Source organism: Marmota flaviventris, chromosome 16 (genome assembly GCF_047511675.1).
Source record: "Marmota flaviventris isolate mMarFla1 chromosome 16, mMarFla1.hap1, whole genome shotgun sequence".
NCBI classification, from domain to species: Eukaryota; Metazoa; Chordata; class Mammalia; order Rodentia; family Sciuridae; genus Marmota; species Marmota flaviventris.
Window position 1 is genome coordinate 53,104,110 of NC_092513.1, and position 576,716 is coordinate 53,680,825.

Here is a 576,716-nt window from a genome sequence, read left to right on the forward strand (position 1 = left end):
ATTATATTTCCAACTCTTCCTCTCAGGTTCTATTTGTTGCTGCTTCCTTCTGCATGTGGCTTTATTCTCTTCTGATACAAATATGCTCATTATATGTGGCGGGAACAGTGGCTTCTGCTAGCCCCAACCTTATGTATATAACCTTATAATTCATGGTACAAAAGTGGGACACTCCCTCCCTTTCCTAATATTTCACATATCAAATCTCTCGGAAGAAATGCGATTGGAATTGGGTCAATGCCCATTGTGTAAACATGGCTGGGGTGGCATGATTGGATGGGGTAGGTTTTATATCCAGTCCGTAGCTGGTCCCATGGGAATCACATGGGATCTGTGAAGACCAATTCTCCAGTGTAAAGATGGGTGTTTTGTTGAGAAGACAAAAGCAACAGATGTCTACCACACCTCATGCTCTTTGAGATGGAAATGTGCCCTAGCTGAATTCCCTCTCCCTCCCTTGGCTCACCCTACTCTCTAGTCAAGGGTTACTTACCAGATCTTTCCGAACCATGTCAGTATTTGTATCGGGTTAAAGATTTGGGGAACTTGCCCATCTTGGATTTTCATGTCTTTGTGATTCTTTTTTTGGTCTTAGATTTTAGGAGAGAAGCCAAAATGGGAAGTTACTTCTGTGAAAGGTCTTTATTTTTGTTTTTGCTCTCCTGTGAACTATGGTGGAAGTTGAAAAGAAGATGAAAATACATAAGAAAAAGGGAAAAGACTATAGGAAAAGTGACCTCATCCATTCTAATCTTTTCCAAGTAAAATTATAGCTGCAGCAGATTTCACATGAAGAGGCTCAGGGAGTTACAACAGGGCAACTCCATCAATAAAAGTGCTCACTCCATGAGCTGTGCACGGTGGCGTGGTGCATGCCTTAATTCCAGCAGTTTGGGAGGCTGAGGCAAGAGGATCATAAGTTCAAAGCCAGACTTAGTAACTTAGTGAGGCCCTAAGCAACTCAGTGAGACCCTGTCTCTAATGAAATATAAAAAAAGGCTGAGGATTTAGCTCAGTGGGTTCAATTCCCAGTACCAAAGGGGGAAAAAAAAAATAAACGCTCTGCTCATGTGATTCGGTACCTGAGTACTACCAGTCAAAGTCTTGCTTTGAGGTTACTCATTGAAAGTGACACGAAGTTATTGAGCATTTCAGATTTGCCAGGCACTCTGGTAAGCACTGACTATGAACACAGGTGATTAAAACAGACTGCATCTTAACTTAAGATCTAGCTTTGGTGTTACATCATTCCTTTACTTCCTCTGTCCACTCCATTCTTTATCAAAAGTGATGAGTTTTGGAAATTCTACAGTATTTCCATTAAACACACACACACACACACATACACACACACATACACACTCACACACACACTTTTACGTATGGTAGCCACCATTTGTTGATTACATTGTTCCTTATATTCACTTTTTTTTTTGAGGGGGGGGTGGTACCGGGGATTGAACTCAGGAGCACTTGACCACTGAGCCACATCCCCAGTCCTATTTTGTATTTTATTTAGAGACAGGGTCTCACTGAGCTGCTTAGCATCTTACCATTGCTGAGGCTGGCTTTGAACTCTTGATCTTCCTGCCTCAGCCTCCTGAGCTGCTGGGATTACAGGCATGCATCACTGAGCCTGGCATACATTCACTTTATATGCCATCTTAACCCTCTCCCAAACTCTGTGAAGTGTGATTATCTCCAATTTACCATGAGAGCAGTGAGGTTTAAGGGAGTTGCATTAATTTCTCAAGATCAAGGAGCAGAATCCAAAGGAAATGAAAGCACTTGTCTTAAAGAGATGTCTGTATTCTCCTGTAGCATTCATCACAACAGCCAAGATATGAAAACAACCTATGTGTACGCCTACAGGTGGATGGATGAAGCAAGTGTTGTGTGTAAGTGCGATGCAGTGTTCTTCAGCCTTGAGAAGGAGAGAAATGCTGTCGCTGGCTATGTGGCTGAACCTGGAGGGCGTCATGCTTCACGGAGGAAGCCAGGCACAGATGCACTCTGAGATCTCAGTCGTGGAAGTCTTAGAAGGGATGAGTTGAATGGTGATTGCCAGGGGCTGGGGATTTGGGGGAAAGAGGGAGATGATGGTCAAGAAATAAGGAGTTTCAGTTACAAAAGGAATAAGCTCTGGAGATATCATGTACAGTATGGTGACTGTGGTGGGTAATATGGTATCTTATACTTGAAGTTTGCTAAGAGAGTAAATCTTAAATGTTCTCAACACACACAATGGGCAGCTATGTGAAATGATGGGTGTGTAAATTAGCTTGATTATGGTAATGATTTCACAACTTATATACATATCACCACATCACACTGACTGCATCCACTGATAGACCTTGGACAATTTGCTGCTGTTCTTTTGGTTTACACTAAGATTCTTTTCTGTCTTTAGGGCAGTCCAGATTCAACTGGGGAATATGTCTGTAGGAAGAAAAAAAAAAGAAAGAAAAGAAGTAAAACATCTCATTGAGCTAGGCACAGTGGTACATGCTTATAATCCCAGTTACCTGGAAAGCTGAAACAAGAGGATCACAAGTTCAAGGTCAGCTTAAGCAATTTAGTGAGACCCTGACTCAAAAATAAAGAAAAGGGAGGGGGAGCAAAGGATGTAGTTTGGTGGTAGAAGATCCTTGGTTCCAATCCCTAGTACATTTAAAAAAAAAATCACACTGTACCGTTAGATGTATACAATTTTTATATGTTAATTATATCTCAGTAAAACTATGGAGGGTGAAAGTGACAGAGCCAGATTTAGAATTCCAGTCTTCATTTTCTCTCTCCTAAGGTGTCTTCTCTTTCAGGGCTTTCTTTGTGTGTTATCTTTGCCTCCCTCAGGTAACTGCCCCCTCGTCTCACAGGTTGACCAAGGTCATCTTTGTCCCCTGGCCTACATTAGTGCCTCCTGCCTGCCTTTGTATCAAGTGTCCACTCTGGTCCAACCAGCTGTGACTGCAGTAGGAGGAAAAGTTCCCTTAGGACAGGATGCAAGCATTCATCAACATGCCTGGCCTTGAATGCAGACTCACCTGAATGCATAGTTGTTTTTTTTTTTTTAAGATTTATTTTTTTTGGTTAGACACAATACCTTTATTTTATTTATTTTTATGTGGTGCAGAGGATCGAACTCAGGGCCTCGTGCATGCTAGGTGAGCGCTCTACCGCTGAGCCACAACCCCAGCCCCTGAATGCATGTTTTTATTAACTAATGTGTTTATTAAATTTGTATCATACCTGGTAGGGACCAAATACATATTTTTAAGTGATTAGGAGGTGATATGAAGTTAAAACTAGAAAAACAGAAAGGGGGGAAAGTGTCGATCGGTCGGATTTTAAAAACAGGAAAGGAAAACAAGAACACAGGCTGTTCTGTATTCATGTTAGGAAAGAGAGTTTCCAAACCAGGAGGCAGAGAGATGCCAGAGCAGACTGATACATTATGGGTTCTTACATTCCAGTAAAAATATCTGGCAGCAGAGTTTAGCACCCTTCATTGGCTTCTACAGAACCTGTTTATGACTCATTTTTATTTTTATTTATGTCTTGCTGTGCTGAGGTCAAACCCAGAGTCTTACACACGCTAAGCAAGCACTCTACCACTAACATACACCTGCTGCCCCATTTTGTGGTTCTTAAGTTTATCAGGTAAACCTGGCACAGGGGAGGGGATGCTCTGGTGTCTGGTGTTTTTTTTGTTTTTTTTTTTTTGAGAACATTCCCTTGTCTGCTACAATCCTGGGCTCGCCATCTGGTTTTACAAAGAAGACCCCTGTTTAGGTGAAGCGAGACAGTTACCTCAGTTACCTTGTTCACCTGCAAGTTCACCATGAAAGCTCTGAAAACCTCAGAGCAGAGAAAGCAAACCCTAAACAGATCACCTCACTGCAGCAAAATGAAACCAAACAGGTTCAACCTGAAACTGCCTGCTGGCCTTTCCCATTTCCTCACCTGGGTGAGTTTTGAGATCATTCACCAAAGGGACCAGCTTTTTGTGTTTGAGTCTAAAGTAAATGCTCATGTCCCGGGATTTCCTACAGCTCATAAATTAGCTCCAAGACACAATGCCTCTACTGTTTGTCCCTGACAGTCACTCCCACATACATTTTGAGGTTATAGAGGTAGATTTGTGTGTGTGTGTGTGTGTGTGTGTGTGTGTGGATAAGGAAGGAATAAATTTCATAAACACAAGCTGGGAAACCACTGGAACCAAGATGAAGCCAAGGAAAGAAATCTGGGAAGGAAAGCAGACCACAAGCTGTATAGGAGTCAGCAAAGCCCGGGGGCATACTTGTACACATGTGTGCACACACATGCATGTATAGTATTTGCAAATGTTCAATGTCTGTAAGACAATTCTACCTTTTTCTCTGTCCATCTCCAATGAAGACACAGAGCACTGTCACAAAGAGAGCCGCAATGGTGGCACAAAATCTGGAAAACTAGACATATGAGGAAAGTGTGAATAAAATCTAAGATGTTTTATAGGAATGCAATCATAATCAATCAATGTGAGTCCTTATATGTAAAGAAATAGCAAGGTGGAGAGGGGTTTATTATGGGGTTAGTTCACACCACTTGCTGCCAGAAGCACAAGGTACAGTCGTCAAAATGCTTTATGGTAAACATTCAAAGATGATAAGCTCTATCATTAGACTATTCAGGTACAATAGTGGCAAATGGTTGTTGCATTCTGCCCTTTGCCATTAAATTCTGGTGGAAACACCACGAAATAGGTGCTATTGCATCTTCATTTTACAAATGATAAAATGGAGGCACAGAAAGGTTAAGTATCTTGGTCAAGGTCTTGCTGCTAGAGTCAGGGAAGGTTTTAGACCAAGGAAGCCTGGCTGTGTCTTAGTTTTCTACTGCAACCCAAATATCCGACAAGAACAACTTGGAGGAAGAAGAGTTTATTTTGGCTCACTGTTTCAGTGGTCTTAGTCCACAGTTGGCTGACTGTATGGCTGGGGGACAGAAGGGCATGGTGAAGGAAAGCTGCTCAATCATGGTAGTTGGGAAGTAGAGGAAAGTGAGAAAGAGGAGAGAGAGACAGAAAGGGGCCAGGAGTAGATGGAGTCCCCAAGACCACATACCTAGTGACCAACCCCCACCTACCTATTGTTTTCACAGTAAGTCAATTTCAATTAATAATCCATCAAATGAATTAATCCACGGATGGGGTCAGAGACTTTATGATCTAATCTTTTTACTTCTGAACCTTGCGACATTGCCTGATGTAGGAGTTTTAGGGGGACATTCCAGATCGGAAGCATAACAGGCTGCATAAGGGGAATTCTAGTTCATATAACACCCTCATCTATGGAGCTCAGTCCTTGTGTCTTGCCTTTTTGAGTTTGTGATTGTGATGGTTATTTTCATGGGTCAAATTTAACTGTGCCACGGGGTGCCCAGATTAAACATTGTTTCTGGTAATATCTGTGAGTATGTTTCTGGGTAAGATTAACATTTGAATTGGAGTTGGTAAAATAGATGTCTCTCTCTGGTATGGTTGGGAATCATCCAATCCTTTGAGGGCCTGAATAGGGCAAAAAGGCAGAGGAAGGAAGAATTTGCCAATTTTGGCTTGTAAGACTAGAAGACACCGCACCACACGACACAGATCACCAAAGAGGTTCCACTTTATTACAAAAGGCTGTGGGTTTATATAGACCTGAGGAGAGGTAGCAGGGCTGAGGTAGATAACGGGTCACCCATTTATTGGCAAGCTCTTCCATGTGTCAGTTCCGGAGCCCAAGAAGTTAATTCTAATTGGGGCTAAGTCTTCCCACCAGCAGGATTTGAACATTGGCGCTGGCGGGAACGTTTCGCGCCAGTGAAAGAAACAAAGAGGAGAAAGAGGGTCGTTAGACGCCATGTTGGGGTTTTTCTCTGGGGTACTGCTGCCATTATATGTTTACCCAACATGGCTTCCTGACTCCATGTTTAGGCTAGGACTGGGTCTTCTCCTGCCTCTGTACTGGACTTTACATTTGGCTGCTCTGGTTCTCAGACTTTTAAACTAAGACTGAAATTACACTACCTACTATCCTAGGTCTCCAACTTGCAGCTGGCAAATTGTAGAACTTCTCAGCCTCCTAATCTGTCTCTCTCACACACAGAGTCAGAGTCAGCCCTCAGTATTTACATATTGTGCATCTATGGATTCATCCAACAACCATGGATTGAAAATATCCCCCCTCAAAATGTTGCATGGTTTCTGACATATCTTTGTATAGTGAGGCCTAAGATGGGTGCCTCTGTACTGAACATGCACAGAATTTTTTCTTGTCTCTACTCCTGAAACAACAGAGTATCACAACAATTTACAAAGCATGTATATTATACTAGGTATTAAAAGTCATCTAGAGATCACGTAAAGTATACAGGAGAGTTAGGTAGGTTATATACAAAATACTATGCTATTACATTATCGGGACTTGAGCATCTGTGGATTTTGGCCTCCTGGCTGGGGAGAGAGGTTGGAATCAATTCCCCATGTGTGGATAGGGATAACTGTATGTCCTATTTGTTTTGTTTCTCAGGGGAACCTTGACTAATACAATTACAGTACTATGGTCTATGCTCATTTGAAACCACAGAAGCACAGGCATTCTGAGGTGGAAACGTGAAAGAGACCTTCATTTTATTCTAGGAGGGTCCTTTCTGGGGCCTCTTCAGTCCCCTTTGCTTAAGGAAGCTAGCAGGTGAGAGATTGAAATGCATGTGTTTCAACCTGAAATGGTAAGTGCTGTTTAATAATGTCATGCTGTCATTAATGTGCCTTTCAATCATACGAAGGGTGGGGGAATGTCTTCATTTTGAGTAGAGATATTCTCTTTCTTTTTTTATTGCAATGGGATTTCTCTTCTTGGACCTGAGGTGGTAGATGCAGTTGAAGAGGAGGAACTAGGCCCCAACAATACACTGGTAGGCTGGGAGTACAAAACAGAGAGTCCAAGGAGACCCAATGAAGGAGTGTGGCCAGTGAACGCATTTTCCTTTTCTGCAGAACAGTTCCCTTGTGGTTGCTTCAAATCCCAAAACATGGCCGCCTTGCCTTTCCGCTTTGAGCAATAAGGCAAAGAACTCTTCCCTTGGTAGAAGATGGAAAGAGGGGCAGCAGGCAAAGAAATAGTTAGGAAACATCCAGAGGAGAAAAACAGAGAGATCTCTAGGTGTGGGGGTTGCAGAAGGTGAGTCAAGACAAGATGTGGAAAGGAGAAGCAATGTTCACTCACCCGGAAGGGGAGGAAATTGGACCTTCTGCCAACAAGCAGGGTGGGAGTTTCAATTTGTGTGGCCTTTAAATAGCAGTGTTTGCTTGGCCGCCACACACACACACACACACACACACACACACACACACGCCCACTGGAAAGCTGGAGGGCCTGGGGAGGATTCAGGTGGCTGTCATTAAATGCATGAATTCTCATATGTCTTGAATCTTAGAAAAGTCCTGTGGATAACCAGAAAGTGACATTACCTGCCACTCTCATTGTCCCTGTGGAAGATGGGGGTCATGATTGATAGTAAATTAAAGGAAATGAAACCACAGAAGTAACAGAACTGCAACTAGGAGAAAAATTATTTATGCCACATGTAAATGCATGCCTTATTGCAAATAGCAACTTATCCCTTCTGATGATTTTAGACAGCTGTAAGAGAACCTGTGCTATATAGCCCAGAAAATTCCAGCCAGGAACATTTAGATTCTGTTGACATTCATTTTTATAAAGAATGTAAGGTAGTCAATATCTGAATCACCAAAACAGCCTATAATTATTTGTATGTGTGAAATAGTCCTTTTATACAATATGCCGTCTATTAAAAAAAATCAAACATTAGTACAGAGTAGGTACAGCTAGTCATGTTGGGCAGTTAGATGTTTCTGGAAGAACCAATAGGATTGACATAATAATAGTGTAAATATTTAAGTCACATAGGTTTGTTGAGATGAACTCCATACTTATTTTAGTTATTGTTTTACTTCAGTTCTACAAAAAGGATTCTGCACTGAATGAATATTTACATTTTAAAATGATCTAGTTTTCATTAGGATGCATCATTTAATACCCTGAAGTCACTTTCTATGAGACCACATTTTTGAGGAATGGATATAATTCTATTACTTCTAATGTGATAATTATAATTTATGGGTCTATTTTAAAATGCTTAAAAATTTTAACTCAAAATCACCCATTGAGGTGAAATACTTCAATAACATGATTTTAAAACAGATTTAAGATTTTAAAAATCAGGTTTCTGAGACTGTGGGTATAGCTCAGTAGTATATTATGAGCTTAACCTATATGTTAAGGTTCTATCTCCACCACAAAAGAAAGAAGGAGGAAGAGAAGGAAAAGTAGGAGGAGAAGAGGTGGGGAGAAGATGATTAAGTTTCCTTCATAAAGAATTGTACCTTTTTTTTTTTTAAGGAAATTGTGGAAGTATATATATATGTAAGCTAATTTTGAGAAATTTTTGTTAACAATACCTATACTCATCCAGAAGTTGAAATAGAGCCTGTGTAGAGAAGGAAATCCAAGTAAGATGGAGTGGGCTGATTGGGTCCTCAGAAAAGACACGGGACAGTCCTGACCCCTAGGGCCTTGGAAGGTGAACTTATGTGGAAATAGGACCATTGAAGGTGGAATTAGCTAAGATGAGCTCATAGTGGAGTGGGGACTTCCTAATACTCTGTAACTGATCTCCTCATTAGAAGGCTACCAGGTGAACACAGACACACGCAGGAGAATGCCACGTGCCTACAGGGATGGAGACTGGGGCTGTGCAGTCACAAACCAAGAATTGCTCATGACACTAGGAGCTAAGGAAAAGGCATGGAGGAGATTCTCTCCAGAGCCTTTGAGTGAGCGCTGTCCTACCAACGCTTTGATTTCTGAATTCTAGCCTCCAAACCTAGGAGGTAAAAAACATCTGTTGTCCTAAGCTGCCCAGCCAGGAGCCCTAGAAAATGGATGCATCTACCTGTATTTTGGGCAAATAAAATGGTAAGTGGCACAGATTTTAGGGTTCAGAAGAACTGAGTATTAACTGCAACCTAGACAATTTTTCTTGGATGACTTTACAGAGGATAATTAATTTGCTCTGTTTCATCAGCAATGAGATAGAAAAAAGGTCTTCTCAATATTGTTAAGGATATCAATTAGTAAATGGATGAAAAGATTGAGGCACATAGTAGGTTCTGAAAAAGTACTAATTCGCATCCTTTATGTATCAGTTTATGTAAGTGGTCAATTAATATTATTTCACCTGTTCAAGGAAACTAAAAACTTTTCTTTCTTTTCAACAACACAAATTTAAAAAAACTTATTCTAGAAATCTAAACTCCTAGTGATCCACATATCCAGTCACACTTTTGGCATCATGATTTTTTAAAAAGAATTATTCCTACTTAATAGAAAATCATTCATTTATGTGCTCTGTAGTCTTGTTCCGCCATAGAAACGCTAGTTCTTTAAACGACAATTAGGAAACTAGACTTTCTATGACTGTACAAAACTAGAGAACCTCACAAGCCAGGGACAGTGGCACACACCTATAATCTCAGCAGTTTGGAAGCCTGCAGTAGGAGGATTTCAAGTTTGAGGTCAGCCTAGGCAATTTTAGTGAGAACTTATCTTAAAATTGGAGGGATGTGGAGTGCACTGAGGTTGTAGCTCAGGGTTAAAGCACCCTTGGTTTTAATCCCGAGTACTGGAAAAAAAAAAGTAAAGAAATTAAAACAGCATAATCAAGAGAAGAGAAGAGGAAGGAGATACCAGTGACCTAACCCTTTTAATAAATTTCTGGAAGACACAGAAGGAAGTGGTAACTACAGAAACACAGTGAAGGTGAAGAAGTTAAAAATATGCCACTCTAGCACATGGACTTTGAGTTAAAGGTACTTGAAAAACATCTGGGGCAAGACCATCACTCTGACCTTTCTTCTGTTTCTTCAAAGCAGGAGATAAAATGCCCAAGTGGAAGACGCCCATCCTAGACCACAAGCAAAGCAGGACAAGAAGTGGAGGCCGAGGGAGATCTATACTAATAAACCTCATTACATTAATCCTTACCCTCCTAGCTACATCATCTCCACCCAGCTAACCACCTTAGAGGAAGTCCCTTAGCCTTGCCACATTTTCATGATTTACTACTTTGTCTAAGTCAGTATTTAGAAGTGTTCATCTCTGTGTTTCTAGGTCATCATTTCCCTATGAAGTCTCCCATGACACTCAGAACTGGTATTGAATCAATTTGCATGCTTTTCTTCGGTGGATCTGTCTTATGTCAATTTAATTCTCAGGCTCAGCGGAAAAAAATTCCAAAAGAGTAGACATGAAATTTTGCTTCCCCTACCAAAAAAAAAAAATTCCACCCAGAAGGAGGCATGGAGAGATCAGACCCGAGAAGGAAGCCAGTCTGCCTACAGGGTCCCACATGCAAGGCTCAGAAAATTCAGCTCCCACATTATCTTCTCTTAGGAAGCTACTTGGCAGTATGCCTCAGCAAAACAACAGAGCAAACCAAGGAAAAGACAAGAGGATCCAGGAAACAGTGGTTTCAAATGAGGTAAGTAATTAAGGGAAGTCCTGGGGTGACAGCTGTGTGACAGACCCAGACAGCAAGCAACTGAGGCTTAAGGAGGAAGTTATCTTGAGAGGAAACAAGAGTATGTGTTTTTAAAATCTTATTCTAAATTTCAGATTTTAGAATAATAGAAAGAGTCCAACTGTGCAAAAATACATAGAAAGACAGGAAGACAATTGGAGAGCCACCTTGTTAATTAAGACGGTTTCATTGCACGCAACAGGAAAATCAATGTGGCTCAAAGACTCAAAACTTTACTATCTGACATAACAAGGGCTCTGTGGGCAGGGAAGCTTTGGATGATTGGTTAATTCACGGGTTCTGATTCTTCCTCAAGCATATAGGTTCTTTCTCTGTCTTTCTGCCATGATCACTCATCCAAAAGCTGTCCGATCCCCCTCACAGTCGCCAAGTGTACCTGGCTAGCTCTTTCAGGGTTCACATCCAACACAGCAGAATTCCAAAGAAGATACTATGCCTCTCTGAGAGATAGGACACCTTTTCAGATACCCTCGGAAGACATTCTGTCCTTTCTCATATGCTGAAATTGTGTCCTGTGCACATCTAAACCACTGCTAGAAAGGAGAAGGGAATCACTGCAGCAGAAATTGATTGCCACCCATTATCCCTTCTGTGATAGAACTCCATGAACTACATCTGGACACATAACCAGCAGGTGAGAAGCCACCTTTCCCAGGCTCCCTGGCACTTCAGTTTAGTCATGGGACTAAGTTCTGGCCAACAGGATGTATGTGGAAAGGACGTGGGCCATTTGTGTATTGTTCCTTTAAAAGAAGTCGTGTCTCCTCAGGGCATGGTGGCGCATGCCTGTAATCCCAGTGGCTCAGAAGGCTGAGGCAGGAGGATCGTGAGTTCAAAGCCAGCCTCAGCAAAAATCGAGGTGCTAAGCAACTCAGTGAGACCCTGTCTCTAAATAAAATACAAAAATAGGTCTAGGGATGTGGCTCAGTGTGGTTGGGTGGTCCTGAGTTCAATCCCTGGTAACCATCCCCCCAACCCCTGCCCCCCAAAAAAGTTGTGTCTTCTCCACTTCCTCACTTCCTCCTCTGGCCAGCATGACAATTGGCAGTCATGCGTCAACTTCGATCATGAAGATGAGTACAATGCTCAAGGGGGTGACAGAACCCCAGGGAGAGAAGTCTGGCACCTAGGACTTCCTCATGGAGCTGAGACCACGTAAGAGGGGAGAGGGATTACCTACTGTCCATTTCCTTGGAGGATGATTAAAGCAACTGAAGCAGTGTCCTGATTACTGCAATGTCTGTGCTTCACTTAGACCAGAGGTCCTCAAGTGTGGTTCCTACACTGGCAGCATCAACACCACCCAGGAGCTTGCTGGAAATGCAAATTCTTGGGTCTTACCCCAGACCTACTAAGTCAGAATATCTGTGAGTGCAGCCCAGCCATTTGTGCTTTCAGCAAGACTTCCAGGTCATTCTGAGTTTGAACAACACTAATCAGTCCATTTTACTGGATCTACTCTTTCTGGCTGAGGATGGATCTGACCTTCCCTCTGAAATCTATGAGCATGAGGGAGAGGGAAGACACCTGGAAAAAGTGGGGTTCTGTTAAGTTCTGTTGGTGAGGTTGGGTGGTCGCTGGGTAGACTACCAATAGCATCTGCTACTGTTACCATAAACATGGTTCATTGATGTTAACGTCTAGAATCAATATGAAGATAAAAAATTTACCTATAGCTTTAGTATTTAAAGGCCTCTGATGATACAAAAGTGCTGACGGCAGACTGAGTCATGGAAATCAGAGGAGAGGTGAGGAGAAATGTAGGAGCAAGAGAACCACCTCTTTCCTCTCTGGTGATTCCATAATTGAATCTGCTGAAATAAAGTGACCATAGACAGACTAACAGGAGAGAAGTCGTATGAGTTTATTATCTGAACAGGGTCAACAAAGGAAAGTTAGTACCCAGTAACCCACTGGGATGGAGAAGCTTAAATACCCGCTTCATGGGGCAGAGGGGAGTGAGAGGTATAGGTTATTTTGGAAAAAGAGTAAATGAATTGGAGGGGGGATAGTAGAGGATAGGAAAGGCAGCAGAATACAACAGACACTAGTATGGCAATATGTAAATCAGTGGATGTGTCACCGATGTGATTCTGCAATCTGTATACGGGGTAAAAATGGGAGTTCATAACCCACTTGAATCAAAATGTGAAATATGATATATCAAGAACTATGTAATGTTTTGAACAACCAACAATAAAAATTATAAAAAATAAATAAAGAAAAAAAAAGAGAATAAAATTATGACTTTTGCAGGTTAGAAAAAAAAAGAGTAAACGAATTTTAGGGGAGACGAAAAGGCCTGAAGAATAGACGATGTAGCCTGAGACAAAGTCATCCGAGCTCCAGGTGTGTGTCAACCCTGGTCTTCCTTCCTATGCTCTGTGTGGCTCTCACTCAAATGATGAGATATCTGGGGAGCCCAGCTTGTGGCTGAGGCCGCAGGATCACGCGTTCAAGGCCAACTTGGGCAAGTGAGTGGGACCTTCTCTCAAAATAAAAAAGGGCTGGGGATGTAGCTCAGCTGTACAGCACCCTGCGTTCCATCCCCAGTACTGCCATAAATAAATAAATATCTGGGGAAGGGATTCACAACAATTTACAGAGATACCTACTGGAGGATCCAGCCTTTTTGGTATATAAGGGAACTTCAAAGAAAACCCTTCTGTGCATCTGCTGCCCCAATGTGCTCTCAGTTTGAAGCCTGATGAGACATATTTTGGGGGTGTCATTTTCCAAGCCCGGCAGCACGAGCTTCAGTTAATTAGAAGGAATGCATTTTTATATCTATTTCTTGGCATGGTGAATATAGTTAATCATGTGTTGTATATTTCAAAATCATGGAGTAAAATTTTGAAAATCCTCACCACAAAAACTGATGTGCGGTAATGGATATGCTCATTAGCTTGGTTTCATCGTTCCACATTATATACCTCTATCAAAACATCACATTGCACCCCATAAATGTATACAATTATCATCAATTAAAAATAAATAAATTTGAAAAAAAGAAGAGAGATGAAAAAAAATAAGGCCTAAAGAGAGTGTCCCTGGGCGCCATGATGCCTGCCTATAACCCCAGAGGTTCAGGAGGCTGAAGCAGGAGGATTACAAGTTCAAAGCCAGCCTCAGTAACTTAGCAAGGCCCTAAGCAACTTAGTGAGACCCTGTCTCAAAATAAAAAGATAAAAAGAGCTGGGGATGTGGCTCACTGATAAAGCACCTGTGGGGTTCAATCTCCAGTAACAATAACAAAAAAAAAAAGAGAGAGAGAGAGAGATAATGTCAACAGTTGGCATAATATGATATGAAAGTGTTAATTTAAAATTATGAATTCAACCAAAATAGGAACTTAAACTAAATCTACATCTTGCATATTAGAAATCAGTAGTTAATTTTGGAAAATACAGCATCAAAGAATAGCAGTTTTGACATATTATTTAAAGACATCTGGCAATTACCAATACAATAAAAATAGAGATGATGAAAATAGTTTAAAATTTTTGGTTGATTTTTTTCATTATTGACCCTTTCCTACTATTTGATTTTTTAAAACACAGGGCATGTATTCCTTGGATGAAACAATTCTGCTATCAAAAAATTTTAATTAAACTTCCAGGAGAGGGAAACACAAGGTGAACAGAGACCTCCTACTCCAAGAGTTTCTTTGCAAAGCTCTGCTTTGTCCAGGAGAAGCCACCAGAATGTTTGAAGAGCTTCAGCAGAGACCTGTCTCATGAAGCAGCTTTAAAAGTGGTTGAATGGGACAGGGTTTGTGACAAAGGACTCTCTCCTCATTGGCATAATCCTCTGGAAAGCTGTCTGGAAGCCCCTGTGGCTGGGGAATGGGAACCAGCTCAGGGCAGTCTATTGGCAGCATTGCTACCTTTTATAGAAGGCTCTCTGGACGGCCCTGTTTTCTCATTTAGATGTAGAGCACATATTCCTGATAGATAATGGATGTTTTCATCCAGAGAATCCTCCTCACAAGCTTCTCAGCTCTGACCAGGCAGCTGAATGTACACATTATGGAAAGTCATAATATTTCAACCATCATCGACCCCAAAGCATTTGTCCAGACAGTAATAGTAGCTGGTACGCTGTAAGAGGATCAATTAAACCATGTATGTCTTTCAGTTTAGCTGGTGTGTTTCCTCTTCCCACCCTGATTTTTTTTTTTAACTTTGTGCTCAAAAGTTAAGGTCGGGCTCTCCGCTTTCAACACCAAATGGGGGAGGTTGAAGTGGTTGGGAGACAGCTTGGCACAGGGCAGTGGTTCTCACATTGTTTCCAGTGGACCCTTAGGGTACTGGAGAGACATTTTTTTGGAGGTGTCCTAGGGAGTAGTTCATTGCATAGTCTCTTAAATAGTAAGTTCTGTTATACAATTTGTTTTGGGGGGGAAGATTTCAGTAATAACTCCTTGAAAACCTCTAGTATTGTGAAATAAACACTGGGCTAAGGCTAGAGCCCTAGGTTGATCATCATTTTTTTTTAATCTACTTGATAGCTCTGCATCAGGAACGAGTGATATAACCTCACTTGTAAAATAGAGATAGTAGGACTTTCTTTACCTACACCACAAGACTAATTTTATGGATCAGATAAAAAAGACAAATTCTAAATTATTATTACCTAGGATAGAGAAGAACACAGTCTCAGAAGAGTGATAAACATTTTGAATTTAAATTTCAATTTTAAGTGCTGTATAATTTTTAGAGACCACTGGTTGGGACTGAGCTCCTATACAAGGCTCACACTATCATCTGGATAAGTATCTGTGGAAGGTTTGTGTGTTGAAGGTTTGGTCCCCAGACCGGGCACTCTTGGGAGGTGATGGAATTTTAAGAGTGGGTCTAGGAGGACTTCATGGGGGGTGTGTCCTTGAATAAGACTTTGGAATCCCAGTCCTACCCCACCCCACAACAAGGCCAGTAGTTTTTCTCTCCCACACACAGTGGATACACAGTGGTATCCGACAGCTCTACCAGAAGGCTAAAACTGGGGGTCGGCCCCAACAGGGACTAGAACCTCTGAAACTGTAAGACAAAATTAAAAATTTCTCTTTATAAGTTGATTACCTCAGATCTGATTACAGTGGTGGGAAGCTGATTAATGGGCGAAACCTAAGTGGAGTTGTTCCACATCATGAAACTGAGGGTTTGTTTTTTTTTTTTTTTTTTTTTTGATTTTCCAAGAAATCAGAAGAGGCAGAGATAAGAGTCAGAAGGGGGATTAATAATTAACAATTAATAGAAGGGATTGGTGATGCTCTCTCAGAGTGATTTAGTTCTCTCACGAGAGCGGATTGTTATAAAGCAAGGTCAGCCCATGAATTTGGCTCCTTCTGCAGATAGCCATTTTTCTTCTTACTTCTCTACCTATTGTGATGCAGCCAATGTGACTCTCACCAGAAATAAAACAGATAGGATCACATGATCTTTGACTTTTAGCCTTCAAATCTGTGAGCTAAACAGACATATTTTCTTTATAAAATAACCAGCTTTAGGTATTTTGTTATAGCAACAGAAAGCAGACTAATAGAGCTGACATGATAAAGAATCCTTTCTGTTTGAACCTTTACAAGAAAAAGTAGCTTTGAAATGACTAAAATGCTCTTAGTTTTCTGTTTCTGCTTTCTTCAGCCCTTTTCTGTTCATAAAACCAATCTCCTCTGTTCGTCTTATTGAAATAATCTATTTTATGGGATGAAATGTTCCCTGGTTTCAGAATTGAAAAGAAAAACCAGTTAAGATCTTTCAGCTAAATTTGTTGTGATTTTGTGTTTTTACCCCTTGTGGTACTGGGATTGAACCCAGGGCACTCTATACTGAATAATAATAGCTCCAGCCCTTTTAATTTTTTTTATTTTGATATTGAGTCTCACTAAGTAGTTGTTATGGCTTGGATATGTGGAGTCTCCCAAAAGCTCATGTATGAGACAATGCAGAATGTTCAGAGATGAGATGATTAGATTATGAGAGCTGAAACTTTATCATTGGATTAATCCACTTGATGGACTAATCATTTGTATTAATTAATAGGTGGTAACTGGAGGAAAGTAGGGTGAAGGCAGGTGGGATGTCCCTGGGGATGTGCCCTTTGAGATGATACTTTCCTGGACTCCTTACACTCAAGTTCTCTCTGCTTCTTGGCTATCATGAGTTGATCATGAACTGGGCAGCTTCCCTCCACCATGCGCTTCCACCGTGATATCCCTCACCTCAGCCCCAGAGCTATGGGGCGGCCAGTCAGGGGACTGAACCTCTGAAACTGTGAGCCAAAATAAACTCTTCCTTCTCGAAGTTGCCTTTGTCAGGTCTTTTGGACACAGTGACGAAAACCTGACCAATACAGAAACTGGTACCAAAAAGCGGGGTCATTGCTATGATTAACCTGACGTGGTTCAGAAGCATTTAGAAGTGGTTTGCAGGAGTTTGAAAAAGTTTGGAGACGCAGACTGGAGATGACTTAGAGTGTTGTGAGCAGAACTTAATGGATGATTCTGGTGGGAACTCAAAGGACCAGAAGGCTGATGGGACAGTGGAGAGTAAATCCATCCAGGGTTCGTGAGGTTTCCGAGAAGAAGGAGGACTCTATTGGAAATCAGACTAGAAACTATTCATCTTACATTCTGGCAGAGAAGGTGTGTACGTTTTGTCCATGACCTCAAACTTTCTGGGAGGGAATTTTGAGGTGATGAGCTAATTAATGTGATGAACTAATTAATCTGGTGAAGGAAATTTCAAAACAACACAACATTCAGGCAATGACATGGATATTGCTGGTAGCTTTTAGCCAACTTGACTATAATAACCAGGAGTAGAAAGCAGAGCAGAAAGGTCTGAAAAACTTGTGACTTGGCCCGAAAAATGTGTGTAAAATGGGGGCCAAGGGAGGAGTTATCATTGAAGAGATTATAGACACCGCACAGAAGCTAAATACAGAGATGACAGGAAAAAATGCCTTGAGGGTGTCTCAGGACTTGACAAGACCACGGCCATCACAATTTCAAGGGTGTAAAAATAAAAATTCCTTTGAGACCATGGAGGATCCTGCTTACACAGGGAGGCCAGGATGTTATTTCACTGTGCTCAGCTGCCCAGGCACTGAAAGGCCTCTGTTACTATAGTCCCAGGAGGTCTAGCTACTGCTCAGGATGACAGCAGCAGCCAAGCATAGTGGCATATGCCTGTAATCCCAGTGACTCAGGAGGCTGAGGCAGGAGAATTGCAAATTAGAGGCCCAATCTCAGTAACTTAGTGAGGCCCTAAGCAACGTAGCAAGACCCTGCCTCAAATAAAAACTAAAAAGGGTTGGCGATATGGCTCAGTAGTTAAACACCCCTGGGTTCAATCCCTGGTATCAAAAAAGAAAAAGAAAAAGAAAAAAAAAAAAAGATGGCAGCCAATAGCAGCGGACCTTGGTTTCAACCACATGGTGCTGCTTCTGCAGGAATGCAGGATGCTGGACTTAGAGGGTCATGGAGATGTTCACCAAAATTTCAAAGGAAGGCCTGGGAGGTCAGGTAAAGTGTAGCAGGGTCAGAATCCCTGTGGGCAGTTAGCAAGAGGGTGATACCTGGTGATGTGAGAAGGAAGCGGACCCTGCAATAGAGACCCCCAAGATGAAAAGAGGCCAGCAAAGTGGAACATCTGCTGAGGACAGCTGCAGAAATGATCCGAGAGAGAGGCCACGTGGGCTACAACCAGCACTACCCTAGGGGTGGAGCCACACAGGCTCTGTAGAAAGAACATGATGTCATGTGCCCCAGATGCTGGATGGGGACTTGTTTTCCAGCTGGATTTCAGTCTTACTTTGGCATCATCCTTTCATTCCTTGCCCCTATTTCTCCCTGTTGGAATGGAAGTATTTACTCTGTGCCATTATGTACTTGATATATGTAACTTGATTCAGGTCTTTACTGGGGCTCATGGGAGTTTGCCTTGAGTCTCAGGGAAGATTTTGGAGTGGGAATTTGGGGCAGTGCTGGAACCGTTGAGACGATGGGGACTCCTGGAAACAGACTCAATGTATTTTGCATTTTGAAATAGGCTTGAGCTTCTGGGGACCGAGGGCAGTTGGCACCAGGCTGTCCTTGAATTTGTGATCATCCTGCCTCTGTCTCCTCAAATCACTAGGATTACAGCCATATGCTGTCCTAACTGGCATTGTAACTTTGTCTTTTCACAAGACTTAATTTTTCAAAATACTGATGGAGGACTTATAAGCATATTTTTATAGATTGACCGGAAAAGTTATGAACAGTTGGCACCATGTGGGAATAGTTTTTGTTTTTTTCTTTTTGAATACTGTTTGTCTCCCCAGTGGGTATTAAATTGCATATATAAATGAAAATTGTAATGCTACCTATGGTGGCTGCTATCTCTTTCTCTCTCTCTCTCTCTCTCTCTCTCTCTGGAATTGGGAATTGAACGCAGGGTGCTTTACCATTGGGCCACATCCCAAGCCTTTTTTATTTTGACACAGGGTCTTGCTAAGTTGCTGAGGCTGGCCTTATATTTGCAAATGTCCTGCCTCAGTCTCCCGATTTCCTGAAATTATAGGCATGCACCCCTGTGCTGGGCTCTGCTATTCTTTTTGCTGCAATTAGTTTCTGTAAAGATAGTTATAAGCATCTTGAAATCTTTGAGTTATATGTGTCTCCCTACCCCAAACTCCCCAAACCCTGCTTAATCTTTAAAAAGGTCTTTCAGTTCATACTACCCACGAGACCTAGGATGTAGCACAGTCATAAAATTACTTATACCATAATTCAGAATTTGCAGTTCTTTCTCCCTAATTTCTCATTTATAAGAACATCTGCTCCACTTCATCTCCCAGGTAGCAGGAGAAAGGCTAGATTTTGTCCTTTTATAATATTTTCATTCCTTTCCAAAGATACAGGTTTGTTTCAAGGTAAACATTTGGTCCATTCAAAGTTCAACCTCCTACTAAATCTTTATCTGGTTCAGTAAACATCCAGGATAAACTTTCTTTTTTTTATTATTCTTATTGTTATGTATGCATTTCAATTCATATTGCACATATAGAGCACAATTTTTCATGACTCTGGTTGTATACAAAGTAGAGTCATACCATTCGTGTCTTCATACATGCACTAAAGGTAATGATGTCCATCTCATTCCATCATCTTTTCTACCCCCATGCCCTCTCCCTTCCCTATCTAAAGTTCCTTTTCCCTATTTAAAGTTTCTTCATTCCTCACATGCTCCCTGCCATTCCCATTATAGATCAGCATCCTCATATCAGAGACAACATTTGGCATTTGCTTTTTTGGGATTGGCTTACTTCACTTAACATATTATTTTCCACCTCCATCCATTTACCTGCAAATGCCATGATTTTATTCTCTTTTATTGCTGAGTAATATTCCATTGTGTATATTTTTTGGTATTTAACTTGACTTGGTTTCTCCTTTGATTGGTTTTTCCTTTAGTGTAATCCCTCCCTCTGCTGATTTTCATTGTTGTTTTTCACTTCCTCCTCATGATAAATTTTGTGAAGGATGTTCTGTATTGCAGGCTTTCTAATTGTAAATTCTGCTAACTTTTGTTTATTACAGAAGTTTTTTATTTCACCATCAAATCTAAAGCTTAATTTTGCTGGATATAAGATTCTTGGTTGGCATCCATTTTCTTTCAGAGCTTGGTATACGTTGTTCTAGGATCTTCTAGCTTTCAGGGTCTGGATTGAAAAATCTGCAGATATCCTAATTGGTTTCCCCCTATATGTGATCTGATTCCTTTCTCTTGTGGCTTTAAAAATTCTCTCCTTATTCTGCATGCTAGGCATTTTAATCATAATGTGCCTTGGTGTGGATCTGTTGTGATTTTGTACATTTGACATCCTATAAGCCTCTTGTATTTGATTTTTCAATTCATTCTTCATGTTTGGAAAATTTTTCTGATATTATTTCATTAAATAGATTGTTCATTCCTTTGGTTTGGAACTCTATGCCTTCCTCTATCCCAATAATTCTTAAATTTGGACTTTTTATGTTATCCCCTAATTCTTGAATGTTCTGCTCAGAGTTTATTACCATTTTCACTGTCTGGTCAACATTCTTTTCAAAATTATATATTTTGTCTTCATTGTCTGAGGTCCTGTCTTCCAAGCGATCTCATCTGTTGGTGATGCTTTCTAATGAGCTTTTAATTTGGTTTATTGTTTCTTTCATTTCAAAGATTTCTGTTTTTGTTTTTTGATCATAACCTCTTTCTCCTTATTGAAGTAATTTTTTGCTTCCTCTATTTGCTTATGTAGCTCTTTATTGAAATTATCTCTTGTTGCCTGTATTTGCTCTCTTATATCATCCTTTAATTCACAGAACATCTTAATTCTGTACATCCTGAAGTCCTTCTCTGACATTGTTTCTCAGAGTAAATGTTTTATATAAGGTAAAATATATATTCTACCTGTCAAATTTAGTTTCCTCCTCCTTGAGCTGGGAGAAAGGGAGGGACTTACTCTATCCTTGGGATATCTGAGACATGAAAGGGTGTTTGGACAGAGAAGTGTCTGAGCCTCCTCCAGCCTCAGAGGCAATGCCCAGTTTGGTTGCTGCTTGCCCTGCTGGTGTTGAGAGTGAAGCTGGCCACTGGGGTAGTTTGTGGCTTGGTGGGTACCCAAGGTGCTCTTTCTGGTACAGTCTCTGCCTCTGAAACTATGCCACAACCCACTCTTAGGCCCACCTAAGTCCATTCTGTCAAGTCCTCTCATTTTGCTCTCTTGGGACCTGCAAGTTCTCTGATTCTCAATCCAACCCCCTCTGTGTCTTCCCCCAAACCATGGGACCTGCAGGAGCCTCTGAGTCTGGAGATACTTTCTAGGAACAAAAGAAGATTAGGAAATTATACTCCATTCTTCTTCACCCCAACCATGCTGTATGATCTCATCTCAGCTCCAAAAGAAGAATTCAGAATATCTAACATCCGAGCCCTTGCCCCTCCTTCCTTTCTTTCTACCTGTAATGACCCTAGGTAGAAGGAGCAATCTTTGCCCCTTCTCTCTCTGTCTGAAAGAACATTCCCCTTCATCATATCCTGCTGCTTCTGGAGATGACTCCTGCCCTCATTGCAGGGTGGAGAGGGTTCAGGAAGTAGAAACCAGCTTATCATAAGGAAACACATTTAGGAATCTTTCAAAAACATTAATTCTGTTACAAGGGGGAAAGAAGTCTCCAGCACAACAATGATTTGCCTCAATTGGGCAAAGGCCGGAGTCTGGAGGAGGAGACCAGCCCTTGCCAAAGACAGTGGGGAGTCTGGGACACTCTGGGAGCTGGACACTTGGGTAGTTCCACAGTTCAGAGGAGCTGGTGCATGCTCCACGCTGCAAGTAGCTCTCCTTGTCGTTGTCCTAGCCCTTGCCTGCAGAAGTTTGAGGAGCCCCATGTCATAAAGAGACCCAGGTAGGAGAAGGATGTGGCCTTCAACACTCATCTTTGTATCTCCAGTATCTGGCATGGGGTCTGGTTCATTAAAGAGTTTCTGGGAATGTTATATGGAAGGGAATGAACTCTTCCTGGCCTGTGCCATTGACTCACTCTTTGACCTTGTCAAGGCTTCTTGTCTAGGTCTGTTTCCCTCAATACAGTAGAGCATCATAAATAAAACCGATCTCACAAGGTTTTCCCAAGTATGAACTGGGACAATGTTTTGTGTATCCCTAGGTAAAGTCAGAAATGTTGGGAATAAGGGGTATGTAATTCTAAAATATACCCAGATATTAATCATGCAGTATCTAAAAAAGAATACTGATTTTCTCATTGGCCTTTCTTTACTTAATAGAGTAGAAATGGAAGAAGTTTTTTTTTTCCATGAAATTAGTAAAACTATTTTCATGTTAAAGGAAAAAATTGTGGCATATGAACATTTTTATGGTCTTCTTGGCCTGACCCTTAGGCAGTAATATTTGCAAACCCCTGCCCAAAGCTTATCTCTTTTGATTCTCATTATTTTCAAGAGATGAGTTTACAGTCACTATATAAAGTTACTCCCTCAAAAATGAAGTTGATGGGCTGGGGTTTTAGCTCAGTGGTAGAGTGCTCGCCTTGTATGTGTGAGGCACTGGGTTCGATGCTCAGCACCAATAAAAATAAAAAAATTAATAAAGGTATCGTGTCCATCTACAACGAAAAAATATTTTAAAAAATAATAAAGTTGCGGGGGCAGTGTGTGTGGCGCACACCTATAATCTCAGCAGCTCGAGAGGATGAAGGAGGGGATTGCGAGTTCAAAGCCAGCCTCAGCAAAAGCAAGGCACTAACTCAGTGAGGCCCTATCTCTAAATAAAATACAAAAAAATAGGGCTGGGGATGTGGCTCAGTAGCCCAGTGCCCCTGAGTTCAATCCCTGATACCCCCTCACAAAAAAAATGTTGAGATTTGATTAGACTTTTGTTATACCTGACATCTTTTTTGTTGTTGTTGTTGTTCTTTTTTTTTTAATATTTATTTTTTTTTTAGTTTTCGGCGGACACTACATCTTTGTTTGTATGTGGTGCTGAGGATCGAACCCGGGCCGTAAGCATGCCAGGCGAGCGCGCTACCACTTGAGCCACATCCCCAGCCCCTACCTGACATCTTTTTAATACTAAAACTTTCCTGTCAGGGAAGCAGCAGTTTCATTTGTTTATTCAAAGTATTTTTTTTCTCTGAGGAGATTTTGGAGTTTTCTTGATAGAATCTAGTGTATTTTTTTCATTCAAATTATTCTTAAGAATTTTATGAGTTTTTTTCCTTCTACAAATGAGACATTTTCTCTTCATCATTATTTAGCCATTTATAGAAGATATACAACAAAGATGGTGATTTTTAAAATTTGTTCTGTAGTTACCATAATGAAGGTAACAATAGTGATGAATTATAGCCATACCTTATGAGATAGAGCTGTTGTTAGGTGGCAAACTATGCTGTTTCTCCCCAACACCCCGCCCCAGATGCTGGCAATTGAGCCCAGGGGTGCTCTACCACTGAGCTACATTCTCAGTCCTTTTTAATTTTTATTTTGAGACAGGTCTTGCTAAATTGCCCAGTTGGACTTGAACTTACTATCCTCTTGCCTCAGCCTCCTGAATCACTGGGATTACAGGCATGGGTTGCTGCTCCTGGCTGCTGTATGCTTGACATGTATTTTCCCATCAGGTCTTCAGAATAATATTATTTGTGAGTTACTGTTATTATCCTCATGTATTGATTGAAAAACTGAAGCCCAGTAATTTTTCCGTCACACACTTTATTACTGAGCATTAATTAATCATCTTACATTTTCTAGATACACCATCATCATTTATACAAAAATGACAATTTTGTCTCCTTCCAAGGGTTATATCTCCTGATTTTGTTTCACAGTCATTATCTATTAAATATATATATATATATATATATATATATATATATATATATATATATGAGTATATATTGCTCTACTCAACTGCAATAATGATAGTAATAATACCTAACAACTCTTGTGCACCCTGGGTCTAGAAGTGATACTCTCAATCACATGACTAATTCAGGCGCGCAGGGAGCCTATACTAGCATGTTCCTTGAGATGCTAGCATAAAAACAAGCTTCAAAACTCCTCCATCATCTTCCTTCAATTTCCTGGCTTTGTAGACAGACCTCATCTCTGAATCTAGCCGCGGTTGGATTGGTGATGCTGTGTACCCTTAATCTTATCTGGTACTTTTTTTCTAACTCCACTTCCAATAAAGCCCACATGGCTTTAACCATGAAAGAGTTGGCCCATTTCCATGTCCTTTCTAGACCTCAGGACCCCATCTTATTTAATTCCACACTTTTCTTTTACCAACATACTTGTTTTAGTCAGTTTTGCATTGCTAGGACCAAAAGACCCAATAAAAACAACTTAAAGGAGGAAAAGTTTATTTTGGCTCACAGTTTCTGAGGTTCAGTTCATGGTTGGCTGACTCCATAGCTCTGGGCTCAGGTGAGGCAGAACATTATGGCAGAAGGGTGTGGTAGAGGAAAGCAGCTTAAGACGTAGAAACCTGGAAGCAGAGAGAGAGCTCATCTGCTCACCAGGGAAAAAAAACAAGCCCCCAATGACCTACTTGCTCTGGTTACTCTACCTGCCCACCATTAGCATCCAGTTAATCCATATGGCTGGATTAATCCACTGATTAAATTACAACTCACATAATCTAATCCTTTTGCAACTGAACAATCTTGTGTTGTCTCACACATGAGCTTTTGGAGGAAACATCATGTCTCAAACATAACAATACTCCAATAAAGTCTCTCCCAAATTTCTTTAAAGTTCCTTTGAACACATAGAAAATTAGGAATTAGCAAGATTTATTTATATATTAAAATCTCACAATGTCCAATGTCAGAAAGGTTGAGAAAAAGTGATTCTCTTCTCTACTGTACTTCTATATTCTTTCTAAGAGGCAATTTGACAATGTAGGTTTAAAAAAAAACAACCCAGAATTTTCTAAATTCTTTGATCAAGAATATGGATCTTAGATGTGTTGAAATTTCTCCTAATAATCACAGACAAGCACAAATATATATTTTTTCTATTTCAACATTATTTATAGTCATTAAAAACGTAATCTAAATGTCTAAAAATGTGTCATTTGTTAAATAAGTTATATCCAGGGCTGGGCTGGAGATGTGGCTCAAGCCATAAGGCGCTTGCCTGGCATGTGCACAGCGCTGGGTTCGATCCTCAGCACCACATACAAATAAAGATGTTGTGTCCGCCAAACACTAAACAATAAATATTTTTTTTAAAAAATTCTCTCTCTCTCTCTCTCTCTCTCTCTCTCTCTCTCTCTCTCTAAAAAAAAAAAAAAAAAAAAAAAAAGTTATATCCAAAGGATTATTTCATAATGTGAAAAAGTTCATGACTGCAGTTAGGTGAAAAAAGTACATCACAATTCGACAGGTATGTGCTGGCAAAATGCTCAAGATAAACAACTTATAAGGAGGTTTATTATCGGTAAGGTTTATTTTGGCTCATGGTTTCAGCTGTGGCCAGTTAGTTGTGTTGCCTTTGGGCTTGTGGTGGCTCAATCCATCAGGGCGGGGAGAGCACAATAGATGTTGGCCTATCCAGTGGCCTCCTGGTTGCTGGGAAGCAAAGAGAGATAGGAAGAGTCAGGGTTCCAATACCCTCATCAAGGACTTACCCCCATTGACCTAACTTCTGTTAGCCCACCTCCTATAGTTTCAACCACCTCCCAATAGAACCATGATTTGGGAACAAGTCCTGGGCCTCTGGGGTACAGTTAAGATCTAAAACAGAGCAGAGTATAATCCCATTTTTGTTATATATAGCTAGATCTATTTCTCTTCATATAACTATGTCACTATAAATCCATCTATCTTACTATAGAAATCACCAAAACAGAAATATATGCCTCTAAATTGCTCTTGATAGTGTACATATTATACATTTGTTTTCTTTTCTTTCTTCTTCTTCTTCTTCTTTTTTTTTTTTTTTTTGTGTTGATGATTGAACCCAAGGACATTTTCCCACTGAGCTACATCCCCACCCATTTTTATGTTTTATTTTGAGACAGGGTCTCACTAAGTTGCTGAGGGCCTCACTAAATACTCCTGCCTCAGCCTCCCGAATTGTTGGGATTACAGATGTGCGCCACCAGGCCTGACTCGTTTTTTTTTTTTTTTAAATTTTGACATAGTGTTGCTAAGTTGTTTGGGGGGCCTCACTAAATTGCTACGAGGCTGGCCTGGGACTTGTAATCCTCCTGCCTCAAGCCTCCATTGCTGCTGGAATAAAGGGCTTTTTTTCTTTTAGTTCACTGTTTTCTGAATGTTCTACCATTCACATATGTTACATTTGGAATAAGGAAAAAATGTTATTTTAACAGCTTTTTGCTAGGTAGGATATAAACAAAGAGACACCAAGCATAGTGTTCAAATAAAATAGAAGGGTTTTGTATCGTTTCTTTCCTCAACCTGTCCAGAGATGAATGGTCAGTATTACAATGAAGCTATACTCCACAAAGTCATTCAGAGATCCAGATGTTTCCCATCTTGTGCTATTACTATCTAGGGTGGTGTCCTTTCCTCCCAATAGAAGCTAGCTGACCTCTACCTCCACATTCCGGTCCATGGGAGATTCCAGCCTATGAAGAGTTGTCTTTGAAGAGATGACTTAGAAGTTACACACTTCATTTCACTCACTGTTGACTTGAACCTGGTCATGACTTCTGCAAGGGAGGCTAGTACCTATAAATTTAGGGGAAGAGAATTAACATTAAAGAGTAGAGGAGGAATGAATGGTGGACAATTCCATTCAAAGTTACAATACTTTTAATACTGAGATATTGATACAAGAATAAAAACACAAACAAAGAAACAGACTGGGAAAATCAGAAATAGACTATTCATGATGGATTTAAACATATACGATTGCTTTTCTTTTTCTTTCTTTTTTTTTTAAAGAGAGAGTGGGGGAGAGAGAGAGAGAGAGAGAGAGAGAATTTTTTAATATTTATTTTTTAGTTCTTGGTGGACAAGACATCTTTGTTTGTATGTGGTGCTGAGGATCAAACCCGGGCTGCACACATGCCAGGCGAGCACGCTACCGCTTGAGCCACATCCCCAGCCTTGCTTTTCAATTAGTATGGGGGAGACAATGAATTATTCAATCAATAATGTTGGGAGAACTGGATGACCACTGAAAAAAATAAAATTAGATTAAATGGCAGAATGCATTCTAGATGTATTAAAGACAATGGCTACCAGACTATGATCTCTGTTATAGTTGTTTCCCATTCTACCGATCTCTGGAACTTATATAGCTTATTATTCCTTCCACCAAAACCATACAGCAGATGTAGAAGACCTTGATCATATTAGATGATCATAAAGTGCTTTCCATTTTTTCATTTGTTGATTGATTAGTTAGTTGGGGCTTTGCTTTGTTTTTTGGTATACTTTGCCATGAATTGAATTTTTTTAATGTTGATTTTTGTTGCTAGATATAATGTGCAAAAATATCAAGCTACATAATGGCTTCAGGCTGGGGATATAGCTCAGTTGGTAGAGTGCTTACCTTGCATGCACAAGGCCTATGGTTCAATCCCCAGCACCACAAAGAAAAAGAAAAAAAAAAAAAAAAAAACGGAAACATAATGGCTTCAAATTCCCATTATCAGACTATCCTAAGTGCGTATCTGACTATCTGCTACATATAAAAATAAGTCACTAACTCGACAAGACAAAAACCTGATGTTAAAATAGGCAAAGGACCTAAATAGATATTTTTTTCCAAAGATGATATGAAAATGGCAAAAAAACATGAAAAGATGGTCAACTCCAAGAATCATTAGAGAAGGGTGTTGAGGGCCACAGCTGAGTCAGGATAACCCATGGCATATTGCCAGAAGGGAGTGGTTGAGAGGTGGCCAGCGAGCCATTGAGATGATGATGGTTATGTTAAGCTGTGTATTCAATTGTATATTTGACCTTTACTGTCCGGCAATAGGGCAGCTTTTGCTGCCTTGGGCGCCCACTACTTTGGAGTTCCCGTGGAGTTCTCGTGGGGTTCCGAGGGAGAGTGCATGCGGATCCGGTGGAGGGTGAGAGTGTTCCCGGGGAGCGTGTGTGGAGTGCTGGTGGAGTTCGGCAATAAAGAGTTGCTGTTTTGAACCTACAAGTGCTTCATGGCGGCTCGGTTATTTGTGCCCAGCCAGACTGCGGCAGAAGGGCAAATCAAAACCACAAAGAGATATCACTTCTACCTGTTAGGATAGTTACTATCAAAAATGAAAAACAAGCCCTGGTAAGGTAACAACAACTATAATCCCAGCAATTTGGAAGGTGAGAGTTGCAAATTCAAGGCCAGCCTGGGCAACTTAGCAAGACTCTGTCTCAAAATAAAAAATAAAAAGGGTAGTGGATCAGTGATACAGGATCCTTGGGTTCCATCCCCAGTACTACAAAGTAAATAAATAAATATGAATAAAATGCCAAGCGATCTCATGCAAAAAGTAGACAAGATGCAAAACCAGATGGGTAATATAAGCAGAGAAATGGAAAGTATCAAAAGAAAATGTTAGAAATCAAAATCCCTATAACAGTGTAAGGGTAAAAGAAATTGAAGTTAAAGCGTAAAAGTTAAAGGGTAAAAGACCGGGTGTTGTAAAGTTTCTAAGCTGCAAGGTCTGAGTTAAAATGTAAAGGATTAGGTATTGTTAGGTTTCTATGCTACCTGCAAAACCTGAAATTTTTGTAGCTGTTAAGACAATGCTTAGAACCGCCCAGTAAACATTTCCCCTGACTGTTTGGTTGTTTAATAACTGAAGGGCTCTGTGTGGTTGCACGTAGGCCTTGCAGGGCCTGAACCAATCAGTTTGAATGTGTACCCCGTTTAGAAATGACCTATCACTCAGCCTGACCTGTTCCCGCCAATGAATGAACTAATCATGTTTAGGAGTTGTTGTTCAATTTTCCCGCGCCTCATGATGATTTGTTCTGATGTATACAAAGCCCTCCGCCCTCCCCAAAAAGTGTACTTAAGCAGTGCTCAGCCCCTGCTCGGGGCTCTGGGCTGCTTTCCCTTCTTGAGTGGGCATGAAGCCCCAGCATGCTGGTTCAATAAATCCCCTTCTGCCAATTGCATGAGTGGTCACTTGGTGGTCTCTTTCTCCGACGCTTCGCCTGACCCTTACAACAGAAATGAAGAATGCCTTCAACAGCCTTCTAGCAGAAATATGTTAACAAAGAACCTCTGAGCTTAACGATATGTCCATAGAAACTTTCCCAACTTTTAGTTGGGATTAGAGATTTTTTTTAAAAAAATGGAACAAATATCCAAGAACTGTGAGATAATTACTAAAGGTATAACACACACATTAACTGGGAAACCTGGAGAAAAAGAAAGATAAAATGAAACAGAAGAAGAATTTTCTAAAATTAATGAGAAATGCCACATCACAGATCCATTCTCTGAAGTTGGGTGTAAAACAAAAAAAATGTACATCAAGGTAGATGGTGAACTGCATAAAATCACAGACAAGAAGAAAATCTTGAAAGAAAGTGCTGGGGGGGGACCATCTTATCAACAGAGGTATCAAATTAAGAATCACATTGCCCTTTGCTTTAGAAACCATGCAAACAAGAAGAGAGTGGAGTAAAAATATTTAAAGAATTGAAAGAAAAAAGCAGTAACCTACGATTTTGAATCTAGAAAAATTACCATTCAAAAGTAAAGAGAACTAAAAGCTTTCTCAGATATATAAAAATCGATGGAATTTATCTTCAGTAGACCTGCCTTGCAAGAAAAAAAAAAGAAATAAAATGTCGAATCTTTCCAGAGAACAGGAAAATAATATAGGTCAGAAACTTGCATCTATATAAAGAAAAAAATATTGAGAAATGAAACACCGTGAGATAAGCCACAATAAAATCTTTTAATTTTTGTATTCTTAACTAATCAAACAGGAATACTATTTAAAATAATAAGAGGAATAATATATTAGATAGGCCGGCCCAGTGGCACAAGCCTGTAATCCCAGTGGCTCTGAGTGGATAAGGCAGAATTGCGAGTTCAAAGCCAGACCCTAAGCAACTCAGTGAGACCCTGTCTCTAAATAAAATACAAAATAGGGCCCGGGATGTGGCTCAAGGTTAAGTGCCTCTGAGTTCAATCCCTGGTACCAAAAAAAAAAACACAAAAGTATATTATATATACACACACATACATATATATGATAATTATAGCTTTTGGATAGTGAAATGTATAATAGCAATGTTATAAGAGATGGGAGGAAATAATTGGAAATATTATAAGGAACCTGTAGTATCCATGAAATGGTATGGTGTTATTTAAAAGTGAACTTGTGTTAGTCGTAAATACATACTTTTGCAAACTCTAGGGCAATAACTAACAACAACAACAACAAAAAAGTTAAATAAGGATAATTGATATACAAAGAGGTAAAATGGAATCATGTAAATGCTCAAGTAAAACCAAAGAGGAAAAGTGAAAAAAGAAAAAGAAACAAGAATTAAGAGTAATGAAATGAAAAACAACTGTTAGGTAGGAGTTCAGGGACATCAAGATAGCAGAGACAGAGTATGAGAAAGAAGTCTGTAGGGGGGCAAAACAAGGAGAGGAGTCTGTCCCTGACAGTTTACCCCTGATAACAGTCCATTATCATGACAACTCCACCACTGAGGACTTATCACCATAACAATTGCCGATACTGAGGACATCAGCATGACCACTCCCTCCACGGGTTCAAATTCTACAATGACAGTGGAAGTAAAGGGGGCAGTATTCTAATTAGGTTTTCTAATGTAACCAATGGGGAGAAAATATTCTAATCAAGTATCATAAGGTAACCAACGGGAGAAAATGAGGTAAGGTCTTCAAATAGGTCCGAATAGGGAAGAGACAATCCCACAGTTCAGGATATGAGAACCCAATTTCCAGACATTGTGGTCTTGAGCCTGGCTCTTGCTAGATAGCCTCACTCCATTCTAATGCAGTGCTAACTTCACCTTCAATAAATCTGTACTCTGTTACTTCCATGTGTCTTGCTCAATTCTTTGTTTGGGACACCAAGGACCTAGACTTTCACAGAACGTTCCAAGGGTGACACAACTGCAAATATGATAGGTATTAATCCAGTTATGCCAATAATCATTTTAAATGTGAATGGCATAAATACCATAGACAGAGAGTATCACAGTGAATAAAATAATAAGAACTAAGTATGTGTTGTCTCCAGGAAACCCATTTTAAATTAGAAAATACAAATTGAAAGAAAAGAGATGGTGTGTGTGCAATGGCGCACCCCTATCATCCCAAAGACTCCAGAGTCTAAGGCAGGAGGATCACAAGTCCAGCCTTAGAAATTTAACAAAACTGTGTCTCAAAAAAAAAAAAAAAGTCTGGGGATATCAGCGGTAAAGCATCCTACATTCAATCTCCAGTACCTAAATAAATAAATAGGGATGGAAAACATACATTCATGCTAAAAATAATCAATAAAAAGCTACAGCCTTTCCGACAAATGATCCTCCGGCAATATCTTGGAAGATAGTTCACATGCCAGTCAGGCCTTTAGCTCTAGAAGGAATGTTTGAGAAAAGTCAATGTTTATGTGCTTTGACTGCTTTTTGCTCTTAGCCAAGTCCTATGAGACACAAAAATCCAGGTGATAATCAGCTAGTTTGAAAGCAAATGGGAAGGGAAGACAGTTCTTCCAAGGTAAAGCCTTTCTCAAGTATTCTTTACCAGATGCAGTGGGAGCCAGCCAGAATAACAAAGCTGTCTTCCCACCCAAGGCTGTTGCTCCTAGGGATCTCAGGGAATCTACCAAGGTATCACAAATGTAGGGTGTGTGCTGTGAAGAGAGGAAGGTCTTCAGCCTTAAGAACTTTAGAGGCAAAAACCACGACTGTGGTTACTTGACCTGCCCAGAGGACTGAAGAGAAGGCCATGCACTAGAAACTGCTAGATTCTTCAACTCTTAAAGCAACAACCCCCAGCTCCCCCTACCCAGGAGTGTACCCTTCAACACTACTCCAGATGTGGCTGTGGGGGATAACTAATAGAAGACTCCACTGGGGGCAAAGCTAAAAGCCACTGAGAAGTATGAGCAAGGAGACTGCTGACAGAGTCAAATTGAACATACTTGGCAATAACCAGGGCCGGGAGCCTGCAATTCTGGCTCAGTGGAAGTTTCCCCATTGCAGTGACTGCTGTTGTCCTCCCCTTCTTTCCTTTTCTGAAAAGAGTTTTTATCAACTGGTTCCTGAATCACTGCTATCTTGTTGGAGGGTGAAAGTGAGGAGGACAGATACCTTATGCTTTAGAGGATGCTCACATGGAAGATGTTGGGCCAACAGCTTTCCCTCCTTCTCCCTCCCCTTCCATGATGGCCGTGGGCGGGGACTTTCCACCTGGCTCAGGAGACCCGAAATGGCCAATCAGAAACTGATGTGGCAAAGGACCCCAACCATCACGGTTGCCTCCAGCTGAAGCAATCGCCCTGGCAACTCGCATCAGCCCTGACCAGACATGGTGCCCCTAACCTTGGCTGGGTCAACCTGCTGTCGGTGGCAGCAATTTAAATGGCTTAGGCCCTCCTACCCCCACTTCCCTTATTAGCATTGTTCTTGCCTTTCCTGCCCCCCCCCACCTCCCTGGCCCTCACCCTTTAACAGATTGATGAACCTCGCCCCGGGAGCGACCCCCAATAAACCTTCTTAGGGTACCTTATTCTTGTTCCATGGTTCCTGATCTCCTGGGCCCTTTCTACTTTACAGAAGAGTCATAGACATGCCTGATCTGGAGGATAGCATATCTGGATTTTGAACTGAATGCTGTAGCTGGTGAGGACTTCACATATTTCATTTGTTGGACAGGGGAAAGTGGCTTATATGTATGAAGAAGGGGATGCATGGGTGTCTTCATAATCAGGAGTGGACTACGGCAGAGACTGCTATTTGTCTTTCTGCTGCATTCTCCTCTCTTCTTCAAACACATGACTATTGTCAAAAGACAAAATTACAACCAACATAATCCAAAGATCTTAACTGACTCTATTTGCCATTCTGGAATTGGGCAGCACATCATTCCATAAAGTAGAACAAGTATTCTGCTTGGCTGGGTAGAGGAAGTGAAAAACCAGCCTCTACCTCAGAGCAAAGCCTGTCCAAGGAAGGGGGCGTGACCCTTGTCCTTGGAAAGACCCACAGAGCACTCCTAGGCACATACCCACCCTGCTGAGTTGTTTATCTACAAATAACAGGAGAGATCTGCTGATCTGCTGCACCAGGTGTCCCTGACTCAATCAGGCTAGGTGGGGACCCATAGCAAGCCCGAGCAGCCACTAATCAGCATGAGACCCGGAAAATACCTGGGATGCCAGATGACCCCCCAGTAGTTTATGGTGGTTGATAACGTGTTGGGAAACCATGTAGTTCAGCAGTATACCGCTCATGGCTTAAACCAATCAGTTCAAACGAATCCCCCTCTTGTACTAACCAATCACCCCTTCCCAACTTGTTCCCACCAGTGAATGTGCTAATCATGTTTTAGAGTTGTTATATGATTTTCCCGCTGTGTGTGATGATTTGCTAAGAGATGCTATGATGTATGTGAAGTCCCTGCCTTCCCCAAAGAATGTATAAAACTGCTGCAAACCCTGGGCTCGGGGCCTCTCAGCGTCACCAGTTGCTGTGCGCGTGCGGAGGAACCAGCTAGCTCGCAATAAACACCTCTTTGCTGCTTACATCGATCTTGGTCTCTGGTGGTCTTTTGGGGGTCCTGAATTCGAGTATAACAGAAGTTGGTTTTATAGACTGAGAAGAGATGAAGAAAGCAGAAATGAAGAACAAGAAATCAAGGCTGGGTGCAGTGGTGCATACCTGTAATTCCAACAACTCTGGAGGCTGAGGCAGGAGGATTACAAGTTCAAGGCAAGCCAGGGCAATTTAACAAGACCCTGTCTCAAAATAAAAACATTTTTAAAAAGATTAGTTGTACAACTCCCCCTGAGGTCAATCCCATTTAAAAATAAATAAATAAATAAAACAAATAACCAAAAAGCAGATTGGTCATTTCAAAATTACTTCCCTGTAAAGTAGGAACTGGAAGATAGAAAAATAATTGATGGTTAATATCAGGTTATTTTTAAAAAAATTTTTGGAAGATTAAAGCAAAAGGCACTTTATTATGCCAACTAAAACTGACATATTGGCATATTAGGCTATTATCTCTCTCCTGATTTCCTAGTTTTGGTTTTGTGATATGGAATATGAGCATGAGAGACTCCATTTTTTTAATTTTTAGTCTGGTCTATTGGGGGTCTAGAATAGTAGCCTAGTACAAAGCAGTGACTTCCTTTAATTTTTATTTCACATTATTTACCAAAAGGCTATACTTCTCAGACTCCTTAACTGCTAGGTTTGACCAGGGGACTTGAGTGTAGTTAATGGAGTGTGATATGAAATCATATACAGTCATATTGTTGGGTAAGCTCTTAGGGTGTCAAGATGGCAGAGGCAGGGTACAATAAAATGGCTGGGATACAAGATGGGAGCTGTGTATCATAAGTCCTATTACCATGACAACTCCATCTTTGGGGGCTTATCACCTATGGCAACTCCCCTACAAGTTTGGTATTCTAATTAGGTATCATAAAGTAAAAAATGGGGACAAAGTGGGCAGTGTTCTAATTAGGTAGCATAAAGTGACCAATGGAAAAATTCAGGCAGGATCTTCAATCATGTGTATGGCGGTAGGAGAACACCTCACAACTCAATTAGAAAACAAGACCCCGCTGACATCAGGACCTAGAACCTCTCTCTTCCTTGGACCCAATCCACTTTAGGGAGTGAGCTCATTCTACTTTACTATTATTTTCGCCTTCAATAAATCTATGCATTGTCTGTCACTTCTGCCCAATTTTTTGTTCAGGACACCAAGCAAGAATCTAGACTCCAACTAGACATCTCACCAGTAACAATGTGGATAATGGGTAATTTCTGAGAAACGTATCATTAGGCAATCTCATTGTTATATAAACATCTTAAAGTGCATTTACATAAACCAAGATGACTGTGAGGTCACTAGGCAATATGATCTTAGGAGACCATGGTCATATATGTGTCAGGTTCTTGACTGAAACACTTTTATGTGGCACATGACTGTATATCATATAGTCTTGGTCTATTAAAAGAAACAAGCATATTTCCCTTTTTTCCTTTCTCGCCTCCTGGTAGACAAGGGATTGAGAGGCAATGAAAGCTAAGACATCTCAGAAGACATGAAAAGAGCCGTTATAAAGTAATGGTCTTGAAGAAGTCTGAGTCCCCCCCACATCAGTCCTGAAGTGCTTATGTTCAGATAGTGACATGGAGAAAGATAAAATTGTTTTGTGTTTATTTGGGTCTTTGTTAGTACAACTCAAGCTGCAAACTAATTAATGCAGTTTGTGTTCAAGAGCATAATCTTATTGTATTGTAATTATCTGTCTTAATTAGGACACTTTTATTATAAGTAGCCAGCGATAATAATAACATTAGCCTTAATAACTGCAGTAAATCTTTACTGTAATCCGAGGGCTGGACGTTCCACCAAGCCTTGCCAATCTGGGACAGGAAACAGGGAAGCCATTAGTAACTGAAGTTATTCTCATCTTTGCTTCAGCAAGCCAGATTTCTCTAAAGTGATATTGTGAAAAGCATATTTGGTTCCCATTTCCTGGCATACAACTCCTAAAATCCTTGGACTCTCTAAAGTGAAAAATGTCCTTTTTTAATGCTAATGATTGACAGATGGCTCGGGGCTCTTGGGATAGCCAGAAGATGAATGGATGGAGGCCAGGGTGACCCACCTTGTGATTAGAGGGCTAGGACTTCCAGGCCCACCCTCCAACCTCTGGAAGGAGGATCTGAGGCTAAGTTGATCACCCATAGCCTATGATGTCTCAGTCATGCCCACGTGTCTACAGAAATTATGGGAGGCCATTATTGTGAACTGAGTTTCTGCACTAGATTGCAACTGGTAGGACCAAATCAAATAGGGTCACTCATCCTAAATGCAATGTAACCAAACTAAAGCTTTAAGGAAAGAGATCCCCAAACAGAGAACTTTTCCTTGAAAGAGGAGATTCCAGACTATTTGAGTCAGCCTAATAATGAAAATCCTCTATGCATTTAGCCTTTTCAGAAAAGTAACCTGGGCCAGGAGTGGTGGGCATGCCAGTAATCCCAGTGTCTCCGGAGACTGAGGCATGAGAATTGAGAGTTCAGCCTCAGCAATTTGGTGAGGCCCTAAGCAACTCAGTGAGACCCTGTCTCTAAACAAAGTATTAAAAAAAAGGGCTGAGGAGGGGCTGGGGTTGTGGCTCAGTGGTAGAGCGCTAGCCTAGCACGGGTGAGGCACTGGGTTGGATCCTCAGCATGCATAAAAATAAAAAGGTATTTTGTCCAACTACAACTGAAAAATGTTTTTAAAAAAAAGGGGGGGGGGGGGGCTGAAGATGTGGCTCAGTGGTCAAGTGCCCCTGGGTTCAATTTCTGGTACAAAAAAAAACAAGCAACAAACAAAAAACCCTAAAGTTAACCAGTTTTTTTTTTTTTTTTAAGTTGTTCTGTTTCCTTCTTTCCACCTTGCAAAATCAATCATTCTACCATTGCCCAGTAAAAACTTTGTTTTGTAGAATAGAGTCTACTCAGATTCATGACTCTTAAATTAAAGCTTGCTGGGGCTGGGTGCTGTGGCACACATCTTTAATTCCAGAGGATCTAGAGGCTGAGGCAAAAGGATGGTGAGTTCAAAGCCAACCTCAGCAGAAGGGAGGCTCTAAGCAACTCAGTGAGACCCTGTCTTTAAATAAAATGCAAAATAGGGCTGGGGATGTGGCTCAGTGGTTGAGTGCCCCTGAGTTCAATCCCTAGTATAAAAAAAAAAATTAAATTAAATTAAAGCTCATTAGACCTATAATTAAAATCATTATTATTTTGTTTTTTGACACTACATAATAAAGTCTTCATAAAACCCAAAAGGACAGAATTCTGAAGGCTTCCAGATAGCAGAAGTGTGGCATGTGCAAAGTCCTGGATTTGATCCCCCTCAAAAAACAAAAACAAAAAACTATTTACATACACTGACTGTTTACCACACGAATCTAGATTTCTTTCTAAAATGTAAATTTCTTATAGAAAAGGCAGGGTTTCACAGTTAATTCCATTTGCATTTTCTCAGACTAGCTATCTTGAAATATACTAAAGAATTATATTTTGGGGTGACATATTTAGGGTCCCCCAATAAAATCCTACTGTCACTGGAGAAGGTTTAAGGAGTCCTGGAGAGATGGACCTCAGTTCAGGACCTGTGAAGTTCTTCACAGACATTGCAGAAATGAATTTAAGGATGTGTTAATAAGAGGCATAGAGACTTACTCAGGAAAGAGAGGAATATACACCCAAGGGAGAATGTGGGCCATCTCCCGAGTAAGCAATGCTTTTGGGGGTTCTCAGGCTCTTCTTTTGAAGGAAAGTTGGTGAGAAGCTAGTATAGAAGGTACCTGGGAATGACTGGTGATCACATGACCAAGTCTGGTGATCACATGACCATTTCTGGTGACCTTGTGGTTATCAGGATCCTTGGGCCGACATGATCTCCATGTTCTGACCAATAGAATGACCTTGGAAAGTACCCTACATTATAGGTTTCTCAAAAAATATCTTATATTTCTTTGCTTAATCTCTTATTTCATAGGCCAATTAATGATGCAAAAGGTATTTTCTTAAGTGAAAATTTTATGGTAATGCTAAGATTTATAGACTTAGCAATTTGGTAGCAAACGCAGCCTTTCAGAATGAATCCTGTCTGCAATTTCTCAGAATAGTCATCTTGAAATAAATTTTGGGTGGGGCATATTTCTGTCTCCCAAGTTACAGCCCCCTGTGGTTATCTCTGTCTGGGCCAGGTGCCACACCCCCAACTTCCTCCTGTGAAAATATCTTAGGGGGAGAGAGCTGGCCTGGAGAGTGACAGGCTCATCTGGAGGAAAGGTATGCAGATTTTAGCTAAAGGCTTTCAGATCCAAGTTATAGTTTTTTTGTTCTTCCTTTTGTCTCCTTTTAACCTGTAAATATATAATTTTTCTCCCCACTTCCCCCAAGTACTGAGGATTGAAGCCAGGGCCTCCTGCCTGCACTAAGCTACACCCTCAACCCCTATAAGTTAAAAAAAGCAAAGGGTAAAAAGCATCCTTGGCAGAAGTTCTCAAAATGGAGTCCTTATAACTCTGAGTGTCCCCAACACTTTCAGATGATCTATGAGGTTAAGACTATTTTCTGACTAATATTAAGACATGGCCTTTTTCATGGTGCTGAAGTTTGCATTGACTATCCAAAAGTAATGGAGAATCAAACTTCAAGTATTTTTCACTGCTGCACACCTCTGGTGGGGGGCAGGGAGAGAGGGTAGTTTCACTTAAGAATGTTCTTATAGGCTGGGCGGGCATGATGGTGCACGCCTGTAATCCCAGAGGCTTGGGAGGTTGAGGCAGGAAATTGCCAAATTCAAAGCCAGCCTCAGCAACTTAGTGAGGCCCTAAACAACTTAGTGAGACCCTGTCTCAAAATAAAAAATAAAAAAAAAGATTGAGGATATGGCTCAGTGGTTAAGCATCCCTGGGTTCAATTCCTGGTACAAAAAAAAAAAAAAAGCTTCACACAAAGGGCCACAGGATGAATTTTATCAAAACATGACATTGAGTACATGTCTTTTTACTATTCTGTTTTGCTAAAAGGAAAATACACATGAAGCATTTCTGATTTGCAGAGCATGATTGTTATTTTGAGGAAAAGTATGTCTGCTGTTGTTTGAGTTCCAAACTGAATAATTATTTTTTTCATGGAACAAAACCAGTTTAACTTGAAAGTGAGAATGTATTGTTTTTCAACAGATATTTTCTTAAATATGAGTAGAGTGAACCTAACACCTCAGCAAAACAAATGATAGTAGGTGCTGATAATGGACAGATTCAAACTTTAAAATAAATCTAAATTAAATTGAGATTAAATTTGAATTTAAGTTGAGAAAACTCCCCATTCACTCCGATGGGCTTTGCAGTTTCTGATACCAATGGGGTCAGAGATGTTAAAGTAATTTTTTTAAAAAAAGACTTTTTTTTTTCAAGTTGTAGATGAGCACAATACCTTTATTATATTTATTTATATGGTGCTGAGGATTGAATCCAGAGCATGCTAAAAAAGTGCCCTACCTCTGAGCCACAACTCCAGCCATGATAAAGTAATTTTTTTTTTTGGTTTGATAAAGTAATTTTTGATATTGTACAATGCAATGTGTCAACATTTGGAAGATCTGCATACTTCAACTAACCATTATTTTCCAACTGAGAGAACCATAATGTTACAAAATTGTGCACTGTTAAAAGACACAATCAGATATTGTGTCCACCTAAAACTAAAAAAAATAAATATTTAAAAAAAACAACAAACACAATCTTTTGGGCCCAGTGATGCACTCCTGTAATCTCAGCTGCTTGGGAGACTGAGGCAGCAGGATTGCAAATCTGAGGTCAGCCTGGCCAATTTAGCAAGACCCTGCCTCAAAATAAAAATTAAAAGGTTGAAAATGTAGCTCAGCAGTAAAGTGCCCTTGGTTTGGATGTCCAGTACCACCACCACCCCCAGCAAAAAAAAAAAAGACACAAAGTAAAAAATAGATCAATAACAAGACAAAAAAAATTATTTATGTGGTTTCAGAATCACATTGCAACTAACTTTTAAGAAACCTATCACTATTAAGCTTTAGAGTGATATCAAAGATGAACATACACATTTATCAGAAAAGACTGTTAAAATACTCTTCCCTTTTTCAACTACCTATCTCTTTAATGCTACATATTCTTTTACCAAAGCAACATTTGGGGAGTGGTGCTGGGGATCAAACCCAGGGGTTCTCTCCCGGCAGGCCACTCTACCACTGAGTGACATCCCCAGACAATATTTCAGTAGATTACTTGAAGAAGTGGATATAAGAACCCAACTGTCTTCAAATGAATCAGACACTTAAAAGTTTACAAAAATACAAAACAATGCCATTTTTCTTCCTCCTATATTTTTGTCTAATAAAGTTTTTGTTCATAAAAATATAAAGTGTACTATTTATGCTTACATTGTGAATTTATCAGCTTTTACTTGGATGAACCCAGGGGGCTCTAACCATGAACTATATCCCCAACCCTTTTTTATTTAGAGACAGGTTCTCCCAAAATTACCCAGGCTGGCCTTCAACTTACCATCCTCCTGTCTCAGCCTCCCGAGTAGCTGGAATTACAGGTGTGTACCCCCATGCCTGGCATAGTTTCAATTCTCATGCAGTGATTGTGACAGAACTCACAGAAGCAAAACCTCTTTGACTCTTTAATAACTTTCTATAATGTGAAGAGTCACTAAGAATAACAAATTTGAGGTTTACTGATCTATAGTATTTACTGATCTATATACTACAGAATATAGAAATATACATGTATATAATTTTTTTCCTCAAAAGACACACAAGAGGGAAACACTAGAAACCAACGCTATCTATGCCGGAGAGGAGTTACCTACATGGTGGAGGAATGTGTGGGCCTGACTCTTGTCTAGGACAACCTTTCACTTAGTGTAGCATTTTGAACTGTGCAGATGTCTCACATACCAAAAACAAAAGATAAAATCAAAAGAATGTAGGGGAACCATAAAATAGACTACAAATAAAATAAATCAAATGTATTTCCAAAGAAAAACTGTCACATGGAAAAGAACTCACTCAAGCCGCTTTCAAACATGGTATTTTGTCCTTGTACCCTAAGACAAAAGAAGAGAAAACAATGTGGGTAGGAAAAATGGTGGAATGAGATGGACATTATTACCCTAGATACACATATGCACGTAAAGTGCAATGCTACATCTTGTACAACCATAGAAATGTGAAGTTGTGCTGCAATTGTGTACAATGAATCAAAATGCATTCTACTGTCATATATACTTAATTAAAATAAATTTTAAAAAAAGAAAAGAAGAACATTTAATTATCTTTTGTAGGGTTGTTCTTTGCAGAGGCACGGCTGGTGAGTTCTAGGATTGAACAAGTAGTAACTATCTTGTGGGAAACGGGAAGCAGGTTTCCTTCTCAGTGTTGGAGAAGAAGTCACAGATATGAAAAAAGGGAAACTGAGTCTTGTGGCATTGGATGCAAACCAGAGGTATCAGCATGAATTTGTGTTTTCAATGTATGAAGAAGTGTGTGTGTGTGTGTGTGTGTGTGTGTGTGTGTTTCTCAATACCATACTCCACTAAAAATAACCAAAATTTCTTGGAGAAATGACTGATTCCATGACTGTAACAGGGAAAATACACCATGAACCTGGAATATTTTGTTGTGCTAGGAAAAAAAAAATGTCTTCAAAGAAGGATGCAAGATCTGTCAAAAAGATAAAGAAGGTTGAAGAACTCACAGGGCAAATCTGAGACTTTTTTTTTTTCTTTGATGTACTGGGAATTGAACCCAGAGGTGCTCTACCACCGAGCTACATCCCCAGCCCTTTATATTTTTAGATAAGATTTCCCTAAATTGCAGAGGCTGGCCTCACACTTAGAATTCTCCTCTCTCAGCCCCCCAAAGTAGCTGAGATTACAGGAGTACATCACCCCACCTGGCAAATCTGAGACATTTTAAGCATCAAAATTATTCATTGAATAAAACAGGAATGCACGAATCCAGGCCAAAATAAATAAACAAGCCACAAACAAAGGGAGAAGGAAAGCTTTCCCTATGGTAGAATATCAATAAATAAATGTAAAAGCAATGATATATTATAAAACTTGAGGGTGAATGTTTGAAAGACAGCCATCTACCTTGTTTCAAAATATTTATCAATTACAAAGAGAAAAATAGTAATTTTACAATGGGGAACCCACCTTAACCACATGATCAAAGTTGAAATTGCTAGTAAGAAGAGAAGCCAACCCTGAAATCACATGCCAACTCTTATGATACATTGAGAGGGGCGTAATATGGCCTTTGTGATAGAGCTGTCAAAAATGCACAGCTCCTGTCTAAGCACAAAGAGACATTAGGCAATGCAAATTAAAAGATTTACTATAAAATGCCAGGCCTTTACATTAAAAAACGCCAAGGTCACGAATGACAAAGTCAAACTATTCCAGATTAAAAGAGACCAAATAGATTTGCCAACTAAACACAATGTGTGATCCTGGATTGGATCTTTGTCTGACAATTCTTGTTTTCTTATGAAAGTCATTATAAGACAACTAGAAAAATAAAAATCCGGCCATTGTATTAGGTGATGGCATTATATGAATGTTAATTAATTTTGATAATATTTATGTAAGAGGATATCTTTGTTCTTAGGAAACACACAGTAGAATATTTAGGGATCAGGGCAAACGTGTTTGCAACTTACTCTCATATGGCTCAGAAAAAAGACTTATCTATGGAAAATGACTGTGTGTGTGTGTGTGTGTGTGTGTGTGTTTGTGTGTCCACCAATGGACATATGGAAAATAATGAATCTGGGTGAAGAACATACGGGGCATCTTTGTAGTATCCTTTGACTTTATGTAGGGCTGAAATTGTGTTAAAATTTAAAATTACAAAGCAAAAGTAATTGAGAAAGTAATAAAATTCTGACATATGTTATAACAGGAGCTGGACATGGTGGGTCAAACCTGTAATCCTAAGTGCCTGGGGACACTGAGGCAGGAAGATGACAAGTTCAAAGCCAGCATCAGCAACTTAGCACGGCACTAGGCAACTCTCATTTTGTCTCAAAATAAAAAAATAAAAAGGGCTGGAATGTGGTTAAGTGCTCCAGGTTCTATCCCTGGTGCCAAAACAAAAGACACTTAAAGACATTATGTTAATGAAATAAGCTAAACACAAATGGGCAAATATTCCACAGGGACTAGGATAGTCAAATTCTTAGAGGTAAAACAGAAAACCTTGCTGAGTGCAGCGGGGCAGGCCTGTCAATCCCAGTTCCTTGAGAGGCTTAGGCAGGAGGGTCTCAAGTTTGAGGCCAGCCTCAACAACTTGGAGTTCATCTCAAAACAGGAAATAAGAAAGGCTAGGGGTATAGTTCAGTGGCAGAGCAACACAAGGCCCTGAAGTCATTCCCCCATACCACAAAAAGAAAAATAAAGAAGGGAGGAAGGAAGAGAAGAAGGAAGGGAGAAAGAAGGAGAAAAAAGAAAATCTTCATTTGGAACAGTCTAGAATATACAATTGTTTCTAGGGATTGTGGGGAGCAGGGAGAATAAGGAGTTAGTGTTTAATGGGTTCAGAATTTCAGTTTTCTAAGTTGAAAATAATTCTGGAGATATCTGGTGGTGATGTCTGCACAAAAATGTGAGTCTACTTAGTGCTAAACAACTACATACTTGGGGCTGGGGATGTAGCTCAGTTGGTAGAGTGCTTGCCTCACATGCACAAGGCCCTGGGTTCAATCCCCAGCACCACAAAAAAAAAAAAAAAAAAAAAAATTCTGCCAGGCACCTGGCCTTAGATGGGTTCACTTTCTTTCTTATTTGTTTGTTTGTTTATTTATTTATCTTTCTTTTTTGTGCTTGGGATTGAATCCAGGGCTTTGTGCATGTGAGGCGAACACTTTACCTACTGAGCTATATCCCCAGCCCTCACTTTTTTATTGGGGTTACATACAATTTTTCTTATAGCACAAGCCAAGGTAAGGTGATTGCTTTGCTTTGTCTGTAGTAATTGCACAGTATCAAATACCAAGGCACAGGGGGCTGGGGTTGTGGCTCAGGATTAGAGCGCTTGCCTAGCATGTGCGAGGCCCTGGGTTCTATCCTCAGCACAACATAAAAATAAATAAATAAAATAAAGGTATTGTGTCTAACTACAACTAAAAAATAAATATTGAAAGAAATTACCAAGGCACAATCAATCTTGTCCTACTTTTAGAAACTTAAAGAACCTGGGCTGGACTTGTGGCTCATAGGTACAGTACCCATTTAGCATGCACCAGTCCCTGGGTTCAATCTCCAGTATGGGGAGGAAAGTTTAAAGAAACAAGTGAAGAAATTATGGTCACAAGCAAAATGAAATTTCTTTTTATTCAATGAAAAGATTCATTTTAGTCTTTTAAAAGCCTATTAACCAGCCAGGCATGATGGTACACGCCTGTAATCTCAGCGGCACTGGAGGCTGAGATAGGAGGATTGCAATCTTCAAAGCCAGCCTCAGCAATGATGAGGCACTAAGCAACTCAGTGAGACTCTGTCTCTAAATAAAATACAAAATAGGGCTGGGGATGTGGCTCAGTGGTTCAGTGCCCCTGAGTTCAATTTCTGGTACCAAAAACACAAAAACAAAAACAGAAAAAAACATTCTTAACTAGACTCTGCCTCTGATTCTGGAAAAAACTGCAAAATTCATTTTCCTCTGCTGTTGCCAGTCGACACTCCCTTCAAAATGAGGCCCTGATCCCACCTCAAGCTACTAATTTGGCCTCAATACACATTTTGAGGTTTGCTTTCCACTATTTCCTGATCTGCCAAATTAGACAACTAAACCTTAGTATAAATTCCCAGGATGTCATTGCTGAGTCACAGAGTGTGATCGTTTTCAATACTTTAGATATGAACAGCTGAGTTGCTCTTTCAAAGCAAATACTCACCAACTCTGCTTCTTTCCATTTATTTTCTTCCTCTGAAGCCCTGAATACATTCATCTGTGTTCTGTTTACTTATTTATTTTCATACTAACTGGCATAATACTTTACCCATAGTGAACACTTAAGATTATTTATCAATATATGTCCATTGAATAATACTACTATCTCAGCAGCTTTTTGAAACTTAAAAATAGCACGTTGATTTTTTTTATTTTAATTTAATTTAATTTTTTTTTAGTTGTTGATGAGCTTTTATTTTTTTATTTATTTTATCTGTGGTACATGAGAATTGAACCCAGTGCCTCACACATGCTAGGCAAGTGCTCTAGCACTGAGCCAGGACCCCACCCCGACACTGATTTTTATGATGTTAAAAGTAGAAGAGCTCACTCCACAAAGTGTGCAAAAGATTGAAAAGACTGAGGAGGTGCTCTGACTCTTGTTATAATTTTCTGTTACTATAATAAAGTTGACTATGTATAAAGCAAAGAGGTTTATTTGGCTGATAGTTTTGTCCAAACAACATGGCTCTGGCTCTGGTGAGGGGCCCCTAGTTGCATTACCCCTACTGGATGGCATTACATTTGCACATGTGAGAGGATAAGATCATGAGATCATGAGAAAAACAGAATGAGGGGACAGAGCAGCTTGCTGTTTTTCCTAACAACCCTTTCAAGAAAACTCAGGAGTCTCATGAGAACTGTATTAATCCATTCAGAAGGCAGCACCCCCAATGGCCTAAGGATCTCACACATCTTAAAAATACCACCACCTTTGGGTTTCAAAGCCTCACAGAAGGGCTCCCAGCACACGAATCCTTGGGGGACATTTCCAAACCATATCCAAACCCCATGAGGCATCCTACTACAACCAGACATCAGCATTATGTACATTTATGTTCACAAAAAGCCCAAAAATTCAATAGACGAAGCTAAGAGAAGCACAAGATTTTATTTTTGATTTTTTGTTTGTTTCAGTGGACATTCAATTAATCTAGAAGCCCCCCTCAACTTCATTGACTTGGAAGAAAGAGTACAAACTCCCTCAAATCTTCTCAACCACATTCCTCAAGGACAATCAGTAGCCAAGTGTTGGGGTGTGTGCTGTGCATGCATTCTTATCCTACAGAAAGTCAATAATGAGGGCTGGGATTGTGGCTGCCTAGCGTGTGTGAGGCTCTGGGTTCGATCCTCAGCACCACATAAAAATAAAATAAAGATATTGTGTCCAACTACAACTAAAACCAACTACATATATATATATATATATATATATATATATATATATATATATATATATATATATATATATATAAAATCAATGATGAATGAGTGGAAACTTCTCATCCCAGTACATTAAATCTGTTAGCTTACCTAATGCCAAGTAAGGATTCCCTAACAGTAAATTAGTTAAATCTTTACATAGCGTGAAGTCCAGCAGTACAAATTTATGTTATTCCCTAAAGTTTATTTTGCCTTTTTCATTCCGAAATGGTTTAATTGCCACTTGCTAAATAATGAGACTTTTTTGGTGGTAGAGTAAGTGGGCAGTGGGAAGGGGAAGCATGTGTTCAAATCATGTTAGAAAATTTTTTTCCTAAACATTATTACAAAAAAAAAAAAAAAAGAAAGAAAGAAAAGAAAAGAAAGAGAGAAAAAGAAAAACAGAAGCCTGGCGTGATGATGCACACCTGTAATCTCAGTGACTCCAGAGACTGAGGCAAGAGAATTGCAAGTTCAAGGCCAACCTAAGCAATTTAGCAAGACCCTATCTCAAAATAAAGATAAAAAAGAGCCAGGGATGTAGCTCAGTGGTAAAAAGCCTCTGGGTTCAAGCCCTATTATCAAAAATTTTTTTAAGTAGAGATGTTCTTTTGTGAATTAGGTTTCAAAGCCTCACAGACGGGCTTGTATTTCAGGCTGCCTGGAAGAAATACTATGAGAAAGCTCAACTAAATGATGGCAGGAAGCAACATATTGTGGTCATAGAATCATCAATCTGTTTGGAAAATGTACTTTGTGATCAGACAAATAAGTGACCAGTGACTAATCAAATAGAAGTTTGTATAGGTTTTTGCTGTGTTCCTTCCCATAAAGAAGCAGGTAGGATGAATATGCCATTTTATTAGTAGAAAGCAAAGCGACTCTCACTCAACGAATCTTCTGGGTGGGATGTAACCCAGTGGCAAAGCTTGCACTTAAGCTTGTGCAAGGCTTTAGGTTCAACCTAAAAATAGTTTTGTCTTTTTTTTTTTAAACAGTGGCTTGGCATTTTTTTTTACACCAAATAGGATTTTGTTTTTGTTTTTGGTATCAGGGATTGAACCCAGGGGCACTTGATGACTGAGCCACATCCTCAGTACTTTTTTAAAAAAAAATTTTGTTTAGAGATAGGGTCTTGTTGAATTACTTAGGGCCTCACTAAATTGCTGAGGTTGGTCTTGAACTCAAGATCCTCTTGCCTTAGCCTCCTGAGCCACTGGGATTACAGGCATGCACCATGTTACAAGCCATGTCCAGCTCCCAAAAGGATTCTCATGAAGTACAAAATATTTAGGATGAATCACAGATTTGCAACTTCTAATGATAGGAAGTGTGCACAAGAATTATGAGAGAGAAAGAGAGGAAAGAAAGTCGAGCATCCAGATAAATTACTCAAAATTCTATGTTTTTTTTCCAAAACTAATGGTCAGAATGTCATGTTTCAAATTTTTGGAAAAAGTTTGTGAGTTTTTAATGACATCATCTAGCTGTTGTGGCCAATAACAGCTTCAGACTAGATGTACCCAATCCTTCTAACCCTTTCTTTCTCATCTCTCTATCCCTGGCCTACACAAAACACACACACACACACACACACACACACACACAGAGAGAGAGAAAATAATTAGCTTTAAAGTCATTTTTCCCTTCATATTGTTTATTGGTACATTATAGTTGTACATCATGGTGAGATTTATTTCATATTCATACATATACAATGTAACAATATAATTTGGCCAATATCATTACTTTTTTAGAAGTTTTCAGTGACTTTAAAGTCATCTACATTAGGCTGGGCATGCAGCTTTGTGGTAGAACACTTAGCTAGCATGTGTCAGGCCCTGGGTTTAACCCCCAGCCCTAAAAAGAAAAGAGGGGGAAAAAAAAGTTAAATTCATACTGATTTAGTGAACATGTTTTGTGAACACAAAAAACCCCAGGCATGTAGCCTGACAAGTGCAAACAGGAAAGATGGAGATAAATATTTGAGAGTAGGACAGTCCAAAGGAGGAATTTTATCTCTTTATTGGTCTAAAATAGGCTAGTAGAACCAAAAGCATGAAAGCACCTTCTAAAGATAAAATGGAATTGTTCTCTCTGGCGGGAAGAAAATGTTTAACCATTGAAACAGAAATGGATGGAAAGAAAAGACAATAGAGTATACAACTGGGACTACTTAGCTCCAACAGGAAACAAATCATTTAGTCTAGAGAGTGAGGAGTTTACTGATGAGGCAAGCCAGAACTTTCAGGGGAAGAGCTCATCCAGAAATGATATGATGTCTGGGGATTGCTTCCAGAGAATCTAAGCAAGAAGCAAGCATGTGAGGGTACAGATGGAACAAGAGTGGTCAGAGTTGACAGTTGTTGAAGCTGGCTGATAGCTATTTGGGGATTCATTGTACAAGTATTTCCTCATTTTGGGATATGTTTAAATTTTTTTTCCATAAATAAAAAGTTAAACAAAACCATTCTGGGAATGACAAAATCCTTGAATTTGAGTCACTTGGCTATTTTTAAGTTTTTGTTATTGTTGTTGTTTAATAAGAGTTATTCAGGACTAGCAGATGTGTGCATCGCTGTCAATCACATGTGGAGGGATTCAAATTCAGGCTGATTTAGATATTTCTCTCACCCTGGAGGAGGGATCCCACTGACCTAGTCTGCAAATGTGAGGAGAGCTTCCAAAATGGGTTGGAAAAGTAAAATAAAATAACATGGATCAAAGTTTTAGAAATAAAGTTTAACCGAGCTGGGGGCATGGCTTCAAGGCAGAGTGCTCTCCTAGCGTGGGTGAGGCCCCGAGTTCTATCCCCAGCACTACACAAAAAATAAATATAGATTTAAAAATAAAGTTTATCCAGTGAATAAGCTTCTTCCTTCATTTTAAGGTAATATGGAAGAATAGTTTTGGCTTCTTTATGACATCTTGGGGTAGCCTGAAATTGACAAACACTTTGGGAAATAACAGATTATTCTCATTTACAATATATCACTTGTCTAAAAAGCCTTTACTTAAATGTTCCAGGATTTTCAGGAGTTATGCTGATATCACCTATTCATTGACAGCATTTAATTCATTTTAAGGAAAAACATCTTGCCCTATTTTTACATGTTGTAATGGGTGGCCAAATCTATAGAAAATTACCTATATTAGGATAAACGTTTCTAAATTTTACTATTTACAAACCATTTGATAAATAGTTTGACAGCATTTGTTCTTATTTCTTGTAAAAAAAAAAAAAAAAAAGGTGATGAATAACTGGGCACGGTGGTGTACATCTATAATCCTAGAAGCTTGGGAGGCTGAGGCAGGAGGATCATGAGTTCTAAGCTAGCCTCAGCAATTTAGTGAGGCCCAAAGCAATTTAGCAAGACCCTGTCTCAAAATAAAACATAAGGGGCAAAGGGGTAGGAAAGATGGTGGAAAGAGGTGGAAATCATTACCCTAGGTACATGTATAATTGCGTACATAGTGTGACTCTACTTCATGTACAACCAGAAAAGTGAAAATTTTTGCTCCATTTGTGTACAAAGAATAGAAGGGCTTTCTACTGTCATGTGTAACTGATTAGAACCAATAAAAATAAAATAAAATAAGCTCCATTGATATGAACAATATTGAAAACTATGTATTGGTTCATCTAGTGTACTATTGTAATAAATATTTGTGACATTTTATAAAAACATTGAATTTCACTTAAGTATATAAATTGTGGGGGACTGCCCTGCCCATGGGCTGAGCATCCTCTCTCAGCTTTGAGGAAGGGGTGTGTTTGGTCTGGCATAGCATGTTACATGCTGTGCAGAGCAAGTGGCCTCCACCTTCACCCGGCAAAGAAGTTTGCTCTAACCCTGGACTGGGTGTTACCCAATGGGATGGACAACCCCTCTTTGAAACCTATCCCCTGCCTTATTTGGTGAAGAACATTCCATCAAAGCTTCTTTCTGTGTCCCCACTATAAAATTAAGAGATTCCGGGTGGGTACATGCTCTCTTGCCTTCCAGAGTGGAAGAGGACACACAGCAGTCCCACCCTCGACCTGAGAAACTCCTGTCCATGTGTTGTGTAATTTCTTTGCCGTTTTCTTAGTTTAATTGTGCAGCCAGCTCCTTTGAACCCAGCTCATCTGGTCAACGCGAGCATCTGGTGAGAATAAATTGAAAAAATATATATATAGAGAGAGATATATAGATATAGATATAGATATAGATATATAATATAAACATAAATATAAAACATATATAAAATATAAAAATAAAACATAAAAAGGGCGCGGGATGTGGCTCAGTGGTTAAGTGACCCTGGGTTCAATCCCTGGTACCAAAAAAAAAAAAAGAATAATTAGCACCCAAAGTGTCAATAAGGGTTATCCACAGTTGTTAATGATTAACCACCAAAGGCTCTTGGACTACAGCAGTCACACTAAGAGGCCTCAAACACAACTGTGTCCCATTATAGGTCCTGGTTCAGATTTTTATACGTGATTCGTGAAGGTGCTAAGCAACTCAGTGAGACGTGATCTCTACATAAAATACAAAATAAGGCTGGGGATGTGGCTCAGTGGTCAAGTGCCCCTGAGTTCATTCCCCGGTAATTCCCCTTCTCCCACAAAAATATTGGTGGGGCTGGGGATATAGCTCAGTTGGTAGAGTGCTTGTCTCTCATGCAAAAGCTGGGTTCTATTCCCACTCAGCACCATACACACAAAAAAATATTGGCGTACAAAAATTTTACACAAAAAGGATACTATAATGTTCTGTACCTTGCTTTTACAATGACTCATGGGTTGCATAATGACATTTCAGATAAGGGTGGACTACATATTACCAAGGTAATCCCATAAGATTATATGGCCTAATGACATTCTAATTGTCTTAGTTTGTAATGACATACTCTGTGATGTTTGCACAAATCATCTAACAATGCTTTTGGCAGAATTTTCTCCCTTGTTAAGTGACAAACCAGTATGCTACTAATCTAGTAACCAAGTCAGCTTAATGAGCTTTACTTAATTGTTTTAGTAGTAACACCAAAATTATGTTTTTGTGGGTTTTTTTTTTTTCCTTTTTCTTTTTTCTTCCTTTCTTTTCTTTTTGTTATTTGGATTACCATTTTTTAGTACACTTTGTCCTTTAGACTTTTTCCACCACTTTAAAAATGGGAAAGAAGAGATGGTACTGGGGCTCTTGGCCACTGAGCCACAGCCCTAGCCCTATTTTTTGTATTTTATTTGAAGACAAGGTCTCACTGAGTTGCTTAGCGCCTCACTTTTGCTGAGGATTTGAATTCATGATCCTCCTGCCTCAGCCTCCCCAGCCAGGTGTGGTGCTATGCATCCGGCTGCTGTTGAGAATTTTATAGAATTTTTTCTCTGGGGAAAAAAAAAGTTCTTAAAAAAAAAAATGCATATGACTCTTTAGACCTCTTATTCTTTTTTGACCTCATGTTCTGATTTGAAAGGCCTTCCCCACTCCAAGATCAGATGCTTTCTTTTAGAAGAAAGATTCACATCCTTGACACTACTGATGTTTGGCATAGGAGAATTTTTATTGTAGGTAGCAGACTGTCCTGTCCTGTGCATGGTGGAATAAGGCAGCATTTCCTGGCCTCTGTTCCCAGTAATAGCTTCCTTTCCTCTCCTATTGTGACCAATAAAAATGTCTCCAGACATTGTCAAATGTCACCTGGGAGGCAAAACTGGTATACGCAGGCTGCTTTGAGAATCAGTGTTTTAGAATAGACATAGTTGTATTTTAAATTACCTTTACATTTCATCTTTTAAAATTCAGATGAATTTTATTGTTGCTAAAGGAGACAGAGATACAGCTTCATATTTATTTGATTTTTTAGACAGAGTCTCATATGTTGCTCAGGCTGGGCTCAAACCATCCTGCTGCCTTAGTGCCCCCTAAGTAACTGAGACTACAGGTTTGTGTCACAACTGATGCAGCTATATTTTTAACTAAAGTTAGTCAATTGTCCCAATTTAATACATTTCCTAATAGGAAACGCCTTTTGTGTAAAATTCAAGTCTTCATATATGTTATAATCTGTTTCATTATTTATTTTTCTTCTTCGTATGTTTTTCAGTACAAAATTAAATACTTTAAATATAAACTCCAAAATGAACTTAAATATCTGAAAAGACTTTCTCTGTCCTTCCCCACTCCAAGCTCTTTTCTTTTAGACTTTCCCTGGCTATGGTGAGATGTTCCATTTCCATGAACTGTAGCCTGCCTTTGTCAATTAAAAAACAAAACAAAGCTGGGTGCATTGGCATGTGCCTGTAGTCCCAGCTATTTGGGAGGCTGAGGCAGGAGGATTGCTTGATCCCAGGAGTTGGAGATCAGCCGAGGCAACATAGGGAGACTCCTATCTCAAAAATAAAACAAAACAAACAACAACCACCAAAAAACCCTGTCATTATTTCAGTGGAAATTGCTTTTCAGTTTGAAGATTGACATTGGAAGACTCTATCTTTCCATAGATTTCACTGTTGAAACTTGCTAGAAAGAATAAGTTGCCTTTTATTTTACTTAAGTCTTCCTTTATGTCCCTCAGTAGGGTTTTAAAGTTTTCTTCATAAAACTTGCACATATTTCTTGTTAATTTTATTCCTGGATATTTTATTGCTATTATAAAGGATTCTTCAACAGTTTGGGGCAGAAGTAATAGCAATAAATGGAAACATGTGAATGGATTAACCCCTTGATGGAAAGAAAGGAAATACATTTAAAACTTATTCTGAAGGTCTGACTTTAATTGCAAAAATATGGCACTTATTCCTTTTTTTTTTTTTTTAACAGGAGATTTAACCCAGGGAGCTTACCACTGAGCTACTTTTTATATTTTATTTTGAGACAGGGTCTCACTAAATTGCTTAGGGCCTCACTAATTTGCTGAGGCTGGCTTCTAACTTGCCATCCTCCTGTCTCAGCCTCCAGAGTTGCTGGGATTACAGGTATAGGCCACCACACCTGGCTGCAAATACACACACACACACACACACACACACATACATATTTATATTTAAAACCAAAACATATTGTCTCTCTGCAATTATGATACAATTAGTTCATTGCTTTTTTATTTTTTTTAAGCTAATACAAAAACACCCTTGACTTTTGTTTTACAAAAAAAAAAAAAAAAGAACAGAAAAAAAAAAAACAATATTAATATAAACTTTGGGAAAAGTTATGAATAAGCAAGAAGAATGTATTAGTCAGAATTTGTTGCTGTGATAAAATCCTAAAAGAGGAAAGGTTTATTTTGGCTCACTGTTTCAGAGGTTTCTGACCCTGGTTGGCTGACTTCAATGCCTTTTGGACTGAGGTAAGGCAGAACTTCATGGTAGAAAAGCATGGTGGAGGACAACTGCTCATCTCATGACAGCCAGAAAGGTGGGTAGGTTGAGAAAGAGACAGAGAAAGGAAGGGATCAGTGATAAGAAATACCCTTCTAAGGCATTCCTCCAGTGACCTCCTTCTTCCAACTAGGCCCTAACTCCTAGAATTTCTACCACCTCCCAATAGTCCATTCCATTATGAACACACCTATGGATTAATCCATGGATGAGATCACAGCTCACGAGATCCAATCACTTCTCAAAAGCCCCACCAGGGAACATTACTGCATTGGGACCAGGCCTTCAACATACAAGCCTTTGGGGGAACTTTCAGATCCAAACCATAACAAAAAAGAAATTTTAGAAATGATCAAAACATATAACAAAAATAGGTTTACCCTCTTAAACAAAGAAATATGAACTTTAAAAAAATTAGGTTCCATTTATTTACGTAGTAAACAAACAAATTGGAAATTGATAATATGCAGTGTTAGCAAGAGTATAGAAAAAAAAAGATCTCAAATACCTTCAGTGGGATTTGAAATAAGTGAGATCATTTGGAGGGCAATTTGGCAAGATCTGCCAAAATTTTAAATGCACACACCTTTTGACTCAGCTATTCCACCTCCTGGAGACTGCTAAAAATATTTGCTCCCACAAGTCTCAAGAGATTTGCATACAAGTTGACAATATGCTGAGATGTTGATTCATATCAGTGTGTTTTGGTACACAATCAGAAGCTCCTTCCAATTGGTTGCTGCCTATAGCCTGTTAATTGTTGTATATTTTACATATAATTGCCTACAAGTTGAAAACTGTTAAGGGCTCACTGCTGAGAAAATTGTTAAATAAATGAAAAAGTAAATCTTAGAATGTCATTATTTTTTAGCTCATTGACCCAAGGGGTCATGCTGGCAGGACAAATTAACTCTTCTAGACTTCAACTTCTTTATCTGTAAGATGGAGATAATAAGGAGTAGGGCTGGGGTATAGGACAAGTGGTAGAATGCTTGCCTAGCATGCACCAGGCCCTGGTGAGTCACAAAACAAAATAAGAAAAAGAAGAAGTACTTTTGAGGAATGTTTTCAGGAATAAATATGGTAAAACAAGGAAAGTATTTTCACATTGCTTGGCATGTTCTAAACAATAAATAATTACGTTCTTCTTGATGTTTATAGTCTCATTGTCACGCATTATTTGTTAAATAAATATTTATTGGGTACCTATCATATTTTAGGCACTATGCTAAGTGCATAAAGTTTTAATAATGATCATGTACTTTAGTGAGGGTTCAGAGGGAAAAACTTAATACATAAATGAAATGATTAAAAACTGTAGTTTAATTGAAGAACTAAGGAAAGAGTTGAGCTAGCTTTATGGTCTCCAACAAAGGATGACCACTCTTGTCCCATTTCTAACCCCTCAGGGGATACCTGGCAATGTCTGGAGATGGGTGTTTGTCCTAATTTGGGGGGAAGATGCACTAGTACATACTGGCTAGAGGCCAGTGATCTTGTTCACAGGACAGCACCCGCAGCAAAGAATTATCCAGCCCCCAAATGATGTCAATAGGATCATGGCTAAAAAACCCTGAGCTATATGGGGGCGGGATGGAGGGGCAGGAGACACATGACACCTGATTTAGGTTAGGTAGTCAGAGAAGACTCCTCTAAAAAAGTGAAATATAAGCCAAGTCTTGACTGATAACTGTCAGACACGAAACAAGGGATGAAGGATAGGCCTAGGCAGAAGGACTTAAAAACACGAAATTAAGATGAAAAATCTTGTTTTTTAGCTCATTGACCCAAGGGGTCATGCTAGGTTTATGGGTGTATAAATACCCACATGGAAGGTAAGAGGGTGCAGTCAGGAGGTCTTTCATATCTCAGTTTGCATAGTTCTTTTTTCTTCCCTGATTTGTTGAGAAGTCTTTTGTTGTTGTTGTTTTTAATTAAAAAATGAGTCTAGGCTGGGGGTGTAGCTCAGTGGCATACTGCTTGCCTATATGTGTGAGGCTCTGGGTTTCACCCTCAGTGGCACCAAAAAAAAAAAAGGAGATTAAAAAAAAAAGTCACAAAAGATAGGTGCATTGAAAGATATAGCCTCTTAGAAAACCAGAGATAGATTTCAGAGAGCAACCCCCAGTGTCCAGGAGATTATGATGTCTCTGGTATCCTTTGATGTTGTAATCTGAGGTCAGTCTCTGCCTTCCTCACAGGATTTCCTAGAGATCACTTGATTTAGAGCCAGATAATGTATGTCCAATAGTTAGTGTTATGCATTTTAGCTGTGTTGCATTTGAATGTGTTATTTATCTTGACTTCAAGAAAAAAAAAACTTACATGAAATAAGATCATTTAAATTAAATATTTCATAAATTTATGAAGCACATGCAGATAGGAGATATTTAGAATAAAGGAGGTAAATGCTGGGCTTAATAAATTAGTTTGCTGTCTGTCTCCTGGATTCCAAAATCCACTTAAGGTAAAGAGAAGTAACAACAGAGGAGAAAGGAGGACTGGAAAGAGATGTGAAGAGTAGGAGAAAAGTAGTAGCACCGGTTACATTATTCATGCAGCAAAAAGGAGGAGAATTATCCTGCTGGGGTTGATAAAATCACCACAAGAGCCATAGCCCAGCCCCAGGCCCTTGAAAAGACAATGGTCAGCTTCTTCATAAACAGCCAAGACCCTCTGACCTGAGATGTGACAAGATGATTATAGGCCCCTTGTGCAGTGTTTGGAGCCCAAGAGTCTGCATATTTTATAAAAAATATCTGCCTTCTAGACACAAGAAGCAAAAGGGATCCAAAGACTGTGAGTCATCATCCCCCCACCTAGGACACAGCACCTGATGGAAATCATGTCTAATCAATGAATTAAAGTCAATGAATTAAAAAAAAAAAAAGAAAAGAAATACAACAAATATATCTTCCAATCATTTGATGGACCTGATATCAAAAATAATAACTGCATTCATTGATATACTTTTCTGGCTTCTTTGCCTTTCCAAGTTTCCATCTGAGTTTTTGCAAGCTGTGAAAAGTAACTTAATGACAACTCTTGTTTCTTTGCTTGGCCTTGAGGCAGCTTCTAAAGATAAGACACCAAATGGAACTGTGTGTGTGCCTGAAAAGAAAAAAAAAAATGGTAAAAATTTTTTTATCAGCAGCCTTCCCCAAAACCTGCAACGTCTCAATTTCAGGCAGGCAATTTCCCAATCCAATGAAAATTCAGATGGATTCAGCAAATAATATGTAGCAAATGTGAGTCCACATAATTTGTTTTAAGCATTGGAATCTTAAAAGTCACTGAATCGATTCTACAGAGAGGCCCTGACACTTTAAAGACTGACAGAGCCAGAACGGAAACTTGTTTTTCCACCTTGACAAAAGCAAGCAAGCAAAAAATATCCTAAAGCAATTGCTGGAGTTCAGAGATCATTTTTTTTGGGTTGGTTTCCTCATAAGTTTGGCACTAGCGTTGGGGGTGGAGTGGGGTGACATGCACCAGGGAGGCTATCAAGCTACAGCTGCATCATAGAATTGTGCCTATGTTTCTTTTGGGAGCATCCTGCCAGCTTTAATAAACACTGCTTCGAGCAAAAGGTGTGCGTTGGCCGGATCAAGCTGGCTTTCTAGCCAAGGTTAGTTTAAGTCTCCACGTTTTCCTCCTCCTCATAATTTGAAAGAGGCTTTTAATTTTTCTCCACCCCTCCCCCTTGCCCTGTAAAGTTTGTTTTCAAGCTGTAAACTCCCTTGACTCTAGGTTTCCATCTCGGTTGCTGGAGAATCGCATTAATTAGCTAAATTCACTTAGACCAAAGTAAAGCTACCTTTGTGTACATAATGAGAGCCACCCCGTGGCCAAGGATAACCACCGGGAAGAAGGAAACATTTTTGTCTCTGGCTGCCGAAAGCAGGCAAGGGGAGGGTTAAACGGACCGAAGGTTTGTTTTGTAGAGTGGCTTCGAAAGAGTGGAGGCAACCGAAGGCGCTTTCGAAGTTAGCAAACAAAGCGTCTCCGCAGTAACCGTCCGGTCCCAGGCTTGGATCCTGCCACTCAGACCGCGGAGTCGCTGCGGCATTGGCCCCGGGCTCCTCCTCCCTGCGTCTCTCCTCCCTCCTCTCCTGGTTCCCGAGCGGATATGAGCCACCAATCCCAGCAACAAACAACCCTTCAAATGAAATAACTAGGCGGCCCTCTAACGGGCGCCGGACAAGCCGGCCCCCTCCCCGCGCCACATCTGTCCCGCACTCGGGCGCAGCAGCTGATTCATCTGCAGGCAGGCCCTGCGAAGGAACTCGGCTCCAGGCAGTTGCAAGCTAGCTCCAGGCTGGTGGTTTCTCCCCAGGACCCTGTCCTCCCTCCTCTGGCTGCCTCCCGTGCTTTTAGATGTGTGTTCTCTTCTGGGCCGAGCAGTCGGCAAACCACAGAAGGAAAAAAAAAAAAAAAAATCGTAAGGTTGCTGCCTTCTTATAGTGACGCTTTTTTCCTTGTTGATTCATTTTAAGTCCTGTAATTGGAAAAACCACCCAAGCTTTTTAAACCCTGGCCATAACGCACTCTTGGGGCGGGGGTGTCTTTCGGAAGGGGGCGCAAAGGAGGCTGGCTTTAATTTTCAGCGTAATCCTAAAAACAGTTTCCAAAGTCTAGTTTAGTCATTCTTTGGCTGCTTTAGTCCTTCTCGGGTTTAACCTTATTTCCACGGAGCTTTCTCCTACCGGGATCTCCAACGAGGTTACAAAACAAAAACAGCCACAGAGCCGAAACTGGAGACAGACCCAGGCGCTGACGTCTTTTACTAGGCTTATTTGCGTTTAGGGTGTTTTTTTTTTTTTTTTCTTTTTCAGTGATGGAGAAAGTCTAACCGTGGTGTATGACAGTTCATTTGCTTTGCTTCAGAACAACGGGACATACCCACGCGGAAAAAAAACTAGACCCAGAGGAGAGGTCATGCGTGTCTAGAAATCAGCCAAACAGCATCTGGTCTTTTAAAAGGGGAATTTCATCAAGGAACTCCTGTTGGAGTCCTCGTAACTCAACCAAAATAAACCCACAGGAACATGTGTTTACTTAATGGCTAGTTTCTGTTTGAAATACAGAAGGGGAGGAGGGGTCCCCTAGCGGGATTTAAGTCCTAAAAGTAGACACTGTTTACCAAAACGGATGAGCAGTCACGGCGTGGTCGCCTCTTTGCTATAAAGGCGGCAGCTGCCGGGGTCCGGGGGTGGAGGGGTCGGGCCGAGTAGCAGCAGGGCGGGCGCGCGCCCGGGCAGTCCCCAGACAGAGACGTTTAAAGAGCATGTGAGCATGACAAGTGTCTATTCGCAACGTGTTAGATTTCGAAACTGCCTTGCAATCCAATCCGGAACTCACAGCTTTAGCCCGGGGAAACAGACGTTCGCCTAGGGTTTCTGTCTCATCCCCACCCCCCCACCTCCCACTGTCGTTGTTGGAGGAAGAGCCCCGGGAGGAGAAGGGTGCGCCGCGCCGCGCCCGCGTGTCAATGGCAGCCGCACATTCTGGAAGAAGTTGGTTCTTGTCCCGAATACTTTTCCTCTTGTGCCCCGCCCCTTGAATCAGAAGCGGCTGTCTTGTGCGGCTCAAGCAGGGACTGAGGAGTGTGGGGCAGCTGTCAAAAACAAGAGGGCGAGTCTTTTCTTCCCTGGGGTGGAGGAGGGGAAGAAGGGGGCGTCCTTTTTCCCATCTGTTGCAATTTCCTAACCAAACGCACTCTCGCCAGCCTCAGGAAGAAAGGCCCAAAGGAAAAACCCGGAACGCTCAGCTGGTGTCTCCGCCGCCGGGCGAGGGATGCGGGCGGTGCACGCGCAGCAGGCAGGCGTGATAGTGTTTCTAGGGTCCGCCACCCCTGTGAGGGACGGGTGACAGTGGCCAGGTCAGAGCGGCCGCGCTGCTCGGTCCAGTCCACCCCCGCTGAAAGGTGCGGGGGAGGGGCGGAGGCGCGGTGGGACGGGCGGGGGACGGGGCGGGCGGCTGGGGGCGGAGGCAGGACCTCCTGTACCTTCCCTCCTCGCCTCTCACTCTGACAGCGCCGAGGTGCGCCGTGCAGGAGCCGGGAACAAAGGAGCGGAGTGGGGAGGGGAGCGAGTTGGGTGAGGGAGAGCCCCCGGCCGGCTGCCAGAAGATCCCGGCAGGAGGAAGCCCAAGTGTCACTTGAATTCCACCCAAGGAGCAGGCGCCTGGGATCCAAGCGCCTTGTTTAGCAATAACGGCTGGAGCACGTCCTATAAGTTGCTGGAGAGTCTGCAGTGAAGGAGGACGACGGCTTGCCCGCTGTGTCCCGGCTCCTGGCCCCTCGAGACCCCAGCATTGCCTTCCGCTGGGAGGGGAGTTACAGAATGAAGAGCAAGAAAGGTAAGGCGGCCGCGGGCTGTGCGCACCGGGGCTGCGAGTCCCAGAGAAACACGCGGGCCGGGCCGCGCTGCGCTAGACTGGGGGCGAAAGTGACTTGGTGGACTTTTCCGCCCAGGGGCTCTAGGGCTGGAGCGGCGGCCGTTCTCTTTGTTGAGGCTGTGTCTGGAACGGCAGTTGCTGTTTTCCTTCTAGACACAACACGAAGGGCTGTTGTGGAGAGCCGAGCCTCTCCACGCTGCTGGCACGTTGTCAAGAATCAACGCTCAGCGCCTTGTTTGTGCGCCTCCAAGTTTCATTGTCTCCACCAACACCCCACGCTTGGCCCAGCCGCCGCGTGGCTGCTAGCTCTGTCTGGCGGACGGCGGGTGTGGGGTCGGTGTCGGGGGACCCCACCTAGCTTTTCCTGGCCCGGATCTGGAGCTACCAAGGCCGCGGTGCCTTTGTGTGAAAGTTCGGTTCCGGGGCCCCTACGACCCAGTGGGCCCTGGTACCGTTTTATAGGGATGAGATGTTTTTCACAATCAAAGGAATGTGATCCCGGACCCTCACATCGCCCTTGGGCGTACATGGCTTTGGAAAGCTAGACTTCTAAAAAATTCCCAGCTTTTAAGTTTTCCCACGATGGATTTGGGGCAAGATGAGGAGTTAGGACATCGGGCAAGCTGCTTAAAGCTGCATGCAGTCAAAATGTGTCCAAGTGTGACAAGCAGGCTAGGTTGTAAGTGCAAAGAGCGAGGCTGTCATTGTTTCCACGAAGCGTTCTGGACGGTTTACAACTAAAACTTGCCGTCTGTCTGGTTTAAAAAACAAAATACACAGGGGGGGAAAAACACCTGAAAGGTCAAAGACTGTAAAGTCTCTTTTGAAGTTAACTTTTGAGTCCCTCGCTGGGAGGTCCCCTGAGTGTTCCGTCGTGGACTAGAGTTGGCTTTTCTGTTGTGATTTATGTGGAGTGGTTCAAAACAGAAGTTAATCGCTCGGGGAAGCCAAGGACCGGGGGCGGGGGGCGCTGTTGCGCATGCTCGGGAGCTTCCTCGAGTTGGTAACTCCACATTCTTTCAGAAAGGGACTGCAACTGCAATTCCAACGGAACGAGGTTCGGAAGGGGCAGCCGCACTCCCTGTAGGGTTCCTTCGGCTGTGTTTTTACCTTAGAGTTCTGTTGATGTGCTTCTGTGGGAGACTCAGGCACGCGGAACTTCCCTGTCCCCACCCCCTCCAGGCTTCCCCAGTGAGAGTAACATTAAACGTGCCACTTGGTAGTAGAACTCCCTGCGGACCCCTCCCCGCAGGACAGAGTGAGAACGTGGGCGTTTACAGTTGGGGACGTTTAACTTGGTGCTGAGAAAACGCGCGGGGAACGTCCGGGTGTCTCTGCAAAGCCGTGTCATCCTTGATACTAGGCTGACAGATCTACACTCTTAATAGGAGGCGCTCTGGGTTCTGATAGGACTTGCCTGCATAAGGTGTGGGGAGAAGGGGTTCTGGGTTTGAGTGGTTCGAGTGCTCCGAATGCAAAACTGGGCTTCCGCCGGCCCCCTCCCCATTGTTTGAGCTCTGGCGGGGGCCGCTGTGATTACCCTCCCGGCTCAGGCACCCCCGAACCCCTCCCTCCTCCCCGCTCCCCCCGACGCCCCCCATCCCCCAGCCCTCTTGGGTATTCCGGGGGACCCTGGCAGGGTGGGTGGGGGAATCCGTGGTCCCCAGCCCTGGGCGCACCGAGGATCTGCTACTCTGCGCCGACTCATGGAAACAATGAAAGGTGACGTGTTGGAGAGGAAACTTTGCAATTGCTTCTCGGCTCCCTGAAGGGTAGCAGAGACTGCTGAGGTTGCCGGGGTTTTCTTTCCCATTTTAGGTTTCCCTGACAAATCGTCCGGGATCGGGGACCGGCACCTTGAGGATGTGGGATCCACGACCCCATTTTTAGTTCTCTAGTGACCCGAAGCCCCAGAGGTCCTCTGCTCGTGCTAACTCAAAACAGTTTGCAGGCGGTTTTCAGTTGGAGCCGAACAAAAGCGGCTTGCTCTTCTCCGGGCTCCTCCCTCTCCCCGCGAGCCTCCGGGTCCTGCCTCCTCCTGTCCAAGATTACCTGGGGCTGAAAGGGAGTCTTGCCTGTCCGCTCCGGTAGGGCTCCAGAAGTCAGTCTCGGCCTATTGTCTGTCTACAGAAAAGTCTGAGCATGTTTTCTAGTTTCCTTAAGACAAAGGCACTTTCAGTTCAGTTTCAGGGTACGGGTTTTAGTAAACCGGCGTGTGATGATAATGTGTCCTCTTAGAAAACTGAAGACGGCCCCCAAAGATCACCTAAAGTGGGTTAAAAACAGGCAGAAGGAAGGTTTGACAAGGAAAATGCTCCCGGTCTTTTTGGTCCGAGTTCCTGATCATGTTGCTTTAGGATCGCTCTTTGGGGGCGGCCAAGCGCACAGTGGATTTAGTAACTTGGGTGTTAAATTGGATTCCTGTTTGCTTCTCCAGAGGGGAGGTATTCTGATCAGGAGACTCGTTAGTTAGGTTAGATTTGCCTTTACCTAATTATTAAACTTTCCTTTAGTCTTATTACTAGATTCTTAACATTTTTTAAAAAATCCAACTTCACCACCACCTTCTCAGTCCCCCTCCCCCTTGATGTTTCAGAGCTATTCAGAAAAAGAAAGTTCAGAGAAGCAAGATTGCTTCTCAGAGCCGTGGGATCCACGAGCCATCTTGTGGCTTTCTAAACAGCATTTCCTTGTATGTGGATAGAGTAAAAGGCTTTTGATTCCTCTCTCCCCACCCACCACTGCCCCCCTCCAACACCACAATTTTTAAAGTGTAAGCAAAGCAGGACGTTTGGAAACAAATCGTAACCGGGAAACTTTTCAAAAGCTCTGTTACAGTAGGAAATGAGTAACGAGGAAAAGTCTTTGTTTTTCCAAGTTGAGCCACAATCAGGAGGGAGAGTTTTAATGAAAACAGTCCTGACAGCAATAAACGTGGTTTAGCTGCAGTGAAATATCAGCTGGCCCAATCCAAGGCACTGAAGGCTTTAACTTCCTGTTACTTCAGCTTTTGTGCACATATTGAAAATATTTGTTAAGAAATCCAGAGGCCTGGCATTCATTTTTCTCCCCCCCAAAATGAACTGAGAACAGAGTGAAGTCTTGCCTTAGTTTGGTGTTGCTTAACGGAAACCTGCTTTTGTATGTCACTAACCTATTGGAAAAGATCAAGCTTCTTGTCAAATGAAGCAAGCAGATCAAAGGACACTCTTGAGCTTTTTATTCTTTTCCGTTGTTGTTGTTTACTTGCTTGTTTCAAATTCTTTGTTATTACCAATTTACAGTTGGGAATTCACTGTTCAATGAGCGATTTTCCACACTTTTTTCCAGATTAAAAAAAAGGAAGAGGGAAATAAAAGCCTTGAAGCTTTCAGACGTTGGAGAGTTTAAACAAATTGCCTTATTCAAATTTGCTTTAGTTATTCAATTAACTTGACACGTGTTTAGAAGTGATTTCCTTAGTTATCAGGGCAAACGTGAAACAGGAAATCATTTATAATCTCAAGGTATTTTATTAATAGTTCACACAAATTTCAGTATGGGTTTTGAAAGTTTCTCAACTTCTCAGCAGTGAAAGCAGTTTCAGTTTTCAATATGCCCTTTCTTTAAACTTTAAAAAAAGAAACAGCTTAATTAAATCTTTAGGGGAGGGGAAATTCAAACACATAGCAGTTAAAACTTAGGATTCTTGGGTACTGATGACTGTTAATCCTTGAGCTACAGTGAATTTGCAAAATCATTCATCTCTTTTGTTAGAACTTGCTTTACTTTGTCTTTAGAGCTTTTTGCTTTTCCTGTAGGAACGCCCTCCAGCACCTTCTGCCCCCTGCAGTCCAAAACTAAATGTGTCACCAAGTAAAGCCAATCAGTTGGTGTATTTTTGAAAAGTTCCTTAAAAATACATTATATGGTATATCACTGTGAAGAACATTTTGTTTTTATTTTCTATTATTCAGTTAAAATTGGGTCTTTTTTTCAACCAAAGTTACAGAAGAAAAAAATATATATGAAGCTAAAAATGTAATACCTTTAAAAATTAATCTCTAATACAGAAACACTGATATTTTCAAGCATGCTTATAGTTTGTAATTTATGTATACTTTTAAAATTGTCTTCCCCCAACAAAGAATATTTCTCTAGTCATTCACAGTTACCAGTTATAGTTTTGAAAGGTGAGATTAATAGCATTTGTTATTTAAATTCTTTTAATTAAAAATGATGTTTAACAGTTGGGCCGGTCTGAATTTTTATTGAATTCTGTGTAGCTGATTTAAATATTCTGTCTGGTTTGTGAATTCTTAAAATTTCTGATAGGATTAAAGTACTTACAACAGAAAGAGCTTCCTTTGGGGGTTGCATACTTAGTTTTCTTTGTCATGTAAGAATTTTAAGTATTGAACCCTGCTAATCGATATGTGATATTGCAGGTTCATATTAAACTAGCAGTCGAAATTTATGCAGTGTTTTAAGTTAATTCAGTTTCAGGCATCTTTTGAAGTCTTCCTAGAGTACTAATAGTAAAGAAATACTTTTATGTAATAAAACTTGAAAACTAGTGGTTGTAGTTAATGAAGTGACCATTGAAAGTAGGTGTTCTAATCCTGCATAAATATAGGTAGTGATGAATAAGAAATGATCATGGAATTAGCAGAAATTTTTAACAAGTATTTTATAGTACTAGCTAGGTAATTTGTCCTCCTTATATCAGTGGGGGGAAAAAATAGCAATTCTTTTACTTCAAACCTTTAATGGAAAGAGGAAGATTAACACTTAAGATGTAAATTAGCATATTCATTAGCCTTTTATTTCTAGTTAGGAATGACCTTTAACAGAAGCTTGTTAAACACACACCCCACTGCCCAGCACCCTTCTTGTTTCAAAAGGGGCAAATTATTCAGTTTGTCTCTCCCAATGGATTGAACAAAAGACTTCTGAACATCATTCAAAAAAGAATGTGAGAAGTTAAGTCCTAGAGGACAGTGCCTAAGAAAAGGTATCTGGTCATTGAAAATCTACCATGTGCAGCTAGTCAAATTACTCTTGAGGACTTTTACAGGTACCCTGGTAATTCAGGGCAGAAAACACGGGTCTTTTGCTTCGTTTTCAGTGGTTGAAAAAATACAATTACACTGACTGGTCAGAATCAATGAGCTCTGCGATAGTTGCCCTGCTGATAAAAAGCAAGTGACAGCTGGCCTTTGTGCTTTTCTAGGTGTTGTTGCAGCATCTGGCAGTGAGACGGAGGATGAGGACAGCATGGACATACCCCTGGACCTTTCCTCTTCAGCTGGCTCAGGCAAGAGACGGAGAAGGGGTAACCTACCCAAGGAGTCTGTTCAGATTCTGCGGGATTGGCTGTATGAGCACCGGTACAATGCCTATCCCTCAGAGCAAGAAAAAGCATTACTGTCCCAGCAAACTCACCTGTCCACACTACAGGTAAGGAAAGAGAGCACAAGGTTATTGCACTCATTTTTTTTTTCCCAATGCTGAGGGGTTGAACCCAGGGTCTTGTGCATGCTACTCTGCCTCTGAGGCCCTCACACATGAATTTTCATTTTCAAAGTCATTTCAAAGCATTCCTGCGTGTAGAGTCATTCAGCTCCTCCCCACTTGAAAAAAAAAAAAAAAAGAAATATCTTTTTATTGGAAACGTTATAGCGCTAAAAGCTAATAGTTGGCTATTTAGAGAACACAGAAACACTTGACAGTCATCTGTCAGATAGCATTTCCTTTAATGCCTAAAAGAGCCTTCAAACATAAAAAGGAGGTTAAACCTTACTCTATTGCCCAGGAAACTGGTTTGATATTTAAACAAGGACAGACTTCAGTGAGGTAATTCATGTTATGTCTGTTGACATAGTCATTTGAACTGGGAAAAATCAGTTACTGGGGAGGTGTGGCACTTCTCATACAGGAAAGGTTTTCCTGTAGTTGATTAACTCAAGTGTTGGGGCAGTAGGTAATAGGTTAAAAAGGGGAGAGTTAAAGGTAAAGCTTCCTCCCTAAAATCATTTTCAGGTATTTGGGAATTTATATCTTTTCTCTCTCCTGAAGAGATTGAAAGATAACGAGTCCCCAAAGCAAATTTGTATTCAAAGCAGAAGGAGATTTATGACAGGAGGTAGCACTTTTTCTTGGCTGGGTTCAAATACCTTGGAATAACTGGTGAGTCCAAATAAGCCTTTCTGCGCCTTCTTTCATTCAAAGAGAGGCACCCCTAGAACCTGTTTGCTGATTGAATGAGGAAAATGTTCAAAGTGTACCAATATGATTTCAGGTCTGTAACTGGTTCATCAACGCCCGACGCAGGCTCCTCCCTGACATGCTGAGAAAGGATGGCAAAGATCCAAATCAGTTCACAATTTCCCGCCGTGGGGCCAAGGTTTCTGAAGCTAGCTCTATGGAGGCTGCAATAGGTATCAAAAACTTCATGCCAGCTGTAGAGGAGAGCCCGTTTCATTCCTGCACAGCTGGACCAAACCCAACCCTAGGGAGGCCCCTGTCTCCCAAGCCATCGTCCCCGGGATCAATTTTGCCTCGTCCATCAGTGATCTGCCATACCACTGTGACTGCATTGAAAGATGTGCCTTTCCCTCTCTGCCAGTCGGTTGGTATGGGACAAACCACAGATATACAGCAAATGGCAGCCAGCAACTTTACAGACACCTCTCTCATGTATCCGGAGGACACATGTAAGTCTGGACCGAGTACAAATACTCAGAGCGGTCTTTTCAACACTCCTCCCCCTACTCCACCGGACCTCAACCAGGATTTTAGTGGATTTCAGCTTCTAGTGGATGTTGCACTCAAACGGGCTGCAGAGATGGAGCTTCAGGCAAAACTTACAGCTTAACACCCCCCTTTCAAGCAAAACAGTTCTCAAAAATGTCATGATTGCCAAGGGGGGTGGTGATGGCAAGAGATGAATTGCGTTATTTTATATATTTTTTTATTAATATTTGCACATGGGATTGCTAAAATGAAGCTTCCTGTTACTGAGATGTCTTCAATGGAATACAGTCATTCCAAGAACTATAAACTCAAAGCTACTGTAGAAACAAAGGGTTTTCTTTTTTAAATGTTTCTTGGTAGATTATTCATAATGTGAGATGGCTCCCAATATCATGTGATTTTTTTTTTCCCACCCCTTCCCCTTTTTTTTTGTTGGTGTTTTTTTCAGACTGTGCAATACTTTGAGAACCTATTGCATCTTTTCATTCCCATGTGGAACAGGATGCCCACATACTGTCTAATTAATAAAATTTTCATTTTTTTTTTCAAACAAGTATGAATCTAGTTGATCGATGCCTTTTTTCATGACGTAATAAAGTATTTTCTTTAAAAGTTGTCGTAATACAGAGTATTTTGTTGCAGGAGGCACCTCTTAAGTAGTAGTAGGAATGCAGTACCCCAATGAACAGGAAGTTGGGGGTGGGGCTGAGTGTGAGTTAGGGGGGTGTCACTGACTCTTTGAAGAGCTGTGGACAACAAGCCAATATGTATAAACAGGATGTGTGATATTTACTCTTGATAGGAGGCATAGCAGGCCCTTAAATCTTTTCTTAGAGCTGAATGGCAAATTGAAATGAATCATTTAATCAGCACTGAGCTAATCGCCAAATCCGTACTGTGATCTGTCCTGTATTTTTTTTAAAACCTGGCCAAGCTGGGGGAAGAAAAATGTCTTGAAGCAACTAGTTATGGCTTCAGTTTTCAGAAGTAAATAGCACAAGCCATTTCTTAGTATTGTCCCTCTTCCACATTATCCTTTAAAATAAGCTTTGCTCAGTGGTACAGTTGGGTAAGGTCTTTGCATTCATATATATCATTAATTTATAGAGAAATTACCTTTTAAAATGTTTAAAGCAGTCTCTAAAATGATGAACTAATGGATGAGGTTCTCTCTATGGTGGTTTGGTTATTTTAATAGGTAAGCATTTTACAAGGTCACAAGTTTTTGAAAAAATGGTGCTGTGCACAAGTAGAGTTTATTGGACTAGACAATTACTTACAAAGCCCAGATAGCCAGAAGGGAATTTGTAGTGTTCCTTTCACTTGTCGCATGCCACAAAACCATTCTTCTTATCGTCATGCTTAGCATGAAGTTTCTTTGTTGGTCTAGTCATGTTCTTTCCAGCACTGCCCTAGCGATGAATTGTCTTAAGTTAGGGGGAGCATTATGGCGTCAGGATTGTGGAGTATAGAAACATTCTTCCACATTGAAGTTGGTCTAGTTTTGAAACTCTGTTATAGAAAATTCCTCCTGTAGAAAGAGATAGACTTTTTCCCCCCACAAGGGAAAGAGAGAAACTGATAATGATAACCAAGAGATATAAGAAAATGAAGTGAGAAAAAGGTGTGGTAGTCTAGCCGGGTGTTGTTTGAAGGTACTTAGGAGGGGGCTGGCCCTGCCTCAGAGAGTCACAGAAATAGATGAACCAAAATATAATGCTGATACATAGAAGAAACAAAACACATTAATATAATACAAATGAAATAAACAAAAGTGATTAAAAATTATTGCTTGCTCCAATAGCTGGATCAAAAGCCACACATTTTGCTGTAGCACAGGTAAGGGAGAACAGCAAATTCTGAAAGCTTTATGTTAAGGTGTTCTGATTAATCACACACACTAAAAGGGAGAAGAGTCTTTGAAAAGAACTAGGGAAGGAGCTTGGTAGTAAAGTGCTTGCCCAGCCTGCCTTGGGTTTGATCCCCCAAGGTCATTGAAACCCAAAGGTTTGAAAAAAAAAAAAAAGGTCTCTAAATTGCCTGTGTTTTTAGAACAGGTAAATACAATTGAAAAGGTAAACATGAAAGCTATTCATATCAAAGCCAAATAGAAAATGGTTTTTATGCTTATTATTTACTTAGTACATATTTACTCATTCTTTAACTTTTAACTTATTTGTGTTTAAAAACTATCTCAGAGAACATAGAGTTGGGTCTGACTTTTATCTAGTCTAATGATCTCTGCCTTTTACTATGTGTTTAGGCACTTTGATTTTTTTTTTTTTTGGTACTGGGGATTGAACTCAGGGGCACTCCGTCACTGAGCCATATCCCCAGCCCAATTTTTTGTATTTTATTTAGAGACAGGGTCTCACTGAGTGGCTTAGCTCCTTGGTGTTGCTGAGGCCAGCTTTGAACTTGAGATCCTCCTGTCTCAACCTCCGGAGCCACTGAGATTACAAGAGTGGGTCACTGTGCCAGGCTTCACTATTTGGGGTTTTTGTTTTTTTCATTACTACTTTTGTGCTTTGATTTCTCATTTGCTTATGAATTATGAGTCCATTACCATATAAGCTATTTATAATAGCTTCCTCAAAGCACTTGTCTGCTAATTGTAACATCATTATCAGTCAGTTTCTGTTAACTGACTTTCACTTTAGCAGGGAGGCTGTTATTTTTGTTCCTGTGGTTTTATTTTTATTTTATACTGGACCTGATGAATGGTACATGAATAAGGAATTGATTCTGCTACCTTCTTTGAAGAGTTGGTTTTTGTCTTCAGGTGGTTCTTTTGGCTGGATTGGAAATTCACCCTGTCTCCTCTGTCATGGATGGTAGCTGAAATCTGATCAGTCCTTCAGTTTTCAGTTGCTGACATTCGGGGCCACCAGGGTCCCCCCTGCACGAGTCAACCAAGGCTTTGAACAAAGATTCAGAATTTGAGATTTGCTCTTGTAGCTCTCCTTTCCAGAACACCTCTCCTAACTACCTGCTGAATTTTCTACTCTGCCCATCCCAATTCTGTCCATGATGTCTCAGGACACTAGGTCTGCAGCCGTCACCCACCCCTGTGCACCTGAAGAATAAGCATTCAGGCATAAAACCAGAAACTTCTACATCTTAAAAGTTCCTTTCTCTTAAGGGGAGACAACCCTATATAGTATGCCTACTTTTGATCACTCTCAGGGCTTCACATAGCTTTTTATAGCTTTTTATTTGTTATTTTTTATAGCTCCAGTAGCTTTTTATTTGTTAAATATTTTGTTCATAGTTTATGATTGTCACCTATATGGGGACTGGTCTGAAAAAAAAAAAAAAGAGAGAGACCACTGTTTCTATCAACCAGAATTTTACTATTATTTTTAAACTTTAAATCAGTGGTTCTCAAACTTTTCTACACATTGGAATCATCTGGAAAGCAAATGTACTATGCCCTGGGGATGAGAATTTTTTAAAGATTTCTTGGTGACTCTAATGCATGGACAAGCTTGGGAATTTTTGTTTTTTTTTACTTACTCATTGTTCTTTAGCAGAATATTACGAGTTGATCATTTTCTTTCCAGACTTAAAAAAAAAAAAAAATTGTACTCTTTTTTGGACACTAGACATGTTCATAAAAGAGCAATGAATTGCTGTAGAGTTATTTTGTCACCCAGACCAACTCTTTGAGAAGTTTCACATCCATTTGGTATTTGGCACCAGTATGCATATGGTTCTTACTATATGTAAATCATAGGCCTGGAAACAGCAGGAAGGCAAACACTCATTTGTATCTAACCAAAAATTAAAGTTATCTCCAGAAAGTGGCCAGAGAGCAGAAAGTACTGTTAGAGATTGAGTGTTCGATCTCATTAAGTTCATTAACAGGAGAATGTGTCAACATGACCTCTGAAAATCATGACCTTTAATTAAAAACAGACTGCCTTCTGGCCTGAGTTTCACGATTCAGAGGGTAAAGAGGAAAAAACACTCAACAAATGCTTTGTGGCTGATGGATCACAATAGCACAGTTGACAAACAAGGGAAGCATGATAAATAGATGAATAAGAATAAGTCGTGCAGGGATTTAGTCAAATGTCAAGGAAACAGTTTTTGAATGAAATGTTTTATGGATACCAATAGAACCTGCAACCTTGACGTATTGCATGGGTGACTTACAAATGATTTAACTCCCATGATGGAAATTTACTCAGATTTAGGAAGTACATGGTTATAGACAGATATTTAACTAACAGGGCACAGGTAGGGAAATGAAATCTTAGAGGGATTCCAGAATATAAATTGTTACCCTAGAAAGAAGTGTCAGCTGGTTCTTTTGTTTTAGAAAAATATTCCAAACCATTGTCTTTATAAATAAAGTTACTGGAAATTGAATATATTCATATTTGATAAGATTATTCAAATTTGTGGGGCTGAGGATATAGCTCAATCGGTAGAGTGCTTGCCTCACATGCACAAGGCCCTGGGTTCCATTCCCAGCACCACACACAAAAAAAATTCATTCAAATTGGTGATCTTCAAACAAATTTAGCTTTTCTCCCAACTCAAATTATTGCATATGTATATGCACATATAATATTTTATGTATATATAATGCAATTATGTATCATTGTATTATATTGCATATAAATTAGTAATACATGTATATATATGTACACATGCATGTATATACAAGTACATATATCATTTTAAATGTTTTATTTGTTCTTTTTAGTTATACATGACAATAGAATGTATCTTAACATATTACACATATATGGGGTATAACTTCCATTCTTGTGGTTGTACATAATGTGGAATTATACTGATTGCATATTTATATATGAACACAGGAAAGTAATGTCTGATTCATTCTACTGTCTTTCCTATTCCCATCCTCCCTTCCTTCCCTTCATCCCCCTTTGTCTAATCCAAAGTATTCTTCCCTACCTCCCACTTATTGTGTGTTAGCATCCCATCCCCATATTAGAGAACATGCGGCCTTTGATAGTCTCCAGTTCCATCCATTTTCCTGAAAATGCCATAATTTCGTTCTTCCTTATGGCTAAGTAATATTCCATTGTGTATATATACCACATTTTCTTTATTCATTTATCTGTTGAAGGGCATCTAGGTTGGTTCCATAGTTTAGCTGTTGTGAATTGAGCTGCTATAAACATTGATGTGGCTTCATCACTATAGTATGTTGGTTTTAAGTCCTTTGGGTATAAACTGAGGAATAACTGGGTTAAATGGTGGTTCCATTCCACGTTTTCTGAAGAATCCCCATACTACTTTCCAGAGTGGTTGCACCAATTTGCAGTCCCACCAGCAATGTATGAGTTACCAATATTTATTGTTACTTGTATTCTTGATAATTATATACATATATTTTTATATTTTAAAGGTATGAATTGTCTCCATACAAATTTTTAAAAAATATTTTTAGTTGAGGATGGATGCAATGCCTTTATTTTATTTATTTTTATTTTTATGTGATGCTGAGAATTGAACCCAAGGCCTCACACATGTGCAAGGCAATTGCTCTACCACTGAGCTACAACCCTAGCCCCATCTCCATACATATTTTAATGTGAGACTATAAATAGATTAAAATACAGCAAAAAAAAAGAAAAAGAAAAAGGTAATTCAAGGGCTTGGGTTATGGCTTGGTGGTAGAGTGCTTGCCTATCATGTGTGAGGCCCTGGGTTCAATTCTGAGCATGGCATATAAATAAATGAAATAAAGGTCTATTGACAACTAAAAAAATATTAAAAGAAAACTTTTAAAAAAATAATAATAATTTAAGTTTTTACATATGATTCTTTAAAAAATTATCCTGTTGTCTGTTTTTTCCTGTTTTCTTCCTTTCTTTTCTCTTCTAGTGCTGGGAATTGAAGCCAGGACATCACACATGTTAAGCACAGTCTCTACCAACTACACCTTTAGCCCTCCTTTTACCTTTGACTTGTTACCAAACCTGATCATTAATACTTTGTTGCTTTAAAGTTCTTTTCAATGGTTTTTGTTTTGAAATTTGATTTACTCAAATTATTCTGTGACAAGCAGCAGTTTTCCCTTATCTGTAGTTATGCTTCCCACAGTTTCAGTTACCCATGGTCAACCAAGTTCTGAAGCTATTAAATGGAAAACTTCCAGAAATAAACAGCTCAAAGGTTTTAAGTTTTATGCTGTTTTAAATAGCATGAAGAAGTCTCATGTTGTCTAATCCTGTAAAACTTTCCTCTGATGTACTCACATGGTATATGCTACCCACCCGTTAGTCACTTAGTAGCAGTCTATCAGATCAACCGGATGTATGTATCAGTGCCTGTGTTCAGGTAACCTTTTCACTTATCAATGATCCCCAAATGCAAGTGTAGTGATAGTGGTAAATAGGATATGCCAAAGAGTGACCATAAATTTCTTCCTTTAAGTAAAAAGGTGAACATTCTCAATAAGGTAAGAAAAAAATCCTATGCTGAGGTTGATAAGATCTGAGGTAAGTATAAATCTATCTGTGAAATTGAAGAAGGAAAAAGAAGTTTATGAAAGTTTTGCTGTTGTACCTCGAATTGCAAATCTTATGCCTATAGTGCATGATAAGAAGTTGGGTTAAGATAGAGAAAGCATTAATTTGTTCATGCATGTATTGGAAAAAAAAACTAAAAAAACGTTATATGTAGGATTCAGTACTATCTGTGGTTTTAGACATCCCCTGGGTGTCTTGGAATGTATCCCCTTACCAGGATAAAGGGAGGCTACCATGCAGACCATTCTGAATGACAGTAGTTCAATTTTTCATTTTTAGCTGATTTGAGGGCTGGGGATATATGGTAGAGGTAGGCCTCAATGGTAGAGTCCTTGCGTAGTCTGTTCAAGGCCCTTGGTTGGATCCTAGTACAGCACAAAAAGAAAGATGATTTGAGAGCAATATGAATTTAGTAGAAACCAAAAGTCGAATTTTGACCTTATTCTAGACCAGCGATATGTTCTGTTGTGATGTGGAACAGCTACTAACAAGCCACAGCTCCCTTAGTCATGGATCCACGAGGGTAAACTACTGAGACTCCACAGTATAGGTGCTGTGTTGACAGCTTTTTTTGGGTACAGGTGTTCAATAAGTTGCATGAGTTATTCAACATGTTATTATAAAATAGACTTTGTGTTACACTGCCCAACAGCAAACTAGTAAGAATTCTGAACATGTTTAACGTAGGCTGGACTAAGAGCTATGATGTTGGGTAGGTTAGGTGTATTGAACGTGTTTTGGACTTTCAGTATTTTCCATTTAGGATAGATTTATCTGAGTATAACCCCATCATAAGTTAAGGAACGATTGTATTACAGTATTCACCATTTTTCTTCTTAGGTATAGTAAATCTACACAATATAGAATATCATTGATTTTAACTTCTCTAACAGTCCGTCTGCTATGTTACTAGTTCAACTCAATCCTTTCACAAATTTACATGTATATCCAGACATCATATTCTATACCACAAATATATATATGATTTTTATTTATTCATTGAAAAAGATAAGGCTGGGAATAGAGCTCCATAGTAGAGCACTTGCCTAGCATGCAAGAGGCCCTGGGTTCAACCCCCACCACTGCAAAAATAAATAAGAAAAGAAAAGAAAAATTAAAAAACAACAAACAAACCAGAACTTCTAATTGAAGGACTTCTATCAGTAACATTTTTTTATATCATCTGTAAGTCCAGCATTGCAATGAAAATGTCAGATTTAGAAGAAAAAGACATAATATGTATCAAATGTTATATTATTGTTTACTATATTATTATTATATTTATTGAACACTACTGGACATATCTCTTTTAGTTTTCACAACCCTGGGCTGGTGTTATTTTCATTGTATAGTTGAGGAAACGGAGACTCATCCAAGTTCAACTTGTCTGCAATAATAGACACCCCCTGCCCCCCACTGGGTGATTCTGCAAACCCACCTGCTTCTAGACACACCCCATTTTTTTTAATCAAACTGCTCAGTAAAGATGTGGGGGTTGCTTTGGTAAATAACCATCTACAAGTTTTATTTTCCAAGTACCTCCACGGACTTTTCTGCAGTCTACCAAATTACTCCTCCCCCTCCCCCACTCCATTTCCCTTTGACCGCATCTGCTTCTTGGGGAGACTTGCAGGAGGATCTGACACATCTTCCTGGCTTCCTAAGTCTTATGACTAGCCAGTGCCTGACATAATGTACTCTTCCATGCCAAGAAATCTGCGCTGTAGCTCTTTTGCAAAAGTATTAACTTGACACTTACTCTTTCTTGGTGCCTTTCATTTCCTTTTGAAGGTGTCAGATTTCTGAGCCTGCAAAGTTGGGCTTGGGCCACTCTTTTTTTTTTTTTTGTAAGTTTCTGTTTTTTATTTTTCCTTGGATCAAATCTCTATACTGAACCAGTGGCTGTAGTATAATCTCAATTTTTTTTTCTCTATAGAAATTATGGCTTTTAAGTGACCTTTCCCCTATTAGAAGTGAAGGGACAACGCTGGCAGTTTTAAACCCCACCTGCATTAAAAGGAAAGGGAAGGTTTATGCCAAAGGTTTCCCATTCTTTTCTCTTTCAACCCCCAAACATCTACCTTTTTTGAAACATGGTGCTATATGTTGATTGTAACCAGAGAGCTTCAGTGGTATACACGGCAGGGTAAAGTTCAGCTTTCAAATAAATAAATCAGTATTTCTATGCAAAGACAATAGACATGACTTTCCCTTCAGAGACCCAAGATGCAGCAGGAATCCACCGCCCATGCATGTCTTTTTGAAGCATCACCACCTCCCGCTTGACGAAAAGATTAACTTTATTTGGTGAAATGTGTTGCTGTTGGCGGGCAGGTGTGGCCCTGATTCGCCAACTCCTTGTTAATTTGAGCCCTCAGAGGTACCTTTGATCAGCTTTCTCACAGCCTCCCTGGCTTCCCGAGTTGGCTCGGGCAACATCAAAAGAGCTGTAAAGCAGCCTCTAATCTCAGCCTTCCTGTTTCTAGGCCTCCCCCTAGGTTCACACGTAACAGCCTGGTTTTCTTCAAGGGCATTTTCCACTGCGTTCATAGATGATTATGCCCAGTGTCACCACGTTCCACCCTGGGTCCTCTTTCAAGGGGTTGTCCCCCTTTGTAACTCAAATTTCTGCAAAAGGAGAATCTGGATTCAGGCTCATTGGTAATGACACATACGTGGGTATGTGACTTAATGCCAGCTGGCCTGAGGCTGCAAGTAACCATAAGAAAACAGTTCAGTTTGGGGGAAACTTTATCTTCAGACATGCAGTTACTAAGCAGGATCTATTTCTGACCATGAAGCCAGATCTGATAACAGATTTGGCTGATATACTGAGACTCTAACAGTGGGTTGGGAATTCTTTTTTTTTTTTTTTAATATTTATTTTTTAGCTTTAGGTGGACACAATATCTTTATTATTATTTTTTTTAATGTAGTGCTGAGGATCGAACCCAGTGCCTCACACATGCCAGGCGAGCGCACTACTACTTGAGCCACATTCCTAGCCCGTGGGTTGGGAATTCTGATCTAGAAACACAAGGCAGAGCTCCTTACCGAAGACCTTTTTATTGAGGGTGATAGGTCAGATTGGATCTAGTCTTCCTTTTATTTAAAAAAAAAAGAAAGTTTTTACTTGGCCTCTCATTCTTTCTACTCTCAGTGACAAGCCCATACCTGCTCCTGAGTTTTATTTCTCGTTCAAAGCCATATAGTTTTGGCTTATTAGAATCCTCTTTAGAATATTTAGAATTTTTGAAAAAAGATTTTGCATTGGGGGTTTCTTTTAGTACTTCCAGGGGCATGGAGAAAAAGAGAATTAACTTGTGTCACCTTGAGCAAGTGAGGGGGTGTGTCTAGGGACAGAGGTGGTGGAATCCAGGGCCTCACACATATCAGACTAGTTCTTAACAGCTGAGTAACACCCCCAGCATCCAAGCAAATTATCTGGCATCTCTAAGCCTGGATTTCTTCATTTCTAATTTGGCAAAACAACAACAATAGTGTAAACCTCAAACAATTACCTAAATCTCAAAGCAGTTGAAAGGGTCAAGTGAGGTAACAAAGTGGAAATTCTTTCCATTTTAGAGCAAAGATGATTATGCTACAAATGTAAGCTGTTGTTAGGTCTTTGAATGAATCTACCTGGGATGGATTCAGAGTCCTGCTTCCACTTGTCACCAGGTGGGTGAATGTCCCTAACCCAGCTTCTGCCTTTGAGCTCCTTCTGCCTGGCCCGGGTGTCACCCATTCCTGCCACCTGCAGGCCACTTTTCTTGGCTTCCTAAAACAGCAGCGGCCAAGTTCCCTTTGCCCTGACCCTTCATGCCATCCTACTTCCTTCTTGCCTGTGACTTCTATGAGGAAGTGATAGGAGGGAGCCTGGAGCGTGGGGACTGTTGACTGTTACCCTGAGGACAAGGGAACCATCATCTCTCAAACCCAGCAGTTAGATGATTTTTTTTAAACCACTGGCATTGTTCCAACAATGCTCAAAATATCATTAGTTTTTGTTTTGCAGCGCTGGGATTTGAACCTGGGGCCTCACACGGGCTTAGCCAGTGCTCCACAGTGAGCCACACCCCTAGCCCAACACTGGCTCTTATTACTAAACTGCTGACCACAGCAGTTTCTGATTGCTGCTTCTCCCTCTGGGCTCCCCAAATGGAATACTCTGAAGAGCCCTCAGTTTGCCTCTTGTGATTTTGATACTAATAGTTCCATCCCTCAATATCTGTGGGAAATTGGTTCCAAGGCCCCCTACCCCCATGGACTCCAAACTCGGGATGCTAAACTCCCTGATACAAAATGGTGTGGTATTTGCATATAACTTGTGCACATTCGCCCATATACTTTAAATCCTATGTAGGATGCTTAACATACCTAAAACAAGGTAAATTCAGTGTAAGTAGTTGTTACATTGTATTATTTAGGGGGAAAAAAAAAGGTTTGTACATGTTCAGTATCAACACAATTAAAAAAAATTTTCCATCCATGCTTAGTAACAGTGCAGTTGGTTAGGGAACACAGGGATATGCAGGAGTGGCTGTATGACTGAATCTGTCGCTTAATGCAGAAGGAAAGTACTAGCCAGGTGTAGTGGCGCAGGCCTGTAATTCCAGTGGCTCAGGAGGCTGAGGCAGGAGGCTTGCAGTGTTCAAAGCCAGCCTCAGCAGCTTAGCAAGGTTCTGAGAATTCAGTGAGACCCTGATTCTAAAATACAAAAAAGGGCTGGGGATGTGGCTCAGTGGTTAAGTGCCCCTGGGTTCCATCCCCAATGCAAAAAAAAAAAAAGAAGAAGGAAAAGTACTGACTTTAGCTTATTGGAATAGACTATGTGGCTAAAAGTGAACTGACTACTTTTTTTCACTAGGAAAGCAAAGGGTTGGATTAGAGGATGACTTAGGATTCAGAAAGCTCTAATTTTCTAAGCACACAAATAATACAAACAGACCTAGTAACAGAATAGGTTATTTGAAATAAACCAAAGTTGTATAAAATATTGATCACTGTAAGTATAGGTGAAAATTTTGCTGTGTGGGCAGGCTCTTGTTTTTGTGGTGCTGGGGATCAAACCCAGCTACTTATGAATGCTAAGCAACTACTTTACTGCTGAGTTAACACCCTCAACCCCAGAATGCAAATGTAAAGGTTCAGAGAGGGGTCACAAAATGTGGAAATGACTCATTTCTTTGGGCAAAACCATTAAAAGAGTGGTTGTAAATTTTAGGAGTGACACTTCAGTCAAAAGAAAAGAATAATCTATGTTAAAACATTAAATTTGAGAGCATTTTGTTTCAGGTTGAAGTAGAGGGAATTAGAGCTGGGCATGGTGATGTATGCCTGTAATCCCAGCAGCTCAAGAGACTGAGGCAGGAGGATCAAAAGTTCAAAGCTAGCCTCAACCATGGAGGCCCTATGCAACTTAGCGAGACTCTGTCTCAAAGCACTGGGGGGAAAAAAAAGAGGTCTGGGCATGTGCCTTGGTGGTGAAGCCCTTCTGGGTTCATTCCTGGTACCAAAAAAAATTAAAGGGAACTGGTGTGAAGAGGAGACGTGTCCTATTGCAGGTGGCAGAGAGCAGAGTACCAGAGGGTGCAGGGTGAAGGAAGTGGGGGTCGGGGGACAGTATAGGGGTAGGAAGAGTGGTTGTGCTGTAGCCTGGTGGCTGGACAGTGCCAGATGAGCCCTGATAAGCCCAGGTTAAAAAAAAGTGGTCTTCACTGGACTCAGAAGGGAAAAGATCTAAAAGACCTAAGGATTTTTCTTTTCTTTTTAATTTCTTTCTTTCTTTCTTTTTTTTTTTTTTTTTTTTTGTGTGTGTGTGTGCTGGGGAAGGAAGCCAGAGCTTCGTACATGCTAAGCGTGCACTCTACCACTGACACCCCAGCCAACCTCAGGGATTTCTTGAGAACAGACAGAGATCCAGGAAAACCTGCAGTTGATTAAGAAAAGACTGTAGTGGATCAGCATAAACTCAGTGCGAAGTCAGAAGAGCATTTGAAACCCCGAGAGGGAAGAACTTTCATGACCACATGGATTAAAAATGTGTGGCCTCCAAAGTCAGGACCTCAAACTTTTAAAACGGAGCATCCCCTTCCGGGCAGCTGGGTCATGCTTTGATACTAAGGACATTTGAAGAACAGGGTCTTACTTGAGCAAGAACTTCCACACGAGGCCAGGCAGATGACTTTGAGCTCAGGACTGACTTAGGCTAAGGTGGAAAGGGGAAGGCAGGTGGGAATAGAATTCTAGGAGGCCCAGATCCCCAGCTCTGGCTGTGCCCCCAAAGCTGCCTCCAGGCTGATGCTTACCCATACAGGTGTCTCTGTGTCCTTGCCCACACCACCCACTGTCGCCGCTGGAGTTTTCAGACACCATTGCAAAATACACTCGTAGGGGTCCTTCTAAAGGGTGCTCATAAGTCTTTTCCCTTTCTGTTGACTTGTCATGGTGTTTTCTATTTGCCACTTAATGTTTTAAGAGGAGAAGTAATTTTTAAATTACTGCATACATTTTGACCATTACTGCATACATTTTGACCATGTATCTTTATCTTTTTTTTTCTTTTTGTACTGGGGATCTAACCCAGGGGTGCTTTACCCCAGACCTTTATTTTCAAGTTTTGAGACAAGGTCTCACTAACTTGCTGAGGATCTCACTAAGTTTCTGAGACTGACCTTGAACTTGCCATTCTCTGGAGTCTCTGAGATTACAGGCCATGCACCACCATGGGTACCCTGCCATTTATCTTTATCTTGTGCAATGTCAATTTTAAACAGAAATATATAGCATGTTATTCATAAGTGGAATCATTCAAATTACACAACTTTTATTTCATCGCTTGTAGACACATGTATATTTTTCATTCTTACTAAAACAAGGGAAACACTGCATCAAAGTAACTAAATGTTTTTTTCCTCTTCACTTTTTTTTTTTTTGGAGGGGGGTACTGGGAATTAAACTCAGGGGCACTCAGCCACTGAGCCACATCCCCAGCCTGTTGTGTATTTTATTTAGAGACAGGGTCTCACTGAGTTGCTTAGCACCTCGCTTTTGCTGAGGCTGGCTTTGAACTCTTTCCTCAGCCTCCCAAGCTGCTGGGATTACAGGTGTGCACCACCACGCCCGGCTCTTCACTTCTTAATACACTTATATCCTACCAATGTGCTCTACCTTTGGCTTAGAAGGACTGGAAGTCACAGGAGCTGCAGAGGACCTTTTCTTCCCCTTGCCTGCTACGTCATGGGTCTCAGCCTAAGCCCTTGACTAATACAGGGAAGTTAACAGGAGCAGGAAAGAATGTGATAGTTTCTTAGAAGGTCACCTTTTTTTCTGGCTTGAATGGTGCCTTTTGGAGCTATCAGCACCCCCCCTGCTTCCTAAGGTGTAGACATTTACCTGGCACTCCCTCCCTTTGAGGCCTGGGTCCCCTGGGAGCCTATGTTAAAGGGGCATTAGTACCTCTGCAGGTGAGTGAGACAGAGAAATGGTAAAATGTGTGATGGTTCAAGTTTGGAGAACTCACCTGGGTACTCTGGCTGCTTCAGCCCTTAGCAGAGCTCCGAGACCTAGACATCTCAGCACCCCTTAGCCCAGTCACTCCTGGGGCTTCCACACACAGATGGGAAGCTCTGCAGTAGTAGGCACTCTATGTTTTCTCCCCAAAGACATTTCCCATTTCTCCCTTCCAAGAGCCTGTGTTTCCATTTGGGGAACCATCCAGGACTTTGGCTAAGTCACTTGGTGCTTCCGTAACCCTGGCCTTAGTGACTGGTTCTAGCGTGGCATTCCCACAGTCCCATAAGAATGCAACTCATGGCTTTGATCTCTTCTTCCTTAGACAACTGCATACCGATGTGAGGCTAGGAACTGCTGTGTCCTAGGAACTGCAGTGTCCCTTGTGCTACTACGACAGGAGGCCAGCCCAAGACAAAGCTTACGCTTGGAAAAAGGTAGAACAAATGATTAGAGTCTAGGAGCCCTGATTATGTCACAAACTTCTAGATATTTCCAGACCTGGAATTGCATGGTTTGTAAATTTGGTACTTACAGGAACCCATAAAGTTATTTTATTGTTTCAACCAGGTCTGTTTACCTTGTAACTGGCTGTATCTTAACGGATGCAGGCTCTCATATCATCTCTACCACACACAGCAGTTCCCCTTAGCCATGGTTGAACTCTCTACAGTTCTACTTACTTGTGGTCAATTGCAGTCTGAAAATTTTGCTATAGCATAATGAGAATTAGGATATTTTGAGCGAGAGAGATCCTATTCACATAACTTTTATTATGCGATATTGTTATGATTATTTTATTATTAGTTGTTAATCTTTTACTTTGCCTAATTTATGAATTAAACTTTGTCATTGGTGTATCTGCATAGGAAAAATATGGCATATATATGGTTTGGTACTATCTGCAGTTTCAGGAAGCTACCGGGGGTCTTCGAACATGTCCCCCATGGATCAGGGAGGACTACAGTGCCAATGTGTTAATGGCAAGTATTTGAGTTTTCTAGCAGTGATATGGAATTATCTATACATATATATATATATATTTTTTTTTATCTGTGTAAACTTGCCATAAAGATGTTTGGTTAGGGCTAGATTAACTGTCTACAATCCTGAGGAACCATAAAGCAAATGGAACTATAGAAAGAAAACCTATGACATTGGCTGGTTATTGAGGCTTGTGAACAAACTGAATTAAATATATTGCGCTACAGCTGGGCGCCTGGAATCCTAGCTGAGTAGGGTGGTGCATGCCTATAATCCCAGCGACTTGGGAGGCTGAGGCAGGAGGATCGAGAGTTCAAAGCCAGCCTCAGCAAATTGGCAAGGCACTTAGCAACTCATTGAGACCCTGTCTCTAAATAAAAGACAAAAAAGAGCTGGGGATATGGCTCAGTGGTTAAGTGCCCTGGGGTTCAATCCCTGGTCCTGCGCTACAACATACTACAAGCTCCAAGAGATATAGGGATGGCTTACCATGAAAGAGTTCAGAGTAGCCAGGTGCAGTAGAATGACCTCAACTTTTTAAAGACAGAAGACCAATCATTTTCTTTCCTTTTTTTTTGTCCTTGGAGATTGAACCCAGGGGCACTGAGCTACATCTACAGCCCTTTTTATTTTTTTAGTCAGGGTCTCACTAAGTTGCCCAGGCCGGCCTCAAACTTGCGACCCTCCTGCTTCAGCCTTCCAGGTAGCCGGGATTACAGGATTACCTCTGCGTCTGGCAAGATTAATTTTTAATTCCTGATTCTGCAATTTCCCAGCTCCATGACCTTGTCTGAACGTCAATTGCTTGCCCATATTAGGTGGGAATAACATACATTTAATCTGTAACATGGAGATTTTGTAAGGATAAATGAGATAATGGATGCTTATGTGCTTCATGAATCATAAACATTATATAAACGTAGTAGACCATTTGTAGGGAATTTTCTGTTTGCTTTCTTCTTTCCTTCCTTTCTTTCTTTCTTCTGTCTTTCTGTCTTTCTTTCGTTCTGGGGGTTAGACCCAGGAACACTTTACCACTGAGCCACCACATCCCTAGCTCATTTTATTTTGAGACAGGGTTCCCTAAGTCACTCATAGGGCCTCACTATATTGCCTAGGCTGACTTTGAAGTTGTGATCTTCCTGCTTCCTCCCAAGTTGGTGGAATTAGAGGCATGTGCCACCATGCCTGACTGGTAGGACATTTTTAAATGACTTGATAGACATTCACCAAGGAGTAACATTTTCTGTCTTACTTTAGAGAACTTAGTTACTATGTGTCAGTTTTTAAATTTGTTAAAAATTATGGGGAAATGCATGCAATATTAAAATTTACTACTCTAATCATTTCTAAGTGTGCAGTTAAGTGGTATTGAGAATGTTCCCATTGTGCAACCACCATCTTTATATTCTTTGTCTTGCAAAACTAAAACTCTGTTCCCATTAAACACTAACTCTGTGTTTGCCTTTCTTCCCCAACTATAGGTAGTTACCATCCTACTTTCTGTTGCTATAAACTTGAGAATTCTAGGTGCCTCGTATTAGTGGAATTATATGATATTTGACATTTTATGAGCAATTAATATCATTTAGCATTTAGGTTTATCTGTGTTGCATCATGTGAAAATTTCCTTCTTTTTTAAAGGCTGCATAATATTCTGATATATATATATATATATATATATATATATATATATATATATATATATACACCACATTTGGTTTATCCATCCATTCATCAATGGATGGTTGGATTGTTTCCACCTTTTATCTGTTGTGATTACTATATTTCACCACATAATTGTTGCAGATTTCATGTAAAAAAAAATTTTTTTTTGGCCAAAAAAGCAGGATGCAACCAGTATATTGCAGGGTTTTTTTTAATTGTGCTGGAATTACTTTAAAAATATTTTATTATTAAGCTAAGTTTGATGCAAGATTAGGATGCATGGAATACTTATGAATGTACTTTAAATTTGAATAGTCCAAATTAATGCATGTGGATGATGTCTTTGTGACAATGACATATTGATGACAGTGCTGCTTTTGTGACAGTTCAGATAGTTTCTGACCCCTTCCCCCAAAGTTACCATATTTGTTGTCCTTGATTTGTGTATTGACAGTGGCTCCAGTGGTGTAACCGGTTAGCATGCAAGACTTATATGATTTGTGTATTATAATTTAGATATTACCCTTGAGAAAATTTACTAACGTATGGATTTACAAAATTTAATCTTCTGTGTCATCACAAAAGTTTTGGTGCTGGGGACTTATTTAACCCAGGGGTGCTTTACCACTGAGTCACATCCTCAGCCCTTTTTATTTTTTATTTTGAGATATTTCTCAATAAGTTGCTTACAGCCTTGCTAAATTGCTGAGGCTGGACTCAACCTTGAAATCTTCCTGCCTCAGCCTCCCCAGATGCCATTCTCAGGGCTGTTCTTTTTTCTTTTTTTTAGTACTGGTGATTGAACCCAGGGGCACTTAACCACTGAGTCACATCCCCAACACCTCCTCCTTTTTTTTTTTTTTTTTTTTAATGTTTTGGGACAAGAGCTTGCTAAATTGCTGAGGCTGGCTTTGAACTCGCGATCCTCCTGCCTCAGCCTCCAGAGCTACAGGGATTACAGGCGTGCGCCCCTGCACTGGCTTTGAGAATTGTGTTTCTCCTTGTGTTCTTTCTCTGTTTTTTCTTTTTCGTGGTATTGGTGATTGATCCCAGGGTCTTGTGCATTCTAGGCAAGTGTCACTGAGCTATATCTCCACCCCATTTTATTTATTTATTTATTTTTAAGTGTGAAACAGGGGCTAGGGTTGTAGCTCAGTGGTAGAACATTTGCCTTGAATGCATGAGGCCCTGGGTTCAATCCTCAGCATCACAGGTAAATGAATAAATAAAAAATAAAGATATTGTGTTCATCTACAACTAAAAAAAACTTTTTTAAAAAAATATGAAACAAGTATTGCTAAATTGCCCTCACTGGCCTCAAACCTGTGATCTTTCTGCCTCGGTCTCTGGAGTAACTGGGATTATGGGATGCACCACCATGCCTGATCATATTTGTGCTTTTTTTTTTTTTTTTTTTTTTTAATCCTGGGGATTAGACCCAAGGCCAATATCCCATCTCTTTTCATTCTACTTTAAGACAGTGTGTTGCTAAATTGCTAAGGCCGCCCTGGAGCTTGTGATCCTCCTGCCTTGGTCTTCCTAGTCGCTGGGATTACAGCCTTGCACCATTGCGTTTGGCTTGCCCATTTTTAAGTTGGGCTCTTTTTGTTGTTGAGTTGTAAGAGTTCTTTATATATTTTGGATATTAACCTCTTGTCAGATAGATGATTTGCAAATATTTTTCCTATCATGACATTAAAATTTTTTTTTAGTTGATAAATAGTAATTGTTTTTTATTTGTGGGGTACAATGTGATGTTTTGATACATGTATACATTGCTAAACATTTATATGGGTAATTAACATATATATTACTTCAAATATTTATCATTTCTTTGTGGTGAGAACATTTAAAAATCCTCTTTTAGCTATTTTGAAATATAAAATACATTTTAACTCTATTCACCTTGCTGTGCAATAGGACACGAAAATTTCTTCCTCCTGTCTAACTACAACTTTTTTTTGACAAATGTCACCCCTCACCCCATACCACCTCTCAATCCAGTCTCTGGTAACCACTATTCTACATTCTACTTTAATGAGTTTGACTTTTTCAGATTACACATAGAACTGAGATCATACAATATTTGTCTCTCTGAGTCTGGATTATTTTATATAATGCTTTCTAGGTTCACCTATATTATCACATAAAACAATTTCTCCTTCCTTCCTTCTTTCCTTCCATCCTTTTTTTTCTTTTTTAAAATTTTCTTTTATAATCTAAGTAGCATTGCTCTGTGATTATATACCACACTTTAAAAATCTATTCATCTGTTGATGGACATTGAGGCTATTCGAATATCTTGGCTATCGTGAATCACGCTGCATTGAACTTAGGAGTGGACAATTTTATATCTATTTATAATTTTTATCTCCTGTATTTTCAACAAAGGATCCAGGTTGCACTAGTCTTCTTCGTGAAGCATAGATTTACAGATAAGATGAACTGATAGTTTGAATAGATTTACAATTCATCTGTTTTAGTTGGCTTGGGCGCCACAACAGAATACCCTGTAGCTTAAACAATATACATTTATTTCCTGCAGTCTGAAGACTGCAGTTCAACATTAGGGTAGCAGCATGGTTGGGTTCTGGTGAGGACTCTCTCCCTGGTTTCCAGATGGCCGCCTTCCCCAAGTCTTCACATTGCAGAGAGAGGACAACCAAGCTCTCGGGTGTCTCTTCTGATAAAAGAGACGGATCCCATCAGGAAGGCTCCACCTTCATGACATCATCTAAACCTAACTACCTCCTTAAGGTTCCATCTCCAAATATCATCAGATTGGGTGTTAGGGCCTCAACCTATAAATTTGTGGTGGGGAGGACACAGTTCAGTCCATAGTTCTATCTAGAAGTGCCCAAGATGAACTTCAAAAGACCAAATGACAGCCAGGCACAGTGACCACACCCTTATAATCCCAACTATTCAGGAGGCTAAGGCAGGAGGTTCACAAGTTCAAGGCCAGCATGGGCAATTTAGTAAAACTCTGTCACAAAATAAAAAATAAAAAGAACTGAGGATGTAGCTCAGGGGTAGAGTACCCCGGATTCAATCCTCAGTATCATAGACAAAAAAAAAAAAAAAAAAAAATCAAAAAACCATTAAATGCAATGGGAAAAGTCCTAAAACATGCCTATGAATATTTCTTGGGATGATTTATTTCAAAGTTGGTTCCATTCCCAGAGACTATGTGTTGTCTCAGTTCCTACTTTGGTAGGGTTAGTGAGACTGGGTTATCTCCAATGTGCTTCTAAATGTCCGAATTCAGTGATTAAAATAAAATGTAAACAAACATTGAATATCACAGGTATGCTGAACTACTCAGAGGGGTGTGTCTGCAAGTTAGCTTGAAATGCATAAAATAAGAAAGATTGTGGTTAGATTGATAGAAATGTGATATAGAAAGTAGAGTAAAGTGTTAGTGGTAGGATCTAGATCATGGGTACATGGAAATTTTTCATGCTAAAAGTCTTTCAATTTGGCTATGTGTTCAAATTTTTCATTAAAAAATGTTCTTAAAAATTAATGATTTGGCATCTAATATTCATGACCGATGCAGAGATAGTGAATAACAATAAGTAACCTGTTTAGCTGGTCAAAAGTGAGGAATTGCCAAACTAACTCCAGGTGGGAGGTCAAGGTCATCAGGAAGAGTCACAAGGACTAGAGGGTGAAGGGCAAGAAGACAGGGCATCGTGGCCTAGAGACAGTGAGGGCTGATGATAAGACGTACTGATATGGAGGGAGAAAACAAAAGGATGAGCAAATCAAGTCTTTCAAACCAAGCCCATGCTAGGTGCTGTGTGACATAGCTCAAGTAGCTCCAGTCGCAGCACTCAGAAATACAGCCCCTTTGCATTTGAGATAAACCCAGAAGCAGGACAGTCCCTCTCTCCCCACCTCCCATGAAGCAGTCCATAAAAGAATTCTCTGAGGCTGGATTTGGTGGTACATACCTGTAAACTCAGCAGCTCAGGAGGATCGTGAGTTCCAAGGCCAGCCTCAGCAATTTAGTGAGGCCCTAAGCAACTCAGTAAGACCCTGTCTCTAAATAAAAAATATAAAAAAAGGGCGGAAGTGTGGCTCAGTGGTAAAGCATCCCTGGATTTAATCCCTGGTATCAAAAAAAAAAAAAAAAGGTGTGTGTGGGGGGAGAATTTCCTGAAGTTTTTCTGAAGTAGGTCATAAGATCTTCATAGGATACCCACCCTCTACCAGGAGAAAAAAGAAACATCCCTATTTCTGAAGACATAGAATCTAAACAAATTGGCCTTGCTAAGTTGCCCTCAGTTTAGATTACACTTCTTTATCCGTGACTGTTCAGTTTTCATCAAACTTAGTGTAAAAATACACAGATTCTCTGTTTCTCCGAATCTTTGTTTCTGAGGGCTCATAATGCTTTTCTCTTGTTAGCCTGTCTTTATTATAGGGGCCCACTACAGTTTTAATGTGTACTCCCAAAATTTTATGTGTTGGAAACTTACTCCCCAAATTCATATGTTAATGGTACTTGAAGACTAAGTGGGACCTTTGAGAGGTAATTAGGACTCAATGAGGCCATGACAATGGGGTCCCTGTAATGGCGATTATTTGCTTTATAAGAAGAGGAAAAGAGTAAGGGGGGGCAGTGGTGCATGCCCATAACCCCATAACTCTGGGGTCTGAGGCAGGAGGATCACGAGTTCAAATCCAGCTTCAGCAATTTAACAAGGCCCTAGCAATTTAGCGATACCCTGTCTCAAAATAAAAAATTTAAAAAGTGCTGGGGATGTGGCTCAGTGGTAAAGCATGCCTGGGTTTAATCTCTAGTACCAAAAAAAAAAAAAAAAGGGAGAGAGAGAGAGACTTGAACGAGAGACTTGAGCTAGCCCACTGGCTCTGTCTCACCACATGTTGCCTTCCACCATGTTACAATGCAGCAAGAGGCCCTCACCAGGTGCTGGTGCCATGCTCTTGGACTTCCTGGTCTCCAGAACTGTAAGCTACATGAAAAGCTGTGGGTAATTGAATAAAGACTGCTCCAGCCAGTAACTTGAGAAGCTGAGGCAGGAGGATCAAAAGTTCAAGGCCATTCTTGGCAACTTATTGAGGCCCTAAGCCACTTAGCAAGATCCTGTCCCAAAATATGGGGATGTGTCTCAGTAGTTAAGCATCCCTGGGTTAAAAAAAACAACAACAAAACAAACAAACAAAAACCACAAATGCTCCAGTTCCAGTGCAGATATGGACAAGTTCATCATTGCTGAAAATTCTGTTGGTGCTGGGTATAGAGAATGCAATGAGGACTATCATTGTGCCTTCATGGGTTGTACTTACTTGATGTTTTAATCCATTGCAGTTATTTCCCTGTTGATGCTCAAATTGGCTAATCTTATAGCAGTGAGAACCTTTTAAAGTCAGCTCCTAGTTCCTTTTGAAATGGTATAGTAATTTATAACTTTCTTATGATCTGCTACAGTAAGGGCATGCATACTTACCTGTTACATTATTGCCCCAAACTTGGAAATCGGCTCTTTTTCCAGAAAGGTTTAATCCTTTTTTGCAGGTGAAGGTACTTGGGCAACCACAATTTATTGTTCTGGGGGGCTCATTGGTTTGAGAATAAGTTTTAAAGGTTTTATTAAATACTTTATAACTAATAAAAAGCTATTTCTCTAAATCAGTATTTCTCCATTAGAGATGTTCATGTTCACTTTCAATAGAAACAGAATTTTTGTTTGAGGAAGGAGAAAATGAGACCCTAGAATAAAATACACACACACATACACACACACACACAAGTACACACATAAATTTAGATGTATACATATAAATATAGCCAACATGGCTGAGAGCTATTTTATTTATTTACTTTTTTTTTGTACTGGGGAATGAACCCAGGAGTACCTCACCACTGAGCTACATACCCAGTTCTTTTTATTTTTGGCACAGGGTCTCGCTGAGTGACTAAAGGTCTAGCTAAATTGCTGAGGCTGGCCTCAAACTTGTGATCCTTCTGCCTCAGCCTCCCTAGTCACCAGGATTATAGGCATGTACCACCCATGCCCACCCGTGAGAGCTGTTTGAAAGTAGAGAATCAAGGAGAATAACTCTGGTGGCTAGTTAGATTTCCAAATTATAATCTGTGGAAAATATGCATAGATTTCTGGGTGCTGTGGAAGGGAGCAAAGGTGATCTGATAGAGGGGAGAACATTGTGCTTCTGTAACAAAAACCAGAACACGTGATCCAGCAAGGGACTTTGGCCCTGGTTTGTACATGTACCCAAATCAACATTTATAGATGTTGTGACTTAAATGTAATTATGTCTACCAAAACTCAGATTGAGGCTTTGTCCCCGGTGAACCTAGCGTAACAGTGTTGAGGGGTGTTGGGGCTTTTAAGAGGGATGAATGCTTTTCTTGGGGAAGTGAATTCCTGCTCTCACTGGACTGAATTATATACTGCAAGAATGGGTTTTTGTAAAATCAGCTTGGCACCTCTCTCCTATGCCACTCTCAAACTCTTAACACTTCTCTAAAGCAAGGGCTTGCTTCTCCTTTCTGCCATGAGTCAAACCTCCATGGGTTCCAGTAGCTGAGCAGATGCTGGTGCTAAGCTCTTAAACCTCTAGATCGGTGAGCTAAATACACCTCTTTCCTTTATAAGGTAGGAGCCTCAGGTATTTTGTTATAGTAACACAAAGCAGAGTAAGACAATAGACAAAATCTATAACATCTAAATTATCCTATAAAATTCAGGATCTATAGCTTCCTTTCTGATAGTTTAAATCTCATTCTTATATTAAAAATATCCAGAGAAAAATCTCCAACATTGCTATAGAGGAAATCTGTGGTAGTGGAGGTTGAATGAAATAAGTAGTCCTTCACCAGCGACCAGAGAGCTTGTGGATCTCTTCATGACACAAACTTTCACTATCTTTTTTGCTATAGAGTTTTTGGCTTCTCAGATGTTAAACAGCTTCCAGGGAATTAATGGTACTGAATGCTATGTAAATAATTGACCAGATGTGGTCAATTAGTCTCTAGATTCTGGAGTTATACAAAAGTAAAAAAACATAGTAGATGAGGAAACTGTCATTTTAGGTGATTCCTCCTAAAATGCTGATTCCCTGTGCCAGGTGGCTATGAAGAATAATCTTGTGCACAGTAATCAAGTCACATTTTATTTTATTACAGAGTATATTCTAGAAAATAAACTGATGGGGCTGAGGATGTAGCTCAGTGGTAACCTAGCATGGCCAGGCCCTGGGTTCAAGTCGGAGTACCACACACACACTCACCAAAAAAAAAAAAAGAGAGAGAGAGAGAAGAAAATAAACTGATGTGCACTAGTCACTACATAAGAATATTCTCTGTAATGTTAAGCTTTCTGCTTCTGTGTTTTTATTCTCAGAAGCAAGAGGGCAGAGATGCTTAATCTCAACAGGAAATCTCACACCTGACTGAGAGTCACATATGCCCCCGACAAATGCCCCTTGGACACAAATTGAAATTGAGAAATTGGGACCAGCCTAAGTGGTTCACAATGTTTTTTTTTTTTTTTTTTTTAAGCAATGCTTTAAGTAAGGGCATTGTCCACAGGACACGAGTTCTCACTTGTCCCTGCCCTGGCATATGAGTTAAAATACAACCCCTCGGAGGAGCCTGTCATTCGAGTCATGTGTTTACCTGTGACTGACTCCCTGACTATTCACCGCTCCCACGTTCTCCAGGCCTTGGCTCCACCTCTTTCCGTTGGTTTCAAATGCCTTTATGGTGAGAGTTCTCAGCCTCGCACAAAAGTGTGCAGCAACTTGGAGGCCTTGGCCCTCTCCTACTCCCCTGCAGTTTCTGGTGTTATTGGTCTTCTATGCAGATTTTCTTCCTTCCTTCTCTCTCCCTCCCCTCCCCTCCCCCTCCCCTCCCTCCCTACCTCTCTCTCTTTCTCGCTCTCTCTTTCATGGACCCCAGGCAAGCCCTCCCTCCCCACTGAGCTTTCCCGACTCCAGCCCTTTTGCAGGTTTCCTAAAGCACCCCAGGTTGAAACCACAGCTGGAGGGCAGTTTCTCAGAGGGTGGCCCCTGCAATCCGGAATGAGCCTCCTGTTGTTGACTTTGTTAGAAATGCAGATGGACTCTGGGCAGTCTCCCCCCACTCAGGATCTGCAGCAGGGGGGCTGATTCTTAGGGGGGAATTCCTAGGAACATTGATATTTGAGAATCATTGTTCTCTGGGCTGTCAAAAGCCTACAAGTCAAACTCCACTTGGTCCATAAATCTTGGCCTCCCCGCCCCCCCCCACCACCCCACAATCATTCATAATCACTTTCTGTATCTATTAGAACATTTCATAAAAGGCAGAGTGTTGGGGCCATTTTCAAGTTGGTTTTGTTTTGTTTTGTTTTGTTTTTCTGGTGGCTTCTAGTGCCTTTATCGGGTGTCTCCATTTCTTTTGCCATGTTCCCACCTTCTCAACTGTAGAAAGTGGCTACTAGAGCCACGAACAGCTTAGGCTGGGATTTTATATGGAATGAAGAAATCGTTGTTTAAATTCAATGTCAAAGCAAATTCTTTCCAGGCCTGGAACTGAAATATTGACCAGACCTTAGAAAGTTGTAGCTGTTGTGTGAAGTTCTCTGTGTGCATTTCCACACTGAAAAGCGTTGTTCTAATGCATGTGAAAAGACACAGGCCTGTTTGTCTTAACTGCAGCAGAAATGACTTTCCAGGTCACAGCAAGGATACTGGGGTTGGGTATAAGGGACTGGAGGGTGGGCAGTGACTTCCGGCCAGTGAGGGGCAGCGGGGACTACAGGATGGAAAGGCTGGCACACTGTAGTGTGACAAAGGGTAGCCTCTGGGAAATGAAGAGTTTCTGCTCATGACAAAGAGTTCTCAAAAGTCACAGGCTCTGAAATGGGTCCTGCCCCCACAGGGAAACTCGGATTTCTTATTTGTCAGGACATCTGCTGAAAGAAAAAGGAGAGAAGGGAAGAGAGAGGAAGAAGAGGAGAGGAGAGGAGAACACCTGCTGGATATTTCTTACTTTCTAGAAAGCAGGGCACATTCTTATGTTGAACTGCAAAGGGTGTCAGAACTAACACCATCTTCTTAGGCTACTATTTGTTTACCAAGAATCTAAAACAACTCAAAATAGTTAAATAAAAGAGGGTTTGTTGGTGGTGCTGGGGATTGAACCTACCACCCAGCCATATCTCCAGCCCTTTTTTAAAATTTGAGACAGAGGCTCACTAAATTGCCCAGGCTGACTTCAAACTGGTGATCCCCCTGCCTCAGATTCCCAAATACTTGAGATTACATGCATGTGAAACTGTGCCTAGCTAATTTTTATTTTATTTTTTAATTAATACGTCTCTGGATATACTCTCTGTATTTTGTTTATTTTTTCCAGTGCTGGGGATTGATCCAAGAACCTGGAACATGAGTTTCAACCCTCTGAATTTACTTTCTGAATGCTTTGTTTTATTGTTTGCAAAGGTATACTCAGACACGTTTGACCAAGTGAAAATCAATGTAGCCTTTTGGGTAAGGAATTTGGTAATATTTCTTTCAAAAAATATGCAAAGCTATGCATGGTGGCACATGCCTGTAATCCCAGCGGCTAAGGAGGCTGAGGCAGGAGGATCGCAGGTTCAAAGCCAGCCTCAGCAACAGCGAGGCACTAAGCAACTCAGTGAGACCCTGTCTCTAAATAAAATACAAAATAGGGCTGAGGATGTGGCTCAGTGGTTGAGTGCCCCTGAGTTCAATCCCCAGTACAAAAAGAAAAGAAAAGAAAAGAAAAAGATGTTCATTTGTCTAGAATATAATCAATCTATAGATACTAAAGATGCAAGATAAAACGATTTTCACTTCAGATTTTTTTTTATCATAATAAGCAATGGGAAGAGACTAGAACCCAGCAGTAGAACTCACTAGCATATTACGACTGTGGAGCCATTAAAGATAACAGGTAGATCACATGCTCTGAAAAGGAGCAATACATAATTAAATGAAAAAGGAAGGTGTGTAGTGTGCTTCCACGTTGTGGAGGAAAATGGATACAAATCTGAACGGGCAGAGAAATGTTGGAAGGACGTACATAGAAACTAGAGTGAAAAGCAGGCTTGCTGCATGTACAGCCTTCTGTGTGTGTGTGTTTTTTTTTTTTTTTTGGAATTTTTAGATGTGCACTCTTTGTTTACCAGGAAAAAAAAAATAGACAATATATAAGTTGCTTTGTCCTACCCATGTCACACACATAGGAACAAAGTGTCTAGTGTCAGGCTGGATTCAAACAGTAGCTGCATCACCTGTGACCCTGGGAGTGCCCTCTACTTTCTTTTCAACTCACTTATAGTGATGCCTCATGGGGTATCATGAGGGTAAGTTACAGAATACTCATAAAACAGTCCATCCAGGGTACAAGGCACATACTCAGTAAACATAAAAGGCTTAATAATGACAATAGTGAACACTGATTGAATGCTGACCATTTGCCTGAAACTTTACATATATTATTTCACTTAACCTTATAACAATCCTATGAGACAGGTAATATTTTCATCCTAATTGTATAGATGGGGAAACCAAGGCACAGGAAGGTAAAATAATTTGCCCAAAAAGACACAGTTAGTAAAGAGTAGAGCCAGGGTTCAAACTGGGTAGTCTGGTTTCAAATCTGAGGTTTTACCCACTTTCATAAAAGCTCAGTTATTTCTTGGCACAGTTTTGAGGCTAAGAGGGTAAGTCAAGTTTCTAAAAGAAATGCTGGAATTGCCCAACACAGTGGTACATGCTTGTAATCCCAGCATCTTAGGAGGCTGAGACAGGAGGATCATGAGTTCAAAGCCAGCCTCAGTAAAAGCGAGGTGCTAAACAACTCAGTGAGACCCTGTCTCTAAATAAAATACAAAATAGACCTGGGTTGTGGCTCAATGGTCCAGTGCCCCTGGTTCAATTCTCAGTATTCCTCCCCATCCCCGCAAAAGAAAGAAATGCCAGGAATATTGGCATATTATAAACTTATAGCAGGGCTTTCCTACCCTACCACAAGTCAGAATATTATCATTAAAATGACACACAGCACTTGCATAGCATGTTTGAAGCCCTGGATTCTATCCTTAGCATTGCAAAAAAAAAAAAAAAAAAAGCAAAAATAGCAAAATAATACCTTGGTAATACTAATACAGTGTGTGGGGACTTTTCCCTTCGTCTTCGTGAATCTTGTGAACCTGGAGTTGCTGACAGAAACCCTGCAGGAGAATTACAACTTTGGGCTGAAGCCAACAGGGATCCTGAGGTAGAGAAAGCCATGTTTTATGTGTTTACTTACCATCTTACAGACAAATTTAGACTATGGCCCTGAAAGACCTGCCTTCTTTGACAAAGATCATTCAGGTGACAGATTTCTGTCATTCTCACGTGGTATCAAGTTTCTCATGGTAGCCTAGATCTCACAATTGTCTTAGGTAAGCACTTCTTTAATGTTTAACCTAAATTCTCTCAGTTGAATATTTAACCCAATTCTAATGTGTTATCTTTGCTAGAAGAATAGTTGGCCCTTGACCTCCTCATAACCTATATGCAGATCAAGTACCCTTGAGACCATGATGAATCTAACCACTGAGAAATCCTAAGTAGGCTAAAGCTAAAATATCTTAGATCCTCCTTATTAAGATGTTAAGCTTTCTTTCCTTGTTTCTAGAATTATCCAGAATTATCCGAATAGAGCCCCCCACCCGCTCACTTCACCACTGTTTACAAAGTGCTTAACACTCCCTTGAATTCGTTTTGGAAATCCCCAAGTTCCTGTGCCAACATGTCTCCACTGTTCCAGTTTTCCAAATGATTGATCAAGTTTTCACTCTGTAAGGTTCCGTGGATTTCAGCTTTCTAATCAAGGGCTCCTTGGTGCACCAACCCAAGACTAGATATGAAGATACCAGCTCCTTGGAAAGGATCCTCTTCAATCTTTCCAGATTTATTACCTTGCTTGACTAATCTTCAGAAAAAATTTGGGAGCCCTTGAGAGGCTTTCATGTTTGCAAAGCTCAATGTTGGAAATTCCAGGCTCACCAAGCCCTCCCAGAGTCTAGACTGAAAATAAGAGTTTTCCCTAAACCCTCTTGGGAGGAGAGGAGGATACTCAAGAAATGGGTCAGATTCAGTCAAACTGGAAAGGAATTCCAGGGTCAAGTCTTTAAAGGACTCTTTGTCACCTATGTTGTGTTCTGTCTTTTCAGGCTGCTGCTTCTCCCACTTGGGAATTAGAGTTCATATTAGCTGATGTCCTAAAGCACAGTGGGGGGTCTTATTCTGGAAGGAAAAGAAGTGACCAATCTGGTATTTTAAAAGTGTCACATACAGAAGTAAACATGTTCTACAGTAAGAAAGTATTCCCCAAGACAAACAAACAAATCCTTCTAAAATAGACCTCCCCTTTTCATTTAGTAGAATTTTTAATTTTAATCTAGGGAGATGTTTCCTTGACTATACTTTATGGGGCCAAATACAGTATCATGTAATTCCTTCCGTGTTTCTCCTCATCTTTCATAATTGAAGCTACTGGTAGGCGTTGGACTTGAAAGCCCTAGAAAGAAGGAAGTATCAATCAACCAATGACTATATAGCCATCTCTCCGTATCCTTGATTTCAGGACCTTCCTTGGATACCAAAATTTGTGGACGCTCAAGTGCCTTATATAAAATGGTGTCGTATTCACACAGAACTTGCACATATGCTTCTGTATACATTTAAGTCATCTTTAGATTTGTTACAATGTACAATGTACTAGTGTACAATGTAGTGTACAATGTAGTGTACAATGTACTAGTGTACAATGTACAATGTACTAGTGTACAATGTAGATGCTATGTAAGTAGTTGTTGTGCTGTATGATTTATGGAATAATGACAAGGAAAACTGTCTGTACATGTTTAGCCCCCCTGCCCCCTGAAATATTTCTGATGTGCAGTTGGTTGCATCCCTAATGGTGAGGAAGGACAGCTGTATATGCAAATCTCAGAAGCCTCTCTGTGCAGGAATATTTCTATTTGTAAACCACTGGCCTTCAGAAACAGCAAAACACCAGGATTTAGGATTACAGAGAGCTGTCCTTGTTGTTTAAGAACCCCCTGCAGAGCCAATAGGAAGAATGCATTTTTTCCCTATGTAACAGAAGAGACAACTGTTTCCCCTCCCCCTTTCTAACTCAATAGAAGCTTCTTAGTGACACTGATTGACCTATCAAGTTTCCAGATGAAATTAGCATCTCCTTCTCCAAACAAGACAGTCTAAAAATGAGAAGAGCGAGAGTGACTACCTTTATCAGCGTAGTGAAAGCATTTTGTGCAATGAATGGCAACAGTTTGGTCAGCTCCAGGGCAGAGCTTGACTTTTGGCATTTGCTGCAAAGCTTGCTTGCTTTTGGCCACGTTCTGTAAATTCAGGCTTGTGCTTAATCACATAGAAGATGTATGGGAATAATCTCTTGACTGCCAAAATTGAGACACAGGAATCACAGTGGGGCTTCACATTCTTGTGATTTTTCTGAGGCTGCCTCTCCTGAGCCAGTAGTAAGCCCAGAGGACAACATTGCATCAAGAAGTAGCACTATTCTCCACTCTCTGCTTCATGGGAGATAATACCTGATTTACAGGATAATTTAAGACCTGTTTTGTAAACTTGTACTAGTAAATTAGGACCTAGAGAGGGTTTTCAGACAGGGCCGCTAGTTTCTGTTTGCAAAAGAAATTGATTTCATCTTGGTTTAGCAGCTGAAAGTCAGCCCATTGAGCAAACCAGAAGTAAATTTCAGCACTTTTTATTATCAATGGCATTAGAGAATGAACACATTCAGACACGGTGATTTTAATATGTCATTTATTTAAACCAAAATCAATGTATATTCTCAAGGGGTGAATTAATTTCAAAGATATATATATATAAAAGAACAGCATGTTCAAAGCAAACAATTTTGTCCAATTTCTATAAAAAATTAAATTCCTTTTTTTTTTTTGTAGGGTGGGAAAGGTGGACCCTGTAACATGGGAAATGATGTCACTGAAATTTGAATTTCTACCTTCAAAAGCTAACTCATTTCGTTTGGGAATTGGCTGAAATGGTTAGGAGCCTCAATGAAATAGAAGAATTAATTTGTGAAAAGAGAAATATGATCAAGGTTCAGATTACATGAATAGTTAGTACATGCACCAAAATAATGAGATTGTTGTAATCTCACAGGGATTCAATGGCTGGATCATTCCTCTTTTGAAGCAGTTTCAAAAGTACATGGTGTTACCAGGTGCAGTGGCACACACCTATAATCCCAGCAGTTAGGGAGGCTGAGGCAGGAGGATTGAGAGTTCAAAGCCAGCCTCAGCAAAAGCGAGGTGCTAAGCAACTCAGTGAGACCTTGTCTCTAAATAAAACATATAATAAGGCTGGGGATGTGGCTCAGTGGTTGAGTGTCCCTGAGTTTAATCCCAGGTAGCACACCTGCCCCCACAAAAAAGTACATGGTGTTAATTTGGTGACTTGCATAGGTCTTGCTTATGTACAAAAATTGGAAAAAAGTGGCTACTGTGCTTACCAGTTCCCAAGTTTGCCACATAGAAGTGGATGGATTTGTCCATGAACTAGGTGGGGCTTGGGAATGAAACACTGTGGACACAGGTTTTAGAGTTGTGTCATTTTCAACTAACAGATGAGTGCAAATGCACTTTATAAAACAAAGTTAACTTTTTCGCCCTGTTTGTGCATGTAAAATAAGGTTTATGAATATGACCTAGATGAAAGCCAGATGAAATTGATAGTGAGAATAATTACCAATTTTAAAATGAAAAGAACAATAGAGATGACCCTGAAGAAGGAATTGAATAAAAGCTTGCATTTTAGATTCAAATCTGTTCATTAAAAATTGTGTCATTGGAGGGCAAGTCACTAAACCTCAGTAAGCAGTTTGATTTTTCTTTTTGCATTACTGGGGATCCAACCCAGGAGCAGTCTAACGACTGAGCTACATTCCAGTTCTTCTCTTTTCTTTGAGACAGGATCTCACCAAATTGCCCAGACTGGCCTTGAACTTGCAATCCTTCTGTCTCAGGCTATTGAGTCGCTGGGACTATAGGCATGCACCACTGCGCCCTGCTCTTTGTGTGCATGTGTGTGTGTGATGATGCTGAGATTGAACCCGAGAACTATGCATGCTACGCACATACTCTACCACTGCAATACACCCCAGTCCCAGTGAGCACAGTTTTTTTTGTTGTTGTTTTTGTTTTTATTACTGTGAGGATGAAATGAAAACCACAAAGCATTATTCTGATTTTCCTACCTGGAGAACTGTGTCCCAAACCAAATGGGTGAAATGTATACAAAAGAAATTAAAGTGCGCAAAATATACATATATTTGCACGTTTGAAGGGTTAAAAACTGCAAACAGAAAATATACCTGATTCTGACTGCAACAGTTTCTGCTGCTCTTGACTCAAAATTCCATGTGTCTATGATTATCAGAGTAAAAGGATTTTTTAGTTCTTCAGTACTGAGATCCTTTAAATAGAATGCAAGATCTCTCCATACTCAACAGTGAGTAGCATGCGTGTTGTTACAATGCAAGTAAGAATAACATGCTTATGTTATAATAGTTCAGAATAATCACTGAACTACTTCCCTCCAAAAACAACTACTCAGGTTTGCGAAGAAACGGGACTCCACTGAAAGCACACAGACCTGAAAGCAGGTGCATTAATTATTTTATTAATTTCTTCTTTTTACATTTGGGAAACGTTCATCTATTTACAATTTTTTTTTATCCACACACAATCTAGGTAAATAAGCCTATGAAATTCCAATTCAGAAAGCCATAAAAATGTTCCCCACCCCTCCATCTGAAGGCTTTCAAATGAATCTTTTTTTTTTCCGAACCAAAATAATTTTTAAAAATTACATTTGGGAATTCAGATATGCTAGTGATTTACATTCCAGTTATTTAAAATATGCATCTAGACATGTTTTAAAAAAGAAATGGTAAATTCACAAGGATAAGGCTTAAATTAAAGTGGTAATGCACAGTAAAACATTAAGGAAACATCTATAAATAACAGAAATATATTACAAATAAATTAGTTCTATTTACCATTTCAAATATTAAAAATCTTTAATCCATTTCTTCATCTCTCTTTACAAAAAGGTTATGTGAATTGTATGGAAACATCTGCAAAAAATATAATAAATACTTAATTTCTTTGAACATTTTTTGATGTGGGAGACAAACTTCTTTTGTAATCCCCCCGCCCCAAGAAAATGCCCAACACCTTTGTACCAAAGTTAAACAAAATAAGTAATTTTTCAGGGTACATACATTTTCCATTATGAACTAAAAAACATTTCTACAAATTACATCAAAAAGAACAATGTAACAAAGGTTAAGCTCATGGATGTCAGTTTCGGGGTTCAAGTGGTTAGCAAACAGCATTGTGGGGGGGTCATGTTCTAACATCAATAATTAGCTTTTTATAAAGTGTTTGTACAATTTAAACTGTGTTTTTTAAGGAAGGCAAAGGTCATGATGCCCTGTAGGCAGTCAGCTAAAAGATTTAAAATTCTTACCAAAAATAGCTTATGAATATACAAATACCATTTGCTTAGACAAGATAAATAGGCCTTATCTTGTCTCTCTTTAAAATATCTTGGGCTAAATCAGTTTCCAAAGAAAATATTGTAGGATGGTCTTAATCATGTTAGAAATCGATTTCTTAATCCAGATCTTAACTCTGCCTTAGGGCACAGCGCCATGGGTGTGAACATGGGTTAGGGAATGGATGCTGCTTCCTTCCTGTCACTCTGCTGAGTTCCAAGTCATTCTCAGTAGTGACTGTGACCATAGGTGACCCAAGGTGACAGTTGGCCTTCCTTGCGGCAAACTTTATGTGACACTTCATTGCTGCTACAAGGTAAGAAATGGTGTGTTCTTCTGAACTAGCAAACACTTTGAAGCTCAAAAATCTGTTTCCCCCCATTTTACAAAGCACTTTCAGAAAGGTGCTTGGCTTACCCTAGTTAAAAGTTGGTTGGTTGGTTGTTTTTTAAATAAGTTAGTAGCCCTTTTCTTGTAAACCACAGCAGTAAACATTTGTGCCCTGTGGATAAAGATAGCTCAAAGCATCAATGGCTCTGAGAGGTAGCGAATTCTCTAGTGGTTTTAGAATATGTCTGTGAAAGTATTCGTTGCCAGAACCCATCACCTCTCTTAAATAAAATTAAATTAGCACCTGGCTATGAGAGTGTATTATTATTATTTTTTTAAAAGCTTCTCTGGTGCAAGCATATTTTATTTTTTAAAAAAGTCTTTCATTTCTTGTTCAATGGCAAATTTCTAATGCTTTAAGGTGTGAACTGGACATAATATGCCAGTGATACTTTAAGATCGCCACATTCTAAATGTTTAAACTGCTACGAGTAAGGGCATTTGAAGACATCTTCAGCTAGACACCAATGCATACTGCCCATCAATCATGACTAAAAATGTAAACCAACAAACTCTGCCCAGTGCCTGGACTTCTGTCTGTGACTGAATCATATAACCTTTCCCCCTCCTCATGGCTGTTGACCCCTGCAGGTCAGACTTCTTCTCTCCCTACCTGGAACCTCAAGATGACAATGAAAGCTCTTTGGAATGAGGCAGCATGTCTATTGGGGTAATAAACTTAGTTTCTCCATTTGACATAGGACAAAATCCTATGGTGGGGAGTGAGCGAACTCTGGATAGTAAGCAGAAGAGGCTAAAGAAGGAAATATACCTGAAATGTGAACGAGTGGGTTCAACTAGACGGATGTGTAGCATTCAAAGGGATGATAGGAAAACCCAAACCCTTCTCTGAAAACAGCTTTGCTGCTGTTTACAGTGCTTCAGAAGGAGATGTATACTTATGTGTGTGTCATTAGCCAGGTCCACCAGGATGGACGCTAAATTAACAGAAGCAACACTTTGCCCTTTAAAAATCACCGCCACAACGACAATATAATATACATAGTACAATAAAAATTGAGAAAACATTTCAGGCCTAAATTTTTCTTAAAAATAGGAGAAAATAAAATCCCTTATGCAGTATCTCAAACCATCAGCGCTTCCTTCGCTTTGCCTTGCCTTCTTCATTTTTATTGCCTTTCAGAATAGATTAATTTCCCTGAAAGATCAAATTTACAATCTTCTGCTGATTGAAACATTTGAAGCTGTGATTGATGAAGTTAACAGCGAGGCAGTTTGTGCAGCTGTGAGAGGTGCAGGTGCCCCTAGCACCTGCAGATTTCGCTTCTCCCTTCAACCCTACACATCCAGGTCTCCCCCACCCCCACCCCCAGGCCAGCTTGGTCCCCTCTCTCTTTTGTCATTCATGGATTCCGGGGTGAGATGGTGTGATAATCTGAGGTTGGAAATAAAGTGCTCCATCTGCTTTTTTTTAAAAAAAAAAAAAAAAAAGAAGAAGAAAGAATAACCATTTAGGGGAAATAAAGGGAATCGGAGCCCTCGTTTCTTTCATGTGGAAGACGGAAAGTCCCAAAGGATCACCCTGTGATACTGGATTTCTGAAATACCCTATGGTTTTATATTGCTGAGCTCTAGGAACACACTAGCTTGAGAAAAACTGAGGATGGCAGGTGACCTAAAGGTGTCTTTTCTACACAGGTGGGTTTGGCTTGGCCCAGAAAATAAAGGGTTGGATCTCTGTATGAGGCAGGGGGCCGGCATCGGGAAATTAAGGGGGCGCAGCTCGGTGAAGATGGGCAAATTGGTTCGGGAAGCGGGACGGCGCGGGGGTGGGGTGGGGGAACGGCTCCTGCGAGGTGGACCACTACACCACGACAGTGGAAGTCACTGAGCTCAGAAACAGACGGGCTCGGAGGGGTGGGGGGAGACGGCTGCGGGGATGGGGCGGTGGAGGGGCCACAGAGACTGGGCGGGCGGCGCTCAGAGCCGGGTCTGCGCCTCGGGGATGTAGATCTCGATGCTCTCGGCGCTCTCGGTGGCCGAGTTCTGGCGGACGGACGCGGCGCGCTTGGCGGCCATCAGGCGCTTGCGGGCCTCCTGGCGCTGCGAGCTCTCCAGCGAGCGCTCCCGGATCAGCGGCGCGGGGCCCTTCGCCGGCTTCTTTGGCACTGGAGGAGGGGCCCTTCTCTCCTGATCAAAGCAGAAGGTTCAGGACATTACACAGCTTCTCAGGACAAGCTTGGGAAAGACTGGGATAGGTCAGTGGTTAGAAAACACACACACACACAAACACACACGCACGCATGCACGCACGCGTACACACATTTCGTTTTTCTTTTTTTTAAACCTATGCGCACTGCATATCTATTTTTTTTTCTTCATTATTCTGGCTTGGGTATTCAAAAGATGCAGGAGGGGTGGACATCCCAGTGAATCTAAGGCGAAGGGTAAGGCTGGATTGCAAAACTATAGGTTTCTTCAAGGGCAGGATTGTGGGAATTTAAAATGCACCCCCCTGCTGAAAGGCTGGGGCTCCCAGCCCATAGAGTGTGATTCTCCCTGGAGACTCCGGACTCTTCCTGGTGCCAGCGATGGGCCAGGAGAGCACAGCAGCAAGCAGAAGCATCTAGAATTCTGCAGCCCCTCTAGAGGAGGAAAGCTTGGTTCAGAGTAGAAAAAACTCTCAGCTCTCTTCCTGGGTTCCCCCAGCCTCCCATTCCCCTCACCCCCAGACTTTAAGGAACCAAAGGAGGAAGAGTTTATGAGACTGTCTTCTTCAGCTTCGTTGGTGCCACAGCGAGTTCTATGTACCCCTTTATATGTCACACACCAACACACAGCAATAAACTGTACGGGGTCACCGGAGAAGGGAGACACTGGTGTTTCTTACTCTGAGGAGAGGAGCCAATTCCAACAGGACTCCTAAAGATCCTTCCAGGATCATCAGCCCCTAGGGGCCTCCTCAGGATGACTGTGGTGGCCCAGGAGGCAATTCTAATCACAGGGACAGAAACAGTGCCATGAAAACTTAACAAGGGACTGGAAGAGATCATCCCTCTTATCAGCAGCAAACCATAAAACAGATATTGTTAAAGCCACTGCCAAACACAGCCATTCATCCCTTTGACAAGAAAAAAAAAAAAAAATGCAGTGAGAAAGGAGGGCATTGAAACCACAAAGGATTTTTAGGAAAAGCATATTGAGTTTTCAGGCTGTGAAAAGGTCCACGTAAACTCAATGTTTCCCTTTTAGATAAAATATCCCGAGTCTTTATAAAACTTAATGTGAAAATTATCTTAAAATATGGATTCAGAGATTCTCTACATGTCACTTTGGGTCTTAACACGGGTGCATGCTTTGCACAACAGTTCCTCTTCGCTTGCCTGTGAGAAGGACCTAATAAAATGTATTAGAGTTGGAGTTGCCACAGTTATTTAAGGTGGAGTCTGTGTGATCTGAAAGGAGACAAATGGAAAGCACAGAGCACAAACAGTATTCTACTAACTCATGTTTTTTCATTCTCTTTCTCTCTCAGGCTGCTGGGGTGATGTAAAGCTCTGATTTGATCATAGACAAGGAACATTAAGAAAAATAAAAATCTTACAAATTAAGCTAACTAAACCAGGCATGGTGACGCACGCCTGTAATCCCAGAAGCTCAGGAGGCTGAGGCAGGAGGATCACGAATTCAAAGCCAGCCTCAGCAAAAGTGAATCTCTAAGCAACTCTGTGAGACCCTGTCTCTAAATAAAATACAAAAAAAGGGCTGGGTGTGGCTCAGTGGCAGAGTGACCTTAAGTTCAATCCCTGGTACATGCCCCTGAAGAAAAATTAAGCTAACTAATGATTTACTGTGTGGATAGCAATAAGTGACATAATACTTCTTAGTATCACTTCTTTGGGACATTTGGGGAACTCAGTGCATATTTTTAAAAGTATGTGTACTGGAAACTTTTTAGTCATTTTCCTTTCTTTGCATAACTTTTTTCTTTAGCAATTAATTAATTAATTATTATTATTTTTTTTTGTGCTAAGGATTAAACCCAGGGCCTAGTGCATGCAAGGCAAGCACTCTACCAACTAAGAACACTCTACCCAGCCCAGCAATTAATTTTTAAATAATCAATGAATGAGGAATTAGATGGATCCATACTGGAAACTAAATTACCAGCATGTGTACACTTGTAGTGTTTTCTTAAAATAAGACCAATCTAAAAATCTTTCTAACAAATAGTTTTACAAATAAAGAAATGGCGTCCAATGTTTAGCTTCCCAACTGAGAGGCCACATGTACATCAATAGTACTTTCATGTTTAATGTAAAAACCACCCGTTTGAAGGTGAGAGACTACAGTGATGACAGCATCACCCTCCTGCTACTCACAGATGGGACCTTGGGCTAGATTTCTCCTGGGAGCCCAGGGACCCCAGGAAACCTGTTAGGATGGGCACAGTGGAATGAACTGGATTGCTATTAGCTCTCTGATAGTGAGGGGACCTGAAAAGAGCAGGGTCACCATTGTTTCAGGGACACAGCCATTCCTAACTTTCAGAGGTTAAATCTCCTAGAACTGTTGTCTTTAGGTCATAGGACAAAGGGTTAAAAAATCATGCATGATGGGCCAGCCTGGGAGGTAGACATTGGATATCTGTATGAGCCTGTTGGAACCACCGTAATCAAATGTGCAATTACAGTTGGTTAATTAAAGTAAAATAATTTAAGTCTTTATTTCTAAACTGTTGCATGAGGACCCCAGTGAGCAATGTTCCCCAAGCAAGTCAACCAAAAGTAGAATTTTTGAAAAAAAAAAAAAAATCCCAACATTTATGATTACTATGAAACTTTATGGTGTATATTTTTAAACTTGAACAACAGTGGTTTCTTTATTACTGTATTTATGAAATGATTATCAAAGTCAGTTATTTTTCAGGGCTTCCTAGTTTTCTCAGAAACACATCCTAAGGGTATAAGGAAGTTGAACTCTTTCTCTATGGAATCATGCGCTGAAGATGTCATTTATTTTAGTTTAAAAAGCAAAATGGAGGCAGTTCCTTCCAGTGACTAAAATGGTTAAACTTAAAGTTTAATTAACAAAAAAATAAAAAATAAAAAAAAAGCTACATTCCCATTTTCCAATTCACAAAGACAGGTTTTTCTTTAAAAATATGCCTGAAACATATTACAGATAATATCCCAAATGATTACTAGGTAAACATTGTCATTACAATGAAGTTAATATGATATCAGCTCCATTTCACATTGTAAACAGCAGGACTGAATGCAGAAGCCTATTTAGACTGTCCAGTGTTTGTGCAGGTTTTTAAATGAACCATACAAAATCTACATTGTTCTACCTTCTTGTCAAGAGGATCCATCTGTTTCCAATTATTGGCCTTTAACTGATGAAGTTCATCAAATTTCATACTAATATTTTCTATGGACAACTGCAGCATGTCCCAAAACCCCGCCAAATCCTGGGAGGTGGGCCTTGGATGAGCATTAGGATTCTGTATAAGAGAAAGAAAAATATTCATGCTTTAGAGGAAGATCCACAGCAAGAACAGGACCAAAGAGGCATTTTCAAATACTTCAAATAACATAAGGAGGATCAGTTCTTTTTAGTTTTTAGATATGAGATAAAAGTGAGGCTACAAATGGTAATTTTATACACTCCTCGTTTTGAGACAGTGATTCTCAAATGTCAAGGTTGTGAAATTCCTCTGTTGTGAGACAACAGAATGATGACATGCGTACGATATGGTAAGGGGGCAGGGTCTAAATGTTTGGAAAATCCTATTATAGGATGCATTTTAGCATATGGTGTTTAAATGAAAATACCATTTTTGAGAAAAATACATTACTATTAGAGTAATAAAGTATATTATTAAAAAGTATATTATTATTAGAGTAGGTACTTGACTCTTTTCATACAATTTATTCAGAGAACAAATGAGGAATTTAAATTAAGATTAATTTTAATCTTAATTTATGTGTGTGTGTTTCCTATTCTAGGAAATGAATCATTACAGATACATATGTATATGTGTGTGTGTGTGTGTATATATCATTACAGATATATATCTGTAATGGCTCATAAACATTTTTCAGTGGTTAAGGATTGACTTTCTTTGTCCCTATTCACATTAGCCATGACAATAGAAAGTATAAACCTTAATTTATAAGACAGAAAAACCACATCAAGAGACTGAAGATGTCACACTCATTGCCAATTGGTATCCACAAAAGTGGCTTAAGGCACTGGTTAGATGGCAGGAAACTGCCTGTGTCAGCAGCTTCTCTCTGGTGTCAACTTTGGTCTCTTTTGTAAAGAACTTTTATATCCATGAATGGACTAGTATTATTGGCCTGGCTCAAAATAAATACAAATAAAGATGTATTTATAATTTTACAGTTTTAAAACTACATAGTTCTGAAATTCATTGGAAGAAATAAATTCCAAAATTTTGAAGCACTGGATTCAGTATTTTAAAATCTATTCTAGGGTTTGGGAGTAGTTCAGTGGGGCAGTACGTGCTTAGCGTGCTCGAGGCCCTAGAACCCAACCAAAACCAAATCATTCCAGTGATACCTGAATTAACAAAAAAAAAAAACTCTTTGTAGTATTTTGATTTAGTTTCTTTTTTTTTTTTAAGGGAGTTTCCTCAACATTTAGATAGTCAGAATAAATAGATAATATTCTTTGCAAAGTGTCTCCCAAATAGTTTTATGATATCACAACATATTTGTTCTTATTAGTAACTAAAAACTAAACTCTTCATATTTTGGAGTTTAGTGAAGTCTTCTAATAGCCCTATTGACTAAACTGTTTCAATGTACCAATGTAAGAACTAATATATGCTGAATATCCCTTTTCCAGAACCCTTGAGACTGGAAGTTAGATTTTGAGCTTTTTAAGATTTTGGAATGTTTCCATATACATAATGAGATATCTGGAGATGGGACCCAAGTCTGAACATGAAATTCATTTACGTTTCATATACACCTTATGTACCTAGCCTGAAATTAATTTTAAACAGTATCTTTAGTGCACCTGCATTTTGTCTGTGACTTGTCATATGAGATAAGGGGTAGAATTTGTCTCTTTTTGTTTTGTGGTGTGGGGATCGAACCCAGGGCCTTGTGCATACAAAGCAAGCACTTTACCAACTGAGCTATAGCCCCAGCCCAAATTTTTCCCTTTTAGTGTCATGTTGGTGCCCCCAAAGTTTCAGATTTTGGAGTATTACTGATTTTGGATTTTGGATTGGTAATGCTCCATCTTACCCCACATTAGTAATGTTCAATGGGCCCAAATATCTATAATGTTTCGTTTCTTTTCTTTTTTTTATGCTTATTTGTAATGCTTTATTAAATGTCCTTAATTCTGTATCATGGGCAGTTTGTTCCCTCTTTGCCCTCACATTGTCAAAAAAGATGGATGGGGAAACAGAGAGAGGGCTGGGGATGTGGCTCAAGCGGTAGCGCGCTCGCCTGGCATGTGTGCGGCCCGGGTTCGATCCTCAGCACCACATACAAAGAAAGATGTTATGTTCGCCGAAAACTAAAAAATAAATATTAAAAAATTCTCTCTCTCTTAAAAAAAAAAAAGAGAGACCCTAACTCTAAATAAAATATATTTAACTTACTTTATAAAAAAAAAATAAAAAGGAAACAGAGAGAAAAGGAAACAAGAGAGAAAGGGCTTTGGTGCTTAGCCATCTCCTAAAGCAATGGTCACGTAAGATCCCCTGCAACAAAGGGAGTGGCAGCTCACTCCTGAATCTAAACCAGGCCATCTTGGAGGTCAGAGGTGTGGGAGGGAGTGAAGGAGGAGGAGGCTGTGTTCCTTGGTTTAGTTATGTTGGAAAAAGCCAACTTTTGTCCATTCATTCTAAGCCTGAGAATCAAGTCTAGGATAATGTGTAAGTGTTTTCTAAATAAAGAGCTATTATTTTTCTGCTCTTCAGAGTAGGAACTCAAGAAAGAAGGTCTGAGTCTGGTTCTGACCAATCATAGTGCCACGTTTATGCAGCTGTAGACCAAAATGGTACCACCACCAGGGGTGGAGGGGACTCCTCCATGAGGGAGAGGAGTGGAACTCAAATCCTGGGTAGGACTGGAGGGACTGAGGTCAAATAGACTGAGATTTGAGTCTTGGCTCTACCTTTTTTACCATGTGGGCCCAATTAAATTTTTTTTTTGACTTTTCCATGCCTGTTTTCTTTTAAATTTTTTTTCTTAAAAAAAAATTTTTTTAGTTGTCAATAGACCTTGATTTTATTTATTTATACACAGTGCTGTGAGAATTGAACCCAGGGCCTCACACGTGCTAAGGAAGCGCTCTACCACTGAGCCACAACCCCAGCCCCATGCCTATTTTTCTTATCTGTAAAATCATCCTAACAATGATATCTTTATTAACTCCAACATGGTCGTGAGGATTGAACAGATCAGAAATCTAAAAGTTGGCAATCTAAAAGTTGTCATAGCAATTAGCACTTGGTAGGCTCTTGACCTTCTCTGCAAGGGCCTGGTTTAATCAGTACCACTGGCCCCCCTTCCCCCATGGGACACTGTTTCAGTCCACTTCCTAGCAGTGGTTCTCATATTTTGCCACCCAAGTTTCTCCAGTGGCCAAGAAATATGAGACCATAAGGGACAAGGAAACATCAAAACCTGGCTGTAAGGGGCTGGGGATGTGGCTCAAGCGGTAGCGCGCTCGCCTGGCATGTGTGCGGCCCGGGTTCGATCCTCAGCACCACATACAAACAAAGATGTTGTGTCCGCTGAAAACTAAAAAATAAATATTAAAATTCTCTCTCTCTTAAAAAAAAAATTTAAGAAAAGCTGGCTTTAACAAGGTTAATATTTCCTAGAAATTAGCAAAATTTTCAAAAAATTTTTGCTACAATTCCATCTTTAAAATCTGTACAATATTTTCATTCTACTTCATAATAAACTAGCTCATCAATTTTTTTTCTTTTTTTTAACAAGGGTGTGCTATATGTTCCCTGTGATATGTACCTGGTGACTTATTCCTCACACACCTATTGGCCTGTTTGGATCCTATGGCTTCCTATGAGCCTTCTTACATTTAAAGAACAAAGAATCGAGTTAAATAAGATCTGTGGGCTTGGCATATACCTCAGTTGGTAGAGTGCTTGCCTGCATGCACTAAGGCCCTGGGTTCAATCTCCAGCACCACACACACATAAAAAAGATCTGTGACATAGGAAAGACCTGGTATCTCATGCCTCTGCCTGGGCAACTTGGTGAAACCCTGTCTCAAAAAATAAAATGAAACCAGGTTCTGTGCCACGCACCTGTAATCCCAGTGGCTCTGAAAGCGGAGGCAGGAGGATTGCGAGTTCAAAGCCAGCCTCAGCAAAAGCAAGGTGCTAAGCAACTCAGTAAGACCTGTCTCTAAATAAAATAAAAAATAGGGCTGGGGATATGGCTAGGAAGTGTCCCTAAATTCAATTCCTGGTACCTCCTCCCACAAGAAAATAAATAAAATGAAGCTGGGTGTAGTGACGCACACCTGTAATCCCAGCAGTTTGGGAGGATGAGGCTGGAGCATCACAAATTCAAAGCCAGCCTCAGCAACTGAGTGAGATCCTGTCTCAAAATAAAATATAAAAAGGGCTGGGGATCTGGCTTAGTGGCTAAGCACCCTTGGGTTCAATCCCTGGCACCAAAAAAATTAAAAAATTAAATGAAAAGGACTGGAGACATAGTTCAGTAGTAGAGCACTTGTCTAGCAAGTGTGAGGCCTTTAGGGTCAATCTCCAGTACTTGAAAAAAAAAAAAAATCTGTGACACATTAGCAAATTTGCAAACTTGTGGAATTTCTGCATCTGGCACATAGCTGAAATTCAATAAAATATTTGTTCAACTGATCACTTATCAATATATTTACTACTAGAAATTATCTCATAATATAGAATAGACTTCTGTGAATGTAGAAAAAGGGTCAGATAATATTTGCTGAGAGAGAAGAAAAGAAACTATCAATGTGTGTGTGTGTGTGTGTGTGGGGGGGGGGCACCCAAAGGAAATATTTGAAAAAAAAAAAGCCTAGAGAAGAGTAATGGAGAGTGCTAATTTTTCATGCTTTATATTTTTCTTGATTGAGCCCAGGCTAGATAAATGACTTCAAGTCTGCATTTGTCCTTGTAAATGAGATTCCTTGTGAGGAGAAACAAAGTGCCATGATACAGAGTTAAAACTCTCAAATCATATTTTGGGTCATTTGGATTGCAAATAATCATGTTTTCACTTTTTTACAAACAAATAAATGGCTTTTTTATTTTCTTTGTTTTAGATTCAGTTTGACAAAAGCAGTTGTGCAATAAAAGCTATTCTTGTATAATTGTTTATAGAGACAATAGCGTTTTTTTTTTCCCCAAAGCACTTGTAAGGAAGCTCTTGCCCTTTTAGTTTGCAATCAACTTTTAAAATGCTCTTGTTGGTGGAAAAAATGCCATTGTTGGTAGTGGCACTTTTCTTTCTTTGTTTTGTTTTATTATTATTTTTTTTTGTATGCTCAGAAGAGTGAATTATTCCTTTGTCTCAGGAGACCAAATCTATACTTTGTGACACCTCTGAACTCTGCCCTTTGAATTAAAACAGAACACTCTGAGTAGGAAATAGTCATTGTTGTCTATTTTAGAAAAAGAATCACGATCCAAAATTATTTTCTTTGTAACATCATTTTTTAAATACCAGACTGCTTTGCATTTTGGTAGAATAATAAAATCAGAGATATCATGTGAAAACCAGGAAAATGGAAAATTTTCAGTTACAAAGAGCAGGAAATGGAGTTTGAACTTGTTTATTTTTTTTTTTTCCTCCTCCTAAGATTCTTTAAGTGTAAAATATTTTTAATTTTAAGAAAAGTGGGAAATGAGATTCATCTAAAAGCCTCTGTATTCCAGGTGTGAGACTCCTGGGAGTCTTGACTGGATTCAACATCAGTTCTAGTTTAGTTGGTGCTGGTCTCATGGTGCTGTAGGAACAGGAAGATCATAGGGATGGGACATATTACCTACCAGGTTTTCTTCACACAGTTCTCTGAACTGGTAGAATTTCTGGGCCATGAGAAGTTGGGCACTGCCCACTGCGGTTCGGATTTTCCCTAGAACTGAAAAGAGCAAACATACAAGAAGTTTATACATGCCCCATTGTTGAGATCTAGTCTGGTAAATAAAGCAAAGAGAAAGTTATGTTGTCATGGTTAGGAAGGAGAGCACACACTGCGGGCACACGCCCACCCAGACGGCCCAATCCCGTCCTTGCTCCATGGGTCGCAGCCTTAAAGCATAAAATGAACTTGGAAAAACACACACTCATAGTGCATATTCCTTGGGAGTTCGGGAGTTTTCCATCACAGTCCTGATGCTACCAAGAGGCAAAGAGTGTTTTTCTTTTAACCCCTTTTTATTGCAAGGATGAATTTCAAGTGTTGCTGGTATATTCCTTTATTTTATATGCGGTGCTGAGGGTTGAACCCAGGGCCTCACACATGCTAGGCAAGCGCTCTAGCACTGAGCCACAACCCCAGCCCTATGTCAGTCTATTTATGGATTTATGGAGTCAGTAATCATGATCTTCTGGCTTTTCTAATCCGAATTTAAACACAAGAAAAGCAATTTCTCTTGGCACTCACCAGATCCCACCCATATCCTTCATTATTTTTCCGGAGCTTAGACACCGGATAAGAGCCATGGCCGGGTGACAGGTTTGCTAAGGAGTGACGATGTTCAGCCTGTTGCCTAGGGAACGCCCCACCGACCCAGCTTTTACACCCCACAGCCCATTTTTCTTTTAAAGATACATTTAATTACCTATGCACCGTGCTGAAATAGTCTTTTTGTAAGCAAGCTACTTCTTGTCTCCCGCGCAGTGCAAGGCTAGCTCCCTGGACTGGCGGGCGGGCGTGCCGGGACCGGCGGAGCGCTCTGCGCAGAGCATCCCGAGGTCTGCTTGTCCCCGGGGCTCCCCCTGCATCCCCCCACCGATCGTGCACAGCTGCGGCTGCTGGAGCCCCGCCACAAGGCGGTTCGCAACACGCCCTCTCCGCCAGGCACAAGGGGAGGGGAGAAGGTGCCCACATGCAAAATTAGAGAGGAAGAACCGAGTCTCCGAAGAGCCCTGGCGCAGTTTGGAAACCTTCCTGCGGGGAGAAGAGTCTAGGATTTAAGCCATCTGGGTTTTGTGGCACAGAATGTGAGAGTCCCAGAGTGGAATTAGGTCTCCTTTTCTCGACCACATTCCCCACAACGTCTGAAGAGAAGAAAACAAAAGAAAAAGAAACTTCATTTCCCAGAGTTTTCTAGTGGTTTGCTCCCCTGTTTGTTCACAACTGCCAGGCTGGAATAATGGTTTATGGTACCCATTATACCTAGGCTCTACTCAAATATTTCAGCATTCCCACACATGTAACTCAGAGCGCTTATAAATCCTTCCATATGTCACCAGTCAGACTGAACAGTTCACCGGCAGACATCTGCCTCTTCTTCATATCAAGGGGTCCCCCTGGACAGACCTTTGGCAGCAAATTCCTTAGGCCTAAATTTCTCACTTTCTTTTCAATCTGCTTTTATAATCTTTTGGGATGGTTATCCTTTCCCTCTTGAACTCAGAAATCAGTTGTGTGAGGCCTCTTCTCCCTTCTTCTATATCCCCAAAGCAGAAAGGACAGCTCACAGAGACACAAGGTGGCCTGATAGTTCAGGCCTTAAGCGGGTCTGAATCTTTGCTCCAACGCTTACTAGCCACTTGCCTTGGAAAAGTCACTTAACCTGTTTTTCATATATAAGATGGGTGCTAAGGGTACCTATTCATAGGATTGTGGTAAAGGTTAAAAGCACTATGTATATGAATCTCTTAGGAGAACATCGGATAAACAGTAAGTATGTGATAAATGTTGGTTATAATCTAGGATCAGAAAACTATGTTACTTCCATAGGTGTGTCAACTATAAGAGCCATACTTGCCCTGACAAGTAGAGAAGAGGAAAAACACAAAGTGTGGACTATTTACAGATGACTGTTCCAGATCTGGGAAGGTGCATGGAACAGGGACTTCCTAAGTAAGCATGTGGTATTAGGCAAACTCTGAGGTTCCTGGAAACCACTCTGAATTATCTTGCCGGCAGGATTATGACACAGCAAATCTCGGAATAAATCCTGGAAACTTAAATCAAGGGTACCTGATTCTCCAATTTGCTGGCTGGCATTCTATAGCTTCTTGGAACTATCATAGGAACTTATCAGCTATTCAGATACACTTCAAAACTTGGAGCTAAAGGTTTTCAATTTTATCTGAACACCTGAGCTACATATGAGACCACAAAATAAGAGCAGCTATGATAGTGATTCTCAAAATAGGAGAAAACCCTGGTCTAAACAACCATTTGGGTGACCGACACACACCCATATAGGTAGGGGACAGTTTGGCTCTTTCTTGGATGTAAAAACAAGGGACATCTTTCTTCATTCAGCAAAATTTGGAGAGAGTCCCGGATGCAGAGCCTTGGTGACAGTATCTTGGGTGGAGTTGTGGCCCTTCTGTTTCCCAGGTTTTTTTCCCCTCAAGTTCCTGGGATAGAAATTCCCTCTTGGCTGCAGGATATCTGCATCCCAAGTGATGATCTTTCCTAGGCCAAGGGTGAGGAAGTGACTTCTTTGACCTGAGTGCAACAGGAGGGCTCCGGACAAGCAGGTAAGAACTCATATTTCCTTGTCCTCCACTCTTCCTTTTTCAGAACAAAACATTCAACTTTAATTTTAAGAAGAAATCTCTAATGGAGTTTTGGGGGGATTTTGTTGTTATTTTCTCCATTAGACATTCACTTGGTGTGTGAGACAAAATGTTTTCTCCAGAAAGTAAACTTTATATTTATTACATATGCTTTGAGAAAGTAAGAACTTAACAATAAATGGTTAATTACAGTGAAAGTAAAAAATGCAGAAATAAATGAGCTAAGAAGTTGCTAAATAAATGAGAGAAGACAGCTTACGGATGAGTTTTTTAATTTGTTTGTTTTTGCAGTACTAGGGATTGAACCCAGGGACTCTTGCATGCAAGACAGGTGCTCTACCATACTGTTGCCCCCAGCTCTTGGTGTTGTTTTGAAACTACTCTGAAATGTCCAACAGCAATCTTACAGCAGGGTGGGAAGAGAAATACTTTTCTCAGGGACTCTAGGTAAAGAAGAGTAAGGGAGAAACATCAAATGAAATATATAGGCCGCAACTATATACTGAGGGCTTTCTTTACACATATCAAAGAGCCCAAGCTGGTGCTGGAAAGTCCCGGAAGAGGCCTAGATGTAACACCTCTTTCCAAGGTTAGTCTTACTGTGGTCTGGTGTCAGGTAACTTTGTGGGAGCTGGGCTGGTCCTCAAGGCCAAAGCTAAAAAGTCCAGAGGAGCCTGAAAAGATGAGTGGGATTTAGTTGAAAATTGGTAGATGAGGCCAATTAAATTTTTGTGGAGCAGGGATAATCCTGTGATCAGCATTATGATAGATGGATATGACACAGTAGTAAGTGAGACAAGGTCCCTACCCTCATGGAGCTTATATCCTGGTGGAGAGTAATGGGAAAAAGTGATAGCAAACATACAAATACAGATACGTCTTGCACTTGGTAGAGGACAGGTAGCAGCCAGATGGAGCTAAGCTTGATTGAGCAACTCGAGAGTAGCAAATTCTTTAAATGGTGGTCAGAGACTACTGAAGGATTTTTCCTCTTTCCTAAGAAATGGAAAACAAACAAACCAAAAGCACCATTGGAGTAGTTTCAGCTGCAAAATGAAAATGTATCTGGATTAAACAGCTTTAGGAATCATAATTTGATGATGCCATTGTTTTTATTTGAAAAACAAGATACTTTCAGGAACTTCATATTTTCCTATTAAAGGGCAGTAGAGCAAATATTCATATGTGGTCTCTCTCAAAGGAACCGATATTAATTTTTTATTGGATTTGCTTCTGGATTGTCCCCATCCCCTGGCTGCCTCCTCCCTCTTCAATAAAATGAAGCCTTACAGATAAAACACATGTTCTCCACTCCTGCCCCATTCCCTCTCTCCCCAAAGTAATCCACACGGAGAATGACGGTTCTAGTGGTTCAATGGAATAGTCCTACCACTGAGTTCATAAATCTCTTCTCTGTTCCTGGAAAGGTGATAAGTCAGGGATGTTCTGAGTGTAAACCAAAGGGCAATAGATTGGGGATGAGATCCTGTGACCTTAAGTAGAGATTTTCTCTGGGCATCAGAATAGGGTTTTAAGACTTTGCGAGTCCAGGAGGTTTATACTCCTGGGTTCTGATGTAGTTGGTTTCTCTCACACTTGAATTCATGCGATCCTTCCGGATTGTTCAACCAAATGTGGTCTCTATATAGGTGTATATATAGGTCTATACAGATCTTAATGTCCCCCAAATCTTAACTGGTGAAGGCTTGGTCACCAGCCTGTAGAAGGTGAGGCTTACTGGGAGGAAGGTGGGTCATTGGGGATGTGCCCTTAAAGGAAATAGTGGGACCGTAGTCCCTTCTTTATCTTCCACTTCCCAGCTGCAATGAGATGAACAGTGTCCTCTGCCATATGCTCCCACTATGATGATGTCCTGTGCCATCACAAGTCCAAAGTAATAGGGCTAGTGACCATGGACTGAAATTATGAGCCAAACCTTTTCCTTTATTAAGTTGATTTTTCTCAGGTATTTTGTCACAGTAACAGGAAGCTGATGAACAGATGTGGCCAAGTTTTTACCATTCATCTCCCTTAAGGCGCAGACAATACATCTTCTAGAATAATGATCTCTGCTATATCTCCCAGACATGTCATTTAACTGTGACTTATATCATCTGTTTATGTGATACTAATCATACAATAAGCCTTACTTTGCTTTGCAACTCTTTTTAAAATAGAAATAAATCTAGTTTCTCCAGGTATCTTCTAGGCACTTGATGGGGAAGTTTGTAGACCCTTTCCTCACTTTCTTTTCCTTCCTCAGCTCCTTTGTTAGTTTGTCCCTCAGTGGAAGAAACAAACAACAAGAAAAATTGTTGCTGGGTGAAATTCTAATTAAGAAGTGGGCATATTTTTACAAATTACATTTATAATTCCTGGAACTTCTCATTACACAGTGAGAAGTTTTTTATTTTGAGACAGCATCTTACTAAGTTGCCTAGGTTGGCCTTGAACTTATAGTCCCCTGAGTCAGTCTTCCAAGTAGCTTGAATTACAGGGGTGTACCACTTTACTCAGCTTAAATTATTATTACTTTTATATCAAAACTGTCTTTGTCTTATCTAATTGGGTCCTCACAGAACCCTCTGAGGCAGGGCAGACAACCTCATTACATTTGAGGAAATTTGGGCTTAAATTAGGAAGTGCAATTCCTGGGGTATTTCCGCTGTGTCCAGATCCTTGTCTTTGAAGTCCAAGTTGGGCTTTTCCCTCAACACTTATGGAAAACTGGGTCTAAATCTACTTAAGTGAAAGCCATCTATGTATGAGTCTTTCCTTTCTTCTTGATTTGTATTTTATTTTGTGCTAAGGATTGAACCCAGGGGTGTTCAACCACTGAGCCACATCCCCTTTTTATATTATATTTAGAGACAGTATATCTCTGAGTTGCTAAGCGCCTTGCTAAATTGCTGAGGCTGGCTTTGAACTCACCATCCTCCTGTTTCAGCCTCCCAAGCCACTGGGATTACAGGTGTGTACCACTTTGCCTGGCTTTTTCTTTCTTTTTTTATTTTGGTAAGAATACTTAACGTGTACTCTCCCCTCTTAAGATTTTTAAGTACACGATAGCTGAATGATCTCTAGAACTTGTTCATCTTGCATAACTGAAATTTTATACTTGTGATTAGCAACCCCTCATTTCCCCCTTTCCCCACCCCCTAGCTCCTACCTTTGACTTACTCTATGAATTTGTTTGTTTTTGTTTTTGTTTTTTTTGGTACTGGGGATTGAATCCAGGGCCATTAACCACTGAGCCACCTCCCCAGACTTTTTTATTTTGAGACAGGGTCTCACTAAATTGCTGGCTTTGAACTTGCTAAGATTATGAGGCTGGCCTCAAACTTGCAATCTTCCTGCCTCCACCTCCTGAGCTGCTGGGATTACAGGTGTGCACCACCATGCCTGGTTGTTTTTGTTTTCTTCTTAAGATAGGAGGGTCTTGCTGTGTTGCCCAAGCTGGTCTTGAACTTCTGGGCTCAAGGGATCCTCCTGATTCAGCCTTCCAAGAAACTGGGATAATGGAAATGCCCCTACATCAGGCTTTGAATCTGCCTATTGTAGATAATTCATATAAGTAGAATCATGCAGTATTAGTCATTCTGTAGCTGGCTTATTTCACTTAGTGTAATGTCTTTCAGGTTCATCCGTGTTGTCACATATGATTCCCTTCTTTGTGAGGCTGAATAATGTTCCACTGTATGCACAGATCATCTTTTCTTTGTTCTAAAAGTGTCATTTTTGTCCTTTATCAATAATCTTAAGCCAGTGCCAATGGATGGCAGGTGGAAGGGAAAGGGTGGAACAAATCAGTGGGGGAATTTGAAAAAATTCCCCCAACCCCATCACTGTTCCACAATAAGAAGGAAAAGCAAAACATGTCTACGTGAAGTGACATTTCAGTTTTGAAAAGAATGGAGAAAACAGTGCTAACTTGGCAGAGCTGGCAAGCTCTGTGTTTTCTTTTAAAGATTATATATCATAATGAGAAGCAGAGAAAAGAAAGACCATTTTATGGGGTAGAGTCATTTACGCAAAATATAATTTGAGATCTACATTCAATTAAAAAATTCAGACTTTTAGAAAAGAGCATATTTCCTCTCTCTCCCTGGCCCCTATGGGGTATGGTTTTAATTTGGTGAACAGGAGGAGGTATAAAAGGCACAGGGGTGGAGAGAATTAACTTTTTTTTTTTTTTAACCTTGAATCTATGGTAGTTGCAAAGAGTTTAGGTTTGCTGGTGATAGCAAGGTAAAACAAAGACTGATTCCTTCAGAGATATGCCTGATTTTCTTGCTGAGTCAAAATCCAGATTGCACGACTGGGGATATAGTAGAGATGGAGCCCATGCTCAGCCCATGAGAGGCCCTGGGTCCAATCTCCAGCACCAAAGGGGGGAAAAAAAATCAATAAGCATAATTATCATATGTATCCTTTCATATTTCCAGAGGATTAGGTCCCTAGACTTCAAGAGACAGAAGCACTGGTTTCTCCGTTTCTAGTTTTTATTTACCATGCCGGACTCCAACATCATCCAGCCACTACTTTAAGGCTTCAGACACAGAGTAGATACATTTCTCACATCTTTAATGTAGCTTCCCTGACACCTGGATGCAACATATCATTACAGAGAAGTGTGTCCTCCAGGGGTGAAAGTTACCAGAGGGGTAACCAGAGGGGATGTGCCAGATAGAAATCTTCACATTTCTTTACCATTTCCACTGATATTCACCTACTTGTCTTCTTTCCAGTCGAACTTCCTCCCCCCCTCCCCCGTTTCTTCCTCCTTTCATTGCAGTACTGAGAGGTGAACCCAGGGCCTTGCACAGGCTAGGCAACTCTACCTCTGAGCTACACCTCTAGCCCTAGAGGGTTTTCTTGTCTCATATTATTTTCATGCTGAAGACACTTCTGGGGTTCCCCCATGGTCTTAGTTGGTTTGTGCTGCTATAACAGAATTCCAGGACGGGGTCATTTACAAATAGAAATCCATTTCTCACAGTTCTGGAGGCAAGTCCAAGCTTAGGGTCCCAGCAGGTGGCATGCCTGGTGAGAACTGCTCTTTGCTTTCAAGATGGCACCTTGTTACTGAGTCTTTACATGGTGGAAGAGACAGGAGAAAAATGAATCCACTCCCTCAAGCTCTTTTGTAAGGGCTCCAGTCCTATCTGTAAGAGCTCTTAATGACCTGTTTAAGGCCCCACCCCTTAATATTGCGACATTAGCAATTAAGTTTCAACCCATGAACTGAGAAAGACATAGACCATCCACCATCCCACTTATTATCCATGGGATGAACTCAAAACCCTCTTCAATGGGGTAGGGAAGGCCAAAGTATCCAGCCTTCCTTTCCTTCACTCCCGAAGTGCTCCAGGAACACACGGCTGGCCAGATCCCCAAGTTGTTTCTTTTCTCCTTGTCATTGCTGGAGTTAAACACTGAGCTGGGGATTCTCTCTTCATCTTAGGCCCTGTCCCATTGCCTCCCAATGGCTTCATCCTTCTGATTCAGCTCGAACATTCCACTTCCAGAAAGCCTTATCTCTCCTCACCTCTCCCTCCTCCTGCTCCTCAGATCCCCATGCTTATCTGGCTCTGCCCTTTCCTCATTCTTCCCAGCTCTATCTCCTTCTATGCTTGATTTCCAACCCGACCCTGGGCTCTTTGATCACACGGACTGAACCCACGTAACCCCAGGTATCCCCCTGAAGGAGTAAGTTTTGAAATTAATTGAGTCATATGAACTGTATGTCAACCTGAAAGCAAATTAACTACAACATTCTAGTCCTTAAGCATTTTGATCTTTTAAGGTTTTATCATTTCTTGCATCACTTTTTGACCTTTTTTTTTTTTTTTTTTTTTTGTAGTGTTGGGGATTGAACTCAGCGCCTCATGCATGCTGGGAAGTGCTCTACCACTGAACTACATCTCCAGCCCCTCCTGTATCACTTTTTAAATTACAGTATTAAGTGATTTGCTGATATAGTCTGAGCTGGGCTACTGGGGTTATCTTTTATGATGCTCCTTGCAGTGGCTGAGCTGGAAAAGTCGAATCATCTGGGATAAGTTGAACATGTTTGTGGGTCAATTAAATTTCCTTATGCAGAATCTGCTCAATTTACAGTGAGGTTATATCCCAATAAGTGCACTGTAAATTGAAAATATCTTATGTCCAAGACGCATGTAATCCGCCTAACCTGCTAATCCTTCGGGCTTAGCAATACGGTCCACTGTAGAGACCCAGTTGCTTCCTCTCCGATTGGGAGACTATTGGGGGATGTGGCTCACTGCCACATTGAAACATCCATCAGCTCAGCCTAGGAAAGAGCAAAATCCCAAACTCCAAAATATGGTCCTTAGTGAGTGCATATTGCTTTCAAACCACTGCAAGTCAGGTATCATTCATGCTCAAGTCTTGGCTTCTTTTTATTTTATTTATTTATTTTTTTGTGGTGCTAGGGATTGAACCCAGGGACTTGTGCATGCTAGGCAAGCGCTCTACCAACTGAGCCATATCCCAAGCCCCTTGGCTTCTTTTTAATCACCTGAATTATTGACTTTTCATGTTGTAGACTTAAGGGGTATAGGAAGAGAGAGGAATGAAATTAAAAAAAAAAAAGAAAGAAAGACCCGCTTAAAGTCACATGGGTCTGACAGTCCAAATCTGTGTGATTTCATCAAGTCGATATTGCCCACAGTGAGACACTCTATTTTTTTAAATATTCTTTTGGTTATACATGGACGTATCTTTATTTTGTTTATTTATTTTTATGTGGTGCTGAGGATTGAACCCAGTGCCTCACATATGCAAGGCAAGCGCTCTGCTACTGAGCCCCAGCCCCAGCCCTACAGTGAGATGCTCGTATTTATGAGTGTATCCTCATGGCAAAGAATTTCTCCAGATTTCACACATCTGTGATCCAGAGCGGCTGTCTACAGGCGACTCTGTAGCTTACACGGGTCTATTTCATTCCTGACACTGCATTTCACAGGAATTAATTAATTTATTTCTTCCTTCCTTCCTTCCCTCCTCCTTCCCTCTCTCTCTCTCTCTCTTCTTTTCTTTCCTTCCTCTTTCTCCTTCTCCTCTCTTTAAGGAGCCTAAACTTGGTGACTAATCAATAATGAATCAAATTTTCAAGCAGAAACTTTCTCATACACTAAAACCAGAGGGCTCTAGGGAGAAAGCATTGTTTTGATTTTAAAGAGCAGGTTTGTGCCAGGTATGGGGGAAGCAACTCGGAGCTCCCATACTTTCTTCAGACGTGCCACCCTGCGGAAGCCTCCGAGTATCCAGCTACCCAGTGGGAGCTCTCTGAAACCCTGTCCTTTTGGGTTTCTATGGACACTTCATTGCTGAGGCATGACTAAAACACAGACAACCACACTGAAATGTGACTGAACAAAACGGGTAAGATCTAATGTTAACAGACTGGGTGGGGAAACCCAGCAAGACTTGTCTGTTGGGATTCTTGAGCTTTCCTTCCTCAGGGATATGGGGCAAGACCCCTTCTGAAATGGGGGTCTTATCATTTGCTATCAGAAGTGGCAGGTCAGAGAATTTCCTTATGGCCGACTGCAAGGTGGAAGATTATCGTTCTATGACTTGCCTTGGGGAAGAGAAATTCTAGTTCTGTGACCTGCCTTGGGAAGGAGTTATGAGCCGGAATCATGGATAAAATATAAATTCTCTATATAGATGATGGATGACATTCTACACACACATATCTCACAAGATCACAGAATTATAAGCTAATTTCATTTCATTCAACTTTCAAAGACTCTAAACGGTCTTTTATTTGCTTATGTAATATGTATGACATACTGCTTCATGGCCAATATAAGTAGAAATATGAATCCAAAGTGCAACCTTCTTTTACTAATAAGACTCCCGTATGGAAAAAAAAAATTTTTTTTAAATTACCTAACTTTTTTTGGTGTGGGGGATAGTGTTGAGACTCCAGGGCTCAAGCAATCTTCCTGCCTGAGTCTTTGCTTCATCTCTTGCCCTTGTAATGACCTTTGTGATAAACCGATAAATGTTAAGTGTTTCCTCCAAGTTCTATGAGTTATTCAAGCAAATTTACTAAACTGGAAGAGGGGGTTGTGGGAACCCAGATTCACAGCCGCTCTGTCAGAGCACAGGTTACAACGTGGAACTTGTGAGTGGCATCTAAAGTGAGGCAGCCTTGGGAACTGACCTGCAACCTCTCTCTAGGTAGACGGGGTCAAAATTGAATGAATTAGAGGACACCCAGCAGGTTTCCAGAAGAGCACACTGATTGCTTGTTTACTGGTAAATCTTTGCTTACTGACAAATCCCCGCAGCTTGTGGGAACACAGGAGTGATTTGTATTGTGGGTGCAGCATTTGAGTTATTTTTACCTTCTGTATCTACATGATTTTCTTCAATAATATAAAAGAAAAGAGCACTGGGTTTGAAATCTTGCTGCATTTGTATTCCACAGAAATAGTTCTTGTTGAAGAAAGCAATCAGATCTTATTCTGTGAGTCAGTCCCTCTCTCACTGACCACTGGAAGAAAGGGAACTCCAAGGCCCAGGAACAGATGGGTTTCCAGGCCTGGTGCTGCCTTGAACTTCACCCCTTCCTGCCTCCATGCCCTCCTCAGCCTCCGCACACCATTCCCACAAAGCACACCCACAGAGGATGCTCTCAATCTCCCTCTGGCATCAGTAAAATGAATGGTGCATTTTCAAAAGTTAAACACAAGGCACGTTACATTCGATTTCCTTTTCATGACTGCCACTTCCTCTGTGGTCACTAATTTCAGGTTGGCCAGAATTTATAAAAGAGACTATGCAGCTGTGTGTGTGTGTGTGTGTGTGTGTTGTGTAGTGTAGAGTGGGGGTGGGGAGAGACCTTTGGAAGGTTCACTTCAAAAGTAAGATGAGAATAAAACCAAAAGCAGCTAGGATGCACCCAGGGTGCTCTGCTTAGCAGTGCTGGGGGGCGGATGAATGGCAGACCTCATAGAGAGCTGCTTTGTCTGCTGCCCACTATTTCACAGGGTTGCACAGACACAGAAGAGGCAATCCCAGGCGGACGAAGCCTGGTGATCGCACTGATAGCCAGTCACAATAATGACTGTGCACAGCTTCCGTAACCAAACCTGAAACCAGGCAAAGGCCCACTGCGGCTTTCATCACCAGCTCCCCCCATTCCCGGCCAAGGCTCACAAGCCTTCTGGGGGAAGGAAGGCCAAGTTTCACTAACTTGGATGCTATTACCAGGCAAAATTAAAGTGGAAAGAATCTGCCTCCCACACACAGGTTCTAGGTCTATCAGCTTATTTCAGATAAAGCCTGAAAATTCTGCTTATAAGTTGTCCACCATGCAGGAGGCAAAGATAGATTTCGAAGTACAATCAACTGCTATTTCATCCTTGGGCCACTGAAATCTGAGCCTGTCCCCACCCTCCCCCGCCAGACTGCATTCCTAGTTACAAGCATTCGGTTCCATCTGGCCGGTTCATTCCCGGTTAGATAATACCATACAAGCCACTGTCAAATAGCACTGAGCCATCTCCCTGAGACAGCTGTTTCACACAAGAGCTTCATTGTCTGAGAAGAGCTTGTATCATTTTACTTCAAGAGCCCAGGGAACAGGCATTCTGTCAACTGCCATGGTTTGGAGGGACCCTTGCTCACAGCAGTTTCATTATTTTGTTATCAAGCCAAAAAACCTACTATCAACTGTGAGGGGTGAAGGTTTAAAACAAGAACTAAAGTCTTTGTTCTGCTTTGCTTTTATCAGGGAAAATAATAGCTCCACAGACCCACACAGGATTTATGTTTATACTTTTGCAAAGACAACTTGAGGTAACCTGCTCACACTGAGTGCTTTTTTTTTTTTTTTTTTCCTTTCTTTTATCTTCCCTGGGTAATACATTTAGTCACTTCCAGATATATTAGGAAAAGTGTTTTCCAGGCCAGAAACAGTATCTCTAGAAGGTCCTGTATGATTAACAGCATCACAAAATAATTGATAACTAAGAAATTATTTAAATGAAATCAATCTTTTCCTCAACCCTCTATTATAAAAAGATAACTACACCACATTCCAAATCTGTAATCCAGGTTGTCATTGAACAAATAGATTCCTTACCAAACTTTTGCCCCACTCCTGTGGACATACTATATTTTGAAATTAAAAAGACATTTAATAAAATATCTTACATTTTTATGGAAATGGTGATACCCTCCAGTGCTGCAGCCTTTAGAAGGGGTAATTTTTCTTTCTTTAGACTGTGGTAAAATATATAACAGATTTACTGTTTTAACTTTTTTCTTTCTTTCCTTTTTTTTTTTTTGTGTGGTACTGGAGATGGAATCTAATACCTCAGGCATGCTAGACAAGTGCTCTTTCACTGAGCTACACCCAAAGCCCAATAATTTTTTTTTTAATTGATACTATGGATTGAACCCAGGCATCATGTACCACTGAGCCACATCCCATCTCATTTTATTTTTATTTTGAGACAGGCTCTCACTGAGTTGCCTAGGCTGACCTGGAACTTTAGTCCCCCAACTCACTGGCCACAGTACCTTGCATCCTACCATTTTTAAGGGCATTGGAGGTGCTAAGTACATTTAAAAATACTTAAAAATTGGGAAAATTCAATACCCCACAAAACAAATTGAGAAAGTATGATGAGAATTTTCCTTTTTCTCACTCTATCATATTTATCTTTCCATAACAACTCTGAAGATCACATCTCCCGGGAGAATATTATTAAGAAGTTACCTTTTTCCCCTCACCAAAAAGAGAACACATAAAATTGATTACATGCCTAAAGCATAAGAGTATTAAATCCCAGCTGTGTGCTGTGGTGCATCCCTGACATCTCAGTGGCTTTGAACACTGAGGCAGGAGGATTGCGAGTTCAAAGCCAGCCTCAGCAACTTAGTCCCTAAGCAACTCAGGGAGACCCTGTCTCAAAATATGCTGGGGATGTGGTTCCGTGGTTCAGTGCCCCTGGGTTCAATCCCAGTACTTAAAAAAAAAAAAAAAAAAAAAAAGGATTTAACCTCCAGGAAGCTACCTTTATCATCACCCTGAAGAGAGTTCCACCTTATATAGGACCCAAAGAGCATATGAAGTAGCTTGGCTAAAAAGAGAGAGATAACTGTACTTGACCTCTTTGTCAAAGCTATTTTTGTGATGTCTACAGATTCAAAACAAACAAATAAGCCAACAAAAACTGGTTACTGAGAACTTGGCTCTTCCCTGCCAATTTCTTATAAAAAAGAGAAAAGGTTAAATCAGAGACTCAGTAAAACAAAGGCCCTCTGAACACCAGGCCCGGTTATCAGAACAGAATGGTGGTTGCCAAGGAACCAGGGGCAGATATGTGTGGAGAGCTTTACCCAGGGTAGTGCCAAGCCACACAAAGTATCATTATCTTGTCAAATGTTATTCATGTTGTATCTGTTCTATCAGACACTTCTGTGTTCTGTGACCTTGGACAAGATACCGCCAGAGAGCCGTTTTGAGGGCAAATAAAACAGCACCTGTCAAAGTCTCTAGCCTAATGTCAGGGACATTGTTAAGGACAAGATGAATATTCTTTCCTGTGCTTCCATCCTCCCTTCTCTGCTGTGAAGGGTTGCTACTGCTTAGGGTCAGATTTTCAGGGATCTGGATTTGCCTCATTTCAAATGGGTAACTCTGCCCTGGGAGTTTGCAGCTATACCAGTGAGAATTTTGGAATCATAGCAGTTTGAAGCTTGTATTTCTCCACAGAATGAAAAAATGGAGATCTTCAAGTGTTTGTGAAATGGAATTGTATCTTTTTTTTTAGTTTTAGGTGGACACAATATCTTTATTTTACATTTATATGGTGCTGAGGATGGAACCGAGTGCCTTGTGCAAGCTAGGCGAGCACTCTACCACTGAGCCACAATCCCAGCCCTGGAATTGTATCTTGATAGCTGGAAAGCGCATGGGAGGTTCATCTAGACTATTCATCTTTTGTATCACTTCTTCTTTTTTTTTTTCCTGTGTGTATGTATGATACTGGGGATTGAACCCAGAGCCTTGTGCATGCAAGGCAAGAAGTCTACCAACTGAGCTATATCCCCAGCCCCACTTCAGTATCACTTTTGTGGCATGTGTCCTTGTCTTTCTGCCAAATCTTTGCCCTCATCCAAAGAGCTCAATTATCTCAGAAACATATGTCCCTGCAGCTCTGTCAAGCACAGCTGCTAGTCACTTGCTGTAGTCTGAATGTGTGTGTCCCTTGTTCATATGCTGAGGTCTAATCACTGAGGTGATAGTATTAAGAGATAGGGCCTATAGTGGGGTGGGCCCTCACAAACAGGATTAGTGCCATTCTAAATAAGGCCTGAGGGAACCTGTACATCCCTTCCACCATGAGAGAACACAGCAAGAGGCGTCATTTTGAAATAGAGAGTGAGTCTCAGGGGCTGGGGATGTGGCTCAAGTGGTAGCGCGCTCGCCTGGCGTGTGTGCAGCCCGCGTTCGATCCTCAGCACCACATACAAACAAAGATGTTGTGTCCGCCGAAAACTAAAAAATAAATATTAAAATTCTCTCTCTCTCTCTCTCTTAAAAAAAAAAGAGAGTGAGTCTCACCAGACACCAAATTCTGCCAGTTCTTGTTCCTGGACTTCCCAACCTACAGAATGGGGAATGATGAATGTTTGTTGTTTAAAAATTACCCAATCTAGGATATTTTGTTATACTAGTTTTTGAGTACTTTTTAGCTAATCAGGAAGAAAGGCTTGCTAAGTAAAAGACTTTGTAAAACAAAATTTCCAAAATATTTTGAGGATTCAAATATTTATTTAATGGTCCCCTACAATGTGTCAGAGAGGCTGGAGATTTATTAAGAGGAATAAGACAGAACACCTACCTTCTAACCCACTATCCTAACAGCAGACTGTTATAAAATAATGTTTGAAGCTCCTGACAGACAAATGCACAACATATTTCAGAAGAACTGGGGAGTCAACTTGGCCTGAACAGAAAATTCAGCCTGGAACAATACATGGTTGGGCAATTCCTTTATATTCATTATTTGGGGACTTGACTGGTAATGTTCATCTCAAGATGCAAATATGCCTCTCTTTTCTCACAAACACAGATGAGAACCTGGTTTTCTGGCAAGATTTTCAACTCCTTCTATATGGAGTTGTATGAAAATACATCAACTTGTTTTTCATTGTTCTATGAGTCTCAAGGAAGGGTCTCTTAATTTTTCATACAATGGCTAACTTCATGTATCATTTTATATTTGGGTTGAGAGAAAAAGAACCAGGCTCACGTTGGAAGGCCAACTCAAGAAAAACATCAGGGCCAGGCACGGTGGTTCACGCCTGTAATCCCAGCTGCTTAGGAGGCTGAGACAGGAGAATTGTGAGTTCAAAGCCAGCCTCAGCAAAAGGGAGGCACTAAGCAACTCAAAGTGAGACCCTGACTCTAAATAAAACAGAAAAAAGGGATGGGGATGTGGCTCAGTGGTTGAGTGTCCCTGAGTTCAATTCCTGGTACCCACTCCTCCTCCCCCTGCAAAAAAAAAAGAAAGAAAAATATCATAGGAGTGGCTTCCTTGGGTCCTCTTAGAAGCAGACTGGAGAGATAGAACCAGTCTGAATTAAAGAACTGAATGAATTAAAACTCGAAAGCTTGTCCTGTTGAGAGCAGTACCAGATGCCACTGCTCCTTAGAGAATGGCATTTTTCCTGGGAAAACCCAGTAAATTTGGGGTATGTCTACAAGAAGATGGGGTAAGATAATGCCATTGTTCAGACATTCTTTCCCTAATCCATCCCCACCTTAACCCACTGCTGCTTGGCAATGCTACCAGATAAATGAGGTAACTGTGCACATGAAGGGACACTCAAGTGACTCTGCCTTGGTACCGAAATAGGCAAATGTCAAGGGCATTCCTTTACCATTGCCAAGTTGTTTGCATTCATAAGATGAAAGAGCCACAGGAACTTGACAGAACCAACTCTTCAAGATACATTTAAATAAGACAGATGTAAGTAGATGTGTCTGACTTTGAACCTCACTTCCATTTGCTGTATGTCACTTCCTTTTCTCTATTCAGAGGTAGCACCTGCCCATTTTTGCTCTAGATTGCTGTCTGATTCTAGAATTGCAGATGAAGCCTATTAAGATCTGCAAACCCAGATTTGTGGTGATTTTCCTAACTTACTCATAAAGACAAGAAATAGGTGAAGAAGGAAATCCCTTGGCCTGCTGGTATTTTCCAGACTCCATTTTTATAAAAATTAATTCCCTCATGGAAAAACGCACTGCTTCTTGATGCAACAAATTTGGTGCATTTAGTAAATCTATCAAACATGATTTTCACTACATTCTGGATCTCAGACATTACTGTGAGCCAGGCACAGTGGTGTGTGCCTGTACTACCAGCTACTTGAGAAGCAGAGACAGAAGGATCATTTGAGCCCAGGAGTTGAAGCCCAGCCTGGGCAACAGCATACCCCTCCCCACACCCCCAACTAAAAGGAAAGAAATTATAGTTATTTTTGGTAGGGATGATAATGCATGTCTATATTTAGTAAATGTCTTTTATCACTGTGATCTACTCAGTGAAATGAAATGATGCCTTGATTTCCTTTTAAAAAAATCCAGCAAAACAACAACAAATTGAGGAAGATAAGAAAATAAGACTTACCAGTTGTTCAACTGGGTGAAGAGTACATGGGGATTCATTATATTAAATTCTATTTATTTATTTATTGGTACTGGGGATTGAACTCAGAGGTGCTTAACTACTGAGGCACACCCATAACCATTTTTTATATTTTATTTAGAGACAGGGTCTCTCTGAGTTGCTTAAGGCCTTGCTAAATTACTGAGGCTGGCTTTTAGTTTGCAATCGTCCTGCCTCAGCCTCCTAAGCCACTGGGATTACAGGCGTGAACCACCGTGCCATGTTTTTTATGCATATTTTAGATATATTCATGATAAAAAGTTAAATGGGGGCTGGGGATGTGGCTCAAGTGGTAGCGTGCTTGCCTGGCATACGTGCGGCCCGGGTTCGATCCTCAGCACCACATACCAACAAAGATGTTGTGTCCGCTGAGAACTAAAGAATAAATATTAAAAAAAATTCTCTCTCTCTCTCTCTCTTTAAAAAAAAAAAGTTAAATGGTTATTTAAAAAACAATTTTTAAAACCTATATCATGACAACACATTCTAGATGGCTCCCATATGAAATGAAGCAGGCTTTCTGCCTACCACTACATTATTTTGATTTAAAAATATAATCAATCAGTTGGAGGATCTACCATTAATTTAGTAATAGTAGTTTTTAAAGGAAAATTAAAACATGACATTAAAATACACACTGATTATAAACCATATCACAATTTCAAAGTTGTTGAAAATGTATAAAATGTACCTCATTATTGAATAATCTGGTAATTTTTCTTTATCAATTGTTAATAGTGTTAAATTAAGTTTGACAGAAATTATATTGTTATATTGTCTGTATGTAAAAATATGTAACAAATCCCATCATTGTATACCTATAATATAATTCTGTTATATTACCATAAAGCACCAATAAAAAGAAGTGGGAGCCAAGGGTGGTGCAGAATACCTGTAATCCCAATGACTCAAGAGGCTGAGGCAGAAGGATTGTAAATTTGAGGCTAGCCTCAGCAATTTAGTGAGGCCCTATGCAATTTAGCAAGAACCTATCTCAAAATACAGAATAAAACAGGGGAGATGTGGCTCAGTGGTTAACTGCCTCTGGGTTCAATTCCTGGTACCAAAAAAAAAAAAGAAAGTTTGACAGGAGCTTCCTCTGAACATAATGAACTGTGACCTAACCTGATGTATAAGAAGACTGCAACTTATTCTTGTAACATGTGGCTTAGTCTCAATCAAGAGCAGCCAACTCTTCAAGACACATTCAAATAAGACAGATGTAAGCAGATGTGTCTGACTTTGAACCTCACTTCCATATGCTGTATGTCACTTCCTTTTCTCTATTCATAGGTAGAACCTGTCCATTTTTGCTCTAGATTGCTGCCTGATTCTAGAATTGCAGATAAAGCCTATTAAGATCTGCAAACCCAGATTTGTGGTGGTTTTTCTCTTTTAACAATGGGAATTGTTGTTAAAAGGCCAAGTTTAAAAATAATGATGTGCAAGAAAGTGGGGGTCTTTAGTATTTGTTTTATTTATTTATCATTCATTTTATTTTATCATTTATTTTAACCACTAAAATGGAATTTGTGTTGATTACTTTAGTGACTGAAGGTTTGCCTCCTTGAAACCTAAAAAAAGTGCATGGTGACATATGCCTAAAATCCCAAAAGCTCAGGAGGCTCAGACGGGAGGATCACAAGTTCAAAGCCAGCCTCAGCAATTTAGAGAGGTCCTAAGCAACTTAGTGAGACCCTGTATTAAAATAAAAAAGGCTGGGATGTGCTCAGTGGTAAAGCACCCCTAAGTTCAATCCCCAGTACAAAAACGAAAAACAAACAAACAAACAAAATACATGTTAACAAGGTTTTAAAATGCAATAAGCATGGGTTTCTATTGGTCTATACATTATCCTCATTTTAATATGGTAGGAAAATAAAAGAACTCTACAGATTATAAATGCTCATATATCTATGGATCTTGAAACTAGTTAGAATTATTATTAATAGTAATTATCAGCATTTGGTACTGAAGATTTAACCATGGGGTACTTTATCACTGAGCCACATCCCCAGCCCTTTTTGCTTTTTATTTTGAGACAAGGTCTTGCTAAGTTTCTGAGGCTGGACTCAAACTTACAATCCTTCTGCTTCAGCCTCCAGAGCTGCTGGAATTACAGCAGTGTGCCACTATGTCTGGTTTAGCATTGCTTTCTTTCTTTCTTTCTTTCTTTTTTGGTACCAGGTATTGAATTCAGAGGCACTCAACCACTGAGCCCCATCCCCAGCCCTATTTTGTATTTTATTTAGACACAGGGTCTCACTGAATTGCTTAGCGCCTCACCTTTGCTAAGGTTGGCTTTGAACTCTAGTTGCCTTCCTGACTTAGCCTCTTGAGCCTCTGGGATTACAGATGTGCGTCATCATGCCTGGCTTAGAATTATTTTTAATCCCCTAAGAATCAGTAGCATTTCTAGATCCTCTTGAGGAAGGAAGACCAGGGTAGAGACTGAGCTACCATGTTGAGCTTGGTACTCTTCTGAGAAGACAAGACAAGTCATAGATCTAGAGCTAGAAAGAGTGATGTCTGCCCAGAGGTTTCTCTTTCTTGCCCAGCACAGAAGCTTCTGGACTCTGGGTTGCAACTGCCTAGCTCTTCCACCTGTTCTGGTTTCCTATGTGAAATGGCCAAGATGCAGCAGGTGAAACTGGCAGGAAAGAAAACAGCCAAGCCCAGGGCGTGACTGACCCCTGATCCTCCCCCTGCCCCCAGGGTCCAGATGCGCGCAGCGTCACTTACTGTCTTCCGGGAGGTTGTTTTCCCGCTCTTCTCTCTCCATCTGTTGGCACCACCCTTCCATGCGGTCCCGCTCTGCTTGGAGAAGCTTCAGAAACCAGTGGCCGTCCCGGTGGCACACTGACCTTTGCACGGCCTCCAGGGGGTCTTCGGTGATGGAGTCAATCCAGGGGTCCGGAGGAGGCAGAATCGAGGGGTCAAAATCCGTGTCAAAGTCGTCGTCGGCTGCGCAGGCGTGGTAGTGGTTTCCTGAGCCCTGAATGCTGACGGTGGAGGTGCTGGCATCCCGGGAGAACTGCCGGGCCATGGGGCCGGGACACGAATTGTCCTCTATAGATTCCATAGAATTTTCCAGATTATCATGGAAGTCCAGGTCTGCCTGCACCGCCGTTGTCACGCTGTTGGATCGAGTGAACCTGCGGAAACTTTGGAAAATAGAGAGGAGAGACTGAGTTCCAGGACGTTTCTTGAAGCCAAACTACAGTTTGCTTTTCTTGGATGTGTGAGGACCCTCCATGCAAACCTGCTGATCGCCCTCGACCTAAAGGAATGAACGCAAATCTCCCACCCTTGTTAGATATGAGAGCCTGTCTAAAGCGATTTCACAAGTGGAAAGTCAGCACACATCCTGTACTCAACTCCTCTCCAAGTCTGGGATGGCTTAAATCCTGAAAACCAGGCTGGTGGTGGGCAAGGAAATAATTCAATTATATCTCAGTCTGTGTGATTTGCTTAGAAAAGGTGAGGTGGGGTAGGGTGGGCACAGTCTAGTCAATTCCAACATTGTCATGAATCCTGCATTTTTCTAGGGTCAACTCTTACTAAGTAAGACTTAAAAAAAAAAAAAAAAAAGACTTCCTGAAAGCAAGCTGAAGTTTCTTTAGGTTCCCCTTCAAATGAAAACCTCTATTCTTCATAAGAATCCACTGGCTTTTACTCACAAGGGTCATCATTATAATGTGGTTCAAAAAGCCTTTGGGGAGAAAGCCAGCTTACAGTTCTAGAGTTCTCCATGACTGCCCTTCCCTGTCCCTTTAATTTTTCAGCTTTTCTTCCCAGGTGATAAAAGACAACAAAACGGGCTGGGGATGTGGCTCAAGCGGTAGCACGCTCGCCTGGCATGCGTGCAGCCCGGGTTCGATCCTCAGCACCACATACAAACAAAGATGTGGTGCCTGCCGAAAACTAAAAAATAAATAAATAAATATTAAAAAATTCTCTCTCTCTCTCTCTCTTAAAAAAAAAAAAAAAAGAAAAAAGACAACAAAACAACAGAGTCAATCTGGCATTTTCCATAGATATTCATGGGATCCGTGTTTCTCAACCAAAGAGCCTCATGTATTTCTTTCTAGCTGAACCCTCAAAGAAGATGAGGGCTTGTGGAAGGTGGGAGGTTCTGGGGGAAGAGGAAGACAACAATGAACTCTGTCTCAGATAGGAGCAAGAAAAGTGTGGACCTGAAGTGATTTAAAACATACACCAAACTGTAATCCCAGGGGCTCAGGAGGCTGAGGCAGGAGGATTTCGAGTTCAAAGCCAACCTCAGCAATGGCCAGGCACTAAGCAACTCAGTGAGACCCTGTCTCTAAATAAAATACAAAATAGAGCTGAGGATGTGGCTCAGTGGTCATGACTTCAGTCCCTAGCACTCAAAACAAGAAACAAAATGACAAAAACATACACCAAAAGCTTCCCTGGCCTCTGGAGCAGGTAGTTAACAGTGAGAGAAGGTAAGTCCACCAGAAGCTGCATTGTGTCTTTTTTTTTTTTTGGTTCTGTACTGGGAATTGAATCCAGGATGCTATACTACTGAGGTATATCCTAGCCCCCTTTAATTTTTTAAATTTTGAGACAAGATTTCTCTAAGTTGCTTAGGGCCTTGCTAAGTTGCTGAGGCTGACCTCGAATTTGGAATCCTCCTGCCTCAGCCTTCCGAATTGCTGGGCATGCCTGGTCCACTCTATTTTTTTAAAATCACTTCTGGTCTAATATTTCATTCATTTTTTGATTATGGTAAAATATAAACATACAATTTACCATTTTAACCATTGTTAAGTGACATTCAGGACATTGACCTCTCATGTGCAGTTATCACCATCATCCATCTCCAGAATTTTCTCATTGCCAGCTGTCCTCTGTACCCATCAAATACTACCTCCCCGCTTGCTCCTCCCCCAGCCCCTGGCAGTCACCACCTGTTCTCTGAGTCTATCAATCTGACTGCTCTAGGTGCCTCACATCAGGGGAGTCATACAGCATGAGTTCTTTTGTGACTAGCTTATTTCACTCAGCACACTGTCTTCACGGTTCATCCGTGTTATGTGTGTTAGAATTTTTCCTTTTTTAATATTGAATAATAAATAATATATATGTGTGCCACACTTTGTTTATCCATTTATTCCTTTGAACATTTGCTTTCAAATTGACCTTTTCGATATTGTGAATAATGCCACTGTGAACAGGGGTGTGTAAGAATCTCTTTGAGACTCTGTTTTCAATTCTTTTGAATATATACCCGGAAGTAGAATTACTAGATCATATGGTGATTCTGTTTTTTTGTTTTGTTTTGTTTTAGGAACTGGCAACTGTTTTTCATTTATTTTATATTCCCACCACCTTTTCACAAGGATTCCAATTTTTCCACATCATCAAGATTTGCTATTTCCTGATTTTTCTTTTTTGGGGGAGGAGGGTACCAGGGATTGAATTCTGGGGCCCTATTTTGTATTTTATTTATTTATTTATTTATTTTTAATATTTATTTTTTAGTTGTAGTTGGACACAATACCTTTGTTTTATTTTTTATGTGGTGGTGAAGATCGAACCCAGGGCCTCGCTAGGTGAGCACTCTACCACTGAGCCACAACCCCAGCCCCTTGTATTTTATTTTAGAGACCAGGTTTCACTGAGTTGCTTAGCACCTCGCTTTTGCTGAGGTTGACTTTGAACTTGAGATCCTCCTGCCTCAGCCTCCTGAGCTGCTGGGATTACAGGCATGTGCCACTGGGCCTATTTCCTAATTTTTTTGGGGGGAGCGGAGGGTACCAGGGATTGAACCCAGGGGTACTTGGTCACTGAGCCACATCCCCAGTCCTATTTTGTATTTTATTTAGAGACAGGGTCTCACTGAGTTGCTTAGCACCTCGCCCTTGCTGAGATTGGTTTTGAACTCGCGATCCTCCTGCCTCAGCCTCCCGAGCCACTGGGATTACAGGTGTGTACCAGTGTACCTGGCTCCCGATTTTTGATAGTGGCCATCTAATGATGTGAAATGGTACATTTTCTTAAGCAAATTCATGGTTATGGCATTTTAAGAGAGTTTGTCTGCCAGCTGATTTTCAATTAATATTTCATATTCAACAGTACTAGCCTTAAAGGACAGTGCATTTGACAATATCTAACAATATTAAATATACCAGATTAAATGCTTTTCCTTAATTATCCCGGACCATCCTATTAAAGTCAATTAAAATCGATACTGTAAGCTGGGCATGGTGGCACATGTCTGTAATCCCAGCAACTCAGGAGGCTGAGGCAAGAGGATCGCGAGTTCGAGGCCAACCTTAACAACTTAGTGAGACCCTGTCTCAAAAAATAAAAAGGGCTGGGGATGTATCTCAATGGTTAAGTGCCCCTGAGTTCCATCCCTGGTACCAAACAACAAAAAACAATTCAGTACTCGAGTCTATCATAAATATAGAATGGCCAGCGCCACACAGGCAAAGTAGTTATGTGCAACATGGAAGAAAGATTGGGAATCTTGGAAAGGAGAGGATACAAGTCATCTCAGTAAATCCATTTTATTTTCCCTAGAGAATACATGTCAGGGAAGAGAAGTGGCTGCTGTATTGACCACTGTTAGTTTTTAGGATGTCAGAATGATCACATATACTGTGAATCCCGCTATTTATTTTATGAAGATAGAGCTGCCAGAGTCAGCTCATCTCACTGTTTGCTGTTTTTAAGAAATTGCTTCTGGGCCAGGGTTGTAGCTCAGTGGAAGAGTGCTTGCCTAGCACGCGTGAGGCACTGGGTTCAATCCTTAGCACTGCCTAAAAATGAACAAATACACTAAAGGTCTACTGACTACCTATAACTAGAAAAAAGAAACTGCTTCCACCAAAAGTATCACACCTTATTACTTTTTGTAAATTCTTCAATGTTCAGATGGGTCAAAAACATTAAAAATAAAAATAAAAAATCGCCTCGTGTGCAAGTCTGCAAGCCATGTGGTGAGTCCCTGGTATTAGCAAGGAAAGGAAGAACAATTTTGCTCAAGGGCTCCTTCCAAGAGCTGCTCATTTCTTGGCTGCAGGAGGCTATTTTTGCATTCTTCCTGTTCATCCCCAAAACGTAAAATGTCATCTCCTGAAGCTGAGCTTTCTCTCCAGCTGCATGTCTGTGAATTGGATGAGGCTCCTTGCAACGGTTGACATTTGGCTGTTCTACTAACACGAAATCCCAACTATGAAAACAGGAGGCTTCAGTCTCTTAAGATCATGTATTGCCAGAGGCATTACATTTCCAGGCTTACAGAAGTACTAGTCCCTGGTTGTTTTCCATCAGGGCACACTTGCCAGAGACAGAATCCCTTCCACATATAAAACAGAATGGCCTACTTTTTCCCTGGCCTCTGTTTTTATCTACACAACACTGTACTACCAGAATTCCTGAGAGCCGTCTCCTGGCTATGGATCTTGTAAAGTATCCACCTTCTTAAGAAAAATTACTTGGCAGTACATTAATAGAAGTTTGCAGTGTAGTCACCCAGAAAGAAATAAAAGTTAAGTAAAATTAAAATGGTTTGGGATTAAAAGCGGTGCCTTTGAACTCAGGCAGCCTGTCCAGGCTGCTAGTTTCTATCAATTAAGTCCCCTAAGCAAGTGCTTTCTTCCACCCAGAGCTTTCAAAGAATGTTCTGCTCCACAAAACTGTTTCATGTCTTTTATGTGCAAAGTCCCCTTCTGAGGGAAGGGTGTAATCGAGTTGTTTTAAAATTTTGATAGGAACCCAGAAGGGTGTCACTAAGATTAATTTCTGTATTTTTTTAAAAAAGAATCGACCCGTTGTTGGTCAACGGTATAAACCTAAAAGCCAAACCCAGTGGCTTTGCTCTTTCCAAACCCGCAATTTCCAGCCCTGAACTTTCTTTGGTCCTTCAATACCCTGCAGGCACAATGTGTAATAATTACAACTTCTGAAAAATGCCGGCCAATATTCTGGCCTAAGGAACAGAAAACCATGCAAGGAAAGACTGGATCAACCAGTATGGAACACAATACCCTATCTGTTCCCAACAGCAGAGAAAAAAGTCACTCGTTAGCATTCACCTCTGCTGTTGCTTTTTAAGCTCCCTCCTTCTATGAAATGAGTTTATATTTCTGATTAGAGGATTTTCTGACCCTTCTCACAACTTTTCAGTATAACAGATTACAAAGGAAGAGATAGGTGGTGAATTGCAGAGGCTGCTTCCTGTGCCCCCTGGCTTGATGGGGCTTTGGTTAAACAAAATAAGTGAACACAAACTAAGAGGTTGGTAACTTTAGAACTTTCTTCTGTGCTTGTGTGGAACTGGGAATTGAACCCAGGGCCTCAAGCAAGCTAGAGAAGTACTCCACCCACGGAGCTATAGCCCCTGCTTGGCATTTTTATAATCTTTATATTTTGGACCTACCAGGTTATCCAACTAGTGAGACTCAAGCTATAAACTTACTTAAGGGAGATAAATTCACTACAGAATCCCCTGGCCTCCGGGTATCCTCTTTATCTCTCTCATTCACATAATGCTTGCTTTTTAGGGCTAAATCTAGTAGCAAATGGAAAATGCTAGTCCTAAGGCTATTCTTTGTAAGAGACTTCAGACCTTTTTTTTTTTTTTTAAACTAATCCTCTGTGAAGCTTTCCTGTGACCTGAGAGTGGCTGGTCCTCAGAAGCCCAGCCATCCTGGTGGGTTGTGAAATGGCTCCCTGTAACTGGTGCCAAATCCAGGATGGCTTCCCATATGAAACAAAAGACAGATCAAAAGAAAGATGTGGGGCTGAGGAGATGGAGATGGAGAATTCTCGCTCTCCCCAGAAGTTGACTCTTTCTTGTCAGATCAGCTTCCAAATTAGAACAGGGCATGGTGGAAACAAAGGTCTACAGTAGCCCTCGCTCTAAAACCTGGGGGGAAGAATTCTCCTGCTCCCCATTTGTGTGCAGTTAGTTCGGTCCTAGCCCAGCTCTAAAACTGGTCCCACAAGAAGCTTCCATTGCTTATTTAAAATCCTCCATATTGGATATAGCTCAGTTCATAGAGTGCCTGCCTCACATGCACAAGGCCCTGGGTTCAATCCCCAGCACCACATTAAAAAAATAATAATAATAAAATCCTCCATGTTCATCATTCCTTTTCTTAAAGATCTTTTTTAGCAAAAGAAAACAGAATACATTTTCTAAGTGAAGATTCTCCCAATTCCTAATAATGCTAATAAAAGAAATGGAGAGAATGGAAATAATTACAGTTATTATCCAAAGGCTTCTGATAGGGCCTTCATGCTGCCAGTCTTCTTTCAGTAGGATCTGGGCAGGTGCTAACTGGTATCTATGATGGGCTGTCACTATAGGAACCTTGGTTTGGAGTCTCAACAAAACATTCCTGAATTGAAAGTGCCCCAGAAGGGACTGTTTGGCTTCAGCAACCAGCGCCTTAGGCGCTTCTTGGCTACAACCCTACCTGAGGTAATGAGCAAAAGCAGGATAGGAACAAAAAGCAGGAGAGGCCTCACTAACAATTTGTTAATAAAGTCTTAGTTTTGGGGCTGGGGACATAGCTCAGTTGGTAGAGTGCTTGCCTCACATGTACAAGGCCCTGGGTTCAATCCTTAGCATCAAAAAAGAAAAATAAAGTCTTGGTTTTGGTGAAATGGAGCCCTAGGCTTATCAGTCAGATGGTCATTTCTTTTCTGCAAACTATCTTGAAAAACTTGTAGAAAGGAAGAAAGAAAGAGAATGAAGAGAAGATGTAAGGAAGGGAGGACCAAGGCTAGAAAGGAAAGTGTGTGGTGTGGGGAGAAACAGAGAGAAAAGAAAAGGAGGAAGGGAGAGAGAAATGTCTGAGGTCCCTCCAGAGTTGTGCCAAGTTTCAGGCTTTTGAAATTTGAAACGCACGAATGCCATACCTTTAGAACTCAGGTACACAGGAAGTGAGTATTTGGCTGCTAAGTCATGGTATTGCTAACTTGGCATCAAGGGTGGGTACTAGGCTATGTGGTTCTCCAAGGAAACTGTGAAGAGTGGGGATGGATCCAGAACTTTTAGGTTGGCAAAGAAGGGGTGTTGCTGGTTGCCAAAGGCCTGCCCCATCTGGGGTCCCGGAACTAGTGATCAGAAAATGTGCTATTTCAACTTTGATTTTTTTTGTTTTAATATGCTGTTTAGGTGAAAATCACAAATCATCAAAAGCCCAAATATTTGCACATTTAAGTCACTTGGAATGGAAAGAGATCTTTTGTAGCAGTTGACATTGTGGTTAGAAAGAAAACAGAGCTACTGTTTTATTTTCTTGTCCTAAACATGAGCTTTAATGTGTGAAGCAAGGAAGATTTAAAAACCCAGAACTGAATTACCTATGGAAATGCATATGGGAACAGAGTTAATTTGAGTGAAGGATCAAAAGTGTCGGGCTGGGGTTGTGGCTCAATGATAAAGCGCTCACCTAGCAGGCGTGAGGCCCTGAGATCAATCCTCAAACACCACTTAAAAATAAAATAAAGGTTATTGTGTCCACCTATAACTAAAAAAAAAAAAAGAACATAAAAAAAATAAAGTATCGGAAGCTGGGGTTGTAGCTCAGTGGCAGAGCACTGGCCTAGTATGTGTGAGGCACTGGGTTTGATTCTCAGTACCACATATAAATAAATAAAGATCCATCAACAACTAAAACCAAAAAAACTAGAAAAATGTCATAATCCTATTCACTAAGGCAATTGCTTCTAGAGATAGAGGGTGGCTCTCATCACAGATGAACAGTGTGACTTTACGACCTCTGATTCAGCCTCTACTTTCATTAGATCTGCAGGAATGGCAGGTGTCTTTCATAAGCACATTTTGATGCCAGCCCAGCAAGTCCAAGTGTTATGCATAATGCATGAAAGACATACTAGGAGAGAAGGAGGGAGTGGGGGCTCCACCAACCAGAGGCAAGTCACCTGCTCCCGTTCCCATCCCACCACCATACATGAAAAGATCCTAGCTTTCCATCTGGCTGCTCACACCTCCAAACACATGAAGCTAGCTCTGGACACTGACTGCTAGGCAACATTAGTTTTAATAAAGGAATGGCCAGGTGGGGAGATGATAAATGGGGGAAGGAGACCTCCAAGTGTTTTGCCACCCATATATTCTAGGTAAAGTTTTTTCCTCTAATTCCCTGGGTGCTGAAGGCACGTAGGCCTGGTTGCAACACTGATTCCCACTTGGATAAGTCCCCATGAGATTCCAGACAGAGCCAGGCAAGAAGGCATATGCCTGTAATCCCAGTGGCTCCGGAGACTGAGATAGGAAGATCTCGAGTTCAAAGCCAGCCTCAGGAATTTAGTGAGGCCCTAAGCAACTTAGTGAGAACCTGTCTCAAAATAAACTATAAAAAAAGGGACTCTGGATTCAATTCTCAGTACAAAAAAAAAAAAAAAAAAAAACGATCTCAGACAGGGCTGAGGGTGTGGCTCAGTGGTAAGAGCTTGTGCTCCACATACACAAGGTCCTGGGTTACATCTTCAATACAGAAAACTTTAAAAATTTTGGACAGTTAAAAAAAAGTTTACAGGGCTGGGGATGTGGCTCAAGCGGTAGCGCGCTCGCCTGGCCTGCGTGCGGCCCGGGTTCGATCCTCAGCACCACATACAAACAAAGATGTTGTGTCCGCTGAAAACTAAAAAATAAATATTAAAAATTCTTTCTCTCTCTCCCTCCCTCTCTCACTCTATCTTTAAAAAAAAAAAAAAAAAGTTTACAAAGACGTAGATGAAATATTAAATATACATCTGAAAAATAAGTCTGGATTTCTCTTTCTAGAAAATTATTGTGGCTCAGTGGTACAGCGCTCACTTAGCATGTAAGAGGCCCTGGGTTCGATCCTCAGCTCCACAAATAATAAATAAAATAAAGGTATTGTGTCCAATTACAACTAAAAAATAAATGTTAAAAGAAAATTATTGTGAGACCAGTACCTTCTTTATCTGTTAAAGACAGACGTTAACTTGTCAATTTAACAGTGTCAATAAAGAACCCAGAAAGAATAGAATTTCAATTTTTCTTTATTCTTTGTTCCCTTTTTTCTTTCTTTTTTAACTGGGTTTTGGACCTACGCATGCTTTACCACTGAGACAGGGTCTTAGTAAGTCACCCGGGTCACCCTTGAACTTGCAGTCTTCCTACCTCTGCCTCTTGAGTTGCTGGGATTACAGTATAATTTGATATTTTCTATCTCCTCTTAACACTTTCAGTTGTGAAGACAGAAGATGATTGTTTTTATAAACTGTTCCAAAATATATCAGAAAACTTTATGAAAAGTAGTTGAAAAAGGCCCAAGGCCAAACCCCATACAACACACTTATCACACGTATCTCTTATTCCTGAAGTAGTCATGACAGCAATATAGCAACCATGGTAATAGGCAGAAAGGACACTTGGCTAAACTTGAACAGTCTCTGTCATACATTATGCAACTCTAAAATTAGGGATATTCATAGAATGCTGAATCAGAGAACTTACACTGGAAATAGTTATTGATTTTAATTGTACACAGCTTCTAAATTTTAGAGATAGAAAGGGAAAGTTTCTTTCAATCAGGAGCTCTTTATTAGAATGCTCTTTTTCCCCCCAGGGATGTAGTATTTTTTCCAGTATATTCTATGACCTTTCAAGCCAGAGAATAGTGCTAAATAGTAGATTTGCCTCATTTTTAGGACTAAGAAAACCTATATGGGGGCTGGGATATAGCTCAGTTGGTAGAGTGCTTGCCTTGCATACACAAGGCCCTGGGTTCCATTCCTAGTACCACAAAACAAAACAAAACAAACAAACAATAAAAAACCTATATGGATTTCTTCTGCTTTAGGACAAGATGGGGTAAGAATGACTGAATTTACTACCTGAGACAAACTAAAAACCAGCAAAATATATGAAATAACCATGTTAAATACATTTGACATCAGCTAATAACCGAGGACAGTGATCACTAAGATATGAAAACAAAGGAAGCCCCCAACAGCCTCTTTAACTAATTGGAGAGAGCTTCCAGGAGTTATCTTCCAGATTTAATGAGACATTGCTGGAAGTCCAAGGAGGCCAATGAAGTTAGGGTCTGCAGAGAATGAGAAAAGAAAGAACTACACACAGAGAACCTCAGAGATCTGCACAGGCCCCACTACAGGACTCCCATAAGTACTGCTCAGAACTTGGGGGGAGAAACTGCCCAAGACTCAGGTATGTGTACTTCTCTTTGGAAGAAAAAGCCATCAACCTAGAGTGTGATATGTAGCAAAGTCATCTTTTTAAAAATGAAGGTAAAATAACGACTTTTTGATACACAGAAATTGAAATTCGGTACCAGCAGACACACACTATCAGAAAGTTCAAAAGAAAGTCCTTCAAGGAGAAGGCAAGTTATCCTAGATGGAAAACTGAATTTGCATAAAAGAATAAATAACACTGGCAAGTGCAACTTTGTGGGCAAATTAAGAACTTTTCCCCTTCAGATTTAGATCTCTTTAAACTAGACATATGACTTAAAACAATAACGATAACAGCATTTTGTGAGTCTTATTTATATAGAAACAAAATGTTTGCTGACGATAGCAAAAAGCCTGGGAGTGGAGGAATGGAAGTGTACTATCATAAGATTCTTGTATTTGAAGTGATATAATTTCATTTGAAGGTTGATTATGATAAGTTAAAGATACATAAATTGTAATCTCTATAGCAGCCCCTAAAAAATGCAATGAATTTTAGCCAGTTAATGGATAATAAAGGAAAAGAAGTAGAATTATAAAAAGATAACTTACCCCAAAGACAGAAAATAACGAAAAATAAGATGAGATAAAATTTTATTTATTTATTTGTTTGTTTATTTATTTATTTTTGGGTACCAGGGGGCACTCAACCACTGAGCCACATCCCCAGCCCTTTTTTGTATTTAATTTAGAGACAGGGTCTCACTGAGTTGCTTAGTGTCTTATTTTTGCCGAGGCTGGCTTTGAACTCACGATCCACCTGCCTGGGCTTTCTGAGCTGCTAGGATTACAGGTGTGCACCCCGTGCCCAGTAAAATTTTAAAGTGAATAAAAAAAAGACTTATTAAATATAAGTACATCAATAGTTACTCGAAATGTAAATGGTCTAATTACTGCAGTTAAAACAAGCCTGTAATCCCAGGGGCTTGGGAAGCTGAGACAGGAGGATCACAAGTTCAAAGCCAGCCTCAGCAACCTTGAGGTACTAAGGAACTCAGTGAGACCCTGTCTCTAAATAAAATACGAAATAGGGCTGGGCATGTGCCTCAGTGGATGAGTGTCCCTGAGTTCAATCCCCACGAAACCTCCCCCCAGCCAAAAAAAGAAGACTCTATATATTGCCAATGAAAACTGTATTTTTTAGAGACAAAAATATTTCTAATGGAAAAAAATATACCAAACTAATACATAGAAAAGAAAGCTATATTTGTTGTTTTAATGTCATACAGGCAGCTTTGAGAACCAAAAAAATATCAGGAGGAAACAAGATGCTTCATAATGAGAAGGGGCAAATTCATCAAAAGGACCTAACAACCTAACTATGTACACACCTACTTTAATGGTTTCAAAACACATGAAACAAAACCGTATAGAACTATTTGGAGAAATAGATAAATTCACAATTATATCAGATATTTCAATATTACCATCTCAATAATTGATAAATCAGAGACTACAGAAGAATTTAACAATTAACCTGATCAATTGTCATTTATAGAACACAGTCCTCAAAAGCAGCAGAATGCATATCTTTTTCAAGTACACACAGAATATTTAGTAAGATATACCACAATTTGGGGCCATAAAACAAATTCCAATGAATTTTAAAGGGTTTAAGACACAGTATGTTGTTTAACAACAATGGAGCTTAATAGAAATGTAAGAGATACTTGCAAAACCCCAAAATATTTAGAACTAGATAATATACTTCCAAGTAGCCTGTGGGTTAAAAGAAAATAAAAGGCAAAATAGAAAATATTTTGAACTGAATTAAAAAGGAAACACAATATATCAAAATGTGTAGACTATAGTTATAGCAATATTTACAGTAAATTTATAGTATTAGACACCAATACTTAAAAAAAAAAAAAAAAAACAACCTTCAAGTCAATGCTTGTCATCCATCTTCATAAACTAAAACAGAAGAGCAAATGCAACTCATGGTATAACAGAATTAAGGAAATGATAAAGAAAGTGGAAATTGATGAAACAGAGAACAAAAAAAGCTGTAGAGAAAAATCAGTGAAATCAGAAAGTGGATGCTTTAAAAGCTTTATAAAGTTGATTATTTTCTAGCCAGAGTGGGGGAAAAAATGAAGACACATATTACTAACATAAGAATCAAGAAAAGTGACATCACTACAGATTCTATAGGTACTAAAATAATAAGAGGGCAATTCTATGAGCAACTTTATAAATAAATAAAATCGGATAATTTAGGTGAAATAAATTCCTTAAAAGAAACAAATTATCAAACTCAAGCAAGAAGGAATTGATGTCCTGAATAGTCCTATACCTCTCAAAGAAATTGAATTTGAATTCCTTGATAATCCCAGCTACTAGAGAGGCTGAAGCAGGAAGATGGCAAGTTCTATGTCAGCTGGGGAAATTTAGCAAAACCTTATTTCAAAAACAGAAAAAAATAGAACTGGGGATACAGCTCAGTGGTCAAGCACTTTGCTAGTATGTACAGGGCCCTGGGTTTAATCCCTGATACTACCAAAAAAAAAAAAAACCAAAACTTTTCCCAGAAGGTAAGTTCCAGATCCAGACAACTTCACTAGGGACTTCAATCAATAAAACATTTATGAAAAAAATAATAAAAATTTTCCACAAAATGTTCCAGAAACTAAAAGAAAAAAAATGTTTCCTAACTCAAGGATAGAATTATTCTGATATCAAAGGCATACAGACAATGTAAGACAACTGCAGAGTGATATCCTCATGAATATAGACACAAAAATTCTTAACCAAATTTTAGCTCATCCAAACCAATGATATCTAAAAAGGATTATATATAATGGCATATTGAATTTATCTGAGGAATACAGGGTTGGGTTAACATTTTAAAAATCAGTGTGAGACACTGGATGGCCACATGAAAAGGAATGAAATTGGCTCTTTACCTCAAACCATATAGAAAAATTAGTTTGAAATGGATCAAGGGCCTAAATTTAAGAGCTAAAACTGTAGTATTCTTAGAAAAATATACAGGGCCTAAATCTTCATGACCCTGAATCCGGTAATGATTTCATAAATATGACACTGAAATTATGAGGAACAAAAAGAAAATATAGATAAACTGGATTTATTAAAAAATTCAAAACTTCTGTGTATTTAAAGACTCCATCCAGAGAGTTAAAAGCTCATGGGATGGGAGAAAATATTTACAAATAGTAAATCTAAGAAAGATTTAGTATCCAGAATAAACAAAGAACTCCTAAAACACTTAGAAACAAAACAAAAACAACAACAACTCAAAAAAAAAAAAAATAGGCAAGGGGGTATTGGGGATGTAGCTCAGTGGTAGAGTGCTTGACTAGCTATTTTATTGATTGAAGTCCCCAGTTAAGTTATCTGGATCTGGAACTTACCTTCTGGGAAAAGTTTTTTTTTTTTATTTTTTTGGTAGTATCAGGGATTAAAACCAGAGCCCTGCACATACTAGCAAAGTGCTTGACTACTGAGCTGTATCCCCAGTTCTATTTTTTTCTGTTTTTGAAATAGAGTTTTGCCACAGGCTGGGAGACAGGAGGAATGGGGAGTGACTGCATAATGGGTAAGGGATTTCTGTTTGTATTGACCCAAATATTTGGGAATTAGGTAGTGGTCATGGTTGTACAATATTACAAATGTACTTAATGCCACTTAATTCTATACTGTCAAAATGGTAAATTTTATGTTACATGTATTTCGCAATAATTTTTTAAAAATTTATTAATAATAAAAATTATAATCATAAAAATCATATTAACAGTTTTAAAATGAAAATCCATATAATATTTCCACAAATAGATTCCAAAAAAGCATTTGACACAATTTAACATCTAGAAAAGAACTTCCTCCATGAGATAAAGGGCACCTATCAAAAACCTGAAGCTGATACCATACTTAATAGTAGAAAATGGAATATTTTCACAGAGGAAGGATGTCTATACTCAAGAAATTACACTTCTAGGGCTGGGGATGTGGCTCAAGCGGTAGCGTGCTCGCCTGGCGTGCACTGGACGCTGGGTTCAATCCTCAGCACCACATAAAAATAAAAAATAAAGATGTTGTGTCCACCGAAAACTAAAAAATAAATATTAAAAAATTCTCTCTCTCTCTTAAAAAAAAAGAAAAGAAAAGAAATTACACTTCTAGCCAGTGCAAGAAACAAGAGAAAGAATTGATTGCATTCAGGTTAAAAATAAGAAATAAATTCATCTTTATTTGTAAACAACATGTAGTCTATAAAGAAATTCCTGTGGGATCTACAAAAAGTACTAAAACCTATAGGCGAGTTTAGTAACATTACAAGATATGTGACTATAACATACAAATCAATGAAGGTCTGGGTGTGTAGCTCAGTGGTTAGAACAGGTGTTTAGCATGCACAAGGCCCTGAGTTCAATCCCCAGGACTAAAAAATGAAAAAAAAAAAAAATTCTACAATTTAACAATAAACAATTGAAGATTGAAATAAGAATAAGTGCATTTATAATAAGGAAAATACACAATATCTAAGGACAAAACTATAAATATGGGCTGGGTGCAGTGGCCAGTGTCAGCAAAGGTGAGGTGCTAAGCAACTCAATGAGACACTGTCTTAAATAAAATGCAAAATAGGGCTGAGACTGGGGCTCAGTGGTTGAGTGCCCCTGAGTTCAATCCCCAGGACTCTCACAAAAACAAAACAAACAAAACTACAAATATGTATAAGACCTTTACATTATAAATTAAATAATCTTGCTTACAGAAATTAAAGGAGAACTGAATAGAAAACTATTGTGACAATGTTAAATCTCCTAGAATTGATGCACAAACTCATTGCTACTCCAACAAAAATCTAGCAATCTTCAATAGAAATTATCAAGCTTTCTAAAATTCCTAGAGAAAAACAAAGGACCTAAAATAGTTTAAAAATATTCTGGAAAAGCTGGGCACTATAATCACAGTGATTTGGGAGGCCGAGGCAGGAAGATGGCAAATTCAAAGCCAGTCTCAGCAACTATTTTGTGAGACCCTGTCTCAAGATAAAAAATAAAAAGGGCTGGGGATGTGTGGCTCCGTGGTAAAGCTCTTCTGGGTTCAATCCCCAGTACAAAAAACCAAAAACAACAACAAAAAAAACCTCAATGTTCTGGATGAAAACAGAGGAGATAATCTTTGTAACCTTGAATTAGGGTAGATTTCTTAGTAATGATAATGAAAACACAATTTGTAAAAGAAAAATGGGACTTCAGTGAAATTATGAACATCTAATCATCAACTAAATTAAGAGAATTACAAGACAAGGCACAGAGTGGGAGGAAATTTTTACAAAACATACCTGATAAATGACCTACATCCATTATATATACTCTCAAAATACAATAATAATAATAGCAATAATAACAATATTAAAACAACTCTATTTCAAAATATGTGAACAAGCACTTCACCATAGAAGATATATGGGATAATAAATATGCTCATGAAAAGATGTTCAATATCATTATGCAATAGGAAAATGTAAATCAAAACCACATTGGGATATCACCAGTATACATATTAGTATTTCTAAAATTTTAAAAACTGACCACATCAACTGTTGAGGAGAGGATGGAGTAATTGGAATTCACATACCACTAGTGGAAATGTAAAATGCATCACCATGTTGGAAAATTCTTTGAATGTTTCTTAAAACAGTAGACATTCTTCTACCATAAAATCCAACTATTCCACTCCTAGATTTTTACCTAACAAAATGAAAGTAAATGTGCACAAATGTTCATAGTAGATTTATTAATAACAGCTCCAAACTGGAAATGACCTCACTGTTCAGCAACAGGTTAATGAGTAAACAAAGTGTGATATATCCATACATTAGTATACTAGTTTGCAAAGAAAACAATCAACTTCCGATGCATGCAAAACACACATGACTCTCAAAATTGCTATTCTGACTGAGAAGAAACAGGCAAAAAGAGACTTACATGCTGCCGGATCCAATTTATAAAAAATTCTAGAAAATGCCAACAAGCAACTGAAAGTAGATAGGAGAAGGAGCAGGAAAGGAAAACGTGGGTGGGAAGAGGGCTGATTCTCAAAGGACCCAAGGATGAAATTCAGGGCCTCACAAATGCTAACCACCCGCCCTACCACTGAGCTACACCTCCGACCCCCCAAGGAAACCTCTGTGGGGTATGGAAGTGTTCTTATCTTGATGATAATGATAATCTCAGTTCATTTACATATTTGTATTTGAAACTATATGCCCAAACTAATCAAATTGTACACTCTACATATGCAGTTTATTGTATGTCAATTAACTTTAATAAAAAATGTGTATGATGTGATTTGAGGAATCATCTGTATTTTCAGGGCCATGGGTTCCATCCCCAGAACCCTTCCCCCACCAAAAAAAAAAAAAAAAAGGTTAGTTTTGGTCCTTAGGAAAGATGAGGATTTAGATTTCTCACCTCACACCACCCCTACTCCTCATTGTCTCCTTCCTCTCTCTCTCTCTCTCTCTCTCTCTCTCTCACACACACACACACACACACACACACTCACACACACACATATACACACACACGCACCCTCACTGCCAGTCTATCCCTATATTTTTCCATTCTCGTATTATTATTACATTAAAAATTTAGATAAATATTCAGAACTCAGTCTTTATGACTATATGATTATGGCCTAGAAGTAGTGTTCACAACTGACCATGTGTTATGATATGAATTGCTCCCCCCACCCTCCACCCCGAATTGATACATTGAAATTCTAATCCCTCACACCTCAGCATATGACTATTTGGAGATAAGGTCTTTAAAGAGAGGATGTTGAAGTTAAAATGAGGCCCAAACGGTGGGCTCTAATTCAGCATGACTTGGTGTCTTTCAATGAAGAAGCGATCAGGACAGAATGTAGACACACAGAAGAAAGACTGGGTGAAAACAGGCAGGGCATTGAAGCCAGATTTAAAGTTAGGTAGTCAGTGTAGTTAGGTAAATCGGGTCTAATACCGAGTGAAATCTAAAATGGAGGCCATGCTGGCAATGATTCCGGGAAATGCAGGACAACTCATGGAATGTTAATGAAGTCCTGAAAAGGCCCTAGGCCAAAGTCCACCTCAAAGAAATGTCAATGAACAGCCCCCAGCAAAAAGGTGCTGACTCAGAAGTCCTTCCTGACCAGATTACTTCTTTGGCCCACCTGTGTCCCACCCCTCGGGCCTTCCCACCTACATTCCATCACTGAAAGAACTATAAAAAGGGGAGACAACATCCCTTCCACGGATTCCACCTCTTGGGTCCCCTTCTTCCTCCGGGAGAAGTCTTTTCTGCTGTCCTTTAATAAACTTCTAATTTCTACTCTGACCTTGCCTCGGCGTGCTCTCTGGTGTTATTCTTCAACATTGGGGAAGCAAGGACTCGTCACCGGTCAACAGCGGTAACAGCATGACCATCTACAAACCAAATCAGAGACCTTGCAAGAAACTAACCCTGCAATCTGGAAATCCTAACATCCAGGACTGTAGAAAATAAATGTCTGTTGTTTAATCCATCAGTCTGTGGCATTCCTGTTACAGCAGCTTGAATTGACTAAGACATCATATATTTCCATACCTGAACATTTTTTTTCTTTTTAAAAATTGGCTTGATTTCTATGCCCTTAGCATTTAACCCTCAAAGCTCCTCTCCGTGCATTAGAACATATGAAAGTATATTCTGCAAGTCTTTTTTTTTTCTTTTTCTTCTGTGCTGGGGATTGAACCCAGGGTCTCACACATGCTAGGCAAATGCTCTATCACTGAGTTATATCCTCAGCCTTCTGCAAGTTTCCTGGAAGACATCTTTCACAGACTTTCTGACCTGCTCCTCTGTACCTGGCCTCTCACAAACCTGCTATACACCTGTGAGCAGCTACTTCCCTTCTGCATCGTCTCTGTGTTCCTCTTTCTCCCTGAGTCAGATTGGATTATCTATTTCCAGGATTCTATATTTTCTTTCTGTGCTTATCCACTTATATACTTTTTTCTAGAAATTTCTTCAAATTTATCTTTCAACTCTTCATTGCATTTTTCAGTTCTAATCAGTTTTTCTTTAATTTTAATTTTTAATTGTCAATGGATCTTTATTTATTTATATGCAGTGCTGAGAATTGAATCCTGTGTCTCACACAGGCTAGGCAAGAGCTCTACCACTGAGCCATGATCCCAGCCCTCTAATTAGTTTTTAATGTCTAAGAACACTTCTATTCCATCCCCCTCCAATAGGACAATTTTCTGCGAGAGAATTCCCACATTCCTGATGAACTCTTCCTTACTAACTCTTCCTCTCTTTTCTCTCAAAAATAACCTATCAATTTCCTGGCTCTTCTTTAAAGTTTTTGGTTCTAGTTTTCAGGCCCTTGTCTTATCTCCCTGGGTTTACAGATCCTTCGTTGTTGTCTGCTTATGCTTGAGAGGCACTAAAAGCCAGGTTAGAAGTCTGTGCTTTGGGGAGGGGCTTATCCATTCTAATCCTCGCTGTAGGGTGATCTGCTGGGCTTTTATCTCGCCAAATCCCTGAAGTCAGCAGCTGAGGGTCTTTAGGCTCAGGCTGGTCAGTTCTTCACAATAGACTCTTTGAAACTCCTGCCTAGATGGTTTGTGCCCTGGCTGCCTGGATTCTGGGAGCTGAGTGAGCTTAAGAAGGCTCAGGGGCTGGGGATGTAGCTTAGTGGCAGAAGGCTTGCCACTAAGGAGTGTGTGGGAGGCCCAGCCCCAGCATTGGGGGGAAAAATTAGCAGCTAGCGGCTCAGGACAGGGTGCCTTAATACTGTATATCTTCACTTCTCCTATTTTGAGTATAGTAACCTCGCCCTCGACTTACTGTTATCCTCCTAACCAAGCATCCTTAGTTTCAGCCTCTGTAGGAGAGAAACCTCCAGTGTCTGGAGTCAGGAAGGACTGTCCCTTGGCTCTGGGATTCCAGGAGCTTTTAGTTTCATCTTCATCCCCACTTTCAGAGAACCCAGTGCTACCAACCACCATGCCTTTTGCAAGTTCTGAAGTTTAAATGGATCATTTTGGATTTCTGCATTACTGGCTTGAGATTCAGCTTTCTGTGGTTTACTAAGTCAGTTGTCACTTGTCTATGTATCTGCCACCTTCCAAAATTTGCCATTTTTTTTTCTGTCTTCTTCATCCCAAATAAAGGTGTGTGTGTGTGTGTGTGTATGTGTGTGTGTGTGTGTGTGTGTGTGTTACCATCTTTAGTGTCACTCTAGAAATAATGTAGATAAGCCAACAATGGGAGAAAGAGGAAGCAAATTACGGTCCATTCATAGACCCAAATATTGTGCATCCATTAAAAGAGGTCTTTGCTGTGAATTTTTAATATCGAGGAAAACTTTTGTTGTAATGTTAATTTTTTAATATCTATTTTTTTAGTTGTAATTGGACACAATATCTCTATTTTATTTATTTATTTTTCTGTAACAGCTGAGGATCGAACCCAGGGCCTTGCACGTGCTAGGCGAGTGCTCTACCGCTGAGCCACAATCCCAGACCCTGTAATGTTAATTTTTAAAATGTTACAAGATTGTGTACATAGGATGATTTCAACAACTTTTAAAATCTTCAAGGGCCCGCGAGTTTAGCTCAATGATAGAGTGTTAGGTTTAGCCTGTGTGAGGCCCAGGGTTCCATCCCCAAATGATCATGGGAAATGTATGGGTAAAAATATATGCTTTATTATTAGTTCATTGGTTAATGAACGGGATTATGAAGGATTTTACTTTATTTCTGAAATTTATGAATTTTTACAAGGCATAAAAACCATCTTACTTTTCTCATCATTAGTTGAATTATTCAATAGTACATAGTCCTTGTAGAAAAGGTAGTAGTGATATAAAAAGACCACACCCACGCATACACAGAGATTTTTTTCAACCACCCCACAGCCCATGAGAGTTACAAACTGTTAATATGGTGCTGTATGTCTTCCTTTTACATGTTTTATCATGAAAACAATAATATTCTGCTTTTTTGTGTCCACTGTCAGGGTGAAAGTCCTCAGTGGGCTAATGTAACAAAGTCTGACTTGTTTAAATACAGTTGCCACTGAAGGAAAGGCAGCTCCCTGGGAGCCTCTGAGCTTTCTCACCTTAGTCAACAGATAGGATTGGTTTACTAGAGTCGCTAATTACCAGCTTGAAAGACAGGAGGACTTCATAGAAATTCCTGAAGAGGATCAGAGTTTGAGAGGGGATGGGGACCGGAGGCTAAAGGCAGCCACTGAGATTCTTGGTGGGGGAGAGCTTCCGGGGGAGGTGATACCAAAATTTGTCTGCTTTGCCTTGGATGACCCTGCATATCTGGCACTATACCTGTGTGGATTTTACTGATAAGTGCTGCTAGCTGACCAGTGGAACAGGAATTGTAAGAAGATGACTCATGTTTGATGAAGATAGTGAGTTTCTCTATTGGTTTAAGTCAAGCTTGTCTTATTGCAAAACAACATTTATATTCAGGATCCCTGGCTTGCTGTTCCCAGGGCATTTATTTATTTACTATGTGATTATTTATTTATTTGTTCTTTTTAGTTATACATGGCAGTAGAATGTATTTTGACATATCCTACCTACATGGAGTCTAACTTCGCATTCTTGTGGTTGTCCATGGTATGGAGTGATGCTGGTCGTGTGTGGCATATATGAGCATAGGAAAGTGATGTCCAGTTCATTCTACTGTCTTTCCTATGCCCAGTCCTCCTCCCTTTCCTCATTACCTTTTGTGCTGGGGCATTTAAACCAGCAACCTTTACATAGAATTCCTCTGTGTAGAGTCCCCACGGTGAGGCAGCCAGGGAGAATAGAATGGACTTGGCACAGGTGCTACCTGTGGCATTTTGAGGATGTCATGGCTGCCTGCAAAGGTCCCAGCAATATTTGCAGTACTCTGTTTCGATGCCCCTTCTCAAAGCAGGTTGTCTGGTTCAATTTTTTGCCTGGTGTTATTTTTCACTAACTTGGTTTCTTTTATTTGGATTTGGAACACTGAAGAACCAGGACTTCTTACTAAACAATTCAGTTAGATGGACTTCGTGGGTGGGTTTGCTTTGGTTCCTAAATTGTGACCATTTAAAAGATAATGAGTCTCTTGGCCTTTTACAAAAGTCTTTTACTCTTCATCTCTTTGTATTATCTACTTCTTTCTCTGACTCTATTTTCTTTCTTTTCTCACTTTTTGTTAGGTGGATGCTTTTTAGTCAGTCCTTTATTTGAGGAAGTAAGAGGTGGATTGTTACAGGCCATTCAGTGTGAAAACAACAGGCTTGTCATTAACATCAAATAATTTAAAAAGAAATCATTAAGTAATCTCAACCACCCATTTTTGCTTTTTAAGATCCTATCTAAATGACTTGCTATCAGCAAAATTATGAAAAGATAAGAGACAGAAGATAAAGGTAATCCCTTCATGTTTTACAATAGGTGTCTTTGGAAAGGTTGAAAACAATCATTAACATCAGTTTACCTGCTTGTTTACTGTGGTTAACTCTAAAGTGACCTTTGAGGAAGGGTATGTTTTGGAAAGTTAAGCACTAAAATTGGTCTGCCAGACTTTTTAGGAGATAGATTTTATTTAAATAAATGACTCAGTTTCTGACCATCCTGCAAACTTTAGTAATTCAATAAACAAATTTTTATAAACATGACGAAAGTGGCTTATTTGATATTGTGGGGTGGGTATTACAGATGCAATACTCAGCATTCTTGCAAATGGACAAGTGTCACTGTGTTGATTTAGATGGACTAGTTGAAGCCTGGTGTGTTGGCTCTGGAGGATAAAGCAGGAGGACTGCAAATTTGAGGCCAGCCTCAGCATCTCAGACCCTATCTCAAATAAAATTTAAAAAGGGCTGGAGATGTTGGGATGAACCCAACTACTATGTATAACCGTAAAGCACTTGCTTAGCATGTCAGAGGGCCTGGGTTCAATCCCCAGTACTGCAAAACAAACAAACACACACAGGAGAAATGTTTGAAGTAACATGTAAGATTGAGATGTCCTCTTATTTTTGAGGAAAAGGTAGTAATATTGCTTTCTTAAAACTTTAAGAATTTACAGAGAATTCTTTTTGTTTGTTTTGTGGTACTAGGGATTGAACCCAGGGGCAGGCACTCTACCACTGAGCTACATCCCCCTTTTTATTATTGATTGATTGATTGTGGTGCTGGGGATTGAACCCAGGGCCTTGTGCATGTGAGGCAAACACTCTACCAACTGAGCTATATCTCCAACCCCCCTTTTAATTTTGAGACAAGGTCTCTCTAAATTGCCCAGATTATCTTTGATCTTTTGATCTTCCTGCCTCAACCTCCCAAGTGGCTGGAACTACAGGCTTGTGCCACCATGTCCATCTGAGGGACTCTTTTTGGATACTTTAATAGACTAGGAAACGTTTATGTAGAGTATCCTACATTGTTCTAAAATATTTCCATATATCAAACAACACCTTCCAGGAAACACACTAAGGTTAATACCATTATCCATCTCCCCTTTCTAAAATGAATAAACTTTATTTTTTAGAACAGTTTTAGGTTTGCAGCAAGATTGAGTAAAAAGTAAGGAGTTGCTGTATACCCCCTCCTCAGACACACACATGCAGCCTCCCCACTGCTGACACCCCCTACCAGGGAGGGACTTGGTAAGATCCATGAACCTGCATTGACACATTACCACCCAAAGTTCATGGTTCACATTAGTGTTCACCCTTGATGGGTACATTTGATGGGTTTTTAAATTTAAAAAAAAATTTTTAAATTTGTTCTAGTTAGTTATGCATGACAGTGAATGCATTTTGACACATTGTACACTAATGGAGCAAAACTTCTCCTTCCTCTGGCTGTACATGGTGCAGAGTCACACCAGTAATGTAATTATACATGTATAAAAGGTAATAATGTCCATTTCATTCCACCATCCTTCCCACCCCCACAGCCCCTCTCTTCCTCTCACTCCCCTCTGCCCAATCCAAAGTTCCTGCATTCTTCCCTACCCCCTGCCCCCATTATGGATCAGCTTCCACTTATCAGAGAAGACATTCAGCCTTTGGTTTTTTGGGTTTGGCTTATTTCGCTTAGCATTATTCTCCAGCTCCATCCATTTTACCTGCAAATGCCATAATTTCATTCTTTTTTAAGGCTAAGTAATATTCCATCATGTATATGTACCACATTTTCTTTATCCATTCATCTTTTGAAGGGTATCTAGGTTGGTTCCATCATTTAGCGATTGTGAATTGAGCTGCTATAAACATTAATGTGGCTGCTCATTCATCAGGTTTTGACAAATATAGCATAACATGCAACCGCCATTGTATATCATATAGAAGAGTTCACTGCCCTAAATATACTTTGTGTTCTGCCTATTGTCCCTCTTTTCCCTCAGTCCTTGGTAACCACTAGTCTTTTTTACTGTCTCTCTAGTTATGCCTTTTCTTGGAATCAACAATAGGTCATCATTTCATATTGGCTTATTTTGCTAAGGAATATGCATTTAAGTTTCCTCCATGTCTTGTGTCTTGATAGCTTTTTTTTAAAAAAACACCAAATAATATTTTCTCATCCGTTTGTACTGTAGTTTATCCATTCATCTACCAAAGGACACGTTGGTTGCTTCTAAGTGTGGGTATTATGAATATATCTGCTGTCAACATCCACGTGGAGGTTTTTGAGTGAACTTAAGTTGTCTACTCATTTAGTTAAATTCCAAGAGCATAACTGCTGAACTGAATGGTAAGACTGTTTAGGATTATAGAATCAATCTTCCCAAGTAGCTGAAGCACTTGGCTTTCCCATCAGCAGTGAATGAGTGGTCCCACTGCTCCACAGCCCCATCAGTATTTGGTGGTATCAGTAGTTTGGATTTTGGCTCTTCTATTAGGAGTGTGGTGTTATCTCATTGTCAGGGGCTAGAAGGAAATTCTCCTTCAAAGAATAGCCTAACAGTCCCCTGGGAGACGTCCTGCCTGGGAGACATCCTGCAGCTACCTATCTCCCTGGAACATCCTGCGGTTATCAGGATCATCAGACATCTTGCAGCTGGCAGTTTTACCACCCACATCCAGCAATTGCTGATTAGAGAGCTTCCCCATCCCCAGCATATAAATACCCCTGTGTGAACAATAAAAGTTTGCAGCTTGATCAGAACTCCTGTCTTGCTGTCATCTCTCCTGTCTCTTGTCCCTTCATTACTCTCCACCTAGGTTTGCTGCCCACGTTGATGTGTCCTGCCAGATGGGACATCTCATTTTTGTTTCAATTTACAATTTCTGAGTAACACAACATTGGACATCATATTCTCTCTAACTTGCCACGTATCTATTATCATGGGTGAGGTATCTGTTCAGGTCTTTTGCCTATCTCCCTTTTGGGGTGGTGGAGATTGAACTCAGAGCTTCACAAATGTTAGGAAAATGTTCTACAAGGACCCTCACTACCTTGACCATTTTTAATCAGGTTGTTCCTTTTCTTATTGTTGAACCTTAGAATTTATTTGTATATGCTGGGTGCAGTGGTACACACCCATAATCCCAGTGGCTGGAGAGGCTGAGACAGGAGGATCACAAGTTCAAAGACAGCCTCAGCAACTTAGTGAGGCTCTGAGCAACTTAGCAAGATCCTATTTCAAAATAAAAAAAAAAAACAAGGGGCTTGGTATATAACTCAATTGGTAAAGTGCTTTCCTTGCATGCATAAGGCCCTGGGGTCATCCCTAGCACCTAAAACAAAACAAAACAAACAAACAAAAAAAACCCACTCAAAATAAAAAAACAAATGAGTTGAGGATGAGGATGTGGCTCAATGGTTAAGTGCCCTGGATTCAATTCCTAGTACCTATATATATATATATATATATATATATATATATATATATATATATAAATTCTTTTTTATTTTAGATAGCAGTCCTTTATCAGATGTGGATTTTGTTTTTGTTTTTTAATTTTTTTTTTGCAAATACTTTCACATCCTCTGTGACTTGTATTATTGTCTTTGGTTTCAGAGAGCAGGAGTTTTTAATTTTTCTTTTGGCACTACTGGAGATTAATCCTGGGTTCTCTACCACTGAGCTACTTTTTTTTTTTTATTATTTTTAATTTTGAGGCAAGCTCTCACTAAGTTGCAGTGGCTGGCCTTGAACTTGCAATCCTCCTGCCTCTGCCTCCTGAGTGGCTAGGATTACAGGCGTATGCCACCACCATGCCCAGCGGAAGAAAGTTCTCATTTTAATGAAATCTGACTTATCAACTATATTTGCCTTGGACCATGACTTTCATGTTGTATCTGAAAAGTCATCATTAAAATCAAAGTCACCTGAAAATTTCTTCTATGTTATTGTTTAGGAGTTTGATAGTTTTCTGTTTTACTAGGTCTACAATCCATTTTGAATTAATATGTGTAAAGGTCTGTGTCTAGATTTACCTTTTGGCATTTGGATATCCAGTTATTCTAGCATCACTTGTTGAAAAGACTATCTTTCCTCCATTGTACTGCCTTTGCTCCCAAAGATCTGCTGACTACATTTATGTGAGTTGTGTGGGTTTATCTGTCTCTTTCATCACCAGTACCACACTGTCTTGATTACTGTATCTCTACAGTAAGTCAGGTGGTGTCTTTGTTCTCCTCTGATACTAAGTTGGCAATTTTGGACCTTTCTTTGTTTTATTTGTTTGTTTGTTGCCTAGGAATGAACCCAGTGGTGCTTAATCACTGAATCACATCCCAGCTCTTTTTATTTTAAGACAGGGTCTCACTAAGTTGCTTAGGTCCTTTGCTAAATTACTGAGGCTGGTTTTGAACTTTCAACCCTCTTGTCTCAGACTTCCGAGCCTCTGGGATTATAGGCATGTGCCACTATATCCAGTCAATTCTGGATTTTTTTGTCTCTCCATATAAAGTTGAGAATCAGTTCCTTGATGCCCATAAAAGAGCTTTCTATGATTTTGACTAGGTTTGGATTGACTCTACACATGAATTTTGGAAAAAACAATATCTTAACAATATTGAGTCTTTGTATCCATGAACATGGAATATCTCTCCATTTATTTTTTCATTGATATCTTTCATCAGAGTTTTGTAGTTTTCCTCATATACTTCTCATACATATTTTCTTAGATTTATACCTAAGCAATTATTTTGGGGAGTTCTAATGTAAAAGTCAATGTATTTTAAATGTTAAATTTCACTTGTTCATTGCTGGTATATAGAACAATTATTGACTTTTATAAATTAATCGTGTATCCCAGGACTTTGTTATAATTGCTATTAATTTCAGGATTTGTTTGTTGTTTCTTGATTTATTCTTTTGGATGTTATACACAGATGATGTCATCTGTGAACAAAAAAGTTATATTTCTCCTTGCTCAATATGTATAGCTTATTTCATTTTCTTACCTTAACTGCATTGTTAAAAAGTAGTGAGAGGAGACATCTTGCTTTGTTCCTGATCTTAGAAGGAATGCTTGAAGTTTCTCACCATTAAGTATGATGTTAGCTGTAGGTTTTTGTGCCTGTTCTTTATCAACTTAAGGAAGTTCCACTCTGTTCTTAGTTTGCTGAGATTTTAATCATGAACAGGTTTTAGATTTGTCCCCTCATTCTGTAAATATTGATGCAATTGTGATTTTTTTCTTTAGCATATTGATTTGATGGATTATACTAATTGTTTTTCAAACACTGAACCAGTCTTGAATACCTGAGATAAATCCCAATTGACCCTGATGTAAAATTCATTTTATACATAGTTCGACTCAATTTGCTAATATTTTCTTGAGGATTTTTTTATCTGTGTCAATGAATGTTGCTGGTCTGTGTTTTTGGTATTAGAGTAAAGCTGGCCTCATAGGAAGAGTTCACTCTGCTTCTATCTTCTCTAAGAGATTGCAGAGAATTTACATAACTTTTCCATTAAATATTTAATGGAATTTGGCGGTGAATTCATCTCAGCTTGATGCTGCTTTGGAAGATTGTTAATTATTGATTCAATTTCTTCAATATGGGTAGGCCTATTCAGATTGCTTATTTCTTCTTGCATGAGTTCTGATAGATTATGGCTTGCAAGGAACTGGTTTATCTCTCCAGGTTATCAAATCTATGGGCACAGAGTTGTTCATAATATTCCTCTATCATCCTCTTAATGCCCACAGGAGCTATAGTGATATCCCCTCTCATGTCTGATATTAGTAAGTTGCATCTTCTCTGTTTTTTCTTAGCCTGGCTACAGACTTTTAATTTTTAAAAACCCATATTTAGATTTTGTTGATTTTTCCCTATTTATTTTCTGCTTTCAATTTCATTTATTTCTGTCCTACTTTCTGTGATTTCTTTTCTTCTATTTAGTCTGAATTCAATGTTTTCTAGTTTTCTAAGTTAAATAATTGATTTCTAATCTTTCTTCTTTTAATATTTACATTCAATGCTAGCAATGTCCCCTAAGCACTACTCCTACTGCATCCCATAATTTTTAGTAAGATGTATTTCATTTTTAATTTAGTTCAAAATATTTTTAAAATTTCCTTATGTTTCTTATTTGATCCATGCATAATGTAGAAGTGTTTTGTTTACTTCCAAGTATTGGGGCATGTCCAGCTGTTATTGATTTCTAGTTTAATTTCATTATGGTCTGACAGTAGAGAGTGTATGATCTATATTCTTTTTAAATTTGATAAGATGTATTTTGTGACCCAGAATGTGGTCTGGTCTATCTTGGTGATTATTTCAATGTGAGCTTTAATCCAAAGTATAATCTACTATTTTTGGTGAAAAGGTCTATGGAAGACAGTTATATCCAGTTGATTGATGGTGCCATTGATTTCAACTATATTCTTATTAATTTTCTGCTTCTGACTCAGTCCATTTCTGAGAGAGGTATTGAAGCCTCCAACTATAAGAGTGGAATCACCTATTTCTTCTTACAGTTCTATCAGTTTTTGTCCTGTGTATTTTGAAACTTTGCTTTTATGTGCATACATATTAAAGAGTTTTGTCTTCTTTGTGAATTAACTTCTAATTATTAGGTCATGCCTGTCTTTGTCCATGAAAACTTTCCTCATTCTGTATTCTGCTCTGTTTAAATATAGCTACTCCTGTATTCCTTAGATGGTATGTCTTCTTCCATCCATTTACTTTTTAATCTACATGTATCATTATATTTAAAGTGAATTTCTTGTGGACAACATACAGCTGTGTTTTGATCCACTCTGACAAACTGTCTTTTTTTTTGAGAGAAGATTATGCTATGTTGCCTAAGCTGGTTTGAATTTGGGGGCTCAGGTAAACCTTCTTGTCTCATCCTTCAGAATAGCTGGGATTATAGATTTGCAATACCACGCCCAGCAACCTCTGTCTTTTAATGAAGTATTTAGACTATTTACATCTAAAGGGATTCTTCTTCTTCTCCTTCTTCTTCTTCTTCTCCTCCATCTTCTCCTTCTCCTCCTCCTTCTTCTTCCTTCTCCTCCTCCTCCTCCTCCTCCTCCTCCTCCTCCATCCAGGGATTTTATTTATATAATACACACACACACACACACACACACACACACATTTGAATACTTTGTCAGTTATTATTTTGAACAAATTTATCTATTAGATTAATGAAGAATAAGAAAAATATATTTTGAAAAAATTTTAGTTCCTGACCTATATAATTTTCCTTATGTCAGAATAACTTCTCAGCACTTCTTGCAAGGCAGGCCCACTGGTGACAAAATTCCTTCAATTTTTGTTTGAGAAAGTCTGTATTGTACTTCCCCCTCCCCACCTTTTTTTTTTTTTAGGGGTGGCAGGTACCAGGGATTGAAATCAGGGGCACTCAGCCACTGAGCCACATCCCCAGGCCTATGTTGTATTTTATTTAGAGACAGGGTCTCACTGAGTTGCTTAATGACTCACCATTGCTGAGGCTGGCTTTGGACTCACGATCCTCCTGCCTCAGCCTCCCAAGTCGCTGTGATCACAGGCCTGTCCTTCCCCTTTGCTTGTTAAGAATTTTACAGAGTACTGACTTCTAAGTTGGTGTTTTGTTTCTGTTTTGTTTTGTTTTGTTTGTTTGTTTTTTCTCTCAACACTTTAAACCTTTCATTCAATTCTTGTGTGGTTACTGAGGAGAGGTCCATTGTAGTTCTTATCCTTGCTTCTCTATAGATAAGGTATAGATAAGGTGTCCTTTGTCTCTAGCTTCTTAAAAGATAAATTTTCCTGTTCTTTGATTTTTTCAAGTTTGGCTATGACATGGCTTGGTGCAGATTTTTGTTACTGTTGTTTGATTGGTTTTGCATTTATCTTGCTTGATGTTCTTCCTGGATCTTGGTTTGATGTCTGACATTTTGACTAATTCTCAATCATTATTGTTTCAAGTATGCTTCTGTTCCTTTCCTTCCCTCTGGTAGTCCTCTCCCCTGTACGCTGCATCCTTTGTAGTTGTCCCACAGTTCTCCAATAGTCTGGTCTGGTATTTATTTATTTATTTTCCAGCCTTTTTCTCTTTGCTTTTTTAGTTTGGGAAGTTTATATTATTATCTCTTCAAGCTCAGAGATGCAGAGATTATTATTATCCTCAACTTCAGAGATTAGTGTCCATCTAAGGAGCACTTTAAAGACATATTCTCTCTCTCTCCCCTGCCCTTTTTTTTTTTTTTTGGGGGGGGGGGGTGTTGGGAATTGAACCCAAAGTCTCAGCATGAGCTCTACCTCTGAGCTACAACCCTTGGCTGACATTCTTCTAGCTTTTACTTTTTGGCAGGGGAGGGGTTCTGGGGATTGAACTCAGGGGCACTTGACCACTGAGCCACATCCTCAGCCCTATTTTGTATTTCATTTAAAAACAGGGCCTCACTGAGTTGCTTAGCACCTCCCTGTTGCTGAGGCTGGCTTTGAACTCGAGAGCCTCCTGCCTCAGCCTCCCAAACCACTGGGATTTCAGGCATATGTGCCACCACACCCAGCTTCTAGCATTGATTTTTGATTCTTCCTTAAAATTTCCATCTTTCTGTTTACATTATCCATCCACTTTATATGTTCTCTGTTTCTTTCATTAGAGCCACTAGCACATTAACCATAATTTGAGAACAAAAATTTCTGGTCTGGTAATCCTAGCATTATTGCCTTATCGGACTGTGGCTCTGATGCTTGTTCTATTTCTTCAAATGGTGTTTTTGTTGTTGTTGTTTTCAAATGGAGTTTTTAACCTTGTAGTATACCTTATAATTTTTAAAAAAGTGAACGTGATGTGTTGTGTGAAACAAACCGTGGTAGGTAGGGCTTTAGCACTGTAGGGCTGAGGTGTGGGGAGGGTGGGTTTCTACAGTACTATGACTGAGTCTCATTTTGCAAGGAACCCTGTCCCCTGGACTGCAGACTGCACTGGTTACTCAGCTTTTCTTTTCCTTTACAAGGGACAAGGTGGCTAATGGGAACTAGAGTTGGACTATCCCTTTCTCTGTGTGGAGCTGGGGAAAGTTGGAGCTGAGAGCTCCCTTCCTCCAGGTAGATTATTAGGCTCTGATAAAGCCCAGCAGGCAAAAGCACTGGTAAAATAGTCTGTGGGGGGTGCAGGCCTTATGGAGAGCAGGGTGCTGGGCATTCCGGATGGTTCTTTTTCCTCCCTGCTTGCTGGAAGAACAAGGGACTTTCCCCTCAGTATCCACAGGTAGAGCTCCTGGAGGTAGGCTCCCTGGGGGCCTCCCCTTGACTGGACTCCCTGGAATTTATAACTCCCAGAATCGTAATTCTTCAATTACAGTGTAGATTTCCTCTGGTTGCTGCAGTGGTTTCTGCCTGTTGGTTTCTTTTCCAGCAAGTTGTGATTTTCTCTGTTTCTCCAGCCTCTAACTTTTTTTTTTTTTTTTGAGGAGGAGAGGGGCAGGGGTGATTTGCTCTGTGACTTCCCTTCTCTCACATATACAAGAAGACTTGTTGATTTTTCAGTTTGTTCAGATTTTTTACTTGTTATTAGGATAGAATGGTGATTCTGAGCTCCTGATAGGCTGGACTAGAAATGGCCTGTTATCCCCTCTTTACATAAAAGGAAGCCATGCAGAAAAATATGTAGTCATTTGCTCAAGGGCACTCAGCTAGGAAAGGGTACATCCAGGATTTGGGGATAGGTGTTCTGGGTCAAGAATCTGAGCTCTTAAGCACTATACCATTGAGAAAAACAAGCAGGTTGGAATGTTGGCAGGCAGTTGGAAGAACAGGGGTTCTTACCAGGAGGAGATCATTCAGGTCTACTAAATTCATACTTCACACACACACACACACACACACATACACACACACACACACACTTGTCAGGGCTGCAGTACAGCTCACGGGTAGAACCCTTGCTTAGTATGCTTGAAGCCCCAGGTTCCATCCCCAGCACTACATACACAAAAAATAAAATATCTAATAAAGGAACACATGCTTAGAAGGGTTGGCATAAAAATAATGCTTACTAAAATTCAGATTTAAAGTCAATAAGTGAATATTTAGAGTAAGGGGAAAAAAAAGAAATGAAAACTATCATTTTTACATATTACATTTCAACCCTGGTCCATGTGAATGGATATTATGCATTGAACCTTTTCACTTAACATTGTATCATGGTGATTTCCTTTTTTATAAATGATATTTAATGGTATCAGTTAAGCTGTATAATAGTCTAGCTTGTTGATGGGCTAAAAATTAAAAGCCTGCTATTGTTGTTTGATACTTGATAATTAATGTATTTCTTTTGCAGTGATAATGTTCCACAATTGTGTCCTGCCCGTTGAGTGATTTCATTGGAGACAGCTCCATCAGTATGATTAATTGGGTCATGTGTATGCATAAATGTATAACTATTCACTAATGTTTTGGGTCCCATTAATTTCCACAAGGGCTGTACCAATTTTCTGAGCTTTCAGCATTGTATAATCGTGTGTATGTGTCTGTGTGTGTGTGCGCGCATATGTGCGTGCGCGCGCGCCTCTTAGATAAAAGTACAATCCCAATCAATATCAGGCATTCTAAAAGAACACTGGGCTGGGTTTATATAGCTCAGTAGCAAAGAAATTACCTAGCATGTGAAAGGCCCTGAGTTTGATCCCAGCACAGAAAAAATAAAATAAAAAAGATAGGACCTCTTCTATGAATTAATGGAAAAATGTCTTTTGTGTGTGTATGTGTGATGGAGATTGAACCCAGAGCTACATCTGCACTCTACCACTAAACTGCACCATAGCCTGATGCCTGACTTCTTTTTAGTTTACATATGTGGCTTTGCATATAGGAATCATTCCACTGATATTTATTGAATGGATATCTGATGGATGCATCAATGAATGACAACCAAATGATAATAATTACTACTACTACTACTACTACTACGGTACTGGGGATTAAACCCAGTGGTGTTTTACCACTGAGCCACATCTCCAGTCCTTTTCAGTTTTTATTTTGAGACAGGGTCTCAGTAAGTTGCCTAGGGCCTCACTTAGTTGCTGAGGCTGGCTTTGAACTTGGGATCCTCTTGCCTCAGCCTCCAGGGTCACTGGGATTATAGGTATCCATAACCACACCTGGCCCAAATGATTCTAATTAACACACAGAAGTTAATGTAAAATTGAGATGAATTCTGATTCATAATCAATACTCTTTCTTCTACCATAACTCCACTTTTACTTAATTCAGCCAGACTTTACAATATATGCAAAGCATAGTGCTGGAAGCTGGGTACTACTATAAATAGAGCACAATGCCATTTAGAACCTCAAAGTTCAACTGAGAAACTCACATACCTCTCCTTCAAAATCTCATTTGTGAAATGAAAGGGCTAGCTTCAGAAATCCCTTCCAGATCCTGAATTCTGTGATCTTATGATACCCTAAATGTCCCACTTTAGGTATTAAGACTTTAAGCTTAGTTTAAAGAGCAATCTGAAGGAACTGGTGGTTTAGGATAATGATAGGGAATATTCTTTTTTTTTTCCTTCTCTTCATTCATTGAGCACATAATAAACCCCAGACACTATTAAGTAGTAAGAAAAAATACATAAAGAAATTTGGCAAATCCAACATACTATATGCATTGTATTGTACCGGATAAAAGTACAATTCCAATCTTAATTTTTTTTTGTGTGTGTGTGTGAATATGATGCACTTAAACATCTATTCTGATGAAAATTTAGATGGAGAAGTGTCTAGAATGAAGCTTAAGAGGGAATCAGCTAATATTGGCCTAAGTTTATTCTTAGTACTCCTCCAAACTAGTGGAGCCTTGGAGAATATTGACTTGTATAGGTTTATCATGGGGACTAATAATTTCATCTTAGTTGCCAACACCAAGACAAGAAAAGATGAACACATATGGACTCACCACTTCTCCTCTTCTACTTGCACGCCCACGGACTGGAACTTGCTGGGTGCTTTATTCTCTGCTGCTTTGTCAGGTTCTTCAGCATCATCCACCTGCAGAAATCATCAAACAAATTCAGTTGTTCCAACTCAGTCACCTTGTCTGAAAAACAAACATCTGCAGGATTACTGGAAAAATTTTGTGATTCGTAACCTTTTTGTTCAATATTTGTGTACCTGATAAGAGCCATCGCTACTGTATTAGCATGACCTTTGACTCTGCTGATCTTACAAAGCAATTTTATTCATTCCCAAGGTGGCAGATAAAGGTCTATGATTCCTCCATGAATTTCCAAGTACAAGTGTCCCATGGCATCCATAGGGGAGTGGTTCCAGGATCCCCACAGATACCCATCCAAATCCACAAATGCTCATCTCCTCTATAAAATCACATTGGCATTTGCATAACTTATGTGTATCCTCCCATATTTAAAAATCATCTCTAGGTTACTTATAATGCCTAGTACTATGTAAATAGTTATTGTACTGTATTGTTCAAGAGAATCATGAAGGGAAAAACGTCTGTCCATGTTCAATACAGATGCTTTTCTAAAAGACAGTTTTGATCTGCGGTTGCCTGGATCCATTGATACAGAGGGGTGACTGTGATTAATTACTTCTGTGTACTGCACTAGAAGGTAGTGTTACTTGGAAATGTGTTCTTGGAAGTTCTAAATTAGCAAATTGCAGGCTGCAATGGTGCCCGCCTGTAATCCCAGTGATTTGAGAGGTTGAAGCAAGAGAATCTCAAATTCAAGGTCAGCCTCAGCAATTTAGCAAGGCCCTGAGCAACTTAAGAGAGACTCTGTCTCAAAATAAAAAATAAGAAGGGCTGAAGATGTGGGTCACTGGTAGAGCACCTCTGGGTTCAATCTCAAATACTGGGGGTGAGGGCATATATACATATATTCCTGTATTTACGTGTGTATATGTGTATATATGTGCATATATATATGTGTGTGTGTGTGTGTGTGTGTGTATATATATATATATATGATAAATTTAAAAACATTGGGAAACTTACATTTTCTACACTATATATAAGAAAATGTAGGGCTGGGAATATAGCTCAATTGGTAGAGTGCTTGCCTCATATGCACAGGGTCCTGGGTTCAATCCCCAGCACCACACACACACACACAAATTAAAATAAAGAAAACATAAGTTTCCTAGTGTTTTTGAATTTCTTGTTTATAGGATCTCTTTTATGAACCTAAATCCTTTTTCTGATAAATGCACTGCAAATATTTTTTTCTCAGGTGATCTTTTGTCTTTTAAACTTTGTCCTTGATCTTATTATATATCTATATCTAGCTTTTATGGTTTGGGAAGGACTTCCTCACTCTGAACATAGTTTTAAAAGTTTGCCTGTATTTGTTTTTATACTTCCAGGTTCTCAAGGTGTGTGTGTGTGTGTTTTTTTTTTCCATATTTAGTTCTTAAATATCCTGTAAGATGTACATAGACATCTAACATTCCCTGACCCACTTGGGTCATTAGCTAATCTTATTACTTAATTCATTTATTACTTAATTCATCTTTTAAATATATTTTTATCTTATACCATGCTTTACTCATCTATATTTGCCCATACATTCTCATATATATAGAAATTTCTACACTCAGACCTCTTTACGGCTATTGATCTACTGGCCTTATTGCTCCTCCCTCTCCTCTTCCTACTATAATTTTGTAATCAATCTTGATATATTCCATGCTAAGTTTCCTGTAGTTTTTCTTTCTTCTTCTTTTTTTTTTCCTTTTTCTTTTTAAAAATGTAAACAGCTGGGCACAGTGGCACACGCCTGTAATTTCAGCTACTCAGAAAGCTGAGACACAAGGATTGCAAGTTCAAGGCCAGCCTCAGCAACTTAGCGAGACCCTGTCCCAAAACAAAAAATAAAAAGAGCTGGAGATGTTTCTCAGTGGTAAAGCACCCCCTGCATTCAATCCCTAGTACCTCAAAAACAAACAAACAAAAAAATCCCAAAACAAAACCCATAGGAATTATTAACTTCTTGAACGTTGGGAAAACCTTTTCTGTAAAATCATCCAAGTCTTTACAGTATTAGACATCTTTTCTTTTTTTTTTTTTTTGCAATTTATTCTGAGGTTTCTTCCCCTAGATTTTACACTTTCTCTTGCATCAGTATTATCAATTCACACGTATGTTTATTTAATTTGACTTAAAATTTGCCAACATTAAATTGGCACCAAGAATCTTTTGTAGTTTTGCGGGAGGTCATATTCTTTTCTCATTCCAAATACTGTTAATTGACATTTTCCTTCTCTCTCAGTCAGACTTGTCTATTTATTTGGTCTTATTTGGTCTTTTCAAAGAACTGACTTTGGTTTAATTTTTTTTTTTAATATTTATTTTTTAGTTTTCAACGGACACAACATCTTTGTTTGTATGTGGTGCTGAGGATCGAACCCGGGCCGCACACATGCCAGGCGAGCGCGCTACTGCTTGAGCCACATCCCCAGCCCTGGTTTAATGTTATCTGTTCTGTTTTCATTATTGCCATTGCTTTTTTTGTTCTTAATGCACTCATCTCTACTTTCACTACTAGTAACGTCTTCCTTTTAATTTGCTTTTCTTTTTCTGGCTTTTTTGAATTGAATGTTTAGTTTATAATATTTCTTCCTTTTTTCTCCTTAATTTCTTGATTAATTTCTTCCTTAATTTCAAAAGAACACAGGGCTGTTAACTTTTAGATGACAGCTCTGGCTAAACCCTACAGTGATTTACAGGATACTTGTCAGTTAGTTCACAATAATTTAGAATTTTCTCTTTAACTCTAGTGTTATTTAGATGTTTTAATATTTTCAAATAGTTAGATTTTGTGATTGGTTAATTCCTAGTTTTAAAGCACAATGTTTGGAAAACATGACTGCAATATTTATTCTTTCTTGGATCTAATGAAATGAACTTGGTAGGTTCATTAGTTTTGACTTACATCCCCCCCTCACCATCTCTTCCCAAATACGCATAGATGCTGATTTCAAGGACATCAAAAAAGAGAAGAAAAAAGAAAAAAGTACAAGGCCCAAATGCAACTATCACCTGCAATTTCCCTTATTGTTTCAAGTCAATTGGGAGTCAGAGAGAAGGTGACCTTTTTATTTTCAAAGAACTTTTTAAACATCATCTAACAATCCATTTAGTTGGGTTGTGTTGTTCTAGGGAAGATAATTTGTCAGAGACAAGTTTCATCATTTGCCATTGTACTTCTTCTTCACACAGGACGTAGATTATGTCTTGGCACAAGTGGACGAACAGTAAAGGAAATGAAACAGTAAATCTTAGGAGTGCCTCCCAAATAGGCTGATGTCCTTTTACTTTTTTAATTTGAAGAAGGAGAAAGCAGTTGCATTTTGTATACTGTGAACAATGAAGTTTAAAGCTCAGTTATTCTTGCTTTGCAACATAAATTAAGGGATGACAGATGTCACACATATCTAGATGTAGAGAAGTCAGACTCCCTAGACTAGCATGTAAAACGCATCTGAAGTTGAACTACTCTCAAGATGGGAAGGCAGTGTAACCAACTGTTGCCAGTGGTCATTTTAGGGGGAAGTGGAGCTAGAGCAGGAGTTGGGGTGGGGAAGAAGGGGGGGATTTCATATTTTGTTCTGTATACACTCTATCATATAAATCATTTTGCTTTTTTTTTTTTTTTTTTTGGTAACAGGGGATTAAACCCAGGGGTGTTTTACCACCAAGACACATCCCCAGTCCTTTTTATTTTTTATTTTGAGACAACATCTTGCTAAGTGGCTTAGGATCACTCCGCTGAGAAGGCTGGCCTTGAATGTACAATCCTTCTGCCTCAGCCTCCCCAGTCGCTGAGATTGTAAGCGTGTGACATCATGCCGGCTCGTTTTGTAATTTTAAGAAAAAAAATTTTGCTGGGTTTGGTGGCACATCCTGTAATTCCAGCTTGGGAGGCTGAGGCAAAAAGGATCAGGAGTTCAAAGCCAGCCTTAACAATTTAGTGAGGCCCTGAGGAACTCAGCAACTCAGCAAGATCCTGTCTCTAAATAAAATACAAAAAAAAAAAAAAAAGAAAAAGCTAACAAAAGAAGGTGGGAGTGCTGGAGTTGTGGTAGAGCATTTGCTTGGTATGTGTGAGCCCTGGGCATATAAATAAATAAGTAAAATAAAAGATCCATTTACAACTAAAAAATATTAAAAAAAAAAAAAAAGAAGAAGAAGAAGGTGGGGAGAAACTTCTTTCCTGTTTTCAGTAGTTTTTTGTGGTACTGTGGATTGAACCCAGGGGTGCTTTAGCACTGAGCCCTTTTTATTTTGAAACAGGGTCTTGCTCAATTGATGAGGCTGGCCTTAAATTTAAGATCCTCCTGCCTCAGCCTCCCAGTCACTAAGATTACAGGTGTGCCCCACCATGAGCAGCCCATGAGCAGCCCTGTTTCCAACTTCTGTGGTACCTCCCTTCCCTCCACCTGAGGGTGGCTACAGCTCCAGCCTCCAGCCCCCTTCAACAGCCCAGCTCCAGCTGCCCTGGACTCCCCAGAACTCCAGCTCCAGCGGTCATGGCTGCCCCAGTGCTGTGGGCTCAGGGCCTTCCTGCTTAGCTTAGCTCCTAAATCCTGGCAACCCCACCTTCCCCCTTGTGTTCCCCTGGTTCTAGGAATGGTCACCGTTACTGTATTCCTTTACTGCTCTCAGCCTTCCCAGATCTGTGTAACCAATTGTGTGCACGAGGCAGGCTTCCATTTGAAAAATGAGCCTGGCTTCTGATTTCCTGAATAGGATTCTAACCGATTCCACATGGCTGGACCCGTGTAAATTAAAAATGCTTAGGATATCAGCCAAACCAGAATGCTGCGGCCTTACACCATGCGGTAGTATCAAAATCACTTCCAGAATGCAGAGAAAACAGAAAAAAAGAAGAATCAGGGGCCTCAAGGATGAGAATGGAGTCTTCTGGGTTCAAGCCTCACCCCATGTACCCAAACTGCCTGCTCATTTGCATCAAAATCTCGGTGTCTTCCAAGCTTGAGTCAGTGTGTGTGAAGTTTATCTCTGTGATTCTCCTTCTTAGTTAGATCCAAATACTAACAAATGTTGCCTTTCTTTTTATTTTATATTATTTTTGTGGTGCTGGGGATTGGACTTGTGCCTCATGCATGCCAGGAGGCAAGTGCTCTATCAATGAACTACATCATCAGGCCAAAAGCCACTTTTCATATATGATATCTAAGATAATCTACTTAAATTTCTGAAGAGAATTTCAAAATTTTCAGAAGAAATTGCAGAACCATTAAATCTCCTTAAAAAATTGAGAAAGTGCTGGGTGTGGTGGAATACATCTGTAATCCTGGCAACTCGGGAGGCTGAGGCAGGAGGATTCAAAGTTCAAGGCCAGCCTCAGCAACTTAGTGAGACCCTAAGCAACTTAGTTTATTTGGCTAATGGTTATTATAAAGGAGGATAATATTAATAATAACAACTAAATCTAATATTTGTTAAGCCCTTATTACAGCATGTATTGATTTAAAGCCTTATCACTCATTTTTTTCTGTATCCTATAAAGTACCAAATGAAATAAGAACAATTATTATTTTCATTTACCAGACGAGGAAACTAAGACCCAGAAATAATTGGCTTAAATTTATATAGGTTGTAGAGTAAATGGTTATAATATCAGCTAGTAGGTGTATAATGAATTAAAAGTGTGAGGATAAGTTTGGAACCCCTAAAGAGGTAAAGGGGTGGGAGGGAGTCCAATATCCTAATGTCATGTATTTGGGGGATTAGTTTTTTTTGCTTTGGGTACTGGGGATTGAACACAGGGGCATTCAATCACTGAGCCACATCCTCAGCCCTATTTTATATTTTATTTAGGGACAGGGTCTCACTGAGTTGCTTAGCACCTCACCTTTGCTGAGGCTGGCTTTGAACTCTTGATCCTCCTGCCTCAGCCTCCTGATTGGCTGGTATTACAGGTGTGAGCCACCGCAACCAGTTTAGTTTTTAAATTATATTTCTACATAATGAAATTCAATACATATTTTGCATCTTGAATTTTTAGTTGTTTATTATTCCCCATTGTTGAAGCAGTGTAATGTGGTGACATTAGATACTGAGGTACAGTCTTTATTCTGTCAACATAAGGTGTGTGACCTTTGGCAAGTTACTCAATCTCTCAGTGCTCATCTGAAGGGTAGTAATAATGATAATAAACCATGCACAGAGTGGCAGTACTGGTTAAATGAGACACTTATTGCTATAATTTGGATCTGGAATATTCTTCAAAGGCCCAGGTGTTAAAGGCTTAGCCCCCAGCTTGGCACAGTTGGGAGGCGCTAGAACCTTTAAGAGGTGGGAACTACTGGGAGGTCTTCTAGTAATACGGGGCGTGTTCTTGAAGGGGATATTCGATCCCAGTCCCTCTTCTTCCTGGCCACCATGGGATGAGCAGTTTGTATCATCACACTCTCTGCCATGGTATGCTGCCTCACCAGAGGTCCCAAACCAACAGGACCAACTGACCATGGGCTGAAACCTCCAAAACTTTGAGCCAGAATAAACCTTTCATCTTTTTAAGTTGATTACCTTGGGTATTTTGTTACAGTACTGGACAACTAACTAACACATTCATATCATCAAGTATCAGTATTTTACCATAATTTATATAGTAGAGCAAGACAGTTGAAGGAAGAGCCAAAACAGTTTCTTTCATTTACTAAAGTATCCTTTAGTAAATGGAATAATTTCTAGAGTAAAAACTTTTCTCCCCAATACTACATGTGGATTTTCACCCATCTTATTGGATGAAAATATTGATACTAGAAGTTGGATTTCATATATACAAATGCCTTATTCTTAGAATTATTTGGCAAGGAGGAGATATGACAAACCAGCAGAACTTGGGAAGTGATTAAAATAAGCACATAGAAGCTTTTAAATAAAATGAAATTAGGAGATAAGATGTAGCTCAGAGATACAGTGCTTGCCTAGCATGTGTGAAGTCCTGAGTTCATCTCCCATTACTGGGGGGCGGGGTGGGGGGGAGAAACAGAAAAAAGAAAAGCAAGACTAACAAATAGTTATCCTCAAAATACATTGTCAAGTGAAAAAAAAAGGCAAAAAATGTAGAATAGTGTGAGGCGTATGCTAATATCTGGATTAAAAAAGGACTAAATAAAAAAAATTGCTTGAATATGTGCAAAATATGCCTGCATGGAGATGCAAATATTGATTGTATCTTTGGTCATTGTACACTTTTTAAGAACAAGTTTGGAATTTTGAACAACAGAGATGTATTACTTACTGAAAGTAATATAAAATAAAGAAAAAAATGAATTAGATGTTGAGGAAGTAGAAACAGGTTAACATGCCTTGGTACCAACTATGTGCCAGATAGGAAGGCAACTTTCTATTATTATAGCAATATATATATAACATAAAATGTACCATTTTAATAATCTTTTTTTGGGGGGGGTACTGGTGATTGAACTCAGGGGTACTTGACCACTGAGCCAATCCCCAGCCCTTTTTTATATTAATTTAGAGACAGGGTCTCACTGAGTTGCTTAGCACCTCACTGTTGCTGAGGCTGGCTTTGAACTTGCGAACCTCCTGTCTCAGCCTCTCAAGCCACTGGAATTACAGGTGTGAACCACCACGCTGGGCTTAATACTCTTTTTAAGTGTGCCATTCACTGGCATTAAGTACATTCGCATTTTGTGCAATCAGCTCTATTATCTATCTCCAGAATTTTTTCATCAGCCTAAACTGTAACTCTGTTAGGGTTAAAAAATAACATTAAGTGGGGGTGCACGCCTGTAATCCCAGAGGCTCGGGAGGCTGAGACAGGAGGATCACAAGTTCAAAGCCAGTCTCAGCAAAGGCGAGGTGCTAAGCAACTCAGTGAGACTCTGTCTCTAAATTAAATACAAATAATAATAAATAATAACATTAAACAATAACACCTACAGAAAGCTAGATTTTTGAAAACTAGATCGTCCAAATCATCCTATGAAAGAGAGACAAAGAAACTAAAGCTCAGTAAGATTAAATGGTTTTCCCAGGACCACACAGAGGGCCAGCCTCTGTCCTTCCCTACTCCTTAATCCTTGGGTGATGGGAGGGGACTTGGCTTCTGGGGGAAATAGAGATGTGGGCAGCAGGCTGGCTGGGGCCTTGCCTCCTCCTGTGTCATCTACTCCCAAGCATCACTGATCCAAGCTCTTTTAGGAAGCTTGACAACTTGTGCTATGGTTACCTGGAGATTATAAAAAGGCATTTGACCCGTTGCCACTAGAGAAAGATTAATTGCCTTTTCAAAGTGAGCGTTGTGGAACAGATTGTGAAAATACATCAGCAATTGTAAGAAGGTACCCTACGCCTGGCTTTTAGATGTACCTAGAGTTCAGTGGGGATTAAAGACCAAGTTGAGAAGTTACTATAGAAGTTACTATTCAGTGAACACCTGCAGAATGAGACAGCACAACAGAGATGGAGAAAAGGAATGAATCTTCTCTGATAGAAGGTAGTCTTTCTTGTAGGGTAACCAAAGATAAACACGTGAAAAAAGATAAGGCTGGCTGGGCACAGTGGTGTATGCTTATAATTTCAATGGCTTGGGAGGCTGAGGCAGAAGGATCCTGAGTTCAAAGCCAGCCTCACAACCTAGCGAAGACCTAAGTAACTTAGCAAAACTCTGTCTCTAAATCAAACATAAAAAATGGGCTGGCAATGTGGCTCAGTGGTTAAGTGCCCCTGAAATCAATCCCGATTATCAAAAAGAAAAAAGATAAGGCTGGCCAGATGTGGTGGATATGGCTGTAATCCCAGCGACTCTAAAGGCTGAGGCAGGAGGATCACGAGTTTGAGGTCAGCCTCAGCAACTGATCAACCTAGTGAGACCCTGTCTCAAAAATAAGAAAATAAAAAAAGGCTGGGGATGTAGCTCAGTGGTTAAGTGCCTGTGGGTTTAACCCAAAAGAAAAAAAAAAAAAAAAACACCAAGGGAAATCAGATCAGAACTGTCTCAGAAAAGCAGCCAACAGTGAACCGGCAGAGTGGTCCACGACTTTTATGAAATGAGCCAACAGTTAGGCTGAAAGTGATGCACATTCTTTGCTTGTGATGCTGGAACATGAGTTTGGGCTTTCAATACCACCATGCTCCCAGCCTTACTCTCCCACATCTGGGAGGAGAGAAGCGCACTGGTGTTCCATATGGTGACTCAACAGGGTTGGATACATAGCAGGGCACTGGATGACTCTGGCTATTCTTGGCTGTCCAGTCCCGTATGAGACTCCAAACGCTCAGTAGGAACCAAAGGGCACTTTATGTTTGATCGTGTTCATGTTCCTTAAATTAGCTTAGGGTTCAAGTCACACATTCAATTTAGAGAATAAAAACAAGAGCTGTGAATAACAACTCATCTCTTCATAATTTGGGTCACATTTACCCATATAGGGAATCCAGAGCCAATTTTTTTTCTTTTTTGCAAATCTGGTCCTACATATATAACTATAGTGTTGGCAATGACAAAATAATAAACTTCTGGATAGAAAAAAAAAAAGATGTGCTATATTTCTTAGTTATGGTTCCCATTTCAAAGGGCACAAGGGAGGCTGTTACCTGTATCCCGATAGACAGGCATCGGTTTTTCTTAAGGTCCTTCTTCCTGTCCTCTGTGGTGACTGTGGCTATGGTGGTGGTGGTGGTGACCGCGGCAGTGTTATTGCCCATGTGCTGACTCGCAGGGCCGTGAATCTGGGCGTTGGCGGCCTCGATGGCGGCTGTCAGAGCCTTCATACTGTCCAGGCTTTCTGTGGAGTTGCTGAGTCCAGACTGGCTGATAATGTCCCCTCGCTGGCCCTGTCCGTCCATGTAGGCATCCTGCGCAGACTCTGTGCTACTCTGGGCTGTGATAGAAATGAAAGGTTTCGTGGTAGTTCTGGGTGGGACTGGAGGTGGTGTCTTCTTATATGTTGTAATGCAAGATGACACTGGAAGACAGTGAAAACAGACACTGTGATTCCTGCATGGGTCGGCGTTTCTGATCTTGTAACTGACGGCCACTGGAAATCAGGGAACACAAAACACTCTTCAGACACTGGACACGAAAACAAGCCCATGGACGGACCAAGAGAGATCCCTGCTGGGGAGACTGGGGGGCCTCCAGGAGGGGACACCCCCCACACAACTGAGGGGAAGAGATGGGAAAACACCGACCTCTGACATGGAAGTTTCTGAAATGGAAATTGAGAATCATGGGATGGGCCCACTGTAGAAATCTTCAGGCAGCCTGGGCAAAGTCAGGGGAGCCCTGCTTTCTCAGGAGCACGTTAAATATAGCTAAAGCTATAAGAGGTCAGTCATTAGAGTCACCCTGGTGGCTGATAACTAAATGCTGAAAGGAGAAGAAAGGAAAAGGAAAGGCCATGAGCCTGTGTGTCCTAGTGACAATAGGAGGTGCCCCTGGGGGAGGCCTGGCAGCCATCTTGGCTTCCTGCAAGGTGCTTCCTTCCGGCCCCTTCCTCTAGTCCCTGTTCCTCCCTCCCTCCCTCCCTCTTTCCCTTCCTCTCTTCCTTTATCTGGATAGGCGCTCATTACACAAACTTTTGCTTTACATTTTTGATTTTCTGAGCACAACTTCTAAGAGGGAATGTGCTGTACAGAAGTCTCCTGTGGTAAAAATACATTGACACGCCAGTTTGTAAATCAGTCTTTGAGGATGTGTTTGGTTTTTCTGAACTTCAACCCCAAGAGGCCTTCCTGTAGGGCCACTCACTCCATCCAGTCAAGGCCCTGGATCCACGTACCTCCTCTAAGGTCCTCCCTAGGCTCCCACTGAAGCATCACTGTCTGATTGTAATATTGAATAATACTGAATAGTTAGCTTTCAGGTTTCCATTTGTAGAACATGATTTAGAAAACTACAGAAAACTTTTTAAAAAGAATCATTAAGCTGGTCATGGTGGTACACACCTGTAACTGAGGCTGAGGCAGGAGGATCACAAGTTTGAGAGACTGGGCAACTCACAAGACCCTGTCCCAAAGTAACATTTTAAAAATGGGCTGGGGATGTAGCTCAGTGGTAAAGTGTCCCTGAGCTAAATCCTCAATATAAAAGAAAAAAATCTTAATTAAAACAAAACAAAAAAACTCTTAAGTCTCCAAGAGGGAATGCCTATCAGTATGAAACGATTCCTTAAGCAGTTTCCTGGAGACTTTTGTGTAGTTCTCCTAAAAACCAATTTGAGAGCTGGGGGTGTGGCTCAGTGGCAGAGCCCTTGCCTAGCATGTGGGAAGCCCTGGGGTTGAGCCCTGAAACAAAATACCTCATAAAACATGCAACTATTTCTCACCCACCCTTTTCATGTTTTTTTTTTTTTTTTTTTCCCCAGTACTTGGGACTAAACAAAATAGACGGGGCTGTCTACCACTGAGCGGCATCCCTAGCCCTTTTTAATTTTTTTTTATTTTGAAAACAGGGTTTTGCTAAGTTGCTGAGGCTGGCCTTAAACTTGGGATCCTCCTGCCTTAGCCTCCAGAGTGGCAGGGATTACAGGTATGCACCATTGTACCTGGTCCCTTCCATGCTTTTCCACTCAGAGATGAAGTTCCTGTCATTTCCTTGAGTCAGCTAGACCTAGCTACCCTGTCCAGACTTGTTGCCTAGGGTTCTAGCTGCCACTTGGGCCATCTCACTGAATCAAATCCAATATTTCCTCAGGCTACTCAAAATATCCTGCAATGAACAGAAAGATCCTATCATGCTATCCTGCTCTCCACTGCCCTGGAGAATATTTGGGAATAATTTTCTTAACCAAAAGAGAGAAAGCAGAGGGCTGGGGATGTGGCTCAAGCAGTAGCGCGCTCGCCTGGCATGCGTGCGGCCCAGGTTCGATCCTCAGCACCACATACAAACAAAGATGTTGTGTCCGCCGGAAACTAAAAAATAAATATTAAAAAAAATTCTCTCTCTCTCTCTCTCTTAAAAAAAAAAAAGAGAGAGAAAGCAGAAGTTATACTGGGCTACTTCCCAGAGAGTGCCTGAGAATTGAAATAATAAATCATGCAAATGCCACATTATAATGTCATATATGCTGTCTGGAAGGTAGGGGTATATATATATATATATATATATGGGGTCACCTCTCAGTTACCTAGATGGATGATTGGCAGAATCTCACTCCAAGAAAAACTTCCATTTACATTTACTGCCTGAAACATATACCTTTACCATTTGAACACAGTAAGCAATAACCATCCAGCTTCCTCATTTTTTGCCAAGGTTCCTGAGAAGGGATGCCACTAGTGGAAGATCGGCGTGTCCCTGGAGGGCCAGCAGCAGAGAGCCAGCCCAGCCCCAGGTTCGTCCCCTTAGCCCTCAGTTAAGCCTCTGGCCAAGTCACACCCACAAGAATGATGTTTATCTGCTGCCCCACTCCATTGCATTTCAGGCACTTAACCCATCAGGGAGCTACCTCAGTTTCCCAGGACAGTTTGAAGGGTGGTCAGTCTGCTCAGTCTCAGGTATACATCGGAAGACCCAGAGCAGGTGACAGGCGGGAGGGAGACAGAGTTAGAATAGAATCTCTCTCTCTCTTTGAATCTAATGAAAATACATCCTTGCGTCACTTCTTTGGAGACACATCTTTACAATGCGAAACCATGACCTAGTTCAAAATGGAGTCTTGGGTCATTTGGCCCACTCATGTCGCAAGGAAGCTAAATAACACATTCCAACATCTAATGTCTGATCTTTTTGATTATTTATTTACTGCTTATCGGTAGCTCTCACCAGTTTCCTCTTTCAGTGTGGATAATCAAAATTGAACAATGCAGCCCATTATAATACTATTTTGTTTCCTCTGACATACAGAAAAGCTCTTGCCAGGAGCCGGACATGGTGATGCATGCCTGTCATCCCACCGGTTCGGGAGGCTGAGGCAGGAGGATTGCAAGTTCAAAGCCAGCCTCAGCAACAGGAATTTAAAAGGAATTTGGATCTTTTTACTTTTTTTTTCCTTCTTTATTTATTTATTTATTTATTTATTTATTTATTCATTCATTCATTCATTCATTTTTAGCACTAGGGATTGAATCCAGGGGTGTTTAACCACAGAGCCACATTCTGAGTCTATTTATTATTTATTTATTGAGACAGGGTCTCACTGAGTTGCTTAGAGCCTCATTAAATTGCTGAGGTTGGCCTTGAACTTGTGATCCTCCTGCCTCAGCCTCCCGATCCTCTGGGATTACAGGTGCCAGATCACTTCCTAATTCTTTGGCACTCCAAGGGTGCTTCAGAAACTCACTCAACTAAATTTCTCCATTTTCCCCAGGATCACTCTTTCCTAGCTTTGTAGGCTAAGCCCTGAGCTCTTTCTTCTAAGGGTGTCCTTTCTAAAAATATGACTCTCAGGGATTCATCACCAGGGGTGATTGAGAACCCACCAAGAAGGTCTGAGTACCAGCAGGCAGAGCGAGGCCCACGGAGGGGAAAGACAAGCTAATAAATCTTGTCTGGTCTAAACAGAAAGGGAAACTGAGTGGTTTCTACACGGTAAGTGAAACACCTCATTTGTTAAGAGGAACATTCTTAAAAAGAATGACTTAAAAACACAAATGCTCCCTTAAATCAAGTGGAACTTGAAAAAGAAATGATGTATTTTAATCATGCTTATTGCTTTTCTTTAACCTGATATGTTTATTTGTTCACTTCAAATAAGATGACTTCTCTTCCTCCTCTGGGTCCTGGCTGAAAGAACTCCTATTGGTCCCTCCCTCCCTCCTACCCTTCCCTCCCTACCTCTCTCCCTCCCTCCCTCCCTCCCTTCCTCCCTTCCTTCCTTCCTTCTGTGCTGGGATTGAACCCAGGGGCACTTTATCACTGAGCTACATCCCCAGCCCTTTTTAAAATTTGAGACAGGGTCTTGCTAAATTGCAGAGGAACTTGCAATCCTCCTGCCTCAGCCTCCTGAGTTGCTAGGATGACACAGGCTTGTGCCACCAGCAACTGAACTTCTATGCATTTGTAAGATGAGTCCCTAGATACAAAGCTGCAGATTCCAATGACATTATTTTCATTCAGTTCACACTGCAGAGGACAGCACAAGCAGAAGCTGGTATTAACATCTGATTTCAGAAGTTGTAAAACTATGTTAAGTTAAAATTAAATTTACAGAGATACAGAGAAAACAAATGAGAACAGCTTCCTATCATGTCTGCTTCTAGCTAACTGTTCCGCCTTGTCTATATTTGCATTGAAAGTTAGTGCTAGTGTTGCAAGCCACAGTTCTTTGGCTGAACCAGGAATTATTTTGTTCTGCAGTGGTGAAGGTTTTTTGGCAAAATATTTACACTGTCTTATCCCTGGGTATCTTTTGTGATCAAGAGCATACAAATATCAGGAAGTCACAAAACAGATGTGGAATCCAACCCGTTTTTTGTATTGACTTTTCCTTTTGGTACCAGGGATTGAATGCAGGGGCGTTTAACCACTGGGCCACATCCCCAGCCCATTTTTGTATTTTATTTAGAGACTCTCGCTAAGTTGCTTCGGGCCTCACTAAATTGCTGAGGCTGTCTTTGAACTCCCAGTCATCCTGCCTCAGCCTCCTGATCCACTGGGATTACAGGCATGTGCCACCACGCCCAGCTGTATTGACTTCTTAATAAATTCCTACTGGCTAAGCTAATGGATCATATACATAAATTAGCTATATTGAGAAACAGTTTAGCAGTCCTTGGTTACTGGATTTCAGAAATTCTTTCAGGGGCTAAGGAGTGCTTTTAAGAGGGCTAAGGCTGTAGCTCAGTGGTATGGCGCTGCTGGGTTCTATCCCCAGTACCGCAACAAAACAAAAAAAAAAAAGAGAGAGAGAGAGAGAGAAAGTCCTTGAGAAACTACAGATACAAAAAGAAACTGTCGGGGCTGGTCTGGGGCTCAGTGGCAGAGCGCTTGCCTAGCATGTGTGAGGCACTAGGTTCTATTCTCAGCACCACATATCAATAAATAAAGGCCCATAAACAACTAATTTAGAAAAAAGAAATTGTTAAAAATCTAAAATTAATAATAATTTTAGATACAGTTGTAGTCAAACAATTTCTTTCTGATGACGTGTTATCCTGCGTTATGAAGCAAGCTGTGATCTGATCACCTTTGAGAAGTGGCAGCTTCTGCACGGCACTGGGCCACCTTTGGATTAGGTATGACTTGCACCAGATGATCTCCTCTGAGGGTGCTGAAGACCACCAAAGGGAAGGGCTGCCTCAACCCATTGTCTAGTTTCTGTTCAGGGCAACATGATGGACTCTTGACTTGGTCTAGATAAACAGTAGTTGTATAATAAATGCTCAAAAGGAAAGTTTTTATTACAAAGATTTTAAAGACCAAATGGCATTGATAGGGGGGTGTCGGAACTCACTCTTATCACTTGCTAAAGTTGATTGTGTACATCTCTTCCCAGCTCTGTGTTCAACTTGAAATTGACTATGTTGTGGGTATTTACACCATAAAAACTGACAGATGCTGTAAATCAGCAAGTTGAAGCATTTCTGTGTACAGAGCAGAGAGATATTCAAAGTGCTGCTGGCCGAATGGGGCTGGTTCACAAACCACTGTACCTGGTGTGCATGTACCGTGCCCTGAATACTGAAAGCTTTTAGAAACTTTCTAGCAATTTTATAGTCTTTTGTCTGTTGAATGAAATACAAAGAAAACAGTGGGTTAGGTTTTAGTGTGTCTTTGTTTTTTAAACTTCCTTTTTCTGGTAATTCATCTTTATTGCATTTTATCCGAGTGTTGATCTACAACAGATGGAAGATCAAACAGAAAACTGGTCCCGCACCACAGAGAGCTTGGAAGGACCTACACAGACATTTGCAAATTCAGAGAACAGTGCAGACAGAGGCTGTGCAAGTAGGATGAAGAACATGTCAGAGAGGTAAACTGAGCCTACAGGGTGCATTAGAAGGCAATATGATGCTGGGTGCAGTGGTGCACACTTGTCATCTCAGAGGCTCTGGAGGCTGAGGCAGGAGGATTGCAAATTCAAAACCAGCCTCAGCAACTTAGTGAGGCCCTACGCAACTTAGTGAGACCCTGTCTCAAAATCAAACATAAAAAGGGCTAAGCGTGTGGCTCAGTGGTTAAGCACCCCTGGGTTCAATCCCTGGTACCAAAAGAAAAAGAAAAGAGGTCAAAAGGAAAATGAAATGTGAAGCATCAAAATTAGGGATATAAAGAGATGACTGCAGTAACACAGAATGGGGACTGGACTTGAGGTTTGAATGTCAGGGAAGGTACTTATTTCTGAAAAGGCATTAAGAATGGAAGTGTGGTATCCAGAATCATAGGAGGATCTTTGGGTTGTGTTTTATTCTGTGCTCCTTGGCTCCCCCTTACCTCTCTCCACTCTCATATGGTGCTAGAGATGAAACCCCGGACCTCACACATGCTAGGCAATTGCTCTACCACTGAGCTCCATCCCCAGCCGTGGGCACCTTGCTTTAAGAAGAAATGTATGGGTTTAAGGAAAGGGCATACTTCATTTGGAAAAGAAGGAAGACAGGAATTCACTGATTTGGAGGGTGGCTGCCTAAAGTACAGCATGGACTTCTGTGTTAAGTCCCCAACGAAAACCACAAAGATAAGAGGTCAGAGAGTCATAAAGAAAAATCCTCTAAACCAGGCTTGGTGGCCCAGGCCTGAAATCCCAGAAACTCAGGAGTCTGAGGCCGGAGGATTGCAAGTTTGAAGCCAGACTTAGCAAGGTAGTGAGACTCTGTTTCAAAATAAAAAATAAAAAGGGCTGGAGGATGTGGCTCAGTGGGAAAGCATCCTTGGGTTCAATCTCTAGCACCAAAAAGGAAAAAAAAAAAAAGAAGAAGAAGACAAAGATAGTCATCAGCTATCCAAACATGGAATATGAGGACCTCACCCAGTAGTGAGCTCTCAGTCCCTGGAGATATACAAGCATAGATCAGCTCTTTTTTTTTTGTCTGAGAGGTTATAGAAATTGTACCAACAACTGACAGACAGTTGAATTTGGTGACAAGATTTCTTTTAAACTGAAGGCCCTATGGCTTCATAAATATGAATGGAATCTGGAAGAGAATCTGAAACGCAGGGTCTCACTGAGGGGTGATGCCTAAGAGTTGAAGAAAGAATCCCAAAAAAGAGGCTAGGGGAAGAAATCGCAACCAGGCTCTTCGGTTGTCATGACAAATGTTCTGGCATCCCGGGGAAGTATTTTGAACCTGGGGAGAATGCAACTGCTAACAGAAAAGTTTGCTGCTGCTGTTTCCGGTCAGGCCGGCCCAGAAGTCTTGCACTTCACTGTGAATCTTAGAGTCCTGCTGTTCATGGCACTGTGCCTTGGCAGACTGGACTCCCCGTCAAGTGCCAGACAAACCAGTGGTCTGGCTCAGGTCCTTCACTGGGAAAAGGCACAAGCTCAGGTGACAAGAGAGAGGCTGAGATTGCAGAATTAGCCCAGACCCTCCTCGCCATGCCAAGATTAGATCTTCCTAATCATTAGAGATCCAGACACTGTGCTAAGAACTTAACCCACATGGCCTTAACTGACACGAGGATCCCACTGTCTCTATTCAATCGATGGAAATGTTAAGGCTTAGAGGGTAACAGGGGTTCCACTTCATGCTTTGAATATAACCCTCGTGACTTATTTTAAAATGGACATTGTTTTGGTTTGTTTCCCTTCTCTTCGCCCTCTCCCCCCTCCCAGCCTATAAGGTGGGGGGAACAAGATAAACCTTCTTCCCATCCTAGGCCAAGTTATCTGTCCTTGAGCAAACACACCACAGGAGTAAAGCAATCGACTTCAGGATGGTAGGAGAGGACCTAAGAAGGGGCTATCTCTAAAGTCTACAAGTGAATTATGACCCCTGACAGGACACACCTGGAATGCAGCCTTTGAATCACCCCTTGACAGTGAGACTCACAGCCTCGGGGACAGCAGTCCCCTGTGTTTCTCCTTTGCTAGCAAAGCAATAAAACTTCTTTTTTTTCTCAAAACTACATCCTCCTCATTGGATTGGCCTTGGGACCAGCACCGAGCTTTCAGGAATAAGAGCAAGAAATGGATGTCCCTATGTCACATATCTACCAAGTGGTGAAGTTAGAATACTTAGAGCTGCACATTCCATTTCTTCATTAACCCAAACCACTGGTATTCATGTCCTCCAACACACATCCATCAAAGTAAAAACCAACAAGCCCACTGCACCCTGCAGGAACTCATCAGAAATTTAGTGAATGATACTCTGGAGGTTGAGGCAGGAGGGTCACAAGTTTGAGGCCAGCCTCAGCAATTTAGCAAGACCTTAAGCAACTCATCAGGACCCCGTCTCAAAATCAAACATAAAAAGGGCTGAGGATGTGGCTCAGTGGTAAAGTGCCCCTAGGTTCAATCCCTACCACCAAAAAAAAAAAAAAAAAAAAAAAAAAAAAAAGGGAGAGAGAGAGAGAGAGAGAGAGAGAGAGAGAGAGAAAGGAAGGTAGGTAGGTAGGTTAGTCACAGCTACTGGGAGGATTCCCTGAGCCCTGGAATTTTTGTTTGTTTGTTTGTTTTTTTTGGGGGTGATGTACCAGGGATTGAACTCAATGGCCACTAAGCCACATCCCCAGCCCTATTTTGTGTTTCATTTAGAGACTGGCTCTCTCTGAGTTGCTTAGAGCCTTGGTTTTGCTGAGGCTGGCTTTGAACTCACCTAGCAATCTGGTCTCAACCTCCCAAATTGCTGGGATTACAGGCCTGCACCACCCACCGTGCCCAGCAGTTTGAGATGAGCAGGAGGACCATAGCAAAAATCAGAAGGAAAAAAAAATGCAGCTCAAAGGTGTAGCACTTGTCTAGTATGGGCAAGGCTCTGGGTTGGATCCTCAGCACTGCAAAAGTAAATAAATAAAAATTTTTAAAGAATTAAAAATCAGGGGGATATAGCTCATTGGTTGAGTGCTTGCCTTGCAGGCACAAGGCCCTGGGTTCAATCCCCAGCACCAATCAATCCATCAATCAATAAAGCAAAATATTACAAAAAGAGAAAAAAATCTGCACAACAAAATACATGGGGGAAAAAAAAATCACTACCTTGTTGCAAAATATTTACAGCTTCCCATTTCCAGGCCACCCAAAGTGAGGTGTCAGTGGTGAGAAGGAAGGCAGGATGTGAGGTTCCCTGGGCGGGTGACAAGTAAACCCTGGGTTCCCAGCCCACCTCCGTGAGGCATGGCGCATCCCATAGTCGTCTCCTCTCCCATTAACTTCGGCTCCAGGGAGGTGGCTGAGAGAATGATTTCCACTAACGCCATCCTCCACGGAAACCACAGAGATGACGAGTGCAACTTTTCTTAGTCAAAGCAGAAAAGAGCACGCTTGTGTCGGAGCCTAGGGGGAGGGGAGGGAACAGCAGGAGGGGGAGGGGGAGGGGGAGGGGGAGGGCAATAACTCTTGCAGTCCTCCGCCTTGCCAGTTGGTAGTTACTAGTATTCCAGACACTTCCTAATGCCAGACAAATGCTCCAAGCCTCGGCATGTCTGGCTTGGAGATCTATTCAGCTGATAGTAGCTGCCTCTTCTGGGGAGAACAGGGCTGCGGCTGCTAATCAGACCCAACATTGTTCTCAGAAGGAAGAATGGAAAGGTTTGTTTCAGAGTCACATTTTCTTTTCTTTCTTTTTCTTTTCTTTTCTTTTTTTTTTAAGAGGCATCCAAATTGTTTTAACAAGTTACTACAAAACGTGGGCTTCCCGAGGTGAGGCTGTTTTGCACAGTGTGTGTACTGTACAAAGATCCAGGGAGGGAGGGATCAGAAAGTTAGAGTCATTTAAAAAAAAAAAAAAGCCCCAGGCACTTAATGCCTGGAAATGATGTAAGACGCAGCCACTCCTCTGTTAGAACTACAACCAAACAATGCTCCGGCCATCCACAGCAGCTGCTCTCCAAATGTCAGCGCCAGTCCCAGTCAAAAAAGCTTGAAATCTACCAGGCTGAAGGACTTGGTGCTGTGCCCTGGTCTCCCACATTTTCCCTGAGCGTTCTCAGGAACCTGGCAACAGGTAACGTGGCAACCTTTGACTTATAAAATGGCAAGTGGCATCATTTCAGGGAACAAATGGATTTTTTTTTTCTTTTTCTCCCAAGCCAGCTGCTTCTCCCCCCCAACACCGGCCCCACACCCAACCCCCATCCCTCCCACTCCAAAGTCTGAGAAAACAAAGTATTGCTGCGGGCAACCCTACTCTCGACAGTCCCCTTGTGGCCAAACCTGGAACAACACGTACATACTCAATGGCCGCTCGGCAGCAAGGTAAGTGGCGCTGCTGCGGAAGGGGACCTTGGCTGGACTTGTCTTCCAAAAACCAGAGTGGAAGTCAAGACTCAGAACGTCTTGCTTTATATACTAGCACCTTAAAAAAAAAAAAAAACAAAAAACCTTCTCCGGCTTTCGGGTAAAATCTAGGTTGCGGCTAAGGATTTTTTTTTTTTTTTTTAGCAGTAGCTATATTAATATTTTTTAAAGTAATAAGTTAAAAAGCAAGAACTGCTCTAGCAATGTTCACCCAATCTCTTCACATCCCAGTCAGATGGGCAGATGGCAATGAATGCAAAGACTGGGGATTCCTGCTGCCAGTGACTGACATTTTCCATTTTTATCTGAATTTGTACTGTATATGCAGACACCTCTCTCTCAGGCTTGAAGCATTTCTAACTGCCTTGCTGTCTTCCAGTGAGCCTGTTTGCAAAGATTACTTAAGATTTCCAGCCTGCAGGCCCAGCTTCCCGGAGAGCATGCCTCGCAGCCACACCTTCACTCTTTTATCTCTGTGTGGGGCAAACACCCACGAAAATGCTCAGGGCAGTGTTTTGAACCTGCTTTCTTCCTCCCAGGTCTGTTTCCACCCTGTGGTCTCTGAAGGAGCTTCTGGTAGCTCCAGCTAGCCCAGAAAAGAAGGCCTGTCTTCCTTCTGCTTCAAAATAACTGGAAAGGAAAAATGAGGTTCAGATCAAAGTGACTGTTCTCTTCAGGAAGTTCCGTTAATTAACTAGATTAGAGGGTGCTAAATGATGTTTGGATGAAGGTCATTTCAGAAGGTTCAGGGCCAGAGGTTCAGGTCTTAAGCTTGTAATATGTACTTTTAATGAAGTTTGACAGTAAGTTGAGTAATATTGGAAACTGAAGGTTTCCATATGTAAAACCAGCGGTTGCCTGAAATCAGTTTCAAAGGATCATCTTGAAAGTAGATATTTGGCTAGTATTTGCCTCGATCATTTAGTACTGGAGATTAAAAACCTAGGGTTCTGATTAAGAATCATTTGGCCAATGCTAAAGTCAATCGTAGCCTTCATGTTGAAATCAGGGCGTTTAGGACTTGGGGCTTACTAATTTCCAAGGAGGGAGTGTTGCTTGCAGTTGGGAATGTGACCAGGATTTCACGGCTCATTTTCCCGGCTTCTCTAACAGGTGCTGTTGAGTCATCCATGTACACAAATGACTGCCCGGGCAGTTTCATCTGTGAGGATTAAATTTCCATTTGTTCCATTACTTTATAAAGTGATTTCTACCAGTGAGTCAGATAGATCACTTCCTTTTAGATCTAGGATTTTTTTTTTTTTTGAACATTCATAATGATGTGTGTATTTTTCAAAATGGGTCCCAGCCAGGTCTGTTGGTCTTCCTGGTTTGAATGGACTGTTTACAAGAGAGGAAGACTCAGGGACCAAGGTCGGGGTTACAGGATTATTTAAGGTTTCCTGTTTGAGCAGCTGGTCTACCATCCCAGGAGGCTGGGATGGGGATCGCGCTAGGAGCAGGGAAGGAGATTTTTCTTCGAAGCCTTTCATCAGTAGCTTTCATTTCTTGTCAGATGTCACTTCTCAGCAATACGGTCCTATATTTCCCCCTGATCAGACTGAGAGATGGGAATTCACTAAGGATTGAAGAATCACAAGGTCAGGCATTGTTGTCTGTTTTATTCACAGATGTCACCACAATCCTTAGAACACATGCGTCACATGGTTGTACTATGGCTAATACTTGTTGCATGAAGGAACAAATAAGAATGAAAAGAGTCTTCCTAGAGAAGAATGAAAATGGATCAACAATCCAGAAAGAAAAGTAAAAGGAATAAACAGCAGAGCCATCTTCTGTGACCTGGGATGTCACAATACAGTCCGTCCTCTATATCCATGGGTTCTGCGTCTACAAGTTTAACCAACTATCAATCAAAAATATTTGAGAGGGCTGGGGTTGGGGCTCAGTGGTAGAGCGCTTGCCTAGCATGTGTGAGGCACTGGGTTCGATTCTCAGCACCACATATAAATAAGTAACTCCCATTGACAAATTTTTTTTTTTAATTTTGAGAAAAATCACACGTTTACAGACCTTTGTCCACATTATTGTTTCCTAAACAATACTGTGGACTGGCACAGTGGTGCACACTTGTAATCTCAGCAGCTTGGGGGGCTGAGGCAAGAGGATCCCAAGTCTGAGGCCAGCCTCAGCAACTTAGTGAGATCCTATATCCAAAAAAAAGGTTGTGGGGCTGGGGTTGAGGATGTAGCTCACTGGTATAGAGCACCCTGGGTTCAATCCCCAGTACTTTGTCCCTCAAGATACTGCATAACAACTATTCACATGGCATTTGTGTTGTATTAAGTATCAAAAGTAATCTCCAGATATTTTGAACTATATGGGAGGATGTGCAGGGGTTATATGAAAATATTATAAAAGGGACTTAAGCATCTGAGGACTTTGACATTAATGGGGGTAGAAGGTCCTAGAATCAATCCTTTGAAGATACCAAGGAGCAACTGTATTCCCACTTCTGTTTGATATAGGCCAAGTACTAGCCAAATACAATTATGAATGACCAACTTTTTTTTTTTTTCTCAGTACTGGGGATTGGACCCAGTACCGTAGCTGTTAACTCCACTACTAAGCTAAACCCCACTCTTTTTTACTTTAAAATTTTGAGATAGGGTCTCAGGGTCTCCCTAGGTCACCCAAGCTGGCCTTGAACTTGTGATCCTCCTGCCTCTGCCTTTGAGATGGCTGGAATTATAGGCAGCACCACCATGCTTGGCTAGTGACTGACCAACTTTTGACATGGAGCAATTATGTTAAACCCCAATCTAATTCCCAGTCTCGTCACATTGGGGGTTGGGGACTTGGACTTGGTTTAGTGGTAGAGCAGGAATTTGGCACGCATGAGACCCCAAGTTCAGTCCCCAGCATGTGTGCAGGACACACACACACACACACACACACACACACACATCAACACCAGTTAGTTTAGTAGAAACTACTAAGTCACCTGTGGCTTATTTACCTAATGTCCATTCTCTTTGCTGGGTATTACCCAGGAGGGCAGGAGGGATGGTTGTTGAGGACCCAGGATGCTAACCACCCTTTTCCTGTATGATGGCTTTACTTTCTTTCTTTTTTTTTTTTTTTTTAAGTTGTAGTTGGACACAGTATCTTTATTTTATTTATTTATTTCTATGTGGTACTGAGGATCGTACCAAGGGTCTTGCACATGCTAGCAAGCGCTCTACCACCAAGCCACAACCCTGGCCTTTAGCTTTACTTTTCCTTAGCTCCTTCTACTCATTTTCTTGGACCTCTTATCCTGTGTTCTGTCTGCTTGCAGACAAGATGGATATGTGAGCGCCAAGGACCATTCGTTCCTGCCTGTTCTGTTTCATGGGAATTAGCATCACCTGCTCAGTGGAAGGAACCTGGGGTCTGAAATAGGAGGACAGATCTGGATTGGAATTATACAACACAACCAATCAGGCAGTGAAGACTTTCCTGCCTTGTCACTAAGCCTGGTAAACTAAGAAGAGCTTGAGTGTCCCTACCCCTACAGCTGTACTGTACAGAGCAGCTGAGGGTTTCTACAGGGGACACATGTAGGATCTGCCTGGCTTCAGGAAGTGAGAGGCCTGAATTCACACTTAATGGGCATCCAGTCCGCCTAAGTCCTACCTGAGAATCCGGTGTGGATTTACCAGTAGCCCCTCACCCGCCAACTCCCTGGGTTTGGAGAGAAGGCAGATCTATAACAGCAGCCAGAGGTGCCCCCTGAGCCTGGTGCTTGGAGCAAGGCTTCCCCTGGAGCTGGAGCTTCTGCCTAAGGCAAACTGGGAGCCCCAAACCTGGGAAGACAGGATTTGTGTAAGCGCATAAGAAAGAAACACACTGCTGTTGCTTTCAGCTACCTGGGAGTGGAAGGCCCTCCTGCAGAGGCCGAGGGGGCTCTGGGCTGTGCAGCAAGGCACCCAATTATTCATCCTGCTCCTCTCCTCCTTCCTCCCTGAACCCCACCCTCCCCTTTTCAAAGGAACAACCATCTGTGGGATGCTGCATCCATCACCCACTTGGCCCAGAGAGGATGCCAGCTCCTTACAAATCCTCCAGTAGGATCAGTGCTTTAAAATCATACCGCGTTGTCCAGCTGTCATGGACAGAGGAGGACAGGAACATTTGTCCAGGTGTCCCCTTGAGCTCTTTCTCACCCCCACAGCCATTTAAAGTGTCCCTCAAGGCTGCATTTAAAATATCACCTTACTGGGCCTGGGAGGAGGTTGGTGGGAGCCCCATTCAAGCACCAACACGACAACAACGGAAAAAACAAAGAACATCTCAAAAACACCTTACAGTTTGGTGTTTGTTATTTACCAAAATTAAATAAAAAACCTATGAGCCATTTAAATAAATTTATTTTTATTATGAAAATTTGAAACAGTATCTCATTAAGTTGCCCAGGCTAGCCTGGAACTTGTGATGCTCCTGCTTTAGCCTCTCCAGTAGTTAGGATTGTAGGCATGTGCTCCAGAGCCCAGATTGTCTTTTTTTTCAATACTGAGCATTGAGCCCAGAGCTTCATGCATGCGAGGCAAGTGCTAACCTAGGAATCTCTCAAGAGTTTCAAATTGGTATCAACTTTCCTTTCTCAGTCCCCATCCTCCTCCTCATTCCTTGCCTGTTTAGTAAAGGCATGCACTTTTGCTAGTCTCATTAAATTCTTAAAACAACCCTGCAGAGGAGGTTATGATCTAATTCTGCAGATGAAAAGGAGAGGTTGATGTCCAAGTTCTCCCTGGGTGAGGCTGGCTTGGAACCTGGGTTCTTCCCACGAAAGCTTTGCTTATCTTTGAAAGGGCTCTCTTCTGCTTTTGTCCTTAAGATTCTCCTTTGAACCCTGTGAGAACAAAGTCCTAGCCTGTATCTGAACCTTTCTTTGGCTAAATGTGCTTGGAATTGGGAGCTTGGGGGATTTTAGATTGTTAATACATGGCAGACCCAGCAATCAAGTACTTGGAGGGGTCTACAAGAGAGGAGGTGCAGTCACACTGCAAATAGATCCAAGAACTGGTTTTAGGTAAAGGCTTTCAGAAATGTGGATGGGGTGATGTAGAGCCTCACGCATGCTAGGCAAGTGCTTTACAACTAAGCCTCAAGTTTCTTTTTTTTTTTTTTCTTCTTTTTGTGGTATTGGGGATTGAACCCAGGGCCTTGTGCATGAAGGCAAGCACTCTACCAACTGAGCTATATCCCCAGCCCTCAAGTTTCTTTTTTAAAACTGAAAGTGAGCCTGGTGCAGTGGTCTAAGCCTGTAATCCCAGTGATTCTGGAGGCTGAGGAAGGAGAATTGCAAATTTGAAGCCAGCCTCAGCAACTTAGTGAGGCCCTAAGCAACTTAGACCCTGTCTCTAAATAAAAAATAAAAAAGGGCTGGGGATATGGCTTAAGCACCCCTGGGTTCAATCCCCAGTACTTAAAAAAATAAAAATAAATGAAAGAAAAAGCAAAAAGAAATGTGGAAGGAAGAATGATGTCCCACCCCAACCTTCCCACCCTTGGAGCAGTAAAAGCTCCCACCAGGGGACATCTTCCTGCAGAGGCATCTCAAATTCTGGCCCTCAGTCCCTCCTATGGAGGGTGGCCATGTGTGGTGACACAGTGGCCGTAAGTGTGCCAAGTTTTACATCTTTAAGGGAAGGAAAGCTCCAGTATAGTACTTCTAACACTTGTCAACTGGTTTATCACAGTGTGCCCCACACTATATGGGGAGGCATCCATTTTTGGCTTTCATTATGATGGTAAGAGCGGCATTCCTAGAAGTCCTGTTTTGGTACTGGGGAGTGAACCAGGTTACTGGGGTGCTCAACCACTGAGCCACATCCTCAGGCCATTTTATATATATTTATTTGCTTAGGTCCTCGTTAAATTGCTGCAGTTCCCAAGTTGCTAGGATTACAGGTCTGTGCCACTACACCACACTTAATAAGGGCGTTTTAGCGTGTTTTTTTTTTTTTGTATTGGGGATGCAAGTCACGACCTTGCATGTGTTAGGTAAGAGCTCTACTGTGGATCTACCGCCCCCACCCCCTCAGGCCCGTGTGTACATTTTTTAAACTCACTTCTCCAACATTCTCTGATCCGCCTTTTCTTTCTCATCCTCTACCCTACCCTCAGGCCACAGTCTGACTTCACAGCAAAATAAATAAAGCAGTTTTTACCTTGGCCCACTATAATTTGTACTGACAGGAGGGCAGCCTCTTGCTAGGTGCAGCTGGGTGCCAGCTGATTTGATGCAGCTCAGGGAACTGTCTAAAGTTTATCTGGAAGGGCACTCTTTATTCATTAAAACTACCTAGTGCACAGTTTGCCAATCCTGCATGCCACCCCCCCCCCCCGCTTTTTTTAACCAGAGATTAATTTGGAGGCACTTAGCCACTGAGCCAGATTCCCAGACCCCGCCCCCGACTTTTCCCAAAGTTTGAGACTGGCCAGGTACAGTGGCCGACCCCTGTAATCCCAGCAGGAGGATTATGAGTTCAAAACCAGCCTCAACAATTTAGAGTGGACCTAAGCAATTTAGCAAGACCCTGTCTCTAAATAAATAAAATATTTAAAGAGGCTGATGATGTGACTTAATGGTTAAATGCCACTGGATTCAATTCCCAGTACCAAAAAAAAAAAAAGAGACTGGGTCTTGCTAAAATGCTTTGGGCTTCACTGAATTGCTGAGGCTGGCTTTGAACTTGATCCTCCTGCCTCAGTCTCCTGAGCTGCTGGGATTACAAGTGTCCAGCACAGCTCCCAGCTCCAATCCCATTTTATTTTATTTGGGGGTGGGTACTAGGGATTGAACTCAGGAGCACTCAACCACTGAGCCTCATGTCCAGCCCTATTTTGTATTTTATTTAGAGAGGGTCTCACTGAGTTGCTAAGCACCTTGCCATTGCTGAGGCTGGCTTTGAACCCGTGATCCTCCTGTCTCAGCTTCCGGAGCTGCTAGGGTTATAGGCCTCCGCCTATAATCCCATTTTAAAATACATGTTTTTTTGTAATGCAAAAAAAAAAAAAAGAAAAAGTACATGTATAAAGACATGAATTGGTGTGAACATACTTCATATAAAAGATATGAAAAATTGTGCTCTATATGTGTAATAAGAATTGTAATACATTCCGCTGTCATGTATTTAAAAATATACAATCAATTTAAAAAATGATATAAAAATGCATGCTTTTATGCCACAGTTTCAACACAAATGATAACAGAAATCCATGCAACAGAGCTTAAATTATAGAATAAAATGGGGTTAGGGGTGTAGCTCAGTGGCAGAGCTCTTTCCTAGAATTCACCAGGACCTGGGTTTGATTCCCCAGCCCCCTTCAAAAATAAAACGAAAACAAACCCTACAACCTGATGTGAAGGTAGACAGATATACTAGTAAACTACAGACATAAATAGTTAAAGAACTAGATGTTTTTATGACCTAAGACAAGCACAGCACTGTCTCCTGGTGTGGATTATAGCCTAGTTTTCAAAAGGAATCGTAAAAAGTAAAGGCAATAAAATATGATTTTATTTATTATTTTATTTTTAAATTTCTATCATTGCAGGTCAAAGATTTTATTAAATAATAACTTTGAGAAAAAGCAACTATTAACACTGCAAACCTACTAAACCAGTGGATATCAAGATATTGTGTGTGGTAGTTGGGGCTGACCCTGCTCATGATTACAACTGCTCCATTACTGTGGCTTAGGTCCGAAGGGACCCCAGTAGGTCAAAGCTCAGGTTCAGGAAATACAGGAAAAACTCCGAGGGAAGTAGAACTAGTCTGTGGATCGAAATTAGCAATAAAAGATTGGAAAAAGGATCACAGGGAAGTGAATAATTTTGGCGGTCGCTGCTCCAAGGTTCAGCCCTTTTGCAGTTTCTGATAACCTTGTCAGGTCCCCCAGATAAAGGCAAGTCTTGTCACCCTTGGGCACCTGGCTGAGAGGTAATAAAACGGTTGCCTTATCTCCTACGGGTGGAGTTAAGTCAAACCTCAGCCTGCGGTAATTACAGTACCCAGGAATTGCCAGTCCCTTTCCAAAAAAGAGTGGGGGGAAGGGAGACTAGAAAAAGCCAGAAGGCAGGAAATTGTGTTTGTCTCTCTTCTAGGATTTAAAAAAGAAAGCAAGCAGAACAGCAAGAAGTTTTCCAGGGAGTGAGAAAAACAGTTGGGCTAGCCTCCCCTCCTCTGGGGTTAACAGGATTGCCCACAGATCTGGCCCACGTGATGGTCAAGAAAAGAGGCTCCAGCTGAGGAAAACCCAGGAAATCTTCTTAGGAACCTTCCTTTCTAAATGTAAATGACTGAGTCATTGCTTTGCTAAGGAGGAGAGGAAGTTGCAATCACCCAGTGACTCACTCGCTGCTGTGAGCTCAGGCAGTTGGATAAAAAGTTTTTAGCAAAAGCGGCAACAAATCTGCTTTAAATACTAGCCCAGTAAGGGAATTCCTCTCTTTCGGGATGAATGCCATCCACACAAAAGAGCTCCTGTTGACATCTCTTTTACAATCTCCCCCAGGACACAGACAAGACCTTTTCAATAAACCCGGCTCAGAAACACCTATTATTCAAAATCTTCCTCTAGCAACAGGCTTTCACCACTGCCTACGGCTTTGCAAAATAAAAGATTTAGATGGAGAAGGATTGGGACTAGGGAAGCTGTGGAAAGAGGCAGGAAAGAAGTCCCTTTGACCTGGTGTGGTCTGAGAGTGTGCAAGAAGAAGAAAGTTAATGGTCTTTCCATTTTTCTAAGTGTCCAAGAAATGCTGGTGACTGTCTTGGACCAGTGACTGTGGATTCTAAACTGGATGCCAACTAGGTAAAGAAAGTAACTCCTGCCAACAGGATTGCTCAATGAAAAACCCAGGCCGAATCGAACCTATTCCCAGCCTTACAAAAGCCCTAATAGCAGCCCTGGGAAAGCACAGGTAAGTCTTTGATCTGAGCTGTTCCATGTAGAATCTTCTAGCTCAGCTCTCTGCCCACTCTGGTCCGCTAAATTCCTCTCCATCATTTCCACAAGGTGACTCCCTCTCTGAATAACACTGGATTATTTTCTGGAATTATATATAGTACTGCTCTTGGAATAGGCCTCAGATTAAGGAATCTATTTGTGTTTACCAAAAAAGTGAATGAAAGGAAGGGCATTTTAAAAATACTCATTATCTTTACCCTCCCAGTAGATGGTCAGTTCACCTTCCCCAGCTCACTACCTGACCCTTTATCTTTAATTCCTTGGGTCTTTCTCTCCTATCTCTTAAGCCCCTCTGGAATCATTCACTGTCCTCTTTGTACCCTTCTCTGTCCCTAGATCCTACTGTGCATCATCTCCTGTCTCTGGTGTCCTGGTAACTCCCTAACTCCAAGTTTCTCCATCTTCGGAGCTGTGACTTATTAATGAGTCATGACATCAGCTGAGGTGAGTCAAACCGCTTCACCATGTAGAAAACGAAAATGATTCAATAGGAAACATTAGCATGCACCATGTAGGAAAAGTACTGTTATGTGTACCCAGAGTGGGCAACAGGAAGAGAGGCAGTTTGTTGGTCAAAATATCTGGAGAAATACCTTTCTCATTGTTCTCACTGGGTCGACCTTGTCCCTGCTTCCAAACCCTTGTAGACAATCAGAGCAATAGTTGGGAATGTGTCACAGATTTGTCACTCCAGCTTGCTCTTCTCCCCCCAGGAGAAAGTCTCCCATCTGGGCCTCAGGGGATTCCTGCTAACCTGGTTCCTCTTCTCCTTCCTGAGCACTTTTTAAAAGTTATTCAGTCTACCACATTCCCTGGCTGTGCACCTGTTCCCTCTGCAGGGACATTCTTTCCTTTTCTTTCTATTTTGAAATCATCTTAGGTCTCACTGCTTCCAGGAAGACATCTGGATCATCCCTCTGGATGCCTCTTCTAGTTCTTACAAGGCTGAACTTCACAGAGCGCTTGCTACATGGTGGTTGTCTCCCAGTTCCCAAAAGCACTCTCAGCCCCGAGGGGGCATTCAGTAAATATCCGTTGTGCATCGAGTGCTGCATGTCCTACCTACACAGTTCACATCTCCTTGTGACATATCAATTTGGATAGTTCATTAGAAAGTATCTTAGCCAGGTGCACACGCCTGTCATCCCCACGGCTCAGGAGGCTGAGGCAGGAGGATCCCAAATTCAAAGCCAGCCTCAGCAACTTAGCAAGACCCTAAGCAACTCAGCAAGACTCTGTCTCATTGTAAAAAATACAGGCCTGGGGTTGTAGATCAGTGGTAGAGCACTTGCCTAGCATGTGTGAGGCACTGGGTTCAATTCTCAGCACCACATATAAAACAAATCAATAAAGTCCATCAATAACTAATAAAAATATTTAAAAAATTACAACAGACAGGGGATGTGGCTCAGTGGTTAAGTATTCTGGGTTCAATCCCTGTTACAAAGGAAAAAAAAAAGTACCTTATCTCTGTTTCTCAAAATTTTAGTTTTTATTTTACACTTCCCCATCATCCCCAGTTTATTTGTGTTTCACATACAACCTAATTAATTTTGAAATTTACAGACTCTTAAAAATCAAAATAATAAGACTGGAAGAAAGCTACTGGACTTCTTTGCTGCTCACTCACCCTCCCTTGTCTCAGATCTTTCATATGTAAATGGAAGGTCAGAACTCAATAATCTCTAAAATCCCTTCCAATCTAATACTTTAACCCTCTAACTTGATTTTTCTCCTTGGGAAAGGTTAAACAGCTTTTTAATAGCAGGAAATTATTTGCCTTTCTATGGATTTTTGAAAACAAGCAACACACAGAACCCAAAAAGCTTATCCAGGAAATATTCTCACTGTTGTTTTACCTTTAGATGGAGAGATCTTCGAATTTTATTTATTTATTTATTTTTGTTTTGAGACAGGGTCTTATGACATTGCGCATCCTGGCCTGGAACTACAGGTGTTATGGTTTGGATGTGAGGTGTTCCCCACAAAGCTCATGTGTGAGATAATGGGATTTGGAACTGTGGCTGCTATCTGTGGACCATCAGCCTCATCTGGCTTCATTGTAAATCTCATCTCATTTTGCTTGGTATAGTTCTATTCTAATGCTCTTGGCTAAAAACTGAACAATTAGCCATCAGGTAGACCTTTGCTTACTACTCTTATCTTCTTGAGTTCAATTATTCTTTATGGCAAATTCTATTATGCAAGAGATTCTCAGCTGTGGTAGCCCAACTGCCTTTGTTGGTAACATGGTGGGTGACTAGTGGGTCTCTGGACATGCTACCTCCAAATATGGCACCTTGGCATTTGAGGAAAAAAAAACAGAAGGAGGAAGGCTATTCACTTTTCCCTGGTAACATGCAAGGGCATGTCTCCTCTCTGCTTGGCATTCAAAATGTTAAAGAGTAGCCTCACCTAAATGGTTAAGATATTCACTAGTATGTAATCTTTCTTGATATTGACAGAACCCAGAACATCTGGTGACCTTCAGGGTACACCAGACTATGCAGCACCCTTCCTTATTCTTTTATCCTGTGCCTCAACTGACACAAAACATGTAAATTGCTGTGACTTTCACCTTGCAGAAAAGTAATGTCTATCTAGAGAACCATAGGAAGTAGCCCCAGGAAGTTCAGGTCCATTGTAATATGCCCACCTGAGAAAAAAGGAGAGACACACCCTGGATGATGAAGCCCCTGCTCAAGTGTCTCCTTCCTGCCCATTGGTCCCGCCTCCTTTCCTTTCCTATGAAAACCCTTTGTACACCTGATCCAGAAAGTGGTGCGCTCAGAGTATAGCCTCTGCACCCATCTTCTCAAGATGCCAGATCCTTAATAAAACTGATTTCTGCTGGGCTTGGGGGTGCACACCTGTAATCCCAGCGGCTTGGGAGGCTGAGGCAGGAGGATAGTGAGTTCAAAGCCAGCCTCAGCAAAAAGCAAGGCACTAAGCAACTCAGTGAGACCCTGTCTCTAAATAAAATACAAAATGGGGCTGGGGATGTGGCTCAGTGGTTGAGTGCCCCTGAGTTCAGTTCCCAGTCAACCGCCCTACCTCCAAAAAAAAAAAAAAAAAAAAAAAAAAAACCTGATTTCCTTCCCACCAACTCACCTCTACCTCTACCAAGTATTGGCTTTGGAGCATCGAGGAGCCAGAGCTGGGACAAGTAATACCCACCCTTCTTCCCTGAGCTGACCATCGAGTGACTGCAGATCAATCCCTCTCTTCTCTGAAGACCCTCAGGTGACAGGTATCCTGCCCTATGCCCAGAGGGGAGGGCTGTCCAAGAAGCATACTGTGAAGAATCTGAACCCTCCTGGCTAAGCTCCCAGCAGATTTTTAGATCCCACCCTTTGTCCTCCAATCATACTTATGTTCTACCATCATAAAAATACACACATTTCTCATTTTCTTTGGATCTTCATTTCTGAAGGCTCCCATGTCATGTAGAAATAAATTTCTATGCTTTTCTCCTGTTAATCCATCTTTGGTTATAAGCTGGTCAGTCAAGAGTTGGGTAAGGAAAAGATAGTACTTTTTCTGCCTTATATTGGAAAAGGAAGTATCTGGAATACTGTCAGAACTGGTGCAAATCCTGACCAGCCACTTTTAAGCCACATGACCTTAGATTATATATTATACTTCTGTGTGTGTGTGTGTGTGTGTGTGTGTGTGTGTTGGGGATTGAACCCAGGCCCTTGCACATGCTAAACATACACTCAAGCACTGAGTTACACACCTGTAGACCTTACAGATTATTTAATTACTTTATCCCCAGTGTCTTTATCTGTTGTGTTTGGATAACATTGCCTATCTCAGCGTAATGGGGTGAATGGAGAAGTTCTTAAGTTAGATGACAGTGTGGCACATACCATCTGACTCTTTTTCTTTTTCTCACTAAATTCAAATGATACAATAACCATCTTGAAAACTCCCGGAGGGAATTTTACCTGAAGGGAATGGATTTCACACTTCAAAGATGCTTTGAAGAGCTCTGTACATAACACACCTTCTTTTTTTTTTTTTTTAAATATAGAGTGAGAGAGGGAGGGAGAGAGAGAGAGAGAGAATTTTTAATATTTATTTTTTAGTTTTCGGCGGACCCAACATCTTTGTTTGTATGTGGTGCTGAGGATCGAACCCGGGCCACACGCATGCCAGGCGAGCGCACTACCGCTTGAGCCACATCCCCAGCCCACCTTCTTCTTTACCTTTTTTTTTTACATGGGGATTGAATCCCGGAATGCTTAACCACTGAGCCACATCTTCAGCCCTTTGTATTTTATTTAGAGACAGGGTCTCACTGAGTTGCTTAGGGCTTTGCTGAGTTGCTGAGGTTGGCTTTGAACTATCAATTCTTTTGTTTCAGTCTCCTGAGCCTCTGGGATTATAGGCATGTGCCATTCCTCCTGGCCCTTTCTATTTTTATTTATTTATTTATTTTTTGGAAACTGAGTCTTAAATTGCAGAGGGCTTCATTAACTTTCTGAGGCTGGCCTCAAACTTGTGATCCTCATGTGTCAGCCTCCCAAGTTGTTGGGATTGTAGGTGTGCACCACTGCACCCAGCAAAAGGCCTTTTCTTTCTTTCTTATTTGTTCTTTTTTTTAGATATACATGAAAGTAGAATGCATTTGGCATATTATACATACATGGAGTATAACTTATTCTAATTAGGATCCCATTCTTGAGGTTGTACGTGACGTGGAGTTACACTGGTTGAGTATTCATATATGAACACAGGAAAATTATGTCTGATTCATTGTCCTGTCTTTCCTATTCCCATCCCGCTCCCTGCCCTTCATTCTCCTTTGTCTAATCCAGTGAACTTCAATGCCCCTCCCCCATGCCTTTTCTTAATGATTGATATTAAAACTTCATCTTCCTCTGGTCTCAACTCGTTCCTCCTCTCTTTACAGAGGCCTTCCTGGGCCACTCATCTTGAGCTGACCACTCCCTTCCATCCCAGTGTAACAGTGGCCGCTCCTTGGGGAATTGTCCTTGGCAAAGTTACTTTACCTCTCCTCCCTAGGCCATTCCACTAGGCTGTTTCCCTTCCCTAATCCTCTTTCAAGGTTTATATCCCTTCCTTTTGCCCTTCATTTTAAATTCTAAAGGGAAGCCCTAACTAAATGGTTGATGTTAATTGCTATATAATCTTTCTTTAAATTTACAGAACCTAGAACCAGTGGAGACCTTTGTTACACCACCTCCTTAGTCTTTAGTTCTGTGCTGCAACTAACAAAGCTGCGAGATTTAATTTCCAAAAAAGTAATCTGTCTGCCTAAAGAACTATAGGAACTAGCTGCAGGAGGTTAAGGTCCATTTGGATATTCTGGCCAAGAAAAGAAGACACACACCTGGATGATGAAGCCCCTGTCCCAGCATGCAGCCTTCCTTCCCTGCTTCTCCTTCCCCTCCCTGTAAAAGCTCCTTGCACTGGGTGCGGTGGTGCGAGGCAGACATCCCAGGGGAGGCTACAGCAGGAGGATAACAAGTTTGAGACCAGCTTTGGCAACTTAGCAAGATCCTGTCTCAAAATAAAAAGAGCTGAGAATGTAGCTCAGTGATAGAGTGCTTACCCAGCATGTGTGAGACCCTGAGGTTCAATCCCGAGTACTGTTAAACAACAACAAAAACACATAAACAAACAAAAACCTTCACACCCTGAGCCCTCTAAGATGGAGCATTGAGGTTCATAGCCCCTTTGTCTTCTCAAGAGCTTGACCTTTGGATAAGCTCAATGCCTTCCTACATCTCTTTCTCTGTCTCTGCCTCTGTCTCTCTGTGTGTGTGTGTGCGCGAGAGTGTGTGGCTGGGGATGCATCCAAGCCCTCACTTGTGCTAGGCAAGTGCTCTACCACTGAGCTGCATCCCTAGGCCTCCCTCCTACCAACTCTCATCTCGCCAGGATTGGCTTTTTTGTTGATATTTGGTACTGGGGATTGAACCTAGGGCTGCTTTACCACTGAGCAACATCCCCAGCCCTTTTTACATTTTCGTTGTTGTTGTTGTTTTGAGACAAGATCTCACTATGTTGCTGAGCCTGGCCTTGAATTTGTGATCCTCCTGTCTCAGCCTCTCAAACTACTCTCAAACTACTGGGATAAATGTGCACCACTGTACCTCACTAAATATTGGTCATTGAGCAGTCAGCAGCCTGGACTCATTGCCCTTACTGATTTGAGAAGATACATAGAAAAAATTAAATTGTTTGTGATACTTGGGGGTGGGGGTAGCGCAGTAGTCAGGAGCTTGCCTAGCATGCATAAAGCCCTGGGTTCGATCCCTAGCAAAAAAAAAAAAAAAAAAGGAAAAAAGGTGAATGTAAAGATCTTTCTTTTTTTTCTATCTCTTTCTCCCCCCATCCCCAACCCCACCCTTTCTTAGCTAAAACTGTGACCACGGGATGGAGAGTGGTGGCTTATTCATTCTTCTCTTTAATCCAGAATTTCCGATTCGGTGCCACTGTGTTTGATGCAGCCCTCAGTAGCCTTCCAGTTGCTGCTGTCTCCTGACCCCTGGCTGCAGATCAGCAGCTTCACTCTCCCCCTTGATCATGCCCTCTGGAGTCTATCCAAGGCCTTCCCCAGTCTTTCTCATGACCATACTGACCTCACCCCATTGCAGTCACATAGCATGACTGGCTCTGGCCTCTGCTTTATTGTAGTTGGAAAATTTAGAGATTGCCACAAATTTCTGATATCTTGCAGAATGATTTCCAGTCAGTGGTTTCCAACTTTTTTCATGCTCTCTATGTCCTCTGTTAGCTCAGAAAGGACAAAAAAAAAAAAAACAACAAAAAAAACCAAAACAAAATCTTTCAAGTATGTCTCTTTTTGCCTCCATGGTCAACACTAATGGTTTCCAGCCAGTGCAGGTTGGAGGGCACAATGTGAGTAGAACCAGCAACTTGGTTCTACTCTGTGCAACTTCAAGTATGCACTTGAGAATTTATCATTGTAGATCCTCTTTAAGCTTTGCTGCAGCCTGTCAACCAGAGTGCCCATGTTACCATGGTAACAGGTAGGATACTAGCCCTAAACTTATTCATCACATTACCAAAAATCTATCAGACTGCATGATATTTAAGCATTTGAGTTTTGACTGGGTGTTGTGTCGCGTGCTTGTATTTCCAGTCACTTAGGAGGCTGAGGCAGGAGGATCACAAATTTAAGGCCAGCCTCAGCAATTTAGTGAGGCCCTAAGAAGCTTTAGTGAGCTCAAAATAAAAATAAAAAGGACTGGGAATCTAACTCCATGGTAGAACACTCCTGGATTCAATCCCCAATACCACAAAGAAAAATAAAAAGAACATAATCTTTGGATACAGACCTTGATTTAAAAGCGTGTTACCTAGGGAAGGTTGCTTAAACTTTTTAACCATATGGTTTTTACTCTGTAAAATGCAGATAAGAATGAATAACTTCCTTCTAGAATTATTGGGAGGATGAAATGAAAATAATAAATGTGAAATGCTCAACAGAGTATCTGACACATATTAAATGGGGCCAATAAATGATACTTAACATAAATAAGTGCATAAGGGAAATAATTCTCTTTGTTTTGTTTTAGCAGCCAATCCTGGTGCCCTATGGCTCTGTGCAGAAGACACAAGAAAATTTTAAACTGTGTATTTCTTCCACACCAAGGTAGTCAAACTAGGCTATCCATCTTCATGGCAGCCAAATATATCAATTATCTTGCATAGTGCCAAGTAGGTGATACTTGATAAAACAAATGGGATTACAGGCTAAGTCTCTCCTGTTTAGTTCAGTTATTAGTGGTGTTTCTTTTATATATATGTGTGTGTGTGTGTGTGTGTGTGTGTGTGTGTAAATTCTCATTTCACATATCTTTGAATTAATAGTTTCAGTCAAGTAGTTCTGAAACATTGAACATTTATATGTATTAGTCAGCTTTCCATTACTGTGACAATATACCCAAAGTAAGCAACTTAAAAGAGAAAAGGTTTATTTTGCCTCACGGTTTCAGTACATGGTTGCTCGACCCTATTGCTTTGGGCCTGTGACAGAGAACACATGGCAGAGGAGGTCTCTTCACCTCATGGAGGCTAGGAAGCAAAGAGAGACAGGATGTGGCCAGAGTCCTAATATCCCCTTCAAGGATACTTCCCTAATGACCTAACTTCTTTTCACTAGGTCTCCTAAAGGTTGAAGTACAACCACAGGGCTGCCATTCAAGCCTTCAGCACATGGACCTGGATGGGACATTTAAGATCCAAACTCCAGTAACATCTTTTATACAATTTTATTTTTAGCTATTCTCCAGATGTTTACATGAGTTAGAAATAAGCAAAACAACAAAAGCTTTTATGATACATATACATGCATACATATTTATATATATATACACACATATATGTGTATACATGTGTATAAATTTGTGTGTTTGTGTGTATGTGTTTTGCTGGGGATTGAATCCAGGGCCCCCCATGCATGCTACTAGGCAAATGCTCTACCCCTGACCTACAGTCTTACTCTAAATATACTTTGAACTCTGTCACTTTTCTACTGATAATATAAGAAGGATTAGATTAGGAACTATGTTAAAAAAAAAAAAAAAAGGTTTGAGCTTTAGTAAATTACTGGTAGCACAGGTCTCTAAGTTGCTGAGAGGCTGGCCTCAAACTTGAGATCTTTCTGCCTCAGTCTCCTGAGTTGCTGAGATTACATGTGCTGATTGCTATTGTTTTAAAGCACTAAGTTTTGGGGGTGATTTTTTACATAGAAATGGATAGAATAAAGCCAATCGCAGTGTGCATGCCTGTAATCCTAGCGGTTTGGGAGGCTGAGACAGGAGGATTGCGAGTTCAAAGCCAGCCTTAGTAATGGCAAGGTGCTTAGCAACTCAGGGAGACTCTGTCTCTAAATAAAATACAAAATAGGGCTGGGGATGTGGCTCAGTGGTTGAGTGCCTCTGAGTTCAATCCTCAGTACCAGAAAGGAAGGGGAAGGGGAAGGGGAAGGGGAAGGGGAGGGGGAGGGGGAGGGAAAGATAAATGAATAGAATATTGTCCTAAAACTTGGGAGTGGTAGATTTAAACCTAAGCTGGCAACTTGGTCTGACTAGTTCATGATTGTCTTCCAGAGTCTTTTAAAAAAAATTTAACCACATTTTAACCATTTGTAAGCATACACTTCTACAGTGTTAAATATGTTTGAACTATTGTACAACCTCCATCCATCTGCAGAACATTTGTCATTGCACACTGGAAGTCTGTATCCATTAAATATCAACTCTCAGGGCTGGGTATGTTGCTCAGTGACAGAGCACATGTTTAGCAAGGTTCTAGGTTGGATCCCCAACAAAGTAAAAAAGAAAACTCCTCATTCTTTCACCCCTATAGCCCCTGGCAACTACCATTCTTCTTTCCATTCCTATGATTTTTTTTTTTTTAACCAGGAGTTGAATTCAGGGCTACTTAACTACTGAGCTACATCCCCACTCCTTTTTTTTTTTTTTTTTAATATTTTATTTACAGACAGGATCTTTTTTTTTAAAATTTATTTATTTTTTAGTATTTGGCAGACACAACATCTTTGTCTGTATGTGGTGCTGAGGATCGAACCCGGGCCGCACGCATGCCAGGCGAGCGCGCTACCGCTTGAGCCACATCCCCAGCCCCAGACAGGATCTTGTGAAGTTGCTTAGGGCCTCATCAACTTGCTGAGGCTGGCTTTGAACTTCTGATCCTCCTGCCTCAGCCTCCTGAGAGTCTATGAATTTGACTACTCTAGGTTCCTTTATATAATTGGAATCACACAATATTTGTCTTGTGTGTGTGTGTGTGTGTGTGTGTGTGAGACAGAGAGAGAGAGACTGGGTTATTTCAAACACAATATACTAATAAATAATGTGTATTCATTTGTATATAAATTCATTAATAAAAGTTATATATATTTATTTATTTAATCCAGGTCCCATATGTCCAAGAAGCAACATGCCCAAGGCAGGATAAGGAAGGAAGGAAGGAAGGAAGGAAGCAGTATCTCTAAGAACCACAGTTCACAGTGTCGGGCCTCTAAAGAGATCTGAAGAAACAGAAACCCATGAATCAAGAATAAGATAAGGCTATTTGGTTTGTTTCAACCTGTGTGCCGTTTAGTTCCCTATCAGAGCCCTGCCTGGAGAATGAAATCATTTCCATCACTCAGCCCTTCCAAAGATCATCAAACACAAACACACCGTCTGCTCTTTCATTTCCTCTGTGTCCAGGGTGTGTACTGACTTGGTGGAATTTCTGGGACCAGCTGTGGATTACGTATCAAACAAAAAAACGGCAGGAAGTTGGCTCTGGGGAGAGTGAGCCTTAAATGCTGTTTGCTTACCCTGACTAGGAGTGAGCCTCTGGTGGCTTCTTAGACTGTCTCTGCCTTCCTCCCAGCTTAAGGGACATATGAAAAGGCAGTTCTGGGGTGTGGGACCTACTTTCAATGATTTGGTTCTCCTCTCACCACATTCACCCTTATTGTACCTAGACCAGCTGCTACACCTGGAAAGGATGGAAGTGATCTTTTTTAATCTCTCAAGGTCTTACCCCACTGTCCTGGGCTGAATTATGTCCCGCCTAATTCATACGTTGAAGTCCTAACCTAACTCTCAGTACCTCGGAAGGTAACCATCCTTGGAGAGGGGCTTTTTAAAGAGATGGTCAAGTTAGGAGGAGCTCATTAGGGTGGGCCCTACACCAGAATGACTGGTGTCCTTAGAAGAAGAGATCTGGGTGCACAGGTACAGATTAAGGGAGAGAGGGAGAGGACAGCCTCCTGCAAGCCAAGCTCAGAGGCCGCTGACACCTTGATCTTGGACTCAGCCTCCAGAGTGTGAGAAAATACAATCTTGTTGTTGAAGCCACCCTGTCTGTGGTGCTTTGTCACAGACCGAGACACCTATCAATGGGAAGTTCACAGCCCTGATGTTGGACTTCAGAAAAGTTTTGAAAGTAATAACCAAAAATATCCAAAGGCAAAAATCTGGTGTTTTGGTAAAGATTTTTTTTTTTACCGACTTCAGCAGGTCTAACGGAGGCAGTGAAGGCTAGGATCCAGAATGCCCAGAGAGCAGTAGGGTCACTTACTAGGTGTCTGGGGCATGATCAAGAGACACTTCATAGCTTGGCACTTGTAATCCCAGCAGCTTGGGAGGCTGAGGCAGGAGGATCGAAAGTTCAAAACCAGCTTCAGCAACTTAGTGAGGCCCTAAGCAACTCGGTGAGATCCTATTTCAAAATAAAAAATAAAAAGGGCTGAGGATGTGGCTCAGTGGTTAAGGGCCCTGGTTCAATTCCTGATACCAAAAAAAAAAAAAAAAAGTTACTTCATCCCTTCAATCCCTCTTCTCTTCTGCTGTTACTCTTTGACTCTTCGTCCCCCCAGCCCTTCCCACAACACTGCTTTATTATCCAGTAAGTCAGAAGAAAGGAGAAATTTGCATTTGCCCTTCTGACATAGCATTGTGCAAATCCTGATGCTGTTTTGGGTATTTTTGTTGGGCGGGCTGGGGGGTTGATATGGGTTGAAGAGGCAGCTGCTGGAGTCTAAGCAGGGGGGTGAATGGGTGGGTGGCAGGCAGAGGGGCCCCTAAAGATGGTGACATCCTAATCTATGACTGTTATCTCACATGACAAGGGGGACTTTCATGATGTGATTAAAATCTTAAAATGGAATGGTCATCCTTGATTATCTCAGTGGGGTCAGTGTAATCACATGGATACTTATAAAAGGGAGGCCAGAAGTTCAGAGACAAAGGACACCAGGGAAAGGGGGTGGGGAGGTTCGAAGATCTATCCTGCTGCTGGCTTAGAAGATGGAATTAGGGGCCACCAGCCAAGGAATGCAGGTAGATTGTCAGGGACAATCAACCACTGAGCCACATCCCCAGCCGTATTTTGTATTTTATTTAGAGACAGAGTCTCACTGAGTTGCTCAGCATCTTGCTGTTGCTGAAGCTTTGAACTTGTGATCCTCCTGCCTCAGCCTCCCAAGCCACTGGGATTATAGCTGTGTGACACTGTGCCTGGCTGCAGGTAGCTTTTTGAAGCTGGGAAAGGTAGGTAAATGGATTCTCCTTTTAGAACCTCAATAAAAAGAACACAGCCCTGATGACTCATTTTTCGACTCCTGACCCCCAGAACTGTCAGTTATTTGAGTTGTTTTAAGTGACCAAGTTTGTGGAGTTTGTTGCAGCAACCACAGGAAACCAAAACAGGATCAAGATCCTTGAGAACGGCTGCTATGACATTTAGACAGGCAGTACTCAGAGCTCAGAAAACAAAACGCAACGAAAAAGAGACAAAGCTTCCATGCCTTAAAAACAGGGTGCTCAAACGGTGGTCTCCCTGCCACAGTGCAGCAGCACCTGCGAACTGGTGGGTCCAGTCCTCTCAGGCTCCCCCAGCACTGTGGGATCATAAACTTTGGCAATGGGTCTGGTGACGGGCCCTTCCCAGGGTTCTGCTGCACACGAAGGTTCCCTGTAGAAAGATGTGAATGGGGCTTCTTCTTGGTGGATGGAGGGTACCTGTGGACCCTGTGTGTTTGTATTTATGCATGCGCATGTTTGTGTGTGTGTGTGTGTGTGTGTGTGTGTGTGTCTTGGGTGCATAGGCTCCCACTGAATGCACAATTACAATGATTATTTCATAACTTAAGCTTGGGTTGGAATCTTGGAAGGATGGGGGCCAAGTCATTCTCCCAAAGATGGGCTCTGTGGGAGGAGGGAGAGCCCAGAATTCAGCTTCCATGTGCTCACAGTCCCTGCCTCTTCAGGCTGTGCTGGTGTGAATCAGAGTGGATCCTGGTGACTGCCCGCACTATCCCCTTACTTGTCCCAGCCTGGGGCTTCCTCTAACTTTCCCCTCTCTCTGCCTGAAGCAATCCTAAATTGGCTAGGTGGGAAGATAAAGTACTCACTTTCAAAATGCCAGTGACCCTGTAAAGGTTGAAATCACACAGATATTGATTCCTGGATGTGTCTCTTAGTAGCTGGGTGACCATGGGTGCTTAGTTTCTGAGTCTCTGTGTATTTATCTGTAAAATGGGTACGCTGAAAACATGCCCTGCTAGAAGCACTGGGAAGACTAAATGAGGTCAAGTATGTTAAAGTCCTTTTGTCAAGGACCCAGAGCAAAGGAAAAGCTTAATACTGTGGTTCTTATGTAATGAATTATAATTAATATCTATTGTCATTTATATCAGCCTTATTTCCAAGCGTCACATGTTAGGAATACACATAAATACAGTTCAATACACATAAATATAGTTCAAGTTCACCTACATAAGGAATTCAATTTTTTTTTTTTTTTGGTAGTAGGGATCCAACCCAGGTCCTCACACATGCTAGGCAAGGGCTCCCACTTAACTTTGTCCACAGCCCTTGGGAGTCTTTTCACAGAGATTTGGAGAACCTGGCATGCAGGAGGCCCTGACTTGGATCCCCAGCACAGAAGGGGGAAGGAAAAAAGTGCCCTGGGGACTTAAGGTGTTCCTCGGGCTCCTGCTAATGGACCTTTTTGCAGCGGGGTGGGCCTGCACGGGGACCTGGCAGCATCTCAGCACAGCTGCTCGGGTACCTCACTGCCTGCATTCCTCTGACTGGTTACGACAGGTCTGGTACTTTTCCTCCCTCCTCCTCGGCAGGGCCTCCACATCGTGCAGACAGCTGCTGCCACATTCCACTGCTCCAGAAGCGGAAGTAAGGCTCATTCAGGACCTTTCTGGGTGACTTGACAGCATTTGATATGAGATTAACCAAATGCCAGTGTTGGGGGAAAACCAGCTTTCCCCTGAGTCACCTCCACCCGCCTTTCTCAGGACACAGACACTGAGCTTGAAGACTGCTGGCCTGTGTGATTGGAGGGTGTCAGCCTCTGGCTGTGGGCCCACTGGTGACCTGGTGCACACTGTGTGTTGGGAGCGTAGGTCTGACTGTGCTGCTGAGTGAGCCTGCGGCCCCTGGCCACAGTGTCCTTGGCCATGCCTTGTGCTGGGCATGTGTGGGTCTCTCTGCCTGCCATGCAGGGTGTCTGTCTCCTGATGGAGGATGAGGGACTATTCCAGTTCACCCCGGTGAAGCTGCAGGGTTTTTCCTCAGCTACCATGTGGGGACACAATGAAAGCATTCCAGGAAACCAGAAGGGCTGGGCCAGCCTCTGGATCTTAGAGCTGACAGCTGGGCCGCCAGGGGACTCCTTTCTTCTGTGTCATTTTCTCTGAGCTGTGTGGCACTTTTGGAGCAAACTCCACTTGGTTTTACGACTTAGCCTTCTCACAAGGGAAAAGCCTACTTCTTTTTCTCGGCAGAGTTTAATTTGTCATTCTACTAAGTCCCAAGTTTTCAATTCTACATAGGATGAAGGGACAGAATGGGTTTGGGGAACTTTATCATGTCCCCAAAAGTCACAATATAGGGCAAGAGAAATTAACAGAACACCTTGCCCTCTTTTTAACTCAAATTTGTTTTGTCTGTTCTGTTCAGCTATATGGAAGGATGGGGCATGATAGCATATCTTTGAGGGTACTTCAAGAGAAAAATAACCTAAATGTCAAGAAGCAGACCACAAAGATGCACCCCCCCCCCCCCAAGCTTTCTTGGTATGCTCCTCCTCCCTCTCCTTAAAAAAAAAAAAAGTCTCCCACACACAGAATCCACAAAAAGGAAAAACCAAAGCCAAGAATCCTTGAATCTGCCTGAGCACCTGCCTCAAGCATCTTCCACACCCTCTCCCCAGACTCCATAACAATGATTTCTATCTCATAGGTCTCTAAAGAGATGACTCGCTGGGTGCCACCTGTAATCCCAGAAACTCAAGAGGCTGTGGCCTGAGGATGACAAGTTTGAGGTCATCCTCAGCAATTTAGTGAGATGGTTCTTTGTTCCTGTCTCCCAAGCTTCCTGTCCTACTTCAAAGATATTTAACTCCAGACAGCTTGTGCCCACTGATCATATGACTGCCACATTCCACATCTACTGAGATCAAACTGTGGAAAGAATGGGCACACTCCACTTGTTTATATAGGTGGCCAAGACTATGAGCTCTTGAATGGGCACTTTCTGTCATCATACCCCATTAGAAATTGTGTGTGTTGGGGGCGGGGTGGGTAATGGTGGGGACAAGAGAACTTTTCAAGTGAAGAGCATTTCTGGGTGGGGGGAGGTGGCTGCTACCTATGTGTCAAGTTCTTCAAGATAGCACTACTCAAACCGTGCCCAAATGAAAAAATGATCATAGGCTAAATTAGCAAATTACTTTCCTGGAGATTAGATTCCAGGCAACCTCAAGCAATTCATGTTGGAAAATAGTTTGCTTTAGTTTAAGCCAATTAAACCGAAAGCACAGATTTTAATTCTGAGGGACAGAAAGTAGATTTGGGGTTGCCAGGATTTAGAATTAAGCGGAGCGTGACTGGTAATTGGGGAGATAAAAGTGTTTGATGAGCCAGGTGAGGTGGCACACAACTGTAATCCCAGCAGCTCGGGAGGCTGAGACAGGAGGATCCTGAGTTCAAAGCCAGCCTCAGCAAAAAGCGAGGTGCTAAGCAACTCAATGAGACCCTGTCTCTAAATAAAATACAAAAATAGGTCTGGGAATGTGGCTTAGTGGCCAAGTGCCTCTGAATTCAATCCCTGGTACCCCCCACCCCCCAAAAAAAATGTTTAATGGTAGGTTGTGGTGTTGATTGTACAACTCTGAAATTATTAAAAAATCATTGAATTGGCTGGGCATGGTGGTGCATGCCTGTAATCCCAGCTACTCAGAAAGCTGAGGCAGGAAGATGGGAAATTCAAGGTCAGTGTTGGCAATTTAGCAAGGTCCTGTCTCCAAGTTTAAAACAAACCAAACAACAACCAAAAAAAGGGCTAGAGATGAGGCTCAGTGGTAAAGCATCCCTGGCTTCAATTCCTTGTATCAATAATAAATAAATAAACAAATAAATAAAATAAAAAATTTTTGAGTTGTATGCATTGGGAATTTTATATGTGAATTCTACCTCAATAACATTAACATTTTAACTCTAAAAGAATTACATGATCTCACACACACAAAAAAGCTCTAATATTTCATTGATACTAGTAACTTTTGTGTGTGTGTGTGCGTGGGTGTGTGTGTGTGTGCATGCGTGTGTGTTACTAGGAATTGAACCCAGGGGCATTTTACCACTGAGCCAAATTTTTGAGACAGAGTCTCACTAAGTTGCCAAGGCTGGCCTCAAACTTAGCTATCCTCCTGCTTCAGCCTCTTGAGTAGCTGGGGTTATAGGCCTGTGCTGCTGTGCCTGATGGTACTAGTAATTTTTTATTGATTGTTTTTAGTGTATTATTGCTAATATTTTAATAGGCTCTCAAGAAGAACACATTAGAGACATTATAGGACTTCAGAGCCCAGGGAAGACATCAACTGGCTCTAAAGCAGACAAACACAGCAGGTGAATGTGAGTCCAGTGTTTTTAATAATATATTTTTTAATTAATTTTTGTACCAGGAAAATTGAACTCAGGGGCACTCAACCACTGAGCCACATCCCCAGCTCTATTCTGTATTTTATTTAGAGACAGGGTCTAAAGCACTGACAGGGTCTAAGCTACTCACTGAGTAGCTTAGCACCTTGCTTTTGCTGAGGCTGGCTTTGAACTCGCTATCCTCCTGCCTCAGCCTCCTAAGCTGCTGGGATCTGTAAAATATTCTTAAAGAATACAAATAAATTCTGTAGCTGCCTTATAGGCCAAGATAAAAAATGTTGTCGGCACCCCTAGAAGCCCTCAGTTCACACCTCCTGCTATGAATTGCATAAGCGTAACAGAAGGCCCATGTATGTTAAAAGCTTTGTCACCAGCCTGTGCTGCTAATAGGAGTGGAACCCTGGAGAAGTGGGCCCCAGTGGGAGGGAGTTGGATCAGTGGGAGCTTGCCTTGAGGGGGATATCGGGACCACAGCCCTTTCCTTTCTGTGTTTTATTTTCCAGCAGCCAGCAGGTAGGCAGCTCCCTCCACCATGTGCTCCCCACCCTCATGTTCTCCTTGCTGTAGGCTGGAAGTCAAACTATGATGACAGAAACCTCTGAGATCATGAGACAAAATAAAACATTCCTCTTTATAAGTTGATTTGTTTCCGTTATTTTGTCACAGTAATGGAAAGCTGACTGGCACCCCAACATCTGTACCCTATGATAACTTCTTCCCCAGCCCAGAAGGAACCACTCTACTAATGTTTGCCATTATTTCCTTGCTGTTTAAAAATTAGTTTTTCCATTTCTGCATGCATTCTTAAACAATATAGCTTATTTATACGTGTTGATACTTATGTTTAATGAAAAAAAAAATATATATATATATAAAATATATTCAGGTTTTGTTTCTTTTACTTAGTGTTGTGGGTAGATTCGTGTATATTTTTATAGACACACCTATTTTCATTGCTTATGAAAATACAAAAATTTCATTGCCTAAAAGTAATACAATAAAAATACATTTAACTATAGATGTATATTTAAGTTTCTTTTTTTCTTTTTGGTTGGCGGGGTACTGGGGATTGAACCCAGGGGTGCTTAACCACTGAGCAACATCCCCAGCTCTTTTTATTTTTTATTTTGAGGCAAGGTCTTGTTAAGTTGCTGAGGCTGGTTTTGAACTTGGGATCATTTTACCTCAATTTCCTGAGCTGCTGGGATTATAAGCATGTCCCGCCATGCCTGGCTATATTTAAGTTTCTTAAATAAAAATTACAGGAGGACATTGTTTTGGTCTAAAATCCTTCACTATGTCCCAACAGACCAGTCTAAAAATCAATGGAATTACATTGAAGTTCCACATCATTAAGCTGAAACATCTATTTATCTGTCCTTTTAAGAAATGAGGTTTAGAGCCGGTACAGTGGTGCACATCTATAATCCCAGTGGCTGAGACAGGAGGATCATGACTTCAAAGCCAGCCTCAGCAAAAGATGGGCACTAAGCAACTCAGTGAGACCCTGTCTCTAAATAAAATACAAAATAGGGCTGGGGATGTGGCTCAGTGGTTCAGTGCCCCTGAGTTCAATCCCCAGTACACCCCCCCCCCCCAAAAAAAAAAGAAAGAAAAAAGAAATGGGGTTTAGGAAAAAAAAAATTAGGTTTAGAAAGGTAACAGACAAATTTATTTCTCAAACAGGCAGTTTAAATTAGCACCATAATGAAATTCCCTTTGCCTTACTTCTTTCACAAAAAAATAGTAACCTAAAGTAATCCTATGTTAAACAATTATTTTTCTATTGTTCTGTCTTATCTCATCCTTAAAAGGAAAGTAGCTTTAAAATACAAGATTTTTGGGTTGCTTTCTTTAACTCTTTTCTGTCTGAAATGAGCATTCTCTACTCTTGCTCATAGGAACACTTATTCTGCTAAATGGAATGAAGCCTGGCATTAGAATAAAATAATAAAGTCAATTAAAAGCTGAGCATGGTGGCACAAGCCTGTCATCCTAGCTACTAGGGAGGCTGAGGCAGGAGGATTGCAAATTCCTGGGGAACTTAGTAAGATCCTGTCCAAAATTTAAAAGGGTTGGGGACGGAGCTCCGTGATATAGCACATTTGAGTTCAATCCTCAGTATTGAAAACGAAAACCCTCCAAAAGCCAAACCCAAAACAACAACAACAAAACAACATCCAAGCCAATTAAAAGCTTTAAAATAAACTTCAATTTAGTCCTCTGATGGGCTGTTTCCAGTCATGGGATAGATATTTAAACAATGCTATCATAATCATTCTTTTTTTTTTTTTTTTTTAATATTTACTTTTCAGTTCTCGGCAGACACAACATCTTTGTTTGTATGTGGTGCTGAGGATCGAACCCGGGCCGCACGCATGGCAGGCGAGCGCGCTACCGCTTGAGCCACATCCCCAGCCCCTCATAATCATTCTTGTCCATGCATTCTGGCACACAAGAAAAAGGGATTTTTCCAGGGAATTTCTGAATTGCAGGTTGGGAATTTCTTCATAATGCCAAATAATTTTCAAAAAAAAATGCTTGTATCAATTTATATTCCCAAAAGAGGGAATGAGAATTTCTATTATTCCACTTCTTTCTAAAAAACTTTCACCGCTTTTTATTTTTTGAGACAAGGTCTTGCTAAGTTACTTAGGGTTGGCCTTGAACTTTCGATCCTCCTGCCTCAGTCTTTCAAGTCACTGGGATTACAGACATGTGTCACAGTGCCCAACCCCCTTTCTCAACTTTTGACATTGTTACATTTTATAATTTTTATTAGCCAAGTATATATATAATGATATCTCACTGTGGTTTTAACTTACTTAATTTGAATTACTAATGGGATAGGCACCTTTTTTTTTTTTCTTTTTAACAGTTTCTGGACATTTTGATTTCCTCTTCTGTGAAGGATCAAGTTTGAAGCAAATGTGGGACTTGTTTTTTAAAAAATTTCATATTCCTTGTATTTTATTTCAGAAACCTTTTCTTAACCCTTTATCATTTTTGGAAGCTTTATTGTTGGCTTTTTATATTTGAGTCTTAAACTCAACTAGAATTGATTATGTGGGATAGAGTATAAGGTTGTGATGGTTCATTTTATGTGTCTACTTGACTGGGCCATGTGGCGCCCAGACATTTGGTCAAACATTCTGGGTGTGTCTTTGAGGATGTTTCTGAAGTGAGTAACAGTTGAATCAGTGGACTGAGTGAAGCTGACATGTGAGTGGGTTTCCTTCAACCAGTCGAACACATGAGTAGAATGAAAGGGCCAGGTCTGAGGGCACTCCTGAATGACGGGTGGAGGTGGGACATCCATTCCTCTGGTCTTCAGACTGAGCCTGAAGCATTTGATCTTCTTGGGTCTTGAGCCTACAGGCCAGCAGACTCAAACTATGCCCTCTGCTCTCCTGTTTCTCAGGCTACAATTGCAGATCGGAACTACGTGTTATGGTTTGAGGATGTGATATGCTCCCCAAAGACCATATGCCAAAGGTTTGGTCCCCAGACTGTGGTGCTATGAGGAGGTGGGACCTAGATGAAGAAAGGAGGTTACTTCAGGAGCCCTTTGAAGGGGACATTTTGTCTCTGCCTTTTTCTCTCTCTTTGCTTCTCTTTCCTGGACATCCTGAGGAGAGCAGCTCTGTTCCACCATGTGGTCACTGCCATCATGTTCTGTCTTGTCAAAGGCCCAAAGCTACAAAGTCAAGCGACCACGCACTGACACCTCTGAATTTGTGAGCCAAGATAAATCTTTCTTCCTTTCAGTCGATTTTCTCATGCATTTTGTTACAGTGATAGAAAGCTGATGAATTCACTACATATTGACCATCCTGAGTTCCTCACTTGCTGGCTGTAGATATTAAACTTCTCTGCCTACATAATTGTTCCAGCCAATTATTTATAATAAATGAATCTTTCTCTCTCTCTCTTTCTTTTCTCTCTCCCTCTTTCTTTCTTTTCCCCTCTTTCTTTTTCTCTGTCTTCTATTATTTCGGTTCCTCTGGAGAACCCTAATACAAAGGCGTAGAACAATTTTATTTTATTTTATTTTTTCTAAATAAATACCCCTTTGTGCCAGCACCATCTACTATAATATTGTCCCTTCCCCACTGATCTCAAACCTGCCTCTCAAGCTTCCGTATGTGCATGGGACTATTTTTGTGCTCTCTAGTCTGTTCTATTGGGCCACTGCCCTGTCCCTGTGTCCACACCACATGTCTCATTACTATAGGCTAATTATAAGTCTTGGTGCTTGATGAGGAAAATAGTCTCCTCTTGCCTTTTTTTAAAAGAGTGTCTTGGCTATATATTGCACTTTGGAAATACTTAACAAGACTGTCAGGATTTTTTTTTTTGAGATTGCATTGAATTTATAGATCAATTTGAAGCAAACTGACATTTTTACAATTTGTGATTTTGAGTTTTCATATCCATAAAGAAGATATAGCTTTTCATTTATTTATTTCTTCTTTAATGTTTCTCGATAAAGTTCTAAAATTTTCTCCAGAGAAGTCTTCCTGATGCTTATTATATTTGGTTTTACATACTTCATAAAAAACTTTTCTTATTTAATCTTGTATTTGTTGTTGGTAAATATAAGTTATAACTATTTTTTTAAAAAATAATTGCATACTAGAAACCTTTCTAAAATTTCAAACAAATCTTAATTTATCAATAGTTTACTTGGCACTTACATGTAGACCATTATATCATCTCTGAAGAATGTCAACTTTATTCCCTTTTTTGGCAATTAAGACATATCTGAAAGTCTTTGGTGGCCTTCCCTTTAAGAGATGAGGACCAAGGACCCTCTCCATCAATGTGGATAATGCTTAGGGACTTGTCTGTAATCAACAGGATGCATGGAGGGGATTCTGAGTCAGGAAAGGCTTCTGCCTGATTCTGCTGGGAGCCTGTTCTGAGAGAAGACAGTTACCATGTTTGCCATCTACTGCTGGGGGCTGCAGGAAGCTCAGTGATAGAGTAAATATGCAGATGTGTGAGGCTCTAGGTTCAGTCTCATGGTGGGTGGGGTCTTGTGTTATGGTTTGGATGTGGTTTGCCACCAGAGGTTCATGTGTTAGAAGCTGCATCCCTAGCTTCCCAGTGTGCCTAGGTTAAGAGGTGGTGGAACCCTTAAAAGGCAGGACCTGGTGATAAGTCCTCAGTTCATGGAGGATGCTGTTCTTAGAAGAGATTAAGATAGCTTTCATTGGACTTTTTTCTCATAAGAAGGAAGTTATAAAAGGATATTCCTGGTTACTCCCTAGGCTGTTTGGCTTCCTGTCTGGCAATGTAATCTCTCCCTCTTGCATATGTTCCCACCACTGTGATGCCATCTGTCTTGAGGTGATAGAGTTAGGGGGTCCTTGCCAGAGTTGCCACTATCATATTTAGACTTTCAGCTTTTAAAACTGTGAGCTAAACAAACCTCTTTTCTCTCTAAGTTACCCAGCATCAGATATTTCATTACAATAATGGAAAATTGACTAATACAACTACTCTGTGAGCCAACCACCAGAGAAGAAAATTACCTTGATATTGCCACGCTGCAGAGTCCATATATAGGAGTTCTGGTCCATAGCTCCAACTGAACTCTCACCGAACAGCCAGCATCCTCTGGCAGCCATGTGAGGGGGCGATTCTAGGGGGTGATCCTAGACATGTAGCTCAACTGAGTCTTCAAATGACTGTAGCCCCAGGCAAAGTATGAATGTTTATGCATAAGACACCCCACGGGAGATCTTCCTTGATAAACCTTTAGCTGACTGACCCACAGGGTTGTGAGCAAAATAAAATAGTAGTTTCAGGGTGCTAAGATTTAAGGCAACTTATAATGCAGAAATAGAAACTAGAACACTTTCTAATCCTTACTGTTTGAAAGTGGGAGGAGGAGGAGGATCAGAACTGACTTTGAGTGAACATTCAGTACACCTTTGCTGTTTTAGGTCACTGAGATTTTGGTTTTGTTATTATAGCATAACCTATTTATTCAGACTTATACACATGGTATATGTTTTCTCTTTTTTGGCTTTCAGCCTTTCTGTGTCCTTATGTAAGGTGAAATTCTCAGAAGAATCATAGTTTTTTAAAAATATATGGAATGATTTTTTTCTTAATAGAAACATTTAGTCAATATATATTTAATGTAATATAGTGATATATTTGAATTTCTACCTACCATACTATTGTTTGTTTCTGATTTGACCCATTTGTTTAATTACTTTTAAAATATGTATTTCACTTAGGCATATCTCATTTCCCTAAAGCACAGGTATCCCTTTACAAGTTTAGAAATTATTCATTTTTTTTTCATTCATTTTAGTGGTTAGTCTAGAAATGATAACCCACATGTTTAACTTTTAATATCTAGAGTTGATCAATGCCCCTAACCTCCTTTTAGAAAATATAAGGCATTTATAACACTTTATGTTTTCTCATGATTTATGGTGTGGTGATTATACTCTTATTTACTTATTTATTTTTCCTATGCTGGAAACTGAGTCTGGGGCCTCACATAGGTCAGGCAAATGCTTTACCATTGAGCCACACCTTGAGTCCTATTTTTAATTCTGCCTTTTAAAAAAAATCACCAAACTTCATTTTCATTGATTTACACTATTAATGCCTGTTCGTCCTTACCCATACATTCACAATGCTCATTGTTCTACATTCTTCTTGCATATCTTGGTCCAATTTTCTGTTGCTATAACAAAATACCTGAGGTTGGGTGTTTCATAAAGACATTTATTTGGTTCACAATTCTGGTGGGTGAAGTGTCCAAACAGCATGGCACTAATTTTCTGGAGACAGCCCCCTGACTATGTCACAACATGGCAGAGAAATGGAAAAGGAACTGGCTACATGTACAAGGAGGAGATCAAATGGTAAGACCTAATTACCCATTGCTAGGCTCTTCTTTTTAAAGGTTCTGCCATCTCTCCTCACCACACAGCAGACCAAGCTTCCAGTATGAGACTTTGGGGGACACATTCAAACCACATCCCAAACCATCAGGGATCTTTCACTGGGCTCACTTTTTCTCTACCTAAAATATAGTAGTTTGTAATTTTCTTTAGTTGTGGCCTGCAATCTTTGTATGTGTCCTTATTTTACCTTCATTGTGGAAGAACATTTTCATTAGCTAAAACCTTGTATGTTAGAGGTAATTTTCTTCTAGAACATTGAGGTTAGCTGGGTGTGGTGGTGCACACCTGTAATCCCAGCAGTTTGGAATGCTGAGGCAGGAGGATCTCGAGTTCAAAGCCAGCCTCATCAAAAGCAAGGGGCTAAGCAACTCAGTGAGACCCTGTCTCTAAATAAAACACAAAATAGGGCTGAGGATTGTCTCAGTGGTCAAGTGCCTTTAAGTTCAATCCCCGGTGCCAAAAAAAAAGAACATTGAGGTTACTCTCTTCTGATTTCTAATGCTGTCTATTTCTTGGTTCCCTGAAGTTAATTTGTCTTTTTTTCTCCAGCTCCTTTGATGATCACTAGGATTTGTCCAGTCTTAATTCCTTCTCTATTCTTTCTTTGGGATTTGTTGAGCTTCCTGAATGTGGATTGGTGTCTATCTTTTATCACTTCTGATGTATACTCTATTTCATTTTCTCTCTACTCTTTTGGGAGCTCTGCTTTATCACAAAATATTTATTTGTTTACTTATTTGTATTGGGGTTGGAACCAGGGTTTCACACATGCTAGGCAAGTGCAGTACCCCTGAGCTATATCTCTGACCATTTAAAATTTTGTTTAGAGACAAGGCTTCATTAAGTCACCCAGGCTGGCTTTGAACTTGTGATTTTTGTTTTGTTTTGTTTTGTTGGGGACTGAACCCAGGGGCACTTTACCGTTGAACCACATCCCCAGCCCTTTTTAGTTTTTATTCTGAGACAGGGTCTTCCTCAGTTGCTGAGGCTGGCCTGGAATTTTTTTTTTTTTAATATTTATTTTGTTGTAGATGAACACACAGTATCTTTATTTTTATGTGGTGCTGGGGATCGAACCCAGTGCCTTACACATACGAGGCAAGCACTTTACCACTGAGCTACAGCCCTAGCCCCTGGCCTGGAATTTGTAATCCTCCTGCCTCAGCTTTCGAAGTCACTGGAATCACAGGGGAGCCAATGTACTCAGCTAAATTTCAATTTTCAAAAATTTCTAGACTGTTCCTTTCCTCCAAAATCTTCTAATCATTTTTAAAAGAGTTTCTCATTCCTTGCACATCTTCTAAAGCTTCTGTTTTGTTTCTTAATACATAAGCACATTTGCCTTATTATTACTGCTGTACTGGGGATTGAATCCAGGCCCTTGCACATGCTAGGAAAGGGCTCTCTACCACTGAGCTATGCCTCCAGCCAGCAATTCTAACACTCTAACATTTTAATCCATGCTGGGTCTACTCACTTCTCATTCACAGTGCCTTCTTTCCTTGTATGTTTGGTCATTTTTTATGGTGAGCAGATCACTTTCCTTGGAGACTTATTTTGAAAAGTTTTCTGTGGCCTACAAAACCACCCCTTTTCTGCAGGAGAACATCATCCTGGGTATGGGCCCTGGAACCACTCAGGTGGTTTTGGAGCTGCAGAAGGGAATGAAGGCCTTACAAGGTTAAAACCTCTTCTGAATGAATAATCTTCCACCTTGGTACAAGAAAGGTATTTTTGTTTTTGTTCCTATTTTTTTTTTTTTTTTGCAATGATGGGTAGGAAGTAGATTTATGTGTAAGTGGTTACCTTCTGCTGGTTAATCCTTACCTGGAAGTTATAATTTTTTTCAGGTGCCAGGTTTATGGGATGTGATTTTCCATTTAGGCATTCCCTTGGGCAAACTTTGGGCTTTAAAGTCTATCTGTTTCTTCCTACTGGGAGAGACCATCAGAACACAAAGTTATGATCAACCAAATCAGCAAATGCCCTCAGGACAGAAGCACCTTCTTTGTTTTGGTTACTGCTTCCCAGTAACACCTTACTACGCATTAGGCATTAGACCTTTGATATTTTTAAGAAATGTGTGCGTATACAGATGTTCCTCCACTTACAATGGGGTTATGTGTTGTTAAACCCATCATAAATTGAAAATATCTGAAGTTGAAAGTACACTGGACACGCCTAACTTACCCAACATCTCCCATAGCTCGTTGCAGAGGACCAGGTGTTTCCCCTCAGGGTCGACTTGCCCCAATCAGGGAGAATCAGGCTTCATCACTAGCCCAGGAAAAGATCCACATTAAAAAGTCAAAGCATAGTTCCTGCAGAATGCCTATCACTTTCACACCATGGGATAGTCAGAGGATCATTAAGAACTGTCCTAAGTTGTCTGTGTGTTCTCTCATGGTGATGTTATTAGTTTTCAGTGGGATAGTTTGTCTATATCACGTAGCCTGCCATCTTATTAGAGGTGGAATTCTCTCAGAACATAATTTTACATTTGGAAAACTAAACATCTACTTGTTTTTATATTATAATGACTGAAAGTAAAGCCCAACCAAATCTTTTTGGCTCCAGGTCGACTGTGAATGACTCCCATTGTGATTGAGTGAAGGGGAGAGGGGGATAGGGAGGAAAGGGGGGTTGCTTAGCATGTTTCCTGTAGGGGAGTTTATCAGAATGTCAGAGTGGAAGGTGGTGATTTTTGCCAGGGGTGGTTATGTATATGTATGCATAACATACCAAAAGGTGGTTTGGATTTTTAAAAAGTTGAGAAACACTATTCCATAACTGATTTAATCCTGTTTTCTAAAAATTCATTGAATTTGGAATTCTACAAATTTTGATATTCTTTTAGCTTTTGGGTCATTGACTCCTTAGTTTATCTGCTGACATCTATAGACCCTCCTCTCCAGAAATAATTTTTATATACGCCACAAATGCAAATTCTGATTATAATTTCAGATGGTTTAAGAACATCTAGAGTCTAATCATGAATCCAGAGTAAGGACTTGTGTTCTGAAAATACTAAATGTTTCTTGAATTTTCATAAATAAACTGATGGTTAAATAAACCATGGCCATCCAGAAAAACAAAATTTTATAGTCATTAAATGATGGAGATGACTATATACCCTAATAGAGACTAAAGATTAAATGCCAAATGAAAGGAGCATGTTATAGAATAAGTTAGAATGACTTTGTTTGTATATCTATTATGCATAATTCTAATTGCATATATATGCAGAAAATAACTGTCAGGATACACACAAGAAATTTGAACAATGCTATTAGATGGGTATTTTCGAGACTTTTTTTTTTTTTTTTTGGTGGGGATTAAGGCCAGGGGTGCTCTACCACTGAGCTCTATCCCCTTCCCTTTGCATTTTGTATTTTGAGACAGGGTCTTGCTAAATTACTGAGGCTGGCCTCCAACCTGTAGTCTTCCTGAATTACTGGAATTAGTGGCATACACCTCCTCCTCAACCTCCCCCAATTTTTTTCTTTAAACCAAGTAATCTTTGGGCAACCCCTTACTATAATTTGTATTTTTATATGCATTTTTTAAAAAGTCATGTTGATTAAAGATTGATTTTTTTCTAATATATAATGTTTTATATTCTTTATAATATAATCTACTCCAAATAAAAGACAGATACTATGTACTATCCAAATAAAATTCCTTTCTGTATTTTAAAACTTTGAGGTCTCTCTTTCTCTCTCAAGATTAAAAGATACTTTTGGACATTCCTTCTTGACCCATTATTATTATTATTATTTTTTAATCCTGGAGAGCCTGATTCAGTGGCCCATGCCTGTAATTCCAGCAACTTGGGAGGCTGAGGCAGGAGGATCATGAGTTTGAGGCCAGCCTCAGCAACTTAGGAAGGCCCTGAACAACTTAGTGAGAACTTGTCTCAAAATAAAAAATAAATAAATGGGGGCTGGGGTTGTGGCTCAATGGTTAAGTGCTTGCCTTGCATGAGTGAGGCATTGGGTTCAATCCTCAGCACTAAATAAATAAATAAATAAATAAATAAAAGATATTGTGTCCATCTACAACTAAAAAAATAATAAATAAATAAATAAATGGGCTGTGGCTGTGGCTCAGAGGTTAAGCCCCTCTAGGTTCAATCCCTGGTACCAAAATAATATAAAATTAAATAAATACTGAAAATTGAACCCAGGGCCTCACACATGATAGCTAAAAACTCTATGGCTAAGCTACATCCCCAGCCCTAGTTTTTTTTTTTTTTAAATGTTTATTTTTTTTAGTTTTTTAGGTGAACACAATATCTTTATTTTATTTTTATGTGGTGCTGAGGATGGAACCCAGTGCCTCACGCATGGCAGGCGAGCACGCTACCACTTGAGCCACATCCCAAGCCCCTAATTATGTTGTTTTTGCTTTACTTCTTCAAGTTTTAATTTTTTTTAATTGGGGGGGGGGGTGAATTTTGGGGGGATGTCAGGGCCCTGTGTATGCTAAGTACACACTCTACCGCTTGAGCTACACTGCTAGTCTCTCAATTTCTTGTTTCTGTGGAATATCCTGACATGATATGAATAAAATCCAGACATATGTTAATTATGTTGAGAACGTTGCCTGAAGCCCTGCATGAGTTCTCTGATTCTGTGTCCTACTAAGTCCTACATTATGATTTTTATGCAAACTGTTTCATGGATTATTAACTTGAGTTATGCTATTATAGCCAACTGCATGAGATGAGGTAATTGGAAAGATATTATGTTCTTGCCTAATGATCTTGGTCTCTGGGATTTGAGGGACTGTCCCTGACATGTATTTGTACAGCTAGATTTATTTCAGGGTGAACAAAATAATTCTAATCTTTATAAAATATTAAATTTCCCACTTCCTGTTTCAATTTAATGATATCCTTTTTTAAAGCACATGCAGTTTTCTAACCGTTATCTGACAGGAGGCACGCTGAGGAATATACAAAAAGAGCCACTTCTGGTTTCCCTTACAGGGATATTGGAATGTGTAATAATCACAGAAATCACTACAACCGAAAATAAGTAAAATGACCAAATAATCTAGCCTGCTGCCGACCACAGAAAGTTTTATTTGCAAACTGGTCCCGGGTCTGTCTGATTTTTTGTCAGTGCATGGGAATCCCACCTTCCTGGCAGTCTTCAAATGCTCCCCTCAGGCATGCAGCCTCCTCATCCTTTTAAGCAGGCAGCAGTAGGTGTGGCCTCCCATGTAGAGGGCAGATGATTGGCTGGGATCAACCTCCTGGGGCCTTCTTCTCCATCCTGCAATGGCTTATTTGCTAACAATTCTCTTATGTGTAATCCGACTCTCTTTTGCAATATAACCCTTTTATATTGAGTTATAATCTTCAAAAAGGAAGAAATTGGCAATATTCATTCTGTAAACCCCTATTCCTAGGCCTCATAGCTATGTTTAAATGGTCATTTAATGAATCCAAACCCCTTCATCCTGCGAATTGGGCCTGGTCTTCACAGTCCTTCCTGAATAATCACTGGATTTTCTGCCTCTCATCCAAACACTTTCTGATTCTCTCCCTGCATTGCCTTCTGAGTTATATTTTGAATAGACAAACTTGATCATTTCATTCATTGGTTTAAAAATCTTCAAAGGCACCAGGTACTTTGGTGCACACCTGTAATCCCAGTGACATGGGAGACTGAGGCAGGAGGATCAAAGTTTAAAGTTGGCTTCAGCAATTTAGTGAGGTCCTAAACAACTGAATGAGACCTTGTCTCCAAAACAACAACAACAACAAAAAAAACAAACTAAAAAACTTAATTGATTTAGAAAAATTCTCCTAAAGGACAAAGTCCAAATTCCTTGTTGGGGCCTTTATAATATAGACGGGTGGATGCCCCAAACCTTACAGAGTATAGAACCTTCTAGTATCTGTCTTTTTCTATACACCCTGCAGTGTTGCTATGTAGTATCAGAGTTAATCTGTCCTTCCATGTTCTATGTTCCATGCATCCTTTGCATCATGACTGCTTTGGGGACATTAAGTAAAATAAAAGTTACTTGAACATAAGTCCTGTCATACCAGAACAGTGGATTTGCTTCCTGAGATGGACAAAATATGATCATGTCCTGGGAGGCACAGATCAAGATGGTGCCAGGTTTCATTACACTACTCAGAATTGTTGTGCAACTTATGAGATGTTTATTTCTGGAATTTTCCATTAAATATTTTTATACGATGGTTATAGGTAACTGGAACTGCAGAAAGCAAAACCACAGATAAAGGGGGACTATGGTAGTTTCTGCTTCCCTGACCTGACACCCGCAGTGGCTTCTGCCTGTAGTTGTCAACCCCCTTACCCCCAGTTTTTTTGGCAGTGCTGGGGATTGAACCAAAGCCTCACTCATGCTAGAGGGGTGCTCTACCGCTGAGCTACACCCCCAGCCCTGCCAGCCTCTCTATACTTGGCGAGTTTCTACTGATCCTCTATCACTGCTCTCACCTCCCCTGGGAATCCTTCCTGGGTTATTCACACAGTCCCTTATCCATACTGTCCCTGTGCTTTCTCAGTCTTCAGAAGCTGTCTCTCATACCTCACCCTCACTAATTATAGATTTTTGTTTTCCCAAGAGATCAAATCAGAACACACTTCCAGAGATGACACAGTGACTGGGTCTACACGAGTTATCTTGAGTATATTTTCATATGTCTTAAATTACTTTTATGTCTTATTAAGGTAACTGTCTTTTCCTAAGAACAAAATTGGACAGTCACAAAGTGGGTCTCAAAATGTGTCTGATTATGTAATTGGCAGGTGAGATACTCTGCCCTTTTGATTACTATGTGAACTGTTTAGTACCTAAGCACTCTATATAGATAGACAATTCACTATACCTATCAACATTGTCTCATTTTATTTAATTCTTTTAATACAGGGATTGAACATAAGGCCTTAACTACTGAGCCACATCCCTAACCCTTTTTATTTTTTCATTTTGATACAGAGTCTTGCTAAGTTGTTTAGGGCCTCAGCAACTTAGTGAGGCTGGCCTTGAACTTGTGATCCTCCTGCCTCAGCTTCCTGAGCTGCTGGGATTACTGGCATGTACCACCATGCCTGGTTGAAGTACTAAATAGCTTTATTCCCATTTTGCAGATGAGGAAAGTGTGGTTCAGAAATTAACTCACTTTTTTGGTGGGGGGGGGTGGTTAGGGAATTAAATCCAAGGGTGCTCTACCACTGAGCTGCATCCCTACCCCTTTTTATTTTCTGTCTTGAGATAGTGTCTCATTAAGTTGTCCAGGCTGGCCTTGAATTTTTGATTCTCATGCCTCAGCCTCCCTAGTTACTGGGATCACAGGTGTGTACCACCACCTGGCTGAGAGTAACTCACAGGAGTTTCTGACTAGGAAGCCTGAAACTTAGAATGCGGTTTCCACTATTTTATACTTTCCTCCAATATACTGTGTTCCAAATTCAATTTTAGGAGTTGATGTTTGAGGAAGGCAGCCATTTATAAAATCAATCATGGCAGACAGAGGGATTCAAAGGAAGTAAAACTTGCTTCTATGTGTTACAGTTTCAAGAAACACCGTACTAAGTAGCAATGCCCCCAGTCATTTTCAGTCTTCACTTAAGTATATGTGTTGGTAAAAACTAGGAAATCTCTGAAAAATCTTATTTTCAAAACATTTCACATCCATAAAAAGCTTTTAGAACGGCAGCTGATTTTGCATGTCATTCACATATTATTATAAAAATGCTTTGGCTTCTTAGTGAAACCAAACAAAACCCACAATGTATATACAGCTGTGGCAATATTTAGACATGCAAGCATCTTAGCTGAATACCAAATGTACACAAGAATCAACACAAAAATGGATTTTACAGTTAACTTTAACGGATGTGATAGTTTAAGAGAGTGTGACTTCCAGGGTCATACCCCAAGCCATGGCATCAAGTGATTTCAGTGGTTGTCACAATTATGGCCAGTTCCAAAGTTAACAGGAAGGTTGGACTACACTTTTAGATAGAAAATGTAAAAGCCAGAGTTTGGGATTGAAATGCTAGATATGATATTACTATGAAGTTGGCTTCAAAGTCTGCTAATTAGAGCATTATTCTTAAAACCTGGTTTCTTCTTATGCAACCTAATAGAATTGGTTGTTCTTTTAGAGTAAAAGTTTTGTTTACACTGAAAACCTCTAGTAAACTGATAATAAAAACAAATATGCAGATACCAAAATATGCACTCTGAAAATAAATCAATGAGTAAAAATGGAAGATTTCCTCTACAGTTTGTCTTTGGTTTATTTCCTGCTCCAGGGAGTATGGTAAAGGGCAGCTTGTGTTTTGAGGGTGGAAACTGTTTTCTGGTTTATGCTAATTTGTTGCTAGTGCTGAAGGTTGCTTATTCAGCACCGATTTTATTAGTTTTAGGTGATACAAGTTCACAGATTTATGAAAAGATTCTCCCTGTTTAGCTGTAGTTATGTTCACTTCAATTCTCCTTTTTCCATTTATTTATTTTTTCTTCCTGGTACTGGCAATTGAACCTAAGAGCACTCTACCACTGAGCTAAATACCCAGACCTTTTTATTTTTTATTTGGAGACAGAGTCTTGCTAATTTTTTGAGGCTGTCCTTGAATTTTCAATACTCCTGCTTCAGCCTCTGAGCTGCTTGGATTATAGACATGTGCCACAGTGCCCAGCTGGTTTTCCATATTCTTTTTTTTTTTTTTTCCCCATACCAGGGATTGAACCTGGGGGGTGCTTAACCACTGAGACAAATCCCCAACCCCGTTTTAAAATTTTATTGAGAGACAGGGTCTTGCTAAGTTTCTTAGGGTCTATCTAAATTGCTGAGGTTGGCTTTGAACTTGTGATCCTCCTGCCTCAGCCTTCTGAGTTGCGGGGATTACATTGTGTGCCACCATGCCTGGCTTGTTTTCTGTATTTTTGTTGAGGGAAGTAGTGACAGACGTCATGCTCATGACCACTGTGGAAGTATGAACCACTTTTTAAATAAAACATTGTTAGTATCAGTGAGATCGTTTTTTAACTACTGCTTTGTTGCACTATCCTGAAAACCCTCCTCTCTCCCAATCTCCTGGACTGGAAGAGCAGGTAAGGTGACAAATTTCTTGGATCTGAATACTAAACTGGGCTAGTTGGTGCCTGGATTCTGGGACAGCTGCTTTCCTCTACACAGAGATGCTGTGATTACCAAGGTGATCAGGAGTTGTATTCCACATGAGGAGCTACATGAGGATCACCTAAGTTCTCTCAAGGGAGAAAAGCTAGGGTTCAGGCTACCTAGTCTTGTCTATGGCTCTGCCCAAAGAGAAAAGTTTGATAGTGTGCTACAACATAATCCTAGTGGGACCAATCATTTGTTTGCTATATCTCTGGACACTGGAAAGAGGGAGCAGGGCCAGGAGAGCAGTGGAGAAAGCGACAGTGGAAAAGAGCAAAAAGAGCTTAGTGTGCACCCACTGCACTCCACACACCATGTTCAGTCTTACAGCTGCTCTGAGAAACAGCTAGCTCCATTTCATGGATGAGGATGCTGAAGCAAATAGCAGCTATTTGCCAGACTCATTCAGTCCATGGTTGGTTTTCTGTTGTCTGCAGGCCTCCTGCATGTTTTCTACTACAGGGTGAAGAGATCCAGGGAAGAATAGGAAAAGAGAAATTTTAAACAAAACGAACAGAACAAAACAAAAACCCAAACTGGGACAGAGCTGTGAAATGCTGCCAATGGCCATCCAATCTGCAGGGGGGACATCACCCAGAAAGACTACGGACCAGATGAACCTTGGCATTGTTCCACCATTTTTTTCCAGTTTCTGGGCCACATGGCTCCATGTTTGCCATTTCAGGAAGGTCCTAGTCTTAGGAAGCTACAGTGGACCCTCCATATCCTCAGGTTCCACATCTGTGGATTTAATGAATGGTGAATTGAAATGTGTGTGCGCGAGAGTGTGTGCATGTGCTATAATGCGCGTGCACACACACTTCAATGTTTAGAAATGAATGTGCTGGGGATTGAACCCAGGGGTGTGTAATCACTGAGCCACATGCCCCAGATCTTCTTTATATTTTAATTAGAGATAGGGTCTCACTGAGTTGCTCAGGGCCTCAGTAAGTTGCTGAGGCTGGCTTTGAACTTGCAATCCTCCTGTCTCAGCCTCCTGAGCCACTGGGATTACAGGCATGCACCACCACACCTGGCTATATCACAGATTTGAGTATCCAGGAATTTTGCTATCTAATAGATACCAAATGGATACTGAGGGATGATCATATCTGATAAATTCTCAATTCTTCCAGGAATGTTATTACTTATTTAGTTTTATTTTTGTTATTTATTTTTGCAGCAGTGGGGGATGGAACCCAGGGCCTCATGCATGCCAAGTAAGCGCTCTACCAAGTGAGCTACACCCCCAACCCCTGAAATTACAATTTAATAGGAAAATATTAGCAAAAGCCTAAGACAAGTTCTGTGAAAATGCACTCGAGAAGAAAGCATTTATTTGTTTAGTGTTCCAGCTTTTAGGTTACCCTTATAAGCAGGAAGTCTGGGTTTCTTTGCAGAAACAAGTTTCTTGAGTCTTGTTTTCAGTTTCCACAATATTCCTTTTTATGTTCCTGACACTGCTGCCTTTCACTTGGGTGGAAGGGAGGAATTCCTTCCTGGGAGACAGCCCTACCCTATCTCGGTCAGCTCTCTGGCTTGAAGATCTGCAAAGATGTTTTGATTTTCAGTAGTAAAAACGTCAAAACTTCATTCTAAATTTACCACTAGAAGCAGGCCCATCAGCTATATGGATCTACCACAGTCTACCCTGACACACTGAGCAGATGGCTTTGCTCAAAAAAAAAAAAAAAAAGACATGATGACAAGAGCAAAATTTATCTATGGAAGGAACAACATCAGTATTTTTTGTCATAATGTTTGAAAAATGTTAACTTTATCTGGGGGATTTCTGGATATACTGCATGTCATGTTACGGAAAATAGATTTTTTTGTTGTTGTTTTTTGGTACCCATTCCCAGCCCTTTTTATTTGAGACAGGGTCTATGTTGCTAAGGGCCTCATTAAGTTGCTGAGTCTGGCCTTGAACTTGTGATCTCCTGCCTCAGCCTCTGGAGTTGCTGGGATTATAGGCATGCACTACCACAACCAATTATTTTGTTTATACTTGAGGAATCTTTTCTTTTGGTGTATCAGGGACCATGAGGCCACAGGAAACATGACTTTGGATATGACAATTGTCCAAAGTTCCCTGCTCTGATGGGATTGTGACTCAGGAGCCATTACTGATGAACCAAAAAGGTCATTTAAAAATATCTAAACAGGGGTCTGGGGTGGTGGCTTAGTGGTAGAGGCTCAGTGGTAGAGCGCTTGCCTAGCATGTGTGAGGCACTGGGTTTGATTCTCAGCACCACATATAAATAAATAAAGTTCTATCAACAACTAAAAACATAAAATTAAATTTTAAAAAATTATCTAAACAGAATGGAATCACAAGTAGGAAAAAGGAAGAGAACTTCCACATGTCCATGGGAGGTTTTGTTTATAAAATCAACACTGTCCATTATGGACACATAGATAGGTTTTCTGGCAGCTCTCATAAGCTTCTCTTTGACTGCCTGACTGAAGTCCCCTTCATCTCTAGGCAAGGTGGAAGTGAAGGAGAAAACGGGCTTGGAGAGCTCATGTTATCATCCAACCCATTTCCTTAGGCTCATCTTTCAGTTTTTTTTTTTTTCTCTTTTTCTTTTTTTGGTATCAGGGATTGAAACCAAGGGCTCTTAACCACGGAGACACATTCCTAGCCCCTTTTATGTTTTATTTTGAGACAGGTCTTGTTAAATTGCTCAGGGCCTCACTAAGTTGCTGAGGCTGGCTTTGAACTCACAATCCTCCTGCCACAACCTCCCAAGCCGCTGGAATGACAGGCGTGTGCCACCGGGCCTGGCTTGTTCCTATTTTTAAAGAACTGAGGCTTTTCCTGTAGAGTCAAACTTCATTTTTTCTTAGGGCTTTAAAAGAATTTGATGTCATTTTGGAGTCTGGGAGTCTCACCTACAAGGCATCAGCAGGGTGCCTTTGAGGGGAGCCTCATAACAACATACCCACTATCAGTAGCCACGGTTTACAGCAGCCTCCCTCAGCCGCTTCCCATCTTGTCTGGCTCTGAGGCTGTTTCCCAGAATGCCCAGCGCTTCCCGGAAGTCTAAATGCTCCCTGCTGATTGGACAAAGAGCTCACAGGGGCTGGACTTCCTCCCCTCCAAGAAATGGTTGCCTGTGGGATGTGAAAGCAATTCTGACTCAGGCCTCAATTGAGTTCTCCACTTACCCTGATAAGGGGGTCCTCTGATTCTACATGTGGAAGTATATGCAACCCCACCCACCCTGCCACCTTCTCTCAGCTCCAGTTTTAAGACAGAAAATCCCTTTTAAGAAGATTACTTTGAAGATTCTGTTCTAGAATTCTTCCCATGGATGTTTTTTTCTCTCCATGTCATTGCTCCAACTATCTCCCCTTCCCCCCAAACGGCTTGGAACTAATCTAAAATTAGAGGTGAGAGTTAATCAGTATTAATGATAAGACTTTGCAGTTATTTTTTTCAAAATAATAAACATGATATAAAATATAAAACATTATAAAACAACTAATAAATAATAATTAATTAATGATTAACTTATTTCCTGTTCAAATATCTTCACTGCAAAATATTTGAACCCTGTTGTGTTTTTGTTGAAGTACAACAATTTTAAGCCTTTCAAATGACATCTCGCTTTTAACCTTACCATGACTGTGATCAACGTGGCTTTTTCTTTAGGCTCAATGAAGATGAAAGATGTGGAAGGAGGCACCCCTGCTTTAGAGAGAGGGAAGATACCAAACTACTTGACAAATTCTCCATAGGAAATACCAAGTGGAATCTTTGTTGACTTTTATGATTTTCAGAGGTGTTTTTTTTTTTTTTTTAAGAAAAGAAAAACCTACCTAAAACTTGAATGCTATTTTTACAGTTCTAGAGTAATCCAAAACAGTCATTTTTAAAGTAAAGAGGTTTCATTCTTGGCAATGGCTGCCTTCCACAGATGTGCATGCTCCTTGACAAGATCAGAGAATCAGGAAGCTGCCTTCCACAGACATAGAGTATATAATAGAGTAATATAGGAATTGAGTAAGTACAGTAATTAGCTGAGCAGTTAGCCTGAGGTTTGATTGCTCATCCAGAGATAGTGCTCTAGACACACATTCCACTGAGCATGCTCGCCAGAGTCTCACATTCTAGTAGAAGCACTGAGAATGCATGCACTGAATACACACACCCCATCCCAAAACTGTGCCCCAAACCACCACTGCACACATATATTCTACACAGTTATAACACAGCATGCTCCCAAGCCTTCAAGCTTTGACACCCTCAGCCAATAAGCTGCCAAAAAGATGCTTAAGCAGCAAGTTGCCCTGACCTCTACTAACCAGGGACTCTTTCTTTAAATCCTCAGGGACTTGGAAAAGGTCAAGAGGGAGGCAGCCAGAGGCTGTGGGGCATTTCTCTGGGAAGTCATATCTGCTCTCATTTTTCCTTAATCTAATGTTCTCTTGGCTTTCTGACTTTTTATTTATTTATTTAGGTACCAGGGATTGAACCCAGGGGCGCTTAACCACTGAGCCACATCCCCAGCCCGCTCCCCCCGCTTTTTTTTATACAGAGTCTTGTGTTTTTTTTTTAAAAAAAAAAAAACATAATAATTGGTTTGTTTTTATGTTCTTTTGTTGCAAGTGGAATAGTGTGCTTAATCCAAGCAGGCAAAGTAAAGCTATGACTTCAAAGCTGTTCCTTGATAAAACATTAAAACAGCCCAGGGTGGACCAACTGTTATCTGTAATTCTACAGATAATTAACAAATGTGGAGCTGAAGTTGCCACTGGGAGTTTGGGCAGGCAAGGTCAGTTCTTGCTCCTGCTAGATTTCCACGACTCTTCCATTAGGCAGACCATGGGAGAGTCTTTCAATAAAATTCCATTTTGATGTACAGAGAGAACTTGAATTTCTGCTTGGCCTAGCAGAAACAAGCTCTCTCTCTATCCTCATCTCTTTCTACCTTGAAACACCACTATCTGTACCTCCTTTTCCTTCTCCTTTTTTTTTTTTTTAATAGTGCAAGGGGTAGAACCCAGAGCCTCTCACATGCTAAGTGTGGGCTGTGCCACTGAATGACATCCCCATCCCTTATGGTATTTTTTAGTCTAGAGCAGCAGCATATTTTCAGCCATGAATGTAAAAATATTGCCTTTGCAACTTGATTTTGTAGACTGTGATGGTACTCCACTTTGGATTTGTGGATTCCATGAATACATTGCTGAGCTCTTCTCTCATCTTTCAACCTTCAAACTTCAGCACTCAGAATCCCTTGGCTTGAGTCTAGCCATTGGCTTCAGCACATCAACCCCCTTGCAGGTTTTCCACTCCCCATTTCCATGGGCTGCTCATTCATCAAGGTACATCTTCTTTCAAGTTGGAAAACTTACCCGAAAGCCCCCACCTCTTCCAAGCAGTCTGCCCTGATTAAGCGAGGATGAATACACCCCTAAAGCATGCACAATACACTCCTGATAAACGAGAAAACACACACACACGCACACACGCACACACACACAACACGCATATACCAAAACAAACACAGAAACTCACAGAAAGAGGAAATTACACATTTTCTGCCTTTCTGATTGTAAAGTCCCTAGGAAGGTAAGGAGATCAATTGTATTTCAATAACCAATTAATTATTGCAGATAATGAGATATTTTTACCAGTTAGGGGAATTATTCAGCAAAATGCCCTGATGTGTGGTCTGTTTCCTGTTTTCTTGAAATCCCTCTTCCTCCTCAGGTTCTCTAGTGCATTGGTAAAGGGAACTGCCACTCACCAACTAGACAACACTTGTCTTGTGGATCAACTGCCCAGAAAAACCAATCCTGAGATTAGCAAATGCCCTCACTATCTAGTTTTCTTATTGTGAAGCCTTAACAACGCTTGCACATATTTTCTGGAAAATACGTCTGTTACATGGGAATAAAAGGCCAAGGCTTTCCTAGACAAGGAAGGCCTGGCTGAAAGGGCCAGGGCAAAGCTTCCTGATGTAACTCTACATTCAGCCTCCAATAAGGCCATTGGAGAGCCAGGGCGTCCCTGAGGAGCACTGGATCAGAGGCTATCACACAAGGGAATACAAATAGACATATATGCTTTCGAAATGCCACCACCCTCTTAGGGCAGTGTTAACGCCACTTGTGGAGGGCCAAGAGACTTGTGGCATAACATGACCAGAACGAGGAGAAACACAGATGGAATGGCGACAGTTGGCAATTCGAACATGGCGTCAAACACCACTGCCACGGAAGCTTGCTAGCTACAGGCCACGCTGTGCAACCTTGAAGCAAAACATTATCGATTTTGTGGTTTTAAAAACGTACCTTCAACTGCAGAACTCAGTTTTATGACACCTTGAATAAAAACAAAAAGCGGCAGTTATATAATGGACCCAAATTGCTTTTTCTCCACTCTTTGCATGATACACACATACATCAGAACTGGATTTTTCATTGGCCTTTTGAGATTTTTTTTTTTTTTTTTTTTTTTTGGTACTGGGGATTTAAACCAGGGGTGCTTAACCACTGAGCCATATCCCCAGGCCCCACCTTTTTTTCCATGTTTTGAGACAGGAGCTCACTAAGTTGCTTAGGGCCTCACTAAGTTGTTGAGGCTGGCTTTGAATTTTCGATCCTCCTGCCTCAGCCTCCCAAACCACAGGGAGTACAGGCATGTGCCACCATACCTGGCTTGAGATCTTAGTTGAACAACTATCTACTTCACAAATGATTTTTTTTTTTTTTCTCCTTGGTTAGAACACATAGCTGTCTTCATTGTCCATTTGGGGGAATTTTTCATTGAATAAGGGATCTGGTATATTTGTGGATAAGATACAGACCTTGATTATTTCTGTGTATTATTTCTGGGTTATGGATTTATAAAACTTCACACAGTAGGAAACCAGGGTCTGATACTTCTAATTTAACACTAGGTATAGAGATCATCTGTGCACCTTGAGACAGAGTTTGTGTTGAAATATGTATCAGGTGATTAAAAACCATTATGCAAGCCAGGCATGATGGCACACGACAGTAATCCCAGCGGCTCTGGAGGCTGACGCAAGAGGATCGCAAGTTCAAAGCCAGCCTCAGCAAAAGCGAGGCATTTTTAAGCAACTCAGTGAGACCCTGTCTCCAAATAAAATACAGAATAGGATTGGGGATGTGGCTCTGTGGTTGAGTGTCCCTGAGTTCAATCCCCCCGTACCTAAGAAAAACAAAACAAAAAAACCATGGTGCAATCTTGTAATTTCCTTCACTGGGGTGGTTGGGTTAGAAGCCATTTTTTTGGATGAAGGGGTTCAACTTTTGGCTCCCTGCAGATTAGATAGTGATCAGTCTACCTGAGCAGGTCAAGTTATTCATGAAGCAAGTAAATATTACCCTTGACTTGACCGTCATGTGCCTTGTCAATGAATTTAAAGGCAAAAATATTAAGCTAAGGTGAATTACAGGTGGTGCAATAATTTTATTGAAAAAACACTTTTTGTAAGTCATAGCCATAAATAAATAATGTTCTTCAGTTTCTATGCCATATCCATGATTCTTTAGGCTCAGTAGAAATGTCTGTATATCATTTTGTTGAAATTCTGGTTCTTTCCAGCTGGAGGAGTTTCTAATTTAAATGGCAACAAAACATTTTAACACCACTAAACCAAATTAGTACCAGCAAGAATACTCACTGATTTTAGCAGATTATGTTCATATAAAGGCAATTTTGGTATCCATTATGACTTCCTAAAAAAGCTGCTTTTAATTTACCTGCTGAACTTCATCTTTCTTGAAGAGCTGATGCTGCCTGGTTAATGTCTAACAAGGGCCTTCCCAGAGGAAAAAGTGTGCACCTCTGTGTACATGTGTTGATTATAAGTTTTCCTAGAGCATATAATCCATAAATAATAGTAAATGGTAAAATGTATTCTTTTTTTTTTTTGGTACTGGGAATTGGATCCAGGGTCACTCAACCACTGAGCCACATCCTAGTCCTATTTTGCATTATATACTTTTTTTTTTTTTTTGTCTTGGTATCAAGGATTTGAACCCAGGGTGCGTAACTGCTGAGCCACATTTCTAAGCCACCCTCCTCCCCGCTTTTTATGTTTTATTTTGAGATAGGGTCTTGCTAAGTTGTAGAGTCTCACTAAATTGCTTGTGATTCTCCTGCCTCAGTCTCCTGGGCCACCAGGATTACAGGTATGTGCCATCACACCTGGTTATTACGTACATTTTTAATGTTAATTATATTACTTTTTTGGAGGGGGGTACTGGGTTTGAACACAGGGTGCTTTGCCTCTGAGCTACAATCCCCAGTTCTTTTCAAATTATTTTTAAAATTTTGAGGCACGGTATCTTTAAATTGCTGAGGCTGCCCTCAAACTTGCAATCCTCCTTCCTCAAGTCTCCTAAATTGCTGGGATTACAAGTGTTCACCAGTTTGCCTGGCAATTTTCATTGCATATTTTATGCAATCTACTGTTATTCTGTTCTTCACCTATATATAAATTATTTTTTTTCAATTAAAATCTCTATCAGCTTCAAGACTATGTAAATACCCTCACCATGAATACCCCTCCCTGAACGTGGAGCTGTTAAGAGAAATGCACCAGCCACAGAGCTGTGTAGCCCTTACACCACACAGGCACAGCAAATGTAAAGAATGTCAAGAGTAGGCTGGTCCTGGTACTGGAGGTAGTGGTGCATGCCTGTAATCCCAGCCAGTTGGGAACCTGAGGCAGAAAGATCACTAGTATGAGACCAGCCTCAGCAATGTAGTGAGGTCCAGTATTAAAAAAAAAAAAAAAAAAAGTAGTGAAGTGGAAGAAAAAGTAGTCAAGTCATTAGGAAGTAAAAAGTCCTACATTTTTACTTATCTTTCTCTGGTTTTGCTTGGCTTCGGAGCTGGGGAACTGAAAACAGTGCCTAAGCATGCAAAGTTCACATTCTACCATTGAGCTACATCCTTAGCCCTTATCTTTTAAACAATATAATTCATTGTAAGTGTACACAATTTAATTGTTAACAATGAGCTCAAGTCTGTATGAACCAGTTTTAGGGCACTACTGTCATAACTGATGTTTCTTCCCACTCAGGTCCAGGAAAAAAAATCTTGAACTTCAGAATACTGAAATGGGGTCATGAAAGGGGTTCTAATTAAATTGAAGAAGCCAAATGGGGGTAAATTTGGCACTTGCTTTTATTTTGCAGTAATTCCCAAAGCTCCTAAAACTATCATATACAAAAAAAAAAAAAAAATACTGTGTATACTCCACCCTTTAAGTAGAAGTCATTGATAATCAAGTAAGAACAAGACTAAAGGGATCTGACTTTTTTTGGGGTGAGGGTGGGGGTGGTTACTGGGGATTTAACCCAGGGGCACTTTGCCACTGAGCTGCATCCCTAGCTCAGGGTCTCACTAAGTTTTAAGGCTTCACTAAATTGTTGAGGCTGGCTTCAAACTTGTGATCTTCCTGCCTCATCCTTCCAAATCACTGGGATTATAGGCATACACCACAATGCCTGTGGTGGGATTTGAATTTTTTTTTAGCAGGCAAAAGGCAAAATCAGATCTGAGTAACATACTTATTGAAGAAATGATCCACTATCTTTTCAAACTGTTGAATCTTTATGTTTAGAACACTAATTTTCTTCTAGTCATATTCATTTTGTGTATAACCATGAAATAACCATATTCATGTTTTTTTAATTTAATTTTTAGTTACAAGTGGACACAATATCTTCATATTTATATTTATGTGGTGCTGAGGATTGAACCCAGTGCCTCATGCATCCTAGGCAAGTGCTCTACCTCTGAGCCACAACCCTGGCCCCCATATTCATATTTGTGTATAACCATTTATGTGTATTACCATGATTTTGCATATTAACCTTGACTCTCAAATGAAAACAATGTACTCTCATTGGTGTGTAGAAAAGGGCTCTAGGAGGGACATCTACGTGAATTCTTACAGGAGATGAGGGTAGTGGTGGAAGGAAGCCCAATAGTGCACTTATTGATTTAGGAGCACAAAGGTTAATTTAAAAGCAAACAATAGTCTGATTCTAGAACTCTCATTGTAATCATTATTTTAATAAAAGCATTAATGATTCATTAACTTTATATGGACATTTCTTATTTTTTAACCCAATTTAAATGTTTCTTTATAATAGGGTAGGCCTTTATGTTGCAAACTAATTTTGTTATAGTAAAAACTTAAAATTAGCTAAATCTAGTCATATAGCTAATGTTAACATTACATATAAACAATTATAGAATGACGGGAAAAGATAACTTTTGCCTTAAAGTGTGAATATCTTAAAAATTTGGAATGTTTAAGAAGTGATTGGTTTTGATATTTAAAAGCTACACATGATACTGCTGATTTCTAGGACACAAAACAGACATTATCTGGTGAGTGGCTGATGTTGACATTGCCTGTAATTAAGGATAAGCCATAACATACATATATAATATAAATATATATACATATATATACACACACAAAAAATGGTCCTACCAACCCCCTCACCGAAGTCTTCACATTGAGCTGAAGAAAAACAAGAAAAGATAAAAGATAAAGGAACTTAACTGTTCTTCCCTGAACTTGATACCTTCAATACGTTCAATAAGCTCCAACCTTGTCCCCAACACCAATTCAATAATGAAGACAAAGTTTTGAGAAAAAGGAAAAAGAAGTTTTATTGCTTTGCCAGCAAAGGAGAAACACAAGGGACTCCTGACTCAGAGGCTGTGATTCTGCCCATCATGGGGAACAAAGAGGTGATTTGTAGGCTGCATTCTAGGTGTGCCCGATAGGAGGGGGGAGGGGAGTTGAAATTCATTTGCTAATTTGGGAGTGAGAGAAGAGGGAAAAACACATCCATTTTAAAAAAAGCCTCTGTAGCAGAGCAGCAAGGGTTGTATTCAAACCATGAAGTGGACCACTATTACTAATATGGCAAAATTCCTGACCTTGCAGTCATTTGTGTACCTTTTGTTCATTATCTTCTTGAAAGTCAGAAACAATCACTAGCCAGGTGTGTTTTCTGCAATGGTTCTGCATTTCGAAAACTATTCTGACCTCTTTCCTAGTATTTTCCCCTAATATTTCCTTCCCTCCTTCCTTCCTTCCTTTCTTTCTGTGCTGCAGATTAAACCCAGGGCCTCTCACATACTAGGCAAATGTTTTACCACTGGTGAATTTCAATTGATCTAAAAAAATTCAAAAGAGAAAGGGTTAGGTTAAAATAATTCATGTTGAAATATGAATATCCAGGGCTAAGACCCTCTAATGACATCCCATTGTTGTTAAAATATTGAGCAAATTTCTTTCTTTTTGTTACCTGGGATTGAACCCTGGGGTATTCAACCACTGAGCCACATCCTCTGCCTTTTTTATTTTATTTATTTATTTTAATATTTATTTTTTAGTTTTAGGGGGACACAATATCTTTATTTTATTTTTATGTGGTGCTGAGGATTGAACCCAGTGCCTCATGCATGCAAGGCGAGCACTCTACCACTGAGCCACAACCCCAGGCCCCATTTTAATTTTTTATTTTGAGACAGTATCTTATTAAGTTGCTTAAGGTCTCACTAAATTGCTGAGGCTGGCTTTGAACTTATGATCCTCCTGCCCCAGCCTCCTGAGTTGCTGGGATTACAGGTGTGCACTGCCATGCCTGGCAATACAGAGCAAATTTCTAATCCTGGTCAAGGAAGCCCCACGTGACATGTTCCTACCTATTTCTGTACTAGTTTACTTAATCTCACATGATGCTTTAGCCATATGGTCTCCTCTCTGTGCTTTGCAATGTTTTTTCCTTTCTGTCTCCAGCTATCCAGGGCTCCCTCCAGTTTTAAATATTCTCCCCAAATCTGTCGAATCTTCCTATAATCAGCTCATTTTCTTCATTCAGACTTGAATTCAAATGCTACATCCTTAGAGAGTCCTTCCTGATTACCTTATTTAGAGCCGCCCCTAGAGATTACTCTCTGCCCTATCTCTTGGTCATTTAGTGGCAGTTACTTCTATTTGAAACTATTTTAGGGATAGTGATATAGCTGAGTTGGTAGATTGTTTGCCTCACATGCACAAGGCCCTGGGTTCAATCCCTAGCATAAAAACAAACAAACAAACAACTTCATCAATTCAGCTTTTGGTTCCTAGTTTACAACTGTTTTCCTCATTAGAATACAGGCAGAGTGAAAGTAGGGACCTGTTTAATCTGCTATTGTAATTTCCTCTTAACGAATGAAGAATTGACCATTCCCATCAAATAAATTTCAAGTGTGCTCTTGAAATTGTGTCCACTATTCGGCAGAGTGCTTGGATCTCACTGTAATGACTACTGTCTTTCTACTCAAAGGCTGGTCTTTTTTTTTTTTTTTGGTACCAGGTATTGAATCCAAGGATGTTTAACCAGTGAGCCACATCCCCAGCCCTTTTTATTTTTTATTTAGAGACAGGGTCTCGCTGAGTTAATTAGGGCCTTGCTAAGTTGTTGAAGCTGGCTTTGAACTTGTGATACTCCTGCCTTAGCTTCCTGGGCTGCTAGGATTAGAGGTGTGTACCATCATGGCCAGCACTCAGAGTGCTCGTCTTTATGGGGGTTAGTAAAGATCGATGTATGGAGATAACATATGTAAACTGCAGTAAATATTTAGGTGTTTCAGAAATGCAATATAAGCAAAGTCGCCAAGGATTTTTATCAGCTATTTGGAAGTGAGATTGTGTTCTAAATGTATATCAAGGAATATTAGCTAATCAATTTTATGTACAACTATTGATAGAATCTGTACTTCTCTTGTTTTTACTGTCATAATCCTGGGCCAAATTATTATTTGAGGCTGGCTTAGAACTCATGATCCTCCTGTACCTCATCTGTATGATGAGGTACAGATAGAGAAAGAAGGTCTCATGAGAGGTGGTGGCACACACCTGTAATCCCAGTGGCTTGGGAGGCTGAGGCAGGAGGATCGTGAATTCAAAGCCAGCCTCAGCAAAAAGCAAGATGCTAAGCAACTCAGAGAGACCCTGTCTCTAAAATAGGGCTGGGGATGTAGCTCAGTGGTCAAGTGCCTCTGAGTTTAATCCCTGGTGCCCTCTTCCCCTTCGCCCCCTGCCCCCCCAAGAAAAAAAAAAAAAAGAGACAGAAGGTCTCAAAAGAACTATTCAGTTTTAAAATATCCTTCTTCTCATTTCCCTACTGCAGTTGTAGTGACCTTTCAGTAAGGTCATGAATGTTCTCCACCCCTTTAAACTTTTAAGTGACTCTTCATTGTTTTTCAGGCCTAAGTGACCTGCAAAGCTCTTTAGGATGTCAACTAAAGCAGAATAAAAACAGCCATAAATTCCTCCACACTCTTCCTGTTGAGAGGTGGAAAGAAACTATGCCCCTCCCCTTGAAACAGCAGGCTTTGTGACTGCTCGGAGCATCAGAATACAGAGGGTGTGACACTCCCAGTTCTGTGTCCAGCCTTCCTGTAATGACAGCTCTTGTTTCCTGTCTTACTTAGGGAGGTTAGAAGTCCTGTGATTCAGTGAGGCAGAGGCCATGTGCCGATGCTGCAGTGAACAGCGGCAGAGCCTCGGCTTTCAGCAAGGCAGCGAGCAGGAGCTGTGAGGCCATAGGAGATGATCAGTGGAGGCTGGGAGACTGGGAGGCTGGGGAGGAAATTGTCATTGGAAGCTGAAGAAAAGGCAACCTTTTTATGGAGTGGCAGGAAATTTGGCAGCATTATCACCTGTGGTCACATGGAAAATTAAAAATATACCTAATATGCTCATAGCTTGTATTTACTTTTTTGTGTGTGTGATGCTGTTGATCAAATCCATGGCCTTGATGACGCTAGGCCAACTGCTATACCACTCCTTTACGTCTCCAGCCCCAGATCATCGATTTTAGTTAAGAGGCAGCCAAGCAGAATGATTTAAATACCATTACAAAAAAAACCAAAACCAAAACAAACAAACAAACAAACAAAAAACACCTATATATAGACTGTAGGAAGAGAAAAATAGGTCAAAAAAAGAACCTGTCAAGCTGGCATGGTGGTACACACCTATAATCCCAGTTACTGGGGAGGCTGAGTCAGAAGAATCACAAGTTCAAGACCAGCCTGGCCAGCACAGAGAAACTCTGTCTCAAAATAAAAATTTAAAAAAGGGCTGAGGCAGGAGGATTGTAAGACCAATGGCAGCCTTAGCAACTTAGTGAGGCCCAAAGTAACTTAGTCAGACCCTGTCTCAAAAGACTGGGGATGTAGCTCAGTGATAAAGTGCCTCTGGGTTTAATCTCCAGCACCAAAACCAAAAACCAAAAACCTACCAACCAAACAGACAACAAACAAACAAACAACAAAACCCCCCAAAGAACATGAGTCTCAAACTTAAGTTTGGGATGAGGTTTCTGAGATCTTGATAAGGATATGTGTAGGTGTGTGAGAAGCAGGTGTAGTTTGCCCTGGAGAGCATGTAAATATCTGTGTGCAGAGGAGGAACTGTGGCTGACTCTTCTCATCGAGAGTCAGCATCTTTGTTTTCCCCCTTGGTGTGAGTAGGCTTTGTTGACTGCTTTGACCAACAGAATGCAGAGTGATGCTCTGCCACTATCTGCCACCATCTGGGCCTAGACCTTAAGACTTCCTGTCTCTTGGGACATTTTCTCTGACATGTTAGAATTCTTGAAGCCACAGGCTGGAGGGGATACCTGTAGGTACTATAGTCAATAGTTATTGCCGAGCCCATATTCCCAGTCCTTGAAACCAAAGTGCCAGGAGCATGAATAATGTCATTGTGGAGGCCTGAGACCAGTCCAGATGTGATGATGAGCTTGTGTGTCAACTTGGCTGGTCATAGGGTGACCAGATATTTGACCAAAAATGATTCTGGGTGTGTCTGTGATAATGTTTCTGGATGAGATTAATATTTGAATCAGTAGATTCAAAAATAGAATAAAGCAGATTGTCCTCCCTAATGTGGGTAGGCTTCATCCGAATGGAAGACCTGAAAAGAACAGAAATGCCTCTGAGCAGGGACAACTCTCTCCCTCTGCTGGTTTCTTGCCTTTGGACTTGGACTACAGCCTATACTAGTGTTCTCCAGGTCTTCTAGTTTTATGACCTTTGGACTCAGATTGGAACTGTACTACTGGCTCTCCTGGGGCTCCAGCTAGCTCTTTGCCTGCAGATATTGGGACTTCTCAATTTCCATAATCAGTGATAAATTAAAAAAAATTATATATATATATATATATATATATATATATATATATATGTGTGTGTGTGTGTGTGTGTGTGTGTGTGTGTATGAGAGAGAGAGAGAAAGGAGGTTCTAGAGAACCTTGACAAATACCTCAACTTCTAGCTGAAAAGAGAACACAAGAATCATCCCCAGCTCAATTTTGCCTAAATACCTCATGCAAATTTATGTGGTATGATGTTTTTTTTTTTTTTTAAATATTGCTGGGGATCAGAACCAGGGCCTCTTGCATGTAAGGCAAGAGCTCTGCCACTGAACTACACTCCAAACCTCCAAATGGTTGCTTTTAAGCTGCTACACTTTGAGGTAATGGTAGCTAGTATCAGATAAATCAAAGGGTCAGTGGACTTGGTGGTGCACGCCTGTAATCCACAGTGATTTGGGAGGCTGAGGCAGGGTATCACAAGTTTGAGGTCAGCTTCAACTGCTTAGCAAGGCTCTAAGCAACTTAGCAAGACCCTGTCCTGAAATAAAAATAAAAAGGGCTGGGGATGTGGTTAGTGGTAAAGCTCCTCTGGATTCAGTTCCCAGGACCTAAATAAATAAATAAATAAAATGAAAAAGTCAACTGTGCCTAAATTTTCTGACTTCACATAACTCGGCCCTTAGCTTTTGGTGCTCTGGGCACACCACCCTTTCAGTTCTCTGAATAATAACCTGTACCTTCTCTCACCCTTCTTCACTGATCCTTTAGCTCTTATACGTGAGGATTTTCTCAGGGAAGTTCTCCACGGACCTCTAGACTACTTCCTTCTTTACAGTACGTTCTCCCACAAATTACCTCAGAGTAACCATCTCTGATTATTTGATTCACACGGGTTTCTACCTCTAGATTGTAAACGCCCTGAGAACAGAGACTCAGACTCTCTTTGATCCTTGCTAAATTCCTGAGTTCGGCACAGTGTCTGGACATAGTAAGTGCTGAATAAATATTTGCTAAGTGGATGAATGAAATATTTGATGCAGCTGATAAGAATCCATTCTCACTGTAGCTGTTAACAACTTGCCACTTGTCTCTCACAGTGTAAAAACTCCTAGCCATTGTAACTGGGGACACAGTGGTACTTACTATTTGGCCCTTATTTCTGTTTTGCTGTTGTCTTTGGAGGCCCTCAAACATGACTAAGGTGCTCATATTCTCCCTTTTTTGGGGGGACCTTGGAAGTAGAAGAAGCACGAGGGAGCCTCGGGATAAGCAGGTGCAGGAATGCACAGAGGAAAAAAAACTCACATTTATGTCTTTGAGGGAAATCTGGGGGCTTTCCAGAGAGTCTTAAAAAAAAAAATTGTGAGTGCTCAAATTGTTTAAGGTATTTCTAAATTGAAGTTCAGGAGTAATTTATTAGATCATGAGCTGTGAGCTGGTTTTCATTCTTTTTTTTAATATTTATTTTCTAGTTTTAGGTCGACACAATTATTTTATTTTTATGTGGTGCTGAGGATTGAACCCAGTGCCTCACACATGCTAGGCAAGCTCTCTACCTCTGAGCCACAACCCCAGCCCCCTCCATTCTTTAATACTAGAAAAAAGAACCATGGCACCATAGGGTCCTGAGAGTCAGGAAAAACCTGCACTTGCCATAACCATGACCTCTGGAATTGTTTTCTTTCACCTTATCTACTTTTCTATTTAAAAATGCAGTCCTCTACTTACTCAGTCCTGTGCGTAGGGAAAATGCAGTTCCATTGGAAAGAGGCTTCCTTAAAACGTTTTTCTACTCTACTTAATAATTCATCTTTTTTTTTCCTGTTAGTGAAATAAGCCCAAGTCTCTATCAGTGTCCTTATACTTTCATATTTATTTACTTATTTTTCTATTTATTTATTTATTGTGCAGTGCTAGAGATTGAACCCAGATTCGTGTGATATATATATATATATATGGAACAACTCAGGGCCTCACACATGCTAGGCAAATGCTCTCTCTCTGAGCATTTGCCAGAGAGCATGGCCAACTACTTTATTATTTTCTATGGTAATCTCCAAATGGGTCTGTATACAGTAGTTCATTAAATGGGTTTAGTAGGCCTCCAATTGAAGAAAAGAGGCTTTCATCTACCAGTGAGACTCTTGTTCTTTTAAAAGGAAGCAGCCCACAGTGAGAGGGCCACTATGCAGGTAGACATACTCCACATCATTTCAGCATGCTTACACTCTCTGAGACCAAGCCCATTTCCACCTTGATTTGTCCTCCCTCCCTGAGTGCACAATACCACATTTGTCCCTTTTGAACATGTAACAGATTAAAGAGCTGGGCAGGAGGCAGATGTAGGTACACCTTTGATCTCTCATCCCTAGGGGTTAAGGGAGGGCAGACACCTGGTGGCTGCCAAGCAGGAAACAAAACACAGGCCCCGACTGGAATTACCTTGACTGCAGCTGTAGCAGCCACAAGGGCAGCTGGAAGCCCTAAATGGGCACAGAGGGAAGAGAGCCCCACTGGTCGGGCAAAGGATGCAAGATAGAAATCCTAAAAATATGATTTTGGCTAGCTGGGGTGGTTAAGTAAAATCATTTGCAAGACAGAAGCCTGGAAAGATCAGGCAGCTGTATTAAGAAAAATAAAAAGTGATTCTTTTGCAAATGATATTGCAAAAATTCCAGCTGTGCACAAATGCTGAAAGGCAGTCTTTTTTTAAAATTTATTTTTTTATTGGTTGTTCAAAACATTACAAAACTCTTGACATATCATATTTCATACATTAGATTCAAGTGGGTTATGAACTCCCATTTTTACCCCAAATACAGATTGCAGAATCACATCGGTTACACATCCACATTTTTACATAATGCCCTATTAGTAACTGTTGTATTCTACTACCTGAAAGGCAGTCTTGATAGTAATTCAGGAAACTTTCGAAGAAAGACTTTTTTAAACACTTCTTTTTCCTTTGCAGAACTTTTAATTTATGGATTTCACCTCTGTACCAGGATACTGTGGATGTTTTTAGTCAAGGTTCCTGTGATTCTTCGGTGAAACTGTATCGCCCCCTGGTGTCTGTGTGTTGCCACTGCATCATCACCCACTGAAAACCAAGCTGAGTAGGGACGCAGCTTCCGGTTTTATCCCACAGGGAGAAACCTGTCTGATAGTATAGGATTGAAGAATATCGTTTTAAACCTCAAGCCCAGACCTGGTTTGAAAAAGTTTTGAAATTAAGAACCCTTTCTGTACCCTCAGCAGAATATCCTGGGGTGATGAAGTAGCTCCGAAAAGAAATTGATCAGATTTTAGTCTGCCAAGTTTTAATACAGGAGTGGTCATGGGAGTGACTGTCACACACTTACCCATTTTTTCAGAACCAACTCAAGCATCTCACGGGCTGAAAAGCCTTTCCTACTTCTCAGCAGAGGTGCATCCTAGGTAATATTGCTTCTGTCTTAGCATTTGTCTCTCTGATGGAAACATTAGAGTGATTTGTTTTTGTCTCCAATGTGATTAGGTGCTGCCTGGCAGACAATATGTGTCCAGTAAAAATTTGTTGTCTCTTGTTCATATATAACAATGCAATCATGCTATTCACAAAAGGACAGAATCTACTTCCTGATCAACAGGGCTGGTGGCAAGAAAATGTGGTCCTTTGATGGGACTCACAGGGTTCGGAGCCCCTTAAAACTGTGCAGGCCCCTCTGTCTACACAGTTTGTTGGGGGGAACAGTTGGAATAACTTAAAACTAGAATATTTCTGGCTGTCACAATTAGGGGTCCATGAAGCTATTTAGATTTTAACTTCCATTATGTCACAAAATGAACCTTTACTCCAGTGAGATGGTGAGTACACTTGTTATCACCAGTGAGATTAGAAATTTCTTTTGGATAGCTATTTCTAGGAGAAAGCATGTTGTTACTGAAGGTACTGTTGCAGATGGACAGGGCCTTGGTCTCTGAGCTAAGTGACAATAAAAATGAAAAACAAGCCGGGTGCAGTGGTGCATGCCTGTAATCCCTGCAGCTCCAGAGGCTGAGGCAGGAGGATTGCAAGCTGAGCCTCAGCAATTTAGCAAGGCCCTAAACAACTCAAAATAAAATGTTAAAAAAAAAAAAAAAAAAAAAAAAAGGACTAAGGGACCTGCCCAGTGGTTAAGCTCCTCTTGGTTCAATCCCCAGCACCAAAAATAAACAAACAAATAAATAAATGAAACATGAGGGTCAAAGGAGGTTCCTGAGGGGCTGAAACGGTGAATCAAGAGTCAGACCTACCTATGTATCACAAGAATAGAGTTATTCTGAGCTGGATATCATCTCAGTAGGGAAGAAATAACTAAATCAGAAGAATTTATTGCATTAGGATGGGTCAAGAGGTTGATATTATCAGCAAGATTTTTTTTTTTTAGGTTACAGTATTCTCATATTTTGAGGTGTTGGGGATTAAGCACTCCAGGCAGATGCTCTACCACTGAGCTTCATCCACAGGCTACATCAATACTCTTAATAGAAACTTCTTGAAGCCATTTGTTACACTTTCATTTTGTTAAAATAAAGTCTCAAGGAGAAGGCTAGCAGATTCAAGGCACAATTCATGGTTAAGAATTTGAAATTTGGAGTCAAACTGAATAAATAGGTACAAAGATCGACTGTGCCACTTAGTATCCATGTGACCTTGGGAAGTTACTTAACCTTTCTATGTCTCAGTTTCTCAGCTATCACAATGGGGAGAATACTAGGTAGGATAAACCATCTGGAGTCTGGTAAATGCTCTGTAAACATTGGTTCATGAGGAGAGCTGTTCAGATTTTCCACTATATGAGATTTTTAAAAATTCTGAATTGGGCTGGGGATGCAGCTTAGTGGCAGAGAGTATTACCAGCATGTGGGAGGCCATGGGTTCAATCCCTAGCACTGTAGAAACAAAACAAAACAAAACAAACAAACAAAAACTGAACTGTTGGAAGAGACAGGCTCCTGCCAAATTCTGTTCTATGGGGCATTACTAAAACCCCCACACTCAAAGGAATGTCCCAGGTCGTGGGGTTTCCCCAAAGCTGGTCTTGTCCCTGAGGCTGGTCTCAGTCCAGATGTGGAATCAAGGACCTCTCTCTTTTATTTACATTTTTTTTTTTTTTTGGTCTGGGGTGCCCTGGGAATTGAACCCAGGGACACTTAATCACTGAGTTACATCCCCAATTCTTTATATTTTTTAAATTTTAAGACAGGATCTTGCTTAGGGCCTTGCTAAATTGCTGAAGCTGGCTTTGACTTTATAATCCTCCTGCCTCAGCCTGCCCAGCTGCTGGGATTACAAGCATGTGTCACTGTGCCTGGTTCTGACACTTTTAGATCAGTGCGACTGAACCTCTGAGAGTGTCTTGGGGCCTGAGAAAGTTTATTTTTTCCCCCTCCATTCCAGGGCAGATCTCCACCCCAAGGCCAGGTCAGAGCCTGAATGTCCACTAAGAGTCAAGGGCAGTCTTCCTTGGCCATGCTTTCTTTATTTTACTTTTTATTTTTTTGTTACTGGAGATTGAACCCAAGGGTGCTTTACCACTGAGTTATATCTCTAGTCTTTTTATTTAATTTTTGAGACAGGGTCTCACTAAGTTCCTGAGGCTGACCTCAAACTTTGCAATCCTCTTGCCTCGGCCTCCTGAGTTGCTGGGATTACATGCATGTCACAGTGTTCAGCTTTTGGCCCTGGTATCTTTTGAAGAGGTCCTGAATATGCCACTGTGACATAAAAAATATTTTGAACAGAATACATTTGATAATAGGCTATTTTTTTTTCTTATTTCTCCTTTATCTACTTAAAAAGTAGAACTTCCAAGAGAAGTCAATTCTCATCAATCCCCTGCCTTAGAGTGTCTGCAACCAGGGAAGATTGACTCTAACCTGCAGAGAAGCAGACGGCACACTTAAACAGATGCTATCACAAAACTATCATATCTCCCATCTATTCTCCTAAAAGCCTATTCATCTTTTATTAATTTGTTTTCTCTTAAATGTCCTCCCCTTTCCTTATTAAGAGAATACAAAAGCACCGAATTGGAAGTCTCTCCTTGAGTTACTATTTTCTGTGAATTACCATATGTACCTGAATACAAATCTTGTTTCTCTTATAAATTTGTCTTTTGAATTTACCCCTCCCAATCCTGAACCTAAGAGGGCAAAGGAAAAGTTTTTCCTGGCTGATGCCTTCTTCTGTGCCCTTGGCCAAATATTAAATCCTACTGGGGTAAATCTGCTCACATCCTCAGAATCTGCTGAGCACCTTTCTCCAGGACACTCTCAATTTAAGCAGCTGGATAAACAAATCCACAGGAACCGGAAACTGAATATTCAGTGTGTTTCTCTTTGTAAAGCATCTTTGAACAATGGCTGACCAACAGAAGTGTTAGATAAGTGTTTGTTAAATAAAAGTAAATATTCACTATATTGTACAATCGCAGTCTTTAAGAGAAGACAGTAGAGACTAGCTTCAGGGTTGCAAACCTTCTAGATGTTTTTCTTGCATCTTTAAAATACTGCCTATATGTGGATGGAACAAATGTATACTATTAAAAAAAAAACTAAAAATTTTTGTTGTTAGACTAAGACCATCAAAGTGGGATCTTTTAACTAGCTTCTGTCTTCTGAAGTGTAACTGATGATGCATTTTTAAACATGTGCAAGGCATATTCAGGCTTATACAAAACGGGATGAGTGGATGACTAGCGACAAATGGTGCCTATAACCACTAACAATGGTGCAAAATTATACATCCCGTGGGAGCCTGGAAGTATATATTTGTTTCCAAGAAGAGAATAGACTAGAAAATTGGCCCTTCGAATGCAATTTCAAAAGATGTATAAGCATCAGAGAGCTATTTGGAACTCGACTGGCAGAGCACACTCCCGCATCCTGTAGATTCCACTGCATTTCAAGCAAACCTGGCAACGTTAACTTCCTGGACAGCTGTTTCTCCCCTGAATTCTTTTTTTCCCCTCCTAATTCTTTTTTGGTAGTTGTCAGCTAAATCTTTCCATGACTGCAATATCCACCCTGCAGAAATAAATTCATCTTAAAGGTTTTAATTTTCATTTGGCAATAGGTTTGCCAGAATGGTGATTGTCATTCTCCAAGCGTAGAGAGAAGATGCGAGGGTATATTCTCTACAAGTGCAAGTAAGTGAGATATAGTAGAATATTTATGAGAAATTTCTAAGTAATTTTTTTTTTTGATACTGGGGAGTGAATGCAGCGGTGCTCAACCACTGAGCCACATCCCCAGCCCTTTTTTGTATTTTATTTAGACACAGGGTCTTACTGAGTCACTTATGGCCTTGCTAAATCGCTGAGGTTAGTTTTGAACTTGTCCTCCTGCCTCAGACTCCTAAACTGCTGGGATTACAGGCTTGTGCCACCTCACCCTGCCTAATTTCTATTCCATTGTCTCTAAATGTAACATGCTTGTGAACCATATCCTGTAAGTTCATATTTGACAACTGTGATGTAAGTAAAATGGATTTTATAAATGTGCCTATAAATCTTCTAACATTAACTTTTCTATAATGAAGCACACTGAGATCAAGGTCAACCTGCCAGGTTTTAGTTTATCTGAATCAGAACATTTGACAAAGCTGCTAAGCTCTTGATTGAAAGCATTTAGTAGCCTCTGTTTGCTCTTGGTTAAAATTTGAAGATCTTTAATGTGGTGGACAATATTCTGGTTTCTGGCCCTCATTGCTCTTAGTTTTATCTGCAACCACTCCCGTACCTTCTGAACAGCTACTCTAGGCTTGAGTTCCTTCACTTTTTTTTTTTTTTAAAGGTAGAGTGAGAGAGGGAGGGAGGGAGGGGGAGAGGGGGAGAGAGAGAGAGAGAGAGAGAGAGAGAGAGAGAATTTTTAATATTTATTTTTTAGTTCTCGGCGGACACAACATCTTTGTTTGTATGTGGTGCTGAGGATCGAACCCGGGCCGCACGCATGCCAGGCGAGCGCGCTACCACTTGAGCCACATCCCCAGCCCCAAGTTCCTGCCTCAGGCCTTTGCTCTTTGTTGCTATCTATCTGGAACTCAAGGAAGACCTCCTAGAGGAAGAGGTGATTTGTTTTCCCTGACAACATGGCTCATGGTCACCCCTAGGATCACAACACCCCTAGTTCTCTCTTCATAGCTCTTGTAACAAGGTAAACATGGTGTGCATGCACACTACCAAAACCACTCTGATTATCTGCTCTGTGAAATCAGGGCAGAGGCTGGGTCAGTGTTATCTGTGTATCCTTAGGAACCTGGCACACAGCAGTTACTTGCTAAGTGTCTCCCAAAGGTTCATGTGGTAAAGGTTTGGATCCCAATCTGTGGCCCTATTAAGAGGTGGTAGAAATGTTAAGAGGTGGGGCCTAGGGGGAGGGTTTAGATCACTGGGGGAAGGCGCTTGAAGGGGACTTTGGGGTTCCAGCCATCGTCATCGTCCTCCTCCTCCTCCTCCTCCCAGCCCCCCTCCTCCTCCTCCTCCTCCCAGCCCTCCTCCCTCCTCCTCCTCCTCCTCCTCCTCCTCCTCCCAGCCCCCCTCCTCCTCCTCCTCCCAGCCCTCCTCCTCCTCCTCCTCCTCCTCCCAGCCCTCCTCCTCCTCCTCCTCCCAGCCCTCCTCCTCCTCCTCCTCCTCCTCCTCCTCCTCTTCCTCTTCCTCTCTTGTGTCTTGGCTGTGAGGTGAGCAATTTGCTCTATCATGTGCTGCCGCCATGATGTGTTGACTCACCACAGGCCCAAAGGCTGGGACTGTTTATGGACTGAAGCCTCCAAAATTGTGAACCAATATAAACCTTTCCTCTTTTTCAATTGATTTATCTCATTTATTTTATTTATCTCATTTATTTATTTTGTTACAGTAATGGGAAACTGACTAGCACAGTGTTCAGTAATGCTTGTTAAATGTCAGGGGCTAGAAGGAAATTCTCCTTCAAAGAATAGCCTGACAGCCCCCTGGGAGACATCCTGCCTGGGAGACATCCTGCAGCTACCTATCTCCCTGGAACATCCTGCGGTTATCAGGATCATCAGACATCTTGCAGCTGGCAGTTTTACCACCCATATCCAGCAATTGCTGATTAGAGAGCTTCCCCATCCCCAGCATATAAATACCCCTGTGTGAACAATAAAAGTTTGCAGCTTGATCAGAACTCCTGTCTTGCTGTCATCTCTCGTGTCTCTTGTCCCTTCATTACTCTCCACCTAGGTTCGCTGCCCACGTTGAAGGAGCTCCTAATTCCACCTGACTCTTAAATTGGCAACTCATACTTTCCTGCTTCATGGCTGTACTTGAGTGGAAATGATCACCGTGCCACAGAAACTGATTTAAGTCTGAGATAGAGCCAGTTATTTTTATAAAGATAGGAAACAGATCATTCCCTCCGTTCTATCTTCCACCCCATCCCCCTCTCTCTTTCACAATGTTTGCTGGGGATTGAACCCAGGGCCTCATCCATGCTAAGCAGGCACTCTATCTCTGAGCTCTTCCCTAGACCTAGAAAACAGATTTTGAATTTGTATACCACAGAGCTTTTTAAACAGATATATTTTTTTTTCCCCACATGTACTCATGCATGACTGATGGGTATAATAGAACCTAAACAAATATAATCTTGATGAAGTAATTCCATTTTTAGAATCTATTTTAAAGAAATAATCATAGATGCTGTTATCCTTACCCTCATATATTCCCAGCAGAGGAATGAAAATAATCTTTAAAAGCTATGATCATGTAATCCCTTTGCTGAAACCCAGAAATGGCTCCTATTTCACTTAGTGGAAGTGAAATCCTCTCCTTTGCCAACAAAGTTCTATATAATTCATGTTATCATTATTATTACTTTTTGTCTTCAGAATCTTCTACAGTGAAATTTTTGTTTAGAAAAATCAAAAGCATTATTAAGAGGAGAAGAGCAATGTTAGAAAAAGCACTTTGGAAAGAGAACATTCTGTCTCTTTGTGATTGAAAATGAGTTATAAAGATGCTGGATATTCCCAGCTTTTTTTTTTTTTTTTTTTTAATGGAGGAAACATGACCTCCATAGAACAAACATGATGGTCACCAGCCAGTGGAGTTTTGATTAGGGCTGTGTGTGTGGGCGTGCACATGGAAGTTTGCTCACTGACTTCTAAGTTTCTGTTCCTAAAAAGCTAATGAGAAACAGATAATACCAGGGAGTGTTTAAGATTTTAGCCACCACTCAGTACTAAGCCCTAGCTCTTATTCTGTATTCCTTTGAAGTCGCGTGTTCTCTTTTTCTTTGCTCCCTCTTAGCCTGGAGAGCTTATCTCCCACATCAGGGCAGGCAGAGCAGCAGGAAGCACTCTTCCAAGCTCAGGTCTTCCACTGGACATCCTCCTCCCTCACCACCTCCCTGGGTAGATTCTACACCTGTTCTCTTCTCTCTGTCCCTCTTGCCCTGACTGCAGCAAGTCCTTTTTTTTTTTTGCCCAATCCCCTCAATTGGATTCCTACTGGTCTTTTTGTTTTCAGTCTCCTCCCTCTTAGAATGACTTTTCTAACATACACACTACTTCCTTACCTAACAATGGTACAGAGTTCAAGGCTCGGCTGTCTGGATCCAACCTTGTCTTCCATTGCTTCTCCCATGTACCCTATTCTTTGGCTTCTCTCTTTCTTTCGCACACTGTGTTACTTACATGTCTCCATAGCTCTGCATGTGCCTGAGGAACCCATCTCCAATTTCCCTTGAGAATTGTATCTTTTCACTTTCTGGGTTTAACTCCGGCTTTGACTGAGAAGTCCCTCCTAATCCTCATTAGGCATAAATAAATCCATCTCTCTACTGCAGCCCTTTACTATCTTATACATCTCTCGTGTGGTCCTTACTGCATAAGACTGTGCTTTTTATTTATATTTTTGTTTTCCTTAGTGACCTGTGCATTCTACTAGAACATTGCTCCCTTTGATTATTGTAAATGGGTGCTCTGGAGAAGTACTAATTGGTAGAAACCCCCTGTTGATGGGATACTCATAAATAAGGAGTGATTTTAGTAAACAGCTATTGTAAAAATTATTATTGGCACACATTAGAGGTAGATGATTGCTACAATTAAAATGGCTGCCATCACCACAACCACCATCACCTTCACCACCTCTCCTACCTCCACTATCACCTCCACATCACCACTACCTCTTCTACCTCTACCTTCTCCTCCTCCACCATCACCACAACTTCTACCATCTCTATATCCATCATCATTCACTATCACCTCCACCATCTTCACCATCTCCACCTCTATCATCTCCATCTCCATCACTTCCATCCTCTTCACCATCTCTACCTCCACCTTCTTGAACCTCCATCATTAATCACCATCACCTCCACCACCTCCACCATCTTCACCATCTCTACCTCTATCATCTCCACCTCTATTACTTCCACCCTCGTCACCATATCTACTTCCACCATCTTCACCTCCATCATTAATCACCCTCACCTCCACCACCTCCACAATCTCCTTTCCCACCATCACCAACAAGTCCACCGTCATCATTATCTCTACCTTAACACTGACTATGCACTGCCAAGTACCAGGTGCTACACTAGCTGTTTCAAATGCATTATCTCATTTCAACTCCACAGTGTGACTAAATATGAGAAAACTGAAACCATGAGAGTAAGTATCATCTTTCTGACTACACAGCTCTAGGGGGAAGAGTTTGGAGTATAACTTGGGACTCTGACTGTAGACTGAATTCTTCATCTGGAGGTGAAATGTCTCCTCCATTCCAGGTTCGCTGGGGATAGAGGTTATTCACATTACTTCCTTTCGTAGCTTTTATGTCAGTGCTTTTCACATGGTGAGAATATAGTAAGCGTGAAAATTCAATACTGGTCAAAAAGGAAGGTGGCTCAATTAACAAACTGTTTAGGTGTGTATATGTTTTAATTAAAAAGACATGCCATACTATAAATAATTAGTTCTTTAAAAAATTTTTTTACTGGAGATTGAACCCAGGTGCTTAATTACTGAGCTACATCTCCAGCCCTTTTTATTTTAAGATAGGGTCTCACCAAGTTGCTTAGGGCCTCACTAAGTTGCTGAGGCTGGCTTTGAACTTATGATCCTCCTGCCTCAGCCTCTTGAGTTGCTGGGACTACAGGTGTATGCCACCACACCTAGCCAGACAGATCAATTAAAAAAAAAAAAAAAAAAAAAAAAAAAATATATATATATATATATATATATATATATATTAGTTGTAGATGAACACAATACCTTTATTTTATTTGTCTTATTTTTATGTGGTTCCAGGGATCCAACCCAGTGCCTCACGCATGCTAGGCAAGCGCTCTACCATTGAGCCACAACCCTGGCTCCCAAACAGATCAATTTTAATCAGTATTATAAGAAGTTCCTTCTGCTTTAATCCTTATAGAGAGGTAATCTGAAGTAAGTTGCTGTTAACCAATCAATTATTATTCTACTGTTCCATCTCCCTGTCTGCACTTTACAAGAAAGTAACTTTTCTTTTTTTCTTTCTTCCTGGGAACTGAAACCAGGGATGCCACATCTCTAGCCCTTTGTATTTTATGTTTTGAGGCAGGGTCTTGCTAAGTGACTTGGGGTATTGCTAAATTGCTGAGGCTGGCTTTGAACTTGGAATCCTCCTGCCTCGGCCTCCCAAGTTGCTGGGATTACAGGCGTGTGCCATCTGCAATCCTCCTGAGGCACAAATAAGTACATCCCTCTACTGCAGTCCTTTACTATGTTACACATCTTTGAAAGTAACTTTGAAATGACCAGTCCACCATTTTTTGTTTTGGCTTTTTTTCAGCCTCCTCAGCTCTGCTAATTGAAACACTTATTCTATTTTATGGAATAAAGTATTGCCCAATTCTAAACAATTACCTCTGACCCTAAGAAACTAATGAAAAAGTGAGAGGACAGTGTTGTTTTCAAGTCCATTTAAACTTCTTGAAGCTTCTCTAGGATCATGCCTAGTGTTTTAGTGGAAGTAATCAAAGGACATTTCTCATACCGATTTGTGATCAGGACTATTAATAGAAATGGGTTTCCTTGCTGGGATCTTCATGAAGAGAACTACACTTCCATTTGCACAGGATAGCAAGTCTTCATAGGTTGATGCTAATTAAAATGTGAGGCATTTTAAAAGTCAAGGATATTTTTTATAAATATCTTCTTCAAAGAACTCTGATCTCTAGATACCTTGTGTGATAGATGATAATTATGAAATAAAATGTGGATGTGTCTCTTTCAACAACAGAAGTACTTATATAAATTGCTATTTGCTGGAAAAATCTGCAGATTCCTCATGCTGAGGTTTTTATTTACTTCCTTTCTTCCGCCAGCCACCCCCTCCCAAAGCCAGCTGTGATTATTAGGAGGCCATGGCATTTTAGAAAAAGGTCTTGATTTAAAGTTCAAGGTTGGATGATCAGTTTTTAGATGTGTGGTAAAGAAGGTGCATGAGAAAGAAAGGATTGGGTGGATCCCCTCTAAGTTTCTAATTTTTCTAAAGCTGCTATTAATTTGTGAGTCAGAAAGGCTGTAATTGAAGCCTGATTCTTCTCTTGCAAGGTGTTTGACTATGGTTTAGCTATTTTAACCCTTAGTTGCCTCTTCTGTAATGAGGCAGCCACTCTAGATGAAATCAGAGTCCCTTTCTGCTATATCCTTCTGAGGGCTGGTGTGGTGTGTAATTACTGGGCTTGAACCAGTTCTAGAAGCACTCGTAACATGAGCTTCCTTTGTGCATGCCCACACAGAGGGACCCCGACTTATGCTGGCTCAATTTGTGAGGTTGTGACTTTATGATGGTGTGAAAGTGATATGCATTTGTAGAAGCCATACTTGGAATTTTGAATTTTGATTGTTCCAATAATTTGCAAGTTACCCCTTACTTTTTAATAAAATAGGTCTGGGGTTAGGTGATTGGACTCACTATAGGCTAATATAAGTGTTTGAGTTTAGCCTAGGCTAGACTAAACTGGGATGTCTGGTTGGCTAGGTGTATTAGATGCATATTTTTTCTTTTTGCAATGCATATTTTTCTTTTTTCTTTCTTTTTTTTTTTTTTGCATAGCCAGAGCTATGTATATGCCACACACAAGCTCCCAGGCCCCAAATTCACTTTTTTTTTTTGGTACCAGGGATTGAACTCAGGGGCATTCAACCACTGAGACTTGTTCACAGACTTTTTTTTTTTTTTTTTAATTTTGAGATACAGAGTCTTTCTAAGTTGCTTAGGCCTTGCTAAGTTGTTGAGCCTGGTTTTGAATCCCTGATCTTCCTGTCTCAGCCTCCAGAGCCGCTGGGATTACAGATGTGTGCTGCTGCGCCTGGTCTACTATGAATTTTTCACTTATAGTATTTTCAATTTACAATGAGTTTATTGGAACATAATCCTACTGTAAGTTGACAAGCATCTGTATTTATGAGCGTCATTTCATCCAAGACTAGAATCTAAAGCTTTGAAGAAAAAAAATACATCAAGTGCTACCTATCTTATTGAGTGCTCTAATTGATAAGTTTTGTGAAGAAGCTGATTATAGGTGAAATCAGGTGTAAGACAGAAAACATCAAGAGATCAATCAAGCCAGGCATGGTGGCGCACACCTGTAATCTCAGTGGCTCTGGAGGCAGAAACAGGAGGATAGAGAGTTCAACGCCAGCTTCAGCAAAAGTGAGGTGCTAAGCAACTCAGCCAGACCCTGTCTCTAAATATAATACAAAATAGGGCTGGAGATGTGGCTCAGTGGTCAAGTGTCCCTGAGTTCAATCCCCGGTACTCCCTCCCTACCACCAAACATAACTAGAGTTTCTCTTTATAATAAATAACCTTAACTGAAAATATCACAACATATAAGGAAAAAATTTTATGATACAATCCTAAAATAAATGGCTTTCCTGAAGCCCAGCCTAAAATTTTATGGAGAAAAGATCAGACTCAACCTTCAAATCTATCAACAGAGAAACATGGTTTTTCCATCTCTATTTGGGATAATAAATGATGCTTTTCAGTTTCAGAGATCCAACTAAAAACCAAGGGTGAAATAATAAGTGCTTAAGTGAGCTAGAAATAAACAGAGCTGTTGCTTTCTCCTTCTGAGGCATGTATGGCAAAAAATGAGGATCAGAGAAAGCATTATCATTATGAAGAGGGAATGAGGCATTAAACAAATAATTAAGGAGTATTAAATCATCTCAGAGAATACTTGTGAGCCTGTAAAATGTAAACATTGTTAGTCATGGTGTTGAGAAATGAGGGTACAAAGTGGATGAAATAAAATTAGCATTTGGGAGGGGCTTGGCCTTGTGATTTTTTTTTTTTTTTTTTTTTGTGGTGATGGGGATTGAACCCAGGGCCTTATGCATGAAAGGCAAGTACTCTACCAACTGAGCTATATCCCCAGCTTGTGATTTCTTATTAGATCTGTTTTCCAGCAACTTACTTCTCCAAGACAGCTCATTAAAATACTGTGTACTTATAAACTTATAAAATGGTCAAATAAGGTATTTTTCTTTCTTTCTTTTTTGGTAGTGCTAGAAATTAACCCAGGGCTTATGCATGCCAGGCAAGCACTCTACCACTGAGCCACATTCCCAGTACTAGGAAGATGTCTTTCTTGAAAATTGGTGAGTCTTCACTTTTGTGGCACGAATCATGCACAACAGGAAAAGCAATTCACCCGAGATTCTCTAAAACATCATAGTAACTTATCCATTATAAGAAGTGGAAGAAGAAATGGAGACACCCCCCTTCAAGATGGTAGGAAGTATTTGATGATGAAGACTTGGAAGTGAGAGTCTTTCCCCTCAGAAGAAAAATTGGTGAGATTCTGATGAAACAACAACAACAAAACACATCTCTTAGACTGTACCTCTATGTACCATTTCAACATTGCAATCACAGTCTTAAGTAGGGAAGGCAACAGGGTTTGCTAACTTATTTGATAAAAAGTCAAAGAAGGATTTCAATGCAGTGAACATTTTCCAAAGATTCATCAAATGAAAAAGCTGTAGACATATTCTCATATTGAGTTTTTATTTTGGTAGCCTCAGATTAATGTTTGGCATTATTTTTAAAGCATGGATTTACCCCAGTAAATATTTGAAATAAAAATATCAAGCATTGCCGAGAAACATGCATAGCCTTGTAAATATTAACTGTATTTTCCTCACTTCTTGATTTAGCCTTGACTCGAGGGTTTCTCTGTAAATTGAGCACATATTGAAGAAGTGGATTTATGAATGATGTACTAGCAACTGAGACAGAGAATGGAAAAGGGCAAAGTTTATTTCTCTAGTATTCAGTGTCTCATGATGAAAACCCAAAGGTGTTATTCTTTGCATCCTCATTATAAGAATGAACCAAGAAACCTAGAAGCCCTTTATATTATGAAAAATAATTACTCTTCAAGGTCCCTGACATTATGTAATGATGTAATAGTCAGATTTAATAAGATTATGCTGAGTAAGAGGATTTTGGGACACCTGATCATTTTGGTCAGATGTGACACCCTTTCAAAAAGCACTAGCAGCAGGGTGTGGTGGCTCATGAGTGTAATCCCAGCTACTCAGGAGACTGACACAGGAGGATCGCAAATTCAAGGCCAGCCTTAGCAATTTAGTGAGACTCTGTCTCAAAATAAAAAGTAAAAAGGTCCAAACATGTAGCTTACTCACAGGGTGTCCTTGGGTTTAATCCCCAGTAATGGATGGGGGAGAAAAAAATAGAAGCAGTGTTAGGAATCCCTAGCAGAGCAATTGATGAAGGAAGGAGGAAAACTGTTTATATCACTGTTATTTTAAAAAAACTACAGCAAAGAATATTGTCCACAGTATTATAAAAGCATTATTTAAAAAATAGGTTGGTTATAATAGTAATAAGTATTGCATATTTTTATTCAGTTTAATATATCGTAGGACAAATACAGTGTTCCTTTGTATCAATGCTATGGAAAGCAATGGAGGCTTTAGTCAGAAGAATTTCTTCTCTGGTTTTTCTTTTACCCTTTAGACCTTTAGCACTGAACTGGAGACTCATTGTCTCAGGAAGAGAAGAGATACAGCTAGATCAAAGAAATCATTGGTCAGGTTCTAAGTCAACTTTTAAAATCTGTAAAATAGGGTGCACCTTCTATGCCAATTGAGTGGGTGAGATCCTCTACATGTTAGAGGCCTGGTGGTAGGAAGAATAATGGCCTCCATAGATGGCAAGTGCTAACCTCTGGAACCTCTAAAAGTTATCTGGCAAAAGGGGCTTTGCAGGAGTAATAAAGGATATTGAGATAGGGAGATGCTCCTGGGTTATTGGGGTGGGCCCAGTGTAATCACAAGGGTTCTGAGAAGCAAAGCAGGGGAGGCAGGAGAGCTGGAGTCAGTATGAAGCAGGAAAAGGTTGGGTAAGACTCAGTTGGCTGATTTTGAAAACGGAGAGGCCACAGCCAAGGAATGCAGGTAGCCTCTAGAAGCTGGAAAAAGCCAGAAAACAGATTCTTCTTGAGATCCCCCAGAAGGAATACAGCCCTATTGACATCTTGATTTTAGTTTACTACGAGCTACATCAAACTTCTGACCTTTTAGTAGTCTAGGAAAATAAATTTGTGTTTCTTTCAAGTCACAAGGTTTGTGAAAATCTATTACAAACCAGGTGCAGTGGTGCATGCCAGTAATCACAGTGGCTGGGGAGGCTGAGGCAGGGGGATCACAAGTTCAAGGCCAGTTTCAGCAACTTACTGAGGCCCTAAGCAACTCATTGAGACCCTGTCACTAAATAAAATGTAAAAAAGGGCTGGGGGTGTGGCTCAGTGGTTAAGTGTCCCTGGGTTCAATTCCTGGTACAACAAAACAAAACAAAAAAATTTTTGTATTCAGTTATTTTGGTGTTCTTCAGCTTGTGGGTGTCCAATTAGCAGGGTTTCCTCATTATATTATCTAATGTTCTCTGAATTAGCCTTCATAAAGTAGACAGATGGTTAAAAATAATTAAAGATAATGCCAATAATGTCAGCATATACAAACAACCTAATAGAAAAGTTAAGCTCCTTTGGTAAAGCTCTTCATTAATTACCAAATTAAACATGGTGCTGATCTTATTGGATTTGACAAGAAACTGGTTTCCAAATTTAAAATTACCAAGAATTATGAAGACATAAGGAAATAAATAAATGTATTTCACTACACAAATAAAATTAAGGATAAAAATTGCATAGTCATCTCAATAGATTCAGAGAAAGCTTTGACAAAATTCAGAATCCATTCATGGTAAAAACAGTGAAGAAAAGAGGAATAGAAGCCACCACTATAAAGGCTGTATACAATAAACCCAAAGCATATCCAATCTTACTCCTATTCAATATAGTACTTAAAATTCTAGCTAGAGCAATTTGGCAAGAGAAGGATATAAAAGGGATACAAATAGTGAAGAAAGATGTCAAATTATCACTGCAAATGACGTAATCTTAGAAGATCAAAAAATCTCCACTGGAAGACAGCGAAAGCTAATAAACAAATTCAGCAAAGTAGCAGTTTACAAAATCAACATGTATCTGGGTGCAGTGGTGCATGCCTGTAATCCCAGTGGCTCAGGAGGCTGAGGCAGGAGGATCACAAGTTCAAAGTCAGCCTCAGCAACTTAGTGAGGTCCTAAGCAACTCAGCCAGACCCTGTCTCTAAATAAAATACAAAAAGGGCTGAGGATGTGGCTCAGTGGCTAAGCGTCACTGGGTTCAATCCCTGGTACTAAAAGTCAATCAATCAATCAACATACAAAAATCCTGTATACCAATAACGAATTTGCTGAAAAATAAATTAGGAAACAATTTCATTTACAATAGCTTCAAAAACAATCACTCTCCCTCCCCGCAGGAATAAACTAACCAAGGAGGTGAAAAACCTCCATAACAAAAATTATAGAACACTGAAGAAAGAAATTGAAGAAGACACAAGAAGTTGGAAAGATCTTCCATGTTCATGGATTAATTAATATTGTTAAAGTGATTATAATGGCCCAAAGTAATATACAGATTCAATGTAATCTCCATCAAAATACCTATGACATTCTTCACAGAACTAGGAAAAAATAACCTTAAAATTCATTAGGAAGGATAAAAGACGCGGAATTACCAAAACAATTCTAAGAAAAAAGTAATGCTAGAGCTATCACAACACCTGAGTTCAAATTATACTACAGAGCTATAGAAACAAAAACTCCATGGTTACTGATATAAACACACACACACACACACACACACACACACAAGACCAATGAACAAAGATAAACCCAAACAGATACAGTCATCTGATCCTTGATAAAGGTGCCAAAAACATACACTGGAGAAAACAGCCTTTTAAACAAAGGGTACGGGAACAACTGGTTGTCCAGAAGAATGAGACTAAACTTATCTTTCACTCTGCACAGTAGTCAACTCAAAATGGATCAAAGACCTCAGAATTAGACCTGAACCATGCAACTCTTAGAAGAACACACAGGATCAACACTTCAACACACAGGCACAGGGAATGACTTCCTTAATAGGATTCCTAAAGATCAGGAAATAAGATCAAGAGTTAAAAAGTGGGATGGCATTAAATTAAAAAGCTTCCACCCAGCAAAGGAAACAGTTAAAAGCATGAAGACAGAATGTACAGAACGGGGGAAAATCTTTGCTAGCTGTCCTTCTGATAGAGGATTGATATCTAAAATATACAAAGAACTAAATAACTTAATACCAGGAAAAAAAACCCCACAACCCAATTAATAAGCCACAAATGAACTAAACAGACACTTCACAAAAGAGGAAATACAAATGGCCAACAGGTATTTGAAAAACTGTTCATCTTTAGCAATTAGGGAAATGCAAATCAAAACTCCACTGAAGTTTCATCTTACTCCAGTCAGAATGTCAGCCATCCAGAATATAAACGATAATAAATGCCGGAGAGGATGTGGGGGAAAAGGCACACACTGTTGGTGGGGTTGCAAACTAATATTACCTCTATGGAAATCAGTAGGGAGGCTTGAATTAAAGTCAACATACCTTAGTGATATATGCATATCTATGTTTACAGCAGCACAATTCACCATAGCCAAATTATGGAACTGGCCTTGGTGTCTGTCAACAGACAATGGATAAAGAAAATGTGGTATATATACTCAAGGTTTGTTTTTTTTTTTTTTAAAAGACAAGGAATTTAGTTGTAAATGGATCTTTTACTTATTTATATGTGGTGCTGAGGATCAACCCCAGGGCCTCATGCATGCCAGGCAAGTGCTCTACCACTGAGCCACAACTCCAGCCCCCACTGGGGAGTTCTATTCAGCCAGAAAGAAGGATGAAAACATGTTATTTGCAGGAAAATGGATGGAACTTGAGACCATTATCTTAAGCAAAGTAACTAAACTCAGAAAATCAAGGGTCATATGTTTTCTCATATGAATGTGGATGCTAGAGAGGAAAAAGAACATGCTTGTGGGGAGTCTCATGAAAATCAAAGGAAGACCAGTAAAGTAGAGGAAATGGGTGGGGCAGGGAGGGAGGGAGGGAAAGTGGAAATACTGGGGAATAAGATTGACCAAGTTATATTGTTATATTTTGTGCAGATATGAATAAATAACAAAGAATCCAAGTATTATGTATAACTATAATGCATCAATAAAAATCTGGAAAAAAAGAATTAGGAAGAATATTGACTTTTCAAAATGAGGAACCGAGTTCTCAATATATCAAACTTTAATATCTAATTATATAAAAATCATCACAGTGAAAAAGTGCTTTTAGAAACATGTTAAGTATTGGTGGTATAGCTAGGAATTGAAAATTAAATGGCTTTTGGAACATATACTTTCACAGAAAAAAACTGAGAACTCAATGCCAAAAAATATAAGCAAAACAGATGTTATGTTAGAAAGTGAAGTGTATGTGTAGATTACGAGAACGGCCAAAGAAAACACATGATCCATCTATGATATTAAAGCAGAAATTCTGACTGAATGGCAGATCTACCATAATGAGTACCATTATCCCACACCTCAGAGACTGTTTTAACTTAGTCACATTGTACGACTGAATTATTTTGCATCACAAACCAATGTGATTAATGAATAACAGAACTAAATTTTTTGGTTCATATGGAAGAATGAGTGTCTTAAAATCAGACAAAGATATAAGCTGTAAAGTGGAAATCAAACATCTTTAAAGAAAGCTGATGAACATTATCCTGAGAAATGGAAGAGATACCCTCTAAGACTGCTTGGCCATCTGAGGATGAAAGATGAATATAATGCTGAAAAGTCATTAAAATCTAAAAGAGGCCAGGCATGGTGGTAAATGCCTATAAACTCAGTGACTGGGGAAGCTGAGGCAGGAGGATCACAAGTTTAAGACCAGCTTCAGCAATTTAGGATGTCCCTAAGCAACTTAGTGAAACCCTGTCTCAAAATAAAAAATAAAAAGGGCTGGGGATGTGGCTCAGTGGTTAAACACCACTGGGTTCAAAAACAAAAACAACAACAACAACAAAAACTATGAAATACCTGCTCATGAAAAGCTACTGTGATGTATCAGAACAGATTTTCTGGCGATATTACCAAAAGTTCTCTATAGGTTTAATGCAATGCCAATCAAAATCCCAATGGCATTTCTTGTAGAAATAGAGAAAGCAATCATGAAATTCATATGGAAAAATAAAAGACCCAGAATAGCAAAAACAATGCTAAGCAGGAAGTGTGAATCAGGTGGTATAGCGATACCAGACTTCAAACTATACTACAGAGCAATAGTAACAAAAACAGCATGGTACTGGTACCAAAACAGGCGGGTGGACCAATGGTACAGAATAGAGGACACAGAAACCAATCCACAAAACTACAACTATCTTATATTTGATAAAGGGGCTAAAAGCATGCAATGGAGGAAGGATAGCATCTTCAACAAATGGTGCTGGGAAAACTGGAAATCCATATGCAACAAAATGAAACTGAATCCCTTTCTCTCGCCATGCACAAAAGTGAATTCAAAATGGATCAAGGAGCTTGATATCAAATCAGAGACGCGCCGTCTGATAGAAGAAAAAGTTGGCTACGATCTACAGTCGGTGGGGTCGGGCTCCAAATTCCTCAATAGGACACCCATAGCACAAAAGTTAATAACTAGAATCAACAAATGGGACTTACTCAAACTAAAAAGTTTTTTCTCAGCAAAAGAAACAATAAGAGAGGTAAATAGGGAGCCTACACCCTGGGAACAAATCTTTACTCCTCACACTTCAGATAGAGCCCTAATATCCAGAGTATACAAAGAACTCAAAAAATTAGACAATAAGAAAACAAACAACCCAATCAACAAATGGGCCAAGGACCTGAACAGACACTTCTCAAAGGAGGACATACAGTCAATCAACAAGTACATGAAAAAATGCTCAACATCTCTAGCTGTCAGAGAAATGCAAATCAAAACCACCCTAAGATACCATCTCACTCCAGTAAGATTGGCAGCCATTAGGAAGTCAAACAACAACAAGTGCTGGCGAGGATGTGGGGAAAAGGGTACACTTGTACATTGCTGGTGGGACTGCAGATTGGTGCAGCCAATTTGGAAAGCAGTATGGAGATTTCTTGGAAAGCTGGGAATGGAGCCACCATTTGACCCAGCTATTCCCCTTCTTGGTCTATTCCCTAAAGACCTAAAAAGAGCATGCTACAGGGACACTGCTACATCGATGTTCATAGCAGCACAGTTCACAATAGCAAGACTGTGGAACCAACCTAGATGCCCTTCAATAGACGAATGGATAAAAAAAATGTGGCATTTATACACAATGGAGTATTACTCTGCATTAAAAAATGACAAAATCATAGAATTTACAGGGAAATGGATAGCATTAGAGCAGATTATGCTAAGTGAAGCTAGCCAATCCCTAAAAAACAAATGCCAAATGTCTTCTTTGATATAAGGAGAGTAACTAAGAACAGTGTAGGGACGAAGAACAGGAGAAGAAGATTAACATTTAACAGGGATGAGAGGTGGGAGGGAAAGGGAGAGAGAAGGGAAATTGCATGGTAATGGAAGGAGACCCTCAGGGTTATACAGTGGAGGAGGTAGAGAGAGAGGAGGGGAGGGGAGGGGAGAGGTGGGGAGGGGGGAGGGGGGAGGATGGGAAAGGCAGTGGAGCACAACAGACACTAGTATGGCAATTTGTAAATCAATGGATGTGTAACTGATGTGATTCTGCAATCTGTGTATGGGGTGAAGGTGGGAGTTCATAACCCACTTGAATCAAAGTGTGGAATATGATATGTCAAGAAATTTGTAATGTTTTGAACAACCCACAATAAAAAATTAAAAAAAAAAAAGAACAGATTTTCAACTGTTATAGTGACAATATTTACTTTTATCCTGTCAATTTAAAGTATTATATTCTAGATATGAAAAAATAAGACAAAAAATAAAACAAACAAACAAAACCAAAAATTTGTCCTTAAAGATGACAAATAGGCTAAAGAGTGGGTTAAAGGGTAGATCTGGAGACATCTGGCAATGCTTGCCTGCCTCCTCCCAGGTGGCTTCATGTTTGTAGAAATCTCCTTGATAGTACATGAGACTATGCCCTCTTTTGTTCAGCCTCCTCTCTGGCCTCTGGAACTCTCCAACCCCCTTTCCTACTGACTCCACTCCACTGCTGGGCTGGGCCTTGCTAATAAGAAACAGATTTTATGCTAGAAACACTGTCATTTAGAACTTTGTGTTTAGATCATTCCCACTTTGGGAATTTCAGCTCAGCTATAACAGGCTTTGCCCCGGTCTCATACATTTCCTTATGTACAGATTTTTTAGGTGCTGTCCTTGTGTTCTGTCTCTTCTCAGCGTGATGCTTTTGCAGATGATATGCCTGAACAAGTGTTTGCTAGCTAAATAAATAAATAAATAAAAAAGAATCGCTGAGGAAAAAGATTCTTGGTAGTATTAATTATTGTATTATTTGCAAAGTAAGGTCTGTGGTTTCTGGAAGAATTTAAATTCACTTATCTTCCTGTTCATGTTAATACCAAATTACTCCCAAATCTTAGACTATAATTGATATCCTCAAACAAGAAGCCTTTTCATCAGCAGGATCAAGAGAGTTAAAAACCTAACTGCCAAATAAGCTCTCTTCTGCATTTGACCGTTAATGGGTCTCAGGAACGTAATTTTAGATTGCCCATCATTAGGGTCAGGTTGCCCTCATTTGGGTGGCTCTCTGAATGTCTGATAAATAATCTCTGGCCTTGTGTATATCAGACAACATGTATCATGTGTCCTTTATTTAGCAGATCTTTTTCCTCCTCTCAATATCAGAAAAGAAGGTAATTAACCTTTTAAATGGGAAGCTGATATATGCTGAGACTTGCTACCCACATCAGCAAACCAAAACATAAAGTATAAAGGGTATAAAGGCACATTTTCGTGTGTGTAGGTGTAGAACCCACACAAATGTATACATAGGCCTATGTGATATAATGATTGTTCAAGTGTTTCCTAAACTGAATGCCTTGGAAGATCAGTTCTTTGAGAAAAAAACAAACAACAAAAATTTTTTTTTTTGGTGCTTAAAGCAATTTGGGAAATTCTGGAGGACTTAAAGAGATTTATTCATTGTAGGGTTTCTAGAGTATTCAATATAGTAATAAGCACTGTGACTTGCTAAGAGGTTTGTGACATGTCACTAGCATGAGACATACTTTTTTTTTTTGTTTATTTTTAACGTTTTTTCCAGAACATCTCATGAAACCTTGGAATATAACTTTTTCTTTTAGTTTTGGGGATTGAACACTTTCCCATTGAGCTATATCTCCAGGGCTTTATATTTTTATTTATTAATTTATTTTTTTCTGAGACAGGGTCTTACTAAGTTGCTGAAGGTCTTACAAGTTACTGAGGCTGGGCTTGAACTTGCAATCCTCCTGCCTCAGCCTCCCCAGTTGCTGGAATTATACGCATGCACCATGGCACTTGGGTCTGGAATATAGTTTGAGAATTGCTGATAAGCTTTTTCCTTTCTCCCTATTTTTTTCTTTCTTTTTTTTTTTTTTTTTTGAGAGAGAATTTTAATATTTATTTATTTTTTTTTTGTTTTCAGCGGACACAACATCTTTGTTTTGTATGTGGTGCTGAGGATCGAACCCGGGCTGCACGCATGCAAGGTGAGCGCGCTACCACTTGAGCCACATCCCCAGCCCCTATTTTTTTCTTTTTTGGTGAAATTCCTAAGCATTGTTGAGAATTTCTAACTTCTAGAATGATTTGTGGCCCCTTGAGAGAACAATATCAAGGAAAGGGCGATCTACTTTTGCCTTGGTTTGGCTCTTGGAAAAAGCTTTGGGGGTTCAAAGGTGACTTTGGGGTTTTTGATTGTTCTGAAGTTCCACGGCTTTTGCGTGGCCTGGAACTGATCATTTGTCCAGTGAAGTGAACAAAGTGCTCAGAGGAAGAAGTACAGGCCAATACAGTCACATTCGGAGAACAGAGAAATATTAAGGAAGCAGAAAATCAAGTGATTGATCTTTTGTTTCTCCACTTCCTCTAGGATTTCTTTTTATGGGGGGGGGGGTGGTAATGGGGATTGAACTCAGGGCCACTTGACTACTGAGCCACATCCCCAGCCCTATTCTGTATTTTATTTAGAGACAGGGTCTCACTGAGTTGCTTAGAACCTCGCTTTTGCTTAGGCTGGCTTTAAATTCACAATCCTCCTGCCTCAGCCTCCTGAGCTGCTGGGATTACAGGCCTGTGCCACCGTACCCGGCAGAATATTTCTTGAAGAGGGGATTTCTTTATTATGCTATTCTTTTTTGATTTTCATATTTTTTTCCCCTGGAGTCTCCAAATTTAGTAGGATTTCCCACTACCACCAACAAAAATAGGCTCTACACCTTATACTACTATTCACTGAGGCCAAGACTTATGGTTCAGCTGTGCTAAGAGTGGCTGCTTTCTCATACTGTAAGGAATATGCAAAAATAACTTTCAAAAATAGTACAATATTGGCATACCACACAAAAAGGATTTGGTATACATCAAAGTCATATACCTGGGTCTGGACATTCGAAAGCACCCTTCTATGGTATGAATGTATTTCCCCAAATTCATGTTCTGGAAACTTATTCCCCATTACAACAGTGTTGAGAGTTAGAACCTTTAAGAGGCAGTTAGGTCATGAGGACCCTGCCCTCCTGAATGGATGGGCACCATTATTTTGGATGTGGGTTGGTTATCATGGAAGTGGCACCCTTTTGAAGGATGAGTTTGATCTCTCCTGTGCAATTTCTTGCCTTCTGTCATGTTATGATATAGCAAGAGGACCCTCGCCACATGTGGCCCGGTGGCCTTCGACTCCCCAGCCTCCAGAACCATGAGCCGAATAAACTTCTATTGTTTAAAAATTACCATTTTGTGGAATTCTGTTATAACAGCAGAAAACAGACTAAGACACATCTACATAATGAGCGTTCCTGATAAAGTAGACTTCCTATTGTTCTCAGGTCAGATGATTTCCACAGGTTTTTTGTTGTTGTTGTTGTTAATACTTTTATTTTATTTATTCATATGTGGGGCTGAGGATCGAACCCAGGGCCTTGCATGTGTTAGGCAAGTGCTCTACCACTGAGCCAGCCTCCACTGATTTCCACAGTTGACAAGCTAATTTGAAAAAACAAACAAACAAAAAACACAAAAAAACGAGAATTGGATAAATGTGTATTACTGAGCCAGTTTAAATTAACATACATATGACTTTTGGCAAATAAGTATTTTGTTTATATATTTAAATTTATTGGCTTGTATTTGCATATATTATTATAAGAATATCAGTATAAATTCTGGCTTAAAAGAAAAAAGATGTCCTTTATAATTCCACCATAAACTAACATTTTAAAAAGGGTCTGAAGAGGGACTGGGGTTGTGGCTCAGAGGAAAGTGCACTCACCAAGCATGTATGAGACACTGGGTTCAATCCTCAGCATCACATAAAAATAAAATAAAGGTATTGTTTCCATCTACAATTAAAAAAAAATGTTTAGAAAAAAAAAAGGGCTGAAGAATTGGTTCATTTATTATTTCATATGAAGCAGGATAAGTAGAAAATTGCAAACAACATAATGTTGATTTGTATTTTTCACTCACTGTATAAGCTTGAGTTCATGTGTTCTTTGGTTTCTTCTTAATCTATCAGAAGCTACCCTTAGGAGAACTTTGAAAACTTTATTAATTATTTTAACAAACTATCAAAATAATACCAAGGGAAATAGATTCCTGGCTGCTTACAAGCTGCCTCTGGTAATGTAATTTAGCTAGAGATCAAAGGTTAAGTGCCTCTTACCAGAGGAGAGAAGTAATCATTTCCATTATGTGTATTTTTTTGGCGTGTTTTTATTGTTAATACAAAATGAAATGGACTTTCCTTCGCTGACAAACCATTAATCGTTGTGTATGTGCATCTAAAGCATATTATAAGAGTCAATTATAAAGCTCTAGTGCTCTCCAGAGTTCAAATGCAATTTTGTCATTTTAATTAGGAGTTTATTCTTTTAGCAGGCATCAGGATGTCTTCGAACAGCGCACATATGGCCTCTCCTCATTCCCAGCATACGTGGAATGGGAGGCCTTAGCTCCTCAAGGAAGCTTGGTACCTTTCCCCATTTATTGACTCTGGCAGGGGCTGAGGTCCTAATAAGTCAGCCCACGTGAGGGCTGGGTGGTCAGGTCCAGCACAAGATCTGCACGTGGCGGCTGCTTGCTAATACTCTGCACTTACAAGTTTCCATTCCCCAGCTCACATACACTCCTCTGGAGATGGATATCATTTTGGAATTACTTATCCACCAACCACCTTTAACAACTTTTCTCCTGCTCCATCAAGAAATGAAGAAGTTGGAAGTTCTTCCACTTTCTCTAGTATTCCAGAACTAGAGAATGAGATGGGTCTGAGGCAATGCAGGGCTAGGACCTCAGTCCCTAATTCTAGACTTGGACATGTTATGGAAACTGGGCAGTCTGGCCTTCAGTGAAGCCCACAGCCTGGGTCACTATTAAAATTCCTCAGCTCTCTGCTTAAGTATTCTAGATTTCTCAACATCAAAGCCATAATTCCTTGCATTGCTAATGTCAAGGAGTAAATATGAGGCAAACCATGTTTTCTTTTCTTTTACTCCTCCTTCTTCTTTATGTGAACCAAAATTTTATATTTGCTCATTTCTTGCATTTGAAATATTCTTTCATAGAATCTTTGTCCTGAGATTCTTTGCCATAGTCCTTAACCACTACACAACAGTGCAAACCATGTTTTCTAACACTTGATTTCTTCTTTCCCACATACGCTAATCTGCATGTTGAAAAAAATGCAAAATATTTAATTATACCATGCAGGAGCAGCAACTTGTTAGAAAACTGATTTTAATGTGCAGGCAATCACTGCATAGATGTGTGCCAGTCAGATTAGTTGTCTAGCTTCCTGCTGAAGATGATTAGATAAAGAGAAAAGGCAAACTCAGAAGCCACAGGGTAATTGACTCAGTGTAACTTGGTTTATAATTATATTCAGGGCCAGGAATCCTCTGCGATTTCAAAGCTGAGGTCACAGGACCCCGATACATTTGAAATGGAAGCATTTGCCTTTACTGAAACTTTTATGGCTGAGGATCAGAGAGAATGCGTGTTGGGCACGGAGGTTGCTGGGGCGGGGCATTTAGTCTAGCATCTCACTGTTACGATCAGTGCTCAGCCTCCAGCATGGTTGCTGCCAGCTTCAGCTGTGACATAAGCTGGTGAGGGTTTTTAAAGTGCACTAATTGTCTGATTGAATCAGAAAAGCGAGATTACATGGGAAGTGGGAAGAAATAACCACACTGTCCTCATTCAGGGTGAAGGCATTCTTCAGTTATTGTTCGCACCTGATAGGTGGAAGGAGAGAGCATAATGCAACATGATCTCTGGAATCCAGACAAGTCCTAGGATGGGCTGTGTGTGTATAAGGGAGGGAGAGGGACAGAAACACAGAGTTCTTGCAAGTGGCTGTGTAAGATTTCAAATGCATGCCCAGGTGTCAGGGTAATGTTGAGATGTCTACATTTAAGGTCTCAGGCTACAGGACTATCCTGAGACTACCTGGATTCTTTGTGTGTGTGGTGCTGGGGATTGAATTCAGGGTCTCATGCATTACTAACCACAAGCTTTACTATTGAACTTGAATTTTAAAGTAGCAGGTGTGCTTGAGGGTGCTGAATTGTGTGTACTCCACTGGAATGGACAAGGATGGGAGAGGTTATCCCAGAAGTCAGAACTGGGGTACTCAAATTGTACTCAAATTCATCCTCTTTATGTTTCCTATGGGATGGCAACAGAACAGCTCCCAAGGGAGGCAACAGTGGACCACTCAGGTACAGCTGGCAGGGGTATGGACTTCTTAAGTGGAGCTGCTCTGGAATCCTAGGCTTCTTCCTGGACCCTTCCCTGGGTTTAAGAAATAGAGTGAGACAGGCTGCAGGATCCTGCCATCCTTGAAGCAATGGGTAACAACAAGGTCATCATATAGCTGGAAGGGTCTGAGTGAAGTTCCATGAGCAGCCAGAAGACCCACACCTGAAGGGACACACCTACTGGGTTAGAAATAAGGAACAGCTGCTAAGTCAGAGAGGCCCTTTGGCAGGGCCCCTACCTCCAGGGTGGAGGGAAGGCGAGGGAAGAGAAAGATAGATTTCCACTTCTGCAGCCCCTTGGGTACCAGGATGCTCATTCAGGAACCAGTAAGAGACGGAGGGTAGGAACCCAAGTCTCCCAAAAGGAGTACAAGATGGGAATTAGGTCTAAAACGAAGGAAGCAGGGTTACTGGGTATCTTGGATTCTGTGAGGGCAGAATCAACCCAGAGCTCCAGTAGGTGACAGCCTGATAGTGCTGGGTGCTCACGTGACCTTTCAGAGAAAAGATGGATTAGGGAGAAAGATCGGGACCCAGGCAGCTTATTGAACCATAAGTCCTTTATTCCTGATTCCAGAATCTTTGAAAGGCTGGAAGGCTGTGGCTCAGGATCGCTGGCAATATCATGTCCTTGGGATGGAAGTTGGGAACTACCTTGCCAAGGGTCAGAACTCCCTGAGAGTCAGGAGCCTTTGACTCATGTGCTCTGAATTGCTCTGAATTTTACTGCATGGACTTCAAATGCTATGGGACAGTTGTAGGTGGCAAGTTCAGGGAAAATGATATCAAGGGCAAGAAAACATGAGAATTATAAAGAAATATTAAAGGAGAAGTACATGGGATTGGTAGTGAAGTAAGAAGAAGAAAATGAAGGAGAGAAACTGCCAAACTTAAGAGTTTGGAACGATGGTGACACTGATCTGATGAAGAACCAGGAGCATGAGGAGGACATGGGCTCGGAGGAGAGCGAGTGGCTGTTTTTAACGCGTTTCTCTTTAAAAGATGGAGGGATATTTGCAAGTTCACCAGACACAGACATGTTCCTGGTTTTCTTGAAGCCTGTATTGCAATGACTACAAAACGTTTATTCTTCCCCCGATGCACACACCTCAGCGGCCGCTAGAGGGAGCCCTTGCACACAGGTTTTGGGAGGCGAGAATTCCCTGGGGGATTATTGTGCCCTACATTATACAAATTCCTCCCCAAATTCCCCTTCACGTGTTGGGCCTCTATTCTTGACAGTTCCCGGAGCATCAGGCCTGGCTAAATGTGGGCAATTATACCATCGGGAACATCCAGACTGCTTTGTAAAACCAAAAGCAACTAGAAACAGATGCTTTCAAAAATGTAAAACAAGACTAAGGCAGATAGGATGACAGCAGCTGAGTCACCTCGCTGCATTTCTCCATGTGCTATTCCAGAGGAGGAAGCTCTGCACAGCCGGCGGGAAGGGCTGGGTGCTGCTTACAAGGATCTCTACAGGGTGGCTACGTTGACTTTGCCTGGACACAAGACTTCCATGGGGGTGGGAGGTGGCTATTCTTCTTCCCATATTAAAAAGGAAAAAAAAAAATTAAAATTTCAGGACTGAGTGAGAAATGGTCATTTTGGGAGTCTGTGGCCAGGATTTTTTTTTTTTTTTAATTGTTTCCACATCTCCAGACAACTCTGAATTAAAAGGTGGGAGAGAACAGTGGGCCCAGTGTCTCTCTACTTTCCAACTCCACAACTGAGTGGCCCACTGGGTGACTGTGATCTCATTGAAAGGGAAGTAATTTCAATTTGGGCTCTATCCATTTGTGACTGAGCTGATGTTATGGAGACTGACTGGGATGCAAGCCATTGGATCAGAATGAACCCCCCAGGACTAATTAATAGTAGTATGCAACATCTTTTGGATATTTTGGATAGCAGACTTGGGTAAAGAGAAAAGACATCACAAGCAAACAAGGGCATTTCAGAAATAGGTAATAAAAGACAAATATGTGTCTCTCTAAGGGATTATTTCCATAGTTCACTTCAAAAAATACAGAGTAGAGTAAGATGAATAGATAGAAATAAGAAATTCAGATTTTTTTTTCTAGGGATTGAACTCAGGGGAACTTGACCACTGAGCCACACCCCAGCCCTATTTTGTATTTTATTTAGAGACAGGGTCTCACTGAGTTGCTTAGCATCTTGCTTTTGCTGAGGCTGGCTTTGACCTCATGATCCTCCTGCCTCAGCCTCCCAAGCCACTGGGATTACAGGCATGTGCCACCACACCCAGCAGAAATTCAGGTTTTTAGTAGAAGAGAAACACACACAATTGGGTAGGATGACTTTAATTTCTTGAACCAAGCAGATTTTGTTGGCACAATCACTTTGGCAAACCATCTGTGAGGCTATCTGAAGTGAATCTAAAACAAATTGATAGGATTATTCCAGTTTATTTTGGGAAAAGAATGTTTTTCCACTTTTCAGACTAGTTTTTGAGAAACTTCAGGAGGTTAAAGTGCAGTGTTGCCTTGTTCTGGACACCTCATTGCCAATCAGTATTGTGCTTGTATTATACCGTATGCAGTTGAAGTTGAAATTACTTACTTAATTACTTATTTCTATTTGTCTTTTTAAAATATGAAGGAAAATATCTATCCCACTTCCTTAGTCATACTGCATTTATTAATAAGAGGCTGTTCTTTTGAACTATCAGCAGAAGAGCATCAGAACACCATTTAGTTGGCTTCCAACACAATTCCAGACTCCAAATGCCAATTAAATAGGGTGGCCGTATATCCCAGTGTAATTATTCATGGTTCCTTTTTTGCACTTTCAAAGGTGTCCCAGTTCAGATGATAAATTAAATGGCCACGCTGCATTTAGTTCCAGTCCCAGAGCACCCAGGATGGTGAGCAGGGATGGGACAATCGGTCCCCATGCTCAAGAACAGCACCGAGTGCCCAGAAGGCACAGGGGGCATCCCTCTTGGTCAGCCTCCCTGGAAAGCTCCTTCTACACACCCACAGCTACAGGCCCCAGACCCAGAAGACAAAAGCATTGGAAACCTGACAGCACGCACTCCTCTTACTCAAAGTGCTTGTGAGTATGAGAACACACGGGGACTCTGAAAATGGAAATGTCGGTTCTGAGCTCGGGGAGGTTAAAGACAGAGCCCAATGAAGACGGGAGTGGGAGACATGGAGGAGATGTCAGTAAAGGGTTGGGTGAGGTGGTAATCTGGATACAGAGAGAAATTGAGGAGTTAATGGAATGCTGTGATACAGATCACGGGGCTGGGACTCCAATTAGAGTAGATGTTAACTTTACCAGGGCTAAGGAAGCAAGAAAAGTGGGGAAACATCCCTTATCTGCAGTTCTGCTCTTGTGGTTTCAATTATCCAGTCAACCAAGTCTGAAAATATCAACTGGAAAGTTCCAGAAATAGACAATGCATGTGTTTTAAGTAACTTTTATTACAATGATTCTCACTATTGTTTTGTTATTTGTTATTGCTAATCTCTTACTATGCCTAGTTTATAAATTAAATTTTATTATGGGTATCTATGTAAAAAAAAAAAAAGCATGTATATATAGGTAGGGTTTGGTACTACCTCAAGCATCCACTGTGGGTCTTTGAATGTACCTCTTTAGATAAAGGGGCCTCCTGTACATCCATAGAAAAAAGTTCCCCCGAGTGAGAACTTGGTACAGACTTCTATCAAGACCGACACACACAAACACCAGTCATTATGTAACTTGGTACTCAGTTACTGAGAACTAGAGGGTGTTGTTACCAGTGAATTTGGGAATGGGTGGAAAGGAATTTTGATATGAACCTTGAGAATTAGGTTCAGCAAGGGACGACTGAGTATCACCAAGGTGTTGCAGATAAACTGAGGGGTTATGGGGAATAAAATAGGGAAATAGGTTGTGAAGAGCCTGATTATTAGTAAGCTAAGAACTAGTATTTGCTTATCTCTTATGTATCTACTTAAACCTATCTTTTCCTTTTCCTTTTATTTTTTTTTTGGGTACTGGGGATTGAACCCAGAGGGGCTTTACCAAGCTACATCCCCAGCTCTTTCTCATTTTTTTAATTTTAAAACAGGATATCACTAAGCTGCTTAGGGCCTTGCTGAGTTGCTGAGGCTGGCCTTGAACTTGCCATCTTCCTGCCTCAGTCTCCCGAGCTGCTGGGATTATAGACGTGTGCCGCCTCCCCTTGCTTGACCCTACCTTTCTGAATGTAGTTTATATCTTAGGATCTCATGACTGCAAGTTCTCTTATTGTAACTACATGTCAGCCTGAGAAATGAAGAAGATCTGGTATGAAGCTCAGAATCATACTTCCCATGAAGGCAAGGATGACCTCTGTCTGATTAAAAGGGCTCTTTGGTTGTATTAAATAGAAGAATAAAGTCCTTTACAGAATCCTCACCAGTACCCTGTGTGTAACTTGGTATTTGGTCACTAAGAACGCCCATGGATTAAGTCTCTTCTTGGCCAGGGCTACAATCTGTCTTGAAATTCAGAAGGACGTTATGTATTTATTTATTTATTTTTCTGTGAGAAGATAGCAGAAACTTTATACAGTCATTCTTTGTAATTTCTCTCTCCTTTTTTTGGGTGTGTGTGTGTGGGGGGGTGCTAGGGGTTGAACCCCTTTAACCACTGAGTCACATCCCCAACCCTTTTAATTTTTTTCATTTTGACACTGGGTTTTGCTAAGTTCCCAAGGACCTTGCTAAGTTGCTAAGGCTGGCTTTGAACAGGCGATCCGCCTGCCTCAGACTCCCGACGTTTTATAATTTCTATCTGAGAGAGAACACAGATCTGACTGTTGTAAAACCATGTCTTTATCACCAGATGTGTACATTCAGAGGTGAAGATCATGCGTGTGTGGAGGTCTCCACTCATTTTGCCTGAGATGTACCAGGGCTGGGTGAGTCACGGCTCATCACCCCCAGCACCCAGGATTTCAGCTCCTGGTCAAGGCCCCTGCTAAGGCCAAGGTAATGCTTCATTCTATCTCCACTTCCTGCCCCCCTCTCTTCTCCAAGAGTACTTTAGGGAAGGGCTGCTGGTAAGGGAGCTCTTCCCAATAGGCGTCTGAGCCTAAATGGCTTTTGATCTTGCCGCCTGCTCTACCACAGGAATGAACAACTTTAAGTAAAATATAACCAAAGTTATAATTTGGTTAGATCTGATTCCAAAGAGAATGGGACACAAAAATGCTACCAAGTCTATTTTTTTCAGACACTTATTTAACAAATCTCTATTGGGCACATACTACATGGCAGATTCTGGGTGGACAGAGAAAGAAAAAAACATAGTACCTTTCCTCAAAGTGATCATACCCACATTTATCTGCAAATGATGGTAAGAGCTGTAAAGGAAAACTACATACAAATGAACTCAAATCCAAGTCCTGGCCCTAAATAAAAGTGGAAAGTTGTATAGGAGGCAATCTGAACCCCTACACACCTTCCTTCTGTCTGTGCTATCTGCTTAGCTTCTAGATCATTACCAAAGACATCCCTAGAAGACTCTGAAGGAGGTGTTTTAAGAATCCTTCACAGAAGGCTGAGGCAGGAGGTTCGCAATTTCAGTTAGGTTCAGCCTAATTTAGCGAGACCCTATATCAAAATAAAATTTTAAGAAAGAGCTGGGGAGCTGGGCACTATGGCACACACCTGTAATCCCAGTGGCTTGGGAGGCTGAGGAAAGAGGATCACAGGCTTGAAGTTAGCTTCAGCAACTTTGCGAGACCCTGGCTCAAAATAAAACATAAAAAGGGGTGGGGATATTGCTCAGTGGTTAAGCACTCCTGGGTTCAATCTCCAGTCCTCCACCTCTCAAAAAAAAAAAAAAAAAAAAAAAAGGGCTGGGGATGTAGCTCAGGGTTAGAGTGCATATTTATCACGCATGAGACACTGGGTTCAATCTCCGGTACAGGGATAGGAGAGGGCGGGGAAGAATCCTTCATTGTACATTGGTTAATCAAACCGCAGTATTGAGCCGGCTCCTTTGATCTGATAAGCTTTCTTTGAATGTAAACTGAACTGTTAGCACTTTTGAGCTAGAGTACAGTTCTAATAAGAGGCCAGTAGAGTTGAAAGTAATTGCCCATTTCAACTGCATACAATCCTGTAGTAATTTAGGGAGACAGATTACACCAGGGTTCCAGTTTCTCTTCAGTCTGCAGAGGACATGCACATTTTGTATTGGGTCTGAGAGAATTCTACCACTGTAAAGCAGCAGTGCAAAAAACTGACGACTTGGCACATGGCATTGAGAATAAAAGCACAGGCTCCCAGGCCAGACTCTGAACTCCTTCAGGGTAGGCATGGTTTCTTATTATGTTGGGGTTCCTAGCCCCGAACTCAGAGTTTGGTACAGAGAAGAGTTCAGTGGTTGTGGAAATGAAGGATGCCCTCCATATCTATAGGTTCCCTTGCTTCAACCAACCTGGATCAGAAATATTCAGGAAAAAGAAATGCTTTTGTGCTGAACATTGTGAACTTTTTTCTTTGTCATTGTTCCCTAAACAACACAGTATAACGCCTTTTGACATTGTATTAGGTATTATAAATCGTCTGGAGATGATTGAAAGTGTATGGGAGGAAGTGTATAGGTTACATGCAAAAACTACACCATTCTATATAAGGGACTTGAACATCTATATAAGAACACAAACAAAAAAGCTTAGATCCACTGAGAATGAATCATGACCGTCTCTTCAGCCAGTAAGAAGCACAGATAATATTCTAAACAGGGAACTGCTAGTTTTTGTAGTAGAGAGATTCTTCTTAGGTAGGTAAGCCTAGGTTGTACAGTCATGGATGGATTTATGTTTTTTTTCTGTGATGGGGTCTCTCCATGAATACCCGTGATGCTTCATTTTACACTGAGAGAGCTGAACCATGAACCAAAACCTCTCAGAGGCCGACTTATCCTTTCAACCTACCTAGACCCCCTGGATCTCAAAAGCAAGAGAGTATATACCACTATTCCCACACTGCTACCAAAAGGAAGAAACATTCTGTTTTATTTATGTATATATGTATGTACGTAAGTACATACTGGGGATTGAACCTAGGGGCACTTAACTGAGCCACATCCCCAGCCCTTTTTTTTGTATTTTTAGAGACAGGGCCTCACTAAGTTGCTGAGGCTGGCTTTGTACTCACAATTCTGCTTCAGCCTCCCAAGCTGCTGGGATTACAGGCGTGTGTCACTGTGCCTGGCTTTGTTTTATTTTTTGACACAGAGTCTTGCTGTGTTACCCAGGCTGGCCTCTAACTCCTGGGCTCAAGTGATCCTCCTACTTCAGCCTCCTGAGTTGATGGGAATACAGGTGTGTGCCACCTGAGTTGCTAAGGATTGAACCCAGGGCCTCACACCTGCAAGGCAAGTATTCTACCACTGAGTTACATCCCCAGCCTATGCAGGAAAATATTTGTTTTAAAGAAGATAAATCATCTTCTTGGGGGTTTGTGGCTCATAGCTTTTGGTAAACTCTGAATTCACTTGACCCTGTAGATTTCCATGGGTGTCCTCTTTCAGCCCTCTCTGTTCCACTCCACTCTGAGCTCCAGGCCCTGAAGAAGGACATGAGGGTTTTTTTTTTTGGGGGGGGGGGTACCAGGGATTGAACTCAGGGGCACTTGACCACTGAGCCGCATCCTCAGCCCTATTTTGTATTTTATTTAGAGACAGGGGTCTCACTGAGTTGCTTAGTGCCTGGCTTTTGCTGAGGATGGCTTTGACCTCGAGATCCTCCTGCCTCAGCCTCCTAAGCTGCTGGGATTATAGGTGTGCTCCACCTTGCTTGGCGAGTTGTTGTTTTTTAATCACAAGGAGGATTGGGCTAGAAAGGTCACAGATACTGGCCTAGAGTTCTTCACATTGTTCTCAGAAAAGCTCCCATCAGGGATGTCGTCACTGACTCTAGAGAGGAAAGCCCAGTTCTCTTTTACTTTTCTCATCTCTATATATTTTAAAGTAGCTGATATAGATGCTACTATTTTAAGAGCAGGGGACATAGCAGTGAATAAGACAGAAAAATTCTATAGCTAGAACTGAAATGACAAACACCCAAGCATCTAATTCAGGTAGCAGTAAGTACCCTGAAAACAAAGAGCATCCCAAGGGACCAGAGGCGATGTGGGGTGGAGGGGGGTGGGGCAGGAGATGGAGCTGGGGACCAGGGGTTGGAGTGCGGTGAGCACGTCGGGCAGAGGAGGCAGCCGTGCTGAAGCCCTGGGAGGGGAACAAGCCGGCTAGGTTCCAGAAGGCCACGATCCCCATTCAGTGGTTCACGTGTCCTGGTGAATGGCTGATGGGTTACAGGGTCTAGAGGAGGTGACACACTCAGGAGGGTGGGCAGGGCTGGGGCAGTTATCATGGGAGAACTGGAGAGGGTGGTGGGTGAGGGGCAATAAGACCAGTGTGTCTGTAACAGAAGAGTCCAGAAATGTGACAGAAGAGCTCAGGGAGGTGCGAGGGGCCAGACGGGGCACGACCTTGGACGCGGCTATAATTGTGATGTCAGCCCTATGGAACATAAAAGGAAGTTAAAAAAAAAAAAAAAGCAAGGAGCATATCACTTGTTATTTCAGGCATTTAAATCTGATAAACCGATCCCTGGGGATGATCAAGGCTGCAGCCATGCCTCTCACAGGTGACTCAGGCGATCAGAGCTTTCAACACAGGAGTGAATCAGCTCCTCTGAATGATAAGAATCAGGTTAAAAGAACAGCCAGGTGAATTGGCCTATTTATAAAATATTTACGCCCAAATCAGTCTATGGGAACAAAATGAAAAACAGGAAACCAAGAAGGACAAATATCCCAGATGAAACGATTCACAGATCAACTACCGGGAAGTGGTTCACGTAACCCATGCAGAAAATTGGCTGCGCTGACGGTGGCTGGGGACAAGACATAAAATCCATCTGATAGTGATTGTGTGGTTTCAGGATGTTCAGTGAGGGTGCCGCTGTAGTTTGCATTTGAAATGTTCCCCAAAGCCCCACGGATTAAAGACTTGGCGCCCAGCCCACTGGGAGATGGTAGAACCCCTGAGAGGTGGGGCCTACTTGGAAGAATTTAGATTTTGGGGGATGTGTCCTTAAAGGTGCACCCCAACTCTTCCTGAGTCTCCTTTGGCTTCCTATATAAGTCAAGTAGCTCTTCCACCTCACATTTCAGCCACGTCATACTGTGCTGCCACAGGCCCAGAGAAGTGGGGGTCAAGTGACCATGGACTGAAAACTCTGAAACTGTGAGCCAAAACAAACCTTGCCTCCTGTTTATTTGATTACCTCAGGTATTTTGTCACAGTGACAGAAAGCTAACTAACACAGGTGGCAGAAAGGAATGTAAGGTCTACCCTCTATATCTGTAGATTCAACCAACAGCAGATGGAAAATTTAAAAAAAATTTTATCTGTTCTAAACATTATTCCCTACACAATACAGTATAAGGGCTATTTATTTAGCATTAACAATGTATTAAGTATTATAAGTAATCAAGACTCTATGGAAAGTATACGGGAGGGAGCGCCGGGCACGGTGGTGCACTCCTGTAATCCCAGTGGCTTGGGAGGCTGAGGCAGGAAGATTGCGAGTTCAAAGCCAGCCTTAGCAATTTAGTGAGGCACTCAGCAACTCAGCAAGACCTTGTCTCTAATAAATTATAAAAAGGGCTGGGGATGTGGCTCAGTGGTTAAGCACTCCTGGGTTCAATCCCCATTAGCCCACCACCCTCCAAAAAGTGTATATGGGAATGCAGGTCATGTGCGAATACTACAGCAATCTATATAAAGGATGTGAGCATCCACAGATTTTGGTACATGAGCAGGGTCTGGAAACCATCTCCTGAAGACTGGAGCCCACTGGGTTCAGCAAGGGTCCTAAAACACAATGCTTGAGTCCTGATTAGAGGTCTTTTTAGTAAATTCACACTGGATCTGGGGGGGGGGGGTAGGGGGGGATAACCAGTTCATGGTTAGAAGTTTTGGGTTTTATTCCTACTCTTTCCTGAAGGCCGGGGTCGCAAACCCAGAATGAACATTTACTGAATGCGCATCTCACTGCACTCCCTGTTCTCTCAGTTCCTCCTGAGAACTGCACACTCAGCTCACCTTTACTTATGGACCCTTCCAGAAGAGGTAGAAGACAAGCTGGTCTGTGGTCTGGCCACTGTGATCCCCAGCAGTCCTGGACTTTGGGAGCATGGGCAGTGTCCCTGTGGGGCTTGCACTCTTGGCAGCTCGTCTGTCTCGGCCTGATCCTTCCTGCTAGGAAGGCAGGCTCTGCTGTAGTTGGAACGGTGCCTCTGGCCACTCTGGGTTCCCACTGGAAAGTCTACCTGGGCTCATGCATCTCACCTGTACTTGCTAACTCTCACTGGGCTCTTCGAACAGTGTTTAATGAAGTTATGAAACCTTTGTTATTAAGAGGTGATACCTTCCCAAGATATTATTTTTTTCCAAGTAAAATTTGGAGCAGGCTCACTAAAGAAAAGTGGGGTATCAAATGGAATGTAGGCTGACAAGGGCCTTATCACATCACAGACTGCCTCTTGAAACGCTGCTCATTGCAGTTGAAATTGTAGGGGCTCCAGCAATGTATGGGAAGACAAAGGAAGGGACAAATTTTAGTTCAAATGCTTAATTTCCCATGTTTTGCAGTTTGCAAGACTATACATTCAGGCAGGTGCATCCAAAATAGAAGCAATTTTGCCTAAACTGAATCATTTTACTCCTGATCAACTCAGTTTGAAATCAGAACTCATAAAAAGGTGAAGCAGTCCTGTTGATATTCTTCTTTAAGGAATTATCCTGCAGGTATGCTTGTGTAGATGGGGTGGGATAAGGTGAATATTTGCAAGTGATCCTGTAATGGTATTTAAAGCTCAATATGGCTTGGATATGGTCTGAGCTTGACCCCCAAGGGTTCATGTGTTGGAAGTTTTGTCCGCTATGTGTGGTGATGTGAGAGGTGGTGAGACCTTTAAGATATGGGGCCTAATGGGAGGTCACAGGGGGAACTGTCCTAGGAAGGAACTGACACATTCTGATGGGACATTGGTTAGTTGTTAGGAGAGATTTTTTTCTCTTTCTTTTTGGTATTTGGGATTGAACCCAGGAGTGTTTAACCACTGAGCCACATCCCCCATGGAATGTGAGAAAGGATCTCACTAGTTGCTGAGACTGATTTTGAACTTACAATCCTTCTGCCTCTGCCTCCTGTGCTGCTGGGATTATGGGGGTGCACCACCACATTCTTTATTATTAAAGAGTGAGCCAGGTGGGTGTAGTGGCACATGCCTGTAATCCCAGCAGCTTGGGAGGCAGAGGCAGGAGGATTCCAAGTTCAAAGTCAGCCTCAGCAATTTAGTGAGGCCCTAAGCAACTTAGTGAGAACCTGTTTCAAAATAAAAAAATAGAAAAGGATTGGAGATGTGACTCAGTGGTTAAGTGCCCGTGGGTCAATCCCTGGTACCTAAAATCAATCAATCAATCAATCAGGAGCGAGCCTGTCCCTGAATAGCTCTCTGGATTCTTATCTTACCATGTGATCTCTCCTTTGTGCAGAGGCTCCTTCCATTGTGCTGCTAGCCACTACAAAGTCCTCACCAGAGCTTATCTGATGCTGGTGTCATGCCTGTAAACCTCTAGAACTGTGAGCTAAACAGACCTCTTTTCTCCATAAAGTACCCAGCCTCAGGTATTTCACTATCATGATGGAAAAAAAAATAATAAAAAGCTGATGCTATTGTCTTTAATTAATCCTCCTTAAACAATATCTTGGTACAAAAAAAAATCAAACACTAGCTTTGGGAGATCTATATATACAAGACAGAACTCGAACCCCTAACAAGTACAATTGGGGTTAATTTTGAAACAAGACAATTCTACTGATTCTCCTTCTCCCAGCCTCTTCCTCATTGTACATGGCTTTATCATGTGACTGCCTTTTCTAGAACATGAAATGGGTTCCGAAACTTACACAAGCTGATATTAACCATACAGCTGAGAAGATTAGGAACAAGGAATAAGAATGAGGACAGGGTCAATCCAAGACTGGCAGAGCTGAAGGCCTGTGAACACATTACTCAGACAGCTGGCATTTCTGCAGTAATTGGAAAGATCTGTCAGATTGGGGGAGGCTTTCATCTAAAAGGGGAGATGAATAAAGGTTACCGGAGTTTGTTAGTAGTTAAAAGTATGAGTATGTGCAAATTGCCTTTAGGATAAAGTTAAGGCATATGGTATGGGATAGAAGCAGACTTGGTGGTGGTGGTGGCGGGGAGAGATAATAAGTAGCAAATGGATGAGTGATGTTTTTGCTTAAACTTCTATTCTCAGAACTTGATTTAAGTCTTCCACCTGATCCCAGCCTCTGTGCACTGTAAGAATCCAGTGATCCTAGCTCTGGTATGAAGTGCAACACTTGTGCATTATAAAAACATGCCATTTGTGAGACATGGTACCCAGGAAAGCCTGGCGTGCTGCAGTGGGGGTCCACGGTTTGACGGTCATGGATCCAAATGCCTATTTCATTAATGCTTGGGTTATTTGTGCCTATTTTCTAGCCTATGACATATGTGGAAGTGAGAGAAAATGAACATATGGGAAATCCAAAAATAAAAATGTTTTGAAGATGATTTACCATTGCAAACTATATAGGAAAACATAGGCAACCAAGTGGGGACAATATCAAGATTCTGCCCTATTCTGAAATGTCCAAATGATCTGGAGGTGTGACGCCAACATCTGAAATAGCTGCTGTGGCTTCTTCTTTTTTCTTTTGGTGCTGGGACTGAAATAGCTTTTTAAGAAAGAATTTTATCTGAGTACCACAGGTTTCTTAATTTCATTAAAAAAAAACCCATGATTTTGTTGGAGAACTAATTTGAGGGGAGAGAGGGGTGTCCTGTTCTTTAATATAATCTTAGTAAGATTTTCTTTGGAAGCAAAGCAAAACCATGCATTTTTTTTTTTTAAATAAATTAGGGCCTTTCCATTATGCAACTAAAATGACAAAGAGTAAATTTTTTTTTGAAAAGATCATTACAAACCACAGGAAGGCTTGAATAATCAATTGTTTCTCAAGCCTAATCAAAGATTGTGCATGAATGGACGTAGCTACAACTCCAGAAGAGGATGAAAGTACAAGCTCAGAAGGGATGACTCTAGTTTGGATCTGGAATGTTCTCCAAAGGTCCATCTGTTCAAAGTGTTGTCCCCAGCTTGGCATTACTGGGAGGTGGTAGAAACTTTCAGAAGTGGAGCCTAATGGGGAGGTTGTTAGGTTATTGAGAGCAAGACCTCCGGGGAAGAGTGGAACCTCAACTCCTTTCTCTCCCTCTCTTTCACTTGTCATCCATGAGGGGAGTGGTTTTGCTCTGCTATATACTGCTGCCATGATGTACTGCCTTGCCATGACCCCAAACAATGGGGACAACTGATCAGAGACTGAAACCTCTGAAGTTGTAAGTCCAAATAAACCTTTTCTCTCTAGAAGTTGATTATCTCAGGTAATCACTGTTACAATGACAGAAAACTGACTAACACAGGGATGGAGGAACAACCCCCAAAGGAAGGCTCTGGATTAACCCACACAATGATCATTACTGGCAAAATCCTAAAGCACCAGGCCAGAACTAAACTGGTTTGCTCATCATCTTTGATTGAAATCCTCCTGTTGCCCACATTCAGCTTGACTGCAAAAACAACAGGTTCAAAAGTATTAACTGATGTGATGTATGTGGATTTAAAAATTCATTACACAACATAGCAGATACAGTTTTTTTAAAAAAAAATTCTCTTAGATGAAGGTTTCATGATGCTTCTAAAATGACTTGTCCTATAAGATATGGTTCAGAACAATAGTCTACAGCAGGGGACTCTATGAACAGAGGGACAGCAATTGATGGTTTCTGGGGTCTGATTCATGCCATGCTCTCTCAAACACAGAATTCTAACAGAACACATGGCAGAAAAGAGAAAACTGGTTAGCACCACCATTTTGCTTTTCTTAAAATTTCCCCTGGAGCTATTGGAAGGGGTGAGAAATGGCCAAGTGACCTTGGGTTCTCTCCGGAAAAGAATAAAGAAAAAGTAGTGGGGGGTGGGGAAGAAAAGTCCAGAATGAGGCTCGAGAAGGAGAGAGCATTTGCAGCAAAGACATCACCAGTTAACTCTGGAACACCATTTCCACCAGAGACCGCAGAGTGCTGCACTAAGATTTATAAGTTTCCCCAAAACATGGCCCCTTGTTTTCTTCCTTTGACACACATCATGAAGCAAGGCTTCTTAGCCCATTTTTGGTGCAGATTTGTCAACTGTACTTTCTTAATGAATAACGATGCTCATGATTGGTCTCTGCTCCCCACAGTTCCACTCAATGTTCACTTTTTCTATTTTCAAAGGAGTTCCCCCTTTCTGAAAACACAGGTGGCCTACACTATTATATCAGATCATGACTGTGGCAAGAAACCTTTCTTCTCACCACAATTGCTTGGGAGGTTTTTTTCTGGCTGGAATACAGGTAAAGTTGAGAGTGGGCCTCTGAGTACTAAGCTTTTGTTAGAATGAGAACTACAAAGAGATGGATTTATGTTTTTAAGATGCCAGAAGCCGGTTTGGATATAGCTTTATTCCTTTGTCCTAAACTCCCTTCTCCCCTCAAACCACCTGCAACTGTGGTTGGAAAATTAATTGCTTCTGACATGTGAAGGGGAAAAAAAAAAACCTCTTAAAATAAATCTATGAAAACCTCAACGGCTACCACTATGAGAGTGGAGGGGACAAAGAAAAGGATCTTTGAAATTTTTTATTTTTTTTTTTTAAGAATTCTTTCCTACGAAGGAGATTTTACATACTTAGGTAAATAACGATAACAAAGAAGTGTCTTTTTAGGGATCACTTTTAATTAACCTGTTCAACCTCGGAACCCAAGAGACCTCACTTAATGAAGAAAACCAAGAGAAAGGTGCGAGTGTGGTACATGCCTGTAATCCCAGTGACTTGGGAGGCTGAAGCAGGAGGATGGCAAGTTGAGGCTGCTTGGGCAACTTAGCAAGACTCTCTCTCAAAATAAAATATGAAAAGGGCCAGGAATATAGCTCAGTGGTAAAGTGCCCTTGGGACCAATTCCCAGTACTGAAAAAGAAAAAAAAAAAAAAAAAGATAATTTGTTCCTTAAAATGATATGGGGGTGAATGTGACCATCCCACTCTCTGTAGAAACAAAATGGTTTATTTTTGGCTGCATGAGAAAAAAAAAAAGTAAAGAACATTCTGTTTTTGTGGAGATGTTGGAGTCACCCCAGAAACCTACAGCACTTATTGGAGCAGCAAATTTCCTGGGGGAATCTTACATTTCATTTGTCAACCCACAAATACCTATGGACGAATCTTACATAGGAGAACAGTGGGTTTGTGTTGAGATGGCCAGAGGCCAGACATTTTGCAAAGCTGTTAATTAAATGGTACTGAAGCTCTTTAACCTGTTATTGGGTCACAAGGAAGTAAGAGACCTACAAGAGTAGCAGAAGTGTCAAGACTGCTACAGGTCAAAGTCAAGTGCTTTGTTCCCTTCACTAAAGCAATTTAGAAATCTTGAGGGTTTTGGAGATATAGCTTTCTCTCCTTGCTCCTTCTTTCATTTCCTTTCATTATTCTTTCCTTCTCCCTCTCCTGTGACACCCCCCCCCCCCCCCCACCATCCCCTGCTCTATCTCTTTTCTCTTTCTTTTTTTGAGAAATGGATCTTGCTGTGTTGTCTAGGCTGGTCTCAAAGGATGATTCTACCTCAGCCTCCTGAGAGTTGAGACTCCAAGCAAATACCATCATGCCCGGCTTATTTCCCTTTCTTCCAGATGGACAGATCTTCATATTTCAGATCACTCATAAAATTCATTTTTAAAATGAATTTAACCTTTAATTAATTAATTAATTAATTAATTAATTAATTTTTATGTGGTGCTGAGGATTGAACCCAGGGCCTCACCCACGCTAGGCAAGCACTTTACCACTGAGCCACAACTCAGCCCCTCAGATCACTCATTTTTAAGCAGAAAAAAAGCTCTTTTACTTTGTGTCCTTTTTATCTGATTTACACGAACATTCCTTTGATTTAAAGAGATATGGTAAATGTGCTATCAATAAAATTGGAAAAGATATCGGCGTAGCTGCCATTTGATTCAACAAACACAGGACAATTTCATAACTATATAAATAGAGAAAGTAGTCTGGTATTAGTTTTATTTAAAAATTTTTTTTTTAGTTGTAGTTGGACATAATACCTTTATTTTATTTATTTATTTTATGTGGTGCTGAGGATCGAACCCAGGGCCTCACATGTGCTAGGTGAGTGCTCTACCACTGAGCCCCAGCCCCAGCCCTTAGTATTATTTTTGAAAGACAAGTTGTAGTCTATTAAAGTTCGGATCTACTGCGTGAAGCTTCTAGGTTATTGGAAGGATAATAGATGCTGCTGTCCTTGAGGATCCTTTGTCTTCCTCTTTCCTTAAATATCAAGATTGTTGAGTTTTTGTTTTGCTTTTGTGCCACAGCAGTTGGATTTTTTTTTAAAAACCAAATATACAGTTTAGCCCATAGGGGGCAGGATGGTAGGACGATAACGCCTCTGAGAAGAGGCCCTGGGCTCGGAAGGCAGCACCTAATACAATACTGGCTGGTCTTCCATTTGTGAATGTCCATGTGACCGTTGGGTCATGTTAGGTGGAACTTCTCTAGAACTACAAAAATAAGAAAAAATCATTTTTTTTGTGTGTGTACAGTAGGCAGACAATGTCATAAAAGAGAGATAAAACAGTGTCTGTCTATCCACACCCTCTTCTAAGAAAACCACCCTGCTCAAAGCCCCCAGTGAGAGAGTTGTGGCCATTTGTGTCACTGGCATCTGAACAGGTGAAGAGAAGGAGGGTGGGTGTGTGAGTCAGTTTTTCCTCTCTGTGACAAAAATACCTGGCAAGAACATCTTAGAGGAGAAGAAGTTTATTTTGGGGTCACAGTTTCAGAGGTTCAGTCCCTTGATGACTGAATCCATTGCTCTGGGCTCAAGATGAGCAAGACCATCATGGCGGAAGGATGTGGTAGAGGATGGCAGCTATGAAGTAGAGGGAGAGAGGAGAAGGGGCTAGAGGGAAGAAGAATCCTGATAGGGCACACCTGTGATCCCCCTTCTCCAGTCACGCTCCACCGGTCTATAGTTTAACACTCAGTCCTTACACACCAGGATGCACTGATTAGTTTACAGCTCCCATCATCTAATCATTTCACCTCTGAACATTCCTGTATCGACACAGCAGCTTTCAGGGGACACCTCATATCCAAACCATGACAGTGGGCACGAAAACATAGCCCTAGAAATAATGGCTGCCATTTTTCTAAATTTAGCAAAAAATGGGGGTAAGTACAATATAACACAGTACAGTAATATAATAGACTTTCCTTCTCTGAAACGTTCTAAATTATATTTGACATTTGAAGAAAAAAGTATGTGATGTGGCTTTTTAACAGATACATATAGGAATATTTAAGATAATTATACATAAATGGTAGAGGGAAAAGGGACTCAAAGGGAGGTAAGGTTTCTATATTTTATTCAAACAGGAAAAATGTGTACACTAGCATATCTTTATGGTGATCTTTCCTTTTTTTAAAAAATCTTTCATTGTAGTGGTGGTTACAGGAATCTAGGGATAAATTATGAACTCTTCATGCACATTATACCAAAGTTGTCCTGATTTTGATATTGTATGATATCAAGATGCAATGTTAAGTAAAACCAGGTGAAAGTTACAAGGAACTCTCTGTACCCCTTTATACTATCTGTGCAAAATAAATACATAGTTATTTCTAAATAAAGAGTTAAGAGAAAAAGATGATGGAAAGAAGTTCTATGAAAATTATAAATGCATGTATTGTCTCATGATTCTCTGGCCATAATCAGCATTTTAAGAGAGAAAATTTCTTTCTGGGAGTGAAAATAGAATGTTAGATGGAAGAGAAAATTGAGGGATGGTTTTAAAGAGACAGGATTGTAATCATACCCTCAAATTCAAGATGAGCCTCTGTCTTGATCACATCTGATGCCCCTTGTCAGGGCCACTCTCTCTCTAAAGCATTAAACTGGTTAAGCAATATTAATTTTAATGATACTATCTATATCCTTGAAACCATAAAATATTCTAGGGATAAAAACTAATTAAATTTGGGGTTGTGGCTCAGTGGCAAAGCATTTGCCTAGCATGTGTGAGGCAGTGAGTTCCATCCTTAACAAATAAACAATAAAATAAACAAATAAAACAAAGGGATGCTATCCATTTAACAATATATACTAAAACCCCACTCAATTGTGTGCCTTAAATGCTTGAAGCTATGGCATGTAAATAATATCTCAATAAAATTGTTTTAAAAAAACTAAACCAGGGCTGGGGTTGTGGCTCAGTGGTAGAGTGCCCATCTAGCACGTGTGGGGCCCTAGGTTTGATCCCCAGCACCACATAAAAATAAATAAATAAAATCAAGGTTTTGTGTCCAACTACAACTAAAAAAAATAGATAAATATTTAAAAAAACTAAACCAAAACTAATTAAATTTTGATAATGTGTCAAATCTTTAGAGGCAGCTTGAACTAGTTTTTTAATGTTAAATTAGAAGCTATTAGAATTTGTATTCTCAATAATACTGATAATTGGAATAAAAAAGTGATAAAAGTTCCTTTGTGTGTTTGCAGAATTTGTGTGTTAGTAGGGCACCAGAAGATAGCACAGAAAGCTTACAGTGTTAACTGTTACATGATCATTAATTTGTCTTTTGATTAAATGTAAGAATGTTTCAAATGTCAATAGAGGAGAATCCTGATACTATTCATTTGTGATGGGGGGGCTCTGTTTTTAATCAAGAATACCTGGCAGCAGTAAAGGTTTGCCCTGGAAGCATGATAGAAAGTGATGGCAGGAGGAATAGACAGAAATACAAGACCTCAGGTCTTGGATTTACTACCTGGAGCTAAATAACGTTGTTACCAAAGTGGCTTTAGAAGGTTGTCCAGCTGCCAGAGTGAGCTGGAATTAATATGGTTGGTTTTCAACTTTGCTCTGTTTGTTAACATTCAATATGAACTGGACCAGATGACCCTGGACTTCTGAAGACTGTTAAAAATGACAGTTTTTTACATTATAAAACAATGTCAATGTAGGCATTTAAAAGTAAAAAAAGAAAAAAGTGAAGTTTTAGGTCCCATGATTTCATCTTCCTTATTTTTTTTCCAGAAATTTCCCATATAATAAATATTCACATTTAAGAAGACTGATTTCTAATTTGTGTTTTCTGATTGACCTTTTTTGACTGGGTTACTTCATGTCTTTACTTTGCAGCTCAATAAAGAGACCTGTCAGGTCAGGATTAAATTACTGTAGGACTTTTTTTTTTTTTTTAAACAATCCAAGGGCAGAGACCTCTGACCACTTCATTAGCCACGAAACAGAATTTGCCACCTGCTTAGTTTACACATGAGTTGGCAAAAATTCTTTTCTTCATTGACTACCATCTGACAACTCCATGATGAGATCAAGGGGTTGGATATTTGATCTTTTAAATCCATCATAATGTCAAAATGAGAAAGTGTAATATGAAATTTTAAACCCAAAGAGTATTTTCTTTTCATAGGTTTTTTTTCTTTACTTATTTAAATTTCTATCTTTTATGCCTCTAATTCAGCTTTAAATCTTTATTTCACAGACCAACCAACATGACAGACCATGTCAATAATATGTGAATAAAACACTGTCTTTATAAGGGAGAGGCTTCCAGGAATTTTTAAGGAAAATACAGATTTCCAATATGGCAGGAACAAAATGAATATTTATGAGGAAAGAATGAAAGAAAAATCTTTGGGCCACTCATGCCAGAAATGAAGTTGTATTAAATTATTTCAGAGTATATCATACTTCTAAAAACATTTATTGATAGTTATAGAAATAATTTAAAAGCCTTCTTTGTTCTTACTAGCTATGGAACTTGGTCAAGTTGTATGAATTTTTTTTGGTTTTGTGGCACCGGGGATTGAACACAGGGCCTTGTACATGCAAGGCAAGCACTCTACCCACTAAGCTATGTCCCCAGCCCTAAACTCCTTTTTAATTTTTTTAAAATTTGTTTTAATTAGTTATTCATGACAGTAGAATGCATTTATGCACTTTGATATATCATACATAAATGGGATATAATTTCTCATTTTTCTGAGTGTACATGTTGCAGAATCATATAATTTTTTTCCCATTTGATGAAGAAGATAATATCACATACATGTCACAGAGTATTCAGTTGGATTACATGAGATCATCTATGCTGTTGGCTCATAATGCAGAGAGTAAATAGTGAGTGCTCAAAGGTTAGCTATTATCCTTATTATTAAACTAAGTCAGACTGAGAGATTTAAAATCAAAGCCAAGGTAGAGATGTTTTAGTTTGTAACTTACACATTGCTTTCTTATTTTGTTTGAACCTCACACCAACTCTATAGGATGGTGTACCAGAAACCCTTGGGGCTCCTTCACAATTTGCCATGTGATAACCATCATTGGGTAAAGGTGGCTCCCTGGCCCCTTAAGGTGTTTGGACTGCATTTTTTTTTTTTTTAAATAAGGAAATGAATTTGGGTTGAAGTGAGGAACTAAAGGAGCATTTAAAAATAAAGTATATATATATGATGTTGATGGACCTTAATTTTATTCATTTATTTTTTTAGAGAGAGAGAGAGAGAGAGAGAGAGAATTTTTTAATATTTATTTTTTAGTTTTCGGCGGACACAACATCTTTGTTTTTATGTGGTGCTGAGGATCGAATCCAGGCCGCATGCATGCCAGGCAAGCACGCTACTGCTTGAGCCACATCCCCAGCCCTTATTCATTTATTTATGTGCAGTGTTGAACATTGAACCCAGTACATCACACATACTAGGCAAGCACTCTACCAGTGAGCCACAACCCCAGCCCTGGACTGCATTTTTAAGATGCAATTTCCATACTTCAAAACAAGCTGAGTTGACGAAAGCAGATGGTATCCTTCAGATTTTAAACTTGGTTCGATGCCTGATGGAACTTTTGAATTTTTAGGACTTTATAATATCACTGAGGAATCCCATCTCAAGTTCTCCATAGACAGGAAAAGTTAAAAGCAATTTATCACTGTCAGATTTTTTTTTTTCAGATATAAAAGCAGACAAGGACAAGTTGCCCTACAAGAGAAGTAGATCATACCACAAATCTTGTTCTCTCTCTTTCTGTCTGAGCCTCTCAGGATGGGGTAAATGGATGTCACCAGTTCTACTTAGAGAGATTCAAAAAAGAAAACTTCATTAGCAGAGAGGGACAAGGCATCAGGCCAGGCAATATCCAGAAATGTTTTACTTGATTTTTATCTTGAATGGAAAACAAAGGTGCTTTGTTTCAAAGGCTTCTGATTGATATCTACCCCTTGGACTTCTAATTCTTTTCCTCATTGATTTATTAAAAGGACCTATTAATTAACTTAGCACCTGGTGGAAAGAAGTGAGCTTTCTCTGAACTCTGAACAGTCTCCAAAAAAAAGGTCAATAAAGCTGGTAAGAGAAGCAGCACTATAATCTCATATTACACATGAAGAAATTGAAATTTGACTAACTTTATAATCAGGCAATAAAAAAATGTGTGGAACAGGGACTCAAAGGAGCAAAGGACTGGTTGCTGGAGAGCTGGGTTTTTTATTTTGACTTTGTCTCCAATTAGATTCTGATTATCTACTCCCGCCCCCTTCTCTCTCCCCCTCGTTCTGGGGATTGAATCCAGAGCTTCCTGCATGCTTCCTTTCATTACCTTAAATGGGTTCAATGGATTAGGTGGGTACAGCAAACTTTTTCTGTGAAGGACCAGGTAATGAACATTTTTGGTTTTCTGGGTCATTTATTTTCTACAGCAACTATTCCACTCGCTAAAAGCTGCCACAGACAGAATGCAAACAAATGGGTGTGATTGCGTGCCAATAAGATTTTATTGACAAAACCAGGAAATGCATTGGTTACTTTGCAGATCTCTGGACTAGATGATGTAGAAGTTTCTTCTACAGCATATATTTTAGAATTCAACTTGTTTTAATGAACTGCTTTTAGATATTGAGCAAGATGAATAAATATATATGGTAGAACTGTCAGGGATGGGAGAGTGTGGGAAGAATATATCTCGATTTAGAGGAAAATATGATTTCTATTGTTGGAACAACCAAACTGCATATATGGCTGTAACTGTGGTCTCAGGTTTATGCCAAGGAGGGCAAACTGTTGACTCCCTGGCTGGACATCACTGGTGTTCTCCCACAGTGTACTATGCCCTAGGTCCTTGCTCTCCTTCTTCAAGGGCTACATAAAGGAACCCAGTTCAATCCATCATCTTTATAGAGGTTCCCCTAATTAGGAAATGACAGACCACACAGGTCAAACTTTAGCAGCAATAACAGTGTAGCCAATGAACCTACATATTCTTTCTACGTTTTATAAAGAATTTTTATTGCTATGTAAAGCGTCTTTGAAAAGCCTGTAATTCAAAGTGAAGACTTTTCTCAAAAAGACCCAAGAATCATACTTTCATGAGAGTTGACTATTTCTGTGAGAGTATTATTTTTATTCAGATGTTATATTGGATCTAAACTCATAAAAGCAGTAAGTGCTTATTTTTGAAAATCTTCCTCTCACTAGCCGTGATGGTACATGCCTGTAATCCCAGTGGCCCAGGAGGCTGAGGCAGGAGGATTGTGAGTTCAAAGCTAGCCTTAGCAATTTAGTGAGGCACTAAGCAACTTCATGAGAACCTGTCTCTAAATCAAAACTAAAAAGGGCTAGGGATGTGGTTCAGTGGTTAAGCACCCTTGGGTTCAATCCCTGGTACAAAAACAAAACAAAACAAAACAACAAACAAATAAACAAACAAAAAAAAAACCCCAACCTTCTTCTCTTATGCCCTCCAACCCTCTCCACTTACTACTGGTTAGTAAGGTGTCTTTTCTGATTGCTTTTTGTATATACTTACAAGTGTGTGTCTCCATCTTTCTGGGTACATGTCTTCTTAAAACCATGGTACAATATTTCTGCCTGTTTATGCTACTGGTATCACTAGATGCCAATCTGCCTAGCTACAACATGATAATGCTTTTGATAAGTTCTAGAAAATGTTCAGCATAGGAAGCAAAAAAGAAAGCTCACCCTTAAACTGATATCACTGCATTAGTATATTCTGTAAGGGGCAGATTTAATCTAGTACTCCGAAGTGGGAGTCTGGTTTTATTTTGGGCACCTAAGTTCTACTCTTACCTAAAATACTAAGAGGACTGAGGCAAAGGTGCATGTTTTCCATATACATGAGGATAACTGCCCCATTTTTTTTCATTTCACTTTCCTACAGTAGCTCTTATCTGAATCTACAGTGGTTCATGTAAAAACTAGTTGAAACTTTGTATCTGCTGACCAACCTCTCCCCAGCTCTTCCTAGTCTCTATTTTGCTCTCAACTTCTATGAGATCAACTGTTTTGGACCCCACACATGAGTGCGATCATGCAGTATTTCTTCCTCTGGGCCTGGCTTATTTCACTGAACACACATAGGAAGAACCAGCTCTGGAATTCTGTTGTACCACGGGGTGACTATAACTGGTGAAAAACAATGTGTTACATATTTCAAAATAGATAGAAGAGAGGATTTTTAATATCCTCATCACAAAGAAATGGTATATTTTGGAGGTGATGAAGATGCTAGTTGCCCTGATTGAGCACTACACAGTGTACATGTGTATATCACACTGTATTACCCTATAAACATGTACAGTTATTATGTATGTATTGATTAAGAATAAAACTTAATTAAAAAAAACTTACTGAATCTATTGGACGGAGGGAGATTTGGATGACTGAAATAGATTACAGATTGAGAAAAATAAGATGCTATTATAGATAAGCCAAGAAGTCAATAAGTCAAAGGAAACATAGCAATCAGTCACTCCCTCACTCTTTCCTAATTTGTCCCCATTGCTGGAGATGTCTCTGTTCATCCTCAATCTCCTGCTAATAATCCTCTAGAAGATCCCCGTTGCCTCTTAGAGCTGAGCCTATCTTTAGACTCTCATGTGGCATCAGACTCTTCTGCAGACTTTTGTGATTTCAGGTTGCTAATATGAACAAAGACTGGAAGAGAAAGGCTTAATAATTAAGTACACTGTGTTGAAAATTTCAACAGTTAGAATGAGCTGACAAAAAAATCAAGGTCATAGAGTGGGGATTGTGGGAAAAGTTGTATCAAAAACAACACTTGAAGAAAAATGAAGAATTTTTTTTCAGAACGCGGGCAAGTTTGGGGAAAAAAATGAATCTCTTATGAATATCCAAGATTAATAAGCATAGGAAGAGAAGCAGAAGGAGAACCCGCCAAATCCTGCTCTATCTAGACGCATACCTCACCTGTGTACGTAGGCAAGATCAGTAATTAGAGCAACACCGTTTCCTGATTTCCACAGGTGAGTGTGTTCTTTCAAGTCTGTGATACAGAGACTATGAAAGGTGAGAGTGAATTTTTAAAATTTCACTCCTAAATATCTGATAGGCTACTCAGAATCTACCATAATGGTTGAGTACTTTATTTTTCCATGACTGTAAAAATAACATTTCACAATGTTTAGTTTGATGATTAAGAGCCAAGTCAAGAGCTGCCTTGTGTAAAAATCTGGCATGTTATCCCTCACCCTCCCACCCCAAGGGGCAAGTCACATCTTCCTGACTTACATCCTTGCAGGAGTAGCTGAGCCTGGAACTTTCTTACTCAGAAAGCAGCAAGGGGAGGTGGCCCAGTACTTAGGACAAGACTCAAGGGGCCCAAGGAGGAGAGGGTGCAGTTTCCTCCGTGTGGTTTTTATTCAATTCTCCTTGTTTGGGGTGTTCTCCCACATAAAGCCTCTAGATAAAGTTTCTCAGATTCATACTTCTTTTTTTTTTTTTATTTTTTTTTATTTTTTATTGTTGGCTGTTCAAAACATTACATAGTTCTTGATATATCATATTTCACAATTTGATTCAGATTCTAAATGGAACAACACAGGACACCCTGCCAGGCCCCACTCATCTCTTTCTCTGATAAGTCTGTTGGATTTTAGCACAGATACAAACACTCCAAACACTTTTGTTGTATACGTATTTCCCATCCATGATTTGAGGTATACTACAAAATGATTATTATTATTTTTGGTACCGGGGATTGAACTCAGGGGCACTCGACCACTGAGCCACATCCTCAGCCCTATTTTGTATTTTATTTAGAGATAGGGTCTCACGGAGTTGCTTAGTGCCTCTCCATTGCTGAGGCTGGCTCTGAACTTGTGATCCTCCTGTCTCAGCCTCCCAAGAGGCTAGGATTACAGGCGTGTGCCACTGTGCCCAGCTCAAAATTATTGACTATTTATCTGAAGTTAGAATCTAACTAAGTGACCCAGATTTTGTTTGGCCACCCTGTTGTCTGAACTCTAGGAGCCTCCAGAGTATCTGGGAAGGGTCTTGGGTCCAGAGTTGTGGGTGTGTGAAAGCCGGGGGAGTAAGAACTGATACGTGAAATACAAGTAAAATCGCCTCTTAATGACAAAAATACAAAATCCTTTGATAGGTGAAGAGGGCAAAGCCACTCAGTCTTTCACCACTTGATCTCTAACACCATTCCCGGAGGAAGCAGGAATGAGCCAGTGATCCTTCCCTTACAGACTGCTCTCCTGAGGGTGCCCCTTGGCACTCAGGCTCTGTATTTTTTTTTTTTTGTATTTAAGGATCCATTTCAGCTGGCAGACAATGAGATCATTATAGAGAGGAATGGACCAGACACTGGGGAAAGGTTGGCAGAGTGGGGACCCCAAAAGACACAGAGCAGACCATCGAAGCCACATGTACTGCATGAATGCAAACACACACATAAATATGCCCGTGGTTGATTTTTTTTCTTGAAACATTTTTCCTCTTTGTAAATAAGTTTTATGTAATTTGTTAATGTTATCTGTGACTGTTTTTGGAGTATTTCCTAATGAGCAGGAATGGACATCCATTATCTTGGATCTGGAGGTGGCCAGCGAGGGTCACAGCTTCTGAGCTTGCACAAATGTCTAGAAACATCCCTTTTCCTAACACCGAGGTCTTTGTTGGCAGTGGTCAAAAACGAACTCCTCTCATTTAACCTCTAATGGCTTAAAAATTTTTCTACCTCAGTCCTGTAGATTTCTAGTTGCATAGTTAGGATTTTAACTTGAGTTTGATGACCTCTTATTACTCAAGCCTGCAAAAGTTCTAGGCTGAATCATAATTATTGGTATTTGATGCACCTAGAACTAAAATGAAATATTACAGTATTCTAATACAGGCTTTTCTTTCTAATTTATTCATCATTTTTAAAAATCTTGACTCCAAGTTTGATGATCTTCTTGGGGATTTACTCTATTTGAATTATGCTGAATTTAATCAGAAAGTTAAATCTGGTTAAGAGGGAGAGATTTTCTTCTTGGAACGCAATTGTTTTTATTTGTATTATCATACACCACTCAAGGCTACATTACTATGCAGGTTCCAGTGTGGTGGAAAATAGTTAAGCTTTTCTGTGCCTCTGTACCTAAAAATCTACTGATAAAAATACAGCTAAAATGCATAAACCTAAATACAATTTAGCGGGTTAAGGAACTATTATTTATATATGATAGAAGATGAGATAAATCTGCTTTTGGTTGTTAACTCATAAAGCATTCAATTAATATTAGTGGCCCCACCATTTCTTCCTTTTTTCTTCACAGTGACATTTCAGGTCTTTTGTGATAGCCACTTTGTGGTTATCTTGGAATAATATAAAGAAATCTAATTCTGTGATGCACAAGAAGCAGGGTATCTGATTCATTTAGAGTCACAGCCCTAAAAGTCAGAGCCTTCTTATTGAGAGTGGGAATCGGTTGGGATCCATTTCCTGGCTCCTGGGATGCTGTGCTGTCCCCACCTCATGGTGCCAGAGTTTTAGTTTCCTGGGTTGATCCCAGAGATGGGGATGGAGAGGGAGGGAGGTGTGTGGGTGTGGTCAGAGGTGGGGATAGAAGCAGGTAGGGAAGCAAACCTTTTGTGTCCTGGGACATGGGTGGTATTTTCTTATTGGCAACTGTGTGTGACAACAGTGAGCGCACTGTCTTGGGGGACAGTTGTGCCCTAGCCTGAGGCCAGGCTGGCGGGGGCGCGGCCGGCTCACTCACCCGTGCTGCTTTGGATGGTCCTCACCGTGGTGGTGGTGCGTGGCGGGGAGGACGACCTCAGGGACACGCACTCGTCGTCCTGGGAGCAGCCCTTCTCGATGGCCCGCACGTAGCTGTGGCTCCGCATGCGGAAGCAGCCGGGCATGGGCAGGTCGAGCGCTTCCACCGCCTGCGACTCCAGCTCGCTGAACACGGATTCGCACACGGATTCGAACTGCCCATTCACTTCCATTTCGCTCACCTGCGAGCAGAGGGGCGGTAACACCTGGCGGTTAGTTCTCCACCTGGTGGAGGGCCGATCTCTCTGGGCATCTCCAAATTGCATTCCCAGTAGAAAAAGCAGCGTCTTATGGTATTCAGCTGAAATGCACTTTCTTTCTCGTGTGTGTGCGTGTGTGTGTGTGTGTGTGTGTAAGTAAATCTCCTCCCCCTTTGGTACCAGGAATTGAACCTAGCGGCACTCAACCACTGAGCCACATCCCCAGCTTTTTTCATTTTTTTATTTTGAGACAGGCTTTTGCTAAATTGCTTAGGGCCTCTCTTAGTTGCTGAGGCTGGCTTTGACTTGGGATCCTCCTGCCTCAGCCTTCTGAGACACTGAGATTACAGGTGTGCGCTACTTATTTCCATTATATTACAGACTATAATTGAATGACACCTAGCTAATATGTTTGCCTTTTTTTTTGTTGTTGTTGTTATTTTTCTTTCCCTTGAGGGCTTTGTTTTTAGAATGCGAGGAAATGATATCTGGGAAGCCTATTCCAAAGCATTCTTCTCTTCCTCTCTCCCTTCCTTCCCTCCCTCCTTCCTTCTCTCCTCCTCCCCCCACCTTAGGAATGAAACCCAGGGCCTCGTACATACTAAGCACCTGCTGTACCATTGAGCTATACCTCCAGCCCCTCCTTATTTATAAACGCGAATTTAGAGAGCAATTTTATCGGTCCACGGTCAGCTTTCATGTATTTCAGTGTTAACTTTTCAGTATGCACATTTTAGAAAGTAGTATTTTACTGTGCCTTTTGAAGTGACTGGTTCTCCAATAGTGTCAGTGTTGACTGAAGCTTAATTGAGTGCAAGTAATGGAAACATGCCCTATATTCTCTGGCAAGATACATTCTGCATAAAAATAGGCTAATCCCAGATATGTTAAAATCGTGAAAAGCACTATCAAGATTTTGAAACTATTTACAGGTTTCAACTCTTTATAAAAAAGCTAAGATGGTCCACAAATTATTTATGAGTACTTTAAAAGCTCTTGGACGTGAGCCCTCCCTCTGCATTTTGAGGAATCAGTTTTTATTGATATTCCTCTGTATATAACTTGGGTTTGAGTACTTTTTGCAGGAAAAAAAAGTCCTTAACTAGATGTTCCAGCCAATATTTTACTTCGTAGCTGATTTTCTAGAGACTTGGAAGCAATTTTCATTTACCTTCCAGGACTTCTTGTCTCTATTTTTCCAAATATTGAATTTATATGGGTAATTGGGAATTTAATAGGTTAAACTGTAATTCAGCTTAGGCCACATGTGGAAAATGGTTACAATTTTTCATTGTCTCCTCTTTTGTATTATCTGAAGATGTGCTTCAGTAATGGGTAATTTCTTCAGACTTCAAATAAAAGTGACCAATTACTTTAAGGCATATAAACAGAGATATGCATTTCTTGATGTCTTTACAACTTAAATATAGTACTTTCATATCCTCTAATTTGATTAAAATCACTGCATATTTTCAAGGAAAATAAACTCTATGCTTGCATATTAAAATATATCTATATCTTTATCTGTACGTCTTTGTTCTTTAGGAAATACATGGGCATCCATTTAGAGGTAAAGAGATGGATATCTGCAACTGTCAAATGGAATGAGGGAAAGAAAGAATGGACAAGCTTTTATTATACACAGATACAGAAAACCATATGGAATAAAGGTATAACAACACAATCACAAAAAGTCAAGCATCTTGGGAACTGCTACCCAGATCAAGAAAGAGAATTTTTCCAGGCTTCCAGTAGCCCTTCACATGCCCCCTCCTAATCAGAACTCCCACCTTCAACGATAACTACCATCCTGAGTTTTATTGCAAATGTCATTGTATTTCTTTACACTATTTTTACCCAATTGTGTATCTTTAGACCCTAAGTTAAGTCTTATCCACTGAAAAGAATCAGATCCATCTATCAATTCACCTTCAACATACATTTCTTTTGACTGTAACTTACCTATTGAAGAGTCTGTGTTCCTTGACTAGTAAAGCTTCTCAGGTTTAGATTTTGCTAAATTCATATGAATGGTGGAATTTGGCATGTTCTGTTTTTTGTATTTCCAGAAAATTGTAAGCGGGAGCCAGAGACTTGATTTGACTCAGGTGGAATATGTGTGTGTGTGTGTGTGTGTGTGTGTGGTGCTGGGGATTGAACCCAGGGCTTTGTGCATGTGAGACAAGCTCTCTACCAACTGAGCTATAACCCCAGCCCTGGTGTGTGTTTTTTCATCAAAGGGCACATTATGTCTGGGTTGTCCCCTCTTTATGTTAGAGATTATTTATGCTTAATGCCTAGATCCATTCATTCTCTAGCGGGTGTTGCAAAGTGGCAATATTCAAATTTTAGTGTTAACTTTTTCAGTTACTAGTTGGAATATTTTTTTTTATAAAGAAATGTTTTCTCTCTTATATTACCCAATTACCTAATGGTTGCTTTTATATGAAAATGGAAGAATAAATGCTTGATTTTCCACTCCCCTGTATTTACAAAGTTTTAAGATAATAAATCTGTTCCCTTTTATCTTCCAAAGGTGGCCAATTTATTTTTTTTAATATTTTTTTTTAGTTGTCAATGGACTTTTATTGTATTTATTTATATATGGTGCTGAGAATTGAACCTAGTGCCTCACAAATGCTAGGCAAGTGCTCTTCCACTGAGCTACAACCCTAGCCTGATCAATTGATTTTTTAAAAAATCAAAATAAACTTACAGATTTAAAATATTTAATAGTTGTTATGGTTTGAATAAGTGTCCCCTATAGGCCATGTGACAAAAGCTTGGTTGCAAGTCTGTGGCTCTTTTGGGAGGTGGTTGAACTTTTAAGAGGTGGGGCCTGGTGGGAGGAGGTAAGGTCTGGCCTTTGAAGGAGATGTTGGGACTCCAGCTTCTTCTTTTGTCTGCTTTGATTCCTGGCTACTGTAAGTGAGCAGCTTCCTTGGTGACATGGTCCCTGCCACAATATTTTGCCACATCAAAGGTCCCAAAGCCTCTAAATCTGTGAGCTAAAATAAACCTGTCTTCCTTCAAGTTGATTGATGTCAGATATTTATTACAGTAATGGAAAGTTGACTAACACAATACTTTTAAATCCACTTTCTTAGTGAACTTAAATTTGTTCAATCTTTGACTAGTGGGAACCTAACATTGACTCTTGATTCCTATTAACATGAAACCAGAAGTCTTTGATCATGTGCTTGATATCTGCTGTGATAAGGTATTCCAAACTTATACCTTCGCTGCCCAGTCCTGGGACCCATATATTTCCCCAAAAAACTTTTCTTTTTTAAGTGGACCTGGTGTTACAAGAACAGAATCTGGGCACTAGGAAGATTCACTCTTATTAATCTCAGGCCTTTTCAGTAGATAGATTTAGGAAACAGATCTACATAATTTAAATTCAGATTTCAGTGTTTTTTAAAATATAACATCTTTTATATTATATCTTTATAATCTTATATCTTTATTGAGTACTCAAGTTTTCAAGAACACAGGAGATGATGGAATTGGAATATTCTACAATTATTCCTTTGCTTTATTCCACAATATTTACACAACCACCTCCGAATAACAATATCATCATTGTCCATATCTGATTATTGAAAGCAGCTAAAAATTATTTTGCATCTGCTCTCTCTGTTCTTTCCTCATTTTAAAATAGTTGTGCTGTGCACACTGTGACACCATATAAATCCACATGCTGTTTCCTCTCCAGCCTTCATTTAGTTTTAATCCTAAAAATTTCTATGTATTTAATGTTTGCCACGAACTATGTCTGGTGGTTTTGATTGTCTAAATCTCATTGACAAGTAAATTGCCCAGGGTAAACTCACAGGAACAACATTCTCTGCATCCACACAACATTGTAACACGTTTCCCTGCCTTTTATATTTGAAAGTCAGTTTTTTTTAGATATAAAAATCATTGGTTCATTTTTTCCCCCTGGAGTTTTTAAAAATGTTACCCCATCTTCTGGTTTGAACCATTGTTACAGAAAGATTCTGATGGCAATTTCCTTTTCATTCTTTTTCCAGTCATTAGCTCTTTTTTGTAGAGGTTCAAAGATTTTTTAAAAAATTCCTTTAAGTGGGATTTTTAAAAACTAGAATATAATTTTACTAGAATATGTCCTGGTATTGATTATTTTGAGTCAATTCTCAAGTATGTGGTGTGTTCTTCCAATGTAGTTTCAAGTCATCTTCTCATTTCAGGAACGTTTTTGCACACACACAAAAATTAGTGCTTTGTGTTTAAGGGGTAAGAGTATAGCTCAGTGGTAGAGCACTTGCTTTGTATAGGGAAGACCCTTGGGCTGCATTCCCAGCAGTGAAGATCAACCACAGCAACAATAACAACAAAAAACAATGCTCTTGTTACTGTTTTTTTTCTTTTGCTTTGATTTTCTTCTTCAGGAGCTTCTTTCTATTGACTGTACTTTTTTTTTTTTTTGGGTGGGGGTACCAGGCATTGAACCCAGGGGTGCTTAACCACTGAGCAACACCCCAGCCCTTTATTTATTTATTTATTTTTACTTAGAGACAGAGTCTCCCTCTGAGTTGCTAAGTGCCTTGCTAAGTTGCTGAGGCTGGCTTTGAACTCATGATCCTCCTGCTTCAGCCTCCCGAGCTGCTGGGATTATAGGCATGTGCCACCATTCCTGGCTATTGCCTATACTTTGATATTTGTCACTTTTCTTGAATCCTTTATATTCATTCATTTCTTTTTGAGTTTTTGTTTTGTTTTGTTTTGATTTGCCTTTGTGATGAACATCTTTTTCACTATTTATTTGCTTTGGTATTTCTTTTTCTCAGATGTGCTAATTCATAAGCTTTGCCCATGGTTATTTTGGGTTTTATATCATTTCTTATTAATTTGTAGGAGCATTTTAAGAAACTAGAACATTAAGCCTTTCTATTTCTTTTCTTTGGTGGTGCTAGGAATTGAACCCAGGGCCTCATGCTTTCCAGGCAAGCACTCTACCACTGAGCTACACCTCCAGCCCTTAACACTTTTTCTTAATGTGTCAAATATTTCTGGGCACATGGTAAGCACTACCTAAGTGTCAATATTATTTTGTGAGACAGTGGAGTGGAGAGAATGAGAAAAACAAATTTCCAAATCTCTTGAGACTGAGTTTCATAAATTAAAAAGTGATATTCCTTATACTGTTGATGTAAATTAATGAGATAATATGCAAAGCTCCTAGCCTATATCAGGTAACCAATAAGTGGCAACTATATATTGTTATTTCCATTGTTAATACTACTGACAGTAGCAACAGTGTTGCCACCAAATACTAGCAGGTACTGAAGTAATTAACCAGTTAGGAGTTGGAATACTTGGGTTTTCTGAAAGGTTCTGTAACTGTCTAACTGTGTACCATAGGCAATCCATCTGGGTCTCTACTCTTACACACACAAACACACACACACATGCACACACACACACACACACACACACACTGAATAGATATTCTAAGTCAAAAATTATAGGTAAATTGCTGGTTTTAATGCTAAGCACAAACCTCCCTAGTTACTACATTAATTTTTTTTAGAAAAATGATGCAGTAACATAACATGTTGCCACATAAAATATATCTGTGGGCTTCTATTTTGATATTCTAGATGTGGATACTAAGGATTTAGATATAAAATAAGTTAAGACATGAATTAATTTTGAAATGATGGCTGTTAAATGAAATAGTGTGTAAAACCCCAATATTCTATAATTCTTTCTCAAATCTTACTTTATGTAACCCCTATTTTATTAGATGTATATATTTAAAGTATAGAAAAGAGTAAACATGAAAAGATGCTATTTCTCCTTTTTCATTCAAGCACAATTTTTGACTTCTTTAGATTATGAATGACAGAAACAATTTAATTATTATAGATCAATTCTTTGACTTACAAAATTTTACTTTGATCCTGTGAGGAGTCTTTGATGATTAATATGTGAGGTTTTAAACAGAAATAGGATCTAATATACTTAAATTTGACAGTATTCTAGCTTCTAATGATGTATACAAGAGCATATCTCTAATATAATAAAAGTCAATACTTTTTGAAAAGTCTAGAGTATGTGTATGATTATATTGCTTCAAAGAGGAAATTATCCTCCTCTGAATAATGATAATACTTCATAGGAAATATGAAATTATCCTTAAAGTTTTAAAGATACATTACTAGAAAATTGAATATGGTGCTAAAAAAATGATATGTCATTAGGATCCAATTAGGATGGCCCCCCCCCCCTTTTTTTTGTTTTACTTAAGGCCATATGACTAGACCATGGAATTGCAGTACTGACCTCACAGAGCATTAATGCTCTCTTGTGCCTGTGTGTTATTCGTTGATACCTTACTAAGCTACCACTGGGAAGCGATGTTGTCCCAAGGAAGGTCAGAGCCACAGCACAAGGACTCAAAGCAGACAGCAACAAAAGCATAGAGTCTTGCTGGAGGAAATTATATGTTCCCTTGTTCTAAACATGTTAAGGTTATGAAAATTATAAATGTGTATAAGTATTTTTCCCAGAAAAATTTTAAACCCACTTATGCATTCTGCTTATATGATAGCTAAATTTAAAGACTATTGTATAGTTCTCAAAAACTATGTGACCACTAGGCTGTGTAGAATAAAGATGCTTCAAGAAGTTTTAAATATTATAATATTTATTATTAGAAATGAGGACAAAACAAGTCTAAATTGCACCAAAATGATGCTCCACCTATTTCCTTGAGATTGGGATAGATAGTGTGTATCTTGGCAAGGATTAATTAGCACTGATAGTGTGAGTTTCTTTTTTAACAATTTTCTTTTGGCACCAGGGATTGAACTCAAGGGCACTTAACTACTGAGCCACATCCCCATACCCTTTTATTATTATTCTTATTTTAATTTTGAGACAAAGTCTCTCTAAGTTGCTTAGGGCCTTGCTAAGTTGCTGAGGCTGGCTTTGAACTCGTGATGCTCTTGCCTCAGCCTCCCAAGCCATGGGGATTACAGGTGTGTGCCACCACAGCTTGAGATTTCTTTAAAGTAAGGAAATGTATGGTGGCTCACTGTTGGAATCCCACAGGCCAGCTTTCCCTGGTCCTCTCCCTGCCCTGCCCTTGGAGGCTGATTGTGGACCTTGACTTGCACTTCATGATTCTATTCAGATCGGAAATCTCTATTTTGATGGCAGAAACAAAGTGAGAGCAGTGGTCCTATTCTAGGGTTATTCTCACAGTCAGATACTTCAGCGACCAGTCTACCATTTCATCATTTCTTTCCTAAGTTCATTATTTGTTTCATCCATGTAAGTACCACATTATGTCACCACCACCACCACCACCACCACTGTCACTGCCACCACCACACTATACTACAACTGTCATAGCTGTCAATACTACCACTGTAATTATCAATACTACCACCACCACCATTTCCACAACCACCATCACTACCACAAGTGTTATCACCATCACCATCATCACCATCAACATTGTTATCACCATCATCAATACCACCACACTATACCATCACCACTTCACCAACATCAGCACTAATTTTCACTGTGATGATCACAATGTCTTCCAAACCAGCCCCTGTCTCTAGCCTTTCATCCTCTATCTTTCCTACATTTTGTTCCCAGATTAATGATCCCACATAAAAGTTCTTATAATACCCATTACCTGTTTAAAAGCTGATGTTTTATTAGTCTTCATTATTAAAGGCCAATTCATTTCTGTTTTTTTTTTTTTAAAGTGAATAAAGTCCAGTTCTCTGGACCAGGCATATAAAGCCATCCATAAAAAAAAGTGTCCAGAACAATTTTCAGAATAGATCTCCCAGTGCTGTCTCTACAATTATTACAAGCTCCAGCAAAACTAAAGCACTCACTATTTCCTGAATATGCTTTAGGTTAGTATTTTCCAAAGTTCAGATCAAATTGCAATGCTATTAGAATCACTTTGAATATTTATTATAACGTGATTTCCTAGACCCCATTCCTAGAAGCTTGCTCCTGGGTCCTTACCATCTTTTTGTTAGCTTTGGGATCTAGTGGCCAATTTTATGGCCCCAGGGAAAGTCCCATTTAAACCTACATATCTTACAGGTATGTTTCTAAGGACTACTATTTATAAAAATATAAAGCAATTGGCATGGGAGTTCCTAACAAAAAGTGTCTCTTACTCAAGAGTGTTTTTGAAAGAAAGAAAGGAAGGAAGGAAGGAAGGAAGGAAGGAAGGAAGGAAGGAAGGAAGGAAGGAAGGAAGGAAGGAAGAGTGTTTTTGTGGTGGTCAAGAAGATAATGTTTGTTATGGAACATTCATGTTTTTTATATGCCCTCCATTAGGCAGTCAACCTCTGAGTATTATGTACGCTCATCCTTGGATAACTTGCAAAATCTGGCCCAGTGTTTTGCTCAAACAATATTGGCTGAATTAATGGTAGGGTGTTTGTTATTATTATTATTTTTTTGTTTTTTGGTACTAGGAGTTGAAACCACGGCTGCTTTACTACTGAGCTACATTTCTAGTTCTTTTTATATTTTTATTTTGAGACAGGGTCTTAAGGTATTCAGAACCTTGTTAAATTATTGAGGCTGTTCTCAAACTTGAGATCCTCCTGGCTCAGCTTTTCTATTTGCTAGGATTATAGGTGTGCACCACTGGGTCCAGCTGTACAGTGCTTATTTTTAAAAATTGTACTGTGAATTTATATACAGAGCCTAGTCTAAGATCATTAAAAAAAATATTCTTCTTGAGCTAGTTCAATGGTAGAACACTTGCTCAGAGCATATGCAAAGTCCTGAATTCAATCCCCAGCACCACAAACAAAACAAGACAAAAAACAAAACAAGAATACCCTTCTTTATGCCCTCCCAGAGGGAGCCTCAAGGCACTTTCTGTTCCTCTGGTGGCCCCTGAAAACTGCAGGATCAATTCCTCTGAGTCCCAGGTTTTCTTTTCCCCTGAGCCGAGTTCAGTCTTTTCAAATACTGAGGCTTTTGATGGGAGAACCTCAAGAGTTTTAGCTCAATAGTTTGGATGCAGTATTCAGTCATCTGTATTGAGTCTTCATCATTGAGTCTTGGTTACCAATTCATCATAGTGGGACTCTCATTACCAAGACACAATACCCCTCAGGACCCAGTTGAGGTAAATGGGTCACATGTTGCTTCTGTGTGCCTGAGTCCTGTCTTGTGACCTGCTCCATACTTTAGTACTTTTATGATTAGACACTGCTTTGATTTTGTCAGTAACATCTATCCTGAACATGTGCATACTCTTTATAGCATGTGACTGGACCACCAGTCTGATTCATCAATGATCTCCGTGGGGAGTGACCATATTTCCATCTCCCGTCCTCTCAGTTTTCACTAACCCTCTGCAGCTAAAGGCTCCTGCCCACCACTGATCTGATGGGGCTTACCTGGCTAATGGTGCTCATAGCTCGCATGTAGCTCTCATTCCGGGAGCGGAACTTTGGTGATGTGAGCAGGCCTGCAGGGTCTAGGCTGTCCAGGCTTCGGTTGATTGACACTTCACTTACTGCCCTCAGGTAGCTGTGACTCCGGATCTGGAGTTTGGGTGAATGTTCATTGGAAATCCTGGAAGAGAACAATGAAAGAGGTGTATATTCCAAAATGTAGGCCGTGATAAGATGCAAAGCTACCATTATTTATGTATCACCCTAAATAATGCAGAAGTCCTCCTAAGGTTGCCCTGTGACTTCCCATGGTGTCTCAGAAGGAAGATCTTTTTTCCCCCCTAGGTTCATATTTTTGTTTTCCTATTTCATTTTTTAATTTTAACTAAAAATTTTAATAAACATATAGTAATTTTACATATTTAGGGGGTATGGGATGATATTTCAATGTATGTATACAATAGGTAATGATCAGATAAGGATAATTGATATATCTATCATGTCAAATATTTATAATTTCTTTGCATTGGGAACATTCAGAGACCCCTCTACTAGTTATTTAAAATTCACAATTAATTGTTGTCAATCATAGTTACTCTACTGTGCTATAGAGCATTAGAAGTTATTTATCCTATCCAGCTGCACCATTGTATCTGTTAACCATCCTCTCTTCATACTCACTACCCTTTCCTTGCCTCTGGCAACCACTATTCTGTTATCTATTTCTATGAAATTAACTTTTTTAGCTTATATATATACGCGTATTTCACTTAACACAATCCCCTCAAGTTCCATCCAGGTTGCCATAAATGATAGGACTTCATCCTTTTTTATGGATGAATAATGTTCTATTTTCTTTATCTATTCATCCATTGATGGACACCTACGTTGACTTCATATCTTGGCTATTGTGAATAGTGCCACAATAACTAGAGGAATGAAGATGTCTCTTCACCGTACCAATTTCATTTCCTTTGGATATATACCCAGTAGTAGGATTTACTGGGTCATACGGTAGTTTTATTTCTAGTGTTTTGAGGAAACTCCATACTGTTTTCCATAATAGCTATACTAGTTTACCTTTCAATAATAGTGTGTGAAAGTTTCTCTTTCTTCACAAAAGAAACTTTTTGACAGGAAACCATTAAGATCTGATGATATTGAGAGCAATTAAAATTCTCTTATTCTTTCAACCATGAAACAATCTTCCTATTCACATGGTCTTAGGCATCCTAAGGATGGAGATAATAGCAATAACTCTCCTGACCAGAATTCTGAATTGTGTAAGGTACAAGATTTCCTTTGCATCTATTTCTTTCTTGGGGTCCTCTTTTTTGCTCTTGGACTCTCTAGTAACAACCAGAGGTCTGGACCTACATTTGTGGATCCATTTACTCTCTTTCTCTCTTATCTATCTACCTACCTTGCTGCTTATCTATCTCATCTTCAACTCTTTCATATAATTGAGATTGAACTTAGTGAACAGAATTGAAATCTTAGCCATTAAAAATGCACACATCTCTGAGTCTTGATATATAGTGACAAGTCTTTACATACTTTGTATTCTTTGGATTTATTCCAAAGACTATAAAAGTAGGAAATGCTCATTGAAAATAGCAGCCTATACAGCAGTACACAAAGCAGAAAATGGGTCTCTTTCTTCCTGTTCCTGCCTCTCAAATTCCACATCCTTTAGAGAACTAGCTATTCATAGCAGTTTGATATATATATATGTTCCTCATTTTTTCTATAAATATATAGAAATATATATTTAGAAATAAATATATATAAGTACATAATTTATGTTTTGTTTTAAATTTCGTTTTTACATGGAATCAGGGTGACTTTTCTTTATTATTGTTGTTATTATTATTATTATGGTGCTGGGGATTGAACCCAGGGCCTTGTATATGCGAGGCAAGCACTCTACCAACTGAGCTATATCCCCAACCTGATGATAATGATGATGATGACGATGATTATTCGTATATATGGTGCTGGGGATTGAACCCAGGGTTTCACACATGCTAGGCAAGAGCTCTATCACTGAGATACATACCCCCCACTTTTTAAAATATTTTTTTTATACATGTACACAATACCTTTATTTATTTACTTTTATGTGGTGCTGAGGATCGAACCCAGTGCCTCATACATGCAAGGCAAGCGCTCTGCCACTGAGCTACAATCCCAGCCCCTCCAGCCCTTTTTATTTTAGTTTTGGGACAGGGTCTCACTAAAAATTGCCCAGACTGGCCTTGAATTTGTCATCCTCCTGCTTTACTCTCCATGGTAGCTGCACTTACAGGTATTATGTCACCATGTTCAGTGATTTATTAAAATTTTAAAATTTTGACTGAAATATTGATTGCATCTAAAAGAATTAAGGTTGATAAGAAAAGAGATGCATATTCAATACAGATATTATTTTTTATCATTGACCTTGGAATCTAGCTAATGGTATTTGAAAATGAAAAAGAAATAGGAAATACAAATATTGCAAAGGAAGACAAATTTTTAATATTTACAGATTATATAATTAGTTATCTGAAAGATAAAAGAAAATTGACAGAAAAAATCAGGAAAATTAATAAGAGAGATCCTTGAGGTAGCTAGATACAAAGTCAAAATAAACGAGCATCTTTTGTATATACTTCCACCACCAAATAGAAAATTTAACTTAAAAATCTCACTCAAATTGAAAAAATGTAAAATAAATAGAAATTACAAGAAAGAAATATACCAGAATTTTATGAAGAAAATGATAAAACTTTATGGAAGGCAATAAATAAGGACCAAGTCATGCAACAAACAAAAATACAAACAAACAACTTTCCTGGGTGGAAATGCTCAATTTTGTAAACCTTTAAATTTCTCCAAAATTGATACATAAATTCAATGCAATTACAAGAAAAATCCCCATAGAGTTATTTATTGGGATGTAACAAATTCATTTAAAAGTGTACATGAAGTTCACAGAAGCACTTTATATATAAGTTAAAGATGGAAATAATACAAATGTCCATAAATTGATGAACTAATAAAATGAGCTACAATTGCATATTATTTAGACAAGAAAAGGAACAAAATATTGGCACAGGCTACAGATAGAATAAACTTTGGAAAAATCAGGCTAAGTAAAAGAAGCCAGTCACTAAAGACCACATATTATATAATTTCACCTCTATGAAATGTCCATCAAAGACAAATCCTGAAAAGGCAAAAAGTTCCTTAATGGTTGCATAGATCTAGGTGGAGAATCGATGGGGAAGATGGTGGTAGAGGGGTGTTTATCCATAGGATCTGGTGTTTCTTTCGGAGGTGATGAAATTGTCATGAAATTGACAGTGGTGATGGATGTAAAACTTGAATATATTAATCTTATTGAACTGTGTATTTGATTTTTTTAAATATATATTTTTTAGTTCTTGATAGACTTTATTTTATTTCTTTATATGCGGTGGTGAGAATCGAACCCAGTGCCTCGCACATGCCAGGCAAGTGTGCTACCACTGAGCTCCAGCCCCAGCCCTTGAATTGTGTATTTGAAATGGGTGAAATGTATGGTATGCGTATTATAAGCTCAATAAGGTGTTAAAAGTCTCAAAATAATCAGATTTCCTTATGAAGAGAGCTTGGAGAGTGGGCCAAACTAGGGAAAGAAAACCAGTTAATGTGCTTGCAATATTGCAATAGTCTACAGGTGATTGATAAGGACTAGTATCAGTGGTACTTGAGAGGAACACTTAAGTTTGAGAATCCACATGAAAAGTGGATGTCAAAGACAGGTTAGAAGGTGGGGGTTCAGAACAGTTTGAAAATAAAAATAAAAAGACAAGAGGTTGAATGCCCTCCATCAGATCTCCACTAAACTTTATAGCAACAGAGATTAAAAACTGTGTGGTGTTGGTAAAGGAACAGATAAATCAGTGGAATAAAATAAGGACACGAAAAACAGATTCAGATAAGTGTTTGAACTCAGTATATTGCAAAGACGGCAGTTGAAATAGGTGGAGATGATATCAAAGACGTAATAATGAGTTAAACCAGTTGTGCATCCATTTGGGGGAAAAATGGATCCCCTACTGTCTATGTAAAGACACTCAAAGTTCTCTAATGTTATACAGAAAATTGCATCATATAATTCTAATTTCTATACTTAAAATTTAAAAACCTACCAGAAAATTATGAAAACAAACAAGTAATCTTTATGCAAAGCAATATGACAAAGACAGATTTTAGAAGCATGATGTTAAACCTAGAAACCATTAGGAGAAAGTCTGACAAATAGAATTTATAAAACTTTTGTTTAGGGCTGGGGTTGTGGCTCAGTGGTAGAGTGCTTGCCTAGAATGTGTGAGGCCTGGGTTTGATTCTCAGCACCACATAAAAAATAAATAAAGGTATTGTGTCTATCTATAAAAACAACAACAACAAAACAAAAAATACTTTTGTTCAGCCAAAGACACTGTCAACAAAGAGTCATTGAGTAGGAGAACATATTTACTGTACTACACAGTATAACAAAAAGGGTCCACATTGCAATATCTGAAGTGGACTTAAAAATTAATAAAAAATAATGCAATTAACTAAACAAAAATGGACGAAGGCTATAGAGTGGTCATCAGAAAAATAAATACATAAGTTCACAGGAAAGTAAATTTATATGCCATTAAGCACATGACAAGATGTGCTAATAATTATAGACATGCTAGTGAAAAATGACATGTTTATAGATCACATCCATGTCCATGTTCTCAGGTGGTAAAGATATTTCATATGTCCTCTTAGCAGCAATGTATAAAACTTTACTTATGTATTTATCTATTTATTTTTTGGTATAGGGGATTGAACCTAGGACACTTAACCTCTGAGACACATCCCCAGCACTTTTTTAAAAGATTAAGTTAGAGATAGGGTCTTGCAAAGTTGATTAACGCTTCATTAAGTTGCCGAGGCTGGTTTTGAACTTGCAGTCCTCCTGCCTCAGTCTCCTGAGCTGCTGGGATTACAGGCATGGGCCACTGTGCCCGGCAAACTTTACCTATTCCTAAAACTTATGTGGAATTAATTAACTACAACAACTGAAAAAGAAAGTCTCAATAATACTAAAACCTGAGAATTTGATTAGCCATCACTTTTTCCCCCACTTGTACTGACAGAGGAACCAAATTAAAACAGATTTAGAATCTTTACCCAAAGTAAACCTCTTATGCATTTTTACTATTACAAGAAACTGATTTAGAAACATGCTCTATGGATTTTCCAAGTACCTCTCAAACATGAAAACACCTCTACCAGGTCAAGAAAATATTTTCCATATTGTTATGTACTATAAATATTATGGTGATTTACCCTGGGTTGCTTTACAAGTGTCCATGCCCAAAATTCCAAACAACAAATGAAGAAGTTATTTTCTCTTAAAGGTCTGTTTTAGAAAAGGAGAGCCTAGTTTGAAGCACCTGTATCCTAAACTTCATTTCGTCTTAGAACTTAAGAGTTAGATGACAAACATATTTCTTTGGCTATTTTACAAGCTGACCCAGAGCAATGATGATATTGTCAACATAAATGATGATACTATTCTGATTGTTTATCAGGGCAGCAGTGGGGGTGGCTATTTCATAAATGGTGTATATTTTCAAAGGAAGAAGTGAAAGTCTGGTGTTTTGAAAATTAAGTGTCTGCTGGCTGAGCTGGGGAAATGAGGCACATTGCAACAATCAGTCATTCTGGCCACTTGTTATAAAAAAAGGCATAATTCCAAAATTTCAAAGTGCAAAATCATTTAGAAGGAATTGAATGGTTCTACTCTGGTGAGTCATTCCTGATGAAACCACACATACTTTAGTAATGCACTAAATATAAGGAAATGAACTCTTTTATCTTAACCACTTAGAGAACAGAGCCCACAGCTGTCAACACTGGGGACAGCATGTACCTGTGCTTCTAATGCAGAAATACTCAGCAAAGAAACACCAAAACAAGATGTGTTGATTACTTTATCTTCGCTTCAAAAGAAAGTTGATCTGCTCAGAACAAGGGAGAAGTGCAATTTAGAAATGTTAGTTCTCAGTTTGGATTAGTTTTTGATGTTGGCCTATTGAGTAATATCCATCGTTTCCAATTCTTCATCAGAAATTACTTATGAAGATTAACTTTTTCTAGTTCATCAAAACTGAATCAGGATTTTGGCTCTGCTGGACCAGCGAGTCCCAATCATTGTCAGATCCTTTAAGTGCACTAAAGACAGGAAGCCCTAAGGTGATTGTGAAGCTGCTTTTGCAAAGAGAAAATGCAATACTCAGAGCACAAAGCTTTAAGCCAATGTTTCCAAAGAAAAAATGATCAACTTCGTAATATTGACTAAAAATATGACTTTGGGTGATTGGCAGTTTTTTTTTTTTCCTCCAGAGAAGGAAATGTTTTATGATTCCAGATCATTGACTCTAATGGGAGAAGCTCTGAAGGTGATGGGCCATCTTACTGATCCATCTGAACCTTAATTTTTGTTCTTTTTTACTTTGTCTTGACTCTGAGATATAAGGTTATCCCACAGGACCCAGGGGAAACATTTTATTGGGTTAACTTTGCTCTGTTTTGAAAATGAATGTATCTGACCTTGGTCATGACACTTTTATCGACTCATACCCATAAACATTCAGGGCTTAAATGGAGAGGCTCTGATTCCTTGGGCTTCAGTGTGGATAATGGCACTTTAGTGGTAACAGTGCTCAATCACTAGCTTAGGGGCTTAAGCACAGTGTGTTTTATTAGTCAATCTGCTTTGGTAAAACTGAGTCCAACATTATTCTCAGCAATCTCCTGTGTAATGTTTTTGTTTATTTATTTTTTGGGGGGACCATAAATTGAACCCAGAGGGGTTTAACCCCTGTGCCTCATCCCCAACCGTTTTTATTTTTTATTTTGAAATAGGTTCTTGCTAAGTTGCTTAGGGTCTCACTAAGTTGCTGAGGCTGGCTTTGAACTTTCGATCCTCCTGCCTGCGCCTCCCGAGTTGCTGGGATTACAGGTGTGCACCATCATACCCAGCTATGTCTTTATAAATGTTTAAAATTTCATGTAAATTGTTTACTTGTATAGGTATCTCAAGTTATCTCCACCTAATAATCATAGCTGACATTTATCACAGTTTATTAAGCATTTAGCTATTGCTAATATTCCTCTATAGATTAGGGCCCGTGCCTTTGAGAGTCTACATGTTGTTGAAGGTAACTGAATGGAAACTTTGCCTTCTTCCTTCCACATTCTCATGCTCTTCCCATATTTTATTTCTTTGGGTATCCTACTTGGACTCTCGTTTGGATCCCTCTTTCTCTAATTTGCCCTGGAATATTTTTATCCCCTAAGATATTATAATTGTTTATCTTCTTGTATTACTCCACATTCTCTCCTTGGAAAAATCTCATCTACACAATAGCTTCTATTACCAACTTTATATTATTCACTCTCCATCTACCTGTGGTCCACAGCTCTCTCCTAAACTTCACAATGAAACTTTCAATGAATGACTGCACATTTCTACCTGGATATTCCACAAGTCCCCCAAACTCATCATGACCTCTAGATGACCCATATTTTTTCCTTCAGAATGGCTTGCTTTCATTTATTCCACAATGAGAATGAAAGGCATCAAAATCTACCAGCTCAACTCAAGCCAGAGATCCCAGAGTTTACCCTGCCTCCTTTTCTGGACTGTCCAAATCCACTTGGCCATCACCGTTCATTTCTCCTTTATGTACTTACAACTGGCTTTCTTTCTTCCTCAGCACCTCTCCTGCACCACCATACCCAGCTATGTCTTTATTCTGTATTCGCCATACCCAGCTATGTCTTCCTTCATTCAGGCTTCATCCTGATTCTCCTAATCAAGCTCCCTGCCACCGGTCTCGCACCCTCAAATGCATCTCTTTTCTCCTGCTGGTTATTTTGACCTTCTCCTTGGGTTCCTTCTGTGAATCTTCTGCCCACAGGACAAGGTCTAAAGTCCTTCCCTGCTTTTCCAGCCTTACCTTCTGTTACTCCCTCACATGGACCGTGCATAGCCTCATTCTTTGCTTGGCATATTCCCCTTCCTCCTCTTTCCAACCACAAGACTCTTATTCCATCTCACCTTAGCAGGTTACTAGGTGCCAGAACATTTATTGAGGCCTCTTTTGTTCTCTCCAGACTAAATGAAGTATTCCTCCACCTGGACCCTGCTGCCTTTTATCTTTCTCTGTTACACACTTTTTATTTATTTTTAATTTTTTTACATGTCTGTGTAGCCTTTGGATTTTTCAGAAGACAGAATCCTCATTTCATCCATTTTATCACACAGTGATACACTAACACAGAATTAAAAAAAAAAAGACTAATGATAAATATCCAACACTTGGTTGAGAGTTTCTTTTATACCAGGCACTGTGTTCAAATGATCTCATGAAATAGATGAGCAAACGAATAAATAAACAGGGAGGGTAACTCCATGGATCATGGTTCTAGGCGTGAAAGAGTTTGCCTTTACAAATTTTTATTTCTTTTTTCATTTATAAAAACCTCATAAAGGACTTTTTAAAAGGTTTATTGTGATGTAATTCATATATCATAAAACTTCCCCCTTTAGAGTGTGCCCTTTGGTGGATCGTAATACACTTGTAGAATTGCATAGCTATAACCCTGTCTAACTTTAGAACCTTTTCATTATCCTCCTCCCAACAGCCTTGCATCCATTAGTAGTAATTCTCTATTCCTCCCTACCCCACATTTCCTGAAAACCACGAATCTACCTTTTGTCTCTCTACCTTTACCTGTTCTGGACACTATGTATATGGAATCATTCAACCTGTGGACTTTAATTTATACGACTTCTTTTACTTATCATGACATTTTCAAGGTTCATGTTGCAGCATGTGCCACTACTTCATTCCTTTCTATGCCTTCATTTTTGTGTCAATACATATCACAATTTGTCCATCTATCAGTTCATGAACACTTTCTTTGTTTTCGCTCTTTGGCTATTATAAATAATGCTGTTTAAAAAAATCACGTACATGGGGCTGGGGTTGTGGCTTAGTGGTAGAGTGCTTGCCTAGCATGCACGAGGCACTGGGTTTGATCCTAAGCACCACATACATGTAAAATAAAGATATTGTGTCCACCTAAAACTAAAAATATAAAAAAAATACATGTACACATTTTATATTGGCATATAAAAGCTTTATAGGAAAACTTACTCAAGATAAAAGAGCAAGAAACTTTTCATTGATGGAGTGTTATGATTTAGATGTGGTGTCCCCCAAAGGCTCACCATGTGAGACAATGCAAGAAGGTTTGGAGGAGAAATGATTGGGCCATAGCCTTAACCTAATCAGTGAATCAATCCCTGATGGGATTAACTGAGTGGTGACTGGAGGTAGGTAGGGTGTAGCTAGGGGAAGTGGTTCGTTGGGGGCATGGCTATGGGGTATATATTTTGTACCTGGTGAGTGGAGTCTCTCTCTACTTTCTGATCGTTATGTGAGCCACTTCCCTCTGCCATACTCTTCCGCCATGATGTTCTGCCTTACCTTGAACCCTGGGGAATGGAACCAGCCTTCTATGGACTAAGACCTTTGCAACTGTGAGCCCTCAAATAAACTCTTCCTTCTCTACAATTGTTCTGGTTGGGTCTTTTAGATGCAGTAGTAAAAAAGCTGACTAAAACATGGAGCGACTTTATGACTGCCAAAGTAGAAATAATACATTGGCAAAACTGAGCTGAAGGTGTAGCTCAGGGGGGGAGCACTTGTCTAGCAAGTGTGAGGCCCTGGTTTGATCTCCTGTACCACAAAACCACAAAAGAAAGGCCAAGACAATTATCTACCTATCCATCTATCACTGATAATTATATAATAAATACAAAAATAGTGAAAACAAATTTTAAAACATTTTCCTGCTTATTTAAATGACAAATGAATAAGCATTAATTCAAAAACTGTGATGATTTTTGTAAGTATAGAAACGCAATTTGCATGATATTAATAGCATTAATGACAAAAGAGGGGGGAGTGAAGGAAGTCATACTGAAGCAAAGTTTCTGTATATTATTGGAATTAAATTAATATTAATATGAACTAGATTGTTAAAAATCTTTATTGTAAATTCCAAAGCCACCACTATAAAAACCAAAGGAATTTAAATGTTACACTAGCAAAAACATATAGAACACCAAGTACAGCAATAATGGAGGAAGAGAAAGGCAAAAGGGACACAAGACACCTAGAAAACAAAAAGCAAAATGGAGAACCTAAAACTATCATGTAAACAGTTGATTAAACTGGATTAAACAATCCAGTTAAAAGGAAGAGATTGAGAATGGATAAAAAATAGGATCCAGTTGTGCTGTCCACAAGAGATATGCCAAAGACTTAAATACACAAATAGGTTGAAAGTAGGATGGTTGTAGAAGATGTAGCAGGTAAACAAAAACCAAAAGAGAACTGGAATGACTGTGCTAATATCAGAACAAATATAGTTTAGGAGAAAAAGAAATGTTATTAAAGATATAAGGGACTTTTCTTGTCTTTGTGTGTGTGTGTGTGTGTGTTGGGGGGTGGGGGCGTGCATGCACTTGTTGGGAATTAAACCCAGAACCTTGCACATGCTAAACATGTGATCTACCACTGAGCCATACTCCCAGTTCTAGGGACATTTTATAATAACAAAAGTGTCAATCCATCAGGAAAAACATAATTATAAATACATATGCACCTAATAATAGAGTCCAATATATAAAATAAAAATGGACATAATTAAAAGGAGAAATGGATAATTCAACAACAGTAGTTGGAGACTTCAATACCTGACTCTCAATAATTGATAATACAATTGGATAGAAACTCAGCAAAGATCTAGAAAAGTTGAACAATACTACTAACCAACCAGACCCACAGGTGTTACAGATTACTCCAATGAACAAAATCAGAGCACACATCTTTTTCAAGGACACATGGAACATCTCTAGGACAGACTATATCCCAGGCCATAAAATGAATCTGAATAAGTTTAAGTGGATTAAAATTACATAAATTATGTCCCCATCACAATAGAACTAAATTGAAAATAAATAACATCAGCAAATTTTAGAACCCCACAATGATCTGGAAATTAAAAATCCATTTCTAAAAACCCATGACTTAAAAGAATAAGGAAAATCAAGACATTTCCAAATAAAGGAAGACTGAGATAATTCATCCTCAAGAAATTAAAGAACATTGTAGAATACTTTGAACTGAATAAAGATAAAAACCTCATATGCCAACATTTATGGGATGTGCTTGCAGCCGTGGCAGCAGGAAAATTAATAGCTTTAAATGCCAATAGTAGACAAAAAAAATTCAATCGATAACCTAAGCTATCAGCTGAACAGCCTTGAGAAAGAAGAGTGATTTAAATTCCATGAAAGTAGAAGGAAGGCTACGATAGCTTTTAGAATAGAAACAAATGAAATAGAAAATAAAACAAAAAGAAATGTATTGTTTTTTTAACACAATTTGGTTCTTTGAAAAAAAAATCGATACTTTAGCTAGATTAAATGGGGGGGGGGGAGCGGGAAAGAAGCAGATGACCAAAATTAGAAATGAAAGAAGAAACAAGATGATGGACCTATTAGAGATTAAAAGACATATCTAAATTCAACAACCTAACTGGAGAAATTCCTAGAAAAGCAAAATGACCAAAACCAACTCCAAAGGAAATAAAAAATGTGAATAGATCTATAACAGGTAAAGTAATTTGTAATTAAAAATCATTACACAGAGAAAGGCTCAGGGCCAGATGGTTTCATTGATGGATTAGATCAAACATTTAAAGAAAAAAAATAATTCCAGTACTTCACAGACTCTTCTAGATAATAGAGAAGGAATAAGTACCTCCAAAATCAATCCCTAAAGCTAGTATTGCTCTGATACAAAAGCTGGATGAGGAGAGGAAAGAAAACTACAGATTACAGCCCTTATTAACACAAAACTCCTCAACAAAACAGTAGCAAATCAAATTCAACAACGTATGAAAAGAATGCATGATGACTAAGTCAGATTTATTTCAGGAATGAAACGTTGGTCTAACATTTGAAAATAAATTAATAGAAGCCAGGAGCGATGGAGCATGCTTACAATTGTAACTACTTGGGGGACTGAGTCAGGGATGTCACATGTTTGAGGCTGGCCTCAGCAATTTAGCAAGACCTTTTCTCAAAACAAAAAAATGAAAAAGGCTAGGAATGTAGCTCAGTGGTACAGCATATCTGGGCTTGATCCCCAGCATTGCAAACCCAAACCAAAGACAACCAAAAAAACCCATGTCAATGGAATAAAGGACAAAAACAACATGGTGATCTCAATAGCAGTAGGTAAAAATCTGACAAAAAATCCAAGCCAACCTGGAATAGAAGGAAACTTCTTAAATCTGATAAAAGATATCTACAAACAACCAACAGGTGATATTGCACTTAATGGTAGAAGATTAAAGACTTTCCCTTTAAGACTGGAGCCTATAAATGATGACTGTTCTTACTACTTCCTATTTTTAAAAAATATTTTATTTAGTCATACACGAACACAATATCTCTCTCTCTCTCTCTCTCTCTCTCTCTCTCTCTCTCTCTTTGTTTATATGTGATGCTGAGGATCAAACCCAGTGCCTCACACATGCTAGGCAAGCACTCTACCACTGAGCTACAGCCCCAGCCTTTACTACTTCCTTTTAACATTATTTTTAGAGTTTCAAGCTAGTGCAATCAGGCAAGAAAAATAGAGAAGAGAAATGTTACACAAGTAAATACCTGATGTATTAAAAACTGACCAATGAAATACATGCACTGGAATTTAAATCTTAGCTTACTCATTAACTCTTTGAATGACTGAAAAAAATGACTTGAACCCTTGGGATTCAGTTTGCCTGCCTCTCTCTCTCTCTCTCTCTCTCGTCTCTCTTTTTCTCTCTCTTCCTCCCTCCCTCCCTCTATTTTTTGCTCTCTTTTTTAATTTTTGCATGGGGGATTGAACTCAGGAGCACTTTAGTCCTGAGCTACATTCCCAGCCTTTTTATTTTTTATTTTGAGACAGGGTCTTGCTAAATTGCTTAGGTTCTCACTAATTGCTGAGACTGGCTTTCAACTTGCAATTCTCCTGCCTCAGCCTCCCGAGTGGTTGGGATTACAGGTGTGTGCTACTGTGCCCAGCATAATTCAGTTTTTCTATTTGTAAAATGAGAAAGGACTAAGTTTTATGACGCTCTGATAATGGTGACTTCAGCTTATAGTCATTTTCTTGATGGTATCAACCATTATTTGCCAACAAATATTTCCAGAAAATGGCAGTATTGCAGATACTTGACTTTGTTTCCTTAGTTCCAGACACTTGCATTGCCAGACACAAAGTCCTTTTTTCAAACTTTACTCCTTTGGCAACATCACATTGTCCCTTTGACATTAATTTTCTTTCCATTTCATAGAAGTGTAACTCCATAGAGGGATCTATTGAACCAACAGCTCTGCCCCAGTTGGAAAAGCACAGCTTACACCTGGGGGCAACTTGAAAGATTAAGTACAAATTGAAGGTGCACACACCCATGGGTTCCCTTTGCTGTGCTTCCTCCATAGAGATTCAGTGGGGAGGATAAATGTGAGCATTATTTCTGGAGACATTGCCATTGTTAAGTTCTGTAGACGTTGGCTGTTTTCTAGAGGCCCCAGGGTTCAGGTGAAAGAGAGCGGAGGGAATATTCTTGGAAAGTCATTTGATGCTGCAACTTTTTATTTGCTCCATCATTTTTGCTCTGCAGAAGAGACTGATGTGGTTGGGGATTTCTGACTGTTCAACTAGAGATACTACAAGAAAGCCACAGGCTCACTCTGTGCAAAGCCAAGTGCTAGGAGCTGGAATAATCCATTTTAATTACCTAGTAGTTTTATATGCACTGAAGGTGCAACCCTTGCCACAATAATCTTCCATGTATATAAAATGTGTAATATAAATATATGACATATATTAGATCTTATATGTATTATATATAACATTTTATCAACATCAAATGCATTTATTCCAGTGTGCCAAATATATATACCTATTACATTTAGACTCTTATAACACTTGGAATTCAAATGTTCTTTACTCAGATTTTTAGGCTTGGACAACCTTAGATTCAAAGCAATAATAAAAAAAAAATGCCAGCTAATCACATTGCTTATGTTAGATGTTATGGAGAACAAATGATTTTTGCCTCTGAGAACTTCACAGTCTCCAACTTGAGACAAATGTGCAGAACTGATTTTAAGATAATCTGTGTGGCTGGGCATGGTGGTGCATGCCTGTAATCCCAGTGGCTCGGGAGGCTGGGCAGGAGGATTTCGAGTTCAAAGCCAGTCTCAGCAAAAGCGAGATGCTAAGCAATTCACTGAGACCCTGTCTCTAAATAAAACACAAAATGGGGCTGGGAATGTGGCTCAGTGGCCGAATGCCCCTGAGTTCAATCCTTGGTACACCCTATCCCTCCAAAAAAGATAATTGGGAGGAAAACAGATAGATACATTCATCTGACTCTTGACAAAGGTGCCAAAAACATACTTTGGAGAAAAGAGACTTTCTTTCAAACAAATGGTGCTGGGAAAACTGGTCATCCACATGTAGAGTGAGACTGACCCTTATCTCTCACTTTGCACAGAAGTCATCTCAAAGTGGATCAAAGACTAAGAATTAGACCAGAAACTATGTAACTTCTAAAAGAAAGCATAGGGTCAACACTCCAGCATGGATGCACAGGCAACAATTTTCTCAGTAAGACCTCTAGAGCTCAGAAATAGTGCAAAGAGTTAATAAATGGGATGGCATCAAATTAAAAAGCTTTGGCACAGCAAAAGAAGCAAGAGCATGAAATAAGCCAAGCCAATTAATAAGTGGGCAAATGAACTCAATAGACACTTTTCAAAAGAAATGCAAATGGCCAACAAATAGATGAAAAAAAATGTTCAACAGCATTAGCAATTAGGGATATGCAAGTCAAAATTACACTGGAGATCTCATCTCTAGTCAGAATGGAAGTCATCAAGAACACAAAGACTAAAGCCAGGCACAGTGGAGCACGCCTGTAATCCCAGTGACTTGGGAGTCTGAGGCAGGAGGATCACAAGTTCAAAGCTAGCCTCAGCAATTTAGTAAGGCTCTAAACAACTTAGTGAGACCCTGTCTCAAAATAAAAAATGAAAAGGGTTGGGGATATAGCTCAGTGGTTAAGCGCTACTGGATTAAAACTCCAGTAAATTCTCCTCCCAAATATAAACAGTATTAAATGCTGGAGAGGATGTGGGGAGGGGGAAGGAACAATTTTACACTGTTGGTAGGATTGTAAATTAGTAGAACCACTATGGAAGTTATTATGGTGGTTCCTCAAAAGAATAGGAATGAAACCACCATACAACCCAGCCATACCACTCCTCAGTATTTATCCTGAGAATTAAAGTCAGCATACTATAGTGATACATGCATACCTGTGTTTATAGCAGCACCATTCACAATAGCCAAACTATGGAACTATTGAGAGCCACAGCCCAAGGGGCCCCAGCAAACTTCCAGCTGATTGGCTCACAGCTGCCCCAGCAAACTTCCAGCTGCCAGCTGATTGGCTCCTCTGCGGTGATGCTCATTGGGCTGTTTCCCCGCCCTTTCAGACCACGGAGCTGCTCATTGGGGGACTCTTTTGGCTCCGCCCACACAACCCAGCCAATCGGCCTCAAGAGAGGAGGAGTGGGGGTTGAGAGGCCCAGGGAAGCCAGTGGTGGCAGTTGGGCTCTGAGGGAATTCCTGAAGAGCTCCTGAGGTGCGTGGTGTGTGTTCTAAAAATAAAGTTCTTTTCTGCTTGACAAGTGGTTCCTCAATTGGGCTCAGCCAGACTGCGGCATGGAACCACCCCTAGGTGTCCATAAATGGATGAATGGATAAAGAAAATGTGGTATATACACACAATGGAGATTTATTCAGCCACAAAGAAGGATGACACTTGTCTCTACATGTCATTTGCAGGAAAACAGATGGAACTGGAGAAATAAGTGAAATAAGACAAACTCAAGAGAGTCAAGGGTGGTATGTTTTCTCTTGTACGTGGAAGCTAGAGAGGAAAAAGGAAAAGAAAGGCGATGGTGGGGAATCTCATGAAAATGAAGGGAGATCAGTGTATAGAGGAAAGAGATTTGGGAGAGGGAGAAGAAGGAAGAGGAAATACGGGGAATGATATTGGCCAAATGATACTGTTATAGAGTGGGCATGATGAATATGTAACAACAAATCCCCCCATTATGTACAACTGTAGTGCACCAATAAGAAAAGTGGGGAAAATAAGGATAATTTGTGTTAAGCTTATAATAGGTGTTCAAGAAAGCTGCAGTGAGAGGGTAGGAAAAGAAGAGACTCATTTGGAGTGCAAACATTTGGGACAACTTCAGAGAAGCTGGCTTTGGGTTAGACCCAGCATGGCAAGACTGTCACCAGGTGAAAGGAGTCAGACAGAAGACCCAGAGAATTGCAAGAGAAGAAGGTTGGAGGCAGAGGGTATGGGTGGCAGATACTCAGGATGCTGGGTGTATGGGATGTCCCTGTCCAGGCAGGAGGATCATGGAAGTGTGTCGTAATTTTCTGCTGGTCCAATTCCCCCATCAAACCGCAGCTCCCTGAGGGCAGCAGCCATGGGAATACACCATTGTTTGGAAAATCTCAACACAGGTGCAACACATACTGAGCTTCCTTAAATATCTGTTGTATGAGAGGGGAGGGATGGAGAGGTGTACAGGCTTGTTCACACATTGTGACAGAGGCCCCGTGAGACCTTGAAGAGGTCCAAAGAGAATCAGGGAGCCACAGAAGATAACGATTGGCAAGACTGGGCAGGGCCGATTTGAAGAATGGACAGTGGCAGAGGGGTACCTTCAGCACTCTGTTCCAGGATGATGGAAGGCAGGAGGTGACATCTTTTCCCCTAGAAAATAATCAGGACTAGGGATATTTGTTTCTCTCTTTGGGAGCAGAAAGGAAATAACCATTCTTTTTTCCCCCCAATATTTAGTTTTTAGTTGTAGTTGGAAACAATACCTTTATTTATTTAATTTTTATGTGGTGCTGAGGATCGAACCCAGGGCCTTGCACATGCTAGGCGAGTGCTCTTCCGCCGAGCCACAGCCCCAAGAAATAACATTTCTTAATACTTAATTGTGCCCAGTAGAGTTTTATTACTGACTGGTTGAAGACACAGCAGGGAGAATGTAAGGAAGCATTCTAAACAACCCCACCTGGGACAGCTTTTATCATCCAGGGAGTTCTGTGTGAGGACGTGGTGCATGTACGTTTGGATAAGTCACTAAAATCAGTACCCCAAACCGAATAATGACAAAAGCAGAGGAGAGCTTCTTCCCTGTCTTTATTATGCTCCTAGGTTAACAGTTTTACTTTTTTGTGGGGGGGGTACGGGGAATTGAACTCAGGAGCATTTGACCACTGAGCCACATCCCCAGCCCTATTTTTTTTTTTTTTTGTATTTTATTTAGCGATAGGGTCTCACTGAGTTCTTAGTGGCTTGCCTTTGCTGAGGCTAGATTTGAACTAGCGATTCTCCTGTCCCAGCCTCCCAAGCCACTGTAGTTACAGGCGTGCGCCCGCCCCCTCACCTGGCCCAGGAGAACAGTTTTATAAAAATGTTCACATATTGACTCAAAACAATTCCTGCAATTATGTTTGTTTTAGTTTGCTTAGGACCCAACCGAACACTAAATTAATTAAAATAATCCAGGGAGAGATGTTGTGGAGGGTCGTCATCTTTAACACAAAGAGTTTCAGGTAGGCAGCTTGTTCTGGTGAACCTGGCTTTGCAATTTGATAGACCTTGATACATTAATTTGTGACTCGGTTGAGCCCATGACACAGAGTAAGCCACATTTTTCTTTTCTGAGAGAGAGATACCAATACCCACTTTCTAGAGCTGTGAGAAGTTACTGCACAATAAGCATCTGTCTGCCTCTCTTATAATGGAAAATACACATAAAATCCACCATTTTAACCATTTCTAGAAGCATGTAGCTCAGGGGCATGGAATACATTCACGTTGTTTTGCAACCATCTCCATCCATCCGCAGAAGACTTTCATCATACCAAACTGAACTCTGTTAAACACCAACACTAAGCCCCCATCCCCCACCCCTTATGTGGGCCCTGGCAACCACCATTCAATTTTCTGTCTCTATGTTTTTGGCCACTCTAGGTACCTCATATAAGTGGACTCAAATAATACCCTCCCTTTTGTGATTGGCTTATTTGTCTGACCATAATGTCTTCAAGTTTATCTGCATTGTAGCCCATCAGAGTATTTCCTGTCTTTAAGGCTCAATACTCTTCTATTGAGTGTTTATACCGTGTTTTGTTGAATCCACTCAGCTGTGGATGGACACTTGAGTTGCTTCCTTCCTTCCACTATTGTGAACAATGTTGCCATGAGCATGAGTGTACCAATATCTGTTTGAGCCCCAGCTTTCAATTCTTTGACTATATCCCCAGAGGTGGCTGTCTCTAACGAAAGCACTTATTCTTTTCCATTTCATATCTTAACAATTTTGCTACCAACAATTGTGGGGACCAGTGCAATAAAAACAAATCATCACTTTTTTTTTTTACTCCTGATGAAGAACTCTTTTGATTGCAAATTTTAAGGATGCTAAACAATATAGTAGCATTTCAGAGACAATAATTGCCATGGCTGAGAATAGAAAGATAATATTTCCACTAGTTGGTGGAAAGGAGAGTCATCGTGCCATATCTGTGGGGGACTGGTTTCGGGACCCCCCACAGATACCTAACTCTGCAAATGCTCAAGTCTCTTATATATAAAATGACATAGTATTTGCATGTAACCTATACACATTCTCCTGTGTACTTTAAATCATCTCTAGATTGCTTATAATAACTAATAAAAAGTAAATGCCATATAAATGGCTGTTCTACTGTGCTGTTCAGTTAATAAAGACAAGAAAAATTGTGCATGTTTAGGACAGACACAGATCTGCAGTTGGTTGAATCCATGGATGCAGAGCCCATAAATACAGACAACTGATTGCATTGTAATAAATCTGAGTATAATTTTCCTGCACTACTAATTAAAACAGAGTAATATAATTAAAACTTGATACAGTAATACTGCAAATAAGTTGTATTGCCATGATTAAGTCATCTATAAAAATAATTCCATAAGCAGTTAGAGATTGTGGTGAGGCTGTTGACAGCAGCATCAATTTACAGACCAGTAAGAAAAGAAATAATTTTATTACTAAGAAAGATGTGGTGACCATTCCACTGTAATAGGGAGTAAAGAACCCACAGCCATAATTCTTAGGAGGGGGTGGAAACAGTGACCTAAATGTTGTTGTGAACTGAAAACAGAGTTTCTTTCCATTTAAAAAGTGTCAGGGCATGGAGCTGGGGTTGTGGCTCAGTGGTAGAGCGGTTGCCTAGCATGTGTGAGGCACTGGGTTGATTCTCAGTACCACATATAAATAAATAAAGGTCCATTAACAACTAATAAAATATTTTTAAAAAAGTGTCAGGGAAGAGCTGGTGTACTTACACAGATGTAAATTGACATTAATAAAATGGGACAGTTAAAGCTTGTGTAAAAATATTTAGATAGATTTTTCGTAAATTGTTTCATATTCTGACTTCATTTTAGGAAGGGAAAAAAAACAACTAAAGATAGAGTGTTACACAATTCTTTCAATATGGTTTTTATTCTAATCTTCACTGTCAGATGCTCTGTGTCTAAACTCACCACTAACACTACAGAAGGTCTCGAAAAAGACATCTCTTCCATGTCGTGGTCTGCAGTTATGTGAACACACTAACATGTCTCTGCCAAGTGACATGCCCCATGCCCCCTCCATCTATTGCACTTACGTTAAGGCTCTTCATAGCCTTGGTGACTCTTCTCTATGGTTGGCCCAATTTGCTGGTTTATCTTTTAAAGTAGGGCACCCAGAACCACACTCGGCCTGCCAGGTGCAGAACACAGAACGGCCATTTACCATCTGTGTTCTGTGGAAAATCCAGGCGGATGTGGCCTGAGAAGCTGTGGGTAGTATGGGCTATAATCACACCATTAGCTTCTGGTAAACTCCCTCTGGACAACTTTTAGGTCTTCATATCAAATGCTGATAAAAAAAGTCAATGGAGTTTTCACCCTTTGTTCTGTTAAACTGAAACCAAGGCTAGAACTATCTATCATCCCCCGTGTAATACCTGCAACACATCACCTATTCTAGCCAGTTACGTGTCTCCAGCAAAGGTGATAACAAAGACATCTCTTCAATTTGGAGTTATAAGGACCTATGAATGTGTTTTACTTACAGTATCTTATTTAATCACCACACCAAAATTTGGGCTATTATAACAACTTTGGATTATTATTATTCTTATTTTACAGAAGAGGAAACGGAGGCCGACAAGTTTGTAAATGCAGAATTGACAGCGAGGTCTAATTTATGCAGTTTTAACTACCTCATACCTTCCCATAAGCATGCCATCTATTTTCTTCCCCAATCATTGGTAAATTATTGACTAGGATGGAGCAAATCAGTGATGTTCCAAGTCAGCTTGGACTCTTAATAATGCGGTCTTCATAAGAGAACTCTGATAGCTCTATATCCTCTAATATCCTGCCTTTGTTTGTTTTTAACTTTTTCCTGCAAGTCTGTTGTGACCCTGTTTCAAATGCTATCCTGAATGCAGTCGCATTGGCTGTTTACCCATGCCAAAGAAGGACAAGGGGATGGTTTTGTGTACTCCTTGTTAGTGAGATTATGCTGCCTCCCTGTTTTCTAAATCATCACAAGCCATCTGTTTAAAAAATCATTTTAGAATTTTCCAAGACTTGTACTAGGTTAGCTATTTGTAGTTCTTACAATCTTCTCTTTGAGAAACTGAGATATCAATTGATTTTTAACCAGTATTTTTCCCATGGTTCCTTAAATATCACCAACAGTGATATCCATAATCATATTTGATTTACTTTAGGTGGAAATGAAATGTTCATGGCTTTATATGATTTCTTACTCATGGCTGTTTCTTGGATTTGGTTCTAGGTTAGGCTTATGTAAGTGGAGTTGACCCTGTCAGCTTGGGAGTTGGGCATGAGATAAGAATCAGGCCCCTCAGGACAGAGGCAGGTGAGAAGAGCAACCTTAGGAGACATGAGGAGCTAGTTGGGGCCAAGCGCAGCTGTGCATTTGTTTGTGCGCATGGCTGTGGTGTGTGGCGTCTGTTTATGTAGGTGAGTGGGCATTCCTGAGTGCCTTGGGAGGTTCAGAAACTCCATGCTCAGTTGTACTCTTTCATCGAAAATTTTGTGTAATTATAAAGTAAACAAAATCCTTTTAGACATGGCACAAGTGTGTAGTGCAACTTGAACATATGCAAACAGTGGCCCTTTAGATGTCTTTGAGAAACCTAAATCAGAAACTAAAACATGAATGGCATAATAGGCTCATTTTATGCACATGGATTTAGCAGGCACCTTGATTAGAAAGATTTGATTTGTTCAAAATATTGAGGCTTTCTATTTTCATGATTGCTTTAAAGTCTTTTCTGATAATAGTAACATTTCTACCATTACAATATTAAGATCTATTGATTGGCTTTTATCATTCAGTTCCAAAACTGAATCATGGTATAACAATTGAAACCCCACAAAAGCAAGAGCTCCCCTTTCAATGTATACATTCATTGTATGTATTCTCTTCTACATAAATTAGTCATAGATTAGACTAATTTTTTTTTTGGTTACTGGTGATTTATTTAATCCAGGGTTGCTTAACCACTAAGCAAGATACTCAATTTTTTTTCTTTTTTTTAAATTTTGAGACATGGTCTCACAAAGTTGCTTAGGGCCTTGCTAAGTTGCTGAGGCTGATCTTGAACTTATGATCCTCTTGCTTCAGACTCCTGAATTACTGGGATTACAGGCCTGTATCACCATGCCCAGCTAGACTAAATATTTTTGATGTAAGTTTTTACTTAAGTACATAATATCTTTTCTCTAAGATACCAGCTACCATTATAAGTATTATGTATTAAAATGAATAACCTAGAACCCAGGTAAGTGAAAATGCTATTAGATGTTAGCGTTAAAATATTTTTTATATCAAACCTAATTGGAATTTTCATCTCTTGTTGCAAGGGTCTTTGCTGAACTAAGAGAATCATTCAAACTTGTCATGTAAGCTGATTATTTCTGCAATTAGCTGAATGAATTGTTAAATATTTAAATAAAAAGATGAAGGAATCAAAACTCATCATATCTTAAACTTTATAAGCAATTGTTGGGTGTGAATTATACTTCAGTAAATCTGTAAAAAAGTGAGATTGATAGTATTATGAGATCTAATTTTAATGCAATTTAACTATTCAAGTAGCAGATAATATATGTGTTAAACATACCTCTAAATATTAAAACATTTTATGTTACAAAAGCAACAGAGGGTCTGAGAATGTATTTCAGTGGTAGAATCTATGTTTAGCATGTGTAAGGTCCTGGGTTCAATTCTCAGCATGCATGTGTGTGCAAACACACCAAAAGCAATTATATACATGCAAAATTTTTAAAAATTAGAAAAGAAAAAAAGACATCAATAATTCTCCCATTCAATGATAACTATGTTAATTATTTTGTTGTTTTTTGCTTTTACAATGTCTTTTGGTTAAATATCTTTTTAATCTTTTGACTCAATCAAGGACCCTTGGTTGTGTGTGCATGTGCATGCATACATGTGATATCTCCCTCCTCAATATAAACTTCAGTCTACCACAATTACAAATGGTATGGTAACAAAGTGGAGATAAAATATCTCATATTTTATATCTACTTTATCAGTTCTAATGTGGCTTTTACTTTGATTTAGATTTTTAAACTGTAAATTAGGAACCCAATTATATTCCTGATTTTTTTTTTTTTTAATCAGGGAAAACTTTTATTGTCAAAAACAATTCCAGGATACACCACAGCAAAACTAAACATGGTGTACTTATATAAGACTGGTATCCTAATTAGAATAAGATGTACTCCATGTTTGTATAAATATGTCAAAATGGATTCTACTGTCATGTATAATTAAAAAGAACAAATAAAAATTAACAAAAAATAATTCCAGGAGGGACTTCTGTTTCTGGGAGAAAGAAACAGACACACATTTCCCTGTTCTGCTTGTTAAGAACAAATACAGTGGGCTGAGGATATAGCTCAGTTGGTAGAGTGATTGTCTTGCATGCACAAGGCCCTGGGTTCAATCCCCAGCACCAAAACAAACAAACAAACAAAAACAAAACAAAACAACAAAATAAATATAAACTCTGAACATTAGATATAAAACAAGTATAAGACTGAAAGGTAGAAGAATACTGGCTACGTAGGGACCTCAGGACCCGAGGAAGAACATGTTGCTGGGTCCATAGCATTATGTGATGAATACTATAGAATAAATAAATAATCCTGGTCTAGCCAAAAGACCAGGAAAGGAGCAGCCTAGCAAGACAGAACTTTTTTTAAAGAATGATTACTCTTCTCCAGCCAAAAGTCATAGAAAAACAGTAGCACTACTCTACTCACATCAGCAAAAACTCGGGGGACACCTAGACTTGTCTGACCATGAAACTGTTGCAAAGTTCACCAACATTCCCACTAGCATGTCAGAGAAGGCTGAGCAAGCAGCTGGAATATTCATCCACAGGAGGATTCTTCTGCACTGATGGGAGTTAGTGATGAACAATTGGGAGCCTGGAATTTTGCACTCTCTCAACAGCAATGATGTATTCCTCTCTCTCTGTTTTGTAGGGTGGTTTCAGTGGAGAATCAAGACTTAATTTCCCAATGGTACCTGGGCCGCCCTCATTGCAGTATCAGTGGAGACTGTGTGGAGTGCTGACACTCCCACTGCTACCAAACAGTAACGAGGAGTCCCCATTCTGGCCCACACCTCATGTTAACAGAGTTTGGGTGAAGAACCTAGCAGTTATGAGGCAGTGTCTCTTATTCCCTTGATGGAATAGTGATTTTTTTTTTCTAAATCCAGCTAAAACAGAAAGTTTTATAATGTAAAAATGTCCAGGTTTCAATTGTTATACCATGATTCAGTTTTGGAACTCAATGATAAAAGCCAATCAATAGATCTTAACAATGTGATGGCAGAAATGTTACTATTATCAGAAGAGACTTTAAAGCAATCATGAAAACGTTAAGCTTAATATGGTTCTAAATGTATATGGAGGAAATATTTGAGGTAATAATATAAAGAAAAAAGTAGTAAAGAGACAAAAGGGAGTTAAAGTTTTATACTTCATTCAAAGTGGTAAAAGGACATCATTAGATGGGTGATAAATTATAATACTTAAAGGTGCCATTAAAAATATGTACAAAATCCACATTTAAAACACTATAGGAGGGCTGGAGTTGTGGCTCAGTGGTAGAGTGCTTGCCTAGCGTGCATGAAGCACTGGGTTTGATCCTCAGAACCATATAAAAATAAAATAAAGATATTGTGTCCACCTACAACTAATATATATATATATATATATATATATGAAATGACATTTAAAAAAACACTATAGTTTGTCTGGTTGTAGCTCAGTGGTAGAGCATTTGCCTCCCATGCTGTTATGGTCTGAGCTTAATCAATATAGATTATAAATTATAGATTATAGGTTATAAAATATAAATAAGTAGGAAAATAGGATTATGTGATGTTATATAATAAATAATGTTAAGCTGTTTCTAAGATGTTAAAAATAGTTTTTCTGCACTTTATATGCCCACAAATGTGCTCAAACCCAGGATGTGGTTGTCTGATTTTACTCTGCTAAGTGCTTTCTCAGCCCTTGTATCCTGTTTGCTTGCCTGCACCTACATTTTCATGGATGTGTTTTTTTCCCCCTTAGAACTCAGACCTGGCACTGTTCCTGGCAGAGACAATTCAGGTCCTGCAAGAGGGCAGTTGCCAGACGGCCAAATTAAAAACTCTCTAATTTGGACAAAATTCGGACTGAGAGCGTTTTCTGAGCGATCAGCCCACAACAATGCGTGAGGCACTGGGTTCCATCTTCAGCACCACATAAAAATAAATAAATAAAGATATTGTGTCCATCTACAACTAAAAAAAAAATAACAACAACAAAAAAACACACTATAGGTAGATAAAGAATTCTAAAAAATGTTCAAGTATTACATAGGAAGGAAACAACAACAACAAAAACAGAGACAGTAAATGGAAAACAAAATATAAATGGCCAACTCAGGTCCTAATATAGCAATAATTACTTTAAACGTAAATGGTTTAAGTTTAAATTAAAAAGACAAGATTTGCAGAGTGTACTAAAAAACATGTTGTCTTAAAGAAACTCACTTCAAATATAACAATGTAGGCAACTTGAAAGTAAAAAAAATGTAGAAATAAACCATGTCAACATTAATTGAAAGAAAAAAGGAGCGGATCTATTAGTGGACTTCAGGGTAAAAAAAAATTATCAGATACAGCGAGGTACATTATAAAATGATATATCATATTTTAGTCTATTAAGGAGACACAGAGATCCTAAATGTTTATGCAGCAAGTGGTAGTGCATTCATGTTACAAAAAATTTGATGTGAACACGATAGAACAGGAAGGAGAAATAGAAAAATACATAATTGCAGCTGGAAATTTCATTAGCTCCCTTTCAACAACTCATTGAACAATTAGACAGAAAGGATACAGAAACAACTCCATCAACCATTAGAATCACACAAACAATGGAGAACATTTTGCTCACGAATTGCATAAACATAGAACATATACCAAGATAAACCATATTCAGGACTAATAAAAAAATCTTCAACAAAATTAAAGGAATGGAAAAATCATATACAGTGTGTTCTTCAACCACAATGGAATCACATAAAAAATGAATAACACCAGGGGAGGAATAGATGAACTCTAGATAGGGCAGAGGGGTGGAAGGGGAAGGGAGGGGGCACGGGGTAATTAATGATGGTTGAATGTGATGATCATTACTATCCAAGGTACATGTATGAGGACAGAATAAAAAAATCAATAACACAAAGATAAAAAGAACATTTTCAAACTCTTGGAAGTTAAACAACACACAGCTAAATAAACTATGGCTCAAAGAAGAAGTTTCAAGGGAAATAAATAAATACAATGGATTGAGGAAACTTAAAATACAATATATTAAAATTTGTGGGACACAGTCAAAGCACTAAATGTATATGTTAGAAATGAAAAAAAATTCTGAAATCAGTAATTAAGCTTCTTCCTTGGGAACCTAGAAAAATAACAGACTAAAAATAAGACTTAAAATAGCAGAAGCTAGGAAATAATAAAATGAGGGCAGAAATCAATAAAGTCAAAAAGAGAAAAACAATAGAGAAAAGTCAATGAAACTAAGATTTGTTTCTTTCAAAAGATCTGTAAAATTCACAAACATCTTGCATGGCTGATGAAACAAAATAAAGAAGGACACAAATTACCAATTCGGAATGACCAAAAAGATAGAGATACTAAAGGTAACTTTATATATTCATTTGACAACTGAGATGAACTAGACCAATTTCTTGAAAAACACAAATTACCACAATTTGCCCAATTTTAAGTAGATAATTGACCTGTAATTCTTAAGATTAGTGAATTTGTGATTTAAAATCTCCCCCATAAAAGGAAATCTCTAGGTTCATGTGGTTTCACAGGAAAATGCCACCAAATTTTCAAAGAAAAATTAAAATCAATTATGCATATTTATATATATACATAGATGTACACACACACACACATACACACGTGTGTGTGCTATGTATGTCTCTCTGTGTACAAACACATACACACAATCACAAACTATGTCAAGTGGAGTTTATTCAGTGGTTTAATACTTGAAAATCAGTCGATGTTATCCACCAAGTTAACAGGGTAAAGAAGAAAATCACACAACTGTATTGATTGATGAAGAAATTGTGTTTGAAAGAATTCAGCAGTCATTCATGATATAACTACAGAAAATAGAAATAGCAGGAACCATCTTCAATTTGTTAAACCGCATCTCAAAAACTCCCCAGTAGGGAGCTGGGGATGTGGCCCAAGTGGTGGCGAGCTCACCTGGCATGCGTGAGGCACTGGGTTTAATCCTCAGTACCATGTAAAAATAGCAGCAGAATAAAATAGACAGTAGTATTGCTGTATGTATATACGTGACTGTATAACCAATGTGATTCTGCAACCTGTACACTCAGAAAAATGAGAAATTATACCCCATTTGATTCAAATGTATGAAATGTCAAGATCATTGTACTGTCATGTGTAACTAATAAAAAGAATGAAAAAAAAAAGATATTAAAAAAAACAAAAAACCTCCCCAGTTGTATTACACTCAATGTGGAAAGAATGGGGAAAGAATGAATCTTTTCCCCCTAAGATCAATAACCAGGCCAGGATGTATACTCCTGTCATTCTTATTCAATACTCTGCTGGAATTTCTAGCCAGTGCAGTAAGAAAATAAAAGTCATAGAGATTGAAAGGAAAAACATAAAACTGTCTGTATCTATGAATGACATAATTGCCTACACAGGAAATCCTGAGGACTTGACAAAAAACTAACAAGGTGAGTAAGTGAATTCAGCAGAGGCACAGGATATAATACCAACACAAAAAAGTCAGCTGTATTTTTCTATTTATCTATAAATCTGTTGGCGCAGAAATTGTAAATACAGTCTACAACAACTCAAAACATGAAATACTCAGTTCTAAATCTAACAAAACATGTACAGGACCCGTGAGCCTAAAAACCATGAAATGTGGATGAAGGAAATCAAGATCTAACTTGACAGAGATGCAAAACATGTTTATGAATTGGAATACTCAACAAAGGAGAAATGTCAGTTCTCCCCGACTTGATATGCAGATTCAATGCAATTTCTACCAAAATCTCATAAAGACTTTTATAGGTATAGACATGACTGTTCTAAAATTTGTATGGAAATTCAAAGGCACAATAATAGTTATGAATTTTGAAAAAGAAGAATTAATCAGGAAGATACACTCTTTTCAATGTACTATACAAAGCTATAGTAATCAAGACACACTATTAATGTTAGTAATCAAGACACACTGATCAATGCAATGGAATGGAGAATTCAGGAATAGACCCAGACAGGTATCTCCAACTGATTTTTTTCTTTCTTTTTTTTTTTTTTTTGGTATCAGGGATTGAACTCAGGGATACTCAACCACTGAGCCACATTCCCAGCCCTATTTTGTATTTTATTTAGAGACAGGGTCTCACTGAGTTGCTTGGCGCCTTGCTTGTGCTGAGGCTGACTTTGAACTCGTGATCCTCCTGCCTCTCCCAAACTGCTGGGATTACGGGCATGTGTCACCTCGCCCATCTCCAGCTGATTATTGACAAAAGTTCAAAGGCAGTTTTAAAAATTTATTTTTATTTTTGTTTTTTTAGTGCTGGGGATGGAATTCAGCACCTTGCATGATAGGCAAGCCCTTTGTCACTGAGCTATACCTCCAGTCCCAAAGGCAGCTTGATGGAGGAAAGTAAGCTTTTTAAAGAAATGGAATAATTGTACATCCATAGGCAAAACCAAAATAAAAGAAACAAACTTAAAAACTTTGACCTAAGCCTATCATTGGCTTAAATATAAAATATAAAAAATATTGAGGAAAATCTTTGAGAAAAAAACCTGAAGAAAATTTTGTGGATTGTAAGTTGGGCAAAGAGTTCATAGACTTGACACTAACACAATTATCCATAAAAGAAAAACAGCAAATGGGACAATAAATTGTTAAAATTATTAGCTCTGTGAGAGACTCTATTAAGAAGATGAGACACAAAGTAACAACTAGGAGGAGAGTCTTGAAATCACATATGACAAAGGATTAGTACTGCTATATAGAAGGTACTCTGAAAACGCAACAGTAAAAACCAAACAATCCAATTAGAAAGTGGGCAAAAGTGACGAAGAGAATCTCACACACAAGTGTATGAGAAGTTGTTCGACACCATTAGCAGTTAGGGGCATGAAAACGAAATCCACAATGAGATAGCACTATACACCCATCAGAATGATGGAAACAGAAAACAATGACAACAAATGTTGGTAAGGCTTACGAGAAATGGGATCACTTGGACATGGATGCAGGAAATGTAAAATGGTATAAATACTATAAACAGTTTGACAATGTCTTCAAAAGACCCATATGCAACTAATATATGACCCAACCATTGTGCTCCTGGGATTTATCCCAAAAAAAACCCCAAAACCAAAAAACGAAGCTTATGTTCACTCAAAATCCTTTACAAGAATGTTTAGGGCAGCTTTATTTGTAATAGACCCAAACTGGAAAAACAAAAAGCAGAAAACCAGAGATCCCTGCAATAAATGCATGATGAAATGAACTGGGGTCCACCCATACCATGAAATGCAACTGAGCAACAGCCTACAGGAATCTCTAGAGAAAAATGCCCAGTGAAAAAACCCATTCCAAAAGGCTATGTAACTGTATGATTCCATTATCAAATACAAATTTAAGTTTGTTACTTAAACAAACTTAATTTACAGTCACATGCCTGTAATCTCAGCAGTTCAGGAGGTTGAAGCAGAAAGATCACAAGTTTGAGACCAGCCTCGGCAATTTAGCAAAACCCTCAGCAACTTTGCGAGGCTCTGTCTCAAAATGGAGACAACCTAGATGTCCTTCAATGGATGAATGGATAAAAAAAAAAAAATGTGGCATATATACACGATGGAATTTTACTCAGCATTAAAAAAGAACAAAATCATGGCATTTGCAGGTAAATGGATGGCGTTGGAAAAGTTAATGCTAAGTGAAGTCAGCCAATCCCCCCAAAACAAATACCGAATGTTTTCTCTGATATAAGGAGGCTGACTCATAGTGGGGTAGGGAGGGGGAGCATGGGAGGAATAGATTAATCCTAGATAGGGAAGACAGGAGGGAGGGAAAGGGAGGGGGCAGGGGATTAGCAAGGATGGTGGAATGTAATGGACATCATTATACAAAGTACATGTATGAAGACTTGAATTGGGTGTCAACATACTTTATATACAAACAGAGATACGAAAAATTGTGGTATATATGTGTATTACGAATTGTAATGCAAAAACAACAACAACAAAGCACATGTATAAAGGCATAAATTGGCACGAACATACTTTATATATAGAGATATGAAAAATTGTGCCCTATATGTGTAATAAGAATTGTAATGCATTCCACTGCTGTTGTGTATTAAAAAAAATCCATGAGTACTTAGGATAATAAAAAAAAAGAGAAGGAAAAAAAGCGGAATTTATAGAAATGGAGAACAGATTAGTGGCTGCTAGAAGTAAAGAAAGGGGTGGGTTGGGAGGGAACTTAGTGTGGCTATAAAAGCACAGCACAACCATTTATGTGGTCATGACAATGCTCTGTATATTGACTATCAATAACAAAGTTCTGGCTGTGATACTGTACTACAGTTCTGCAAGATGTCACCATGGGAAGGGGGGAAACTGGGTGTTTCAGTCAGCTTTTTTGCTGTTGTGACCAAAAGACCTGACAAAAACAATTTTAGAGGAGGAAAAGTTTACTTGTGGGCTCACAGTTTCAGAGGTCTCAGTGCCTAGACAGCTCCATTGTTTGGGCTGGGGTGAGGCAGAACATCATGGTGAAGGATTTGACTCAGGAAAGGGGCCCACATGATGATCAGGGCCCCTATTTCACTCTCAAATACAAGATAGATACCTCAAAGCTCCCAAAGCCCACCTCCTCCAGCCACGCCCTACCTGCTTTCAGTTACCACTCAGTTAATCCCTAAAAGGGAATTAATTCATCGATTGGGTCAAGGCTCTCATAACCCAATCATTTCACTTCTGAGTGTTCTAGAATTGTCTCACACAAAAACTTTTGGGAGACACCTAATATCTAAACCATAACACTGGGTAAAGAGTACATGAAAGCTCTCTATATTATTTTTCTAACTACATGTGAATCTACAATTACTTCATTCTCAAAACGAATATTTAATTAAAAAATAAAATTTCACCTGCAGACAATGAATGGTTTAGAATGTAGAAAGAGATTAAAAATGTGGACTGTCACCTAACCCAAGCCTGTGTCTAAGCATAAGAGAAGCAAGTTAGTTTCCAGTTTTTAAACTTCTACCCCAATGAACAGGGTCTCTGTGTATGGCAGGGAGTACTGCACACTTGAAGAATGTACTCACAGGGATGGATTTGGGTACCTGATTAGGCATTGCTGTGTCCAACCATGAATATTCTATAAAATACATGATAAGTCAATGCTGTTGTTGGGAGGAAGGGAGGATAGGGAAGGAGGTTCTGGGACTTTTCTCTTTTTCTATTCTAAGTATCTGGAAATGCACATAATTCTTAATGACTTGATTGGTCTCCAAACTATTTCCCCTGCTTTACCAACTTGCTGCCTTAATTAAGGGATAAAAAGACAGGAGATGGCCATAGGAAAATACAAATCTGTAACATAGACAAATACGTATGCATTCTTTATATATTTTATTTTTTAGGCACCAGGAATTGAATTCAGGGACACTAGATCACTGAGCTGTATCCCCAGCCCCATTTTGTATTTTATTTAGAGACAGGGTCTCACTGAGTTGTTTAGCACCTTGCTGTTGCCGAGGCTGACTTTGAACTTGCAATCCTCTTGCCTCAGCCTCCAGAGCTGCTGGGATTACAGGCGTGTACCACCATGCCGGCTGCATTCATTATATTTTATGGCAGCTTTAGCTGTAGAAATGCATCTGTTCTGAAATTTGGAGAAAATAAGTGCTCATCCGAATAAAAAACAGGGAAAAAAGTTTTCCAGGAAATGTGAAGAATCATTAACTTCAGATTCTGTATGACAGTATGATTGTCCATGACATACAAGGCAAAAACATATTTTAAACCATTTGTGACCAGGAAACATATCCCATCAATCTGTTATCACTAGAATCAGACAGTACTTAAATGACCACATGTACTCTCAATCAATTAAGTTCAAAACTATAATAAATAATACTGTTGGCAGTCAAAAGCTTTTCCAGTTACATGCTTAGGTGTTGAAAAGATGACTTCTACCCACTTTTATTACCTTTGTGCCATGGCAAATTATAGTCATTTCTTATGTTTCAGTTGAGAACGAGTGGAAAGATAATATTCAACCTATTAAAAATGGTCTAACTTCTCTACAGAGAAACAGTAAGCAATCATTTACTAAAATGAAAAAAGGGTGAAGGCTTTCTGGCCAAAATGTACTGTTATGGTACCAATAGGATAGATCACACATATTCTGCTGTGGAAAATCCCAAGATTCCAATAAGTCGTGGGTGTGAAAGGCGAGTTCAGGGGCACACTGATGAGAGACCCAGCAAATAAACAAAGCTCCCCTTTCACAAGCTGCTGCCCAGACAGCGTTCCTTTCTCCTTCCAACCCTTGAGGGCCCTTCCTCTTCTCTGGGTCTCTATTAATTGGCCTTTGTCTCTCCTCTAATGAAAAAGGCGCTTATACTCCTTGCAGCTCCTTCCTGTGCCCTGTGCATGTGCTGGTGGGAGACAATGGTGCGGGTCTATTGAAAGAAAAGAGGGAGCCTGTTTCCAAGGAGACGCGCCCTGGGCATCAGGCGGCCAGAGAGAGTTAGTCCCGAGAGCGCCGGCAGGGGGCGAGCGACACTGCGGGATATGCACTGGGGGCGCAGGACGCGCCACATCTCCCAGGGGGCATAACACAATGCAAATGTCCACGAAGGTGGGTTTTCTATGAAATTCAGGGCAATTTGCTTATTCACGTTTTTAAGTATTTATTATTGGTGACATAACAAAAGATTCAAAGGATGCTAAGGACTTGGATTTCTGTGATCATCTCTTCTAAGGTTTTTAGTTTACAGATAAGGAATTAAGGCTCAGAGATGTTCTCTGTCCAATTAGCTAGTGGCATTGCTGATGCTGGAACCGAAATCTACAGCCTGCTTCCGCTCTTAAAAAACAACAACAACAACAAAAACTCCAAATGGCCATTGCCTGCTTTTATTTATAAGATCTATATCTATATCTGTATCTATCTATCTATATATCTAGTATTAAAAGAACTTTTTGAGCCTCCCTCCTCTCCCTTTGAGTTAGCATTTCTTGATTTAAGCTGAAAGTGGTGAAGCTCATTAGGGGAACATGAGCACAAATTTATTGCAATATTTGACTATTTATAACCATCATAGACTGTGATGGTAAAAAACAGCTAATAAGCTAAGTTTTTTTTTTAATGTGTTTTTGTTTATTTTTGCCTAGCTGTATCTTTATCTTAGGAACAAGGAATCCTTTCTGGTAATTTACACATTCACATGATCATTTGGGAATTTTAGTATTACTTTCTTCCCCTCCAATTCTGAGCCCCATTCCAGAATAATTAGTGGAAGCTCTCAGAGTGTTTTTTTCTTTGAATTGTTACATTATAATTATACATAATAGTGGAATTCATCATGGCATATTCAAATATGCTCACAACATAATTTGATCAATCTCATTCCTTAGTATACCTTCCCTCCTCCCTCTCCTAATCTGCTTGCTCTACTCTACTGATCTTCCTTGTATTATTATTTTAATTAGTAAATTATAATTATACATGCATATGTATAAAAATTAAGATTCATTGTGGAATATTCATACGTGAACACTACACATAATTTGGTAGATTTTGTTCCCCAGTACTTTCCCATCCCCCCAATCCCCTACCTCTGCTCTATTTGTCTCCCTTCTAACAAGGGGAATCCCTCTTTTTTTTTAAAATTCCTTTCCTTTTTTCTCTCTAGTTTCCACAAATTAGAGAAAACACTTGACTTTTGATTTTCTGAGTCTGACTTAATTTACTTAGCGTGATGTTCTTCAGTTCCACCTATTTATCAGCAAATGATATAATTTCATTCTTCTTTATGGACGAATGAATCTCTATTGTGCATAGATGCCACATTTTCTTTATCCATTCATCTGTTCACAGGCACCTATCCTGGTTCTATAAGATGGCTATTGTAAACTGTGCTGCTATAAACATTGATATGCATATATCACTATATTATGTTAATTTTAGTTTTGTTTGGTAAATATCAAGGAGTGACATTTGGTAATATCAAGGGTCATATAGTAGTTCCATTCCTAACTTTTGAGGGAATCTCCATATTGCTTTCTGTAGTGATTGTACCACCAACAATGAATAAGTACCTTTTCCTTTACATCCTCACCAGCAATTATTGTTATTTGTATTTTTTTTTTTTTGGTACCAGAGATTGAACTCAGGGGTATTACACCACTGAACCACATCCCCAGTCCTATTTTGTATTTTATTTAGAGACAGGATCTCACTGAGTTGCTTAGCACCTCACTTTTGCTAAGGCTGGCTTTGAACTTGAGATCCTCCTGTCAGCCTCCAGGACCACTGGGATTACAGGTGTGTGCCACCGCACCCAGCTCTTATTTGTATTTTTGATGATTTCCATTCTACTTGGAGTGAGATGAAATCTCTGCAGTAGTTTTTTTTTTTTTAATAAATGCCTTGAGGATATACATGAAGGTGAGATTCACTGTGGTATATTTATACATGTACATAGAAAGTTAGTTCACATTCATTCCACAGTTCCTCCCGCCTTCTCCTCTCTCCCTATTTTGGTCTAACTTCTGCATATCAGAGAAACCACTCGACCTTTGACTTTTTGGGTTAGGTAGGCTTATTTCACCTAGCATGATGGTCTCTAGTTCCATCCGTTTCCCAGCATATGTTCAGTGTAGTTTTGATTTGCATTTTTTTCTCAGGGTATTTATTTAAAAGTAAGGTAATGAAAATGTGGCCATTGGACCCACAGTATAGTACCACCAGGAAGCTTGTTAGGAAAGCAGAATCACAAGCCTCATCTCTGTCTTCCCGAATAAGCATCTGCACTGAATCAGCATTCCCAGGTGATTCTAAGGGGCATTAAAGGTTCAAATGAACAATCCTAAGTCCTTTATAACTCTGGCACACAGTTGGCAGAGGGCCTCACTTCTTCTGTTCCCAGTTCCTAGACCTTATTTTAGTGTTCCTGCCAATGACTAACTTTAGGATCTCCCATTTAAAATCAGAAGAATATTAGAGTGAAGTGGTTCTTAATGAGCTCACTGTATATTCTTAGATAGGCCTTTTCTTCATGAGAAAAGGGCACTATGTTGACATTATATGCAGAAGTTTTGAAAGTTCCAATAAAAAACTTGCAGGTGCTGAAAAAAATACAAACCAATCCTGTTGGGCTCTATTTATAATATAGATGGTCTTCTCTCACTTATGAAGCTTTGACTTGTATAGCTGGGTGTGATGGTGCACACCTGTAATCCCAGTGGCTCAGGAGGCTGAGGCAGGAGGATCACAAGTTCAAGGTCAGCCTCAGCAACTTGGTGAGGCCCTAATCAACTTAGTGAGACTCTGTCTCAAAAAATAAAAATGACCTGGAGATGTGGCTCAGTGGTTAAGTACCCCTGGGTTTAATCTCTACTACCAAAAAAAAAAGGTGAAATTTTTTTTGTTTTGCTTTACAATGATGCAAAAAAGGATACATATTCAACAGACATACTTCAAATCTGACCTTTTCCTGCTCTAGTGACACATGATACCAGCCTCTCTCACAATGCTATACAGCATCAGTGAGCGGCACCCTCAGGAAACCCCATGATCAGTGGGGAAACATCACACACTCCATAGTGTACTGGGATGTTCAGGAGATGGAGTTAAATGCATTTTCTACGTATGATATTTTCAATCTTTTCTGAGTTTATTGCATGATGGATGCATCATAATTGAGCATCATAGTTGAGCATCTGTGCCTGACTCACTCTGTGGTAATAAATGAGGCACCCCAATACACACATAAACCCTGCTAGTCTATCAAGGACATGCTGCAGTCTGGCTGGGCACAAATCACGAGCCACTGAAGCAGGAACAAACTTTATTTCTGAACTCCACCAGCACACTCCACACACACTCCCGGGAACTCTCCTGAACGCCACGCCGCTCCTCCAGGAACCACCACACCAACCGGAAATCCCTCGGCACTTCCCCAACCAATGCGAACTCTCCAGGAATCCGCGCGAGAACTCCAAAGTAGCTTGAGAACTCCAAAGTAGCGGACTGAGGCGGACAGTAAAGGTCTAGTATACAACTGAATCAATCCAGCATCATCTTAATGGCTCGCCTCTCAACCAATACTATTGGCAAAATGCCAGGGGCCATTCAGACTCGGCTGTGGCTCTCAGCAGGACACTTGGTAAAGGAGAAACCTGATCTAAATGTTTTATTTCTTTGTACCACCACATATAAAGCAGTGTTTTGGATGGACCAGGTGCCTAACTATTCTTGACAAAAATCACAATAGACAAACATTTACTGTGTATCCCCTAAAACAAAGTAACGTTTTGGAACAAAATATTTTCTTCATAATTAAAATATGCCTTATTATTATTAATGCAAGAGTTAGGTAGAAGGACATCTTTGAAAGAGCTGTTCTGATGACCCTGTTCCCCCCACCCCCTATATATATATATCCTTATGTACTCTACCCACTTATTCCACACATATTTTCAGAGAGCTATCAGTTTTGGAGATAAATGATTTGTTAAATTATAGTATTATCAAACCTAAGGATGTCAGAATTTGTGGAATTAAGCTCATGTTAGGCTGGTTTTTTTTATATTCTATGTTAAGAAGATTGATAATGTAAATGTTGGCGTACTTAAAAGAATGAATTTTGTATTTTTAACACATCACTTTATATAAGACATGAAATTTTGGCACTAGAGGCTTTAGAAATTATCTATCCAGAATTTTCAAGTAGTAGATTGGAATATTCCAGAGCATTTCTTCTGGCAGGCTGCTGCAGCCATGTCCCTTCTTTAGGACAACTGGTTCTGGTTTTGTGAGGGAGCCTAGACAGTTACCCACTAAAAGTCTCTGCTCATACATTTCAGTAATTTCAAGTTGATTCATCAGTGCCCATATGTTCAGGGTCCTCGTTGTCGATGACAAAGAGAGGTCCACTGAACCTTAAAGAAACTAATGGGACATCTATGAACAAATAGCATTTTCAATAATTATATTAAACACAGGAATGATACAGTTCCATGAACAAATAGTATCTTACAGATGATGAAGGCATTTAGCTATGAAATAATAGATCTTTTGTAATGACTGCTTTAATGTTGAATTAGAAATATGATGATCAATTTTATGATGATCAATTAAGAAAGTAATGTGAATCGAAGTGTGTCATTTATACAATTAATTCATCCATTTACTTATTCAACAATTATATGCTGAATATCTACTATGAGTCAGTCACAGTGCTTGGTTCTGAGGATAACAGTAGATAAATCTAATTCTCACTTTAATAGCATTTGTAATATAGGGGGGAACAAGAATAGCTTCCAAACATAGAATTTACAAATAACGTATGCAAACTCAAACAAAAAAAGGGAGAAAAAAACCTAATTAAAAAAATCACCAGTGATGATATGTATCATAAAGGAAGTAAGTGGAATTCTGAGATAGAAAAAAAAACAAAAACAAAAACAGAGACTATTGATTCCTGTCCTGAGCAAATAATCAAGAGATGACTGGGGAAGGACCATTGAGATAGAGGAAAGAGCATGTTCAAAAGCCTGAGACAGGAGTATGCTGGCCGGTTCCAGAAACATCAGAGGCTAAGGGAGACTGGAGTGGAGGAAAGATAATGAGAGGTTTTGGGTGGATCAAGAGATGTGGGATACATGGTCATGTGAGCAATGGCCAGGACTTTGGCTTTATCTTTTTTTATTTTTTGGTGGTGGTGCTAGGGATTGAACCCAGGGCCTTGTGCATGTGAGGCAAGCACTCTACTGCCTGAGCTACATCCCCAGCCCACTTGGCTGTATCTTTGATGGAGATGGCATTGTGGTTAGAAGCTGGAATGTCCCCTAACAGCTCACGTCCCTTAACACCTTGATTACAAGGGGAACTCTTGGGAAGTAACTAAGATCGGTGGGTTACATTGATGGATTGATAATTTGATGGCATCATTGAGAGGTAGGGGAAATGGTCAGAAGTGGGGACTAGTTGGAGGAAGCAAGTCATTGGGGACATTCCCTACACCTTGTCTCTGCCCCCTCTGCCCACTTCTGGGCTACCATCAGGCGAGCATCTTTGCTCTGCCACCTCCTTCCACCACAATGTACTGCCTCACCACAGGTGCAGACATAACAGAGCCAGCTGATCATGGACTGAAACCTCTGAAACCATGAGCCAAAATCAACCTTTCCTTCTCTAAGTTGCCTTTTTCAGGTATTTTGTCACAGCAATGAAAAGCTGACTAACAGCTTTTAGGAAGCTACTGAAGGGTTCTTGGCAAAGAGGAACGCTACATGGCTTTAGTTTTACCCAGAGCACTCTGGTGGCTGTGTGGTGAATCCATGTGGGGGTTCCTGTGTGGAATGGGGAGACTGATCAGGAGGTGATTCAGACAGGAAATGGTGGCAATGATAGGAGGGTGTTGGCTATGGAAGAGCTCAGAGTGCTCAGATTCTAGATGGATTATTACCAGAGGATCAGTTAAGCTTGTGAGTAAATTGGATATGGAGCATGAGAAGGAAAGGAGAGCCCAGGATGCCATGAAGGCCCTTAGCGGGAATAACAGAAGGATGGAGGAGGCCGTTACATAAGTTGGAGAGACCTCAGGAGGAGCATATGTGGGGAAGGGATAGGAGTTTTGTTTTGAGCCTGTCCAATTCGAGATGCCACAAGTGACCAAAGTCATGATGTCCTGAAGGAAGTCTCAGCTTAGGATTAGGAGTGAAGTCAAGGCCAGAGATATCCATTTTGAAGGCCACAAAATGGACAATGTTTAAAGGCATCATTCTTCCTGAGACCCCTGTGGGAGGGGGCCTGAGACATTTAGATGGGAAACAGGTGGAGGGACGAGGAGGCAGTAGCAGGTGAGATGGACAAGAAGCTTCTGGTGGGGGTGGAAGAAATCTAGGAGAGGGTGACATCAGATGAGCCGGGTGAAGAAATCATTTCAAGACCTTAGCAGTGCATGGATCCATACTGCTGACAGTTCAGGCATGGTGGACGGGGAATGAGAGTTGACCAATGGGCTTAACATAGGAGGAGACTGATTATCTTGGTGAGGGCAGCTGGCGGGCATGGTGGGAGCAAACACTTGGCTGGGTTAGGCTCAGGAGAACACCAGGGAGATGCAATAGGGATACAAGGTCATTTCAAGGTCTTTTGAAAGAAAGTGACAGGAAAATGTGGCAAGAAGAAGAGTGAGGAATGTGGTGAAGAGAGGGGGGACCCTTGAATGGCAGGGAGGAAAGTCAGTGTGGAAAACATTAGCGGTGGCCACACACCTCTCAGACCATCCAGGATCCTTGAGGATGAAGGCACATCAAAGATGGGGGCTTAGAGGGAAGGCCATCGGCAAACAGTGTCAATCATCTAAAATGACTGCTCACTCCTTTGCTCTAACAGATAACATGGAAGCCAAGGGTTCGAGCAGTGCTGCCAAAGTAAGTCTCCAAATTCCTGTGTCAGTGCTTTTCTGATTAAGCAATGCTTCCCGATGTCTTTCTGGTGATGGCAAAGAAATCTTGCTTCTTCTTTCCCTGTAGGTGATATCACCTATGGGTCAGATACTAATCTTTGCCCAAACTCCACCTTTTTTGGTGCCTGTTTGTCATTATCCCAGCAGGTGACATGGCTGTCACTCCACTTCCACATTTGATTGACAGCTGGCACAAGGCTAGAGTCTTCTTGACTCCCGCAAGAGGTCATCAAACCTGGTTAAATGAAACTGGACATCTACTGTAGTAATAAGTTATTTATTATTTGTGTAGTATATATTTTAGATCTGGTAGGAGTCCTTAGAAGAAAAGTAACTAATGTATGCTATTGATATTTAAAAGTAATGTCTATGTGTGAGCTCTCTCCATTCAAATCTTCTCAAATTAAATGCATGTTACTGAGATTATAAACTCATCCTGAATGTGACCAAGGTGAAACTCACTCTCTTGTTCTAGAATATTCTAAAGTTCAGATCCATCTTTATAACCAAGAGTGGTCTAAATTTTGGGTTGGAGTCTGAGAAAATCTTAGCACTAAAAAATAGAATAGCCCATCTTTGATCATTTATACTTTTTTTTTTTGTGTGTGTGTGTGTGTGTGAGTGTGTGTGTGGTGCTGGGGATTGAACCCAGGACCTTGTGCATGCTGGGCAAGCACTCTACCACTGAGCTACATCCTTTAGGGGAGATATTACATGATACTGATGTCTGAACCCTATCCCAGGCCACTTCAATCAAAACCTTTGGCCTGTGCTTGGGTATCTGTATCTGTAAAATCTCCTCAGAGATGATTTTCATTGCCGTCAAGATTGAGACAATGAACTTGTGGGTTTTTCCCCTGAAATAATGAGAGCCAGTTGAAATAATGAGAAGTTAAAAAAAAAAAGCATAAAAAAAGAAAGTCAGTGAACTATAAAAAGACATGGAGGAAATTTACTGCGTACCAGTTAAGTGAAAGAAGCCAATGTGTGGTTGTATAATGGAAGATACATGTCATTACATATTTGTTAAACCCCGTAGAATGTACAACAACAAGAGTGAACCCCAATGTCAATATGAATTTTGGGAGATAATAATGTGTGATTGAAGCTCATCAATTTTAACAAATATATCACTCTGGTGGGAAATGTTGATAGTGGAGCTGTGGTGGGGGAGCAAGGGACTTTTTGCTCAATTTTGTTTTGAACCTAAAACTGCACAGAGAAATAAAGTCTGTTGAGAAAAATATGGATTGATCAAGTCTGGAGAGAAATCTGGGTTCATTGTATTTCTAGTCTGGGAGGAAGGTAGTGGGATGGTCAAATGGGCTGGTGACAGAACCCGGATCACATGGGCTTAGCTGGATCAATAGGCTTTTCTTTTTTTTTCTTTTATTCTTTTTTTAAATTTTTTATTGTTGGTTGTTCAAAACATTACATAGTTCTTGACATATCATATTTCACACTTTGATTCAAGTGGGTTATAAACTCCCATTTTTACCCCACATACAGATTGCAGAATCACATCAGTTACACATCCATTGATTTACATATTGCCATACTAGTGTCTGTTGTGTTCTGCTGCCTTTCCTATCCTCTACTATCCCCCCTCCCCTCCCCTCCCCTCCCCTCCCCTCTTCTCTCTCTACCCCCTCTACTGTCATTCATTTCTCCCCCTTGTATTATTTTTCCCTTTCCCCTCACTTCCTCTTGTATGTACTTTTGTATAACCCTGAGGGTCTCCTTCCATTTCCATGCAATTTCAATAGGCTTTTCTTTTTAATTTCTTTAATGGCATCCAGGCAAGTTTATTTATTCATTCCACAAAACATATTGTGTACCAGCTATGTACCAGGTGCTGTGATGGAAAATCTGATTTTATAAAGAATCTTTGGCCTAAGGAAGCCTATTGCCATCAGAGAAAAACAGATGGATGGACAATTAAAATCCTAGGGATAAATATTAGGATAATTGTTACACTGGGTTTCTAGTACACATCTATACTGACAATTTGATGATTTCAGTTAATCTGATGCTTTTGGACAAGATGACTCAATTCCCCAGGGCTGAAAACAAGAACTGGTAGGCCAACTTCTTGTAAACTCACTGCAGTTTTCCTGAATAACTTCTTGCCCCACTGACAAAATCATGCCAAAGTCATTTTCTCACAGATTGCTAAGTGTTATTTATTTTTAACAGATTTTATTCTGTTCTGAGAGCACCAGAGACTGGTGCTATATTAACTTAAGCAGATTATACAGGGAAATAGAATGAGACTCTCTGCTAATATTTCTGCATAGCTCCGACAGCCAGATGTTAGAAGTTATAAATTGCCACGTTTAAAAAGTAGCAGAAAGAACCAAAATATATTTTTCTGTAACTGGGAATTCAAGTTGAGAAATGAGACTTCTTTGCTTAGTCTTCTACCCCCAAATTAGGTTGCTCACCTCCCCCACCATTTTCCAGGAGCTGCTACCCCACCTCCAGCCTCCCACTTATTAGAAATAATTTTCAGCAGCTGTCTGGGGAAAGTTCTGCAGCAATTGCCAGCTTCTGGGTTTTGGTGGCATCCTTAAGCTGCTTAAATAACCCCATGTCAGAATTTTTTTCTTGGTGAGTACTAGAATACAAAAAGTTCAGATTTTCTGTTTAAGCCTTTAGAAATGTCTGGTCAATAGCTCCCATCTGCCAGGTACACAAAGACTTATCTCCTTAGTGACAAGGTAATTCATCTGGAAGAATATATAATGATCAGAAATAAGAGAAAGAGTGGTAATTAGGGATTCTTATAAACAAGAGTTCTGAGAAGTCATTTGTGGGATGATTATCATCTGGAATGTCACAGATGGGTGAGATGTTGGTGATTCCATCTGCTCCCTACTGCTTTTTATTTCGGTCCTGGGGATTGAACCCAGGGGTACTTAACCACTGAGCTATATTCCCAGCCCTTTTATTTTTATTTTTTTTATTTTGGGACCAGGCCTTGCTGAATTGCTTAGGGCCTCACTAAGTTGCTAAAGCTGGCTTTGAACTTATGATCCTCCTGTTTCAGCCTCTAGAGCTGCTGGGATTACAGGTGTGGGTCACCATGCTGGGCTGGTGTTTCCCCTTTTAATTCTCATTTAGGAGGCTCTCTGTGATGTTCCTCATAATTCTGAAGCTATGAAATGGAAAGGAGACAGATCTATCTTGCTACAAGGACTTTGTTCTCTGATTACTGCTTTGCCTCTGGCTTCCGAGAAGAGATGCTTATCCTTAAAGATGGTGGCAGTGAGCCCAGTCATTCCATTCTTTCTACTTGGCCTAACTTCTCCCAGAAGATGTTTTACTAAAAATTAACATATACACAAAAGAGTACATAGTCATAAGTTTAGAGCTGGCTAAATTGTTACAAAATGAATATACTCATGGAACTAACTTTTAGTCAAGAAAGAACATCATATCCCAGAGCTCTCTGCCAATCATTACTTCCTCTTCCCCCAAAGGTGAGCTGTATCTCAGCTTGTAACACATAGGTGTGTTTGACCTACTTTTTAAAAAAAGATTTTAAAAAAGTTTATTGGTGCATTATAATTATACCTAATAGTGGAATTCATTACTGTTTGACCTACTTTTGTACTTGAGATAGTGAGATCATAAAGTTATGCATTCTTTGAAGAAATCTGGCTCCTTTCACTCAACGTGATGTTTGAGATTCTTCCAGGTTGTTTTTGCATAAACTGTGGCTTATTTACAGGTAGAAGTATTCCCCTGTATATGGTGGGGATGAGAAAATGATAGTGTAATACGTAAAGTATGACACTTTGGTCTGCTGAGTACTTTGAACTACAGGAGGTTGAAAAGGCTCAGAAGCAGTCTCTCTCTCTCTCTCTCTCTCTCTGCCCTCTTGCCTTCCTGTTTTCTGTTGGTCTTGCTCTTCTAAAGTGAGTCATAGAGACCAGAATTCATCTTCCCCAAAGTGAGTCAAAGTGTGATCCATAGAAATTAGAGCCCTCTTTCATTCAAGTAAGAAATAAAACCAAGAAGGATAACTCTTTCCTTCTCCCTTCTTGACGAAGGGATCCTGGCCTATACCTGGGAGAAAAGAATGCTGCAGAGAGAGGCCAAGAAGACTCCTGACAGACACAAGTCTATTACCACCAGATCTTCCTTTGGTCCAACAGGTTCTATGCAGCTGTCCATTCTTCATTCAATCTACGAACAAATATACATAATTTCCCTGGTTCTTTCAGTCTTTGTTTCTGAAGGCTCCTGTGTCACATAAAACTTTGATTAAGTAAATTTGTCACGTCTTTCTCTCGATAACCTGTCTTTTGTAGTACGATGATCAGTCATCTTCACCCATTCATGTGCATACATCATAATTAATTTACCCATTCTACTGTTGGTGGACATTTTGGTCATTGCCAGTTTGAGGTTGCTAAACATCATACTGCAAATAATATTTTACATGTCTTTTGGTGTATCTGTGCATGCATTTCAGTTGTGTCTGTACTTAGGAATGGCATTACTGGCTTATAGAGTATACATTTTGGGGGAACGATGTCTCCTGTGGGCCTCAGATATCCCTGCACATCCTTCCCAAGTGTGCTAAATTTCAAGCCACGTTCATTCCCTGATACTGAGCAGCTACTATAGCTGGTCAGGTAGAACTAAGTAGGGCAGGCAACCAGAGTGTAACTACTGCTTGCTCCTCAGGGAAAAGGGACTGCCTTACTTGTTGCTTGCTACAAAAGGTGCTGAGCCCTATGCCCTGTGTCCCCCAGCTACATACAACCCTCTCTGTGAATGGCTTCTGTTTGGGCTCATAGTGTTTTTCAGCGGGCTTGGGGATAGGGGGAGACCAGCACATCCACATCAATGCTCTTGATCTTTACTGTGCTGTAACTAAAAAAATGTCTTGTTTTGATTTGCTATTACTACATTTCATAGTTTCCATTTGACAACCAAATCACCTACTTCTCTATCCGGGTAGCCCCTGTGAGTGTGTGTGTGTATTTTTTTTTCTTTTTTCTTTTTTTTTTTGATGGTGCTGGGGTTTGAATGTGGGCCTTGCATAACTTAGGCAAGTGCTCTACCATTGAACTCTATCACCAGTCTTCCTGTGGGATCTTATCACTGTTTGCCCTTTTCTCTAAGATTGGAGTTTTTCCTGACAGTACCTAGCTTTGGTATATAATGTTAAATAATTTCTATAGTAATATGTAAGATTTCTCACTGCTTTCTGACTTGAATTTAAAAAATTTTCTATAACTAATACTTTTATTGCCTATTATATATGCATGATACTTTCATATTATCAAATATAATTCTTACGATGACTCCGAGGAAGGTATTATTTTGCAGAGTACTTAAGGGATTCATGCAATTTTTATAGCTATGATAACAACAGTTATCATGACATGTAACAATAGTTAACTACAACATATCAGACCCTGTGGTTGGTGTTTTCTATGTGAATTGTTTCATTACAGTGCTTTGAGACAGGTGTTATCATTCCCAGTGAACAGATCCATAAATCAATGCTCATTAACGTTAATTAACTTGTCCACAGTCACATAGAAAGTACATGCTGGGACTGAGACTTAACTCCAGGATACAACTGACCTCCAAGTTCAAGCACATGCCGGCCAACCATCGTTGTCCTTGTCTACACCCAGTAAATGGAAGAGGCACAGCTGGAACCTGTGACCTTGGAGTTCAGAATGATTGCTCACATCACTGTGCATTTTGCCAAGACACCTCAACCCTTAACTCTGAACTTGTATGAGTTCTCCCGATCCCATCTGGTACATGATAAATAAGCAGTGAAATGGCCCGAGATCAGACAGGGGCAAGACAGGGAAGAGAATGGAAGGTTTGTGTAATTCTTTTATTTTTAAATTTTTATACTGGGAATTGTGTCCAGGAGTGCTTTATCACAGAGCTCCTCCCAGCCCTTTTTATTTTGAGACAGGGTCTCACTAAATCACTTAGGGTCTTGCTAAGTTGCTGAGGCTGGCCATGAACTTGTGATCCTCCTGTCTCAGTCTCTGGGTGTAACTCTTTAAAAAAATTAATTTAATTAAAAAAAATTTTAAGTTGGTGCATTATAACTGTAATTGTTATAGTGGGTCATCAGTCTCCTAATAGCAGGTTGTGCAAATGAATATAAAAATTTAGAAGGGAAATATAAATCCTTAGAACTCTAGAAGAGAATAGGTGGTTAATTTTATTTTTTTAAACAATGGAATACAATAAGATTAATTATATAAATGTGATACATGTTATATAACTATGAAATAAAAGATACAAAAATATGCAACCTTCTTATACGCTTGGGTAGTTATTGTACGCAGTCTCTTTCAGGGATACCATTAATCAAGTTGTTGATCTCTTCTACTGGTTCTCGAGGCAAAAGCAGCATCCCAAGCCTGTGACTCCTCCCTGGCTCCAGGGGCCTGACCGTCCTCTCAGGAAACTTTCTGCTCCTGACCTACCTTAAAATGTTAAGATTTTTAAAATTTATTTTACTGGTGCATATTAATTATACAGAGTACTGGTTTCACTGTGGCATAACTGTACATGCATATAATTTGATCATTTTTCATTCCCCAAACTTCCTTTTACCCTCCTCTTCTCCTCCCCCTGACCCCTTCTTCTGATCTAAAGGTCTCTCCCTTAGAATTTCATGACATCCATTTTGTTTATAGCTTTCAATATATGGCTAATTTTAAAGGCAACATTAGTTTTTTTTTGCTGTGAAAGGTTACCAGCCTTATAATCATCACCAGAAGCTCTCTGTTTATAAGAAAAAATATTCCAGAAAGTCAAGATGGGTATATGGATGTGGGTTTGTAGAACCCAAATGAAATGGGCCTTCAGAAAGGAATAAGCAAGCTCTCGCGAGTTTCTTCTCTCATGCTGAACCGAGATCCAAGAGATGGCACTCTGGACCCAACAAATTCATGATTAACTTTTCATATTGACCCAGTTCTTAGCTTCCTTGCTTGGGGATCTTGGCCACTCTTGGGGATGTGCTGATCCTCCATCAGAACCTAAAAGTGAAAATGCTTCCTTGACTCACCCTTGCCTCCCCCCAGTGCCAGTGCTGCATATTTCTTTGGGGACTTCACAGTTTCTCTCTGAGTGTGATAAATGGGAAATTATGTAACATTTACTCAGTTGCTATTTCGAAAAACCAATTCAAAGAGAACTTGGTGAAATGTATTTATATATGTGTTTATAAAATTTATTTTCAAGGCCTTGGAATAAACCTTGTATTTAAATGATAGTTTGAAGTTTTTCTTTAAATAGCTAATCATGAATATGGGCTGGGACGTTTGGGCAGAGAGTGGGGGAAGGGACTTATATGGAAGTTCAGGGGGAAATTCAGAAATATTCCCCAGTGATCAGTGTATCCTTAGTAGGGAGGGGTCATTTTGATACCAGCCTATGTGATCTACAGTGGCCATTTCAGGGAATAAACAGAAGGGGCAATATTGATATTGATATGGACTATATTGAAGTCAAAAGGAAAAAAAATGTAAGTAATTTCATAAAAGTGGAAGTGGTGGAGGAAAATGCAGGCTTGGCTGGAGAGAGAGGATAGACGAGTTACCCAGGTTTATATCTCAAAATAAACTTCTTACAGTTCTTCTGGCCTTTATTCCACATTGAAATTAAGGAAAGCAAAAACAATTCTAAGCCTTTCTACTTGGAATTTTTCAAAAAATATTATTATGATCATCTCATCTTGAAAAAAACAAAAACAAAAACCCAGAAATGATATGTCATTCCAAGCATATTTTGGGTACAGAGTATCTTTGGATTCTGGATGGTGCCCTAGACCAGGGATAAGTTTGCATGGGTCAGCAGGACCTGGTCAGAAAAATGTCTTACACTTTGGTATTATTTAATACTGCTTCTTTCAATACAATAAAGCATTTAAAACAATAATTGGTCCCCAGGTCCCTTGGGTATGAAGAGGAAAAAGCCAAACAGAAACGAATTCTTCATGTTCAATGAAAAAGCCCTAGGAAGGGTGGTCATCTTCTGATATAGGAGGGTGGGAGGGGAAGTGTATGTGTTTGCAGAGCCCAGATGGAAGGGATTCCAGCAAAGGAAGCCACCACTTCCATCCATTCTTCCGTTTTCCACTCCTTTACCAGTCCCTCTTTTTGCACTACTGTCAACGAGACTTACTCCTGAAGAATTTCTGATTAATGACATTCTATCTATGAGATAAAATTTAACTGGGCACATCTTTTTATGGTGCACATAAAAAGCAGGTTATTTATGCCTTTTATTTGAGCAAATGTGGAGGAGAAGACTTTTTTTTTTTCTTTACTGGGAATCAAACCCAGAGCTTTGCACATGCTAGGCAAGCTCTATACCACCGAGCTACATCCCCAACACTGTTAAATTTTATTTTGAGATAGAGTCTCATTAATGGCCCAGGCTGTCCTTTAGCCTGTGATCCTCTTGCTTTAGCCTCCTGGGTAGCTGGGATTACAGATATGCTGCACCATGCCCAGTGACAAAAGACTTTTTGAGGGAAGGTTCTAGGTTAACAATAAAGACAGGTTTCTTGATAGTGTGGGCTACACGCACAGGTTTCTACAAGCACAGGTAGCTAGAGAGAATGTTCTGGTGTGGCAGGCACATGCAGAGAGACTCATACCCTTTAGAACTTGCCTGAATGGAAGACTACAAAGTCAAACCCCCTGAAATAGAAAGGGTAAGCGTGGATATTGGAAAGAAGAACAAATGGACATTCTCTTAGGGATAAAATATTCATTGGGAAAGCAGGTAGGGAAGCCAATTGATAGGTAGAGGGGACAAAAAACTGACAGCTGACAGAAGAGAGGATCCGGCCAGGGACAGGTGGGATGTGGCTCTGCACCCTCTCTCCACAGCCCTGTCCTGTCCTAAAATCTTATAAGTTACTCTTGTCCCACTGCCCATATGACATCTGCACAGGAGATTTTAGTGGCATCTAACCCCAGTATATCCCAACCTGTTCCCACCAGCACACTTAGTATTACTCTGATCAGGTGTTCCTCCCATAACCCGGCCCCAAAGGTCACCCTTCCTTCTCTTGCCAGCCTACAAGACCTTCAGAGCTTACTTCCACATTGTCTCCTGAATGTCTGTCCACTGCCCCTCCTTCTGTCCTCATCCCAGGGAATAAGCCCTGATTGCCTTCTCTTCCTTTTTCTCTTGGCACTGAAGCATCAATTTTAGAAAGCAATACCATCAGTCTCCACGCTTCCCCCAACTCCAAAACTTTCATGGTTCCCATTACCCATCCAACAAACCTTCAATCCACAGAAATCCTTCCAAGCACTTTGGGGTCAGACTGAAATTCTTTTCTTTATTTTCGGGGGTAGTGGTGCTGGGGATTGAACTCAGGGGTGCTCAACCCCTGAGCTACATCCCCAGCACTTATTTGTATTATTTGAGACAGAGTCTCACTGAGTTCCTTAGTGCCTCACTGTTGCTGAGGCTGGCTTTGGACTCATGACCCTCCTGCCTCAGCCTCCAGAGCCGCTAGGATTATAGGTATCCACCTCTGCACCCAGATAGACTGAAATTCTTGCTGAGGCTAGACATCATAATGCTCCACGGAACACCATGCAAATGTCAACTGATTGTCTTCCCAAAGTTCTAACTCATTCTTTTGTGTGTGCTACCCCTTAAAGTCATAATTACTCCTAAGTAACTGGGATTGTAGGAAATACCACCAGGCCCAGAGGGGTATGTGCATGTGTGTGTGTTTAATAAATAATTTATTTTTTATATTTTTTAATGTCAGTTCATTTAGAGACCCTCACTGTTTTTAATGGTTGCATAGCATCTCATGAAATAAATGTTTCATAGTTTAGTTAGTGTTTTCTTACTAATGGACATTTTAGGTAGCTTTCAATTTTTAATCCTTCTATATATATGTTTGTGCACTTAGATAAGACTTTCTACAGTCTACATGTCTGCAAGTAGACATGTAGGGATCATAAGATATTTATATTTAAAAATTTTGAGGTATAAATATATATGTACTTATATATAATACACCATTAAATAAAGTAAGAATTAAAAAACATAATATTGTTTGTTATTCAAATTCTTATAAGTTCACCAAATTCACATTTTTTTTTCTTTGAACGATTGATTCAACCATTAGTCATTTGGGTGCAAGTTACACATTGGTGTACCTTGATTTGATTAAAACACAGCTCTCCTTGTTGTAGTTAATATTGTTTGTTTGTTTTTCAAAGACTCTATAGGAGATTCTGTGTACTCTGAGCTTTTCCCAGTATTGATCCAAAGGCACCAAGGATACCTCTATAGCATTCAAGTTCACTTCTGCACCAAGAAATTTAAGCATGAAACATTTAGTACAAACTCATTTTACTAGCCTATTCATGCAAGGAGGGACCTTGCTGGTGGCGATGGCGTGTGAGCCAGTCTAGTTCAGGGATAATGTGGGCAAGGACCCAGCATCCCTTGAAGAGGAATAAAAGAAAACACTGTCAATAACTTATCAAAGTCCACCCAAACATGCCCCTCCTGTGCTCATTAGTGAATCCTGTAGTGATTACACCCTTTACTGTTGTAAAGATGGCAATACTTCTTAAGTTGATCTAGATTCAGCACAAATCCTATCAAAATCTAGGGTGGTCTCTTTACATATATTAACAAGTTGATCCTAAAATTCTATGGAAATTCAAGGGCTCTAGAATAGCCAAATGTGCCAGATGTACACTTCTCAGTTCCAAAACTTACTACAAAGTTACAGTCATAAAGGCAACAACCAAAGAAAACAGATAAATTGGACTTCACCAAGATTCAAAGCTTCTGTGATTCAAAGAATACCTTCAAGAAAATGGAAAGACAACACATGGGCTGGACAAAAATCTGTTACAAACCACATCTCTGAGAAAGGACTTGTATTTAGAATCTATAACTTCTACAACTTAATAGTAATAAGGCAAATTACCCAATAGAAATGGATAAAATATATGGGTATTTCTTCAGCGAAGGTAAAGAAGTGATCAACAAGCTCATGAGAAGATGCTCAATATCCTTAGCTATCAGGGAAATGGAAATCAAAACCAAAATGAGATACCACTTTACACCCACTAGGATGGTCAGAATACTAAAGACAGAGACAAACAGTATTGGCCAAGATGTGGAGCAATTGGAATCTTCTTACATATCTGGTCGGAAGGGGAAAAAAAAAGATACAGCCACTTTGGAAACCATCTAGCAGTTTCAAAAAGGTAAACATAAAGTTATCATAAAACCCAGTCATTCTACTCCTAGCTGTAGACTCAGGAGAAATGAAAACTGGTGCTCAAGTTAAAACTTGTACACATAGATTCACTACAGCTGTATTCTAATAATTAAAAGTCAGAAATAATCCAAATGTCCATCAACTGATAAATGGGCAAATAACACTGATAAATGGGTAAATAACACTCCCAAATAAGTACAAATATCCATATAATAAAAATTATTATATGTAAGGAGACTTTGATACATGCTACAGCATGGATTCACCTTGAAAACATCTTGCTAAATGAAAGAAGTGCATCACAAAGCATCACGTAGGTGAAATGTTCAGATCAGGCAAATCCACAGAGGCAGAAAGTAGATCTGAGTTCCCCTGGAATGAACGGAGGGCTGGAGGAATGAAGCATAACTCCTAACAGGTAGGGGGATTGGGCGGTGTTGAAAATGTTTGAAAATCGATTTGTAGTGGTTTCCCAACTGTGAATACACTAAAACCCACTGTACTGTACACGTTAAGTGGGTAAGTTGTATTGTGCGTGTATTATATCTCAGTGAAGCTGTCATTTATAAAAAGTAATATCCTTTTGAAGTGGCAACTTGTAAATATAAGGCCTTTGCTTTCCTATGGATGCCAAAGAAGTTTCTGGAAGGGACAGACATGGTGGTGGTGGGAATCTCATGTGTATTCATGTAAAAAACATTGATGGTTTATACACACAATGACTATAGCTCACAATAACTGATTATGTTATATATTTTATCAAGTTTTAGAAGAGAGGAGCTCAAGGATCCAAAAAAAAAAAATAAATGATAAGGAGAGGGAAAGGCTAATAACCCTGGTTTGATCATTGCATGCATGTGTTTAAATAACACATCGAACCCCATTAATGTGGAGAGTCAATACATGCTAGTAAAGAAAGCTTGTTCTCCATTTTCTCCTTATTTTTTTTTTTTCTCTCAAGCTATTATAGTCTCAGGAGAGATTTGAGTCTGCTCTTTGTGTTTTATTTTTAAAAAAATCCTGGAGGATCTATTTTTTTTTTCTCATCTCTCAGGTGTCCCTATGATGAAGACATTTTTCTCCCCATCCACGGCAACCCACCCACAGTGTCAGTGTGTTCTCTGATTTGGCTTCTTAATGATGGGCCGGATTCCTGCCCAGCTCTGCCGCCTTCGCGCTGCTCTGCAGGGCGCCCACGTGGAGCTGCTGGTGACAAGACACAGTGCCATGCTGGGGGGGCGTGGGGAGGGGTTTGCATCCGGCATTGTGCAGGAGGCTTGGGGTAGGGGTGCTGCTGAAATTTTATTTTGTTAAAAATTATATCGAGAGATGGAATTGTGACACAAAGACTAAAGCTAGTAAAATTGTGTCGGGATTTTTGTTAAGAAAGAAAGTAGATGTTAGCTGTTCTTGACACAATAAAGCAAGTCTATGAGATGACAGTCATGTTAATTTACTTCACTGCAGTCGTGGTCTTACTATCCATACATATCCTGCAACATCATGTTGTTGATATTAAATACACACGATATAAAATTTATTTCAAAAACCTCAGAAATGAGCTCAGGGAGGGTTCTACAATTGGAAGCTGTCAGGGAAGTCTGCATGGGACAGGGCTGTTTTCTTACCCCTCGGCTCTAGTTCATTCTCTGGCAATCACTGGCTTTCTTGTGGTTGCTTGTGTCAGACAACCACACTCCTGCCCAAAGGCCTTTCCTAGATCTGTAGAATGGAAACCCAAATCACTTTAAAAAATTTCCACTTTACTTTATGGACTGAGAAAATAATGACTGTTTCTCTTCTCAAGTTTTAAAATAATCTATGCAACATCTGTGTGTTCATTTTTTCCCTTTTTTTTTTTTATTGGTGCATTATAGTCAGACCTAAGGATGAGATTTGTTGTTACATATTTGTACATGAACACAACATTACAATATAATTTGGTCAATATCATTCCCCAGTGCTTTCTGTGGGTTTATTTTATGTTTATAAATACGCTCGTGTAGTTCTGAATGAGAATGTATCAGTGCCCTGTTGCTGCTGTAACAAATTACCACCAATTCAGAGGGTTAAAATATCCACCAGTTTATTATCTTACTGTCTGGAGGATGGAAGTCTGCATTGAATCTTATGGGCTGTGGAATAAGAGATTTTAGGGAGAATTTGTTTCCTTGCCTTTGTCCTCCACCAGTGGCAGCCTGTGCTCTTTGGCTTGTGACCCCCTTTTCCATCTTTAAAGCCAACAACTTAGCAACTTCCAATCTTCCCTTCTCTCTCTGACCTCTGCTTCTGCAGTCATCTCCTCTGACTCTGCTTCCTTTTTATAAGATCCCTTGTGATGTCATGGGTCCCACAAGGATCTTTCCATCTCAATATCCTTGACTTAATTGTATCTGCAAAGTCCCTTTTGCCATGTAAGGAAATGCACTCACAGGTTCTGGGTTAGTATCTTTGTAGGTTGCTATTCTACTTTCCACAGAGGTTTAGGGGTGAGACAATTCAAATGCATTGTTTGGTGCCAAATGCTTCCGTTTGACTCTTATGATGATGACTAGATAGTCACGCATTTAGTACCAGAAAAGGAAAAGTATTTACAGATAATAGAAATAAACTCAGAAGAAATGTCAAGAACACACTGTCGTACTTATTCCAAGACACAGAAAAACTGACTTATATTTGTCTGATCGCTTTTATGGGAAGAGTAAATGCCAGGGTTATTGAAGTTTAGATATAATTACTAAAGTTTGACACTCACATTTTCTAGAGTTTTTTTTTTTTTTTTAGATTTTTTTTGGCATGTGGCTATGTTAAAATATCTAATAAGAAAAATGAGCAAAAATTCCAGGAAGTAGAGTTGAGTTCAGTAAAATGTCTTTCTGATAACAGAAGATGTTATCAGTAGGAAAGACTATCAGTGGCAGGTGTAACCTTTAGACTACATCCCTAGCAGTACTGGGCTTCCTTTTGATCACAAAGTCTCCCAGAAATGGGTTATACGAAAGTGGCATGGACAGTCAGAGATGTGTGGACCTGAAGTTGCTTTGCTTTTTCCTAACTCTCTTTTTCATCAGACAATGAGAATGGGACTAGGGATAAGTTGGAAAAAGATGAAAATAGATGACTCCAAAATTACAAATGAAGCGAGATGTTTTTGCTTTGCCTTCTTGCCTTAGTCCTCTCAATCCGTGTTGACTGGGAAAGGTAGGTTATCATTAACTTGCTCTGCCTTTAGAGGAAGAGACAGAGGAAATAAGTTACTTCTGTCGGGCAAACTATTTCCAATCTATAAGACACTTAAAACTTTACTACTCGCATAATGCCCTTTGTCTGAGGATTACAAACAACGATGATGAGGTTCATTTGGCAAATGGGAAGATTTACTCTTTGAGTTAAGAAGCTTTTCAAGGTCATTACACTTTGGCAGGCTCCCTGGGCACTTAGCTTTGTGTATCAGATGCAGTCCTTGGGCTTGGCCATCTCATCACTATCATTCTAGATGTACTTGAGGCATAAAAATGCATATAATTATAAAGCCCTTATAAACAGATGGAGAAATGGTCATGAATCAGTGTTTAAGTAGAAAAGGAAGGACACAAAATTACACGCCCATTATTGATTGTTACAACTACCTAAAAAGTCTGTGTGCCTGTGGACAAAGCATTGAAAAGCCACGCAGAAAATAAAGAAGAATCACAAAACTTGTGTGGGGATATTACAACTACTTTTTTTTTTTCCATTTTCAAACATTCCTTTAATGGTATAGATTATTTGTATATTTGTTTCATTCAGTTGCTTAATTAATTTTGCACCTACCATGTGCCAACGCCTACAGTCCTAGCCCTCGATCCATCCCCAGCTCCTCATTTAGTAGAATGAATCATGTGTAGACAAATTAGTGATATTTGAGGGCCTTTGAGAAGAGTCTGATGAAGAGGAGAATTTACTAGAGAAATAGAGTTTGTTGTTAACAGATTTTAATAAACGGCAATAAATCAATGAACAGGTGGTAAACAGAGAAGCAGGAACAGGTGAGAGACTAGGAAAGTAAATATCCCGACTGTGAGGTGCTGTGGAACCATTCAGAGGTAGCAGGAAATTTCTAAATGATATGCGGCTCAGATAAAAGGACTGGGCTGAGGAAGTAGGTTTGAGAGTAAAATTAAGTAGACAACAGATGAATCTGCAAGGGTGGATGGGACTGCCTACTGAATGAAAAGAGGCAAAGATCAAGGTAGGAGCACACCACAGGGTGTATCAGTATCTAAAGGGAGAGTAAAGGAAGGGGACCTCTCAAAATACACCAAGAGGGAGTGGTCTGATGTTTAGGAGGAGAGCAAAGAGAGGTGTCATTTAAGCCATCAGAAGAGTTTCTAGAAGACACTGTCAACAGTGTGGCATATTACAGAAATGTCAAAAAAGATGAGAACTCAGAAATGTCCCTGGGCTGGGCATTTGGGAGGACAAGAGTGACATGGATCCAAGAGTTCATGAGAAATGCAAAAGGGATGATAGATACTATTACACTAAAAAAAGAAAGAGGGGCTGGGATTGTGGCTCAGCGGTAGAGCGCTTGCCTAGCATGGGCAGGGCCTAGGTTCAATCCTCCGCACCACATAAAAATAAAGGTATTTATAAAAAAATAAATATTAGGAAAAAAAGAGAGAAAGACATAGTTTTGAATGGGCAAAAAGCTAACAAAAAAGAAATAGCAGAATTTAGGTACCACATCAGGATAAGCAGCAAGGATAATTTTAATTGTCAGAAATCATATCTGGGAAAATATCATAAGTAGTAGTTCTGGTACACAGATTATTTCAGAGTCTTAAGAAAATTCTTTCAGCCTAAATGTGGGAAAAATGTTAAAATTTTTATGGTTTTGAAATAATTATGTCCAGTATCCCATATATAGATGTCCTGTATATGGGATGCTGGGGCATAATTAAGTAAAAAATAATATTCATAGATAGCCATATATTTTATATAAATTAGGATATATTTTGCTAGAAAGTATGGGCAAGTACAGCTGACTTTTAGTTTGGGAACCTGCTTAATGGTCCCTAGGTGATACATCAGAGTCAGTGGGAAAATCTTCCAATTCAAAGTCCTCAAAAAGATTTTAGAATGAGCTGTCTGCTCTCTGCTTAGTTATAAAACAAGGAGACGCCTAGCTACGGGTGAACATGCTGTTTCGTTGCATGGATAGTTTCAAAGTCCCCTGAGTCTTTAGTCTCTAAAACGAGGAAGTTGTTTTATGCCATGATTGTCATTATCTGGTTTGTACAAGAGACGCAGGAAACAGACACTGGATTTCACGTGCCCTTGTCAGTACTTGAGAAGAAGGGAAAGACCCTTGGCTTTTAGGGAACAGGATACTAAAATTTTGGCATTAGAAAGTGGTGGGGGTGGGAGGGAGGTTTCCTTTGAAGGAGTCATTGTAAGGGGTTTGGCAGGACTTCAGCATCTGTCACAAGGGGGTTGGTAGATTTATGTGCTACTCCAGGAGGCCCTTGAACTTGCTTTCAGTGTGAAATAAATCTCTGTCATTTTGCAGACAGGCACAGACAAACATGGAAGCCACTTTCGCTTCATTAAAACAAGAGAATCAACTAGGCTCCTGCAGATGTGGTTTCTGCCTCTTAGAAATGACAGAATCAATTAGTGCAGGTTCACCTCCACAGTCACCATGGGCATGGCTTTTGGGCCGAGGCAATAAAGACCTGTCAACTATGATGATCTTACTGGAGAACAGTGGGGAATATGTGGCAGCTCATCGGGATATGAAAAATGATATCCCTCAGAAAAATAGGTGCAGGCACTGAAATAATGTACTTGACAAGCACCTTACCTTCTAGCAACTTTGCAAGGCGCGATGATAATTACTAATCAAAATTGGCTCCATATATAGCATAGCAGTACTCAACAGAAATAAGCATAAAAGGGAAAGCTGTGGAAAATAGTAATTTTTTCCCTCATAGTTTCATACACATTTCTTACTAAAATCAGGTCAGAAAACTCAGAGTGGGTTACAGGAACAATGGTCTCTAGATTCACAGTGTTGGCTTGAATTCAAAGTTGTCAAAGCTTTGTCTGTGTTGCATGATTCCATTTACTGAAGCAAGATTATACAATGAGGTTCGTGTGTGTTCCTGGTGTTTGAGTGTGCATATATTGTGGAGAGAGACAGACCCACAGAGAAATCTTACTCAGTCAAAAGCACAGATATTTCCTTAGGAGTCAAGAATAATCATTATGTAAACGATGATATTCATAGATAGCCATATATTTTATATAAATTAGAATATATTTTCCTAGAAAGCATAATCATCTCAGTATTTTGAAGCCTGTTACTCAAGGTAAGCAACTAAAATGAAGCACAGTTAAAACAGGCAAATGAACAATTTATCTTATTTTATTTATTTGGTATTGGGGTGCTTTATAACTAAGCTACATCCTCACTGTTTCTTTCTTCTTTCTTTTGAGGTAGGGCCTCGCTAAGTTGCTGAGGCTGGCTTCAAACTTGCGATCCTCTTGCCTCAGCCTCCCAAGTTGTTGGGATCACAGGTGTGAGCCACCACACCCAGTTGCAATTTATAATTTTAATAGCAAAATGATGTCAGTTCCTGTGTGCTTCCACCTCCCATCAAAGACCCTCCAGCTATGGCAGGCTGGCTGGTACCCTACACCAGTATCTTATCCCAGAAGCTCCACACCTCAGCCCCATGATTGGTGGCCCCTAGATACTCATGGACCAGGGAGCAAAAATCTGATTCCCTAACTCTGGCTGGGACATTCTGCCCTGGAGTCACACTGATCTTTCTGATGGAGACACTGACTTCTCATTCCTCTCAGCTCCTTCCACCCTGGAGGTGGGACATGAGCTCTGCCTTCCACTCCCAGGCTCAGGATCCACTGGAGACCAGAAGGAACCAGATGGCTCTACTAACTTGACACTGTGTGTCACTTCTATCTATTGCTGTCCTTCCACACCTCAGTCTGTAGATACCTCAGTCCACAGCCCAGACTAAGTCCAGGTTGGCTGAACTGAGAGCTTAATGTGCTGAGTCCAGTTTATGTACCTCCTCTATCTTTTTGGTCCTGCCTGATCCCTTCACCTTGGGCACTTGCCCTGTTTCCTGGACAGAGAAGCCTGGGGATGGCTCCTGCTGCTGCCATCTATAAAGCCTGCCTACTGTGTCTTCCTACCTGTGTCTTGGCCTTCCTTGGGGATGAGGGTGGGTAAAACCCAGCCCCTGGTAGGTTGCCAGCCCTGTGAAGGCTCAGGCTTCCTTACTGGGGCCATCGAGGAGGATTGGTACAGTTATTACCCCGTGCAGTGAGTTTGACCAGAGACAGACAGGACACTGGTAGGAACTAGCAGATTTCTTGCCCTTTCTCTGGATGGACTGCTCTGGCATACAGTGGTTCCATGTGGCCCATCCAGAGATGCTGCACGTGATCAAATGCCCAGCTGTGTTTCCCTACAGTCCTCTGGACAGCCTGGTGATGTCCCACCTTGTATTTGCTTTGCCTCTTTCCAGGCCTCCCCTCCTTCTCTGTCACGTTCCCTTCTCGCTTGAGAGGAGCCTGGAAGGTTTACCTCGAGTTCCATGTCTGGGAAGTGGTTAAGAGACAACACGAACAGAAAGCTGCCCATGCCAGGCCACCCACCGAGGCTTGATCCTCCCTGCTCAGACCTTCTTCTCTGTTCCCTGCAGGTCTGCTGTTAAGTTTCACTCCTGTCTCACACCTGTGGCCATGGGTTATGGCAAAAAATGGGCAAATCCTTGGATATTTTGGTAATTGCTCTATGTTATTATGGTTTTAGGGACTGGACCAAAGGAGAGAGGTTTTGGCTTAAGATAATTTCTAGCAGCCCAAACTAGAAGAGGTTCTTTCAGAAGTGGTGAGTTTAGCCACTAGATATGTTAGTAGTGTGACCTTGGGCTAAGAGTCCAACCTTATGAAGAAAATAAAATGGAGTTATGCACAGGCCTAATTTTGTATGGTGATCAATTTTGTGAAAAAACATTTGTAGGTAGTGTTTATCTCCCCCCCCCGCCTTTTGTGCCAGGGATCAACCCATAGCCTCGTGCATGCTAACCTTGTACTCTACCACTTAGTTATATCTGCAGTCCCCATTTTTATTTCAACAGTGATTAAAAGTTGCTATATTTTTCTGCCTATTTCAAAGACAATAAAGTAAAACATAGATCAACTGAAAGCCCTTGTTATTTAAGAATACTGGAAACTTCATTGCCTCTGCAGGCCCCCTGTGGGTTTTGGGGGAATCAGTGAACTCAGGCAATACATGTATGGGTGCATCTATGCTCTCTTCTGGGGACAGTGCCTATCACTCTCATCAACTCTTCAAAATGGTTCATGACCTAAATAAATAAATCAGTGCCAGTTTTTAGCCAAGTACAATATTTTAAGTTTACTTGATGTAAAGGGAAAGAATTTAAATCATTCAGATCTCGATAGAGGTAATTATTATGCTAGCCAACTCCCAACTCTGAGTCAAGGCAAAGATGTAGGGGTCTTTAATGAGAATTCCGAGGAAGTTTCATTTTGAATTTCTGATAAAAATTAAAAAAATTTTATTTTAGTTGTTGATGGACCTTTATTTATTTATTAATTTATATGTGGTGTTGAGAATCGAACCCAGTGCTTCACCCATGCTAGGCCAGCGCTCTACCACTGAGCCACAACCTCAGCCCAGATTTCTGGTGAAATTTTTATACTTAAAAATCCCTTGCCTTAAGTTCCGGTGTCTCATGGCATACTGGGTGGATATAATTGACAAAAAAATACAGTATATCTCAAAATAGCCCCCAAAGAGAATTTAGAATGGATTTAACCATACAGAAATAATAAAAGATTAAGATAATGGGTGTGCTAATCATCCTGATTTGGTTATTACATAATGTATACATGAATTGAATCATCACATTGTAACCCCAAAATATGTACCATTAATATGTCAATCAAAAAATAATAAAACAAAAATGAATTAAAAAGGAAAAAAATCAATATCCCTTTCCTCCAAAATCCATTCTTCTCACCACCTTTCCTACCTCAGGCGAACCTCGCCCTGTGGGCCTCAGCTCTACCTCGGCTCTGGCTTCAGAGTGGAGGCAGCTCCTGCCCACTGCCCTCTGCCCTCGTGGCTGCTTCCTTTGGACACTTTCTCCTATATCCACCCTTGCTCCCCTCCACATTCTTTTCAAGAAAGCAACCGCATTGACCCTTGGTAAGTGCTGTTCTTCTACCCAAGGCTTTTGAAAGTTTCCCATCACACTCAGTAAAATCCAAAGTGCTCCCTGTGGCCCACAGGCCTGTGCTCCTACTGACTTCCCGGTTGGGCCCTTCCCTTCTGCTTCTCATGCTCTGTTCTGTCTCTGCCACTGCACACACCAGGTGCACATCGGGAACTTCACACTTGCTGCTCCAGGCCTGATCCCTCTTCTCCTGTATGGCTGTATGCCTCACTCTCTCACCTCCTCCAGGGCTTTACCCAACACCCCGTCTCAGTGAGGCCTTCTGGGGTCACTCTCTGAAAGGCATCTCCCCTGCTTCAAGATTCCTTCCTAGTGGTCTGCATCTGACTCACACGGTGTCTCACTCCTTTCTTACACGTTTGTGTCCACTCTTCTAGAATGTGGGCTCCATGAGGCAGGGGCCATGTCTGTTTTGTTCACTGCAGTATCTCCAGTGCCTAGAACAACCCTGGTTACAAACAAGTCTTAAGTCCTTGTTAAATACATGGCTGCACAAAGATATAGCATAAAATAAGCATCTCACTTCTTCTAAGTACAGACATTTCCTCCCTTTCTCCATCGTCAGGTGGGGCACAGCTGGCTAGGTTCCAGGTGATCTGTTAGAACTGCGTGTCCTCACAGTCCCTATGTGGCTGCACTTTCTCCTTTAATCCTTCTCTAACCATGACAGCATAGAAGGTGAGAGCTCAGGGGCCAGTCAGGAGACAGGAGACTTGTCAGCTGGAATGTAACATATAAATAGTTGACCACATGCATCACAGTGCTACGTGTTCAAAGCCTACCACAATTATAGGCACTGATTCATTTATTTGTGATTTCAGAACTTTCCAGGTTAAAAAAAAATCCTGCTTCTAATATCTCATTGAACATGACTTATGGCAATGAGAGGGGAGGCATGGGGAGAAGCCCAGGAATATCCAACCCAAGACGTTCCCCATTTGGTGCTTATTTTATGCTGCATGTAAAAGTCTCTTCTGTGTGCAAAGAGAGCTTCTATGCCTTGAGGATTTGGGGGGAAGTCAGGAAAGACTGACAAAAAAGGGTTGAATCACCCACATGGGGTCACACGTGGCAACAAAGGTATAGTGTGGCCAGCTGCCACCTAGAGGGTGGGTTGCAGAAGTTGGCAGGAGATTCCACCTAATTACTGAAATGGTTGTGTGGCTGAGAGTTATGATGCAAGATATCCATTGTAGAGGAAGCTCTGCCAATTCTCCGCACACAGGATCTGGCTAATTTGATAGCATATGGCAGAGAAACAGTGTGCATCACTGGTTTCTGGCTGACTTCTGCAAAACTGTTGTTTTTGCATCTTCCATTGTGAAACCTGGGCCTCCATCCCCCTGAGATGGAATGGACATCTTGAAGAAGACAGAGCATCTTCGAGATTGCAGAATGCTCCAAGGAAACTGATTCACTGGAGAAAGTTACAGGGAGAAAGTAACTTCAACCAATTACCCTTGCAAATGGGCACGAGCCTCACACTCTGCAGACACACATAACTAATTCTGGCTAGGATAAGGAGGATCATGGACCACTGACTGAGCGTCTTATGAGACAGGGGAGTTGGATGTCATGAAAAGTCAAGAAGAAAAAAAACCTCCGAATCTTTTGAAAGAGATAAGGGGATTTTCTTATTGAGGACTAAGTTAGACACTCATTCAATAAATAAATTTTCTTCATTCTCTTCACCTATTTTCTTAGAGTTGTGTGGCTTGGTAAATAAAAATCGCTGAAACAAAACACAAATGTCCTCCTTTGACACTTACCCAAACCAACAATATAAGATTAATGCTGCTGAAGGGTTTGGTCAGCTACAAAGCAATGCCATCTGATTGGTTAAAGGGTTATTGCCTTTTACAATATACAAATACATATGTAGCATATATATTGCATATACATAGCATATATATTATAAAGAGAGAGAAAGAAAGAGAATTTGTGATTAAGAGAGGCACAGAGTTTAGAACTCTAGACTTCATATTGTTTTGGAAAATCTTCTGTAATGAAGACTGGGAGAAAACAACTCCTTTTTCTTCTTCAAAATTATGCCCTTTAACCATTTTGCACTGGCATTTAATATTATGGAAAACATCCTGGTTGTGGAGTGAGGAGTCCTGGGCTACACCCAATGCAGCTCATGACTTGTGCTAGGGTTTGATCTTGAATGTTCCTCAAAGCCTTGGTCCCCGAGATGGCTCTATTCAGAAGTGGTGAACCCTCAGGAATGATGCCTAGTGGGACATCTTGAGGTCACTGGGGTTGTGCCCTTGAAGTGGATAGTGGGACTCTAGCCCCTTCTCTTCCTTTCTTCTTTTGTGTGCCTGTCATGAGGTGAGTGGTCTGCTCTACCATGTGTTCTCACCATGATAAGGGAGGAGATCTAAAAGCAACAGGGTCAACCAATCATGAATTGGAACCTTTGAAGCCTTGAACCAAAAAATAAACCTTTTTTTTTTTAAAAGTGGATTATCTTTGATCAGTATTTGTTACAGTAGCAAAGATGTGACTGACATGAGGAGGCTGTTTAACGATCAAATGAGAGATAATTGACAAAATTTCACACTTGTAAAATCTACATAAATGTGAAATACTCTCATCAGTACTACATATGAAAAGTGTTTTCTTGTAATCATAACACTCTATTGTTAGGATTCAGGTTATGTGTTCTCTTAAGAAGTCAGGAAGAAAGGGATCATGCACTGAGTGACAGCCCATCAAAGAGATCCTGCAGGTGGGTGGAAGCAGAAACATGAAACTTGAGCTTGATTCTTAAATATGCTATCAACATAGTCACAAATGCTTGGCCAGGAAGATAGGGGCTGCAGTGGGCATGAGATGGGAACTGCCAGACCCTCACGGTGGCAGTGAAGCAGATTCCAGCAGCAAGAGCATCCCTGATAAAAATAATGACCAGAATTCATATTTTAATAGCCTTTTCTTTTTCTATTTTTTTTATAGTATTGTGAATTGAATCAAGAGCCTGGTGCATCTACTATAGAGCTACATCCCCTCCTGCCATTTTTATTTATTTATTTATTTTTAAGAGACAGGGTGTTGCTAAGTTACCCAGGTTGGCTTTCCTCTTACTTCAGCCTCATGTGTAGCCAGGATTACAGGTGTGTGTCACCTCATGGTAATTTAAAAATGCATTATCCCATCGTTTCTTCTTCCTGGGGTGCATCAACACCCTTCTTCTTCTATAGTGATCACAGAAAGAAGAATACATGTCAGGGGGCTCTCTTCTGAATGTGTCCTGCTCAACCCCCAAATTCATATATTGAAGCTCTAACACCCAGTTTGATGGCATTTTGGAGATGAAGTCATTGGGAGGTAATTAAGTTTAGATGAGGTCATGAAGGTGGGACCTTAATGATGAGATTAGTGCCCTTCTACCATGAAGCACCAGAGAGCTTGCTTAATCTCTCTTCCCTTTCTCTCTCTCTCTCCTCCCGAAACGTGAGGACACAGCCAGTAGGCAACCATATGCAGGCAAACTGTCACCAGAACCTGACCATTACTGTCCCCTGATCTCATTCTTCCAGGATCCAGAACTGGGAAACAGCCTACGCCATTTTGTTAGGGAAGTCCCTGCAGACCAAGAGTAGATCAAGGATGAAAACTATGAACAATACGAGAAGAAAGCAAGCATTCTGCGATTAAGGGCTAGTGAGCATGCGGGGAGGATATTCTTGATGTTCTTAGTGGGGCAACTAGTGGGTCCCCCCTTCACTACGTGAGGGGTGTGTTTTATCCAAATGGGTCGAATGACGTAAGGAGTGAATTACGATATATTAGGAAAACAGATCTGGTACACTGCAAGCCCTACTCCCCTAATGGAGGAGCACCTGTAAACATAGGCAAGGATACTAGTTTAGAACAATGGGTAAAACACGGGCTTCATGACTGTAGGTCACGGTGACTTGCTGGTGGAATGTTTCCCACACTGGAGAGAAGTCAGTGAGAGATGATGAAAAGACAGATTCAAACAACAAATCTCACCATTATGTACTATAGTGGCACCCCCTTTGTCCTCAGAAAAGTCTTAACTGGGCTTCTCCAGAAATCTTCACCCTGGCTGATTTTAGGACTGTCAGCAAAAGAGTCTCCACCAAAGAGTTCAATGTAGATAAACTTCCTATTTTTGTGTTGCCCTATTTTACTTGGCTACTAGCCTGGAAGAAATCGGCCCTCCAGGTGCTGGACACCCCCTTACTAGTTGTTCACAAACATGTACCTAGTGTAGTAGTTTGAAGAAATGTGTAAACAAGGCCTCTGGCCTTGAGCTGGGCTTCACAGAGATGTCCACATTTTTAAGATAAGTTACAATTTGGCTCCATGGTATCAGCTGGCAGGGGGACGAAAGAAAGGGGAGAAGAAGCTCTCCCCTTTCTCAGGTGTTGTCCTTGAAGGGTTAACTTGCCCAGAACAGTGAAAGAAAAAGCTGCTTTTATGTGAACTTCAGCAGACTGTGAACTTCTGAGCCCCTCCCCTTACATGCTGGGTATAAAGTTCTGAAACTACCTGAACTTGGGGTTCAGGGGATTGATTGATTACAGCAGAAGCTGTGCCCTCTGAACCTGGCTGCAGCCCAATACAACTGTTTCCTGCTGTGTTCGGTGCCTTGCCTCATCTGTCCCGACAACAGTACAACTATATAGTGCACCAATAAAAAAAAGAGAGACTTAAAGGCAGCCATATAGGTTTGTAGTCGGGGGAAACCCCCATGATCAATCACTGGGCCTTCTTGTTTCAGCCAGGTAAATACCTTCCTCCTGAGGACAGAGATGGGGGATGACCCTACATAGATCAAAGGCGAAGGGCAGCTTCCCCATAAAGGGAAAGCACAGTCTAGACCAGTCCTGGGTCATGACTTGCAGAGCAGAGTAGGATTCCAGGTCCATGAGAAGGAGCCTCACATGGTCAGGCTGGGGTCTGCTCGACTGCACCTGGCACATCATGGAGGGCTACTCTCTGTCAACAAACCAGTGTCTATGATTTTTCCCCTCAGGGTTGTTTATGTCAAAGTACAATTTGTATCTAGTATATATAAAAGATACTGATTATGTCCTTGCATAACAAAGCATCCAGATGAGGGTCTTAACATCTGTGAGCTCACTTAATTCTCACATATTTATTTATTTAGTGATAGGTTGGAGACCCATCTTAAAAACAAAGAAAGCCCACTGGGAGAAACAAATTAACTTGTGGAAGGTGACGATGTGGTGATGTCCAGATTTTGTACCCTGCTCTGCCTTTTCCCACTCTTTCAGACGTCATCAGCAGCAAAGCCTGATGTCAGAACTGGGTCCCAGAAATGTCAGTGTCACCATGAAGGCCGAGGGGAGGAAAGCAGGGTGGCCAAGCACCTGTCCCTTCTGCTGGGCTTTCTTTGTAGCCTTTTTCTTCTCCCTGAAACAATTCCCTCTCTAACAGTGCGAAGGGGACCAATGGACCCCAAGGACAACAGTTTTGTGGTCAGTAGTTTATCATAGCATTGAAAAAAGTAGGACCTAAAAACAACAACAACAACAACAATAACAATAAATAAAGGAGACCCCAAACCATTATTAATATATTTATATTATCATTTAAATTTTATGTAATTACCTCCAGGGCACAGTGAATAATGGAAGCAAGACGGAAGCATGCCAAACCGCTCCCCACAATACCAGGCTCAGCTACTTGGAGTGTGGGTGGTTGCTATGGGCAACTACTTAAATAAACTCTGTGAAGGTAGGGGGAGGGATGGCTGAGGAGGACACAGATTTAATGGATTTACCTAATTTTAGGAAAACAAAACAAAATGAAACACTTAACATTTCTTCCCTCCCAAGGGTCACCTCTCCCTCCTTGGTACTACGAGGAATTCCCTCTACCTGAGATGATTATTTTCTTTCAAGACAAAGAATGAAAAATAGGAAGGAAGGTCTTATCTTCTAATTAGCCCAATTCATAAAGGAAAAGAAGCTGGACATTTTTAGCTATTCATGGAACATCACCATGACTGTAAGCTGAAAAACAAAACCAACAACAAATCCAGTTATTGTTACAATGGCTCCTGAATTATTTTTCCAGTGGTAGTTTGCTTACATTCAGCTTTGGAGTGGTCTGGTCTCAGAACCCAGTCCCACCTGTAGGGAACTGAAAAGGCAAGTTTTATGATTGTGGCTGGAAATATATTTTACTTTTTTTCCCCCTTGTACCAGGGATTGAATGCAGGGGTGCTTAACCACTGTGCCACATCCTCAGCCCTTTTTTGTTTTATTTTGAGACAGGGTCTTACTAAATTGCTGAGGCTGGCCTTGAGCCTGCAATCCTCCTGCCTCAGCCTCCCCAGCCATTGGGATTATAGGTGTGTGCCATGTATTATGCTTTTGCTTCATTTGCATTTTTTTTTAAATGATCAAGGGCTTCAAGATCCTGAGCTATCATGGGTACTGAAATAACTTTTAAACTCTCAGCTTCTTCCTTCACTCTTGCCCAAGAATTATAATTCTTTGACCATTTTTATATGTTGTGAATATTTCGTTTTCTTATAATTAGGCCTTTTTGTCTTGCACAAAAAATATTCCCCGTTCAAAACAGAAACTTGTTCGATAAATTATACTACATGCATACAATAAAATACTTAGCAGCTGTTAAAAAGAATGTGGTTATTCTCTGTGCACTTATAGAAAACAATGTTTAAGATATACTTGTAAGTGAAAAGAGCAAATTGTAGAACAGTTAGTGTAAAGGAAGTTTAGACATGAGTACATTTAATAAGTGCATAGTACATTTCTGAAAGAATATGTAAGAAACTTAGAATTCTTACCTCTATAGATTGGTAAGAAGAGATAGAGAGGGGAGGGAGATTTTAAGTACTGAAATACTCTTTGGCCTGTTGGAATTTTTGTAAGTCATATTTTATTTATTTTTGGATTCTGGGGATTGTACTCAGGGGCACTCGACTGATGAGCCATACCCCCAGCCCTAGTTCATATTTTATTTAGAGACAGGATCTCACTGAGTTGCTTAGCACCTCGCCATTGCTGAGGCTGGCTTTGAACTCTTGATCCTCCTGCCTCAGCCTCCTGAACCTCTGGGATTACAGGTGTGAGTCTTATTTTTAATAATAATAATAATAATAGGAAAATTTTCCATTATTCCTAAACAGAAAAGAGACCTGTATGACATGATGTCTATTGTGGTATAGGCTCTGCTGTTTAAATCTTACCATTGCTTCCCTTTGCATTCAGGGGGAAAGAAAGACCACCTCTCTTCTTGTGCTGAGTTTATCAGCTCCGACTGGCTTCCCTTGGCTTCAGGCGGTGTCACTGGCTGGCTCTGCTCTCTTAGAGAGACCCTAGCCCCATCATCGGGCCTCTAGTCTCACAATCTAATCACCTCCAAAGTCCCCACACAAAACAGCAGTCACCATCATGACAGCAGCAGCCACAACCATAGGGAATTCTGACCTGGTGGCTGCTGACTTTTGATTTTGGGGGTCTTCACTGATTTGTGCAAGTTGGTTTAGCAGCTCTGTGTAGGATCATGCCAGTCTATGCTTCTACCATTTCCTCCTTGGACCCGAGCAATATTCTCTTGGCTCTTTTACTTGATTTCAAACTCTCTGCCTACCATTTGTTTCTGTTTACAGGCAGTTTAGTATAGTGGTTAGTGGTGTGGGCTCTGGATTCAAATCATGCTGTGTCACCTGCAGCTCTGTGTCATTTCATTTTCTGTGTCCCTGTTTTCTCCTTGTATAATTCTGAACAAGAATAATCCATGCCTTATTGGTGCCATTAGAGTTCTTCTATGAGGAGAGCTTCTATGTGTTAGTCATTTTTATTCTTGGAGAGGTCTTTTTTTTTTTTTTTTGGTTGTTAAAATTAGACACATCTAACAATAAGACACAGAAATAAAAAAAGAAGCAAGAAGAAAAACCAAGAGAAATAATAAGGAATAAAGCAAAAGTCACCTACCTATACAGTTCCCCCATAGAGAGAATAGCTATTGTGATGTTAGAGAACATCATTCCATACGTATATACTCATGTAAATAATATAGAATATACCCTCATCTAAGTGAGAAGACAATATACTCTCCTATAGCTGACCTTTCCATTACTCCACACTGGCCATCTTTCTCAAATAACACATTGCTTTTGTCCCCTGACTTTGCCATCAAAAGTTCCCTCTCACTAATTGGATTAAAAACAAATGAATTCTCTGGATATTTAAGGATCTTGTTCATAAAAGTCTTCCCTGACTCTCCAAGGACGGTTTTCCATTTTCAAATACTCCTTCTTATGCATCACTCAACTTGATTCTTTATATTGAGACATCTCCCCTCCCCAGTCTGTTGCCTTTGAGTGATTATTCAAATTCCAGGTGGAATCCTTTCCCTTTCATGAAGTCATCTCTTGCTATTTCCATTTCATATCAATTTCCCCCCTTTTAGAGCAATTATAGTACTTTTAGCGCCATGTGTTGAAGGATTGGTCACCTGCCCATGGTGCTATTGGGAGCTGGTGTAACCTCCAGGAAGTGGGGCCCACTGGAGGAAGTTAGGCCATTGGGGATGTGTCCTCAAAGAGGATATTGGCCTCTGGCTCCTCCTCTTTCTCTTTTTGCTTCCAGACCACCATGAGGTGAGCAGCTTTGCTGTCCCGTAGTCTCCCTTCCATGGTGTCATGCCACACTGCAGGTCAAAACCAATGGACTGAGTCGATCATGAACTGAAACCATGAGGCGAAATTAACTTTTCTCTATGAGTTGTTTATCTCAGGTATTTTGTCACAGTGACAGAAAGCTAGTTTACACAGCCAGCCCTGTTCACCTCTGGCTTTGTTCCATCTGAAATTCAGACACAACTTTTCTTCACTAAATGGAGAAGGTCAACAACATGGGAAAGAGGTTTTCACTTGACTTTCTCATCCTAGCCTCTGAAGACATGAGCTTTAGGATGAGTCTGACTTTCTCAAGGGACTGAACCCTTGACAGAGTGTTCACCTTTCTTCAAGTTCAGCACAGGAATGCTACCCAGGTGTTGGCAGTTTCATATGCAGTTGGCAATCTGGATAGAAGTTCAGAGCTCCCAGCTCTGCTTTTTCTGGGAAAGAGAAGTTCAAAGGAACTAAAAGAAGGTTCTGAGCTTGGAAGTCAAAAACATTGGAAGTCAAAAACGATGTCCAGATGGTGTAGACAGTCCCCAGACTGTTCAGGGAAAAGTCCCCACTGCTCCATGAGTCAGTAGGAGGAAGAAAGTTGGCAATGGAAAGCACAGGGCTAGAGCTTGAGCCCAGGACCAGTCTCACGACACTGTAGGCAAGACAGAGGAGGCAAGGCACTGAAGATTGCAGGAAGCAGTTGTATTTGGCTGCAAGCAGGTTCAGAGGGCACAGCTTCTGCTGTAATCAATCAACCCCCTGAGCCCCAAGTTCAGGTAGTCTTAGAACTTTATACCCAACATGTAAGGGGAGGGGCTTAGAAGTTCACAGTCTGCAAAAGTTCACATAAAAACAGCTTTTTCTTTCACTGTTTTGGGCAAGTTAACCCTTCAAGGACAACACCTGAGAAGGGGAGAGCTTCTTCTCCCTTTTCTTTCCTCCCCCTGCCAGCTGTTACCATGGAGCCCAACTGGTAACTTCTCTTATCTTAGAAATGTAGACATCTCTGTGAAGCCCAACTCAAGGCCAGAGGTCTTGTTAAAGGATCTTTTTTTAATCACACTTTGCATTTGCAAACACACTTCTACAAACTACTATACTGGATGAATGTTTGTGAAAAACAAGTAAAGGGGCCTTCAGCATCCAGAGTGCTGATCTCTTCCAAGCCAGTGGCCAAGTAATAGAGCATCAGGAAAATAGGAAGTTTACCTGCATTGAACTCTTGTAAAGACTCCTTTGCTGATAGTTCGAAAATCAGTTATGGTGAAGATTTCTGGAGAAGCTTAGTTCAGATTTTCTGTGGAGGAGGGGGTGCTACTATAATGAACCTCAAAACCATGAGAAAACTTTGGCTCACTTGTAAATTCTTGGTTAAAATCAACTCTAAATTCCTTCTGAGACCATTGAGAGGATCAAATGAGATGTACTGAAAACACTTGATAAATTGCTATATGTACTATGTTTTCTTGGGAAAAAAAGGCTTGGGAGAAATTTAAACTATTATCAATGATCAGGATAGATGATCAAGTGTGTTCCATGTAACTGCTTTACGTGGATTCACGAGTAAGTTTCACAACGTGCCGAGTGGTTAAGGTGGTCATTGAAGAAGACCCTTCCCCAATTCTAAAAGGACTAGTTAATGCTGGTGGCTTAGTGCCAACCCCTTCCTCCTTAGAAAACTGGAAAGAATAGGGATTTCCCCAGGTGAACAGAAGGAACTATGCTGATGTTCAAAGTGGGTGACAGTACTAGGGACGGTTGTGTAGATATTTTTAACATGCTAATGTGTACCTGCCAGACTGAGCTCCCAGCCTCCAGGTGGGCTGGCAATGTTAAGCAGGGTTGGAAGGAACAGGGAGCTTTTCACAGATTCAGAAACTTCAGGGAGGCTGAAGAATCTGAGGAGCACAGACGCAGCTAAAGGATGCTGGGTGGATGTCAGATGACAGTTCAAACCAACAACACAGGTTGAAGCCTTGGAGGGAAGGGACTGCTCAAAGCACCTTAGGCATACAGGGATAGTTAGCATTTGTTTCGCATTTCCTTGGGGGTAATGCTGGACCTAGCGCTTCACAGACATTCCTTCAGATAACTTATGAACATCCTTCCACAGGAGGAACAGAGAAAATAGAAAAGTACATAAGAAGGCTACAGCTACCTTGAGAAATGTTAACACAGTGCTTTGGGAGTTCGTAGGGGAAAGAAATAATTTACACCATCAACAGAAGTTAAATCTGAGAGGAGAGTTTAAAAAAATAAAGCCTTTTTTTTTTCTAGTGTTCTCCATTAGATTGTAAAATCTATTAAACTAGGCGTTGGAATGACTAATGTATCCCCATACTTTGCACATAGCAGGTGGCCCAAAATGATAATATCTAACATGTAAGGGGCACTTCCAATGCACTAGGCTCTGTACTAAGTGCTCCATGCACATATTTTCTTGAATCTTCACGAGTACTCTTGAGGTGGGAGATAGCATGGTCCCTATGTAACTGATGGGGAAACTGAGGCAGAGAATGGTGAATGATGTTCCCGTAGTAATACATCTAGGAGCGACAGAGCTATGATTTTGAATTGAGGTAATTTAACCTCAGCACCCGAGCTCTTGAGCAACATGCTTGTCTTTGTTGAAGGAATCAATGAATAGGAGATGGCAATGGAGAGGTCTAGGGCAGAGGATAGCATTAACGAAGGACTTGAGGTATTGACTGTAGGTCACCAAATGTATTCAGCACTTTGTTTTCTGGGCACATGCTGGTATTGCACTTCTATGCCTCTTTAAAATTAGCTGTGGTCATATAGATTGCTTTAGCAATGACACATGAGTGAAGGCCATGTGTCTGATTTATAGGAAGCAGTGCTCCGTTTGCCACCATCCCTTTCTGTGATTTGGCGATCATCCCACCTGTTGGGATGGAGTCTCTATGATTCTGAGTGTCTGAGTGGCTGCAATGAGCAGAGCCTCATACCAAGTCATAATATCACGAGTCAGAAATAAACTGTTGAGATCTGCTGGCTGTTTATCAACACAGCATAACCTAGCCTATTCTTGCAGGGATATAAATTGGTATCAGAAATGCAACAAGAACAACAAAAATCCCTAAATGTGTACGCTATGGTTTCAGGATGTGATAGAAGGCAGCAAAGTCATTGTTATTAGAGACTGAAAAAGTGTTGTTCCATGGTACACAGTCGTGAGTCATTTGGTAGACTGTTTTCTTGAACAGTAGATGATGTAAAAATGAACTCATAGCTCTAGAGATAGATTCAAAGCAGTGTCAATACCATGGGTTGGTTGCTGTTGGCAACCATTGACAAGGCATAACCTAGCCTATACTAGCTAGGACATAAATTGCCTCCAGAAATGCAACAAGAATGATACAAATCCCTAACAGTGTATGCCTTTATACATGTAAGAAATAAACTGAGAAAAAAATGGTTAGATTACAAGTAGCGATGAAGGAGAATAAGGAGAATCTTAGATATTTGTGGATTTGCAGGATTAGAAGAAGAAACTGATTTCAATCTAATTTGTAAAAGGTAAACATGAGAAGGATTTAGGTGATGATGGAATATGAAAACTACCCCTTCCTGCAAAATTCAAATCAAGTATATGGACATCCCATTGTTTAAACCTCAGAATGGATTCAGAGAATTTAGAATGAAGATACAATTGAGTAAATCCCTCTGATTAGACAAAATGATTCATAAAGTAGCTATGACTGTGACTTTCAAATGAATTGAGCAAAAAAGGATAACTTTGTCTAGCAGAGATCTGTCAATGTGGTGATTGGTACATGGAACTCATTGGAGTCAACAGAGAAGAAGCAAACTGTATGTTGAAGAGAGCTTTACTACCTACAAAACCAAACAAAACCAAACAAAAGGATGAGCCTAGATCAAAACACAACTGGAGGGGTAAATGGAGGAGTCCTGAAATGCCTTCTGGGATCCTAAGGAACACACATTCCCGTTCCCCGATGTACACTACATATTTGGTCAAAGAAGATAATAGAAATGGAAGAGTTCTTCCAGAGCAGGGAATCAGGACATATGGAGAACAACGGACCCAGAAGTTGCTCCCCGGGAGAACTGCAGCCTAATCAAGAAAACTTTCTGTCCCCCAAGGTGCAGGGCCTACGGCATCTTACCCAGTGAGATTGCAGAATTGTATGGATCAGTGGCTACTGTTATTTTCCATTTTCTTCCTTCATTGGAATGTTTATTATGGTTCATTTTATTCTTGTTCTACAATCATATATTGGATATGTGGAAGGCAGATGAATTTGTCTTTTTGAGTCTGCATGTCTCAAAGATACACCTGGACCAAAGCAAATATTACTGTGTATCATTCTCTGTTGTACAGACTATTGTGCATCAACCACAGACCATAAATTTTGAGGTTGATTTTGTGCCAGGATAGGACAGACCTTTGGGTTTTCTCCCTTTAATAGTGAAGCATTATATGTTGCTTTCAGGGGAGAGAGTGAGTTAAATATTTAGAGTCAAGAAGGATGGACTTTGGTAGGCATTATAGCTGCTTGTCAATTATTTTTTGCGTGTTTGTACCTGGGCACATGGTAAGGTTGCCTGTCTTGTACTCTTTGAAGTTAGACTTTGAAATGTCACTAGCTTTTGCCAATGGAATGAGAGGAGAAGTGATCCGTTTTTCTTCCAAATACCAACTTTACAGTCTGGTGCTCAACTTACCCTGTGCTTTAATTCCCTTCTTCTTCATCTTCTTTTTCTTTGACATTTCGCATCCGGATAGTATCTCAGTTTGATTGAAGCATAGAAAGCTTGTAGAGGGACAGCAGGAAAGAATATCTCAAAGGAGAATGGAGATTCACTGTGAAAGTTTTGAATGCTATGTTGAAGATTTTGTGCATAGACAGAGCAGAATTCAGAAATGAAATGATGTTTAAAGTGACCTGGTAGAGAGACTTTGGAAGGAGTTGGAACAGAGAGAGGTTTGTGCAGCAAGACAAATCTGTCCTATATGATCATTCAACTGAGAGATAAGGAAGCCCTAAAGCTCAAAGAGGTAAGAAGAGAATCACAATGCTTCATGACTATATTTAGGAAAATGGCAATTCTACTGATAGAGAAGAGCCAAGAAGAAAAGGGATATTGTTGTGGTGTGAGCTGATAAATACAATCAATAAGAGTGTAATTTATAGGTTATAGATTAGTAAAAAATATAGATTATAGATATGAGATTTTGATAAGTGGATAAGACCATTATAAAGCAAAAACTGTCATAGACAGGCCTAAGACGCCATTTTGCTGCCTTCTATAAAAAACTGTTACAAGGGCTATTTCTGAGAAACTGAAATGAAAGCTGTTTTCTTATAAAAAATTATCTTGTGGTGGGAACAGTCCCTGGCCAGGTAAATAAAACTCTGCTTTGATTTGAAATTTGGACTTAGAGTATTTTCTGGAGTGACTCCCCATAACAATACCTTTATATTTAGGGAGTACTGGGTTATTTGGGTACTTTGACGTCTTATCTATCTGCATGCTTAGCTTGAAAATATAGGATCAATGTACATTTTAAAAATATGTTGCTGATATTATGATGAAGTCTTAGACTTCTCAGCCAGGCCAAATCTCATATAGATATCCTGTTCATTTCACTCAGCTCAATGCTGATTATCAAAGCCTCCAGAGAAATACAATTCAAGATGTTTTAAAGTTTCTCTAAAAAATTCCAAATTAATTTATTTAATAATCAATAGCTTTGCAGCTAGAAGTTCCTTGCAGGTAACCTACATTCCTTGGGCTGCAGTTTTGATTTCCTTCTGTTTGATCTATGGGTACTTTTGCCATTCCGTATGCATCCTGTATAAAGATATATTTATTTAGGACTTATACTGAGCCTGCTTCCAAAAAGGATTACAGGCATCTTCTAATACGTCTGCCTAGGCTTCTTTTTAAAGAAGCTTTTCTCTTTCCTGCATGGTGTCCTGCCATCTGGGTGCACAATGAGAATTTTTTTTTTAATGATACATAAAATGAAAGTAAAACTAATAACTTCAATTATGCTGATAAAAGGGTAACTCAAAGAAAACAAACAAAACCTCAAAATTTTCCCCATTCCAACCAGAAAAATTTCTGAACAAAAGTGTTACTGTGATTTGAATATGTCCCTGAAAAGTTCACGTATTGGAAACAATCCCCAAAGTTAGATATTACTGATGTTCAGAAGGGAGGCCTTTGGGAGGTGAGGATTAGGTGAGTTCATGGGTGGTGGGACCCCCATGGTGACATTAGTTACTTTAAAAGAAGAAGAAGAAAAAAATTGAGCTAGCATGCTTGCTATGTCTCACCACATTTAACACTTTGCTTTGTTATGATATAGCAAGAAGGTCCGCATCAGAGGCTGGTGCCATGATTTTGGACTTCCTGGTCTTTAGAACTATAAGCCAAATAAACCTCTATTCTTTATAAAACACCCAGTCTGTGCTACTCAGTTATAGCAACAGAAAATAGACTAAGACAATCATCAACCTCTGAATTTTAAGTTTCTTTCTTTTCCATAGAGTCTGCTTTTTTAGATTCAAGTGTATGTGTGCATATAAAATCTGGAAAACAATTTTAGCAACGCAAATAATAAATTTACTGAAACCAAGGTATAAATGACTCATGCAATACTTAGACATTTTAGGTACAGAATAAATGTTTACTGCATGATTACATGAATACGATTTCTGATTATAATTAGGGTGTTCTCTTTAGCTGGTTGTCTGCACTTTAACAGGGAACATAGATATTAGATTGAAGGAATAACATCCAGCAGATAGGCAAAGCAAAAGTATTTTAAGGCTCTTGGCAAATCAAAGTCTTCTTCATAGGACAGTGAGCAGCACCTTTGATCAGAATGACCCAAGGAGAGTGGGGACACTTTGTTTCCAGAATCCTCACTGGCTCTTTCCCCTGCTCCCATCTCTGCCCTCCCAGTGCCTGGTTACACAGCCCCTTCTGGCTGGTTGGCACAGGTGGAAAGTCTGGTCAGCTGTCATGTGAAAAAGGATCAGATCATAAATACAACGCAGGTCCCAGAACACATAGGGGTCTAGGATTTGTTATCACACTTGTCCCCACGCCCATAGGGCTGAACCAGACTCCTCAGAGGCCATCTCTTCTCCTAGTGTTTTTTGTTTGTTTGTTTGTTTGTTAGCCAATGGCGTGTGCAGCTCTGATCCTTTGGTCATTTGGTCCTTCTTTCCTTCACCTCAGGTGAAACTCAAGTCAAGACATTCCCAAAGTCCTTCCAGCATCAACGCATGTGTCTGCTGCTAGCCCTTCCAGGTAAGAACCTACCTCCCAGAGCCCCTGACACCACATCAGATCCATTCCTCATTCTCGCCACAGGCTATGAATGTCCTTTTCCTGGACACCAAGTCTCAGATGTTGACACCCAGCTGGTTTTCCATTCCCTTCATTAAAAATGTCTTTAAAATAGTTCACTATTCCATCCAGATTTTTATCTTTTCTGCCTGCAACACTGGGTTTAGATCTTAGCTTTCACAAGCAATTGATAGGTTACCTTGGGTGTTATTTAGTCTCATCAAGATTCCTAATTTGCAAAATGAGCAAAAGCACATGTATAGAGTTGTGTGATCAGATGAAAACACACACGTAAAGCCCTCAGCATTCAGTCAGACCCTCAGAACATAAATATCTTTCCTACTTTTATTCTCTCTGTTCCATCTCTTTTAAAAAAGATCTAAGCTGAACATGGTAGTGCATGACTATAATCCCAGGGGCTCAAGAGGCTGAGGCAGGAGGATTGCATGTTCAAAGCCAGCCTTAACAATTTAGTGAGGCCTTAAGTAACCTAGTGAGACCCTGCCTCAACATAAAAAATAAAAAAGGGTTGGGGATGTGGCTCAACCCCTGGGTTCAATCCCTAGTGTGTGTGTGTGTGTGTGTGTGTATAAAAAATCTGTACTTCCTTTCATTCTTTTGCTTCCTTTAAAGATACACGAGTTGTTCTTTCTTCCCTGTGATCATGGTCCTTTTAGGGACAGTTTGATCTCTGCTGGTGTCCTTTCAAAATAGGTTTTCTAATTATACAATAAGGGGCCACAGTGTGATACAGGCTGCAGTGCTCACACAGTCCGCATCATTTGGAGGAGAGTATTCATATACCAAATAAGGAGCAATTTTTTATAAAAGCAGGATAATCAGGGACTAAATACAACACTAATTTCTTGTCCTAGTTTCCCCTCTTCTTTCAATCAGGCATTTCTACAGGGGTTCGAAAGGTCTTGAGATCGTAAGCCTATGAGCAAGTGACCGTTTATCAGTGAGAATTACTTTCCCTGTTTTAAACTTCTTTCCATTTTGTGTTGCTCTGGAAAGTGGGAGGGGAGTAGGAAAGATGGAGAATAATAGGAGAAAGTGTTGTGGTCGGGGAGGGATGAGCAACTGCTCTGCGTTTATGTCACAGAGGATGTAGATTCGCGATTCTGTAGCGTCACATCGTGCTATTCTGTTCTCCTTACTATTGGATGTTGTATGGCAATTGTACTGAGGGATAGGTAGGAAAGGCTTGGAAAAGCATTAAGGGAAAGCAGACCACAAAGGAAACCAGAGGCACTTCCTATCACTAGGACAAAGATAGGATGATATATATATTACCATATTGTTAAATATGGTTCACATCTTTGAGAAAAAAAATAGTGATGCTCCCATATCCACCACTCCTCCTCTTTTTTTGGGAAGAGAAGGAACAGGAGGAACAGTCGGTGGGTAGGAGGGGCATGTGGAATGTGAGGAACAGGCAGAGGACACAGTGTGTCTAGAGAGAGAGAGAGAAGACTTATACAGAGACAAAGAGACTCCAGCAAGAGGCTCCTGTTTGGGGTTTCTGATGCAAAACCAATTCATTTAAAATCTTCAGAACTAAAGTTGAAGGATTTTATTTATCAATGTATTTTATTTATCAAAAGGATTTTATTTATCAATGCAATGTCCTTTTGTCTTTGAACTGTGAACTCTGGTTCCTCTGTCCTTCATCCATACAGTTTACATATTGGTGCCAAAAGGTTCCTCAGAGATCTTTCATGTAGACTAGAAATAGCTTCCAGGATCTATGAGTTATGCTTGATGGGAAAGATGATGGGATCCATCAATGTTGGGATCTGCTAATGCTGTCTGTCCATGAGTTGGGGCAGGAGTCACCTGAGTAGTGCCATTCATGCTAAAGGCGTATGACTCTCGTGTTATTAGGGAGATTCAGGGATGTTAAACCAGTTTCCAAAAGCTCAGAGCTATTTAGTATTTTATCAACTTATCTAAAACACCCCTCTCCATTCCAAGTAAATGGTTCAGGACCCTAGGGAAAAGAATAAAGATGAAGAGGATTAACCATCCTGAAAATGAAAACTGTCTTCCTTTGAGGCATTTAGAATTAAAAATAAACCTTCCAAAAGCCTTCTATTAGACACTTTCTCAAAATTCCTGGGAGCTCTGACTGGCCCTCTCACAAAAGCCTGGGGCCCTTTTTGTCAATTTCAGAGGAGTTTCAAAGTCTCTAATAGCAAAGGCTGATTATTTCTCCCAGGGAAAAAGAAAATTTTTTAGTGCTTGGATGAAGAGATAAACAAGTAAGGAGAAATTTAAAAGTGCTATTTGTTTCAGGTTGGTGGTTATTTGAATTTAACTTAAGGACTTTTAAATGACAGCCCACTTAATATCATTTTTGAAAAATTCCTTTTACAGTAGTATATGGAATGAAAATCCAAGATGGGATTTGAACTTGGTTTTAACTAATCATGGTAGCAGGAGGTAGTCTCCGTTCCAGAATAAATTGCATATTACAGAAAATCCAAGTAAAAGACTTAAGTTCTTCAAGCTGTGGTGATATGCTTTGAGGAAACTTTGGTCTCCAAACCTTTTCTTGTCTGAAAAATGACTATTAAATATTCAGAAGCTCCTCATGAAAATATTAATATTCTGGGGTGATGTGCCACTTTGGATTCATCAGTAGTTAAGCCCAGAAGAAGGAAAAGCTAGTGATGAGGTGGAAGGAATTGTTAACAGTTATGGAATATGAGAAAAGAATGAAAGAAACAATTTTTGGAGACTAGTAGTTGAGGACTTCAGCAGGCCAAAGATGGACTTTGCTGTGTTAAGTCTATTCCTAACTCCAGAATGTTCCACAGATGATCCAATCACCACCATTAAGTAGTTGATGAAAACCAACCCCCGTGGATAAACCCCCAAGACGCAACTGGAAAAGAGAAAGGGGGAAAGAATAAAGAAAAAACAATGTAAAAAGTGTAGGAGTGCTTTCTCTCTGAAATTTCTGAGAGAAGATGGGAGTTGAAAAATCTCAAATGAAATGTTGTCCCAATCTCACTTGACTAATTTTAGTTGTCTTGGTTCATGGCTATGATTCATCCCTAAAGCTGTGAATTGCTGAGGAGGAAGGAGGAAAAAAATTGACTTAAATGTCAAAGAAGTAGGAACATAAATATAGTTTTCTTTTATGGGGGAACTAGAATTCTAGGATATGGGTATCTTTTTTTTTTCTCATGAGGGACCAAATGCTTCAAGCTTCTAGAAAAATAATGATCTCCAGTCAAAACATCATCAAGGAATAAAAGACAGAACTGAGTCATGTCATGTCTGATTTTTTTTTGCCATCTTTCTCCTTGAGTATCTTCTTAAATATCTTTAAACTAGAAATCATTAATAACCATTATGTGGTTGAGTATTATGGAAGCTTAATATGTATACTGTATGATAAATGTAACTCAAAAGACAGGTGAGGGAAAAGTGAATGGAGATAACTGGAACTAAGAGAAATAATTCCAGGAGTGGGGTGGTTAGAGAGAAGGAACACGTGTATGACTGGTGGTCAGGTGTTCTCCTGCTTGCTATTGAAAGAGGACAATAGAAATGGTTTGATGAAACGCCATTCTAAGCAAAGAAAAATGTTTTTCAATTTACAAGGTGTTCTTAGTAAACTGGTTCCATTTTGAATTTCTGTATGTTGGCAGTTACTAACTCATATTCAGTTCCATGATTTTACTCTCTGAAGTAGCTGATCCTCTCATCTCTCAGTCTATCCACTGTCTGTGTGTTTGCCTCTTTCTGCTCTTAAAACCTTGGGAGTAAATTGTGCTGCTATGAACATTGATGTAGCAGTGTCCCTGTAGCATGCTCTTTTTAGGTCTTTAGGGAATAGACCGAGAAGGGGAATAGCTGGGTCAAATGGTGGTTCCATTCCCAGCTTTCCAAGAAATCTCCATACTGCTTTCCAAATTGGCTGCACCAATTTGCAGTCCCACCAGCAATGTACAAGTGTACCCTTTTCCCCACATCCTCGCTAGACGAATGGATAAAAAAAATGTGGCATTTATACACAATGGAGTATTACTCTGCATTAAAAAATGACAAAATCATAGAATTTGCAGGGAAATGGATGGCATTAGAGCAGATTATGCTAAGTGAAGCTAGCCAATCCCTAAAAAACAAATGCCAAATGTCTTCTTTGATATAAGGAGAGTAACTAAGAACAGAGTAGGGACGAAGAGCATGAGAAGAAGATTAACATTAAACTGGGATGAGAGGTGGGAGGGAAAGGGAGAGAGAAGGGAAATTGCATGGAAATGGAAGGAGACCCTCAGGGTTATACAAAATTACATACAAGAGGAAGTGAGGGGAAAGGGAAAATAATACAAGGGGGAGAAATGAATGACAGTAGAGGGGGTAGAGAGAGAAGAGGGGAGGGGAGGGGAGGGGAGGGGGGATAGTAGAGGATAGGAAAGGCAGCAGAACACAACAGACACTAGTATGGCAATATGTAAATCAATGGATGTGTAACTGATGTGATTCTGCAATCTGCATACGGGGTAAAAATGGGAGTTCATAACCCACTTGAATCAAAGTGTGAAATATGATATATCAAGAACTATGTAATGTTTTGAATAACCAACAATAAAAAATAAAAAAAAAAACCTTGGGAGTAAAAGAAATATAGGATGGTTTTAAAAATATGATCTAGGACATTAGAGGAAGATGATATTGCACAGGAGGTGAATGAAAAAGGAAGAGTTCTAAGGGCTTCAGAGTGGGTTCTTCACACCCCCAAAGCTATGAGGAGAGGAACCCCAAGACACTGTGGTGAATGATGATTTTGGCATCTGTCCTCAGCCTTCCTCAGAGCATTCTCCTTTATCTTTCTCATAGCTCTGCTCCTTTTGGTTCTCCTCAGACCTGTGTATTGCTGTGAGCAGCCGCCATCTACCTCATCACCCAGACCCCTAGGTGTCATTCAGCTAACATGCCCCGTGCTTCTCCACGCTAACATAACAGGACCCTCAGGAGGTGGCAGGGCCTCTAGAGGCTGCAGATGTAGTTTCATAAGAGGAAACTGAGACTTTAAAGGTCTAAATGATTTTCTGTTCATCTTATTTTCTCATTTGCATCTTCTAAAAGATGTCAACTAACACCATGGCTGTGTCTACCTTTTTTGTTTTGTTTTTTTATTCTCCTATTGAGAGCTATTTTAAAGTTCATAGAAGATATTTGTCAGAAGAGTCTTTGGATACCCTTATTTCATACTGCCTTGGCACACTGACTTTTGTTTTTAAACAATACCAGTTGTTCTCAGACTGAGTATATTTAATTTTCTGCTAGGTGTGTCACAGTGCAGTGAAGATTTGTTTTAATTTTTTTAATTCCATAATCAATTTACCTTATATGCCCATGGTGTACATTGAATTATGACCCCCAAGTGTCTGTAAATGTGACTTGCACTATAGTATTTGGAAATAGGACCTTTGCAGATGTAATCAAGTTTTGATGAAGTCATAAGAAGACTGCCATGTGAAGACACAGAAGGCAGAGTGCCACGCGACAACAGGACAGAGTCTAAAAGGTGGCAGCTTTCAGCCAAGGATTAACTGAGCTTTGCCTGCTATCCACCAGAATCCAGGAAGAAACAGTGAAGGACTGTGCTGCACAGGTTTCAGGGGAGCCTGGCCCTGCTGACACCCTGAACCAGACTTCCAGCTGCTTGAACTGTGAAACAATAGGCTTCTATGGTTTAAGCTCCCCAGTTTTGGTGCCTTTCTATGATAGTCCTAGGAAACTAATGCATAAAGGCACAAAGGAAAGACAACTAGAATCGGAAGGAAAGAAAGAAGAGCTTTTTGTGGGTTGGTTTACTAATGTATTGACATTAATTTTTAATTAAAATAATCTGGAGTGATTCCATATGGCCCCTTGGACGAAAATCCATCAAGGAACTCCAGTTATTTTAAGTATGATATATTTTGCTATTTAAATACATTTTTTGCTCATAGACTTGTTCACTGTTTTTCTTTTATTAGAGCTTTATGGTTATACGTAGTAGTGGGTTCACTTCTGACAAATTCATACATGCATAGAAATTGATTTCAGTTCATGATCTCCCTCCCCTTTCTTTTTCCTCTACTAGATTTCCTTTCACTCATCCATTAGTTTGTATTTGATTGGTTTGTCCACTGTTTTTCAATGCTCTTGATTAACAATCTGATTTGTTTTCCTTAACCCAATTTCTTTGGCTTTTTCTGTTTTATTTATTGTATATTTTAATTTTTCATTTTGTAACATAATGTAAATGAATGAGTAGTAACATGTATTTCATCAAAATATGGAATCAAAGGCACTTCAGAAGTACTAATTATCTGTAATATATTTTTTGGGTCCAAATGGAATTATATCTCTAGATCCAAGGCTCTGACTTACTCTCTATAAATAACATTAAAATTTAAGTCAGGTCTTGTGTGAAATAATTTCCATAGTTTCTTTTGTAATGCTGTTCTCTGTTTACAAATAGCACAAATGAAGGTAAAGAATACTTATTCTTTAAATTATAAATTATAATATGTATAGACCATATTTTTTTAAAAACAAAAACTACTTTTAAGGTCTTATGATTTTAATATGTATAGAGCTGCCAAATTTAACCATAAATATCCAGAAACACTTAATTGTCATCTCACCTAATACATCTCATCTAATTTTCAAGAATGAATACATAAACTTTGACAAACGACTCAACACACTTCTCTAAGACAACAGTCTCTATTACTCAGTTATCTAAAATATTCAAGTCTTTTAAGGAAGCATTCCCCTGGAATATTTTGTGGCTGAACAAACGCCTAATGGATCCTCTCTTTGGTCAGAAATCTTAATTTTTCCAGAAAGCATTCTAGGTTGTTTGGAACCCCTCTTGAGGGTGAGGGGTTCAGCTATGATCAACTGAGATTGTAGCTGGGAGTGCCTGTCTTTGAAGACACTGGGGCATAGGAGTCACATCCCATGTCAAAATCAACAGACCACTTCCTATATTACAGCACTCCATCCGCAGAGTTTTTTACTGCCCCACTTACTCTTGGAGACATAGGATCTGATCTGAGGTGGTAATGCAAAGCACTATCAAAAGCCCTGTGTTTGGACTACTTACTTGAGGGTGGTGAGTTCTGTGAGGGATGGCTGGGTCGCCTTGAGATAGCTTTCTCTTCGCGCAGCCACTTTGGGAGAAGGCTTGGGACTTGTGTCTGAGTCCCCACTGTCTTCATCCCCCATGGCCTTGATGTAGCTGCCACTTCGCATTCTTCGGCATGGAATTTCATCGTCCCTGCCTCGAGGGGTGTACCCCGTCCATTCATCTTGAGGAACCTAGTCAGATACAAAACACATAATTCACTATTTTAAAATCCATTTTTTTTGTTTTGGTTTTCTTTCCTGCTTTTCATATGACCCCAGATATAGGTAATAGAGATAAATATCTAAAACGTTAGATAATAACCTTTCACTAACAGTGTTTTACTATGATAGATTTGACAGTATTTGGAAGGCAGGCACATCCATGTCATAATCTTTAAAAAAAAGTTCCTGGGCATTAGGAAAAGTTAAAACACTGGCTCTGATTAATTTACACTTCTCAGAGATAATAGCTGAGTCTAAGCAATTAGAAAGGAAAGCAGATTTATTTTTTTATTTTTTATTTTTGGTACTGGGGATTGAACTCAGGGGCACTTAATCACTGAGCCACATACCCAGCCCTTTTTTGTATTTTATTTAGAGATAGGATCTCACTGAGTTGCTTAGTGCCTCTCATTTGCTGAGGCTGGCTTTGAACTCATGATCCCCTTCCTCGGCCTCTTGAACTGCTGGGATTTCAGGCGTTCACCACCACACCTGGCAGAAAAGCAGTTTTATTTGAGCTTTTCAATGACTTGTTTTCAATTGTCATTTAAGGTTCAAGAATGTTTTCTGATTTATCTATGCCTTCCCTGAACCTTCCATCTTTACCATCTCATATCCTGTCTCTCTTCTTCCTAACTAGTTGTCTATACCAACTGCATTTACTTTCTAACCATCTCTTCTTTCTGAACTCCTCTTCAGTTCAGATTCAGCCTTTATAGATCTGAGAAAAGCACTCTTCGAAGGTTTCTAATGAAATTCTTGTGAAAACTAATGGCATATTAGTGTGCACACACACCACACTTGAGGACATTTGTTCTGTTGGAATTTGATTGCTCTGCTTACCTGGGATTGTTACTACTTATCTGAATCATTCTTTTCCTCTTGCTTTGTTGGATCCTGCTCTAAGTCCATAATTGTGGAGACAACCCAAGAGAGTGCTCTCAGGGTAACACACTGTGTCTTCTTTCTACAATCATTTCTTTCAAGTTGAACATGGCATTATACTACATTTTAGAAGACTTCTTTATGATAGTCTTTTTAATTCCTCTTACATTTTCCATCTCAATGTGAACTTAACCTAGTTCCCGTTGAATCTCATTCATTCTCCATTTGATGAAAGAAATGCATGGTGACACTTCTCATCCATCAAATGGTGATAAATTACAACACAGGGAACACACATGAAACTCAAAAGAGAACAGAAGAGGGAGCAGGCTGGTTCAACCCTCAACAGGTTTATAACAGAGATGGGAAGAAAAAGTATACGTAAATTTGGGAAAAGTTCCAAATCAACATGTTAGCAAGTTGAAGATACATTGCCACAAATGGAATATGTATCAAAGAGACATTCGAAACAGGAGTTAGCCATGGTGCTGGGGGGAAGGAGTACCCAAGTTTGCCAACTGGCCAGGTGGACAATGAGAAGGTAAAATGGCACTTACTATTTTGATGCTATTTACTGGTTACCCACTAAAAAGACACAGTGTTTCATGGTAACATTTAACTATGCTAAGAAATTTGTTTACAGGAATTTCTTTCATTGATACAACATCCTGTGCATTTTTTCTGTATTTCTCAGATGAAAAGCAGGAGTTCAGAAAGCTGAAGTAACTTGCCCAATGACACACAGCTGGTCAACAGAAGCACTGGGATTCAATGTCTTTTGGTTTAATTTCCACAAATCAGAATCTAATAAGTTTTATGATTAAGAAGTGAATCTGAAATCTAAGAGGTTAAGAAAAAGTGTCCACAACGGCAAATACATATGACATATTTCTAAATATGACAGAGTCTCTGGGGTGAGAATAGATGGGCCACTAAAGGAAAAGCACTATTATTTTCTCCTTAAATTATCAATATAGCTCTATAATTTGGAATTTTGTATCAAGAGGCACCAGATTGAATACACGGAACAACTCACAAACTTGGAAACAGCAGTTTGTAGTTCTTACTCTGACAGGTACTTAACAGAGTTGAAACTTGGCTGTGCAATGTGTTTATTTAACAAATTATTATGTTGTGCTTCCTGTTTACAGACATTGTTTGAAATGTTTTATATGAACTCACTTGATCCATGCACCTGAGGGATAAGGTGATGATGATGATGATGATGATGATGATGATGATGATGATGATGATTTTGGTACCAGGAATTGAACTCAGAGGCACTTGACCACTGAGCCACATCCCCAGCCCTATTTTGTATTTGTATTAGAGACAGGGTCTCACTGAGTTTCTTAGTGTCTCACTCTCGCTGAGGCTGGCTTTGAACTCTTGATCCTCCTGCCTCAGCCTCCGGAGCCACTGGGATCACAGGTATGCGCCACTGTGCCCAGCTCATTCTGCAAGTAAGGAATCCAAGGTTATGGAACCTGCCCCAAATTACAGCTCTGAAGGGACAGTTTCAGTGCTGCAGCTCCTGGGGTCCTGCCATTGACTGGTATTTGATGCAGCCTCTCCTTCTAGACTGTGGTTTGTGGTGCCCACAGAACTGAACAGTTCCAAGTTCTTGACTACATGATCCATTATTATTTGATGCAGTTGCCATTTATTACTTATGTTAGTAGCAATGTAGGGTTTTTACTTTTCAGCTAAAAAGCATCAAAATCACCACAGCAACAAGGTTGTTTTTAGGAAATTTTAAATGTTGAGAACAGTCTTGTTTTCCTTCAATTGACGAGTGACTCATTGCACAGATACGATCATGTTCAGAACCTAATTATTGACTAAGCAATTCCATTTAAAAAATCAACTTGGTACAGCTTGGGTCATTAGATAAGGCAGCCAGTCCCTGTCATTCCTCAGTACCAATGCAAAGTTCACAAGCATTGCTCTCAGAGACTGATGACACACTGATTACTAATATTGCTTATAGAAGAAAAACATGGCAAATTTCTATTTAGGTGCTTTTCAAAGTTGGTTTATGGTAGAAACTTTGGGGGGGGGGTTACTACAAACAGTCTGTAATTGTTGCTAAGGGAACCAGTTGAGAATCACTTAATCTGTATACCTCTCAATTAAACATTTATTTCAAATGACAGCAGCTAAGTACAAAAGCTACTTCCATCAGAGTAGAATACAAATACTCGTATATTATTCACCTCCCTAACAACAAGTAAAAAATAATACAGAAATCAGTTCTAGGAAAAATGGAAATGACACAGAAAATCCAGACCTTGGAGAAGAGAAACACTTGCTAATCCATAAGGATTTGTAAAATTGCTATAAAGGAGCTGGTTTTTATTTTTAGTCAACCTCCAAAGCAAGAGACAGACATTGCTTAGGTACCCAGTTTTAGAAGACAATGTACCATTTTGTAAGGGGCTCAAAGTTTAAAATGCTACCCTCTTTGGATGGTCGAGAAAGGTCATTCCGTGGCTGCAGCTGCTGTGATAGAGTCAGAGGTTGCTGTGACTTTCCACTTAAGCAGCACAGAGAAATCTAAAGAGAAGGTCGCCTTTGCAGCTGCCTGTGAAAGGCATCATTGTTACCTGTGATGGTGTTTAGGGGACTGACGTCTTGATAAGAAAGGGAAGCTGAAAGAGAAAATGGACCAGGAGCTTGCTGGTATCAGGCTAGAGGGATATCCTGTTTGCTGGAACCATCTTAGGAGGTAGAAATCAGTTCTAGAAAATCAGTTCTAGGAGGTAGTTGGGCTTGATAAACAATAAATAAACATTACAGGTTAAATTTTACAATAGCTATAGATTAGGAAAAAAAGGGGGGCGTATTTACATTTTAGTGTTTAAGTGCTAACACTGAAATAAAGAGCTTTATTTTTGATAAAATAAGGAGTAGTGAGCATTCTCTATTTCAGGTACAGCCATTCCATAACTGAAATTATGTGGCATCATTCCGAAGTCCTAAGACTGCCCCTGACCAAGAAATGACCATGATGCAGGGCTAACATCCTCTAATTCCAGGATGAAGATGCTTTCTTCATTGAAATAGCATCATGGCCCTGAATGGTGGGTCATTTGAATACAGTATTCCATCACAGAACAAAGGAAATACATTCTTACTCTGCTAAAGTCTGCCTTCCTGCCTTCCTCCCTTATTCCTTTACTTCTGTCAAGTGTTTTTGGTCGCTTACTTGCCACAGTGAACAATGCACATGTTGATTCCATTCAGCGGAACTTACATTCTAGGAGAGCTGGAAGAGGTAGGTAATGGACGAGCACAGCAATAAATGAACTGGATAATTTCAGAAAGTGTAAACGCTATGAGGAAGATAAGATGGGGCGATGCATGGGGCAATGCATGCTTTAACTTGCTCTTCAGAGAAGCTGACCTGAAGAGGTGACATGGGAGAGGAGATCTGATGACCAAAGGAGCCAGCCTTGGGAAGATCTGGGAGCAGAGCTTCTAGGCAGAAGGCTCAGCTAGTGCAAAGTCTCTAGAATAAGAATGAACTTGGAGTAACCAAAGTCTAACAATGAAAACGTCAGCCCCACCAGAGAGCACTAAGAAAGAGGGAAGTGACAGGAGGAGATACAAGGGACGAGGTCACATAGCATCTTGTAAGCTCATCTCCCATTGTCCTTCACAGCTGATCTCAGTTCTCTCAAAGCTCTCTCCATTGTAGCCTAAATTTATCTGCTTTATAAAATCTACAGCATGTACTATCTACTTAAAGGGTCAGCAAACTATAGCTTGCAGATTCCATCTGGCCCACCGTTTTTATAAATAAAGTTTTATCGCTACACAGCCATGGTCTGTCAGGATTTGTTGTTTGTGGCTAGTTTTAAGCCTCAGGGCAGAGTTGTGTGGTAGTGTGGGGGAATGTATAGCTCATAAAACAAAAGTTTAGCATCCTCTAATCCATATAATCATATGCATACTTATTTGCATAATCACTAAAGGGTTGTTTTATACACATTACTGGTTCTTTGAGTCCTTATTTTCTCTCCCCAACTACTCCTCAAGCTCACTGAAATTGGGAGAAGCAGTGTTGCTGAAAGGCTGGGGGGTGGGCTTTGCAATTACACTGCCCAGGTTTGAATTCCTGCTGGGCCAGTTACTTCCTTGGGCAAGTTAATTAATTTCTCTGTGCCTCATTTTCCTATCCTAAAGGATTATGTGTGGAATAAATGAGGTAATGCCCATAAGCACACAGGAAGTGCTTTTTAAGAAAGTTCTGTTTTATGGGATTTCTCCAGTTCTCCTGGCATGTACCCATCTTACTGAGCACACAGATGTTCCTTAATGATAGATGATTTTTGTCTTTTCGAAAAGATTCTGAGGCCTACTAACACTGTTTTTGGTAAAATAGGGGTAGAAATAGCTGAAATTTATTAAGCAAAGCTTAAGTTCTAATGGACTGTCTACTCCCACTACTGAGCTAGAGTTCCCCATCAGGGAGCGTTTTACAGCTCTCTGTCCTGGGGACTCTGATCTACTTTGGACTGGAAGGGGAGCCTGTAGCTCTTGGGATACCAGGGCCACACCAGCTTACTTGGCTTCCCAGGGATCAACCTCAAAGGCTTCAGTTTGGTTCCCAGAAATCTTAGGGATAAAGAAACCTCTGTGGGAACTAGTTTTGTATTTGGAGAAGACTTTAAGGAAGTCTTGTCCAAGATCCATGCACTGTATGTGACCTTGGGTGTATTACTAACCCAAGATCACGCTAGTTACTGAATCAAAATCTGTGAGATGGAATGAAAACAGATGTATAATGAACAAAGATAATGTGTGTGAACACAGTTTGTGAACCTCAAAGCACCTTAAAATTGTGGAGAGAAAGGTTGGAAACATCTCTCTTCATGATTACTTTTTAAGTATGGCCAGCCAAAAATACCTTGCTGATGAAAAAGTAACTGACATCCTCTATTTATTAGATATTCTAGTATAAGAATATAAATGCAAGTAGACTTTACAGGTCATAATATACAAATTTAATTCAGACATTTCTTCTATGGTAAGAATGTAGCTGATTGATATTGGCCACATTGGATTATTACATTGCATACATGCATGAACATGTAATAACAAATTCCATCATTATATGCAAGTATAGTGGATCAATAAAAATGTGGAACAAAAGAACGAAGCTAAATTGGTTGGTGGGCATAGAAAGGTATTTGTCTGTCTTCTGGGTCCTTTGGAAGTGGACTCTATTTTGGTCCTGACCTTTTTTTCCCCTTTAGGTTTCTCCAAGATTAGTTGAAAGAAGATCACATCAGTTAAAGGTAAAATAATATATTTTACAGAATCTAAGGCACCAATGCAAACCCCTCAATATTGTTTGGTGACACTCAGAAGAAAAGAAATACCATTGAGTAAATCTGATGATCCAGAGAATAAATGATGCATCTCAATTATCTGAGATGCTAAAATGTGAAAAACATGGGTCTTAGAGCCAGTTGAAAATTCTTTATGTTTGAAAATCAGAACAAGAAACAGGATGGGCTGGGGATGTAGCTCATGGGAGAGCACTTGCCTAGCATGTGTGAGGCACTGGGTTTGATCTTCAGCGCCACATAAAAATAAACAAATAAAATAAAGATATTGTGTCCATCTATGACTAAAAAAGATTTTTAAAAAGGTGTATTTTGGGTTAGTAATTATAGAACTTAATATTCATATTTATTAGTGATCAAATTAATATTAATAACCAGCATGAATCTATTGTATGAACATGTAATAACAAATTCCACCATTATGTGCAAGTATAAAAAACATGTTCATATAATGTCTCATGATCCTTACAGCTATTTTGAAAGACAGGGAGAATAGTATTATACTATTATAATTATGCTATTATAATAATATAATATATTACACTTAAATAAAGAAACTGAGGTCCAGAGAATTCAGTAGCTAGTGTGGCATAGCACCACTGTCCCAAGCTGGGTGTGCTCTTCACAGACCAGAAATCTTTTCCCTTCTCATATTTGTATATGTCTTTTGCATAACAATTATTTTATGACAATCTCCAGAATACCAATTTCAGATAAGAGAACACATTCATAGGGTTTTTAGATCTGTCTGGAAGAAAAGTAAATTAATAAACAAATAATGGGTTACATGCCTTGAAATAAAAATGAGAAGAGCTAAGATATTAGAGATGGGAAGGCATAGTTATAAGACCCTCTCCCCAAGCACAAGTAGCTTGAGCACCCCGCTGTGGCTGGACTGCCATTATTGACATGCAACTGACCAGTAGATGTGCTCAGACATTCTGGGTCAGTAATGGTCTAATGGCTGAGAGATGAAGCCATGTGCGTGTGACTCCTTGAGAGTGGATTATCTCAGGATGGGAAATTGGAAGGTGAGGTTTGGAGGAATGAAAATGTGTGAGATTTTGGGAAATCTGAGAGCCACAAAAGGAATGGAGACACTTAGAAAGCCAGAGAGCTGAAATGGAGCACGTGTCCTGAAAATACACCAGGGCTGGCCAGCGCAATTCTGCATTGCATAGATGTGGAAGGGAAATGGAGGAGGCTGACACTGAGTGGCATGTAAGGCAAGGTTCCATTTCATCAGGAACCAAAGAAGCCTGGAGAAATAACTCAGGCATCTGACTGATTAGGAAAAAAGACAGCCAAGAAGATTAGTGATTAAAATGGTATCAATTATAGGTATATATTTGCAAGGCAACCACTCAGCTGCTGTTGATGGCCTCCTAAAGGATAGGGTATTTCAGTGAAAGCAAACAGGTAAGGGCTGGGGTGGATGGAGCTCAATGGTCGAGTGCTTGCCTTGCTTGGGCAAGGCCCTGGGTTCCAGGCCCAATACTGCCAAAAAAAAAAAAAAAAAAAAAAAAGCCAGCAAACAGTTAAGTGAGGATGCTTGACCCTTCCTGAGTTTGATGAATCAATAGGAGGAAAAAAAAAAAAAAAGAACAAACCCTGCATTTAAGAAAGAAGATGTGGGGTCTTGGCATTATGGCATAGTCTCACAACTATGGAATAACCTCAGAAGACTGGGAGAAATACTTGTCACACTTATTTTAATCTTTTCAGCCATCTTATAAAATAGGCATTCCTGTTTCCATTTTACTGCTGCAGAACTAGACTCAAAAAGGTAAAAATCACTTGCCCAAGGTCATAATAACTAGCAGGAGTGCCCTCTGTCTGGCACCAAAGTTTTTAAAACTATCCCCCTGTTTCTGATGAATCCATTGGTGATGACTGAGTGAATGAACAAATTTATAAAAGGGAAAAGAAAAAGAAGGAATAGAGTACATGCTCCTGCATAACTGTACATCGAAAAAAAAAATAGAGTGTAACTATTAAAATAAGCGTAAACATCACCTTGACACTAATTGGCTAGCACTGCTAAAGAGGGTTTAAAATAATGAATTCTTAAAATAACTGGGAAGTGAAATAGCACGTATTTCAGTTTCGTGGTGCCCTTTCCAGCTGTTGTCAGCATAACTGCTGGAACAAAATTGGACAGTTTGGGGGAAATTAGAAAACCTGCAGGACAGCCACAACTTTCAGGCCAAGTATCCCTACAATGCAGCAGCATGTATGAGAAGGCTTCGCTGTGGAGTTCACGTTCCTGCCTCCAGCTGTTTCCAGAGATGGCTGTAATGTGTGGGGGCTTCTAAGCACTTTTAGTGGGCTCTCAGATTCCCTACTCACTCGGCTCCTTTGCATCTTCTTTGCAGCTGGGAGAACTGCTTTTCTCCTCCACACAGCTTTCACCTTGACAAATGCGACTTGGCTTAAGTGTCCCTGTAGCCTTTTTAGCTTGCTCTTCTCATAGCAAAAGCAGGGGGGAAAAAAAAGCAGGAATAGGAAGATTACAATAATGTGACAGGCAGATCTGAGGCATGATTGTTGTTTCGCAGACAGGAGCAGATCTCCCTGGCAACCATCCTTCCTAACTCCCCTGGAAGCCCAAAGCTAGTACAAAACTTAATTTGTTTGAGATTGCTTAGAGTTCCCTTTTAAGGACAAAAGTAAATACCTACCTCTTTTAGAGTAGGGTTTATACACTTTGCCAAAGCTCCCTCTCCGTAGTGTTTTTTTTAATGCTCTTGAAAGAATAGAATTTAGTAAACAGCAACATGAAAGGGTGATTTGCTCATTATGCAAACCACCCCTATGGGGTTATTCTCACTCATGAAATTTATACAGATCTACAGAGTACCCGGTACCATAGCAGTTTCTGGGTAAATACAGCAAAAGCATTTTATAAAACACAGTCTCTGGTTTCCAAGGAATTTGTGAGTCTTAAGTGGATCAGTAAATTTGGAGAATGATGAAGGAAAAGAGTACAAGAGTTTTAAAGCTGCTCAACCTGATCTGAGTATTAAATCTCAGGAGTTAGGAATTACCTATTGGGCTTGGAGTTTGTTCCCCTATGTCCTCTGCACTGGGGGTGCATCTGTTCTTTGGGAGTGAAATGTGTATTAGGTGCCTAAGGGCCACTGAGAACTGGTGCTGGAGGAGCCTCACAGGGAGTCCTCCAAGGGAGGGGAGGCTTCCGCTGGCCTTGGAGGCTGGTAGAAAATGCCATTGACATTGAAGGAGGCACCGTCTCTCGGGAAGATGCCTTTGTGGCAACATAAATGGTAACCAAGTCACTAGACTCCTGCAGAATGTAGGGCCAGGAGGAGAAAGGAATTTTTATTCATTGTCCACCTTATATTTTGACTATCATGGGTACCCCTGTGTTTTCCCACTGGATTCCACACTGGCTCTTGGAGTCACATTGGGGAAACTTTCCCTCCTTACTTGAGGCTGTTTCAGGAGAGACACAGGAGCCAATCAGCATGTAAGTTGCCCAAGCTTCATTCACGGCTTCCCTGCATTGCCCCAGATCTCTGTGTGTGATCTAAGCCTGTTCAATCTACAAGGATCTTGGGACCTTTGCTTGGAAAGGTGGACAAAGATAAAGAAGGTAGCCTGGGGTCCTGCAGGTAGCCATTTGATAATTGCTAATACACAAACATTATTTTACCTACTACCACAATACTATGTTGCTACCAATTCCACTGAGAGTGGGATTAAATGACATGCACTAAATGCTACCGTTAGTATGGGATGGCCAGAACTGAAAGACAGGTTCGTCTCACTTGAATTTCTGTGCTCTTCATCATAGCATGCTGGTGTCTATAAGAGTTTCAAAACTTAGTTACAGTAATTTTCCTTTAAACATAAAACTCAAGTATTAAATTGCTGGGAGATGTAAAGCTATAACATTTAAATTTTTTTTTACATTAACAGTCAACATTTATTTTCAAAAGAGATTTTCTATTTTTTAAATAGTACAAAAATAAACTGTTGTTTGTCTCAAGACATGTTTTACATAAGTTAATTTAAATACACATTTGTCTAAGGCACTGAAACATTCACACACAACCTTAATTTTCAGGTATAGTCAGCAGGTTGATGTTTGTAACAATCAAGTTGGTTTGTCCCTCCCCCCAAAAAAAACCCACAGAAAAAATCCCAGAAGTTAGCAGTTTATAAGCTTTTCAAAGATGACTATTTATCTTCAAAATGTTTTAAGCATAAAAAATCCCAAAGAAAAATTTTCCTGAGTTATTCCTTTAATAACATTTCTTTCTTTCCTAAGAGACACATTTTTTTCAGTTATTTACACAAATATTGATGCTGTCTGTAATTGGTGCTTGATTTCAAAATACTAAAACCATTGTTCTTTGCACAGAACATTTTCAATAAATAATTGAATGACTGAATGAAGCAGCCACAGGTCCTTCAAAAAATATATAAAAGACCCATCTCTATGGCATATCCCAGTAACAAGTAATGGTTGTTAGATGCTTGGAACAACTAGGAGAACTTATAGTAATGTCGCAGAATACTCAATACCCAGCAGTTATAGTTGGTTACAAGTTTTAGTGAAATATAAGCAAGAATAAAAACATCTTAAAAGAGTAAAAGATAAAAACAATAAGAGTTTATGTCTGTGGTAAATATATTTTCTCTCTGCTGGCTGCATAGGAGATAAGCTTATTTGGAACTCTTTTTTTTAAAAAAAAAAACACAATTGTTTATTTTCAGGCATATTGGAGGCTTATCTGTTGGCTTGGAATGACTAGCTGAGCCCCTGTAGTTTTCTATTATGTTATAGTCAGTAGTGTTTGCCCACCACATCCTATGTAGTGTGGAGCTATAATTCCAAGTTCCCAGAAATGAATTCCTTGAGGTAAACTGGGATTCCAACTCTGGTGTCCAGAAGCAGAGGTACAGGTGGAAGAAGAGGGATCTTCTTTTTGGGGTTGATATAAACTCAGATGTACTGACATCAAATGTTGGGTGTTGGCTAAAATGTTAATAAATCTCTCAGCACATTTTCTATTTGTCAAACACACCCCAACTACTTGTCAAATTTGTGTGAGTATGAATCTATTTCTTTAGAACATGAAGTCTGATAAACATTTAATGAACAAATAGTACAGCTATTTTAAAAAATGCTTGAGTGCAGATCTCTTAGAACTTTTAAGTCTGATGATCTTATTTAAAATAGTACCGCAAGTTTGGAGATTATAAAATATCAAGTTGATCATCTCAGGTATTAATACTTAATTTAAAATTCAAAATTTTGAAGTAAATTTCAGAAAACACTTCCCTCTAGTTTCTCTGTTATTAATTTTATAGTACTAAGTTTCTAATGAGAATATAGATGATGATACTTACAAAGCATAGACTTAACTTTTGATATCTATAAACAAATAAAACACTAAGAAGAGGCGTGCCACTATTTTTCTGTCTTCTGATCCCTCCTGCATCTTGGAGCTGTTTGGACTTTTTTATTCCAAGAAACTTTTACAACACCTAAAGGCATACTGTATTCAAATGGATCACAGTAAAATCTTTCCTTCCTGAATCTTAAGCCATTCTGTATCAACGAAGCCATCAAACTCCAAGAATCTTAATTCTTGGCATTTGGAAAGCACTGAATAATATTTTTGGTGATTCAAAATCCCACTTTAATAATCACCATGTAGTGGAAGTGCCCCTAAGGACTTGAACCTTCAACTAGGTTTCAATCTACTTTCTGTAGAGAACACGAGTTGTCACACAAGCATGTGCGTAGATGAGACGATACACTAATACAGATGTTTAAATCAGTATTTCCAAGCTAGTCCAAGTGACCCTGAAAAGGAACGTCCCAACAGGAGTGTTCCTCATTGGGTTCTGTGCTAGAGCTTTTTAGATGAGATTGTATCATGCTATTCTCTTTCTTCACTTTAACTTAGGGGTTAGTCACTTAGGGGTTACACTAGAGTTAAAATAACATTTCTCCTGTGACTCTATCAAAATGCTCTGAAAGCATTCATTCATTTGTTCAACACATATTTATTGAGCATTTATTTTGAAATAGGCACTGTGATAGGTATGGGGGAATATAACAATGTGAAAGCAGAAAACAAAAACTTCTGTCTTTATGGAGAAGGGGAAGCCATTAATAAAATAAGGAAAGTGCATGTTGGATGGTGATATGTGGTATGGAGGAACAGAAGGCAAGGAAGGAAGGAAGAGAGTGTGTGTATGCTGGAGGGAGGGTGGTGGCAGGTAGTGTTAAGAGACGGTCGCAAAGGGCCTCACTGAGAAGTGACCCCTGAGTAAGTCAGGAGGCCAAGGGTGTTGTCCTCATACCTGGGGAGAGACAGCTTCATCCAGAAAGAAGAGCCGATGAGAAGGTTCCCCAGGGGAAAGCAGGCCTGCAGTGATAACAGGTGGAAGCCAGGTGGGCAGAGTGGGGTGAGGGGAGATTAGGTTGGAGAGCAAGGATAACAGGCAGGGCTAGGGTCTGTTTCACGTGAGATTTTCAGGCTGTTGGGAGGACAGTGGCTGTTACTCAAGGTGAGCTGGGAATAGAAGGTTTTGTTCAGAAAAAGATATGTTCTAATTTAAAAGAGTCTCTTAGGTTGCCTGGTCGAGGATGACTAAAGAGGAACAAGGGTGGAATCAGAGATGAGACAGGAGGCTCCTGTAGGAGTCCAGATTAGAATGGGATTCTAACTAGGACAAGATACATTCCATGCTTGTATGATTATATCAAAATGGACTTTGCTGTCATATATAATGAAAATGAACCAATAAATTAAAAAATAATAAAGAAAAAAAGAATCCAGATTAGAGTTCAAGATGAAGACCCAGGTGGCTGTGGTGGCAGGGGAGAACATGAGGGCAAACAGGTTTCTTAATGATGATTTGTATGCATGGATTGGAAAAAAAAAAGATGTCAAGGATGACTTCTAGGCTTTTGGTGTAATCAAGTGGAAGATATGAATTCCCATGAGCCAAGAGGAGAAGGCCAAGTAGATCAGGGGAAGCATCTTGCTTTGGGATGTATTATGATGCCCATGCCATTCAGACAAGGATGATGTTGAGCAGGGAGCTGGATATATATACCTGGGAGGTCAGGCAACCTTGGCTGGAAAAATCTGTGTGGGCATGCACACAGTACGAGAGCTCTGAGAATGAATGGGGAGACCTGAGGAATGAGGGTTGGTAGAGAGAGAAAAGGCCCAAGTGCTGTGTCCATTCAGACTTATTTCAATATTAGGAGGTGGGAACCACGAAGCATGTGATTTTGGTCTAGTCACCTGAATATCTTCTAAATTCAGTTTTTCAAACACAAAATGAGAAACAAGACATTCTAAGAAGGATTAACCTGGAATGTTCTGGGAGCAGAAAGAAGTTCTTCAAGGAGGAAAGAGTGATGACTATCACATTGACACTTCCCCCTAGGCCAATCTCATGGGACACTAGATTAGCACCATGCATTTTATCTGTCATTAACTGCTTTATACAGAAGATTCTGCTGTCCATTAATTAGCATTCTCTTCCAGAAAGATGAAATCTTCTTGAGAACAAGGCTTTTGTTTTCTTCTTTTTCTCTCTCTTCAAAGTTGATTTTTAAAACCATTTTTGACTATGTCTCATAATAAGGAATGTCTTATTTTGGAAACCAGTCGGCACACATAACAACTGAAAGAAAGAAGGAAACGCTTCACCTTTTGGCATGCCACGCGCACACCATCTTCTTTTCTATTTTCTTCTATTGTATTCTATTTAATTAAAAATAATGTTGCTCCTGACCCTCTAAATTGATTTCACTAACCACTAATTGGTTGTGGCTGTGGGACTGAAAACCACTGCTTTTAGAGCATTCGGCACAGAGCTCTGCCACATTCATTATTCATCAGAAAGCCAATGTTATTCATCTTTGTTTCCCCAAGAACTTTCTGTAAAATAAATGCTTAGCATGTGCTTGTCAAATGAATAGTTTTGAAAGCCTAAAGTAATACTTTCTGAATTGAGCTCCTGGATGTTTTGTACCTTTACTTTTACTAATTGTACTTGCATAGAAGAATATTTCCTAAAAGCTCTTTGTCTTCAGAATAAGTACAGACCTAATGTCTTTTTGAAAGGGTTCTTGTGTAGCTGAAAGTCCAGAGGCTGGAGATGACACTCCAGTGAAGTGAGTCCACCAGTTAGGTTATTACTGCGTGTGCAAAGAACAGCCAGAAACCTAATCATTGAATATTTTTGCATGTTCTTATACAATCATCTTCTGAGGCCAGAAGATAATTGTATAAGAACAAAACGAAACAAAACAAACAAACAAACAAAAAATCCCTAAAAACAACCCACTCTCACACATCCTAGAACAATTCTGTTTTTTTAAAATTATAGTTTATATGATATTCAAGGTCAATATGAAGTATCTATCATTTAGAAATAGGAGGGGGGAAGCCTGTTTGAAATATCCATGACCTAGCCATAACCATGACCTAGCTCATGCCTATAATCCCAATGACTGAGGCTGAGGCAGGAAGATCCCAAGTTCCAGACCAGCCTCAGAAACTTAGCAAGGCTCTAAGCAATTTAGTGAAACCCAAAATAAAAAATAAAAAGGGCTGAGGATGTGTCTCAGTGGTTAAGCATCCCTGGATTCAATCCCCAGTCAGTAAATGCCACTCTCCCAAGAGAAAAATGCATGATCAGAAATAGTTGGAGCTGGGATTAAAAATGAAAAGTAATATGTCTTAAAATTCTAAAGTGATCAACTACAGAAATTATATGATTTATCCTAAACATTTCATTTAAGGAATCTTTAAAACAAGAGCCTGGCAGACAGTGAGCCCTCAGTAAATGTCAGCTGATGTTCGGATCTTTCTCTACCCGGCACACTGACTACAGTGGCACAGAAGAAGATGGAATATTTTGGTACCATGCAATTCTCCCTCAGATAGTTTGTCACTTGTGGCGAAGGAGCACACTGCAGTGAACACAGCATCGATTTTGGAATCAGGTCAACTTGAGTTTAAATCTGACTCTCCTTAAACCAGGCGTGTGATTTTGGTCTAGTCACCTGAACATTTTTTAACTTTGTTTTTTTTAAACACAAAACGAGAACAGTAACACCAACGCCAGGGACTGAGTATAAGGATGAAAATGATGTAAGATAACATATATAACAGGCCTTCTAAGTCAAAGCTTGTTTGCAGGCTGGTGTTTTGGAATTCAGAAGGTATTTTCACGTAGGAGTCCTCTGGCAAGTGATGGTTCTATCCCCGCGTGGTGCAGATGTCTAAGGCCTATTTAATTCACAATGGAGCTCAGTCATAAAGGAAGATGCAATAGATCCACAACTCCTTGAGCCTCAGGGTGAAAGGTAAGGGAGATGAGCACACATGGGGGACTCTCCCTTCAGAAAGGGGATGGTGGATCAGTCAGGGTTCTAAGAAGAGAAATAAAAAGCAGATTTATATTAAGGCATTGGTGGACACGATTATGGAGAAAACATGTCTGAAATCCATAGAGTAGGTTGGCAAGCTGGAAAATCAAGCAGGAGATGATACTGTAGTGTTAGGTCAGGACATTCCCAGGAAAGCCTTGGTTTTGCTCTTAAGTTCTTCCAACTGATTACATGAGGCCTGTCCACGTTATGAAGGGTAATCTCTTTTCTGCAAAGTCCACTAATGGTTGATTTCAACTATATGTATATGACTCCTTTATTATGACACCTAATTTAGAGTTTGACTCAATAGCTGGGTACTCTAGCCTAGCAAGGTGGCTATGTACTAATCATTGCAGATGGGAACTCAGGTGGCAGCTTCCAGGTCAGAAGAAAAACTCCAGGGGCAGACAGGATACTCAGGCTCCCTTTAGTTTTGACCTGCACTTGCTGTTCATTTTCCCAGGAGTTAGAGGTTGGCTCAAAGACCTCAGCATCAATACCAAGTTCCTAAGTAGCCTCTCAGTAGGCCCACAAAGGCCATCCAAGGAGAGCAACCCAGAGCAAGATTTGTACCCAGCTCTTCACCGACTGCCTTGCAGGTCAATTTCACTGAACAACTTTCTTTAAGAGCAAGGGAATTATTTGTACAGATTTTGGACAAATGAACAGGAAAATTTGCAGTCAGCTGAAACATCACACCTTATGAAATAAATAGGAATTTTAGAGACTCATCTTTCCTTTAAGCCTTCAACGTTCCAAAGGACCAAGAATTCCATAATGTCTTGCCTTAATAAAACAAATATAGAGTTTACCTTAAAATAGTCAAGATTTTCTCCAACAATCTATTTGTACTACTAATGCAACACCTATTACACCATCTAGAAACCAGGTGTTTACAAATTTGCCCCACCCACCAATTGTAAGCAACTTGAAAAGAGGGATGATATCATTCATTTGGCAGAGACTACAACCCCAATTCCAAGCAGAGTACCCTATAAAACAAAATGAAAGTGCTCCTGAAATCTTTAAGTACAGCAACTGGTTATACCTGGTTTATTCATCAACTGAGAAGTGCAGGGACCACTGTCCTGGATTTTCCTCCATCAGCGACAGGGAAGAAAACTGGCATCAGATGTGGGCAAGAAGGAGGGACCTCAGCAGAATATGTTTCTGTGCAGGAAGGAGCTGGTGTGTAGGCACACATGTGGATGTACAGGCAGGAGGTGGGGAACACATGAGCAGCATCCAGAAGAGAGGCTTGGTAGCTTTGAGGACACAATAGCTGTTTATTTTCATGGAAATCTATGGGAACCAAAACTATATTCCATCAAAGAGTCAACTGAACTTTACCAGCCAGGGGAAGCCCATCACCAGATCACGAGAGGATCAGCCAGGCAGAAAACTAAAACTGTCATTTCCCCCCAACGAATTACAAAGCACATTTTATGGATCACCAATCCTTCAAAACGTTCTGCTCTCAGAAGAGGATTCCAAGATAGTTTGGGAACTATGCATATTAGCATTTTAAAGATTCCAGAATGTTTGCCAATTATAGAAACCTGAGTATTTCACTCAGTTTCTCAGACTCAACATTTTTTTTTCTCTCACAAGAACATTATTTACATCATATTATGGTAAATGTCAAACTCCTCGTTTGTAAATGGAGAAATGGACATCCAGATGTAAACTGTCGATTAGCCATGTAAACATGGCTATTAAGTGTTAGGAATGGGTGAGAATTCAGATCTCCTTTTGGGCCAGTTAACACTCCACTTTATCATACTCCAACTATTTACTTAACCACTAAACTCTACAAAGTGAAAAATAGTTGATCAATATATATGAGCACTTTTCTACAACTTGTGAAACTGGTTGCATGGCCCTACAATGGATATGAAGAGAACAAAAATGGAGGAGGGTCCACTATGTTTAGAGGGAAGAACCATGTCAAAGTCCAGCCTTGAGGAATTTACATTTTGTGTCAAACCTGTGCCAGTATTCGAGTGTCTCAAGATATTGGTGCAAATAAAATGTCATAATAGAGACATGTGAGTGATATTGTTCTGTAAAAATAGGTATAGGCTACATCTTGAATTTTATAACATGCACCAAGACCCTGCCACCTTTTTGATGGTAAAAACTGTAATGAGGGGAAAAAAAAGCTTATTCAAGAGAAGAAATGATTGTCTTTGAATGTGGAAGTAAATAGATCCCTTGCTCATGGCATGCACACTCATTCCTTGTGTCTCTGAAGAAGCCTGGAATTCAGTCTTGAACATTTTCTTTCTTACATACACGTGAACCCACAGTGTACTGCATATTCAGAACTGGTGTTTTTCCTATTATGGAAATTGTGCATTACCTACGGAGAGTAATGATGCTGATGTATTTCATTTGAGAAAGGATTTCTTTTGTTATGTTTTTCTTTGCCTTTTCATCAATGGGTCAAGCTGACCTGGTGAGAGCTCCCGAGACGTCCACACTTCCTCCTAGAAACCATGCTGGCTTTCTGTGATCTATACACCTCCGTGTAGCAGGATGCATGGGCACCTAACCTCCTACTCAAGCTAGCAATTGTTTGTTTAGAGGAAGAGATTCTGAATTACTAGAACAGCATTAAATTAAACCCATTTATGATATTCCATTTGAATATCATTTTCTTTTTCCTTTCTGCAGAATTGGACAAATGTCTAGGGAAAAAAAAAGTCCATTTCATGTTGGAATGTCCACAGAAACATTTATTTATTTATTTTGGAAGGGACTATTTCTTAAATTAGAAAAAAATAAAAATCAAAAAACCCAATTACGTGGTTTCCTAGTTTCTGCCCAAACCAGTCATATTTCCCCAATATGACTAGAAGACATTGAAAACCAGAATATTTGGTGGAGGTGGGTGGCCCAGTGGGGTATGTGGGGAAGGAAATGAGAAGAAAAAGCTCAGTATGTCTCTGCCCCAGACACAAAGCAGAGGGAGCAAGACCAGCTTACCTTTCTCCCCTGCACAGCCTCTCACCTGATAACTTCCCTTTTCCCTTCTAAGAGTGTATGGAAGATTTTGACCTGGTTTCAGTTGTAATATACATATGGGACATAGAGGCAAGAGCAGCCAAATGGCTTTCTAAAGGAAAGTCTTATAAATAATAATTGATTTTTTTTGGTCCAGTTATGTTGGAGGCATAATTTTCTTGAATGTATGCCTATGAACAATGGCATACACTCACTTTCTGCTTTGATTTACTAAAAACTTCCTCTATGGTTCACATGTTACACGGGAACCAGAAAGAGGTACAAAATTTTTTTCTGGGAGGCATTACTAAATGTTTAAATTGGCCATTTCTAGCACATGTGATCAATAAAACTAGAGGAAGCTGGGCATGGTGGTGCATGCCTGTAATTCCAAAGGCTTGGAAGGCTGAGGCAGGAGGATAGAGAGTTCAAAGCCAGCCTCAGCAAAAGCGAGGCACTAAGACAACTCACTGAGATCCTGTCTTTAAATAAAAAATACAAGATAGGGTTGGGGATGTGGCTCAGTGGTCTAGTGCCTCTGAGTTCAATACCTGGTAGCAAAAAAAAAAAAAAAAAGTTGAGGAAAAATGGAACATCTGACTTGATTCTCTTCCTGGAGCATTATCATAGAGTCATCTAAGAGGATTTGATTCAGATAAAATTTTAATAGTCTAATTAAGATATAGGCCTAAAAATGATAGAATATTTGTGTTAAAATTCCATTACTGTATCGACTTAATTGACAATGAAAACTTTACAATCTATTTCTAAAGGAGATGATGCAAATAAAACATTGAGTGAATGACTGAATATATCAAAATAATTTCTGCAGTTTATCCAACTGATAAATTGGTGTAAAGACTTGTTTACTAGATGATTCATCACAGCACTGTTTGTAAAAGAAAAAGTGGGCCTGTGAAAAGGCTTCTAATATATTAGTTCTTTAATATGTGATATCAATATCATAGAACATGGTCTTCATGAGGGCCGGGATTTTATTTTGTTCTATCCTGTGTTTCCAAGGAAGAGTGCTCGGCCCAGGGCAAATGGGCATTCAACATTGGCTGAGTGAATGAACACTCCCACATCACAAAGCCATTCATAGATACTGAAAAGAATGAGGCAGAGCTCTACATACTGATGTGGAAAGATGACAATAGACACTAGTAAGTAAGAAGGGCCAAGGGCTACACAGTATTTGTAGTGTAATAACAATTTGTTAAAACAGAAGAAAGAAGATGTGCATACACTCATACATCTATGTACATGGACCCAGATACATATCTACAGTTTTACATGAGTATATTTGTGAATTTGAATATAAAGAAAACTGGAGGAAAATGTTAAAATGGTTATAGCGATTTTTATCTTTTGGGAGTAGGAATGGGACAAGGGGTTGTAGGGCTTTTGATGCTATATCATTCTGAACTATAATTTTTCATGATTAGCATATACAATTTTATTAAAAATATGAAGCCAGTGGAAAAATCCCCAAAGTTACAATCACTGTAGATCTATTTTTTCTTTTAATTTATTTTCTATAATTGTCAGTAATTTTGTCACTTTATTGAAAATCTTGGTGTTCTGGGGGGTTGGATAGGGAAAACATACATTAGGATGTGGCTGTGGAATTGGGGGGTGGGTCCCCCCAGAGGGCTGGCCCTTCCTTCCTTCCTTCCTTCCTACTGGGAATTGAACTCAGGAGTTTCTGAGCTGCATCCCTAGCCCCCCCCCCCCCCCCCGCCTTTTTTTAAATTTTGAGAAAGGGTTTCTCTAAGTTGCTGAGACTGGCCTTGAACTTGTGGTTCTCCTGCCTTAGCTTCCTAAGTAACTGGGATTACAGGTGTGCACCACAGTGCCCAGCTTAGTTTATTTATTTATTTATTTTATTGCTTGTTTGTTTTTTAAAGTATTTGTTTTCTTTACATTTTTCTCAATTCAAAGATATAGCTTCATTGTAGTGGCACATCCTTCTCCACAGAAAATCTTAACAAAGCTTCTCCAGAAATCTGCACCATAACTGATTTTACGACTATCAACGAAAGAGTCTCTATAAAAGAGTTCAGTGTAGTTAAACTTCCTATTTTCCTGTCATTCTATTTTACTTGGCTACTGGCTGGAAGACATCAGCACTCCAGGTGCTGAATGCCCCTTTGCTAGTTTTTCACAAACATTTATCCACCATAGTAGTTTGTAGAAGTGTGTTTGCAAATGCAAAGTGTGATTAAAAAAAGACAGATCCATTCACAAGACCTCTAGCCTTGAGCAGAAGCTTCACAGAGATGTCTACATTTCTAAGATAAGAGAAGTTACCAATTGGGCTCCATGTAACAGCTGGCAGGGGGAGGAAAGAAAGGGGAGAAGAAGCTCTCCCCCTCTCAGGTGTTGTCCTTGAAGGATTTACTTGCCCAGAACAGTGAAAGAAAAACTGCTTTTATGGGAACTTCTGAGCCCCTCCGCTTACATGCTGGGTATAAAATTCTGAAACTACCTGAACTCGGGGTTCAGGGGGATAGATTGATTACAATGAAAGGTTTGCCCTCTGAACCTGACTATAGCTAAATAAACCTGCTTCCTGTTCTATTTGGTGTCTTGTCTCATCTGTCCCCTGAAACATCATTATATACAAAAGAGATCTAAGGAGCAAAGGAACAGTTTGTTTTTTTTGTACCAGGGATTGAATCCAGGGGCACTTGAATTGAACCCACTGAGCCACATCTCCAGCCCTTTTTATATTTTATTTAGAGGCAGGGTCTTGCTGAGTTGCTTAGGGTCTTGCTAAGTTGCTGAGGCTGGGTTTGAACTTGCTGTCTCTTGCCTCAGCCTCCCTAGACACTGGGATTCCAGGCGTGCAGGAACAGTGTTTAACAAGAAATTAGTGAAAGCTGGGCTCGAGAAACAGAGTAGAACCTCCAAAGAATCATTATGGAATGTACTTCGCTTCCCTATTCTTCAGCTTCAGCTACAATTTTATATTCAAAGTTAAGAAAATTTATACGTAACTGCACGCAAAACCCCATATGTTCAGTGTCAGTCGGTGCCACTTATTTTCAATGAGATAAAATAGCTTATTTAAACTTTGAATTTTCCCATTGGGTTTAGACAATTTCAGCTGTTTATCCAGCAGCACTCTGCTTAAAAATAGATGAGATGACATTTGTGGGTGCTTTTTAAAAAATATCCTTTGGAGAAAAGAAGCAGAACTCTAATGCTACATTTACCATTTCTATTATATAAGAATGGCAAGTTGTTGTGGAATGAGAACTTCATAGAAAAATATTCCCCTTTCTAATATATAAAGATTAGCCTTTTTGGAACCAATCACCATCATTGGATGCATCAGGTATCCTGAGGTTTACTATTCACAATAAATTTCATGAAAATCTAAACATGTTTGGAAAGACTTTCTAATAACTAGGTAAGGAGATTTTTCTCTTCCTTCAACCTCCTAATTACATACTTTCCTCTCATCATTCCTTTATCAACTATTTATTGAGTATCTGCTATTTGGTAGGCACTGTTATAAAACTGAAAATAAAGCTGATGTTGAGTATATTTTATCTGACTATATAGACCTATTTACTAATGTTTGCACCAATCTGCCAAAAAATAAAGATACGGTTAATATTAGCCTTAAACCTGCTGTCAGGTGATTCCATAGAATTGAGGATAATTAAAATAGGTTGAGCTGAAAATACACTGTCACCTGAAATTTCAACCTGAGTGCATATACAAGAGAGCTATAGTCAATTAAAGTCTGAAATATTAAAATCAGTGTTGCCATCTTGGTAGCATTGCTGATGGCAAAGATTATGACACCAGGAGGAAATGAAACCCAATGTATCATTTTCCCACCCGGAATAATGTGCCAATCTGGACATCTTACTGCTTTTATTTATTAAAAAAATATACTTTAAGAGGAAATTGCATTTATCGAGTAATATGAAAAAGGAAATCAGGTCCATGAGAGGGCACGACATATCCTTCACTATACAGCACTTTCGTCTTTAGTTTTAAAGAAGTTTTCTCTTAGTAGTCAAAAAAGGTAACAGGATTAGATTATTTTTCCCTTTGTCAAGTGTTCTCCTGACCCTACATGCTGTCCACACAGGCTGCAGGCAAAGGGATCTGCTCACCAAGGGAGGAATTGCAGTTTTTGCCTCTCCTGGTCTATGCCTTGAATACCTGACATGTTCCAAATCTGATGTGCCACCTTCTCCTGCTCCAAGGTCATGCGCTGACCTGAGCCCATTGCGGTGGGTGGCCAGGTTGTGGGGAGAAGAGTTTTCCATCCCACATGTCCTGTGTCCCCTCTGGACCTACTTCACAAAGGCTGCCGAAGTGGCCCTCTTGTTGGACGCATTGTTTCCTCACTAATGTGTTTTCCTCTTAGATTCTGCAAATGCTTTTACTGGTCTGGGCGTCCCGCGAAGAGCAGGGATTTTGTGTTTTCTTTTAAATAGTGTGGTCGAGTTCTGAGCACCCTGCGGCATTTTGTAAAAGTGATAAATACTAATGATGAACAAGGAAGCTGGCTCTGGAGTCCCTGGGGCTAGCTACAGGAGAACTCAGGATGAGGGGGAAAAATAAATAAATCGATTTCTAACACAAAGGCAAGGTATTAGAGCCAACTGCTTGTATTAGAGCCAACTGCTCCATGTGGAAAAGTTTGTTAATAAAATGGCACAGGGATTTTTGTGAGGTGGAGCCAAGCATGTAGAATAGGCTTTCAAGATGTGTTTTCCATCTTCCTTCCAATTTTGGGTGTTATGATGTAACAGGATTTTGGAATCCGAGCATATGTTATTTTCTTTTTTTCTCTTCCTTTTATGTTTAAACCTCCATTACCATGAATTAGCTCTCCCTCTTCAATAGCTTAGAAGGTTTGTTTACTTTCTATAAAGATGAAGCAGTTGGAAATGATTTGAGATTGAGGTATATTTCCCTCTTACAACTCTGTCCAGCTCTATTTTGATGAGGTTTATGACTCTGGTGTGAATACATTAATTTTGGCAGGCAACAAACATTATTAATGCTTTATACAAGTACATCCTCCTCCTTTTCACAAATGAAACTTTGAAAAACACTGCACTGTATAAAAATAGACAAAATTGATAATTTCATTTTAAGAAAAGAAAATATTCCATATTATAAAATATAACACAGGCAAATACTGCATACATTTTTTTTCCTCATTAGTGACTTGTTAATTTACATGAGATAATTTGTATTCCCATATGAATATGACATGTTCCCACTTACTATTTATTTTTGCAACAAAAAGAGTAGAGTTGCAATCATTTAGAAATTTTGTATTAAACATAGCAACTTTATCTTTTCTAAGGAAAAAAACCCCTGTGAATCCAATGTTACTTCATTTTACAATTTTTTTTTTGCTTTTTGACAGATTAGGGTGGAAGGATGTATTTGCTTTAGACACTGACCCATGATCCATGAACTTTATATTTTCTTCATCCTATAATAATTGTGCCCACAGGATACAATGAATGACTCAATTCATCCACCCATTTATTCTCATATATTGAATTCCTCCAATATGCCAAGGACTGTGGGAGTAGAAGACACAGTATCCGTAGACTTGTATTTGTCCTCAGGGATCTTTCTGACTTGTGGGGAGAGGTGGTACTACTGGAGAGGAGAGAGCAACAAACACTCCAGTGTGGTTACAGCAAAGTGTCTAAGTTGCTGGAAAATACAGATGTGGGCAGTATTTCCATGGAAGCTTGTTCAAGTTAGTGCTTGACTTGAGACTTTACCAACTGGGTGTATGGAGAAGAGGCTTTACAGGACAGGAAACAGTATGTGGTGGCATGAGCACATGTATTTCTAACAGCATTATATGACATGTGAACATGACACCTTTTCCAAATTACATGCAATATATGGAGAGCTCATGTGAAACAAACTTCACTTTGGACCTTGGATCCTATAAATAGAATCCAAATTCTATAAATAGGTTACATTGAAAGTACTCAGACATGTGCTAATCATAGTCTTGATTTGGTGTAAGGACCTAGGAGGTCTTTCCCAGGATTTCTTTTCTTGAACTATCTTTTTCTCTCTCTAATGTTGCCCCAAGAACAATAGAACATGCTCCTTTTGTAGAACACAGGTCCTCTTTTCTAAGATCCATGCTGGTTACCCAGCGAAGTTCCTCTGCCCAGTCTTTCTTCTGAACCAATCCTCTCTTCTGAACAGGGTATTCCACCGTTAGCTCTGCCACCCTGCACTGTCTCATCCCACCCTCAGGCACTAGTCACTGCCTCCCTTCTCCACAACTTCTGTTTTTGTCCCAAAGTCCCACAGATGGCTGCACCCCTCAATTGTCTCTTTCTGGACTTGCTCTAACTCAAGCATGGGATACCTTCATGCACATATTCCGGCACACATTGAATCTTAGAGGACCTCTCCATCCTACAACATCAGCCTTTGTAATATCATCTTTCTTAGATTAACATTTTATTCCTCTTTGAACAGCTCATTTGGAGTTATCTTTCATTTCTCAAAATATCACTGCCTTACTTTCCCCTGGCTGCTATATCAAATCACCACAAGCTCAGCCACTTTAAAAACAACTCATATTTATTCTCTTATGGTTTTGAAGGCCAGAGGTTCACAGTAGATTCAATGATCAGAAACCCAGCTACATGAGGAAAAGATTAACATTAAACAGAGACGAGTGGGGGGAGAGAAAGGGAGAGAGAAGGGAAACTATGGAAATGGAAGGAGACCCTCATTGTTACACAAATTACATATAAGAGTTTGTGAGGGGAAAGGGGAAAAAAAAAACAAGGGAGAGAATTAAACAACAGCAGATGGGGTAGAGAGGGAAGATGAGAGGGAAGGGGAGGGGGGATAGTAGGGGATAGGAAAGGTAGCAGAATACAACAGTCATTAATATGGTATTATGTAAAAATGTGGATGTGTAACCGATGTGATTCTGCAATTTGTATTTGGGGTAAAAAATGGGAGTTCATAACCCATTTGAATCAAATGTATGGAAGATGATATGTCATGAGCTTTGTAATGTTTTGAACAACCAATTAAAAAAAAAAAAAAAAAGAAACCCAGCTACTGGCCAGGTTGAGTGCCCCCTAGAGGACCTAAGGGAAAATCCATTTCCTTGCTTTCCCCACTGTTTGTAGATCCATTTGTTGGCTGATGGCCTCGTCCATCATCTTAAAACCAAAAGTACATCTTCTACAAATCCCTTTGTGTTCCCATGGTCAAATGCCTTTCTTCTGTGGTCCAAGTCTCCTTTTTATAAGGACACTTGTGATTACATTTAGGATCCACTCAGATAATCCATTAATCTCACATAGCAAGATAATGTAATCACACCTGTGAAGTCCTATTGGCCAGGCAAAATAGTGTTTACTGTTTCCTGGGATGAGACTATGGCCATGTTTGGTGGCACTATTCTACTTATCACAACCACCCATGCCATCAATATTATCACTTGAGGACTGTGTGGCAGACATTACTTTAAGAGGTAGTCACCATTTATGATCTCCATTTTACAGATGAAGAAATGCAGGCATGGAAAGGTTAAGTAACCTGATCGGAGCATGTAGATACAGCAATAATAGAAAGAGGATTCCAACCTAGTTCTGTCCAACTCAAAAGCTATTACTCACACCCCCTGTCTTGTCTCTCACATTTTTAAGTTGTGTGCATCTGCGTGTTGGTGTGGATCACAAGGAGCCAAGTCATCATGACCATATCACACATAATGGGAAATTTCCCAGAAATTGTACATGTCCCTTCTGTACCTATACTTCTAGCTATTTCTTCTACAGAGAGCACTGCTAATTCAGCAGCTGGGGGGGTTGGTAACAAGCAGCAGTTTGCTTCTCCAATGAAAGCCCAGTGGACACCCCCTAAGTAGGCTGACATCAGGCAAAGGCTGAAAAACATTAAGGACCAACTGAGTTTGAGCAAAAGCACTGTGGAAAGAGTAATCATAGACCAGAACCAAGAAAATAGTTCCTGTTGAAAAGGACAATGGAAATGTAGCAGAAATGTAAGGCCCAGCTACTTTTACTGTAGACAATTTGAGAAAGGCTAAAAACTTGGAGAGACACAGGGGTTATAAGAAAAAGCTTGAGAATAAAGAATACTGTGGCACCTTCAGAAAAAAGTACCTTCAGATTAACAATAAGGAAAAAATATACTTAAGGCAGACTCCTGGAAGTCAGAAAGCAAATGAACACCAGCAGCTAATGAAAAGTGAAGGATTTTTCTATGATTACTGTACTATGATTACTGAAAAGTTTTCCTCTCTTTCTAAGGAGGCAGTGGGTCATGTGAAGAGTTGTTCCCACAATCAAACAAACTGAGGGGCCCATTCTTTATTATCAATATCACTTATGGCAGCTTGAGACTGACAAGTTGGACATCTAGCTTCACGGAACTGGAAGGCTAGTGCAAGAGTCAAACCAACAGGCAATTATACATAAAATAGAAATTGTATGATAAAGAAATAATGGGTACTAGGAGAACATATTGGGAGACAGTACCTGAGTTCAACTCGGTCGGTCATAAAGATCTTTCTAGAGAAAGTACCATGTTAGATGAGACTAGAAAGTTGAGAAAGGGTTAAATGGGGAAGTGAGGAGTTTAGGGTGATGGATAGAAGAAACAAAAGAGGAAGAAGCTCCTGAAAAGGCTCTGGGCAAGAGTGCATGACACCTGTGAGAAAGGGAAAATAGATCAGAACGGCTGAATTGCAAAGGGAACAGAAAAGAATTAGGAAATGAGACTATGAAGAAAAAAGGTCTCCAATTATGTCAGATGCTGTAAGTCATGCTAAGGAGTTTGAACTTCATTCCAAGGGTAAAAAGGAAACATCGAATGATTTTTAAGTAAAATATTTAGTGATTCTACATGCATTTTAGAAAGATCATTTGAGCTATGGTATATGGAATGGATTGGATTGAGGGGAAACTAGATCGTGTAGGAGGTATTTACAACAATCTAGTCAAAAAAATGATGGAAATTTAACAGGGATAGTGGCAGATGAATGGAAAGAGGTGTACAGAAATTTAAGATATATAGAATTAGATGATTTTTTCCCATTCATTCATCCATTCAATTAACTTTTATGAGTCTTCCTTGGAGACGCGATATGAAGTAGAGGGAAGTATCAAGGTTGCCCCTCATGTTTCTGGATTTTTTAAAAAGGTAGCTGGTGATACCATTTGCAGGGGTAGGAAACCCAGGATAGAGACTCGTGGGGGAGGAGACTAAGTTTAGACATGGTAGGTTGGAAAAATGCCTTTATTTTTGCAACCCCCATATCCTTGGGTTCCCCAGTCTGTGAGTATAAATGAGGTCACACTAACAGTGACAACCAAATCCAGTGATATTTTAATCCTCTCTCATCTTTGTTCTTCCTGCAGTTAATTCTGATTGTGCCCAAGAATGGGCTTCACGTGCATTTGGGAACAAATCTGTTTGCTGCCTTCTGTCAGACCTCCTTGCCAGTGGTGCCAAGAACGCTTTATGATGGCGGGCCATCTGTATCAAAGCTGCCACCTCGGTCACCACTGTCCTCAGTTGGCAGTTGCTCCCTGGTCTTTACTGTCTGTGTATACGTGTGTGTGTGCATGCACATCATGTGTAAGGTGGTGGTACTGTTTTCTTTAGATTTTCTCCACGAATTCACCAACACATAGTCAGCGTGTAAGTGGATAAATAACATATGCCTTGCAAAAATTTTACCTTAAAGGCCTGACGTGACATCTCATGGCCACTGCAGTGAATACATCTCAAAAAGGATGCTGACCAAATAGCCTTGCCCATTTTCATTGTTGAGTTGTTTGGGTGAATACAGTGGATAAAAGTCTTGCTGGTATAAATGTATTTTTATTGAACAAATGGCAGGGAGATGAACAACTTGGTCATTGCAAAGGTTTGTTTCTTAGTTTGTTTCTGTCAGCTTTAAGATAGGCATAGAGCAATCCATAGGTTCTGGATCAGTGATACTAAGGAGAAGGGAAAGGAGGAAAATGTCAAAATCAAAGCAGCAAAATAGTCCATAGGGCAGCTGAGGAAGGTGTGGAGGGATGGGGTGTAAGAGAAAAAGGGGGAAAAAGAGGAAAAAAAAGCAAATGTGTTTCAAATCTCAAAACAACCCACAATGCCTGAGCTTTCTATGCAGCTCTACAAACAGAATAGCTGTGAAATTGAACATATTTTAAAACCTTGAAGTATGAATAGGTAACATATGTCTGTCTTGTTATTCTTAAAAATTAACCATGATAGAAAAAAAAATCCACACTCTGACTTCTCATAGGTTTACTAAATTAGATGTATTTCAGGGGAACTGTCTAAATTTGTAGGTGGACTGCGGGTGATGCTTTAGGATTGGTAAATATTGCTAAATACCTGTGTTTGTACTCTTAGCATCACATTTCTACTTCTAGGAACAATAGACATGGTGAAGGAAGGAAAGAAAAGTTCTTTATCTATAAATTCTGATGGTGATGTTTAAAGACTTCCATGAAATAAACCACTCCCTGTCCATAGCTCATTTCACAGGTATAAAAACAATACAAAGAGGAGACTGTAGGAATAGGAGGAACAGTTACTTTCCACTTCTCCAAATGTTTCCATATACTTTAGCTGTTTTTGAGTAGACCTTCTGAAATATCTTTTGAGGTCACCTACTTTGAGAGAATAGAGTCTCTGATTTTCAGGTGACATAGCAGTAAGCCCAGAATGCCTAAAAGCATTAATCTTAATTATGTTTTCCATTTTTGTTATTCTGATAGAAAAGACTACAATTTTTTCTCCATCTTGCTAAGCCATTGCTAGTTTCAAGGATTTGTGCTGTGATCTGTATGAAATCAAAATCCCTGTGTTAAACACCAAAAAGCTGAATTATAAAAAAAGTGAAGCCAATTTAGTAATTATCTCATCACTTCTTGCTTTTGACATATAGTGGCCAGGGTAGTAATAAAAGTCTTAGAAAGATCTGATTGCTTCTAATTCCACGAACTTAGTGGACAAGTACATTTCCCACATGAACTGAAATCATTGCAGCCACGGCAAATCAAGAAAGTAATAAGAAAGATTCATATTATCAGCATGCTGCTACTTTAAAAAATACAATCTTACAAAATGAAATCCACCTCAACCGAAGCTGTGGAATAATTTTAGCAATTGAAAATTACTACCTTCTCTAGAATAACATGTACTTAGAAATGAAATGATTAAAAAACCAACATGATGTATATATTCTGCTTTCTTTAGAGCAAATTCGACATCAATTTACATTATATCATGATAAATATCTCCAACAATCAGTGCTTAAATAATTCAGTCTATCTTTGTTACATCTAAATATTCTGATGTTTAACTAAATTCACTCTGCATTACAGATGATAAAAAAAATTATATGAATGTCATTCTTACTAAAAAGCTAGGTTTCTCCCTCAGCCCCTCTAGCTTCCAAAGCAACCGCATCAAAGGAAAAGGGTGCATTGGGGGGTACTCTTTATAAAACTGTTCATCCCAAATTAACAGACATCATGAAACATAAACCCACCTCCAGCATGTTCAAAGAAAAATTATGGATTAACCCAGAAGTCAAGCACAAAGAGACTATTTCTTTTTCCTTCCCATAACCCAGAATTGGTAGTATTAGCTTACCTTATTAGCTGAAATGCCAAACAGAATGTCTTTATGGAAAATTAAGTTCATTATTCATCTCAGCTTTGATTTGGTATAGTGCAGCTGAGAGCACTTAGGCTCTCTCTATGATTTGCCGATGCAAAGTGGGTGAGTAAGGCAGTAAACACAGGGCTTGGGGGTGGAGGGAGAGTGATTGGCGATGGCTCACAACTCTAGACTTGTAACTTTACATTTTCATTCATATGAAGGTGGAATCAAATCTCATCACAGAAGACTACCACTTAAGTGGATACTGAGTGCAGGTTTTTAAGCCTGTGCAATTTTGCATAGTAGTGCAGTTACACTGTGGAGCAGGCTCACTGTCCCAGCAAAACGACATCACTCTCATTATCTCTGTGGATTCTTGGGCTATTGATTCACCTTGCGGCACATATGGGGGGCGGGTTACGTGTATTCTGTCAAAGAGAAGTTCATGTGGGGGTGCCATCCCTGAAACTTGCTAAAAAACAAAATGCCTGATTGTCTCACTAGCGCTGGAAAGACAGAGGCAGGTTTCAATTTTGTGCACACACGGAAACTGGATACAACATTCAGATACGGCACCAACAGGGACTTTCAGGATCTAGGAGTAAAATACCAGTAGATATTTGTTCTTTGTATATGCAATTTTTTTTTGTCTTTGGAAGAAAATGAAGCAATATTCTTTAATTCACTAAGTTTCTTTAAGAGAAGTAAACACATTTTAGAAACCTCTAGGTAAACTTTTAATTTTAAAAACACTAACTTCACCATAGAAAAAAATCCCAGAAAATACCTGTTCAGTGTATGACTCGTTTCTATATGGGGCAAAAGAACTATTGTAGCTTGTCCTCCCAAGTGTTTTACTTCAAAAGTTTTGAACAGGCTCTGTTTATTAAGATCTGGCTTTCTCAATAGAAATTGCCAGTCACCATAGGAAGATCAGTTCTAGATTATCAACAGGCAAGATCAATATGACTGTGATATAATTTTAGTTTAGAGCAAAGGCTTTTTAACTTTTATTGTCTTGTCACTGTAAACCCTCCTCCCCCCAAATTCTCCTATCCTGAATTAATAAAAGGCCAGACTGTCTAATGAGAATGTATAAAGAAAAGGCATAATTAAATGATTGATTGACCTAAAAATATTTGGCACAGTGTTATCATATGATCCAGCAATTACATTCTTAGGTATATACAGGGAAAATGAAAACAAATTTCCACATAAAAATTAGAAAACAAATGTTTGTAGAATCATTATTCAGAATAGCAAAAGCAGAAATAACCCTAATGTCCCCATAGACTCATGAATAGATAACAAAATGCAGTGTACCCACACACTTGGCAATAAAAAGAAATGACATATTGACACATTCTACAATACGGATGGATCTTGAGAAGCGATGCTAATTACAAGAAGCCATACATCATTACCCTAGGTACATGTATGACTGCATGTATCCTGTGACTCTACATCGTGTACAACTGGAGAAATGAGAAGTTGTGCTCCATTTGTGTACAATGAAATGCATTCATTCTGCTGTCATGTATAACTAATTGGAACAAATTTCAAAAAATTAAAAAAGAAGCCATACACAAAAGACCACATGCTTTATGATTCCAATTTATAAAGAAGTGTCCAGCATAGACAGAACCTACAGAGACAGCAAGTAGATTAGTAGTTTCCCTGAGCAGGAAGTATTGGGTTACTGTTCATGAATACAGGGTCTCCTACTCAAGCAGAGGGAATGTTTTTAGCTTTGATTTTGGTGTATGACTCTGTAAATATACTAAGACCACTGAATTATACTCAATAAGGATGTTCACAAAACTAATTTTTCATGGAAAGTTGTCATGTGATGTTTATTGTTACATAAATTGGTCATATATAATAAATTCTGTAAAAGGCAGATAGGGAGAGGTGAAGGAGGAGAAAGAATGAACCCAGATGTGGGTGACTCTTGAGGACTAGAGAGGCTATAAGATAGACCTAAAGTGCTATGTTTTATTGCAGCTAACTTTCTTTAAAAAAATTTTTTTAGTTGTAGATCGACACAATATCTTCATTTTATCTATCTATCTATCTATCTATCTATCTATCTATCTATCTATCTATTTTTATGTGGTGCTGAGGATTGAACCCAGTGCCTCACAAGTGCTAGGCAAGCGCTCTACCACTGAGCCACAACCCCAGCCCCTGAAGCTAACTTTCAATAAGAAAAACTTGCAACGTCAGAGAGACATCAAGAAGATAAAAATGAGGAGGAGGGGGATAAAGAAGAAAACAGGAAGAAGAGGAAGAAGAGAATAAAGAGGGGAAGAAGGAGAAGAAAGAGGAGGTAGAGGAAAGAGAATGAGAAGACAGACGCTTGTTTTTGATATCATGAATAGGCAGGTGACTCAAGAGGGAAAGTAGGATCACAAAACTTAATTGCAGTGATAGCAATCAAGTGATCTAGATGAGAACAAAAGAAGAAAGTCCTTGAAACCAAAAGCATTGGAAAATAAGGTTTTGAAGTGTTTTGATAAAAGAAACTTGAAATTTTAAACGTGGAAGATAGGTTCTCAAGCAAGGAACAATACAGGAGGTGAGGAGTGTCTACATAATTGCACTGAGGGGCAGGGCATGTGGCACACACCTGTTATCCCAGAGGCTGGGAAGCTGAGGCAGGGGATCTCGAGTTCAAAGCCAGCCTCAGCAAAAGCGAGGTGCTAAACAACTCAGTGAGACCTGTCTCTAAATAAAATACAAAATAGGGCTGGGGATGTGGCTCAGTGGTCAAGTGCCCTTGAGTTCAATCCCTGGTATTCTCCCACCAAAAAAACAACAACAACAAAAAAAAACAACAACAACAAAGAATTGCACCAAGGGGCTAAGCCCAGAGTGAAATGAGGTTTCTGATTTTTTTTAAAGTCCTAAGAACAAATAGAAGAACAAGGAAAATCCCAAAGCCTGCTCCAGATGGTTTAATGTGAACAGATGATGATGACGGAGGAGGAGGAAGGGGTGGAGGAGCAGAGGGAAGGAGGGAGAAGAAAGACAAAATATCAAACTCTCAAACTTTTGTTTTCCTACTACTCTCTCTATCCAGTGACATGAGCTTCACATTGGAAAGGGTAGGAGAAAAAACAAGGTGATGAGAAATCTGAACCCCAGGAAAGTTTCTTCAACGCAGATAATGCATGAATTTATATGTCTTTCCAAAATTCGCAAATGAGCTTCAGGTACTTGTCAACTTCATTTAAATACTTTAGAACACTTCATTCACAGCACCTTCAAAAACCAAACTCTTTCTGCCGCCATCTCAACCCCCCCCAGAGTAAACATATTGGGGGTCTTCTTGAGTTCCCTACTTCTGTGAAGGAGCCACCATCTTTTATGCAAGTCAGGAACATAGGTACTTGTATGGACACTTTCCTCTCTCTCCCACTCATCAAATCCTATATATCTGAAATCTGGAAACTACCCACTACCCACTTGCCCCAATATCACTGTTGTCATCTGAGTCCCAGCTATTTTTTTTTTAAACCTAGAATAGTATATTTGTCTTCTCATTGGTTCTCCTTTTCCATTGCTTTTCGCTTTTCATACCTTGCAAAGGAATGTTTTCAGAAAGCAAAGTAAATATCAGTCTTCCCCACTCCTCCCTCCCATATGAACAAGAATGAAAGGTTTAAACTTTTAACATGACCTTCAGGGTCTAGGGTGATGGAGTCCTGCATATCTCTGCAGACTCATCTCCTACCCTCAGGGCGATCTAGCCATGCTAGGCTCATTTCTGACCCTTTTGTTTCTGCCTTGGCATATACTTGTCCTGCTTGAGACATGATTTCCTGGACTCATTGTCCATTTTAGGCTAGTTCTTCCCTTGGACCCCATCCCCAGCCATTACTTCTCAGGGCATGCTTTGCTGAATGTCTCATCAATATGCTGTTACATATCTCCTTTGTAGGAATTGATAAAGGTGATCAATTGAGAAAGGTCTTTACTTATGAGCAGAAAGATCACAGGCACATGGGCCACTACACTCAGAGCATCTTTTAAAAGACTTACTCTTGATTAAACTCATACTGGAGAGACCTGAATTCCTGTTGACCACTCTTCTAATATGACAAGCAAAAGGGGTATGTTTTGGGAACCTGGAGGTCTGATCTTTGATGCCAGATGTTGTTGGGCAGTGCTAAAAAAAAAATGCCAGCTGCATATACCTTAGAATCCATGAGAACTTTAGTCCTGTGGGAAGCTGAATTCAGCCACAGTGCCTCTCGATGGAGACAATGTACTGATTATAGACAGTACATTGCCAAAAGAGCTGAATAATTCAATAATATCTAACAACAGCCCTTACCATGGTAGTAGATTTACATTCATTTGTGTGACTGATTTCAATAATGTCTTTTTCACCACCGGACAATAGGGAGCAGGAGAGCTGGAACAAAATCTATTTGATCATCATTGTGTACTTTGCACACACACAGGGCCTAGTAATAGTAGATATTTCATAATTTTGAATGAATGACTAGCAAAGCTCTTAAATTAGTAGGCTGGGGTGAGAGGGTGATGAGAGTATAATTGCCACTAGCAAAACAATGTAAGGCATGTATTCCAGGAAAGACATCAGTACTCATATTCTTGTTTAAAATGTGGCCTTTCTGTATCTTTCCCTGATCAACTGAGCTGTGATGTCGCTACATTATGAAGATCTGACATTAGGGCCAACACATGCATTTCTAGGATGTTGGTTTAAAACATTTTAAGACTTATTAGATTAAAAGTTTAATTTTTCTAATCAGGACATTATTTTTTAAAAAGATAATACATCTAAAAACAGTAAGCTTGAGTTTTTAAAATTTTAACTCAAAGAGCTTTTGGTAGGATCCTAGAATGAATGGGGGTCATCTTAAAGACTGATAAGAGAAAATATGGCAATAAAAGTCTGAAGATGGACAAGACTTTTGAATCTTCAAAAAGATTTGATTTACATATAGCAGCTGGATGGGCTTGACTTTGTAGCTTTGTATTATCCCCGAATGGTTGGTCAGTGGAAGGTCTCCGAGTACTGAGAGCAGTGTGCTAAGCTGAGTGAACTCACTTTTTATTTTTAAAGATTAGCTTGGTTGGTAGATGAATGCACCAAATTTCCTTATGCAAACCTATCTTCATAACAAACAAACAAAATAGGGGGATCTGTTTCTTTAGAAACTGAATTTCTTACTTGGAATCTAATCCAAACATCATCAACAACAACAACAACAACAACAAACAAACAAACAAAACAACCCAAAAAAATGCAAAAAAATGAAAAGAAATACCCACAAATTACATTTTTAGCAAAACCAGTAGAAAATCCCCATATTCCAAAGTCAGAGTCAGAAAGCCAAGGAGGGAAGTGAAAATAATGTGGTAAATAGATGGGAGTTATTTTAGGGACCTTGATGCTAAGGCAGAGCTCAGAAATCTTCATTGAATATTTACTTCCCCAAAGGAATATTCACTCCCCCAAAGTATGGGCTTTAATCTAAGAGGCAAGTGCTGTGGAAAAGACTGCAGTTAATGTAACTGGTGGAAGATGAATGGTACATCTCATTAAGGGCCAGAAAAATTCTAAAAGTGTTTCTGAAAATGACTCTGTAATCTGTGTCCCTGTGTGTCAGGCAACCTGTGAAGTAAATCATGATGTAATTGAGGAACAGAACTAAATTTGGTTCTGAGTGTCAGGGGACACACGATTAAACAAAGGAAGCCCTTGATGGTCAGAAAATTACTGTCCACTCTTCCCTTCCCAGGAACCTTCTTCTAACTCTCTAGGAAAATCCAACTCATTCAAATAGGATTAACATAAAAGTAACATGCAGATCCTATAAGACACATGAAAAAGAGCAGCCACAAATTTCTTGTAGATAATGGAAACTCACCTGAAAAATATGTTGTCGTAAAGAAGGTTTAAGTGCCTAGCCCCAAATTTCATTATTAATAAAAGAGCAATTAATAAAGCAATTACAGCTCTAAAGGAAAGATCATAAAGTAGAATTAGAAGAACCCAGGGAAGAATGGGGAGATCAACAGGGTGTTATAGGCAGATTGCTGCAGGATGTGAAACAGGAATTGGTAGAATTGAAGGGAAGGAAGGTAAATAGAAAGGCACAAAAGATAAAAATGAAAAAGAGCAAATAAATGATTCAGAGATACAAAAGGTAAAGAAGGATTAGAGAGAAAGGAAACTATATTTAAGCCAGGCAAAGGAGATTCAATTATAGGCATAGCCATATTGAAAAAGAAAGCCAAAACAATGGAACAGAATAATTATCTTAAAATGTAATTCAAGAGGACTATTCTGAAATAAGAGTCTTAAATGCACCTATGTGAAAGGTGTCTTTTGTATCAATGAACAGTCATTCAGAACTTTAGGTCAACCTAAAGACATATTCTGGAAAATTTTTTTAGAAAGAATCCTTTAAATGGTCAGTCAAAAAATAAAATCAGGTAAGGGAGAGAAAATGAAGCTGACATCAGACTTTACACAGAAACATCTAACCTCAGTGCATAGAGCAAGAATATCTATATGAAACCAAGGAAAGAAGGTAAGATTGGGTGGACTTTCATCGAGGAAGCTTCTCCTTCACATATGAGAATGCAAGGAAAAAATGCTTAGAACATGATAAGAAATTTGGTAATAATTATTTTTTAATATACTTTTAGTTGTAGATGGCACAATACCTTTATATTATTTATTTATATTTATGTGTTACTGAGGATCAAACCCAGTGCCTCTCACTTGCTAGGCAAGTGCTCTCCCACTGAGCTACAACCCCAGGCCTGGTAATAATTCTTAAATGACCCTATCGAGGGAAAAATACTGGGGGAGAGACTCTAGATAAACATGAGTTCAACAACAACAATAAAAATGTCATCAAAAGAACTAGTGGCCAAAACCTATATACTTAGTATATTTTGGAAGGGGTTTACTGTCTTATTGTGAACTTAAAAAGGAATACCTTAATGACCCAATGTGACAAGAAGTTCTTATTGGCTATATATAGATGTACTTTAAAAATTTTTTTCTTACTCCCCATGTATGTGTGTGTGTGTGTGTGTGTGTTTGGTTATTAAATCATTAATGGCTGTTCAATATTTCGATATACCTTTTCTGCCTATATTGAGCTATCCATATGTGTTTTCACTTCAGTCTTGTAGTGTCATTAATTTTGTGATTATCTGTTAGGCCTGCTTTCATTACTAAATTAAAAGTCATCTGGCCATTTTATTTTACATTATGTATAATCTTTAAATTTTACTACCAAGTTTATTAAGAATTTTTGTATTAGATCCATGAAATAAATCACATTAAAATGTTCTTTCTCATATTTTCTTTTCTTTGTCTCACTTAAGACTACAGTAAATCCTAAAATGAATGGGGCATCTTTTTTTTTTGTTTTTATAGTTATGGTGAGCTCTAGATGAATTTATATATGGCAGGAAGGAAATTTTCCTTCCAAGTTTCATAAAACTAACTGAGTTTGGTCTTTTCTCCTTCTGAGTAAATTTTAAACTTATATTGTTGTGCATATATTTAATGTTTCCAGTTTTTTTTTTTTTTAGTTCTGAACAATTTATTATTCTGGGAAATTAAACACTTAAGTTTTTAATATGTTGTAGAAAGTTCTTTTTCCTAGTTTGATATTATCTGTTTAACATCTGCTCTGTATATAAATGTCCTTTTTCTGTCCTAAAAGTGTTTATTGCATGCTTTCTCTTTTTCCTCTTTATGAGTTTGTTCAGAGGTTTGTAAATAGTTTCCGTCTTTTCAAAGAACAGCACTAATATAAAAGAGTTGGCAATGGTTATCTCTGGTTGATTTCCATCTTCCCTACATTCTTATGTACTTTACAGAATTTCCCCAATGCCTGTGCATTAATTTATAAGTCCATTCCCCACAACAATACCTGTAATAAAACAACAAACTTTTAAACAAAATGAAGACACATGGACTAGATAGGAGATTCCTAACTAGTTGAATGGTTTTTGCTAAATGACATATAAATAATTTCATGGGAAACAGGAAATTCTGTTGGAGTAAGTGTAAGCTTTTCTTTTTTGGTCCTATTCTGAATCTTTTAAAAATTATCAACTTCAAAGATGATATATTAAACACAATTATAAGATTTACAAAATAACACATATTGGAAGATATTTATTTGATTTCAGATTTAATGTTCTCTAGTTTTGACAGTGAAAATTCTTTTTGATAGTCCAAATTGCACTTCCAGGAGGGTGAATTAGAAATAATCTGTCTCTTGCACAAGACTCTATTGCCATTTATTAGAAATTTATGGTAATAAATAATACTGAGATAACTACTTGTAGGTGGTGCTCCCTAGAGGTAAGCAGCACTCACCTACATAACAGTAGCCAGTGACCCTGCGCTAGCAAGGTATACTTATATCTGTAGAACAACACAGTCAAGATAACTACAGTATCCTACATTATGCTGAACTGCCCAAGTGCACAGTACAGGATGTGGAAATATGTCAACATGATTGGACATGACGAAATAATCCCATAAAATTTAACTCAGTATGTCAGCTTCATGGTTGATGGACAAACCAGCACCCCCTGCCCCGCCCCGGTAGATGGATGATGCTCATGTCCAAAGATTTTTCACTGAGCATTGTGAAATCTGAACCCAACAGAAATATTGTTCACACAATGGTACCATAAACTCAGAGGGATGTTTCTTTTCTTGGGACGAGATACAGTTTGTCAGTTGGGATGCTGAAAGCACTTCCCAGGTCTGTTTTTAAAGGATTTCCTAAGGAAGTAGATCCATGGAGGGCAGAGTGATGAAGACTTTGGGGCAAAGAGTGGTTTCTGTTAAATATGTGAAGGACTGCCATGCAGAAGAGAAGTGAGATAGATTTTAGATAGTTCTACAATTAAGTAAAAGAGAGGCAGATTGGAATTCACAGTTGAGAAGCATCTTCTACAGGGGGTGTCAAGAATGGACGGTGCTGCTGGAAGGAGACCAAATAACCTTTTTCAAGGTCATTTGCTAATGCACAGAAGGCCTTATCCTGATGCATGACCATTGGCCTGGATTGTGTACTTCCGGACTTTCTCCGGAACTAACAATTGGACACTGAACAAGAAGTTTATAATAGTAAGAGACTTGGCTAGGTTCCTAAGGAAATAATAATAAGAAGAAAAAGAATTGTGAAAAAGAAAAAAACAGAACGTGAGCAAAGAGAACCGGGGAAAGATAAATGAACTCAGATAAATGAACAGAAACTACTATTATAAGTACGGGGGTGGAAAGACAGTGAGACATTATTAGAAAATTACCAGTCAAAATAAGGTTGAATGCAGGCCACTGAGGCAATGGCCCCATTTTTTTGTTAATTAGATGAGAGAATTGTGATTGCTAAAATTAAGCTGAGATTGAGGAACTCTAGCAAAGTGAGGTCAACAAAAATAGCTAATAGGTGGGGAATTACTTTAGTCATTTGAAACTGAAGGAACCTATTACGAGTGGGTATTAACTTGTTTATAATATAAGAAAGGAAATGGTTTTCTGCTTTGTATGACATACTCTGATGCTGCATCAATAGAGGGTTTTGGTATTTAGTAAGAAGAAAATGATTGCTTTAGAAGTGTATGCTCTAAGTTAGACAACACCCTGGACATTTGAGCTCTTCCTCTGAAAATAGCAGAAACAGCAAGCAATGTCTCTGCATAACGAATATGCAAAATTGAAATATTTAAGTTATTTTGTGATAGCAAGATTAACTTGCATTTTTTCGTTCAGCTTGATAATATTTGGAAATAATAACAAGAAAAAGGTTTCAGTCTTTGAGAAAGATATTTATGACATGATTCATAATGGTGAAAAGCTATAAAAAATTCAAATGCCAAATGATTGAGAAATGAATATTCTAGCAGTAGTATATTTGCATACTTTAATGGCTATACACATTTTCATGAAAATGATAGACTATTATTAAAATATTAAGCTTTTATTAAACTGATACAAAATGATCATAATCCCATCACTTTAGAGAAACCACTGGCACATTCAATAGTTAAGCAATTGCCAAGTTCACTGCAGACTTTTCATTGTCTGACTGGACCACTTGTTGAACTTCCCTGTTTCTTGAAATCATCTTCTTTCTTTGTTTCCATACTCCGATTTCCTCCTATTATTATGACCCTCACTATTATTTCCCTATTGCTTCTTGTTTGTGTAACCCATGCAATTGGCCTGGAAAGCCTCATCTTCTGCCCTTGCACCTGCTGCCTGCAATCACATTCACTCCCCAACTCTTCTCTACCTCCTATGTGCTAACTTCCAAATACCTTTCTCTAGTCCTGACATCTTCCTGAACTCCAGAATCCCAAATGCCTTCCCTTCTCCCTCTTTTTCACCTGTCCCATTCAATTCTTGATAAATTTGACAACCTGAAGATATGGTAGAAAGTTACCTTTACTTCTATCTTTATTACTGCTAGCTTAGTCCAAACGACAGTCTCATTTACTGTAATGACTTCGAGAATAGTATTTGAATAGATGAATGCTTGCCTATGGGGCATCTTCAACTGGATATGCTACAAGCACATGAGATTCAGCATGGTTAGAATGACATCATCTTCCCCATCCAAACTTATTATTTGACTCATCTTATTTATCTCAGTTGGAAGTACTGATGTGCACTCAGTTTTTCAAACTATAAACTGATCACCGTTTCTATTCTTCACATTCCTGATGGCTCAGTCATCCAGTCTCCAAGATCAGACAATTCTGTACTATAAATATTTTTTTCCTATCTAAAAATTCTCACCAGCAGGCTCCTTTTATGCTCAGTAAAATAAGAACTCCTTGAGGGAAAGAATAAGATTGTTTCAGCATTATATTCTCAGCTTTTAAGCAGAGTGTTTCACTTAGTTCTCACAAGTGATTGTACTAAAAATTATATTATGTACGAAAAACGATCAAAATGTCCTTTTGCAAAAGTACTTAATTGCAAATATCAAACTTGTATATACAGGGGCTGGGGTTGTGGCTCAGTGGTAGAGCGCTTGCCTAGCACTTGTGAGGAACTGGGTTCGATCCTCAGCACCACAAAAAAGTATTGTGATCACCTACAACTAAAAAAATTTCAATTAAAAAATATATATACAGAAGCTCCTTGACCTATGATGGAGTTCCATTTCAATATACCCACAATAAGTTGAAAACAGGACCTAACGTTCTGGACCTACTACTCCGCATTGCAGTGTCTGTGGAGTCTCAGTCATTTCCCCCTTGTGATTGGTGACTGACCAGGAGTTGTGGCTCACTGTCACTGTCCAGAGAGAGCATCATTATGCATATAGCTAGCTCAGAAAAAAATCCAAACTCAAAACTTGAAATACAGTTTCTACTGAATGAATGTCACTTTTGCATATCATAAAGTCAAACAAAGGGAGCAACTGCAAAATGATACTGACCAAATTATGCTATGTACTTATATGCATATACTACAGTGAATTCTACCTTTATGTGTATGAATAAAGCAGAAATTAAAAAGCAATAAACAAATAGAAGGAAAATCAATAGAACAGAGAAAGGGAAACAGAAGAGGGAGGAGGGGAGGGAAAAAGGAATCACTGAGAACTGAAGCACATAATCCAGGCAAGTATGATTATGTCAAAATAAACCCTGATATTGTGTAAGACTATAATGCACTAATAAAAGCACTTAAAATTCTAAGTCAGACCATTATAAGTCAGAGATCATCTGTATGTACATTTACAGATACTTGAAGGGATTTGAAATGATATGAGGAATTTGTGTAAGGAGAAAATGACTTATTAAGAGAATAATAAAAAAATTCAAATAAAAAAGAAGCCACAAATATGTAGCTCATAGGCAAAGAGGAATCTGACCCAATAAATTCAATATTGTCTAGAGAAAGACCCCTCTGCTCTAAAACACTCACTGAAGGAGCTTTCATATGATAACCATTGGCAGGTATAACATCTCAAAGAAAGAAACACTACTCTCAGATGGCACTAAGAGCACTTTAATTATAGGAAGAAAAATGAGTAAAGCTACTGAATTCTTATGTATCAAGAAGAGAGGCCAACCTAGGTGTGGTGGTTTACGCCTGTAATCCCAGCGACTTGGGAGGCTGAAGTAGGAGTATCACAAGTTCAAAGGCAGCCTCAGCAACTTAGTGAGGCCTTAAGCAACTTAGCGAAAACTTGTGTCAAAATAAAAAATAAGGTGAGTGTGTGGGGGGGAGGTGTAGAAAGAGTGACAGACTAATAATACTGATTTACTTTAGAGGTTTTTCAATGTATTAAGATTACATGTGTATTTGAAGTTGGAAGAGAAGTTAGAGCAGGTGGCAATATTTAACACAAATTGAAAAGTTAACTGAAAGTCAGAGATGAATAACTATAGTAAATAAATGAGTATACAGTCTACAAGTACACTGACTTGAAATCATGATTTGAATGGAGATGTTGCCAAACTATGTTATAAAACTATTCTTTCAAAACAATCTAACTGACATAGAAATAGTTGACCTTTCCATTTCATCCCGACATAAGTGAAATGTTAGGAGACCACTGCATAAATCCAGTGATTTCTATTGGCTGATATGTGCTCAGTGACATGCATAATTTTATACACCTTTCATATCAAATTTTAAAAAATGGCAGGATGAATAAAGTAGCTCAGAGGTAGAGTGGTGTTAGGTTTAAAAATATATTATGTATTAGGTATAGTTGATTCTGTGGTAGGAAGAATATTGGCTCCCTGAAGATACCTACATCTCACTATGGAAACTGTGAATCTTTTTCTTACAGGGCAAAATGGACTTTTCAGGACGTGATTAAGTTAGTGACCTTGAGAAAGGGAAATGATCCAGGATTACTGAGGGGGCCTAATGTAATCACAAGGTTCTCTGTAAGTGAAAGAAGGAGGCAGAGAGTCTGAGAAGGAGACATGACCACAGGTGTAGAGATCAGTGTGGTGTAATTGCTGACTTTGTAGATACAGGAGGGATGCATGCACTAACCTATAACAACAATCCCACCACCATGCACGACTAATGCACTAATAAAAAATTTTAGGGAAAAAAAAAAGGTACAGGAAGGGACCAAGGGCTAAAGAATAGCCCCTAAAACTTGAAAAGGCAAGAAAAAGAATTCTGCCTTCGTGTCTTCAGAAGGAATACAGTCCTGCTGACAATTTGATTTTAGCTCAGTGAAACCCACTGCAAACTTTTGACCTCCAGAACTGCAGGATAGTAAATCTGCCTGGCTTTACATTGGAGTATTAGTCAGCCATAAAGAAGAATAAAACCTTGTCATTTGTAGCAAAACAAATGGCCCTAGAGGACATTAAGTGAAATAAGTCAGACATAGAAAGACAAATATCACAAGTATCTTATATGTGGGAGTTAAAAAAAGCTCAGCCTGAATGTATAATAGTGATTACGAGAGGCTGAGAATGGTGTGTGAGTAGTGGGAGGGTAAATAAAGGGAGGCTGGATTGGATCAGGGCACGCTGTATGCATGTGTTCACATGTCATGCTGAACTTTATTAATATGTACAATTAAAGCATATTGATCAAAAATAAAATAAAAATAAATTTGTGTTCTTTTAAACCATAAGTTTGTGGTTGTTATAGCAGCCATAGGATACTGATACAGATGTGTATAGGATTTCATTTTCTCAAAAGTTTGACTTCATGGAATTGTGATCTCTAACAGTAACTTCTGTAATGTCTGTTAAATCTGTTCCTGTTTTCCAACACACTGTCACGACTGGGTTTTCAGGCTCAATTATAGTAGTATTTATTGAGGCATTATATAATGTTCTCTTTCTAACCATTATTCCGGGCCTTTTATATGTGTTAACTCATTTAATGCTTTCAACAACCCTGAGTGATAGGTGTTTTTGCTCTCTCAATATTACAGGGGAGGGGGCCAAGGCAGAGAGAAGTTAAAAAAAACTCAGTTACATAATTAGTAGAAAACAGGATTTGAACACTACTTTTCTGGCTCCAAAGCTGTTCTTGCTCTTCCCAGAACGAATACTATGACCTTTGAACTGTATGGCTGTCAGTGAAGGTGGTCTCCACACTAATTTACCATCCACATTGACTCTGTTGGTAATTCTCAAAATAGACAGAATTTTGGCTCCCATAGACTTCACCTCCTAGTGTCATGACCAAAAATTTATGTCTCATGGCAAAGGGACTTTGCAGATTAATCAGAGACCTTAAAATAGGCAAATTACCTTGGCTTAATCTGGGTGGACTCAAGATAATCATATGAGCCCTTACATTAACAGTTTTATGTTACCCGCATTTTAACTCTATAAAGTAACATAAAATTAAAACAAGAAAAGAAAAAAAGTTTTCTTTGGCCAAGGGTAGAAAGGTTGTGGCAGAAGACACTGGTGAGATTCAAATCCTGGTAAAGATCCAATGTGCCATTTGTCAGATTTAAGAAGGAGAGGAAGAGACCTTAATTGTACAACTGCAGAGAAGTTAAGTTGGCCATCACCTGATTGCATTTGAAAGCAGAATCTTCCCCAGTGTCTCCAAATAAAAGACGAGCTACTGTCACCCTGAATTCTGTCTTGGGAGGCCCTGAGCACAGGATTCAGCCAAGCCAACCTGTGTCTAGACCTTGGACCCATAGACATGTCTGCCTTTCTGACCTTCTCTCCAGCTGCTCTCTTGTCAGACTGAGCTGGGCAGGTTCCTGAAACAACCACTGTGAGGTCCTCTTCCTCCCTCCCTTGTTTTTGGACTTCCTTGCATCCTGCTTGCTACCTCCTCTGTCCATCAACCCAGAGAGACAGCCATCCCACACACACATAAATGGCATTGGCTAGGCATTGTGTCAGGCATGAGAAATACAGGGCTGGATCACTGAGATATTAACAAATAGTGGGAAAGGGCTAAGGGAGATCTTGCCCAATACACTGCCATAGAAATGCTATCAAAATTTTAAAGATAAAGCATCTCAGATGGGGGGAAATGTTCTCTTCTATCCTCCTTTCCCAAAATCTAGGTTAACCCCTCCTTTCCTAAAATCTAGTTTTTGGATTCTTCTTCCTATACATCTTCATATACTTTGTTCAGATATTGTTATGCTTTTTCTTATTTGCCTTGTATTATATTTTATGTTTATTTAATGTCCCACTGGACAATAAATTACCTAAAGAGTAAGGACAGTTTTACAAATCTTTGAATTCCCCTCTCCTTTTATCTTCAGTTGTTGTATATAAGCAGATCCTCGGTTATTTGTTTGTTTCTTGAACTGAAATGATCACTAAAGAAAATCTCCTTGACATTTACCTCCAAGTTCCAACAGAGCATATGCTTATTCCTGGTAATATTCACCCATAAATAATAATTCTTTAAAAACTCAAATTATGGGCTGGGGATGTGGCTCAAGTGGTAACGCGCTCGCCTGGCATGCGCGGGGCACTGGGTTCGATCCTCAGCACACATAAAAATAAAGATGTTGTGTCTATCGAAAACTGAAAAATAAATATTAAAAAATTCTCTATCTTTCTCTCTCTCTCTCTTAAAAAAACTCAGATTATTCCAAAGTTATAACCTCCCAATTTTTCTAATGAACTATTATCCCAAGGAAGAAGGAAAGCCATCAATTTTATGTTTTTAAGGAAAAAGTTACCTAATTTTTAAAATATCATAATTTGTGGCTTTTTTTTTTTTTTGGAGACAAGAACAAAGCTAAAAAAATGTTACTTCCAAGAAGATGAACACAAACATTACCTCCCCAAATTTTTATATAATTTCCGGAGTTCATTGGGGCATCTTTGGATTCCTTAAGGGATCACAGCCCAAGCTGAAAACATGTGAATTAGGTGGATGTGGTATGCTTTGCCTGTCTGCATTTGACTTTGTCCCCAAGCTCCCACCAAAGAGTATTTCCAAGGCTGGATGACTTAAAAAGTCTGTCAAATGTACAGTGCCATTGGCTTGTCTCCAGCCTGTGAAGGGACACCCTGTGAGGCTGCATTGGGGAACCCTGCCTCAGTGATCTTTTCTAGTGCACCTGCCAACAGTGGCATTTTTCTGGCTTGCTGGATTGAAGCAATTTCTCTCTGTCTCAGTGTCAAAGAGGGCCAATACTTGGTTTCAGGGAGCAACATGAGAAAACGTGCTTTTGAAGTTTGGTGAGTAAACAAACGAGACTCGGCAGCATTTTTTTTGTAATCCCAGGTCTCCTAAAGCAGAAGACGACTTTAAAAAGCATATCTTGGTTATTATTACAAGAGGCTTCTGCTGATAATCAAAGTGGATAGCTTTATTTACAACTCAGAATGATATGATTAAGTCACATTGACACCCATAAATCAGGAACATTAATTTTTCAGTGAACAATGGAAAGGTTTGAGTCTCCCTTGTTTCAGGAAATAGGGTTAAGGTAAAACACTACCTATGTAAACCCATAATGAATATTCCAAGTGCCTTTCTAGAAACTCTTTCCTTTTGCTTAAAGGCAGAAGCATGTGAGGTAGGCAGAAGTATCTCAGGTAACATGCAACCTAAATCTGAATGGCCCTAGCTGCATGATTCGATGGAGCAGTTATGATTACTCGCTGCCAACTTCCAAATCCAAGTGCACCCAGATGCAACTCTTAGAGATGACAAAACAATGTAATTTATAAGTTTTTTTTTTTTTTTTTTTTTTTTGCGGGCTTGTTTCTCTAACGAGTAAGACAATCCCAGATGAGGATTAATGTGTAAAAGAGAACTTCAGTAGTGAAGACCCAAAGATTGTGAATGGAAACATCACTCAAAGTACTGCCTGGTCAGAAAATGGTGAGTTAGGTGCAAACTGCAGAGTAGCAGCAGGGCAGGCACCTGAGGGGACATGCCTAGGACGGGTGGCCAATAGAGAAGTCAGCATCTGGGAAAAAGCCTGCATCCAATGAGTGACTACTAAGAGGTGGGTGAGAATCTGAACAAGATCCCACGCCAGTCTTCATGTTTCTAGTGAAAAGTTGGTTGTATTTATTGGAAAATAGGTATATGTTGCATATCCCTAATCTTAAAAGCCTAAATTTGAAAACTGAAACTTTTGGATCATAGACATGATGCCACATGTGGGAAATTCTACACCTGATCTCATGTGATGGGTTTTAAACAAAATGTAGGCACACTTAAAATAGTGTATAAAATTGCCTTCAGGATGTGTATATAAGGTATATATGAAACATAAATGAATTCTGTGGTTAGCCTTGGGTCCTGTCCCAAGAAATCTTATTACATGTAGGCAAATCTCTCAAAATCTTAAAAAAAAAATCTAAAAGTTGAAAAACTTCTGGCCCAAGCAGCTTGGATAAGGGATACTCAACCTGAAATTTAAATACTCTTCAAAATCACTCCACAAGGTAAGTCTTTTTGCAAAGAAAGAAAGAGATGTTAGGAGTGATGGAGAGATTACTTAATGCCACAGTAAGTGGAAGAGCAGGTGTTCACCCAGGGTAGCTCTCACCTCTCCCTGAGGCTCCTAGTCCCCATGTTGTCACATAGAAAACTAGTGGTCAGATGGTGGGACAACAAAATACAATCTTTTTTAATGGAAAATCTCAAATCTACTATAAATCAATATAGTAAAAAAGACACAAAAAACGAGGGGAATGCTCTGCAATAGAACTTTCTCTGATGATGGAAATGTTTTACGTCTCTGGTGTCCAGTATGGTAAATGCCAGCCACATGTGGTTATTGACCATTAGATATATGGCTAGTGTGCCTGAGGAAGTCAATTTAAATTTTTATTTAACTTTACTTCTTTGAAATTTAAATAGCTATCTATTGTTAGTGGCCAGCCACCATATTGGATGGCATGGGACTAGACTATCATATTTAAAAGAAGTCCTATGGGTCATCAGCCCTAATTTCATCAGTCGGGAAATATCCTTTGCTCTACCCATGACACGGTCATCCAGTTTCTCATTACACATTTTTTTTCCCCACAGCACAGGGACTTGAACCCAGAGCCTCATGCATGCTAGGCAAGCCCTCTACCACAAAGCTATATCTCGCCCTCAATATACATATATAATACTAAGAAGTTCTTCACCCTACTTGGGATCTGATGCCTTTGTTAGAGACATTTTCCCACTGCAGTAAGTACATCCTCAGGAGTTATGATCTTGGGATACAGTTAGGTTTTTGGTGTAATAATAAACCATTCATTATCCCGACCTGCTATCTTCACTCTTCTCATGTTGCAAACTTTGGGTGTTCCAAATGTGGCCCCAGTTGCATCTAAAGTCTCTGAGTGCACAGTGTTGCTACAGCTACCCACACTCTCCACGTGATTCCATCCTGTCAGCTGGTGCTGACTCTGAGTGCAATGATGCTCCATGAATCTGATGGCTTCACTGCCAAATTCTTGCCAAGGGTGCTGTGTTGCCTCCCTGGATTTCTTCTCTAGGGCTTGGTTGGCCCCTCTGCTTCTGGGGCCTGCAGGCTGCTTGTTGGCTCAAGAGTCTGCAACCTCCCTGCTTGAGGGTTCCTTGCCTGCTCTCTTCTTAACCTCACACCATTTATTGTCCCTAGAAATGCTGTCCAGAGATTTATTTGCTTGGGCTTGGTTTCCAGGTTACAGCATATCTTCCCTTTTTGGGAAATTTGAGTATTTTAGAAAAAAAAATGTTACATATCATCTTGTCAACTAGAGAAGGAATCCTCTCCTCCATTTACTTACTTCCTCCAGTTAAGTGGTCAGTCAGTCAGTCATCTGTCTGTTTCTTTCCTCTCCCCAGATTGGTCCTTCCCTTTTTCACCCTTATCTAGCCTCCTCCCCCAGAGTTCAGTCAGTCTGGGTTCAAATCTTGGTTGAACGAAAGACTTGTTCAGAATGATTATGATTAAATTTTTGAACAAAGAATTTCACTCTATGTCTGTGGATCAGATAATGCGAAGGATTCATAGCTGGTTGGAGCTAGGAAATACAATGCTACCTTCTATTCGCCCATTAATCTAATAACACCTTCAAAAAGATAAATGAGATTAAATTGGCATGGTTTAATTTTAGTGACTTTTTTTTTCATTTCTTTTTCCCTTACAATTTTCTGTTAAGTGAATAATTAACTTTTCATTCTTATGCACGAAGATATTTTATGAAATATTGAAACAAGAGAAAGTGGAAGCTGTGGAATATATTAAGACTGTATTCATCAGTTTAAATTAGTTTCATCTGGCTTAAACAAAGAGGAATGAGTATTAAATAAAGATTTGCTAGAATTATTTGAGATGTGATACATGTACATGAGGAAACCCCCAAACAAGGTAAGAAGTGGGAAAATACAGATTATGTTGACTTCAACTTCATGATTGAAGATGACCCTTATCCCAATGGATTCCCAAAGTCTGACCACTTTGTTTTGCCATTTATTATACGGATTTAGTTTAAATTTTATTGGGGTTCCCTAGCAGTACTATTTATGCATTGGGTACCTGTAGCCAACTCTAAAAGCAGGCACATGTAACAATTCTATTATATTATATGACTATTATATGACTCACTAATTTAGTTACAGTTCTATGGGTAATTAAGTGAAATTCTAAGCATAGATCTTTGACAAAGCATATCTTTTCCTTCAGATCTGGTGTGGTGTTTTAACATATAGTAAAACTGGCAAACTTCCCAAATCTTTAGTTATCATGCTGGGATATATAGAGCTCATGACCAGCAGAATTGTTCACATTATACCTGAAAAATAAATATGCGGTCTCCTAAAAGATAAGAGCAGACAAAATATAAAGTCATATTGACTTCTAGAGGACTTGGGCTAGGGAATTCCTATCTTACTTCCTTGTCATTTCAGTAAAATCACTTCTTACAGAAGGGAACATCACTAAATTAAACCCAGCATAGGATTTTTAAATGGGCAGACATGTCTTCTTTGAACATAAGGAACGTACAGTGTTATTAAAATGCTGTAACTACAATCAGGTGGGTGGTTTCCTAGGATCAATTGTTCCTTACTGAAACAGACAAACAAGTAAGAGCCTTGAGTGATGGTCCTTTCACAAGTTGGGATATAATCTTCCAGTTACATGAAATAATATGGTTCTTTTGCCACCTAACCTTTTATATATCTGACTTTGCAAATGAATCTCATGTACTCCTTTGTTTTCAAACATGGTTCACTTTCCAAAGTAGATTTAGGTTTACACCTGTAATTATAGAGGCAGAACTTATTTTTGAACTATAGCCAATATTTGTTGTTGTTATTAAAATAAATTTCCATCAAGAACAAAAAATGTCCTTCAGGAAAAGACCAAAGGAAATGCTTATAAAGCATTTCATAGAACAGTGAAAAGGAAACAGATTTTGGAGTCAGATAGACCAGGGGTGTAAATCTCAGTTCTGTAATGTTGAATAAATGTATCACCCTCCTTTTCATATAAATCAAGTGTAAGATCAACTACTGAAAAACCTAAGAAATAAAGACAATGTAGGAACAATGTATGCTAAACATTCTATGCTTAGTATAGTTCATAGAACTTTCTCAATAAGTTATGTCTTCTTTTAATCCTTTTCTTCTTTCTCTTTCATCTCCTTATTTTTATCAGTATTCATTATTACACAAAGGTAGATCTAGCCTAGGATCGAGATCAAATGACATTCAACATGGTAACATGTAACAAGCATTAGCCTGGGGATGGGGGTCTTATGTGTTCTTTAAAAAGTCAGTTCCTCTTTTTGGGTCACAGCTGAGGAAGAAGGTATGAAGGCAACATAAAAACTTGTCTGTAGGTAAACAGTAAATAAGGAATAAAGGATCCGCAAAACAAATGGAAAACAACTAACAAAATGGCAGAAATACGTTCTTACCTATAATAATGACCTTGAATGTGAGTGAATTAAATTTTCCATTTCAAAGACATGTCTGGCTGAATGGATGAGAAACAAGACCCAATTATATGCTGCCTACAGGAGACTAATTTTACCTGTGAGGACACAGAGACTAAAATGAAAGGATGGAAAAATATGTACCATGCAAATGAAAACCAGGAGAGTAGGAGGAGCTATACTTAAATCAGATAAATAGACTTTAAATAAAAACTGTGAAAAGAGACAAAGAAGGTCATTACATAATGATGAATGGATTCAGCAAGAGGATAGAGCAATTATAAATACATATGCAACCAACACCAGAGCACCTAAATACATAAATCAATTATTAATAGATCTAAAGAAAGAGATAAAACTGCAACATAATGATAGCAGGGGGCTCCAATACCCTACTTTCAGCATCAGACAGACCTTTTAGACAGAAAATCAACAAAGAAATATCAGATTTAAACTGTGCTCTAGACCAATAAACCTAAACAGATATTTACGGAACATTCCACCCAACAACCAGAGAATACACATGAATGGTTCTCAGGGATAGATTATATATTTGGCCACGAAACAAATCTTAACAAATTTAAGGGACAGAAATCATATCAAGTATCTTTTTCTGACCACAACAGTATAAAACCAGAAATCAATTGCAGGAGGAACTTTGGAAACTATACAAATTCATGGACATTAAATAACTGTCTCCTGAATGATGGATGGGTCAATGAAAGAAATTAAAAGAAACATTTAAAAATTTTCTTGGGCAAATGAGAACGGAAACACGTTTCAAAACCTATGGGATACAGCAAAAGCAGTTTTAAGAGGGAAGTTTATAGCAATAAGTAAAGCAGGCCAGTGTCTGATTAGCAGGATATTGCAGAGGTTATTGTGGTTGGTGGTTTCCTCTTTCTTGTAAATGCCAGGTTTGCACACAAAAGGTGTGATAGAGTATCTGCAAGCTTGTTGTACAAAAAGGTATTATCCCTGTTTCCTTGGTAAAAACTTGTGCAACCTGTGTCTGGTCTAGAAGATGGAACAGAAAGCACTTGTCCTGTAAAGCCTCCAAGCCCCTCCTCCCACTAGAGATAAAGTTCAAAAAATTTCCAAAATCTTGGTTCAGAGGAAGAATTCTTAGGCGAGAGCCACCTCTGAATCCTGCAGTCAATAAACCTGCTTCCTGAAAATTCCTTGGGTGTCCAACCTCTTTGGTCCTACCTCATAAGCATAATATAGGAAAGAAGACAGACCTCAAAAAATCACCTAACATTGCAACGCAAGGAACTAGATATACAAGAAAATCCAACCCTCATTTTTTTTAATTGGTTCTTTTTAGTTATACATGGCAGTAAAATTAATTTTGATATATGTATGCAAGAATGGAATATGTCTTATTCTAGTTAGGATCCCGGTCTTGCGGATGTACAGGATGGTGGGATTCACTGTGGTGTGTTCATATACATATGTAGGAAAATTATGTCATATTCATTCCACTGGCTTTACTTTTCCCATTCCTCTCCCTTCCCTTCATTTTCCTTTGTCTAATTTACTGAATTTCTATTCTTCCCCTCCTTCCCCTTTATTGTGGATTAGCATCAATATGTCAGGAAAAACATTTGACCTTTGGCTTTTTGGGACTGGCTTATTTCACTTAGTATGATAGTCTCCAGATCTATCCATTTACTAGCAAATGCCATAAAGTCATTCTTCTTAACGGCTGAGTATCACTCCTTTGTGTACATATTGCACATATTCTTTATCTATTCATCTGTTGAAGAGCACCTAGGTTGGCTCCATAGCTATTGTGAATTGTGCTGCTATAAACACTGATGTAGCTGTGTCACTGTAGTGTGCTGATTTAAAATCCTTTGGCTATACAGAAAGGAGTGTGATAGCTGGGTCAAATGTAGTTTCATTCCTATCAAATCCCACATTATCAGAAGGAATGAAATAATAAGAATCAATTATGGAAATAAATGAAATAGAGACTAGAAAAATAATAAAAGGTCAATAAAACAAAGAGACTGGCAAACCTTTAGCTAGAATAAGAAAAGCAGATAAGATTCAAATAATAAAATCAGAGATGATCCCATTGGCTCAGTAGGCTGAGACAGGAAGATCGTGAGTTCAAAGCTAGCCTCAGGAAAAGCAAGGCGCTACACAACTGAGTGGGACTGTGCCTCTAACTAAAATATAAAAAATAGGGTGAGGGATGTGGCTCAGTGGTCCAGTACCCCGAGTTCAATCCCTGGCACTCCCACCCCCTGACGAAAAAAAAAATCAGGGATGAAAGAGAGACATTACATTGGATACCACAGAAAAATAAAAGTATCATTAGAAACTGTGATAACGAAGAAATGAATAAATTCCTGGACACATAAAACCTACCAAGATTTAATGATGAAGAAATTACTGCCAGAACCTGCCAAATTCTATCAAACATAGAAAGAAGAACTAATATCGATTCTTCTCAAACTGTTCCAAAGATTGGAAGAGGAGAAAATATTTCCAAACTTATTCTATAAGGGTGGCATCACTCTGATACCCAAACTAGATAAAGACACCACAAACAAGTAAACTACAGATCAACATCCCTGATGAGCATAGATATAAAAATCCTCAAAAAAAAAATTCTACAAACTAAACTTAACAGCACATTTAGAAGATTCTTTACCATGATCAATTGGGATTCATCCTAGTCATGCAAGGATGGATCAATCTATGCAAACCAATAAATGTGATACTTCACTTTAACAGAATGAAGGACATTTAATTCATCTTTACTTCTATTGGAACAGAAAAAGCATTTGACACAATTCAACATCCTTTCATTAAAAAAAAAACTCAACAGTTTCTTTGCAAATGATATAATCTTATAATACAGAAAACCCTAAAAACTCCATCAAAAAACTTTTGGGGCCAATAAATGGGGGTCAGTGAAGTTGCAGGATGCAAAATCAACACACTAAGTACACTAACAGTGAACTATCTGAAAAAAGTCAAGAAAACAATCTAAAATTTACAATAGCCAAAAAAATACTTAGGAATAAATTTAAGCAACGAGGTAAAAGGTTTCTATGCTGAAAATTGTAAAACATCGATAAAAGAAATTGAATAAGAACAGATAAATAGAAAGATATCTTAAGTTCATGGTCTGGAAAAATACACATTTTAGAATGGCCTTACTACCCAAAGCAATCTACAGATTCAAGGCAATCACTATCAAAATACCAATGGCATTCTATAGAAATTGCAAAAGCAATCCTAAAACTATATGGCACTATAAAAAAACCTCAAATAGACAAAGCGATCTCAAGCAAGCAAACAAACAACAACAACGATAAAAAACAACGTCGGAGGCACCTGATTTCAAAATATACAAACATATGAAAATTTTATAACATGCTCCTGAATAATTGATGGACAGTGAAGAAATTAAAAGGAAAAGTTTAAAAATTCTTTAGACAAATGAAAAAGGCATCCAAACAGACACAGACCACTGGAATGGAATAGAGAGCCCAGAAATAAATTCAAGCACTTGTGGACAGCTGATTTTTTACGTAGATGCCAAGATCATATAATAGGGATAAAACGGTGGCCTAAATAAATGGGTTTGGGAAAAATGGTGTCCATATGCAGAAGAACGAAAGCAGACCCATATCTCTTACCATATACAAAAACCAACTCAAAATGGATTAATGACCTAAATGAAAGACCTAAAACTATGAAACTACTAGAAGAAAACATAAGGGAAAAGCTCTATGATGTTGATCTGGGCAATTCATTTTTGGACATGATTTCTAAAGCACAGGTAATAAAGGATATATAAGTGCAAAAAGGACAAGTGAGATTACATTAAATGAAGAAGCTTCTGCACAACAAGGAAGAAAATCAACAGTGAAGAGATGACCTATGGAACAGGAGAAAGTATTTGCAAACTATACATAGGAGAAGTGGGTAATTTCCTAAAGTTGTAAGGAACTCAACTCAGTAACAAAAAAGCCACATAATCCTATTTTAAAATGAGCAAAATCTATAAATAGATATTTTTCAAAAGGGAAATGGAAGTGTGTATGAAAAAAATGTTCAACATCATTTAACATCAGGAAAATGCAAATCCAAATCACATTGAGCTATCACTGTTAGAATGTCTATTATCAAGAAGACAAAAGATAAGTGTTGAAAATATAGAGAAAAGGAAACCCTGTACATCATTGATGGGAATAGAAATTTGTACAGCCATAAAAAACTACAGTAAGAGATTTCCTCAAAAATATTAAAAACAGAACTGCTGTAAGTTCCAGAAACCCTACTGGATATATCTCCAAAGGAAATGAAGTCAGTAGGTCAAAGAGATATCTGTACCACTATGTTTATTGCAGTATCATTGACAACAGCCAAGGTATGGAATCAACCTAAGTGTGCATCAACAGATACATGGATCAAGAAAAGTGTGGTATACATGCAACAGATTAGTGTTCAGCCATAAAAGAACAAAATCCTTTCATTTGCAATGACATGGATAAATCCGGAAAACACTCTATTAAATGAAATAAGTCAGAATAGAAAGACTAATACCACATGATCTCACTCATATGTAGAATCTGAAAAAGTTGATCTCATTAAAGTAGAGAGTAGAGTGGTAGTTATCAGAAGCTTAAGTGGTTGTGGAGGGAAGATGGGAGATGTTGGTCAAAGGATATGTAAGTGCAATTAGATTAAAGGGGAAAATGTCCAGAATAGGAAAACATGTGGATACAAAGTAGATGAGATTGTGGATGGGGGATAAGGAGAGAGGATGGTGGATAAGATAAATGGGGAATTATTATTAATAATTATGTTGTTTTTTTTTGGGGGGGGTAATGAAAATGTTCTAACATTGATTGTGGTGATGGTTGCACACTTTGTGAATAAACTAAAAACCACTGTATTGTACACTGGATGGATGAATTGTATGCTATGTGAATTATATCTCAGTAGATTTTTTTAAAAAAAATTTGTCTATTAAAGAGTTTAAAGCCCAAAAGTGCTTTTCTATCCTGAGCCAATTAAAAACTCTTGGAAGTCCATACTCGGGTTTTTTTTTTTTTTAAATAAAGGTCAAGTTCACCAGAACTGCAGCCTGGGAGAGCTGCTGTTGCTTATTAAACTTAACATAGTTGGGATAGGTAACTTGGAATAGTTAGCCAATATCTCTGGACTTCATCAGAGTTTTTCTGATGTATCTGATTTACTAGAAGTGGGTTTATCAGGAGTTGATTCAGAAATTTCCTTCCGTGGATCATTAAACTGTTTCATAGCTTAGTTTGTACAATAGGAAAGAAATGGGTAGTAGTTTTCAAACTGTGCAAAACTTGGTACTGGGTGGGACAGGAGGGTACGGGGAGGAGGATGCAAAGTCCCCTATTCTTGCACCAATGTGAGTAGCTCTGTTTTAAATTGCATCACATATCTTGCTTTATCTGCACACAGAATTCTATGGTTAAAAAAAGTAGAAAAAGTAGGAAAAGCCCTGGGCTTAGTGATATTTTAAATCCTTCCAGGCACCTGCTTCTATTGAAGAAAGGTAGAAGGAGATGTACCCTGCAGACATTTGGCCATAGATGGGCACAGGCCACAACCACATAACACTCAGTGACTCCAGTAGGGACAAGAGGACCTGGACCAAGGTAGAATGTTCCGGAGTATGACACCAAGGTAACTCAACACTTCTTGCTAGGTGTCTGAGGAAGAAATGTCAGCACACGGATTAAGAGGACCCCAGGAAGACTCTGTGCTTGGAACTCCACCCCTCTCTGTGACTGAGGGGCCATGGGAATGCCCGTCCATCTCACCAGATCTCGGTTTCCTCGGCTGAAAACACATGGTTTGGATTTGTCTTCCATTTTCAAATTATGTAATAAAACAGCTCCTGAAACATCCAGGGGAAATAAGAGAGAAGACAAAGGAAGAGGAAGGAGACATCACCGCTGAGCTCTGTTTTGCTAAGGAGGGTGCAGAGGATGGGGAGGTAGAAGTAGAAGGGCATATAATAAACCCCACCTGTTGGATTTCTAAGGTTTGTTTTGGTAACATCGGTGAAGGAAGATGTTAAGGTTTTGCCTGACACAGCCACAGTCTTCCAGGGAGCTCCATGATCTCACTCTCGGAGGTTTGGTGGTGATGCTGATGGTGAGGTGGGAGAGAGGAGGCAAGAAAGAAGGCAGCCAACTGTGAGCAAGGGCAGTTGGAAGGAGAAATGGGAAAACAGTTAAAAAACATCTCCCAACATGGAATAATTATAGGGCTCGGCAAATGGAATCTGACAAACAATGGTTTGGGGAACTTAAAAACAGTAGCATGGGAGTCAGAGTGCACATTTTTTAAAGCACAGGAGTTCATCGGAGACATTTTTGATTGACTGTTCAGTTCATGAGATCATCTGGCATGAAATAAAATATTTCCTTTTCCGTGCAGCGATTGCGTAAGTCAAATATGGCAAAGCGACCTACACGACAGTTTGCAGCCCATGGATCTGATTTCCCACAAGCCTCACCGCACACCCCTCGCAGAGAGCTCCTGTTTCTGGTGGATTTGTTTCACCTCCTTTGCGAAAGCCTTGGAGAGAAGGCAGCAAGCAGGAAAATCAGCTATTTATAGGCATTTTGGACTAAAAGTGTCTGCTCAGCGTGCCGTGGAATACTTCCAAGAGGTGGGAGAACAGGAAATTATCTAAAATCAACTGGAAGGCTGGAGGAGTGTGATGGGGGTATGATGGTGCATGGGAGTCATTTCCAGAAAGCTCAGGTTTCATTTGCAAACAAATGACAGCTACTTTCCCTGACACCGTCTGAGTTATGGAGAAGTCAGCTAAACTTCCACTAGTGAAGGAGAGGAGAAAGAGAGGCATGATTTCTTCAAGGATTGCAAGTAGCTGAGATCCTTGAAGGGACTTGTCAGGGACGGCTTTTCTCCATACCCAGTCCCTGTTGAATGAGTTGCCAGTCAGATGGAAGCCCATGAAACAACAGGGCAAACAGGTGGCCTGCTAAAAATGGATGCAGGTCCTGGGTGACCTAACAGGGGCCTGCTGGGCTCAAAGGATCTCTGTCATCACTCATTTCCACTTTTATAACTAAAAATAGCAAGATCATTTGTTCAACTTTTCTATTAAGAAATAATTTCATCAGGGCTGGGGTTGTGGCTCAGTGGTAGAGCCCTTGCCTGGCATGTGTGAGGCACTGGGTTCGATTCTCAGCACCACATATAAATGAATAAAATAATAAAACTAAAAATAATAATAATAAAAAAACAATTTCATGAAACCTAGCTCATTCGTGTGCATTTCGCTTTGATTGTTTCGGTGGCAGCGGGAAGCAGGTGAGGTAGGAAGTCTGAGGACTGCCAAGAGCCAGATGGCTTATGGAGAAAGTCTGAGCTTCATATGGTTCTGCGGAGAAGGCTGCGTGGGATCTGGCGTCCATGTTCATTTGCTCTTTTCAATTCCTACAAGAACCGTGTACCTGATTGCAGGGAATGGAGAGGATTAGCTAGGGACTTTGGTCAAGGGCCTGCTGTCATCTTCCAACAATGGTGGCAGAGCTTATTCCTATCCAGATGCCGGAAGAGACATACCTCAGAGAACCTGGTTAAACCCGTAAAGGAAGTGGTGAAGGGTGGGTCAGTTCCCCTTCAGACCAACCCCACAGCTGTTGATTAAACCTGACCTGCTGATCTCCCACAGCTGCCTGGAATAAGGCAGTGGGGTTGAAAGACTTATGGTATAGAAACAAAAGCGGGGTTTATCTGAACAAACTAAGGCTCCCAGAGGCCAGGATTGTATCCCATCAGCTAACGCCAAGCCAAATGAAAGCCTGACCTACTGAGGCTGACCTAGTCGAAGATGGATCCTTCATGTCCCTTTTACCTGTAGGCAAACACTTTATGTGTTTAGTTGGTGCAGGGGATGAAGCAGCCTTCCACCTGCACTGTGACTAAGAGCAACTGTCACCCAACCCTGGGAGAGGCTTTCCTTTATCACAGAGTTGGACATGTTGGCCCTCATCCTGCCCTAATGATAATGAGGTCAAACAGATTGTAAAGGAAAAAGTAGTGTGGTCCATGAAACACATGGAGAAGAGGTAAAACATGGGAATAGCTTAGGATTTATAACTCTGAAACATTTCATATGCTATTTTTAATTAATTTCTTAAATTTGAAATTATATATATATATATATTTTAGGTAGAAGCAAATACAGCCATATCACCATGCTTGTTAAGATACCAAAGTGAAAGTTAAGACAGTTACTGAGGGAGTAATAAGTCAGCTCTTAGGCAGATCATCTGAAGCCTGTTTTTAAGACTCTACTGCCCCCTACAGTAAATAAAATGCGAAACGAAGCCTACAGTTGCTTAGAATTGGGTTATTTAAAAGGGTAGTTTGGGGCTGGGAGTGGTGACACAGGCCTGCAATGGAATTCAGAGATTTGGGAGGTTGAGGCAGGAAGATCACAAGTTTGAGGTCGGCCTCAGCCATTTAGCAAGGCCCTAAGCACTTAGTGAGACCCTGTCTCAAAATAAAAAATAAAAAGGGCTGGGGATGTGGCTTAGTGCTTAAGCACCCCTGGGTTCAATCCCCAGTACGAAAACAAAACAAAACAAAACAAAAACAAACAAATTGTGGTTTTTGATTAACCTCTATCAGAATCACCCCAGATCTATGGAATCAGAATCTGTTAGGCTGATGCTAGAAATCCTCACTTTATAGACACTCTCAAGTTTAAGAAAAGTCACCCCTATATATAGGCAGACAAGAGCATAACAATATTGCACACAAGCCTGTGTAGAATCACATACATGGATGTGATGGTAATCATGAGTAACCCTGTTCTTGCTCCCTGAGATGCCACTTCATCGGGTTGCAGGTAGCATTTCCAATTTTAAAGATGGATCTTTTTTTTTTCCTAATCACTTCTTAATTTTGGATGCAAGATCAGCCGGTAGTCCTTGGTGTCTTCTGTGTACTATTTCTCTTAAATTCTCTGGAGTTGTGCCAGTTTAGTATATTTGGTCTACTTGTCTCAATACATACTCTGATACATGTCATAACATATGTGTTCATATTTATATGTCACATAATATATATACATATGCACATATTATATATGTTCCCTTGGAAATACAGTTACAGTCAAGTTCACTTTTGTCCTAGGAAAGTGAGGTGAGGGATGCTGACAGCCAAGAGAGAGGAAGGTGCTGGAGAGAAGGGTGTTCTCTTCAAAACCTAGACCTGGGCTCTAAGTGTACAAACTAAAGATTACATCTCCAAATGTGAGTCTATTCTGCTTCATTTGTCCTCTTTTGGAACATGATTTACTCATAATGAAACCATTAGGATGTAGAAAGGACTAATCGATAACAGAGAAACATCCATTTCTTTCTTTCTAGAAGTTAAAAATGTACCATACTCTTTTTGATTACAGAATTACAAATTGCAGATAATTATCTAGATAACAATTGTCTTCATTTATCATGAGCCTTTAAAGCCACTAACAGGCTTTAAACCTCTCAGATCAATTCTTTTCTCCCTTTGCCTCCTTGTACCCTGATCTCACTGCCTTGAAAGAACATAGTCAGAATGGATGAGCTGGTTTTTGAAGAGCGCCCAAAGGTTTTTGCAGAGTGTGTAAGACACGAGGGGACAGAACAGCCTTGATAGTCAGGCAGTGTGCCTGCAGCGCTGGTCTCTACTGAGATTACTGATCTTGTCAAGGTATTTCCTTACAGCTTACTTTTCTCATTTAAAAATGAGTAGATAGAACTAAATAATTTCAAAGGTTTCTTTGATAAGGTGATTATGAAAGTAAAAATAAATAAGCAGGGAAACACAGTGTTCACGCTGCAGGGAGAAGATTGTAATTGGAAAGGTGTAACAAGATGACCTTCCAATGAGAAGGTTTTGTTATTCTAAAAAAAAAAAAAAAAAGTCATTTTTGAAAAAAATAAAAAAAGCAAAACCCAGTCTTCAAAGCTTCTTGGTATATATTTAATAGCGGTTTTCAAAAGAATGAGGAGCAGAAATCATTTTCTTTCACGGTTATTGAGGGTCTCTTTGTATTTAAGGGACTAAAACCTGCTTTTTCCTCACCCCAGGGAAACAGGACACCCCAGGCTATTCTACACTAATGGTCTGAGATGAAGTTCAATATAATCAATGGAAAAGCGGGGTAATGAATTTTCTACTGGGATCTATGAAAAATCTTTTTGCCCATTTCATAATTATTCCTCTTCCTTGAACTTTATGGAATTTATTAAAGTGGGTCTGATTTCATCAAGTGTATCAATGTGTATTTTAGAAGTATGGCTGCAGGCACACCTATGCACACATAGGGCATATGTGCATAGACCTGTGCACATGCGTACATGTGACCCTCAGCTCCATATTATTATGCGTCATAGATGGTTCTTTGATATCAGGAGCCTGATTATTTTTTTTTAGACTTTCATAGTAACATTTCATTTTCGGTTGTAGGTAATGCATATTTGAAGAGTCCTGAACAAATTGGAAAAACAAGAAGGCCTTTATCTTAACTATCTGAACTGCGGTAGTGGATAGTAGTGGACAGGGCCAACGTAAGTGGAGAGATTAGCATTCCTTTAGCTCTTCATGGTACCCAGTATTGTGCTAGGAGCAGAAAGAGGGAGCACACCTCTTGTTGAGGAATGTTTAAGAGAAAAGGGAAATGGTTCCTTTAATAAACAGGTGTCTATCATACGACAGATTGTGTTATATGGAAACTAGACAATTGATTTTTCCATGTGCAACTGTAAGTATGACATATGAGCACTCTCAAAGGTATTCATCAGAAAGGAAAGGTCTGGTGTGTTGGGGGCTGAGGCATGTCAGTCCCTGAAAAACTGACCTCGTGTCAGGAGCCTGATTTTTGTGGAAAGTTTCCTAATTCTGTGAGGACAATGAGTACAAACAGTTGACACAGAACAGTGACCTAATATACATGAAGGGAAAGACTTTAAACTTCTGTAGAAAACTCAATTTACAAACATAGTTAGAAGTTCCTTCATCTTGGAAATGAAAACAAAAGAGGGCATATTGTTAAACTTCAGTAAATTTAAAAAAACCCAGAAGTTTTAAATGATGGTCTCTCTCTCTCTTTTTTTTTTACAGTTAAGATCAGAGAGTCAGAAGAGGTCTTTCCTTTTTCATGTGTGTGTTCTCTAATTCATAATAGAATTAAGAACAGTAGAAATAAACTGTCAATCAAAAATAACAGGAGGAATTGATGATCTGCCTTTCCTCACACTACATTTGCTCCTTCACTAAACTCTGTCAATTGCATAATAATAATTAAATAATACATAATAATAATTAAATAATAATATGTCATTAACCTTAATTTACAGAGTGGACTCCGTTGGAGAATCAACTAGCATGGAAATCATTCCAACTGGGAATCATTCATTGAAAAAAAAATGAATGCACTTCTCTACTCTGGTTTTAGTCTAAGAATTTAGAAAGACACTTAAATATACATTTACTAAAATGTGTTCCAAATGGCAGCCAGTCACTAGCCCACTGGTGGGGGGCCAGCAAGATGGTCTTGAGAAGCAATAAATGAGCTCCAGAAGTAAAGTCACATATGCATACGTTTTTACCTCAGAGTAAAAGTATGGGTCCCAATTTTCAGATGAGTAATACAAATCATAGTGAAGTCACATAACTTGATGGATTTTATTAATAGTAACCTAGTCTTACCTGAAAAAAACAGATTTTTTTTCCTTCATTAAACTTCCCTGGCCAATGACAGAAAATGTCAATTACCAGGCACTATATTTGAACCATATGAAATTTCAGATTTCAGTTTTTTAGACCTACACAGATGGCATTTCCACATGATTCAACCTGGCATCAATAAAGTGTATGGTCACGGACTCCTGAATGTTATTCTAAGATAAGAAAAGTGATACTGAGTTTAATTAAGTGAAAGCTTTATTCCACCGAACTCTAAATTCACAATAATCCACTCAAAGAGATTATTGTCTTTGATTCAAAAATCAAAATGGTGAAAACCACAATCTAATTGCAAATCTAAGTCAGCTTGGCAATATTACGTGTATTCTTAGCAGTCTCTACAGAAACTGAAACAAGACTCATGTCTTCTACCATTCACAAACCACTGTGTAAAATTTTATAATGCCATGATCTCAAATGGCTAGAGATTATGGAATTAATCCTTCTATTAGAGAATGATGAAGGATTGCCTTGAGTTACTGTCTTTAATTTGCAATTCTCTAAGGAGACTGGAGGAAGGGGAAATAAAGTCCACTGTTACTAAGATACCCAAAGCTAGCTTTTCTTTTTTACTCTTTACTAACTAATATTATATCTTCAATTATTAGATTGAAATTCTGTGAGATAAGTAGGTGTATATTATATTCAGAAGCCTCTGGCTAACTGAATGCTTTCGATACTCCTGAAAATGTCTTTAGAACAATGAAATTACTGATCAAGAATAAGACTGCTTCTTTAACAACTTCCAAGAAGGCTTTCTTATTAAGTTTTTGTCTTTCCTTTATCACTTCTAAGTTTTTCTGGACTCCCAATTACTCAGAATGTTTTCCCAATAGTCTTTTTTCCCCTATTGATTGGATTGGATATGGGCAATAGTATCAATTATGGAGAATCTGAGAGAGAGAGAGAGAAAGAGAGAGAGAGAGAGAGAGAGAGAGAGAGAGAGAGAGAGAGAGAATAAATTAACAGCATTCTGTAGCTGATTTCACATTCAAAGTTAGCACCAGGCAGGAGTAACCTCATCATTCTATCAATGAACAGGCATCTCTACTAAGATCAGTGAAAAAATAGAAGACTGTACAAACCAAATAGAAAATATATTTAAGGAGACTTGGCATTCATTTGCTGGACCATTAAGGCAATTTAAACTAAAAATAAAGAAAATCATCAATTAATATTACTGATGAAATTTTAGACAAAAGCAGCAAGGAAATATTGCAGTAGTCAAAGTCATTAGCAATATGAACACTTTCTTAAATTTCATATAAATTGTTTAACATTAATTAGTATATTTAAAATTATTCTAAGACAGTAGAAAGAGAAGCTTAGTCAGAGAATAGAAACTCTTACTGGGCAAAGATGGAAATAATCTTGGAACAGATTTGGAAAATAATTGTACCTGCATAAAAAAAGAAAAACCTTAGGTACATGCTTGCTATGAATACTTCTGAAGTAATCTTTTTGGGAAATTTTTTAAATAACAACAACAGAAAAAAAATGAAAAAAACAGAACACTAAACCTCACAAAACCAATCACCCAGAAATTTTTGCAAAGGAACAGTAAATATTCAGGATTCTTGTGCAGGCAAACAACCGATCACATTTCAATCATTAGCCACATAATGTCCTCTAACAGCACATAATACTCTGGATCATGTCAATTAATAATTTTATGAAGCCTCTGTGGAGACACAGATTTGTAGGTATCTGATGTCTCCACCTGTTTTCCTACCATCTGTACAGACATTAGTTTGCTAGCTCTTTCAGTCTTACTAGCCATTATTTAGAGAAGAAAGAAAATAACAATAACAAAAACTATAGCCCACCTCTGCAAAAAAATCCCCCACCCAAACCAACAACATATACTTATCAAATAGAAAGTAATAAAAGAGTTATACCCAAACCTGGTCAGTCCTTCCATTTCTTGAAACTTGCACACAAACTGAAGAAACCCACTCAGCCTTAAAAAGGTCGATCATTTTGCTCTCTTAAAATTTCATCTCTGAGAGTACTGTCTTTCTCGGTTTGTCTTGCTCTCTCTCGCTCCCTCTCTGTGTGTGTCTCTCTCCCTACTTCTACCGGGAGGAGAGCGTTTGGCTTCCCTGTTCCTGTGTCTGCTGCTGGATGAATGCAAAATACACGATTTGAAGGGATTTTTTTTTTCTTTTAGGTTAACAGTTGGAAATCTAAAATCTTGCTTTTTTGAATGGCTTTATATGCCAGTCACTCAAGACACAACATTTCTATAAAGAGGCATAAACAGAACCAAGAATTCTGCTTTTTAAAAGCAAAAGCAAAACAACAACACCCACCCCCCACCTATTTTATTTACTTAGCTATTAGCACTTACCCTGAGATGTGCCATAAATGCTTTATTCCAAATGTATAAAAGCCAGCCACATCTCAACTGAGAATTAAACAGTTTTAATGTCTTCAAATCCATGTTCCTGCTCCAAACCCTAATACAGACAGTCACTGGCAGCCGTACAATAGTTCTAAACAGCAGACATCTGATTCTTGACATTTAAAAATAACAATATTGGGGGAAAAAAAGAGTCTTTTTTTTTAAATTAACCACAAACAGCTTGTGAGTGAGCACATATCACCAATAGACTGTATTGATTGGAACATGCAATGATTCCAAGCTATAGTATATGATTTCTAAGTCTATGTCAGGCACAGGCTAAATTCCTGTTAAAGACCTCTCATTTCCTCAGGAATCATAGCAATATCCTATGTGAAGTTAATTTTAAGTTGTAATCCTACAAAGACAGACTCAGAAACTTGCTAGTATTTAGATTCTATTATTGATGCCTATTAATTTAACCTTTGTTCAGTCTTGAATCAAATCAGGGATGTAATCAGTCATTCCATTGCTAGCCTAACTTCATATCCATGCCCTTTTAATGGCATGCATACATCCAAGGTCAGAGGCACACACACATTTGCTACAGAATAAAACAAGTAATAAAATTAAAATGCATTTATTTCTATTTCTGAAGCATATTATGGAATTGGACTGATTTGGGATCAACTGTTAGCTCTCCTATTCACTTTGTTTTCATGGATTTGAAGACATTAATATTAAATTAATTCTATGTACTTCAATTCTGTCTATAAACCAAAGTAAATAGTAATACTTTATAAAGTTGTTTTGAGCATTAAATGAGATATAGATGGTTTCGGGCACATGATATATATATATATATATATATATATATATATATGAAATGCACGCTTCCTCTCTCTGCTTTGTATCTGGAAGGATTTGGCATGATCACTGCAAAAAAATCTGAACTTGAAAGGGCAGAAGAATCAGTTCTGGCCCACCAGGTTGCGGTGAACTAACAGTATGCCCTTAGTAAATTAACCTAATTACTAAATCTCAGGATCTTTAACTGTAAAATACCTCTAGAGTTTTAAAGAGCAAATTAGATAACATTTGCAAATCATCCACTTTTAGTAGGCATTTATGAAGTGAACGTCCCAGTCCTTCCAACTCTCGAAAATTTCTCTAATTAGTACTCTGGCATATGTAACTTATGAATTTAAAAATGTGGACTGAGATGGCAGCCTTCTAGAACAAGTGCCTCATTTTCTAGCAGGGGAAAGAGATCCAGAGACCCAAAAGGATGGCTCTATCCCGTCTTAGTAGTAGTAGTGGCCAATAGAGAACAGAATTCGTAGACAATGGCATGCCCACTAATCAAACCTTGTAAGTTGATGTTAAACAAAACTGTACACACAGCTTCAGATTTGTTGGAAATTAAGGCACTATTCCTGAAAAAACAAACAAAAAAATCCCCTCTCCGTTTCTCCAAAGTTGCTTTTAGGAATGAGTTCATAAAGGAAATTATTCCACAGGAGCTGACTGGGACTAGCTACACCTATTTCCTGAGAAGAGTTTCCACAGGATGGCAGATTCTCTCTTTATTTCCCAGAAGCAAGGGGCAGGGGGAAAGCCTGGAACTCAGGTCTCTGTGGGTGTTTTCTGATCCCCTTTCTTCTATGTGAATATATAACTCTCCTTTCCCATTTTTTTTACAAGAATAATTCAACTTTAGCACATAGGGCTGGAAAAACACAGTTCTCCACCTTGTTTAACTTATTAACATGTTACCCCCCCAATTTAAATATAGAATTATATTGAAAGCCTTGCATAGACTAGGGACTCGATAAATATCAATATTTATTAAATAAGGTGTGACTGGAAATTCAGTTTATGTTTAAAAGATTATATTAACTTAGTTCAGGATTAATTATTGCCCAATGTAGGATAGAAAATGTTAATTTTTTTCAAACTCTCAATAATTTCAGGAGTAAAAACAAAGGTATTTTGGGTATCAAATTTAGATTAGTGATTACTCTGGGAAGAAAAGGAAAGAAAATAGGACCAAGGGGAGCACACATGTGAGCCATTGAGTTCAATGTTTTATTTCTTTGGTTGGGTGATGTAAAAATGGATGTGTGCTTTATTTTACTTATTTCCTTCTATCTTTCTCAAATATTTTATTTTAAAAATTGGCTTAAAGAAAGTAAATACTTTGAGAATGGTATCTTTAAATCTTGGAGCTCTAATAATGCTACTATACCAGATCCCAAACTTAAGATCTCATTCTCATTTTGGTGAAGGATTTTAGTAATAAAATGTTTATTTTAAAGATTTTATTTTTATTTATTCTTTTGGTTTCTTACAATATGGTTATTTTTATTGGTGCCTCATAATTATACATAGCGGGATTCATTATGCCACATTCATATACGCGCATCATTTGATCAATCTCATTCCCTAATATCTTATTTTTCCTTTCCCTACTCCCTTCCTTTCCCTGTTCTACTTGCTCTACTCAACTGATCTCCCTTTTCTTATGATTATTAGTATTATCATTATCATTATTTAGTGCATTCTAATTATATACATTGTGGTATATTCTTACATAGATATACTGTAATCTGGTAGATTTCATTCCTTAGAGACTAATATTAAACAAAATAAGACCTATTTAAACAAAATAAGACCTTTCATTCCTTAGAGACTAATATTAAACAAAATAAGATTTAAAAAAGTTGAGCTATTAGTAGGCATAAAAATTCTGAGTGGCAATAGGATTTTTGACATTTATTGTAAACTAATTTTTTTTTTGTAGTTGTAGATGGACAGCATGCCTTTATTTTATTTGTTTATTTTCATGTGGTGCTGAGGATCAAACCCAGTGCCTCACACATGCTAGGCAAGTGCCCTGCCACTGAGCTACAGCCCTAGCCCTGTATACTAATTCTTTTTAATTAATCAATTTTTAATTAATTAATTTTTAACATATGACAGCGGAATATATTACGATTCATATTACACAACCAGGGATATGAACAATTGAGCTCTAAAGATTTTATTTTTTATTTGCTCACATTTATCTTTGGCTTTGGCATTGAACAGATCTATAACTAAATCTCAGTTCTACAACTGCTAGGTCATGGGACTTTAATCATTTGATATTTCCAAGGCTCAGTTTCCTCTTTTGTAAAAATAGAATTAGCCCAGGGCTGGGGTTGTGGCACAGAGGTAGAGTACTCACCTAGCATGTGTGAGGTACTGGGTTCGATCCTCAGCACTACATTAAAAAAAAATAAATAAAGGTATTATGTCCACCTATAAATAAATATTTACAAAACAGAATTATCCCAGCCAGGTCTCTATGATGAACAGGGAATGAAATAGCAAGTGTGAACACATTAGCTTCAGTATCTTCTTTATCCTTCCACTTTTACCAATTGTTTGAGATTTTGACTTCAAAAGGAAAAAAAAAGTAAATTTTAGGGTCAGTAGAATATAGACAATTATGCAAATATAATGAAAGAAATTCATTACTAACAAGGCTCGTGGTGCTAGATCCATATACAGTATTAGTATTATTTTTTCCTTCTTAAATCTGATACTTCTCATTTCTCATCTAAACTTACCATGGCTTATTCAAGTATAGTTGTTTTAAAAAATCATTTTATTTTTGTCATTAATCACAGAACCTTCACAGACAAAATGTGTCTCATTCTAGGACTTCTATCTCCTTACCTATCCTTTCTTCAAGACTAAAATTCTTTTTTTTTTTTTTTTGAGAGAGAGAGAGAGAGAATATCTTTTTTTTTTTTTTTGTAGATGACACAACACAATGCCTTTATGTTTATGTAGTGCTGAGAATCGAACCCTGGTCCTGCCTGTGCTAGGTGAGCGCTCTACTGCTGAGCCATAATCCCAGCCCCAAGACCAAAATTCTTATCCAAATACTTTACTTTCAGCGGTGGATGAGACTGTATGTATTTAAATAATTTTTAAATCCTTTAGTTGCACACCGCATAATGGTCACTTCTATAAGTCACACGATTTGGATTCCAGTCCCACCTCTTCCACATGTTGATGATGTAACCCACCTAACCTTTACAGTTTTTTGAGTCTACATTTTTTTTCTATTCTATATGGAGTAGATGATCCTTAACTATATTAACAGCTCTTGCTGTCTTCTTTTTTAATAAATATTTTTTTAGTTGTAGATGGACACAATACCTTTGATTTATTTATTTTTATGTGGTGCTGAGGATCGAACCCAGTGCCTCACACATGCTAGGCAAGTGCTCCACCACTGAACTACAACCCCAGCCCCTCTTGATGACTTCTCAATGCGTACAGCAACCTAACAGGAAATCTGGCAATATCACTTTCCATGAGAAATATTGCTCACATAACTGTGTTTTTGTGAAAAACTATGAACTTATACTTTCACTTTCCACCCCTATTCAAGATTTTGACTTCAAAAAATATACAAAGGAAAAAAAATTCAGTTAGAAACTGATGGCTTCTTCTGAATATTGGGCATGGACTTTGGCACTGTCCTTGCCCAGGAACTGCTAGCCTGTAGCATTCTCAGGGTTTGGGGTGACGCTTCCAATGGAGCCACATTTTTCAGAAGGAGTTCAAAGAGGTCAAAAAATGGACTCAGTGGAAGGATTTTTCTTTGCATCTCTTCTTAAGATAAAAGTAAAAATGTTCGTGCCATACTTTTATAGTCCAGTAGAAACTTTTTCTTTGTTTCTTCCTTTTATTTTTTATTTTTATTTTTTTAAGATAGGGCGGCAGGAGAGAATAGAGGAAAAAGATGCACTGAAAACAATATGAAGGTCATTCATGTTGGAAGGTGGTGTCTTGGGAAAAATTACAATACTGGAGAGAGAAGAAAAAGACCCTCCCGCAATTTCCCAATATTTTTATCCAGGTGGAATCTGGTTTAAGTGAGCTGGAAGCCCAAAGGAAAAACATGAAGAGATGGTGGAAGAAGAGCAGCCTGCCTTGTGTCTGTGCATGTGTGGGATTAACTCACTGACACTAATTGTATTTTATTGCACGGATGCTTCCCCTTTCTCCTCCTCCTTTCCTCTGTGGTCCCTGGCCTCTGCAGCTGTGCTTGTCAGGTCCCTAAACTGGCTCTATTTCCACCTCCTCAGGGCATCATCCTGCTCTGCTCCTCCCTGGGGGCAGGAGCTGGGGGTGTGTGATTGGTGTTGGTATTTGTGGGTGAAGATGTAGATCAATTTTCAGAAATGAATAGCTTCAGGCAGAATTATATGATTATAACAATAACAAAACCCCTCGAAAAACCAAGCCAAACCTTGTATAAATTTAATTAAAACTCTTTCCAAAATTCGGAAGACAATTGTTTACTTTTAAAAAAATAAGGTGGGTCTATTTTAAAAATTCTTTCTTCTCTTCTCCATCCTTTGATCCCTTAGACAAAAGAGGAATGCAGGAAGTGAGTGACTTCTACCCTTTGTGTAGGAGTGCCTTTGAGCACTGTAGCTAGTCTCTTTAGGTAACTAGTTAGAATTGATAGCATTTGCTATCAACTATAATTAGTCACTGAAATGCTAAATAATTTGCTCAAGTTCATATGGACAACTCAGAGCAGAGTCAAGGCTAGCCCCCAGGAGAAAAGACCACATAATTAAGCCAGGAAAGATTGCTAAGCATCTAGACAGAAATGGTACCTGTAGGTACTGGCAGGAGCGTTCTTGTTGACACGACTCGGACTTCACCATGGCCTGGTCCATGTTCACTGAGGCTTTCTGGTAAACCTCCCGGGCTCGGCTCACGGTGAGAGTGGAGGACCAAGCGCTCTTCTTTAGCAGCGGAGCGTCCAGGTTGACGGGCAGGTTGGCACAGGTGGAGCACTTGACGTCATTGTTACTCCGGGAGGCCTTCACCGCCTGCTCGCTGATGGTGTTGTAGGCCTCCATGAAGTACTGCGAGGCCGAGCGATCGGGGCACCTGCCCATGGTCATCACGCCCGAGGGCGCGTGGTAGATGCACATGTCACCGTCCAGGTTGTCGTCGGAGCTCCACCAGCCCGGGGAGGTGGGAGAGGCGTTGGATCGGGCCTTGGGCTCCGTGCGCCGCTCCTTGCTCTTGCTGCGCTTGCCATACCTCACCGTCTGCGTCTCATCAGGGCTGGCCTTGCCCCCGTTGACGCTGCCCTTGGATGGCCCTTCCAGGGAGTGCGACTTGGTGAAGAGCTTCTGGACGGAGTGGACCAGGTGCCGGATGCGACCCGGGCTGTCGCTGCGGTGCTCCACGGCGGTGCGCTTGTACTGCAGCGTGTGGTAGCCATCTCTGTTGAGGGGCAGCTGCCTCTCAAACTGGTCCAGCAGGTTGGCGGGGATGCGGTTCGCCTTGGTGGCCAGCGTGCGGGGCACCAGGGCGCACTCGTCCTTGAGCTCCTGCTGCGAGGTGTAGTGCCGTCGCGGGAAGGTGCTGCTGGCCAGCGGGTCGCTGAAGGGTCCCACGCACTCGGCCTGGAACGAGTTCCGCTGCGTGTAGTAAGGGTGGTCGGCAGGATGGTGCTCCACCGGGCTCAGCAGGTAGGGCTTGCGGTCCGAGTGGTGCGACAGCGAGTCACAGGTGGAATCACAGGTGATCCCGTGGTGATGGCTGCGGCTGCCCGATAACCCTTTCATTGCTGACGGGAAGCAACCGCCGGGGTCATGGGCACCCCGTCAAGTCCCAGACCCGTCTTGGGTAAAGACCTGAGGGAATCAAGAACAAGAGTGGGGAGAATGGTTAGCTCACTCTTTCCTTGGCACATAGCCATGGCTCGCTGTGTACTAACTTTTGGTTTTCTGGAAGAAGAACTTATCCCTGTCTCTAAAAATCACTTTAATGCATCATTGAAAAAGCTCTCTCTCATCTCTGTAGGGCAGGAAAGTTCACCCCAAAGCTGGAGCCAAGAGATGGTAGTGCTAAAAGTTATCAAAGGGGGAAAAAGAAACTATAAATTGTTTTAAACAAATAATTCCCATCAGTCCCACAACTGAATGGGTCTTTCCCCACTTGTTTCTCTGGTTGTATTCTTAACTGTATTTTAATCATAATTAGAGCATACCCAAAGAACTCCATTTCTCTGAAAAACCATTGCTGCTACTCCTGGCAGTGAGAATTAGTTCCTCTTGTGCTTTGGTGGCATTTAAACACAGTCCTCAGAATCTACACTATTGTTTGCTTCTGGTTCTGTCTTTTAGCTAAAGGACCTTGAAGCTGGGCTTACCTCTTAGACACCTTTAACTCCTGCTACCTGGGTCTGAGCCAGCCCTTAGGCACATAGTGAAAATTCCATAAGTGAGAAAAGAAATGTGAGTGAAAAACAAGAACAAAAGAAGCCAGGGGCATCTTAAAAGTTCAGGCTATATCTTTATATATTGTCAGAAATTCTGTGGGAACAATTAAAATATGCAAATGATCCCCATCCCCAGGTTACTCAGAGCTGAAAGGAGATGTGCCAAATAAATCAGAGATGTAGAGAAAATCTGTCCATGGATTTCTGTCATCTGAGAGTCAAGTGTTTCCTCTAAACAAACTAAAAGCAGATAGAGAACAAATATTGAATTGGCTCTGTATCAGGATATTTACTCTTACTTGTTCTTATAGTTTGGATGCTAAATGCCCACCAAAGGCCATGTGTTGAAGGCTGAGTCTCTGGCATTACTGGGAAGTGATGGAACTTGGAGGAGGTGGGGTCTAGTGGGAGGAAGTTAGGTCTTTGGGGGTGTGCCCTTGTAGGGGATATTGGGACCTTGGTCTCTTCCTTTTTCTCACTCCTTTTGCATCCTGGCAGCCAAGAGGTGAAGAAGTTTTCTCCACGGCACATTTCTGCTGTGATGTGTTGTCTTGCCATAGACCCAAAGCAACAGGGTCAAGCAACCATGCTCCAACACCTCTGAAACAGCCAAAATAACCTTTTTCTTTCATTAATTTGATTTTCACATTTTTTTTTTTTGGTCACAGTGATAGAAGGCTGACTTACACACTGATTTAAGGTTACTGGTTAAATGTTCAGATGACAAAATGTCCAGAAAAAAAGGTTCTTGAAAAGTTCTTGAGGTCATGAGAAAAGGACTTTGGGCTTAATGTTCATCTCAGTAGATAAGTCACTTCTGTAGAACTATGTGGTGGGAACTTACGGTGAGTTCATATCCAAGCTCAGGACTTCCCCAAGCCTAAGTAGCACCAGGGTGGAAGATTTTCTTCTGACTAACACAGTGTGTTCGTCAAGAGCTGACTTGATTTCCTGCTGACAGCCTGATTTTTTTTTAAAAGCTTCCTACAATACAAAAATTGTCATATGAAGAGTTGTCCTGAAAAACCAAAATGACTTTCTAAAAATATCACAAATGTCATTTCAGATATTCAAAGAGGGAGAGATAAATGGCTAATTAATAAACAAAACCCAAATAAAACATCCACACTTGGTGACAGACGTGGACTTTTGAGAGGGCAGGTCTTGCCTTTTTTATGGTGCATTAGTGCATCTGTGAGCTTATGACAATGTTGCCAATCTCTGTTCACATTGAGTCTCCTTTTTGATTCCTGCCTCTTACTTTCTGGATTCAGGACAAATGATGGGGGTGGGGGTGGGGGTGGGGGTGATTTTATCACTTTTGAAATTGGTTAGTCTACTAAATTATGAGCTCCTTGAGGGAAGGGATTCTGTTTTTGCCCATCCAGTGTCTAGCAAAGTGCCATCCCATCCAGTGGTGGGAATACCAGAAAGTACTTTTTCAGTGATTTAATGCATTAATGCAAAATTTCCCAAAGTGGCCCATACTGTGATTCAAGCGGCATCTGCTTAGTGAAAACATGATTATGTGGCAAAGGAAGGACCAGAGCCAAGAAAGGATGCCCCAAATTCAGGAGGGACCCTTTCACAGGCATTCCAGGGAGCAGTGGTTTGCAGAGCAAGGCAGGAGACAGGCAGGTAGATGCTCCTTCTGCACCTGTTAGCCTTTGACTTCTGACTTTCCCCAATCCACTGAAAAATATCATCACTCTTGAAGTTCTACCTGCCTGGAAGTTAAAGTCTGGGGTGTTCTCCTGGCCTGGTAACCACAGGATGTCTAGAGAGAGAATGATCTGCCTGGAGGAGCAAGAGAGACTAATACCTAACTAGTCAAAAAAAAAAAATAAATAAAAAGAAAGACAGAAACTTGGGAATGATGACACTTGTGGATCAGTGTGTTAGTCAGCTTTGTACCACTGTGACAAATACCTGAGTTAGCAACTTAAAGCAAGAAAGGGTTCGTTTGGCTCATGGTCTGAGTGGTTTCAGTCCATGTCACTGGACTACATTGCTTTGGGCCTGTTGTGGCACAGTACAACATGGTGAGAGTCTGGGTGGAGAAGGATGCTCACCTTGTGGCGGCCAGGAAGTGAGAGAGAGGAAGGGGCTGGGGTCCCAATATTCCCCACAAGGATACACCACCAGTGATCTAACTTCCTTCCACTAGGCTCCACTACCTGAAGGTTCCACAACCTCCCAGTAGTGCCCCAGGCTGGCGACCAAGCCTTTAGCACATGGGCCTCTGTAGGACACTTGATACCTAAATCATAATGTCCAGGAAGAGCCCATTGAAGAGGCACTAATGCAAAAGGAAAACCCGGACAGATTTCTATGAAGTTAGGATCCTAAGAGTAGGCTGTAGCAAGAAAGAAGGAGCAAAACTGTGGTGCAAACTAATTTATGAGGACATCTCTCTATATATAATCCAAGGTCCCATTGAAGTCATCTTTGCCCTTCAAATATGCACTTAAAAATAAAAAATAAAAAAGAATAATGCAGTAGGATTATAGCCACATAATAAGTCTTATGATTACACAGAATAGAACCTTGACATATAGAATAACATGCTACAAGCTTCGAACTTTCCTTCTGAAGCAGCTGGGGGTTGGAGAGATATTTTGTTCTCAATAAAATGTGAAACTTGCAAGAGCTGAAAACGTAAATTAAAGGTATTTACTTCAAAATGTACAAGATTAGTTTAATCAGGTTTCAATGATTAACTTGTGAGTAGTGTTTTACCTGAGGACAACCAGAGCAAATGAAGAACATTTTTAAGGCCACTAATGATGAATTAAATTAAATTATGTAACTAATGGTAATTTCTTTAAATTAAACATATACAGTAGGATATTTACTAAGATTTAAGTGAGTTATTTTCAGCACAGTGGCAAGAAACTATATTTCTAAGAGAGTAACAAATTGCATCAGTGATAAATAAGTTAACTTGCTTCCTTGTTTACTTAAGATTGGTGAAGGAGTATTGAGATTTTGGTCCCTTTTCTCTATGATGTAGGTAAATAAGATTCTAAAATGACAATAAACAATACAATAAAATAAGATCCTAAAATTACAATAAACAATCATAAACATTTTAAAATCTTTAACCTCTCTTTTTGATCAAGGTCAAATAAATGACTTAATTCCAGGACTTTTATGTAGGAAACCCCATATCCTCTTCTATACTCTTGTCATTTTAAAAGTAAAACATGTCAATTTGTGTTTATAGAATACAGCAACACATTTGATGACTTTATGGTAAGCAGGGGCAGAGGTTTGAAAATCCTAATGCTGTTGATAGTGGCCGGACGATTGCTGCGGGCATCTACTAGGAAAGTCTTGATCTTTCTTCTCTCCTTCACTACTTTCCTCTTTCCTTAATTTTTTTTTCATTTTTATTTTTCTTGCTATGTAATGATTATACAGAATAATGGGTTTCATCACTTTACTCTTCAAGTCCTTTTCCAGAACATTTATCTTTGTCATTTTTTCTCATCTTAATTAATGTTTATAAGTGGCATCCATTTATAGCAGCTCAATTCACAATAGCTAAGCTATGGAACCAAGCTAGTACCCCTCAACAGATGAATGGATAAAGAAAATGTGGTATATATACACAACGGAATATTACTCAGCCAAAAAGAAGAATGAAATCATGGCATTTGCTGGTAAATGGATGGAACTGGAGACTATAATGCTAAGTGAAATAAGCCAATCTCCCCAAATCAAAAGCTGAATGTTCTCGCTGATGTGTGGATTCTAACATACAGAAAAGGAGGGGAGCAGAATAGAAGTTCATGGGATTAGACAAAGGGAATGAAGGTGAAGAAATGGAGGATGGGAGTAGGAAGGAGAATGAATTGGACATAACTTTCCTATGTTCACATATGAATATATTCATATATGAATACATGACTAGTATAACTCTACACCATGTGCCACCTCAAGAATGGGTAGTTATACTCCATGTATGTATGATATGTCAAAATACATTCTACTATCATGTACATCTAAAAGAATAAAAAAAGTGGCATCCATAGGTATCACTGGCTTCCTTCCACCTGTCATGTGACCAACAGCATCAGTACAAAGCAAGAAGTGAGCATCTCTCCTGTGCACAGCCCAGAGCTTACTTCTGCAAAGATGACCAAATGCACACAGAGAATCCATACTGGTCAAAGGGGTTATGATGATCACAGAGAAATGATTTAATAATTAAAAAAAAAGCTAAATAATGGTTCTCCCCATTTTATGCATTCTTAGAGAAAGAAACTGCTAGTCCTAGAAATAGATTTTGTTTGGCTGTAACACTTTCTGAAAATAGAGGGGACACTGTCTTTTTATGCCTTGTTCTCTGAGCAGACATGTAGAATGTGGTCAACCTGCCTTCATGAGGGTTTCTATGACTACAGTGATTCGCTCCAATTTCTCCTTATTCACTATGACTTCAAAATTGCGCTTTGTTGTCCTCCTAAGTTCAATTTTATCATCAGATCCTATGTCCTGATGTTTGGCTTGGAGAAGTTGTTGACTCTTTTGGTGACCACGTGAGAAGCTCTGCGTGAGACGCACACTGTTTTTTTTTTTTTTTTCCAGAGTTCCCACACCTGGAATGGAAGCACTGCTCTACAGATGATGACTGAAGCAAGAATGATTAAGCACTGGGAAGGAGATTCTCAAGGTGGGTAATTTATCAGACTCAAGGAAACAAACAAACAGACCACATTTCAGAAGATGCTGACAAGAGGAAAATCGACTCGCAAAGCTGGCAAGTCCTTATTTCACTTTGATTTCTTTGCATGTCTTTATTTAGAGCTGCTGTTCTTGATTTTTTTCTTTTACATGCAGAGGGAAGACCAGCTGAAGGACCTTCCCTGTCTTATTCAGTGAGGACTGATAGTCAAGCAATCACTGCTGGCTTTGGAGAGAACACCATGGTGGCTGGAGGACCCTGACAAGGAGAACAGGGAACACCGTGTTCTGCACTGGGAGACAGCAGGAAGGGGAGATCTCTACCAATCTTTTCAGGGTCAGGCTACCTTTTTGGACTCCATCCATTTGCCTGCAACCTGCCTGTGACAGCTAATCACATTCAGCTGAAGAGAAATAAAGGATTCTCTTATCAAAAAGTGCAAAGTAGTCCCTGAATAATGACGGCTTCACCCAATCTCCTTAGATGGGCACAGGGACAGTCTGACTAATGGAATATAATTTGAAATGGCATGCGCCATTTTTGGAAAAGATCTCTAAAGTTATCTGTACTACCTCCCTGGATGGGGTGCAGATTTGAGGGCTGGGTGAGCAGTGATCTAATATCATGACATAGAGTTACATCTGAAGATGAGAGAAGTGCAAGATAAAGCTGCTGGCCACTGCGGCATGCCATAGCAGCCCCACATAGGTACTTCTGCATTTCATTTATGCGACAGGAAACAGATTTCAGTTTTGTTTACACCTCTGTGATTTTGCATTCTGTCATTTTGTTTCCTGACACTTGTACTGAATCTATTCCTTAGAGAGATAGGGGGCCAATGTCAATCACAGAGACTTGTGGTAAGTTATGCTGGATACAGAGCTGTAGCTTACCGACTGCTGTACTCCATTAGAGGGATTTAAACAAGATGGTAGCATGGTCATGTGTGTACTAAAGGGCTCTGTGTTTGTCCTTCAAGAATAGGTTTAGGGTTGTGGGGGAGCAAGAAATTCTTAATGAAGCAACTACTTCTAGCAGGGCAGTTCAAAAGACAGGAATCAGTGTAAACAGGGAACTCAACAGAGGTGACAGTGTGAGTTAACATTGCCCGAAGACTTCTTTTCATATATTTCCTGGCCTTCTAGTTTATAGCTGTAAAAGACAACTGAAAGCCATTCTCTTCCACTTTTGCAAGGTTCTCTGCTTGAAGATTTCCAGGTGTTTTTGCTATGACTCGAGTGGGTCCCCTGAAGGTTCATCTGTTGGGAGATTGGTCTCCAGTGTGGTGGTGTTGAGAGATGGTGGGATCTTTCAGAGGTGAAACCCAGTAAGATGGGGTCCTTCCCCTCTATTGGCCTTCTATGTGATACCTCTATATCACATGTGCTCCTGCCATCATGGTGTCATCAGCCACAGGTGATGCAGCCAGAGGAACCCTCACCAGAGCCAGAACTACGCCACTGCACTTTCAGACTCCAAAACTGTGAGCGAAGTGAAACTTTTTCTTTGCAAGTACACAGCCTCAGGTATTGCATTATAGTAACAAAAAATGGACTAACATGGTTGTTTGCTTAAGAGTGTACAAATACTCTTAGAGCACCTTTGAATAAGCACAGTCTGAAACACCAATTATATTACTCAAAGCACAATAGTAAGCCATTTTATAGATGCGGAATGTATTTTGGCTTTTCATTAACATTAATTGCTATCCTAATCATCTGCAGTTGGATTTTGTTTGTGAATACCTCCTTCAATCAGCCTGTTCCTACAAATAAATCCTTTTGAAGGCATTTCTCTTTCAAAAGATATGGTATTATACAAAGAAAAAAAAACAAAGCAATTCAAACCTTCTCCAATTTAGTCACAGTAGGCAGCACAATTACAATCACCTTCATCTCCACACAAAGCCTTAAAAAGTGGTTGTATAACAGTTTCTGAGAATAAAATGGTGGAGCATGGTTCCTTGAGAAATGGCCTAACAGGCCATCATTAATATCGGTGCATGCTTATTGCTGGTTGGGCAAAACGTTGTAGGTCTTAGGAGAGAATTTTTATGTGGAGACACTCCAGGCAGCAAATTGTAAAATATCATAACATTCTTTTGGATTGAGATGGTTTGAATGTGACTGGCTTGATTCTATGGGACCTTGGAGATGTGTTTCCAATAGAAATATTATCTCTGGATTTTGAGGACAGGGTTTTCTTAGCTAAGCCTACAAACAGGTTGCCCTGGGAAAGAATGTGGTCACCTTGACCAGCAATGGCCAATGGTCCTTCCCAAGGCATGTGGGCAGAGGAACACCTTGAGAGGGTACAATTGATACATGCAGAATGTTCACAGAGCAGAGCAAAAGCCATGAGTATCTACTAAAAAAAAAGAGAGAAAGAGTTGAGAAAAACTTATATAAGCCATGGATTAATCTAAAAAAATCAAGGAACAATGATAGAATAAAGCTGTTTAAGAAGATAAACAGTCCTGAAAGAAGATGAAAAAACACAAAAAACAAAAACAATCTAAACCTCATACACCACAACTTGAAAAGAAGCAGTGGAAGTAGCCTCTGATGAGAACCAAGTTATTTTTGTCTTCATGTCTCATAACTAGCTAAAGAGTCTTGTGAACGTGTTTTGGCACATTCTAGACAAGTAATTTCACAGCCAGATTATATATTACCTGAACCAAATTTTCTCCTTTAAATTCCCCTTTTTTAATTGCTTTTGTATTTTGTACAAAGTTTGCTGTATACATCTGCTTTACTGAGCCTGGGAGGCCCAAAAAAGTACCTATTGTGAAGCCCTTTGTGGTATCTGTTCAGCCAACACCTGCTTTGGGGAGTTTCTTCCCTACATACAGCATCTGCTGGGGACATCTTGGCTGGGGCTGTCGAAGGCAATCACCACATTCTCTGAGCTGATCACATAGGGGTTGAAAACCGAATGCAGGGACATCCATCCACAGGCTCAACTTGGCTAATCATTTTCTCACTCTGAAGAATTTAAATGGGAATATTCTCAGAGTCACTGGACCCTGGTGAGCTTCTCTATGAGATCAAGTAGAGGAAGGGCCTGCACTGGCACCAAAGAAAGCCAGAACTGCCTGCTATTGCCAAGGCCCCTGCAGAGGAAGTGAGTGTAGAGAGAGGGAAGGAGCCCATCCAGGATCCACGTAGCCCAGGGAAAGAAACAGAGAGAAGAAGCCCAACAATCTTCTCTGTTTGAGAGGCCAGTTCCCTTCCCAGTGTGGCTGAGATCATGAGGCGATCTATGATGGTAGGATTCCCTTAACTCATTCAAATAAAGGAGACCCATCTACCCAGCTGGAGTTGCTACAAATTTCCCAGAACCACCGCCACCTGGTTTATGTCCAAGCAGGGCCAAGCGTGAATCTGTTTCAGAAGCAGCCTCATTGGAGTTAGCCAGGGAGTCTTCCTATAGCTTTACACCCACTTAAATATTAATTGCCTCTGAAAAATTATGCACACTCAAGGGTCTGAATTAGAATAAGATATATTCCATGGTTGCATAATTCTGTTGCAAGGGATTCTACTGTTATGCATACCTAAAAAGAACCAATAAGAAATGATGCACATTCATTCACATTTTACTTTCACTTTTCAAAGCTCTCAGCAATGCCTGCCTATGTGAGAAAGAAGTGGGCAGATACCATGGCAGAGGTGAGGGGAAGGACAGACTCTGTAAGCAGCCATGTTTAGTATCCTATGGACTCTTTCCTCAGGCCAGTTCATTCTCTGGGCTCAGCAATGATTCCTGTTAGTGGGAATTAGATTTGCAATTCCTCAAACACTGCTCCTTCTTTCTGCTTCCATCTTCTTGTAATTTTTAAAGTGCCTCGTTTTTAATCATCATGCATTAAGCATTTTAACTTCTATTGAACTGTTTTCCATTTTGGGTCTTTCTTCTCCTGAAGCTTCCTACACCCAATCTTTAATTTTAATCAAACAAATCCATTCCCACTAAAGTCTTTGCAAACACATCTGCTGTGCTGGAGAAGAAAACATTTGTTTCTGGATTAAAGTCCTTGGATTAACATTTTGACAGATAGGGTGTTACCCTATGAGGCATCCATCAATATTTTCTTTCAATGTACTGGCATGAAGTCAAATAGAATCAATACATAGGAATTTAATTTATCAGCTATTTATTTTAAAAAACTGTTATTCACATGTGGTACACTAGGCACTGTCAAAAGACTTCCTACATCCCATATTTTCTCGTTCTCTTACTTCCACACTTCCTGCAATCTGCGAGATCTCAGGGTCAGTTCTTCCATTTGTTCCTCAACTCTTCCCTTTTTTCCAATCCCATCAGAGCCTGGTGGTCTCACTTCCTCCCTGGCAATCCCAGGAGACACCGTAGGTCAAGCATTCTTTGGCCAGAACCTACAGCTCCCTTGCCCTATGATCCTTCTGCCTTGACCATTATGAACAATACAAACCAAGGACATCTTTCTGTCCTTCCACACAGAGGCTGCTGAGTGTCACTGGGGATGGTGCTCGTGCCATGTCAAATTCCCAGCGCCCCATCTCAGCTGTACTTCTCACCTAGTTAGGAATAGTAATATGGGTTTCACTGGTTTTGCTCTAGCCATTCCAAGCCCTTGAATCCACTGATGATTTCTCATCTCTGAGGACTCAGTTGGAAAAAGAATGCCAGTAATCAATAGATGCTAAATGAATAAAAAAGGAATGGTCTCTGTGTCCCTAGTAAACATCATAATGATAAACGTTCTTGAGTACCTATACAACAGGCTTGTGTTGACCACTTTAGATGTATGATCTTATATTTAATTCTCAACTAATCCTAGATGGTAAGAACTATAGTAGTCCCTCTTAAAGCACAAAGGATAGGTTCTAACACCTCTAGTGGATGCCTGAAATCTCAGATCATAGCAAACCCTATATCTACTAGGTTGTTCCTATACATGCATATCTATGATGAAGTTCGACTTATAAATTAGGTGCCATAAGTGATCAACAACAATCACTTATTGTATATCTTTGCAAACTCAACATATGATTTTTTTCTTTCCTTATTAGTTTGAGAACTTTTATTTTTTTCACTTAAAGAAAGCACTTTAAGGCTTATTTTGGGGGCACATTAGAATCACCAGCATTACAACTCTTGCACTTTAAAGGTCATTAGTAAATAAAATAAGGATTACTTGAACAGAAATGTTGTTATACCTCGACAGTGGATCTGATAACTGAGATGCCTAAGTGACTAACAGGCAGGTAGTGCGTACAGTGTGAATATGCTGGACAAAGGGATGATTCATGTACTGGGTGAGATGGAGCAGTGACGGTGAAAGATTGTATCGTACTACTCAGAGAAGTATGCAGTTTAAAACTCGTGACTTGTTTATTTCTAGAATTTTCCATTTAATATTTTCAGACCATGGTTAGTTATGGTAATGGAAACTTTGGGAAGTGGAACTGTGGACGGGGGGGTCTAGTATATCTTTGTGTAAGAAAACAGACTTTTAAAAATTAAATAACTTCTCTGAGGTCAGGCAGTACATTTTGAACACAATTCTTTTCGTTGCTATGCTGTAATGATTGCTCTTATCACTTCTAATTTATATATCCTCTTTCTCTCTCTTTCACCTGGTCTTTTCCATAATGCTGACAGCATGACTTGTAATAGAATATGATCTTTGTTACCTGGTCATTTGATCATGTCATTATTCAGCATTTCCTCTTCTTTTTTTAGGGGGGTGTGTGTGTATGGGGGGAATAGTGCTGGGGATCAAACCCAGAGTCTCATGCATGCTAGGCAGGCACTCTACCATTGAGCTACAACCCCATCCCCATTCTTTAGTTTTAAATTCTTCTCAGATCCTTACATCCTTAGGATATAATATAAATCTTTCAATAAGACATAAAGCAGGGAACTTTGTGATCTGGAGTCCCTCTACCAGACAGCCTTGTCCCCTTTCCCCTCCCTCACCCCTAAACCTCACTCTCCAGTAATGCTGCCTTACTTATATTGTTCCCCATATACCATGCTCACCAAATTCTCTGCTTCATACGTCTAAAATACTCACTTCCATTCTCTGAGCAAATTCTTATTCCTCCTTCATGAGCAGGTAAAAATATAGCCTCCTCTTAAAATATTCCATAGCTGAAGGAAACAGGGCAATGATTATCTAATTTACAATCTAGTTGAGAGAATAAATCACATAAACGTGAACAATCAGAGAATAATACAAGTCACAATCTAATCAAGCACTAGATCGTAGGATGCAAATGGCATGTGTAATGCACCAAGCAAAAAGCTTTTGAAAAGAAGCCTATAAGATGCAAAATTGAGGAAGGCTAACACATCTCCATTTGGGAGATTTAGATAGTTTGCACATCCACCAAAAAGAGGTTTAGGACTGCACAATGTCTGCTTTATGTCATGGTCAAATCTAACCATTTCATTTTTTCTCTGGCTTTTTTCAATCCTTCTATTTCTATATGGTCTTTGATGATACTATTCAGATGTTAGCCAGACTGTCTGAGAGCCACATGCTTGACCTCATTGTTAGCCCTGCTACTGGGTTTCTTTCACGGAATTCCTCTTAGATAGTAAGTCACTGGCCTAAGTAGGGATCAACATCAAACAGGTATTTGCATTTGTCATGGTTGTACTACCTTGGCAAAGGGTGACTTGTGCACCACAGGCCATGGACAAAATACCTCTTGGGTTTTAGATTAGCAAAATTGCATGTTAAAGACTTGTCTTTCATCTTGCAGGTAAAAAATTCTGGTAAGAGGAGTGTATTTCCATATCAATTAGAGTGGGGTGTCCCAGATTGAAGACCAGGGAGTTTATTGGAAAATGTATGGCAGAATAGTAATGGCTCTATTACTTTTCTACTTTCATTCTATTTCCTATAGGTCTTCCCTTTATTCCTTTTCATGATTTATATGATCTCACAAACCACTTCAATCTTTTGTGGAAACAAGTGACAGTAGAGGTGACAAGTCTCTATTGATCCAGATAGTTCTGGGTTATGTATGTAAAACACAACGCTTTTTCTCCACTGGATCCCATCAATTGATTATAAAAGTGGTTCTCAAATGTGAGTGTGCATCAGAATCAGCTGGAGGCCTCATTAGAACCCAGAGTTTCTTGAGTGGTTCCCAAGAATTTGCATTTCTAGAAAATTCCCTGGCAATATTGCTGCTGGTCCCAGAAACATACTTTGAGAACTTCTGAATTAGAGTCTCATTTTCTAACATTTGTGATTTTCCCCAGAATACACATCTCCCCTTTTGCCATTAGCTTAAAATCATACTTTTCCTTCAAATTTCAGCCTAATGCCACTTTGTTGGCCAATCTTTTGTTGAAACCTATAGGCAGAGTTAATGTCTGCCATAGATGTTCTCTCTCAGCAATTTATACTTCCATTAGCTACCAAAAATGTCTGTTCTGACTTATTGTCCTGTATGATCATCTCCCACAGGAGACTGTTCAGTTCTGTGAGGTATAGTGAGGTCTCACTTTCCTACAACCATTTGCTAGGAAAGTTCCCCAAACATGGTATGCACTCAATAAACATCAGCTGAATAAATATATGAATGGTAAATCTTCTGCTTGGGAAACAAGGTATTTTCATGTTAAAAATGGTAATTTTATAAAATGACAAAAACTACCCCATTTATAATAGCCTCAAAAAAAAAAAAAAACCAAAAAACAAACAAACTGGGAATCAACCTAACAAAAGACCTCTAAAATGAAAACTACAGAATGCTAAAGAAATAAATCAAAGAAGACCTTAGAAGAAGGAAAGATCTACCTTGCAATTCCAATCAAAATCCCAATGACATTCCTCATAGAAATAGAAAAAGCAGTCATGAAATTCATCTGGAAAAATAAGAGACCCAGAATAGCTAAAGCAATCCTTAGCAAGAAGAGTGGAGCAAGTGTCATCACTATATCAGACCTTAAACTATACTACAGAGCAATAGTAGCAATAGTAACAAAACCAGCATGGTACTGGCACCAAAATAGTCTGGTAGACCAATGATACAGAATAGAGGACACAGAGAATAACCCACATAATTTCAGTTATCTTATACTAGACAAAGGTGCCCAAAACATACATTGGAGAAAAGATAGCCTCTTCAACAAATGGTGTTGGGAAAACTGGAAATCCATATGCAACAAAATGAAATCAAACCCCTATCTCTCACCATACACAAGACTCAACTCAAAGTAGATCAAGGACCTGGAATTAAACCGAGACCCTGCGTCTAATAGAAGAAAATGTAGACCCAGATCTCCATCATATCAGATTAGGTCCCTACATCCTTAATAAGACTCCTATAGCACAAGAATTTAAAATCAATTCTTGGATGGATTCAAGAATCAGTAAAAGGAACAATCAGTGAGGTGAATAGAGAGCCTACAGCTTGGGAGCAAATTTTTACCACTTGCACATCAGATAGAGCACTAATCTCAAATAACCCAACCAATAAATGGACCAAGGAAATAAACAGATACTTCTCAGAAGGTGATATACATACAATCAATCAACAAATATATGAAAGAATGTTCAACATCTCTAGCAATTAGAGAAATTAAAATCAAAACTACTCTCAGATTTCATCTCACTCCAGTCAGAATGGCAGCTATTAAGAATACAAACAACAATAAGTGTTGGCGAGAATATGGGGAAAAAGGCACATTCATACATTGCTGGTGGGATTAAAATGGTGCAACCAACATGGAAAGCAGTATGGAGATTCCTTGGAAAACTGGGAATGGAATCACCATTTGACCCAACTATCCCACTCCTTGGTCTATACCCAAAGGACTTAAAAATAGAATACTATAGAGAAACAGCCTCATCTATGTTTATTGCAGCACAATTCATGATAGCTAAACTGTGGAACCAACCTAGATGCCCTTCAGTAGATGAATGGATACATAAAATGTGGTATATATACAAAATGGAATATTACTCAGCAATAAAAGAGAATAAAATCATGTCATTTGCAGGCACATGGATGGAGTTGGAGAAGATAATGCTAAGTGAAGTTAGCCAATCCCATAAAACCAAATGCCAAAAATGTTTTCTCTGACATAAGGAGGCTGATTTATGGTGGGGTTAGGAAGGGGAACATGGGAGGACTAGACGAACTGTAGATAGGGAAAAGGGGTGAGAGGGGAAGGAAGGGGGCATGGGTATAGGAAAGACAGTGGAATGAGATGGACATCATTACCCTAAGTACATGTATGAAGACACAAATGGTGTGAATATACTTTGTATATAACCAGAGATATGAAAAATTGTGCTCTATATGTGTAATATGAAGTGTAATGCATTCTGCTGTCACATATAACAAATTAGAAAAAAAATAAAAAATGGTTAATTCATAAATAGAATGACTATCTTTTTGCTTTCAATTATGGGTCTTTCTGTACAGAGCCGAGGCACTGTGCTAACCCATGAATATTTGAGCAGCAACTAATGAAGATGGGTGGAGCCTACTTTGCTGCCTCATCCATCCACACACACAAGCTGCATCTGCCCAGAGGCTCCTTCATCCTCCTTCAGCCTCCTCAGCAGTCAGAGGCTCTGAAGCTGCAAGGGAAGTGACTAAAAACTCCCCCAATTCTCTGCACATTCTGAAAACAGGGACTTTTTGTTTAGAAGCAGACTACTACAGATGTTTTCTCTTTCCACAGTGGGATATGGGGTGACTCAATAAGTAATGAAATCATCTAATAGGTCTTTTTGGATGCAGTGACATCCAAAAAGACCTATTAGATTTACTATTGCTTTACTACAGGCCTACTGTGTGCCTGTAACAAGGTGATATTCATTACTTTAAATCCTTGCAAGCTTAGCATAATTTCTCCCTTTTTCAGATGAAAAAAAACTGAGATTCACAGAAGTTAAATAAACTTCCTAAACATGTATAACCACCAAGCAGCTAAGCTAGGAGTTGAAGCCAGGTGTGTGTGATGGAAAGCACATGCTTTTTCTGCCCCACCAATGGCTTTCCTGCTGAACTCCAGGAACCAGCCTCACATGGGGCACCCTCAATCAGTGGATAGCCACAGTCTTTTGGACTCTGACAAATGTTTAGATGCTAAAAGAAAAAAAAAATGAAAACACCAACAATACCATATTTTAATCACCTTTTTGAGGTTTTAAAAATTATGATTGTTTTAATTGTTCCTATTTATGGGGATTACTGTGTGATAATTTGATACATGTATACCAGGTGAAATGATCATTAGTAATTAACATTTCCTTGGCCTCAGCATTACTTAATGGTTGGGGACTTCAACCTCCTTCCTGCTTGTTATCCATAAAGTATATAATAGGTTATCATATTGCCTTCTTATTTATTTTTTTTACAAGAAGACTCATCTAATTAATTAATTAATTTGATAAGCATTTAAGAGGCTAACCAGTGAACTACTCCCTGGGCATGTATAGAGTTACATAAGAATAGGTGGCCCTGAAGTTATGTTCATCATTCAGCAACTGTGTACCAGCCACAGATGCCAGCCTGTGAATCCTGTTCAGCCAAGGACTAGGCTACTCACACCCCTTTCTTTCCACTACCAAGATTGTACATGCTATGGGGGGTGATGTTTTACTGATAACCTTTTGGCTATCAGAAAAAACTCATAAAATTGCTAATATTCATGCATTCCTTTTTACCCCCCACCCCCCCAAAAAATATTGGTTGTATATCTACTCAGTGATGGGTACAGTTCTAGAGACTAGGGATCCCTTAGTGACCACAACTCAAATGTCCATGTCTCCTTGGAAATTGCATTCTGCGTGTTGGGAGACAGATAGTACACAAGTACAATATAAATACACTGGTGATCACTATATTTTATAATTTGTTAGGTATTGACACATTAAATGCTTTTCATAAACAGTCTTTTATAAACTCTTTGCTGGAAGTATTGAAAGTTTTACAAAAATACTGGCTTTCATTTTATTAAAGAGAAAGTTTAGTAAACTTTGTACCATTAGAATATTCCAGTAAATATTAGGAAAGTAGATATATTTTTGTGCCAAATCTGTTCCAGGCACTTTATATGTATTACCCCACTTAATTATCATAACAGCTCCATAAAGCAGGCACTCTTATTATCTTTATTTCCCAGAGGAGGAAAATGAGGTACAGAGAAGTTAAATAATTTACCCGTAGTTAATCCAGCAGTCAGACCTCTGAGCTTGCACAGTGCACCACTGCTATCCTGCCAGTGACAAATTTTGCCTTTGTCGCTCAACACAGTGATAGGTTGTCACCCAGGTGGCAGCATATGGCTGCATAAATTGTGTACAGCACAAACTCGGGGGTGGCGAGGGAGCAAATTGATGTCCTATGGTGCAGCATAATCCTGTGGCTTTGCCCTACCGCTGTGCCGTCACAGAATGTGTTCAATTTAAATAGACTTTATAAGCATAATAGCAAGAAGGCACTGGAGAAAGATCACGCATTCCCTCATTAAATAGAAATGTAGTTATTCACCTACTATTATTATTCACTAGGACAATAACTGAAACCATGAAGACATGTACTCCAGAGACATGTGCAGAATCTATACCTCTACATTTTTCTGTAGACCATTTAAAGTAAAAAAAAAAAAAAGCTAGAAACCTAGAATTTGTGCACTTCTTCATCCAAAATGCGTTTCTGGGTACATATCTTTGAGCTCAACCTGGAGCTTTCAATGTTCACATGGCCACCTGTCCTCACCTATGCTGACATGGAGTGGGGATAGTAATTCACATGGTTCAGGAACACATCCTATGCTAAGTAAGTAAAGACCTGCAGGCCAGGTGAACTATACAAGGAAGGGGGACAAACCCAAAACAAGTACCTCCCTGGGGACATCCACTGAGCAGTCTGCACTGATGCTCCCCATAGCAACCACTGCTGCGCTGCTTTTCCTCTGACCACTAAGGGGTCTTGCTTCCTCTGCCTAAATCGATGTCAGACAAAATTCCATTTAAGTAGGATTGTGAGCTTCATCTCCCAGCCAAATAAATGGGTGGCCTGAGGTTCCAGTGGAGCAGATCTGGGCATGCAATTGCAGACTTGAGGAAACCCTTTGGATGCTCTGGGAATGAAATTCAAATGGGGCTGCTTTACTTACTTGTTCTCTTTATACTGGGCACCTAGGTTTGATCAGATTTTAGAAAACATCCTTACTGTTGCCTTGAACTTAGTCTAGCTTCATTCCAGGCCCAGCCCCTTTAGCTGGAAAGTGATGATCTTCTCTGTCCTACTTTCTGCTTGGGTGGGCTTACAAATGCATTTTTCTTTCTCTTTCCATGGGGGAAGATTTTAAGGAAAATCTACCTCTGTAAATTGCAAGAACACTTTCTTATTCAATTTTTGGAGCCAGGGTCTTTCCCAGGATGGTCTCAGACTCACAATCCTCCTGCCGAGGCCTCTCGAGAAGCTGGGATGACAGGCGTGTACCACTGACAGGTGCAAGAGCAATCTCGCTAAGATCCTTCGTATGTAGCTGGCAGTAACATCACCTTTTTAAAACATGACCAACATTCTATGTTCTTCAGATGAAGAAATCTCTTTAGAATTATTTAACTTAAGCCTTCCATCAAAAATTTACTTTTAGTTGGCCCTTCAGAATAGTTCTGGATCATTGCATGTATACAAAATTCCCAAACTGAACCAAAGCAAAACAACAACAACAAAAAGTTAAAAAGTACATTATAGAGAACAAAATCTTTTTACATATGAATATGAACTATACAAAAAGGATCGGAATGCAGTGGCAGTCATAGTGTAAGACTGACCAAGTTCATGAGAGAATCGAAACGGGCCAGAGAGGGAATTTTACTGGCAAGACAGTTTCTCTTTCCTGTACTTTTCTGGAAGTCTGAGCTAAGTTATGGTGACTCCATCTCTACCAATACCTGACATTATTATTTTTCATCTGGTCCCATGTAGCCCTTTTTAGGAACCCTCACTATCTTTTTCCTTTCTCCACCCTAGATCCCTGTACCTTTAGGCACCCAGGCCCTTGGAAATAACATTTTAGCACTTTTTAAGCATTTCACTCAGTGGAGAGTAGTTATTCTTACATGATTCCGTCTTCCTTCCAGGTGAGAACTCTGTGGGGGATCTATGTGCTCAGCTACTAGCCCAATGCTAGGCACAAAACGTGCTCAATGACTGTTGTATGAATGACCAAAGGAGGGGCAGCCTGTCAGCTTGTTGGCTCACCTATGGACCCCATGAACAAGTTGAAATAGATATTCTAAGACTTGTAAGAAAGGAACATCATACCCCCAGGAGGTTCCACATAAGATTGTGTGAGATTAGACTGGGCTGATTAGAAAAAATGGCCAAGGAGAAAGATACTCAGAAGTGGTCCAAAAGTCATTCTATCCACAAGACCCCTGCCTCTTCTATCCTTTGTGAATGGGGCTTATTTCATGCACTTGGACAAGGGCTTTCTCTGCCTACGTGGTTCTTACTTAACTCATCCTTCAAAATTCAACTCTTTCCCTACTCTATTTCTTATTCACCTTTTACACTGAGCTCTGTCCCCCCCAAGAAGACTCTGCTCTTATTTTCTACTGTCACCAGCCCTCCTTTGAGCTCTCGTTCCTCCCCTTGTGGGGAGATCCAGGCTACACTGAGAGCCAACACACTTTCCACTTTATACCTGGTTCACTGTTCATCAGTAATGAGCTTTATAATTTCCTAAAGCTATGAAAACAGAACCACATAAAGAGACTTTGGAGCTGGTTCCAGGGATGGGGACCTTAATGTGGCTGGGTGTCAGACACATGGTCTTGGTTGTTCTAAGAGGTCATCCATCTATCTTCATGCATAGCTCTGACAGGGGACAAGGTTCTAGCAACTGATCCACAGCCTCCCAGATGCTCACATGTGGCCATATTTTATGGTCTATGTGGGTTATCTTCATTGTATGTTAGCATTTCTGCTCAGCCTAAGAAATACCCGCTTTTTTGTTTTTCTTGGAAAACAAAGATGGGTTATTATCCTTATTCATAACAGCAGGAGGGAAGCAGATAACATATATGGAGTCATAATTAAATCAAATCCTAGAACTAAAGTTTAATTCCTGAGTGATACTAAGCTGAGGGAGAAGTCAAACAAGAGAATCTCAACCTCCTAACTGGTCAATGGGATTCTAACGTGTCCATAGTTCACTGACAGTTTTCCTTGGGCACTATGCGATGATATTGATTGGTGTGCTTTCTGAAATGCCTTCCATCAAACCTGCTCTCAAAGAACAGTATGAATGAAGGCAGAGGAAGTTCACCTGTGCATTCCCAGTTCCAAGCACAGTACTGTCTCAGAGTAAAGAAACTGAGTTTCGGCATTGAAATGAACAGTGAGAAAGCTCCATTTCAATTATCTTTCAGTTTAGTCAAAGCAAAACAACAACAACAAAACAACTCTGTGGATGGTCAGTTTTTCACACCCTTTTACCCTTTTTCTCCCTTTTCAGCAGCTACATTATCAAGCTAGGAGTAACTTTTTTTGATTTCCTTGTTTTTATTTTTATATTGAACTTCCATCTCAAATGGCAAATGGAAATGATATTGTTCATTTTTGAAATGATAAGTGTTCTGAATTAAAATGAATCTATTTGTAGAAAAATATGAAGTAAGAATATACTAAACAAATAATAATAGTACAAGTAGAAATGACCCAAATCATGATGGTGGTATATAAAAGATGGATGTTTGGAAAACACTGACATACAGCAGGTGCTCGATCAGTGTTTATTGGATGGTTAAGTACATCTTGTTTGCATCCCCTCTCTTCTTTCAACTTCTGTAACTTCCATAATCCATCTGATTCTGCCTCGAGTTTGTGCTGTCTTTGCACTCATTTCACATTCTGAGTGGTGTTCCTACCTCCACTGTCTGGTCAGCCCGCTATGCACCAGCATTTGCTCCTCATAAACCTGCCATGGTCCCCTCTCACTGGGTAATGAAATGTTGACTCCAGGTATCCCAGGTCCTCCAAAAGCTGACTCAAATCTATCCTTCCAAATGATCACCCAAGTTTCCCTGCACGAACCACGTGGATGTGTGTGAGTCCCAGGCTATCCCACTGTCTTCCTGGCTCTGAGCCTTTTTCTGGTTGAAAGACCCCCAGAAGCCTACTCATCTTTGAAGGCCCACTCAAATCCTCCTGCCTCCATGAAGCCTTGTTGATTCATTCCATCAGAGCATGATCTACCTCTCCTCTGAGCTCTGGCAGCTCTTCGCCTGTGGGGAAACATTCCCCACGTGTGCATTACACTTCAGATAACCCTTTAGCATTTCCCTAAGGGCCCTATTTTCTCTTTTGTAGGCTCTAGGAAGGTAAGACCCAGTTCTCACCCATCTTTCTACCCCAACTCTTGATTTTGTTGACCGAACACCTGCCAGAATGAATTAATTAATGAATGGAGATAGTTGGGGATACACTGAGGGAAGAGATGCAGACATGCTACCTAAGCTGACAGAGCAGGCGGCAACTCCCCCAGAAAGGAACATTCTCAACCGAGAAGGTGAACACGGTACTTGACCCACTTTGACCACTGGAACCGACTTTATTCTTAGAAATATATGTAATATTTAAAAATTAGTTATTGAAAGATCATTATTTATGATCTAGCCCAAATCCCTCCATTGTAGAGGCAAGAAAATGGCAATAACACTATCCATATAATATATGGACACACATGAATTCGAGTGTGACCAGCACAGTATTCATGCTGCAAAAAAGTATAGGAAAAAAAGTCCTTTGGTTCTCTGCATCATGGGTCAAACCTCAGATGAATCTCACTCTATGAAGTGCTCTTACCCTCAGATACAAGGAGAAGCAGTAAGAGCAGTGTTTGTGGTACGCAGTTGACTGTACTGGGACTAGCATTTGTCGGATGCTTTATGGTGACCATGGAAGAGGCTGGCCTGTCTGCAGTCTCATCAGGCTGACCTTCCAGGGTAAAGGGACATTATCATGTAAAAGCATTTCAAAGAAGTCCTGGTGTCTGACCTTTCATTTGTGTTTTCTTTCATACCAGATGCCTCATTAGAAATAGAGCAATATTCATATGGCAAAGGTGGTAACAGAAGCATTCTTAGAACTATTAGCCTTAAAAAAGAAAGGAAGAAAATAAAAACTAAGATCAAAAACAAAAGAGATGATCCTGGGGATGAATGTTGGCCCTAGAAATTCTTCATTTGTATGCTCTCTCAGAGAGACAGATCACTTTCACGGGAAATGCCATTCATCAAGTCTATAACTCTGGGCTTGAGGAACGATTTTCCTTTCTGGCCACAGGCTAGTGAGAATTTCTGTTGGCTGCCCTTTTACTTTCAGAAGAATTGAGGTGGTGCACTCTCAGGTCAGTGTTTGCATTCAGTAGGAACGATGCCCTTGAAGTAACCCGTGACCATGGAGGATAACTGTTGGATGAGTCTCCTTTATTAGGGGACCCCTGGATTGCAGCCACATGAGGCACATAGCATCGCTCTGTAGACCACTGTGGGCCAAGTGACGCTGAAGATCCAAATCAGTTTGGGTTGTTCTGTGGTCAACAGTGGTGACAGAGTTGGTGCTTAGCCTGGTGAAGTCCACATACTGTTCAGCAAAGCTGGTGGGCTCCAGAATGACCTAACCTCTTAGGGAAAGAGAATTTGAGAAATTTTCTTTAATCTTTAGGAGTCCTTAAGCCTAGGGTTAAGCCCAGGCCAGTCCTGGCCTCTGAGGCTGCTGCTTGCAAATGAGTGCCTGGACTTCTCGTCTCATGCCACCACCTGGGTCTCCAGAACGAGACAGTGATAGCATGGGTCATAATTCTTCTTGGAGTTGCTTTTTGATGGTGATTGAAGAATCTCTTCCAATCAGGAGAAAATGCCCTTCATCTTTTTTATTTAACCATTTAATGAACCAGTGTTTGAAGAACAGACCAATCTCATAATTAAAGCAAAGCTGTCAAAACTAAAAATTTTTTAAAACAAAGGAATATAACTTATACAAATTTTTGCTGATAATACACAAAAATATTTCTTATTCCTTAAGAGGTTGTAAGTTATTTAGGCTTGCAAAATAAATTTATATATAAAATATAATAACATCTTGTACATGAAATATAAAAGGAATAAAAACATGCACCCTAATCATGTGATACAGATGGATACATTTTTCCGGAGTACTGAATGTGCAAAAGTTTGAAGTTTCTTAGTGGAACTCTTTTATTTATTTATTTATTTATTAATTATTATTATTATTTTAATATCAGTTTCCTTTTCTCTATATATCTCTTTCACTGACTTTCTCTCTGTCCTTTACTGACTCTGTTCAATGTGTTTACATTTTTAAAATTTGGGGCTGGGGATGTGGCTCAAGTGGTAGCGTGCTCGCCTGGCATGTGCGGGGTGCTGGGTTCGATCCTCAGCACCACATACAAATAAAATAAAGATGTTGTGTTCACTGAAAACTAAAAAATAAATATTAAAAAATTCTCTCTCTCTTTAAAAAAAATTTATCCCCCTTCCCTCTGTGTCAATTTCTAATAATTTATTTGTTAAAAGTTTTAAAGTGGCAGTGCTACAGGCCCCAGTTAGAGCATGTACTTGGAGTTAGAAGAAATAAAAGTACTGGGTCAGAATTTCCCCAAGTGCTCTGTGGCTCTCTGGTTCTGAAATATATTGTGGAAAAAAAGAGGTTTGGTTCAATATATTTGGGGGAAGCTGGCTACTACACCATCCTTTAGAGATGTGCAATACCTTTGAGTCTATTAAATTAGGCTGGGAAGTCTGGTATGCTCCTTTTGAACATTTTTATCCTGGCATTTTTCAAAACTGTGTGACCATCATCGAGCCTTTCTTGAAGATGATCTCTTGTCATTTTTTGAAATGAGTCTAGCACATTCCTGGACAACCACTCACTGATCCTCGCCACATTCACCATTTTACAGATGAGGAAATTGAGCACTGTTCACTCTCTTTTCACCTAATCTGTAAATTACTCATAAAAACCTTGGGTAGGTACAGATAAGGGAGTTTTGAAACTGACGGAGCTAGTCCATCTTTGTAAGAGGAAACTGAACTCCTTTTGGGAATTTGAATTGATATACTGAAGGTTGGTTGCCAATTAACCAGGGTCTGGCATCTTGAATGTCTTTCTTACTTTCTCTTTTCCCTCATAAAAGAAAAGGGTAGGGAGTGGGGGAAGGAGAGGGAGAGAGAGAAGCCCGTGCCACTATAGGAGAACATTTGGGGAGGAAATTACTAGAGCTTGCATTTTGCTTTATCTTACATTGATTCTCTTATTTTTCTCTTGGTATACTAGAAACTCTTTGATAAGAGTTCACCCAACTCATTCAGCAGCATCATGGATAATCTTCATTTTGTATGAAAACACAGACTGCCCAAAACACAGGAATGCTCACACCATTAAGCAACTCTTCAGTTTTTCTATATTTTTTCCTGAAATCTTTTTATTTTTGTCCAACCTGAAATTACAACTACATGGCTTCATTAAATATCACAAAAAGTATTGAAGTATAAGTGCTAAACATTTTCCCCCAAATTATATTGAAAGTTTTGTAAAGATTGGCTAGAGATGAGCTGTTAAAAATTGTTGCCAAAATCATCGTGGAGTGAAACAACTGTAAATAATGGAAAAATAATGAAAATTTAGGAGATGCATTCAGATTGCTTTGTATGTCCAAATCTAAAAACACTGAAACTACAGTTTATAGACTATTCAGTAGGAATATGGTTTATGCAAGAAGGACAACTTGGAATGTCATTCAGCAATGCCCCTCCCTCTTTTTCCCCCAAAGACTTGTTCCTTGATGTGAAAGATAGTGAATAAATACAAATTTGTATGTTTTAAGTTAAAACTAAATGTTTGAATAAAGCATTTTAAAGGGTTCTTTATCTAACCTTTATGAATAGTTGACTATTAGTATAATTAAGTCAAACAGTGTAGGGTAACTGTCACCAAGTGTCTAAACATTTAAAAATACTTACCATATTAGTGCCACATCCCATGTGACTGTATATTTTTTGAATTGCAATTGTTCTGGTTTGGATATGACGTGTTTTCCCAAAGCTTGTGCTAAGGCAGGAATGTTTGGAGGTGAAATGATGGGATTGTGAGAGCTGTAACATGATCGGTCCATTCAGGTTTGAATGGACCGGGTGATAATTGTAGGCAGAGGAGGTGGGCCAATGGAGGTGTGCCCAGGAAGCGTGCAGCTTCCTTGTGATTCCTTCCTCCTTTCTCTCTTGCTCTGCTTCCTGGCATGAGGGGAGCAGCTTCTCTCTGTTGAACCCTTCCCCATGATATGCTGCCTCACTGTGGGTCCAGAGCGGTGGAGTTGGCTATGGATTGAGACCTCTGCAACTCTGAACCCCCAAATAAATTTTCCCTCTTCTAAGTTGTTTTTGTCTGGTTTTCTGGTCATAGTGATGCAAAATCTTACTAATACTAATCCACCTGTTTTTCTTTTTTCACTTATCTGAATTCATTTATACTTTTTCTTTAAAACTAGAACAGAGGGTAAAACTCATTGCCCCCGGGCAGCAATGCAGAGAGAGCAGGGATAAAAACACCTAGCTGAGATGCAGTTGTTAGGAACATCTGGACTTTCAATACAGGAGAAAGCCAAAGTCTGCAGCACTCAGAGTTTAATTTACAAAATGGACCAGAAACCAGAGAGCTTGGAGGATGATTCTAGAGAACTGCTTTCTCATTGGAAAAGCCAGAGATAAAAACTCATATTAGGAGATCAGAAAAGTTTAAAGGGGACAAAAAAAGAGACCAGAGTTTCTGATCCATTTTGAAAAAAAAAAATTTAATTGACAAATAATCATTGTGTATATGAACGGGGTCCAATGTGATGTTTTAATATATGTATACATTATAGGAAGATTCGATAAATTTAGTTAAAACATCTTTTACCTCAACTATTTATTACTGATCTATTTTTGACTAAAAGTACAGTAAGAAACATATAGTTTATTTCCTGATCCCAATTAAAAAGGTACTAGGGTAATACATTTTATACTGATTGATTGTATAGAATGTGATTCTATACTATGCTCTGCTAGGTTATCCTGTACTATAATATCCTGTTTCATTTAAAAAATCTGGCCATGTGCACTACATTGTTTCTTGATTCCCAGTTTATTGCACAGTATATAAATAATGCCCGGTGCTACCACAAGGTTCACATCTCACCCTTGTCCGCTCTTATGGTCAAAGTCTGGTGTGACAACTGACACACTCAGATAAAGCAGGTCTGGGGAGTACCCCTGCTCTGGCTTCAATTCCAAGCTTGGAGAGATGGCAGGACAAAAATAGAAGCCCCACAGTTAGGTTTGAGGCAGGCTGTCACTGGTAAGGGCCTGGGACTGACTTGAAGAATGAGTGACCTCAGAAAGACTCTTGTTCCTGGGCTGGAAAGAAACAAGGTCATGACCGTCCAGCAGGTACAGAAGTGCAGGGAGAACCATACAGACAGTGCCACATGTGAAGATAGAAGTGCATCCATTTCAAAACCAAAAGCTGTGGCAGAGGCCTCGGGAATCATCAGTCGGCAGTTGTGAGGACCTGCAGGACACGCCACTTCTCAGCAAATGCCAACAGTCAGGAGATGAGCTTAGAGGCCAAGGAGGGCAGGCTGTGAAGAGGAGTCCCATCCAGGATGCCCAGCAAGCCTCCCAGCATGATAGACTATTCAGATTGACCAAACACTTATCCAGAAGAGAGGGGGACTGTTCCCTTCCCAGCAGCACATTAGGAATTGACTGGAATTAGGGTCTCAGAGGCTAATTTGACTTTAGTGGTAGAAACTCATAAAAAGTTATGTTACTGCACATAAGATTTGTGCTTATAAATTTTAAACCTGCTCTACCTGCATTGAAAGACTCTTTGGTGTATGAAAGCCACATGCAGCTCCTGCTGTTATTTTTAACACGTATTCAGTGCCAGTGTCCTCAGCATTGTACTGAACACAGATTCAGAAATAATTCTCTGTTTACTTGGCACACGGGCAAAATGAGAAGAACACAATATACAAAGAAACAGTGCAATGGGGGGAGGGATATACCCATGATGATGAATGTGATCTATTTGGGACGTCTAAATAAATATCTCATGATGTATTCATTAGAGGTAATTGCTGTGTGGCAATAAGACTACACATACTTATCACGGATTAAGCGTCTCAAAAATAGTATATCACTACAGAGTTTTTCTCTTTAACTCTCACTGGCTGGGATTCAGGATCCTCAGTGGTATTCTTGAAACGTTACTGATTTCTGGCCTTCGTTCCCGAAAACCTGGGGTTTGGCCTGACCATCTGTATTATCAAAATGTTCTCTTGGTGATTCTGATATGCAGCTTTGGTTGGTAGCCACTGCCTTAGAAGATGATATGTGTGTTGTTTTTTTTTTTTATAGATTTTCTATTTATTCTTTTGCTTGACTTTCTCAAGAGGAGACAAGTAAATCACTTAGACTAACTCCCAAATATACTTTTATTCAGTGATAAAACATCCTAATCATAAAAATATTACCATGTAATGTCAAAATTTGCATTAATTATAACACAAATTTAATAATTCATGAAAAGTAATGAACTTATAAAAGTGTGTTGGAAGCCTCATGCTAGGAGCAACATATCCCTAAAACCTGGAATAATAAATGTCATAATGAAGCAAATATTTTCATTTTTCAGCTTTTAAACGTAGTAGGAAGCCTCATTCGTATCGTTCTTCACAGTTTTGGTCAAAGTATATTTTGTGTTGAGGAAATTCTAGCTTGAAAATTGAAATTAGCAGAAACAAGATAAACCATATAAAATATGATGTGATATTTAAAAGCCCAAGTTGGAAATAATTTTTTTTCTACATGGAAAAATCTAAGTAACAGTGATGATTCTGTACTTAAATTCATGTGGGTGTTTACTGCCATGACAGCCTTTGGCTATAGGAGGCAAAAGGTGATAAAAATGATTCCTGAGACCAGTTGTTGAAGAACTTTTCCAGTGAGACTTCTGACCACAAGCAAGAAAGACTTGATGGTCATATCTACTATAGGCTTTTAGCACTTATGTTCTCCTACTTAAGATCTAAGCTCACATAAAGATTGGACGGTAGTTGCAATTTCAGTCCTTGACTAGAGATTTAGTTAATTTGCGCGTTTGTATCATATTCATTCCTTTGGCTATATTTTGAATGGACCACTGATAAACCATGAATTGCAATTTGCAGTTTTCTCAGGCTGTGTTCTATAAGGGACCAAATGGAACCCAAGGGACCTATAAGGGACACAAGAACACCAGAAGTTAGTTTTGCCTCTTTCCTTTGTTTTTGATTTTCTAAAAATTAGTTATTTTCTAGTAATTAGTGATTTTCAAATAATTAGAGATGATGATTGCTTCTATTTTGACTAATCAAAAATTGAAATAGTAAAATGTTACAGATTTCTCTTTTTGTGAATGGTGCAAGAGTCAAAAAGTGGCAAATGACTCGAACAGTGGGGACCATATGTATGCTCCATCTTTTGGTGTTTCTCCAGTGTATTACACACAGAGGTGTTTGGTTGTTGACTGCCTGGCTTAGAGGATATCGTTTATATGTAATTTCATCTTTCATTTACTTAGAACATGGAAGAGCCCCATTATAGGAACAGATATTCCATGAACAATTTTTTCTCTGGACTAGATATCAAATGATGGAGTGTTTAATTGGGTTCGAGTTTTCTAGAAGACACGTACTCCTTCCTATGTTAAGTCCAATTCAGGTTCAGGTTTACACAGAAAAATAAGGGAGATCAAGAAAGGATCTCTTGATTTCCTCTATTTCTGGTGGGTTCAGTGAGAATTTCTTAGGAAAGCACTTGTCAGTGGCACAGGAAAAGAAAGTAATTGTTTGCTATTTTTCATGATTAAAACCTTTTTACAAGTTGATAGTTAGATCATAAAAATGAATACTGTTGGCCACCTAGTACTCCTAGCTAATATTAGGGAACAATTAAAATATTCTCTTTCCTATGAGCATGAGCATTATCACATTATTTAAGTACTGAAGAATCACAAAAGGAGTGATTTGGAAATGTTATCTTATAATACTGAGGACAGTTTTCTTCCCACACCCCTATTTTCAAAGAAGTGAAAATATAACCCAATTGCTGACAATTTCAGGGTTGGTATTATCTGTTGAAGAATGAGAGGGAATTGGGGAGAAACTCAGTGATTTAAGACAAAACAGGCAGAGTGGTTTTGAATTTTCTAAAAAGTCCAGGACCAAAATATTCAACCACTAAAACCTGCTCCTACCTAAAAATCAAATTCAAATGGGATGACTCCCTGGACAGAACAAAACTCAAACATTAGAATAAGCGACCTCAGGTAGACAAAAGTTTTTAAATCTTCTTAGTGTCTTCCAAAACAATTAAAACTAAAAATGGCTGCTTGGAATAAGGGCCAAACTGATGATTAGGAATCATGACCATCTGCTAGAGCCTGCCTTTGCGGCATCCGGGGGATGTTGATTATGGAGCTGGATTTGTAGCCAGCTTCAATGGAGTGACTCACCTCCTCTCCTGGGTAGAAATAAAGAGCTGGGAAGGGATACCTCATGTTCTAAATATATGAAAATATTGAAGAAAATTAGAATAGGAATCTTTCTGATGACATCAATAGTGTCTAAAAAAAGGTGAATACCAACAGAGAAGGCTGGATGGAGGTGGGGTAAAATTTCTACAAAACCTACCAAGGATCATTGCTTGCTGGGAACTAGAAGGAGTCATAGCTCTAATCCTGGTTCTGACCCACAGATTGCTGGAGGATAAGACATATAAACACTGCAGAATTTAATTTCTCCAGCTGTGAGTTGAGAAAGGCTTATATAAATACAAGTAGAGCAAATACAAAACTCCCATTAGAAAGTTTTGGATGGCAAATGCCTATCAGGTAAACTGGTGTTCTCCCTAATTGACAAGACAGCATACTGGGTATGTACCTGGTGCTATATTTGGGACGTGATTTTACATATACTGTGTGGTCTTTTAGGATGAAGCCTGGATCTTATACATATTTAATTTTTCTTAACACAATAAGCACAAGCTGATCAGCAGTACTCATAAATATTTGTAAATTTATTGATTATGCATATATTATATGAATTTTTTAAAAAATGGCTTTATCTGAGGATAGGTGAAGGGCATGAGAGAAGGTAATTATGCAAAGAAGGTCAAGACTGAGTCCTTATTAAAAGCAAGTTTCCTGTTTTTTTTTTTCTTTTTAATTAGAAACTTCGTTTTATATGGTTACCAGGAGAAACATATTCCATGGCTTTGTCCGTAGATGGATTAGAGGTTTGCTCATTTTGAGGTTGTTTGATGACTAGAATATTGCTCACTGTGGGGTGTACACATGATATGAGACCCAGAACTGAATCACTCAGCAAGCAAATTAAATACATTTTCAATCCTACAGAATGGCAATCCAAGTCAGTTTCCTAATGGGTTGAATGATGGCTTGTCTGTGAACGATGTCATAGGAATTAAAATAAATAGGACCTGAATTCTGAATCACTGAGCTTCCCCTTCTGCTATGGCAGCTGGGCTATCAGTGGATAACACCTTAGCTGCTACAGGTTCAGCATGTGCCAATAGTTGAACATTTATTTATTGTCAAATTAACATATAGCCATGAAAAGTCGATGGTAGTTGGTTCCAAAGTGGGTCCCCGGACCTGCAGCATCAGCATCACTTGGAACCTTGTTAAAAATGCAAGGTCTCAGCCCAGACCTATTGAATCAGAAACTTGATTGAATCAGAAAGTGCTTCAGGCTGATATGTGCTCAAGTTTTGAAACTGCTGATGTATGATATGTCATGCTTCAATTAACAACTAAGCATTTATTTTTCTCAGGAAAATTTATATTTGGAAAGTAAGATTGTTATGTAGTCATCTGTTCTATGTGGATATGTAAACTTTAATAAACCGAAATAAAACTTCTCACATTCCCCCAAATTGTATTACCCAGTGTGATCCATAATCTTAACGGGATAACTTCAATTCACATAAATAATTCTCACCAGAGCACTTCCTCTTTGTAAAGTATCACATTACACACGTGCTATAGGGGAAACCTAAATGAATAAGACTGGTTCTTGTTTATCAGCATTTCACAATCTAGCAGGGAAGGCAGAACTAACACAAGGTAGGGAGGCTTATTCATTTGGACATTAGTAGGTGCTTATTTAGCACTTACTAGGAAAGGGTTACTTGTTTAGGTGCTGGAGATAGTTTAGGGAACAAACCGGAAAGAAAGCCTTCCCCTCATGGAGCTCACCTGCTAGTGGAAAGATAGTTAATAAACAGAAGGAGCACAGGTGAGATGAATAGACATATATTTAAATATATAAATACATATTATAAGTATATAGAATGTCATCAGTGCTCTGGAGAAATGTATACTCAAATAGAAACACACATGAAGCTGGTGTGCCTGTGAGCACCCTGAGCCACTGTGGCCTCAGCACCTAGCCTGGGTAGTGAGCATGGCCAAGTCAAACCCCTCTCTGTGTCCCTGGCTCCTTTCTTCTTAAATAGTCTGAAGTGGGGCTAATCTTGTGATTTGCAAAAGTCCTTTGCTGACTTTGAAGGGCTGGGGGCAGGAGCAGCCAACTGGGGGCCTCTACCTCCTGCTTCTACTTGTTTATGTATCCGACCCCCTTGGCCCCTGTAAGTTTGTGCTTGAAAAAAGGTTTCTATAGATGAAGAGGAGAAAAAGTAAACCACGGAACTAGATAACCTCAGGTTGTTTCAGCTATAGTTCCATGGTCTTTAATTCTTTATAAGGTTCCAGGAGGATTCATTAAAGAAAAAGATATTTGGAATTATTTGCAGGAAGTTGTTATGGACATATAAGGTAAAACAGACAAAAGCTATTAAACACAGCTTCTATTTATCACTCAAAAAGTATATAAAACGTTTCTGAATTTTCCTAAGGAAGCATATATTTACCTTTTCTGCTTCCTATTCTGATTAAAGAACAGAGAAAACAACTATTTTTTTTTCTATGGCTGGTTGGAGATAGTGATGCTTTTGGACTTGGACCAAAATTTCAATATAGGTCAGATCTCAATTGAAAAAAATATATTATAGTTCAAATTCTCACTAGTATTGCTCCTTACACTGAATTTCTCTCTTCATCTGGCCTTCTATTTATGAATATACTGTGGCTGAAATTGTATTCTCCCTTTCATCTACTACCATATGTTTTGCTCACTTAAAATATTACAATAAGGAGGATATTTTTTCCAAAAAGAAAGTAAAAAAAATAGTATGTGAATAAATGACAAATGGAAAAAAAATCATTACTAGTTTGGACTGGAAAATGATTATATTTTACTTTCATAACAATTCACTAAATTAGCTTTACTTCAAAGCTCTTTCAATTGTTACTGTGGCTTTCTTCCCTGCCCCATAGGTGATTTTATTATTTATTTTATGGGGTGAATATTTGACTCTACATTATTAACTATAGTGATGATGCTATGCCATAGACCTCCAGAATTTATTAATCCTAACTGAAACTTTGTACCTTATCACTAGCATCTTCTCATTCCCCAACCCTGTCCTTGGTGACCACCATGTTATTTTCTGTTTCTTGTTATGCTCTGTTTCTCTGAATTCAACTCTTTTAGATATCACATGTGGGATTGTGTAATAATTGTCTTTCTGGTGGCTTACTTTTTTTTTTTTAAAGAGGGGGAGAGAGAGAGAGAGAGAGAGAGAGAGAGAGAGAGAGAGAGAGAGAGAGAGAGAATTTTCAAATATTTATTTTTCAGTTTTCAGTGGACACAACATATTTATTTTTATTTATTTATTTATTAGGTGGTGCTGAGGATCGAACCCAGGGCCTCACACGTGCCAGGCGAGTGCTCTACCCCTGAGCCCCAGCCCTGGTTACTTTCACTAGCATAGTGTCCTTCAGGTTCATCCATGTTGTTGCAAATGGCATGATTTTATTCTTTTTTTTTAGGCTGAATACTAATCTATTTGTTTGTGTGTATGTATACACATGCCTTATACACATTTATCTATTCTCTGTTGATAGACTATTTGATTGATTCCATACCTTTTCTCTTTTGTGCTGCAATGAATGTGGAGGTACAGATATCTCTTCAATATATACTGAGTTCATTTTTTTTGGAGATAACCAGAAAGGGGAATTAATAGATCACATGGGAGTTCTATTGTTAATTTTTTAAGGAACCTCCATATCAGTTTCCATGATGCCTTGTGTTCATTTATATTCCCATCAATGGGATATAAGGGTTTCCATTTCTTCACATCTTTGGAACAGTTTTCCTTCCTTCCTTCTTTCCTTCCTTCCTTCCTTCCTTCCCTCCCTCCCTCCCCCCTCCCTTCCCTCCCTCCCCCCTCCCTTCCCTCCCTCCCTCCCTTCCTTCCTTCCCTTATAGCCATTCTAACAGGCGTGAACTGATATTTCATTGTAGTTTTAATTTGCATTTCCCTGAAGATTAGGGATGTTGAATATTATTTTCACATACCTCTTGGCTATTTCTTTTTTGGCAGTAATTTTTATTTATTTATGTTTTATTCTAATTTGTTATATATGACAGCAGAATGCATTACAATTCATATTATACATATAGAGCACAATTTTTTATATCTCTGGTTGTATGCAAAGTAGAGTCATACCATTGAAGTCTTCATACACGTACTTAGGGTAATGATGTCCATCTCATTCCACAGTCTTTCTTACCCCCATACCTACACCTTTTCCCTCCCTTCCCTTTGCCCTATCTAATCTAATCCTCCATGCCCCACCCCCAACCCCATTATGAATCAGCATCCTGATATCAGAGAAAACATTTGACATTTGTTTTTTTGGGATTGGCTAACTTCACTTAGCATTATCTTCTCCAGCTCCATCTGTTTACCTGCAAATGCCATGATCTTATTCTCTTTTAATGCTGAATAATATTCCATTGAGTAAATATACCACATTTTCTTTATACATTCATCAACTGAAGGGCATCTAGGTTGGTTCCACAGTTTAGCTATTGTGAATTATGCTGCTATAAATATTAATGTGGCTGTATCCCTGTAGTATGCTGTTTCTAAGTCCTTTGGGTACAGACAGAGGAGTGGGATAGCTGGGTCAAATGGTGGTTCCATTCCAAGTTTTCCAAGGAGTCTCCATACTGCTTTCCATATTGGCTGCACCAATTCACAGTCTCACCAGCAATGTATGAGTGTGACTTTTCCCCCACATCCTCATCACCTGTTGGCCATTTCTATGTTTTCTTTCGAGAAAAGTCTATTCAGATTTTTTGCCCGTTTTCTAATTAGGTTATTTATTCTTGCTATGGAAGCTATAGCTTTTTCAAAAAAAGAATTTTGAAAATTTTACTGTAAGCTGACTTAGTAAATTCAGCTGTGATGATTGTAGACAGAGAAAACTTGAAGAGCACAATGAGTCAGCTTTCATCAGAGTTCCTTTGACGTGTACCTCATGGAGAGTTAAAGTAGTGAGTGACCTGGTAAATAAAACGGTAGTTCACGCTGCATATAGGAATGAGAAGCCCAGTTGTGACCTCACAGGGTAATTGAGAAGAATAAAAAGTATCAGAGATTGAAACTAATAACTGTAACCGAAAAGTAAAGGCATGATAGACCCAAATTCCAAACGTAAGTTCTCACTGACCTTCTGTAAACTTGGAGAATTTAAAAATCATTTAAGATTTTGCTTCTTGAAAATGAAAATCATGAGGAGCTCATGAAGAGGAAGAAAAAAATAAAACAAAGAAAACTGCATCTCAGCACAGAAAGAGCTCTTTCTGAAATATTCATTACCTCAGCATGCAAAATTCGCAAGTTTCCTTTGGTGGGAGCATATTGTCTCTGAAAACAATTTGCTGCCTTTGGAATGAATACACTTTAAGAAAGCTCTAGACCTTAGAGGAGAATGAGAGTCAATGAAAACAGGGAATTCCTTACTGTCTACTATAGCAACCTGCCCAACAGCAGAAATGAATAGTTTATAAGGGCAAGCTACACTAAACTGTGGTCAGCTTTGCTTAAGTGAGCAAAATGAAATTCCCCAAAGATATTGATAGACTCCTATCCATATATCTGAGGGCTTGCCTTACTTTTTGTGCTGTCCATCACAGAATACGTTCAACCTGCTGGAACCTTGTCTGGTGCTAACTAACCCAAGGACAGGGATGCTGTTTCAGAGACACCCACGGCCACGGTTGCACATGCCAAATCTTGTTGCGTGCCCGTGCCTTCCCGGAGAACAGAGCAGCATATGGGAGGTTCGGGCTTCTTGCCACCTGTCAAGAGTGGGCAGCACAGTGCGTGCGATCCCAATCTGTGCCAGTGCTTGGGAGATAATGATTTCCACAGCAAAGGGTCTGCTGGCCTCAGATAAGAGCAGCTTTCGAATGGGAACTATGCAAAGCCACACAATAAATGCAACTTGGTCCCATTCCTCTCCGATCTGCCCAAAGCTCTTGTGGTCATAATTTATCTGCCATGGAGGGGAAGAACCCCTTCCCCACTGCTCAGTGTGTGTAGACCTTGGACTCCCATTCACAGCCTATATAATATTATCGTCATCATCACTGTGTAAACGACAGCAGCGACATGTGCTGAACTGATCCTCAGTAGCTTTTCCCTTTAATTTCTAAGAATGCACACAATGTAATATTCTTACCATATGAAATTGAGATCCATCTATCCCTCTTTTGCCACTTCTATTTGTGCTTCTAATTAATAAGATAATGGCAGTGGGGATTATTTTTATTTGAAAACTGAATTCTGAGTTTTTCAGCTTCTCTTTATCACTCAGAAAATTTTACCCTTTCTTTGAACTTGGACTGACATCTAGAAATGATCAAATGAAACAATATAAAACATATAATTGACCTGACCAACCTATGGTAGAAGGTGGCAGTGAATGGCTGTATGAGGTAAGCATACTGGTTTCTATTAAAAGCTTGTCCAAACTAATCATTATGTATTTTTAAACTCCTGCATTATTCTAGAAAAGTAACCACCAATAGTTTTGTTAATTATTGAACAGGATACCCTGAAAGACTTAATTTCTGTTTTAGATACCTTGTTAAAACTCTTTATATACCCTGTTAAAACTGCTAGAGAAATAATGATCAAACTTCGCTTGTTTGTACTGTGAATCAAATTCCTTGAAGAATTCTGCATTGTAGGTAATATTAATTTCCCCCTTTGACAAATGGGAAAAAATGGCAGTACAAAGAAACAAAAATAAATTGTCTGAACCAATATAGCAGGTAAGCCCTGGGGACCCAGAAGGCAGCATTGGGAGGCTGGCTCTAGAGCTGGTACTTGTAAATGTTAGACTTTGCTACCTCCAACTAATTAATCTGGGAGCTAATGCTTGGAGAAGGATGAGGGGAATGAGCTGTATATTCTTATATCAGGGAAAGTGCATAGAACAGAGGGGAAAAAGGGTAGTCAGAAATAGAGAATGCATGGGGATGTTCCCTGTTTCATGTGCACTACACTAAATTTCCCAGAGAGCAAATGGAGCATCTGTTACAGAAGGCAGGGTTTGCATTAGGGGCTGACGATCAGGTTGGCAGCATCCTGCTCTTGCACCCAAGGGAAGAGGGAAGTACTGGGGATTGATCTGAGTGATGGCTGAAGTCCAAGGAGCCCAATGTCCATTTCTCAGTCAGTTTTGCTGTTTTCTGTTTGCCCTCATTTCTGAGGAAGTGACCTAAAATATTATGTATGTGATTCTATTTGACATCATTTTATGAAGTAATGATGTACCTGAGTGTTTATAAACGTGAGGGTTCACGAAGTCATTAGTCATAGACCTGACAATGACTAATGCTCTATCATTTCTTATTAAATTTCCAGGATAAGTAAGAAAAGACTTTGGTTTGGATAACTGTTTAACAGGCCTTGAGTGATTATTTATTTATTTTTTTCCTTTCTTTTCTTTATCTTTGGAACTGGGGATTGAACCCAGGGGCCTTTTTGTCACTGAGCTATATCACTAGTCCCTGTCCCCTCCTGCCTTTTTTTCAACTTGGAAGTCAGTGTCTGCTAAGTTGCTGAGGGTCTCACTAAGTTGATGAGGCTGGCCTCAAACTTACCCATCTTCCTTCCTCAGCCTCCTAAGTTGTTCCTTGAGTGATTTTTTTTCTGTAGCATTGTACATAAGGCTTTGGATATGCTGCTAGAGCAATAATGATCACACTACACTTGTTTGTACGGTGAAAATTGTATGTACAGGAGAGGTAGTACCAGGGGACCAAATAATGTGTTTTCCCTCACAGATTGGGGATATGAAATAGTGGAGAGGATTATAGAGGGAGTTAAGGAAAGGCTTAAGAAGCTCCCCTGTATTATCATCATCGTTGATGATGTCTTCTTTAACATGAATACATTAGGGGATATGATAGGGAAGGAAGTACTTGGGTACTAAGATGCTAAAGGATGAAGATGACTGGCATGTTTGCTTTTCTTTGGTTCTTTGCAATCATCTTTCTAGTCAGGCTGAGCTGTGAAATACACAGTACCTTGTTATTAGCAGGCTTGTGGGTTAGGTATATGTCTTGCTGTTCTAATAGTGTGTCTGTTGCTAGAAAAACAAAGCATACCAGACTGTGACTTCAAATACATTATCTGAATAGGGTGGAAATCAATACATAGAATAGTTCTTATTTTGAATGAACTATATGCCCGATAAGTCACTTCCCCTCTCTGAGCCTTCTTCTGTGAAATAAAGATGCTCACTCTGCTAGATGTTTTTCAGGTTCTCTTTGACTCTAAAGGTCAAGTGAGAAGAGGTGGAAACTGATCAAATAACAGCCAACATGAGCATTAACTGGGGACAAGTGATAAGATGCCATACAGGGCAATGAATCTCACATTATTGGATTGAGGGTCTAGAGGTTTCTGGTAAGGCAAGAAATATGTTTCCAGAGCCTTTCTCCAGAAATGTTCTCTGCTAAAGAGTGATTTCTGTGTTACAGGTGGCTCCAGGCATTGGCTTTATGAGAAGAGACCATCCTTCTTGGAGAAAGCTGAGCAAGGGAACCAAGAAGCTGTCTATGACAATAGAACAGAGGTATTTAGTGACATGGCCTTGAACTAGGTGGCCAATGGAAGAGACCTGGAAAGAAGGGGCAGATGGAAGAAGTATTGTGAAGCTGAACTGGGGAGGGAGGCAAGGCTCATGAAAGAAGAGGGAGCTCATGTGCAGGGCAGCTGACATCATTGTCTGTGGGATTCTCAAGAGATACACATAGTCTGTATATTCAAAGGGATGGGTGGAAAGAGTTGTGGTAATCTGTGGTATGTGCAGTCCAATGAATTTTGCCAAAATAACATTAATGTCATATCTAGAAGATTCTTGAATACAGATAAAGTTGATCAATAATAAAGATGGGTGAGCTGGGTGCAGTGGTGCATGACTGTAATCCCAGCGGCTCGGGAGGCTGAAACAGGAGGATTGTGAGTTCAAAGCCAGCCTCAGCGAAAGTGAGGTGCTAAGCAACTCAGTGAGACCCTGTCTCTAAATAAAATACAAAATAGGGCTGGGGATGTGGCTCAGCGGTGGAGTGCCTCTGAGTTCAATCCCTGGAACCAAAAAAAAAAAAAAGATGGGTGAATTGGCTTAGATTTGTTATTGGCACTCAGTCACAGACATCTTGGGTAATTTTAATGTCCTTTTTTTTTTTGGCACTTTAGGAAACTCTTCAAATTCACATCTCGACTCTAGCTTTGTTGGGTGGTTCCTGTGGGCAAGTCTGTATCTTTTCCATAGCTGTTAAAGGAATTTGATACCATCCACACCATGATGTTTACATATTTTCATGATGATGTTTACATATTTTCATGCACAAGTGTGGCATTTATTTCACTATGAAAGCACAATGCATCAGGCACAGAGCATATGATTCCTGGTGAATTTAACTGGAAGATAAGGCTGGGAGTTAGGTTCAGTCTAGATTGCGAATGACTCTCAATTTTGAATTGACTGATTGATAAGAGGGAGATGCTGGTGATTTTTGCATGGGGGTACCATAGTCACCTATGCATCATAATAAAAATGCAATGATCAAGAGAATTCTTGAGTCCCACTCTCAGACATCAACTTGCTGAAATGAACTAGATAACAGGCAATAAGACTGTAGCAGCTACCAGGGATTGCATGCTACGATATGCCAGGCCCTGAGCTAAATAAAGGGCTTCATTCTATGATCTCACTTAATCCTTCCAACAATTCCACAACGGTTATCAGTAGCATCTCATGGAAAAGTAAACAGAGGCTCTGGAAATTGAGGGCACTTGCTTGAGGCTACACAGCTAGAATATTACAAAGTCAGCTTTAAACCAAGATCTATTATTGACTTCAAATCTGTGTCCTTAGCCAGTCAGCTAAGAGACTGACAAAGAAGAGTGGAACCTACTGCACTGTGAAATGGAGGCTTTTCAGATTGAATCAGCCACCTGGGAGGGGAAAGTCGTCTCCCAGATGGATTTTCTGCTGATGTCATAGACTTGAGAAAATTAATTTCCCCCTTTTTTTTTTCTTTCTATCAATTACCTTAAATTTGCTATGAGGCAGAACTGGAACGACGGGCCACATCTGCCACATTTAATTATTCTCGCCATTTTCCTGATCCACCCCAGCCAGCTTACCTTTAACTTACTGAAATTGAAGTGGATCGTTTTCAGGTTTCCTGCCTTCCCTCTACTGCCACGGATCATGCTCAGTTCATGCCACATTTCCTGTCCAGCTTATAGTTAGTGCTGCCTGTGGCCCCATTTCTCACTCAATTTTTCTCCTTGCTTCAAGGTAAGTATGTTTTCATCGCATTTGGTTGTGTTGTATTTGGCTTTGAATTAGTGCATGGGTCTCTGCACGCCAATCCACCCCGCCCAGGATACATGTCCACATATCCAGGAAGCAATGTCTATTGATGTAAAAGGTTTTGTTGACCAGAGAGCAATAATACCCACATCTGGTTTTCAGGAAAATATTACTTCTTGTCAAATGCTTTTGCCTTTTAATACTTTCACTATAGGTTGAGTGCTAGGGACTGATTTATATAAGAAACTTTATGTCAGTTTTTTCCTCTGGCAAAAGTGAACATTCAATGCTGTTATCTGCTAGAAAGGATTATTAGATAATTAAATAATTATTTAGATAATAATTAGAGAGTTATTAGTTTACCTTTCAAACAACAGTCCTGACTACCATAAGTCTAACTTGTATGTTTCTAAAACAGTAGTTCTGTTCTACTTAAAATAACTACATGGCAAAAGGACTATTTAATTTCCCAGGATACTGATGCAACTCAAGGTGATTCTAGAGTTCAATAGAAGTAGAGGACATGTTTTAGAGGTGCATTCTTTTATAAACCACATGTGTAAGGAAAGAAAAATAAACCAGGAAGAATAATACCTAGATTTTGGTTCCAGTTCTGTCATTTTCTATCTAGGTAATCTTTTTCTTTTCTATTTGATTTTTTTTTATTGGTGCATTATATTTATACATAATAGTGGGGATTCATTGCTACATATTCTTGCATGCACACAATATAATAACACAATTGGGTCAGTTGAATTTCCCTCATCTCCTCCCCCAGCTTGGTCCCTTTCCTTTCTTCTTTTGGTTTCTCTACTTGAGAAATCTTGGGTAAGATGATCCAGTATTCTGAGCCACAGTTCCTCCAATTATAAAATGGAAACACTATGTCAAGGTGTTGTATGAATTTATTTGAGTAAATATTAAATATGTGTGTGAGTGTGAAGGTATGAGCACAAACATTATTTTCCTGTAGGTGATGGTGAAGTCACCCAAGAGAAATTTGAAGTTATAACACTGGGTAATAAAGAGTATAGAGTGTAGAGTCATAAAGCACAGGTTTGCAGTCTGGCTCTATCAGTTTCTTTTTGTGCAAATGGATTGCAAGTAGTCATACTGTAGGGCACACGGACCTAAGGAAACTATGGATGATTTGCACCTACAGGTGCAGGGACGAAAAAAATCAATAAAGTACAAGTTGCTCTCATGCATTAATTATGTTCAGGAAAAAGCCCCAAATCACCTCAGTAACATTTGAACACAGTATTTGGGTTGTCCTCAGGCTAAAGTAAAAAAAAAATTAAACCAAAACTAACAACAAAAAAAATCCCATTGAAAACAATATTGTGTCTCTGTAAGTAGCTTGTTTTCTGTTGAGGGATGGAATATAATTTGGAAGCATACTTTCTGTTTATACTAGAGTTCTTATTGTGGACAAGGGAAACCATGTTTCTCACTGTCAGAAGGGCAGGCTACACAGAAGTGTGTGGAGTTGGATTGATATTGGAAGAAACTATATAGGCTAGGGTTTCTCAACTCCAGCATTATTGATTTTTGGGGTCAGAATTCCATGTGGTGGGGGATGTCTTATGTTTTGTAGGAGATTTGGCAGTGTCCCTGATTTCTGTGCACAAGACATGAGTAACACTTTCCTCCCAGCTTTGACAACCAGATATATCTCCATATATTGCCAAATGCAAAGTTGTCCCCCTGTGGAGAATCACTGTATAAACTAATGGTTTTTAATAGATACAGATAAAGATATAGGTATGTATATAGGTGGGCATGAGTGCACATGCATGTGTGTGTGTGTGTGTGTGTGTGTGTGTGTGTGTGAATGTGTTAGTCAGTTTTCCATTACTGTAACAAATACCTAAGGCAAATCAACTAAAAGAGATGAAAGGTTTATTTTGGCTTACAGTTTTGGAGGTTTCAGTCTATGACTAATTGGCCCTGTTGCTCTGGGACTGTAGCAAGGCAGCAGATCATGGAAGAAGCATGTGGCAGAGGAGGCCCATGCACTTCAAGACCAGGTTGAGAGAGAAAGAGGAAGAGACAAGGTTTTCCATATCCCGTTCAAGGGTATGCCCCCAATGATCTAATTTCCACTCACTAGGCTACACCTCTTAATTGTACCACCACCTTCCAGTACTACCATGGGCTAGAATCAAGCCTTTAACACAAGGGCCTTTGGGAGAGACATGTTAGATACAAAGTTTATGTATGTGTGCACATACACATGTGTCCTAACCCTGTCTCTAGAGAAGACTTGGTGGCGATGACACCTTAGTAGTAATAATGAGCACCTCTAGCACCCAGAAATTAGGTTCTAACTACCATTCTTGCCTGAAAAGGGACAGGGCTTTTTGGAGAACTGTTTTCCTCCAGGGCTAGGGCTGGGAAAACAAGATGAACCTGCAATGCCTTCTTCTGTCAGAGAGTCAGGAAAAGCTCAAACAGTGATAGATCACACTAAAAAAGACGCAGGAGTTTGCTTGAATGTGCTCCTTCTGGTCCAATACAGGATAATATATTCAGAAAATTTGAGAAAGAAATGAGTAATAATTGATTAAACTAAGAAACACAGCCAATACTAAATAAATAAATGAGAAAATTCCTCCTTACTGCATCCATTAATGAATGCAGAATTAATAATGATTCCATCATTAGAAGATCTCACATGGGCTGGGGTTGTGGGTCTGTGGTGGAGCACTTGCCTTGTACATGTGAGGCACTGGGTTTGATCCTCAGCACCACATAAAAAATAAGTAAATAAAATAAAAAAAAGAAGATCCCACAGACTGGTAATAATTGGTTTGGGCAAGAATAATGAAAGGATATCAAAACTAGTGGGTAAAAGAGGGTGAGTGACAGTATTTACATTTTACAATTTTGGGGGAGTCAATTACTTGACTGAGGAACACAGGATAATCTTGTTGCATAAATGCTTTCATTGATAGATTGAGAGAAAGAAGTGTAAATTATGGTATGTTTCAGATTCAAATGAGCACACATAATGACATTTTTCAGCATCAATACCTGGTGAAATAAATACTTGTGAAATGAAGGAATGATATAGCACCATTACATATGATAAATGACACTTGTATCAGTGTGAGTCATAAATGCGCCATTGTGACATATGAGCAAAGCAGCCACCTGTGATTTTTTTAGCCTAAATAAATTCTTGGTATATCAGCAGAGAAGTTTTAAATGTTAGGCCTTCAGCTATGCATATAATTTATAGTGTTGATGCTGGGGTGGGGAAGAAACAACATTTCTACTAGTAGGATAATGAAGACAAGTCTGAATTATTCCTTTATGTTCATTTTAATATGAAATCCCATTACAGTAAACTGAGAGGATTACCATCATGTGAAATTTTTATGAAGTGATACAAACTGTAACGTGAGTATCACACCTTAGATCATTAAGCAGCATGAATGTTCTTAAAAGGTAATATAGAATCATTTCATCATTTGCATTTTTGTGAACTGACACTCCAATAAAAGTGCTCCTCCCTATTTAGTTTCCCCAAAGCGGAGAGAACAAACAGGCTTGCAAACAAGTCACATAGAGCAAAAGACCTTGGAAGATTTAATTGCTTAGGAATTCCGCGCCCCCCCCCCCCCCACCACACTAAGTGGCATTCCAGAGCATGGATAGTTTTTCTATTCTATGTAATTTATAAGCTCACTTTTCCTCTCCCATTCACTGGACTATTTTTTTTCCTGCTTCTTCCTGCTGTTGTTTTCTATTTGCATCCAGAATGGCATCAGGGGCTCAAGATGTTTGTTGATCTCATCAGAGGACACCAGCCCACTTGTGGTTTTGCACTTTTAAACAGCTGGACAGGTGCTTTGCAGAACAAGACCCTTAGACAATCTTATTTGGCTGTTACATGACTGTCCCGTTGATGCTCCCAAACATCTTTTGTTGAAGGGACATTTGAACCTCAAGACGTATTTCTCACCTCAGTCGTCATATTGAAAGTTCCTTGAGCAGCTCAAAAACACTGTGACTGCTTTTTTGTTTTTTTCTTTGCATTTCTTTTCAGTACTGGGGATTGAATCCATGCTGGCAAGGCACGTGCTCCTCCACTGAGCTGTTTTATTTATTTTGAGACAGTGTCTCACTAAGTTGCTCAAGCTGGCCTCGGATTTGTGATCCTCCTGCCTCAGTCTCCTGAGTAGCTGGGGTTACGGCATACAGCATGGTGCCCATATGTTGGCAACCTTTATCTGGGTGCTTTTTGAAGTTCTTGTAACCAGCTGTAAACCAAGGTCTGAAAATATCAAATGGAAAAATCCAGATATCAACATTTCACAGGTTTTAGGGTATGCACAGTTCTGAGAAGTATGATGAAATACACCATTGTGTTCCACACTGTGCCTGGGATGAGAACCTCCCTTTTGTCCAGTGTATTCATGCTGTATATACTACCTGCCTGGTAGTCACTTGTTAGCTATCTCAGTCATCACGTCAGCTGTGGGAAGTATCACAGTGCCTACGCAGAGGTTCAGTACTATCTGTAGTTTCAGGCACCCATTGGGGTCTTGGAACATATTCCCCTGCAAATAAGAGGGGGACTGCTGCATTTCTAAAGAATTTGCAAAAAAGAGATTGAAATAAATTAATCTAATTTATTATTTTCAGAGCAAATTAAGAAGAAAGATGTGCTAATGATAACAATAATATTTAATAAGTATGGTAATATGCATACCTATGTTTATAGCAGCACAATTCACAGACACCAAACTATGGAAACAATCTAGGTGCTCATCAATGGATAAATGAATAAATAAAACGTGGTGTACATACACAGTGGAGTTTGATTCAGCCCTAAAGAAAAATGAAATGATGTCATTTGCAAAAAAAAAAAAAAAAAAAAAAAAAAAAATGGATAGAACTTGAGAATATTATGTTAAGTGAAATAAAAGTCAGAAAGTTCAAGGGTCATATGTTTTCTCTCATATGTGGAAGCAAGAGAGGAAAAAGGCAAAGAAAGTTTGGAGGATCTCATGGAAATCGAAGGGAGATCAGTAGAGTAAAGGAAAGGGACCAGGGGGAGGGAGGAGAAGAAGAAAAAAGGGAATACTGGGGAATGGTATTGGCCAAATTATATTGTTATATTGTGCAATGTACCAATGTGTAACCACAAATCCCACCATTATGTATAACTATAATGCACCAATAAAAACATGGAAAAATAATTATGATGCGATTGAGAATTGATTTGTATAGTCATTACTGTGTGCCAGGCACAGTTCCAAGTACTTCAGATACATTAGATCACTTAATCTTGACTATACCATGGGAGGAGGTCTGATTATCCCCCCAGTTACAGAGGAGGTAGTTGAACCACAGAGAAGTTGAATAACTTGCTCACAGTAAAAACAGCTGCCAAGTCATGAAACCAGGGCTAAACATACGCAATCTGGCTACAGAGCGCACGCAGGTCCTCACCCACTCTGCTGAATTTATGCCTTGTGATTCCCACACCAAATTTTTTATTGCTTTTTTTTTTGTACAATTTCATTTTTAGATGGAAGGAACCTCAGAGGAAAGTCAGGTTGTTTACTTACTCTAATCCCATTCTAAGCCAGGTCCTCCCAGCCTGAGGTTATTAAGGTATAGCACATTATTCCCATGGATTGGCACCTGAACTTGAAATGAGTTGACACAGCAAATTCCCCAGTCCTGACCACTCCAGCAGCTGCTCAGGTCACTGTAACAGAAGATGAAGGCTCCCTCACGGGGCTGAGGTTCGTAGTTCAAAGATCAAAACTACATTTGAGGTTTTCTAAGTGCAAACACGGTGGCAGTGTTTGGAAGTGTCCTCACAAACCACCTGTGGACTGATTATGAGCTCAGAAGCAGTAAGGGATCACCATCATGGCACCAGGGGGTCACCCCCTCCAGATTCCTGTGTGTGCCTTTAACAGGAGAAACAGAAATGTCAACAAGTCTACTTCTCTCAGCTAAACTTTAAATTCCATGCTGTGGATCTTTGTTTTCTATCATGAGCAAAACTGCCTTATTAGGTTCATCAAAATTTTTCTTAAAAAAAAAAAAAAAATATATATATATATATATATATATATATATATATATATAGAGAGAGAGAGAGAGAGAGAGAGAGAGAGAGAGAGAGAGAGAGAGAGAGAGATTCTATAGATAAATATTTGTGCTTATTCTATTTCTCTTTTCTGAAGATAAAGCTCCTAGCAGTGGAATTACTATACCAATATCTATCTGTACACTTCAGAAGCTTGTAATCTTGCAACAAAATTTCCAGATTGTTCTATGGAAATGCTGTGTTCATTTGCATAGTTGCAATCTTCCAGTGGCAGTGTTGGTAGTGTCTGGGGTTGGCTTGGTGTCACCCTGTTCAATATTGGGTATCATCTTAAAACCAAACAAAAAGCAAACTTGGACAATTGTGTGTGTGTGTGTGTGTGTTGTGTGTGTGTGTGTAATGGTATTTAATTATTTAAATTTATAATTATTTGATGTATAAAGAAGATAATGTTTTATATGCTTTTGGGCCATTTCTGTGAACGGTCTGCTACAAACATTCTTTTCCTATTTTTTTTTCTATTGCCTTGTATAAAGCTATTTAAAGGATAACAATAAAAATCGACTACATTTGGAGTAGTTACTATGTGCCTGGCACTGTGCTAAGCCCACTGCTCTTATATCCCTGACAAATATTTTCCTAGGTGGTTCTCTTTTTAAAATACTCTCATATGAAGTCATCACTCCTATTTCTTGAGACCATTTTCAGAGCAGTCTGTTTTGGAAGTCTACATTGGTTCATTTTTAGCACTTAACATCTTGAGAGGGGGGCTGAGGCACAGAGCCTGTGTAGGCTGCCCCTGAGTTTGCACAGCTTGGAACGTGTCCTTTATTTGGAAGTTGCCAGGTCCCAGCCTGCTGGCTGCAATGCATACAGGCTCTATGGCCTATGACTCCAGTAGGGACTTCAAAACCAGGTCCCAGGTACTCTATAGGCATCCCTCTATGCCTGCTCTTGTATGGATCCTGAAGGGACAGAACTATGAGGGTCAGTATGTTAAGAGATACTGACACCATTCTGCAGAGACGTTAAAATATGGGGTAAGAATGGTTCAGAATGGCCCAAAGGGTTTGAACACTTATCTAAGCACCTGTAGGAAACTGCACTGTTTTATGATTGAAGAAGAACAGCAAAGACTCACTGCCTCTTGAAATATCCTGAGACAGTGACAATTCTCCTTTTTGGTTTTAGAAACTGCCCACCCTGTTGTCATGGTTATGCAAAAGTTTGTCTAAATGGCTCCCTTCTTAGCATCTGGGCCGGGGCCAGCTACCCACCTCCACCAATTTCCTACTGCCTACCCTCTCTTCTTCTTCTCCAAGATGGCCATCAGGGCACTATTCGGATACTGGGAGCACACACTGTGCCAACCTTAAGCCAGGGCCAGTCCCATGAATTGTTCTTTGCCTCCATCTGTTTATTCTACAGAACATAAGCTTGCTATGAATATGCTGTTGCCTGAATCTCCTCCAGTTCCTCTTGACATCTAACTGGCAGATACTGACTTTCCTTGCATGGAAAGGTGATACCCAAATTCTGGGCATCACCTTGGGAGTTGGAGTTAAAATAGGCAAAAGCAGTCTTTATTTTTTTTGACTCTGGTCTATTAGGCTGATGAAACTTGAGGAAGTAGCTCTTCACTGGTCCTGTTGTGTTTACTAGGGGCTCTGCATGAGAAATCACCTGCTTTCTCTCTAGGCACATGCCTTTCTCAGGGACTGAGGCAGAGGGATGGAAAATGGTCTGATAGTAGTTTTTTTTTTTTTTAAATCTGGATATGCTTTGGAATGAATTAGGACACTTGTTAAATCTAGATTCCTGGCCCTGTTCCCTGTTGTCTCAATAAGATGGGATAGGAACTGAGAGTCTGTTTGTAATTAAGTAATTGATTCATTTTTAATTAATTAGTTAGTTATGGAGAAGATAATTGTATTGCAACCTGGAAAGCAATGTCTTGGGACAGAATTAGAATATTTACTTCTTTCAGCCCAAAGCATTCTAGGATGTATCACTCTCAACATCCTCTTTCCCATACATTTGAACAGCAGTTTAGTGCTACTTTTGGACAGAGAGTTGTTTTTTAGATGAAAATTAATTATTGTAATACTTATGACCTGCTAAAGAAGATGATTACTTTTTTGCAAATATAGCCTATAAATACAGTACCCAGTGAGGCATGTGGAGCTCAGACTTATTTGGCTTGCTATGACATCTTGGCCTCATTGCGGCTCATTTCATTCAGCAATTGTGAGATCAGTTAGTCTGCAATCCTCCAGCTCATTCACCTTAAGCCATGTGCCATCCATCTCTTGTTCTCTGTGCATTTCCTCCCATCCTGCTTTTCGGACAGCTTTCTTACTGCATGTTTTCCATGCTGAGGGCCATTGTGACGGATACCAAACATGCATAGGCCCCGTCATAGAAGTAGAAAGGCTACCTATACATGTCCAGAAGGTATCTAAACTCTCTAATAAGGCTCCCTCCCAACTCACTCACATGTCTGAATCTAGAGCATGTTGACGTCCATTTGGGAAGGGCCACTGGAGATGGAGGTTGTCATCACAGCAGCTTGAGGTTGGTAGGTGAGTGAAGGATAAACAAACACAAGAATTCATGACATCCCACCTCCCACAGATTGCAGGAGTCAAAAAGTTCTCTTGAGCATTCCCCCGACCCCTTCTGGAGATCTAGCCAATAACGTCCACACAAAGTGCTCATATGCATCTTCGGAAGCTCAGTGGCAGATGGAACAACCCCCACAAGGCTTGTGCCAGAATGAAGCTGTGACTGCAGCCCCCAAGATGGCGTGCTGCAGAAACACCCTGGGAAGAGCTCAAAACTGCTCCCAGTTGAGGGAAGCCACCTCCCGGGCTTCCCACATGACTAAAGGGGGTGTGGTAGACAATGAAGTGAAAGAATGGAATGTGACACATTCCATATTTGGAGGAGTGTTGTCTAGTCTCTGCCCAGTGTGTCTCAGAGGTAAAGACAGAAACAAAGGCACACATGAAACAAGAACAGGACCAGTGGACAAAAACTACTTTAGAACTGGCTTTTCCTGTCCCCTAACACTCATTCCATACCCATTGGACCACTTGATGCTGTATTTATTGGTCAGAAATATAAAACATTCACATCAATTGCCATGCAAGACATTAGAAACAGAACTACAAGTGAAAAAAAAATCAGTTCAGCTTAGAAAATTTGTACCTGGGATACAGCGTGGAGGCCAGGTTGGGCAGGCTGAATCCAGCCTGATTCCTATTGCAGGAATATTCAAAGGGTAGACTAGTTGGGAGAGGAGGGGAGATGAAAGAAGTTAGGGGTTCAGCTTGCTGTCCAAATGGACTCTTCAAAATACAGCAACATGCCAAATATTTTTAGAGTCAATGGGAATATGACCTTGGGAGTTGGAGTGGGTTCAAGATGGTGGATCACTGGGTGATGCATTACACTTGGGAATTCCTTCATTTATGCAATTTCTGTTCTATGGATTTAGGTATTTTAACATCAGAAGCCTGTGCTTTTTTCTACGTCACCCCCTATCTCATGCTACTCCACAGGGAATTAAACTACGAACTAAAGATAAAATGAGCCAGACATGGTGGTGGACGCCTGTATTCCCAGTGGCTTAGGAGTCTGAGACAGGAGGATTGTGAGTTCAAAGCCAGCCTCAGCAATGGCAAGGTGCTAAGCAACTCAGTGAGACCCTGTCTCTAAATGAAATACAAAATAGGGTTGGGGATGTGGCTCAGTGGTTGAGTGCCCCTGAGTTGTACCTCTGGTACGTATCAATAAATAAACAAACAAACAAACAAATAAATAAATAAATAAATAGAATGGGAGGAAAATTCAGGTGGCTTCTGTCTTTTGGAAGAATACAGTATAGTAGGGGACATGGGCAGGAAGATTAGATTTATCATCTCAATTTAGGTTGCAAAGATGGAATATTCTCCCTATATTTGAACTCCATAGATTCACAAGGTCCTGCTTCTGCTAAAGAATTAAGGATTTTTTTTTCATAATTTTTTGAATAACTTCACAGTTGATTTGGAAATCAAGTTTGATTGATTTGAAGTTTATTGACTAATGACAGAGCTCTCCCCTGGTCTTCAGAGTTATTCACTCAATCTTCCTCTCTAGGTTTGCATCTGAGAACAGAAGAAATAACACATCAGCAGGACCCTAGATGGTGGCCTGCTCTTTCTAGCTGCCTGTTGTTTTTTTCTGAAAGCCTAGCTCTCCTGATGGTTGGCCACTGGCCTTCATCACAGCTTGCTCACACATATGTCCAGTACCTTTTGTTTGAGGCACTAAAGATGTGGTGTGAATGCTTCTTTTCTCAGACCTGTTGGTCTGTGATCTATCTGCTCCTGAGACAGAGCTGGGGATATGTGGAAGGGGTTGGGCTAAGAGGAAAGGGCCTGATACAATGCCTGCAGGGGCCAGAGTCATACAGACAAGTGGACAGATTCATAAAATCAATAGTTTTCAGAAAATAGATGTTATCTTATATAATATGCCCAAACTGTCTCCTATAGACACACTGATCTAAAGACCTCAACAGGTTGCTGAGTCTTGGGTCACTCAGGGTCATTAGAAGTAGCCGAGCAGACTCTTAAGCACTAATTGGTTGGTCTGATGCTCATGTTGTGCTCAGTCAGCAGCCAGTTGTGCAAGCAGGACAGTCTGTCTGGATTGATCTTCCAGCTAAGAGTTACTTCCATTTAGTGACTTTGTCTAGTCATTAAAAATGGAACTTCTTATATTAAAAAGAAGAGGTGACAAAGTACCAGCATTTTCATTAAAGATCTCTTCCTTTATTTTCATTAGTGCCTGCTGACACCATTAAAGAAGAATGCAATTGTGCAGATTTCCCTAAAGGTGCTGAGCCTAAAAGGAGTCCTAAGATAAGCTAGGAGGCTCCTTGGAAAGAGGAGGTGCCAGAAGACACTTACACAGACAAGGGTATTCAGCCCTATTGATACTTCATTCATTCCTCCATTCATACAATGAAGGTTTAAATATCTAGGGGAATCTACTTTATGTTTGTGTAGAGGGATGGACAGATGAAGGAGAGATCAATGTCGACACAGAGCAAGCAAAAGAGCCTGGGCCTTATATGGAGGGGGTTTTTATGCCTCCAAAACACGAACAGACTGTAGGGTGTGATTGTGCATGCCTGTAATCCCAGCAGTTTGGGAGGCTGAAGCAGGAGGATTGTTGAGTTCAAATCCAGCCTCAGCAACTTAGCGAGGCCCTAAGTAACTTAGTGAGACCCTGTCTCTAAATCAAATAAATATATAAATAGGCTGGGGATATGGTTCAGCAGTTAAATGCCCCTGTGTTCGATCCCTGGTACCACACCCACAAAAAAAACCCCAAAAACAAAAAACAAAAAACCACTCACATACCTGCTGATGACATAAAAATTTAAACACCTACACAGAGTAAAGAAATATTTTCAGAATTAAGAGTAATACTTAATACTAGCACAAAAGGTCTCTCATGCTACATATATCATATTTTAGTGCCAACAGATGCTGGGGGAAGTGAAAATTACTGTAAAATTACAGATTGACAGAGGTACGGCCAGGGTAAGTCCTAAGCAGGACCGTGAAGGAATGAAATCTGAGTAGATAGGAAAGAGCAGGTGTCCATGGAGCAGTGACTAGAGGGGACTGGCTAGAGGGAGGGAACAGAATAAAGAAGTATAAGGAGGGGCTGGGGATGTGGTTCAAGCGGTAGCGCGCTTGCCTGGCATGCGTGCGGCCCGGGTTCGATCCTCAGCACCACATACAAACAAAGATGTTGTGTCCGCTGATAACTAAAAAATAAATGTTAAAAAAATTCTCTCTCTCTCTCTTTGAAAAAAAAAAAAAGAAGTATAAGGAGGTTTTAGAATTGGGTACTTCTGAATTGAAACCTGACCTTCATTCCTGAGAACTCTGTGCCTTTAAGTTGTGACTCAATCTTGCTCTGTCTCAGTTTCTTATAACCTCTGAAACGGGAATAAAAATGTGTAGGGGATAGTAGAGGGAACTGTGACCAAACACAGAGCAGGCCCAGCGGCCTGCTGAGGGGCAGAGCCGCCCCCCACCCCCCGCGCCTGCCAGGTAGGGGAACGGTGACCACCGACAGAAAAGGCCCAGTAGCCCGTGGCGGGACAGAGCTTCCAATCACTCCTGCAAGGTAGGCGGGCCTGCGACCCACCGGCAGAAGAGGAGCAGTGGCCTGCTGAGAGGCTGAGCCGCCCCCTCCCCCTGCGCCGGCAAAGTAGAGGGAACTGTGACCACGCACAGAGCAGGCCCAGCGGCCTGCTGAGGGGCAGAGCCGCCCCACACCCCCCGCGCCTGCCAGGTAGGGGAACTGTGACCACCGACAGAAAAGGCCCAGTGGCCTGCGGCGGGACAGAGCTTCCAATCACTCCTGCAAGGTAGGCGGGCCTGCGACCCACTGGCAGAAGAGGAGCAGCGGCCTGCTGAGAGGCTGAGCCGCCCCCTCCCCCTGCGCCGGCATAGTAGAGGGAACTGTGACCAAACACAGAGCAGGCCCAGCGGCCTGCTGAGGGGCAGAGCCGCCCCCCACCCCCCGCGCCTGCCAGGTAGGCGGAACTGTGACCACCGACAGAAAAGGCCCAGTGGCCCGCGGAGGGGCAGAGCTTCCAATCACTCCTGCAAGGTAGGCGGGCCTGCGACCCACCGGCAGAAGAGGAGCAGCGGCCTGCTGAGAGGCAGAGCCGCCCCCTCCCCTCCGCGCCTGCAAGGTAGACGGAACTGTGACCACCATCAGAACAGGTCAGACCTGCAACCGAGAGACAGAACAGGCCCAGTGGCCTGAGGAAGGGTAGAGCTGCCCCCCCCCCCCCGCGCCTGCAAGGTAGGCGGACCTGCGACCCACTGGCAGTACAGCCCCAGAGGCCTGCAGAGGGGCAGTGCCGCTGCCTGCGCCTGCAAAGTAGGCAGAACTGCGACCACCGACAGAACAAGCCTAGCGGCCCGCAGAGGGACAGAGCCGCCGCCCGCGCCTGCAAGGTCGGCGGACCTGCTACCGACCGGCAGAGCAGGCCCAGCGGCCTGCCGGCGTGGTACGCACATTGCCCCAATTGGAGGAGGGGCATAGCCGCCTCCCGCGCCTGCGAGGGAGACTTTGCAACTATACAAGACCAATATAAATATATAGGGGGAAAATTCAATAGCACAACAGTTTCACCAAGTAGAAAGGAACACGAACAGTATGAAGAGACAAGGAAAGAAAGGACCACAAGAATTGCAGGTCAACTCAACGTTAGAAGAGGTAATAGCTGCAGCAGATGGAATGTCAGATAAAGAATTCAGGATATACATGCTTCAGATGATCTGGAGTCTCAAGGAAGACATCAGACAGCAAAATCAGACAATGAAAGATAACTTCAACAATGAATTACATAAACAAATCCAAGAAGCAAAAGATCAACTATACAGGGAAATAGAGGTTATAAAAAAACAAACAAACAGAAATCCTAGAAATGCAGGAAGCAATAAGCCAACTTAAAAACTCAATTGAGAATACTACCAGCAGAGTAGAACACTTAGAAGACAGAACATCAGACAATGAAGATAAAGTATTTCAACTTGAAAAGAACATAGACAGCTCAGCAAGACTGTTAAGAAACCATGAGCAGAACATCCAAGAAATATGGGATAACATCAAGAGACCAAATTTAAGAGTCATTGGGATACAGGAAGGGACAGAGTTTCAAACCAAAGGAATGAGCAATCTATTCAATGAAATAATACGAGAAAACTTCCCAGACTTGAAGAATGAGACAGAACCCCAAATCCTAGAAGCCTACAGGACGCCGAATGTGCAAAATCATAAGAGACCCACACCTAGACACATTATAATGAAGATGCCCAACATACAGAATAAAGAGAGAATTTTAAAAGCTACAAGAGAAAGGAAGCAGATCACATTTAGGGGTAAGCCAATCAGGATAACAGCTGATCTTTCAACACAGACTCTGAAAGCTAGAAGATCCTGGAATAACATATTTCAAACACTGAAAGAAAATGGGTTCCAACCAAGAATTGTGTTTCCAGCGAAATTAAGCTTCAGGATGGAAGATGAAATTAAAACCTTCCACGATAAACAAAAGTTAAAAGAATTTGCAGCTAGAAAACCATCTCTTCAAAACATCCTTGGCAAAACATTACAGGAAGAGGAAATGGAAAATAACAATGAAAACCAACAGTGGGAGGTAGGACTCTAAAGGGGGGAAAATAATCAAAGTGGAAAACAAACCATGTTTAGTAACATAAATAAACAAATATGGCTGGAAGAACAACCCATATCTCAATAATAACCCTAAATGTTAATGGCTTAAACTCACCAATCAAGAGACACAGGCTAGTAGAATGGATCACAAAACAAGACCCAACAATATGCTGCCTACAGGAGACGCATTTGATAGGAAAAGACATACATAGGCTGAAGGTGAAAGGTTGGGAAAAATCATATCACTCATATGGACTTCGGAAATAAGCAGGAGTATCCATACTCATATCAAATAAAATAGATTTCAAGCCAAAGTTAATCAAAAGGGATAAAGAGGGACACTACATACTGCTCAAGGGAACCATACACCAACAAGACATAACAATCATAAATATATATGCCCCAAACAATGGTGCAGCTATGTTCATCAAACAAACTCTTCTCAAGTTCAAGAGTCTAATAGACCACCATACAATAATCATGGGAGACTTCAACACACCTCTATCACCACTGGACAGATCTTCCAAACAAAAGTTGAATAAGGAAACTATAGAACTCAATAACACAATTAATAACCTAGACTTAATTGACATATATAGAATATACCACCCAACATCAAGCAGTTACACTTTTTTCTCAGCAGCACATGGATCCTTCTCAAAAATAGATCATATATTATGTCACAGGGAAACTCTTAGACAATATAAAGGAGTAGAGATAATACCATGCATCCTATCTGATCATAATGGAATAGAACTGAAAATCAACGATAAAAGAAGGAAGGAAAAAGAATACATCACTTGGAGAATGAACAATAGGTTGCTGAATGATCAATGGGTTATAGAAGACATCAAGGAGGAAATTAAAAAATTCTTAGAGATTAATGAAAACACAGACACAACATATCGGAATCTATGGGACACATTGAAAGCAGTTCTAAGAGGAAAATTCATTGCTTGGAGTTCATTCCTTAAAAAAAGAAAAAAACAACAAATAAATGATCTCATACTTCATCTCAAAACCCTAGAAAAAGAAGAGCAAAACAACAGCAAAAGAAGTAGAAGGCAAGAAATAATTAAAATCAGAGCTGAAATTAATGAAATCGAAACAAAAGAAACAATTGAAAAAATTGACAAAACTAAAAGTTGGTTCTTTGAAAAAATAAACAAAATCGACAGACCCTTAGCCATGCTAGCGAAGAGAAGAAGAGAGAGAACTCAAATCACTAACATACGGGATGAAAGAGGCAATATCACAACAGACACTTCAGAAATACAGAAGATAATCAAAAATTATTTTGAATCCTTATACTCCAATAAATTAGAAGATAGTGAAGGCATAGATAAATTTCTTAAGTCATATGATCTGCCCAGATTGAGTCAGGAGGATATAGACAACCTAAACAGACCAATATCAATTGAGGAAATAGAAGAAACCATCAAAAGACTACCAACTAAGAAAAGCCCAGGACCGGATGGGTATACAGCAGAGTTTTACAAAACCTTTAAAGAGGAACTAATACCAATACTTTCCAAGCTACTTCGGGAAATAGAAAAAGAGGGAGAACTTCCAAATTCATTCTACAAGGCCTGATTCCTAAACCAGACAAAGACACTTCAAAGAAAGAAAACTACAGACCAATATCTCTAATGAACCTAGATGCAAAAATCCTCAATAAAATTCTGGCGAATCGGATACAAAAACATATCAAAAAAATTGTGCACCATGATCAAGTAGGATTCATCCCTGGGATGCAAGGCTGGTTCAATATACGGAAATCAATAAATGTTATTCACCACATCAATAGACTTAAAAATAAGAACCATATGATCATCTCGATAGATGCGGAAAAAGCATTCGACAAAGTACAGCATCCCTTTATGTTCAAAACTCTAGAAAAACTAGGGATAACAGGAACATACCTCAATATTGTAAAAGCAATCTATGCTAAGCCTCAGGCTAGCATCATTCTGAATGGAGAAAAACTGAAGGCATTCCCTCTAAAATCTGGAACTAGACAGGGATGCCCTCTCTCTCCACTTCTGTTCAACATAGTTCTCGAAACACTGGCCAGAGCAATTAGACAGACGAAAGAAATTAAAGGCATAAAAATAGGAAAAGAAGAACTTAAATTATCACTGTTTGCAGATGATATGATTCTATACCTAGCAGACCCAAAAGGCTCTACAAAGAAACTATTAGAGCTAATAAATGAATTCAGCAAAGTGGCAGGATACAAAATCAACACGCATAAATCAAAGGCATTCCTGTATATCAGCGACAAATCCTCTGAAATGGAAATGAGGACAACCACTCCATTCAAAATATCTTCAAAAAAAATAAAATACTTGGGAATCAACCTAACAAAAGAGGTGAAAGACTTATACAATGAAAACTACAGAACCCTAAAGAGAGAAATAGAAGAAGATCTTAGAAGATGGAAAAATATACCCTGTTCATGGATAGGCAGAACTAACATCATCAAAATGGCGATATTACCAAAAGTTCTCTATAGGTTTAATGCAATGCCAATCAAAATCCCAACGGCATTTCTTGTAGAAATAGAGAAAGCAATCATGAAATTCATATGGAAAAATAAAAGACCCAGAATAGCAAAAACAATGCTAAGCAGGAAGTGTGAATCAGGCGGTATAGCGATACCAGACTTCAAACTATACTACAGAGCAATAGTAACAAAAACAGCATGGTACTGGTACCAAAACAGGCGGGTGGACCAATGGTACAGAATAGAGGACACAGAAACCAATCCACAAAACTACAACTATCTTATATTTGATAAAGGGGCTAAAAGCATGCAATGGAGGAAGGATAGCATCTTCAACAAATGGTGCTGGGAAAACTGGAAATCCATATGCAACAAAATGAAACTGAATCCCTTTCTCTCGCCATGCACAAAAGTTAATTCAAAATGGATCAAGGAGCTTGATATCAAATCAGAGACACGCCATCTGATAGAAGAAAAAGTTGGCTACCATCTACATACTGTGGGGTCGGGCTCCAAATTCCTCAATAGGACACCCATAGCACAAAAATTAATAACTAGAATCAACAAATGGGACTTACTCAAACTAAAAAGTTTTTTCTCAGCAAAAGATACAATAAGAGAGGTAAATAGAGAGCCTACATCCTGGGAACAAATCTTTACTCCTCACACTTCAGATAGAGCCCTAATATCCAGAGTATACAAAGAACTCAAAAAATTAGACAATAAGAGAACAAACAACCCAATCAACAAATGGGCCAAGGACCTGAACAGACACTTCTCAGAGGAGGACATACAATCAATCAACAAGTACATGAAAAAATGCTCACCATCTCTAGCAGTCAGAGAAATGCAAATCAAAACCACCCTAAGATACCATCTCACTCCAGGTAGATTGGCAGCCATTATGAAGTCAAACAACAACAAGTGCTGGCGAGGATGTGGGGAAAAGGGTACACTTGTACATTGCTGGTGGGACTGCAAATTGGTGCAGCCAATTTGGAAAGCAGTATGGAGATTTCTTGGAAAGCTGGGAATGGAGCCACCATTTGACCCAGCTATTCCCCTTCTCGGTCTATTCCCTAAAGACCTAAAAAGAGCATGCTACAGGGACACTGCTACATCGATGTTCATAGCAGCACAATTCACAATAGCTAGACTGTGGAACCAACCTAGATGCCCTTCAATGGATGAATGGATAAAAAAAATGTGGCATTTATACACAATGGAGTATTACTCTGCATTAAAAAATGACAAAATCATAGAATTTACAGGGAAATGGATGGCATTAGAGCAGATTATGCTAAGTGAAGCTAGCCAATCCCTAAAAAACAAATGCCAAATGTCTTCTTTGATATAAGGAGAGTAACTAAGAACAGAGTAGGGTCGAAGAGCATGAGAAGAAGATTAACATTAAACAGGGATGAGAGGTGGGAGGGAAAGGGAGAGATAAGGGAAAATGCATGGAAATGGAAGGAGACCCTCAGAGTTATACAAAAGTACATACAAGAGGAAGTGAGGATAAGGGGAAAAATAATACAAGGGGGACAAACGAATGTCAGTAGAGGGGGCAGAGAGAGAAGAGGGGAGGGGAGGGGAGGGGAGGGGGGATAGTAGAGGATAGGAAAGGCAGCAGACTACAACAGACACTAGTATGGCAATATGTAAATCAATGGATGTGTAACTGATGTGATTCTGCAATCTGTATATGGGGTAAAAATGGGAGCTCATAACCCACTTGAATCAAATTGTGAAATATGATATATCAAGAACTATGTAATGTTTTGAACAGCCAACAATAAAAAATTAAAAAAAAATGTGTAGGTAAGGCAGTTACCGTAGTGATTGCAATAAAGAATACATACTTGCCTGACCAAAATGTAAACTCTCAGTAGATGCTGGGGAAAGTGTGGGAGAAGTGCAAGTTCTTACTTCTTGTCTGTAGTGCTTTAAATGCACGAATCACTTCCACAGACACTATCTCACTTGGTCCTCGTGACACCCTTGGGAAATAGATAAAGCACATAGGAATAGCCTCGTTTTGTAGGCCCCATGGGATTCCTACTATACCGCCCCTCCTTAGGGAAATAAAGAAAAAAAGGAGAAATGGAAAAACACTCTATGATTAGCTCAAAGAAAAACTGAGAATTGGTGAAGCTGTTGGGATGTTAATTCAACAGCTAAACGGATGCCAGTGAACATATTTAAACAGAAAACCAAAGGGACAGTAGTATTTTAGGGAGGTGAAACTTTAGGGAGGTGGGCAGAAGGATTTACTGAAGTATGCCTCAAAGGCAAATCTTCTGGGTATTGCTGCTTATAGAAGTATCAGGTTACCGTGTCCAAAGGTGGGCTGCTGGTACAATTAGGCAGCATTTTCTCATCACTACAAGGACACATGTAGTAGTACATCAGCTGTTCTTTCATGTCTCTTGCATCCCTAGCAAAGTGATGATCATAACATTGACAATAATACAGATGGCATAATAGCCACCAGGTCTGAGTACCAACAGTGTACCAGAATTGTATGTATATGGTGAAACTAAATCCCCAAAATATTTCACATGGGAACAGCATAATTAGAGAGGCGGGATAACTGGCCTAGGGTAACAGAGCCAGAGCTCAGAATGCAGATTTGAATCCAGCTGTCATTCCAAAGTCCAAGCCTCTTCCACTCTAGAGAGGGTTTGGGAGGTTGTCCTATATGAAAGTGAAGAAGATATTTTATTTGTATGAACCTTGCATAAGAGTCAAACCTTCGACACTTGTTTCCTTAATGACTTCATTGATGATACCAATAAAAAAAGTCCCTCCCAAAGAGGACTGTCCTGAGATTCAGCCTACCATATCAGGGAGGGCTCACCTATCACCAGGAGGCATCCTGAGCCCCTTAGAGAGTCATCTACCACACAGCTGCTCCTCCTTTGCAATCCAAGTCTAGACAGGCAATGGAGCACAGATGCTCCTTGACCACCATGGGGTGATGCCCCCATAACCTCCCCACAAATTCAAAGCATCCAAAGTGGGAAATGCATTGAATCCACCTAACCCACAGCCCAATCTGGCTTAGCAGCCAGTGCACTGCAGAGTTCTGGCTGCTTCCCTCCTGATCTCAAGGCTGACTGACTGGGCACCTCAGCCCCCTGCTACCGTCCAGCATCAACCATGGGATTGGCCAACGCATGGCTAGCCAGGAAAAAGATTAATCTTTGAAATTCAAAGGATGGTATCCACTGAAGCCTATTGATTTTGGATCTTTGTAAAGTTCGAAAATGGTTAAGCCAAACCAATTCAAGCCAGGAATAATCTGTATTTCTTTTCTATTCTTTTTTTCTTTTGTGGTGCTAGGGATTGAACCCAGGGCCTTGTACATGGGAAGCAAGCACTCTACCAACTGAGCTATATGACCAGCTGGAGCCACCTGTATTTCTAAGATGCAAATCATGCTGATGCAATGTGCTCTAGGCCTTCAACACCTCTGAGCAGGCAATCCTTGCTCAGCCTCACTCCCTGCTCTACAATTTGCCTCCAAGTGAAACATTCATTCTTGCTTTCTCTACAGGTCATGCTATTTCTGGCTGGTGCTGAGTCTTACCTTTGTTCTACCTTGAACTTATCTCAATAGGTCCGGGATTTGAAAAGGAAGGTTGCCCACCTGTCACTTCTCCCCCCAGCTATCTCCATATTCCACGTGCATTTTACCACTATTTTCAACAATATTGTATTTCAACAGTCTGGGTACATTTCTGCCAGCTATGGTCTAAATGCATTTCCCCAAGGTCCATGTGTTGGAAACTCAGTACTCAACCTCAAATGTTAATGATATTGGAGGTGGGGCCTTGGGAGGTTTTGGGATTGGATGAGGTCCTGAGGGTAGGCCCCATGGTGGCAGTAAAAGGCTTATAAATAAGAAGAAGAGCAGGAGAGACCTAAGCTAACCTGCTGTTTAGTCTCACCATGTGATGCCCTCCACCATGTTGTGATGCAGCAAGTAGTCCCTCATCAAACACCTGCACTATGTTTTTTAATTCCCCAGGCTTCTGAACACTATGTTAAATAAACCTCTATTCTTTATAAATTAGTCAGTCTCATGTATTCTGTTGTAGCAATTAGAAAATGGACAAAGCCACTATTAGATTATAAGTGCCTTGAGATAAGGCTCCATTTTCTGATTCATCACCTTTGCATCATTTCTGGCTTCTCATGAAGGTTTAAACATAATATTTTAATGAATAAATAATAATGAATGAGTTGATGAATGAAATGCTCTCGATTAGCATTCTAGAAAGTTCCAGCAGTCCAATATCCACAAAACTATTCACAATCTGGAGGCACGTATGGGGTGATATGGCAGCTGTCAGAACAAAGAAGCAGGAAGGGTGACCCACCACTGAGAAGCTCTTGTTAGCATGCTGAAATCCAGGTAAGTGCATGGAGGGAGAGAGATACTCATTTCATGTGGGTGTTGGAAGTTGGTCAGCTCTGACTCATAGGCTATATTCCTTAGCTTTTATTAAAAACTAGTTTGCAGGGAACTCAGGGGCAGCACAGGAAGGTGTACGATGCTGGGATGGAATGAGCTCTGAATGAAAGCTGAAACTGGCAGGCCTTGGAGAGTCCAGTTGCTGAAATAATGTGGGCAGAAAAGAAGAGAATCCTCTAGATTCACAACTATATGAATTACTTTTATATGTGATTACTTTTCACTTATCGCAACCCCTGCTTATATGATAGGATAACAACATTTTGCACATTTAGAATGGAGCTATCCAACATGTCCACCTCTGTGGGATGCAGCGCTAAATCAGAGGTAACCAAATTTAGCAATGCTAAATCAGATATGCCCAAAGTAACTGGATCTCTCACAAAACTCACATATTAAAGCTTTATGCCCTCTCATAAGAGGTCACTTCAGACACTGACTTGAAGCCAATTTATCTTAATTTTACACAAGCTTTTAGAAAAGGATAGGCATGTATTATGGTGGTTAAGAGTATGGGCTTTAGCAAAATAAGGTAAAGAAGTGGCAGGATCAGTTATCATGAAGATACGGGGAAGATCAGTGGAGTAGAAGGAGGAGATCAAGAGGAGAGAAAGAGGGATTACAAAGGGTAGGGAATGTAAAATGAACTTAATAAAATCATGTTATGTATGTATATATATAAATATACCACAGGAATTTCACCTTTATGTGTGTGTGGAAAGCACCGGTCAGAGCTGGATAAATGGATGAGCAAGGTGAGGATCAGTGGGGTAGAGGACAGGCCGGGGAAGGGGGATGGAGTTTGGAGTGGGCAGGGGAGGAATTGGAACTAAGATGGAGTGGTTTGGATTCCATGCATGTATAATTTTGTCAGGATGAATCCAGCTACAATGTATGACTTCTAACACTGATAAAAGAGTGTGGGCTTTGGGAAGGAGGAAATTATGACATTTGCTCGTAAATGAATGGAACTGGAGAACATCACGCTAAGTGAAATAAGCCAGACTAAAAACTCAAAGTCAATAGTGGAATGTTTTTCTAGAGCAAAATAAGGGGGGTGGGGGAGGGAGGAGTGGATTCCATAAAAAAAGAAGAGAGATCAGTGGAGTAGAGTAAGGGGATTGAGAGGAAGGGAGGAGGAGAGGAAAAAGGAGGAATGGTGAAGTGAAATTACCTATCTTTTGTACACATATAAATATATAAAAGTGAATTTCATTTTTATATTTATCTATAAAGCACCAATTTTTTTTAAAAAAACTATCATTATCAATAGAAGGAAGACCAGTAGAGTAGAGAATATGGAATAGGAGAGGGAGGGGGGAGTTTATGGGGGGAAGTACTGTGGACTGAATTAAAGCAAATTATATTCCATGGTTGTGTCATTATATCAAAATGAACCCTGATATTATGAATAACTATAATGCTCTAATAAAAACAAACAAACAAGAGGGTGGGCTTTGGAGAAGGCCATATCCAATCTGGCTCTGAAATTTATTAGCTGAATGAACTATTTAGAGTCCCTCGGCTTCAGTTTCCTGAACTGTACTGTGGAAGGAATAATAGACGACACTCACTGGACTGGTGCAAAATGCAGGCACTCAACAGATACTTGTGAGCATGATGCAACGTGGTGATCTAGTCTCTAAGCCATGGTGGATAAGAGGCAGCGAATAAGATGATGCTGCTGAGACCGATGTGCTGAGAGCCCAGGACACTGAGGGTCTGGAGGCAAAACAGGTATTAGAAGCAGAAACACAGACATAAAGAAGGCCATGGTCTGGGGCTATTTTCCCAGTGACATGAAAATATAAGAAGTGCTCTGTCTTCTGGGAGCTTTCATCTAATTAGGGAGCTGGGATACATATCTACGTGTGTATATATTCAAGAATAAACCTCAAGCTTTTATGATAATTCTTGTTGTGGGATGTTTGTCCCCACTTCTGGGGTAAAGGGAATGTAAAGAAATTGAGAGAAAAAAAGGAATAATGAAATAAAATGGAACAAAAAAGGGGTTTTGCCAGGACCATTGGTGATAATGTGCCATGAAATAAGGAAAGTGCTTAACTCTTGACTCCTGAGGCTCAGCCCCAGAGAAGTAACCCCTTCAACCCGCAGATACTAAAATAATAATAACCAATTTCTCTATGAGAGACTTATAATTTTTAAAACTATTACTTTTTTGGTATGTGTACTCTCTAGCCTCCAAGAGGCCTCCACTGATTACTGCCTCCTGCTATTCACACGCTTATTTATTCCTTTTCTCATAGTGAATAGGGCTGACCTGCAAAACAATGGGATATTACAAAAATGACACAGTGTACCACCAAGGCTGGGTCACAAAAGACATTTTGGTGTATGCCCTGCTCTCTTGGATCACTTGCTGTAGGGGAAGCCAGCTGCCATGTTGTGAGGCCACTCAAGCAGCTCTGTGGAGAGGGTGACACAATGAGGAACTAAGGCCTCCCATCAATCGCTCCTAGGACTTGCCAGGGACCCATTTTGGAATCCAATCCTGGTCCCTGTCAAGCTCATAGGTGACTTAGTCTTCTGCCCATAGTTGTACTGTGACCTCATGAGTTGCTGACTCAGATAAACCATTCCTGGAATTCCTGACCCACAGAAACTCTTGGAGGGCAAATAAGTGATTACTATTGTATTTTAAGTTGTTCTATGCAGCAATAGATTAAATTAATCCTTTTAAAGTCAGTGCTTGAATTCTTCCCTTAGAACTGCCTCACTAGGAGTTGTTAGGGAATAAAAGCATTGTCTGCTTTGGACTGATTCATCGATTCTCATTATCACCTCCTTTCCTCCTCAACAGGAAAAGTGCTAGAAGCAATAATTTAAGTCAAAATAAGTAACATCTGGTTCAGGTAAAATCAAGTCCTGTAAAAATTGGTTCTTATAAAATCAAACATTGGCACTGCAGTCAACCTCAGAAGCATCTTTAAACAGATGAATTAGTCTCACGAAAACATACTTTTCTTTATATGCAGACTTCTGAAAAATCTCCTGACTTTGAAACCTTTTCTGTTTCTTCTTTTTGCAGCTTTTTTTCAGGAAGATTTAGAGTATACATAGTCAACAGATGAGTTTAAATCAATGAAATGATTTTTCCTTTCCTGACCTTTAGTCAGGACTTAAAAATTTCCCACAGTGGCGTGTGTGTGTGTGTGTGTGTGTGTGTGTGTGTGAGAGAGAGAGAGAGAGAGAGAGAGAGAGAGAGAGAGAGAGAGAGAGAGATGTTTTGAGATCCTATTCTTTTAGCCTATTAAGGCACTCGATAGGAACACATGAACACTTAACTCTATCCCAGGGGACAAAGTCACAGCTATGAAGTGGGAATGGCATTTTCCTTCCTTGTTGGAAAGGTTTTACTACTTTGCCATTCCACTTTAAATGGACAGCAGAGACAACATGTTGTGACTCAATTCTAGTAAATCTGAAGACCAGAGTTGTGAATAGAACTTGTAATTGGAGGCAAAATGTACCTTTGTGTTCAATCTATCCAGCCAATGGTTTGCCCTTGCCAGAGAGGGAACCTAGTGTAATGAACCTAGTGATGAACCTGGGCTCATCACAAGAACGGAGCCCTTAGAGACAGGAAGCTCAGGTTGCAGGGGTGTGTGACCCTGGACCATGTGGCCTGAAGGGACGTGCTGGTGAGAGCCTTGGGAACAGGAACCAAGGCTGAGCAAAGGGGGAAGGAGTTTTTCTTTTTTCTTTCTTTCTTCTTCTTCTTCTTCTTCTTCTTTTTTTTTTTTAAGAGTGCTGTTTAATTCATTCATTAATTTTGGTTTCAGGATTGAACCCAGGGGTACTCAACCAAGGAGTAACATGCCCAGCCGTTTTTTATATTTTATTTTGAGACAGGGTCTCACTAAGTTGCTCAGGGCCTCACTAAATTGCTGAGGCTGGCTTTGAACTTGTGATCCTCCTTCTCAGCCTCCCAAGCCACGGGGATTACAGGCGTGGGCCACCTGGTTGATAAACAGAATAGCCCAGGGGAAAACTCGTTGAGCAGAAGTTGACTCCTTGAATCTGGAAACAGAATTTCAGAAAGGGCAAAGAGAAAAAACGTAAGATCAGCACCTGGAAGATCTTGGGATTCAGAGAGAGAAATACTCTCTCCACCCAGTAGTCATTAGGAGTTACCACCTCAGATTAATAGTAACAGAAGTTAATTTTTTTTAAAGATCATTAACATTGACTTTTCCTGGAAAAATTCTACAATATTATATCATAATTGTAGATCTTTGTTCATCCCAGGGAAAATCTGACATGATGATAAAGATTAGACCAAAACAATTTCCAGTCTTAAGAGAGAGACTACATGCATGGTGAAGATCATGAATTTTGGATTTGGGTGTTATCCTGTTTCATCTCAACTTTGTGACCTTAATGGAGTGAATGAAGCTCAATTTCCAAAAGTTAATTTTTAAGGGTAGACTTCACTCTATATCAAGCACTGTGCCCACCAATTTATATACAGGTTCCCACTGAATTATCACAACCACGTACTGTGGCCTGAGTTAGTCCCCAGTGATTAAGCCACGAGGACCATGGATTAAAGCTATTCTTATGGAAGTGGGTTTTATAAAGTGAGTTTGGCCTTCTCTTTTTCTCTCTTGCCCTCTCTTACCATTGCCTTCCATCAGGGGATGAGGCAACAGGAAGGCCCCTTGTATGATTTTCCAGCCTCTGGAACCATGATCTATGTGTAACTCAGGGCGTGGTATTCTGTTATAACAACACAAAGCAGACTAAGACAAACTCTCTGAGTGTAGTTACCCTTCTAATTTATGGAGAAAAAAAAAAAACTGAAGCTGGAAGACAGGTTAAATAATTTGTTGAATCTTCAGGACTAATAGTGCTGCTGTCTGAAGTTAGGTATGTGACTACAGACAGAGCCTGAGCTTTTCATCTGCATTACATGACCTCCTCCCTGGGAGGTCAAAGCTGCAGAATAGTAGTCTTGCAAGTTCTGGAGACTGAGGAGATGAGCTGAGGAATGATAGTCAGCCTTGGAAGTTTATTCTAAGAAGGATTCACAAGTCGATTATATCTGAATTTGTGGCCATCAGATTTGTCTTAGGAAAGGGCTGCAGTATCAGTCCCACATGCATCTAAAAAGGATTTAAAAAAATCATAAAAAACAAAAGAGGATGCAGTGCAGGTGTCTGTTCACAGCTAACAAAAGCCTGCCAGGAGCCTTCCTGTTCTGGGCTTTTCTTTCCTGGAGGGTAGCAATTCATTCTGAACAGAACTAACACGTAGAGATGGTTAATGCTTCTTGATTCGAAATGATTTTTCAATATCCTTATGAGAATTTATTGGTTTCTGTCCATTTGGAGAAGAATTTTATTTCTTCATCTGATACACCCTCTTAGGCTTGGGTATAGAGAGTAGTTGAAGTAGAATTTGTGAGATGGGGTACTGGGTGGGGGAATTCAGTGTAAGGACTGAGGATCAAATCAGAACCAGCAACATTTTTAGACCTTTTCTACCGAAAGCATCTTTTGATACAGCTATTAAAAATAAACAAGAAGTGGTTTCAATCTCAGATGTTTTTTTTTTTTTCCCCTTCACTTACAAAGAAAATTGGTTACCACTTGCTTTCTTGCTGCTCATTCAGTTTTCTATTTCCCATCTTTCTGTTTATTTAGTTCTTTGGGGTCAATCTTCTGTCTTCAGTTTCACTGAGTCTTATCATTTTCCCTCTCTAAATTTTCACACCTCTGTCATTTTCCAAGGATCAAAGACGTGAAATTGACAAATACGTATTTTTGAAGGAAGGAAAGAAAAAAAACAGAACAACAAACTTAACTTGGATTTTGAAAGTTTGGATTCACAGATGGCCAGGCTTCCGTGACTTAATTACGATAGACTGCTTCTTGATTTTGACATCATCAAAGAGCTTACTCATGTTCAGGTTTTAAAGGTGATAAACTACAAAGATGGAGGATTATCTACTGTGAAAGAGTTTTTTTTTTTCTTTTTTCTGGCATGAGCAAAAGAACTTCCCTGGCAGGAAACAGTCTGGGCCTACCACAGGATTACTCCTTTTTGTGATTTTGCAAATCAGTAGAACTGGTCAGCTTTTGGAAAGGGAAGATAACACAGAGAATGCAAACCAGACCTGAGAAAAATTGGCGTGAAAAATAACCGCGAATTCAAATAAAATAACTGACTTCTCAAAAAAAATTTTTTTTTTTTGTCTAAATGATTCTATTTTCTAATATAAGGGCTGGGGATATAGCTCAGTTGGTAGAGTGCCTGTCTCACAGGCACAAAGCCCTGGATTCAATCCCTAGCACTACAAAAAAAAAATTCTATTTACCAATATAAGAATGTAATTAAAGTGATAATGCACAACCTTTTCAGATGTCTGTATATTTTATATCTCCATAGTATCGCAGTTCTTGGGATTAGGATGGGAGGGGCTGAATTGTACTTCTGCTAAATTCATTTGTTAAAGTCCTTGGGATTGGAAAAGTCCTCCACTCCCTTGGGACTGACTGTCTTTGGAGGTAAGTCTTTTAAAAGGGTACTTGGGCTAAAATAAGGTCACTAAAGTGGATTCTAGTACAATGTGACTGGCTTACTTTTACGGAGACTAAGACACAGATATAGACAAGGGAAAGGAAAGACTGTGAGAAGATGCAGTGAACACAGGGTCACCTGTAAGTCAAGGAGAGAGACCTCAGAAGAAACCAGCTCTGTTGACACCTTGATCTTGGTCTTCCAGCCTCTCGAAATGTGAGAAAATAATTTTCTGTTGTTTAAGTGGCTCAGTGTGGTACATTGTTATGGCTGCTTTTTTATGACTTATGACTATTTATGTGTGTGTGTGTGTGTGTGTGTGTGTGTGTACACGCGGCGATTACAGCGATAGGAGAAGATGGCAGAATATACCCTTACCCTTCCAGCTCAATGACTCAAAGTCAAAGTCCTAATATATGTGCAAGGCAATTTTGGCTACTCTGAAAAACAGCTGGGGCCCCCACAGATCATTTTTAATGATGGCTGTCATCACTCCAGCCAACTTTCTGAAGAGGGTGTGAACAGAGGCCAAGGCCCCACACGACTGATAGATACCAACGGACAGGAACCACTCTAGGAAGTGTGCTCAACCCTGGTTTAGTAATTACTGCTTGTTAATGAACACTGTTACTTAACTGTCTTTTCCTCAGAATGTCGTGAAGGTAGCAAGAAGTTGAGAATTGCCATTTTGCTGTGCTTCTACCTGGGGTGTTTCAGGGATGGAGGGACACAAAGTAAAAATGGAGAACCCCATCACACCTTTGGCAGAGTCACAGTGGGATAGGAACCTGCCCAAAGGATCCTTGAAGACAAGTGTGAACGAGGCACTTTTTCTACCAAGTTCAGTTGTTCTTAGTAAATAATTGGGTTGTCTTTTATTACATTTTTCCCCCAAAAAAATCCTTTGAGTTCCTCACATCCAGGTAGAAATCTTCGAGAATGAATAGCCATTGAAAGCCAGGGTGTGAGGCCAGATGGGCTGGGTCTCAGCCCCACATGCTCCTGACTCACCTCTCTGTACTTTCAAATTTATAAAATGACAACAGCAACAATAATAATCTTTATATAATGAGATTGGTGTGCAGATTAAAAGAGATAGAATATGTAAAATTCTTCAAACAGTGCCTAGGATGTGAGTTCATTAACCCTATCTCTTAGAATAGCTCTGACTGTACATAATAGTTTGTTTTGGGAAGAAATTAGGACTCACCAGGAAAAATATGAAGCCCCTTAAAATACAGAAACCACTGTTTTATCTTTCCGTATTTCATGGTTTGGTAACACATAGTAAAAACACTTATATGAGTTTTTGGCAGCTTGGGAGGCTGAGGCAGGAGGATTGTGAGTTCAAAGACAGTCTCAACAATGGCAAGGCACTTAGCAACTCAGTGAGATCCTGTCTCTAAATAAAATAGAAATTAGGGTTGGGCATATGGCTTAGCGGTCAAGTGCCCCTAAGTTAAATCCCTGGTACCAAAAACAAATAAACAATTTTTGCTATAGGATGAAGGACTTAAGAATTACCACTGAGTGGTATGTTAGTTCTTGGTTCAAATATTTATGAAGACATCAGGTAAAAATTAACAAAAGGTTAATCTTTAAAGAATAAAAGATCACAACAACCAAGGATTCTTAAAACATTTCTGCTCAGTATCTTCATATAAAACAAAGACAATAGCATTTTCTTAAGAGATTTTAAATTAATACACTGTTTAAAGCAATGATTTCAAATAATGGGGCTTGCTTCAAATATAATAGAAATAGTAACATATAGCTCTGCTAATAGATACCTACAATAATTCTACACAAGTATTCAGAATATCTGTTTATGGAAATTGTTAGATAAGCCAAGACTGAGGATGACATTATTGGAAATTCATCTTCGAGAGAATTTATTCCCAAAACTTGAATCTTAATAATAATTTAAAAATGGTTTTGATTTTTCACAGAAAGCTCTAGTAAGTATACTTAGTATCAATATTTGTCTGAGTAGGGAATTTATGGCTTAGAGCACTTTATTCTCTTATTTTCCCCCTTGAATCTATTGATTGCACAAAAACTTTAAAAGAATAAGAAATTATGAACTTCTGCCAACAAAGCAACCTTATTATCCACTGCTAGCTCTAAAGGTAGCCAGAAGAATGAGAGAGCATCTTGTGGACTTCCCTTGATGCATAGATGGCCCAGGTGGACAGTATGGCAGACAGATAGGAAGTATGAAGGCTCAGCTTGATTCATTTTCTAACTACACTTCATAATAATCATTAGACCAGATCAGTCCAGAGCCTTGACTAATGTGCAAGGAGTATGGTTTCTGTAAGCAACAGAGGTCAATGAAAAATATTACATTTAAAGTAAAACATTATGAAAATAAGTCATGTCCCAGTCAAATCAAAATAGATTGAATTCATTATTATATACATATGCTTCATTACCTGGTTCAATTATTTACATTATTATTTAAATTGAGTTTTTTAGGGGGTGTTACCCAAATCCCAAACAGGTAACAAAACAAACCAACCAACCCAATCTTGAAAGCAGAGTATTTTCTTTGTGGAAGAGAATTATGAAGTATTAAAATAATCTCTCCTCTAATGAAAACCTTTCTGGAAAAGTCCTATCATTTCCTTTGTGAGACCAAAGTTATTCATCATGAAAGGTTCTGACTTGTTGCTAATAAAGGATGCTAGAAATGATGAGTCAACGCTAAAATTAACACTAAATTTTGATTGAAAGAAAAAAACTAGTAAATTGCATTCATCTTATTTCATTTAAACTCTGACATGATGCTTTTAGACCTTATTGATTTGATTTCAAGATATATACTTACAGGTTTCTCCTCTAAGTTCATGATACTTTTAGGGAGAGGACACTCACATGATGGATTTTCTGGATGGATCTCCAACAATATAGAAGGTCGCTAGAGGATGGGGGGTGCTTCAAGGATCAATGATCCTCTCTCTGCAGTGCATAGCAATGCTGGTTTCTCCATCATGACTACCATGTTCTGGTATGTGTAAATTGAGTTGGGTATAGACTTAAAGTTTGTTGCAACTTGAGATAATTTCAGGGCAGTTAATTCTGCAACGAAACCCCCAAAGTAGAAATCTTTTCATATGCTTAGTGCAATGAGCCAATAGTTTCAAGTTCTTTCCCTGCCTAGTCTCCTTAGATACCATGATCTCAAACTAGGCTTTTCTGATCTGGGCTCCTCCTCTAGGCTATGTTCCCAGTAAAACTTTTGCTGGTTTACTTTCTTTGAATGACAGGTATCTGGTACTCTTTTCCCCCTTGATCTCTGGCTCTGTAAGTCCTTTCTATGTACCCATTCTTCTTTCATTTTCAAATGGACACTGTTCTTCCTTATTTTGTTCTCTAGGAATTAATTGCTCATATTGTTGCAGTTGTTCTCAGTCTGACCAACTCTATTTTCAAGCTAAAATATACAAATATACATGAAAGAAAGTGAATGTCTACTTTCATAGATATTAAAATTACTGGGGGTGTAGCTCAGTGGTAGAGCATATGCTGTGTGTGTGTGATGAAGCCCCAGTACCAAAAACAACCCAGAGGAAAACCAAAAACAAACCAACAGACAACTTGAAGTTCTTTATTCTACTGATGAGTTCATTTGGCCATCCTCCCTTCACCAAAAAGAAGCTATCCTGTATCCCATTTCCTTATTAGTTAATCTTCCCAGTTGAAAAATATAGTGTTAAGATTGAAAATGGTGTCTCACCATGCCATGATGTCAGAGATATTTTCCTATTAAAAGAATCCAGGAGATATAGGGTCTTAAAGACAAATGAGTTTCTGTCTAATTTTTAAGTGAGTTAAGATTTTAAAACATCTTGTCTTTGCTCCAAATCATGGTAGTTTTTGTAGATGCATCTCAGGAACTAGGATTAGTTTTGGGTGAGAGAAGTGAAGATTGGTTGAGATTGTGGCACAAAGAAAATGGTAAATGGATTCACACAAGCAAAATGGAAGCATAGTCCAATGCTTCGAGTATGTGGAGGTTTGTAAGAACACATAAGAGATAAACTGGTGATCCATGAAGGTCAGACAAGACCCATCTGGAGGTTTGGTAGGCAGAATCTGAAGATCTATTAGGGTCAAAGGCTCTTAGTTGATGACGACCTCATGAATATCTTACCAAGATATTGATAATACCTGAGGAAGATAATACCTGAGGAAGTGAGGGCTATCAGTGTCAGTCACTCAGCTTAGTAAATGTTAGATTCCCTTTTCTTTTTACACTATTGGAAACCAGGTAAGGGCTGGTTTTCCCACAGTTGTTGGGGTTCTTCAGATCTCCTTTGTACTTGACATGTGGTCTACCCTGCCTGTAGCCTGGCTCTCCCAAACCCTGCAAATGAGTGTACAACTGTGTTTTCTTGTATAGGATGATAGCCAAGCATGAATGCTACATTGGTGAAAGACTAGAAGGAAAACATAACACCTTCTATAGGGAAGAATTAAAAAGCATTCCTAAGGAGGATATTACCATGAAGAAAAAGCACCAATAGTAATAAACTAATACATGGCACTTCTCAGCACTAATTTTCAGGCTCTGCGTCAGTCATCTTTCTGTTTGCTCTGATTCGTTTCTTGACCTTTCCCTCCTCTGTTCTGCATCATAGGGCTACATGCAAACTGCCTCTGTAAGTGTCCCTTATAAATGGCAGTTGTTCTCAGTCTGACCAACTCTATTTTCAAGCTAAAATATACACGAAAGAAAGTGAATGCATGGATGAAGAGATCAGGTAAAAATTAACAAAAGGTTAATCTTTAAAGAATAAAATATCACAACAACCAAGGATTCTTAAAACATTTCTGCTCAGTATCTTCATATAAAACAAAGACAGTAGCATTTTGGTGGGAAACTGGGGAGGGGCAGCAGGGAGGAGCCAGGGTGCTTTTATACTCTGTGCTTCGAGGGGCTTCATTCCTCTGTAGCTTTAGACCTGGGGACTCAGTGGTCTTATGACCCATCTGTGGCTCTGAGTCATGGTAATATATATTTTATATGAGTCCCCATACTTCAGCTATAGGGTGCTAGAGGATTCCTGCTGCCAATTCTGTTCACCAGCTCTTTCCACCATCTCTATAACCAATTCACTAGACTAAACTCTCTCTCTTGGATTGTGTGACATGGGTTCTCTTTTTCTCACAGGACCCTGACTGTTGGATCCCTACTATGTTACTATAGTTATTTTCCCTGGTCAGAACATTCTTTTTTCTATATGGGATATCATCTCTGAGTTATGTAGGATTAAATTGGATATATGTAGCTAATATAATATAATATAATATTTGTATTTAAAATCACATCAAATAATTGGCATGTGTACTAGTTTATTCTTTGTTCTCAAAAAGAAATCTGTTATTTTGTCTTTCTGACAACATTGTTTATAACAGATGAGGTGTTAGTAATAATTATATGCAATAGCAGTATAAATCCCATTGGAAAATGTATTTTATTGAAGACCACCTGTTTACACATTATGTAGCATTAGGTAGTCCACACAATATTTTGTTTCTTCAAGGGAAACAAATTCATTTCTATAAATCCTAAGACACAGATGGTAGATGTTAGGAAAAACATCGAACTAGATGCAGCCTTTTAACAATATCTGAGCTCTGTAGGCAGAGTGAGAAGTAAATTCCACATTACTTAGAGATTTTTCATACCACCCAGTGAAATATCTCCATGTTCAGGAATAATCTGAACAAGGCTTGCCTATTAGATATACCACTTAGGGAATAATAGATTGAGTACTCCTAAAAACCACAGAACTATTTAGTTAACGAAATCTCAAAGAAAAAAAAAAGCAGAAACCTATATCTCAAAATTTGTGAGAGTCATGGTGCCATGTTATTGGTTCCAAATTAAGGGATGTGCACACCCTTCCACTATGGTGTTCTGTCTCACCTCAGGTCCAGAGCAGTGGAGCCAGCCATCTATGAACTGAGACCCCTGAAACCATGAGCCCCAGATGAACTTTTCCTCCTCTACATTGTTCTTGTCAGCTTTTTTGGTCACACTAATGAAAAAGCTAACTAAAACACTGGCACCTCTCAATGGAGTCAATTTCCCTCTGTTACAGTAGAGTGTCCCAGCACCAGGCCTGCCTTCAGTAGCACGTCACACTGACGTCTACACTTGTTTACTGAATCATTAGATTAGCATCTTTCTTTCCTACCACACTGCAAATCCTATGAGGGCAGGAACTGTTAATAATGTTGCTTATGATTACTTTTTTCTAGCAAACATCACATAATAAATATGCAAGACAAATCAGTTAAATGTATGAATGAATGAATGGACCATGAACAGGAACGAAACCTCTCAAGTTCAGGAAGTGATGATTGTACTGGAACCAGCTCTTAACATTGTTTTGGGGGGATGCTTTGTGGCTTTTCTGAACTCTGCTTTCAATTGTCTTAGCTTGAGGCAAATTAATCTGGTAAAGATTATATTATCCTTCCCAGCCCTCAAAAGGGACTGTGTGTTCATTGTGCTTTCTAATTGTAGGGTTATGATAATAGTGAAGGGGAACTTTGAAAGGTCAACAATTTAAAAGAAAAGCATAGATAGAAAGTTATCCATGTTCAAAATAATGAAAAGGCTGGAGAAGAATTCAGATCCAGGAAAAAGGTGACAGTGTGTTCCTTAAATGGTAGGAAGATAAAGGCAAGTTATCATTCAGGTAAGAGGTTACCTTATCTACCCTTAATATTCAAAAGTTAAGTGAATTCAGGTAAATAGACCCTAGGTAACAACTGAAGAAACCTCATTTAGTCCTTCATGTGTGCCCCATGCTGTAAGACTAATGCAATTTATTTAGAGCTTGTTCAAGCATTAACATACTAGTCAGAACAAAATGAGCCAATTGAATTGTGATCGACAGTGGTTTTTTAGTGGTTCTGCATTTTCACTTCTAAAATGAAAAGCATCACCTTACCCACATTTACAAATATAGTCATGCACTGCACAAGAATGTCTTGATGAGTGGCCAAATGATTACACTAAGATGGAATTGTCTTGTGACATGCTGGCTGATTTTTTTAAGTACACTCTATGATGTTCATACCATGAAATCACCTGATGACATATGTCTTAGGACATGCTCCCATGATTAACATATATAAAATATTTCTGGGGATAGATCATCTAATACACCCAAGTAAGCACATTCTAATTCTTAAATGGTTGATGTAAAAATTTTATTGTAAAATTTGTCTTTTGATGAATAAATTACTCAGAAAACACTTGGAGAAACTGACATATTGGTTCACTTTTCTTTTTCTTTTTGTTCTTTCTTCTTCCTTTATTGATTGTTTAGTTCAACTTTCTCATTGCATTTAATTTTTAAGGTAGCCACTAAAATCTTTTATAATTCCAAAGACTCTAGTTTACAGAGAAGAAAAGTTGGCATATTAACTGAGTGTTACTTTTCTTGAAGTTTCATGTTATTAGAATTATTGAGACATTTTATGGAAAATGCAAGATGACACAAAAACAGGGAAATTGCCATAATAGAGAGATGGTTTCCAATGTTATATTACATTTGTGCTGGTGATTACTCAGCTTATAAGATGAATTCTAAAGCCATGCGTGGGAGCATTTGACTAACATCAATTAACATGACTCAGATCATACCTTTTGGAGAAGAAAACTGCATTTCCACTCTTCAGGGATGGTTTTTACTGCTTTTATTTTTTTAATGCCAAAGGGAAAAATATTAAGGAAGTTTTCCTTAATCTCCTTAGCTCATTACTATGATGGATCATGTAATGATGCTCTGGCTCATCGTGACCAACCTTGTGCTCTCAAAGTGGGTTTTCCCATGGATGGCAAAGGCTACTTCACCTTCACACCACTGACCATCCCCCCTGTGATTCATATTAACTGGGTGCCTGAATGGAGATAAAAGGCTGGCCTCCAAAGAGGTTGATTTTCCACTTGAATGAATCGGTTGACCATGGCCACAAACCTGCAGCCTCAATCCCATTAGCCCTGTGTTCCAACTGACTGAGCTCAGAAGTGACACAAAAGAGCATGCTGAGGAGGATTGGAACAAAAACCATTGTATGTGTTCACAGAGAATGGGGTAAATTAAATATTGATCATTTAACTAAACCTACACTCCTTTGTCAGGCCTCAATGAGATTGTCTTTAAAAAAAGATGGCTATAGGGGAGATAAGCATAGGAGTGATTCCCAAGAGTGCTGCTGAATGATCTGTCACAGAATCAGAACCAATGCAATAAAATTACAGGAGGAGAGAGTTTATGGTAAGTAAACAAGCACTTAGGATCTCTTAAAACCACTCAGGACAGACTGCTGCAGAGTGTCCTCTTGATGTTCAAGACCATTTGCCTACTTAGTGGGAAAGAATTCATCGGCATATGCTCCTAAATTCCTACTAAGGTTAGGTTCTATGTTCTGCCCTTGGAAGACTGAAGGTCCTCCCCAAGTGTATTAGTTGTACACCAAATATGCAACAGAAGATAGGAAAGTCATGAAAACTAATTGTCCTAAGAAATGGCTTTATCTCAGAATTTTGAATAAATTATGCTTCATATTTCTGTAGTTCCTGAAATGATACGTCCCAGTGTTCTCCTCTATTTTCCAAGTGAAAATATTTTAACCATTGAAATATTGATGGTTAAATGATGACAGTAAAGTATCTTTTTTTTTTTTTTTTTTTTTTTTTTTGTGGTGCTGGGGATTGAACACACCAGGACCTTGTGCATGCAAGGCAAGCACTCTACCAACTGAGCTATGTCCCCAGCCCCTAATATTTTAACCAGTGAGAGAAAAAAAATGTTGTTATGTCACCACTAAACTAGGCTATAGTGAGATGCCCAAGGTGGAGGGGAAGGCTGGGTAGATGACCTGGATGAAGTTTTCTAAGATTTTTGGATTGAGGGACTTTTAATCTCCATCACTAGTGGATTTTACTGAGGAAGGCAAACTATTTTTAGCATTACAGTTAAATGAAGACCTTTCCCAGTTTTCTCTTCATATTAGAAAGATATTGTTATTTATTTTGTTTTTCTTAATATGCAAAAGTTATAGCAATTGTTTATCATTTAAAAGTGAATAGATATTTTATTTCATGAAAGGAAATGATCAGATGCAGAAAAGGTAAAGACTTCAAGAAACTAGGAGATCAAATGTCTCTTAAAATGAAGTTATCTTTCTGAAAGATATTATCTTAAAAACGTTTATCCTTTCAGGATAAATTAGAACCATGTTCATATGATGATACTCAAGGGACAGAAATAAAAGGCCCTGGGGGGGACTTCAGAAGCCTCTGCTATTAAACTGCCAAAATAGGATTTTTGATGTTAAGTGGTGTGAACAGATTGTATTTTAATTGACACATCTGAAGATGAGTAATAGGATGAGTGAAAGATCAAACAGTGACTGTACTTCAGTGAAAGTTAAACACCATTTTTACTAATAAGTAAAATAATAAAACTTTCACACTCAAAAGTTCTAGTTCATACTTCATGTTTTTTAAAGCAGAAAGTTATTTGACTAATCTCTCCAGCGCCATGGTAGGACACTCAAATAAATAGAACGTCTCAGAGTTATCTAGAAGAAATACGTGAAGGAGGCTCTTGAGATAATGATAAGCACAAGATTAGGAACTTCTCAAATCATCAACAATTGCTAAGGACTGAGGTACTTCTGCCCAAGATGTTGTCATAAGAGTCCAGATTCATCTCCTGCCTGAAACAACCAAAGATACCAGGCAAAATAAATGACATCATTGTTTTCAAAGCACTGGACACACAAGCAATGAAAGGCAATGATATTTCAGAGGTGAGAAGCTCATAAGGTGAAGTTGACAGTCGCTTTTGTGTATGCCAGAGAGTTTCCAGGTTGTGATGCAGGGAGAGAAATGAAGGCAGAAGAATTTTGAGTTCAGGGTAGAGAAATGAGAGAGTGCAAGAAGATAAAGCCAGCTAAATCCTCAGGATTAGAGTGCTAACGAGAAGAGAGATGCCCAGAGGTCTGCAGAGGGACTGGCCAGCAATAGTAGGTGAAGAAACTATACAAGACCAGGGGAGAAACCATCAGAAAATATTAGATAACAGTGCCCAGGGCTCATACAGGGCTCAGAACAGTGCCTATTCCTACCAGATTGAAAAGGCTGACTAAAAGAACTCAATGGGGCACTGGGTGGAGAAATTAAGAACATCTTGCTTCAGTAAGTGAGGAATAACTAGTCTTAATGTTGAACATGCTCTGGTTTTGCCTAGCAAATGATAAAAGCAAGACCAAAAGAGACCAAGCAACTTCCAAGTGACTTGGATGTGCACAAAGCTCAAGAATATTTATAGAATACAAAAATGTTCAGCACCCAGCAAGGTAAAATTCACAATGTTTGGCATCAATCATAAAGTAGAGAAATGAAAGACAATTTAAAGTGACTCCAATTGAACATCTAGAGAGAAAACTCATGTGTGTGAAAATGATAAATACGCTGGATGGAATTAGTGTTAGGTTAGGCATGGCAGAAGATCAGATGAGGGAAGTTGGAAACAGAAACAGAAACAGAAACTTTTCAAAATGAAATGCATAAAGATGTAAAAGAATTGTTCATGAACAAGCAAAAAAGCATTTGTGAGCTGTGAGCTGCAGGACAATGTTAAGTAGACCGTTGAATGTGTTATTGGAATCTCTGAAGGGGATATAGAAGAAAGAATGGCTGAAACTCAATGAAAACTCTATGTATACTAATCCAAGAAGCTCAAAGAACTCCAAACACGGAGAAGATGAGGAAAACTATACCAGGCACATCACAATCAAATTGTATAAAACCAGTGACAAAGAGAAAAATCTCAAAAGCAGCTAGTGAAAGAAGATATTTTGTATAGAAAAAAAAAAAAGATAAAAATGGTAGCAGATTTCTCACAGAAGCAATGCAAGTGAAAAGATCCATTTCCAGAGCTGGAAATCTGTACCCAGAAAAAAAGTTCTTTCAAAGTGAAGATGAAATAAATGTATCACACTAAAATGAATTTCCTCCATGTTTCTTATTTTCTCACTTTTCCAGGAAGTGAAATTGCTAGAGGTCTCCTGTGGTTACTGCGAAGAATAATGGTCTCCAAGATGTCCATGTCCTAATCCCCAGAACCTGTGAAGGGTCTAGGAAAGAATCCTTTCCAGCTCCAAGTGGCCACCTGTCTTCCTTTACCGTGCCTCCTGCCCCCATCTTCAAGGCCAGGTGCACCAATTTCTGCATCTGCCTCTCGTCTTCCTCTTTCATTTAGTAAGACTCTTGTAATTGCACTGGAACTATGTGAATAATCTCCTCATCTCAAGATCTTGACCTTTCTCTTAATCCCATCTCCAAAGCCCCTTTTTTCCACTGAAAAGGTAAATATTCACATGTTCAGATTAACCAGTTAGACCTATATGATATTAGATATTTAGTGTCTTAGATATTTAAATGAAAATCTTTATCTATTTTAGGTGGGCACAGTGGCACATGTCAGCAACTTGGAGGGCTGAGACAGAAGAATTGTAAGTTTGAGAGGAGCCTGGGCAACTTAGTAAAAAGCAAAAACAAAACAAAACAAAACAAAAAAAAAAAAAAAGAAAAGGACTAGGGATATAGCACAATGGTAGAGTGCCCCTAAGTTCAATTCTCCAGTACATACACACAAACAAATATTTATTTGTAGTAATCATACACTGTTAATTCCTTTGTATTTAATATAAATTAACCTTGAGAAAATATTTAGTATTTTCTGCTTCAAAATTATTTTTATTTATTTTTACTTTCTTTTCCAATTGACACATAAATTTCACGTATTTACAGGTACCGTCTGACCTTTTGATATATGTATACATAGTGTATTGTTCACATCCGGGCAAACTTACCTTCTCAAACATTTATCATTTCTTGGTGAGGCAGACATTAAACATTCTTTCTTCTAGCTTTTTGGAAATCCACAGTACATTATCATTATGGACATTACTTATTTAAAAATTTAAAATCTACTAAAAGCTTTTTTTCTATTATAATCAAAGTAGTTAAATTCATAGTTCATAGAAATTAAAGGAACTTCTCTGAGTCATTCATCTTTCTTTCATCTTAAATCACATAGAAGCCAGTACGGGACATAAAAATTTGTATTTGATAGAAATGCATTCTCCAAAGGGGTCAGTTTTAGATTTTTCTCCCTTCCATATTTTTTTAAACATCAAATACAATAAGGAAGAAGTGGTTATACATGAGAAGTCGGTAAAAGAAGTAGGACAGTTGGGGACAGCATAACTGAGACTTTAATACTCTTGTTGAGGGAACATGTAAATGAGAGGAAGAAAAACAAGACCAGCCATGAACAAGTAGTTTGCTAGCCAAGAAAAGACTAAGGATTGGCCAAAAAGTCCAAATAAAGATTGACAAGAGGCAAAGACATCCATAATTTGAAAAACAGAAGACCTGAGACACTATAATCCTCTTTAGGTGTATAGCGTTTGTGGCAGGTTGTGTGGGGTTTAAGAATTTGCAGGATGTTTTCTACAGCATTATTGCTCTCACCTCTTCACCTCCAAGCATTGGAGGAAGTTTTGAGTGACAATCTCTCAGCCGAAGACCTTTCTTTTATTTTTCTAGCCATTGGTACCAGGTTCTTCCCAAACAAGTCCTGTCCTTATCAATGTATTCGTTTCTGAAGAAATAGATTGCCTATAGTACCACAGGAAGACTTTTGTTCAGGATATCTCATTCTTATACCCTGAAATTTCCCCTTTCGAGTGTGAAACAAAAACAGAAAAAGGAACAAAAAAAAACACATGACCACGACAAAGCAAAAGATGATGTTTGGCCACTTTTCTTTGCATGTTGAGATAATACTGTTTGATATATTGGGTTAAATAAAAGTTATTATTAACATTATTTTCACCTTTTTTTTTTAAAGAGAGAGTGAGAGAGGGAGAGAGAGAGAGAGAAAGATTTTTTTTTAATATTTATTTTTTCGTTATCGGCGGACACAACATATTTGTATGTGGTGCTGAGGATCGAACCCGGGCCGCACGCATGCCAGGCAAGCGCGCTACCGCTTGAGCCACATCCTAGCCCTCACCTTTTTATTGTAACTATAAGAAAACTGTCAGTTACACTGTGGCTACCATTATATTTCTGATAGGTCTGCTGTAGAGCCCAAAGAAGGGCTTCCACCATAGTGGTGAGTCTCCCACTCACCAATAGCTTATATTATGGTTGAGATAGGAGGTGTCCCCCAAAAGCTCATGTGTGAGACAATGCAAGAATATTCAGAGGTAAAACTATTAGATTATGAGAACCATAACTTTACCAATAGATTAATCCATGGATATAGATTAACTAGGTGGGAATTATAGGCAGGTAGGATGTGGCTGGAGGAAGTAGGTCACTGGAGATGATTATTTTGGGGTATGTATTTTGTCTCTGGCAAGCAAAGCTCTCTCTGCTTCCTGCTTGCCATGTCCTGAGTTGCTTTCCTATGCCATGCCCTTCCGCCATGATGTTCTTCTGCCTCACCTCGTGCCCAGAGCTGTGGAGTTGGCTGGGCATGAACTGAACCTCTGAAACTGTGAACCAGAATAAACTTTCCATCCTCTATGTCATTCTTGTCTGATCTTTTGATCCCAGCAATGGGGGGAAAAATAAAGCTGACTAAAATGTTTATATCTAACCTACTGAAGGTCTTTTTCCAAATGCAGATGAAGTTTCAGCAGCAAATCACATTCTTATTCAACAACACTACTCCTCCTTGTCAGTTTTAAATGACTAGCCAATCCCCTGTAGGCTAATTTCCTACATCCTTATAATCCCTTCACATTTTTTTTAAAGGACAGAAACATTTTCCAGTGAATGTTTTAATACACAATTTTAACTGTAGGGGAATATTTAAACAATTATAAATGATGTTGTCCTTAAGCCCTTTGCTTTCCTGAAACATCTAAATTCTCTGTCACCTGTTTTGTTCCCAAACCATTAGACCTTCCTGGGGCTCTACAGCAGACCTTTCCATCAGAAATATAATGGGAGCCACAGTAGAACTGACAATTTTCTAGTAGTTACAATAAAAAGGCGAAATTAATGTTAATAATAACTTTTATTTAACCCAATATATCAAAAAGTATTACTTCAACATGCAATCAATGTGAAATTACCAATGAGGTATTTTTTTTAATATCCTTTTTTTGCTGAGGCTTGGAATCCAGTGTGCATTTTACATTTATAGCACATTTCAATTCAGACAAGCCTCACTTCAAGTGCTCAGTAACCACATGCGGTGCATCGTTAATGTGTCAGAGAGCAAGGCTCTATGCCTCTCCTGGTTCGTAGTTCTTAGGAAAATCTTCCTCTGACTGTTACTTTATTCCAGTATCTTTAGCTTTCCTTTGGACTTGGTATCCTCTTCCTTGAAACATGCAGAGCCTTCTCTTGAAAACCCTTCACTTGCACCAGATCCACTTAAACCGCATGTCTCAACATTTGATCCCTGACAGACTCTCCCCATCCTTGCTCCCTGCAGGTATATGCTCCACAGCCATGACCAGGTATGGCTCAGTGGTCAGTGAGTGGTTCTAGAAAATCAGACCCGTGTGACAGGGTCAGCTTGAGTAGATTTTCTTACTCTGTAAAAGGAACACACGGCAGGCTCATTCTTTCCTGCTTCTGGACACTGTTGTCTCAGTGCATCACTCAGAACTGCAAGGGTCATCTTGGGTCCCTGAGGGGACCAGGCTATACTGGCAAAGCTGCACATAGTCACAGACTCAAGAGAGGGAAGAAGGAAGGAAACTGTTGAGGAATTTACTTACCACCAATGAGCAGAGGAGAGCTCAGGTGGGTGTCTGGTGCACCATGGCAGGGTAACCTGGGGACAGAGCTCTGCAGGTCCTGGGAGTGGGCTCAGGGGCATATGACTGCAAATTCCAGCATCCCAAGCACTTGGACCATGATCCATAGGCAGGGTCAGAGGAAACACAGGCTTTGGGTGGCTTTTCATGGCACTCTGAGGAACACAGGCAGAGGAAGGCCACGGTTGGTCTTAAGCTGGGCACCCAGGCAGGGTCCTGGCTGCTCAGGACTGAGGAGAACTGGATGCAGGATGCTAATGTGACCGATTGGATCCCCGGGCTCTGGAAATTCTGCCACTGTGGATTAACAGGCCATGCATAAAATGGTCCTTCTTGGAACAAGATAATATCCTAGCATATTCATTTTTTAAAAAAATATCTTGTAATTTTTGTTTGAGATTTTAAAAATATCTATTTCCAGGAATTCAGACCCATAGTGGTAAGATTTTTTTTTGTTTACTATTATTCATAATGCTCTTATTGCCTCTTCTTCTTGGATTCAATTGCTCAAATAAATTTCCCCAGTTGTTCTTATTCTTCTTGTTTTTCTTCTTTTTTTTTTTTGGTGTTTTTAAATTCACTCTATTTAGTTAGACATGGCAGTAGAATTCATTTTGATATGATTATACAAGCATGGAATATATCTTATTCTAATTAGAATCCCAGGATTCACTATGGTGTATTCATATATGTATATAGTAAATTTATTTTGGACTCATTCCACTGTCTTTCCTTTTCCTATCCCCCCCACCCTTCCCTTCATTCCCCTTTGTCTAATCTACTGAACTTCTATTCTTCCCCTCTTCCCCTTTATTGCGGGTTAGCTTTCCCAAATCAGAAAAAAAAAATTTGACCTTCAGTTTTTTTTGGGATTCCACATAGCATGATAGTCTCCAGATCCATCCATTTACTGGCAAATGTCATAAAGTCATCCTTCTTAATGGCTGAGTAACATTTCATTGTGCATATATACATTTTCTTTATCCATTCATCTGTTGAAGGGCCCAGTTATTCTTTTAGGAAGGATGCCATCTGGTAAACTGTCCAAAATGCTCTTCAGTTTTTCATATTAAATTTGAGGCTGAACTAGACACAAACCAGCCTTCATTTTTCTCTGAGCACCTGGGAGAACTGACCCAGTGACTGCTGGAATGCAGAACTAGTCACTGGTCCTACCTATTCATTCCCTTACAGGTCACCTGTGTTCACTTCTCCCCATGGCCTGGAACCTTTTATATATTCATGTGCATCTAAATATACCTGGCTGTGTCCTTCAGTTCAGGGAAATTTTCTTGTATTTTGCTTAGGATTTTCTCTTCTCCTGTTTTGATTCTCTTCTGAAACTCGAAGTGGATAGATGTTTGGGGTTTGGCTTGATCCTTCCTTTCTACGTGTCTGAGCTCTTCTCCTTCTTTCCATCTTCTCCTTCTCCTTCTTTCCATGTTTGTTTACATGGAATTGCAGAGAATCCTTCCAGAACATTCATTCTTTTAGCTGTATTCATTCTGCTTTGGATGGAGAGTGTGTGTTTGCGTGAATCTTAGGAATTTAAAAGAGTGGCACGGGGCTGGGGTTGTGGCTCAGTGGTAGAGCACTTGCCTAGCACATGTGAGGCCCTGGGTTCGATCATCAGCACCACATAAAATAAATGAATAAATAAAATGGAGATATCGTATCATCTACAACTAAAAGGAAATTTAAAAAAGAGTGGCATGTTCTTATTTTATTAAAGATTTGAGGAAAATAACCATATTTATTTTAAAATAGTGTTTGCTTTCTTCTACTGACAATATTTCCTTGGGGTTAGTGAGTTCTCTGGCTTGAGGGATGTGATGCTTGAAAGTGTTAGTTTTCTTTCAAAGTTTGGTGATTCCAGGTTATCTGTGCACACTCAAGTGGGAGGACAAGTCCTCAATCCAAAAAAGCAGCCCTAATGGCTGTTTAACAATGTGCGTTCTGATCTCTGCAGTCTGCCTCCTGCAGGTGTGGCTGGGCAGGATGGGGAGAAGCTTTGTTTCTGGGAGTGAGGGGGGGGACTTTTTCTTCAACTGGACCATGGCTTCTCAGGCTTCTCAGGTCACAGTTGTACTCTGAGTTCCAGGCATGCCATTGCCAGATTCAGAAGCCCTTTATTACCCCCAGTTCTACTCTGCTTCTCTTAAAGATGAGCTGGCTGAAGACCTTTCCTTTTGTTGAGAGAAGAGTAGTTCTTGGGCCATTGTCAAAAGGGAAAGTATCAGAGCTTTCTGGGCTCCCTGTGCATCAGGGTGAGGTGCTCCCTTTACCTGGCTCTTCCCAGGATCATCTCTTAATGACGGACACACTTGCCTCAGGGCCTTTTCTTGTAGAGCTTGCCTCTCAGCTTCCCTAGCACAGGTTGTGTGTGTATGTGTGTGTGTGTGTGTGTGCGCGTGTGCACTTGTGTGTTGATGTGTGTTTTTCTTTACTCTAAATTTAAGGTCCATTCCCTTCGTGTATTCTGGGTTTTGTTTTTTTCTTTATGTTCTTTTATCCTCAGTTGGATTTCATCTGCTGTGTAAATCCTCTGTTGAGAGCTCCTTCATATTTTTCAGTGTGATTATGGACTGACTCTTTGTTTCCTGCCAGTACCTTAGCTGATGCCCTTACCCCCACAGAGGCTGCAGGCACATCCCTCTGCAGGTTCCTGAGTGTAAGTCCCATTACCGCTCACCCCCTGAGCTGAGCCTATCTGAAATAATAGTTTCAAACCACATGTGGCTATTGAACACTCGATTTCAAACTCTTCCTCCTTTTTTGCAGTGCTGGGGTTATATCCAGGGCCTTGCACATGCGAGGCAAGTGCTCTAATACGGAGCTACACCCCAGCCAAAAAGATCTTAATAATACTTTATAATATTAGTTATTGCTTGAAATTGGAATATATTGGGTATTCTGGCTTAAAGAGAAGTTAATTAAATATAATAGTAAAATAAATTAAATATGACAAATTTAATATATTTTAAGTGAAAGAAGTTAATTTCAGTTGTTTTTGCTTCTATATTGTGGCCACTAGAAAATTTAAAATTGCACATGTGCCTCGTGTTGGGCCTGCTGTTGCTCTACAGGGTAGCTCTGCTGTCCATCACTGCAGGGATGGAAGTGTGGGTCAAGATGATGGCAGGACTAGGCAGACAGACTGTGTGTCCATTCTCAGATCTTGTCACAAAACCCAAAAAGTAAGACAAATTGCACTCCTAAAAGTTGGCAATGTGGAAGGAAAGGAGAAGTCGCACTAGAGGGGTGTGTGTGTGTGTGTGTGTGTGTGTGTGTGGTGTATTTTTGGCAGAATTTATGTTTTAGGGACCAATGTATTATGAGTAGAAAGATATACGTCAATGGTTGTATGAGCATGGTTTTGGATGGTTGGTATTTGAGGTGTTCCTGGACTACCCACATGTCCAATAGAGAGATGAGAGCATGAGTCATGTGGAAGCAGAGCCAGGGCTGAAGACAAAGACGTGGGCATTGACAGTGCAGTAGGTGAAATCAGTGGGGACAGGCAGTGCAAGAGGAGACCTTGAGGCTGGTGCTCCGGGAAGCCCATCATCTGTCCCACCATTAAGTGGGGTGATGAGGAAGCGTCTTGTAGGAAAAGGGAGCATCAGCCAACCTAAGTTCCCTTTTACACACCAAGGCCTAAGGTAGCGGTGGTCAGCACCTGCACAATTGGACTTCCTTCCCAAGTGCCATGGAAACGCTCAATGCCCTCATCACTTCAGGAGCTATTAAAATACAAGGTATGTTTTAATCAGTGGAAATTTTTATCAAGACGTTTTCCTTTTCCTTTTTTTTTTTTTTAATTTAATCAAGAGTGGCTAAGAGGTGGCACCCTGAGATGAGATGGATTAAGGCGAAAACCTGTGAACAAAGGAAATTTGACATGGTAACAAGGGAGTCTCACCCTGGTTCCCACTGGGATGAATGGATCTTGCTCTTAGTCTGCATGTTTATAAAAGGTTCTAATAAGAGGGTTAACTACCCGTGATAGGAAAAGTAACCAAATTTATGTTAACCCCAAATTTAAAGCAGAATGCAAGGATGTTTCAAACTTAAGTACCTGGCCAAAGGGGGATCCCTGGTGTTTTTAATGCTATAGCAATAGAATTTAAATAGGGAAATGAGTTCCATGAGGGGAATGAATCCATGAGGGGCATGGATTCTCTCTGTTTATTTTTTGTGTCCTAAATTCGGGACACAACATGCTGAAGAACATCACAAAGCAATAATGACTATCAAATATATTTGATTTAGGACTTAAGTTTACTATGGGGACTTCTAACTAATTCTGAAGTTGAAGGCCATGGAGAATATTTCGGAGGACCTAAGTGAAATTGACCAAAAGACCTGGCAAGATGTAGGTCGTTGTGAACTTTTTAAGAATTAGGAAACTATAGTTCTTGCCTTGGTTGGGCCAGCTACTTAAACTTTTCCCTAAATTGTGGATTATAATAATAAACATAATGCTTTTTTATGGGAACAAAGGAAAAATAGCATATACTTGGCAATTTATATTTTTTCAAAGATTAGCATTTTTAATTGATGGTGACTTAAAAATAATCCTATACAGCACCAAGATCTTATTCTGAAGTAAATGCTCCTTAGGAGGTTAGTGTATATGTGCTACTCAGTATCTTATTCCTTGGGCACAGACATGAATCAATCATTAATGCCTGTATAATCCCGTGTGAATGATGCCTGTTTATGCTGGTGGACAGAATATGCCTGCCACATTCATAGAAGGCATTTAACAAACACTAGTTCACTTTCCTTCCTCCAGATAGTTATGGGTACAGAGATGTGCCAGGTAGTGCTGTGGGCACCGGGAGAATCAGCAATGAATGATAATCAGATTCTGAGCAGATGTGCTCACAGTGACCTTAAGCACTGCAGATAGTCACCCTGACATTGCAGAGTTTTATTGTAGAGCAATGATTCTCAAGATGTGATCCTCTGATCTCAGTAGCACCTACAACTTTGTTAGAAGTGAAAATTCTAGGGCCCTATTCCAGACCTGCTGAATCTGAAACTCTGGGAGCCTCAGGTTTTTAAAAAGCATATTTTTATTAGCATGTATTAATTGCACATATTAGCAGGGTTAAGTCTGATGTTGCCACACATGTATAAAGTACACACCGATCAAATCCAATCCCCCCCACCCCACTTCCCAATCTCTACTAGTCAATAGGTCTACTTTTTTGTCTGGCTTGTTTCATTAAATATAACATTCTATAGTTCTATCCATTTGACAGATTTCATTCTTTTTTTTTTTTAAATATTTTTTTTAGATGTTGATGGACCTTTATTTTGTTCATTTATTTATATGCGGTGCTGAGAATCAAAACCAGTGCCTCATACATGCTAGGCAAGTGCTCTACCACTGAGCCACAGACGGATGAATAATACTCCATTTGTATACCTACCATGTTTTCTCTATCCATTCATCTGTTGATGGGCACCTAAGTTAATAGCTATTGTGAATAGTGCCATAATAAACATGGGCACGTAGGTATCACTTTGGTATACTGACTGAATTTCCTTTGGATATACACCCAGAAATGGGATGGATAGATGTTGTGGTGGATGTGTTTTTAGTTTTTTTTAGAAGCCTTCACACCGTTTTCTATCTTGGCTCTAATAATTGATATTCCCGCCACCACAGCGTGATATTTCTTTTTCTCCATATCCTCGGCCAGGATTTGTTGAGACAATATAAAATATAGTGGTAATGATAATATGGATCACTCTGGTTCATTTCTGAAGCCCTCTTTGGTTGTTTTGGCTTCAAATATATTTAACCGTACTTTTGGCTTCAGACTAATGGGAGAACATTTAAAATTGTTGAGTTGTTTATTTCCATTCTATAAGTAAAACTGTTGTGGGTTTCTGAGAAAATCACCCAGCTGTGCAGAATGGTCCCAGTATAAATGCACAGAGCAAATGTACAGCTTCCACCTGCATCTGGCCAGCAGTACGCCCACCATGTTTCTTTGTTAGCTCCCTCACATTTTCCCTGTAACTGTCTTAAACATTTTCTGTGCCTACTTGCTTATCACTACCAACAAATCATCTTCAAGGTTGAAAATAGCTTATTGGGAAAAACTGCCTGACATTAATCCTAATCAAAATATCTTTTGAGATAAAGTAAATTCTGGGAAAAACTTCCTGACAATAATCCTGAAAATGTGCCTAACTTTGCCGTATCTTTCTGCCTTGGATCATGGTGAGATGAAGGGGCTATAACTGATCTAATCTGAGCATAAATCCACCAGGCCCTACCTCTCCCTTGTCTTTCTCCTGTGTCTTAAGCCCTTCTCTGTCCATTAGTATCTTTCATTCAGTATATAAATATATTAAGAAGTTCTTTCATCTCAAAAGGAAAAGCTAAGTTGTATATCAAGAAGCTATTGATCTTGATTTTTAAATTTTACATGGCAAAATTTCCAGCACTTGTCTATTTGTTCTCTCGATATGCCCATTCATCATTAGCGTGCCATTTGGCTCATGGCATATACTTAATTAAGGTTTGCTGAGTGAAATGGCTGAACATACAGCCGAGAAAGCATGAAAATACATCAAGTCACACAGAAACATAACTGATATGATCTCTGTATCCAAATAAAATCAACATGAACATTTTAAACAGATACCATCTTAATATTGTTATTCCCGGTTTCAAAAGAAATAACTACTACGGTTTAAGGTTTAAGAGAGAACACAGTAATGTTGGAGAATGATTGAGAACCAGTATTGAATGATATAAGCAAATATTGTTTAGAACAAGTAGGGATAATGGACATTCAAAGAAAGTGCCTTTCCTTAAAACTTTGAATCATCAGACCCAATCAAATGCCAGTGGCTCTTAATTGCAATAGCTGATGATAATGTCATGTAAAGGGGTTTTATTTTCTTTCTTTGTCCCTGATCAACTTTATGGAGATAATAATCAAAATAATTTGACAACATTTTGCAAAAGAAGAGAAATAATGAAGAAGAATGGGTAACAGATGAAACAATTAATTTCATTTTTGGTGGGAGGGAGAAGAAACATTACAGAACATTCTTCCCCCAGTCTTTTATAAGGCGTACATTGTAGGTGCCAATGAGACAAAAAAAAGAGAGAGAGAGAGAGAGAGAAAGAGGTGACAAGTGAATCGCTTGAGGAAGACAGGGGTATGTTCTGAAAGACCCATATTATTTTACATAATAATGTTTAAAAAATTCATGATTATTTACTTTGCTATTATGAAAGAGTTTAGAAGAAAAAAAACCCTAAGATTCAGTTGGCTTATCTTTTCTGGTCAAGGTATTTTAATTTACATTTGCCAAATTTTATAGCACCCTGATATTACAGAGCTCTGTGAAAAATTTCACTAAGTTATCACTTGGCCAATCCATATCCATCCGCATTGATTCCCACCTAAAAGGAAATATTGTCATTAGTCACCCCTTCCTTAAGTATAGATGGCAGAGGAGCAAAGCACATCTCCTATTATATGGTGGCCACTGGTTCTCTACAAAACATCCTGTTGCACATTCTATCCAGAGTGGAAGGTGTTACACCACTGACACATTCTATAGGAAAAAGAATATTTAAAGAGAGAAGGTGCTTGCTCTTGAAACAAAGATGCAACTGGAAAGAAGAGGGTGGTCTTCTTTAATGAATTAATAAAAAAGATACCTGGACTTGCAGAAAAGAAGTACAATAGCCTTAGTTACAGAAGTTTCATAATTTCAATTTGTTCTTGAAAAGAATTCTACCAAAGAAATTAGCACAGATGCAATCTTTCAGATTTTTTATTTTTTTTTTGCAGTAAATATCCACAAATCTATGCAAAAAAAAATTGTCCTTAATGAGAATGACAACTTTCTCTGCTTTCTCTGGCAACTTTTATGTCTGCTAGCTTGCAGGTAAGGGGGCTCCACCCAAAGGTGATGTTTATTTGATTTTTTTCATGAGTTTCATGGAAAGGGCTTTATATGTATATATGTAAGATATAGAGGAAAAGTCTCTAGAATTAAATTCTTCCTGTCTATCCACCTTGTTTGTGTTTATGATGGAAGAAGTGAGCAGATTTTGTTGTGTGAGATTGTAGGCATTTAATCAGTGCTTATTAATCATGGTAGGTTTGATTAATGTTTGTCATTGTAGGTAAAGCAGCAGAACACAGATTTCCAGAACAGGTTGAATCAAACATATTTTAAAAAGGAAAATGCAGAATTGAAGATGAATTGAATCCTATCGTACTTCTACAATGTACCCTTTCTCACCCTTTTGCTTTTTCATATAAATCATGATTTAATTAAATTTTATTTTGGATAAATGATCAGAGCTTTAGTTTTAAATCTCACAGAGAATAAATTAGATGATTTATCCCCCTTCCCTTTTAAAATCAAACCCAGTATTTCAGGATCCAACAAACAAACAAATAAATAAACAAACAAAAAAACCCTTCATCCCAGTATTCTTACTGGAACTAGTAGGATCACTTATGTAATGACAATAATAAAAAGTCCTCCAAGAAAAAAAGTGAGTTGGCAATGAACACACTTTGTACTTTAAGTCAAGTAAAGCTTCAAATGTTATTTTACAATAAATGTCATTGCTACAAATTGAAGCAAATAAGTAATGGAATATGTGGGAGAAAAGGAGAAATATGGGGTTAATCAAGTGGCACACCTTTTAAAAAATCTGGAAAATAAAGAGGAACAAAGGAACTTGCTCTGTAATTAGACTGTAAAATAGTAACAGTTTTTAACTCACAGTTTCAATCAGTCAACCCTCCCTCAGGTCCAAAACCAAGGACAAAGGATTTGTGTGTGTGTGTGTGTGTGTGCGTGTGTGTGGTGGGGTACTGGAGATTAAACCCAGGGATGCTCTTCCACTGGGCTACTTCCCCAGATCTTTTTATCTTTTTATTTTGGAGACAAGGCATTTCTAAGACTATGAGGATTGGCCTCAGCTTGCAATCCTCCTGCTTCAGCCTCCTGAAAAGCTGGGATTACAGGTGTGAACCACCATACCCAGTTCCAAGGATATTTTTATTATGATGTCATAGAAGAGGTTTCTTGGCATTACTCTTAACATTAAAACATACAAGTAAAATTTTCTTTTTCTTCAAAATGGACTGAAATCCACTTTAATATCAATGGGGTTGAAGCATGGAATATAAACAGGTGCACTTCCTCAGATGTCCCCAAAGAAGCTGGGCAACAGAGTCCTGTGAGGCTTCCTTCAGTTCTGAACTCTGGCTAGCTGAACATTCATTTCCTGAAGGAGGGAGTGCTAGAATGCAGGTTGAAGGCCTAACTAAGAACAGAGACAGCTGTAGGAGCCTTGACTACACACCTGCCCCCTCCAACAACACCCACATCTGTCCCAGTTTATACAGCTCCCCACTGGCCTCTTCTCAGGAGCTAGAACATGACCTTGAGGTTGCCTGTCTCCACCCAGACTTCAATCTGAAAAACTGACCTGGAATATAGACCAGACTCTTGCTTCTGGCAAGAGGTGGAAGGCAAGTTGTTGACCAGCTTGTGAAAATATTTTCTGTTATTTCTATTTAGTAGTAGGAATTCTTTTCATTTGAAGTGTTTTCCATTGCTTTAGAATTTAGTCCTCCAAACCAGCACATAGGATTACTTTTTGACTGCTACTCACACCAACAAATACATTTTATATCCTGGCCAGTATATAGATAGGTAAATATATATAAGACTCATTAATAAAACAAGACTATTGACACATATGTATATTTATACATGTGTATCTGAAACAAGTTTCATTAAAAATGAATCTTATCCATTTCCTCTTTCAGTTCTTTTAGAAAGAGTATTGGGGTTGGGTGTAGTAGTGCAACCTTGTAATCCCAGGGGTGTGGTAGCTCCAGAGGCTGAGGCAGGAGCATCCCAAGTTCAAAGCCAGTCTCAGCAACTTAGTGAGGCCCTAAGTAACTTAGTGAGATCTATCTTAAAACAACCAAAAAAAAAAAAAGTGTTGGGGATGTGGCTGAGTGGTTAATTCAATCCCCAATATCAAAATTATTTGGATGACTGATTGGTATGATCTACCTTTGAGTGCTTGCAGATTGCATTTTGGAAAAAGTATTGCCCCAACACTTATTTAAAGACTCACTGGTCCATTCATCCTTTGGTAGGCTGAGATTGACTGAGGATAAGTTAGGGAATTATCAGTGTACCCAGAGAAAATTTCTGGCTGGTTGTTTTGGAGAGTTACAGGGCTATTGGTTTAGAAAATCTAAAAACATGGGAAAAATTATACCCGGTTCATTTTTATTTTAAGTATCCATTAAGCAATCTTTGAGATTCTGTATTGATAGTTGTAATAATTTTCATAAACCAGACTTTACACAATTATAAAGTCCTGATCCAGTTGAACAAAGGTCTTACAAGGTAACTCAGTAGAGCCTCTTTATTTGTGTTCTTCTCACAAGGCCAGGAAGAGCTTTGGTCATTTAACAGTACCTAACTGATAAGATAGTCCTGTCATGTGCTAATTCTGAGTTCAAGGATATATATGAAACTGTCATTAAAAACACTATAGTTTTCTTTTCTTTTTTTGTGTGTATCTAAATTGAAACATTACTTAGGAAAAAATACCTCAAGAAGTATGAAAACAGGATTCTATCACTAATCTGCACATCAGTGATATATGATACCATTGTTAATGACATGCATCTCATATTTACTCATGTCCTGGTATGAGTTTTATATATAATCACTCTTTCTCCAGTTCTCTTGTTGATTCAATCTGTCCTCTCTGCTCCCAGTTATTTGGCAGTTGAAAGCAGCTCTATCTAACTGACTCTGTCAGTTTCAGAATCGTTAACTGTACTTGGGATATAGATAAATAGTCTCTTGGAGCCTAACTGGTCAGTGACGAGTCAGACTCTGGCATCACATAGTCCTAATTAACCTATTTTTGAAAAAGAAACTATTGAGCATCTCTGTCCACTGGAGGACTTTGCTGTGTTTTACTCTCATCTTTCCTGAGGCTCTCGTGAGCATGCTTGGAGAAGGAGTGAGGTGCTGGGCCAACCACCCCGGCCTCCCTGCCTTGGCCTCAATACTGACTGGCAGGTGGAGGGTGCCTCTCTCCAAACAAAAGCTTAGCCAGACTTTCTCTCCCCCCACCCCCTGTAATTATAGAGATCTAAAGAAGAAATCTTTAGATAGTAATAGTTTATTTCAAAGGAAGTTCTATTCTACATCAATTAGTCTTGCTGCCTCAAAAGAACAACTAAGAAGTATGAACTTAAGTAAGCAAAGACTTTGTGCTGCAGGCCTGTTGTGTCTAATAGCTGATAAAAGGAGTCTCAACAAATCACTGTCCAGGAAATTTAAATTCTGGCAGTGCTAAGTTATTACCATCCGACTCTCTTTATTCAAGTTGAACAATCAAACTTTACTGTGCATCTATTAAATTCAATGCAGAAGATGGCGGCAAGGGGAGTGCATTGCCCCCGTGTGCTGCTTCACTGTGTGGGAGTATGACAAGTCAGGACGGCTAAAGGATATCTTGTTAGGAATTTCCAGCAATAGTGGGGTGCTCCGGAACCTGGAGGAAGGATTTCCATCGCACGAGGATCAGCTACAGGGACTCAAACGCGAGAGGTTTGTCGCACGGAGGGTAACACTGCTTATTCAGCAAATCGCCCAGCGGCTAGAATCTGCAGTGTGCGCTGGGATAGAGACGCAGGGTTACAGCACTGCAGTTTCTGCCAGCCGTGCATGCACCGTACTCAGGGCTGAATTCTGGGTTCGAGACGGGGGAAGGAAGCGGTCCATCTCGGTTCTCCACACCGGTCAGACCACAGAGGAGGCCAGCAGCCACCATGTTGGTAAACTGACGTCACCACCCCTGTTTTCGACTGACCGCAGCTCATTCAGCCATAGAACAGGTAATTTCAGGCTGCAATTCGCCTGCGGCTTGCAGACAGATTGCTAGGGCTCAGCGCCTGGGTGCTTCTTAGAACCTGATCTTATCGGAGTGAATACCGAGCGCGGGGTGGCCGAGTTCCGGCTCCCGGAACCACCCTGGCCCAGGGCTGCTGAGCCTGCGGAGGCTGCTTCTTGGACCCTGCTCCTACCAGAGCATACAACAAGCACTAAGCAGCCGAATTATGGCTCCCGGAACTGAGCCCGCGGGGACTGCTTCTTGGAGCTTACATTTATAGGAGCTTACACCGAGCACGGAGCGGCCGAGTTCCGGCTCCCAGAACTTCCCTGGCCCGGGGCTAGGAGCCCACGGAAACTGCTTCTCGGTCCGGGTCCTGCTGAGGGCTGGTCAGGACTCACCCGGTGCTTTGGTTGCCCGGCAAGGGGAACGAAATGCTGCCATTCGCATAGGATACCAACATGGCAGAGATCTGATGTCTGCAGAAAGCGGCGGAGGAGGGAACTTCATCAATACCAGTGGTGACATAAGCAGTTGGTCTCCTGGTAGGGGGGGTGAGGCACAGTCACCCGAGTCTCCTCAATTTGTCGTTGAGCCAGAGGGAAGGAGCCGGGCCGCCGCCAGCGCCCGGAGCAGGCCCAGCGGCTCGCCAGCGTGGTGACCGCGTGACCCCAATTGGAGAGGGGGCGGAGCGGAGCCGCCACCCGCAACCGCAAGGTGGGCAGACCCGCGACCCAGTGGTACATGGGCGTGGTAGGAGGGGCAGGGCAGAGCCGCGGTTCGCGCTGTGACGAATGAGCGTGCAAGGTAAACAGACCTGTGACAGCCTGGCGGGTCAGGCCCAGTGGCCTGCCAGTGTGGTACACACGTCACCCCAACTGGAGTAGGGGCAGAGCAGATCCTTCTCCCACGGCCGGATCAGGCCCTGCCGGTGTGGTGGTCACGTGACCCCAATTGGAGTGGGGGCGGAGCGGAACTGCCACCCGTGCCTGCAGGGTGAGCAGACCAGTGATCAACCTGCAGATCAGGCCCAGGGGTCCGCAGGCGTGGTAGGAGGGGCAGGGCAGATCCGCCGCCCGCGCCTCCAAGGTAGGCAGACCTACAACAGACCGGCGGATCAGGCCCAGGAGCCTGCCGGCGTGGTACAAACACCACCCTAATTGGAGTAGTGGCAGAGCAGAGTCGCCGCCCGTGCCAGGAACAGGCCCAGCGTCCTGCAGGCGCGGTAGTCACGACACCCCAATTGGAGTAGGGGCAGAGCAGAGCCTCCACCCGTGCCCGAAAGGTGGGCAGATCTGCGACCGACCAGCGGGACAGGCCCAGTGGCCTGCCGGTACGACAGACACGTCACCCCATTTGCAGTAGGGGCAGAGTAGAGCCGCCGCCCGTGCCTGCAGGGTAGGCAAACCTGCAACCGACCGGCGGATCAGGCCCGGTGGCCTGCCGGCGTGGTACACTCGTCACCCCAATTGGAGTAGGGGCAGAACAGAGCCGCCGCCAGCTCCCAGAACAGGCCCAGTGACCTGCCGGCGTGGTAGCCACGACACCCCAATTGGAATAAGGAGAGAGTAGAGCCGCCGCCCGCACCTGCAGGAAAGATACGCAAGCAGTATGAAAAGAAAAGGAAAGAAAGGACCACAAGCAATACAGGTCAACGCAACTTTAGAAGAGGTAACAGCTGCAGCAGATGGAATGTCAGATAAAGAATTCAGATGATCTGGAGTAACAAGGAAGACATTAAACAGCAAAATCAGACAATGAAAGATCACTTCGACAACGAATTACGCAAACAAATCCAGGAAGCAAAGGATCAACTATACAGGGAGATAGAGGTTATAAAAAACAAACAAACAGAAATCCTAGAAATGCAGGAAGCAATAAACCACCTTAAAAACTCAATGGAGAATACTACCAGCAGAGTAGAACACTTAGAAGATAGAACATCAGACAATGAAGACAAAGTATTTCAACTGGAAAAGAACATAGACAGCTCAGCAAGACTGTTAAGAAACCATGAGCAGAACATCCAAGAAATATGGGATAACATTAAGAGACCAAACTTAAGAGTCATTGGGATACAGGAAGGTACAGAGCTCCAAACCAAAGGAATGAGAAGTCTATTCAATGAAATAATACAAGAAAACTTCCCAGACTTGAAGAATGAGACAGAATCCCAAATCCTAGAAGCCTACAGGACGCCGAATGTGCAAAATCATAAGAGATCCACACCTAGACACATTATAATGAAGATGCCCAACATACAGAATAAGGAGAGAATTTTAAAAGCTACAAGAGAAAGGAAGCAGATTACATTTAGGGGTAAGCCAATCAGGATAACAGCTGATCTGTCAACACAGACTCTGAAAGCTAGAAGATCCTGGAATAACATATTTCAAACACTGAAAGAAAATGGGTTCCAACCAAGAATTGTGTATCCAGCGAAATTAAGCTTCAGGATGGAGGATGAAATTAAAACCTTCCACGATAAACAAAAGTTAAAAGAATTTGCAGCTAGAAAACCATCTCTTCAAAACATCCTCGCCAAAGCATTACAGGAAGAGGAAATGGAAAATAACAATGAAAACCAACAGTGGGAGGTAGGACAGTAAAGGGGGGGGAATAATCAAAGAGGAAAACAAACCATGTTTAGTAACAGAAATAAACAAATATGGCTGGAAGAACAACCCATATCTCAATAATAACCCTAAATGTTAATGGCTTAAACTCACCAATTAAGAGACACAGGCTAGTAGAATGGATCACAAAACAAGACCCAACAATATGCTGCCTACAGGAGACGCATTTGATAGGAAAAGACATACATAGGCTGAAGGTGAAAGGTTGGGAAAAATCATATCACTCATATGGACTTCGGAAACAAGCAGGAGTGTCCATACTCATATCAAATAAAATAGATTTCAAGCCAAAGTTAATCAAAAGAGATAAAGAGGGACACTACATACTGCTTAAGGGAACCATACACCAACAAGACATAACAATCATAAATATTTATGCCCCAAACAATGGTGCAGCTATGTTCGTCAAACAAACTCTTCTCAAGTTCAAGAGTCTAATAGACCACCATACCATAATCATGGGAGACTTCAACACACCTCTCTCGCCACTGGACAGATCTTCCAAACAAAAGTTGAATAAGGAAACTATAGAACTCAATAACACTATTAATAACCTAGACCTAATTGACATATATAGAATATACCACCCAACATCAAGCAGTTACACTTTTTTCTCAGCAGCACATGGATCCTTCTCAAAAATAGATCATATATTATGTCACAGGGCAACTCTCAGACAATATAAAGGAGTAGAGATAATACCATGCATCCTATCTGATCATAATGGAATGAAACTGAAAATCAACAATAAAAGAAGGAAGGAAAAAGCATACATCACTTGGAGAATGAACAATAGGTTACTGAATGATCAATGGGCTATAGAAGACATCAAGAAGGAAATTAAAAAATTCTTAGAGATAAATGAAAACACAGACACAACATATCGGAATCTATGGGACACATTGAAAGCAGTTCTAAGAGGAAAATTCATTGCTTGGAGTTCATTCCTTAAAAAAAGAAAAAACCAACAAATAAATGATCTCATACTTCATCTCAAAATCCTTGAAAAAGAAGAGCAAAACAACAGCAAAAGAAGTAGAAGGCAAGAAATAATTAAAATCAGAGCTGAAATTAATGAAATCGAAACAAAAGAAACAATTGAAAAAATTGACAAAACTAAAAGTTGGTTCTTTGAAAAAATAAACAAAATCGACAGACCCTTAGCGATGCTAGCGAAGAGAAGAAGAGAGAGAACTCAAATTACTAGCATACGGGATGAAAAAGGCAATATCACAACAGACACTTCAGAAATACAGAAGATAATCATAAACTATTTTGAATCCTTATACTCCAACAAATTAGAAGATAGTGAAGGCATAGATAAATTTCTTAAGTCATATGATCTGCCCAGATTGAGTCAGGAGGATATAGAAAACCTAAACAGACCAATATCAATTGAGGAAATAGAAGAAACCATAAAAAGACTACCAACTAAGAAAAGCCCAGGACTGGATGGGTATACAGCAGAATTTTACAAAACCTTTAAAGAAGAACTAATACCAATACTTTTCAAGCTACTTCAGGAAATAGAAAAGGAGGGAGAACTTCCAAATTCATTCTATGAGGCCAACATCACCCTGATACCTAAACCAGACAAAGACACTTCAAAGAAAGAAAACTACAGACCAATATCTCTAATGAACCTAGATGCAAAAATCCTCAATAAAATTCTGGCGAATCGGATACAAAAACATATCAAAAAAATTGTACACCATGATCAAGTAGGATTCATCCCTGGGATGCAAGGCTGGTTCAATATACGGAAATCAATAAATGTTATTCACCACATCAATAGACTTAAAAATAAGAACCATATGATCATCTCGATAGATGCGGAAAAAGCATCCGACAAAGTACAGCATCCCTTTATGTTCAAAACTCTAGAAAAACTAGGGATAACAGGAACATACCTCAATATTGTAAAAGCAATCTATGCTAAGCCTCAGGCTAGCATCATTCTGAATGGAGAAAAACTGAAGGCATTCCCTCTAAAATCTGGAACTAGACAGGGATGCCCTCTCTCTCCACTTCTGTTCAACATAGTTCTCGAAACACTGGCCAGAGCAATTAGACAGACGAAAGAAATTAAAGGCATAAAAATAGGAAAAGAAGAACTTAAATTATCACTGTTTGCAGATGATATGATTCTATACCTAGCAGACCCAAAAGGCTCTACAAAGAAACTATTAGAGCTAATAAATGAATTCAGCAAAGTGGCAGGATACAAAATCAACACGCATAAATCAAAGGCATTCCTGTATATCAGCGACAAATCCTCTGAAATGGAAATGAGGACAACCACTCCATTCAAAATATCTTCAAAAAAAATAAAATACTTGGGAATCAACCTAACAAAAGAGGTGAAAGACTTATACAATGAAAACTACAGAACCCTAAAGAGAGAAATAGAAGAAGATCTTAGAAGATGGAAAAATATACCCTGTTCATGGATAGGCAGAACTAACATCATCAAAATGGCGATATTACCAAAAGTTCTCTATAGGTTTAATGCAATGCCAATCAAAATCCCAACGGCATTTCTTGTAGAAATAGAGAAAGCAATCATGAAATTCATATGGAAAAATAAAAGACCCAGAATAGCAAAAACAATGCTAAGCAGGAAGTGTGAATCAGGCGGTATAGCGATACCAGACTTCAAACTATACTACAGAGCAATAGTAACAAAAACAGCATGGTACTGGTACCAAAACAGGCGGGTGGACCAATGGTACAGAATAGAGGACACAGAAACCAATCCACAAAACTACAACTATCTTATATTTGATAAAGGGGCTAAAAGCATGCAATGGAGGAAGGATAGCATCTTCAACAAATGGTGCTGGGAAAACTGGAAATCCATATGCAACAAAATGAAACTGAATCCCTTTCTCTCGCCATGCACAAAAGTGAATTCAAAATGGATCAAGGAGCTTGATATCAAATCAGAGACGCACCGTCTGATAGAAGAAAAAGTTGGCTACGATCTACAGTCGGTGGGGTCGGGCTCCAAATTCCTCAATAGGACACCCATAGCACAAAAGTTAATAACTAGAATCAACAAATGGGACTTACTCAAACTAAAAAGTTTTTTCTCAGCAAAAGAAACAATAAGAGAGGTAAATAGGGAGCCTACACCCTGGGAACAAATCTTTACTCCTCACACTTCAGATAGAGCCCTAATATCCAGAGTATACAAAGAACTCAAAAAATTGGACAATAAGAAAACAAACAACCCAATCAACAAATGGGCCAAGGACCTGAACAGACACTTCTCAGAGGAGGACATACAGTCAATCAACAAGTACATGAAAAAATGCTGAACATCTCTAGCTGTCAGAGAAATGCAAATCAAAACCACCCTAAGATACCATCTCACTCCAGTAAGATTGGCAGCCATTAGGAAGTCAAACAACAACAAGTGCTGGCGAGGATGTGGGGAAAAGGGTACACTTGTACATTGCTGGTGGGACTGCAGATTGGTGCAGCCAATTTGGAAAGCAGTATGGAGATTTCTTGGAAAGCTGGGAATGGAGCCACCATTTGACCCAGCTATTCCCCTTCTTGGTCTATTCCCTAAAGACCTAAAAAGAGCATGCTACAGGGACACTGCTACATCGATGTTCATAGCAGCACAGTTCACAATAGCAAGACTGTGGAACCAACCTAGATGCCCTTCAATAGACGAATGGATAAAAAAAATGTGGCATTTATACACAATGGAGTATTACTCTGCATTAAAAAATGACAAAATCATAGAATTTACAGGGAAATGGATGGCATTAGAGCAGATTATGCTAAGTGAAGCTAGCCAATCCCTAAAAAACAAATGCCAAATGTCTTCTTTGATATAAGGAGAGTAACTAAGAACAGTGTAGGGACGAAGAACAGGAGAAGAAGATTAACATTTAACAGGGATGAGAGGTGGGAGGGAAAGGGAGAGAGAAGGAAAATTGCATGGTAATGGAAGGAGACCCTCAGGGTTATACAGTGGAGGAGGTAGAGAGAGAGGAGGGGAGGGGAGGGGAGAGGTGGGGAGGGGGGAGGGTGGAGGATGGGAAAGGCAGTGGAGCACAACAGACACTAGTATGGCAATTTGTAAATCAATGGATGTGTAACTGATGTGATTCTGCAATCTGTGTATGGGGTGAAGGTGGGAGTTCATAACCCACTTGAATCAAAGTGTGGAATATGATATGTCAAGAAATTTGTAATGTTTTGAACAACCCACAATAAAAAATTAAAAAAAAAAATTCAATGCAATTTCCTAGATCCTATGAAGAGCATGGGGAAACAGAGGAATGAGTCCTGTCTTCAAGCTTCTGATATCTAATTAGGAAAAAATACAATTACCAGTAAAAATGAGGGATGGATATTTTTCAAAAGAGGATAGGTCAGTTGATGATAATCATATGAAAAATTGTTCAACATTACCAATCATTAGAGAAATGCAAATCAAGATGACAATAAAATGCCACTTCATACCCATTGAGTTTCAGATGATGTTCTTCATAGGAATACAAAGAGCAATCATAAAATTAATTCATTTGGAAAAAGAGGCCCAGAATAGCCAAAGCAATCCTCATGGAGAAAAGTAAAGTAGGAAGCATCATGATACAAGACCTTAAACTATACTACAGAGCTGTAGTAACAAAACCAGCATGGTATTGGCACCAAAATAGACAGGAAGACCAATGTTACAGAATAGAAGACATAGAGACAAACCCACATAAATATAGTTGTCTCATATAGACAAAGGTGCCATAAATATACATTGGAGAAAAGATAACCTCTTCAACAAATGGTGCGGGAAAACTGGAAATCTACATGTAACAAAATGAAATTAGATCCCTATTTCTCACTCTGCCAAAGATTCAACTCAAAGTGGATAAAGGACCTATGCATTAGACCAGAGACCCTGAAACTACTAGAAGAAAAAGTAGGGCCAAATCTCCATCATGTCAGCTTAGGAACTGAATTCCTCAAAAAGACTCCCAAGGTGCAAGAGTTAAATCAAGAATCAATAAATAGGATGGTATCACACTAAAAATCTTCTTCACTGCAAAGGAAACAATCAAGAACATGAACATAGAGCCTAGAGAATGGGAGAAAATCTTTGCCACCTGCACCTTAGATAGAGCAATCTCCAGGATATATAAAGAACTCAAAAAACTTAACACCAAATAATAATAATAATAACCCAATCAATAAATTGGAAAAAACAAATACCAAATGTCTTCTTTGATATAATGAGAGCAACTAAGAACAGAGCAGGGAGGAAGAGCAGGAAGAAAAGATTAACATTAAACAGATACATGAGGTGGGAGGGAAAGGGAGAGAAAAGGGAAATTGTATGGAAATGGAAGGAGACCCTCATTGTTATACAAAATTACATATAAGAGGTTGTGAGGGGAATGGGAAAATAAACAAGGAGAGAAATGAATTACAGTAGATGTGGTAGAGAGAGAAGATGGGAGGGGAGGGGAGTGGGGATAGTAGAGGATAGGAAAGGTAGCAGAATACAACAGTTACTAATAGGGCATTATGTAAAAATGTGGATGTGTAACCGATGTGATTCTTCAATCTGTATTTGGGGTAAAATTGGGAGTTCATAACCAACTTGAATTTAATGTATGAAATATGATATGTCAAGAGCTTTGTAATGTTTTGAACAACCAATAAAAAAAAGAATACAGCAAAAAAATAAATAAATAAATTGGCAAAGGAACTAAACAGACACTTCACAAAAGAAAAAATACAATTGGTTAAGAAATATATGAAAAAATGTTCAACACCAAAAACAATTAGAGAAATGCAAATTAAAACTACACTGAGATTTCATCTCCAGTCAGAATAGCAATTATCAAGAATACTAGCAACAATAAATATTGGCAAGGATGTGGGGAAAAGGTACATTCATAAATTGCTGGTGGGATTGCAGATTGGTGCAACCACTCTGAAAAACAATATGGGGATTCCATAGAAAACTTGGAACCCAGATTTTCCTACTCCTCAGTTTATACCCAAAGGACTTAAAATTAGCATACTACAGTGATGCATCCATATCAATGTTTATAGCAGCTCAATTCACAATAACCAAATTATGGAACTAGCATAGGTGCCCTTCAACAGATGACTGGATAAAGAAAATGTGGTACATATATACAGGGGAATAATACTCAACTGTAAAAAGAAATGAAATTATGGTATTTGCTGATAAATGGATGGAACTGGAGACTATCATGTTAAGCAAAATAAGCTAACCCCAAAGAACCAAAGGCTGAATGTTTTCTCTGATATACACATGCTAAGTCACAATAAGTGGGTGATTAGGGAAGATTAGAAGTACTTCGGATTAGATAAAGGGAATGAAGGGAAGGGAGGGAGAATGGGAATAGGAAAGATGGTAGAATGAAACATTTCCTAAGTGCATATATGAATACATCATGCATAAAAGAAGAATGGGAAGTTTTACTCATTATATGTGTAACATGTCAGAAGTTACTCTACTGTCATGTATAACTAATAAGAATAACAACAACAGAAAATAATACAAGTAATAATAAATACTGACAAGGATGGGGGAGAAAGGCACTCTCATGCATTGCTAGTAGGACTACAAATTGGTGCAGCCACTATGGAAAGCAGTATGAAGATTCCTCAGAAAAACTTGGAATGGAACTACCATTTGACTCAGTTATCTCAGTCCTCTGTTGACTTAAAAACAGGATACTATAGTGATGCAGTCACATCAGTGTTTATAGTAGCTTATTTCACAATAGTTGAGCTATGGAACCAACCTAGGTGCCTTTCAACAGATGAATGGATAAAGAAAATGTGATACATATACACAATTGAATATTACTCAGCCATAAAGAAGAATGAAATTATGGCATTTGCTGATAAATGGATGGAACTGGAGAACATCATGCTAAGTGAAATAAGCCAATCCCAAAGAACAAAAGGTTGAATCTTCTCTCTGATATGCAGATGATGACTCCAAGTAGATAGTGGGGGCGGGAGGTGTGGAGGTTCATCAGATTGGACAGGGAGGAGTGGGGGGAAGGGTAGGGGGTTGGGAATGGGAAAGATAGTAGAATGAATCTGACATCACTTTCGTATGTTCATATATGAATACATGACCCATGTAACAACCACATGTACAACCACAAAAATGGATTATACTCCATATATGTATGATATGTCAAAATACATTTTTTTCTTTCTTTTTTATTTATTTCTTACATACACGACAATAGTGGAGTGCATTACATTCATAATTATCCATTCACAGCACAATTTTTTGTAACTCTCTATATAAAGTATGTTCATATCAAATTATGCCATTATACATGAGCTCTCTTATTTTTTTGCATACAGTTCTTAATACACCTTTATACCACCATTTACCATATCTCTGTATATAAGGTATGCTGACACCAAATTCACATCTTCATACGTGTATTTTGTATAATGATTACCCTCTCCTTCCACCGTCGTAGCTATTCCCCTTCTCCCTCCTTTTCCCCCCACCCCTATTCCCTATCTAGAGGTAATTTTCCTCCCATGCTCTCCCTCCCTACCCCACTTTGAGTCACCCTCAAAATACATTTTACTGTCATGTATAACTAAAAAAAGTGAAAGAAAAAGAAAATGTGTCAGAATTGCAAGAATTGCAAGCAAGGGATCAAACAGATATTTGCGCACCTATGTTTGTGGCAGCATTACTCACATTAGCCAAAAAAGGAAGCAAGCCAAGTGTCCATCAATGGCTGATTGGCCACAAAATGTGGTGGACACATGCAATGAAATATTATTCATTCTTAAAAAGAAAGAAAATTCGACACATGCTACAACATGGATGACCCTTGAAGATATTGTGCAAAGTGAAATAAGCCCATCACAAAAAGGCAAACACTACATGATTCAGTTTATACAAAGCAGAACAATGGTAGCTAGAGGCTGGAGGAAGGAGGAATGCAAATGTTTAATGGGTACAGAATTTCAGTCTGTTCTGGAGATGGAGACAGTGGTGACTACACAAGTGAACACACTTGATACCACTGAATATGTTCAGAATGGTAAAATGCTCACCTTATATATATATATTTCACCACAGTGAAATGCCCTATAGAAACTGTAGGAAGGAGAAAAAAATTTGATAATTATTACCCATAACTCTCACTATGCTAGTATAACACCATAATGCCTTTCTTCTCGAGTTTTCTGTTCTGTGCATATTTTTATATGGCATTGACTTTCTTCATGTTGAAGTGTTTCTAATTTTTGAATCTCTACCTATAGTATCAGAAAATTGCTTTGCTCATTTATTTATTTTTTTTTTAAATTTTTATTGTTGGTTGTTCAAAACATTACATAGTTCTTGATATATCATATTTCACACTTTGATTCAAGTGAGTTATGAATTCCCATTTTTACCCCGAATACAGATTGCAGAATCACATCAGTTACACATCCATTGATTTACATATTGCCATATTAGTGTCTGTTGTTTTCTGCTGCCTTTCCTATCCTCTACTATCCCCCCTCCCCTCCCCTCCCCTCCCCTCCCCTCTTCTCTCTCTACCCCCTCAACTGTCATTCATTTCTCCCCCTTGTATTTTTTTCCCTTTCCCCTCACTTCCTCTTGTATGTAATTTTGTATAACCCTGAGGGTCTCCTTCCATTTCCATGCAATTTCCCTTCTCTCTCCCTTTCCCTCCCACCTCTCATCCCTGTTTAATGTTGATCTTCTTCTCATGCTCTTCGTCCCTACTCTGTTCTTAGTTACTCTCCTTATATCAAAGAAGACATTTGGCATTTGTTTTATAGGGATTGGCTAGCTTCACTTAGCATAATCTGCTCTAATGCCATCCATTTCCCTGTAAATTCTATGATTTTGTCATTTTTTAATGCAGAGTAATACTCCATTGTGTATAAATGCCACATTTTTTTTTTTATCCATTCGTCTATTGAAGGGTATCTAGGTTGGTTCCACAGTCTTGCTATTGTGAATTGTGCTGCTATGAACATCGATGTAGCAGTGTCCCTGTAGCATGCTCTTTTTAGGTCTTTAGGGAATAGACCGAGAAGGGGAATAGCTGGGTCAAATGGTGGTTCCATTCCCAGCTTTCCAAGAAATCTCCATACTGCTTTCCAAATTGGCTGCACCAATTTGCAGTCCCACCAGCAATGTACAAGTGTACCCTTTTCCCCACATCCTCGCCAGCACTTGTTGTTGTTTGACTTCTTAATGGCTGCCAATCTTACTGGAGTGAGATGGTATCTTAGGGTGGTTTTGATTTGCATTTCTCTGACTGCTAGAGATGGTGAGCATTTTTTCATGTACTTGTTGATTGACTGTATGTCCTCCTCTGAGAAGTGTCTGTTCAGGTCCTTGGCCCATTTGTTGATTGGGTTATTTGTTATCTTATTGTCTAATTTTTTGAGTTCTTTGTATACTCTGGATATTAGGGCTCTATCTGAAGTGTGAGGAGTAAAGATTTGTTCCAAGGATGTAGGCTCCCTATTTACCTCTCTTATTGTTTCTTTTGCTGAGAAAAAACTTTTTAGTTTGAGTAAGTCACATTTGTTGATTCTAGTTATTAACTCTTGTGCTATGGGTTTCCTATTGAGGAATTTGGAGCCCGACCCCACAGTATATAGATGGTAGCCAACTTTTTCTTCTATCAGACGCCGTGTCTCTGATTTGATATCAAGCTCCTTGATTCATTTTGAGTTAACTTTTGTGCATGGCAAGAGAAAGGGATTCAGTTTCATTTTGTTTCATATGGATTTCCAGTTTTCCCAGCACCATTTGTTGAAGATGCTATCCTTCCTCCATTGCATGCTTTTAGCCCCTTTATCAAATATAAGATAGTTGTAGCTTTGTGGATTAGTCTCTGTGTCCTCTATTCTGTACCATTGGTCCACCTGCCTGTTTTGGTACCAGTACCATGCTGTTTTTGTTACTATTGCTCTGTAGTATAGTTTGAAGTCTGGTATCGCTATACCGCCTGATTCACACTTCCTGCTTAGCATTGTTTTTGCTATTCTGGGTCTTTTATTTTTCCATATGAATTTCATGATTGCTTTCTCTATTTCTACAAGAAATGCCGTTGGGATTTTGATTGGCATTGCATTAAACCTATAGAGAACTTTTGGTAATATCGCCATTTTGATGATGTTAGTTCTGCCTATCCATGAACAGGGTATATTTTTCCATCTTCTAAGATCTTCTTCTATTTCTCTCTTTAGGGTTCTGTAATTTTCATTGTATAAGTCTTTCAGCTCTTTTGTTAGGTTGATTCCCAAGTATTTTATTTTTTTTAAGGATACTGTGAATGGAGTGGTTGTCCTCATTTCCATTTTAGAGGATTTGTCGCTGATATACAGGAATGCCTTTGATTTATGCGTGTTGATTTTATATCCTGCCACTTTGCTGAATTCATTTATTAGCTTTAATAGTTTCTTTGTAGACCCTTTTGGGTCTGCTAGGTATAGAATCTTGTCATCAGCAAATAGTGATAATTTAAGTTCTTCTTTTCCTATTTTTATGCCTTTAATTTCTTTCGTCTGTCTAATTGCTCTGGCCAGTGTTTCGAGAAGTATGTTGAACAGAAGTGGTGAGAGAGGGCATCCCTGTCTTGTTCCATATTTTAGAGGGAATGCCTTCAATTTTTCTCCATTCAGAATGATGCTAGCCTGAGGCTTAGCATAGATTGCTTTTACAATATTGAGGTATGTTCCTGTTATCCCTAGTTTTTCTAGAGTTTTGAACATAAAGGGATGCTGTACTTTGTCGAATGCTTTTTCCGCATCTATCGAGATGATCATATGGTTCTTATTTTTAAGTCTATTGATGTGGTGAATAACATTTATTGATTTCCGTATATTGAACCAGCCTTGCATCCCAGGGATGAATCCTACTTGATCATGGTGCACAATTTTTTTGATATGTTTTTGTATCCGATTCGCCAGAATTTTATTGAGGATTTTTGCATCTAGGTTCATTAGAGATATTGGTCTGTAGTTTTCTTTCTTTGAAGTGTCTTTGTCTGGTTTAGGAATCAGGCCTTGTAGAATGAATTTGGAAGTTCTCCCTCTTTTTCTATTTCCTGAAATAGCTTGAAAAGTATTGGTGTTAGTTCCTCTTTAAAGGTTTTGTAAAACTCTGCTGTATACCCATCTGGTCCTGGGCTTTTCTTAGTTGGTAATCTTTTGATGGTTTCTTCTATTTCCTCAATTGATATTGGTCTGTTTAGGTTGTCTATATCCTCCTGATTCAATCTGGGCAGATCATATGACTTAAGAAATTTCTTGATGCCTTCACTATCTTCTATTTTATTGGAGTATAAGGATTCAAAATAATTTCTGATTATCTTCTGTATTTCTGAAGTGTCTGTTGTGATATTGCCTTTTTCATCCCGTATGTTAGTAATTTGAGTTCTCTCTCCTCTTCGTTAGCATGGCTAAGGGTCTGTCGATTTTATTTATTTTTTCAAAGAACCAACTTTTAGTTTTGTCAATTTTTTCAATTGTTTCTTTTGTTTCGATTTCATTAATTTCAGCTCTGATTTTAATTATTTCTTGCCTTCTACTTCTTTTGCTGTTGTTTTGCTCTTTGCTCATTTATTTTTAACTTAGGAAATAAAGTGATGCTGAATGTTTTTGTGCTTATGACTTACGTTTTCTATTACTAGATTAGGACAATTTCCTGTAATGGGATCATTGATCGAAGGCATGAGTCCATTTTTTTTTTTTTGCATTTAATATATAGGCCAAATGGGTTTTTTAAAGATCTGTTTTAAGATATAGTACTATCAACAAGATACAAATGTAGTGTTATCACGATGCTTTCATCAGAGATTAGGTCATATTATTAAAAATTCTGTGAATTTAATAGGGAAAACAATTGTATCTCATGATTTGAACTTGAATTTTAAAAACTTATTAGTGCCATGAAGTTGTTAACATGCTGAATGTGATTCTTTAGTAGGTGTGTTTTTCTTTTTAAAAAATTGTCTTGACGTAACCTGTCAATATTTTTATAGCTTTTTGTTAATGCTTTTCATTTTATTTTTAAGTCTTATTAAAATAGTACATAATCACTTGTGCTGATTCTCACTTGTATGGCCTCTTCTCTTGTTCCAGGCCTTTAAAATTCTTTCCACTCTAGAACTTTTGAATCTGCTTCCATCCCTTCCCCCTTGTCTCAGCTTGATGTCTCACACTTAGCTACTCTTCCAGGTGGAATCTACTATGCTGTGGAGCACAGATTCTGACGGGCAAATTAGTAAAGAAGGTCATGTAAACTGGGGCAGCAGCCTTGGCAATCTTTTAGAAGTGGGAGTCAAGGAAGAGTATGTGGAAGGTGTAGGAAGAATGCACTGGTCTGGGTGAGATGGTTGCACTGAATAATGAAGACGTGAGGGGAGGTAGAAGAAAGGCCCAGAGGACCATGTTTCAGTGACAGGTGGTGTGCACTGCCTCAGATGAGTCTTGGGTAAAAGGAAATGGCAGGACCTGGGAACAGTGGCCCAGTTTTCAACAGGAATGTCCACTAGTAGGAGAGGCTTTGGCAAATTCAAGACAGCCGGGTGGGGATGTGTGCCCCATGAGCAGGAGGAGCAAATGCTTAGAGTGCTATAATAAATTTCTGTTCAAAACAAGGTGAGGCTCTGATTTTTTACCCAGGATGATTTTGTTCAATGCGATTTAGCTGTGTGTGCAGAAGAGAGGGTGTTTCTCTAGTTTCTAGAAGAATCACTGAGCTTTGCATTAGTGGTGCAGGTGTTCCTGCCATGTACTTTTCTTATTCCTCTCTGAAAAAGATAATATCTCAGCAATCTTCACTGCGTTTTTCTTTCTCTAGGGTCTAGATCATATGGCCACATGCTTAATACCACCCATTTTTTCATTACTTTAAAAATTATTTATTTTACAATTTCAGTGAAAAATTATATGCATATTATGTTTTGAAATAATGCAAAATGGCTATGTCAAGCCAATTAGCATATGCAGTGCCTCACACACTTAACATTTTATTTGTGGTGAGAACACTTACATCTATTCTCTTAGAATTTTCCAGTATAGAGGTGTTGCTATTAATTATAGTCATTATGTTGAACAATAGGTCTCTTGAACTTATTCTTTGAGGATACTTTTTAAAAAAAATATTTATTTTTTAGTTTTAGTTGGACACAATATCTTTATTTTATTTTATTTTTATATGGGTGCTGAGGATCGAACCCAGGGCTTTGAACGTGCTAGGTAAGCGCTCTACTGCTGAGCCACAACCAGAGCCCTTGAGGTTACTTTTTAAAGAAAAGACTTTAGTTCCTTTTTATATAGACTCCTATTTTCCAATGATCCCCAATTAGCAAATTCATTAAAAAACAGTGGAACTTCAATACAAAAGTAAAATTTTAAAATTACAAAGGCCTGTGTACAAATGACCTGTATGGACAAAATGCAGGTATTTACTCCGTGAGAAAACACAATTTTATTAAGTCAGAACATTACTTGCGATGGTTTGTTCCTATCGGACCTTATGTTGAAATCTGATGGTCACTGTGGTGATGTTGATAGGTGAGCACTTTAGGAAGGGATTGAGTCAGGAAGGCTCTGTACTCATGAATGGTTAGTCAATTCATAGGCTAATAGATGAAGGTGTTAATGAGTTATCATAAGAATGGCTCTGTTATCAAAGCAAACTCTCTGGTCAGCTTTGTCTGTCTTGCCATATGATGCCCTGTGCCATGTTGTAATGCAACAAGAAGGCCCTCACCAGATGACAAGAAATGCCAGAGCCATGTTCTTGGACTTCCCATCTTCCAGAAACATGAGCCAAATAAACCTTTATAGTTTGAAAATTACCAGATCTCAGGTATTTTGTGATAGCAACAGAAAACGGGTTAAGACATTGTTTAAAAGACTCCAATGACAGTTTGGTGAAGGCTTGCATTTCCTCACCACTTTTCTTCTGTCATTTTCTTTTACTCTGACTCAAAACTGGCCAGGAAATGAAAATAATTTAGCATAACTCAGTATAGGAGAGTTAGATTTAGAAGATTTGCATTCCCACAGGTGCTGAGTATGATCAGCTTTCAAATGCTGCCCTCTGAGGTTTCTGTCCTCCTTCCTACCAGTGGTGGACCAGACATGATTGAGAGGACAGTCTCTGCTGGAGTCATATACAAGAGGAGGCAGCACTTTGAGAGAGAGAGAGAAGACTGCAAAGAATTTACAGATCAGAGTTGGAGGAAAGGAAAAAAAAAAAAGAGTCCCTGGGGAATGTTCCCTGCTCAAGGTCTAGGGGTGGCACCTGGTGTTCTAGAAGGCTCTACAGCGAAGGGCAAAGGCCTGGGAACAGTGTCGATAATGACTCCACCAGGTGAGAAAAACTCTCCCTGAGTCTCTAACACCCTTCACATTCCGTATGCTTTGGGGGAAAAAAATGCTTGAAATTGACATAAAGAACTAACCAAATATTTTTGGGTTTCTTTGGATGGCTTGGATTAGATAATAATTTGTGATGTTCTGTACTCTTTATAGAACATTAGATGGATAAGATAGGATGTAGTGTTGGATTATTTTTGGTAGGAATTTCCTTGATCATTCTCATCCAATGATTCTTCTTTCTTCTGGTCTCTTAAACCACATTTTCATTGCTCTTATTATAGGACGATTCTTTTGGAGTTATTGTGACTTTTTATTATTATTATCTTACTGGCCATTTTTGAACTTTTCATGATGGGTGTTGTAATATAGAAAATATTTAGTCTTGTAGAGAAGGATGGATAGATCTGTGATTTGGTGCAGTCATTCACTTTCTTTGAGCATCAATGGGGACAGTGCTGGGTACCTCTCAGAGATGAGTTGCAGTTTTAATGGGATGGCCTATGAAAAATTCTCACCATATGTGCCTGACAGAGAGGTCCCTAAGGCATCCATTCCATTTATATCCCTCCTGCTCCTCCTCAGGCTGACTTTTCTCTCCAGCTACTCTGGAAGCTCAGCAATGCAAGCAGCCCATTCTGAACTGCTTGGTGTATTCTACAGAATTCTAACACAGTGCCTTGCAGAGTTTAGGTGGTTAATAGTTACTTATTAATTTGGTTTGTCAATGTAAAGGAATAGCAGAAGTAAAAACAAGCACCCTCAACTGCTTCCATATCTTATGAGACTTGCTTTTAATTTTTTCTTGAAAGCAGTTTTCTATACTTATTCTAACTTTCATGCGGTGGCTAAAGAGTAATTCTGAACCACAACCATAAATATCTGAGAATTATAACAACACAGGAGGAACATTGGTTCTTATAAAATTTACTTATAGGAAATATTAGGGTACATATTTTTAGAGGGTAATTTTTGGGTTTCTTTTTCAAAGGCAAAGGAATACAGGGGAATATTTACGTATTATGTTTCTCTGGTCTTATTAGAAAAGCTACAAGCTCACCTGGTGACAGTAGCTAAGATCCACAAAAGATCTGTCACTTAGCAAGTTCATATTAGCTGTTTAATGTG

The 576,716-nt window shown here is 39.8% G+C and overlaps 2 protein-coding genes, 2 long non-coding RNA genes and 4 other non-coding genes across 25 annotated transcripts; 4 read left to right on the forward strand and 4 right to left on the reverse strand.

Moving 5' to 3' along the window:
* Window positions 1–2,335: 2,335 nt before the first annotated feature.
* On the forward strand, window positions 2,336–2,441 carry LOC114098743 (small nucleolar RNA SNORA31). The gene has a single exon (XR_003583779.1). It is a non-coding gene; the product is annotated as a small nucleolar RNA SNORA31 (small nucleolar RNA).
* A 23,215-nt stretch (window positions 2,442–25,656) lies between these two features.
* Window positions 25,657–37,748, reverse strand: LOC139702208 (uncharacterized). Its single transcript, XR_011704794.1, has 4 exons — window positions 37,723–37,748; window positions 34,058–34,134; window positions 26,766–26,899; window positions 25,657–25,774 (listed from the first exon to the last, which is right to left on the reverse strand). It is a non-coding gene; the product is annotated as an uncharacterized lncRNA (long non-coding RNA).
* Window positions 37,749–43,622: 5,874 nt separating this feature from the next.
* Window positions 43,623–43,696, forward strand: Trnav-cac (transfer RNA valine (anticodon CAC)). The gene has a single exon. It is a non-coding gene; the product is annotated as a tRNA-Val (tRNA).
* Window positions 43,697–58,938: 15,242 nt separating this feature from the next.
* On the forward strand, window positions 58,939–67,186 carry Tgif1 (TGFB induced factor homeobox 1). 4 transcript variants are annotated; one of them, XM_027942951.3, is made up of 5 exons: window positions 58,939–59,015; window positions 59,228–59,425; window positions 59,675–59,859; window positions 65,111–65,337; window positions 66,179–67,186. In XM_027942951.3, the coding sequence occupies exons 3-5, from the start codon at window positions 59,844–59,846 to the stop codon at window positions 66,752–66,754; spliced, it is 819 nt and encodes a 272-aa protein (XP_027798752.1). In that variant the 5' UTR covers window positions 58,939–59,015; window positions 59,228–59,425; window positions 59,675–59,843; the 3' UTR covers window positions 66,755–67,186. The 4 variants fall into 4 exon arrangements, with proteins under 4 accessions (XP_027798752.1, XP_027798751.1, XP_071458546.1 ...); XM_027942950.3 differs by having other exon boundaries at window positions 58,955–59,425; XM_071602445.1 differs by having other exon boundaries at window positions 58,955–59,380.
* A 35,078-nt stretch (window positions 67,187–102,264) lies between these two features.
* On the reverse strand, window positions 102,265–464,616 carry Dlgap1 (DLG associated protein 1). Of its 14 annotated transcripts, none has more exons than XM_071602436.1 (12): window positions 457,970–458,062; window positions 401,175–401,288; window positions 392,342–392,556; window positions 308,958–309,135; window positions 299,274–299,514; window positions 233,645–233,674; window positions 175,022–175,392; window positions 165,362–165,453; window positions 131,516–131,937; window positions 111,335–111,426; window positions 105,638–105,790; window positions 102,265–102,474 (listed from the first exon to the last, which is right to left on the reverse strand). In XM_071602436.1, the coding sequence occupies exons 1-12, from the start codon at window positions 458,060–458,062 to the stop codon at window positions 102,265–102,267; spliced, it is 2,211 nt and encodes a 736-aa protein (XP_071458537.1). The 14 variants fall into 14 exon arrangements, with proteins under 14 accessions (XP_071458537.1, XP_071458538.1, XP_027798734.2 ...); XM_071602437.1 differs by lacking the exon at window positions 457,970–458,062 and adding an exon at window positions 457,524–457,598; XM_027942933.3 differs by lacking the exons at window positions 401,175–401,288; window positions 457,970–458,062 and adding an exon at window positions 463,651–464,616.
* Window positions 154,183–154,266, reverse strand: Trnav-cac (transfer RNA valine (anticodon CAC)). The gene has a single exon. It is a non-coding gene; the product is annotated as a tRNA-Val (tRNA).
* On the forward strand, window positions 185,317–204,954 carry LOC114098724 (uncharacterized). Of its 2 annotated transcripts, XR_003583772.3 has the most exons (6): window positions 185,317–185,476; window positions 185,562–185,727; window positions 194,530–194,704; window positions 195,088–195,195; window positions 196,668–196,813; window positions 204,692–204,954. It is a non-coding gene; the product is annotated as an uncharacterized lncRNA (long non-coding RNA). The 2 variants fall into 2 exon arrangements; XR_003583773.3 differs by lacking the exons at window positions 194,530–194,704; window positions 195,088–195,195; window positions 196,668–196,813; window positions 204,692–204,954 and adding an exon at window positions 187,401–187,571.
* Window positions 304,461–304,532, reverse strand: Trnas-gga (transfer RNA serine (anticodon GGA)). Its single transcript has one exon. It is a non-coding gene; the product is annotated as a tRNA-Ser (tRNA).
* Window positions 464,617–576,716: the final 112,100 nt, after the last annotated feature.

Excerpts from the sequence above, each read along its gene's own strand:
- Tgif1 (XM_027942951.3), top strand. Across the intron at positions 65,338-66,178 it reads CTCACCTGTCCACACTACAG|GTCTGTAACTGGTTCATCAA; the intron begins GTAAGGAAAGAG and ends ATATGATTTCAG.
- Dlgap1 (XM_027942933.3), bottom strand. The coding sequence starts at position 464,616 with ATGAAAGGGTTATCGGGCAGCCGCAGCCATCACCACGGGATCACCTGT. Across the intron at positions 175,393-233,644 it reads ACTGAGTTCTGCAGTTGAAG|TGTCATCTTGCATTACAACA; the intron begins GTACGTTTTTAA and ends ACTGTCTTCCAG. Across the intron at positions 111,427-131,515 it reads AAACAACCTCCCGGAAGACA|TTCTAGGGAAAATCCGAACC; the intron begins GTAAGTGACGCT and ends TGCTCTTTTCAG.